Source organism: Meleagris gallopavo, chromosome 14, assembly GCF_905368555.1.
Source record: "Meleagris gallopavo chromosome 14, MGAL_WU_HG_1.1, whole genome shotgun sequence".
In the NCBI taxonomy this organism is placed as follows: Eukaryota; Metazoa; Chordata; class Aves; order Galliformes; family Phasianidae; genus Meleagris; species Meleagris gallopavo.
The window spans coordinates 7789092-8365807 of NC_139417.1; the positions used below are offsets into that span (position 1 = coordinate 7789092).

At 35.7% G+C, this 576716-nt stretch overlaps 4 protein-coding genes and 1 long non-coding RNA gene across 12 annotated transcripts; 2 read left to right on the top strand and 3 right to left on the bottom strand.

The window, feature by feature from the left end:
* Window positions 1-11768: 11768 nt before the first annotated feature.
* On the bottom strand, window positions 11769-383632 carry ERC2 (ELKS/RAB6-interacting/CAST family member 2). Its single transcript, XM_085235975.1, has 16 exons — window positions 383248-383632; window positions 369762-370556; window positions 326478-326894; window positions 293690-293764; window positions 285089-285244; window positions 278463-278630; window positions 251275-251442; window positions 226607-226744; window positions 220838-220978; window positions 220150-220290; window positions 211066-211259; window positions 195081-195216; window positions 157733-157893; window positions 90700-90847; window positions 78296-78430; window positions 11769-11953 (listed from the first exon to the last, which is right to left on the bottom strand). Exons 2-16 carry the CDS (start codon window positions 370416-370418, stop codon window positions 11873-11875), a joined length of 2916 nt encoding a protein of 971 aa, XP_085092101.1. The 5' UTR covers window positions 370419-370556; window positions 383248-383632; the 3' UTR covers window positions 11769-11872.
* On the top strand, window positions 381644-389751 carry LOC109369922 (uncharacterized). Its single transcript, XR_014886391.1, has 4 exons — window positions 381644-381758; window positions 385694-385778; window positions 387709-387820; window positions 388176-389751. It is a non-coding gene; the product is annotated as an uncharacterized LOC109369922 (long non-coding RNA).
* Window positions 389752-406326: 16575 nt separating this feature from the next.
* Window positions 406327-425906, top strand: CCDC66 (coiled-coil domain containing 66). 3 transcript variants are annotated; one of them, XM_085236201.1, is made up of 19 exons: window positions 406327-406477; window positions 406767-406831; window positions 407915-407937; window positions 409283-409700; window positions 410743-410878; window positions 411031-411134; window positions 412147-412271; window positions 413970-414101; window positions 416606-416859; window positions 417228-417312; window positions 417972-418133; window positions 418935-419082; window positions 419507-419620; window positions 420216-420688; window positions 421176-421213; window positions 421397-421677; window positions 422093-422220; window positions 422978-423064; window positions 425569-425906. In XM_085236201.1, the coding sequence occupies exons 1-18, from the start codon at window positions 406467-406469 to the stop codon at window positions 423059-423061; spliced, it is 2781 nt and encodes a 926-aa protein (XP_085092327.1). In that variant the 5' UTR covers window positions 406327-406466; the 3' UTR covers window positions 423062-423064; window positions 425569-425906. The 3 variants fall into 3 exon arrangements, with proteins under 3 accessions (XP_085092327.1, XP_085092329.1, XP_085092328.1); XM_085236203.1 differs by lacking the exon at window positions 407915-407937 and having other exon boundaries at window positions 406420-406477; XM_085236202.1 differs by lacking the exons at window positions 406327-406477; window positions 406767-406831 and adding an exon at window positions 407667-407700.
* Window positions 424745-452807, bottom strand: TASOR (transcription activation suppressor). 3 transcript variants are annotated; one of them, XR_002119599.3, is made up of 24 exons: window positions 452239-452807; window positions 446497-446642; window positions 445363-445455; window positions 444634-444706; window positions 443944-444035; window positions 443424-443582; window positions 442799-442926; window positions 442149-442180; window positions 441328-441433; window positions 440802-440905; window positions 440597-440700; window positions 440277-440349; window positions 440010-440084; window positions 438824-439537; window positions 436822-437264; window positions 434242-434383; window positions 429320-430263; window positions 428440-428562; window positions 427799-427958; window positions 427097-427205; window positions 426755-426933; window positions 426515-426670; window positions 425919-426114; window positions 425695-425841 (listed from the first exon to the last, which is right to left on the bottom strand). XR_002119599.3 is itself a non-coding variant. In XM_019620087.3 (23 exons), the coding sequence occupies exons 1-23, from the start codon at window positions 452606-452608 to the stop codon at window positions 425288-425290; spliced, it is 4956 nt and encodes a 1651-aa protein (XP_019475632.2). In that variant the 5' UTR covers window positions 452609-452806; the 3' UTR covers window positions 424745-425287. The 3 variants fall into 3 exon arrangements, 2 of the variants coding, with proteins under 2 accessions (XP_019475632.2, XP_010716788.2); XM_019620087.3 differs by lacking the exon at window positions 425919-426114 and having other exon boundaries at window positions 424745-425841; window positions 429320-430140; window positions 452239-452806; XM_010718486.4 differs by lacking the exon at window positions 425919-426114 and having other exon boundaries at window positions 424745-425841; window positions 452239-452805.
* A 5960-nt stretch (window positions 452808-458767) lies between these two features.
* Window positions 458768-572649, bottom strand: ARHGEF3 (Rho guanine nucleotide exchange factor 3). Of its 4 annotated transcripts, XM_085236204.1 has the most exons (13): window positions 572486-572648; window positions 561614-561709; window positions 534527-534593; window positions 518081-518143; window positions 475291-475398; window positions 468689-468859; window positions 466895-466957; window positions 466457-466553; window positions 466281-466357; window positions 464272-464529; window positions 463815-463985; window positions 462050-462236; window positions 458768-461088 (listed from the first exon to the last, which is right to left on the bottom strand). In XM_085236204.1, exons 1-13 carry the CDS (start codon window positions 572518-572520, stop codon window positions 460742-460744), a joined length of 1740 nt encoding a protein of 579 aa, XP_085092330.1. In that variant the 5' UTR covers window positions 572521-572648; the 3' UTR covers window positions 458768-460741. The 4 variants fall into 4 exon arrangements, with proteins under 4 accessions (XP_085092330.1, XP_085092331.1, XP_010716792.1 ...); XM_085236205.1 differs by lacking the exon at window positions 561614-561709 and having other exon boundaries at window positions 572486-572649; XM_010718490.4 differs by lacking the exons at window positions 534527-534593; window positions 561614-561709; window positions 572486-572648 and adding an exon at window positions 525998-526138.
* Between the last annotated feature and the right edge of the window lie 4067 nt (window positions 572650-576716).

Sequence of the window (576716 nt, forward strand, 5' to 3'; positions counted from 1 at the left end):
TCTGCATATCACTTTACAGCTTGTAACAATTTGGAGTTTATATCTGTGTCTCCAATCTGAATGTGAGGGAAGGCAGGAAGATAAATCAGTAATGCACATTAGTTCTGTGGCAAGAGCTCTGTTAATTAGGTCACATCTATCACTATCTCTTTAATTGGCATTTTTCTTGCATCAGAAGGAGACATCAGTTAAGATGTTTAGGTGCCTGATGCAGCATCCAAGGTAATGGGATAGCTCCATTCGAGTAGAGTGGTATCTATTATCAGAAGATTTCTTGTTTTTAAAAAAAGACACCAAGCACTGAAGAACCCACAGTATCAGAAATGGGGGAGAAAAAAAAAAAAAAAAAGAAAAGAAACCTTCAGGGGAAGAAGAAAGGCAGAAAACATGTTACAGACTGTAAAAAGGTAAAGGCTCCCTAGCTAAGAGGACAAACATACCACCACCGAATAGGGAGACAGGACTCTACCACTTGAAGAAGACAAACAAATAGTTTTCAAACATGGGTATGAAAGCAAAAAAAGATCCGAGCAGAAGCATTTTTCTTCATTCCTCTGCAATTTTCACATGTATTTTATCAGCATAGGGCACATATTTAAGAATTTCCTCTGTGCAAATGGCTATGATTATGTAACTATTCATATTCACGTAACTAGTCCTAACTAGACTGCTACAAGAGAAGATTTGGAGGCAGAAAGAGTAAATAAAGAAAGTACCATGGAGGTTGAAGTCTAGATGTGATGTAGAACATGACATAACAGAACTGTCTTTGAGAGGCCAACTTCAGAGACAAGGCATGAAACCTTTTTATTTCAGTGAAGTTGAGGAGGACATGAACGTATGCATGGTGCAGCACAGTGCCTTGCTATCAGTTGATGAGAATGATTTGGATAAGACACCAACACTTGCTCTTCCATAGGTTCCTTGACAGAATATTGTGAGATATTAAAAAAAAAAAATTGCACACATTCTTTTTCTGTTTTGAGATATATTCTATAGGATTTTCAGAGATGCAGTACACCTGAGGCTTCCATGAGATTTCTGAGGGGATGGAGTTACTGTGTTATAGAAGGACAATGAAAAATGGAACACTTTGAATTTTGTTTCCTGCTTTCTATATTCAGTTCTATTCAAAGCAATATTTGCCTCATGCTGCTTTTCCACTCTGAAGAATATTTACTGGAGGAACTTTGTAATATTCTCAATCGTTATTTCAAAAAAGCCCTACAGAATTTGAAACAATATGCTTGAGCTAGGTACTAATGCATTTATTTATGCATTCTTTTCTTCCTTTCAAGCAAAATCTGATTTGGCCTCGCATCTGTGTGCCCTTTAAAGATAAACAGGGCATTATTAAAAAAAAAAAAAAAAAAAAAAAAAAAGCTGTTTAGGTATAAGCCAAATACAGCTTTGTGAATGTGACATCCATTCTTATTTACACCCAATTAAATCCAGATTGTATTTGCCCTATACGGTTTTAAAAGCTTTCTGCTGTTTCGAGTTAAATTGATTCCGCTAATTGATTAGCTGAATGGATAAACATTCCTTTTCTTATTCATTTTTATGCTCAATGACATTAACTTGCTATCTGTGATTGACGTACCTGAGAAAATATTTTCTTATTGTCTCTGTTTTGGGCGGGATGCCTTTTGGATTTAGGGTGAGAATAAAGTTAATAACACACTGACATTACAGTTGTTGCTGAGCAGTGCATACAAGTCAAGGACTTTGGGCTTCTCATGTTGCCTAGCCAGCACCTTGGGGGTGCACAAGGAGTAAGGAGAGGACACAGGCAGGACAGCTGACCCCTGTATCATATAGCAGCATCATGCTCACCAATAAAACTGAGGAGGTTGGCTGGGTGGCTTCTGCCACTCAAGGACTGGCTGTCCACTAGTGGTCAAATGGTCAACAATTGCACTGTGCAGCACTTCTTTTATACGTTTTTATCACTATCACTTGTTTTCCCTTAATCTGCCACCCAGCTCTCCATGTCCAGTTTTACCTTTTTTCAGGATTCCCTCCCCCGTGCTACTGCAGGGAGGGAGCTAACAGCTGTGTGGTCCTCAGCTGCCTGCTGAGCTGAACCACAACAGTCATTTAAACTTAGAACGTGCTTTAAATAACTTCACCTACCACTACAGTTTTATTTATTCAACATAGTGCTAGCTTATAGAAGCTCATGATGCAGCAAATAGAACTGTTTGCCTGAAAATCTGGACTTCTGTCCTGTAGAAGAAGGGAGAACAAAGGCAGGAAGGATCAGATATTTGTTACTTACTTAGAATTGGATATATTTAAACTAAAGGGATAGTTAATGGCATATCAGACTTATTACACTGAATGGATTCTGTCCCACATCACATATGTAAATATGTAAATGGGGAGATTGGTGGCCCTGCATGTGGCAGGAATGTTGGACATTCATGATCCTTGAGATCCCTTCCAACCCTGGCCATTCTGTGATTCTGACGTATGCTGAAGAAGAGGAAAAAAAGATTCCTTTCTAAAAAGGAAACATAAAAAACCAACATGAAAAATAAAAACAGCAAATAAATCCAAAAGCTAGGGCTGAACAAAGAGTTTTCAGTTTAGGATCATGCGACACTAAGACATCTACTATGGGCAAAGTATTTAGACCTACATGGAACTAAACAACTGCTATGATGAAAGCTGGACATTCCTCAGTGCTGGGATCTAATGAAAACATTAATGTTTTTACTTAGTTTTAAAACTGACAATTTAACAGTTTTACAAGAACCATTTAACATTTATCATCACTTTCTCCAAGTTACATTTAGACGAGAAATCATCACATAAAGCAAACAGCTCTTGCATAGAGTAAAAGAAAATGCACAAACTTCTTAAGACGAACATACATTTAAGAATTATGCCTCTTTGCACTAAACTGTCAGCAATAATGAGTTCCCATAAACAGGAAATAGTATTATAAAAGAAGAACAGATTATTACCATCTCTGGTGACAGAAGCTACATACTTTCTCTGACTCCACACAGCTAAAAGTGCATCAGGTTGAGCACTTGAATGGACTAAATGGGAGGTCAGAACAGAACTGTGAAAATTACTGTAGCACCACTGTTACAAAACCTCTGTGCCACTTGAGAACAGAACAAAAAGCTAAAAAACTGGTAACAGACAACATCACCTAGGAAACCTGATGGTTAAGTCTTGAAGAGTATATTTTGAAAAGTCTGCAGGTTACTAATGAAGAAAGAAAAAGACAGGAAAAGAGACTGAAGAGAGACTTGAAAATTAATCAAATGAAGCTGAGAGCTCTGCATCTATATGAAAAATAAACTTGCACAGAGATTTATCACTGTATCATTTCATTAGCATACAAAACTGAAACTGTTGGAAATGTGCAGTTGCGCTTTATGCAACAGAAAACTAGGACTCTACACACAATATGCCTTAGAGAATGTTCATACTCTAATCGAATACTTTTGCAGATTTGTTGGACAAGAAATGATAAAGTACTTACCTGCAAAAGTTAGGCAAAAGAATGATATTAATCAGTTAAAATATATCTTCATACATATTCTGATGTTTTATTCACTCACTAGTCTGCATTCACAGGTTTCATAAAAAATTAAATCACATTACTAAGATACTTGTCCACAAATAACAGTGGTTAAATAACTGCAACATCTGGTTTCCTTTTCTGTTTGCTGTTTGAGTGCTTTTTTTTTTTTTTTCCTGAGTATAATTAATCACTCTAAAATAGGAATAAAGCAAGTTATTGTCTTCTGGAAACTAATGAAGTACATTACAACTACAGACAAAGGAACTGTACCCCATTCTGCACAGCACAGTTAAGATGCCCACAAAGAGCAAAAGAGCTGATGTTCATAACAAAATGGCACTTAGAGCTCAGCAGTCTAGATTCACTTAAATTTAGTGGAAGGAAGTGGAATAACTGCATAGATAAAGCAGAAAATCTCATAAGGAAAGATAGAAGGGACAAGACATGAAAGCATAGGGAAACATGACTATTTAGACTTTTCAAGTTGAAGGCTCTGTGCTAACAGACTGAATTTGAGTGATTCTACAGATAAACTGAAGGAAAAAACCCTTTCTCTGCTGCTTCTAAGGGAGCTGTGGAAACACTGAGAAGTATTTGAATTTTCATTATAGTATTGATCTAAGACCAAAGAAGGGTTTTGTTCTCTATGTATCTGTCAATGTGCTCTGGAGAACAAAGCCAGACTCTTAAGAAATCATGTTTGAATTTAAAATTCATTACTGTATTGCTTCAACCAGCAGAGCAGAGACAGGGTAGCTCCAGATCAACTGGTTTAAAAAAACTCTACAACAAAAACCTCTTCACTCTGTCTAGCTATAGAGGGCATAACTAAAATATCCCAGTTCCCCATTTGTAAATCAGTGAAGATTTTTCTTTTGCTTTCCATGAACACAGGATTAGCACAAAAAAGTCAACAGTTACAATTGGATCTTGCTGAGTGCACTCCTCTGGCCTGCTGTTCTGACAAGGACAGATGCTAAAATCAATTTTGTTCTCTCACATCTTCATTTTCTATTTGATAGAAATGAAAAAGGAAAATGAGAAGCATTACTAAACTTGGCTGCAGTAGTCTTTACCACTGATCCAGCTGAGGTACTTGGTCTATACACAAAACATGGATTTTTGTCTTCCCCTTAAAATTAATTATTCACAACCTCAAGAAATTCAACGAAGGAGATTCACGCTGAAGAGTCAATTATGATTCTGTAATACATAATGAAACATTCTTTATCTACTTTCCATTTCTATTTTGATGTTTAGTACAATCTTGCCTTGTAAACAGCACAGTGCTATATTTCTGTCTCTCTTTACAGAAGACATCTTTTATAATCAAAGCTTATATTTCAATGATATATTAGCCACAAGTGGATGCAGACTCTGCAGAAGGAGCTGGTCTAATCCACTAGATACCTGTACAAACCGCAGTTTGAATTACAGTCTCCTAAGTATATCAAAGAGCTTGCCTTTCTTCCACAAAGCCTCAGCAGGATTGTTCCTTGGGATGTAACCTCGAGTGTCTTTCAGTACTCCAGACTGTACAGTATACATAGAACAAGAGTGAATAGCACCCATATGAGAGAGTCTCACATTCATAACATCATAAAGCATAACTGTCCAGTACTGATCGTATTCAGTTTAACATGTTTGTTTTTACACCTCTCAATCTCTTATTTGAAAGAATAGGATCTAGATCTGCTGCATACCTACAGATACAGTGAACTTTACTTGCATGGATCAAATTAAAACCTTGAGTTTACATTATAGTTCTGACTGGCAATAAATAGAAAAGTAATGAACTACTCTAGATATGCCACATCATGCCATTTCCAAAAAATCAGTTTGCTAAAGGAAATATTCTTGAAGAAAATGTCACCTGTGTACTTTACAATAGCTTCACATTTCTACTTTTTTTTTTTTCCTGAATCAATCTGTTATGGAATTATCTTTCAGATTGTTCCTGCTTTTGTTCTGTTTGGTGTTCATTTTTATGCACAGTCATAAATGTATTTCTATTTCATGCTATTCCCAGTAAGGAATACAATGAGTGTACTTCCAAGAAAGAAAATTACCAGAGAATCTGTTCTGCATTTGTAGGCAGGAGTGAGGCACTTTGAATGGAGAAGAATTAAATTAGCCCTAGATATGGGGGCTGAACACTAGCCATGTGTTTCTGAAGCAAGTATCTGTAAACCCTTTCCTATAGATCCCTTATAGTCTAAACTTCATACATATAAATATAGCAATACAGGTATAATGCAGTAAAAAGTTTGTTGCTCTACAGCACGCGCAAGTATATGTAATTGGGGGTAATTTTGGAGCAAGACACTTTTTTTTCCTTCCAAACGGACCACTGGTCTCTGAATAAAATATATTTACCTTCCCCCACAGCCACCAGTTTAGAATGAAAGCATATTCCATGTTTAAGATTCTATATTTACTTAGTTTAAATATTTATGGGTGAGATGTATATACAATATAGAATAAAACAGAAACCAGATTCATTCCTTAATGAGTGAGAAAGAATAGACTTCATATGGGGCAAAAAGTAGTGCTAGAAATTGTCACTAGTTCTTTAAAGTCAGCAACCACAAGAAAAGCTGTCTTCTCAACTACTGTACAAAATAACAAAACCAAAAGAAAGTGTTACTACTTTTTCTTCTATATTATCAAATTTTTATGCAAAGGTTAGAATGTTTAAAAAAATTGTTTAAATTTATTCAGCTGTTCTCATAGTTTCACGTTTCATGGGACTGCTACACTGCATTATGTTCCCATATGACTGGATTAAAGCTTTCTAACAGGCTGGCTACGTTATTAGTGCAGCATCTGAATACTTGTTCAGAATTGTCTTTGTCAAGTATTGACAAGCTGTAAAAGTCATATTAACATCTTGTTTTTTAAACAGTACTTTGATAGTATTTGTCAGATCAACACATCTAAAGACTACCCTTCCTCCAAAGACACTGGTAAACTGAAAATGGTGTTAAACACAGTTGTTGGGAGGACTGGGCAGCCCAAGGGAGTGGCAACAGGATACAGAGACTTTAACCTTTAGGTCATCAATTCAAATTCAGCTCAGTTTGGTCATCACCGACATTCCCATGTGATTAATGTTGTTAGCCTTGGTAAAGAAATAGACACAATAAATATTGGTGGACACATTACCAAGGTAACTGATCCCTTCTGGTAATCTCAGAAGAATACCTACACATTGACACACAAAGCACATAGCAATCCTCATTCACGTTGTTTCGTGGAATCCATCATCGACTGTGTATTCCAAAACAACATCCCAACTACAATCAAATTACTTATGACAGGTTTTGGATTATAAGCATCTTCAACAGCCATCAACCTGGAGTTCACCTTGTCATAACAAAGTATAAGGTGCAAAAAGAGAGACAGAGAAAACTATGTAGAAAAATTCCATTAAGATCATTGCAGTTCTATCTCAAGCACCACTGCTAAGCAGATTTGGTTGAACTGTTAAAATTGTGGTTATAGGAAAAACAGAGAAAAATCTGAGACAGCTGACAGGAATAACCAGAGGCATGGAAAGACAGCTCTTTTCAGAGTCATAGATTGAGATTTCATTTAGAGTCCAGATTAATAAATGCTGCCTGGTATGAATATATAAAATAATGATTATTACAGGCAATTCTTCAGAAATAAGCCTGGGGCTTATGATTCAAGCTGGTCACAAAAGTTCTTTCCTAGCCCGTAAGAATTCTGGAGATTTCAGAAAGGTCCTGTTAGTATCAGGATAAATCCTTTCACAATTTCCACAAAAGCAGAGATACCCAACCTATTATAGACAATAGTTGAGTGGTAATGACAGTTGCCTTGGATGCATTAGATATTCAGCTGGGTTTAAGTCTCTATTCAGCTGGATTCAGAAGAGGAAATTGAACCAAAGTCACATGTCTTAAGGGATAATACCCTAACTAGTAGGCTCTGAGTATTGTAATGCAGATTTCTCTCAAGGTTTCTTGTTGAACAGTTTTATTTTAAATAGCTATTTTCTATTTGGAATTAAAGCTTACTAAAGGAATTTTCTTTAAACTACCCTTCATGTGAGAGAAACTTCAGAGTTGATAAAGCAACAATTTCTACCTAAAACTGTTAACTTGAAAAATTTCCAATCAGCTCCACTACTTCAAAGAGCAAATGTAAATAAGTTTCAGACATTTGTGAATACTCTTTTGCCTTTATGGTAACACACTAAGGAGGGGACAGTGAGACCAGGCCGTGAAAACTTTTTTTGTTCAAGACATCAAGTGATTTAAGGCTAGAGGATCATTGCTACTGATCATTCACAGATGAACCTCTTAAATAAATAAAATGCAATGCAAAAAGCATTTTCACTCAGATTTGATCAAGTGAAAACATTAACAACATTCACACAATTTTCTTGTGCCGTGTCAATGCACTTGATGATTTTCACACTGCAGAAGATAAGGCCTTTAATTTGAACTCTCATTGAACTAAGTAATCTTAATAGAGATTTCCTTTTACAGATCCCATCTGTAATCTTGAAACTATGCTGTTTCCATATGAACTACTAATCTTCATGTGAATTTAACTGCAAGTCTCTTTTTCAATTCCAGAGTTTAACTTACATTTGACTGTTACCTTGTTACTTCAACACAATGCTTATTTACTACAACTATTAATTATCATAACTACTTTATGCAGGGCTTCCCAAAACACACCGATTCAAATCAACCAGAACTAGTCTTCCCTGAAGATCTCTATTCACCCTAAAGTCTACCTCTCCATCAATTCACGGATTTAAAATATCTTCCCATTTATAGACAGGCTTTTAAGAATTTTATATGAGTAGGAGGCTACTCACTTTCCTTTCAGTTCTCTCTCATCTCAACATGAGTTGATACATTTTTTTAGATATTTCTCATTAATAACACTTATCTAAGCATTCAGTGATATTCAACTTCTACTAACAAACATTTTCTCTAGAGCAATCTGCCAATGCTATGCTAAAACAGTTCCCTATATCAGCAGGTCCTCGTGCACAAAAAAAAACTGTTAATGTGTTGGTTTAACAGTATTATCATTTTACCTTCCCTTCACTTAGAAAGTTTTAAATTGTGTTTGTTGTAAATGGCAGTTCTTCTAAACACACATTACGAGAAAACGAATATCTTGTGTGAGAAAACATAAATGGTGGCAAATGGTTTGTACATAAGTCGTCTCAGTCAGTGACCATCTTCAGGATACAGACTATACCCCTCCTACTTGTGTTGAATGCTATCCTACTACATGAAAGGCTCCACTGCAATGAAAACAGACACTACTGGAGGCAGAAAAAGACTTGTCTTTAAAAAAGCAGCCTTCCATGAATACAAGTTTCCATTCTCACCACCAATTTACTATATTACAAAGCAGCAATAGTTCACAATGTAATACACTTGGATACCAAACCAGGCAATGCATCTACTGCCAGAAAAGTAATGTGTAATGAATCACATTATTCCTCCAGTGTTTTAAAAGGTAGAAACAATAATAAAAGAACTGCCAAGCAAATCCACAGTTCTAATTTTATACTGTCTGTAGCCCTCCAGACCAAAAATAATTCACAGATGTCACTTTCACAATTAGCATTTCTATTAAAAAGAAAACCAGACTCATCCTAGTTGATCTTAGGCATTGACTTATTCACCAGAATAATTCCACAGAGGTAGATAAATGCTTTTGCATAAATAAGGAACAGCACTGCAGGCCATCATAAAAATTTGTGTATTGAATAAGACAAAATTATAGCCTAGGAATTAAGTCAGAAATTTTCACATTCACTTTGTACATGCAAATATGTTAATTTAGTTGAATATTCCATAGTTCAGAGTAAGACATACTGCTTCAAAGAATTTCCCAAAAAGCATTACCACATCTTAATCAATTTCAACTCTTAGAGCATCAAAACACCACATTTTTCTATGGTTCATAAATGTCAGTGCACTTATGAACCAAAAATTCTTCCCTTCTTTTTAATTTTAAAAGCTTCATTTAAGGTCAACTTATGTTTGAAAATCAGATTCACAAAATCCCTCAGTTCTACGTTCAAAGGAACTCTTAAATTAAAATAAACTAACAATCCTAAAAATATGGGAATTCAAAATGGGACATGAGCAGAATTTAGGCACCTCCAACCATAATGAAGGCCCTTTTCTTAGCCTGAAAACTTTTTCTATGCTAAATCAGATATAGAAGCTGCACTTCTGTGCATGACCAAAGCTTACCTACCTGGACAGTACCAAACATTTCACTGCACAGCTTATACCTAAGACTGTCCAGAATGTAGAAATGAAGCCCACTCTGTGTGGGCTGAGGAGTTGAACCAACAGGTGCTCTTAAAGCCAGCCATAATTGCTCAGAAGCTATTTTGTTCTGAAGTGGTACGTGAACAGCAGCTATTCATGGCTTGCTTACCAGCATGACTACTCAGCCCAGAAGCAAAACCCCCAGCTTCAATCCTTTCTGCAGTCCAAAGCTGAACGTAACATCTTTTAGCAAAGCATTCTAATCATTAGGCTATGGGAACATTAGAACCTGGAATAAGGATGAAGATATATTAAAGGTCTCCTGTTGAAGCTATATCATTGTATGGAAAATAATTCAAGCTTCATTGGGCCAGAGAAAGAACACAAGAGGGAGCAAGAGTCTGTAGCCTAGTGATTTGGGCACTCAGATGGAAAAAAAGTGTGCTGAGTTCCTGGCCTTTGCTCTATAGAATGCTCGTGAAATTTATCTAACAGTCTTTCCATATGATAAGTCCTGCCTTGAATCTCACTAATTTTTCCTTCTTGATGCCAGTTTATATCTAACATTTGGTGTAACAGTCATAGTTATCAATTTGAACTTCTTTTTGAGTGAAAGATGTAAATATGTATTTCATATGCTTTTAACTCTAAATCAGAAATACAGAACATCAATAAGGCTAAAGTGCGCCAAAAATACTCATATATAATACAATAAATCAATAAATCAATAAAAGCTAGTTAAAAACAATATAAAAATGTAAATACATTTATTTACCTGTGTCAATAACTGCTGCTTTGAATTACTAAGTTGGAACTTATTATTTGATCTTGTCTTTTTCAGAATGTGGTAGCATTTGATTTTTAAGAAGTTATAACAATAGTAGTAGACCTCTCACATCTTAATTCTTCTCAGTTCCAGTTTCTGATTCTCACTTTACATTATTTTCATTTTCTGGTTCTCATTCCCTAGCACAACAGTGCAATGTCATGCAGGAGACTGCTTAAATCCAAGTAAGTTTACCCTGAAAATCCCACTCCAACAATTTCATGGACATATTTCTGTTTTTGCTAAACATTCTTTTTATAATAGCTTCATTTTGGGCCTAAGCCTACATAACAGTGTCCCTTTAAATAATATTCCATGCCTTGAAACATATTACAAAAACTGTTATATCAAGGTATGTTATGCAACAGCTCTCTATGGTTTTAGCATATTTACTTTGTCACGCCATATGTGAGACTGCAGCCTCCACAACAAAACCTTTACACACTGAAGTCATTATCTCTGTGAAGTCTGCAACTGGCATTTAAAACTTATTGATGGCCTGGGTATTGGTGGCTCAGTAGGCAGCACTCTTGCCGGAGGCCCAGAAGGTCAGAGGTTCACATTCTGCTCAAAGAACAAGTTGGATATATTCCAGGATTGTGTGTGGGCTGTACTAGACTCCTAAAGGGGCAGTCCTTAGGACAGCAAGGGAAACCTTGTCTGTTTTCTGGATATCAAAGTCCTCTTAAAAATGGAAGAGGAAGAAAGAGTAAATTTAACATCTTTTAACATCTGAAGCACGTTAGTGGAAATGAGTGTACTTGCTGAGGACCTGAATTTAGTTGTATGTGCTAAATACAGAATAGTACAACTACAGCACACAGAGCAAGCCACTCTGGTCTTTGTAATATGCATATATTCAAGAGTTGTATACAGACTGCCACACATGCTCAGTATTAGCTAACTTGCTTTATAGCAGAATGATTTTGGATTCAGTATTGCACCCTAGAACTATGAAAAGCACATGTATAATTTAATTAACTGAGAAATCTAAACAAAAATGTTTTAATGGAGGTAACACTTCAGAGCATACTATGTCATTCCTGAAAAAAAATCTTCAGCCAAATTCAACACTAGCAACATATAGAGAGAAAAATATAAATGGAGATTCAACCTGCTCTGGTGTTAAACTTTGATACTTGAATATCCCAGATGTCTCCCTCCTCCTCTTCTTCTTTATAGACAGGTAAAGATGGATCTCTTGAAGGAACTGGGGATCACACTCTAGGCAAAGGTTGGACAGGTGATCAATGTACAGCATGAGATTTTGCCGTGGCTATGTGCCTCCAACAGTGACTGGATCATCTGGTTTAGAAAAACAATTCAAAATTGTAATATTTTCTACTGAACTTAATTAGGGAAAAATTAGCAAAAGGGAGTATAAATTATGCTCATAACAAGGAATGTCTCATACTTCTTCCCATTACTATGTAGGTCTTACAAAATCATTTCTTATTTAAGTTAGTTAACTTTTTAACTCCTTATAAGAATTACAATTTATAAGAATTTACTCCTTAAGAGAATTATATCCTATTCACAGATGTGTGTTTTTTAACAGACTCATCTTCTGACACTCCCTCCGTGGTCATTTGGTTGAAAAAGCATTTTCTAAAGGACCGTTAAGTGCAGCCAAAGTGAGACTTTTCTTCTAGCATTTATGAACACCATCTTTTGTCTACTTATCTTATACAAGGCACATTTTTTTTTTCTTTTTTAACTATCATATAACAACAAACAATAACCTCTTTCCCAGAAGTATCTGTTAGTATAACAGACAGCAAAAATATCTATTAGTGTAATGGGTATTGAATAAAAGAGATCAAAACTTACAAGCATCTTCAGGCTATCACGTAATTAACGTATAAGAAACAAGCTTTTTATACAAAGCAGGTTAAATGATGGCATTATTTCTAGTTTAGAAATAAAGTAACATATAACACAATCCCAGTGCAAATTTGAAAAGAATTTTAAGTTCATTTTGTTGCTAAAATATGAAAATAAGCTATTTGAAGGGATGAAGGATGCCCTCTTAACCTATGACAACAAATTTGTTTGTCTTTTTCTCTTCTTAGTAAGAAAGCAATTAGTATTTTTTTTTCCAATAAAAATATCCTCATGCAAATATAAACACTCCTGGTAATCATGTAATTACCTTAGCCAATGAGATTAAATTGCTGTCAGTTAAGTTCCCACCGCTGATTAACTTTCATATACTCTAAACTTAAATGAAGTCTTTGGTAAAGTCACTTAGTCATTTACAAAGGTGTCTCTATGACTCAAAAAAGTATAACAGCAATACACTATTTGCTATAATCATCATGTATCCAAGATCAAGGACAGATCACAGTGGACCTCTTTTCTAAAAACTTAAAGAAACGCAGAATTAAACTATGTTGCTTATTTTGGTGTTTCTTGCCATGACTTCTAAATGTAATAGTAACCTTTGCCCCCTACACATTAAACACCATAATTATGTAATTAAAACTAATTATGCAATTTAACATACATATTTTTGTCCTGTAACAGGCAGGTCAATTACCTTACTCATTGACCTTAGAAGCTTTCACAGTTTAAATAAAACAATGAGGCTTTCAATTAATTTAAAAGTACAAACAGAAAAGGATCAACATAACCGCAGAAGTCATCAAGCTAATATTACCTTAATGGATCACTTCATTTTCTATTACATAAAATAAAATCATTTATTCTTCTTATATCTTCTAATCATCAGAAATGTTAACACATTTGTGAACAAATCATATACATATTATTTGTCAAATGCAAGCAAGCTAGGAGATCATATACTACTCTTTTTTTTTTATCCACTTCTCTTCAAAGTATGGTTTCCTTTGCTTCCTCCTGTATTTGGATACCTCTTTCCCCTTACACCTTCACTTTTTGAAGGTTTTTCTTCATTATCTTCTTTGTTCCACTTTTAGCTGTAAAACTTGATTGTAAATTTTATATTCCCAAACTGCTGCAGTCACTGTCTTCCAATTTCTGCTTGCTTCCTTAATCCTATCCAAGAGATGGCACTTCGTGAGATGATGTTTCTCATCAGGTTCTTGCACCACTGGCTCTTGACAATGATAATTCAGCACTCTGGAGGAAATGGAGGGAATTCTGTACTACAGAAAGCTCAAACAAACATAGTATATGCTCCTAAAATTTTCCCAGTTTTTTAGTCCTGGAAATTTGTTATAAGTGACGCACGTTATAAGAAATTATTGAAATATGTTTCTCCCAGGTGATGCCTTCTCTCTCACCATATACACAGATAGATATACATACATACTGCACTGAAAACTGAAAATTTTACAACAGAAAACCCTACAATTCTACATTTCGAATAAGGATAGAACTTCTTTCTCTCCATAGCAGACATGTCTTATCTGCAGCCTGCATGTGGTCCAGCACATTTGTGTTGGGGCAGCCCTCCACCATGTACTTCTGGGCAGTGTGTGCATTTGTGAACAATTACCACCAAGGATGAAGTACAGGAGGAGTAAAATTTCATCAAAAAAAAATCTGATGAACATGTGGAGAACTCACTAAGGATTGCAACCACTGCCATCAAACCAGACCAGTGTGTTAGTTTCACAAAAACTGGGTCAAACATCCCACTATCTTTATGCTTTTGTAGCCCTCTTTTGTATATGTTTTACTAAAAATATTACCAGTTGAAGTAAGTTTTGTTACTTATAAATACTAGCTGTAGTATATATTTTACAAAGATTGCTCCAAAAATAATGCTTCCTATTTTATTATGTTGGTCCACGACATCAGAGGTGTGGGTGGCTTGACAATGGAGGTTGAACCTGTCCACAAATATTCTGTTACATTTTGTTGCTGAGTGACAGATGGCAGCAGGATGGGCATTCTGACAAAAAGGCACCTCATTTGGAAATGCATGTGAAGCAAAGGCACGTCATTGAATTTTCTCTATGTGGAAAAAGTTGTATCCAGTGACTTTCATGGATGCTTGCTGAATGTTTACAGAGACTGAACAGTGGACATAAGCACAGTGAGGTGGCGGGTGGTGCATTTCAGCAGTGGCAACAGCAACCATGGTTCACTCCACAGTATGCATTTTCTGATGAGCGCAGCATGCAGGCTCATCAGTGGTGAAAATGAACAGCTAATGGTGGTGAATATGGTGAAAAATAGTGTCTTGTAGCTGAGAATTTGCTCTATCGGAGTTACTGCGCTCATTGTATATACTGTAGTTTCCATGAAAAATAAACAGGAGGCAATACTTCTGGAGTGGTCTACATATGTATGGCCCAAGACAATTCCTCTTCACTCAATATGGCCCAGGCAAGACAAAAGGTTCGACATCCATGCTTTATAGGGTAAACACTGATAGTCTGACCACTTTTTTCTTCAGTAAACTAAATCGCATTAGCTAAGGAGCAATTCTGAAAAAAAGTGCATGTGTTCTACCTTAAAAAAAATCATGGTCTGCCAACTACACTGCTTTTACAACTGCTAGCTTAGACACAAATGGTCGCACTAAAGTTAGTACTCTCAGCCAGGAAGTAAACTGACAATGCACATATAGATATAGCACTCAAATTTTACATTGTTTTCTCCATATCTTGCTTTATGTAGGGATCAGAAAACAGTTACTGGCAAAACATCAAAGTCTACACAAATCTTTACTGACTTCTTGAAAGTAAGGCAAAAATACATACAGCAATACAGTGAACTTTGTGTTCTGGTGTCATTTCTAACACGATTTTCAGAGGCCTTCAGTTCTCTGCTTTAACTATGGCCTACTTACATGGGCACCTCAAAAAGATATCAGTAAGCCTTTGACATCACAGAAAAAAAGGGAGCACTGATCTCTGAATGTGGAGTTACAGCAGAAAAGAAACAATTTAAAATGGAAGCAGGCCTTGCAACATTAAACCTCAAATTGGAACGGATTTATATAAAGTAAACCAATAAATTGAAACAGTGCCCCAACTTCAGGACAATAGTTTGAAGGAAAATAATACAGTACACATGTAGAAATTTTATCCATGGGAGCAGAGAAGAGTATTCCTTGTACTCTTATTTAACAAAAAGGTTCCTTCTGTTTTGCACGGAATATTAAAATTCTAATTCAGCTCTCAGAGCATCCTAAACAGAGCAGCAGAAGAATGTGTGAAAGAGTCCAAATATGGTGCTATTGAAGCAGAGTGGATTAGAGGAACTGGGACAGAAACCTACAAGTGGCTAAATAGCAGCAGGAGATCAGCTTCACAAACAGCAGGACACTGTTCTTTTCAGACATGAATGACATAATACAAGCAAAACAACTGAGAATTTAGCTAATAAACCTACACATTAGGAAAAGGCCTTGCTATAGAACTTTCACATTCAACAGATACCTAAGTGAATCCTGGAGCCCTAATTTACACAGAAGAACATTTTGTCTCATATGAGCATGCCAGCTTAATCGTGTAAAACAGAATCCTTTATAACACAGAAGCAATAATGTTAGAGGCTAAATATATTAAACACGAGATAATTTATTGAGAGACTCAGCAAATGGAGAAGATAAAACCTTTGACACTATTTAATTTGATAACTTTGCAAATCGTTAATTCCTTCCTGAACAATTCTATGTATATTAGGTTAAATTTACTTTAAAAATAACAAACAAACAAACAAACAAAAAAAAAACAAATATCTGAGACATCTAGAATGAATCATTAAGAGAATCTCTGGAACCTTGTTGGTTATCCAGAAATTCCTTGTTACACCAGAAATATGAGAGAATCATTAAGATTTTGAAGATAAGATGGGAACAGGTGCATTTACAAAGACATTATCAAGTTATCACCTGATGAAAAGAAAGAATCGAAAGATCAGATTACTAACTTTAATGGGTTTTTATAAAATCTCGCATTCATTGTTATATTGTTATCATATTACTTTCGAAATATCTTTTAAGAGGATAAGATCTCATGTACTTCCCATTTCATGGTACAAGCAACTAGAAGAAAATTTACTCAATTGCTTTTTAGCTAGGCAGATACAAAAGACGTGAATAGTTTACATATAACGTCTTCCTCAAATTCTTCACCTCCCTGCACAAGAAATCCTTGTAGACTAATTAGTTTAGTAAGTTTGAAATAAATTAGGTCAAGAAGAACAGATTCCAGACTGGATTAGAAGCCACACTTCTCCCTTGACTCTTAAAACAGTGTGGGACAGAAAATTCTGAGTGGTGAGGTAACTATAAGGCAGAGGAGATAGGTAGAACAGTGGAAATTCATCTGCTGCAGCACTGTTTCTCCAGTGGTGACTCTTGGCATAATCCCTGAGCTTAACCAATCTTCAAATCATACTCCTTATGCACTGCAAACAGTATCTCTGTATTTAATAGCCTCTGAAATGTTTGTTCCTTTCTTTTCCATGAAATCACTTTTACACCAGCAAAAACTTTGGAACAGGATAGTGAAGCAAGAAGTTCCATAGATAAATTGTAACATACAGGAGGAAACATTCCCTCTTGTTTTGTTGTTGTTGTTGTTTTTCAGCCTACTCAACCTTTAATTTTATACTGCTATTGATCTGATTATCAAACAAGGAATATTAAGTAGTTATTTTGAATTCACTTCTTTGTAAGTGATAGCACTGTACTTTCTGGAAATTAACTGATGTTTTGTAAATCTTTTTAGTTACCCCGTTAAACCTTCTCATTCAGAAATCAGTTTAAGAGGCTGCAGAATCTTTGAGAGTATAAACTACAGTGATTAAAGAGGCAGGGCAGAGAAATGACCAACAGGTGCAAAGGCACAGAGTTTCCCTTTCATGGTCAGGGCAACTGCATAAGAATGTCATGACACCCTGAGACTACCTCATGAGCCCTTCCTCAGCATACAATCAGAAGTTAACCTATCTGATTACAAAGCAGCCATTTACTATCACATGATTGAGTGAGAATGACAGATGACATCTACATTTTGATAATTTGATGGACACATGAATAGATTTATGATAATTTTTTTCCTGGAGAGAGACATATAGACCAGTTCAAGTAATTTCTAGCTGGCTCCAATCTAGAGATAATGTCACAAGTTGGCCATCTGCGCAGTTAAAAATGTATGATTTCTGGAGATCTGCCATAAAACTGTATGATCAGGAATTTGAAATGTAGAGTTAGCCATAATATTCAGCAATTCCAATCCCTTGCTCAACTGAAAAACAACAGGACAATGCTGCTTTTCCATCACCTGCGGCATTGTGCAGTTATTGAAATATGCAGTCATCTTGTTTTCATCACCACAGGGAGTGTGACTTATTTACATGTATGGATGTATCACACATTTATAGCATGTTTGGTACAGAGCAGAGCAGCTCTGTAAAAGCTGATTAAGACATTATGCTGAACTAAAAATTGGATGCTTTGTGAATATCTGTGTTTTGGCCTTTCCCCAAATGCCTTCCCTCACAAAGTGAGAGAGGACAGCTGGCGAAGACTAACTTCCCATACACAAGAGACCTTTTTCTTGCCTTTTGAAGGTATTACTTGCATGTTATTACATTTACATAAAGGATCTTTACTCTTCCCCAAACATAGTAAATTGAACTTCAGTATGTGAACATGGTATAGCAATTTCCTCTCCCTCAAATACAAAACAGAATTATCCTCACTGTCATTCAAGCTGTCTCCCCCTCCCTCCATCCTCATCACAAGGAATTCATGCAAATCTATTTTTGTTTGGCCTGTTTTATGCTGACAATGATTAATTTGAAAGCCTACAATGTAAAGACAAACAAGTAACTCATGTTTTTAGTCTACAGGCAAGTTATCCAATTAATTTAGGTAAACTACACTATCACAACCACTCTTACCATCTCTGATACAATAGGTTTTCTTCTTCTTAATGGCTTAAGAAGAATATACGCTGCTATGCAGAATACACTCTCGCATATTCTTCATATTTTACCCCTGATCTTGAAACAATATAATCAACGTGCATATTTTGTTTATTAGTAAAGAGACACTAAAAGCATTCTGGGAAATAATATTCCATGCCCTAGGACTTAAACAAGTTTTCTTTATAAATAGAGCTTGTGTAAATCACAGAAAAGGTTGAAAAATTTCATGGATTAGTCATGGTGAAAATATCAGATTTCATGGTTTAGAACAGATTAAAAGGAAAATCATATTAGAATCTTGATTATCCAAATTCTACTTATTTTTGAAGAATAAAAAAAAACAAACAGTCATAGTCCCTGAGTTCATTCACTTGTTCACACTTGTTGTATGCCAGATATACAGGATAAATCTTTCCTGGCAACCAAGTGTAAAACCTCTGAAATCTATATTTAGATGCATTGAGCAAGACACTAGAATCAGAACATCAGGAATTATAGCCACTATACTGCACTATCAAATTAACCTAACATGAAAATATTTTTGTCACTTTACCTAGAGGAAGAAGTATATTCTGAAATGTATGCTGTTATTTTCACAACCATTTATATTAGGTGCACTTCATTAAAAATGGAGAAAAAAAACTCCTAAAGAAGTTCCACTTTTACATAGGTTTTGATATTTTGGTAAAAATATAAAATTCATACCAACGGAAAACAACATTTGGAGTAAAGAGAAACTATCAGTTTTCATGTAAAACTTATGGGCTTTTAAGTCTTTCACGATGATGTAATTTAAAGTGAGGCCTTATTTAAAAGAGAGGTTACATATAAGCATGTGATTCAAAGAGACTTGTTGACTGTACAGCTATTTGGCTTGATGCCTACACCTCTTCTAGTCAGTTGTATAGACCACTTGTCATCTTTGCATACGAAGACAGCCAATTTATCAAACATTTTCTTTAATTCTTTTTCTTTGTCTCCTTTGCAATATCCTTCATATACATCCTGGTCATCAATATCATATATCTGACTGGAAGATGGAAATTCATTTGTGTCTCTGTCTTATTTCCTTTGCGTGCAATCCTCCTGGGTCTTATAGGATGTGCTTAATAAGAACCACATTATTCTGCTAAAGGAAGTCCTTGAGCAGACTTTGAGAAGCAGTATGGCAAATTAGTTTCAGAACACGGAAGGTCAGGTTGGAAATAGAAGCTGCGGTTATCTGCAGTATTTTCTGCATTTTAGAAAGTAACTAAAAGAGGTCTAACTTCTACAAAAGGATTTGTTTGATATTTTTTCTTTAGAAAGCTGGACTAATTTATCCACAAACAATGTGGATATCCACAATGTCCTGGACATCAGCTGAAACAAATTAAAATTAGCTTTTAGATAAATTCACAGCTTGAATATATGGGCAATCACGCTTCTCTTTCAAGTGTATTTAAATGCTTTTGTTTCTTCAAATTTAGACTACTATTATTTGTAACAAATTCTATACCATTTACATTTAAAAGTCTGAGTTTCCAATATAAATACATAGTACTTTAAATGTTTGGAAGTACCAGGTTTATAGCTCTTCTTGCAACCTTAATTCTGCCCCCTGGTGTCTATAAATTATGATTATTTCTATTAACGATCACATTTTTCACTCTAGGATCTCAGTGTGACTCTGCTTACAAGCTAAATGTTTTTTTAGAGCAAAGCTTCCTTTCAATACCACCAAAGTTTTTAAAGCGCTACCTTTGTCAGCATCTCCCTGAAACTACCGTTAGTAAGCACTTCCTGGGCTTCTCTGTGATGCTCATCACTGTATCTGGATATCACTAGAGCAGTAAGAAACTGTTATCTGTATTTTTGTGGTATGAAAGAGAAAGATTCTTACTATCTTAATAGGGAAAGATGGCGCACAGATGCTGGGCACTGTTTCAAAAGTCTTTGTTTGTTGCAGATGTCTTGGTCATTTGCTCAAAGCATTGAGTTTACTCATGTACTGTTCTTAGTATTTTATGGCCCTTTTCATTTTCAAAACAGTTATATAGACTTTAACAAGTTATCTTTGACACATCTCTATAAAATAAGATTGTACATCAATTTTCTTCATTTTGCAGATGCTAAAAAGTGACTTGTGCCTAGCCCAGAGAGCTATTAGAAATGGCTTAAAGCTCAGAACCACACCCAGTCCTTCAGCACCAGCAGCATAACAGCAGTATTTTTATTGTTTTGAGGTACTGCAAATGAACAACACAGGTGATAAAAGGCACAAAAAAAAAGAGGTTCGCACAAAAGCTGTACTCTGGTCTACGAATCTGTTAGCATGTAAGAAATCTGCAACGAGATAATGTACAGAGCTAAGATGGCCAATAGCAGTAGTGGTTGTCTCTCCCACAGTCAACTGACTCATATGGAACAGCAGTGAGGTCTTACAGAAAGTGTAGAAAATGAAAGTAAATGGAAGAACATAGTAAAATGCACCTAAAACGTGCCAAAATAAAAATGATACCAGCTACTTCAAATTTGTAACTTCCTAAATTCCAGTTTTAACTGACATTGTAGTTTGTTTAAAAAAGCCATGTTTTTGACTTTCAACATAAATTTGGTGCACTAACAAACACAAGTAACAGACAACTTTAATAATGCCTTATCAGTACCAGAAGCAAAGTCTGAGCCCCTACCAATCATAGATGAAGTACAGATATACCTATTTAAAATGAAACTGTGGTTATTGATGATCACTTCCAATTATAGTGTTGTACAGCAAAAGAAAATCTGCTGACTTATATACCTGAGCAAATGGAAGCATTTTGGTTTGCTTTGTTTACTGTTAAGATACACTGATGCAGAAGTTCTCTGAACCATTTATTCTCTGAAAAAAACCTGAGTGCCCTGTCTGGAGCAGACTGGGAATCTACAAATAATGAAAACAGGGCTTTTGATTCATTAAACCTATCGGCTTTTCTCCCTATTTTGAAACGGATGCTATCCAAAACTCAGCTGAAATTATAAGGGGACTTTTTATTGATTTCACAGTTAGATGACACAACTTGGAGGAGTTTAAGCAATGCATATGGTCAGGTTAAAAATATCAGATCTAGTCTTTGTTTACACCACCTGGTTTTCAATCACACAGACCTCAATGGATTTCTCATTTTTTGTTCCAGAATCAGCAAATTAGAATCAGCTACAAAATTTAATTGTTTCTTCCTAGAAGCGATGTATATATCATTAAGGCCAGTAATACTCATACTCAAATAAAAAAAAAACAAAAAAACAACTCCCACAATTTTCTTTGGCAATAGCAGATTAAAACTGAAATACTATTAAATTTCCAATTTATTTTCCAGTAGTGAGCTTATGTGTTTTGTGTCTGTACTTTATTCTTCACAGTGAAGAAAAATGATTAAATTAGAATTCATTTTCAGTTCTGAACAATTTGGTCTACAAGGAGTGCAAAGTGCTTGATTTACTATTTACACTGAACTGTGAAAAAAGAACAATCCAAAATATTTCCTTTGCAATCATTAGGAAAAATGAAATTCAGTTGTTTTTTTTTTTTAAACTAAATGTAGTCAGAAATTAGACAATATTCTCTCCCCCCCTCATGTCATATACTGAAAGAAATAAGTAACTCACGTTCGTAAATCATTTTCATGATCAGAGATGAAAATTACAGAAATGCAAAGCAAGTATAGTTGTTGTTATTATGATGAGAATGTCTAGTTCTATTCACTATGTTCATTGCCTTAACACAGTGGGTAGCCTGTTATTACTAACGGAATAAACTTTTTCATCAAACACTCTTTATAAAAATATTTCCCTGGAAATGTAACACAGCATGTAGCTAGACTACTACAATTTTCCATCAACTATGAGCGCACGCAGCATAGGTACTGTATTTAGATAATTTTACTTGAGCTTTTTGGCAATCGTTCCTCTTAAGGAAACCAACATTAACCTGAAATTTAGAGTCTGTTATCCCCAGGCCAGCTTCATTGGAATTTTTAATATGGCACTGTCTATTCAACAGTTGTGTGTAAAATGCCAATAAACTGGCCAGAAAAGAGCTGAAGGGCTAATTGCCTTTTAACTCCACTGTGATGATAAAGTCACGTAGAAAGAAAGGAAAAACTCCCACTGCTTTAACAAGTTTATCTGACTGCCGCTTTAACATTTGCTGTCTGCACGCACTTTAGTGCATTCACCAATAAAAGGATAAAAGCATTCAAAATCCTATACTCTCAGGAACTAAGAAAATCCAGATTCAAAATGACTGCTCTACTGGAATCTGCCCATTAGATCAGTTAACTTTTGCACGGATCTTGATTTCAGCTATCCAGTATGCAGCATGAGCATTTTTCCCTTTGATGCAGGAGAATATGAACTCTTAGAAACCTGGACTGAGGGAGGGGGAAGGAAGGATGCTATTTAAAATAATAGTAAGAATAAAAAGAAGAAACAGCTTCTAACAGACAAGAGGATGAAATAGTTCAATTCAGTGGTGGTGAAATTTCCATTAACTTCAACAGTACAAGGATTTACTTTAAAAATAAAGTGACATACAGAAAATTATAGCATTTAATTGTCAATGCTGGATGACCATATAATTTCAATTTGCAATTCCTTCAGCCACTTCTTTTCTTCCCCCTTCAATAAATGTATTTTTTTCATGTTATTATGAATGAGATCTTCAGTTTTGCTGCACTTTCACCATATGATTTCCTATTAATCTTTAGCGAAAAGTAGGCATCAAATTATGCCAGGTATGGCAGTCAAGATTTCTAAAGAAATACCATATTTTCCTCGTCCAGTTGAGTAATCATTCTTATCCCCACTTGATTCCACAAGGAGATGGTTGTTAAAAAGACATTTTGCAGAATGATGGAAAAGAAGAAATCAGTGGTCTCTTAATTTTTTTTCCTAGATCTGTATTTTCACTTTGACTAGAGAAAGAACATATTCAGCTCTGATATTGAATTGACCTGTTGCACTCTACAAAAACAAAAGCAGCAGCAGAGGCACTGTGATTGCCAGCTGCAAACCACCGAGTGTTGTTTTTTTTCTATAAAAAAATCTGTTCCATGCTTTTCTTATTGTAACCTGGAAAGAGTACAAAATCTGAAATCCAAAGGAATTTTTATAGAAAAGAATACTGTTAACACCAAAAGTTCCTCAAGTACTCACCAAAGTAAACGTTATATCATATTACAGCAAAATTTAAGAGCAGAAGTTCAAACTAAAAATGAAGTGTCCTTCAAAACAGACTCATGTACATCATAACCTGTGCATTAATGCACTTATTTCCATGCAGTTCTGCATTTCCCTTCTCCATCACTTCATAATTTGTTCCATATTTTGTTATTTCTTTCACATTTGAAGGCGCATTGTTCCACATTTGGGTGATGAAAGACTGAACTGGATGGAAGTACAGTGAAACATTACAGAGAGAACAAAAACAAAAGATGAAGTTAAGTTTTCAGTGTATAAGGTAACAAAAGTAAAAAAAGGTAGTGCTCCATCAGAGACAGAATATTCATGCTCACAGTACAAAATAAATCATTTTGCCATTCTTTCAAATGTAAAATGCCAATACCAGTGGGAAGTAATGAATTTATCCACAATAGTGCATCACTTTTAGGTTGTCACTGCAGTTTAGAGGTATTCTTAAAGCTTAGATCTTCATGTCTAGATTAGAAGGCAGAGTAAACGTAAAGATCAAGCTAATCTAGGATAAACTTCTTTTCCACAGTTCAAAGGCATTGGCCTTTCTACAGGTTCAACTGCAGGTTTCTTTGAAGATGTGCCCTAAAGTTCATTAAAGAAATTTTACTGACTTGATCTGATTTCAACATTAAAAATGATGCAAAACTTCAATGCCAGAAAGAACCTGACAAATGGACTTCGAAGCATTTTAAGTGGTATTAGTTTATTTTTTATTCTTCCACCTAAAGCTAACTTTAAATATATCTTTACACTCAAATCCTTCAGAAAACTCTATCAAACTGTACATTAAATTATAATTATTAAATTATTAAAAACACTTTTTTAAAAATAAGAAATCATTACTTATTTCTGCAGAATCCAAACTCACTATTACTGACTTTATCCTACTCAATGACAGTTATTAAAAATATGTGCAGTTTGCAGTAGACATAGACATGCTACTTATACAGCGCTGTATCTTTGTATAGAACTTTGCAGAGAAATATAAAGGCAAGAACTGGAGCTTTTAACAACATAATACATGGAAAGATTTACATCACAATTCAGATTAAGAGTACAGTCCTTTCTTAATAATAAGTGCTCCATAGCCCCAATCAATAATAATTTGAAAAAAGTTTAAGAACTCACCTCTGCTGAAACCAAAGGACACACATTTACTGATTATAATTTCACTGTTATGTTTGGTCATGCAGATAATTTTGTTTGTTTGTTTTTTTACAGTAGACTGGATTCTGATCTCCTAATTTAGTCATACCAATAACTATTTTTTTCTATCTGAGGAAAGGGACTTCCACTAATAACCTTTCTAAAGGAGAGGTGCTGCCTCTCTGCACATACTTTCAGGATTTGTTACAAAGTAGATTGCAATGTATTATAAATATACTCATTTTGGTATGAAATGTTGCATTAATGACATGATAAAAAAAGTTGAAACAAAACTGCCTGAACTAAGTGCAAAGAAATCAGCACTGGTTTTTAGAATAACCATCTTCTACCTTTCTAGCAATACGAGCTGTATGTCCTCGTTACTACGGACTTCTGACTTTAACTGCATACCAGGATCACAGAATGGCATTCCTGAATTTCATGAAATTTTATGTTTATTCTAAATATTACACAGAGTCCGACAAAGATCTCATCATGGAATCTTACAGCTATCAGTTTGTAGAAGCTACCGATGCACATAATTTGCCAACCTGGAAAAGCCTATGTATTTATGTCTAAATTATCAAATTAGATCAAATAAATAGTTATACTGACTGAAAAAATTGCCAGCAAAGCAAGCAAAATATTCTAACTCTATTCCACCTCTAACTATATGTTATCCTTGTAAGCTATATGTCCATTGACTTACACAACCTTTATGAGAAGATTCTCAGCAGAAAATTGTTGTATGTATGAAGGTTTATTTGAATTGCATCATCCTCATTTTTTGGTGGTTTTTGGAAAAAAAAAACAAACAAATATCAGTTGTACCTGTGAATGCTGAATATTTAGGCCCTGCAATACAAGCTATTGGGCTATACAGCTCACTTGAGGAAACTTCACTGACTAAAATCATACTGAGAAGCTGATCTTTCTGTCACATAGTTTAATCACTTAATGCAATTAAAGTCTATACACATTCTTTTTTTAATTTACACAATGAATTTCCAGAAATGTTTCTATCTGTATACAATCTCCTTAACCTGTGAAAACTGTGCATAGATTAAAAAAATCTATAACACCAGCCTGCAAGTTTGAATAAGGAATACGTAAAAAGTTCCAGACTCTCAGAGTTCCGCAGCCTTCTCAGATATACCCATTTAGGGGTTTTGCTCAGCCAACTCCATCTTCCCTCCAAATTCTGTGTTTAATCATTCTCATCCATGCATTGCAATTTCCACTGTGCCCTCCAATACCCATCTTCACACCTTAGCAGTCCCAGTCTTCTTTCCGATTTTCTGAACCACCAACCATTATTTCTCATCTGACTGCACAGCTACCTCAGTCCTACCTTACTCCTACAGCAGCTTCAACCTTTCATTGCAACTGAGATATATTCTCAAACATTTTCCTCCTATTTCCAGGATCTTCATCAGCCTCAGCCCACTCTGGACTTCAATTCCTGCCCTCAAATCAACTTGTTGGGAAAATCACCTCTATGGACTGGCAGATGAAGCAGAAAAAACAGGAGCTGAAGCCCTGGACCCGTCACCAGCAGACCCAAACTGAAAATTTAAAGGGAAATCTTCCTAAGTCCAAGACTTCATCATGGAGAGGGAAACCCAGCTGCTAAAATCAAATAGTCTCACACAGAAAGGAACTCTTCTAAAAGACTATTAATCTAATTGTGAAAAATACATTTAATTGGATGACAGAAAGTATATCCATGAAATGAATACTATTCAACTGCTAAAATGCAGAACATATCTTCAAGTGATAGAAACAGTAAACTTGCTTGAAGAACTTTCCACTTCATACTGCTTGCTTTTTTTCCTCATTATTATTATTATTTTAAATCACTATCTTGAAAATAGCTAGACCTTTTCTGCTAAGCACATGGAAGCATTTGTGCAAAGTCTCAAGACAGATATCTTCTTTGGCAAGTGCTGTAAATCATTGCATGAAAGTTACCAACTATAATAAAAGTCAGACAGCCTTTAATATAAGAAAGGATGCTAGACTGTAAAGAGAAGATATAATGCAGATTGATAAATCTGTATTCATTGTTTCATTGAAAATAAAATGAAAAAAAATTATGACTGAGTCAGAAAGGAAATTCTGAAGTGCTGTAATTTTACAATAAAAAGACGTAGAAGATCTATGTTGATAATTATTTAAGACAGAAAAAAGTGTATTAAGCATCACAACATGTTAATTACTGAAGAAGTTATTTGTCAAAAATAGTATGGTTGTAATTTTTGACATTGCTATACTGATGTATTGATCTACTGATATCACCACATTTTATAAATTAATATAAATGTTCATAGGTTGATATAATACAGGAATTTAAGTCATTGTTTGAACTTTAGATTTTTAAAAAGAATATACGTTATTAGTATTAACATCAGATATTGATTATGAGTAAAGTAGCAATGAAGGGTCTCAGAGGAACCTAAACTAAAAAGAATGGGTTTCTTGAACACTTATGCTTCAACAATGAAGGTAAAACACTCTCAAACAGTTTCATGCATAAGGTAACAGTTGACTTTCAACTGACATTAATGGACTGGAGATCACAAATGTAGCTGGATGAATTCGTTTTCATAGGTGTGATATCACTGTCAGTATTGCTACCACTGTCAAATAATTCACGAGTAACATCGCACTTAAATGGTAAGATTTTATTTCAAGTCCATGGGCTGCCATGTGTCTTATACTACGGTGTACCATGAGGGCCCTTAAAGCCTTTCTCTTTTTTTTTCTTCTGGTAGTTGGGGTATTAACTGTATAAGCTGTATTTCCTATCCTGCCTTTAGGAAATGCCTGCTTATTGTCTAACTGTAGTTTGTCTAACTGTAAAAACAAACAAAACAACAATAACAAAACCTAAAAGGAAATCTACTATCCTACACTCCATAAATACAACAAGTTCTTAGGAATGTAAAAGTGCATCCTTATTTCTACAAAGATTACTGTTAAACAGTAACAACATCAAGAATTCCCTAACTGTAGATATCAAGTTATGTTTAGAATTGTAAAGAACTTTCTCTTTTCTCTTAAAGAAACATGAGGACTGTCATCTGAAAACACTTTATTTATTAAAATCTGGTCATCTCATTTCTGTTTTCTTGTACCACAAACAGTATAGTATTCAGTGCAGACATGTCTAAAAATGAAAGGCAACAGAGTATAAACCAGAGTCAAATTCCTTCTCAGCATTAATTCCACCCTTTTTTCCTCCACCATGCATTCTTGCCCCTTCTAAAAAAGTCCTTGAAGTTTAGCAGCTTGAAATCATATGCCTCTCTGCTAAGCTGCTAGGTATGTGGAAACAAAGTTTTTAGGAGACCCATAAAATCAAACAAGATCAGACTAAATTATCTGCTGCCAATCTGCACTGATACGTACATTAGTGCTAGCCACTAAGCCAGTCACTTCAGGTCCTGAAAAAACTCAAGGGGCAGTGAACCATGATATGCAACTCCATTGAAACCTAGTTAAGCACATTATCAGACAGAAAAAGCATTTTAGACCCCCTTGGTTGTCAGCTCAGAAAATAGTAAGAGTGATAATTACCTCTTTAACACTAGTAAAGACCAAATGAAGTATTGCAGCAGGAAAGCCCTTTCATTACACAAATTGCCTAGTGACTAGGAATGCGTTCAACCACTTTTTAACTCTGAGATAGAAATTATGCTGCAAAGCTCGCAAATAGGCCTACTTGAAGAAAAGGAGGCTGCACTTCAATCACTTGTCTGCACAGGCATGGCGGTGCAGCACCTTCTCCTCTAATGTGCTAGGTATCTGAGATCAGATCAAAACATACGTGTTGGGCTTTGACAGTTCCTTCTTTTGCTTTTGTGAAGTACCTCAGACGTTGCTTTATTTGCCTCCCACCATAGTTGCTGCAACTGAGCAACTATTGCTTTTTTTGTCCTTTGCTCTTTCATCTATATCAGACACACATATGTTTTCCTTGGGTTTATAAGGGACTGCAGCAATTGTTTAAATGCAGCGTTACCAAATCTTTACAGATCATTAGCTTATAAATCATAAAAATAAATCCCTTATATTTTGCTATTAAAGACGTATGAAAAGGAGTATCAAAAATAAATACTGAATATGTATTTGAGCATTCCTTCTAGAGGAAAGCTCTGACCTTGAAGGATAGCAGCATGCAGGTGGTGAGCAGGCTAAATCTTCCTTACTGTAGAGTGAAAATCTTAACACTTCCATATCCTTTGGTTTTTATAGCTTCCATCACTGATAAAGTCACAACTGAAAACTCATAAAACCAACGTCCCTCCATGATATTATCCATAATGAATCCTCAAGTGATACCTTCAACACAACCAAAATTGTGTTTATCTAGACCACAAAAATTTCATTAAGTGAAGGATTCAGAATGACAGAGAAACCACCACAAGTTTTTGAGGTTTGTCTTGTGTTATAATTTCTCCCGTAATGTGATTTTTACTTTTTGTTTGCTGTGAAATACATGCTATAATTACTTTCATCATGAAGATTCCTGTCATTCTAAGTGGCCTCATATTCATGGAAGTAACTCACCAGGGACCTCTAAAGGGATGCCCTTCTCAAGGTTCGATGAGATGTACAAAAGTAATGTCCCTGGTTCACTCTTCTCCAAACCTAGCTTAATTCTCATTGATCAAGTATTCTGCTCAGGTGGCTGAACAGCAGTTAATTTTTCTTTCAAAATCGTCCATGCATTATCCCCTTCCCCAGCTATTTGTAGCTTTGAATCCTGGAATGACATGCTAACGTCTTCTAAGCACTTCACCTCATGTTCCTCCAAACTCACTACTGTTCTATCTGCTTTATATTCCTCGCTCAGACTCCTCTGGCCTCTGCAACCTGTGAAAGCTGTCTTCTTAATTTCTACTTTTTCTGTTCCTGCTCTCACCTTGCAAACTTTCACTGGAGAAGTGATCTTCCTTCGTTATAAATTTGTTCTTTTCTTCTGTTCTTAAAGGATTTTGCTTACGTTTTTTTCTACTAACCATGACCTATTCAAAAATCCAGGAATTATTTTCTATCTTGACAATTTTTGCTGCTTGTCATATATCATTATAAAAGTTATCTGACAATATGAACATACCAAAAATTAAAGATAGAAACAAAAATGTTTTTTAAAAAAAATATATCCCTAAGCAGATGTGGGTCAAAAATAATAATTAAAAAAATAGAAATTTAGAGGGATAAAAACCAACACAGTAAGTGATAAAAAACAATCTTATTAATGAATGACATACATTATCTCAGAACTACCAAAAACATTGTTGCTGTTATCCGCTCTTTGACCTCTACATTTACCTGAGAAGAGACAAAAGCAAACAAAAGAAATACTTTTTTTTTTGCCTGTTTGTTTTTATCATAACTGAGTGGACAAAATTAGGCAAAAGGGAACCCTAAATAATTATTTCAATATCTTTCAGCTGCTGTATTTCAATTGGGCAGAACGAACATGAGAAAACAACTTGAAGAATTAGAATTAAGAACAGATCTTTGAATGATGTGATAAAATACTAAAGATTAGATGTATTAAAAATGTACGCAGTGAAACTGGATCAATTAATAATAGACTGAGTCAATAATAGTAATACTTGGCGTGTACTGAAACTCCTTGTTATACAGTAAAATATAAGCCATTAGCAAGCACTACTTTGTATTCATTATGAGATCAATTATGATAGTAAGATGTTAAAGGTGTGGGTGAAAGGTATAGCCACAATAGTTTTGAATCACATTCCTAATGAATCTTGCAAGCTATTATCTCCTAATACTGAAATATTTATCCTTGATATTAATATTCTAGCTTCTTTATGGACTCCATTTAATTACCAACATTTGAAAACTATTTTGGCTTTAGAAAACAAAATTTGTTTATTGTTATTCCAAAAGATATATCAACTCTGTCCTTAAAGGCTCCTAAGACATTTGGCTATGAGCAGAATAAGTATCTTTAAAGTCTATGATTCTTTGATTATTTAATCTTCTACATCAAGGAAAAGAATATCCTTAAGTAGCAAACAAATATTTGACTGAGACAGGTTACGGTAAGGAGCCAAAATTCCTATGCATGTTGCTTGCTCAAAACAACAAAAATGAGAGCTACTACACACTACCATATTTATGCTTTTTAATTCTCTGTAAACGCATAAAATACAAATCAATGAGATGCAAATTAAATGAACATCTTTATCCCTTTTTCATATTTTGATAGTCTGCTAACATTTATTTGTTTTACATATATGGTGAAAGGTAAAACAACTACCATAGACTTGTTTACAAAGCAAATGATCAGGTGAGATTAGTGGGCAGCTCACACACCGACTTTCTCCATCACCTGCACTCCTGCCATGCCCAATTAGTTCCCTATCCTGTCCCATTATTATCCATTAGGAGACCTTCACAGTAACAAGTTAAAAAAAAAATCTTTTTCACTCCTGAACTCTGGAAGATTATCCTACAAGTACTTTGAGAAGGCACTAGAAGAGGGAAAAAAAGGACTCAATAACAACCCCAGTAATGTAAACTGCATGCTAATTGCTCTGCTACAACAACTTAGTTTGTAGCTGCAGTGCATGCATAAAGCCAAATTTCCAGCTCTCCAAAGCACGCCACAATCATACCAAACCACCATCTCCAAAATGCCCAATAAATGCTGTTTTATAGACTGACCTTCAATAAATGTAAAGAGGAATAAACAGTCGTGATTTGAATTTGCATTTATCAGTTTAGCTTGTAGTTTGCCCCTCTTATCAGAGAGCTGTTTTAATAGCCTTTAAGGATCATAATTAATGATTCAAAGGGTGACACATTGATGAATTTATAGACATGGATGTAGAATATCCCCACGGCTGAAAGGAGCATGAGAGAAAAGGTGAAGCTACTGGAGGAACAAGTGTATTCTACCAGCAGTAAAGGCTGAAGTTCCTGATACAGTCAAGAAAGGAATGACACTGCACCGGGATATTGGGTCTGCATAGTAACGAGTCAATCTCTTATTAAAATGACAAATCCAAAATGAGAGAAGTCTAAAAGATTCTGATTTACCACATACATTTATGAGAACCTAAAAGACAAAGTTTGCTGACCAGATTACATCCTCAAATCTGATACTCTTTCTTCTCCTGTGTTAACAGCAGATACTCCACAAAAAACAGTATATGTGAGGAAAGAACATACGGAATATTCCCTCAAAAACAAAGCTACAGCAGCATTTTAATGCACAGTTCCCAAAGATCTAAAGACTATTACTTACAATCCAATTAGATTGAAATTGTACGTAAAAAATATTCATGATAAATTTTATACTAATTGGACTAGATACTTAGGGCCAAAACTAACCTGTGTATAGTATAATAAATAGCAGTTTCCATATATAACAACTGTAACACACACTCTCAGGTTCATCAGTATTAAGTTTCCTATGTTCAACTTCCTATGGAAATCTACTACACAAGATAACAGGGGGGCCTAAGGAACATATTATAAGAACCGATAGTCCTGAAGATTGTCTTCTGTTTTAGGCAGTGGCCTGGGAAATTCTCAGAACAATCTCCAACTAAAGGAATATGCTATTATGCAGACATACACATTAAAAGAAAGAGGGATGTGCCAGTAGCTGGTGTGTTGAGTATGGAAGTGAATGCAAGACAGAGGAGCAGCAAAGACACCAAAGAACTCACATGGAGGAGAAAGTAAAGCATACCTAGAGAAAATCTGATACTGTGACCTGGATAACTGTGTGGACTGAATGCTACCATATGCAAGGACACTAAGAAAGTCTGACATTTTCCTTTTTTTTTTTTTTTTTTTCTCTCCAATGTTAGGGGGAAACAAAAACTAAAAAACAAAAAAAACACCTACTGGTGTATATTAGAACACAGTTATATAGATCTATATCAAAGACACTACACTATAAGTTGTCTCTGTTCCTGGCATTAAGTGCACCAGGCCCCAAACACTGACAAACTGAGCAGTTAAACATGGTGGGATCATCAATGTGCTGAAAAAAAAAACATGCTTCATCGTTCACAGCATCTCATCTTAGCAAAGACTTAGAAAAGCCACTGAAATTGGAAAAGGTTAGATCACGGATTGAATGTTCTAGTAATATATTTACTTTTTTAAGAACAAAGGCAGTTGTATGTACCACCATGAAACTGCAGTTCATACAAAAGACATTTCATCCCAAATTCTTTACATGCTTTAGAAGGGACATTTGTTCAATTCTTGATTTGATTAAAAATTAGTAATGCCCAGAATTCATTTAAAATGCAGCTTGGTTTTGGTAATGTTTTTAAATACATGAATACATGCCAATAAGTAGATGTGCCAAGTCCCATGCACTAAACGTGAAATTGATTCTTTTGGCCTCATCTCATGCCCTCATGCTGCAAGACCTCATGTATTTACAGCATGGTGCCACTTCCTCTCCAATTCTATAACCTCACACACCACACGCAACTGATTTCCTAATCAGCTGTGTGTACCCATTGTGACTTCATGGGGATGTGACAAAGCCAAGCCACTGCATCTGAAAAAATATGCCACCAGTCCTCTGTGAGATAGGATGTCTTCACTATGTGAGCAAACACACATCATCATTTACACAACTCACATGTTGGGATTCCAATAAACTGAAAGGCTGGTGTGCATAGGAGGGATTGACATGTGGAAAATCAAATATGGAGGGGAAACACTCCTTTTATGATGCACAAAAAAACATTGGTGTGGTCAACAGATGGAATGTAGCCAGATCCTCATTACAGCAATGCTATTGACATTGCTACAATTAAGGTAAGAGTCACTGTTTCCACTGTAAACTCCTGTTTGCAAGGCCTTGTAAATTGGCCATAAAACTTCACTTCAGGCAGAAAGAACCTTAACACACAAGGCCTCAACATTAAAGTATGTTTCACATATATTAAAAAGAAAAAAAGTGGTGCGCCTTTCAGATTATATGGTAGCTGAAAACAGGTTTCCTATTCTTGTTCTCGTATTCTCTGCACTCAGTGCACTCAGAAAAACCTTTGTGTCTATGGAGCAAAAGATGGAATTTTCCATTCTAATTACAGTGTTCCACAGTTGGTAGCAGTTTCATTTCTTATTTTACTATCATATTAATAACTTAAGTTGTTAGCTTTGGAAAACTAGTTATCATCATTTGAAACAGTACTGTTAATTCACAACACCTCCCATATATTCATTTAACAATCAAAATACAACTTCATATAATAAAGCACCTCGAATGTAAAGGACGTATTATAATTTTTAGTCTGTTTTCCCTACACAAACTCATATACATAGAGAAACAACAATGTAAATCAAATTCAGCCAGCTAATATAGTGCGTATCCTGTGTCTCTGAAGTAAGAGGGAAAAATTTCCTTGTATTTCAGCAAGAGCAGACCCACACTTTCAAAATACATGGGTATGTAGCACTATAATTACTCCTTATTTATAGGGTGCTGACAGTAGGCTCAGTGCTGTACAAACAAACGAAGACATGGTCCCTGCCCCTCGGGACTTACAATCTGAAAGCACAACAATTGAGGCACATAAAACACCAAGTAGTGATCCAGTACACAGTGGAACACTGATATGTTTGTTTTCCCATAAATAAATCACTCCTTGGGGGTAAAGCAAAAAAGGGGTAGTCTTCTTCAATTTGTGTTCTAAGAGAGAATTTGAAAGAATATGTATTTCTAGCATCCAGACTTTCAAGCTCTCCATTAAAAGGGACTATGGGAAAAAGCAATCTATAGCATTTAAGGTCTTACAGTCAATTATTACTTCTTACAGAAAAAAAGTTTACATTCCCTTTAAAAGGAGCTAACATGGTACTGCATGTCTGTATTCGTCAACTACTGAAAGATACACATCATTCTTCTATGTCCCTCTAATCAACGTCACTGTGTATATATGCCTATATAAAACAGTATAACCACCCATGGTTATGTTCTGACTGATGCAGCATGACAGCATACTGCACTTCTCAGTAGGGCATCTACACACGTGTAATTTAGATTGAGATATACAAAACTTTTGTTTTGAGGCACAAATATAAGAACAGCTGGGTTTTCTACAGCTCAGGAAACGCAATTATTTAAATGCCCTAAAATGCCCTAAAACAGTCCATTCCAAGCAGGCCTCCAGGGAAAAGAGAACATTTCATTTTTTCCCTTCTTGGTTCTCAGCTGGCTGCTTTCCCAGCAAATACTGAATCAGACTCATCCTCTTCTACAGAGCTACTCCTTGTTTTAGTGCCAGTATTTTCACACTGAACTTCAGATCAGCTACAGTTCCAACATTAAAGTAAGGCTAACTGCTCATCTCTTCTGGGTAGAGTTGGCTCTGCAATGTGCCCTACGTATCTTACAGCTACCAAATTAAGGCAAGGAAAAATGTTGACAAAAGGAAAAGAGTTTGGCACATGCAACACTTATTCCCAAAAGAAGTGCTAATATTAATGCTTCTGAAGCACTCCCTTCTGGTATATTTGAAAAAAAACAAACAAACAAAAGACCACACCCAAAACTGTAAGAGCTACATCCTACAGCTAGTTAAATAGAAGTGCTTGAGATGAAGGCTTTGCATTCCTCACATAAACTTCTTATGATGCATGGCTTCATGACTGGATACAGTTCTAGAATTAATCCAGCCAATTTTTTTAAAATTATTCTTTAAATAACATTTACAATGTTAATCTAATAGACTGTAATATCTTCTCAGAACTATAAGGTGATTGGTGGTAGTTTTGTGGTGTGTTTTTTGTTTTTTTTTTGACACAGATCAAGACAAGGTGGCCTGAAATTTAACCTATACTGGCAGTGATTCTCCTTACTTTATTTTTATAACTTGCTTACCACTTATAAAATTAAATAAAGCCAGTTGATATAATAATCAAATTAATGTATAGGCTGTATAAAATAATAAAGAATTAACAACATGTACAACATAACACGTAAGCTTATTTCTTTACTGCAATCTTCAAATAATTTGTATCTTTCCAAAATGTTACTTAACTTCAGATTCTAGAAGCAACAAGAGTAACTCCATCCACAAGGGGAGTAGGAAAAATACTGCCATAGACAAGAGACACAGCCGTACTGCACAGAGACACAACTTTCTCATACTTGTCCTCTTAGAAATATGCTCTGCCCAAGGAAGGCAGTAGCCTTGACACCAAAGACTGACATCCAACACAGAGATATTTTACTTAGGTCCTCAGTTAGGATGGTTCATTATAGATGCTTGAGTTGTTATGGTTCCTTAGGTCTAAAGGAAGACTGCAATAAAGAAACACGATAGCCTTGGTATTTGTAGGTTTGTTTGACGTTCTGGCAGTTACTGAATATAAAATCAGATGGAAAGATTTTTACCAATCGCTTTTACCATATTGCGTAGGGATTTGGGATCAAAAGAGTGTTATTCACCTCTCAAGGGTGAATAAACATAAAATGTGATGCTACGGAAGGCACATATGTAGACAGCAACTCATGAACGCAAAATGGGATTTTTTTTTTTAAATGAATAGACACTAACTGGTTATTAAATAAACAGTTCTTTTCAATCATCTTAATACTCCAGTACAAAATGTGAGTGTAATTGCACTAAGACTGCATATTTGATTTTAGAAAAGACACTGGAAAATATAAGGTAAAAACAGAAAGAGAAATTTTATTTATTTACTTTTACCACTCACCACAGTGAAGTAGAATTTGTGCTGCCAGTACCTTGGAACTAAATATGTGGAAGAAAATAAAAGTGAAAACCCTCCATATCCCCATCTTAACACATGTTCCTGAGAGTTCAACATCTTCTACCCCAAATATTTTGGTTAGACCCACTTATGGTGCTTAAGACATACTTGCACTTTTACTACTTTCAGAGGCAACAAAGAGTGTTACTGCCATGCTAAGTGGAGATGAATGCAGATATGCATAGAAGTGTAAACTGGCATAATGGACATCATCAGGATAGGAAATGAGATTTAAATTAAATCAGACAAAATTCTGCCTAGACTTAACTACAACCCCTCTACTAACAGGTGCTCGCAAAGAAGGTATAGATTGACTTCAACTTTAAAATATTAAGATATCCTTAAAACACTCAAAGGGGTTAACAAAACAGTAAAGAATGAAAACATATGGTATAATAGAAGATATGGGACACAATTTCATATGGTTGCGCACACACGTAAATCTATAGCTTGTTACAACAGTTACACATCCCATACTCTTCTTACTGGAAATCGACACCTGCCTGTAGAACCTGCCATCTCAGATCTGGCACCAGTCTATTACGGATAAAGCTCACCGCTTTCTGGTGGCCTTCCCTATAGAGATATTTTTTTCTTTCCTTCTCTGTTGTATTCACCTTAGTCAATTCCAGCTGAAAAATATGGTTCTCCATACATAAAATAAGCATGCATGATTTAAACTTAAGCACTGAGTAAGGACTGATTAATAAGTAAACAATGCCTCAAACAAACCACCATGGAAAATAAATTTGAACCTTTTCTTATAAGAACACATGGAATAATCTGATGCAAAACCCATGTCTGCATACCATGCGTTGAGTATGGGATTCATTCTTTCAAACACCTCAGAGTAATTCAACTATAGTTTTTAAGATAATTTTTAAACCTTTGATATCTATTAATTTCATTTCTTTATATTATGAGAAAATTATCAACAAATTAAAAAAAATCTGTGGAAAAAGTATTTTATTTTAAAAGACTTTTTTCATTATTTGTGAGACACAACATTTACTGTCATAACAAAATGTTTCTCCACATGCATCACCTCAGGCAAGGGTAAGCATCCATACAGTTTTGCAAAAAGACAATGTGACAAGGAGTCAAGGAAAGGCCAGAAACATCCTCAGAGCAACAATAGACAGATCAACTTTTGGCAATGACAAAAGCAAGTACACACATTTTTTGGTATTTTATTCTTTCCGTGGACACTTTTTTTTTGTGCACCACCAGTGTCTTCTGAGAGAGACTTTTTTTAGTTATTTATGCTATATAGCTATTTAAAAAATTAAATAAAATGCCTTGAACTGCTATCATAATGCATTCATAATGCAAGCATTTTCAAAGTATATTTAACTTCTATTTACTGAAGCTAGAAAAAGGGAAAAACCAAGAAAGTTAAAATTCTTCTCATTTTGGGAACCAATTCAAATTCACTCAAGTTGACAATGATTGAAAAGTTACTACACTCAAATAGCATTATAGCTCATGGATCATCTAGTTCCAAACCCTCAGCGTGTTTTTGACCAACTGCTGATGAATTAAAGTTCCCTTGATATGTGTCCCAAGCCCTCCTTCTGAGAAGGATCAATTACATCAATACCAGAAAAGACTTTTCAGTTACATTTGGCAGTTCATTAATCACATCCACAGCATCTCTCCTTCATCCTTCCTTATTTATATATTTCTCTATCTGCATTTCATATAATTCTTATTTCTGTACCACCTATTTTTATTTCTGCATTTTTCACTGACTCAAACACCGAAGTCCTGATTAAAAATAATAATAATCTCAGTCTAAACAAAGGCCTGAGCTCTCTAATATAACTTTGATATCAGTATTGCTTTGATCAGGAATTTTGTCTTGAGTAAAAATTTTCTCAAGATGAAATACACAGGAAAATTTAAATAAAATACAAATTTGTAAGCTTTGTTTTGGTATAAGCTTGAGGTCTTCTGTGATGAGATGAAGTGCCATAGCTACACTTAGCCAGGTATATCTCAGAAATTATTTATTCCCTTTTGTCCATCACAAAACAGACTTTTACAAATGATCTGAGCTTCCACTTGCTTGTGGCGTGCCCCAGACATAAGGATGGCTTATATACAAATGCTTATGCTTTAAGAACATAAAACAGCAGTATTTTTTCCTATTACGCTTTATGTACACACACTTAAGACACGTGTGGGAAGCAACTCTATATTAGCTTTTTCCATTAAGCTCAGTGACTCATTTTCTGCAGCACCACCTGAACCATACCTATTAAAAACTGTCCCTGCCATGTTACATAATCCAAACTAAAATTCACATGCAAGATGTAATCTCAACAAGCCACTTAAAATCATCTTTAAAATAAGCAAAAGCCTTCAATCTTCCAAGGGAATAAATCAAGATCATAAAAACATCTCAGACGGATGTCTAATCTGTTCACATGAGAACCTGCCAGTAAAGCACCCGCTCACATGAAGATAAAACTACATTTGCCATCTGTCATCAGAAGGAAGACTGATTCGATGTCAGAACTTTCTTTTAGAATCCAGTTAAAATGTTTTTCACATTCTTGTGTGCTTACATGGAAACTCCAGCGACAAAATGCATTAAAATAATTGCGTTTAACTTGTGTAACATTTCTTTTAAATATTCAAGGATAGATCTGAAAATACAATTCATCTTCATGCATTCTTAATGCTGACCAATTAAATATTGACAGTAATGCAGAAAACATTCTATTTCCAAGAAGAATACTGAACAAAAAAATCCAGAGAGCAACTTAAATTATTTTAAATGTCACTATTTATGTTCCACATGAAACAGGACTTTGCTTAAACTAGTCAAATGAGCAATTCCTAAAAAGCTAACGTGTCCAAGAAAAATAAATTTACGGCACGAAGTAACCAACAATACTATTTCATGTCTTTGTAAATAATGTGTTTGTTTTGTTTTTTTATTTTACATTTTACTGCAGAAAATCCTTTCCACTTTTTCCCCCCATTAATATTCCTTATAGACAAAACATCCATACTTCAAAAACTACCTCCTGGAAAGCAGAACTCTGCCTTATCTTCCTCTAGGAACTGCTAGAGATTACTATTTTAGAATGGAAAAGAGACAAGAAAGATACTCTCTAGGCTGAGAAATAAATATTAGTAAATTCTGACAGCCTTGTTAATCACTTGATAAATCATCTTCAGAAGTGATATTAGGACCTGTGACAGTACTTTATCTTTGTAACATCTGTCATCCAGAAGGTTATCGTTCTACCCTTTATGTGACATATATATGAATCGAGACACTTCAAGCCACACTTCATTTCAAGTAAAATAAGTCCAAGTTAAATAAAACTAGAAACATTACTGAATAGTTTAGGAAAAAAGCACATTAACTCTAGACAAAAAAAGAGTTTTAAACAAGCCATTGTATCAAGAAAATGATACCTAAGTTAGGTATGAAACTACAGAACTCCACCCTCCCTGTGACAACTGGAAAACAAGCTGAAAATGGTGATACCACTAACATGAATGCAAGCACTCTATTAGATTTACTTATTTATTGGGAGGGGAGAGGTCCGAAGTAGTTCTGTAGTAATGATTTCACAACATGTAAAGCAATATGTTGGAATAAAAAGGTGCTGGTTTGAAATCCTCACAGGTAAGGACAGGATTCATGTCTGGCTGCTATTTCTAACCTTTAAAATCAACAGTGTATCACCTTCCTCAAAGGATGTCTGTAATAACTTACCCATGATACATAAGGTTTCTTGTATTCTGCCTCACATCTGCTTCTAAGTCTTTTATCAGTCATTCCTCCATACTGAGCACAAATTTCTTTTTTTCCAAAGAAAGCACAATACTGCTTAAAAATTACGCTAAAAGATAATCACTATAGATGATTCTACTAACTTGGGCATATGCTCTTTTTTTTATCCTCACCACTTTTTTTAATTATTCTACCAGGAAAAAAAAAAAAAAGCAAATAGGGCAAAGCAAACGTATGTGACTTTAATGCCACTGAGAATCTTCACAGAATCACAGAATTATAGGGGTTGGAAGGGACCTCTAGAGATCGAGACCAACCCCCTGCCAAAGCAGGTTCCCTACACCAGGTCACACAGGTAGGCGTCCAGGCGAGACTTGAATATCTCCAGAGAAGGAGACTCCACAACCTCCCTGGGCAGCCTGTTCCAGTGCTCCGTCACCCTCACCGTGAAGAAGTTCTTACGCACATCCGTGCAAAACTTCCTGTGCTGCAGCTTATGTCCGTTTCCCCTCGTCCTGTCTCCACGTACCACTGAAAAGAGACTGGCCTCACCGCTATGGCCGCCACACCTCAGATATTTATAAACCTGGATCAGGTCCCCTCTCAGTCGTCTTTTCTCAAGGCTAAACAGACCCAGTTCACTTAGCCTTTCTTCATAGGGGAGATGCTCCAGGCCCTTCACCATCTTTGTGGCCCTCCGCTGGACTCTTTCCAAGAGATCCCTGTCTTTTTTGTACTGGGGAGCCCAGAACTGGACACAGTACTCCAGATGAGGCCTTACCGGGGCAGAGTAGAGGGGGAGGATCACCTCCCTCGACCTGCTGGACACGCTCTTCTTAATGCACCCCAGAATGCCATTGGCCTTTTTGGCCACGAGGGCACACTGCTGGCTCATGGCCAACCTGTCGTCCACCAGGACGCCCAGGTCCCTCTCTGCAGAGCTCCTCTCCAGCAGCTCATCCCCCAGCCTGTATTGGTGCATGCAATTATTCCTCCCTAGGTGTAAGACCCTACACTTGCTTTTGTTGAACCACATCTGGTTTCTTACTGCCCAGCTCTCCAGCCTGTCCAGGTCTCGCTGAATGGCAGCACAGCCTTCAGGCATGTCAGCCAATCCTCCCGACTTCGTATCATCAGCAAACTTGCTGAGGATGGCCACTATCCCCTCATCAAGGTCATTGATGAAGATGTTGAACAAGACCGGACCCAGCACAGACCCCTGGGGGACACCACTGGTTACAGGCCTCCAGCCAGACTCTGCACCAGCAACAACGACCCTCTGCGCTCTGCCAGTCAGCCAGTTCTCTTTATCTTCTATAAAAAAAGGCAACAGTATTATCTACAGTGTAAAAAAAAAAAAAAAAAAAAAAAAAAAGGCAGAAACCAGTTGAGTTTTCAATCTTTGAATACCCAGTAAGATATTGAAGATTACCAGGTTTAAATCCAAATATGCAGGCCGATGGGCTGCAGTTAGAAATCAAGTGGGAATTTTGCAAGCTGGTTTCAGAAAATGGGATAGATTACTTATCTCCATGAACTGAAGTCCCAACAGAAAATGCTACTCAGCTACAAATACATCTAGAACTGCATTTGAAAGTAGAGCCTGTTGAGATTTCTATCACACCTAGGAAAAAAGCAGAGGCAGTCCTAAACGGGGCAGTAACAGCAAAGCTCCATACAAAAAGACTGGAGTCTCCACTTCAAGCTCTAATGTTAGCTGAATTTTGACAACTCCCTAAACTGGTTCACAACATTAGCAATCAACAATCACATGAATTGTTTCCTAGACTAATACGTGCAAACAAAACAGGTTGTTTTGTTTCCAAACTTCTGTGATAGAAATAAAATGTAATTAGAAAAACACCATAACACTTCTTTCTGCCACAGAAGGGTAGATTTATGGTACTCATCATAACAATCATCTTTTATGCTTTTAATCATTATTATCTAAAGAAATTACAAATTTGAACTAAAATTGTTTAGAAGAATTCCTAAGATTCTAGCTAGGAGATTTTTTTTAAATAAAGAAACCAAGAAAACGAGCAATTGCTCCATCCCAGCCCCCTTCCCACTCTCCTGTGAATAAATAAACATTATTTTTATGCTTATGGCAAGCTGCCAAAGCATAAATCAACCTCCTTGAGAGGCTGATAGAGCTGTTATGGTCACTACCATTGTTTGAAAAACTGAATGAAAATCAGAGAGGCTAAAAATGCCCCTATTTATGTTTATTAATATATAGAAGAAGAGAAAGAGTAGCATGGTACAGTGAACACGTAGCTGTTCCAAAATAATTTAGCTTCTGCTTAAAAACAGTGAAAAAATAAAGCCTTTTTGCCTTCTGCATGGTTAATCAGTACATTCTCATGGGGAGACAGGCACACATTTTTAAAAATGTCTCTTCCGTTTTTTCTATAAAAGTACTACTTGCTGGTCAAGCACAATCCTCTTATTTCTGAATGATCTTTAACTCTACTCAACTCCTAATTCTTGTAAATATATTATTTATTATGCATTTGGATCAGAGTGCTTTCAGTGTTATGAGCACTAAGCAGTGCATAACATCTGTACAACTTCCATTCTGTAAAAGGAGCCCCATACAGTTTGCTTTAGGTGGTATCACCTTAAGAAAAAGATATGTCTGGTTCAAAGCTTTAGTTTTGGGAATAATTTACACCATGCTACTGAGTGTGTATGAGTCGCTTCTGAGAGCTAATAATTTAGATAGCTTCGACCATCACTGTAACTACATTTACATTAACAAGCAAGAGTCTTGGTGCTGCTTTTATCCAATACCAACAAAGAAATAAGGTAGTGCAGGAAGATGCATAATCAGGCTCTCTACAAATGACAGATATTTATTTCTGTGTACTGTAAGGGTAAAATACCAATTACGTTTATCATCATAAATGCTCCCTACTTAAAAACAGTCAAATCTTTTTCAGCTTCAACTCCAACTTGACTACTAAGTTTTGTTAATTTGGAAGTGTTTTGATGTTTTTTTAAAATAGCAATTAAACAATTTCAACCATAGTCAAACCCAGCCTAGAGATTAATTGAGAAGTTTGATTCAAACCTCTGACAATAAAATTTAGCAATGTCACACGTTTTTTTGTTGTTGTTGTTTGTTTGTTTTTTTTAAGTAAATTAAAAGGTGTTTTTCCTCTCCATTGTTTGGTAATAGACCTTATCAGATACATTTGTTCCTAACACAATTTAAATGGCATCCAGTGGATTTGAGCAGAGATGAGAGTTAGAACCCTTTCTTAAAAAGAATGCCATTGTTCATTGTATTTAATCAAAAAAAATGAAACAAGATCAGAAGAAACCAGATCTGAGTGTTTCTCTAGCCCCACCTCAATTCTAAAAATCTTCAGTACTGGCCAAAGTATTTGGGATCATTTACAAGTGGTTATTTGCCCATTGTGCCTTCTGGCATTTTAAAAATAAACCTTAAGATAAAATTTTCATGTTGCTTATCTTCATTAATAATGTGTATCAGCAGGGTTTACTTTTCTTCATGCAGGATAAAGGAGCAGACTTGACATTAGGAAATGTTAATTATAAAGTGTCACAAAATACAGAATGGTCTGTGAAAGGAAGGCTGCTTGGCAGCAACCATGAAAACTGAAGCAAGGTATTTAAAGATTAATCTGCTGCTGAATGTGGTCTTACACTTTCCAAAGTGCAGCTTTGGAAATGATGATACAAGATACTACTGCTGTCCAGTCACAAATCACTTCAGATAAAAAACACAAAACAACAACAAAAACAAACAAAACAAAAAACACCCCACCACACTGAGATGTTTTTTGACGAATCCAATCATAAGGAGTGATGAGAAATAATCATTCAGAATTACAATGAAGAATCAGATTATGTCATCCTATCCTGAGCTTTTTAGTTTAAGATGCCATGACTCAAAAAACAGATTTACAAAGACTCAACAACTCAAAACATTTCTTTATATAGATTTACACATCTTGTAAGATTATAACTCAAATCAATTACAAAGCTCAATTTCAGCATACCTTATTACTAGCTGTATCACAAAGTCCAGCAAACTGGGAGGTAAAGCTGCTTTAGAACTGATGCCTATCTGACTTCAACATGTCTTTCCTCATGTTTCAATCAAAGAACAGCTTCTGTCACCCTACTGAGAAAATAGTGACAGCAGGACACATAGGCAACCCTAAAAACTGCTAACACAGGAGCCTTATTGTGGAAATAACTCACCTGCAGTTAGACATCATGTACAGGAAAGCTTGCAACTGAAGAGAAAGGATGGATTTAGCAGTAACATTCTTTCAAAGCCTACTGCTCCTTCACCAGAAGAACAGCTGTGAGGCAAAACAAGGCCTTGTTCCACAGGTGAGTCACCTTGACCTCTCCAGATAACCACAGAGATGCTCTTTCAACAATCAGGCTATTGTAATCACAAGTTACTAAATACAACATTGTTCCATCTGAAGTCTTTATGAAAAGGTGGTGTGTACCTTAATGTTGACAACAATATTTAAAAAAATAATCATTTTTTCATTAATAATCTAACTTCTGCTACCTTCAAACTGTTTGGTGCAGCACTGGTTTGTTTTGCTGTTGTATTTTTTAATTACAATATATTTTTAAAAATCAGAGTAAAAGAGTGTTACCATTTGGCATATTATTTGGACAAGCATCTTCCTTTGGCAGAAGATTTGAAATACAGTCCTAGAAGCATAGTTTCAAACAAGAATAATTCTCAAAGTTGAATACAGCAGTGAAGAGGAATCAGCCCAACTGTAGAGCAGTCCATTGAGACATCACCTCCATGATAGGAAGGAGTGAATTTCCCAAAGCCTAATTTAAGCAAGGACCTTCAGTACTTTTATATTTAGTACAAATGAGAGCAAAAGTTTCATAAACATAAAACATACAGTGTGATTTCATTCAGTTTTCATATCTGTCTACTTAAAAGCATATTAATGTGACACAAAAGTCTTCAGAAGTTACATATAAACATTACAAGAAATGAACTCACTCCAGGAGGATGAGTACCATTCTCCTCTAAAAGGAAGACAGAAAATTAAAAGTGAAAATCCTTCCAGGATTTCACATCATAGCTATTGCTTCCAGGAAATAGCTGCTAATATGTAAAATCTCTACAGATTTAAACAAACCACAAGGACCAACATATTGACCTTCAACCTAAAATAACTTTTACTGTATATTGACCTTACTCATACAGTTGTTTCTTTGCCTTGATAAATAGAATATTAAGCACACTGCATATGGTACTTTTGTTAACATAAGAAATTCCCATGAAGAAATGTGTGTAAGAAATACCTCAGACCTGGATGTGCTCACTTTGCCAGTTTCTAACCACTTTGGTAAGTAAAACTTCCTGCCAATGTGAACAACTAGATCCTTTGGGAAGGAAAACTGGCATGCTCTACCTCATCGTGCTGGCCCTCATACCACACAGCCAGTTAAAGAGACATTCACTGACACATACTCAAGTACACGTGTACTGCTCCAACTGTAGATGGAAAGCAAACCAAGGCACTGTTGCTGAGCACGTCTTTCATAACCTATCCCCTCCTTCATAGGAAAAATATTTTTTGAATGCCACTGATCAAGCTAGTTTCACAAAATAGTAAACACTGTTTGACTGCATCTATAACGAAGACACAAACCATATAGCTAACTATGCAAATTTAACACAACGGGTGAATACTACATTCATGTGGGTTCGGTTCAGGTATAACTGATAGGAATAACTGACTATGAAAGCTTCAAGTCACTCTCTGTGTAAACAGGGATGAATAAAAAACTTTGGCACAACTACTCAATCCCCTGACCCTGGAAGAAAGTCAAGCCAACTGACCAAAGGAATTTAGATTCAGACTTTCTCAAACATGTCAGAATGATGAAATACTGCATAAAAAAAAATATCTTATTCATTAAACAATGAGCCACATCATTTATTCTTTCAACTTGAAACACTGATAGATTTATGTTTCAATGAATTTTCAAGTGTTCAGAAGCTAAAACTAATAGGAAATCTAGGAAATCCTTAATCCAAGCAGTACAACATATTTATATTCTCAAACTTGCAATGTGCTTGCAAACATAAAAGTAAATCAACAAAACGTAGGCAGAGCAAGCCAATTCATTATTTTTCTTTGAAGCTTTTGTAAATAGGAATGGCAAATGAGTCTGTATTATTGTAGGAAAGGGAAATTATACCAGAAGCCATCTCTTCATTTCTATAATATTTCTTTAAATATGGAATCTGATTGTCTAATTTCCAATGACACTGGAGGCATCTTGATTTTATTTTTTTTAAGCTCAATGGCTGTACAGTATTTTATTGAGCGCTAGAGAACCGAGTTGGATTCCTACCTGGAAACTCAATAAATAGCACTGTCCTAACCACAAAACCAAAATAGCTGAGTTCACACTTCTAAGGCTTCTGTGCAACAGGCCTTCTTTTTACTAAATGACAAATGCTTGAGAAAACACTCAATGTTTTCAATCAGAAATGATTTCAATCAGAAATGATCTGGAATCTAGCAGGACGGACGCTTAAATCTGATGAATTAAAACCTCTCACATTTCTTTTTTCTTCCAGTACTGGGAATTCTTTGATAATGTACTGACATTTTGGTCTTATTCTTTACCATGACGCATCTCGTATATAACAATAATGCAAACAGTATACAGTTCTAAGAAATCCAGAGGAAAAGTGACGCTTCCTACATTTTAAATGACAAAGAAGCAGCCATCAAAAGGTATGTTATTTCATGGTATCTCTAAGCATGTGATTAATTCATTTTTTGCAATGGCATTTTGTAAACAGAAAGAAAATAAACGTAAATGCACACTGACACAGTATTTTAGGGAAGCCAACATTTTCAAACTTATCCAAAAATATATCTGCACAAATCTTTCTTGATGCTTGACTTCCATCTGATTCACTTTTTTACATGTACTTCATGTACATACTGGGCTTTGTCTCTTCAGAAAACAGTACATAAAAGGATTTGGAAATGTAAGTCTTGGTGTGCTATATCATTCCAGTTTTATGTCAAGATTTTTTATTACATGTTAATTTTGTTTTAAAATGGAAATCTTTCTTCCAAATCTGCAAAGCTTTTGATTATTGACTCTAAAGCACATAGATGTTCTCATTGTAAAGTTATTTAAATTATGTGCACAGCCTATAGATTAATAAGTGCCAAATTCTCCCATTGTTTCCAAATTTTTGTCATATTGGATATCATACATGCTGTACTATAAAATACAATGTTATCTCTGCCAGAAATTGCTAGGGTGAGAACAAGTGTTTAAAACTGACTTTAGCAGTTGTCTTAGAAATTGGCAGTAAAGATCTAGAATTCTTACTCTGGCAGACAACAGAAGTCTGTAGTTATTCCTGATTTCATTATTAATAAATTTCTAGTTTTTCCTATTCTTTTCAAACATTGTTCTTTGTATTCTACAGCAAAGTAGTCAAACACGAATTACAATGTATCTGTTTGGAAGGAAAACAACAAAATGAATTCTAATGAAAATAGGCTATACTTGGAGTGGAATAAAAGTTCTGCCAATTACTGGCCCTTGAACATCTTTGTAGTCTGGACAGACTATCAGATAAATTGTATTTTCAGGTGACGTTATCCAAAGATAAATGCACAGAGCTTAAAGTGGAAATGAGAAGACAAATAAAAGGAATCTAAGAAAAAAAAAAAAAAAAGGAGAAAAAGATCCTTCAAGAATAACTTGAAGAGAAAAAAAAAGACTTTTTTTTTTAAATCTTTCCCAGTCCTATGTTATTCTCCCCATATCCTAATTCTAGCTCTAAAGCTAATTTTAACTGGTAAAAAATTTACCTACCACTTTCATTGGACTTAACCCAAATAACATGTTTAGTCATTCACCCTTTCATTCCATCATCTCAGAAGCCAAACCGTGCCAAAACAAACTATGCCCCATCACAATGCTAAAACTAATGAGGTTTTTCAGCTCCTCTCTGATTTCACCCATACGAGAACTCATTCACATAATCAATGAGCCTGTCTCTCTCAATCACATACAACAATCACAGGGTTTGGAGAACTCTTTTCATCAATCTTCTAGCTCACAAAACCAACCTCTTCCTTGTCACTGACACATCACCAAAACAAAACTTTCTTCCTTCCTTATTACTAATGGTGGACATGACACAGCAGAAGACAGCACATTATCTACCCAAGGTTATTACTTTACACAAATTATAGTAATACCACAGAAAACGCAACATTTATTATTTGACCGAGTCCCCATAAATCTTCATGAACCACTAAGTTTTAAGAGGTAACATCACCTGCTAGCAAAATCTACAGCTCACCATCTAACTTACATGTTGGCCCATGTGGTTAAAGGAAGAAGAAATGATTTCAAAATGTATGCTTAATACCATATTGTGATATATGTTACATGATAGAGTTGGACACATCCCACACAGAAAAGCACCAATAGCAACAAGATACTGGGAAGTGAAACCAGCCTTTTGCATGATCCCACTTCCTGTAAGTGGTTTAAAACTATTTTTTTCCATTTTAATCCTCTATTTCAAAGCACCATCTGGGCAAAATATGCTTTAATATAGCCCACTGATTTATTTCTTGCTTGCAACAATATTTCGCAATAAAAATGTCCTTGCAACAATTTCATGCAAAACTGCTGCAAAGACATTCTGAACAGTACTTGTAAAGAGGATCTGTTTTTTAAGAAGGTGGGCAAGCAGTAACTTGCATTTTGAATGACACACCTACATTTCAACAGCAGCTTCAAGGAAACATTTACATTTGAAAAATCCCTACTCTGACCTTTTTTTCCCCAGTTTGCTTGCTGGCAGATAGGAGAACATGACAAATGAACCTAATTTAAGTGGGCTGAATGCCAGATTGCCTGTTAAAAAAGAGCACCTGATTGTACATTAGGTGAGAGGTCAGTGACACTGAACACCAGCAGGTGTAATAACAACTGCAGGCTTTTATGAAAAGGAAACACAAACAAGAATTTACCCCGAGGACATTACGGATAGTGCCTATCTTCTTAGTGATTGGCAGGAGGTTCTTAAATCAAGGTATTTGATGGTGCTTTGTTCACCTATATCATGACAGGACTTTGAGCAGCACGTCATGAAAGCTGAAGTCCTCAGCTAACATCATAAAACACCACAAATAACCAGTGAGGGGAAAAAAAAAAAACACAACACAATTTTTCTACTGTTAAGAAAGTCTCAAAATTCAGAGAATAAATCACTCTGCATCTCAGTACCTGTTTCCTCCCTGCTACAAAGCCTTTATTCATCTGTCATCATTTTAAAACCCCACTATTGGAACTAGTCTACCCCTTAGTTGTGGGAAAAAATGTATAAAAATATAAGCAAATAACATTTTAAAACACTACCATTTCATCTCATTATATTACATTAATTCGTCAAACAGTTTCCCTGCAGGATTGGAGGTTTTATATTCCAAATATTGCTTTTTCATATTAGGAGAGCAACTGGTTGATAAACAACATTTTTCTTAAAATGAAGCTTGCTACAAATCACGTTCTAATAGCAGTAACAAAGCACACAATTTATGGCCATTACAGTGTGGTACTGTAAAAGACAGCTACAAGGACAATATCCTCTACAGCTCTGAAATATATTGAGGTTATATTTTCTGGCCCACATGATGCCACATGTCCATTTGATTCCTGGAATCTTCACTGTCATCTCTTTGAGTTACAATTTTGGCTTACAATTTCATGTTGCTTTAGAATCTGGCAGTGTATTTTTATGCGTTTCAAAATCCAAATATGATATTAAAAAGAATGTACAATTATTAAGTAGTAATAATTATTTTTATGAAGATCCTAGCAAAAAATGCATGTGTCAAATTTATATACGCATTTAATCTCACATGATAAATACTTTCAGTTTACGTACTGTTCTCCATTTTGCAAAAATGATTGTTCTGAATGGCAGTATCTTGATTGATGAGACATGGATAGCTTATCTTTCATAGAGAAATGTTTATGATAAAATCATTTTTGAATGTTTTCTCAACATTTCTTAACCATCACAAGTCTTGAGAGAGGCTACTCATTAAAAACATTCTCACTTGTATGATCATACTAATAGATAAATGCTAACAGAGGTGTTTTTGTCATTATATTCTGATTTAAACTGGAAAGCAATCAGTGATCATGGACATGAGAACAGCATGGCTGTCAGCCTCTGAATTTTTGAAGTTCTTTGAAATGTTGTCCTCACAGAGGACATGGGGAAATTTAATGATGTTAGTACACTACCACACACTGATTTCTTTAGGACAGCAGTGGCTTGATATGCTTCCTCTTCAACAAGCATACAATTTGGCATTTAATAAATAAAATACAAGATGAGGCCATGAGAAAGCAAAGAAACAAAGTGATAAGGCCACTGTTATTACTTTTGAACTAAAAACCCTCTCTACCTTACACAGACTGGTCAATTAGCTGGTTTTGAATGGATTCTATGTAAAAAGCTATGCGCATCCATTCCCTACACTGATACTCAGGATTTCTAGCACAAATGGCTATTAACAAATTGATCCAAGTATTGAAAGCATACACAACTGAAAAATAAGGACTGACTGACTTGTGGAACCAGCTTGTTTTCTGAAAATAAAAATCCAGTCTTGTCAAATGGTCAGCAATTGAGAATTTCATATTCTTTGATAATTGGGAAGCGAGTAGTGTCAGATCATGTAAGTTCACAAATCTGAGTGCACAAAGGCAGCAATTAAAATAATTCTAAGCTAAGTTTATTAACTGAAATACACTCTGTGGGCACTGAGCTTACTTTTGTCCAATGTGCTCATTTATGGGAGAAAGTGCTTACGTGTTGATCACCTGCTGGGCCGTGGTGGGGAATCTATCCTTTGATCAAAGGGGGACATACTGGTTTTACTTTACATCCTGTCTCTCTAGCTCTCAACTGGCCCATAGCTGGAGGGATTAATTTCAGAATTTTTCTTTATTCCCAGTATTCTGTTACTTACTGCATACCACCACCCAAGGCATCGGGGCTAAAACCAAACACTCTTTGTGGTACATCCATACAACAGACATCAAAATGGAAACAATATTTAAGTTAAACCTGTAAGATCAAGTTTGCTGAAATCCTGCAACACATGCAGCTTTTGAACATTTCAAGATCAAATTGAAGTTTGACAGACAGAGTTAAGGAGAGAATCAGTACATTTAAACCTGTCAATCCTCAAAAGAAAATAGAGCATGTTGGTAAAGGTATATCTAACTGTTCATTTTGTCTTGGTGCTAACAGCAGTTGACTATGGGTAGAGAGCTTGTGCTTTTTTTTTTTTTGGTAGAGCGTTTTTGTTTTTTTTTTTTCCTGTGACCGAGGCAGGGTTCTCACTCAGCTTATCTTAAAATACATTCTTTGAAGCTACATTGCTTTCAAAAGGAAAAAAAGGGGGGGATTTTTGTTTTCTGACTCTAATACAGGAGTATTTTTAGATAAAACTTTCCAAAGCTTTCCCCAAGCAATAAGACTGTATCTGAGGAATATTCACATGCAGTTTTAGTACTTTCTCTCTTCTACAGAACCAGAAGTTGCTCTGAGACACTGCAATGTTTGTAGCAGTATTCACACTTCCTAGTTTAAAAATTTGCAAATGAAAAGAAATGTAACTGAAAAAAAAAGAATCAGCCTTATCAGAACAAGTTCTCCTCTCTTGCAATCAGTTGTGGGTGGTTTTTTTTTTTTTTTGGTTGTCACTTTCACTTCTAAATCTATTACTATCAACAGATTTTTTTGATCATTTATCATTTTTTCTTCAAATTAATGGCAATCCACATTCTAAATATTTTCCCCCATCTACTAACTACCCACCAGAAACACATTATTTTTCTGCCACCAACTTTAGAAATAAAGTCAATTTATTATTGAAGAAAAAGATCTAGAAGATAAATGACAACAATCACACAAGAGATGGAAGTTAAAACTACATTGATAAAGAGATCTAGGGGAAAACAGCAAATTGACTTCAAGCACTTTTCTATCCTTTAAAACAATTGTCCAGTAGGCAAATAATTCCCAAAGGAGCGCTGCCAAGTCTGTATGAATTTCTCCACAATTTTGCCAGCCTCTGAGAGAATAAGTGAAATAGTATGGATTTTCATTAAATCTAACTGCAGGTGTCAATCATAAAATACTTAAAATCGGCATAGAGTTGGGCAGAAAAGAAAAAATTAGAAGGTCAAGAAAAAATTCTTTTAGGGCATGATATTGGAGACAAGTCCAAAGCTGGTTCAGGAGCTACTCATAAAGCATTTTTATAAATAATTTTTTAATACTTTTTTTTTTTTTTTTTTTTTACACTTTTTTTCTTCCCTCCTCACAATTACTGCAACTAGGAGAGAATACCCCATTAATTAAGAAAAAACTTTTTTAAAAAGTGAGGGTGATCTCTGCATAGTTTCTACCTAAAAGGCTTGAATACAATTAGAACATTGGAATCTGTTATTACTTATACAAGTATAAATTCCTATAGTGGTACAAAGCCAATTGAAGTAAGACCTAAAGCCTCTAGCTGCCATAATCAAAGTCATCCTAGCTAAGGTAATACACAAATCATTAAAAACTTGCCTCAGTATTTACATTTGACCCAATCCATATTCTTAGAATGAAAATGAACTCTGATAAAAAGCTCACGTGTAGGGGCCAGGTCAGCAGACAAAACTCTACGCAAAGAATGTGAGTGCACTGCGCTTCTTTGATTGCTCTAACAAATAAAGATTTACTCTTCAGACACATTAGGGTCATCAGTAGTCATTCATACACACTTACAGATAGAACTTTAGGTCTGCCATACAGAGCAAAGTTTTCAGTTGAGTTTTATCATGTAATGCATTTTAAGGTCCTGGAACCACATGTGGCAAAATTTATCAGATTTTTAGTCGAGTCATCCCAGCTTCCTCTTACTGCAAAACTGATCCAAACTCCTTTAAGAAAAAAAAAGTTTTTCTAAAATTTAACAGAGATTTACAATCCGAAATTATAGTTCTTATATAAAATGCAAAATATACGTTACTGATCTCTTTGCTTGCATCTGGTAAAAATACATCTGCAAAATTAACAAGGAGGTTCTGATTAGTTAAGCAAGAGAACTGCATTGGCTTTACTTAAATCATTTTAATAACTTGATTACCTAAGTTTTTGCAAGAACCTTTAAAGATGAAATTATTTCAATAAGAGTCTTTTTATTTTACTTTATGGACATCGTATTCTTCCAGATAAAGTTTTTAAACTTTATTCTGTTACCATTGCTAGCTGCTCTTCACTAACTGTCAACTGGATGTTAACACACAGTTTCCAACAGATAGAACTGTGTCAGAGTACCATCTAATCCACCACAGATAATGACAAAGAGGCTTACATCCATCTGTCGCTATTTAAGCTAACCTGGCTCAGTTTGCTTGAAGTTGATAGGAGATTGATGATTTCTTCTGTTGATGGATCTAGGAAAGTAACAGTCTCTAGCAGAAAAAAAAAAATCTAATAAATACACAGGGGTGGGGTTGTAATAATGTCATCAACTGGCACAGCTGGTTGTGGAGTGCTCTACCCAAACTCTGCCCATGGCCTGAAGCTGTATACAGAGATTCTCAGCTATATCTGAATGTGCTGATGAAAGATTTCAGCTGCTTTTCCAAGGCTGCTACTCTTTCAAAAATTCCAGTAAAGCCGCTCAAGTGAGTAGCTTGCTCATTTTATTCAAAAGAATCAGATTTTAATAATCTGATATAAGTGCAACATGAACTGTTTAGCTAGCTGGCTCTATTTGATAGAATTGAAAGTCAGGCTGAAGAAGAGCACATGATCTGGCCAGCCAGATTAACTGAAAGACTCCAGATGAGAAGCAATGAAAACGTCACTTCTCTTCTGGAAAACAGACATGTAAACATCTTCACCAGTGAACAGTCTATAAAGCAAACAAAAATGAAGGAAATTAAAGCAGTGAGGTTCTGCCAATTGAGATATGCAGGGATATTTCATCACATGTTATTTTTTGCCTAGTGCTCCCTTGAAATGGTCATTTAGTGCAATAGATTTTTGGAAGAAATGAGAACACTGATGTCAAAGTGGATGCATAATTACAGCACAGAGTTATAATGAGAATTAAAATGTCCTCTTTAAGTATTTCTCATCCTTTACGTAAATATTTGTTACTGGAGCTCAAATATATAAATAGCTTAGCATTGCCTAAGCAACATTCTCAGTACACTTCCATAACAAACTAGCCGAAGTTACATAAATACTTTCCCTAGATTTCCATATTACACACTGCTATAGAAAAAGTTATAAGTTATCATGCTTCAGTCACTGATAAGTAGCCCAAATTCAAGCCTCTGGACAATCCTATATAGCCCAATGCTTTTTTTTTTTTTTTTTTTTTTTTGCAGAAAAAGAGAATGTATATGGAAATAGCACACAGGTCCTGAAAGAGTCAGATGGTTCAGTGCACCTGCCTGCTGTTTGAGCTCTTTGACACTGCACCCAGTGGAAGCTGTAGGGATGTTTTGTTTACTGCATGTGTGTGATCTGAAAAATCAGCATTAGAAACCATCATCAGGATGACATGAAGCGTGAGTCAGAAAAGTGCCTCAAAAGTGGCTTTGGGCCCTGTGGCTGGTAGGACTGGATGACTGTGATAACAGCCATCACCTATCAAAGCTTTTCCTTGAGGAAATCAAGAGACATGCAATGACAAATGGTATTTCACTGATGTTAAGTAGGTCAGGGCACACAGTACTAAAAATAAATACCTAGAGATTTTTTAATTGTTAGGTATTATCTTGTATTTTAGCATTAAACACCTTTAAAAGTTTAGATTACATGACTTTTTGTAAGGTCTTTTGAGTCTGCTTCCAGCAGAAACATCCTGCCAGAAGGAATGCTGTGCAGACAGTCTCATGTTTACCTACTCTAATATTTACAAATAACTGCTCAAAACTCACTAACTTGAAGACAAATAGTAATTTTACATGTTCACATGAATATTTATAAAACTGCAATCCAACAAAATGCAATATTGTGAAGCAAAGTTTCAGTATTTTTTCAAGATGTTGGCTCATCTTCAGATTTCAAGCTGTACATAGATTATTTCTCTCTTTCATCATGAAGTCAGTGATAACCAACTTCTGATTAAAGAACTATAACTCCTGAAACAAAGTTTAGCTGGTATTTCACATACTTTACCTCACACATTTTACACTTCTTTTACACACTTTTACCTTTTCTCACATTCTACAGTGTTAAAAATTGTCCAAATATGTTATTTATTTTTATTGTGGAAGATTAAAAAAGATCAAGACTGATGATTGCAGGTCCTGTGATTGTTGTCTTTAGGCTGACTACATGAAAAGCTTTGAAGTTGTGTTCATCAGCTCCATTTTCAGTCTGTTTGCACATCTTCTGCACCTGCTCTGAAGAAGCTGAGGCCAAAGTTCAGACAGAATGGCCTCACTCACACAGCTAACATACAAGTGACAGACAAAAAACTTTTGAATTTATAAAATAAAGTTCTCTAGCTAGGCATGAGGGTGATTTGGTGCCTCATAAATACCAAGGATAAGATAAGATAAATGCCTGTCAGAGTAAAATAAAAGACATCTAGGTTGTGCAAGTCTCTTTGAAAATGCATATATATGCATATATATTTTCACAGATGTTTTCCAACTCAGACCATGAAGAAATTCAAGGAAAGAAACTATTCTGACAATCTGAGTGACAATTAAACAGTACTGAAATAAGTAACAAGAACCACTGACTTCAGTATGTCCAAGGCTTCAACTTCTGATCTTAACTCTGTAATGTATTTGGCCAAAGCAGAGTTGTAACAAAATTAAGAAATTGATTTGATATTTTGCTTTTTTTTCCCCCCCAAAAGAGAATGCTGATTTTCTCCACTGATCGTCTACTTAATATGAAACACAGAAGTTTCATATTTGTCAATCACATCACTTATTTCCAGCATATAAGCTATAATAAATATAGCCAAATAAGCACAGCTAAATAAATTGGTATTTACTTTTAATAAAAATCCTGCCTTAAACTGTGGACAATTAGTATCTGAAAATAGTAGTAGCAGTAATGGCATCCTTAAAAAAACATAACAAAAACAGGACAAAACAACTTTTAAACTTTTAATTAAAATAAAAACCTTCAGGATCTTACATTATGAATAAAAATATTTTAACAAGAAAGAGGAACACTAGTCACAAATCTATCCACATTTGGCAATGTTAGCATTCCTTGGAGGTTCCTCCTTTTGTTCAGTAAAAACCAAGCTACAGTAACACAAGAATCATGTCTAAAAATCACAAATGCAAAATGCCCTTGGGCTCCAGTCAATGTAGCAACATCCTAATTACGCTAATTAAGCATAGAGCTAGTATTTTCTATTAGAGAATTAAAATGAAGACTGCAAACCGTCATGCTCCTTATTTTTTCCATTGCTTTGCATGCTACTGAGACTCATTTCAAAGCTAATGTGTTTTTTCCAAAACAAGCTACACAGAATGTCCAAACATTAAAAAACACAAAAGATTTACAAAAATCTTGACATAAAATAATGGAAATATAAAGCAGAACAATGGCTGATTGTTAATGTCTTTAAACATGCCCTTATATAGCACTGTGACCAAATGCTGTTATGCTTTATATTGCTATTAGCAAGGATGCTGCGAGAGAAAGCTGTTCGCCACATCTCCACAAAGACAAAGCCAGGCACCACATTTGTTTTAAAACAGCCTTCTCCTCATTTTCCCTGTAAACACATACAGAACACATTCAATAATTAGAAGTGAACAGTAAACATTTGCCAGAGCAATAACTGAGAAGCTTTACTCTTCTACCCATTCTCTACTGTTTCTGCTTGAAAGGCTTTTTACTTTTTACCGAATAACACTTATGTCTTCCTAAGACCAACTCCATCAGGGCTACTAAGGCAAAGGTTTAGAATTACAGGCTTTACATTCAGAAGCTGGATCCAAATTCTGAAATCATAAAGCTGGATTGCTAAAACATTACCCTCTGTTTGCCACCAGGCACAAGCTTCAGACCTTCACGAGCTTCAGGTTAGCTCAGTGAAGTTAACTCAGTTCTAAGGATATAACAATCAATAAACTGGTCCAAACACTCCTAAACATCTTCTAAAGCATCATCCTTACTTCACATCTGACAAGAATGAAGCCTCTGTTACTGTACAAACATGATACTGTAATAACAAGTTTTGTGTTGATTTGTGTTACTGACACACAAGGACAAAAGCCCTAATTGTTTTTCTCAGGTCTGCTCTAATTCAGTAGTCGGAAGATGAACACACACAAAAAAAACCAAGCACTTTCCTTCTACCTGCACACCTCAGCTGTGCCATGAATCTTACTTTCTGAAAGTCACGTGGATTCAGTTACCCATGACAGACTGCTTTATCAGCTTAATACTTAAAACTTATCATCACCTTCTGATTCTCTTTGCTTTCCTTCTGTAGGCGTAAGCAGAGGGGAAGGGATCCTGTTTCTAATAAGTCCCAGCCAGTGCAGCTACATGTGCTACCAGATATCTGGCCACTGAGATCTCCTTAACTATGGTCTGCTCCTTAGTGAACAACAGGCTCTCTTACCGCGCATTGTCATCCTGCCACCACACAGCTCCATCATTTCATGCCATTCTTCTTTTGTATTTGAGCACGGAAGAAGTTTAAAAAAAACAACTTCTGTGGTTTTAAACTTTTGTTTGTTAAACAGAATTAGAGGACTAGCCTGCACTATCCTTACTTAAGTGGGGTACTACTTTTGATTCCATGAATACCATCTGCATTGTTCCTAAAAGAACACTAATAGCACCATAAAATCAAGACAAAACTAGACTTGAAATAAAAAAAAAGTTCCAACTTGTAACATTTTGGTATTTTAGGCATTTTTTTGATTCAAGTTCTTAGATCAGAAGATTCTCTTTGGTTGCACTGAAATGCACAAATTCAAAATTGTCCAACTTCCAAGCCAGATATAGCCAAAACTCAAAGCAAATATAGAAGATACCATAATTTGATTTTTTCCCAAATTAAAAAAGAAATAATTCTCAAACTAAAATTCTGTTCTAAATCAAGTATTGATCAGTACACGAATATCACAGCAACAGGCAAAACATAAAATTTGAAAAGCCATCTCTTACAGCACTCATCTCTCCTACAAGCTGCAAGTCTCAACCAGTGGAACAAAGGAAGTTTATGTCTCAGAGCTGATTGCCTCTAATGTCTAAAAAGATGCAAGATCTGCCCAGAGCTTTTCCCATGACCGGGCTGCACACAACAGCCCCCTCACACGAATTCTGTGGCCTCTATGTTTAAACTGCAGCTTTTCTCATGTTTGAACATCACGATGTCTCATCTGGTTAGCAGCTCCTTTTTCTGAAAGTTTCTGGAACCTTAATTATACTTTATATCCTTTAACAATTTAACAAACTTAGTTGTAATGAAATAAAATTCCAGATGGTAAAAATATTAGTAGATAGCAGTCTACTCAGGCTTTTGGATATGGGGAATACCAGCCAGAATTTATTCTCCACACCTGACTATCAGTCTGCCCTGAATTCACAACTGTTTATGCTAATATTGCACAGACTTTGGCAACAGCGGACACACAGCACTTCTAATCAAGTGGCTTATCACTTAGAAACAGGCTTATCTAAGCTTATCCTTGGCCAATTACACGGAGTTAATGGAATTAATGTTTTACGCACCTATATGTTTCCTGTTCTCTGAAACAAAATGAAGAACAATTACAGTCTCAAGAAGAATTACATTAACACTTCAGAGCACCATAAGCTAGCTATCAGCCTACAGCCTGTCTAGTAAAGGGAAAATGCCATACTGTAGCCAAGTTATTTTCTGGCAATTTTCAACACAAAAGGTGAATGAAGATAGAAAATAACAGTCACTTCTACCACACCTTACCTGAAAACATTCCCAGAAATTTTTGAGGCTGCTATTTCTGTAGCAAAACATGGAAATAAAGTAACCAGAAAGGAAAATCGGCATTTGTCACATTTTAAAAATAACGTATCTATTCCATTCGTAACTAGAGGCCAACTTCCATTAAAACAAACAAACAAACAACTATGATAACCACAATCAAAATCTGAAAATATCAACAGCAGAACCTCATGCCTGCTTTAAAAATATAGTCCAAGCGTATAATTATAAGGCAGTAAATGTTCAAAAAAATGAATGGCAAATATTTACAGTGCTCTGACTCGGAAACTGAAAAAGCCACATGCAAACAATCCACCGCATTAAAAACAACAACAACACACCTGACACAAATCTACAGGGCAAGAAGTGTCAATCTCTAAACTGAGCTGTACAATCAATAAGTATACAGAGGTTAGGCTTAGTAAGAGTATCACAGTAGAAAGATAATCAAAATAAATGGAAATGCTCACTAGTGTCATAGGCCCACAGTAAACTTCACAAGGAACGACCTCCAGAAAGAGATCCTTCCTCGATGGATGTCAGCATTTAAATGGATCTAGGAGAGGTGTAGCCAGCCTCCACCCCTTCTGGTAGCACAGGTGAATTGCCTTCACCTGTGCTCCCGTGGCTGACTCATCGCTTGCCTCAGGTGGTCAATCAGAGGTTCAGGCCGTGATCAACAGTTCCCATACATGAGCCAACATGATGTTATTTTCCTTGCTGAGCTAAGATGCTCAAAGAAGAAAATGCAGTGTGTTGGCAAAGGAAGATTATCTGCAGCAGGAGAAAAAGTGGCCTTCAAGAGCTAGGGTATAGAAAAATGCTCTTGAAAGAAGGACTTGCTGAGCCTTAAAAGGATAGGGATCATTTCCTGAAAATCCCTTAAAATTTCCTGACTGTTCAATCACAAACCATTCTCTGTGCCTCATTTCTCCATCTTAAATTAAAAACAACAATAACTTTATTATAAAATGGTGTTTTGAAAATGAATTTGTTAAATCTTAAAATGTTAACAGGGATTACTGTGAAAATACATAGAAAACAATATCTAAAGGCTGCAGAAGCTCTCTGCTTACTTTTTGACAATCAGAGCAAAATTTGGCAAAGGAAGTTCCTAACAAATGAGGGAACAAATGAAGATTTTTCTTCTACCCTTCCTTGAGAGAATAATTGTTCACATTCATTGATACTTCTCCCAACTGTGAAGAAGAAAAAAAAAAAAAAAAGAAAGAAAGAAAACCTGACCAAACAGAATAGCTCAGTTAGAAAAGACCATCAGATATCATCCAATCCATCAGCCTAACCAAGCCAGGCCTAACTAAAAGGTAAAGCATGTTAAAACATTACTTCTCGTGTACAAAAAGTAGAAAGGGAAGATACGGTCAAGCTGCAGAGCATCTGTTACATGCAAATCTCTCCCCATTGTTAATATATCATTCTAAGATAAGCCTTGGGAGTATATCTTCACAATATGAAACGTGTAGAATTAATTATCTGGCACCACTCAGAGGCAGAGCAATGGGAGGGCACTGGCTTTGTTCCAGGGGTGTTTTGGCCAGAGCGCAGATCTGAGTACTCATGCAGCAAAATGAGGCAGTGTCTGATACAGCCATCAGTACAGAACATTTGAACATACACAAAAGGATTTATCTGAGGTGAGGATGTCATCTAGAATCACTACCAAAATACATTATGATCTTGTGTTTAATTATCTCTCTTAAAAAAATGAATCACCTCACAAAACTTTCTATATGTTTCTGATCTAATGTTCCTTTTTTCCCAAAAAAAGGGATTGAAACGGACCATGTTGATCATCTAGTTCCAACCCCCCTGCTATGTTATGACCCTATGCTAGGGTCGCCAACCAGCAGACCAGGCTGCCCAGAGCCACATCCAGCCTGGCCTTGAATGCCTCCAGGGATGGGGCATCCACAGCCTCCTTGGGCAACCTGTTCCACTGTGTCACCACCCTCTGAACTGTGTTGTGAATTCTCACCCTGTGGCAGCCACTCCCACACTAGGGATGCTGCTCTAGCCCAGGGATAGTTCTGCCCATCAGCACAGGGCACTCTGTCTCCCATTTGCATAGCCTCTGCAAGTCTCCTCTGCTTGAAAGGTAACAGTAAAGAATGTATTTGTCAATGGTCAGGTATATAGAGATACCAGATAAATTCTGCTGGTATTGGAACAGAAGAGTCAGAGAGAAACGCCTGTTTTTAAACTGGAAATATGTATGGGTCAGGAAAATAAACAAAGATTTATCCTCCAAACAAATGAATGATGATGGCAAACCACTGAAAATTACATTACTTTTAAAAAGCACCATAAGCTGTCATTAAAATATCATGCAGCCCCGTTAACAGAATTTGCTAATTGCTTAAAACACAACACTAAGAAAACCCATAAACCTTTTTCACATTTTTATGTGAAAAAGAACAATTCCAGACTTGTTTCATGGCTGCTTAATTTCAAGAAAGAAGAAAGCAAAGGGGTTGGAGTGGATGGCCTTTAGGGGACCCTTCCAACAATTCCATGACTACGATTCTATGTGTGCCCAAACTCAGAGGCTATCTGTGCATACAACCTGTATGAGACTGCCATTTAAAACAAAATCAGAAAGTATAAAAAAAAAACAAAAAAAGGCTTATAATAATACTAATAATACTAATAAACCAAGCCTGCTTTTTTCTTCATGTTGAAGCTGTTAATAGCATCACAGTACCCATTTGTTTATTTCACAGTTGCCAAATCTTAAATTTGTCTGCGATAAAAATGTTCAGCAGCTTAATTTTTTAAAACAAAATGCAAATGATTATGGATATCACTAACTTTGCATCATCTTCCAACTGCTCTAAACAGCAAGTATAAAAACGTTTTATTTAAAACAAAAATGTTACCAATAAGAACAAAAACGATTTTGGAAATTTTATTCCTGTTATGTAATTTGAGTGGCTCGTAGGATGGCTTATAACATCAGTGGAAGCAAAACAAATCATACAGTCTTCTGCTCGGGGTGACAAAGGCCAAAGCAATATAAAGAGTAAAGTATGACAGTTTTAATAACATGTTAGTCACTTGCACGTTAATCTTCACTAATGTGAATAGATTTTGCTCCTATGAACAGTCCCACTGTACTAAGAATTGTTCCAGTAAGAGGAAGTGTCAAGAGAGTGTTTTGTAGGAGGGAAGCACCACACCTGGTACTCTTGTGCTGTCCTTGGCATTGTTAAGGGCCCACAGGAATTGTGAGCTGCAGCAGATTACTGACAGCCCAGAGGTGAGCACCAGGAGAGTGGACGTGCACTGATCAATAACTGAGACAAAGTGACCATGAAGCATTTACTCACACTTGAAAGAGACAAAATAAGCTGCAATTTCTTACTTTTAAACATCACTGTCAAGTTAATGTATGTCATGTTCATAATTAATAAAAAGGTCATACTTTTCTTATTAAGCCTTTGCTTAATAAGAATTGGAATTTCAATTAAACATTTTAACTGAATATTTTTTCCATACATACTGCAAGCTATATTCCATTAAAATCATACCCTTAATCTGTGGCAAGTTTTCTTAAGTAGCAAACTTTCATATTAATTCTGAAAAGACATTGAGTATTCTTACAGGGATTTTCAAGATGATACAGCAAATTAATACCAGTTTAAAGAAATTCTCATTTATCAAACTGCAGGGCAGCTGCAGAGACAAATAGACTTCCTTAAAGTTTCACACCTGCCAACATCTTTAACCAAAACGGGGTATGAAAAGGTTAAATAATTAGACCATTACGCATCATAATTTCTCATCGTTCATTGCAAAGGAGAAAACGTTTTTACACAGTTCACAAACACACTTGTTGAGTAACATACAGCTCCATGCAGTTTAAAATAAAACAATACAAAGTAGAATGCAACTTGAAAGAGATAGAAAAAAGTTTCTCACCCCTCAAAATAAAACTGGAACTTTGGTTTATAGGAATGGCTATGCCCATATACCCTCCTCATCATCCTGTGTGCCAGACATTAGGAGATGCACAGAGATGTTAGCATTGGAATGAAAGAAGAAAAGGTTAGTTACTTTGGTGCACATAAAAGACACTGTTCTTGCCTGTTAAAACATATTTTTTTTAATGTAAGCCAGTGAAAGCAAATGAACAAGTCTGTGTTAATAAACAAGAATTTGCATCTATAGCAACCAAAAACAATGACTTAAACATTTTTCCCACCCAGTTAAGACAGTGTGTAGGATGTAGATTATGAGATTAAATATTAAAAGATTATCTATTTTTTAACTGCACGCAATTCAAACCAACAATGACAGCAGAAACAGATTAAACCTTCTAAGTAAATAAATAAATAATTACTATAATCAAATTGTCTTACATTTTGTTTGGTTGAAAGATACAGAAAGTGCTATCGAATTAGAAAAATCTGTTGTTAGTGAAGTATACTTTTTTAATATGCTGTTAATTAAATCTATCTTTTAAGCAAATCTTAAACACTGCACATTGTTTACAGACAGTTTTTATCCTTTATTCCATTTTTTCATCATTAACATCACTCATTCACAGTTTTTATGTTAGTTCACATAAATGACAAGTACAAAAAATCATAGCAACTTTATTTGTTTTTAAATAGGGGGACTATTTTTACTGTAGATATACTCAAGGGAGAAAGAAATATTTTACGTTCATTATAAACTTGAAGTTAAAAAGGAAAGGAAAAACATGAACCAAATCGAGAGAGTAAAACATCCTTCCCTGGATGTATTTACTGAAGAGTACATATTTTACAATGATGCACACATAGACGTCAGTGCGTATATCTCGATGTAGTTATAGTGTGCCAAATGCTGATGTGATACCAAGCTCCTAGAACAGAGGTGCACCATGTGTCATGTTTAACTCAGCATTTCAAAATTAAAAAAAATCTTATCATTTTAAATATCCTTAAAATTAACTCCTCAATATTTTGTTAAAAAAAAAAAAAAAAGGTATTCCGTAGTTTCAAAACTTTGAAAGTTAGCTGACGTAGCATATTGCTGGCACTTAATTAGATCTAAAAACTAAATAAAATGAATGGTAATTAATTATGATTGAAGCAGACAGGAATTTTAACTTGAAAATATACACTGCCAGTATCACTACCGTTCCTAGTCCATTCTTGGAATAAAAAAAAGAGCTCCCAGATGTCAACTGTTATTAAAAACCAGATGTTAAGATAGATGTCTTGCATACTGCTGAATTAAGTAAAGAAATCTGACAGTCCACTATAAACTTAGCTATCATTTAACACAGAAGAAATGTGGATAAATTTTTTACAGTTAACTTGGAACAAGTCTTGGTTCTATGGTCTGCACAACTACAACATAAAGCAAAGATGCAGTAAGCCCTGAATATTCCTAATTCTTTTTGGAAAAAAAAGGGGACAGATTCTGTAAAACGTCCAATTAGCTGGATTCGCCTGAGTGAAAATACAAGTCCTTTCCCCAGAATTCTGCAGGAGTTACTGCTTTTCAGGCTAGTAATGTTAATTGAATTGACTTTGAAGTTCACAAGGGCTTTCTCAGAGTAAAGGTTGAAGAAAGACTGAAGGGTTTCTTTTCCACTGAGTGGTTTGATCCTATTTCACTAACAGAACACATTAGGTTAATCTGTGGTGATACTTTTAAAAACAGCTGAAATCAACAAAATGGGCAACTCATTACGTTTCCAAATGACTCCTAACTATGTTCAGCTGTTTTGCTTTTTAGTGCATTACAATTCTTCCAATAAGCAGATATTCATTTCTACTTCAATTATCCACGTAAACTTTCTTTTTGGTACTTCTAAATAAGATGAAAAATCAAGTATTGTCAAATACTTTTAAAGAGCATTACTTGAAATAACAGACTATATTGTTTGACGCTGATCCTGATATACAATAAGCAATAAATTAAAAGCTGGAGCCTTGTTAATGTCAATCAACATTCTTGTACTGAGTACTGGTCCTGTCGAAATAACTTTCTATGTCATTTAATTACATAGAGACTTTTTTATAAGGTACAAGCTTTGAAAAAATATGTTGAGATTTCTGTAAAGTGTTCGATTGTGTCTCCCAGGGCATTGTCAACAAAATTAGCTCTATACAGAAGAATGTCACTGAAGAATGAAGGAGACCTGCAGACACCTATTCTCATCCCAAACATACTCTGTAGTCCCGTAGTGCGATAGAAATGGCTGAGAACGACTGCTTCAAAACATGAAGTTATTTGGGATTAGCTGAATAAATGTTATCAGCTGCATTCACACATGTGACTGAAATCCTCTGCACAGTATTATCGTTTGAAAAAATATAGAGCAAACCCAGAAGACAGAAAACTGTATCTGAGATCAGTGATATTTAAAAGGGCTTATGGTAAAAATAAACCTTTACACGATGTTGAACAAGGACAAATACAGACAGATAAATAAAAAATGTTCTACATCTCTGTGCAGCAGCATGAGACCATTATTAGAATTGCACATCTGGTGTTTGTGTCATAACTCTTCTGGATATTCGAAAGACTAACCAGATCAGGAAACAGCTACAGAATTACTCAAAACTAAGCTTGGCAGTGAGAGCCAAGAGACTCAACCTATCTGGTCATTCAGAAAATATTTAATGATCACTATTAAGTAACACATACAGAAAATAAAGTTCTTTAGCAGAGAAGAAAAAACAAAACAAAACAAAACAAAACTAGATAGATATCTACAGGACATAGACTGAATATATGGTACATATTTTTCAGTAGCACATTAGTTCTGTATGACTGGAAATTTTTATGTCTAGAAAGACATGTTATAGAAAGTGTGTCTAACAGTACTCAAAATATTTTTCCCAAAATTATAGAATTAATGAAGAAATTATTGAATGGTCAGGTCAGGTCCAAATTATGATCATGATCCACTTCATCTTTAACATATACAGTTAACAAAAATCCTTTCCCATCAATTTTTCCAATTTTACTGATTCGTAAGTTCATAAAAAGGAATTATTATGTACTCTGAGCTGTTTTGATGGACAACTGAAAAAAAGAATAAATAAAGATAAAAATAAAAAAAAATCCCAGAACAAAATGCTCACTGGATTTTAAATTCTGAACATTAACAGCAGCCCAAAACCAGCTTCAACATACTGTCATGTCTTAATTTTTTTTTTTTTACTTATAAAATGCTCTGGCTTAATGTCTGCCATTGAAATTCTGTTCATAACTCATTTTCAATTCACGCACTAATTACTTACAGAAAAAAAATAGCATTTAAGACTTCCACTATCTTAAGTAGAGGTCACCAACTTATTAGTTCAATTATGAAAGCCTATTACATGCTCTATTATTGTTTAGATAATGATGTCATGTATTTGTGCCAGGTAATGCTCTAACCTCAAAATACTTGATGGTTGATTACAGAGTTCGGTAAAAAAATAAAATTCCTATAGCTGTGAGAGAATGTCAGCTTTCATTTTCATTTACAAAAAGGGAGATAATTTTATAGTATGTGCTGTCAATTTTTAATATAATAGAAAACAAAATGTACAAATATAAGATCTGCATGGAATATTTAACAAACTCATTGATTTCCTGTTAGGCAGTCAGGTTTTTTTTCAAGCCTGGACTATCTCTTTGCAGTGGATTCGATAAAAGACATAAGACTCTCAACTATTCTCGTCATTATTCTGCCTGTGACATTTTGGGAATATTTAATGGTGTAAATTATTTTAGTAATTAGTAATTTAGTATTTTAGTTCATTTAGAGATTTTTCTGTACAGATCTTCACAACTACCCAAATGTTCTGGATAAAAGGCACATAGGTAGTATTGTTTTTATAAGTGAACTGCTCTATCAAGAAGCTGAAGTTTGGTCTCCACTGATGTTCTCAGACAAATGATGTTCATTACTATTTTTTCACTCCTTACATATTGTGAAGCAAAATAAAAGCTGCATTTATGCCTTATCATTTATTAATATTGGATCAGAGGCTTCCAGGAGAATGCTTAGTCTTTCATATCAGTGTGTATCCTACAGAATCATTAATCTATGGCTCTTTCAAACAATAAACTATAATCAAGCATTTTTTGATTAATGTTTGTGTACATTAACTGCTTTTTAAACTTGGATCTTTTATTGGTTTATGGGGTCAAGAATAGCAACCCAGTGACAGAAACTGCAAAGCAACATCTGACTTAGAAACATGCAAGAAGGTGAAAAAAATCAAGAAATACTCTTTGAATTGATAATCTAGTGTACATGATTAACTATTACAAAATTACAATGAACTCAAAATAATTAAGATATCAATCGCCTTGTATTTTTGGAACTGACACCCAAGTCTCATATATTTATGTGGAGTACAATGGTATGAAAGCCTTTGCTGACTATTCCTAGATTATTAATTCACTGATTATATATCATCATTATGCTAGTCCTTTCTTCTTTCATTGCTACTTGTTATAGTTTCTCAGTATCTTAAAAGGAAATATCTGCTGTCACTAAATAAGGCTTACTGTTCGTTGTTCTTCTCCAATTACCAAAAAACCTAATGTCAAAAATTCAACTGCCTTCAATATAGCAAGATGAACAGTGCTTAGAAAACACTACACAAAGATGTCAAAAGCTTGTTTAAAGATTTCTTCTGCTTTGATATTCTGCTTTAATATTAAAGTATATCTTAATATAAGTTTTGAAAGCATATTTCTCAGTTTTCAGTTCTTTAGGGTTCATTAGATTGAACAGAAAATTTGAGACAGTGGTCTTCAAATAAAATGACCTACATTATACATCAGGTTAGAAACAAAGGATAATTTTAATTATCATCTACATGTTCGAGTATGTCTAACAAATTTAAATATATCAGATGCCAGAAATCATATGCCTATTCATATCATATATACTTTATAGCATACTCTTTATTACTCATGAATGCAAATTAATTGTAATCTCTGTGTTGAAGTAGCAACAGATTTACAGAGCAATATAACTGCTGCTGAAAAATGGTATAACATCCATATCTTGTGGGGTAATCTGGTTTAATTTGGCTCCATCTCCAAAAATGAATTCCCATTAGCACTGAATTGTGCTGGGTGACATCCTGGAATGCATCTTTCAGCTATACTTCATCAAAAAGGAATTCAGTGCGTCCACTCCAACACAATTTCTGGATACAAACCACAGTACAGTAAGTGGAGATCAGGAGATTTCCTTCAAGTATGCAGTCTTGATCATAACTGAAACTCTAACATAGATGCATTCAAAGACTAGAAAACTGTATTATTGTGAAGCCCACTGTTGTTTAAAATTTGGTTACCTGAGTAAGATAGTGGATTTGATTCAAAAAACAGACAGAAAATACTTCTGTGAAACTGAAGTATTGCACACATCCCCTCACATTTATGGCATGGAAATATCTTTATGAAACCAATTCAGTAAATAAATTAAAAAATAATAATAATAAATCCTGATCTTCTTTTGGACAAAAGCTTTTGCAACACAGACAACGTTAAAACCTTGATGAGCTAAGCTTTGCTGGCTCTCTTCCCACACATAGAAGACCCTTCCTGACAAGGCTCATCACATTACCCTTTCATGTGCCGGCATGCTACGAATTAATGTCTTAACTTGGGTTAAATAAATCCAGTGATAACCCACTCATCTCTTGAACTAACTTTCTGATGACTGATTTACCCTTTTCTCTTTATTATCTGTGACTGTTAATGGGTCATTAAACATGTAACTACTGGCTCTGGACTGTGAAAGTGTCTTACTTACAGCAAAAAAATTACATTTGCAAATATTAATTTCCATTTGAAACATAGAAATCTACCTGCTAAGTAATGACATTTCATTCAATTCAAGAACTTATTCTAAAATCAGAATCTTTTAGAGCTTAGAGAGACTTTCGTGTGATACTCAATTTGTAGGGAACACATGGGAGCAAACATCACTAAAGACTCCTCTCACAGACTCCCCATATATGGAACAATTGACTACAGAAGAGTGTTGTGCATGAATGATTCGATGCACTGAGCCTGAAACTGGAAAGAAGAAAGGCTAACAGTGGATTCACGTAAGAGAATGTGTACAGTTTCAGAAGCTCTTTATTTCATGTTTCATTTCTATATTCAAATAGTTGAATGAATCTTTAAAATTGCTTCAGTAATATGGATTTATGTTACAGGTTTGTTTTCAAATCATATAAGAAAGGATCTCAATAAACAGTACATCTTTCATTTATGAAATTTGCCATAAAACTCATGTCACCATTTATTTTATTTGTGTATAATTAGGGTATAATCAGACATAACTACTGGCAATGAGGGTAAGCAAAAGGTTGTTTCTTTACAACACCCAGACTAGCATTAACATGAATAAGATGTTTTACCAGATACTCATGCATTTTAAAGCTTTATCACTAGATGAAGCAGAAACCCAATGCTTCTTACAAGATGTGGCCCGTGAAATCAGATTTGCAATGCAAAAATTTATGGTCCCCTTTGTAGTGAAAGCCTGTGACATGTTATCTCACTTAAGTAACCAGTGCCAGATATGCAACTTCTGTTATCAAGTTACTGTCTCCCAGAAATGCATTTTTGGCTCTCTCAGCTGGTCTAAAGATCTATTTTAGACTATGATGGTGGCAGCTAATTTTTCTAGTAAGGAATATAAGATAAATGTAAACCTCTATATAAGTGTTGTATATTCTAACACACACATTCAGGGGAAGTGAGGGGAGAGGTTTCTATAGCTAAACATGATCTCAAAAAATTCTTCCATATGTGGAAAAGACTGCAAAGTTAACATATAAATATAGATATATATAAATATACACACTGAGCAGTATGTATACATTTATATCACATTCATTAAACCTCAAAACATAAAATAAATTCATTTCTGTAAGCAAAGGAGAGGTATAACTTTTCAATATACAAAACCATCTCCTTGAGGTATCATAGACAGCAAAATCTATGCTCTACTTCTTACTTTTAATACATTATCTGGACTTGTAGTCAAATTACAAATTAAATATAATTAAAAAGTATATGAAAAGTCATCTGGTTACAGTATAATTAAAATTAAGAGGTAGGAATAACAAAAGCACTAATAAATATTATATATTGATATTGATTTTTAATTAAATAAAATGAGAGAATTTAAGCATGTTTATAACTGCAAGATGATAGTATACCAAAATCTAGAACTAGAGAAACCCTACAAGAGAAACTCCAGCTCAGAGCAGACTCTCACATTTCAAGCCTTGTTGTTTTGTTCCATCACAGATACTAAGTGATATATAAAGAAATGTAGGTTTGCAAGCATGCTCCTTATCCTCAAAATCTGAGCTGGAAGTTTCTATGGAAGGCCACTCTAGTTTTCCTTTTAGGTTAGACTAGATAGAAATAGTTAGACGTCAGAGGCAGGAAAAATTGTCTGCATCTACTGAAATAAGTATATGATAAGACTTACTGGCTTCTGAAAAATGCTAGGCAGAAATTACATCCTCAGTAGAAGAGATGCTTTTGCCATTTTAGTAGCGTGTTTATAATGAGCAAAATAGCTGTTATAACTGCCTACAATTTAATAGGAAAATTGAGTATTTAATGGTGACCATGACATAAATAGGATTTTATTGCATTTAATTCAACAAGTCTGAACAATCTGTGACATGATCACAAGTTCTTTGTTCCAGAGGGACAATATGCATAGCAAAGATGAAAAATTAGAGAAAATACTTTAAAATATGAAAGTATTTATGTGACTAATTTGCATTGGACTCCTTAGATCTCAAAGCAGTAATTAATTCAGCACAATGCCAGTTATTTACAGTGGATATGCCTAGGATTGTTTATACTGAATGTACCGACAAGAAAACCTTGCCCTGCCCGAATTCCTAAATTAAATAAATCCATGTGACTCTAATGAGCTTAGTGCAGGCTCAGCACTGTGTTAATGCAATTGCATGCTTCTTTGCAGCCTGAGGTACCAGCAGAACAAGTTCATGTACATTTAGTGAACAGAGAAGAACAAGCTCACACCTGCCCAAATACAACATGTAAACATACAGGATAAAGAAACATACAGAATATTAAACAAAATCTAGGGGTCAGAGATGGAGCCAATAATTCCAACTTAGTGAATTAAACACCTATATCATGTGATGTTTTATGCAATAAAATGTCACTGATGCTTTGGTGTTTTTCTCTTATATTTTTCTACTTTCCTGAACAACTGGAAAACAAATTTTTAATGTAGCAGAAAACTCCCCAGACATGGTATTTCAGGTTTCCAGACATTAAAGTTCTGCTGAATTGGGCGTCGTATTCACAGACTAATGAAATCTGAAGATTTCACAGTTTTCAAATAGCCATAGTTATTTGAGTGAGCTGAAATAATCTGTTTTGTTTTCTGTTTATCCTCCTTCTAAAATTGTGTTGTTTATTTTTTAAAGACAAATCCCATTTTCAACATTCCTGAGGCCTATTCAGGAGTTTCAGGTTGGCAGTTTTCCAGTATTGCCACAGAATATAAGGCATTATGCTAATGGCCAGAGCTGCCAAAATACACAAAGTAGCAGGTACTCCTTTTCCTTTAAAATTATAGATGGGTAATTTGCAGATCAGGGTCCAGACACCAAAATAACAATTGCTTGACTATATCATGGCTCTGATTTCAAAGTGATACCGCTCTAACAAAATCCCGTCTGAATTGTTTGGTGTTTTCTATGTCTTCTTCCAGCAGCTCCAAGAATATTTAGTAATTCCAGCTGATATCTTGTTGCCAAGATCAGTCACAAATCTATAACTTTTCAAGAACCTATAGTCTTCTTCAAGAAGTTACTTTTGGTGGCATACTACTATTTTACATCATTACACTGTTAATTTTCATGCATTAGTCATTAAATTTCTTTTCCCAAATTAATAAAACTACCATCATACTTAAAAACCTAACTGGATTCAATACTAAGATTCAGATAGATGGTTCTATAGAAGTAAGTCAACTTTCTTTCTGGAGAAAGGCATTAATGGAAACTTCATGGATACACTTTGACTCATCACTATCCTAGAGAGAAGGATTTTTCTTTTTGTGCCTCTTTGCAAGATTTCAGAGTAATAAAAATCACAATGATGAATTGGTGATAACCTAATTCTAAAACACTACCGCCTTGTAGAAGGGCCATCAAAAATGTATTAGATATGAACACAATCTCTATGCAGCCAGATTGGATTAAAAGATGTAAAAGAACATACTATATGCTTATGCAACCATATGATATTCCATCCTTAGTTATACCTTTTGAGGGCAGCACCAACTTTCTGGAAAGGAACCAACTCCTACAGCCTTATGGTACACCCTACGATATTCATCTTTTCTCAAAATCCATATCTTTTTTATGAGAATATCATCTCTCATCATAAAACAAAATTAAAATGTACTTGTAGCCTTGGTGACCATGGAACAAAACATACAACTTTGATTCAACTACAGTTTGGGAATTCAGGAAACATTATGAAATGAGAAACATTTTTCATTTTATGCATCTCAAAATCTCCAGATCTATGAGCAGTAAGAAGATTTGACAGCTCTTATTGTTGTCAGGATTGGCAATAAAGTCTTCAATTGTGAAATTTTTTTTAATCTCATATCTTTAGTCTTCCACTGTGTAGGTGCTGTATCAAATTCTCCCATTTTTTAAGGAGGATAGAAAGAAAGACAAGGAGAATGTAAGACCAATGAGTCCTATCTCTGTGCCTGGAAGGCCTTCTACAATGGAGTGATGGCATCAATGGACAAAGGAAGAGCAAGTGAAGACATCTATCTGGATTTCTGCAAGGCCTTTGACATAGTCCCACATTACATCTTAATCTCTAAATTGGAGAGAGATGGATTGGAAGGGTTGAGGATTCAGTGGTTGGGGAATTCATTGAACAGTCACAGCCAGAGGGTTGTGGTCAATGGATCTCCACATGGAGGCCAGTCACAAGCCATGTCCCCCAGGGGTCCAACTTGGGACCAGTTATCTTTAATATCTTTATCAATGACCAATGATCAATCAAGTACAATCTGAGTAGGTTTGCAGACAACGCTGGACTGATGTTACAGTGGTGCAGTTGATATGATAGAAGGGAAGCATGCCATCCAAAGTGACCCGGACAAACTCGAAAAGCATGCCCACATGAACATATTGAGGTTCAGCAAGGCTGGGTGCAAAGTATATCCATCTCAGTCAGGCAATACTAGATAGATATGGGTAAAGATGGGAGAACTCACTGAGAGCAATCCAGAAAAGAAGGACTTGACAGTTCTGGTTGATGAAAAGCTGGACATGAGGCAGCAGTGTCTGCGTGCAGCCTAGAAAGCCAACAGCTTCCTGAACTGCATCAAAAGAGAGGTGGCCAGCAGGGCGAGGGAGGGGATTGTCCCCTTCCACTCTGTTCTTACAAGGACCCATCTGGAATATTGCATCCAGGTCTGGGGCTCCCAGCACAAGAAAGATGTGGAGCTGTTGGAGCAGGTCCAATAGCAGCCATGAAGATCAGTGGGGAGGAAAACCTCTTCTATGTAGACAGACAGAGGGTGCTTGGCTTGTTCAGTCTGGAGAAGAGAAAGCTCTGGGGAGACCTCATTGCTGCATTTCAGTACTTAAATGGAGTTCATAAATAAGATGGAGATCGACTTTTTTTATGTGGCTTGATGGTGACAGCACAAGATTTAAAACAAAAAGAGGTGATATATATGTTAGATGTTAGAAAGAAATCTTCAGAAGTTTGTGAGGCACTGGAACAAGTTTCCCCAGAGAAGTTGCGGATGTCCCATCCCTGGAGGTATTCACCTTCAGGCTAGATGGGGAATGGGCAGCCTGATCTGGTGGGTGTGTATAACTGAACTACATCCTTATCACACAAACGTGTTGTTGTTTGTTTTTTTTTTTATGTAGAGACGCCAGTTGTAATTAAAATAATCAAGTATATTTTATACTATGTAGTCCACAAGCAGCAACTTGAACTTAGGGCCACATACGAAAGTTCTCATGAATCTGAACAAGTGACAGCAAAAAAATGCAATTTTTTTATATGGAGACCATTCTGGAGTTAGAGGTCTGTCATATATGCCAATAAGAAATGTTTCAGAGATAGCAAGAAATGTAAAACTTGCAGGTAAATTAATAATAAATGAACATGGGTGCAAAAGCTTTTCAACTTATATTTTTCCTTCATAACAATTGTTACTGAGTAAAAATTATACTGAAAACATGACCACTGAAGGAAAATATCAATAGCTGAACCAAAGAGCACCACATTAAAAATAGGATCTTCTTCCAAGAAACAAGTAGTACTTCAAGCTCTTTAAAACAGGTATAGACTCACAGTGTTTTACAACACTAAGAGTGAAATATCTTATTCATTTTCACAAATACGTATTAAAATGAATATGCAAATATTTTTACATCCATATATGGTAACATGTATTTCCTTACTTAAATGTATCAACATAAATTAGAAATTGCAATATAATCCATAAATATGAAAAATGTTTCAAAATTATCTCTTTCTCTCTGAGATTCCTTTCAAAATCCTTCCCAACATCCACAAAAATGGCCTTTGTGTTACAATATTCACCACTTCCTTTTTTTTATATATATATAAAATAAAAAATGTCTTTTTATTATAGTGCATAGTACTCTATTGAATGGAAAACAAGTTTGCATGGCACATGGCAATCAAATTGTTGGACAAAAAAAGGTGCTGTGTGGAATACTAAATAATACAACACAGTAAAAAATAAGATCCACGATTTAAAAATGTAAGCTAAAGAAATGACTTGAGTTCAGTCATAAATATTGACTTTGCTGCTTCCCAAAAGTTTATTTCAGGAAGGATTTTGCTGTGGAACTCCTATTTATTTACTTTACAATTAAACATTAGCTAGGTTAATCCACTGCTCACAGAGTCTGGAAATTTAGGGATGGCAGTACGTCAGAAGAAAACCTCATCCAACCAGTGTACAAATATAAGATGAAATAAATCAACTATCATGCACAACAGATATTTGTCTAACCTGTTCTTAAAAATCTGTAAGAAAGGAGTTTCTGCTACATCTGTAGTAAAGAATGTTCATGTTTCTTTTGACTTACAGATTTGCTACACTTATAGCTAAAAAAATCTGGTTTGGTTTGTTTGCGGTTCTTTTCTTTCCTTTTTTTATTTTTTTTTTTTTTTATGTTTGTTTGTTTTTAATAAATAACCTCGTTACTTCTAGTATAAATTGCCACTCCTACTCCTTCTCCAATGGGCACCGGAACACAATTGATCATCGTCCTCTTTACAACAACATTTTATATATTAGAAGACTTATGACTTGCTCTTAGTACTTTCTAGACTAAACAAATCCAGTTATTTAAGCTTTCCTCATAGGTCATGTTTTCTAAAACTCCTATCATTCTTATTGCTCTCCTTTTGTCCGTTTCCAATTTGTCTATCTTTCTTAAAGCATGGTGTTCAAAACTGTATACAGCTTTTCAGATGAAGTCTCACCAGTGCTCAAGAGAGCAGAATAATTACTTCCTGCTTCTTCTCCAGCATTACCCAGAATTAGATGTAACTTCATTGCAATGGTATTCCATCATTGCTTCATACTGTTTGAAATACAGATTCTTTTTTTCTTTTCCATTATATGGCCTCAATACATGCAAAGTCTCCCTTCTAAATGAATTTGTCTTTACTGAATTTCAAATTACTTATTTCAGACTTTCTCTCCAGCTTACTAAGACTAGAGCAGTTTACTGAGCATCTTAACTGCTTCTGCTGTATCTGTAATTTCTTGCATCTTGGTTCATTACCAAAAATATTCTATTTCATCCCTGAAATAATTTCTAAAAAAGGACTTCACAGAATTGGATATAGGAAAGACTTCTTAGCAAACTGCTGTAAATGTTCCTCCAGTCCAACAATGAATAACTGAAAGTTTTTCTGTAGTGTCTTATATCTATCAGTTGCATGGACATCCCATCCTGATTTCATACTTAACACCATTAAAATGATAACATTTATTGTTATAGCTTTTGTTTTTCTTAATGTATTTTACACTGTATTTTACTATAACTATTGTATTTATTACAAATATAGGATGGGACAATGACAAAGGCCTTATGAATTCAAAGTACGTACGTCACAGCTAACATTTTCTTCTTAAGCCACAAAGCCAGTTAACCCTTTGAAAGGAAATTTGATTTGTTTAACATCATTTGTCCTCGACAAATACAAACTATATTTAGAAAGGCTGTGCTATGTAAAGGCCATCTAGACCTGCATCCTGTTTTAGACTGTGGCCCAAAACTAGGGGCCACCTAGGAAAGAGTGCAAGAATAAAGTGAGTGCATAATGATAGATCACAACTTCAAGAATGTAACTTAAGACAGAAATCACCAATCAAGTGATGATTAGGAAAACCTAGAGAGCAAAGCAAATTTAAATAATGCACTGGGATAGATAAATAACGAAGAAATTTCATTACTTTCAATACTTTATAATGACAACACGTTAACTATCCTACCACAGGTAATAACTATAATAATAATACTGAAGTGTTATTTTCCATATATAAATATGAAAGTTAAGCAGATACATTATTTTTGGTGGATCTGGTCTTAAAGCTTTCCAGAAAGAAGAGCTCTGATATTTACTGTTTCAAAAATATCAAAACAACAAGATTTTTGGCCAAAGCATCTCCTTCATTCAGATGGCTAAAACAAAAAGTACTGAGCCTGCACATTAGACACTTAGCAAATTTCTTCCTATCAAAGGAACTGCAACATTATCTGAAGAACCACACTGAACTATTATAAAGGGCAGTGCAATAATGCTAATAAACCACTAAACATTGTGACCTCTTAATTCCAAACAAATATTGTATAAATATTATCATTTTAAAACTATGTTAATGAATTTTTTTTAATAATTATGTTTTACTTTTCCCTTAACATTCAAATCATTAACATCACAAAATATCAACAAAATCAAATGAGTTATGTATTTCCAAAATAAATGTTTTGATTTACAAAATTTGTGCTTATTTATAAACAAATATTGAAATTCACACAATCAAACCAGTGTTGGGCTTAGGGATATTATTTTTTCAATATGGAAAAATTTCAAAGCTAGCATGTTCAATCAACAAATCTTTTGAGACCGTCTTATTAGGATAGTCTTTAAACAGAGGTCTTAAAGAAGACTAATATTATAAGAATACTGAATCATGAGCAGATTTTCAATAAAACATTCTGGAATTTTGTTTATTGTGCCTAGTGAAAAATGTGTCACTTCTCTTTAATCTATACCTGTTATTTTATAGCTTTATTGCTTTAAATAATGAAAAAATATTTTCATGAACAGCTTAGAACTAGTGGTTTACAAGATACCAAATGGAAATACAACAAGTTTTAAAGTACTAATTATTTCTCCATTTACTTTAAATAAACTCCCCAAAACTCCAAAAATTGATACTTTTGAAATCAATTTAAGTAGGCAAATTTTCAATGACTTTCTAATTAAAAAGTTGAATTATGAAATGCTGAAAAAGTATCTGTGAAATGTTTTTAAAAAGATAGAGAAATATAAGATCCCAGGCATAACACTGAGATTCTTTCTGCGTTGGAAACAAATGCCTCACCTACTAGTTTCTGCTCAAAGAACTAATATTGCTCATCTTATTTGTGGAATATTTGTTTCACCTTGAGATATCAAAACTGTAAAATTATAGAAGCGAAGCATAGAAAAGAAGGGACTGACCTGATCTGGAGAGGGTCTGTGGTTGGAGTGTTGTGGCCTCCCAGGAGATCGGTGATGGTGATGGTGGTGATGATGGTGGTAGTGGTGATGGTCATCATCATAGTTATCTGCCATTAGTTTCATTCTGTTTTGTGTCTATTTAAGAGAGACAATGAAAAAAAATATTACATGCTGGAACTTATTAATCTAACAGTGTTTTGGCAAGATCTTAGCTCTTTGTTCACTCTTTCTTTTGGTTGTAGCTGCAAGGATCTAACAATAGATGTCAGGACTGCTGGCTCAGAAAGAAAAAGAAACAAATAGAGAAAGATAATAAAGCATGTGAATATATCTGTCTCAGTTTTCACTTACAGAGAATAACACAAAGAAATGAGAAAAGGACATGATTAAGGTTGTTATGTTTGAAAGGTGTCAATGAAGACATTGAAGTTTTCTAAATTTACTATTTTAGAAGAGTTGCCTATTTTCCAGTTTATTGCTATGTTTCAATAATTAACTTCCAAAATCTCACAAACAGGAATATTAAGCATGCTTCAAGTATTTACAGTTATCTATCAAGGCAAGTCAACAACAATTGTGAACAGCTATGCTAAAAATAACTCTTGGCTTAATTTTTCTTTTTTTATTGTAAGCAAGGATCACACTGCTATATAGGAAGGTAAAAGAATCTGAAGCCTAGTTGCTACAGACACAGTTGCTTAGAGGAAATAGTGATTATGGGACTTCACACATCACAGAATGAAAGTAAGTCTTAGATAAAGATCTTGAAAACAACATCTATGTTTCAGTTACTGCTTTGTACAGATTATAAAATCTCATGTCACCATGAGGTAACAAGATACACCCTTGCTCTTTATCATTATTACAATTATTCTATACCATAACATACATAGACTAGAATAACACAAACCTTGTTCATGGCACCAAAAATATCTTTTTACCTAATTGCCCAATATCAGTGTATACAGCACTTATTTTTTCTGTTAGTAAGGCTCTCTCTGGAAAACTCGTTAACCATTAATCAAGTTTCACTTTTGCACTGATAAATCCCTGGAGAAAATGCCATGAGCTTTTAGGGACCTCTGTCAAAATCTGAAGATTCTATTCAAGGTATACACAATTAGTACTATGTAGATGGCTGAAGGAAAGATTGAAGTCTAAACACATTCAATATCATATTTTTTAAAAAAAACAAAAACTCATCTGAACCCTGATAGAATTATTTCATATGGGAATAGATGCACTTGAAAGAGCATTATTTACTTTGTGCCAATTCTCTATGTGGAAACCATTTGAGTGGGTCATGCACAAACAATTGGAAATACACTGGAAACAGACACTTTTCTGTTGACATTGAAGTTAGGAATATGAAGTCATTTGCAAAAATTCACAGTTCTACTTGTGCCCCAAGGTGGCAGGACACATACAGAGGGACACTGAAAAACACATTACCCCAAGATTTTACTCAAACCGATCATTCCCAAATTGAACAGATGATTTTAAACACTACTCATTAATTTGTGTATGTTCCTAGGCTAACAGGTCTAATTGGATTCCAGATGGTAATGTCCATGAGATAACCAGCAGCCTATATCTAATATGTGGTAACTAGTCTTCAAGAATTAAGGTAAATACATTCTCCTATGAGAACAATCCTATATCAAAATTTCTGCAAGGAAAACTTCACGGTAAATATACTTTAATAGAAAACGTAAAAACTGAGATTTCAATTAAGTTCCTTGAATTTAATTAGTTTTGCTGAAGTAGAAAAGAGATCTTGAAAAACAGACAAAAAAACAACAACCAACAAACAAACAAAACAGAAAAATAAAAAAGCAAGAAGAGAAAACCAAATATTCTTACTACAAAATATTTGCACTATAAGAAAAAAGTAATGAGAGGAAAACCACGAACCACTGGGATCACACAAAATCCTAAGATGTCTCCTTGCAACTAATTTTATTTTGAAATATTGTAATGCTTCTCAAGAACTGCACATGATGACCATTTGGGGACAGTAATAAACAGATTTCAGGAGGGCACTAGCACTCAGTTCATGTTACTGCAGACGCAATAACAAGGCAGAGGAACACTGACAGATTGGATATGGATATGTTTAAACCAGTGTTCACTGCTTTCTAACCATCGCTACAGCACCTTTGCTGTGAGCATCTTCCCTGCCTCTTACAATACAGATTTCATCCATAAGTCAAGAGGTAGATTCCTTTGAACAGGAATTGCTCTGGAGGGTATCATTTCACACTTTTAAACACTATTTTCTGCACAGCTGGGACAATTCTTTTTTTTTCCATCCTAATTAAGAAGACAAAAGCATTGACCTGTATGAATTTTAGTCATGAATTTGCTGATTTATCACAAGGCCAACTCAACCTGAATCACCATTAACTTGTTTGAATTAATATTTAAAGAGGAAGTCCTTTTGAACAATAGTGGAAAAGACGGAGAATTAATAAATAGTAACCCACTTACTGTAAACACTGTAATATTCTGCCTCTTTGGGGAAGCTCCTAAGATTTTATCAGTTTACTTTCTTATCAATGAACAGCCCTAAATTTCCTACCTTTCAACTGTATCCCATAAAAGAATGCAAAAGTTAAACAAGATGATATATGCAATCCTAAAAGTGTCCCTTGTAATGAGGTGTTGGGAATTAGATGTGTCATGGGATAAGAACTGTAAATGAATGATGTCATCTTTCTAATTTGGTGCTGAAATATAAATAAACCACTTCTAATGTTTCCTCCTTTTGTATGCCAGATTGCAGTAAAGCATCCACAAAGAAAGCGTTAATGCTGCAGTAGGCGTCTTTTAGTTGTTCTGCTCTGAAAGCATAATGCATATGAAATGCAAAATGGAAAAATGAAAAATGAAAAGTTGATTTTGCTTTCAGTTCATACACTCATCATACTGTGCATACATTTACATGACTTTTTATTGTTCGTTTCTTAAAATGAAGCTAAATATGTATTTTTTCTTCATAGCTTTTTCTTTCTATTTGTTAGTGCTTCACAACAGTAACTGATATGACTTTCAGATTCTGTTTCTTTTTACTTTGGCTGCTGACAAAGAGTAGTTCAAAAGTAAACTGTGTTTTCCAGATATGCTACCTATTACTTAAACAGCAAAAAATATCATATGATTTCAAGCTTTTCCAATTGGGATTTCTAAGGATGAGGAGGAGGATTTCTGGATGAGGAACAAAACTGAAGGCATCCAGAAAATTAAGAGTAACAATAAAATCCCTTTCATGTCCTTCTAAGTAAAGCTCTGTGCCATTACTTCCATCTGCTTCCCTTGCTAATTCTTTTAATGGTTAGTAGGCGATGAAATGTCAGGTATATTTTTATTTGAGAAAGAAATTAATTAACCACACTGGAACTCATTCAGGACCCCAGGGCTTCACACCCCTACGCATACATATAAGCACACACATAAACACACAGAAAAGGGGTTTTATTCACTGTGTGTTTTAGGACATTGGCTCATCAGACAGACAGTAACTGCTCCTGATCACAGTCCTATATCAACATATTAGATCATCACTTCAGTGCTGACTGATGGGGAAACATACCACCCGCTTACTTGATAATGCTGTGATTTCCTGCATCATCTTCAGTATACTTGAAAATTTCAAGTTCAAAGATATACCAGATTTTTTTTTACATTACTTTTGAAACAGATTCCTTAATATGACTTTTCACGGTTGTTTGGAAACTCAGACTTGGAATTTGCAATTCATAAAAACTGTACACACATTCAAGCTGTGTCAAATCTAATCTGCATCATTTGTTATTCTACATGAATTACACTACAACATGTGTTGTGTACTTTCCATAAGTATCACTGCAAATTATGTAGTATTCTGTGAATTAAGAAATCATTCTTTCTTAAATTCTTAATTACAAATCCTTTGATACAGAGCATGACACAGATGACTCTACAGTTTCCTGAAACCTCTTTGTCAATTGCTTTATCAAACAGAATATTGGAGAATATTTATTTGCAAAGACCCACAACTGCTTAGGCGATTTCACAATTTTAGCTCTTTCTTAGAAATTAAAACCAGTTTCACTCGTGGTTGAAAGAATGATGAGTAGTAGCATAGGTTGGATTTTCTGAAATTAGAAGTACTGTGATACAGAAACTTGAAGAGAAATACTGAACAGGTGACCCATTTGACTTCAGAGGGAGACTTCAGCAGTTTGAAGCATTTTCTTGAGACTGAGGTTTCCAAACCTCACCCTTATTTCATTTTACACTGCCAAAGGATGTGCATTGCATTCTAACACAGATGTTGACACCAAAATCCTAAATTCTGTCTTTGATGTGAATCTGAAATAATTTAACATAAAGTAGTATACCAGGTTTGATCTGTGAACTCTAGCAGTTTAGGATGCATTTCCTGTATGGAACACATCTGATACAAAAATAATTAAAAGGCAAGGAACATAATTAATTTTTCTCCTTCCATTTTCAGCATGTGTCAGTTTCGTTTTGGAATATTACCTGAAGTTAATGATAAACTAAAATAGATAAGCTACAACTTTTAATTTCCTGTTTTGACCATTTATCACATGCTGGAAAGGCACATCTCTAACAACAAAATTATCATTAGCTTTTTTTTGAAAATGCCTGGTGAACATCAGGCCCACACCCAAGAAGGAACCAGTTTTAATTAGGATTTATATAAGGAATGAAAATAAAAGTAAACTTGTAAAATGCAACAATATAAACTGCATCTCCTACAGGCAATGTATACTCTTATTAGATTTAGCCTGAATAATGTCTTCAGGGTTTTTCTTCTTCTTTTTTTTGTTTGTTTGTTTTGTTTTGTATGGGTTGTTGGTTTTTTGTTTTTTGGATTTTTTTTCCTTTGAATTTATTTCTATGTTCAATAAATGCTGCATATAATTTGGGGAGAAAAAAAAAAAAAAAAGGAATGATAGAGGAATTAGAAGTGACTTAAATGTAGGTGCACAGGTATATTAACCCGTGGGGCTCAAAACAGTTGTCTTTGATCATTCAGTATCACTATTTGCTAAGCTGTCAAGGTCATGAATGGTATGTGTAACTGAATTTCTAACCCACTTACCAAGAAATCTATGATCAAGCTCTGTACAAAAACTGACAGATATTTCTTGTCCTTCTAAAATTCTGTAGAGTTTAAGGATCTACAGAAGTAAAATGAAAGACTTTGATTGACTGGCAACAGACTCAATAGCTTAAGAACAATCTGTAACTGTAAAACTGTAATATTAAAACTGTCCTTAAAAAAATATTTTAGCAAGGTGGCAATAGGCAACTATGCTTTGATCTGTCATCTGGATAAAGTTAACAATGAAACAAACTCTCATGAATGAGGTTCAAATGAGGAAAAATAGTAATATTTGTTTCTCTGGGTTATAGTTGTAATGCCATTCAATAGCTATCACTTTTCTTTGGATTTTCTACTCAATCTCTCTTCACTAAATGGAATTTGAAACATTTCTCGCATATTCACTTTCAATACAGTAGGATTTTTCCCTATGTAATACAAGAAGGAGACACATATCAGGTCTACAAACTATCCTGGTGAGATCCTACAATGTAATTATTAAAACATGAATTTAAAACCAAGAGAATCGAGTTCTAGCATTGATTCTGCAATGGGCTTTGCCATCTTCAATATTCTGAAACCTCTGTTTCCTGTAATCTCACTATTTGAAAATTATACTTCCACAAAGCATCCTGACATCTTCATTTTTAGATGTTTCATTCTATTTTTGCTGATAAACAACTTAATTTGAGCTTTATCCCCTTAATACAACTTCAGAAAACACCAATGTATTTTTCTTTTTCATTTTTTGAAATCCAAAATGTAAGGATCTAAAAAAACAGTATACAAAACTATATATTTCACCTAGTTTATCCAGAAGTTATATAAACCCAGTGGAATTAACTTGGATTACAGGAAAGCATGACCAAATGCAATTGTTCTTTCAGTTTGAATCCAGTGCTTCAGGCCTGAAATCTATTAGCTGAGGATTAACAAAATGTTTGCTAAATTCGCCAGTTATGTAATTGCTGTCCGTACAAAATTAGTTTTTATGACAGAATAGTATTTTTGCACATTCTTCATTAAAATAATCAGAAATATTCCAAATTTGGACTGATACAGAGGAAGGTATTCTCGAAAAGAAGCTATAGAGGGCTTTTCAGAAATGATTGCTGAGTTTCTAAGTAATCATCATTAGAACTTCTGAAAACAATCAAATTACATTGTCTACACTGAAGAACAATTAAACCATCAGGGATTACAATGAAAATTAAAATTTGATGCCATTTAAAGCCTGTATTTCTACAGCCCAATTAAGTCAACTTTTTTTTTTTAATTATTATTGTACTCTTCAGAAAGTTTCCACTTAAGTCAACTCTTTAGTCTCATCAAGCATGTTTCCAAGATCAAAAATAACAATTTCCTGCTTATGAGACTTCATAGTAAGTTAAACTGCAAATTTGCCCACTACGTTTCTTACAGAGGACTTATGTTTTCCACAAGTTAAAAGATCTGCTAATTGGCTATTGCTTTGAGGGACATTTTGCCAATATAGAGCTGCATGTAAGAAGTGGACTTCAGTTTGTATGAGTATTCCAGGGCTTGTTGCTACATTACATTAATTTCAGAATACTTCTAACAACACAACGCTAGCAATGTAATGTTAATTATATATAAAATAAGTTATACTTCTTCAATTGTCTTCAATTGTTACAAATATCTGATAGTATTCAAGATTGTTTTTGTTTTTCTTTTTTTGCTTCTGCAGTGAGTTCTTATACACTAAGAAAATACCAATAAAAAAAATGTAAGTTACAAAGAATATGTTTGCAAGCACACACCAGCAACAAAAAGATAATAAGAACATTACAGTGTGGTAACTCAGAATTCCGGAGCGCTAGAAAACTACCATAATCATAATCGTATGGGTATTAGAATGCATCACTATGGGGTAGAGCTATGCTTTACAGAGAGTTTTAATTAGGCATTTTCTTTTTTATAACATCTCTGTAGTATAACCTATCCTTACACTCTTATTCTTAATTATATTTGACCTTTATTTTTTCTTTGTATTTTCTATTTTGTATTTTGCTGTTTTGTTTTCCTCCTTTTAATTTTTTTCCCTGTTAAAATTTCAAATGGAAATTATTTTCCTGGTATATTGTGTGACTTGTTGTGGAAAGCATGAGAGACAGGATGAATGCAGGTTAAAAGCGTGTATTATGGTTTAATGGAGAAAAATGTGGCCAATTCTTACTTAAGATTTTTTCTATTTTTTTCTCCTTATTCATGCTATGACTGTTGCATATGAAGTTAGGAACACACTAATGTTCTTATGGTAGGAAAGCACTTTTTTTTTTTTTTTTAACTTTCTTCTATCTACATCTAGTTATGTATTAAATCTAAGTCGTGTGGTGTTTAATGTGAAAATCTTATAGTTCTCATCATCTGTGAAGTACATGTAGCCAGAACATTTGTTCTTCAGACCTTGTCTGCACTCCCTAAATTCACAGTACAAAAAAAATTTTCCAAGCTTTCGGGAAATCCAGCCTTCCTGCCAGATGAAACACAACAACAAAAGCTGACCAAATCAGATGCTCTGACTCTTGTGCAGCAATGCTACCAGAGAAATTTAAAAATATACTTTATCTGAAATTAAGCAAAAAAAAACAAACAAAACAAAAAAAAAAAAAAACAAACATAAATACTGGAGAAAAGGTTAAAAAAAAAAACTAAAAAACTAAAAAACTAAAAAAAATTAAGTTTTACAAAAAGCAATGCCAAGGAAGGTTGGAAGATTAACAATTTTAATTATTTTTCTGATGGTATCACACTGTGAAGTAAAGTAATGTGATACATAAAGGATACTAGATAAAGTATTAGATTAAATGAAGCCTGAGTAGCATAAAAGAAATGGATAGTCATGAAAAGACAAAAAGCTAAAAGTCCCATCTATTTATCTGCCTAGAAGTAACTACGATGTGAACAACTTATCTGTTTACAATTAAGAAAAATAATAGATGTAAAGCAGTTTTCAATATATATCTTGACAAAGACTTGGGTCTGATAATTTAGTGTTTACTGTGAGCACAAAAGCTCCACATATATTTCAAATTTATTATTAATTACAGTACTATTTAAATGATATTAACAGCCATTAGACCTGATGCTTTGCAAGATTACAGGATTTAAGTGACTTATGCTGTAAGAAGTCAGGGCTCATAGTAAGCCTCTCTCTTCATGAGCTGAAGGATAATAGCCTTCTCACAAACACCAGCTGGGATATCAGATGCTTGGCAGCATGAGAAGAGGCAGCAGTTTCAAGTGCCAAGCAGACATTTATCTGGAGTACTAAGAGTAAATTTCTACTTTCCTTGCACTTGTGATTGAAGTTGTGCTGATTTGAACATGGTCCCTCTGCCTTCTCTGTTGTGGTCCCTGCATTTAGAGTTAATGTATTTGAAGCCTTTTTAAGTTCTGTGAATTAAAAGTATGGCTTGAAGCACAGGAAATATCTTGTAATAATACAGCATACGAAGTAATGTATAGGCTAAAGTCATGCTAAAAGTATTCGTCTGAGTTCTACTACTAAACCTAGTAATTACACAGAAGTATGTAAGAACGCAGACACAAAGAAGTGGGTTAAAAAGCATAATTAAAGCTCTGCAACAGCAGCTGCCTGAGGACATCTCAGGCCAGGTCCCACTAAAAGCAGACAAACAGCACGAGAAGGTAGAGTTCTCTGTTGGCTTGTTGCTTGTTTTTACTTCGGGTTTTTGTTCATTTGTTTGTGTATTAAAACAGGAAACGATTGTAAAGACACTTTCCCATAATTTATAAACACCAGACATGTATCAGAAACTTTAGTATCAAAGCTGAACTTCTGAAACTGCAATTACATGGTTTGTAATACTGATATCTAAATGTCAGAAAAGTTCATTTCGTTGTAATTTTTGCAATTCTACAGAATCACAGAGTCATAGTTGGAAGAGACCTCCAGGGATCATCTAACCTAACTCCCTGGTAAAGCAGGTTCTCTACAGCAGGTTGCACAGGAAAACATCCAGGCACAAGTTCTTGGATATTTCCAGAGAAAGGAACTCCACAACCTCTCTGGGCAAATCCAGCTCTCCCCTTTCTAAGTTTCTGTGTCTTATACAAAAAATCTAGCCTAAATTGAAATCACTACATTTCTTCCAGTAGTACACAATAAAAAGAGATAAAATTTCTAATACAGTGATGGTATGTAGGAATATGGACCAATTTATCTAAAAGCTAAAATACAACTTGCAATTTCATTATTCCTAAATGCTTGATGTCACTACCACAATATCACATTAGCTCTATACCTAATGTTCTTAACCAGAACAATATATATAATACAACATGCTGGCTTCAATTCCATTTCCCTCCTTTGCTCTTGAAAGCTTTCTTTGAAATACTTTTAAGTTAATTAGTCAGAAATACTCCGATGTATTGCATACAGGAGGAATTTGTTGAGAAACTGTGGTTACACAGATTTTTTAAATTCCTTGTTTGTTTCTCACCGTTTTTGTTTCATTAGCAATATGTTCATGTGATGAAATATAGTCATGAACTAATAGACTGGAGAACTCTGCCAAACACCAACTTTGCCTCTGGCCAGAGTATTCTGTACACCTGCAGTCCTGCAAATGCTGGACTGGTTTCTAGTTTCATGTTTTGGGAAGAAAAATAAAATGCTTTCAAGGAGTTAGAAGACCTTGCATTTTGGCAAACTCCACTTACATTTTTGGCTCTATATCCCAAAAGAGAAAAGAGGCAACTGGGAAATTTCCTTACAGTATCCAAGTTCAGAATGAATCAATAACACAGCAGCGTATTATGCTCCTACAAAATCTCTTGAGATGTTCTAAAAATGGGCTTTAAGCTAATTGTTTCATGAGGGATTGCATCACTACACACATTTCTCTAAAAATAGCTGTCTCAGTATTCTCCAAAGGAATCTTGGCCAGGGTGATTATAAACACTGTGTAATCACTCAGCCAAGCCTGTGTAGTGATCTTGTTTAATACTGTATTACTGAGAGGTCTTTTAAACCTACTAAAAAGTTCTGTGGCTCTCCAAATACAGCATTTGGTGTGTGAATCAGAACAATTCCAGTGGCTCTGTTTTGCTGGGAGTGTATACTATACTTCCATATATTTAAAACACTAAGCAATAGATGCTTTACTGAAAAACTGCAGCTGCTAAATTATACTTAAATAATTGCAATTAAATATGCACATTTTATGCAAAGTTGTTTGCATCACAGAGGTCAGTATCACTAGCAGCAATTTAGGTGCACAACTGCAATACAAAAAAGTTTCCGAGGTTATCAAAACATATTCTGATGAAAACTGTAAAAATAAGCCACAACCAATGCATTTCTTTCAGACTAGAAATGACAAGTCATTCTTAAACTCATGCAGCCACAACTTATGACAAGACTGCTCAATTTATCAACACAATAATATTTTGGTCTTTCATATATGTATACCTGTAGTTTCATATTTAAAGCAAATAACACACATTCTCATTCTCCTACAGAGGCAAATATTTCATTTTTAAGATTATTCTTTTCATTTTTTCAGTGAGAAGAGTTACAAATTACATCAAAATCCTTGTCATTTACACTCTGCTTGATCTGCTAAAAGGCCAGAAAATTAGCACAGAAGAAGTGCTGCAGTTGGTCATTCACTGAGGTTCTAGCTCTTTGATAAAAGCGCATCAGAAATAGATTAGGAAACAACATCTCTCAAAGAAACCAAGAAGTAGAGTGGAGATATCACGCAATATGAAATCTGTCATTTTTTCCCATAGAACAATCGTAACAAGGAAGAGTAGCACTTACAAGCCTTGCTCTTGGATGCACACGTGAAACTTGTGGGGCTTAACAGTGCTTCACTCTAAAGGGATTAAAGAAGCATGAATCTCTACAACTCCTACTATCAGATAATTCTTAAGTGTAATAAAGTGGTGACCCAGTTAAACTACATTCCTATTCCTGGTGTCTCTTTCCTTCTTTTTTTTTTTTTTTCCTCCAGTGTCTGAGATAAAAGAGATTATTTTGGCATTAATTTAATCTAGTTAAATAGCATTAGTGAAGATCTTTATCACTATAAATAGTGGAGGCATTTGAAGTATTTGATTGCACTTCTAGCTGAAGTTATCACACACACAGTGTCTCTTTGGCAATCCTCTTCTGCTGTTCCCATACTCTGGCAGAACAAAGTTCTGAAAGTTTTGAGCACATCTCAATAATATCTTGATGGTTTAAAAAAACAAACAAACAAACAAAAAAAAAAACTCATTTGAGAATTTTAAGGATAATCATGATTTCCAGATAACCTCGCAGAAAGCCTGAAGCCTTCTGAAAAATAAACCCACAACAATTATTCAACAACAGATAAGGAAAAAACTGAACAGCAAAAAGGTTAGAATGTGTCAACAGAGTGGATAGATCCTGCTTGACTGTGTGAAGAGCATCTGTAATCTTCTGTTGCACATAATGCAGTCAGTGGGAAGCTGTACAAGGAGGGGAAACAGAAATGTAATAGCTGCATATATGTAGGTTGGCACATAAGTAATACCTCCTATTTATTTCCATGTATACTACAACAGATACAAAGAGCACAATAACACTATTTGATAGAGATAATTCTCAGCTACAAAATACTATACTTTCAACATAGGTACCACCATTAGCTTTGCATTTTTGCAAATCATGAACAAGAGCTTGCATGCTGCATTTGTAAACATCTGTACAAGTGAAGGTGACCCACTGTCACCACTGCTGGAAAGCACTACCAACCACCTCACTGTGTTCACATCCACATCCACTGTTTTGTCTCCATCAACTTTTGGCAAGCATCAGTGAACATCAGTGGGTCCCATTTTCTCTGCATGGAGGAATTCAATGACACCCCTTTGCTTGATACCTTCTTCCATGTCAGATGCCATTTTGTCAGATTGCCCCTATGCTGTTATCTATCACACAGCAACAAAACATAACAGAATACTGGCAGAAAGGTTCATCCTCTACTGCCAACGACTGCCTCTGACATCACAGGCCAGCGTAATAAAATAGAAGGAATTACTTTTGGAGGAGCCCTTGTAATATGAGCCTGTCAAACATTCAGCTAAATACTTAGCAACCAAGAAGCAACAAAGAAACATTTACATTTCACATCTCCTATTTATCACAATTGCTGTCACATATCAGACCTGGTTTGAGAACTTTCAATACAATGTTAGAAGAAAATACTACACATGAAAATAATGTCACTTCTCAGTTGTCATAGAAGTATGAAAATGAACTTCTCCCCACCTGCTGTTTTAACTGATGTACTAATCTGTCCTTCTCTCTTTTAAGAGCCATTACTTCCTCTTGTGTCTTCTTTTTCTTTGAAGCAGACAGTTCAAGCAAGGCAATGTTTGCATCCTTTTCACTAATTGCAGCAAGCAGTGCTTCCTGTCTGATAAAATAAAATAACAATTGTTACATTCTCCATAAAACAGAATAAAAATGCCACCTGAAATGCTTCTTTTAACCACAAGAGAATAATCAAACAATTTCTGAAAACTCCTTATAGAATTAGTAATGTTAATTACAATCAAATAACAAAATAAACTATCAGCAAAAAGAAATTTTCTTTATTCTTTTTTTTTTTTTTTGTAATTTAAATACTTCTTAACACATTTATCTCAGTGGGTTTCTGTTTATTCTGACATGACATCTAATAATAATTATTTGAATTGTTTTGATCTAAGAAATCTTTGGTATTTGTTATTTTTTTGTTTTTTTTTTTTAATTTACTTACCTGAATTCTAGAATATTCTAGATAAATCTGTTGTGAACTATTCCAATTGGAACAATTGAATCATTAAAGCAAAGTGATATAAAACTTAAGTTGTCTTGTTTATTTGGGAGCTTGTAACCCTCAGTAGAAAAATCTCTGAACATCTTCCACACATTTACACAGATGTTTTCCTATGGATTTATTTCTATTAAAGCACTCAGAGATACAGAATTACTTAGAAGCCAGGAGGATCACACTGTAGCTTGTGAAGACACATGAGAAAAGTAATTTCTACAACATATCATTTGGAAGCACAAATCTTATTATTTCTTATGCCCTAAAATGCTCCTGTTGGTAATGTCATAATCTGTCCCTTGTTTTCTTAAATAAATGAAACATTCACTTTCTACAGTGCATTCGATGACAGACCATGACTTATCAGCTGAGAAAGAGTACATAATACTTAATAGGTTTTAGAATATGTTATGGCCTATGCCTTTTTTGAGAACTACATAAGATCAATCATTAAAAAATAAACATGGATAAATGAGCCATAAATTAACCTTAGGTTCCAACTGCTAATAAATGTAAGAATATGGCACATGAACTTCATATATCCAAGGTGAGCTAAAAGTTTGGAATTCTTGCAATCCTTCTGCTTGCCAGTAATAACGTCAAGAAAGATATTTCACTTTTATTTCAAAATTCCTAATGTATTAATGTAAATATTTAAAGGACAATATTTCTGATGGAGTCAAAGGAAAACAATGCATTTATTTTACTCTCAAAGTTAGGAGACGTGGATCAATTCTAGATAAACAGTTGCATTTTATTCATACACTTAAATAGTCTCATTTGTTATTCTGTCTTCTTTACTCTAATCATGGTTAAAGGATGTTTAAAAGAGGATGCCATAAGTCTTCAGCAGTCTTAATTTAAATAAAAAGATCTCATTTTGAATAGCAGATATTAAGAAAAAAAATACATTAAGGAGTCACGTATCTATAGGGTTAGATGTAGGTATTTTACTTTCTATAGACCTCAAAATAATGTGTAAAGGATGCTGTACAGTAATTTAGACCAGACTGTCAACATTTTTCATGTTTTGTGCTCAAATAAGTTGTCAATTCAATAAAGCTTTCATTCAAATCTTAACTTCTTAATGCACTGAAATAAAAGAAAGCAGATCCGCTATTCTATGAAATCATTTCTCTCATACTGTAGAAAGTAGGGAATATATGCACCATAGAAAATCTAAACACACCCTCATCTTAGCATCTGTTTTAAATGGAAAGAAAAATGTAACACAAATTCAACTTTTTTTTTCTCTGCACTATCTTTTATATACAAGTCTCTATTTTTCTGTTTTAGAAATGTGCCCAGCCTCCCCAGGCAGGTTCTTTTGGGAGTGCTGCGGGTGATAACAGAACATTTCTGACAGAAAGGGTTGGCAACAGGAATGCTGTGACTTTAAAGCCAAAGAAACAGCAGATTGCTTCATTACACAAAATACTCTTCTAAATTAAATAAGGGTAGGTTAGTTCTTCTACTTTTATCTGACAGCAGTGTGTATTAAAATCATGAATAATGATGACTCAGCTTTTAGCTTTGTTCTCTTTGTTTTCAGGGTACATAAAACAAAGATTTTCTCTGTCTGAAATTAAAATGAGCCTAATTAAAATGGTCTAATCTTTCATTCACAGTAATCATTGCTGTAGAGTAGACACCCTTTGCTCAAAAGCAAAATATAAATTGGCTTATTCCAAATGATAATTATAATTAGTTATAATTAACTGTTGGCTTTAAGATATACCTGTTTAATATCTGAAGATGTATACTGACATAACCATCACAAATCCAACTCACTCAGAATGCAAATAAGTAAACAACTCAGAAATTCAAGGTTTTTCAATTATGCTTAGGTTAATTCCATGCATTAATTCTCATAGGCACTTTTCATGCTAAATTCTTCCCATCAATATGGTTTCTAGTGATATATCATGTTATCTGATTGTGTAACACAATTTTTAGTCCAGCTGTCAAAAGTCACACACAGAATAAAATTTCTAAAAAAAATTTGAACTTAAATGGAGGTACTATAAACTTGGAAAAAGTGAAAATTCAGTATTTAAAAACTGACTGAAAAAACAAAAATCTGACAGTGAGACAGACAGTCAGGAATACTGACATCAGGTATCATTTCAATATCTGATAATGGAATTCCATTTTTTTTATGTTGACAGTCAAAATAGCCATATGGTTCTTGTACTCATGACAGTGTATCTGTGCAACACTATGCAAACCCTTCTGACACACCAGCCCCACTTTAAAGTAGCAGATGGGGGGAAAAACTTTCATGGGGGAGAAGAGCAGGCATTCACTTTGAAAATTCTGCAACCCTCAAGGACACAAGATTTTGGAAACTATAATGTCCTCTCTCTCAGCTTAAGCACAGAGGGGTTATGAAAGCCAATCAGAAGATATTATAATATTTTTGTAAGACAGTATTTTGTTGAAATCTAACAAATTTTTTTCTCAGCTGCCACGTAGTTAACAGGACAATTCAATTCAGTACACAGCTATTGGTAAAATATAGCATAGTCGCAACAAACAATTTCAATAAATACTAAACACTTCCAGAAAATGATGGTTTACAGTCACGTGAAATAGCTGCTGTCATATGGCTCTACTGTAATGCACTACTGAGACAGCCAAAGACCAGAATCCAACCCCCAGCACATGCAGACAGTTGAATCACCTACCAATATTTCATGCTATTGGTCATTTTGTTTTTTAATCTTTGTAACAAATGTAAGTGAAGTTAGCAGGTCTTAAATCTACAAATGTTTAGTGAAAACTGCATAAGAACACAAGGATGGGAATTCATAATGAAGTCCTTCCACTGCAGTGTGGAATGATGAATACATCCACATAGATGGGCAGGTGAATGCAAACACCCAGACTATGATTTTGAAGCCTCCTGAATGCAAGTCAGCTTCAGTTCAGAAGCTCTAAAGCCTCATTTACCTAAGACACAAGGCATTTTAGCTTGGGCATAGTGCCACACAACTGGCTAGTGGTTTCCAGGCTGGCTCACATATAGCATGTTCAGAGCACAGGCAGAGGGAGCTTGCATCTATCTGCACCTGCCTGCACAGACATTCTCCTGGAGCATGTTGGCACATTATCTATGTTTATAAACATGGATAATTTGAACAGTAATAATCTCAAATATATAAACCAGAGGCATTTTACCAGGCATCTGGGTAAACAAGAGTTCAGCAAAGTAGTACTGAAATGTTATGCTCTACCATTAGATGGGCTACAAGGTTGTCTACAACCTCAGTAATTAACTTTAATACCGAGGGAAAACCCAATGCTTTGCATTGTTAATATACAAAATAGAGGTACAGGTTCTGACAGAGCATCTGAAAAAACCGAGGCAGCCTCTTTTACTTGTGTATGGCCTAGAATACCGCCAAAGTTATAGTTTCTCTAAGAAAGACATAGGTTGAAAAAATACAGTGCCTCACTGGAATGGACTAAGTAAATCAAAAGGTGCAAGAATTTATGCAACAGCCTGTATGGACAGACCTGAAGCTCTACATTGTCATATACCTTTTATGAGGCCACACACAGGTCCATACATGCCTGTGAAAGCTACTGTGCTACCAATCCTTATCCTTGAAATTTCCTATGGAAGAACCAAATCTGATGAACAGAAGAAATTTACTTTAGCTACCCAGTGATTCTGATAAGAATCAATATTACTGGTTTTGTAGGAAACGTGATTACCTGACCTCTAGGAGCAAGGCTAAGATGCCAGCAAAACAGCAGGTAAAAACAACATTCTCAATAACAATCATAAAGTAAGTTTCATTCAGACATGTAAGCAGGTGTCAAGGTCTTCACCTAAATCTCTCATGTGAGTAATACACATCCATTTTACTGCTAGAGACTGAAAATCAGAATTCATTTCTGTGCCAGGATTTTTGAAAATCAGGAGCTGAACTGGCACCAAAAACAACATACAGTCTCTTATACTCTCCAGCTAGCATGTTTAAGGGTGTAAGCATAATTTATAATTCCTAATTATCTAGTGTGTCAGTAAAAAAAATGACTATCCCAATATGGTACTATAGAGATGTTATCAGTATTTCCAGCCAAAATGTCTCCTTATTGTTTAATAAATTATGGTAATAAAATACATTTTAAAATAATTTATTAAAGCATGGAATTAAATGACATTCTTTAACAGTAATATTTATAAAGAGTAATCCTTTTTGCTATTCACAGTTTTTCATCTCTTTTGGCAAACTAATCTGTTATACAAATACCAGGGTAGTACTTTTAACACCAAGAAAAATCACTCCAATTGAACACGGTAAAATTAGGTAAACTCTCAGTTTTATAAAATACATGTTAAATCAAACAGCATTTGCTCCACACTGATAAGTGATCCCTACATTTTCTTTTGACTTACATAAAATAGTTACCAGTATTCCTCATCTAAATATCCTCCACTATAATAGGGTGTTCACAACAAGAAAGAGACAATTCTTCCTTAGAAAAGCTAAACTCTAGAAATGAAACTTCTCAGCTGGCAAAGCCAGATTATATTGTACTTCATTGCAAACACAAGCTAGTCTCACAAAATGTGAATATAACAGTCTCTTGATGGTCACATTTGCAACAGTGAGACCTGGGCTTAATGTACTAAAGATTCCAGTGAGAAGTACCAAGGAAGTTGCACAAATATATGAATATATGTCATGCCACTTTGTACTAAAACAAAAAAGTAAAGAGGAAAGGTACGGTCCCTTCTCAATAGCCAAGAGCTCAAGCAAGCAGGGATCCACTCCAAACTATCTGCAATCTCACTCCAATTTTTTCATTAACTACACAGATGATGGACTAGAAAATTTTCCTTTTGAATTTCAGAGAGATTTGAGACTGGGAGGACCTTGAAGTGCCAAGAAGACAAGAATTAAAAGGTCGTGACAAACCAAAGAAGCAGTATGTAAAACTAAGGAGTAACTCCTTATTAATGATCTGTTGTGAAAAAGGAAAACATCATACTGGAAAGCAGAAACAGACTGCAGTACAGAAGTGAGTCTTTTGATCTGTATGACTTCAGGAGAATCTCAGCTGAAATATTGAATCTGGATAACATTCAAGAAAAAGTGAAGACTGTTCATGGGACAGCAACAAAATCACTCAGAAACAATTGACAAGAAAACACTGACAGAATTACAGTAATTTGTCTATGAGCTATAACACAATAAAGAGAACATAAAATGCTATGTCAGGGTGAAATAGAACATTTTTTCCATGTCCACACCATGTAGAGTGAGAGCCAACATCTAATGACAATGACAGGTAATTATTAATATAATTAAGTACTGGAAGAAACTGATGGGAAAATCTGAGCAAAAGTTTGTTAGAAACAATTCAGGTATTGTTGATCTTGCCCCAGAACATGATCTTACCAGTAACCTGATTATTCAACAGTTCAATGGTTTAAGCGGATTTATGCTGTGCCTCATTTAAGGCAGTGCTCCTTTTAGTTAATGTCCATGTTTTATCTGTTTACACCATGTACCTGAAAGCTTTCCTATGACTAGAAAGACAGACCTTTTACATTTAAATTTCTACATCACACTACAAAACTTCAGAATGATCAAGTTTTTGTGAAAAATACCAGTTACAAATAAGAATAACTTCATACTGCATCAGCCATTTCTCAGTGACAGTGTACAAAGATACCTTCTCTTGGAGGATTTACCACCTATTAATCTGATACAAGACAAAACTTTTCAATAACATTAAAATAAATTAAGTCATATAAAACTTTTTGTAAAGTGACTGCTAGGCATGTGAAAGTCTAATTTGAATTAACATATATAGAGCTGAAGGAAGCAGATGATAACAAAGCAGCTCAATTATAAATGTAACTAAACACCTGAAAACTGTAATCTCATAGATCTCTAGCAATACAGAGCATGCATTTGTGAAAGCATCTGTCTAGGAGTGAAAAAAATTACTTAATATGAAAAGGAAGCCTTAGCATGCTATAAGGGAAGATAAGATAATGTAAGAAGAAATAAATCCATGAAAGACACTGTTGAGCGCCAAACTGAAAAAGTATATTGTATACAGTATTTTATCAAAGTGCAGCCTAAACAAATGTCAAATGGAATAATTTCTTTAACAAATATGGGCAACAACTGAGAAAAAAAAAGGTTGTTCACTAGCATATATTTAGTCAAGATTAACTACGGATAAAAGAATGTACTAAGAACAGATTTAATAACCCTAAACTGTCATTCAGCTTGTAGGAGGTATTCAAGATATAGCTAATAAAACACAAAAAAATGGTTCTAGCCACCCACAAAAAAATTCTCAGTAGTATAAAACACTGAAGGATGGTCACTAAGATAAATGCTTTCTTTTGAGAGCTGCCTTGCAGTTAACCTTCTTAAAGGGTCTCCCAGAAACCTCTAATCATAATACATTGCATTGCCACTTATCACAGTCAATTTAGAAGTGAATTCTGTAAACACTCCTGCTTTACTCCCCACCTCTGTTAGTCTAAGAATAATATTCTGAGCTTTAATAAAGGAACTCATGACAACTTTTTGGGAGGTGGAGTAGTTCTTAGGAACTGTCCAATTGTAATCTAACTGAATTCCTGGATTTATAGGAACAAGATCATCTAACAAGAGCTTTTACTGCCTTTTCTACTTAAATCGTTCTTCAAAAATACAGAAATGCAACTGAAAAAGTCACGATTAAAGTTACCTCAAGTCAGAAATGTTTGAACTAATGATACACAGTAGAGTGCTCAGGCAGCTTCTCACATGCTAATCATATTGAAGGAGAAAAAACAGCTCAATCAACTTTTTCCCTTTAATTATTGTTTTCTTTCCCTCATGACCCTCAGTATTCAACCTTAGGTTCAGTAGGAGGTGACTAGAGATAGACAGTGATGAGAGATCCTGTTTGAAACAGCTTCTCTCTGTCACTCCTAAAGCAAATAAATGGCCTGTTAAAACATGCTGTTAATCCATTATGGATGTGGATGCACCTTAGAAAATAAACTTCAGAAAATTATTAGTATTTTGAAGCTTTTTCTTTAGAAACAAAACATACTGGCCACAAGCAAGACATTTAAAATCTACATATTTAATAACAGAGTTGTGTGAAACATTTAAACTCAGTCACTACAGATCTTAGACAATTTTCCTGAAATCATATTTCATATCATAACATAACATATTGTAAACTGTCATGGCCAAATACGTTTTGCAAAAGGCATAATTCATAGTTAAGTTCTTTGGAATAAACAACTTTTCAAAGAACAAATCCTTTTGAAATATTTTCAGTAGGAAAACTACCACAAAATAGTCCCTCAGATCATCCCAGTACCCTTGTGGCAAGTAGAGGGGACAGATACTCCACAGCTCAATCACAGCAAGCAACAGAGGACTGCTCCATTAACTATGGGATAGAAACAGAGGGGTTCTACTCTTAACACGCCTAGTTCCCCAGTCCAACCCACCAAGCACTTTTCCTCATATTATCTGACTGTATATCAAACCTTGAATTTGCCATCTCATCAAGCCTTCCCCTGGAGGCATCTGTGAGGTGTAAGACACTGGACAGTCACTCTCCCTAACCCTTACATAGCTGCATAACTTCATTGGACAATAATCAAGAAGAACAAGGATGAAGGAGCTCTCCTTCATGTGAAATCTCAGAGCAAGTGAAAGGAAGGAAAAGAACAGACTTGATTGCAAATAATCACAAAGGAATTTACTGAAAATGCAATATTCTTATTCATTTCCCCCCTTTTTTTTCCTAGTTTTCCTCCACCATATTTCATTATTTCCACTTTACTCCCACTACTACATCCCCTAGTAATCGTAACAGCTTTGTCTTCAGATTGAAAATTTAAAATTCTTTCTTTTCTGCTTACCACTAATTGCTAATGTGTGTATATACTTTTTCTATTAAGCAAACAAGAAGTCATCTATAAAGGTGTATGTTTAGAATGATTTTAAAGGCAAAGAAGGAACTTGGTACCCATCTTTCAGTACTGATTTTCCAGTAAGAGGAAGGCACTCAACTGCCCTTTGAATTCTCTGAACTTTTTCAAGCCCCATAACATTGAACTTCTGAAGTCTTGATGATTTATGCTTTGGAAATGACAGATAAGTAAAACACCCACTCAGAAAAGAGACACACTGGTGAAACCAATTACATTTGGTTTCATAGATCATATGAAACCACTCCATTATCATTTCATTCAAACAGACAGCACTGCTCACATGTAAGGAGAAATAGCACACTTCAGACTGCATGAGAAATATAGAGGGGAAAAACGAATTCACAGAATTCAAAATACAGCTGAAAAAGTTTAATGATGACAATTATTTCTGTATTTTGCAGCTTTTTACTAGAATTGTCTCCTGCACCCACTTGGGTTAATATGATTCTCCAAGGGAACATAAGCAAAATATGGTTAAAATAAGTCTGCTTATTTTATGCTATACTGCAATACAGTGGAGAGGTGGGGTCTACTAAGAACGAGAGCAATGGCATCTGGATGCATGGGATTGTGTTACAGCAGAACACAGTGCTGCACAGGGTCCACATAAGTTAAACAGGAAAACAAAACTACAGGTAATCTGTCATTGTCAGCCTTCTCATCCTTCAACGCTGGTTTTTGTGTTTGTAGGAGACAAAGATAAAAGTACTTCGCAGGATGAATGGTTTGATCTCTAGATTATAGAGCTCAGTAACATTTTAGAACTAGCAAATACTTAAGGTTGGAAAATATTATTAAAAGTTACTATTATTTTAATGTAATTGCAAAGAATTTAAAATATTTGAGTCACAAAGTTGTTAAATTCAGATGAAGAGAAAACCTTAGTTAAACCTTATGTTAAGAATCTTCTGTTCTTAATTTTGAATTGAGAAAATATTCTGAATAGACATTTATCAGAAAATAAATTTTGGTTATGCTAAATAAGAAGTGGGGCATTCATTCAACAAAATGATCCTTCCACACATTTAAAGACACTAAAATCTTCTAGTTCATTACTTCCCATTGGAACTTGAAGGAAAAGATTGCTCTGATTTTGAAGTGACTTAAGCTCCTCCTTCTCATTTCCATAATGTTACATGCCTCCCTTTGAATAATATATAACAAAACTCATAAAATTGAATGTAGAGCACTTAAAATTTAAAGTAAATCATAGAAGGAGTAATTAATCTTATTTTGAAACAACATATAGAAATACTGGAATGCAATTTAAAGAAGAAAGAAAGAAAACTGAATATGTAAGATTAACAAAATGCACTCTTGTGGCAGTGCATAATTTGTATTTGATAACTGATTGAGAGACTAGTTTAAATGCTCACGTGAAAAAATACTGTGTCAGAGATCATTTAAACAATGTTGTATAATTTCCTGTAGCCATAAAAGTATCTCAGAATACAATTTTGTATGTTAGGCTTAGAGTAAGAAATTCCTGAGAATTTTGAAACCTATCCTTCCTCCATCAGGCTGACATTTAATATTTTGACTATTTTACTTTAGATCTGTGGAGTCTGAATCATCATTACTATTATTAACATGCTGGCATGCATTACTTATTGTTATATTTCTGAATGGTTTGTTATAATGGAATCCACTGGATTTACATTTCTGATCAAGCAACAGAAAACCAAGTATTTCAATAATGTCACTAATCTTTGTTGTAAACATTTTTTTAGTCAAACATTAAAAAAAGGTAACTAATATAATTAAATATTATATTACTTATTTGAAACCCAATAGGACATCATTTCTTTAGGAGTATGAAATCTAAAGGCCCAAAAGCCCCTCACAGGAAAATATTTATTCAAACATTGTCTCGAGGATGAAAAATCATTCAGTGAAAAAAAAAAATAATTCCTTTTTAACAAAATATTGCAAGCTCAAAGTATAGCATATGAGAACAGTAACTTTAAAATAGAAAAGTATCAGAAACAGCGGAAGCCTAGAACAAGCCCAACATATTGCTGAAGGAAGAACAGAATTAGACAATAACACAGAAATATTTATCTAATTAGTATCTTAAAAGATTGGGAACGAAAGAGATAGGATACCACATGACATTATTTAATTATACGACTTCCTTGCTAATGGAGCAATACATAAGCATTGCCAGGAGCATGAAGACCATCATATGATTCAATTTTGCATAAAGAAGTTTTTTCATTGATCTTCTTTGGTGGGTTAACTATATCAAAATTTGTTTCAGACCAAGGACGCGTATGTACAGTCATGGAGCTCTAAGCTGATTTCTGTTGACTTTCAGTGAAGACAGTACATACTGATTTTCTCAAAGAAGATGCAAGAGGCATAAGGTATCTCAGGGAAAAGTATCAGAGTAAAGATATATTGCCCATCAAGATGAATGTTCAAGTGGCAATAATAGTCAATGCAATAGAATAGCTGTAGTTGAATATTTTAGGACAATTCCATAACAAAACAGCCTGACAAAAAACTAACTTATAATATGTTATGCTAGACTAACAGAACTAATGGATGATGTTCTGAATTAATCTGAATAATATTTTAGACAGTCTTCCAAACTGAAGGAATTCTACTGGGGCTAAAAATGAGTCTACATAGCACTAATAGTATATATATTCATAGTATATTGGGCAGGCTAACCAATGTGCTTCTCCTTTTTTACCAAATTTTGTATTTAACTATTTGACTTTCTTTAGACCTCTCCCTAGGTCAGCTAGATGTATGTCAGAAGGTATCTATTCTATTTGGGTACTCTTGGAGTTGTGTTAAAGATACATGATTGAGAAGAATCTTCTTGGAGAGAGGGATACTAGAGCTCTTCTGAAGAAGCAACCAAGCCTATAAGGTGAGACATGGAAAGAAGTTGCATTAGACAGCAGGTATGGTAGAGTAACAAGAGACTTCTGAGATACCAGTGGAAATAGAGTTTGCTGGCACTCAGTCATTGAGTTAGCTGAAAAAGAAGCACTTTTGCAGAGACAGTTACTCATATTTGATTTCTGATACTATGTAGAGAGCAAAATATAATTTTATGATGAGACATTCCTAGTTGTTTTTATTATTATTAATTATCACAAAGCCAGATTCGTTCCACTCCCAAACCCAAATCTTAATTACCTTTCGCTCATCTTTGAGGAGCTGAAAGGGACAAAGTAAAAAATTGACTCAAGGCAAAATTATCTCCAAGTTGTAGCTTTGTCACAAGACATTATCAGACATTTCAGGCTGACAGTCATGGCTGAAGTCATTCAGTCATGTCTCCATCAACCATGGGATCAGATATCCATCCAGATGGCACACATTTTGCTCATCAGTTAGTCACATATATGTTGCCTGTCATCTTCAAAGTGACAGTGAAGTAACAGGAGTATGTATACTGATTTTGTATATATTTTCACATATTTTCTTTGTATTGAAGAATTTAGCATTTTTCTCCTAATTCTTCCTGATTTTATATTCTAGAAAACAACAGGAGTTGCTTCCGTATGTTCATCGGAACATTTCAAATCATGGCATGGACAAAAACTATAACTTCCAAAGCTTAATGTGTGGAGAGTAAGTATAACAAAAATCAATGGAGCTTTTTGAAAATAATAGTCAATCAATTTGAACATCAAAAGTTTGCTTAGAATCAAGTAGAGGACACTTACTGAGTTCTCTGCAAATCCATAGTTGATTTTTTTCAACTGTGGACAAAATTATAGACTTAGCATAACCTTGGATGAGCTCTATACTCCAAGACAACAGTAAAATGAGATATTCCTAAGTAGGATTTTGAGTATTACCTGAATCAACAGCACATCTGGAAAGAATCGTGAGAGTAAGACCCCAAGTAGTTGCTATGGAAAATACTCTTAAATTGCTATCTGGGTGGCCTTGTGACTCATACAGATAATACAGTCCATTACAGGATGAACCAGCAGTAGAAGGAGTGCTGGTAGAAGCAAGGACTATCACTGTGAGAAATGAAACAAAAGCTGCAATGAGCAGAGATTCGGTACAGGTGATAGGAGATAATAGTGCATCAGCAGTTCAAAGAACCCAGAACCAAATCAACGTTTAGACGACTGCACACAGAAATAGCTCTAGGATTCTTTTTTAATGTTGTGCAAATGCACTGGTTAATCAGTACAAATGGTCTTTGCAGGTAGCTATGATGTTGAAAGTACTATTCAGGTCAAAAGAAAGTGCACAATCTTAAAAACAACAAAAACTTGAACTATTTCAAGTGTAATAGATCTATACTAGCTGATTAGAGCATTATTTACACAAATTAAAAAAAAAAAAGCGAAAACTTGACAATGATGTGCTGAAGACACTTTAAAAGACACGTTATTTATCTTTTCTGGAATAAAAGATTAAACATCCAAAATTTCAGGTCAGTGCCAGGCACTAAAAAGCTATCTGACATCACTACTCCAAAAAGAGAAATCTATATAGGCTGTTATTGCACTAACTACCTTAATTTAACAATAAGAATGTATGTTTTCATTAAAGAAGAAATAAAGATTTTAAAAAATAGGAAACACTACAACACTGAAAACATTAAAAACTATATTCAAGCAGTAAAAACCTGGGAAAGACATAATTGTTTTGGCTGGTCTGTTCATGTTTAAAACTGAATACTGCTCATGATTCCATACGTAAGGTTGACTTAAGCTTATCCGTAAGGCAAAGATTCATATTATTTAAGAAGAAAAGAACAAAGTATATTTCTCCTCAAATTACTTCCATGCTTCTGAACATTAGTGGAAGCTACTTTGTAATGAACAATTACTAACAGCTACAATTGTTTGGGAGGAACAGAGTGCATATGATGTTTATAAAGGCTGACATATTCAGTTCACATTTACAGGAAGCAGACTAGCTTAAAGCAAGAGAGCTGAAAAACAAGGAACATAACATACCAATGCAGACTACATAAGCAAAAAGTAAAGTGTAGTAGTGTATGGGAATTGAAATTCACATATGCTGGCAATATCTCATAAATAATTAATTTCTTATGTTTTCTAAGAAGTCACTGTCTCAACCATTTGTATTTTAAAGGGAAAATTATTTGTTCTACCCACAATTAATACAGTGTATCAGACACATGCACTTTATAATAAAAAGAGGAACTGTTAATTAACATTTTCTATTTTTATTTAAACAAGTAGAATAACTACTACAAGTAATAACAAAATCCTATGCTTTTAGCCTGTGAATTTTTGTTAGGCCTGTAATACTAAATGAATGGTAATGTTTTGAAGCCTTTACATTCTATTGTAATGTATGTTAACCTTTTTGCAGCTAAATGTCTCCTACAAAGTAATGCCTCATTGTGTGATTCACCTTGACATTCCTCCCATTCACACCCCTGGGCTGTTGCTGCCTGCCTCCCTTTTTAGTGGGTACTGCTGCCACTTCCATGTAATTCCACCACTTCTGCATCCTGCAGTGATGCCAGCCAGGCTGTTGCTAAGTCAGGAAGCTGGCTAGACTGAATCTCTGCCCCATGCACCCCAGCATCTCCAGTTCCAGTATCAGACAGCTGATAACTCAGATACATAAATTGGACAAACACAGAACCTACCTGGCAAAGTGCATTTGTGCAGTTTACCTTGTGTACCTCATCATTAAGTTTATGCCATTATATGGTAACTAAATATCAAGTAGTCATTGTACAGTCAACCAAGTACATGGAAGCCCCATCAATATCAGCTGAGAACAGTTCCCAGAATCCAACACTGTACCTAAGAGTGAACAATCCTCAGACTTGAGACAGACAAAACCCCAACTGTGCCCCAACCTCCTTTCAGGAAACAGCTTAAATTCCTCACAGGACCAAGGCATAGGCTTGCATTCATTATTGAGCTCATGTCGAGAGACGCCTTAGTTTCTCAAGTGACAGAACAGTCTCAGCAACGATGACTTTTTCTAAGTCAGCAAAGAAAGGATTTCTAAAAATGATTACAGCACCTCACTGGTGATATGTCAAAGGTGTTGATAAAATTTTCTGGCTAAAAAGCTGTTGCTTTCATTTTCTAAAGATGGATCTAACACTAAAATAATTTATTCCAGCGGTGAAACCTTAGCTGCTACAAGACAGGAGAGAACAAATGTATGTCAGCTACCTAAAGAAGAAATAGCCTTAACCAACACTTACCACCTCATAGATCAATTTTTAGCGAGCTTGATGTTGAACTACTCGGACTCTGTACTTAAACACAGAAACAGGAAAACACCAAATAACAATTTCTTACTGTACATGTGATAATACAAACCTATGCATTTTTACAAGAGCTGTAACTCCTTTAACCTACTAAATAAAGAAAAATGAAGTCATCCAAAAACTTTCACATTTCTTTGTTGGGGAAATGCAGTTCCCCTTTGCACGGAAACTAAAATGGTGGGAATTCTACAAATGGCTGCAGAACTCTTGGACCTAGCAAATTCTGCTTATTTCAATCCACTAAGACCATAGTTAGGAAATCTTACTAACAAAAATATTTTAAGTAAATCTCATTACTTGTAGATTGTGCCATTACCCAGAATAAGGTCACAACTTCCAGGTATTGCATGATTATATGATAATGAAGATAAACATAACCATAGCTCTCAAGAGTCAGACGAGGTCAACCAAGCAGAATGCCCATAATAACACAGGAAATAAAGGAGCTTGCTGGCAGGCCTTAGGGCAACTAGATAAAACTCATACATGAGAAACAGAAGTCCTTTGCTCATTGCTTGATATAACAGTGGCCCACATGCCTGAGATAATATTCTTCTGCCATCTTCTCTAGTCACAAATATAGTAATAATGAGCTAACCTAGTACACCAGAGCTTGGGGTAAAGATTAAGTTTCATGTTGCTCCTGCCAGGATTCCCAGAAAAATTAACAGAATGTGAGTATAATAAAATAGATATATTGAGAATTCCAGGCCTGATCTTTTCCTATTCAATACAGACAAGCAAAAGTATATCTAACCAAACCACAGCAAACCTCAAGTGTAAACAAAATCCAGCTGCTAGAAACGGTCCAGGTCTAATTCCAAAAAGGGACCCCAAGGAGTCCTCATAAGGTCACCATGTGGTATTAATTGGACTAATGTGTCTTTCCAAACGCCTTTTTTTGTCAAAGTCTTGGTTCCCAGTGCTACATCTAGACTGTACAGCTGGTGCACATTATTCTTCAACTCATCCAGATTGCAGGCCTGGTTTTTACAAGGTCATAGGATCAGAGGGCACAGCAGCTTCCTTCTAACTTATATTCTAGAGATTCTTTCATATAGCAGTTAAGTATAAAGGTGAGTTGATGAGATTACACACACTTCATCCAACTTGGTTCAGAACTATTCTTGGTTCTCACACCTTCAGGACTGTTCATGGACAAGAGTCTCCCACTGGAAAGTGCAAAGCTCTGTTTGGAGGAACAAAATCTTTTGAGGTGCCAAAGAGAAAGACCTCATGTGTCTAGTTCATCCTGGTTCTGGCTTTGTCTATCCCTTGAAGACTCACTAGTGAAAGTATACCTCATTTGAAACAAAATTGGACAGGCTATAGTTCCAACACATATTTTCACCTACAAAGAAGGCCTTACTCTGGACACGCATAGTTCAAGTGAAAAATGGGGCCTTTCTAACAATGCAGTTATTCTATGCATCTGACTACACAAAACGTACAGACTGTGAAGATACTGGAAATGGAATGTGAATGATGTCTGAGTGGGAGCTTAGGTATGAATCCGTGCATTAGGAAGAAAGTCAACGAGTTGCTTCACGTTAGCACAATTAAGGGCATCTTCTCCTAGAGTCCTTTCCCTCCATTTTCTTAAGCATAGTGGGATGACATGAGCCTAATTATACACGAAGGAAAAAGTGAACTCTAAGGTTAGAGGAAGAAGTTACTGTTACAGCGAATAATTATTTCTGTTTATAAACTAAAACTATTACATTTATAACAAACTGATGTTTTCAGTCCAACTCGAAATATTTTTACTTTGCAAATACTAATATTACTATCTTATTTTCACTAGCAAATATTTAGAGACCATATTTCAAGTAATAAAGAAAAAATGCTCTGAGATTAAAAACAGTCAAACATGGGTTCCCTTCTCACACAGTGTATATCTGGCCAAACGCGTTTGGTGTTATTCAGTTTTATTGCCTCTTCTTATAATATTCCAACTCCATATAAAATTAAGTCAAAATATTTATGGGCACTTATGAAAAATAAAAACACTGCACCAGGGAACAAAAATTAAAAGAAGTATGATAGACCTGATTAAAAAAAAATATACTGAAAATGTTAGTTACAACCCAAACCAAGGATATCTGCAAGTTAGAAATTTACACTTCTTCACTAACTTGAAATGATGAGACTCACAACTGCAGTAGTGAAAATATTATTGCTTCTGTAAACTCTAAGCTCAAATATAAAGTAGATATGTAATCTTCAACTCCCTAAACACTCCAATTTGGCCACTAAAGATGCTGTTTTACATTTCCAAACATTTTCCCCTGTCACTACTTTTTATACTTCAGTTCTCAGGTTGTAAGTATTTGTTACTTGCAAAGCAGCTCCTTTTGAACACAGAATCATGGGAGGCATTTGTTACTAACTGCTAATGCAGCCTGCCAAACAAAAACTCCCTGCTGGTGACATGACCACCTAGTGACCTCTAAAAATGTTTTAACAATGTGAAAAATATCTCCCTCTTGTAGGAAACAGCAATTTTTTAAATTAAATGTACGTTGAATGTTCGCTTACATACAGATAAATGCTATTCAGAGTCACCTTCTCTGTTTCCAATTTCAATCTTTTGAAACCCAGCCCAAACCTAAATAAATAAACGTTGATACTAAGAGGAAACTAAGAGCTCAAGAGCCTTGTGATTTCACAAACAGCTTTTTTCCATTTTCTAAAATCTAAACTTCGAGCCAGACATAGAACAGGTAATGAAAAGAAACAAGTTTGGCAGCCCCTATGTGGGTCTAAGCTGAAAATATGTCAGGCAAAAATAAGTGGCTATAATTTGGCAGATTTAAAGTCTTTAAAAGTTTGCAGCTTGCTAGACTGTTTTTTTTTTAGCATGTAAAATTTGTAAATTGAAACACTATAACTGTGTTGAAAAGTGACTATTACATAATGCCACCACCATCAAACTTTTAAACATCATTTTACTATTATCTATTCTGTATGCACAACAGCATCACAAAGAGCAAAAATAAATTGGGATATATAATAAACATTTTATGCTCAAATAAGCTATATTACTTTAACAGTGTCCAAGAAACTCTTAAGCTGACTGGACATTGATAGCTTTCAAGTAAATAGCTTTTAGATCATTATATCTCATCTAAATAATTTTTTCTTATTTGGAAGATGCTGGCTTTGGAAAGAATACTACTCAATGACCTTCTTATAAAGCAGAACAGTTCTCCGAATACTTCAAGTTAACCTGTAATTACTTCAGATCACTCACAGAGGACAGGTTTGTCACTCTCACTGTGTTAACATTTGACTAATTTAATAAGAATAATAAACTAGTTAAGGTTCAAGCTTTGAATAAAATAGTTTTGGTAAAAGTCTCCTACCCACAGCTGTTTGAACCTTTGCTACAGTCCTATAGCAGGTTAAAATTTAGATTTAGCAAGCTAATGCTGCAAGACTGACAGAAGTCATGGCACCTTCCATGTGACTGATATGACAGAACAGAAGCTATAACACATGCCATATAAATTAAAGGACTTTACTTCTATTAAAAGAAAACATTGCTATATTTAGGCTTTGAGATAAAAGGCACAAGAGCTGAGATTTTAGAGCTGAACAGCTGAAATACCGACATCATACAAAGTGCAATGGAACTGCTCAGGAATCCTGGGTAAACTGAGTAGACTCCATGTTGCATCAACATGATACATCAATGCACAAGGTCATATATTTTTTAAGTTTCTAAAGTATGGCTTTCAAAAACATTCTCCTGTTCTATCTAGCAGTTACCTTCACTATAAAGCTGGGATAATTTTATTTCTGGAGTCAAGAGAAGATTATTTTTATGCAGATACTCTATCTCAGCATATAACTATCAGCAGTGTACTTAGATTTTATATATTCTTAGTGTGTGCAACTACAGATAAATAGTTTCCAAACCTTACTAGTAGGATACAGTGTACATCTACTTTTTGTTCCAAAGAGAAATGTTTTTTACACTCGCATTCAATAATTAAAGCAACTGTCAAAAAGTAAGAGCATATCAATCCAACTGTGAGTAACAGAACAGAATGTTCTTCACAAGAATAAGACCCAACATACTGAATTATTTCATCTTCAGCCATGACTAAATACTACTGTCATCAGCATAGCCTTACACTGGCTCCCAGACCATTCTAGAAGCAATCTAGAGCTCACTACTTAGAGGCACTCTTTCAGACAACGTACAGTACAGACATCTGATATAGACTGCAACATAAATATCTTATCTTATTTGCATATACTTGCAAGGTAGACTTGTAAAACCACAATTGGATTAACTGGTTAAAAAAACAAAAATCAACTCTGTACTGCAAAACTTTTTAACCAAATTAGAACTTGCTGCCTTTGGTGAAGTGATGCCCTTTCTCTACTGATATGGAAATATATTCACAGACCCAATTCTCACCTGTAATGCAAGGGTGCTTTTATATGTGAGGTACTAAATTTTACGTAAGACACCTTAAATATTTTGTACAATTTGATGAAAATCTCAAGGATCATCCTTGTTCTAACTTACTGGTCTGCTACACAAACCTTGCACTCAGTCAGACTAACTTATATTAAACATGATCATGCTCATATTTACTGATGCAAAATAAATTTAAAAATGAAGGAGCATGCTTTAATGTCTTTGTACAACTATTTATATGCTTTCTGACATTATTTTGCTCTGCACAGTTTCTGCATGTTTGATAACAAACTGGCACAAGTCACCTCAAACTCCATCTACAACTAATGGTATTACTGACTTCAATACGTTATTAGTTTTCAGTCATCCTGCTACAGCTACTGCACAGGAAGAACTACTCGAAGTTTTTTTTCTTCTTTCTTCACAACAGTGGGAGATATGCCAGCTGGGACATTTTAAGTCTCTTTCATTAAAAAAAAAGGTTAAGGTCAAAACAAGAATGATAAACATGGTAGTTCATCTTCTCAAAACTGAAGATGAAAGACTAATCAGAAGAGAATATTTTAACTTCACTAACTGTAAAATCTTTTTTTTTTTCTTGTAGTATAATTAGAAGCAAAAATGACTTGGGATAAAAACATTTTTTGCTATAAGTACTTTTGTCTTTAAATGCAGTCAGTAGTTAATTTAAGAACTACGTATGTCTAAAGTGTATTCTATGTTTTCAATTATCTAAATGACTGACACTTATGGAAGATTATGAAAAGTAACACACTTAAAGAGAAAAGAAATAAATTTTCCTATTGTAAAAGATAAAAGTTGAAAAGAGAACTTGCATTGTGTTTTGCTTAAATGAGTTCTCCTATGTCTAAACATTTCTAAGAGCTACATCTTAGAATTCCTTGCCTATAGGAATACATTAAAATACAGTAAATCCCTACACTTTGGTTTCTGATACTAAAGTACATACTTTCTTACCAGAACACTGAAATATGTTTTCACTCACTTTCTTAAAGAAAAACACCCAAAGGTTATCAGACAAATGGGGACAATAGATTAACTTCCAAAGAACTACATTCTGTTTCTTGTAAAGGAAAAGTAAATTTATAGCACATCAAGCTCTTATTCCCAAGTGAATATAATAACTGGAATCCAAAAGTCTAGAAGTGGTTACAAGTAGAGCTGGTCAAAGCATTTGTAATGAAACTTGAAACTAGGCAAAGAGATTTGAGAGGTTAAAAGGAGATAGGGTGGGAAGCTCACAAAGCAGACCTGTTCTCCCTCAAAACCATAAGAAAAATCTCCAGTACAGTGAAAGCAGCATAGGTTGCATAAATTTGAAGTGACAGAGCTTTAAAGTGGGAGGATAGTTTGGGGGCTGGCAGGGATCTCCGGAGCACTACATGGGGACTGCTTTCTACCCAGCATATGGGGTACAGCGAGAGGTGAAATACCAAATGGACAATATTAACTTAAATTTACATCAAACACTGATGTAGTGAATTACCCATGCAAGGATAAGATGAACAAAAGACTCAACTAGCAATTTCCCAAATATACACTGCAGCAAAACCCCTCTTTTAACCCAAGAAAATACATTTTTTTCTTTAATATTTTTGTAAATAATGATTAAAAAAATGAGCTCATGGAAATTTTACTACATCTAGTAATTACTATTCATGGACAGTCATGTAGCATCACAGAGTAAAATGGCCACAAACAGCTGAGATATAACTTATTAAAGGAAGAGTGGGAGGTTTCTAGTTAGCACAGTAATAAAGAAAAGGTAGCTCAAAATGGAGCTACATGTCAATGGCCGAAAGCATAACTGTGTTCTGATTTGCATATCATGCACAGTGGGATGACTAGCATCATACAAGGTGAAAAAAAATTAGTGATTTATTTAGTCCAAAGCTTCCTCTTGGGATAATTCCTGCAACGTGCTCAACACGAAGCAACTTTTGGGCTGATTGAAGGGGAAATCTGAGCTAATGCAAAGGGCAGAAATCCATTTAGTAAGTCATATATTTTAAACAGAGAACTTAACACCAATACTCCATGACCTGTGCTGGCTGCCTGCCAATTTCTGGGTGAGACTCAAAGCCTTACATTTGTTCTACAAAGTCTTAAATGGCTTGGCACCTGCCTGCTTGAAAGATTCCTCCTTACACTTCCTTCGCACTGGGCAACATCAAGACTGCTGCGAGAGTCTTCCCTATGGAAGTGTGTGTGTAGTGCGGGGAGACAGAAAAGAGGAATATGGGTAAGGGAAGAATAGAAAGCATTAATTGTTCTCTTGTGCAGAAAAAAAAAAAAAAAAAATTCTTCTTGATGTGAAACAGTTCTTGAGGCTATGCTATAAAAACCATCTTTTTCTGTGGGTGCCTGAAGAAGGTATAATTTCCTATTCATGACTATTTGATGAACACATTAACTGTCCTGGCAAAATTTCCACCTGACTTCATGAATGGTGAAGTGATCCTGTGGTTTTCTCTATCCCTTGGCTTCACTTATGGAGTTTCCTTAAATAATGGTTTAAAAAAACAAACAAACAAACAAACAAACAAACAAAAAACATAGTACTTGGAGTGATTCTTTTTTAAGCCATTACTAAACAGCTGTGTTATGAAAATAAAATAATAACAAGGCTTTGTGTTTTTATATTATGCCCTAAATCTGCGGAGAAAGACAAACGGGTGTTATTATATCTCCACGTTTTTATCAGTGCTTCTACTGAAGTACTAAAGTACACCTTACTCTCAGTTTAATAAAATCTCTACTTTCACTGGTGCTACTCTGAATACAATGCTGTTTTAAGGTTGAAGCATTGCACTTAATGTGAAGGTGGACATTATTATAGAAAATAAATAATACAACAATAATAGATCTTGTCCACAACATCAACAAAAATGAATTAAAGATTTTGTAACTGAATGTTTGGAATGATCCATGATTAGAAGATTGATTTTATGACTGCTTAAAAGAAACTTGCACCATGTATCACATAATGCTTTTGTACACTTGTCAACCTGCTCTTATTCTAGCATGTAAGTGGTTAAAAGGTACTGAATCACAAAAGTAGTAGTATAGTAAAAAAAAAAAAATGTAGTAGTTTAAAGGTCTGTTGTTATTCAATATATTATTACACTATTTTTACCTATACTCTGGAGGAAAAGAGAGCAGAAATTTGCTACGCTGTTAATATATGGTTCAGCTGTGAGATTACTACTGTATTCAAGCAATAGATCAAGTCTGAGAGATGTCCCATTGATATCCCTTTTAAATACTCATCTCTGATTTAATCTAGGTAGCCACAGGGGTGTCAACTCTGGTCCACACAGAAGCACACTCACTGAATCTGTATTTGCCGATTTAAAAACACATCTTAAATAAAACAACCCTGAAATAACAGTTTGAATAATTTGACATGTACAATAAACATATAAAATGACTTATAATGGCAGGAAACTGAAGTACAGAGAAAAATGAATTCAGGAGATACCTAGTCCTTCTACTTTAGGGAGTAGTAAAATTGAATCCAATTCTCTTTACTTAGAACCAATGGGACAGATTGCACGACTCAGACATAACAGGCTGTACATAACAGGGAAAAGTAAGACTAGGATGAATGAGAACAAACATCAGGCATTTTCTTCATATAAATATACTTCTGTTCTCCAAATTCTTTCCCTAAAAACATGAATACAACATAATTTTTCAAAGCACCCCATATTATATAGTAAAATCATAATTCCATAGCACATGCTCAGTTGGTCAATCTGCAATGAAAAATCATCCAAAATAATTCCATCTTACTGATCTCATCCAAGACGGCAGTGCTGAGTGTACCTTTCACCATGATCTAGCAAAATAGCTGCATTTAACTGAATGACTAAAAACTATTTTTTAGATCCAAGGATACTAAATCATCACATCTACTTTGCACACAGTATCTTCTTCCTATTCTATGGAGTCTATAGTATAAGTTAAATATGTATAATACTATAATATAGTAATAAAGCACATGTAGCATAACCTATTTTAATAATAGCAAACAGTTTGTAATAAAGCAATAAATGAATAAATAAATATATAAAATGGCATCACTATTACAAAAGTTAAATGAATGCCAGTTCCAATTCAAATGTTCATTTTTCAAGGAGGCTAAACAGAGTTCTGAAAATATTCTCTAAATTAGCGCCCAGGTCTCCTTTGACTTATCTTAGTATATTTTACAAAGAAAAGGAAAAATAGTAATGAAGGAAGACATTGACTTTACTAAAATCATTTTAAAATTAATAGTAATAATTAAAGGTAAACCTACAAATCAGGAATCACAGTGTTTAACTTTTTTGTTTCCCAAACAACTGCTTTATTCACAGTGGCCTCATTAGTGCGACTTTCTGAAAGCTGTAACCTCACCTCAGATTAAAAGATAGTTTAAAAGAAAGTGCAAAACAGTTTCTTTAATATTATAAGATTAACTTCAACTTACAAAAGGAATATTGAAGATACCAGAAAATAGTGTTCCACAGTATCCAGAATACCTTGCATAGTAATTCTCTTTAGTCACCAATTATTAGAACGATGAAGACCATCTAAAAACTATTTATAAGAAATGACTTCTTAATGCTTCATCAATAAAGTAAAAGCACAGTAACAATAACTCTGCTATTCTGTGCACTAATGAAGCACTACATAGAAGAGGGGAAATAATTAATATGAAAAACTGCAAATACTTGAACTTCATTCATTGTTCTAGATGGCCCTATTTCTCAAAGTTCAGATCTCTACATCAGAATCTGTCTCAGGACGTGCCATATAGAGCACTTGAGAAATGTTCTGTGCAGTCAGTGGTTTTTCACTGCCATCACTTGGCTACCAGAATTTCGTCCACTATTCTGAATTTCCATCAATTCACTATTCAAGATTTTCTGATAAAAATTTGTCTTAATATGTAATATATTTGAAATATTTGAATTAGAGTATCTAGTACTAGTTAAAATTTGCAAATGAAATTTATCTATTTCTTATCTTTTAACTATTATGTCATATATTATTATAACATTTTTTGATTACTGGAGATAAACTATTACGCAAAAGTGAGAAATATAATAAAAGTTTCATATGTAAGCACAAGTCACAAAAGAAACAAATGAGCCCAATAGTTCATTGAGTTGAAACCTGTAGAAAAACGAACAAAGCTGTAATCACCACTACTGATTATACTTCAAGTCTACAAAGTCTTTATAAAAACATTTTACTTAAATAAAAGCGCTGAGTCCTGCAAGCTATAGAGTACCCTGCTCCTGCTCAAAAGCATTTCAACACGTGCTTTCTCATAAGCAAATTGGATTTGGGTTCAGCAGAACTATCCACATGCTTACAGCTAAGCACCTGCATAAATGCCTGTCTGGCCAGGCACAGTGAAGTTCGTATTTCATGGTACTTGTAGGATTCTCCCTTAAGTCTCCATCAGTTTGTGTTTATAGGAGTTGGTAAAGTGTCACAAATATTCTGTAACATTCTTCATGTTCTCCAGAACCTTACTTAATCTGCAGATAAGAACAACTATCAATCTTTTTTTGCATTCTGATACTTCATTTCTATTCCTGGACTAAAAAGTACATTAGTGTTTAACTTCTCTCTCACTAACATAAAATAAGTATTTCAAAGCTTTCTAGATGTTGACAGATCCCTGGAAAGGACAGGTTTTTGTTTTAATCCACTTGGTACTGTAGTGTAAAAGAATGGTGAAAGCAAACAGAAGGAAGGAGGAGACATGCTATATAGGGAATAGTAACAGGTAGATGAGGATAAATAACATTCAGGAGTATAATAAATAATAATATCTCCACAGTTTTCTCAAACATGTAGTTTTCTGTTTATTACTTTTAGTATGAACATACAGTCCCCATGATAGAGTGTCTTCAACAGATTTACTTGAATTTTAAAGAGATCAGACCTGAAAAACAGAATAATGTAGCACGTTAAGTAAAGCATACTTTTGAAAATTAAATCACTTAGAATCTTTCACATGTCCAGTGGAAAACATCACATCAGAAGGCACAAACAGCATTTCTGCCTTTTCCATGGTGAAAGTTAATTCAGAGTAATGAAACCACACACCCATCAGTGCCGTCTGTCAGTGGTAAACCCACTACCAGTTTAATAAACCTGGAGAGAAACTATCCCAGGTATCATTCCAAAATAAAGTCATAGTAGTAACAATTTCAAAGAGGTGGCAGAAACAAAAATTTGACATTGATGATGCCTGGCTGTGCACTAAAAATCAATGTACCTAAAGCAAACCAATTTTATATTAATAATAAATGGTAGCTTTTGATGTTGGAGCCAAAACTTGAGTTCAAGGAGTTTGGGATTTATTGCTACCTTAGATCAATTATACAGCACTACTTTTCACCTGGGCTTCAGTGTAAGTCTTTCTTAAAAGCACAACATAAATCCATAATCCCAGTAAATTTAGAAACTTCTTTAGTTACAGTAATTCATTTCACCTTGATATAGTTTTTAAGTCTAGCAAGCCTTTACACTGACCATTAATCCTCAACTGGAATAACACAGTTGCTTATTTGAAAGTGTCATCTTGCAATTCTCTTCTAGCAACTGTAGTTTATGCAAAACTTTCCTGTGCGAATGATTATCCAGTCTATATGTCAGAGATCATTACTGCTCTGTACAGACAATTTATAGAGAAGCAGTGAATCAATTTTAAGATCTTCTGCTAACAGACAGTGCTCTGCTTGACCTTGCTCTTTGCTCTATCATGTTTACATTTTCTACTACAGTACGCCTCTAATCCCCAAAGTGTTCCTAAGGGAACTTTACTGTTTCTTAAGTCATGCTCAACTGCTGAACTTTGCAAAACACAGCCAGAGGACGAGAAATTTATGTGAAATAACAACAACAACAAAAAAAAAAAAAAAAAAAAAAAAAAAAACAAACTCTACCTTAATATTCTCCCAATTAAGTATTAGCTTGCTTTTTTTATTTCTTAAAAGATCTGCAATTATGAAATTTGTTCAGTTTGTATTTTCCTCCTGTTAACAGCTTCACTTTCTAAAAGTTTATTGTCTATTATTGTTTATTTATAAATTACTCACTACTATGTTATATCATAGATAATTCTGGCATCAAGTTAAAAATAATTTTAATACACAGAAATTGCATACAGTATTCATCTGCAGCTTCCAGCTTTTAGAACACAGATGTGACTATCTGGCCTGCTAAGTGCTGAGAATTGCACTGAACTCCAAGCTCTTTATGAGACAGACTATACTCTCCACTAACTTTTAGCCACCTTGTATATGTATGTTAAAATAGTCCTGTGTGAAGGAATGCTCGATGCAGTTTCATTATTAATCTTAGTGTACCACAAAAAAAATGTTGTATCAATGCCACTGAAGGCATGTGGTAATCATAAAAATACTCCCACAGATGATATATCACATCTCTCAATTCTGATATTGCTGCACAAGTTAACACTATTTAGGGAGATCAAAAATGTATTCACAGTTACACTCATTTATCTTCTGTGTTCTATGTTGCTGCCTACATAAGCAAAATAATCCAGGCTATTGGAGAAATAATTATTGTCAACAGGTATTTGAAGTTAGATGATAAAAACAAGAAGATAACTCACCAGCTCTTGCATTGCAGACATGGGATACTGGAGATGAGGTAATGAATCTTTGCTAACTGCAAGCAGGGCAGAGCTTTCAGAGAAAGCTGAACAAGTAACATACACAGTAAAAGAGAGCTAATGTGTCTGAGGACAGAAGGACCAAAAATTGTCATGCATCTTTCATCTCCTTCCTGTTCTTGGCTTTCTTATAAATTTCTCCAGAATCTAGTTTAACATTCACAAATCCAGCACTAACTGGTCTAGTCTCAACACATCCAGTACTGTCTATTACAATTAGAACATCAGACACGAGGCCAATCACCTGCCTCTTGCCTCTGTCCAAGTTTCTACAAATGACTTCGGACAAGTTACATAATAGTGTATCAGTTGTTCACAAAGTAGGTGCTAGAAAATCAAAAGCTTTCAACTCAGTACTACACCGTGTCTTCAGCTCTACTACTAAATGTCCTGAGACTTTGGGTGGTTAAAGGACTTCTTCTTTGAAGGAAAGAATAGAAGGTTACCTGGCTCGTAAATTTCCCTTTTACCTCTAGTGATAGAACTCACATAAGAACTTGCTCCTGGATAGTGGAGCCAAGGTATGAATTATGAAAGCTAGTGCTGATAATATTTTTAGAACATGACATGAAAGTTTCCCATCCTCAACCCAGTCATTTTATAAAATTATACTGAGCTGCTGATTGTTTAGATATGCACAGAATTATTTAAATCTGGCTCATCTCTTTATGTATCATTTCTAATCTACAAAATAAGAATCACATTAGGCGTGTTGCAAAAGTAACTACATTGATGTTATCGTGATACTTAGGTGTCACAGCAATTGGAAAAATTGTCATAAATTAGAGATAGCATACAATTCTTTTTTTTTTTTTTCTGAAGAAATATACCTTAATTCTTTCTCCTAAGTCTAAAATACCTTTAGTAAAAATTCCCACAAGTAGACTAAGTAAATGTAAGAATTTGAACAATAATTAATCTATGTTTGTAAAACACAATGCAATTAACAGGTCTGAAACTTTTACCTGGCACACGTCATCTTTCTATTAGAAGTCAGTGCTCGCACCTATTACAGCAAGACCAGAAATACTAGTCCTTAACACAAAACAATATGTAACTAGTGAAGATTAATTCTGCTAAAAGAAGAACTTAGGAAATCTGACCTTCACAAAACCCTATGCAGTAGGACTGATTGTAATTTAACACTTTTAGATTTCAAAGGATAAAAAAATATCCAAAGTGAAAGATCTTCATTGTTTAGAGTTCTGGCTTAACATTTTATTTTTATAACATCTGGCATACACAGAATGATCAATGGTATGTTATGGTAACTTTTGTCAAAAGACACTTAAAATCAGCATATACACATATATATACAGACATAGATATACAACGTTCAGCTATATTCTGATATGAAAGAACGTGAAGGATTTGGGGAGTTATAGTTAGAGAACGGATGTTTTTTTAAGGGATAAGTTAATCCCCAGTGCCATTCTACAGATTTACCAGGAAGGAAAAAAAAAAAGACAGGGATTAATCTGACCCAGAACACCAACTGTAATAGTAAAATTATTTTATGGCTGCTTCTCTATGTGGATTTATTATTCCTTGCTGTGCATGTGTATATCATCAACAAACAATGTCTCTGTTCACCTACCAAAAGACCTTTCTTCTTAAAAAACTATATATTTGAAGTCTATAGTCTATCACTCTCAACATTTATAACATCATCTTTGACAGAATTCAAAGCTTCCTCTATTAGTATCATGAAATAACTCTGAACTTTGGCCTTCTCCTAAGAACTGTATAAAGCATCATTTGCTGTATTACACATGGAAACAATGATGTTTACATTTCTCATTTGTGAACATCCATAACTTTGACTCTGCAAGTGGTTACATATGTACTTAACAAAAATCAGCGGAAGTATTTGCATTCTGAAAATTAAGCAATACTTAAACATTGGCAGGAGAGGACCACAGTTTGGTTCCACTGAATATAGAATAAATATTACTTGAGTGAAGTGTAAAATCAAGAAAATTTGTGATATCAGAAAAACAAAATAGGGGGAAAAAAAAAAAGAGTGACTTTAGACCAACAGAAACTGTAATAACAATAACTGAGAAAGAATATATTTAAATTATTGCATAACTTCCACTTTTGAGTTAAAAAATGTAATAATACTGTTATCAGGATGACAAAATAATTCAAAGACAAGCTAATTTAACTACAATTTTACCACACCTTGGCCAAATAAGTTTACATTTATTTCTCCTTGCATGTTCTGTAGTTTTCCTCATAGAAAAAGCTGAACTTCATATTTTATTTCTCAATTAAAATACCAGTTTGGGATTCAGAAATTCACTCATTATAACTACTATGTAACTAGCAGATTATCTTCCCATGCAGTATTTGATTCAGTAAACTCTGATAGTTGAACTCCTAGCAATATGGCTATGCATTTAAACAAGCAAATGGTTTCTATTTCACTGATTTCTTTTGATCATGTTTTTTTTTTTTTTTTTTTTTTTTTTTTTTGTAGAAATAAAAAAAAAGGGGGGGGGAAGTATTTTTTTTTTTTAATGCTTAAACTGCAGTACTGAATTTGTACTAGGAGATCATAATTTTCTCAAAGCATTACTCAAGGAGGGCGTTATTTTCTCTGCAGTTTGTCAAGATTTCATTTTCAGTCATCAATACATAATAATTTTTAAAAAGATATATTGTCTAGCTTTCAAGCAAGGAACAATCATATTACATTGCTTGGAACACCACCCTCTGTTTGATCCTGAAATTACTGCCTAGGAAGATAAATTATATTTCCATTGCAAAGACTCCACAAATAGCGTTTTAACAATTTGTTCTCCAGATATGCCTTTTCCTTAGCCTTTCAAAGCTACAATGTCAGACAATATGATAAACATTCTAAAATAAAGGTGAAATTAACTTCGTAAGATCAAAACCAACATGTAATGCAGCTGAAAAATTAGTCAAGGGCAACAGTGGCAGCAAAGTCTATTTTGTTTCATATTATGTTTGCTGGCTCAGAGGGCTTGTACACAGCCATGACCTAACACAAGTTAAGTAACTCCAAAGTAGGAGGACTGTGGCCAAATCAGCACAGTGCTGCATCCCAGCTAACAAGACTTGACAAGGTTAATTGTTTCAGATAGTGATGCATTGCTGCAATTAAGCTGCTCCTAGAATTCCAACATGTATTACTCTGAAGGAGTAGGAAGATCATCCTCAATAACAGGATTTCTGACGTGGCATATCATTGCATGGAATGAATACATCCAAAAAACATTACAGCTCGGCTAACCTTTCAAACAACCTTCCATTAAAGTTGAGCTACCATTTGTAAAAATCACTCACTTCAATCCTTAAGACAGAAATGATTCTGTGCCAGTATCTATATAATGAAGTTACACAGGAAAATCCTGATTTGAATTACTCATAATCATGCCATTCATCTTAAAAGGAGAGAAATAAAAGAAAAAAAAACACACACCACAGATACCCCAAATGCAAAGAGCTGCTCAAAATCCTTTCTGTTAGCTAACACAGACACTTATACCCCAATGGAGAAGCCTTGTTATGTACAGAATGGTATTTATTCTATAGAACAAATTATTTTATTATATAGACTTTTGATAGCCATGCACTTACTTGGATGGAACCATATATACAAAACACACTTCTAGTTGTTGCTTACAAGGAGAGCCCTACTTTCAGGGCTGATAATCTGTAGCACGGATGGGGAAGTAGCCAGATTTTGAAATAAGCTGATCAGCCAAAGCATTCCCACACTGACTTTGCAAACAGCTCCCTTTAGGACTATGGGGCAAAGCACCGTCACCGAAAGGCAGAAAGACAATGCAATTCCAATTTTTTCTATGAATTCTGTTGAATTGAAAATTGCCTTCGGTTGGTTTGGTTCTTCGGTCTGGGTTTGTATTATGTTTCGTGGTAGGGTCCTTTTGTTGTTGGTTTTTTGTTTTTTGTTTTTATTTGACAAGTCTAAGAGGATCACCAGCACCTCACTTAAAACATATACAAAACTTACAAAAATAAATGTAAAGAATTACATTTCCTCCACTAAGAGTTCAGAGGGTTTTTTTTATTATTATTATTATTTTAATCTTTTTATACACATCTCAATAAAGCAACGATTAGTTTCAGAAGTGCACTAGAACAGAAGGGGGGCTGTAACAACATCAGTTACCCTTGACTTTCTGTATAAACATAAAGGTAAAAACGAAATGTGGAAAAGGGTAAAAGACACACAAAATGTAGAAGTCAAAAAGAATTTATAGACACAGGAGATCAGCTCAGCTTTAATCTTTCTCTGTTTAACAGCAAAGATCAAACTGTTGAAATCCTTTTGATTTGTAAATCATGTATGTTTCTAAAAGCTCCAGTAAGTACAATTTAAACTCGTATCTGGACTAGAGAGCACACAATATACTACACAGATATGTTCACTAATTTCATTTTTAATACTGGAAACAAAAATAGAGTTGTAGCATAGGATGCCAACAAACAGTACACTTGATAATGGCTTTTTTACTGAGCATGATAGTCACAAATCAGTGTGATGTGACGATAGATTTCTTATCTTTTTAACGTTTTGGATTTGTCAAGTAAAATATAATAAAAGCAGTGTGATAGCTTCTTCAGTTTGTACTTGTTACCATTTATTAAGGCTTCTAGATCAGTTAAGGAGTGTCAAGACACCAAAAAAAAAAAACAAAAACCAACCAGAGATGTAGAGATGTCATAGGATTTTTTTTGTTTTTTTTTTTTTGTTTGTTTTTGTTTTAATGTCACAACCATTATTATTAGTACTTATAGTGCTGCACTTTCTCTCAAGACCCTCACCCACGATTGTGTATCTTATATATCCATGCACATGCAAGACATAAAGTATATGTCAAACAAAATAAAGCAAGTTATTAAGTCAAAATAGACCCTAAATCTTAGTGGAAGTCAACAGATAAACATACTATAGGTCTAGTACAGACTAAGTACACAATGCATAATTCAGAGCTGAACTAAGTTTATAACTTATTGCAATATTTCTTACTCTGAGAGAGGTCTGGTATATTAAAGCTTTGTTCAGCTCCTAATTCAGCAAAATGCATGAGAAACTTCACTTTCTTGCTTGTACATTTATTTATTTTCTAAAGCCTGTTCAGTGACATCTCTCCCATAATAGGCATGCCTGGGAAGAGAAAATCTGGTCTGAATCTCTCTATAATTAAGTACAGAAATTTATTGCTAAATTATTTCTACTCAGCGCTCTCACTGCCACATTCATACACATATAGCATTATGTAAGTGATAGTGAAGAATTTTTGTCTTCATCACTGGCTTACCAGGCACCTATCCTGCTGCACACTGCCATGTAAATTCTCCTTCCCAATAGCAGAGAATTTTAAATACTTTAAAATTGTCAAAAACATTGCCAAATTAAAAATATAATAGATAAATGGGAGAATGCATGATCATTGTTATCAAAAATATAATAATATTCATGATAACTTCCAGCACTACGATATTATTGAAAATAGAGAGTTTATGAGAAATATTAATATCTATAATATAATTCATAGTGGTCAAATCAGTGTATCACACCTAGCCATTCCATGCTCTCATACTTGTAACTCTGTGATGCTGAGAAGGAAGAGCAGCTCAATTTGAGTGCAGCGTATAAAGAATTCCCTTTGCTCCTGTCTGAAAAGAAACATGCTTATAAAACCAGACATGTTCATCTCCAGAGTGTACAATATGCAGAACATAAGGAGACTATCAAGATGTTAGGAGCCAATGCAGGAACAGTAGCATGCAGAAATCAAACAAGGAGGTACAGTGCAGTAGGGGTGAAAGCAGAAGTCTTTGTAGTTTCTGCTTTACACTTGTCTCATGAATTTGAGGTAGGATAAAGCTCTCCTGAACAGCTCAACAACTTCCTTTTGTCCAGCCAATATACATGGTTCAGCTAGTTCCAGAAACTTGCATCATAAGTGATTTCTCCACAGGATGAAGAGTTTGGTGCTGGATATGACAATGCAGCAGTTCTTCTAGAAACTCACAGACCACATATGAAATATTTGAAAGAAATATGACACTTTTAAAAAACCAACCAACAAACAAACAAACAAATAGAATCACATGGGAAAGAGTGACCCTACTTGAGGGTCTTTAGACTAGCAGTATGTTCTAAGTTTGTAAGTGAAACAGCTCCAACATATACACACTCAGCAGATAAACTACCACTGCATAGGTCCAGAGCATTTGTAATAACCCAAAAAGAATGCTGAATGATGGAGAAAAGGTCATTATCTACAAGTAAAATATCACCACTGTGAACACAATTGGTTTGAAGATATTCTTCATGAAAGTAAGCACTTCTATGGGAACACTGCTGGTGTTAGTATCCACCAACCCTTTTCCAGCATCTCAGCACTCTTTTTCCTTCAGTATTTCCTCACTGGTTCAGCTATATAACAGTTATTTCCATTTTCCACACAATTCACCAAGAATTTCCTCATCCTACAATTCCTCCTCTTTCATTTTTTTAAGATTCCTATATCTTAAATCCTAAATCCTTTTTCTCAACATTAATTCCCAAATAAATTTTAAATATCTCTATATAATGGCTACAAAATTTCTTTTTAGTGGACATACTACACCACTATTGCCTCTCAATTAATTATTGTGTCACAGTACTGCATAAGTTTGTTCCAGACATTTAAACTGAACAGCAGTGGTATTCCAACTGCAGTCATTATATGCCTTGCATATTTCCCTCTTTTTTCCAGTCTGCTTCCCAGAGCACTGCCCCTTTGCACAGTCGTTGATTAGAATGATATACACATACTGCAAATCATCTTTAATAACCTAAACTAAAGGGCTTATGATTAAAAAAAAAAATTGTTTACAGTTTTTAACATCTGAAACTTGGGAAATAGGAAACGGTTCCTGATCAAACATCTGGTAGGTCATCATTTACCCCAGCAATCGTAAAGTGAATATTCTATTATAAATTTCAGTTAAAAAATGAAAGAACAGAATTACCAATCTTCCTTTTCTTTAGTGTCAAGTTTCTTAATAAAAATTCCATGTTAAAAGAGAAAAAGAAAAAACGTTCTTCTCAGAGGGCAATCCCAGGATATGACAAATTACGGGACAATACTTAATTTCATACCAGTGCCCAAACAGCATATTTTCAATGACAGGCTTGTCATCATCATTAAGAACTTCCCCTGTCTCCAAGTGATGAAGAAACACATTACAGACAAACACATTAATCTTTCCACACAGTACAATGTAAAACCTTAATTACAACCTCATGCTTTCCCCCACAAATACACAACATACCACAGACCTAAACCATACATATGTCAAGCCTGAATATCTGTTGATATTCTTAAGATTGCAGTTAGGGCTCTGTGTTAAACTATAAGGGAGATCATTATACTCCATACAGTATGTTTTTTGCTCAGTCAAAAGATGAGAGAAGAACCCAGAAACTCCAATCTGTTCTGCATTTGGGGATGCAGGTTTGAGCACACATGCAGACTCCTCATGCAGGGAGGTTTCCAACAATTAAACTAAACTCCTTTTTTAAGTTGAAGACAGAACTCAATACAGAGGTGCAGTTCAGTAATAAAAACTGATAAAAACAACACATTTAATACCATCTATGTGATGCTAATATGTATATCATAAACAAAACTCAATATTCCTCTGTTTTTCTTACTCTCCATTAGGAGCTTGAACAAAAACTGCTTGAGTCTTGATCAAGATTTTTTTTTTTTTTTTTTTAAAAGGACAATTCTGGTGGATTAGAGAAATTAGAATAACTGCAAGACCGGGGTTAAGTGTTTTAGTTTTTTCTTTTAAACCACTGGCACAAGCTCTGAAACCCAGGTTTCCACAGGCGTCCTATAAACACTGAGTGATACTTCTTTTTTATTCCCTGAAGAACACGAATGTACTAGGTTCTAGGAGAGGCTGACTGCCAGCCAACAGGTTACAACATTTTCCTGGCAGGTGAAGAATGTGACTTCAACCACACTGATCAACCGTAATGAAGTCAGTCTCCTTTCTTTCCTGGCAGTGTGAGAACCTAGGAGTTACCTTTATTTCTGCTACTGTGAGCAAAATGTGTGAAATTAAATTCTTGCTTGTTTTGAGAAGAAAATAACCCCTTTCTCCCATCACTGAGCAAACTGAAAAATAATTATATAGCTATGGATGTGGAAGCTTATTTGATTAGGAAAATGTGGTTGCACACCAAGAAAGCATGCAATACAGCAGAATCGTTTTGATTCCCGCCTGTCGCTGAATTTGCTTGCACTTTACAACCTCATTTTCCCTTGCAGCAAGCTTGTACTGGCCTTCTACTGCTGAAAAATTGCAGGTCATCACTCCATTTGACCTCCATCCTGTATTATTACAGTGCTACAATTAAGGATTACCCTTGAGATCACTAAGACATGTCAGTCAATGGTACTTCAACACTAGAAGCAACAATTCCCATGGTTTTGTTCAGAAAAATTACATCTTAATAAATGGAATAATAGGCAAGGATCAGATAACCAAATTCATCTGCACAATGTTCAATAGATGTAACAAGATACGCCTTTCACATACAAAATTGTAACAGAATTCAGGAGCATTACTCTATTTCTATTTGAGTTGACTACATGCAGCTTGGCTTTTACTGCCAATCTTCTGTGGTCACAGTATAACCAGAAGCTGTGTTGCAAACATGAAAGCTTTGCAGTCAGAATGTCAGAACAGAAATGTTGATTTCTTAAATACCAAACACAGATAAACACCATCTCTCAAACAACTTTTCACAGATTTTAAAGAAAAGCCACATGAAAGGTAAGATGTGCTACTTTACTTGCTCTTCCAAAATTTTCTAAAATATTGTAAGGGAACATTGAAAAAGCATGCTGTCTGCAGAAGTATGCTGAAATTGTATGGATCATCAAAAAAATTTCCAAATAATAAATTAACTTCCAGAACTACCATAACAAGAAATACTTTTTCACAAAGCAATTAAAAAAATTGAATAAAATTATGAAGCAGAAAGCTTCTTCTGTTTTGCTCAGTCTTTAACTGTGTCTTTCAGCAAAAGCATTGTGCATTGTACAGGATACATTCTATGAGACAGGTCTATGCTATCAGGATCTGGTCATTTTTACAGGGCTTTAGGAAAGACAAAGATCAAAAGAAATGTTTGTCTCTGGTCCTCTGAAGATTTACATCAGTTCATCTGCCAATATTTCTTAATTCACAATGAAGCTGTGCAGGGCATCATTCATAAATATTTATTCAAAAAGGCAACTGAATTTTAGTAGTGTGCCAGGCTATAAACTAACTGCATGACTATTTGTTCTTCCAGTGAACAGATGTCAATGTACACAACTTCATGCAACAAATCTACGGGTTTATTGGTTGCATTTTCTTTTAGGAACTAATTACTAAGTTGAACAGTGATTATTTAGACTACTAAATGTGCTGGAATTTAGACTGTGAGGTACTCCTATTATTTGTATTGTTTTAGGATAGACCTCAACCTCTTCTTGAACATGAAAATTACATGTAATGAGTAATTTCCTGAATGTAAAACATTTATAGAGCTACTTATCCATTATAGCAAGTTATCTTAAGCAAAATAAAATTCCAAAAGAAATAGGAACCAAACATATGCTAAAATACCTTATTTACTTAAATATCATGTAAGCATTATGCGTGCAATAAAAACTATACGTTATTGCTGTTCATCTACTTGGCTATAAGAAATACCTAATTTTTGTCTCTTCACTTATACTACACTTAAAGGTAATTCCACCTTAAGAAAAATGTCACTAATAGACTCTGTAGATGTGTAAATGGTATTAAAAAGGTCAAAGAGACTAAAGTCTGGCTTTCATGAGGTCTCACAGCTACAAGGCGTTTGTCTTTGTTGTTGGTGCCAGTTAAGTCATGTCTGGCTTATTTGATCCCCCAGATTAATACGAAGAAGATATCTGAACTGTGAAAAAAAAATACACAACAGGAAGCTTAAATGCAGCCATATGGACCATCTGATTCTTTCAACCTCTTAACAGATGAGGGTTGAAATAACTTCCTTTGCTTATTAGCTAATTAAATTGTCCTAACAGTGTATAAAATGGCTATAATAAAACTGAGTTTAACCATAACCTCCAGCTATGTTCCACTAAGTCTCACATTATAGGTCATCTAACCATGCAGTGTGAAAGATATTTCTAAATTAAGTATAAATATATATTTTCTCAACTTAAAAACATCTCATTTTAAAACTAACTCAGCTCACAAGAAGACATCAGGATACAAGAAGCATTTTAAAGTATATGCTTATATGCATTTAAGATTTTTACCAAGATTTCTTTGTTGGTTTTTTGTTGTTGTTGTTGTTGCTTGGTTTTTCTATATAGAAAAAGTACTTTGGAATAAGTCATAAGAGAGTTGAAATCTTTTTTTAAAGTAAAATGTTTTTCTTTAATGTTGTGCATTATGTACAAACATTAAATGTATGCCCTTCCTCACAATTTCACTTTTATATGTTGATTAATCATTTGCTTTATAAAATTTACTGTCCTTTAAGATGCACAGTTAAATGACTGCATTAAAATGGATATCAGTGATTCTAATGTATACATATCACCAGGACATCCAGTTCTCCCTTTGCCAAGTTCAGATGAATTGTAATTAATGTAGCTGAAAGGATTCTACAAAATACACTCTGAACCAGAGCAAAGCCCACAGCTTTTTCCAGAATGACTGAAAACTCCTTTATATCCTGTTATCTTCAAATGATAACTGTACCTCTCAATATATATTTATTTCTCCTAGATAGGACTAGCTAAAGTACATTTCCATAACATATGACTTCCATTAGAAGATGTGATGAATGACCCTCTATCAACAGCCCAAAGAAGAGCTCATCTGTGCATACTGAAGTAACATGATTACAATGAATATATTCCTTACATGTCACCATATATTATCTAACTGAGAAATACTGCAATTTTGCTAGAAGACACCATACTCCCCAAATAAAAGTAAAAATAATCTCCATTCTGCAAATTTTGTTCATGGTATTTCTCCTAATTGACATTTTGAAGCCAACCTTTCTCAGAATTAGAATTAATTACAATTCATATGATAATGTTGCCAAAAAATTATTAGTGACGACCTCTTCTCTTTAATCAAAGACTAAACTTCCCCTGACTTCAGCAAAGTGTGATGTTCAAAAGTAGTATCAGAAAAATGTAGTTCTTAGTGACCTATGAAGTAGCAACCTAGAGAAGGAAGCTGTGCTGCCAACTGAATATATAACCACATAAAAAATGCTACAAAAGGAGATAATTACCAAGGCACAAATTTCATGCTTTTCTGAGATCATCCTCATCTCCACAAAATCTGAGCATCTTATAAATGCACTTAAAGACAGGACTATAATCAGCTTCTTAGAAAGAATAACTTCCTATTTAAAAATAATATTTTTCAAGCTGAATATACTTATTGCGTTAGCTACTTACTATATCTATTCTTTTTATATATATATATATATATAATCTTAGATATATATATGTAGTAAGATATATCTCACTATATCTGAAATCTATATTTTTCTAAAAATATGGAGGCTTGCCCACTTTAACTTCACCTGTCTTTAGCATTTCAAAATTCACAAGAATAAACATCCATCAATTCAAGAAAGTACGCATTCAACTCCATTCTTTTTATAATTTGTCTTGTGTTTCAACTGGTCTGTTACATATTTCAAGTTAACAACAAGTAAGCTGAAATTATACATTACAACTTTTAGTACACAAAACTCCTCAGTACTGCTGTTCTATCTGGAATTTTTTTTTTTTTTTTCTTTAATGGAAGGGTTTTCAGGTGATGCAGTGTTACCTTCCCTGAAATCTGTAGTCTACTTCTTGCCTTATTCTAAAGAGTCAGCTCATCTTCAACTACTAAATAACAGTCATGAAAAATCTAATATTTGTTTAATTCTCAGAGATTATGGGAATAAAAACAGTTACTCTGATGTATGTTTTTTGAACATATAAATATTTTAGAAATATGATATCCTCACTCAAAAAGAAATAAGAAGAATTTAGACTGGTCACATATAGGAGAGCAGTTACGTTTTTTTCTTTGCTTTTGAAAGTGAAAAACTGAGATACATCACGACTACACAATTTTCTCACAAATTGCAAAGACAGATCTAAAATGAGAACTAACTTTCCCCACACAGAAGCCACGATCCTATACATTTTTTCTTCATCTCCGTATCATGCAAGATGATACACTTCAAGAATTTATCAGCAGAGCAGGAGGAAGTTTAGCAGCCAGTGAAACAGTACTATGACAGTTTCAGTCAAGTATGACACAGGAAAATTGGTTACAGCACAAGCTCCTATGTTATCTCTGAAACACCACCCATATGGGTAAATTAGTTCAAATCCACACAGCACCAGCATAAAAACATTTAGGATCTGCGATGCCAGAAGATATCCTGTTTAAAGCATTACTCAGAACAAGTTAATTAAGCAAAGAGATTGGTTCATGAATCACAGAATATTGGAATGCATAAAGTATATGTTAATAAGAACTAAATTTCCAGGAATATCTTCTGCTGTAAGGTCTTCAGTATTACACGAGAACAGACCATAAAGCCATTCCTAATGTTGATTCTCTGGGTTTTTTATTTTTATGATATTAAACACTTTATTCTAGAATTTCTAGAATGGGTAGTGATGATTCAAGTAAAGAAATCGTTTCCCTAGATTAAACCTTTTATTTCCAGTCACTGCATGAGTGACTTTTTGTGTACCACTATCCACCCAAACTGAAAGACAACTGCTGCTCCAAAATAGATTGCAAATCTTTAAGTATGTTTTATTTAGCCTCTCCTATAATCCAGATGTTAGCTATTAAGAATACCTAGGGTTTCCTTCCATTTCTCTTTGATAAAGAAACGTAATGGTTAATGAGTTATCAGAGGTACTTGATTTCAGTAGAGAAGAGCAATGAAGAAGCTCCTTTAAAAATGAAGTTATTTTCTGTGCAACAGTTGTCTATCTCAACACAATGCTAAAAGAAGTTATGCAAAATATAACAAATAATAGCATGACAGCATTTACTTTTTAAAAATTTGCTACGAATCAGAAGTGAGCATGTATGAGATTGATAAAAAAGGTTAAACTTTAAGAATAAGAATTCCTACACCCTGTGGGCTTGTATCCTCATTGTAGCTTAGGAAGTTATACAAGATTAATTAACCAGAGAAGCCCTCCAGCTGCTACTTTTCTGAACAGTGTCCAAGGAATTACTGCTTCCTATTATTGCCTATTTAAGATTGGATCCCATCCTCTATGCATTCTCATTTCTACAGAATCTTGCAGTGTTTATAAATTAGAGTAACACTCCTGCTCCTGATTTCTCTCACTTTAACCTTTATAACTACATTATGCATGCTGCAAATTTGGCTTTCAGTGCACAGACTTTAACCCTCACTTTTGTTCAAAGCATTTATGTAAATACATGCCTTAAAACACAACAATCAGTTCCTTCTCTTTGTCCTGCATATTACAGATGAATCCCTACTCCCCACTGACTTTACCACCATCTTCACTTAGAATCATCTGGAATAATCAAGATCATCCCGCCCAACTGTCAGACTGACTTACTGATTTCTGTCACTAAACTATGCACATTAGTGCCATGTTCACTTGCCTTCTAAATACCTCCAGAGATAGCTAGTTCCACTGGCCAGCCTGTTCCAATGCTTCATCTGAAGATCCTGCAAAACGGAAGTGCCAAGCTTTGATCATTCTAATACTTATCTCCCCCCATTTGTGACCATGAGAGAACATGGTCTCTCCCTCAGATTTCACATTAAAACCACATACATAATTGCAAGTCTGCTCCTATCAAAATGATCTGCTATAGAAAAATCATTAAGCATTATTAAAGAATTTAACATAACTATGATCATTTTGACATAAAGAGGGCTGGAAGCAAATAGGAATATCAACAGATTGAAGGAGAGGAGCGCCTTCCAGAAAAGTAGACACATGCTATCTTGTAGCAGAGGTGGTAACTTCGTAATCAGATGTGGCCACAGCCCCAGCAGGATATCTGAATGGAGGCTGCGACATGCATGGAAGTTAAATGAGTCATGGAAAACATACCAACATTCTTATTCCAACTCTGAAGATCATAGTTCAGAAGTTTAATGCAAGTCTTATTGTCTACTGAATTTTTAGTTCAACTTAAGAAATATAGACCAAATAAAAACAAATTTTAACAAATACTCTAGTAAGCCAATAAAACACACACACACACACACACAAAAAAAAAACCTTCTCTACTCCAACAAACTTTGTGTTACTTGAGTAACTTGAGGGCAAACAAAAACCGTTCTCTAGCACAAGTACCTTCTACTGCCAATCACCCAGCAGAGAGTTTAAGCAACACTATTTGCAGCAGATTCTGTTTGATTTGGCATTAAATTTATCAAATAACACAATTTACATAATCTTTGTAAAAATAATTAGTGAAACCACTTTTGTGACACAAGACCTTAAATGTGCTGATTGTGATAAGAAAGCAGTGGAAATTTCTTTGAATGGGAAAATATTTTAGAATCTTTTTAACCAAACTAACACCATAGCCCTGAATGCACTAGGATCTGTACAGTGCTGGACCCCACTGCAGCAAAAATGCTGAAGTGTGAACAACTACATTTCTATCACATCAGCTGCTTGTAAAATATTGCACTTACTTCTATTAGAAGTTAACTGTAGCAGGACAGAAATGTGATAAAAATAGAATGGCAATACAATATCTCATACCAAATATTGACAGAACAAATATGCTTCCAATAAAAAAATAAAAAAAGACACCATGAAGGTGAACTTATACAGTATTCATATTTAATAAAATTCCTAATCTGCTAATAGCTATCCTAAAGCTTCATCTACTGCATCCCAAAACAAAAGTCCAAGCCTGATAAAGAACTGTAACAGATTGTGCCTTACTGCTTCCAGGTAAAATGACCTCACATTTCTGCTCATAACAAGTTTTACCATATCACTCTACTACTAAATATTGCTCTCTCTTGGAAGGACTTGCACGATGTCTCTAATAGTCAGCAAATCAAACTACTACATATACTTCACTCTATGTATCCATCCTTCTTTAGCAACTTAGTGCTGCATTCCCATAATACTTATCTTGAAGATTATGCTCCATTATTATTTATAGATTCATTGTGCTTACTTGCAAGCTTTCAACGTTTTACATAGCACTGTTTACTGCATTTCTGTGATACACACTGAATGCACCACTTGCTGTTTCCCAAGCTGAACGCTCACACAATTAAACCAAACTACACTCACAATGACTAAAGGATATGCCTTTCCACATCTACACCTTCCCTTTCACTCTCCTTTTTGCTTCCACCTTGTGTCTTTGTGTCTCTAGCTGACAAGAAGTCAGTTCATTCCAGCCCCGAGTCAGAATCTAAACCAGTATGTTGACAGTCCAGACTATAGTTAAAGGTCTGAATACAAGATCAAATACCAAGAGGACAAACAGAAAAAAATTAGGATTAGAACCTTAATAAGGTCTTCCTTCTTCAGGTACCCAACTGTACCTAAAGCAGATGATAGCATTTTTCTATGAAAAAAAACCCAGACACAACAATTATTAACAAACTTTGTTTGTAACTTTGAAATCTTGAGAAACCCGAAGAAAACCAGCAACCGCACTCAAATATCCTCATCTCAGTGTCATGAATGCTATGTCAAGTTTTAGCTCTTCTTTTTCAGTCATTTACCCAGGTCTAACCTGCACCATCAGATTTTAGATATTATGATGAAGTTAGAAGATCATACTAAAGTTACTAAAGTTACAAACTTGGGGCCCTGGCTAGTTAGTGTATACAACACCTAACTTCCACAGCATTGTTGTGAAATACAGATGTAGAATAAATTCTGTATAACAAAAGTTATATTCAGTGTTCCCTTCGTAATATAAATACGTACCTCATAGCTATGGTACGTGGTAAAATCCATACACTGTGAGACCAAATAAGTGTAGATCTTCTCATTTGAAAGTTATGAAGGAGCAGAAAGGGCACAAGCATAAACAAAAGGACCTGCAATTGGCATTATATTTCAGCATACTATGTTTTTCTCACTTTAACTTTGTTTTCCATGTTGACTTTTAATTTTTTTTTATTTTCTTGGTATATTGAACCCTGGCTTGGAATAAATGGATTCAAATAAACACAATTCAGTGCCAGAATTGCCACAGGCGCATACTTCTCTTTCAGTGATCCTGGGAAGTGGTTTGTTAAGCTATTGTTCTCAATTAAAAACTCATGTGTTTGTTCAGTACAATATGGGTCGCTGCTTTGAGTGAAAGATTCCCTTGACATGGCAAAACCTCTAATTGTAACAAGTCTGTGCCAAGTATGTTTAACCAGATGCAGCCCCGGGTTTGATTAGCAGCCACTGGATTCCATGTACAATCAGATAATGATGGTTTTGCTTCTCTCTGCTGAGCAAACATCCTCAGTTTTTAATCAAGTATGTATGTGTATCTATATATGTAAGAATGTATATGTGTATATATCTAAAAGCTCTATACATATAATTAAGAGCAGCACAACTATTTCAAAAGTACAGTTCATCTCAACTTATTTGACCTTTGACTGTTCAATCTAAGGAGGACCTGTGCAATACCAACTAAAAATAAATGGAATAAAATATTTATTTTGGCAGACACCATATAGATATAGTAAAGAGACATGTGGTGCATGGAAACTTTTTACCGCACATGGAGAGAGCAGAAAAGGCTCTGGAATACATTTTTGTTTTCCCACTTGTGGTATAGCATCTATTGGATAATGATGATATTAGAACTGCAAAGACACGTGCCATTTTGGAACAACATTCCAATACTCTTTAACTATGCCTGAGGGAAGGTGGTGAAGGTTGGTGTTTATTTTATATAAAAGTGAATATGAGTCAAGTTTGCTAATATGACTTCGAGAATGTTTTGGTCTTTCCCCATTCGAATTTGAATTTGTCTTTTATTTGCAAATATTCAATAAGGACTACTCATGAAAGCCAGTAAAATTCTATCAATTTATTTAAGCCTGAATTTCTTTATTCCAAAAATGAATATAGTATTATCCTAATTACTCAAAACAATCAACCTTTCACATAAAGTAGGAAATAAATGTCCTCCTTCAATATAATACGTATATGAGTGTCTTCAAGTTTATTCTGATCTGCTCTGGATTCTTTCATTCAAAAGCATACATTGAAAACAAAAAGGCGACAAGAATGAAAAGTAATGTGCAGTGAAGTTCGATTCAGGACAAACGTAAAATAAATTTTAAATGATCAAATGAAGGTTATGATCTCTCTGGGGGAGAAAAAGTCCTTTGTATTTTAAATGCTTATCTTCCACAAACAGAAACACATAGTCTGCAGTATTTTCAATGGCATATTTTCCTCTAGAAAATATGTAAACATACTTATTTCCTTCTGTACAAACAAGTATTGGTCTTTTACTAAGCCTGTGTGCAAATTAGCTTCATGGAGTTTGTAAAAAACAAAATCATTACAGAAACTAAACATAAAATTACAGTTGTCTGCAGCTGAAAATACGATTAAAAAAAAAATACTTGCTGAAAGTAATAGAAATTAAATTCAATCATTATTTCAGTGATGATGTATGCAAATGCACTGGTGCCCTGGATTCTGTCATTACCATTCATAAACAGCTGAGAGAGAAGAAAGTTGCATTTGTTGTTAAAGTCTTTAGACCAAAGCTTGTTCTAGCATGCAGTTCCAATTTCTCTGTTAAAATGCATGCATGAAAATAGAAAAGAAAACCTTAAGTCACTACACATCTTACAGAATTGAACTACTAAAAATGTTTAACAGCACAGAGAAAATAGCACAGAAATCATTTCTAATTTTCATCACTTCAGCTTTCCTGTTTCATTTTCATCGTGAAAGCTAATGTAGTGCAGCTTTCTAGGCTGAAGTTACACCCAATTTGACATAGATTTTAAGAGCAGCAGGATCTCCTTATCATTCATTTCACATGAAGTTTCATCATATAGATAAGCAGATACAGCACAGTCGAAAAGGAGTGAATATTCAGGGCACAATTTTTACCTTCTTCACATTAATTTCCTTCTTATGTTTACTTTGCAAAGTAGAAGAATTAGAGGCAAGGAGAAGGAATTGTACTGCTGTCTCTCTACGTTACCCTTCTGATACTGCATTACATCATGGCCCCAGGGATATCTATTAGTTCCTCCTTCCCTGATCTGTTTGCTTAATTTGCATAGCTGTGTTGAATAATATTTCTACTGTGTGCTCTTAATTTCCTAACATGCTGTAAATAAACTGTCCTGTGAATTAGGTCATAATTTGCTTAACTTGGTAGCTAGTCATTTAAAATATGTATACTATTACCAAATTGATGTTGCAAATATATAGCTTGCAGATTTTTGCTGATTCTAAAAGGAGCTCTCACACACAGGACAAAAGAATATTAGTGTCAGTAGCAACCTGGGAGAACAGCAACAGACTTCCTCACCTTCAGTCCCCCAGAGAGGTAGTAGTACACTCTCTTCTCTTTGCCACTGATATCTTACTGCTTTGAGGATGTAAGTCATTTTATTTACAGCAATCATTTCTAAAACGTTTTCTTCAGCACAGAAATATTTTATAAGAGTGATAAAGGCAGGAAAAAGCATTGCAGAATTACACCTGCAACATATATAAAAAAAGCATTTGCATTTTCGGGAGATTAATTCTCCCATGGAGAAGATCCATGGCAAACTGAGCAATAGAACACAGAATCCGGATGGAGAATAGCAGAACGTATACGACCTACATTCTGACTTCCTAATCCTCAGCTGTGTGCACCTCTCCAAATCTGTGAGGTAACAGCTAAAAATGATGCATTCCTCTGGAAGAACAAGATATGTTTCTAACACCCCCCTCCCTCAAGAATTCTACCAGTTGCAGAGAGCTGGTGAAGACCACTAATTATTACTGCTGAACAGCTCATCCTCTGGCATCACTGGCTATATCCCTCAAAAACAGTTTTCTTAATGCAGTACTGGATGCCAGTGGGACCATCAGCAAACACTTCTGCCTGGGAAAGGAAACAGCCTCACGCTGTACCCTGAGGACAAAGAAACTTTGGCTTTGTTGAATCATGTATGTATCTGTGTAAGAGAATTCCACAGTCAATGGACCTCCACTGAGAAAGTCCTGCCACCAGATGTTTAAATCAAGGCCTTGTGCTAGTGCACCAGCTGATCTCAATTGCTGGCGGTGGCGGTGCAGCGCTTTCAGCTCTCTGAATTGAGCTGCTGTCTCTCTAGGTGGGGCTGTCATTTTAATAATAGATCCTTGTATTTCCCAGCAGGAGGCCCATTGTCATGGTCCGAAGTAGGATGGGAAGAATTAAGCTCCTGTTTAATATTTTGTTGTTATGTCGTATCACACAAATAGCATTGTTTTACTCTGCAGCCAACGGAGAGATCTCGTGCCTAGGACTTATTTGGAAGAAACAGAATTTTCAGATTTGCTTACAAAGAACAGTTAGCTTATAAGCCTGTGCACACAAAATATACAGAATTTAGGAATACTGCCAGGGATCTGACATACTAAAAAAAAAAAAAAAATCATAGTGCAGTGTATGTGTGGTCTACTGAATTGAGTAAAAGTCTGGTAGCCAGGAATCATTCAATTCCTTCCCACTTGGCTATAGTATGTGGCTAAATACAACATTTCATTTAAAAAGCAGTTCTAACACAAGCATCACATACTCTATGTATTACTTCACAGTTAAAAGTCTTGTTTATCTAAATGCCAATGAGGTGATTAGAGAGCCATATTTGCACCCCCAAATACTAGGCACATAAGGGACTCCTAAGGAAATGCATAAGCAGTGTAGTTCACATTCTGTAGCCTGCCTGGTGGAGCCCAGGCTCTGTGTGAGCTCTGCCAGTGGTTGTTGCCACTGACATATACATAACCCCACTGATTCTATCACACTTAGGACAGCTTTTGTCATCTTTTCTGGGATTGAATGCAACTTAAACCTCCCAAGCAATATTGATTTCAGCAAGCTACAGTCTACACCTAAGTAGAGTAAAATAAATGTACCACCTAATTCTCACATCAAGAAAAGAACTCTAGAAAAAAGTTTCACTTACATAAGAGGAAGTAGCTTTATGCCTTGCATTTCTGATAAGGGCAAAAACTGCAGGAGCATAACCTCTACCATGCTGGAATGCTTGAAGAATCCATCATTACAGTTCATTTAAGAATTATCAAACAAGTACTGTGTAAATAGGTAGGTGATGTTGACTCAGATACAAAGCTTCTTAGTTCCCACAGATTGTTTATAAATATGACCTTCATTTCAAATTGCAACATTTCCAAGCATTTATAATATTTACACACATTTTCAACTCAGATATTTTGCCTCCATTAACACAGATTTACAAATCCAATATGTGATTGCAGCTCTCAGGTAACTCACACATAATGCCTCTACACTTGAAGTGCACTGTGTATAAACGACAGAATTAGAAAAAGTCAGGAAAGAAATAAGAACTGAATAAAATTCTACTATAAGGCAATCAAAACTTAAACAGGATAACTATTCTCAAAACCAAAGTCTTCAAATATTTGGCAACAAGCAAACAAAACTGAAGCATAATGCATTTTATTTTTTTCTTCTATTAAATATTAATGACCTGTGTATTCTATTTTTATATAGTTACAAACCGTGGTTCATTCTATGTTTGTCAAGTATTCTTCTTATATATTTGTTTTTTAGCACGCAAGTCAAAGGAATAAAATGCATGTATTATTTCCATCACTCGGGAAACACTATTCACAAATTAAAATCAAGTATACCTTTTCCAAGAGGACTTCATCCATTAAAAACATCGGAAACCAGCTTAATTTGTCACAATGGCAGCCATTAGCTCTGCAAGGTTATGCAAATACAGCAGATGAATGAGAAAGTGCAGGCCATTCCCGCTGTGTCAAGCTTAAACAAACTCTTTATGAAACTGGCAGCTGACAAACTTGTTGTGAGAAGACAGGTAAGGAAACATAAATACTTTTATCCCTTAAATAGGAACAACTTCAATAATTCTACACGTGATGTTAACGTTTCTGAAGTTATACGCTACTTTTGCTCTACATAGCTAATGCAAACTGTAGTCTCTGAGGTTCCCTGAAGGGAAGTAAGGCTCAGAATCTCTTGACATACAATCTGTGTAGCATAGATATGACAACTAGTAATTATAGACCTGTAGAAAGTACTTAAATATAGCCTGAGAATAAATTTAGATTGATGAATAATACTACTAATGAATAATATTACTGACTTGAAAAGTCTTTGATTTTAGAAGTATGTGATTTTTCTGACTCCATCAGGTTAAAAACTGTTTTAAAAGCAATACTTCTTGAACTTATGAGGCAGCAGAGTGAGGTTTAATGGACCTTTAAGGTCACCAATTAATGGAAACTCTATGTGTGTTTATACGTATATACAATAGAAACACAGATATACCCAGAGAGACAGACAAATGGACCTTGCAAAACTTCCTGAACAAAATTCTGAGGTGGAGCATACAGGTTAACAAGTCAATACATCAAAAATTCATTGTTGCTCTCTGTTACTATTGTTGTCTGGATCTTTCATGCACAGAGGCCCTTTCTTTCAGTGTGGATAAATATTTAGCCGATGAACTTGTGAAGGGGCAGAATATATTACCTATGAATGCCTTGTAATAGCTGCTGGCGGGCCAGAATAGGTCATTAAAAAATGTAGGGAGGACACCCTACAGAAACACCCAAATCAATTTGAACAATAATGTAGCAGTCTGATGACCCAGAAATAAAGATTACACTGTAGAGGAATAAGATCATCACAATCTATTATGCAGCATTAGAGAAAGAGTCAAGCATAGATTTATAATCAATAAACAAATGTGCAACCTGTTTTAAAATTCTGCTTTTTTCATCATAGTGCATGTAATAATTGTTATTGCAATTAAAAAAGAAAAAACAGTCTTATAACTAGCTACATGTTCCCCAAAGTTGGCTACTAATGGCCCTGAGGTAATTGCTATATATTAGGCACATACCCAAACAGAAGGTCAAAGAGAAGATAAATTGTGAGAGAGTGCTTGAAGCAAACTCCTACCTTTCACTGGGCAATTTCAGAAGGAAGACAGGGGGAATGAAATTGTTTACATCCCCTGTTCCTGCAGTGCTAGAGTGCTGAACTCTTTAGATGATTGAAACTCACCCTCCACCATCCTGATGAACATTATCAGCTGAAGTTATCACTACAATTGAACAACCCTTAGTGTACCTCTTGACCAACAACCTCTTCTCTGCTTTCCTGTTGTTCATTTCAGAACTTCCACAACTACATGAAACAGAATTTTTCTAAGGCTGAACTTCCTTTTATTTTTTTTCCCCTTGCTCATTCTACACTGTCCCGATATTCTCTGCTCTGAAAATGGCATTTTCCCCACCACAAATTTGCAACATTTTTATCCTTCAACATTACTCATACACCACAGAGTACGTTAACTTATGCTGTACTGTCTGGACAGCCCAGCTTTGGATCACTTTTCCCCATATTGGCCCTAATGCACAAAACTGGAGAATTTGCTACTAAACATTTTATAGCTAAGAAGGAACAGAATACCCCATATTATCCAGTATCACTGATGCTCCTGATGGACTACAAAGTGAATAAATAAAACCACACAAGGTAGTTCTTCCTCTACAATAGAAAAACATTTACCAAACATTTTAAGATATTTTCTCCATTAAAATGTTTAAATACTGTGCTTGCAGAAGTAATTAAAGAAAGACTCTTCGTATTATGTATTCATTCTACCACTCTTCCCCCTGACACCCTCTCCACTTCCCACTCAGTCTACACATTCCTGTTAACAACTTCTTAAAAGGTAGAAAAAGATATGGAGCCATAGGAAATGCTTCTCTGAAGTTTCACTAATGAGGAAGCAGATCTTAAGGCTCTTGCTGCTATTAGGCTCATTTGTATTTTTTATGAGCTGATGTACTAGTGGCTAGAGAAGAGACAGACTCTCTACTGGCAGATTAACCAGCTCTTTAAGGGTGCCTGCTACTAATTTTGGTTATTCATCTGCACATCTGTCTCTGCCCAACTGTGGCACGACTGTTGCTCCTTGCAGCTCACTTCATTTAACCAGAAGCTTTTTTTCCACTAAAATCTGTCATCTCATTCTTTTCTCTTAAAAAATCTTGAAGGTCCAATCACTCATTTCTACTAGTGGGGATAAAAAGATTTCTGAAAATAAAATTTTAACTTCATAGTTATTGACCACATTTTTATTCAGCACATGTCACTGACATAATGGCTACTAACCACGATTGGTATCATCTATTATTTTCTTTAAGAAAACATGCCTCGCTTACCTCAGAATATCCTAGCTGTGACTCCATGGCAACCAGTCATATTGACAAAATCTATGAATGGAAGACAGCTTAAATCCCCCATTGCCTTAAAATTCCATAGGCAATACCTCTGATCTTCCAACAGAAGAAATTATAGGTCATATAACATGTCAGACAACAGATATTGTATTCTCAAATGGAGAACACTGCTTTGCCAAAGCTTGTCCCTTCCTCTGTAGCTCAATTCCAGAAGTAAAAGTCATATGATCTCTTCCATTTTCTAGACTTGACCTTCAACAATTGACCTTGGATGTTACTAACAACTACCGACAAAGCTTAGTACATTGCCATTTCAGAGGGAATATATAGTACATTACTGTGCAGTTCATTTAAACTCTGATTCTGTCTGACTACTGAATCATTCATTTAGAGAACCAGAGGAATTCTCCCAAGCAGTTCACAGATCTGGCAAGTAGGAATCTGCAATCTGCTCTTTTTTATCTCGCCGCTTGAGCTGCTGTAAACTCTTGCCTACACAAACAAGGGATTGCAAATATACTGTATATTATCTGCGCCTGCCCTTTTTGAGAGCCCAACATGACTGCTTTGTGATTCATCTGGTTTAGTTACAAGTGATGTAGCAGGACTGGGAGTAGATCACATCAAGTGAATTCTGCTGGCATTTACATTTGCTTTAAGAGTTATTTCAGTTGAAAACTTCTTACATGAACAAACATCACTGTTTTTCCCACCCGAGAAATGTGCCGTGTACTATTCAAAGATATTAAAACCATGATGGCCAATGCCCAAAATAACCACTGGGTACAGGTATCAGTTCATTCCTTTATTAGGCAAGAAGTCAAGCCTAAATGTGAATCTTTTTTTTTCTGTTAGTTTATCAGTGTTCATTTACCTTGTCAATGTTCTTATTGGTCTGAAGGTTAACCATTTGAAGTAATATTACCGAAAAAGACTTTCCTCCTCTCATAGTTTTGCCTGGTTTACAGTACAGGATTCTCCAAATCAGGCTGTTTTCCACAGAAACTCTTTAATGAAACCTCCTACTTGATTTCTGGTGTCAGAATGACACAAAAGAAAATATCCACTGCAACATTTTCTCCATGGATAATCATTTGTCTACTCTTGCAATAAAACTTCCAATTTATTCTCAGTAACACTTACTATCAACTTAGTCAAATTTGATTAACTATACAGAAATTTGAGCATTTATTTTCACCCGGCATGGATGTAAGGAGGCTTAGTGCATAGCTCCAACCATTAGCAGTTTCTCACAAATCCTGTCACACCATGTCTCCTCTGTACCAAAGCACACTTAAGCATTTTTTCCACAAAAGCAGATCCTTCCCCTTGAAGGATCATCTTAATCTTCTGCCCCACTAAGACTACAGGCTAAATATTATTAAAATGAGAAAATTCATGCATTTGAAGATGCTGAACATTTCTGCTATGCGGCTCCAGAGATGTAACTATTGCCAAAATGGGATATACAGTGCATAAGTACTTTGAACAATCCTGGTGTTCAGAGGATTTTTGGAATACTAACATTTCATTCTTATATGAAAAGGTTTTTTTTCAACCTCTTCAAATCTGGAGCTCTTGCTTGAATCCAGCATGTGATTAAATGCATCCTTTTCTAACAGCAGAACAAACATCTGAAATTATTCCAAAAAAGTCTCGATTGGCATTCTGTCACAGGGACCCTCCTACACTCACACAAAACAAAAAACATTCTGGAGACACACAGGCATTACTCTGGCTACTACGTGTTTCATTGATTACAGTTACTACAAAATCTGTGTGAAATTTTTAACAAGATGCATAACCTACAGGAATCCAAGGGGTGTTGGACTCAGTACTGCAATGGAAATAGGATTAAAACTGGGGAGAATATGATCCTTAACTTTGGGGGAGGCTCTATGTTAAAAGGCCAACTGAGTATCTTAATTACCTAATCTGTTTTTATAACAAAGATAACCCTGCTATTGGAACACCCCTCTTACTAGCATGTTTTATTATTTTATTCTTATGACAAATAAATTACACCACTTTCAGGCAATGTAAAATGGCTATTATTAATTATATGTCCTCAAATTGAAAGAAAACAAACAAACAAATAAACTTATACTACTATGCCTCAGCTCAGAATTCCTATGGTAACTGTGCGTGGTCCTCACAGAATTTTTTATGGCCTCATTAGTGAGTTCTACAAATGAATGCAGTGGCACTATGCCTTTCTGAGGTTACTGCTTTGATTGAGATGATAACAATCCCTTAAACTACATATTCCAAAATCTATGATAGCAAAAGTGTTGAGGCTCATTTTCTGACCAAACAAAAACTCTCTATAAATATATTATGAACACGTATTAATAGTCTATATTTTTACTTCTATGAAGAACTTTAAAAAACTTAGAGAGATTAAAATAGTTTTCATTAAAACAGCTTTAGTTCACAAATCAGAAGTGATCCCATGATGGAAGCTGGTGCAAACTTAAAAGAAGACAAATATTTCTACTGAGTGAAAGGTCAGTAATACCGGTGCAATTGAACATTTAAAACTTAATTGAAATAACACTGTCTAAACAGCAACAAAATTTTAGAGTTCACAGAGTCTCTTAGATTCTACTCTCTTTATGAAATTAAATAATTGTTTTTGCATTTATAATGTTATTTAAAGCTTGCTGGTTTATAACCTTTTTGGTTTAAAATACATATTATTTCAAAACCTCAATTAAAATTAATTGTCAGTCATTTTTTCCTTCTTCATATGCTGGTTGTTAGTTCACATGCATTTGGTCAAAAATTATCCTCATAAAACAGTAAAATCAATACAAAAATCTAGTGAACACCATCATCAATGAAGTACACAAGTGCTATTAATCTGATAAATAAGAAAAAGGAAATTTGGGGTGGGCTGTCTGCTGGGAGAAGTAACATGTAAATTAGCATTTTATTAATTAACTTTATTTTTAAACAAATCTGGAAACATCATTTGTGTTCTAATATTTTCTGAACAAAAAATTAAGTCACTGTAGTATGGATTTTGACAGTTAAAACAACAACAATCTAAAAAGTAGCAAAGGAATAACTGTAGTCAGCGATAAAATGTGAGCTTGTGAAATGATTACTCCTTTAACTGGGGTTATTATACTTTTCTTTAGAGTTATAAATCATACTTCAAGCTGATAGAGCTTTAGATTTGTTCAACTTGTGAACAAATTGTTCTCAGATTGCTTTATATTGGTACCTACCTTTCTGCTTTGACTTTCCACAGCACCACTGAACCATTTGAGAGGTAACTGATCAATATTTATTCTATTAGCATACCTCCACCCTCCACTCCACGTTCGTTTTACGTTGGGTTCCTTGGATGCCCACATCAACAGTTACAACAGACAGATAACACGCACATTTTCCAAAACATGCCAAAATGCTGAATGTTCTCCATCAGACTCCTGAGAAACTCAAGACAAATAGCCCAAACAAAATATTCTTGAATTTCTATCCTCAGACCTGCCTTCCCCCAATGGAATGAGCACTGTGAATAACAACTATACTTCTAGTTAAGTTTAAAAATAAAGCAAGAAAAAAATGCCAGCACAGTTCCCCAGGGATGTACTTCTCTAGCAGTGGGAATCAGCATGCATTACTTTATGGCAGTACGTTCTGCATGCTTAGCTCTTTAGTATATAAAGTCACTTCATCAACCCAATTATTTCTTTTTTTTCCTGTTTTTTCCCCCAAAGTAACTCTAAACTACTTTGAAACACGTTCATTACAGAAATGATTCAACAAGCACTGCTGCAAACCATGGAAATGTAAAAGCTGTTAAAAATGTATTAAATGCTGTCCACGCCACAAGGGTACTAGTGTAAAATGACCTTAAGTTTAAAGGCTCCCTATGAAGGCTGAACAGTAATCTGCTCTGCTTCTCTTAATGAATAACAAATGGGCCTTCACAATTCATTTAGTTCAGTACAAGCTGCCATTACAACCCATTTTGTTTTTTTTAACTTTGAGGTAATGTATCATCTTGCCCGAGTCTATGTCATCTTCTTGAAGGTCATCAAAGGTATGCAACTCCATTCTTAATAATGAAAAAAAGGAGAAAAGAAAAAGAGATATGACAAATTCTGACAAAGCGCCGAACAGTCCATTCTGTCATCCTGTATCACATAGTGAGGCTTGTACTTCCTACACAAAAATGCTTCCTGTTTCGTTAAGAATGCTAGATAATTATCGAAGTCTTCAAAATTATTTTGTTTTTCAATTAATAGCTAAAATAAAACAAAATAACAGAAGTTTCAGAATTCCATGAGTTCCTATGTACTTATCGTTGATTTTTTGTTATATAATCTGAGTCTGAGCATTCAAAAAGGAATTAAAAGACCGCAAATATTTATCTTTATTTCACAGGTATTTAGAAACACGTATTATGTTGCTATGGACAATTAGCCTTTTATCCAATTTTACTTGGTAGTTTAACTCACTCACCCTAAGGTTTTAATTATCCCTTCAGTCTGCATGCTTAGGCCTCAATCCATGCAGCTGGAAATCTGCCTCAGTGATGTTATAACCTTGTTAATGTAACAAAAGAGGAGTTTACTTAAAACTGTACTGACTGTGGACTTAAGCCAAATTTACTTGAAAGAGGAAAGAGACTGTCAAAAATCCTACAATAAACACAGAAATGCAGTTCTTTCATAACCTTCACCTTAATTCATAGAGACAAGCAATTTACATGTAAGTGGATTCATATGGCCTGTGAGGGGCCTCCTCGCTGGAGCTGGACTATTCTTTGTACCCTACCCCCACCTTTAACAAAAAAGCCTCCAATAGCACACTTTACAGAAATGGCAGAGTATCTGCAATCTTTTTTAATCACAATAAAGCATAATTAAGATAAACATTTATAAAGCTAGTCAGTATCAATAAAGGAGTATAATTTCATAAAGTGGATTTCAAGCTTTTGATTGTGAAATACATATTTTAAATTCAATAAAGCTTTTATTTGAAGAGTGTAAAGTTGCAGTCCTAATGAGGTAATAGTTACATTAGCCTTAAGTGGAAGTTGCTTGTCATATACTGATACCCTCCGTTCATTTAGTTGCTGAATTACAGTAGGGATTTCCTAATTTCATCTGTTAATTAGATTCACTTTTAGACAAGATACTAACAAAAAACTGCATTAGACTAAACAAAACATCACTGCATTGAAGTGTTGAAGGGAGATCTTTCTAAGAAAAAAAAACCAAACATATACATTATATTTCATTATATTATATTATGTGAAAATACTGTAGGCAGTTTTCATCCTGACTGGATCCTTTGTTTTTTGTGTTGTTTTTTTGAGTTTTTTTGGTGTTGCTTTTTGTGCTTTTTTTTTTTTTTTTTAAGAAGGGTTCTGGTGGGAGGGGGCAGTGGTGGGTAGTGCAGTGCTGCTCACGTATACATAGCCATAAAAGCCTCTAGTTTTGCTTCAGTAGCTTTATTCCAGTTTTTGACAAAATAATCAAGAAGCAGAGGGAGTGGGCATCCAAAACAAAACTGGAAAGTAGTCACATTTCTGTCACACATTCTAAAAGTTTAGGTATTTTTAAATAGATAGAAGGTCTTTTCTTAAAGCTCACGAATGTCAGAGTATTTTCCTCTCTGTGAAGAGGGTATCAGATTGCCGGATGTCAGATGAGGATCAGCCACACTTCTTGGGTTTCTATTCTTTAAGTGTTACGCAATAATCTCTACTTTGTTGCTACTGAATCTCACAATAGCCCCAAGCCCAGCTCCTGCTCCAACCTCACAGGTACAACCCACTTACTTTTTGTTTACAGACCACACAGGAAACTAAAAAGAGATAAGTTTCTCAGGATAGTCATGAGAGATCTGGGGTTATAATTACCAAACACTGTTAGTCCCCTAAGCAAGTGATGAGGAAGGCCCATGGTTTGACTCTTTGAGAGTGATGGGTTTTGAAAGCTCCAGTCTCTCTTCCTTTTTACTGCATCACTCCTTCCTAATGCATTTGTAACCCAATTTGCCAGAAGATGCAGACAGTTAAATATAACCACCCTGAAATCCCCTCACTACTACTCACTGACTGATGCAATAAAGTCCTATGCTCACCCTGACTGCATTTTCTCCAAAACTCCTCAGGCGTAAGGACATAAAAGGCAGTATACAAAAGTAAAATTACATTCTTAGGAACATGGATTTAACTGGAATTAAAATTTATTTCAATAATTTGTATCTACAATGTACATAATGTGGATTTGAAAGTGTCTAGGCTAGCTTTGATTCTGTTTCAAACAGAGGTGACAAATTATTCTAAGTGTCCTACGAGCTCCACCTTCAACATTTTCTCCTCAGTCCCTTTCTGTGTTTACTAACTTGAAAGACAGCTCAAGTGGGTTGAAAAACAGAATAACAAAGTAGTAAATTCAATGACTGTCTCTGTAAGATCAGTCTACATCTCCCTCCAACCAAGGAGAACCATTTAAGTCTTTGAAAGAATGCAAGATGAGTTGGAAAGCATAAAAGAAGAATCACTAGTAACTAAAATGCTATTAGGAATATGGCGATTCTCAGAGGCCAATGTGGCCTAATTTTGGTCAGAATCAAATGCAAAAAAAGATAAGCTACATGTTTGAGATAGTAGTGGTTAGTAATTGGGAAGAGTACATTTCTATTTCTAATATAAGCCAATGAATCACATTTCCCCTTAGTGTATATGTGTTTAAAAAATTAAAGATGGATGTTTTTAGAGAAATTCAGAATCATATCAGAAAAAATATAGTCTTCCACTTTCACTCCCAAGTATATCTTTATGTACTAAAATGCAACATAATAAGCATGGTACTTTTGTCAGAATTACGTAAGCTCCTCCACAAATGCAACAATAATATTTACCAACAATTGAAAAAATTTTCCAATAGTAGCATTTGCATAAATTTGTGCTGTCATCAAGCTTTTGTTTCCCCTTGAAAAGTTTATCTAGTCTGTCGAAGCCACATTGCACTAAGGAAGCAAGCCAAGGTGTCCTTTTAAGGTGATGTTTATCTTGAACACATCAGTTTGACTATAAGACATAGCACAGACTTATATATGTACCTTCTTATATAACTTTTTAAATAATGCTTCTCATTCCTAATGTATTTTGGCACGCTGCACAATAATGTGGACATATCCATGTTTATTCATAATCAGAAAAAAATCAAGATGAGTTCATCCTCATTTCCACTGCCATCACTGACATGATCTAACAGCCTCTTCTAACAGCAGTACAGCATTGAAAAGAGAGGTGTTGTTCATAAGAAATTCAGTGTTACAGCACATTTCTGTGTGCCCATACACCATATTTCACCAATTATACTTGGAAATCCTCTTTTTACAACTGTATTTCTAGATTCATACTGTTTAGACAGTGTCGGTATTATACATTATACATGTTATTTTTATTATCTGGTATGTTACAGCAATGCTTAATGGCCTGCAGCCTATTATGCCTGGCACCATGTTATTAAATTTATTATGATGCTTATAATCTATATTGGTAAGCTATACACAGTTCAGTTGCAGGGCATAAACACCAGTAGAAAAAGTCATGTAAAATTCTCTATCTGATTTTAAGACAAGTTTGAGTACACTTCCTTCCCCAAAAGACAGAAACTCTCTGACCAGTTGAGGCACTGGCACAGACTGCCCAAGAGGATGCTGGAAACATCATCCTTGGAGCTGTTTAAAGAAACCTGGAGATGCAGCACTGAGGCACCTGGTTAAGTAGCAGTATTAGTGGTAGGGGTATGGTTGGGCTGGATGATATTAGAGGTCTTGTCCAACCTTAATGATTCTATGACTCTGTGACAATAAATTCTTACAGGTTTCATTATATCAGTTAGATAAATGTGTAAATCTTACTTATGACCTGACATGAAAAAAGGCTGCCACAATCTCACACTTTACTAAGCATGACATAATAAATAGCACGCCTCAGACATGAGAAGGATAACACATCCTCTATCTTACCAGGCACCAGAGAACCCAACGAGAGGAAGCAAAGCAATAGGAAATAGAATTTATTTTCCACATCACACAAAGAAGTATTTGTTTTGCTGGGGGTATGGGGAAGGTGAAGGAATAAAGAAGCACAAGAGGGAGGCAGCAGTGAATTTACTTCGTAGCACATAAGGAGCAATGAAAAGGCAAGGAAGGCTTTTCCTTGGTGTCATTAAGAAAGCTGTTCTGCTTGATTGCTGCTGACTGTTTTCTCTTCTGAATTTATCAAACCTTTTCCTTTAAACAGAAAACACCATCATAAACAATTTAAAGCACATTTTATATTTATATGTAGTATTAAACAGTAGTCCAGTAATTCAGTCTAATAATGCAGACTTCTAAATTTCTTTGGTTCTCCATGTTCATATATCTGAGTTTACATTAATTCAGCATTGCCACATCAGGAGACCCTCAGGTTATTAATCCTAGCATTGAACTGAATGTTCTGGGTCTCAATTATGCAAGGTTTGCCACTGGGGAAAAAAAAAAAAAAAAAAAAAGGAAAAACTGACCCATCATATTTTGAAGTCTAAAATGCAGAAACAACTGTTTGAATCATATTCATTTGGCTGAGGTTACGAGTCTGGGAGCCTGCAGTTGATCAGCACTGCCTGAGAAGTCACAGAAGGCCACTGGGAATTACAGTAACAGGGTTTTAGTAGACAAGGGCGTAATTCAGTCAGCTTTGAAAAAATATATATATCCCTGAACAGAAGCCTAATTTCTCCCTGCTTTTTAACTTTCAGTTTCCTACTCTTCTTTGCTGTCTTTTGAGCCACCTGTTCTTTTCAGTATATTTATCAGAGGTTGAAGCCTTCACATTCCCATGTTGGCTGAAATTCAAAAGAAATACCATCCTATTTCATTACCTTTATCATTAGCAACTTTTTACATACTAAAAGCACTTTAAATACGGTGCTAAAACAAACCATATATAGCTTTGTCAAGTTCAATAATTACAAAATATAGTTCTTTTCTACAGTACTGACCTTCTGGTAAAATGATTTTGTTGTTTACATTTTCTTACATCAGAAACAATGTAAGAAACAAAACACAACATACACACCCACAAAAAGAAGTTGTGGAATAGAAACCTGAAAAGAAATGTAATTCTTTAGGTAGGCTGCATAGTAACATTTTCCTCATCTAAAAAGTTAACACAGATAAATTCACCAGTAAGTTAACTTCAGTTTAGCTTCGGATAAAAATGCTAAGTATTCTTACTGACCAGGATTTTGTAAGTCCAGACCTGAACTTTCATTGCCTTGGTTTGTACAGCCCTCTTCCCCTTACCATTGTCCTGTTGCATTGAAAACAAATTCCTATTTCCTTTTATCTTTTATATGCCATTCTTATCACTGTTCCTCTCTGAACACTAGTCTACATTACATGAATTTAGAATGCTATGAATCAGGATACATCATGGATTAAACTGTTGCATTTTAAATGCTAGCACATTTATAAATTCAAATACAGGGATGTATTGCAGTTTAAAGATACTGATAAAAAAAAAAAAAAGAAAAAAGGGAACAGAGAAGCAAACATCATTATTTATATTGTAATTGTATCTTCAAATGGCTATTTGCATTACAAACAAAAAACAAGACTATGCACCTGAAAGTCCTGTATGCAGCAGCACCTGTAAGTCTGAATCACTGTGAATCCCACCTGCTTTCTAAGATGTCCACTCCCTAGAGAGTGTAACCGCCTGCTCTTTAACACAGTTGTTTAATCCATTGTATTGTCTTGTAAATCCACTTATTCTCCGTAGATCAACAGAAGCTAAAGGTTATGCAAAATGCGATCGTTATTATTTCCAAAGTGAATTAGTTGAATTAATAGAACAGGTTCTCAAAAAATGATTCTGAAATCATCTGATATTAACTACAACCATTGTGTTCCAGTGTAAGGGAGAAATGCGCAAGGAAAGAACTTACACTTCAGAGAGAAAATGAATTTTAGGAACATAGTTCAAGAACAACAGGCAAAGAGTATAAGGAAGTACCCATTTATGGACCTCTTCTTGTCCATGAATTTGTCTAATTCTTTTCTGAACCACTTGATGCCATCTGCCTTTTGGGGAAGCAACTTCCCAAAGGTCTCCAACCAATGGCCCGGTAAAGCACACCTTCTCTCTCCTCTGAATCAATCACTGATTAACTGCAATAACAGCCTGATATTCCCTATTCTGGAGGATCTAGCAAACAACAGTTCCACATTCAGCCTATGCCTCCTTTGTGATTCTGTTAACTTCAAACACGCCCCATCCCTGCATTCCCCTCCCAAGACTGAAGGGTCCTGAAGTTTTTCCTCATAAAGCAGCTGCAGGATCCCCTTGATCTTTCTACCATTCAAGTTCTGGGGAAAGCACTAAAGCAAGAAAACCCCAGGAAGCATTGTGGACTTTCCAACAGAAAGTGTTTGAAGCACCTATCCCAGCCTTCACACTGCTTTTCTTGTCCTGAGGTACCAGAGTGGGTAGAGAATTAATGGCAACAAACAGAAATAAAGTGCACTACTAGGTTACTGGCGCACAACTACCATCAAAGTCTCTTTTGCTTAACAAATGCCTCAAAACCATACAGATCATAGGAACCTAGAGGATCACTTTTTCAGCTACAGAGACAAAAGCCTGTATTTCTATGGTTTCCTGAGAACAGCATTAATTGAAAACCAAAATTCTTATGTAACGAGGAAAACAAACTGAACTTCAACAGCAGGTGCAAATCTATTTTAAAAGTAGAATATGATCATAAGGAAAAAAATGAAGAAATAACACTTTCTTTCCAGGCTAGTAACATTTCAAATCTCTTGTCTTACAAAATAAAAAATATATTGTAATTCAGTCTGAATATACCACAGTGAAGTGAACAGAAGTTTGGTGACACTCATATGTCTTTAAGTAGGAGAAGCTTTGCCAAGTAAGCTCACTCATTCTATTCTCACAGAGAGAAACATTTTATTGCTTTGTGCCCCTTCATTGTTTACAAAAGAAAAACATCTCCTCATTTTAGTCAAGAAAGCTTCTGTTCCAGAGAACAAAGGCTTCATTTGGGTTTCTCTAATCTTTGTGATGTTTGCAAGTTGGTGTCAAAAATGTTAGTGACAGCATGCTGTGTTACAGGTCTGTGGGGCAAAAGCAGTCACAAGAGACTTTTCACCCAGGTTAGGAGACCATATTACCATTCTAACTACTTCCTATGGAAGTCACAGTTGTATCAACATCCTGCTGTTTTGTTTGTATTTAACTTGGGCTATGACTCTCTACAATCTCAGCATGAATCCTACAATTAAATGGAAGCAGTCCACCAGTTACTAAGAAGCAGTCTAGTGTTCTACGTTCAAATTGGTACAATTTTTTATTTAGCCTTGATTCAGCTTTAGTAATGCATTATAAATATGTTCAGTGAATTGATAGCAAGTTGTCTCATAATCTTTCAAAAAAATTAAGAAAAATAGTAAACTATTTTCTGAAATATATTTTTTCTCCACTAGCCTACTGTCTAAGCTGTCAAGTAAAAATATGCTCTTTTAAAGAGTTCACGTGGGAGAAATTATCATAGCTATCCTTCTTCAATCGTAGGTTATAGCAGAGCTGGCAAAGTAAAAAAAGAAATGTAATGATACTACTTCCAAAATAATACCTTATTAATAGTCTAAGAATTCTGACTGCTGTATTTGCTTAAAATTCAATTCAAAGACTATCCTTTATTTTCCTGTATCCACGACTATTTATTTAACTGAGAACTATGTTCAAGATAGGTGCAGTTTTTCGGACAATCTTTTAATTTAACAGCATTTATAAAACAAGCATGGACTATATTTTGCCTACATTTTTTTTTTTATAACACCTCGATTCCTAGCTTAGGCAAGAATTATCTATTTCCTTGCTTTTTTGCTTTTTGCTTTTTTTTTTTTCCAAAAAGAAAAAAGAAAACAATACAAAATAAAACTACTGCATAACTATTAGCACAGGAAGCAGACAGTGGCCATAGGGAAGATGACATTTTAAGTGGTTTTAAAGAGTGAGCTCCAAGAAATTTCAAAGTTTTTTTGCAAACTTCAGTCACCTTGCCAGTTTCTCCTTTTTTACAGCATTATTCTCTTCATCCTCATTGTGTTTGAAAGATCCCCCCAAAAAAGGAAAACATCTTAATGACTACGTGCAAGTAAAGGCCTTACACTTTCACTAAGGATTTTCCAGCCAATAAGTTTCATGCTTCTGGCCTATGCATGCACTGAACAGGTGAGCTGCATATAAAATTACTCCGAAATATTCCAGATGCATTGGATTTGCTGCTCACAGAGAGATTTCAGAAGAGATTTTGACCACAGCTGTAGCCACAGTGATGAGAAAGAAACCACAGTGCTGTGGGTAACAGAAATTCTAGGGGTGGAGCAGGTAGGATGTAACAAGGCAAAAATACGTTGAGTTCCTTTCCCCCCCCAAGCACTAGTCTGCATAGTGATGGATGGAAAAAGTAATAGAAGAATATAAGGCAGGGACATGATCTGATTTACCCAGGTGTTGGAAAAATGTTTGTGTTCTCCAAACATGCACCAGCCATGCAGCTCCTGCTAAGCTATTATTCAGACGTGAAATCCCCAACTTCTTGAATAAAATTTATTGATGGAAATATGGGGGTATGTCTGGGGAAAACCAGATGAATTTTAAGTTTCCTTATACTCTGCCACTAATATTCCGTAAAATATTTTGAATTCCCTACAAATTGTGACCATCTAGTTTTACACATCATAAAGCCTTCTCCTTAGGCTGTAGTCCTTGGCTTCTAGAATTCATTCATGGTCTCTCTTCACCTCTGCAATATCCAGAAAAGTCCACCTGAGGCTATTTTTATGCATCCGTGTCTGGATTAAATCCACTAAAAGGGGGGGAAGAGGACAAGTCAGGCAGAGTAACCAACAAACACATTGGTTCCCTGCAGTTTCCAGCAACAAATCGCTTGCTCTGTGAAACTGCGCCTGCACAACTTGTTGAAACAAACAGATCCCAATCATGGTCTTGCATTCAAGATTGCCATTTAATGGTAAATGCAGCTGCCCTGTCCTTTTGTGGCAAATCAGCTGAATGTCCAATCCAGGAGGTAAAACTGGAGTATGCATACAGCACTCCTGCAAAGGGTGGCAGCAGGTAGGACTGAATGCTTGGTGGAAAAAACATTTTATCCCTTTCTTCCCACAAATATTTCATGCTTGACTATACACAGGTGCTGTTAAATGAATAAAGTAAACATACTGAAAAACAGAGATAAGCAATACTCATTTATTATTTTCAGTGAAAAAATGGGGAACGTTCTTAAACAAAGGAAAGGATGTTTAACTTTATGCTGTCACTAAGAAAATTTACTGAAAAATCTAATTTTTTTTTTATCACAGCACAGCAATGATCTATTTTTGTTACTGAATTAAAGGACTAGTAGCTGGTTATTTTATTAGATCTTTAATGTTTCCTTACTGAAGTAATCTGATTTATTCCACATTAGAGAAAATATGTATTTTTTTCTTCTGAAAATTCAATATGAATTATGGGGCAAAGTCACTTCCAACAAAACCGGTTTAGTAATACCCACAGGTGATGGCATGAACTCCATTAAAGGCAATGAAATTACCCCACTTCACAAACTCTTGGCAAGAATTTTATTCAGAAACTTCAGTGTACTGAGTTGACTACTAAAGGAAATTCACAATAATTAACAGATGGATCTCAAAGGTTGAGAATTCACTAGTCAGTCTTCAAGTCAAATCACGAAGTTCAGTTTTTTGTAAATTAATGCCCTAGTCATGGACTGCTAAGTGCCATGTATGTTAAATGTAACTAAGTCACTGAAAGGTCATCAAATTAATGTAAAAAACAAATGAATGAGCATTTCTAAGAAACCCTTCAGAAGTTGACAGCAGTTTCTGCTCCTTACTGCAAACTTTCAGAAAACAAAAACAAAGATATCTTTTTAACTGTCAATTTCTAATTTCAAGTCAATTGAAACCTTTTTATGAATGTGAAATGTTTCAAAATGGCTTTTGTCACACTATATAATGCAGAAAGCTTTTTAAAACACTCACAGTTATTATGAAATAAGCTCACTGATTTTATTATGCTCAGAAAAAGCATAAAGCATTAAGACAATTAGGCATTATGATGGATTTGAACACATGGTGTGTTTTGCTGTTAACATGAATCCATAACTTCCATTAACGTCAGTATGAGTTATACTCTGTCCCAAAAATACAACCATAACAAAAATATTTCCTCCAGAACTAATATAGTAATATTTTTATAGACATTTGGAAAAAAAAAAAAAAAAAGTCTCATATTTAGAAAGCAACAGTACATGAAAATCCTTCTCCAAATTTTAACACTTTGAAACTCTTGAGAATAAATCTCAGATTTTTACATCCTGGCATCAAGATAAGAGTAATTTCATATTTATCTTCTTCCATCCAACTACTTTTCCTTAAATAGTACTTATGTAGTTCGAAGTTCAAAAAGACTAGGCAGATAATGAACAAGATTAAGCTCCTATCCAGTTTTACTCTAAACTTCCTTAAATAACTGAATTTATATGTGGGCATGTAATGACAACTGGAGAAATTATGTAAAACTGACAACCAATTGTAGTCTGTAAATTAAGATGGATCTTGGCAATGTCAGCCAGATGGACACAGAATGCAGAGTTATGTTTGGAACTTGAACATAATATAAGCATAGGAAATCATCATGAATGCTTTTAAACACAGTTCATGCCTATTTAACTGGAAGCTAGCAGCCAAGAACCATAATCACTCCATATCAAATAATTAAGTGATAAATAGAATTTACAGTCAGTTCTTCCAAATAATTAATTATCTTAAAGTATCAGAGAGAAGGTAGATGAAGAAACTCTACTGTACTAAGTTACTACCAAACAAAATTGTAATTATTCTGTCAGTGGGTTTTTCTAGGTCTTAGCTAGCATCTGCAATCTGTTCTTGAGAGTATCATGTTCAAAAGAATAATTTAAGACCTTCTGTAGTATAATGTATTATAGCAGTTTCATAAAGTTTGTTCATTGTGCACTTATTCAGTAAGCAATTTCAAAAGTTAAAAAAGTACTGCAATGAAATACCTGAATTATTTTAAAAAGACTCCACTAATATATGTACAATCTAAGTTATGTTGTTTTGTGTATTTTATTAAGTTAAATAATCTGGTAGACCTAAGAAAAATTAAGGTTTACACCTATTTAATTAGACAATGTTGTGTTTAATTGAAGTTATGTAGCTCTTCTCAAACATAGAGCTCAAAAAATGAATAAACGTTCAGTATTTGCTTCTTCCTAGATTCAGTTGTAAAGTTGTCTAAGAGGTAGTACAAAGAAACAGTAACTAGAAAAATTATCACATGAAAATTTCACTCATTATCTTCTGATAGCATCATTCATTCTCACTATTTGTGCTCTCCGTTCTTAATATCATGCGATACGATTTTATACATTTTGTTTTGTTCTCAAAGAAACAGAACAAAGCTCTGTACAGAAAATAGATGTCTGCATGAAATACACCTGTTGTGAATGTCTAGGTTATCATAGGTGAACCAATAATTAAAAAACTCAATAACCCAAAAACGTATATAATACTCAATATATCACATAACACTATAAATCACACATATTACTAATTTATACGCACCTCATTAAAATAAAAAGCAGAAGTTCTTTTGATTTCCTGGAAGCAGTCATTGTAACAATAATGTTTCCGTACCTATATTAGATGGCAGCCATTCTTAAAATATGCTTTTATAAAATTGTAGGAAGCATATGTGGCCATCTACCAACTTATCTTTTTTAAAGCTTTATTAAGATATTTTTTTCTGATGATTTACCTTCCTTTGAAATGTCAGGATAGAGACAACTACCTAAATAAAGCTACACATATCTCAAATATTTTTTTTTCTTTTTTTTTTTTCCCCTAACAAAACAGTTCAGGAATTAGACCAGACTTATTACAGACATTTTCACTTATCACACATAGGAAGATAGATTTAATTACAGGTCTGTCTTCCTTTATCAGTTTGGTATGCTTATATATTGTGATAATGTGTACACTGATAGGTATTTGTTTTGTGTTCATTTTTTTTTTAAACTAACTCAATTCACTCATTTTTGCACTATCCACAAAGTTGACGAACCCTTTTCCTTGCATGATACTAAGAAAACATCAGTATACATTTCTCAGTGAAAGATGGGGCCTTAAATATTCCATTTTTCATGGAAGTTACACTGCAATGATATTTTAATTGCATGTATCAAAAGACAGCATTCAAAAATTCTTCTCCTGTTAACTGTTAAGTAATGTAATGAATGTAATGTAATAAGCAAAATGAACACTCTCTCTTTTTTGTATTTCCAAAGGTACTTTGGTCCTGCTATTAGAAGATCATAGATTTAAACAGCGAGAAAAACAGACTTTTAGGAAAAAAAAAAAAATAGTTATCCTAGAAATTTGAGAAAGCAATGTACTTACTTCATTTCTAGAATTTCTTCAAGTTGCTTTCTCCGCTCTATTCTTAGGTTAGCCAGATGTGCTTCCTTCTCAGCCAAAGACTGCTGTGTTGAGGCAAGACGGGCTTTGGTAGAATCTAGTTCTTGTCTAGTCTTTTCCAATGCATTCATCAGTTCTTCTACCTAAAAGAAAGAAAAATTTTTAAGCTCCATGTTCTTCTTAAGAAGTAAATCTTAGAAATATGTAAATCTAAGAATACATCCACACACAAAAGGAATTACTTTAACTAAACAGCTGTTCGTATCCATTCCTCTTTGGAAAACAAACAGAATTGAAAAAAAGTAGTGTTTCTATGAATCTGTACCTTGAATCTTTTAACAAGTAAGATTTATACAAATCAGCACTAACACATACTGCCAGCAATGTATTTAACATGGGCCACTGTCACATACCGACACAATTTACAAATATTTTCTGCACCATTTACATTATTGTAGTTCAGGGAGGTTATAATTTATCACAAGAAATTTTAGATTCAGATAATAGTTATGTATTTTAACATAAAACTCTTCATGACCGTCCATATACCTTTCAGCAAAAAGTACACACCCTTTAGTACAGGAACAGGTTGCTCAAAGAAGCTGTAGATTCTCCACACATTGGGTGTTTTCAAATTTGGACTGAACAAATTTAGGGAATTGGATCCAGCTCTAAAGTTGTCCCTGCTTTCAGCAGAGCTTTAGAATGCGTTGCCTCCACTGATCCCCTGTAACCCAAATATTATTCTGATTCTCGTCATAAGGAGGACAATAGCATGCATTGTTATTCATATCCGCATTGTTATCATACCCACCAGGCTACTCTTCCCAGGACAGCCAAGAATCTCTGAAGTATGGGATAAAAAAAATGTAAGGTAAATGTTAGCATTTGCATTGGTAAATGTCAATTGGATTTAGGGTAAATTACTTGCAGGAATTCAGAAAAAATTCCTGCTTTCAGAAAATAAAATTTAGAGGTAAAAAAGTGCACGCTACATTCTATTGCATTATTTAAATAACAAAAATTATACATGACACCTGTCTGAACGCAGAAAAAATTCAGCTGTGGTCATATTATCAGTTTGCTTACAGAGAAAGTGAGATGTTTTCCCCCAAGTTCATGTTTAATTGTTGTTTGCTGTTATCTAAATTCTAGTAGAGTGCAATTAGTGTTGATGAACCACTTTTTTTTGTTCAAGCTAAACACTCATTGCTTTGCTTGCCTACCGTGTGACAAGTTCAATAAAGCAAAATTAATAACCCAGTCTCTACCAAATTACAGGGAGTAGGACTCACACTGTTTGAATATCATACATAAATTATTTACCTCTTCTACACCAGCTGCATCTGCATCTTTATAAACACTATAGTAAGTATCAATGCAATTCTAGGATGCATCTGATACCCTCCAGTGTTTAAGATGTTGTATTTCATTAAGGCAGTATCAGAATTGTCCATAGCACTGAAATTAGTGATGGTTATTCTCCGATTCAAATAGTAAAGAAACACTTCTGTAAATAAGTGCAAGGAGTACAAACCAAGCCACAGAGTCTGAGAAGAAGCAAGACTGTACTAAAATAGACATCCATATTTTAAACCATTTAAGGAAATTAAAGGCTTCAGAAAAAAACAACAAAGCTTTAGATTTGTTAAGGTATATCAATCATATACTTATGTATTATTAGAAAAAAAAAGAGGTCAATGTTTGAGAGAATAAAACCGAAAATCTGAATATGAAAATTTCTTCAAACCATAAATCATTAACATATGCAGACTTGAAATTTATATTTCATTTATACTTCCAGCACAATATTTGCCAGCTAGTTCTTCCTTCACGTTTTAAATTTGACCCAAGAAGTTTTCATAATCAAATTTTCAGTTTTTGTCTCCAAATTCTTAATATAAGCACTATTCTCTTATTTGATATCAGCGTTAGATTGATTAAAAGACTGTAACTATATCACCTTTGAGATTAAAGTCAAAATGTTTATTTACAATCTCCTAGTCCTACTGCATGGAATGGAGACAAGTCCAGTACTACTAGAGCAAAATTTTAGCTTTCAGACCTACAGCAAAATGTTTGTTTCAAGGGCATACAGGTGCACAGCATCTAGAAAAAAATTAACACAAAGGCATGTTTAAGATTTATTTACACAGAAAAGTTTCTCAATTTCATTGTTATGTATCAGTAGAGTATCTGGAAATCCAAGCAGCCCTTCAGCATCTCCCAGTGCTGCACTGTCCCTGTGTCAGCTGTGTCAGAGCTGGCCCAGGTCTGCTGATGGCAGCCGCCACTGCTTGCAGCACTTCAGCCCTGCTGCTCACTGAGCTCTGTGGGGCTGCCATTATGGCTTTCAGAAAGCCTAACTGATGGCAGTACTTCAAGAATTTTTATAAAATTAGTACCAGAATTTAACTTTACATTTCAGAATGGCAGAAAACCAGGAAACCAAACTATTACAATTCTTTCTAAATTTTGAGTCTATTTTAAATGAACGCTTTCTACTTGTACCACATCACATTTCCAAGTCCCGTCCTCACACACCAACATCAGTTTCACACTAAGATAAAGAAAGAAAAAGAAATGTATGCTGCTGAAGCATACATCTGCACTACCAGATTCTGTGAATTAAAGAAGGTTAGAGTTCAAATGAATGACAGATTATTAAAAATGCCCTGGAGCATTCTTAATTCCAGATTGGATCTGGCTCAGCACAACTCATGCTAACATAATACTATTCCAGTTTGTGAGAATAAGGAGAGGGAGGAACAACTGCATGTTTTCTGTGATTCTCGGCTCAGATACGATGTATTTCTACAGAATGATGACAAGCTGGCAGCTCTCCAGCAATCAAGGTTAGTATTATTAGTGTCATTATTAGTATCACTGTCTTTAAATGGTGGGCACTTCATTTTTAATAATTATTTTAATTATAAATAATTATAATATAAATAATTATAAATTCACGATTTCCCTTACTGAATTCAAATATCAGGAGCTATAAGTAAACCCCATGCCAACTTTAATTTCAACTCCAATCTCACATTAGTAGACACTGATTATTTATTAATTTCGCATGGTAAAATTCGAAGTGATAACTCCTACTGTTTAGTTCTAGCTTCTTCACTTTTGTTTAATACAAGAATATTAAACATTATGGATAATAATAAAAAGAGTAGCAAATTATTCCATTCATTCAATACAAATATGAGCCACATTTTTATAACAAAAAGTGTAAAAATCCATACAGTTGTTTTTTAAGGTCCTTTTTTCCCATTTGCTAAAGAAATGCCTTATATAGCTTTTTCTTCAAAGTCACCATATAAATTTATCTCCAGTTCTCTAAAGATTAATTTAATGACAACTTTTTTTCCTCCCTATGATTAAGCATGAGACTGAATAAAAAAAAAATTAAAAAAAGACTGGTTCCTTAAGGTTCCTCTTTGTGGCTTTCATAGAAACATAGTCTGTCACTGGACTACAAGGACATAGATAACACAGTCACAATGATAAGGGAAAACTGATGAAAATGTGGATTTGTACACACAAATATCCACTTGCCACCTCTTCTGACACAGGCAGGAGACTTCAGCTTTTTACACTAATGGCTGCTGGTCATGCACAGAACCACTCTATCTTTTGGTGAGTTCAATTGGAGACAGGTCCAGCATAAGTCATGTTGACCTGCAATATGGTTTGCAAATACCTTGTTTCTTTCTCCTAATAGGAATCTTTCCCAGTGTACAACAGCCTAACCTGTTCCATTTCAAAGATGTTTTTCCCAGAAGGGAACAGATGGAGTAAAGTGTCATACTGAGCTTTGCAAGACATGGAAATAATTTCTCTGTCATGCTTCCCTCCAATTACTTCCATCCCCATTTGTCATCCATAGCCAAATTCCTTATCTCAAGACTATTTCCATCACAACTTTTAAACTCAGAAAACAGGTCTAACAAAAGCAACATATCTATGGAGAGTGATGTTCCTGAGCCTTTTCAAATCAGAAATTAGTCATAAATTGTGTCTCACAATTCTGGATATTGGAAAAAGCAACGATATTCTAGAATACACATACAGATTAAAACAAACATTTCAGTGAAACATTTGACAGGAAAGCAAGAAGATTATCACATCGAAGATAATAGCTCATTTTTGTGTTTCTTTTGTTTTGTTTCATGACAAGAGTCCAATGATATCAACTAGCAATGCAGCGAAAGTACAACACAAATTACCAGAAGTCCTGATAGAGAAAACCTCAATGGATGAAATGATTTGCAATCTGCATAGGAACAAAATAGCACAATTTTCGAGTTGGATGCCATGCTGCAGTATTTGAAACCAAAATCTTTTTGAGATTATTACATAAAGTAGGATTCAAAATACTTCTATCCTCCTGCTAAATCCTATGTTAATAATATACAAGGTTTAATTTTATTCAGATAAGGAAGAGACAGTGTAGATATGGGGCAAATTCCTCATTTAGACTTGTCATGGACCACAGTCAGGGAAAGACAGTACCTTAAGTTTCCTCAGTGTTTCCTTACTGGCTGTGATGGCTATCAACTGTGTTCACTGATATGACAGAAACATATTTCCATCCCTACATAAGACATTCCAGAATTTAAAGTATCCCCATAGGTTAAAAGAAATATATATTGTAAAAAGAGGGATTAACTGTGTACCAGTCTTTATTATATTAATGTTAAGATTCTGCAAGATAGTTCTGGGAAAAGGCTTGAAATTATTAACTTTCTTGAAACTGTCAGTAAGAATTCTCATCACTTTTTAATCTCAACCTCAATAGTTCAATAAAAGATAGGGCCACGGGAATATATTTCTTGGATCTGGTCTTCCAATTAAGAAAGTAATTTCATCTATAGTCAGAAAACAAGCTTAACTAATTTTGAAATACTGGTAATAATCAGTTAAGTATAATAATAATCATACATAAGCCAAACTAAAACAACAATCAAAAGCAACAAGATTTATATGTGTGTATATACATATATAAACAAACATAGGTCACCCTGAAAGTAATGCCTCCTATTTATTTCCATGGAAACTATAGCAGATAAGAAAAGCACAATAACACAATTTGATAGAACAAATTCTCAGCTACAAAACACTCTTTTTCAACACAGACACCATGATTAGTTCTGCATTTTCACCAGAATTTTCACCAGCAATGAACAAGAGCTGGCATGCCATGTCCATAAGAACCTACTCCAGCTAAGGTGGGTGACCCACTGTCACCACTGCTTAAATACGTGACCCACCACCTCACTGTGCTCACATCCATTTGGTCTCCATAAATGTTCAGCAAGTATCAACGAATGCCAATGGGCATTTTTTTTCCACGCAGATGAATTCAATTCTGCAACTTTTCTTCATACACACTTCCCTGTCAGACGCCATTTTGTCAGATTGCCGCTCTGCTGCCATCTGTCACACAGGAACAACATGTAATGGAATATTGGTTGGAAGGGTCCACCTGTAGTGCCATACCAGCAACACCTGCCTCTGACATTGTGGGCCAACATAATAAAAGAGTAGGCATTAATTTTGGAGCAGACCTCACATGAGCGTGTGCCTAAAATGGCATGTCTATTGTATAAACCAAATTAAAAATATGAACTCTGTGTTTTACTGTCATGTTTCTAGACACATGGAAACCTCTTCAAGTGCAACCACAGTTGCAAAATGCGAATATGACCTTCAGCAAAACTTAAAGGGATGGTCAAAGTAGCAGAATATTCTTCATTAGCAGCAAAATGGAATTATATGATGAAGTAATTACTATAACATTCTGATTTTGCAATGCTGTATAAATTAGAAATAAACCTTACACTATGTCCGTAAAGATATAGTATTCTAAGTGTTGCATGAATCAATTAACAAATGTTCTTTGTTCAAGATGAACTCATGCTGACAGGGCCTAACTCACCATTGGCCTCATTCAACCCTAAAAGTCATTCACGCATACACTGTAATGGAAATAAGACCAGGCACCTGAGCAATTGCACAGCTTCACTTCTTACAAAAAAATTAGCATCCTTTTTTTTTTAATTTAATTGGAAAATGAATTATTTCATTACCATATTTTACTTGTTTCCTCTCTTAGTCATTGAGCTTCATTTGAGAAAGTCTGTGATTTTTTTTTAAGTGACTGGTGGCCTCTGTTCTGCTCAAACTTACACTTATTTGACATCATACAAACCTAATAACAAAAGTAGTATTAACAGCATTTTATAGTTGTGCAAATGGAAGCAGATTTAGATGGTATATATTGATAAATTACAGAGCTCAACTTAGTGTTTCCAGAAGCATTAAAAAATATAGAGTAGTAATTGAATTAGCTAATGAAGATATGTTGATTTCAGTAGGACACTCAGTTGTCCCACACGATACTGTACGTGGAAGAGAACTCTTGTAGGCTGAAAACAATTATACTGTGTGATTTCAGTGTTGAGACTCTTCAGATAAAGCATGCAAGTAGAGCAGAGCAACTCTTTAGCTGGTGTTAAAGTACAGCGCTGTCAGACTGGCCTCTCTGGTTAATGTCAATAGCACTGCGTATAAAAGGTGACTAAAGTGTGTACAAATGTTGATCTTTGGAGAAGGCATGCCTAGAATCATACACACATCTACTATTTCATCCACCAGGTCAACTTCAGGGAGAGAGGGCAAATTGGGAGTTTTCTTGCCAAAAATTGATTCTTAGCACACTTGTTAGGTTACACTGCACAAAGCTACTTCTCCCCTGCTTTTAATCCATAATCACAATCTATTATTAGAGTTAGAAATGCTTCTCCCTTACAGTATTTCCAAAGGCAGCAGGGATTCATGTGGTATGTATAAAGTCTTACTGCAAACAGTTTATGTACATAAGAGGGTTTCTTCACGCTCTACAATGTGCTTACATATTGTAAAAAAAGCAAGCAAGAGTTAAAGTGAAAATGTTATGGTATAAAAGTGCTTGGATAATTTTGCATAACAAATCTCAGAAAGTAAGGTTTCCTATCTAGTTTTAGTACAAGCTAAATAATGTTAATATGCAGCAAGAGAAAAAACAAGAGAAAAGAATCGAGCAATTGCTAACTGTAGGCAGCTTCTGTACCAAGGAAATTTGACACTGCCTTTACTACAGTGACATTTAATGCAGAGTTCATACAAGTACTGAATGCCCAAGGAAGCTGCATCTGCACTCTTCTTTTAATGCAGATAATCTTTTCCTGTTTACTTAATTCTATGGCGTTTTTACTATAAACTTATTTATGCAATATTTTATAGGCTTGGCACATCTACAAAGGTCACAGTGACTTGAATATGCTACATGCTTAAAAACTAAAATAAAGTGATTGCTATTGTATATAATGCAATATTCCCTACATAAATAACTGTAAGCAAAGTCATAGTATGGATATACATCAAAGAGACAAGTTCTAGCTCTGGTGTACCCGCTTGAAAACCACTCTTATCAAGAAAAACTCAGCAATCAGTAGTTTAGTTACAACCTTATTGAAATTTATCTATACCCATAGGAGAAGTGCTGGTGAACACATGGGCAAGACTACAGAAAATTCACTATTTCAGATGTGATATGCACATAAACAACATAAGTTTACCAACAGGGTTCCTGTCTCTATATGTTAAATGAGATACACTAAAGATGTATTGTAGATAAAATATACAATAAAGACTATTTTGCATCATTTCGGGTACTTTTTCTGCGGGGAAAACAATTCCATAGAAAGTGATCTTTCTAAAAAACAATCATAAAATAAAAAAACTGCTCTGAAGGGTCAGTTCAGGAAGAAAGCAGCCAATAGGATCAAAATTAAAGTGCTTATGAGTCTGTCCAAGATAGGACAGACAAAAGGACAGTATGAGGAAGCCTAAAGAGGACAACAAAATATCTGGCAACTGGACTCCATTATTAACACATGATAAGCTAGGAATGATTATATGATGGAGCAAAACTATCGACCTTGAATTTGTCAGAAGGAATTCCTCCATGAAGGCAGTTTATAATGAGCATGACAGATTTTCAAAGCACTAAAGAGAAATCTCACCCACGTAGAAGCTCCCTGTTCACACTACCCCCTCACCTACTGCACAGTAACAAGCTTACTGGATAAATCAGCCACAGATCTCTGTGCCTTGCCTCAATCAACACCCTAGAGAGAAATTCCCTGTGGGAGGAAAAAGCAGTGCTGGAGAACGATGCCAAACTCAAAGCAGCAGCAGCCTCAGGAAATAATACCTGTGCGAAAAGGGAGTCAAGTGTGAGGGTGGCTGCACAGGCTGTTACATCTGACAGCAGGGCTGCCAGCACTGTGGAGAAGTCAAGCAGGCATTCACAGAGCCCATGGATGCCTGCACAATGCTGCAGGCACACGAGATCAGGGGGAAACTATGCAGCAACTGAATGGATCTACACATGTAACAACACATGTAGCACTGCAGAACAAAGTTGCTGACAATTACACATGCATATAGCATTCAGTTATGAAACTAGGTAGGAATGGCTCACTATGATTACAGAGATGGAAGAAGAAAACTGGGCTGGGGAGAGAACTTTGATAAGGGCAGCAACATAGTCCTGATGGTCCAAAAAATGTCCAAAAATATCCACTGTAAACACCAAAATTCAACTGGGAGTTGGCCTCTTCTCCCAGGTAGCTAGAAATAAGACAAGAAGGAATGGCGTCAAGTTGCACCAGGGGATGTTCAGACTGGATGCTAGAAAAAAGAGTGGTCAGGAATTGGAACAGGGTGCCCAGGAAAGTGTTGGATTCATCTTCACTGGAGGTCTTAAGAAAAAGGTAGATGTAGTACACAGGGACATTTTCAGTGGGCAATATTGGTGACAGGTGGACAGTTGGATTAGATGATCTTAGAGGTCTTTTCTCAACCTTAATGATTCTATGAGTGTATGATATTTAAACATGATTCTTTAACACTGTTTCAGACGGGCTATTCAATCTGCCAAATTAACTCCAGTACATTTTATAGTAGATTAAACTTCTTGAGTATCTGGGCTGTATTATGAGTAAAACACTATGTTCTACTGACATGTTTCAAGAGATTTCATCTCTAAAATGCATAAGAAAGAAAAATGCATTATTTTTTTCACAGATAATGAAAATAAAAACACCAACAGTGTAACTGTGCTCAATAACACACAATGCCATAGTTAGAAAACTGCCTAGAACTTTCAGAATTATGATCCCTCTGTTAAGTATACAGCACTCTAAGCAGGTTATATAGTTTAGTTTTTTATTCTTCATATTTCCAGACAGATGTAAAAATTACTTGAAGTGCTTGGGAAAGAAGACAGTCTAAATATAATATACTTCTAGGGAAATAACATTTTCTACATTTAGACCTCAGGCACTGCTGATGGCAGAATAAGATTGGAATGTGCAGATAATTATCTCTGAGGCTAGTCAACAGCTAGAAGTCCTTCGTAATATCACCTTTAAGATCAAGCCAAGACATTCCAGTCTGAATCGAGGTTTATTTATTAAAGGATTTAGCACTTTTAGATCCAATATTGCCTGGAAGACCACCAATTTCCATTCCCAAATATCTAATTTCTCCAGTTTCTTGGTGAATACATAAAGACCTTCAAAATAACTTCAGTGAGCACACACATATGCACATGAAGGACATCTAAATTCCTTCCCCTCACTAAGATGAATTCCACAGGAAACACCTCTACAAAGCAAAATCCTCACTGTAGAAGCTTTCAAAAATTCTCATCCATTTCAGCTACACGGATAACTGCAGGCATTTGTAATTGTAAGTTGTTGTTTTGTTGGTTTTTTTTTCTTGATCTTGATTGGTATAAGGAATACTGACAAGAATAGAGATTCATGATTGGTAGAAAAAAAAAAAATGCAATCTTTATCCTTTTTCCTTGAGCTAACAAAAACAAACCTCACAAAAACTAGACAAGTAAATACTTAAGTACTTCGAATATTTTCTAATCTGGGGAGAGAGCTAGAGATGCAAAACAAGGTTTGGGGTCTTTTTTTCCCCTATTTAAAAAATCCATTTGAGATCAGTAAATAAAATTGTTATTTAAAACTGTAGATCAACAATTCTCTGTTGTTAATTTGCTTTTTCAGTCTGGGGTCTTTTTTGTGCTGATGCCACTTACCTAAAAACCTCCTGTTCATGATACAAGATCAAAATCAATGGCGTATAATACAACATCCGTTGAGTAAATTCATGTGATACTGTAATATTAAAAAGGATTTCTATAAAAGAAAAGAAATATAGCCTTTCTATTTATAGTGGATTTGGCCAACAACAACTACAAAAAAAAACCTAAACATTCACAGTATGATCCTGGTTATCCAAACTTCCCTGCTGTATCTAATGAACTGTTAACATGTCTTCCCACGGCAGTGACTTCTCATGATACAAACTTGGAGTCATCCAGACAAATTTAGTGTCATAAAGGTTGAAAAACTGGTTATTGCATTATGAATAATCTTTCATTCAAGATGCGTCTCATGGCACTTCATGCAATGTTATACAACATCCTACCCTCAAGAGAAGGGAAAATTAGCCATTAAAAAATACCTTCAACTATTATAAATCCATAGTAATATATGGTAATAAATAATAACTATTAATCTACTTTTCTCCTGTAATACTACATAAGCAAACAAATTTCACATTAAAAAAAACACTGGCAAAGAACATTAAATAATTTTTAAAAGAAAAAAAGAATATCTACATTTCCAAGATAGTATCAGTAGTATCTGTCTCTCCTTTCCTCTAGTTGAGTTCATAGTTAAGCCAAAAAAAGGCCCAGAAGATAAAAGATTTCCCAAACTGAATAAGTTTCCTGTACCTAGCAAAGAAGATTCAAGTTCCTTATCTTTAAGTACAACGACCTTTCTGCCTGCCACTGCTCCCTCCTCCTTCTCCAAATAGAGTTTCAAAGTAAAAAAGAAAAGCCCTTTGTATCCTTTGTTGGGAGGATACATTCTGCCCCCACTCATTGCCGTTGAGTTCAGCAGCATAGAAATAGCATCATTAATACAGATATCAGCCCACTATTATTTTTCCTCAGAGTTGCATTCATAAATCGAAAGCGTGCTAATATTCCCAGTACAGGCTTATAATCAGAAGCCCACGTGGTACCAAATATACTGTAATATCTAAAATAAGAGTCTTGAAAAAACAAAGAACTGAACCAAAACTAAGGGCATTTCTGTCTTTAATAGAGAAGTCAGCTCAGAAATAAACACAACTGTTCATGAGAAAGATATTAGAAGCAGTAAATTTTTGGGTGATGAGTGGTTTTAGGTGTGTAATTTATGTGTGCAAACACTCATTGGTGGTATGACCAGGAACACAGATATCATGGAATGAAAAAGGAGTAAAACTAGAGAAAAGTGGAAGATGAGGATACATGCTCTATTAGGCTGACAAACAAAACTAGCAAACTTATATGAAAGATCAGATTGTGACATATTTTCATGAAAGCAAAAACAAAAACAAACACTGTTGATTTAAGAAAGAAAGTTGGCAGGAAGTTGCCATTAGGTCCTCTATAGTTTACACTATTTTTTTTTTTCTTCCAGACACTGCCAGTGGGAGGTTTTATAGGATAATGATATACTGAGAAACTTATGACAAGCATGTCCAAACAAAGTAAAACATATTTTTCACAAAACAGTAAACTTTGATAGCTTAAATCCATGGAGCCTGAAGAATAATTATTGCAAAATTTTTAACTTGTAAAACCTGTTTTAGGGTTTTAATATTTAAGTATTCTTGACTTTTTCCAGAAAATATTGCTTTAGTAGGAAGTTATTCTTTAAAAAAAGAAAGAGAACAGAAATGGGAAACAGTCAGTTATACAAAAATGCTGAATATTAATGTGTTTAGCAGTTTGATGACAGCAAAAGTAGACAAATATCAAAACTGGCATCAATTTATATTAATTAACTGATGGTATATTAAACAGAATTTTAAAGAACCAAGCAGGCATAAAACCTGATCGCTCTTATTTTGAGAAGCTGTCTTTTCTCAGTTGTACTTTGAGTTTGTTATCAAAACAGTACATATGCAGGTTGGAGTGTTTTTAAATGAGCTGTGTAAATGGGGATTGTGACAGTCATCAGTTCAGTCACTGTGGTGACTTTTAATGTACAAACATGTGACTAATTCCTGAAATATCAAAACTGCGTAAAATATGAGAAGCCCTTTTCACATACTAGAATTACTTTGGCTAAGGCTTTGTAGAATAAAAAGATTACCGAATAAGAATCAAAACTGTTTTCTTAAATATTCTGAGTGTGAGAGAAAAAATAAAAATTATTGGCAACAGAAGTTTTTCTAATCCTAAGAAAACTTCCTGTTAAAATTCAGTCCGGACCCAACAAAAATTCTGTCTGAACCTGCTGCATGGGTGATTTAGGTAAAGAGGCCAAATCAGTTCTTCTGACACTTCCAGATAGGGAAGATGAAGCATGAAATGCTCCTCTAGCTACACAATGTAGTCCTGGATCTGTGACATAGTCTGAGAATTAGGCTGAGCACTGACATATGACAGGAAGATAAATGCTGAGTATCTACATTTTAAATGTTGAAATTTTTACTTTATTAATGACAGTAATTCTTACAGGGAGATTAAATAAAGATGCAATCAAATTGTCAAAAGGATGTTTTAAGAGGGCAAAAATAACCTCCTAGCATCTTTACACTGCGCACCTAGCCACACAGAAACATTTGTGTATTTTCTTCTGTGATCCCAACTAAGATTCAGCCTTACCCAGAAACAAGTCTACTCTGTCTGGTGCATAATTGCTCTCAGAAATAAAAAGGCTAAGAAGAAGGTAGGATATGAGGCAGACTAATTAATCTAAACATAACAGCTGCAAAGTAGTACCCGAATCTGAGATTCTTTCAACAAATTAACTGTATTGTTCAGTTACACTTTGCATACATTATCCTGACTGTACTGATGGCCTAGCACTTGGAATGCAAGTGTATAATTCAGAGTTTAGTCCCTAAATTCTATGAAGTCATTTTTCTGTTGTTACTGAACTACTTCTTTAAATACATATTGACTAATCTATGGTTTCATACATCAAGTAGACTATTTTTCATATACAGACTTAAATCTGGCTTTAAAAACTGTACGATGAATTGTAAAAACAGTTTAAAGTTATGATTGGCTGATAAAGTGAAACTCTACTCCATTTCACTTGGATTAGCGTGCAGCTGCAAGATATAAATTCTGTGTGAGAAACAGTACATTTTTTAATGCTCTTTGAATTATCATGTTTTTGCAAAATGAAAGACAACTGGTTTCATATGCAGGTAAGAAATATTGGTGTAAGGAATGTTATTTGATTTTAACTGAGTCATGTTGCCAGAATGCATGAAACAGCTGCATGAGCTGAGTATCTGCCTGAGGCTACAACTCCATTTCCCTCATCCTTTACCACCTGTCTGTGCTAAAGTTACTGGATGCTGGTAGATATCAAACCCCACTGGGATCCTTAACTATCACAATTGTGAAATGCATTCTCTGCTATTCTATTTACTCTTAATATTCACACATTTTCTATCAAATGAGTCAGCATTATCACTGTCATTCACAACACTTTTTGGAAAGTATGTAATAAATAATAAACTCAAACACAAACAAAATGACTAAAGCTAAATGGAGAGCGAGGCTAAACTCTTAGCCCAGTAAATTAGGCTTTTTCTGTTTGTCACATCTGTAAATTTACTGAATGATTATTCCAAGATGACCAAAAGGCTGCTGCTGCTCTTTTGCATCACTCTTGATCTGAGGGTAGCTGTGACCAAATAGCTAGTACAAGTAGCACTAAGGGAAAAAGGAGAAAAGGAGAAAATTTCTCTGTTCACGGGAGGAAAAAGAAACAGGTAACAATACTGGGATGTTTTAATATTCACAGAATCACAGAATGCCTTACATTGGAGGAAACTTTCAAGATCATCAAGCTCCAACCCCCCAAATTAGCCAGATAGTGAATTCTGTCATAAGAATAAAAATGGCTGATGAAATGTCTGTACTGTTGAAAACAAAACAGTTTTTTGAGAATTCTTGGAGATTAGATTTGATAACAAAAAACTCAGTAATGCAATATGTCAGATTCCAAGACTTTCTGGAACAAGCAATCTGCTTAAAGCTGGTTATAAACATTTAGAAGAAACTTTGGAAATCCACACTGATATGTCACATTAATCATTTTTTTTCTTATGACAGAATAATTGGTTTTGATGAAGAACCAAAGTAGCAGCCATATTTGGTAAAAAAAAATAATCGCAAGTCACATAAGTTAAAGAAAAGTACGATTAAAGGGAAAGTCACAAAATACAGATAAACTTGTTAGGAGACTGTACAAGGCCACCAACAGTTCACTGCTAATCAACTATGATGTTTTAAAAATGGGATTTTTCAGTGCCAAGTGATATTCAATTATTTTCCTAATAACCTCAAATATTTGTAGATGACATTAGAATGCAAAGCAAAAACGTAATTTCAAGACATCTTGCCAAACTTGAGAACAGGACTGGGAAAAAAATTATGATACATAAACGGGACAGAAGCAAGGTCATAAAGAATTAATCAACTCCTTAAGTCCAGGAAGAGACATAATTGGTTAAGAAGTTGTCTTTTTCTACTGAAGAAAAGGATCAAAACATTAAGGTGACAAGTCAACAGTGTCATGTTGTTGCAAAAAACATACTATAGAAAGATGTATACATAAGAGTAATCCTTCTATTTTCTTTGGCACTGATAAAATGTCAGCAGGGGAACTGGATCCAATTTTATCAACACAAAGATGTGAACAAACTGGAAAGGTTACGAAGGAAAACAACAAAGACAATAAGGAAAATAGAAAACATAACCTCTGTGTTAAGATTTTAAAAGCTACAGTCTATCAACCTGAAACTGTGAGAAAATAGAGAACGTGACATTTAGTTTCAGATATTGGATATCACATGCAGGAGGAGGAAATCACTTTGTTGTGTCAAAGGTAGATAAGACAAGAAATAACTGAAATTAGAGACAATGTGAGTTAGAATATTAGCGATCTTTCAATTTCAAGGGTTGCTCTGAAAGTAATGCCTCCTATTTTATTATGTTGGCCCACAACATTAGAAGCAAATGTTGGTGGCATGGCAGTAGAGGTTGAACCTGCCCACCAATATCCCATTGCATTTTGTTGCTGTGTGACAGATAATAGCCAAGGGGCAGTCTGATATAATGGCATCTGACATGGAAGTACAAAGGTATGTAATTGAATTCCTCCATGCAGAAAAAAATCACGCACACTGACATTTATCTACGTTTGCTGAATGTTTATGAACCAAAAAGTGGATGCTGAAACAGTGAGGTGATGGGTGGTGCATTTCAGCACTGGTGGCAGTGATGTGAAAGACAAGCTACATTCTGGAAAGTTATGCAGATTTTTATGAGTGTGACATGCAGGCTCTTGTTTATTGCTTGTGAAAATATATAACTAATGGTGGTGACTATATTGAAAAACAGTGTTTAGCAGCTGAAAATGCAGCTCTATCAAAGAGTGTTAACTGTGCTCTTTGTTGTAGTTTCCATGGAAATAAGTAAGAAGCATTACTTTCACAAATATGTACTATGGATAATGATTCATGAACAAGGCAATTACAAAGGTCACTAAGACCAAACTAGACCAAGTTCTGAGAAATATCAGTGATATTCTTTCCAGTCCTATTTATCTATGATTTTTTTTACTTATAATATTTAGAAAAAAATATCTATCTTACTTTCCTAACATAAAATGCACAGAAGAATTGTTAGACAAAACATTCAAGACTTGCTAAGAATGATTTCGAAAGAACCAACTTAAGACAGACAAGCTTCTTAAAAACTATCTGTAGTGAGAAAGGGCAGACTTTCAGCAGAACTTTCATCTTGTAAAATATATTACTGAAGAAGTAGTGGGGGACCATAAATGCTATAGAGGTGAACTGAGATTGTTCATTATTTGTCAGGGACCTAAGGGCATCTGAGGACATGGTTAGGACACAGGCTTAAAAACCACAGAAAAGGAAAAGTTTTAGTATGAGATGTTAAACTGTACAGCTCAATGTTCTAGGCTTGTTCTTATCTCCAAAATGAGTGCCAATTATCTTTGACAGTGTATATTAAGGAAAAAATAGTTTACTTGTCTGTATTTTTTCATGCCCAATTCACTTCAACTTTTCGCTGATTGAGACAAAAAAAAAAAAAAAAAAAAAAAAGGAGTAGGTGGACCTTTTATCTGATCCTGTGTACGAGTTCTTACATCACAAATATTAACACACTTCAGTTGTATGAAAGAACAAAAGGACTGATGCCAAGGCTGAAAGATTCATTATTTGAAAATCACAGAATCACAGAACTGTAGGTGTTGGAGGGGACCTCTAGAGATTATCGAGTCCAACCACCTGCTAAGCATGTTCCCTACAGCAGGTCGCACAACTAGGTGTCCAAGCTGGCCTGGAATATATACAGAGAAGGAGACTCCACAACCTCTCTGGGGAACCTTTTCCAATGCTCCATCACTCTCATGGTAAAGAAGTTCTTTCTTGTATTAGTATGAAACTTCCTGTGATCCAGTTTCGTGCCCACTCCTTGTTCTATTGCTCCCTGTTCTATATATGCCACTGGAAAGAGTCTATCCCCACCAAATTGCTCCCAATTAATATTCATATTCTCTTAATATTCATAAACAGTTACGAGATCAAATGCTGCTGCCACCAACTCATCCTCAATTCATCAGGAAGGCATAATTATTATGATAATACCCACAGAGGGCAGTTGTGATGTAGAGTTATATAACTTATTCCCCAGCTTCATAGATCAATCACAAAAACTGCAAACACTTTAATTAAAGCCAGTGCTGTGTGTGGCTCACAGCCTAATATTCGTTCTGGGCAAAAATCTAAAAACCACAGGGGTATGTCATACAGGTTCCACTAATTCAGCATCAGAACATTAGTAATGTAACGTATAACTTTACATGGAGCCAAATAAAAGAAAATATCAGGTGAAAAGTGCTTACAGATATGCTGAAATATTAATGTTAGGAAGAAAATTCTCAGTTATTCTTTGACATAGAGTGAAGAAATCACTCTTGGCCAGACAACTATAGTTCTTAATCAGCTAGAGATTCCAAACAGAAAAAGAAATGAAAGTTGAATTCCTCTATGCTACTGTCTAAAATCAAGAAAGTCTATCAAAGAGTTAATGATAGTAACTAGAAAAAAACTGTACTTAAAAGCACTTGGCTGTTTTATGAAAATAAAATAAATATTTAGGAAAGAGCAAAATATATTATAAATTAAAAGGACTTGCAAGTATTATGGAGAGCAAAATGGTTATTACTGAAGACCAAAAGACATGACAGGAGCCGGAAGTTTATGGTCTCACCACTAGACTGAAGAACGGCATGTTTCCCACCCTTCACGAAGACTATACTTCCCAGTGGCCAACTTTGTCTATAAATCAAGTTGTTTACAGAAATGTGTATTAGTTGCTTAAATACAGCTGTGAGTAGATAGATAAGAACTGACAGATACTTTTGGTCTGCTGATGTACAGTAATGTATATAAAAGTGCCATACTGTAAATCACAATATGCTGTACAACATATATACATCTTTCCTTGACAACACTATAGTTGAAAATGTATAAATACTATATCGTTATTTTCACAGTGACTTAATGAAGTGCAAGGATAATATAAAAAATCATACGAAAATTTCAAGAAACCATTTGTCTCTAAAGTCACCGAATCACAGTTGAGATGGGTCAAGAAATAAAGATATTTTCATTGCCATTTTGGATTTTTTCCACGGAAAGTATGGGGACAGTCAGCTGGATAATGGGACTTGATGCCTAGAATCGTTCTATACTTTTACAAGCAAAAAGTGACTTACATCCTGAAGTTAATTCCATGTTGAGGAAATGCTTTTGTAGAATGATGGGGAGGGGGGGGGGGGATGGAAATCAAGCTCATACAAATTATTCTCTAGGTGCAAAAGCTTAAAGCTTTTCTTCAGATCTAAAATAAAAATAAACAAGAAAAACATGTACACAAAACCCCATAAAATTCTCTATACAGAATAAACGTCTGTCATGGACTCTTACCAAAATCCAAGCATAATATTTTTAATCTTTATCCTACAGTTTCAGATACTAACACATAAATTTTATTACTTTCTTTCTACAGTGATTTAAAGTACAGAAGTAGCTGGTAGTATGCAAAAGGATGTGAACCAGGATCTCAGATTTATTTTATTGGTCTTCTATTACTAAGTAATTGAGCAATTGACCCTGTATCCCCATACAGCAGTTAGAACACATCCTCCTTACTTATTTAAGTATTATTCATGTGTTGAAAGACTCCTGAATTTCTGAGACATGGCAGTACCATATGCATCAATTTTACTTTTACAATCCAAAAGCTTCATTCACTATGTGTTCCAGCTCCTTTTCACATTTTCAACTTTTGCCTAATAATTTCACTTCTTCCTCCAGCAATTTTATTGTCCAACAGAAATAACTTCCTCACCTTTCCCAGTCACTCTGGGAACAATTTTTTCCCTAAACTTCATTAAAACATTAATTCTACCTTTCTTAAACACTCCATTCCACCTAATTTTTTTTATCAAGCCTATTACTCCTTCCTCCTTGTGTGGTAACACAAAATATTCAAGGTGATAGAATCTGTTAACTGTTCTCTATGACCAGATCAATTTTCCTGTTAACCCCATGTTTTCCAGATATTAAAAAATTTTATTTCTGCTCTGCATATCTCAAGGATCAAAGAAAGCCATGAGATGTTGTTCTTTCATTTTAATGAGTTTTGGATCAAACTTATTTCAGTTAAAGTTCAAGTCTAAATTAATGCTTGCTGAGGACAGCAGATGCTTAGTTCTTTAGTTATATGATTTTCCTTGTTTCAGTTTTTTTTTTTTTTTTTAATAGATACTTGTTAAGACTTATACCTGCTTATCTTTTTAGCCTACGCCACATTCTGACTATATGCAAAATGGGTTGGCAGACAGTTACTCTTGAGCCACTTATCTAGTGGATAGGTCAAATAAAGTTCCCGTAATACAGTTTCATTACAGAACTGATAACGGTGCTTTTCAGCGGGGACACAGCTGGGAAATCTGAATCTCTGGAAGGAAGGAAAGAACCAGCTAAAATCATGAGATTTATTTATATGTCAGTTCCAGGGCTAACTCAGACTCACTCACAGACCCCTTAGAGATAGAATCATTTCCTATTTGGTAAACAATCCCACAAGCCTTACTTCTACCTTCTTTCTTTTGATTTTCTAATGTATAAGCTTTGTGGTCCCCATCAATAAAGCTGTTGTTCAACAGGCTGTAACAGTAAGGAATCCAATCAGCTCTGACATAAGGTCTTGTCCACTCTACAGCCAAACATATATTTCATTTCTAACCTAATGCTGCAGTTTTAACTACTAAGGACAGTGAGTAGAAGGGCACATAACAGCTTCCAAATTCCTTCATTACTATCTCAAAAAATGATATCAGTTTGCATGAAGTATGAAATCTTGATTCCTGATGTCCTTCCTGATTCTTCTAATAGCTGTTAAATTTCTCAGCCACATACGCTGGACAGAGTGAATTCCACTATCAAAATGCTACAGATTTCTGTTGGTGCCCTAATAAGTAAGATATTTTCAGTGTTTACAGTAGGTATTTCTGTAAGTTAAAAAAATAATATGTTGATAGTCTCTCATTTCATACACAAACCATATATTTCTATTATTCCACAGCTCTTTAGAATCTTTTAACTCAGTTCCCTCAAAATTACAACATGGAGTGTATGATTCTTATTTACTATTTTGTTTTCAGTGAGATGCCTCACTGACTAACTTTCTTTTCACTGTACAAAACTGTTAAAAGTACTCATCTAAGAGTAAAGAAGCCTTTGACACATTAGTGAATCTACAAAAGGACTTGAGATGTAGAACCTTCTTTTGGCTGCCTATCCCTGGAGAATTGGATGCTGAAAAAGACATGAAATAAAATTGCAATTTCATTTTTTCCCCCCACATTCTGTAGCATAAGGGTGACTTGTCCAGAAGAAAAACATGAAGCGCTGTTATGAAAAGAAATAACGACATATTCCACATGTTACTAACATTACCAAGCTGAATCACTACTGCTTATGAACTCCACACAGACCTCTTGCTGAAAAATGTATAAGGTCTCCATTCAGAAAACTTAACAGAGAAATAGCAAATAGAAAAAAACATACTTCCAGCCTTTCTTACTCATAGTTACAGAAGAAACTTACTGGAAAGAAAAGAAAAAAAGAAAGAAAAAACCTTGCACACAGTCCAAATCTATTTCAACAATTGACAGCATACATGAAATCCAAGAAAAAAGCCTACACTAACGTACAGAGAAAGTTGAACCACAGAAGAGACACATGGAGCATGAAACAGTCTCTCTCTCTAATCTGTTTCAGCTATTGACTTACCATGGGAAGGAGAAAAAATAAGAGCTGAAGCACTGCATTCCAATGCGTTCAGTTTATACAGTTTTTACTTTCAAAACAATTAGGAAATGAGAAATGTGGTTGGTTATGTAGCATTCATAGAGTCACACAATCTATGTTTCCTCCACTCCACTTGTGATTTTAAGGTTTTCAAGGATCTTCATTTTCTAGTTCCTTCCCTAGCAGCCCATCTCCATAATCTGCTGTGAGCCCTGCTTTTCCACTGTCTTTTTAATGAAGAAAAGGCAAACAATTGCTCCTGAATAGATCTTAAAAATGAATTATAAACCTCATGCAAATTTATCTTTCTTCAATATAGCATAACAAATTTCAATTTTAGGGTATGAATAGAAGATTTTCATTATGTGATTGGAAACAAAGAAGATACTAAGCTCCTAACTTTCAGATAAACACTTCACAGCTTAGCTAAGGATACTAATTTAGTCCAGCCTACAGACCCAACCTAAAAAATAAAACTTTCATGAAACTACATAAATACTTGTGATATTGTTAGGACTGCAAAAATTGTTCCAGATAACATCTTAACCAATACATATAACAAACTTCTGGAACAATAACTCTTCAAAATGAACCTTAAACTCAGCTGTAATATTTGGCTAAGAATAGACAAAGTTTTCAAACCTCTATAATGCAAAAACAATCCCGTCCCTTACCTCATCTTCCCCACCCTTTTTCTATATATTTTTAAATGACAGTGTGAGTGTAACCAGGAAAATTTTTAGGCCTAAGAGAAGCTTAAAGTATAATCAGGTTTGTAACATTATAAATGGGGCCACAAACATGGCCTCTTAATAATGTGAAGAATAATATGTTTTCAGTTTGACCATACAATGTAAGAAAAAAATAATGGGAGACAAACTTGATAGTCTTAACTTCCCAAATCCCATATGGTATGTTTATCATTTACCACATGTATATTGTCTGATATGCATACAAAGCCTATGGATTTAAGTCTCTCACAGACCAGCAGCTTTAACATATTGTTTCCCTCAGTTTCATGAGATCTAAATGAGGTGAGGAACATGCACCATTTACTGTACAGACACAGCTGTCTTCATGGAAAACGGTATTTACATTACCAGAATCTAAGATACCTGTTAATAAGTAGTAAAAAGGAGCTGAACTATATCCTTTTCTTAAACGGTTTAGTGCTTTGGATACTGTGTTATGTCATTTCATATTCTGAAATATACAAGGAAAGGCTAATAGCTAACTAACATCATCATTTCCACAAATGATACAATATAAAATATTTCCAAAAAGAACAGAAAAATGCTTCACCATTTTAGGTTGTACCTATAATTTTTTATTCAAATTCTGCTGTAATAATTCAAAAAAATAAGAGAAGACCTCAGAGCACTCATTTCTCATGTACTTATACACATACAGTATAAAGACTTTTACTAAATATATAGACTCCTATCCATTAACAGTCAGAAACAGAAAAGCAGCTCTGGCAAAAAGCGTAAAGAAACAAAGAAAGGGGAAAACCATTATGATAATTAGAGTTGTGTGAAACTTGGCTGTTATGGTATGTACAGTTGATCCAAACCTTTTCCTTGGCTTTGGTTCACATCCCAAACATTGCTTTGACTTCTGGTCTTAAAGGAAGCCAAAAACTCCAAGTGAAATGTTGCCAAATCCAACATACTTTTGCAGGTTTAGGGTCAAAACCATGCAAACCCACAGAGTTCCTCCTACCATCATAAATCAGACAGAGTTTGCCAAAATGTTCTTTTCTGTTCTGTGTAAGCTTTTTCACTGCACTCGTCCCTGTAACACTTAAGCTTTTTGCCATCAGTACTGCATTTAGTAACAGGATTACATAGCTTCAGTCTTACTGGCTTTCTTACTCTGTGAAATGGTTTTTCTTCTTCACGTTTCCTCCCTTTCTTTTTTGCTTTTTCTTTATAATTATTATTTTTGAAGTACTCTTGCAACTTTTCTTTTTTCTACTACACAGTTTCATTTGAGTTTGTCAGGAGACTCTATCAGAGGAATACTTCTTGGTGTCAGAGAAGATGATGTCCAATTGTGCCCCATTTCTCATTTTTCTTACAAATTTCATTTTCTTGTCTCAGAATCACCTATAGAAAATTTTGGAGAAGTTTTACTTTTGTCCTAGGTTTCAATTTTCTTTTGCCACTGAGTGACATCTTCAACCAGAAAGTTTTATCAAAACCCTGAGCCCAAAACACTGTGATCATTGGCCTCAATGCAAAATAAGAGTTCAGTAGAGAGGAAAATCTACATTATCAAGTCTGCTTTTCAGTAATCTGGAACAGTTCTAATCAGCTACCAGCTGACAGCTTCAAACTGAATTTCACATTCACTTAGTTGATCCGAGAGTCAACAGATGGAAGAATAAACAATACTGTGCATTTTCTGTCCTAATGGAATTTAAAAAAATGAACCTATGAGAATTTAGAAATAAAGAATGGAATAGCAATCCTAAATTAGAGTTTGAATAAAGAAACTGTGAGCATACTCCAAAGGGCACTAGAGCAGATAAAAATTATGTGGTACATCTGATTCAGTCAAGACCATTTTTTCTCCAAGTGCTTGATTACATATTTGTTTGTTTTGTATTTTTCTTGCTATTATGTTACTGTTTAAGTGTGACTAAACTACAAGGCACATCAAATGAAATGCATTTTTGTGTATCTATGAGCTGAGCACAATCCACTTGCTAGGGAGCAATTTGTCAAATCAAAACAGAGATTGGTTGCAAACATTAACATGAAAGCAACCATGCTGCGTTATCCAGTCTAACATTCTTTCTCTAATAGTAGATATTTAAGGAAAACAGGCAAGCATCCAGTGATACTCCTTCAATACATACTATTAACTCCATCAATTTACAGATCACTGAGTTCCTCGGTCTAAGGTGGCATATTCGTATTTTGCAATTCCTTGAGTTTTCTGGCAACTTTCTTACCCATTTAAAAACTTGGTATCAACTGGATTACCTAGCAACTCAACAGACAAAGCAGCTGGAAAATGAAGATACATTGTTTTGGCCTGAGCTCACCTCCTGCAGTTTTCAGTAGATGCCCTATTCCTTACTTTGAGCAAGATAACAACCCGTCTACTAACTTTCTTTTCACCTTCTTCACGGCACTCATGAATCCATCGATCTCTTATGCTCCCATCTCTTTACCCTGTAAAGAGTCTCTAGTCTATTTTAATACTGCCCATATAAAGGATATTCCACGCCTCTGATTCTGCCTTTCTGTACCTTTCTATTCTCCAACATTTTTTCAATTGGGTGAAACACTCTGCACATAATATTCATCATGTAACAAACAGCGAATTTCTAGTGTCATTATAATTATTTCTGTCATACTACTATTCCTTTCTTCATAATTCTCAAGATTCTATATCATATTTTATTCTTACTGTCATTCCAACATTTTCACAAAATTGTGCATTACAGCAACAAGCCATTTTCTTCAACTATATCTGCCAGCTCAGAGTCCATCACTGTGTAAACAATGCTAGGATTTCCTGCCCTTTGTATTTGAAACCTTCTATTAAACGGAGCAATTTCATGTCATTTTAATCACAAGAACAACTCAGTATCAAATTCTCCTTCTTCACAGCCGGACCGCATCTTTGCTGTAGTATATTCTCATCAGAAAGTTTGTCCTGCAACTATTCATTCCCTTCTAGGCCTATTATGGACACTGATTCTTATGGTAATTTTGAAAGATGTCATGTCTTGTGAACTCACGAAGAATGACTTAATTTTAGAAAAGCTTTGTTGCTAAAATACTGTATTTTGCCCACTAATTTTACTGTTTTTATAACAATTTCTCTTTATCTGTCCAATCAACATAGGTAGAAGTAATTTTCCAAAACTTACTTACAACCTTTTTGAAAACAACTATCACAGTAGACAGTGCCCAGTCCTCTGATAAATAGGAAAATTTAAGGAAATAATATACAAGATTCATGAATTCACAAATTTTGAAGAACTTTAGAACGACCATAGATTTGCTATGCTTGAACAAGAGATTGAACTTGATGGCCTTCTGAGATCACTTTCAACATGAATCATCCTCTGATTTACTGATCCTATAATGATGGTATTTTTAGTGTCAGTAATTGTGTGATCTCCATTACTGTCACCTCACCATATAAAAGATACACCTTCCAATAGTTTGCCTTTAAAAAAAGGGTCCCACAAGCAGAAACTCCCAGAGCTGCTTTTCTATGAATACCAGAGAAATTTCTTCCACTTTGACCTCGCAACCTTATTTTCTGAAAGCAGTCTTTATATGTCTTGATTATCTTTGGCTCTATAGGTTCTCTGGCAGGCTTCCGGCTTCTGACACATTGGAAATTACTAGTTTGAATGCATTTCATGACTGACTGACTTCTTATTGTGTTTCATGCATTTCACAGTCTGCCTATTTGTGCTTTTCAAATCTCACTTCCAGGTTTTATGATTCTATTTTCCTCAACTGGAGAAACGTCAGCTTTTTGAAGGATGCTTTTTTTTTTTTTTTTTTCCTTTTGACAACTTCCTTTATCCTGCTGTTTAACTACACTGCTTTCCATTCGGTCTTCCTAAAGTAGTTTTTGATAGGTGCTATCCATTTCCTCTGTGCCTGCAATAAAATTTTCCTCAAATAGCCTTCATGATGCCTATAAAGCTCACATTCTCTTTTGTGATCTTGAAGCTTTTATTTTGTCTTTGAGTTCAAATTAAAAGTACTTCAGTGATACATGGAAATTCTGTTAGGTGTGTTAGGTGCTGTCTAGCTAGAGTACTGTGTGGAGATAGAGATAAAAATATACGGAGACTCCAGAAAGTTCTTTTTGTTTTTAAGCACTTCTTAGAGAACGAAGGATTTCTACCTTTTTTTTTTTTTTTTTTTTTTTTTTAGGTTTTCTACATGAAATAACTTGGTCAAACCAACAGTATGGTCAAGGGAAACTATCTGCACCATATGCTGTAACTCTGTCAGAACTGCTTTAGGTTCCCTATTCCCTAGATGGAAGTAGGCCCTAACCTGTCAGGAACTCATCACCTGGGGTGTATTCAGCAGTCCATAATTCCCAGCCCTGCTTCCATTTCCTGTTTTTCTTGGCTGGGATCCCCCTGAACCTGGTTCATCACCAGCCATGCTCAGAACACTGGGTGGACCATGTCACTAGCATCCAGCTCCACTGACATGTTGAGATCCTGTGAGCCTACGCCTCCTCATGAAGGCAGAGCTAATGCCTGAGGGCCCTGTTCTCCTTCTGAACCCTGAGACAACAGGTGTACCAGATCACCCTGAGGACCCTGGGCTTTGGCCTTGCCACAGCTGACCTTCTGCTCAGCTGCAGACTCCTCAGGGAGCCTTCTCAGTTGGGAACAGGATGAATGGTAGAATTTTCAATGGCAGCCTCAAACAGCAATTGTTCCCCTGAGAGCTGTCTCTCTTGTATGATGCTGAGCTGGCTCCAAGGCCACACGCCACCACCCTGTTTCCCCATAACAACTCTCTGACATTCTATACAAATAACTCATTTCACAGTCAGTGCCTACTGACCCCAGACCTCCATGACATGGAAGAACACAGCTGGTTTGGCTTCTGTCATGGCCCTGAGGGCACAGTCCTTGACAGCACCAAATTGGCATCATTGCCTCAGACTCTGGGTCCCCATCTCTGCTCAGCCCTATGCCAACAGTCCCACAGTGCCAGGCCCAGCAACACCAGGAGATGTTTCTTTTCCAGGTAGACTGCTCATGTTTTACACTATAAACACAAATCTTTGTAGTCTGTAAATATTCCTAGGAAAGCCTTCTTAGGTAGGAAGCTAATAGGTGAGGTTTCAGATGGTATGCTTATTTTACATTTAGAGGGGGAAAAAATAGCATTTAAAATACGAGTTATCCTGTTAATTATTTTAGCATTTATCAGTTCTGTTAAAAAAAGAAAAGTGAGTGAACAACGCCATCATGCATACAGGATCAATGCCTGTGCTGAAAACATGAAAACCAGATAGCAGTCATCTAGCAGTCTTTTCTAATATCTGTGTGAACAGAAGTAATGATATCTGCTAGGACTTGGCAGCCATATACTTTCATAAAAGAGCACCAAGACAGAAAAACCAATCTTGACAAACTTTGAACTTGATTGTGAAAGGACTTTCTCACAAATTACAATTCCCATCAACAGATCAGATGTAAATGATGAATGACAATGGACAATTTCCTTTTGTGCTTGAGAACTGCTTTCCTAATGACCTTCCAAGTTTATTTTTGTCTGCACAAGATTGTGTGTTTTTTTAAATTATTTTTCTATTCATGTTAGAAATCTTTGTCTGACAAAATGGTGGCAAAATTCCCATTAACTTTACTAGAGCCAGGAATTCATCCCATATGCAGGAAAACATGAAATTCTTTATTCAAAATGAAGAGACTGTAGCATTATTGTGACACACTGTTCACATTGTTATAACGACCCTTTTAAGTTGTTTTTTTTTCCAAGAGGGAGCAAGGGGGTGGAATCACATACAGCTGGCTTTTATGTATGCCATAGCTTCTAGATGGATTATAGTTGTTGCTGCATATGATGAAGTAGGTGTAAAATGTTTCTTTCAATATGCCAATATGCAAGTCTGAAAAGAAATGACTGATAAAAAATAACAGCTTAAAAAAAAACCCACCCCACTAAAGAAAAAATGAATTTGTAAAAGTATGTGTAATTAATGACATTAAAATATCCATGGAAATATAAAGAACTGTTCAAAATATGGTTTTTTTTAGGAGACTGCAAGTTGGGATCTTTGATAATTTGGCTGGGTTGTTCATTCCCACATGGTCATGGTTAATTCTCCATTCTTTTTGAAATACAAGTTCTGTTGGCTGCACCTAATTCTGGTGTTTGGTTTGTTTGCTTTTTTTTAGTGATTCAAAATCAACATTTTTACAGTTCATCTACATCACACCAATATTTTCAATTAAGTTTTTTCCTATCAACAGCTATGAAAGGTGTCACAGAACAACTCAATTTCTGTTGATACATTTATTTAGTGAAAACATTGGGATTCCTACAATACCTTTAACCTGTGAGGTTTACTACAAGATATTTCTAAGGAAAGGAGTCTTTTTCAAATGCAGAAAGTTGAACAGACTCCATACTATATCCCACCTCCTTTAAAAAAAAAAAAAAAAAAAAGAGAGAGAGAAATGGAAAAATACAAAAAGTAGAGGATCAAAGAAATGCTTGTTAAGGCAGTAAGGACACTAACTGTAACTTGAAAGAACAGATAAATATCAGTCTTCTATAAAATTTAATGTACTGCACTCCAGTCTTGTTTATTGTTCAATTAGCTGCTTATCTCGATAATCCAGGTAAAAAAAACTGAATCCATTTTAAAAGGAAACTGAGACACAAATGGCAGTGCTCTTCTTTTTCTTCATATCTAGCCATTATAGTCCATCCACAGAGAAGGGATTAGTAAAACTCCCTAGTTCCTTCAAATTCGTTAATACAGTATGCTTCATCTTTCACAGGCTGAAGACTGATTCCCTGGTGAGAGATACTACTAAGCTCTCACTGGACCAAAAACTACATTACATTCATTTGCACTAAATCCCTCAATCAGTAACAATTCATTAGTAAACACGTAGCATTAAGGACACCTTGCATAAAACTTTTTATTCCTTGTTACATTTTCTTTAAATAATAATTGTAAATTATTATAAAACTAATTTTTATAAATAATTGTAAAACTTGTGTAAAATACTGTAAGATCTATTAACGGAGCAAGTAATGTAGAAGGTGTTTTCTTAAGATAGTTCCTTAACTAAAGAACTTTAGTTTCACCTTTGCCGTAAGTCACAATTTAGTATTCTCTGGCAGTCTGTGAGCACTATTTTACCTCGCATGCATTGCAAAACAGCTAGGAACCTGAAATACTAGCAATTGCTCACATAATTCCATGGTTAAGTAAATATATGAATATGGTTTTGCTCTAAGTGACTACAAATTTCAGTAGACGGTCAATTGAATTTAATCTACTGTTATCTTTGGCTAATTTAAAGGTAAAATATTTAATTTAAAAAATTGAAATCTTTAATTTCAAGATCTGATGTTCCAGCACTTTATTTGAAAATCAAGTCCTTTTTTCCCAGGCTTATGTATTTCAGCATAATTAATTTTGCCAGGTAGATTCTATCTTAAAAAAAAAAAAAAAAAAAAAAAAAAAAAAAACTGAACTGAAAAGAGTATTAGTGAGATGTGGAAATGGGGGGTATGGAATCTGCTTGATTTCCTGCATGTGAAAAAGACTCCTTCCCAAGAAATTTATTTCATGAAAGATTCTCAAAGCAAATATGCTTTTACAATAAACACTCCAAAAAAAACTTTTCTAAGTTAGAACAGTTCTAGATAAGATTATGTACAGAAGCATCATCTTCAGCTCCATCCACTTTTTAATCTGTAACACTAAGAAGTCTGTAAGTAATAGCATAGAAGGCTATTATAGACCACTTTTAATGAGAGATAATTGGTATAAATCTGGCTTATTAGCAATCAGTGAAAATAATTCTACTCAGACTTACCTCAAGCAGAAGTATGAAACTAGCTAGAGCACACTTTTTTTGCTTCCAGGATTTTAGTCTTTTAATAAAAAACGTTATAACTTATGGATAAGCTACAAATACAACAAAATATCTAGATATATTTTTCTTTCATTTGGAAAAAATGAAAATTAAAGCAGTAAAGGTAATATTTTAATCAATGCTTAAATTGGAAAATCTACACTCACAAATTTTCATTATGCTGCTTTTATATTACAGTGTTAAGCCCTCCTATATTCATTTTATATTGAAGACAGCTATACAAATAGGGTCAGACATTTTATTGCAATTTCACTTTGCAGAATTTCAATCTAAATCATTGTTTTTGTCATTGATTATAATTTATGTAATGTAGGGTGTTTAAATACATAAGTTAGTAAAATATTAGACAAGCTATAAGTCAATGTTAAAGTTAAAAATGAACTATACATGGATTGCTATATTGGACAGTCATGTGCTGAAATACTAACATCTATTATAATGAGGTTATTGATGTAGAGTTGACATATGACTTGATTTGCAGATGCCCTACTGACTAACCTTTTGCAACTATATCTCAGTGTAAACTTGTGGTAATTATTGCTGGGTAGGGAGAGTTGGTTTAACTGAACTGTTTCTTTTGATGCATGTTGAATGTGATTGCCCCCTGGAGACCACAGGAGTCCCACATGTGTGAGTTATTACATAAACACTGAAGAGGTGGGGGGAGGTCGTATCACATTAAATTTTTCCTTTTTCCTATTGTTGCAATTTTGTTTTTTCCAACACAGTTTTTTTTTCTTCCAGTGCTTCTACACACATGCCACATCTCCAAATAACAAGCAATATATTAAAGTGCATAGTAGCATGTTATTTAATCTAAACATTAAATATATATCCATAATTGTGTTTCACAAGTTTCTAAATATACTATGACAATCAAATCTAACTTTGTTTGCAAATCAAGATGTCCAGGTTCTATTCTGGATGCTCAAGTCATCGAATAAATGTTACTTAAACAACGCTGAAAAATGTTTCTGACTTTACTGTAAAAATTGAAGAAGAGTTAAAAAAAAAAAAGGTCAGTATTCAGATTTTGGATATGGGATGCATTGATGCCCCTGTAATAGCACAAAGGTTGCATTAATACACATACATAATGTTCTGTAATACTGTGTACTTGGTTAAAAATCCACAAGTAATAAATGGGGGAATTTCTAAAAAATGGAATTAATGCTATTTTGCTAATAAATGTACAATGCAATATTCTCGACAAATGTGGAGACATGACCATTACATATCAAAGTTGCACTGATAGCATTTTACCTACTGAACATTTTTATGTTATAAATTGTTAAAAGAACGTAGCACAGAATACTTCTGTCAGCCTACCAATCACAGCAAAGAAGAAAAGATTTAAGAGACTGTGACTCTAGTAGAAACTGATCTTCACAGGAGATTTTCACAGATTGTCTACTGGGAGATTTAATAACAAGAGTAGTTTTGGCTTCTGAGGATTACACTGCACAATGAAAACAAATGCCAAAGTAACTCCCCAAAGAAAAAAAAACTTCTGGTATTGATCCTCAGACCTACCGATCAACCCTCCTGCCCTGTGTGGACTTTCAAATACTTGTCTTCATCTGAAACCTTTTAGAAATATTTTCTTCAACATAATCTTAAACTACTGGCTGAAGTTCAACGCACATTTCTGCAACACATATGGAATTTATCCACAACTTTGGGAACTTTCACAGGCTAAGAAAAGAGAATCTAACAGTCCACCCATGTTTAGAATCTTAATTTACATTTATATTATTTTAGAAATCTAAATATAAGTACACTCTCTCTGTCTTCAATAGTCTTATGTGTGTGCAAATTAGTCTGATGTTGTTAGTATGCAATTCTAATGTAGTACTCATTTTTTAATAAATTGCACTGTCATTACATATATTTTTTTCTACTACCCCTTAGCTAAATCTCAGCTCAAAGATTTCTTATAAATTGGTTATCAATGCAGCACAATAAAAAAATAGTTCTGTGAAACTCTAATTTTTCAGAACATCTATTAAGAAAAGAAGTCTATTCAGCTACATGAAAATTTCTGCTTGCAATTTTCTTGCAATTCCTGACTTTTGCTAGATAAGCACAAGAAAAAAATAATCCCTAAACTGTGTGAAATTTATAAGCTATGCATTTTGCTGAAGACTGAGCATTTTTGAGGTTTTAGTTATTAGTTACACTCTTATCTTGGCAAAATCTAGCTATAACCAAAAAGTAGAGAAATACCAAAGGAAATATCCATGAACATATCACTAATGCATGCAATTTTAATCCACTGTGCTAAGTTCTCTCTGTTTGCTAGTACATAACTCTGACTTCATAAGGATAAACCTATTTGGTATGAGATGCTAATTTGAATACTTATTTTACAAAATAAGCTTCAACCCAATCATTCAAAAAGAAAATTTAGAGTTCCCAGGAAACCTAAAACTTGAAAACAGAGACATATAGGAACATATTTTGGTTTTCAAGCAACTAATAGAATATAACTGTATAGATGTCCAATAGCTGGAACAAACGCATCAAAAAAAAAAAAAAAAAAAAAAAAAAAAAAAGAAGAATTACAAGGAATTATCAGATTGTAAGCATTTTACAAGAGGATGGATCTTCACAGGCATTTCTCCTTCCTTTGAACAAGGATCTCCAAGCCTATATGATATCTCATGTATATGTTCTAAGGGATAAATTGCCAATAACGAAGAGAAAGGAAAATTCCGAGGAATCGCTTATTTCCCCTTTACCCTCTGCTTGCAGCTGTATGAGTAGACAGCAATTCTACTTAGAACAATTATACACACGTACAGACTATAGAGAACACAAAAGAATGATGTTAAAGGAAAAAAAAAATCTTGATCTTATCTCCTTCTTCCCCCACAACAACTGGATGTCTTCTGAAGAAGGAAACATGCAGAATCCTCTAAATACGCAAAGCTACTAAAGCTTTACAGCTTTAGGTCCAACTTCGAATGCATACTCAAACTGGAATTCACTTTTAATTCAATACCTCATGATTTTAACCTCTTAAACTGTTGGTCCTTCTCACTACATATGTACTTCAGCACTAATACATATAAAGCTGTGTGTTTACGAAATGAATTCTCTCCTGCCTCCTGTACATGTTACCTACACACACTAATGCCTGTCTGTATAAGTCACAACTGCTTCCTGTCTCTGAAGAAATTACACTGCTCCGTTCATTTTTATTTGAAAGACCGCATCGCACTTCATAGCATCCTCTTTTTATTAATATTCCAAAGTCTTTGAGACAGCGCAGTAGGAAATGTGTGTATTATGAGCAAAAAATATAAACATAAATGAACATCAGTTATGCCACTCATTTAAGCCATGCTTCTATTCTATTTTAAGAAACACTGCATACTGCCATATGCTGTATCTATGTCCTCAATGTATTTTGCAATTCTAGAACTATTTCATCTATGGAGATGAAAACTGTATGCTGAAGAATAGAACGAAAAAGAGACAAATCCAATGAAGGCATGTGAAGTCTCTAGGGAGCTATTTTAAGTACAATGCCATGAATACTCATAAGGAAAAAATCAGCAGTGATATCTATTATCCAAATTTTCTCTCTCTTTTGGTAAGGCTCTTTCAAATCATGCTTTTTGCATCACCTAAGACTAAATTTCTTCTTTACTGAAGAGCTATAATTCTTGCCTTACACCTCAGTATGTCCACCAGCAAACCAAGGATCAATTGCTGGACTCAGTCTAAAAGAGTTAGATGGAAAATGTACATGTGTACACAACCTGCTTCATGGTACTTCATATAGATAGGATTCCATAACACTCAATTCACTTATTAAATTGATACATTTATGAAAAGTATAATCAGACCAAAGAATACATTTTGTTTCCTATGAGGCTATTTGATGAGACATAAGGCATCATTATTTTGTGTTGCTTTTGGCTTTGCTAATATTGCAGGTTTTAAGATCCAAATCAAACCCCAAACCTCTCAAGTTATTTATCTTACTCAATTGTTTTCTTTCTCATTCTGTTAACAGCATTCTTAGAATTAACATTTTCTAAATAAGAATCAGGAAAAAATGTTTCAGTAAAGCAGGTAAACCTCACATCTACAACATTTCAAGTTCCTTCAAAGGGATTTGTTTGGGAAGTTGTGCACAACTTTATGATACCTTACCCCCATGTTACTTAGCTCTGCATTTCACATGGAAAGCTTATCATTCTGAGATAGACAAAAAAAGAGAGAAAAATGAAGGCACGTTAGATACACAGTTCTCAAAAAGCTTCATGATAAAGTGCTCAAGGCCCAGCTCTCCTGCAGTGGTGCTTTATGTAATATATGACCATCATGTCTGGCAAGACTTCCACAGTCTGCCCTTGATTTGTGGAAGGAAAAAGCTGAAAACCTCACAACTATTCTTCATTCCCAAGAATTAATCTCAAGTTTGGCTTCCTGATGTTTTCAATTTTAAAGAGAACCAAATAACCCCCAAAACCACACCTGAAACATCATTCACAATTATAGCTGATAGATGAGAGAGACCAAAGTGAATTCCCTCCCCAAGCATCCCAGAGCACTCTCCATCACAGCAGCAGCTCTAGAGCACTCAGAGATGTGGTGATCTGAGACTTAAACTTATCCTGCATGGGCTGATGCTAGGATATGAACCAGCTTTGAAATGCTTTTACCTGAAAAGAAAGCATAATGTATCTTAAATATACACAATGCTATAAGCCTCAGGAACCAATATATACTACTTCAAAGAAACTTCAAAGAAAATAGAGACTTCTCAAATTCTTCAAACCTACCTGAAAGCAAGTGGACAGCTGAATGTGTAGAGCTTTGGCCCCTAGCTGAGCTGTGCAAAATGGATGGCACTTCAACTGATCATTTCACTTTGACCCAAATAACTCCCTGAACAGTCCATGCACAATCTACTAGCTTTCTTATATCTCTCCCAGTACTTCAGTAATAGGGATTGAGATTTGGCAGCAGTAAATGTAATCTGATGAGCTTAATCGCTCTTCAGTGGTCAGCTGAGCTTATCATACTTGGCCAATAGGGAATACAAGCATTAGACCAGGCCAGAGAAAGTTAGAGTATACTAAACTCTAATGGCTCAATACATCATTCACAGATGTAATAACTACACTGTAGACATATGTATTGTGTTATATGTGCCAATAAACACTGGTAGAAGGTACTAGAAGCAGAATAAAATGCGGCCAGATGCCCATGGTTTGCTAAATATTCAGCATTTATTAAAATATCAGCTGATTTTATTTTTGATTAGCAGAGGGATTGCACTCCCAGAAACTAATTTATTTTTCAAAGAATATCATAGATCTCATACAATGCGTCTCCGCACAAATCTTGCCTCACTTAAATTCTTAGACCATTATTGCTTCTTTTTTTTTAAATTTAACTCCATATATAATCTATAAGCTGAGATTTAATATCAAGTACTCTATTCTGTCAGGTTATTTACTTAGTCAACTCTGACATCCTGATTTGAGTTCTGGGTATGCTCACATCACTATGAAATTATTTGATTTTAGTTTTTATTCTGAGGAAAGCACTGCATTCTTGTTTAGAAAGAAAACAAATGCACCTATCACATACTGCATTATATATATATCTTTTTGAACGCATGCATAAAAAGGTTGAACTCTCACAAACATAGCTAAATAAACAAATCTGCAGAAAGCAGATGTGTTCCATCCTGGCAACCAGGCACTTGTTTCTACCTGTGTCAGGAGTAAACCTTTACCTTACATCAAATATTTTAACTAGTTTTATTGTGACCAGATACAAAAGGCTCACATCAAAACTGCCCTGAAATGACAAGCTCTGTACACCAACCAAAATCATAATGAAATCCAATAGTGCATTTGGTCAATTATTTTAAAAGCACAAATCTGTATTTTAAAAAATTCTTTTTAAGTATTTCAAGAGATACTCCTTAAACAACATAAAAGAGGTCTGTTATTTGTTTTGTCGGAGTTTTTTTTAAACAACTTATGAAAAATTTATTTGTGTACCAAGGCTAATTGACTTGAGCTCATTTCCCTCTGCTCCTTCTTACAGCTACTGGAGGACAAACTGGGGAATGCAAAGCACCTACTGATAGGCAGTAGCAGCTGGAGTCCTCCCCTCCTCACTTTTACAGCAGCTCAGAAAATATAGAATGGGTCACAGCAAATATATACTTACATTACTGAAAGTAGTAAGCTAAAGTACACAGTATTAAAACATTAACATTTTAAGGCGTAGTAACAGAGAAATGAAACTTCTTAGGTAACTGTCTTTCATAAACTTGCTAGTGAGCAAAAGAAAGTGAATGGCACGGGGGAGCTATTCTACATAAGCTTTTTCTTTCTAAATTTAGGTTGTTCAGCCATGCTGCTTCTATTTGGTAGACTCCTTCACATATTTCATGACTTGGAAACTCCAAGTTCAGCAGTTACATCAAAAAACTATAGGACTTTTATCCTCTAGTGATCACACTGCTCTGACCGATTTGCAAAATATTAATGAAAAAATAAAACTCTAAGATATTCTCACGCTGATCCACACTAATTACAATTAGCTGCTCAACACTGAAATTTCATTCTGATATATATTATCAGCCCAAATAGTTCACAAGGTTTTATTATTAAATCACGTGCAGTAGAACGCATTGTAACACAGCAGTATGTAAGACTAAGATTACAAAGTATGAAAAAGTTACACCGAAGCAGAAATAATGCGTTATTTCCTGAACTTGATTCTATCACTACAGTTTCACCAACATAAGCCTGCAGAGAGGTGTAGTGTTAATTCCTCCAGTTTTGCATACAGGAACACATGAGAAATACAGTACTGCAGGAAGCATGTGAGGGTCAAATTCCATCTATTAGAAATTTTCCAGAAACCCATTATATTAACCAGATCAAGCCAAAAATGATATATTGCACTGCATATTAGACTTACCTATAAACAAATGGTACAGAGACATTGCTGTTTTTGACAGAACTCAGTACTTCTCTTCATGTTTTTATTGTTAGCTCTCAGCAATCTTTGAGTAAAGCATCAAACTCATTTTGTGGTCTTTAATACAAATTCCCTAATAAGTAATGCATCACTTAAACCACATCAGCTAATTATTGTTCAGTTTGAATACCTAAATTCTAATAACTTACAAAGTGTAGCAATTCTCCTAGAGCAAGTTTCAAAAATGTGGAAAAAGGATATTGTAAAAAAAAAAAAGTGCTGATGAAGTAATGTTGTAATAATAAAGGGTTTGTCAATCAAGACATCCATAGCTATTTCCAGGGCTTTTCTATGTTTACTTTAAGTGCATAAGATAGGAGTAATCTTACATGAAGATTCTCACTTCACCACTACCCTATTTAATGGTCTATATTCACCTTTTTACCCCACTACACATGCATAGTTAGTCAGATCAAATCCCACTTGTTAAATGATCTGAGTATACAATTAGATGATTATAGCCTTGCTGATACAGAATTGCAGACATTTGAATTTAATGTGAAGAGCTACATCTAGTAACTGAGAACAGGAAGGAGATCATGTGTCTCAAAAGTTTTTGCTTTGAATCTCCACACAGCAAAACACAGTAGAATTTGTTATACAGTTCAATGCTCTTGGAAAAACAAGTCTGTATTTTGCAGACTTAATCACCTGGGTATGTAAATGTTCACCCTATAAAAATAAATAAAATTCAGAGCGTGCTACTATTTGATATACAAACATCCTGAAGACTCATAACCACACTATAACATAACCAGCCAGCATGTTACGGTTTGTAAAATACAGAAAGCATAATTATACTTCTATTTTTTGTGTCTCCTCAAAACAAGCTAGAATGACTTGCTTTCTTGCCTATAGAGTAAGAAAAATATAATCCTTGTGAGGAGAAAGTTTCGAGTACTATTCTCTTTTTTCCTCACCCTAAACACTAAATATTTCATGGGTACAACTGGTCATTAGTGTATCCTCTGGCAGGAGAAAAGACAACGACCAGTTCTTTGCAGAAAGAATTGTTAGATACTCAGGAAGAAACAGAGGACACTTTCTTTCAAGATTCTAAAACACAATTGAAGAATAAAAAATAATAGATTAAAAACTCACTTGTAAATGTTGAGAGTTGTCTGTCATATTGTCCTCTCGTCTACGAACTTCTTCCAACAGCTGTGCATTCTTTTTTTTCTCCAGTTGCTGATTGTGCTTCAGATTGGCAACCTTCTTGTTTTGGTCCTTCATGTGTCTAAGAATTGTACGTACACATGCATTACTACTGATGATTGCAATGACGTTTTTCACTATAAACCAACTTAAGACTATGACGCAGGGCATAAATTCATCAACTTATGGATGTATTCCTAGTGTCAGATTTAAACAAACTTTACCTTGTTCCCAGTCTATCATAATGAAAATGAAACAGCTTTGATGTCATCAGATTATATAACGGTAGAGCAATTATTGTTGCCTACATCATTCCTTTTTCATCATTTGCACACAAATACACATACATGTTTTCTGAAAAACTGTTGCAGCAGAGGAAGATTATAAAACAATCCTTTTTTAAATCTTTTTTTAGTAATTTGAACTCTAATAACATAACAAAAGATTAACAAGTTTATAAATAACTTCTTCTGAAAATGAAACAAACTTTATCACCATCATATTTTCTGTTAAGATTGTTCTCAAGTAAAAAAATATTTTGTTAATTTACTTAAAAGTTTAATTATATTTTTCTCTGGGTCTTATTCATAAAGCTACGAAAAACTTTTCTGATTGTAGTATGTGTCACATATCTTTTTAAGAAAGAAGACAAGCTAATTCTGCTTGAAACAGTTTCTTTCATCACCTTTCCCTTTCAGAACTTCCTATTTCAGTTTCTAATGCCACACCAAAACATAGAACATCATGAATCTTCAAAGAAAAGCACCTGGTGCCTGTGATATGCAAAATCCCAAAGAGCAGAAATAAATGAAAGCCATATCATATTCTTTCTTCCTCAACTGATCGTGTGCACATGGAAACTAAATAAATGTTACAGTTTAAAAGTCTAGTTGTGTAATTTTCTCTTATATCTCCCGTAAGGGTATAGGAGGAGTTCAACACAGAATAAAGACAACACATTTCCCTCTAGATTTTAATTGCATTGCTTTTAGATGGTTTTAGAGAGTTCGTAGGACTGGTGCATGGAAGAGAGAACACAGTGCAGTGACCTCACTTTATGCAACATATACTCAGGAAAAAAACCATAAGCAATGAAATGTTTTATGATGAGCTCACTCTACGTACAAGAGAACCTTCTCCACAGGTGTGCAGCATCTGCACAGTGCATGGGCAGAAACTCCAGAGTTTCAGAAAGCTTGAGACTGTTGAGACTTGCTAAGCTTTTGCTGTACTTTCAATACACTTTTAAATGCCCAGGATTTCAGACACAGAACAGCCTAGACACAGCAAGATTGTCAATATTCAAATACCATGGGAAAAATATCAAATGAGTGATTCTAATAGGACAGTCCTGCCAACTGACAAGCATTCAGGGAAATCAAACTCAGACCAAGGACAGAAATGATCTTAATTTCCAAACAATTAACTAAGTTTTTTTTATAAACTTGAATTCATCTTATGGTACTTCTCAAATATAGCAGCTGATTCAGTAGATATTCATTCATCTCTTAGCTCCTGCTTTCTTTTCTGCTTGATTGTATTTCACTGCTGTCACACAGCAACAATTCTAGGAAATCCCCTCCTGGTAGATGAGCTAAAATTATGGTGAGAAGACAGACTCCCACCGCTCAGATCACAGATTGGTTTGATTTGCAAGAGATCTTAAAAATCACCTAGTTCCAACACTGTCCTCTAGGATCAGGTTTCCCCAAAGCCTGTCCAACCTGGCTTTGAACATTTTCAGGGATGGAGCACTCCAACACAGATGTTTTGCTTCGTGGCAAAGGGATACAGAGAAATGCATCCTAAGGACAGTCATGAGTTTAACATATTTGCTTTGCTTTGCTTTGCTTTTTTTTTTAATACAATGTAGGAACATTATAGAAATACATAACACTAACTCTACCAAAAAAAATTTACTTTGGCTCTTAATAGAAACTAGATGCATTGACAAGCAAAATTGGGAGTAAATATATATAAAAATAAATGGCCACTTAATCTGAGAGTCTTGGCAACAAAAATTCTAGTGGAAAAGTGAAGATTTAAATCTGTCTGCTTATAAATTAATACGAATAATCTCGAGTATACATATTTCTTTGGCCATTATAAATTTTCAGGAGATGTTTTAAGTTCACTAGATTGCAGTATTTTCCAGGTCAAAATATATATATATATATATATATATATATATATATATATATATATATTTTTTTTTTTCCGGTAATTGTAATGACTACATTTAACCACATTCTTTTTTTTTTTGTCTGGTTCTTGTGGAACAAGATACAAAATGATCTCACAGGTCAGACTACAGTTTATTTAATTGCTTTATTCCAGCTTTTTAAAACAAATATTAACATTTAGTTTCTGCCTGTATGCATGTATCTTTCAGATTTCATTTCACAGTAGTGCGTAACTGTCGTCTACAGTCAAATGCTTTCATCTCTCTTGACTATAGAAAGTCATGCTATTTCATTAAATTCCCAGCTTTAATTAACCACCTGGATACCTTGGCCAAAAAAGTAGCTAATGTCAGCCAAAACCAAGTGTTACATGCTTAGTATAGCCTTTACTCTATTTCATAAAGACTTTTTTTCCTAAAGCATCCAAAAAATGCAGACATGTGAAATACCCCTAAGAGCAAAGTCTATAACATTTTCTGAAGCAACCTGTCCCTGTAATAACTGTCATAATGTTAAACAGCATTACAATGGGACCAGTTGTCTGAAAGTCAACCAAAAAATTCTCCAGCATGCCAGGAATATGTGCATCTCAGTCTTAATTTTACAACAAAATACTCAATTAACTAGTATAATACGTAAATAGAAAATTATATTAACAGTGCTTTTCTTCTTTATAATCTTAATGGAAGGAAAACGGAAAAAAAAATCCACAGAATACAATAAATTTATCAAGGAAATAATAGAATGTTTTCAACAGAAATAAAAGTTTCGTAAAAAATTTTATGAAACATAACACTTTAGTCAAAGCAAGTAATTTATACCAAATATAGAAGTCTGAAAAGTCTAGTTTAAAATTTAATACAGTAAACATTTTAAATAGTCATTTTCACCTATTGTTCTAGGTGTGCATTAGAAAGTATCTTAGCACCAATACTTGAAAATACTATTTTCCTTTTTAACAGCACACATTTATCCTTCCTCCTATACGTTATACCTTCACAAAGGATTCACATATGATAAATTGTAAGTTATCACTGTACAAGGCACTCTGGGACTCAGTAACACACAGAAGATCCAATGCTGTAAATCCTGCCATGTGAATGACCATTCAGAACTACTTGTACATTACCTCAGTAAGGCTCAGCAGAAATATTTCCAAGAGTCCAGTTCTTACTGTCTTAAAAATTGAGAATACATAGATTCCTATTTGATTACTAAGTAAAGACCAAAACAATAGTATGGGAGTTAGTTTCAAGAAAACTCCTTAAAACACAAATTCAACTTAACTGGAAGACAGAACTTCCACTAAGGTAGTGAGCACTGTTAAGTAGTGTTTCTGGTATTTTCCTGGAATGCAAATTCATTTACTACTACTGATCTATAAACCTGGAAAAAAAAAAAAAAAAAAAAGGCGTCTAGCAGACTGTAAAGATCACAAGAGGCATCAAGAGATTTTCTGACAGTCACATTCTTAGCATAAGTATGCAAGGGCTCTACTTATTCACATATATCCCATAGATGGATTTGTCTGGGGAAACCATCATGATAAGAAAATATATTCAGGAGAGGATGAAGTTTTGATATGACTAAGAAAACATAACTTGCTCCAAATAACTCGCTTTTTTTTTTTTTTTCAAATAACTTTTTAAATCACCTCAGGATGTATCATCTGCTAACAAAAAAAAAAAAAAATAAAAAAAAAAAAAATCAATGCTTCCCTGTGTTGAAATTTGCATTTACAAAAATTTTCAAGTTTTTTTTTTTTTTTTTAATTCTGATTCTACAATCCAGATGCTTACTAGTATATAAAACATCTTCAATTTTTTTCCCTTATGCTTAACCTTCTGTTAAGTTGAAAGAGTAGCATGGCCAGGATGGTGCTTTACAGGTGTTTAAGTTAAAAAGATTATTGTGGTGAAAAAGAAACAATCAAGGAAGAAATGCTTACCTGTATCAGAAGATTCTAGGCTCACAGTGGAAAACTCCAAAAAGGAAGGACCTCCAGAAAGAGATCCATCCCCAGTGGCAGTCAGCCCCTACATGGGGTCTAGGAGGTGAACTGCCTTCACCTGTGCTCCCATAGCTGACCTAGTCCTTGCCTCAGGATCAATCAATGGTTCAGGCCATGACTCAACAGTTCCCATACACCTTCCTTACTTTCTTTTTGTTAAAAATTGTCTTGATGATAAAAAATTAAAAAAAAAAAAAAATCATTTCTGCCTTGCAGAAGTTAATTTGACACAAGCAACATTTTGAGCAGAAAGACAATACTCTCTGATTAACTTTGGCCAAACCGAGTATATTTTTTTAGTACCAAAGTTCCCTGTTCTGCTACACACCGGAGAGACAAGGTAATCACACATTAATTGTCTTCTCTTACTGAAGAAGAATGTTTGGTCTTCTTTCCAACATTCACCTCAAGCTGAGATTATGGCAAATTCCATGTTGCTGTTCATACTCCTACCCCCAGCAGAACTGAGAAGAACCCTCATGCACTGTGTTCATATAAAGGAGTAAAAACAAAACAACCAACAAAAACAATGGATTAAAAAAAATCATCCAAAACAATTACTTAAAACTCTCCAAATGATTTGGTTCCTACATCACTAATTCTCAAATTGAATGCAGAAATTCTGTAATGCCCAGAGTTGCCAGTTAGCAAGGTAAATGAATTTTAGCATATATAATGTTTTCAATACATTCTTAGCTCCATTTACTATGCTATTTCAGTTTCAAAGGGGCAAATCTGCAGCCCACAACAAATCTATAGGCATCTTCTTAAAATTTCATGATTTCAAACATTTGTGTGCTGTCTTAAGATTTCTAACCCACAGATTATTATTGCAGGGCTTCAGTTTAACCTAAAGTACCATGAGAACATATGGCTGCCGTGACAGAACCAGTTCTGCCTGCTAGAAGTAAAACAAGCATCATAGAAGTCTCTGAAACATTTCTCATCTCAAAGGCAAAAAACATGGGAGGAAAAACCTAACATCCAATCTGGAAATATTTCCAAAATCTCTGTTTAAGAAAGTTGCCTACAAACCCCTGGAGAGATGTTAGAAATATTCACATGAGAACAGTGCATGAATGAAAAAGACCTATTGAAATCCTGTTTCTGAGCTATAGTTCGTATCACTTTGTTTCAACACACATCTACTCTGCAACCACTGAAACATCAATGCCATACATCGCACTACTGTCTCTCTCAGCACATTCTTAGTGCATGACACTTGAAACAAACATGTGCGAAATCTGTACCAGAAAACTCATCTGCCACACATCTCTTGTATATAAGAAGCAACTGCAGATATCCTTGATGTTTTTTAAAAAATAAAAAAAAAACTGATGACAGGACACTAGATAAGAAGGATATTTGATCTGATTTAAATGGTAATTGCTTACTCAGGTATTTTATTGATATCATCAGTTAAAGCTGTAACCAGTAACTGAAAATTTTTTGCTGTCTGATGTTTGAAGAGTTGCAGTCTTCCCACTGCCTCATCAGACAATGTTTATTTATTTTATGCAAACCCTCCACAGCATGTTCAGCTTGACAGCAATCAGAATCAAACCTCTTCTGCAATTTCCTTCTAAATCAAATCTTTTCACTGCAACTCCTGGCTCAATCTAGCAGTTCGCAGGGTCCGTTCAGACTTTATAATCCAATCTTTCTGTGATTTTACAGTCAAGTCTTCAGAATTCCATTATATGATTACTTGTTTTGACTTGTTTGGAAGTTAGTAATAACTTCCCCTCACTGTAGTTCCATTCAGAGCATTTCTATCCACTTATAATCATACTGCCCATTAACATTGCTCTTGCATTATGGAAGCAAACACTGTGACTAGAATAGGAGGCTCCATTAACAGCCCTATTCTTAAATTTAGCACCCGTCTCTTTCCAGTCACAGCTTTTTGAGGGTAAGTTGTATTACCTCACATGATTCTTTACATATATCACATCCCTCCATTCCACACAGGGGATCCTTATGTCATTGCACCCAGGCAGCCACTGAGCTTTCCATGAAAGTGGTGTGTGGTTGTTTTATTCAAAAAGTAAATAAATACCTGCTGTGGATCTTCCTCCTTGCCAAAACTAGTGTTAAGTAGAAGATCTAGAGAATTACAATTATCTGTCTAGAAATTAGCAATAAAGAAAAAGTAACAGTTACTCATGTTATTTCTTCTCCAATAAGAAACCCTACTGTCAGGTCCAATGCAATCCAAAATAGCTCTTTTTCCTTCAGTGATGCAGAACTCTTTTATGCTCATATCCAATTTATGCTGCATATCTACTAATATTTACTTCAAAGGAGTATTGATAAACCAAATTAAGAAAAAAAATAAAGCACATTATTAAGAATTACAAAATATACTTCTATATTTAAATAATCTATTTGAATTTGTCCCAGAAATTATGTCGACCTCTGCATTCATTTAGGTATACTGGAAGGGCACAGTAAAGAACTGAGGAGGTTCAGAAGGGAGTGGGATAAAAATGAGCAAGAATATGTTGTTCTGTCACCATGACTCATGATTGTTTACTCTGTTCTTTTAAAAGAAGGAATTCCAATTATTTAAAAGTTCTACGCTACTATTTCTTAAATAAAATTAAATGCAAGCATACAAATTCAAGAACACAATCAGATAAACAAATATCTCTTATCAAATTTTAATGTCTTTCAACACGCTTAAATGTTAAAATGCAAACAGTATGAAAATGTTGATTCTGTATATGAAGCAAACAGACTAAAACAAAAAGACGACATCAATCTGCCAGTATCCAACATAACAACTATGTTTTTCACTTAGAATAACCACTCTCAGAAGAGTAGTATATATCACAGATTCTCTCAGTCTTCATTGGTACACTATCTCAATTTCTCCAGGGAAATTATCTGTGAACAACATATCATTCTGCCCTTGGAACCATCAAACTGACATTTGACAAAACTGCAGAAGGCTTGTAAGTTAAATTTAAAGCTCTGTTAAACCTTGCATTGCACATCTAATGGAGCTTTAGCTTTCCGCAGAAGGCCAACATTAGAGGCTGGTGGGAAAATTTCCAACACAATACCATCTCCTGTTTATCTACAGGCAGAAAAGTGCAAGGAATACATAATTTGCTGTAAACTAAATGAAAAAAGAAGTTATTCAACTGATTTTTGTGTTGCATTTTTCTTATAGCATAAATAGATTTTTATATTAAAATACATGCATTATTTCATATCAATACATTTTATCATTGCCAACTGTGTCAATAGCTCATCAGGTTATAAAAGAGCTACAGCATTTTTCTAACCTTTCCAATCATTAATAAAATGATAGTTAAGAATATATTTATTATAAGAAATTAAAGAGATTAATAAATCTGTTAAAATTGAGTTTTGACCTTTACAGTGTTTCAAGCTGCAACAAGACTTCACTGCAATACTACAGTAAAATTTAATCATATACTACCACACTTATGAACGACCACAGGGATGGAAATTGGCAGGATTTGCTTCAGTAAGGTCAGTTGTTTTTTTAAGTCAATAAAATATAACAAAAATTGCACCTTCCAGTGCTGAACAAAGGTTTCTGCATATCAATCATCAAATTCAGGTGAAATCAACCATAATGTCAACTGCCTAACATAATAACTTTCTTTAAGCTCCTTCAGGATAGGGAGATTTTCAATAAAGTTTTGAATATGTTCTGACAGAAGTGCCATAGTAGTCACATTCAGTCAGTACCCTCGTCATAGCCAGAACCAGAGTAAATTCATCTAATTATTTTCTGGCAGAAATAAAGATGCCAAAAAACTGTTTCAGTATTTTTATAATTCAGGTGCAATAAGGTTTATTCAAACATGTTAAAATGTTCTTGTAGTGATGCACAATAAACTGTTCATCCTATTCATTGTTACAATAGATCGGACTCAAATTTCAGAAACAGAACTTTCCAGTAAGAAAGTATGTTGTCATTACAACATGCACTAAAGCACACCATGAAAAATGGTCCCATTGGTGTTTTAATTATGAGCCATCTTTGGCCATATGGTTCAAAGTCAATCGCATCGGAATGTTCTCTGATGTGTCTGAATTGGTAAATATGAACCGTACTTGGTTTTGAGATCAAGATATAGAAACTCTCCTAACTGTTAAGCTCTACTTCTGTACAAACAGAGAATGATACGAAAAGTATGTTCTTCCATAAAAGATCTGTAAACTTCAGATCTAAACACATTATAAAGACATGTTGGAGATTTGCCATGATTCCAGCCAACCGTGCTGCATGGCAACACAATGTGTGGAATTACATCTCCAAATGCAAAACTTTGGTACCTGAAATCTGCCTGGAAGGTCTTTGCAGCATACACCCTTCTTTATAGTCTAATCCAATTGATCTGTGAAAAAGTACACACATACTCCCTCAAAAATGCTTGAAAACTAGGTTTGTTTCTCTCTTAAGTAGAGCAACTTTAGTAAAGAAAACAAGACTTATCTATACCTTATCCATGTAATATTTTGATATTAATAAAAAAAATCAGACCATTAACATTTATTGTTAAGAACCTACACTAAGTACAATAACAGCAACAACAAAATGTTTTCATTCTTTAGATTGCAACTAAGAAAATAAAAAAAAATACATTCAGCCTCTGATTCATAGTTTGATATGCTCATTATTTCAAATGTTTGAAGCCTGGTTTTAAGCTTTCTTAGTACTCAGATCATTATGACATTGCTTCAGTGTGGCAACTATTTTGCCTCCAAAGGCATCAGTAGAGGGTAATGATTGTCTCTGCAGAACCAGCAATTCTGTCTGGTAGAAATAATTAATCACAAAAAATCCATTAAACAACATTCATCTTCTCTCAAATTCAAACACAATTATAATCATATTTTGATATTAAAAAAAATCATTTTTAATAGATCAGATCTCAATTTCTCAAGATTTCATGACAGCTCTTGAAGTACTGTTTAAATTAGTAAGCAACATTTCAGAGGTGCACTGTATTGTGGCAGAAATCTGCATAATGTGGGAAAGGAGCATCAGTAAAGCAGACAAGACTGAACTCAACAGAAAGACTCCGCAGAAAAAGAAGAGCTGTGCAGGACTTGAGAAAATTACCAAATTCTTTAAAATTCCTCAAAAATAGTGCAGGAGCACACATGATAACAAAAACTAATCTAAAACACTGAAGAAAATAAAGCTTGAATCTGACAAGAACATGGGACATATAAAAACAGTATACAAAACGTACACATATACACACATTCCTTGCAGTTATGTACTCATCCAGAATCTGGCCAGAATAAATAGCTAAATGTTTCTGAATCAGCAGCCAAACCTCTCCAAACTCTCATATGATGTTTGCAATAATAGTTTAATAGTTTAAGCGATGACAGTAAAATATGTCTCTAATTGTAAGCATAAATCTCTCTGCATAGTGTTGTTATTATTCAATTAGTTGAGTTGGGTTACCTATCAGAAAGTTTCTCCCAATGTTGAACTCCTAAATAAAAATAATAAAAGCAGAAGAAGAAAAAACTCTTTACACAACATACAAATTAGATATGTTGTTAATAAATGTATTTTTCTTACAAGCTTTTGGCAAAAGCATTCATTTACTGTGAAGTTTCTGATCTAGATATGGAATGACCAAAAACTTCATAATAGTGCAAAGCGTGAAAGACAAAAAGAAATGAAATTCAAACAAAAGTTACTAATGTGGTATCAAGATGACCAAATAAATTGAGCATCAATGAAAACCTTGGTTGTGGAAGGAGCAATCAAATAGGAGAGCAGAAAATACTGACCTGGAAGTCAAGCTGGTTGGAGTAGGGATGAAAGCAGCAGTTTGGAGAAAAACAGATAGGGAGAGAGACAGCAAAAGAGAATACAGGGAGGAACACATTAGTTCTTTAAAAATATAACAAGAAGATGTTATATTAGCAGATTTTATTTAAAAGAAAACAAAAAGTAAAAAAAAAAAGGAAGGGAAAAGGAAAGCAAAAGGTAAAATAAAATTTTCTGCACAGCACATGCTTGCTATATACTCAGCACAACAGATATTTTAAAGCAAATGGCACCTTGTCATTTGTGGACTGTCAAACACCATCCGTATTTATAACCACTCTAATGTATACACACACCATGTAGCAAAAAAATTAGCAGTTCATTGGTAATGTTTGCTGACAAACGTTTCATCATATATCATGAAGCCTTTTTTGAGCCAAGAGGAGTTTGATGACCTACATTCATCACATCGACTCATAAAAGGCATAACAGCGAAACAATCTGGCAGCTTGTTCAAAGATCTTATTGAGGTCACAAAGTGCAGTACCTAAAAAGTGATCTGAGATGATGTCTGCCCAAACTCTGTCATTGCTTCCAAGAATGACTGAAACTAAAAGACCACTGCATCCTGCACTGAGTGTTGCTGTTTGATAGCTAGTCTGGCCTTTCTGGTAAGGGCACTCAAAGCAATTGTAAGCAAGGGATATTTAAATATGATCCTGATCCTAAATATGAATTGAGAAAGCAATTATTCCTTCCTCACACATTACTTTTCTACACAGAATTTACCATCCCATATGATGCTCTTTTAAAATAGAGTCTAGAGAACAGCCTGGAACGTTGTTTACAGCATCAGGTTCCATGAGCAAAGGCAGTCTCTTCAGTTTTTCATCCATGTGCCCATACAACATTGTTTTGTTTTCTCCCAGTCCTTCGGACTTAATCCAAAGGGCATAGTGCAGGCCCAGAGGAGATACCTGCATTTCTTGCATTCTGAGAGCACTCAGATATTGTTCTCATCCCCTAAGAAATTACATTTAAGTAGCACATTTGCATAGATATCTACTTTGCATAGATATCTGTGGAATGTTAAATAAGTTAAAGTTAACACAGACATGTCATGCACACAGGTTGCTAACAGCATGCTACTCTTGTAAGAGCACAAGACTATCATAAACATCCTGGTTCAGAGGACTGAAATCATGTGTGCAGTTGCAGGCCATATACTATAATCTGATTCATACATGCATCAAGTTGCACGTTAAAACCAGTTAGGTTTTTCTCATTCCCTTTGATTTATTTAGAAAGCTGTTCCAGAGCCTTCTTTATTCTGAGAATTAGATGATGTTTTTTTCCCTTCCTTTTAAATTCTAAACTTACTATTGGATACTTCATTTTCAATGAATTTTACTCTTCTTTTACTTAAATCATTCCTCTATCACTGCAGCTTTTACCCCTTCGTATTTATTTGTAGAGAGCACACATCCTTACTGAACCTTTGTTTTGCTAGAGAAACAACATTTGAGTTTAGACTCCCCCTGTGACATGAGCCTTAAGTATCCCATGAGCCCTCAACTGCACCTGTTTCCAGTCTGAATTCAACCTTCAGGAATGTGACTGATGGGAGGTATTCAGCAGTCTTCCATATGGGGTCTTGCTAGTGCTCAATGACATTAATACTTTCCTATCATCATTGCAAACATTTACTCTGACATACCAGGATTTACACCTCATTGTTTAGATGTCTGCTTCATTATTTAGATGGCTCACGACAACACTGCCAGAAGCAAATTTATTCAATCTTTCTCTTCCTAAACTGCATCAAGAATTATCCTTATTTCACAGTGAGCAATTTTACTGGTCATAACTTCAGTCAGGCATATTATACTATTACATATCACTTAAATTCATTTCCTTATTTAAACTCCCCAGTACACGTCATGAACAATAATATCTTTCATTCTACCACTGTTAATAAAGCATTAAACAATATAAACATTCCATCTTGACAGTTCCTTCTCAGCTGCAGCTATCTCGTTTTGACTAGACCCTCTGCATTAACATTTAAGTTAATCACTATCTTGCTCGGTTTTATTTACATTATGCAAAAAAATATACCACATTTCCTTAATAAATGAAACCAAAGAAAGACATCATGCTAAATTTACTGAAAGTACATTAACCCATGATACTTTATTTTAATCCATTTTATTTTAATCCAGTCTCATTATAAACAAATAAATCATGAAAGATGTAATAGAAGATATCAAGGAAGTGGCTATTGATGGAGCAAGGTTCTCCTATGTAGTAATGGTAAGTTATGAAAACAAAATTATGAAAACTAAATATGTTTTCATACATTCATATATATATATATATATGTATGTATGTATGTATGTATGTATGTATGTAGTAGTTGGGGAAACAGACCAACAAGCTTGTATGTATGAAGAACAGCATGAATCATGAATCTTAAGTGATGCAACTCAGAAGCATGATAGCTTCTGAGGACAAAAATCATGTTAAAACCAAGAGAATTCCATAAGGGTAAAATCTTCTTCAGTATTATTAATAATGTTCACTTGACAAATGGCATTATAAATTTAATTCCCCACATATTGAAGGAGATATTTCTGCTTTTGAATATTTGACACTCATATATGTTCAACTTTTGTTTAAAAGTAATTCATGATCTTGTTTTCATTCCTATTTGTAAATGATAACATCATCAGAAACATGTTTCTATTTTTCAGATGAACTGAATTTATATAAGAGTACTCCATAATGCTAATGAATTTATGAGTGGATACATCAAATATTGTGAAGATATCATTTGAAGTACTCTAGATTACAGTTCTCGAGAGTTTATGCTTATAAATATCAAGAATTTATGTTGCAATTATGTTGAAATCTAAAGATGATGGCATAGTAGTGAACATGGATTCCAGCAAGCTATCAATCAACAAATACGTTACAGAAGAAAATTAATTTTCCTACAGAACACCGGACAAGTCTTGCATATGAAATTAGGAGAAATGTTGAAGATACGATGTTTCTGAGAATGAAAACAGAGGAGAAAAAGTAAGGAAAAAAACTAGCAACACAGTTATTCAATTTAAAAAAAAGCATGACAAGGAGAAGTGAACACTTTTAAAATATGCTTCTGCTCAAGTGGCAGTCATTTTCACAATACCTTATTCCCATAAAGGGAGTACACTGAGCTCTGGCTCCGCTTTTTCCCTTCAATAATGAGCCAAGCATGTAGTTGGTGCAAGTGTTATGGTAATTTACACTCTACCTAGCCCCCTAGAATGGGAATTTAGCATCAAAGTTCCCTTTCTAGGAATGCCAACAGGTGGCACAGCTATACAGAGAGTTAGATCTTTGGCCTGTATTTAATCAAAACTGAGAAAGAGAGAGGGAACAGAATTTAAACTGTAGAGAAACTCAAGTGAACCTGATTACTACAAGCAGTTACGACCACTATCTAAAAATATTTCCCCATTACACCTCTATACTGGTGGCAGTTTGCTAGGCTTGCTGTACCAGTCAACCATTTTGTGCTTATACACACACTGGAAAGTAGCAATAAAGATTTAACTTATGTTGTTGCAATCAACAATGAATAATTTCTATGTTCATCATTTTTCTGTTTTACAATAATATATGGTCTAAGAATTTAGAATTAATCTTGGAAGCTGTTCTATAATTTAAATCAAATGAGAAAGTGATTTCCAATTAATAGAAGTCACAAGGAAATCCTAGAGTGGGGTAAGTGTAAAATATAACAATATACTTCCTTCTTCGGCTGGTCATATCATAGATATCTTATTGTAAGCATTAGAGAAGCACTTGAAGGTTCATAGCAAAGCTTAACTTCTTGATCATATTCCAGATGCAGCATAAGCTCTTGAGAGAGTATGTGCTTACTCAGTGGCACCAGATTTCTCTGTAAAAAAGTAGTTCAGTATTGACCCTGATCTATAATACAAAACTTGAAACTTGCATCCCAAAATGCCACTGTTAAAAATGCTATCAAAGAAAGAGAAAGAGAGAGAGAAGAGAAAGGAAGTTACAAAACCCATTGCAGGTTTCTCAGACAGTAAGAGGTGGTATGCTAACAAAGCCATACTAATAGTAGTTCCCATGTTTCTTTTTAATCATTGGATAATTCTAAATTTAATTTGGATAAAAGTGTGAATTGCCATGGATTCTTTATCTCTTAATAATAATAATAATAATAAAATAATAATAATAATATCTAATAAAAAATAGATCATAATTTTCCTTGCTTCATTATGTTTATTATTTAATCTCAACTGTCACTTTAATATTCAACCATTCAGCAAATATGTGATTGCTACTTAATAAATCTCTTAAGATTATTCTCTTGGAATAAAGTTTAGCATGCCTACTATTGCATCTAGTGTCACATAGTAATTCAGAATGTTTTAGAGCCCAGTGTGGGTATCAATTACAGCTCCTGTAAGGAGTACACTATCCACCTCCACCAGCTTGCTCCCCACTTGGTCTCACTGTGTTAGAAGTCTAGGTCTGCAATTGCCCCGACAGTACTTGCAGCAGTGGATGAAATAAGCAGAAATTTCATGCCCACGTAGGTTCATTAATTGTGTTATATTTTTCTAATGTGGTGTTTTAGGATATTGGAGAATTTAGGCATAACTCGTTCATTGTGCACAAGTGACAATTCCTCTTTAATAGCTTCTCCACTATCTACTTTACAAATTAAAATCCATGCAAATACTGGAGCATTCTAAACCACTCCTGATATGGTGAGAAAGGTAAGTGCCAACTAAAGCCATCATCATGTAAACAATCAGCTACTTTTCAAGCACAAAACTTCACTTTAAATTTGAGGTCTTGATTCTCATGACAAATTGATTAATAGTTGAATTACATTCTTTTTATTATTATTACAACAAATCTTTGCCAATTTCTGTAGAGAAAGATGAGTTCTGGCAACAGAACTGTGAGGGCTGATAAGTCATCATCAGTAAGGGATATTCTATGCAACTTCCTTTCCAAGCTGTTTGTTATCTTTCCCCCAAGGTAAATAATATTTCCAACAGACCTTTCCATGTATCATGACAATTCTAACAGGACAGAGCTGTGCTACGTCCTGACTGGAACAACAGCAATAATCATGACATTCCTTAAATCTCCTATTTGGCATCAAGAAGCCCTGTTCTTCCTATCCAATCACTAGACTAGCAACTAGTTAATAGGTAAAATGTTTGAAAATATGCAAATTCTTCTTTCATTTACCTAACAGTGCTTAAGAGTACAGAACAGGAACAAGAAATCAGAGACACAGAAATTTCTTGTCAGTCAAATAACTTGCCAGTTATTCTATGTGGGAATCTTCCAACAGTTATTTAATTCCAAATGCGCAAGACAAATTGAGCTCTGAACTCTCCTGTCACCACTAAGGAACAACTGTGTAATTGTCCCAGAAATAAGAAAACCACCTGGTCAACAAGAGAAAACATTCATTTGAAGAGAAAAAAAATGACCAGAGAGCCACCTAGAAATACAAACAGCCAGGAGCAGAAATACTTACCAATTGTTACTGAGAAGTAACAATTCTTTTCACACTGAAGAAACATTTGTGTGGACAGCTTTGATTTACCTATTACTAGAAAGAAAAGGCTGTTCCCCTAACATGGTTTTCCAGGATGACTTTCACTGTAAATTTCCTATATATGTGCCTTTTATGGAGACTACATAATAGTGACAACTTTAAATCATTCCAAAGTCAGCAGACAGATGTGATTCTCAAGTATCAAAATCTTTTTCATTTGTGATACAATTTTACAAGATACCACAAAATTCTGTTATTAAACAAAACCTGCACATTCTACCATCAACTTCTCTCATCAGTAGTGGAGACCAAGTAAACAAAAATGCCACTCAATGGTAGATAAATAATACAAGAATTACCTTTCTAATTCAGCAATTTTCTTATCTTTATCATTCTTCTCATTCTCTACTTCCTTGAGAATTTCTAGAAGTCTGTCAACCTCGGCCTGAGCTTTGCCACATTCTTCTCTATAGTATGATGCCTCCTTGTCAAGCTGTTTCATTCTGTCTGCAAATTCTGGATTCATCCGTGCCTCCTCTTCGGCTTCATGAGCCTTCAGAATCAGTATTGAAAAAAAGAAAGGAAAAGAAAAAAAAAAAAAAAAAAAAAAAAAGGATGACAATAATTTAAGTCACTGTAAGAATTCTCATTTTCAGTCTTGGAGTTTAGATTTTCATTAAAAAGGATTATGGGTATTTCTGTCAGATAACATTTTTCTACATAAGCCTTATAAAAAGGAATTCAAGTCTCCCTGAAGTCTAAAATTACTTTTAAATTCTATCTCAACAAGGCTTCATCCTCAAAGAGAAGGTTAGTTATTAAACAGAATGTTTGGGTGCTTTACTTATCAACATGATCATACTTTGAGGGTCGGGCTTTTTACTTTAAAAAAAAAAGTCAATTATTTGAATTACTTTAAGTCTTTCAAATATGATCTCTTTCTCCGTACATACACACTTCGTCCATGTGTATGTACAGAAATATATGTACATATTGTAATCTGTGTCACCAGATATTTCAGATACAGTTCAATACTAATAAACTAAAAGGAAGAAATTTATTCTAAGTGGTGCTGTCTATAAAAGACAAATTGATAAACTATAAGGTTTCTTTTATCTGACATTTTATCCAGTAATCCTTTTTTTCTTTCCCCATTATAATACTTAACCTGAACCATCAGAAGAACAAGCTTATTGGTGAAAATGGCACAAACCTGGCAAAAAACATGCATGGATGGGTGGCAGTTTCACAGACAAGAACAAACAAAATGAATACAACACTACAGAGTCCGATCTTACTCCCATCAAATCTAATGGCAAAAACCCAATTAAATTTCAATGGAAGCATGATCAGACATCAAGTGCTTTAAACTCTTGACTGGGATAATCACAGACAGATGGAAAAACAACAACGCACTGCAATGCTTAGCCTACCCCTTGCTTCCCATTATTCCTAATTGGCATCTTGAAAGAGCAGGCAGGGAAAAAACAAGTAGTTTAATGCAGTGCACACTAAACATAGAAAATTCAGATAACATTTTTTTAATATAAGAGAATTTTACAGAAACTCAGGACATTTAGAACTGAAGGACCTCCCACTATCTTATTACTCATCAAAAATGTGGATGTAATTACATTCTTAATTTCAGACAATAGACTATGCAAGCAAGCAAGGGAAGAAATGCAAATCAAAATTAAACATGCATGTTTTAGAAAGAATTAATATAAACTACAGCTATTAGAAGATTCATATTCTTTGCAATGGCTAGAATTTTCTGTATAAATAAAGAACAGGTCTGGCTTTAGTATAACAACAAAAAAATGAAAATAGTGGGAAGAAACTTAGGAGTTTTGCATGTAACATATCATTTAAGCATGAGGATAATAAGAGAAAGATTTTACATTTTAACCTCATTGTAAGATTCTCATTCAGAATAAATATTTAGTTAACGAAGTACGTCAACGGAAAGACCGTGAGACTCCTACAAAACTTACTGGCCTTGCTCTTCAAATGTTTGGGATAACAATATATGCTCCAGCCCTGAATTCTGTGAAGATTCAGAAGTTTCTTAATACAGAGATCATTTCAAGGTAATATCCATAGAGTATTTCAATTTTACTGTTTGGGTGAGAGCAACAGCTTCTTTTCTACCCTCATATATCTTGCCACTTAATAACGAACTTTGGCTTATTTTATGCTGACTCTTTCTTTCAATGTATCACTCTCTTATTTGATAGCCTTGGGTCCATCATTTCATAAACATGCAGAACATCCACCTTTCTGCCTCTAGCATTTCCTTTCTTCACTGTAGCATACAAGAACAGTTAGCAGCAGTCCAACCTTTTTCCCCATGTGCCTCCAGACAAGCTTCATTCCAAGAAAGAAGCAATATAGAATAGATAGAAAAGCATCTCTTTTTACTTTTTTTTTTAAATAATTTTTCGTTTCCCCACTGGACTTTGGATGATGAAAGTATACAATTAGGCAAAAACATGATAATGTCACTAATGCAAAAGAGTCAAATGTTCAACTGTGACACGACATTCCTGTCACACAGCAGCTCCAAAATGTACTGAATAAATTGTCAACTGCATACTTCATAGCTAAAATGAAACCTGATAAAGATATCAATTATATTCTCCTGTTAAGTCTTGCATAATAATGTGCTAGGGAAATAAATATTAAGTTGCAGAAATATTTTCAATTCTTCTGCTTTCACTGGTGCTTAAAGCATTCCATATATGTTGTACAGCAAGAACACCAAACATTGTTGAAAAGGGCCTTTCCCTTGAAGGAAACTCTTGTGATGCTGACAGAGAGCAGAGAACAAAATATAATTAATCTGACATTCCCAGAATAAAGGAATAGAGTTACTTACAAAGATCCCAAACATAGTTTACTTGCAAGACACTGCTCCCATCCAAGCAGGGCAGATTCCTTTGCCTATTTTGCAGGCTAAGTATGAGAGACAGGCTTGGATCACTCCTAATCATGCATGGTTATCACATACATCAGAAAATCTCCACTTCTAGCTGTTCTCCTCTCTATCCTTTTTCCATTTCTGTCCCAAATTTTCTCCTTGCATGTTTTCTTAGGAGAATACCTTTTGTTTTTGTGAGGAAGAGTAATTGGTATTGTGGGTACCTTTCAGCAGCAGAGTTGATCTCTTTGTGTGATCTATCTGTGATAATTCTCCTGTGTGCAGAGTAGGCATAGGAAGCACAATCCTGAGTTTCAAATTAGCACACTAAGTTTAAGGTGTTTTTTCTGTCAGCATTGTGACTGTGTTGTATATTATTTTTATCAAATTGATAAAAATAAGTAATCACTAATAATTTCACTAATTGTTACAATAATCAAATATTTTAAAAGTAAAGAAACAGTTCTGTATATAAACAACAAAATTCCTACAGAAACACCATAACAGTTTGTCACAAACATGTAGCATGAATTACTCGGCTTGTTGTAATTTTATGGTGCAACCATGCATGCATTATTCCGCATAACAGAAAGGATGGATAGATACTGCATTTCATTTTAAATAGTCAGACACAGGCATACACAGAAATCAACCGGGTTATTAAATAAAATAAAAAAAATGAAACCATTTACATGCAAGAGATTACTTTGTCAGATCCTTCAAATTTTATTACTTTCAGTAATGAGCTAAAAATAGTCACTTTTCAACATTTTATTTTTTTTTTAGTCTACTTAAAATTTGAATATTTTTATATTCAACTTCAGCGCTCACTGAAGCAATTTGAAGTAGATTCTATAAGTACTTAGAATTTTGATATGATATTGCTCTCATGAAGCATATGGAAAAATAAGTCTTTACTATTGAGATAGGTCCCTAGACAAAGTATGTCATCTTATTTTCATTACAGGACAAAAGCAATTATGTATCTTATTATAGCCAACTTTTCACAAGAATTAATTGGCTACTTTAAATGTTCACCTTTCAAAAAAACCATGAAAGACCATATGCCCAATTTTTTTTCAACAGCATGTTCACACAGGTGAATACACTATAGAGTAAGCACGATTTGCACCTTTTCTGCATCTTCACCATTTAATAATATATTATTGCATGGATTAATAGAGATTGACTAACTGATATTTCTCTGACACATTTAAGCAACAGAGCATTAAAACAAAAATAGTGAGGAAGCATTCTATTAAAGTAAGAATCATAATAAATTGCAGTAATAAAAGGTAATTTCAGGAACTGGCATAAATGCCATCACACACACACAAAAAAAAGAAGAGATGAAATTTTGGACTTATAGATTTCGAAGAAAGATGTTGCCATTGACTTCAGTGAAGTCACAACTCCATTTGGAGGTGCTGGGTGCTTTTAAGGGACTAAGGGATCATTATTACTTACATTGTTAAAAGTAGGCTGTTACCTATACATAAGAATTCAGAAGAGAGATTTTGAGGGAAACCAACTTCAAGGATACACTAAAATTGTTCGCTAGTACTAAAGGAAAAGGAGAACCAGGAAGAAAAAAAATAAAACTGGCTGACTTTGGAATCACACAAATAGACTAGGAAGTAACAAAGATCCATACAGCAGAGTAACAAATACTGAAATAACAACTAGAATAAATATGCAAATCAAAAGAATAACCAACACAAAATAGACTTCAGTCCAAAAAGACATGCACAAGAGTGCAAGTGATTTGAACAGGAACATAAATACAACAGAGGCTATCCATGATACATAAAAGAAGGGTTCTGTCCTCCAAAGGGAAAAGGTCTGACCACCTGTGTGCTGGGTGGTAGAGGAGATAATATGAGGTGTTATACTACTTACAGTCGATTTATGACTGGATTCAAAACACAGTTAGATGATAACTGCAAGAGTAACTACGACATATTTTGTGGAACTCTCTTCTCCTATACATAACTCATGGCACATCTATTGCATGTATAAGCTACAGAATTTAGCTATAGTAGATTCCAAAGCTGGAATCTCAGTCCACCAACATTAACAGCAATATTCCTACTAACTTCAGTGAAGGCAATATCTTTTCTAATGCAGATTATCATATGATTTAACAAGCTAAACAAAAAAAAAAGTTCTCATATATGTACTAGCCCAAATATATGATCATTCCAAAAAGGATTACTATTTAAACTTTTCATGTTAATTGCTATTACAATCCAGTTGCATCATTATTTCTGTCCTGTGATGCTGACATTAATAGTCTCAACCAAAAAATAGAAAGTGCTCACTAGAGAGAAAATATTTGGTTACTGCTCTTCATCAAACAGAAAAGGGAACACAATGAAGTCAAAAGGACAGATACTGAGCAACTAAAGCAGGCTTTAGCAAGAATAATAATGCTAAGCAAGCCCAAGTAATATTATTTGGCTTGTCAAGCACTGCTGCTTGTGTTCATCATCATATATTTCAGCAATTTCTTATGTTAAATATGTTTCTATATTCTTAATTGCATATGCTGAACGTACACAGTCTTGCATGAGTAAAACTGACATGAACTATTTTACCCATTCAGATTTTAAAAATACTACCAGTTACTTCCTAGATATTGTTTGCCTAATCAACTCAGTCAGTTAAGGCAAACTAAATAAATTAGAAGTTATTTAAGTTTGAAGGATCCAATAAAGTACTCCAGAAGGAGGAAGTAAAAAGCAAAGAAAATCAAATAAAACAAAGTTATCTGCATGCTTCTCTAATGTAGATGTTGAGGACCTAAAGGCTAAGATGTTTGGATTTTTTAAGAAATATTATATGCATTTTTTAATATATTTCATGGCCTTGAAGTCCACAAAGCTCATTTATTTGGATATAACAGATATAGCATAGTGACCATTGGAAGTATTCTGCAAGGCTTCACAGAGGAAGAGCACAACACAGTAAGGTAATGGATCCTCATGCTTTGTATGTTACAGAGGACATCTTAAAAAGAACTTACAGGATTGTACATCTGATTGAACAACTGTTCAGCTTGCTACATTGCAAAGTTGGAAGGGAGTGAAGCACAGACAGGAAAAGAAGGAAAGATCCAGGAAAACAGCATTAGCTCAACAAAACCAGTGCATTTGCACAGAAGACCTTGTAATAGAAAAGTAGAAATTTAAGATTCTAAACATTCCTTGGTGAAAGTGAGAGGCACTGGGGAACCATAAATGTTGACTTTGGCTCCTAAAAAAGAATAGCTGGAGTAAGAAATTTAAGGTTTGTGTTACTTTCCCTTTCTCAAGTTAAATAACCCATGAAATAAAGAAAGGTGTCCACTTTTGATGATACATTAAGTGCTGCTCTCAAGCAATGAATCACGAGAAGTGCTTTTGGCTGAGGCTGCAATTTATCACCAAAGCTTCAAAGATGGTAATAGTAAGTCATTGATTAAATTTTATCATTATATTTATTACTTCTTTTTTGTTTAACACAATACTGAATTTTCTATGCAGAATGACTTTTCAACAGTACAGCTTGGCAAAAGTCCTTTGGCAACTGCAAATATGTCAGTAAGCAACTAAATTTAAGATAATGACAAACGAAAGGAGGATATTCTGAAGTGGATAATAAGATTATATGTAAATATATATATATATACACACGTTAGAGAGATATATATATATATATGGACACGCATAGAAAGTACTTAGCTACCTATTAAGTTAATTCCTGCTGTTCTTTCACTAATAGCAACACAATGTAAGTCAAGAAGTCATCTGCGGAATTTTGGCACAGAAAGCACTGAACATTGTTCTTTTTCTTATTTTATGACTTTTTTTTTAAACTTCCTGAATTTCAGTCCTTCATCTTTGTCTCAAATTGTTTAATACACATTCCTAATGCTTTAAACATTATTTTGTGCACAAAAATATTGCGTGGTCATTTGAATAATTACTCATTATAAACATCTTATTTATTACTTCAAACATGTCCACTCTTTAAAACGAATACAGTGTTTTCTTACTGAAAAGCAAAAACAACTGAGTAAAAAATAAAAACTATTTGTATTTGATCAGATTCAATTAAAAAGGTAAATTTCTTATTAAAAAAATGAACCTTTTTCTCTCACAAAAAAAAATAGGATATGGAAAAAGGAGGAAAAAAGAAACAAACAAAATCAGATTTTGATTATACTTGTCCCTTGTACGCATTTTTTTTCAGGCACAACTCTTACTACCATTAACACTCATGGAAAACTGTAAATCCTAGCACTTAAGCACATTATATTCATACTTATTAATAGAACTTGGTAAAGCATATAAATCAACATTTAACTATGATCATTTTAAAATATCATAATGAAAAGTGCCTTATCTATATCATACTAGAGAGAAGAATCATAAGTTGCAGTCAAGTTTCTCAAACTAACAATCTTGTGTCACCTTTCAAGAAGATACAGACTATGCTTCCAGCTTCCTTAGTGTTTAATGTTCATTAATAAGCACAATTATGAGGCATGTAGGTTAATTTACTCTGAAGTACGCTGATGCTCCCTCCTATTCTAAGTCAGACACAGGCAAGAATAACTCACTTTTCTGTTTCGGTTAGTTTTCTAAAAAGTAAAAACGTGGTGAAGGTAGATTTCTAGGGACCAATTACTTTTAACACAAGATATTTACAAGTTTGAACATAAAATATTTTATTAGTGAAAATGTGAGTTGAAAATTACTGTTTGGAGTCTACTAGTATTAACAGTCACTGTTTCTATTCAATTAAATATGCCCACAAAGAAGGTTGTTACTACATTTTATTGTGGAAATACCTGGTCCCCTACAAATGTTGGGTGAATTTCCATCAGGGCTTTATGCTCTATTTATGATATAATGCAGCTATTATGTTTTCAACTTTCATTTAATAATCCTTTGTATTTATACACAAGGAACATACTCCCTTTTCTATATGACAGATGCCCTAGATTCTCTCCAACTTTTATAAATGCTTATTTTTCCATGACCACATGATGTGTTTATAAGTACAGCCATAAAAGACTGAATTAGGATCTCAGATTCTTCCACAGTATTTTTATTTTTGAAGTTATCTGTGCCTTAGGGGTTTTTTGTTGTTGTTCGTTTGTTCATTTATTTTACTAGTTGTTGTTTTTCTAATTGCAGACAAATAAGATATTTAAGATTATAATGAAGTATATTTTATAGTGAAGTACAGTGTAAATGTATACATTTTCTAACAAAAGAAAATTAAAAAACAGGACTCGCATGAAAACAGCTTATTTCCATATTCTAATTCAGGTATCCATAGCACTTTTAAACTATGCAACTTATAAAGTATTTGTGTTTAACTAAAAGCTTTTGTATGCGTTATCTGAAAAGATTTTCTCTGCTCATCTCCGCAACTAATATAACACAGGCACCTAACTGCAGATATTCAAAAACATATTAAAAGAATAGAATTTTCAGTTTTACATTCTAGTATTCTTTTTTACGCTTTGCAAGAACTTCTTCACAGATAATGTAAGTGCCCTTCAATAACCTTGTTCCAAAATCCTGCTTAAAGAGCAGTACTACTCAACCTGCGTTAAAAAGAAAAATTCAGAATATTATCCAAATAGTGGTAGCATTCATAGAATAAATGAATACTTTTCTAGAAAATGAAACATCAAAAGTTAATGTTTGCTCCACACTTATGAATTGCAGAAGGCAAACATACTGCCTAAACCCATCAAACACATCATGACGTTGGCATTTGAACACTGAGAGCAGACATTACCAAATGACACAGAAAAAAAAACAAAGAAACAATGTATGGTAGAAATCGCATAAACAAACTTGCAAATCATTTAAGCAAAAAATATTGTAACGCATAAATTAACACAAATTTAAATGAAACCACATTATAAAATACAGCATTTGTATGTTCTCCTTTAGCTGCTTGGTTACACTATCTGAATTGAAATTATGAACTGATAGTTGAAGTAAGCTTTGTATTATTTTGCTTAATTATCACAAACACACATTCATCAACAAAGCCAAAGAATGCAGAAATAAAACTAACTAGAATTTCCATCTTAGAAGCAGACTTTTTTCATTAGAAAGTGCTGCTTTAATTATTTCTTATGCTATAAGCATTTCCATTTACTTCTAATCAAGGATAAATTAATTCACATACAAATTGCTGGTCTGATAATTTCTCTCTGCCCTTCTACTTTCCCTCCAACATCCTGTTCCCAGTTCATTGATTTGCCGCAGATTCTCAGAATTCCCTCACAGAGGTATTCAATATAATTTTGGAGGTTTCTAGTGGCTTTGGTAAAAGTCTCTTAAAATAGAAGTATTTTACGCAAGCATCAGCAAACAGTATGGGTAGATTTAGAATTACTCTAGAAGAGTAAGTTAGTTAATCTGTTCAAAATGAGAGGTTTTGTAGCTTTTGGTGGGGTTTGTTTTTTTTCCTGATTATAGCTGGATTTTGTTTTTTTTTTTAAGATGGAACTTACCTTTTTCAACTGTGCTTCCAACTTACTACACTCTTCTTTCTTTTGTTCTATGGCTATTTCTAAAGACTTAAGTTTGGAGTCTCTTTTCAGCCCTGCTGATGCCAATGAAGATGCATGTTCTTTGAGATCGATTAAACTAGACTGAAAAATGATCAAGAGCAAAAAGTTAATTCCTAGTCACCAGGACACTAACTTATTGCCATCTTAGTAATCACTTTGATGCTGTTCCCCCCACTTCCCCAAAAACAGTTGACACAAAGATAAGCATTTATAGCCAAAGACAGTATTTTAAGAATACAAGTGACGGAACCACAGGAGCTGGCATATAGTGAAACACAGAAACATTCATAATACAGGCTAATTGACATTATATTCTGGAGGTGCAATTATTTTGAAGTTTACTGATCTGATTGACAAGTGAAAACAAGCAACAATGGAATCTCTGAGCCTTCTGGAAGCTTATGGAGAGGGAAATGTAGAGAAGACGATACACATCTACGCAAAAAGTGAAGCGATATTTTATGCACAGAAGTGAGGACTATGAAGAATGCCTTAGAAAACAGCAGTTCAGAAGCTGACCATTGAAGTGGCAAAATTTCAGTACTTTAAATGATTCAAGAGTAATCCTAATGCACTTCCTTTCATCACGATGACATACAAGAATATAGATTTTATTGTGAAGACTGACCTCTTTTTCTGTCAGTTCAGCTTGTAAAGCATTAACTTTCTCCTTCAAGTCTTTGTTTTCCTTTTTATAAGATTCAATTTCTTCAAGTCTTTCTCTGTCATCTCGTTCCCTTTGCTCCTTCAAGCGTTCTATTATTCTTTCCTAACAAGGGAAAGAATAGCAAAATGCAAAAGTTGGGTACCATTTTAAGAAAAAGTATAATAAAATTGACTTACATTAAGTAGCAATTAGAAAAACCAGCCTTCAGAAACAGAGGAATATTAAAGTCAATGGAAGACTTCTTCCATCAGTAACTTCAGATCAAGATTTAAAATACTTGTTGAGGGTATCATAGTACAGAAACTTCATTAAATAGGTATGCTGCCCTGAGCATGCCTAATGTTGTGACAGATACGGAAAGTTATTCAACTCACTAGTGTATTTCCTGTATTTGTAAGTGATTGAAGTCTTTGTATCTAAGTTCAAAACAGAAAGGCCATGCCTGGTTTGCTCAGCTTGAGTTTGGTTGTTTTGATTGCTAGTAGCCTCTATACAGGCTGCAAGATGAGTTTTAGAAATCAATCACTTACTAACTGTAAGTTGTATAAATCACAGAAAAAATATCCTACCCAACTTACGATATCCATTCTCTATCTAATTTAACGTGCCCCTGCATGTTTAAACTTAGCCATGTTTTTTAATATTTTGCTGACTTGTATTGGCTATAAGGACTGCTGAAATCACCAGCTGGTAACTGGACAATTAATTTTAAAAGGTAAATGCAAAAAATTAAAAGCGTTAGTATGGGTTTTGTTAAGTCTTGACTATATTCATCAAAATCACATTCTACCAATACATTTGGCAAAACGTTCAGCTTCTCAAAGGGATGTTAATCTATTTGGAATTTCTAATATTTGTCACTTATTTAAAAGCTAACTGTAGACTCCACTGTATTTACAATTCAGCATGTTTGGCAAGTTCAATTTCATTTTTTTTATAGTTCTATATCCTTACTTTAAATGTTTAAAAATAAACTTCCTTTTGTGTTATGTGTAAATAGTAAACTAATTATTATGTGCTATATGTTATTATGTAGCATAAGTTGTTAAGATCAAATATTGAAAGCAAACATGGAGTATAAACAGAATATAGATGCTTGCTAAATGACTAATCTGTTTTTGGACATGAAACTAGATCTAGGTGCAAAATATGTGCTATATTGGTTCCCCTTGTAGAACCAATTCAATTCAAACATTTATGCTCCAAATTAATTTTTTTCCTTCCAGTTATGTAAGATTGGCTATCAGTTGTTATTTGCTTTACCAATATTTGGAATAAAAAGCACATCACACATGTTTTATAATGTATATTATTAGGAGTTTTTAAATAATCAGATTAAGATCTTTACTAAATATTTATGCCTAAGATTGCAAATGTATTTGGAATCTCTTCAATATATCAGAAGAGAATCAGCACTGTATTGACTACATTGGAACAGTTATTATGTGTTCCTGAATTCTTGAGGAAAACCTTTTCAAAACCTGAAATCATGCTGCTGCTTTCTTTTTATATCCCGTACTCCCCTGACAAAAGGAAATCTGTTCCCAAGTCTTAGCTAGTTGAACATATCTGTTTAGAGAATTAGCATTACCGTGAAAATCTTCACATAACACAGCAAAGACTGCTACATTTGAAACTCATAACCCTATTAATTTTACTTAGAAAGAAAAATACAATGATAACATACTACATTCTCCTTAGGAAAAAAAAAAAAAAGTAGCCAAAACTGAAAAATGCTTGGCTCTGCACAATTGTTTCCAAGGCTGTACCAACACCTGGCAGGATTTCATACAGAAATGTGTTCATACACATTGATCGCTCTGAAAATAATGCCTCCTTTTTATTTCCATGGAAACTACAGCAGATGTACTGAGCACAATATCACTGTTTCATAGAGTAAATTCTAAGCTACACAACACTATTTTTTCTTCTAAAACATATTAAGCACGCACTTAGTTCATTTTATTAATAAAATAGTATACATTTTTCTTCATTCAATCACAAAAGACGACTAATTTGCTTGTCAGCTGCATAAAGCTAAATGTCAAAAACATGTGTTAAAAGGCCCTAATATACCATGTTTTATTTGATTAACAACTAGCTTACAGAAATCCCAACAATGTGTTCTTGTTTCAGTCTTATTTGCATTGGCAAGCTTTCCTATGCACTAATCTAGGACCTCACAGGTCTAATCTATTTGCACTTTATCACAGAAGCAGGAACTGAATTGCCACAGCATATAGCTCTATTATCAGTTATACTCAATTGCTTATCTTCTGTATGCTGCTACAGTAGGACCAACTTTATGAATATCAGCTTCATGAAAGCAGCCTCTTGAGCTGCTTTGGACCAGCGCAAGAGCTGAGATATTCTTTCAAAAGTTTCTTGTTAAAACATCAAGGGAGCTGATAGCATTTCTGCATATTCTAAAGTTGAATTTATTTTTTTAAGAGGAGTGAATTTATTTTTTGTTTACTGCAATGCAATCTACATTGTCAAGAATTTTTAGCACCTAGCAGAGTCTCTAAGCTTATGTATAAGGAATTGAAAGAGTACATTTTTCCGGTGAGCTCTAAATGTGCTCAAAAATGCCTAAAGTTGTGTTGGTTCACTTCTGATTCCCGAAAGAGAAAAAGCAATATCAGCAATAGCATCTGAAAAATGAAAGATTACAGTTCACTACAGGAAATTTTCATTATTTTCATATATCTATAATACATCCAAGCTACCAAATCTCATAATGTGAAAAAAAATTGGAGAGGGACACTTGAGAAAATTTACCGTTCATGAAGAATTAGAAGTCCTATTTTCTAGTTCAGAGCTTAACTCTCAGCCTGAGTACTTTCAAAAACAATGAAACGTTTCCTTTTTGAAACTTTAAAAAGAGCTTCATAATTTAATTTAATTATATGATCCTGTTTTAATTTTTTTATTTGCATAAAATAAGGAACTAAAATTAGTATTAGTGAACTCTGGTTAATTAAACTGATATAAATAATTTTCAGTTCCATTTTAAATGATCTTCCCATTGTGCTTTTATTTATCTGTGAACAAACTTAAGATTCTGACAACCAGGGAATTTAACAATGAAAGTCAAAAGCTGAGTGTAACATCAGACAAGACGTAGCTGCAAAATAGGTTTGATGTCATTTCTAGAGTGGGGGAAGGGATTAGCTTATAGAGGATTTAACCTGTAAAAAAATAAGGGGTATACAAAACACTGACAATCATTGTATGTCCTTAGAAATTCTGTATTGTTGAATGAAAACAGCATTCTTGCTTGACAGCATTGCAAATTTAAATTGATAAATTACTTATAACAATTATTTTGTTATTAAGAATCTACAACCAAGTGTTCTTGTTTTGGGCAAAAATCTATTCTGTATTTCTAACTGTATTCACAGTGGAAAAAGTTAATAAATTGATAAAGTCTGCTGATGTTAAAAATTGAGAAGCAGCTGGGATGGACTGAAAAATTGGACACAGTTAAAGATGAGACGAGACATCAATATAAAAATAAACTGCCAAGGTAGTAACTCCAAAAGAAATAAGGAATCTAGACATCACAACTCATTTAGAACTTCCAGAAGAAGCCTACTGGTTTTTCATTAGTGTATAAAAATATGTCCCAGAGACTACACTTAAGATTGAGAAACCTACCCTTGAAAGCATGGCCTCACTGAAGCTTGCAGACTTACAAAGGTAGCATTGCTTAAGTGACTGAAACAGTCATCAAATACCACAACACAATTCAGCTTCATCACATTACTTAAAAGCGATGTCTTGCAAAATAATACTGTTGTCTTCATCACTGACTTTATTTAAGCAAGTGACTAATTTGTACTGAATTCAGCCTTAGAGAATCCATGCAAGTTCTCCTCAATGCCGCTTAGGGAAAAAAAAAAAAAAAAAAAATCTAATCACATTGCTTTTAAAAAGTATCTGCTCATATATATCCATGACATTCCAAATGAAGTAGACATAAATTGAAAAAAAAAAAAAAAAAAAAAAAAGATTTCAGAGGATTAGCACCTAGCATTCAAAGATCATCTAACTTTTCCAAAACAGTAAAACTACCATCATTAAACAGAATTTGAATCTTCATTTCAGAAATCTCAAAATTCCATAACATCAGGATCTGAAGTGTTCATCACATTTAAGTTTTCACATGTGGAAAGAAAATCTATAGCCCAACTTTCCACACTGCTATATTAAAAAAATACTGCATCTTGAATTTAGTGAAATTTTAGTTTCTATATCTGAGATTAATAGAATATTTAGTTTCATATTATATTCAAAACATCTCAAAAATCATAAAAACTTCTATACATATTTCATTAGATTTTAGAATGACACTGGTGTAAAAAAGGCATGAAAACAGTTAACTGCCGCCACTCACTAATTTTCACTTTACTTTAACTCAGTGGTACTTCAACTTTTCTATTTCTAGTAGTAGAAATAGACCAAAGATTCAATTGCATTTTCTCTTTCAACATATATAACTGAGGCAAAATGTGGGATACATGACTCCTTTGGCTTCCAGTGATGCACTTCATGTTCAATTGCCCAGGAGAACTACTATCAAGTTTAATTCTGCTTTCTGTACTGACGTCAGTAGAACAATAGTTAGAGAGGTGCTTCTTAGCATAGAGAAATTCTATGGGCATATCAAGAAATTAATAACTTGGACTAATTTAGAGCAGATGATATCCAAGAAGAAAAGCAAATTAAAAAGCAATTCCTGACATTTACTTATAATATGCTGTGTCCAGATTTCTAATTTCCAAAATCATCCATATGAATCAACCGTAATTACTAGAAATGCCATTTTTCCCCTGTTGTCTACCAAGCAAAGATGATTAAACATACAGATAAATAAAAAAATTAACATCAGCAATTTAGGTGCTAATACCAACATCACAGTGGCATTTTAATGATGGCCATGAATGTCATCATTGTAGTACACACTGCAAAATGGCACATCATGTTTCAATTAGTTGAGCTCACCTGTGCACACTGAAGTGATATTATGAAGATCTGTTAGATGCAAAAAAGTATTTACTTGTATTTTTTGGTTGGGTATTTTTTGCGTAAATTCATTCCTCCTATACAAAGTAAACTGGTAGAAGAAAACCTTGCTGAAACAGGTGGGCCAGCTTCTGTTTAAAAGCATGTAGTTTTTAAAGGGCAGGTGGAGGGGTAGGAAAGTTGGAAATAATTCTCCAGGATTTTTGTTGTTTCTCATTCAGTTTTGTTTCTAATATAAATTCCAGTTTCTCTTATAGCTTAAGCATAGTAAGCCATGGGAGCAGCTGGCACTGTCAATTGCTGTTGGCTCTATAGTTTGGCTCTGTTTACCAAACAAAATAACAGGATAATCAAGATCATAAAGCCATCAAAATACCCCATTCTCTCCCTTCTATCAAAGCCAGGTGTCCATGCCTTTCAGTTTATGCAGTGAAAGAGCACTCCCTTCATCCAGAAAGGGAAAATTGTAATGTGTCCTGGGACAGTACTCTATCCCCATTTAAAAGGTACCTCAGAATTCCATTTCACACCATCAGTCAGGAATCACTCCTTGTCCCTCATGCCAGAACAGAGCCCACCTGCTTTCCTGACAATGCCCATAGGCATCATTACAGGTGCCAGAACAACTTAAAAAGACATTTTCTGGACATGCTTCACCTGCAGGAGCAGCACATAATGTGCTGTTGCATAAGAACACATTACCTTTTCAGATAGAGCTTCTTCTAAGGTGGCTAGTGCTGTGTCTGTGTTACTAGAATCTGTCTGCAATGACTTCACTCTGTCCTTTAAATTAGTTAGTTGTTTGTCTTTGTCCCTAAGTTGCTCCTGTAGATTTTCAATCTGAAAATAAAAACAGATCATAATAATCATAAACTTTGTCTTACCATTCCAGCAGAGAATTGGGCAATAGGAGCAATGGAATGTGTACGTTATACATACAATACACATACTTCAATATACTGTAAATTTATACGTTATATAATATGAACATTTTAAACTTATATTCTCTGATTTGTTGTCCTTTGCTATAAAATAATATTTTCTAATAAATTAAAGAAAACAATATCAGCACAGTCAATCATTTTATTATTTAAATATTTTGTTATTAATCACTTTAGTTTAAGGTACTGCATTATCTCAGTAATTCAAAGTACATGTGGAATGGTCCCTTTAGATGATTCTAGCTGCAATAAGAACAAAGAGAGAGAGGCAAAATTCATTTCCTCAGTCCCAAATCAATGAATAGGAGAGAAGATAACCTACCTACCTAACAACAATTTCTTCTATAGTGCTGTGCTGTAAAATAAACTCATCCAGACAAATGTCAGGGTGTTTATATTTCAAAAATCAAAATGAAACAAAACAAAACAGAAAAGTGCAAAGAATCCACCCTTTATTTCCCTTTTATTTAACACCGTGAAGATTTAAGGTGTATTTTGGACAATAAAACTACTTAAAGCAGATCTAATTCTTTCTATAAAAACCCTGGTTTGCGAGTTGGAAAATTTTTGTACAAACAATTGTCCACAAGGACCAGCTGGATCCTGGAAACAAGCCTGAACAAATGCACTCAGCTTCTGATGGTCATGGCAATCTTATTCTATAGCTGTAAGACACTGATCTTCTGGGCACAAAGTAGATAAGGCAAGCAATTTTATTATTTGTGTACAATTTTATTAATTGTGTGTCAGTAGAATCAACCTCCCTTCTTCCTGTGCTCTTGGTGCTACTCGCTAATACATCACTGATATAAAACCTAAGCTTGCTTGATAACATTTAGCACAAATTGAAACAAATAATTGCTTAGTCCTCTTTTTATAATACATCAAAATATGCCTAAATCTGTAAGGTAAGAGTAAGAACACTCTTTGTGAATGCAGAGCTTTCACTATCTGCAGTGGGAGTCTAACTCACAAAAAGCGTTACAAAAACTGAAATGAAAAATTGTGCCAAAACTTATATGTATTTAGTTATATTCCTGTTCTATAAAATACATAGATGCACAAATGATTTCTGTGAATCACTGTTTCTGAAAGAAAGGTTCTAACAGGAAGAACCTCTGACAGGACAGAACTTGAGCAAGTAAAAAATATGTTTAACAGATAAATGAAAGGTATATGGTTTCAGCAGACATGTTTATCAATCTATTGTCTTAGAATAAACAAATTAAATAATGAATGACCCTCACAAAAGACAAACGGTGCAAATAAGAACTGACTCCACAGAGTTTATGAAACTCCATGGGAGTTTACAAAGCAGAAGAATATTGTAGAAATTAAATACAGCATTCATCACTTTACTAGTTTCCCCCCCTCATCTTTACAATACTTTGTTTTGATTCTTATTTTCAAAGACTTTATGAATTACAGCATATGGAAACCTGGTCACATTCCCATGTCTGCAAATGACCTTGAGAACATAATGAGATCTCTCGACTTTAACTGCTCTACAATATATGATGTATAGAAAAAGTTTAAAATATTCTATTTCTGAAGTTTTTTTTCATATAACATAAGATCCGCAAAAAAATGCATTAGATAAGGAGCACGGTTGTCAAAAGGCATACAAAGTGTTACCACAGAGCATGATGCACATCATCCTATGCAACTGGTTTTGTTTCCTGTCATGGATTTAAATAAATTAGGAAACACTATTTTCTTTCAGAAGACATTGCGCTACAAGACAGCAAAGCAGGAATCCAGCCTACACTGATATCAACACACATGCAATCCCCACACCTTAGCAGTACTGCCTTACTGCTCCCTGATCACACTTTCACAAAAATATATCAAGTGCTATGACTCTCAATAATGAAAATAGATGGAATTGAGTTGCTTTGTACTTCTGTCTGTATGGACAGAAATTTTGATCAAGGCTCTCTCCTTGTCAGCCTTGATTTCTCACTGGTAATCGGTCACAGTACAGAACAAAGCAAGTGACTATGAATATCTATTTAGCTAGCAAGCACTCTAAGCCACTATGCAGAAAAGCAGTAGTTTCTGGATAGTACAACCTGATTGTATAAATTACTGAGAGTTTCATTAAAAAACTGAAATAAACTCATGGCTTTTCACTATCATACAAAGTACAGAGCAGTTTGGATTGTAAATTGTTACTAGAAGTTGGAGAGCACTGTAGTTGCAGAACATTTTTATTAGATATCAAGAACGAACTTCCAGTTTTCCAGACAAATATGGAGTCTAAAATAAGGAAGAAACTAAAAACGGTACCAGATATACATTGTATTTCTTCATATTTTACGTTAGATATGTTTGTTATATAGATTATATATCTATATATAAAGACATTTTAATGAAATCTTTAAATAAATCTTAACCATAATACAGTCTTGATCAGCCAAGCAATCACAGTAGCCTTCCTACTCCTGATGGTAGTGTGCACTCTATGCACATTCTGCATAAAGTTGAGCACTTTTTTTTTTTCCTTATGACAGTGTTTAAATACAGAAACTTTAAACTCTGTAGAAGGGCTGTGAATAAATGACTGTCTTCTATGTTATAAGCAGTGGATAATATTCTTCCATCATCCCAATCAAATGATCTCAATGAATAAGAAAAGGTCATTGCAGCAAAAACAAACTTCCTATATCCTGAAGATGTCAAAGATTAGATATTTTCTTAATGTATGATCATTAGGAAGGATAAAAAATAAAGATGAAACTGAAAAGATGGTTACAATACTTATTCAAATTAAACAAGTAGTGGGACAATATATAAACACTATGAGACAAGTCACTAATTTTTTCTGTTCATTTTATAAAATAATGTTATTCTTTTCATGGCCAATATTATTTCCATTTCAAGCAATTCAGACTTAAACAGAATCTGGATTCTCCATAATAACTGTTAAACTACATTTAAAGATTCTGTTACAAATCTGAAGATGAATTCTTCACACGAGTATTTTCACAGAACTCAAACTTAAGACAATAGAAAAATTGGTCCCCACATGGAAAAAAACATAACAAATAATTAACAAATTATTATGCCTGGAGCACAGCTGTGTGTATTGTATGAAGTTAAAATAAATTTAAATTTAAAAAGAAATAAAAAGATTAAATTAAAATAAAATTTGAAAGTAAATTTAAAGGAGTAGATTTCAATTAGAAAGTGTTTATATCAGCAAGAAAAATGCAAATGTTGCATTTTTTAAATTACCACTATATACATACATGGTCTGGTATGTCAGATTACTACTCCGGGCAAAATTATTCCACTTGTTCGGTAAGCTATAAAACATTAAGGTATATTTAGAAACGGTTTGGTGAAAACTTGGCATAGAATAGTTCTTGTAAACGATCTCTAGTAATATTTTTCTTCATGTGTATGTTTTATACAGATACAGAAATAAGATACACGTGTTAATGAGTTAAGAACTTTTTATTTTATGGCATGTGTATTAGTCACATCTAAAATTACATTAACTGGCATTCAGCAGACTGCACACTGAGTTGCTTTCCTTACTTTCATCCAAGTATTAATGATTCTAACAACTGCCTCGTGACACCCTGTGGAATATCCATGCAATTGCACACTTCAGTTTAACCAAAATAAATTCTCGAGCAAAAAGGAAATAGCACAGGAGAGTGAATATTGATTACATGTTTTCTGAAACAAAGTTAAGATCTGGTCCTTTATTATCATCAGCTTGACCTACCAATTCTAGGCACCCTAAATTAAAGTACTTGTTTCCTACGCACAGTGCTTATCTGAATTCCACAGCATTTACACTATTTCCTTCCTCTTAAAACTAATTTAAAATATGATCCAACCCTTAACCAAGAAAACATGTTCTAAAATTATTCAGCATTTACAAAATTCTTTCCTGAGAGGTAAAGAGAACAGGCAGCAAATTAAAAACATCCCCATTGAATCACAACTGCTTTAAAATAAGTCATTTGATGCACAGTCCATAGATAAAACCAGAGGAAAGGATCCGATTATTCTTCTATTTGTGCTATATAAATCTGAAGAAAATACATTGACAGGAACAGGACCACATTGAAGTACACACAGGGAGAGGAGAATCAGTAACACAGTTTTTGTTTGTTGGGATAGGCATGAGATTGGCAAAGATCTGCTAACGCAGAGAAGAGTTTATGTCTAGTAAATTACAAACAGTTCTCTCAAAAAGGCCTCATTACAGGAAGCAGAGACTTTTTTTTTTTTTTTTTTTTTTTTTTCACATGCTAACATCTTGGAATACCAAATATGATTGAGTTCCTCCCAGGCTTTTTAAACCCAGAAAGAATAACCCCTCAGGTAACCTCTGTTACTCTCTAACAAACATTGGCAGCAGGCATACTTGTAAGAATACAATGCTATTCCTGAATAATAACCTACTTTGAGCATCTGTTACAAGAACTATTACAACTTTATTTATCTTCAAAAATTTATGTTCTTATCTGATAGGAAATGAGTGTAGCTTTGACAACATGTAATTTTTACCTCTGTAAGCTGCCACGTATCTGTACCATGAACTGTATGAAAAGGCACTATTCCACTCTTTCTGTATTTCACAAAGTGTATATATTCCAAGAGCTTACAAGAAACATTATTTCTATTTAGAAAACCAGCACCCTTACAGATAAACATCTTTCTTACGGGGCATCCTGTCAATGAAAAGCAAGTGCTAGTCTTGCCACTTTTTGGTGACAGTCTCAGGAATGGTTCTTAAATACTCAAGGGATTAAGTTAAATCTCACCAACAGACGGATTTTAAAACTGTAAGTCAAGTACTCAAAAAAAAATTTTCATTATCATTTGTGTGTACATGTGTTTGTCCATGCATAATTTCTAAGGAAATAAACATTCTTAGTCTGAATGACTATTTAGAATGAAAAAAAAAACCTGAAAATATTTTTCCCTACCATCCATGTAAAAAATATTACTACGTTAACACTCAACAGACATGAATAGTCCTTAGAAAGCACAACAGACTTTTAGTCATACATTGTTACCCAATCGGGTGCTAGTTATTGTATATCACGTTCAAGTACTTCAAAATCTACGTTAACAAGTTTTAAAGCATCTATCTGAAGTTTCACCCTCGGAGGGTGGAGCTACGGCTCCATAGCTTTTCACTGACATTAGTGATACAATTTAATGACATTTTTCATTTTTAGCATGATTTCAACTAACAAAACAAACTCACTGAGGAGCACCTTGTGCTTACACAGTTTGACATCACAGAACTGACAAAAGAGATATGCTTCAAAGTGTTTCAGTTTCACTACCTTCCTTCCACTGCTTCTTCCTTCTAAGTAGGTAAACACACAGTAAATAGATGAGTGTTGTAACTAAATTTTTTGAAAGTCAGAAAAAGTCTGAATATTCAAATGAACGTGACATTGAGAATTTATCATACAAAATCTTTAATACATTATTAAAAAACTTGCAGCTTAGAACTTATTTACTAAAGCACGAGATTTGCACTAATCTTTGGCTTTACCAAGGCAATTGGAAAAAGGCATGTTTATTTTATCATTACATGCTAAAATACTCTTGGATTTCATAAGCAGCTTCAATAGCTATCAAAATACCTGGTTATTTCTCAGTAGAATAAAGCTTTATATCTATAGCTGCTTGGAGTACAATATCTTCTCAATTTACAATATTTGCAGAGTGCCTGGATATGAGGAAGAATGGATATGATGGTGCCCAAGGAGATAACATCTCCAAATCAATCGGTTTATAAGATTTCCATGAGAGAAAACTTTTTTTTAATGAGAGATGATTACTCAGTTTGAATAGGTTTTTTTGTTACTCCCTTCAGGACTGCAGCTCAAAGTAGCAAAGTACAGCTGCACCATGAGAAGTTTCTGAAACAAATGCTTCTTCAGATAACAGCCCTCACAGTAACTTGACGACAAGAGCAATAGAGAAGTGGAATGAGCTGATTATTACCCTGGTGCTACCTCCCCAGCTCACACAATCCAGAAAACAATCCTTCAGAATTTTGCTTTACTTCACAAACTTAAACTGAAAAGATGTGAAACTAGAAAAAAATGTAAATAAAATACTTCTTCCTGAGATACAATTGCATTGTTTCCATCCAAAGTGTTGGCATTTCTACACATTTTCTGCTTCTTCCAGCTCATCAAGGCTTTGCCATTAGGATTACAAAGCCAGTCAGATTAATAATGTGATTCATTACTTTTTTTATGGTTATTCATTATTCTTATGACATAAAAGAATGTTTAAATCCACTTTTATGTTACTAAGAATCACTGAGCCCATTGTACCTAAAATACAGAAACACCTTCCTTTTTGTCTTGTCTAAAGCTGTCAATTTTCTCACGTCACATTGTCTCAAAGAAAGCTGAAAGTGCTTTGGGTGAAGTAAAGCTAATTTTTACAGTGTTTAAGCAAAATAAGGCTTCAAATTCTGATTGGTGTCTTTCTAGAAATCCCATGAATAAAACCAAAGATTTATGACATGAAACTTTTCCATGTGAAATAAATTTACCTTTTTTCCTCCAAATCTTGTTAGATAATGTTTTTGCATTATTTATTGCACTAGTGTATATAGTGCCTTTTAAAAACAATTCTGTATAAAATAGCTCCAATACAATAGCACAAACCAATAACTTACATAAGACACACCTTTTTTTCTACATTCCCAAAACACTAAACTTATACAGATCTGACGCTGTCAGCCAAGAATTTATGGGGAAATTATATCCTTTGGGTTTGCATTGTCCCCTGCAATCTACACTGAATGCTAAGTCAGCCAAGTGTACCATGTCATAGAGAACAAATGTCAAGTCTAGGGATGACATACTTAATATTACCGATTTGGTTAGGCAAGGCTCTATGTAAAGTCTGTTTGGAAAGACTGCATGAATATTTGATCTCTACCTTGCTCAGTCGCCAGAATAATCCCTATAGCAATGCAGTGTGCATGGTTAACTCCTTACGAAGTTGATTAAGAAAAAAAAGTTGAAAGCAATGAGTTAACTACCTTCTTTTGTGAATACAAATCACGTACAATGTGCTCAAGTAGAAGGCCAGTATTACATCCATGGTCTTCTGTACTTAGAATTAACACTTCAGTAATCCCAGGTCAAACGTTTCCTGAGTTTTTTCTTTTATGTAATTTCATCTGTTCAATTCATTCTCATACATATGAATACAAAAAATACATATTCTGTAATCAGAAACATCAGTCTATTTCATATAGACTTGAATTTAGAAACTGACAGCATCCTATTGCATCAAGAAACAGAAGCAAAAGTGGTAGAGCACAATTCATATTTGGAGGAGGCTCAAAAAAGGAAAAATAATTCCTTCCTCCAAAGAAAAGTGTTTTTATTATTATTAAGCACAATCACTGCAGGAAATATTTCATCCATCTTTACTTAATGTAATAGATTTCTTCCATAACATATTATTCAAATGTACTGCTACAAGAAGGATTCAGAGAAAAGAACAAGACTTAAGAGAGAAGGGGGAGATTTCCATATAGAGAGAGAATAAAATTCCCATAGGGCTCCTTAAGAAAGGGATCTGCCCTCAAGTCAGCTGATACTTTAACAGGCTATAAAAACTGGTCAGTGGGCAAACTGAGCCAAGAGAGCAGAAGCTGTCACACAGAAAGGAGCTCCTGGAATGAAAGCTTGGCTTCTGTTGCCAGACTCCAGCTGAGAAAGAGCTGGAACTTAATGCTAAAATTAACCTTCCCCAGGAAGCTGGCCAAAAGAAGCCTGGGCTGATAATATCCACTTATGTATCTGGAAATGCTCAGCCTCTGTCTCCTTCTCTTTAGGGACCAATAAATTCTCAGAACAAAACAGTCTGACTCTTGGACTCTTCTAAGCAGGACTGTCAGATATCCACTGAAAAGTTTTTGCTCTCATTATATCTATTTATTGTGATATAGCTCAAAATGTAAAAGGTATTTTCCAGACAGTAAAGAAGATAATACAAAGTGAAATAAGACATAATTTCAGTTACAACACAGAAAGAGGTGGACATTGATTCTTAACAAGACTTCTTATAATAACCACCTATATATTTTCATGGACAGATTTTCAAATCAGGCTGGAAACGAATTCCTACATCTCAGTGTTTTACATGCTGCAAGGCATGATCACAGAACTGATCACAGAACTTTTCTTGAAGGTTAGCCCAACTGTACGTTCAGAGTACCTGAAAACGGAACCTGCATTACTTTTGAAACCTAAAAAATAGTAATGCTACATGTCAGGTATTTGGAGATGTCTGAGGATTTGTCACACATGGTCAGTTCTGCATTATTTGGTATAGATTAAAAAAGATATGTTTGCTTATGCAAGAATTTTTCAAAACGATTTTGAATGACAAATTGTTACATCATATATGCAACAGTTAGAAAAACTGTTACATTATATATTCAACAGTTAATGTATGTAATATGCTGTAGTCATAGAAATTAGCTTGAATATATTTTAAGATAAACTCGGAGAAAAATGCTGCTTTGACAAACTCACATTTTTAAGATGAGATAAATCATTTAAGATGAGAAAAATCAGAAGTATATCACTGATCATCCTGCCATTCCTATAACGTCTGCATCAGTTAGGAAAACTTGGGAGACTTTGCCCAGATTAAAAAATTACAAGTCTAATAAAGTTAACGGACTGCTGGAAAAGGAAGGCAGCAAAGAAATTGCACAGACGAGTGTTGGGCAACAGGGAATACTGAAAAGGAAAGCTGCAAAGAAAATAGAGTAAGAATAACCACCTCAAGAACTTCAGAAAGAAAGCAAAAGCAAGTTAGACAGTGGAATGAGAAGTATTCAAGTGCAATGAGTGAAAACAGAGAAACCAAGCTGCTGAATAACATGAATGGGAAATAAAACAAAAAAATAGAAACAAAACGTATTATTTTAACACACACAAATGTATAAATGGAAATATATTGAGAAACAACAATAATAAACTTCAAAATAGGAGGCAAATCTGTTCTGAAGGCAGGTCTAGGTTTCAGTTTCCCAAATATCGTAAGAACAGAGCTAGATAAAAAGCCTTCTACCTCATTTTAAATGAAATTAGTTCCCTTTAACTTGTTAACAAAGTAGCTTTAATTATTGAAGAGCAGTGTAGCACTGAATGGAAAAAAGTATTAAAACAGAAAAAAAACATTCTCAATCAGTAAAATACTAAAAAAAGTTTAGAAAAATTAACAGAAGAAATGATTTATTTTAACTTATCCTGAGCTATGATTTTAAAAAGGTAAAGAAATTAGTAAATTTAGTTTTTTATTAGAGAAAAGAGTCCAATTTATTTTTCCTCATTTTCAATTATATACTTTTTTTTTTCTATTTGAAATACTGAAAAATATTTTCTAAGTACTGAAAAGGGATATTTCTAGAATAAAATTCTGCCTACTCACTCTAAGCAAACCCTCTTTAGAGGGCTGATCCCTGATGTACAGGGATGGGATCAGGAAAGCCAGGGCACAGGTGGAATTGAACTTGGTGAGGGATGTGAAAAATAAAAAGAATGTATTTCTTTAAATACATTCGGCAGAAAAGACAGGCAAAGGAGAGTGTATCCCCTCTGATAAAGTAAAAGGAAGAGCTGGCTTCCTCAGACATGGAGAAGGCTGAGGTCTTAACAAATTCCTTGCCTCAGTCTTCGTGGCCAGTCAGGCTTCTCATGACTCTCATATCCCTGAACTTCTCAGTGGGCATTAGAGGAGCAAAAGCTATCCCAGTGTAAGAATAGAGCAAGTCCAAGACCACCAAGTTGAAATCCATGCAAGTCTATAGAGCTCGATGACATGCATCCCAGGGCTCTGAAGGAACTGGCTGTTGTAGTTGCCAAGTCCTCCATCATATTTAAAACATTGTAGTTGTCAGGTGAAGTCCATGGTGACTGGAAAAAGGGAAACATTGCTCCCATATTCAAGAAAGTGAGAAAAGAAGACCCAGGGAACTACAGGCTGGTGAGCCTTACCTCTGTGCCTGGGAAGGTCATGGAGCAGATTCTCCGGGAAAAAATGTTAAGGCAAATGCAAGATGAGAAGGTGATCCAAGACAGCCAACATGGCTTAATCAAGGGCAGATCATACCTGGCCCATCTGTCAGCCTTCAATGATGGAGTGACAGTATCGATGGACAAAAGAAAGGTAACTGATGTCATCTACCTGGACTTGTGCAAGTGCTTTGACATGGTCCCACATCACATTCTTATCTCTAAATTTTAGACATATGGATTAGATCAACTATTTGGTGGATAAAGAATTGGTTGGATGGTTGTAGCTTGTTGTCAATAGCTCTATGTCCAATTGGAGACCAGCCACAAGGGGTCTGTCCTGGGACTCGTACTCTTCAACATCTTTATCAATTACACAGACAGTGGGATTGAGTGTACCCTCAGCAAGTTTGCTGTCGACACAAGGCTGAGTGGTGCAATCAACATAGTAGAAAGGAAGGACATCATCCAGAAGGACATTGGCAGGCTCAAGAAGTGGGCACACAGGAATCTAAGGAGGTTTAACAAGTCCAAGTGCAAGACCGATGTAATCTCAGACATAAGAACAGACTGGGAGAGCAGCTGTGTGGAGAAGGACTTAAGGGTTCTGGTGGATGAGAAGCCTGACATGAACCCACAATGTGCTCTTGCAGTCCAGAAGGCCAACAGTGTCCTGGGCTGTATCAACAGAGGGGCAACCAGCAGAATGAGGGAGGTGACTGTCCCCCTCCACTCTGCCCTTGTAAGGCAGAGTGATATACCTGGTATACTGAGTCCAAGCCTGCGGTCCTCAGTACAGGATAAATGTGAACCTGTTGGAGCAGGTCCAAAGAAGGGCTGTGAACTTGCTCAGAGGGCTAGAGCACATCTCCTCCTGTGAAGACAGGCTTAGGGAGCTGGGCTTCTTTAGCTTGGAGAAGACAAGGGTCTGGGGAGACCTCATTGTAGCCTTCCAGTACTTGAAGGACACTTACAAGCAGGAGGGAAACTGACTTTTTCCACTGTTTTATTGTGGCAAGACAAGGAGGAATGGCTTAAAACTAAAAGAGGATAGATTTAGATTAGATGCGAGGAGGAAATTTTTTACACAGAAGATGCTAAGGCACTGGAATAGGATGCCCAAAGAAGCTGTGGTTTCCCATCTCTGGAGACATTCAAGGTCAGGTTGGACAGGATTCTGGACAGCCTGATCTAGAGGCTGGCAACCTTACCTATAGCAGGGGGTGGACCTAGATGATCAGGTCCCTTGTGACTTAAGCTATTCTATGATTCTGTGATTTGTTTCAATGCAGTTGCCTATCTATCCTTTTTCATACTTTTTCAATCAACATAATTGCTGGGAAAATTTTATATCACCTGAAGATTTATTCACTTTTAAATTTTGTTCTCTTATGTTCATTCCTTCCATATTCACTCTGGTACTGCAGTTTGTAATAAAATACCCTTAACCTAGAGAGTCACTGCTCTGCTATCATGTACATCTAGGTAGAGAATACAGTTAAAAAATTAACACCAAATTTAAACAATATCATAATCAAATGATGTTCCATTTTTTATTTATACTTTTTATGTATATATGTGTTGAAATACTTTTAGAATTACTGGTTTTGTGTTTTGTTTCTGACTAACATTACTATACATTTCTATTGATGGTTTATGGTTACCATTTAAATCATCAGCTTGAGTGAAAGAAAATGTTTCCTCTCCTGGTAAGTTTAAAATTATATTTCACATGCCCTGTAAGGTTTGTATTCAAAACTCAACACATCTCTCAAATAAGTAACTCCTGTAGTTCTGATTCCAAAGGAAAACTGTGAAAGATACAGGCATTTAGACAAAGCAAAACAAATGTACATTCGAACAACACACTGTATTATGAACCAGTATCACTCAGATCAAATACTGAGATCAAACACAATTGTGAATATAACAAATGTCTAACATTTGCCACAGCATACCACAATTAATTTTGTTACAAGTGTCTGGCCGTAAATTACATTTTCATGGTGATTATATATCTCATTATATTAATATTTTCATTACATAAAACTGTTTGATGATATGAAGCATATTTTGTATCATTACTTTAAACATGAAGTTAAGTAATCTGACTGAGCTAATCTTCCAAAACACTGAGAAAATTCAGAGTTTCAGATAAGTGTACTGCTCTTAATTCTAAGTGAGAAATTCAGAATCATTTGGAAAGAATTTATGAATCACAGACACTTCACACTTGAAGGAAAATGTGCAAGTACAGCGTTTTAAACCTGTTATCATTTTAATCCTTAATTACATAACTTTCCCTACAGCTTTAGAAATTATTTCAGAGCTTTTCAATATTGTCTTATTAACCTGATTTTCTGTAAAAATATTCTCAAAAAATAATATAGCACCTCAAAAATGATAGAGGAGAAGTCTTAAACTTCGGACATCTTTACTCTGAGAGTAAGGAATAAGGGGATGAACAAATCGAAAATAGAGAAGAAACAGAAATGAAGAATAATCAAAACCAAGCAAATAAAAAGATAACAGCAAAAAAAATTTACATCGAAAACAAAAATAACTAAAGGTCTGCCCCCTAGCTGCTGTAAATAATGGCTATAAATCTTCAATACAGCTGTGCTGATTTGTACTTGAAGAGCATTCCTGCCCTCAGAAATTGCACTCAAAAGCTTGTAACAGAGAATCCAATTTCACACTGGAAGTATTTTATATAACTTTCTTTAAGTGCCAGAGGTAAAATGTAGCCCGCCCCCCCAAAAAAAAAAGAATACTATTGCTGCATAGCTTAAGCAGTGAGTCCAGAGTTAAGGAGAAATAACAAAACCCTTTCAACTGGAAAGTTACTTTATACTTCAACAGGTTAGAGTGGGCATGTATACATAAGGCACAATGCACAATGACTTTACATGAAAGAAAAGTTTTACAAAAGGATAACACTACTCCCTGTCCCCTTCTTCTCAAGAGACAGCTTTTCTTAAGCATTTTAAATTAGCGTAAGGAATGTAGGTTTACATCAAGAGTTGAAGTGCTCAAAATGTTGTTCATCAGGGAAATAAGATTCTTGTTACTAGGAGATGTAATTTAATATTTGCAATTACACAGACAGAAGACAATGCACATATTGAGTTTCACCATTAGTTACTGCAGGCCAGACAGACTTTCTATGTATAAACTATCAAAGCACCACTAAACTTAAACTGAAATGTTAAACGCAGCAACTTAAATGTCTTTAATCAACATATGTTGAACAGTTTAGATTTTCTATAGCAGCAGCTATGCTTTAATATAATTAAATGTCTAAATAGGAAGTAGAAATAATCTGAAGTAGTTCTGTGTTTAAGATAGCTTCTTCTGGTATGAAAAGTTTCCCTTTTCTTCTGTTTTAAATTTTTCTACTGAATTTCCTTTTACATACATCTCGTACAAAATGACAGGCTTGCGTGTGTAACACAACTTGATTCTATTATCAACACTCTTTAAAAAAATAGGAAAATGAGTATATAGTAAATCTATGACACAAAAATGGTATTTCCCAATTCAATTTTTCATTAGGTTATTGATGCCTGGGATGTATTAATCTATATACCCATGCTTACTTATTTGGCTTTCTTAATTTTTCACTTAATGGAAAAGCCTTGATGAAAATATTCGTGAAGGATCCTCATCATCCTTTTGGCAATCACAGAATTCATCTTAATATCCTAAATATCCATTTGTAGGTGATCTGCTATGGCAAAGTCAGTGACGAATCTTATGCTATACTAAAACTTCTTCACTTTTTAAGCCACACTTTATCTCAAAGATTTACATATGAAGGTGAGGAGTTTCAGCAACTGTCAGATGCACTCCCACAGCACTAAGCCCTCGTAGCTCCATGTTCCCTTCCCACATAAAATGTGCACTCTTTCCGTAAGCAAGTTTGCAAGATACTAAATAAAACCTTCAGATAAGCAGTACGTTAGAAGCTTCTCACTAATGACCAGTTTAAAGTCCTATACTTAATGGCTATATCTCAGTGTATATTAACTGGCTGACAAAAATTAATTTCTGTAATAATTCCAAAGCTTGTAAAAATACAAAGATACATTCATCTTTCTCCTGAAGAACACGTGCATAACTTTCACTACAGAATTCTTCTAAAAAAACATGAGCAATCCACACTGCTTACCAATGACACTACAGCAGTCTGACAACACTTCCATTTTCATTTCCATTCACAGAATGGCAGATAGTAGTAATGATCCAGACTTCTTAAAGGATTGGGTGATGTCTAAAAAAAAAAACACCTGACACAGAGAAGAATGTATTCCAGAGCTAAGCATATAAAAAATTCGTTTTTGACTGCTCCACTGAAAGAATTTTCAATGTAATACAGCAAGTTAATCCCATGGTCTATGAGTGGTGTTGCAAGTCATACGTTCCAAGACAGAGGTTGAGCTATATTAATTTACATAAAGTGATAGCATACAAAAATTACTAATGAAATGAGCTAACAGTGAAAACTGCATTACACTTATGATTTCTTTCATGACATTTTGTTTTGTGAATCTGACACTATTTAGAAGACTCACTTCCAGGGATAATTCACAGCGATGATCTCTTCAGCAACTAAATTAGCAAGCTCCTGTTTTCTATTACCTTCCTATGTAGTCTAGATTTCATACTTTGAAGTTCTTCACATTTGTACAACTGCTTACTGTCACATCCACCTCATGACATGCAAAAAAGTCCCAAGTTCTCAAAAGTCATGGATTTTTTTAAATAAACGTTCAAATCAAGCTATTTATGACTCCCTTGACAGCCGCAAGAAAAATCCAGACTTAACTGTAGATTAAGATTTTGGAATAGGTCACAGCATGTATTTCACTTGAATTTAAAATCTAATTTTACATATTCTCAATCCTGTTTATCAGCAAGCAGCTGCTTTAAAGACAAATAGATTAGAAATTTCTGCGGCAGCTTCTCATGCTCACTCAGAGCAGCAACAGGCACTACAGAAAGCACAATACAGAAGTTCCTTTGGTGTACAGTCATTTTAGCATGGGGTTAAACCCAGAGCAACAAAGGCCTCTGAGCCCATCTGGGGACATGAAGGGAGATTTCTGCTGTCAAGTCAAGGCATATCTTACACAGTAAATATAGCAAGCCTGATTTTTCTCTCAGATAAATAGGGGTTTACACTGGCATAATTACCTTTAGCAGATTTACTGCTGGTTTACTCCTAAGTAAATGGCAAATAGGCCAATATTTCTTTCACATATAAAAGACTAAACAATTTTATGCCATTCTTTCTTTTCACTTTCCAAGAACTGCTTTACTCCATTCTCTTTCTTTCACTTTGATCTTAGCACTGTGCCTAGTTGGGCATTAAAAATTAAAGTCAGGTGTGCTAGAAGGAAGTGAATTAGATTCAGATTCCATTCTGAAGTTGCACTTATTCTACTCATATTCAAACATATGATTGCTGATTCTACCATCAAGAAATATATACTACTTGGCAACAAGAAAATTATCAAAGCAATCTGACGAAATTGGCGCTACAAGCTTTGGCTACATCTGGTAACAATAATATAAAGGGAGAAGTATGAAGATAACAATTCTCATTTATCGTTGCCATTAAACTTATCTTCATGCATACTCAAATCTTTGAACTTCATGCTTTAATACAGCCAGTAAGAGCTTCACTCAAAGCTGAGGGGTGATGCCTTTCCAAAAGTGATAAAATATCCAATTTAGTAAGGAGACTCTAGCCACGAAGATAGTTCATTCCGACAGTGATGAACCACTGCTGAAAAAGCATGACTGACATCAAGGTGCTCTAACAATGCAGAAATTAAGGAACTTATTTGTAACAAAAGAACAAAAGCTTTATATACTAGAAAATTGGAAAAAAAATCATTTCTACATAAGCTTATTTTTTATATAAAGAAATGTCTCTTTTTATTTCCAAATATAACAAATGTGGCTATATATAAGGTCAAATTGCAAATCAATTATAACTGCTTATTCTATCAATAAGGTAAGCAAAAGGAACAGAATTTACTTCCTTATTTCAAATGTTTAGAATGCTTTACCGCATTAGTAAGTTATTCTGTCATGACACTGCTGAATATTTCATGTATCAGACTGACAAAACCAATCCAATCAGGCTCAAATTCATACATAAAATGCATCAGATTTTCAAAAATTTCAGATCACTCAAAATTTTGAACTCTCCTTTCATGGTTTTTACAGTAAACCATTAGCAAGCTGATGAACTTATTTTCTTAAGAAGCATTTCCTGTAAGTGTATGAACTGTAATTTTCAAGAAAATTTTAGCTTTAAATATGTTAAAAACTAGTTAGTTCTGTTATTGAAAATTTGGTAGCAACATGCTCTAAAGTGTAAAATAACCATGATAGAGTCATACTGATCATTTACTTAGATTCAATAGTTTGCAACATATATGCACTTTTACTAAAAGTTGAACTGTCCAATATTTACTTTTAATGACAAATCTCAGTATGAATGTTGCATTAGTTTAAATGAATATAATATGCACATTTTTTGCTCAGTTTTGTAAACATCCTCACTTTATCTAAGAAGAAATTACAGCCTTAAAACATTTCTAGCACTAAAAAAATCTGTCCAAACTACTAGCATCACCAACTGCTTCCTTTCTGCACATAGCTGTAAGAAATACACATAGTAGCCTCAATAGGATGCACAGTTCCCATCTTCATAAAAGACTGCACTGAAGGTGACAGTGTAAGTATTCCAAAAGGAAATGATACAAATTAAAAACATTTCTACTAATACTGATATAATCACAGTTTTGTGTGTAAAAAAATTGTGATATATGCATTAAAAAAAAAACAGTTGCTTTACTTAAAGCATTACTTGGAAACATACATCCAGTTTGTTACCTTATATATTCTGAAGCTAGACCTATGCATTTAACATGCATGTGTTTGGACCAAAGAATAGGTCTAAAACGGTAATCAAATCCAGCAGGTGTATGGTTTGGACTATGGCAGTACTTCCTCTGCTCAGCTTAAAAAAATGGCAGCCACAACCAAATCATATAATGTCAGAGAAGAGGAGAACACATCCAACCTCCTCCCTTCCTATTGCAAAAGTACTCAACGCAGTTTGGTTTGAAAGAACCTGTAGATAAGACATCCAGGCTTTTTAGGCTTGGGCAAAACTTTGTTTCATAGTCTACTTTTTGAAGGATTTGGTTTTGTGTCACTTGAAAGAGTCATCAAGGATTCTCAAAGATAAACAGCTTGAAGGTATAAAAACCTGAACTTATCATAGAATCATTGAGTATACTGAGTTGGAAGGCATCCACAAGGATCGAAGTCCAACTCCTGGCTCCATACAGGACTGCCCAAAATCCAAATCCTATGTCTGAGAGCAGTATCCAAACACTCTCCTGAACTCTAATCGCTCAGAGCCATGCCCACTGTCCTCAGCAGCCTGTGCCATGCCCACCAATCTCTGGGGTAGAACCTTTCCCTAACCTCCTGATAAAGATCCCAATTCTCCCCTGACAGATCCATGCTGTTCCCTCAGGTCCTATCACTGTCCCCAGAGTTGCTCCTCCAGTTGTAAGGAGCTGCAGGGCCATTAGGTCTCCCTCATCCTGCTCTGCTCAGGGCTTAACAAACCCAGGGACATCATCCTACCATGCTGAGATTGCTAGGAAATAGGCTGTCACTCTGGCTGGAGTTGCAGTCCAAAAGCAGTAAACCACATGAACACACTGTTAGGATGGTCTACATTAACTCAAAAATGTTCGGTGGCTTGTTGCACAGTTTACCTTTTCACCACATCAGAGAAGCAAAGGAACCAGGTTACAAGGAGGGGAAGGAACTGACCCAAATTAGCTACCTCATCAAAATAAAAAGCAGCACTAAAACTTCTTTATTGACTCTCTAAAGAACAGAATTGAAATCAGTCAGGTAAAAGCACTGCAGACCAGGAAGCCCGCAGCAAGATGTGTTCCCTGAACACAGGGTTAGCAGCTGAGAATTTCAGAAAAAGTCAGGACTGGCTGGGAATACATCTCACTAGGGAAAAAGCACAGTGGTTGTTGGTAAATCTATCTTTGCATGTTTGAAAAATGAGGGCTTTTAAAAAGGAAGATGAGAATGTATTTACGAGTGTTTCTTTAACTGTATTTTTCCAGTCTCCTACTTACTTTTACAAATCTAGACACTCAAAACCAGGACATCTTTCTTAACAAGTACTGCAAATGAAGATAAAAAAACCGATCAATGTTTAAATCTTATACATAATGCTTATTTCTTGCATTTTAGGAAATAAACACTTCCATTTAGCTTCCATAGCAATTTATGAGATTGCATGTGTCCCGAGGATCTCAGCACTTTTTTACTCACACAGACACACAGAATATGTTGAAAACAATGAAGATATCAATCTTTAGGAGCAAGTGCCAATCACTTTGCTAGGCTAGGTAATTTTAATAATAAATTAAATATTCTCAAAGGACTTGTTCAGAAACTGGAATTATTTTTAATGCTTCATATAATAACCATTTTAAATTGCCATAAAATGTTGCATGCAAGAACTGCTCAGAGTCAGGACAGTCAGGGGAAACTTAAGCAGTTTCGTATTAATTAGACACGGGTCCTTTCCACAGCAAATTCATCACAGCGTTTGCCCTGTACCAATTTGAAAGAGACAAAGTAATCATAGCATTTAAGATGCTATAATTTCTTTTTTTCTTTTTTTTAAGATTTAATATTTATTGCTTTTTATTATTATTATTTTCATTTTGATATAACATTAATTGTCTTCCAAATATCTAATGTTTTAGGTGAAAAATGCCAGGCAAATTTTTCTAGAAATAATCTAAATATTAGGTCATTTTTAAAAATTATCATAAAAATCTTTGGAGAAAAATACTCTATTAGTTTATAAATGAGTGTCAAACACATTTTTCCTTTCTGAATGCAGTTGTCCTGTCAGAGCTCTATGAGAAGAGTCATTAGTAGCTAAGTAGCTTCTTCATCTCAGTCATTTAGTTTGCAATCTCATTAGCTTTAAGGATCTTTGGCATTTCTGTTGTAAATATTGTCCAACAAGCAGTTGTGAAAAAAATGGATTATTTCATGGTTTGAGGGAGAAGCAAGGAGCTGGTAGCCCTTTTTTGGAAGGGAGGTTAAAAATCAGAAACTAACAGAAAAACCCTGATTTCACTGAAAGTAGGATTCATCCTCAGCAGACAGCCCAGCATCCAAATACACAAGAAAACAACAGAATCTCAGTCCTGTGTAATTTTTTTTCTCAGTTTTTTGTTTGATTGGGTTTTTTGTTTTTGTTACATTCTCTAACCACTTTTAATTCCACAGTAGGCTTCTGTTGCATTTTTGGCAGGCAATTTCACAGAAAAAAAAAATATATATTTCTTAAGTAACTTTGATTCTTCCTTATCCTTTTTAGATAAATAGGTATTAATTTCAAATTCCCAGGTAATAGTTTCAAATTCCCAGCATGTGAGTTGGCTGCTTTCTCAGCACGAATAAATTTCGGATCTTACTTAAAGATAGCTTTGTTAATTAGTATTGACATTTCAGAGCCCAATGGCAGCTTCCTTCCTCATCAATAGTACTGGTGTTAGACACCGTATGAAACCCTTATGTAAGTATCTCATTGATTTCAGTCCTACTTTGCAAATGCCATACTGCTTTTAAGAGCATTTCTTTGTGTTACATGTAATCTGAGCCTTTAACTGTTCAGTGTAATTCATACAAGTGTATAAAGAATCCTCTCCAAACTCGATAAGCATAGTTTGATTTGGAATACCACCCATTATTTATGCTTAATTATTCGTCTCTAAAACGTTAAATACCAGTGATCTACACATACACATTTACTACTTCTCAAAAAATGACTTATTGATCTCTTATTACTCTATTTCACCATGTTTTAGATCTATCATACAAAATACAAACAGCACCTTTTTGTTTATATAACTATGGTTTATATGTATGAGTGAATGTACGCTTCATAAGTAAATACAGTCGGCAAAACAATTCTGATATTCCAAATTCACCATGTTTACAAAACTGACATTAGGTAAAACAGTTTTTAGATTTTAGTAATGTCATGAAACTTCAAGGAATTCAGTTATTTTCTCATGGAGAGACAGCGATTACTTTCAAATAGCTCACTAGTCAAAGGGGTTCAATCCAGCTGTTCTCCTTTTGAAGTGAAGATTTGAACTAAAGCAGCAGTTTCAAGCAGGTCATCAAGGAAAAAAAAAAACCAACTTGCCAGGCTTCTAGCTTTAGTAGTAAATAGTAAATTCATTGGAAAAGATGGTAGAGACTGGAAACTTTTTAAAGATCATGGATTTCAAGGTCCAAGGACTCACTTTAACTTGTTATGACTATGAATTTAGTCTGGATGAACATTAAGGTTCATCCTTACTGAGTGAACTTATATTAGCTCAGATTTTATTAGTGAACTTTTACACTTCTAAGTTTTGTACTGGTTACAAAAACAAAACAAAACAAAAAAAGAAATAAAAATATTTTTTTTAAAAAAGGGAAAAGAATAACTGCTTCTGATCTTTATGGTGTTCTCAGTGTCTCAGTGTACAGGTCAGGTGCATCCAAAGATACACTGCTTCGGTTTGAGGTCACTTTGTATTTATCCATCTATCTTCAGTTTGTAGCATACCCAACTTTTAAGGATTCAAGGCTAAGTGATAGCATAGAATCACCAGAGATCCATTTTCATTGGAACATATCAATGACAACCTGGGATTAACTGATTAAACTATGAAAAAAATTAAAAGCTGCTTCAATAAGCAATGTGCTTTTTATGTGCTGAGAGCAAATGTAAGAAACCTGAACCACCCTGCCTGCAGAAGTTTCAGTTTCTGTTGTGTTCACTGCTAGAATTCCCATGCCAAGTGATAACACCAAAGCAAATTTCTAAACACAAGATTAAAGTTCATTTGATTTTGCTACTATATTCCTAACCTAACATGATGCAAATTTACCATCCTTTAGAGGACAGCTAAGAGTAATACATACAAAGCAACACATACAGCACAGTTTAACACAAACTGGACAATATCACATAGTGTGCTCAGTCCAGCCATTCCAAGTACAGATTCCAATTATTACATTAGAGCTAAGACTTTATGACATTTCCTACAAATGCTAATTAGCTGGTAGGTTAGGGCCCTCAGTCACGTAGCACTTCATCAATCACAGAGCTTAAACTATTAAAGATGGAAACCAACATTTTACATGAAAAGTTGTGTTGCAAGTCAAAGTAGAATATATTAGCTCCTTTACGTGGCTTCCTTTTACAACAATTCCCACAAAAGAATTTCCACAAGCTGTTGTCCTAATATGATCCAGCTCTACATTCTCCATTCTGTTCTTGTCTTAACAGCTACTGTTCTCAACACAGACTCAAAAACTTCAGCGTGTGTGTTTGTGCACATACGTGTGCGTATACAAATATCTACAAATTCCCAGAGTACAAAACACACCAGTTATAGTCACTGTATGAAAGTGAAAATTTGGGGTAAAAATGGATACAAAACAATTGTCATCCAGTTCAGCACTTCTGCCCCTCAACCTACATCTCAGGCATATTCATAGAACTTTGCACATTCTGGTAAGAAATATATAAAGAATTCTGAGGTCTGCCCCTCAGCATGCTAAACTGACAGATATGAGGTGTAAGACTAGCTTTGCCAGGTTAAACAGGGCTATTAAAACAACATACCCAACTTTACTGGCACTAAAATGAAACAGTGGTGCCAAAGATTCTAAAAGAAAGAAATATTAAGTAATATTGCACCCCTGACATTGACATAAGTTTATTATTACTCCATACCAATCTACCTTGATCCAAATCCTCTGAATGCTTGCAGTTCCAAAATTTGGCCTTCTTTAGGCCTACAAATTATATTAAATAGTGTGTTGTTTTTTAAATTTGCTTTAAAAATATAGCAAAATCAACAAATGGAAAGACAATGCATCATTAGCTCATTACTTATCTCATTAAACTTTTATGAAAAAAAAAAAAAGCCTTATGTATGTTCCTACTCCATCCTGTAGGACTTACCATGACTGGTTTGTTCCCTATATTTTTGTTTCCTTCACATTTTTCAGTAGGGAGACTTCATGAGAAGGCATCTTATCCTCTAAGTAAAACAGCTATCTAAAAAGAAGAAAATTCTATCTTTGAAAATGAGCTTTCTTGGTTTTGCTTTGGACTCCTTTGTATTTTTCAACATAGTAGATAATAGTAATGTATACAAGAGAAAGAATATAGAATTAGACACTTCTACATATTCTTTCCCAGTCATTTCAGGTTATTACTAAGTGAAATTTTAAGTACTGTATACACATTACTCCTTCTTCAATTACACAAATACAACCTGTAAAATAAATACTGTTTTAGGCTGAATGTAACACTTAAGCTGAGCAAAGAAAGATGTAGCTATCTATACTGCATCAACAAAGGCAACAAAATAATAGGTTATTCATCTGTCCTCATGTCAAAACTAAATTACATAGAGAAAATCTGTCCCAGAAAAAAAAATAAATAAATTATAATATTGCTTACATAATATAGTGCTTTGGGGGGGACTTAAAAACCACAAGAAATTCCTTTCATTTTCAAAAGTGGTTTTATGAGAGTAATGAATGGTGCAATGTCCTACTGGAATGTAAAGGACGGACAATCCACTAGAGGGCTGAACTGTTTCAGTTTGCGTGTAATCTGAGGTGGTGCACAGTGCTCTTTACCCGCACTGATTTCAGCATGCACACATACTTTATGAAGGCAGATTAATTTCTAAATATTCAACAACCAAATGATTGGCCATCATCATTTGAAGTGAAAACAATAATGGAAGAAGCGGCTAGATCAGAAAATGAGCAATAACTGGAGAAATTGAAGAGGAACAAGTAATCCAGGAAGAAGTAGAAGATGAAACATAATAGACTTATGTAAAGAATAAAATAACAGCAATCAATATGTAACAATTTTTTTTTTAACAAAATATATTCTCAGATATGCTTGCTATTGGAAAGATACGCTGTCAAAGCTGGAAAGAAAAGAGGTTCATCCGAGAATTCAGAATAATTAATGTTGGAAAAGACCACTAAGGTCCAACCATCAACCCATAACCACCAGACTCACAAAACCATATCTCTAAATGCCACATTAATAGTTTTTCTTTAAAATCGCCAAGAGCAGTGACTCCGCCACATCCCTGGGCAGCCTATTCCAAACTTCTTTCTTAGATGATAACATACACTACTAGACTATTTGAGAATCCTTGAACAATGACAATTTTGATCACTGAATCCACATTCCTCCTATTCATCCATTTCATTTATCATTGTATTTCATCAAAATACAATGTCAAGTGCAGACAGAAGAGAAGCACAGATAAGCAATATGAACATATGAAATCCAGAGGAAAATCACTGTAGTATTGTAGAATAATGTGTCTATCAGCATCATTACTAGTAAAGAAAAGTTTAGGTTACTCTCTGGCAAGAAGTATCTAAAGAATAACTGATAATATGGACTGGACACTCTTTAACTGGCTGTAAATGGAGGAAAGAAAAACATATTTGATCCCACAAACATTTTCTTCATTTATGCTCTCAAGTGCATCTATATACACTGAAATGATGCAAACACACTCAATACATACTCTCTACCATAAGAAAAAGGATACGGTAAGTAAGCACTCTACAACCATAGGTAGAATCCAGAGCTACATTCCCAAGAAAGTTCAACCCCACATCTCCACCACAAAGTGGAAACTGTAACAATTAAATCCAGCATGCACTTGAGCTAAATCTGTGGAAAATTAGCAGTAAGAATAATAAAGCTGTTTGAAGTGATCCTGCATTCTGAATATCTGTAGCCCATCCTGCATTGGAAAAGCAGATAATTGACATAATTTGGGTTCTTTCCCCACTTCCTTTGCTCTCTCTACCAAAGTGTATTTACAGAAAAAAAAAAGAAATGTACTAATCATTTAGAAGTCTCACAAATTTCATTTTGTTTGCTCTACTTGGAAAGACTAGTATTCAATGTTAGTAGGTATAAAAGAAACCCTGATGGCAAGGAGTAAGATTTGACAGGATTTTTAGGTCTTCATTTAACTGCTAGAATTTTTCCAAACTGCATCACATAAAAATTTGTAATAGAAATATAATATCATAGGAACAAAGTCATGAAAGATAACACACGTTACAGATCTACTTGACTACTATCAACTTAATCTTTGCAGTTTTTGTAATAATTTAAAAGTAAAATAGCTCAAGAAGTGTATTTCCGTTATAGGTGCCTCATGAGTTTTACAACATACTATTTCATCAGTGAACTTACCTTTTTTTGAAGGACATTAATTTTCCTTTCTTTTACTTCCAACATGTCTTTCATATCCCGAATCTCTCCAGCCAGGGTTCCTTTCTCTTCTGTGAGGTCTTGAAGTTGTTTTGTTTTTTTATTGAGAAACGTTTCTTTTTCTTCCAATCGTAACCGCAAGGCATCAACCTACGATAAGTAAATCAAATATATTTGGGTGTCAGTAAGGATGAGCACTATATTTTTCTTTCTTTATTTGCTTTTTGTATCACCTAGAAAACGTCTTTTTTTTAGTGTAGATTTTCTAGCTTCACCTTGGACCAAAGAAATTCTACACATATGACTCGCTAAAATGCAATTTTAGAGAAAGGAGTTTCAGCCACAAAGCATGATTAGAAAAAAAAAAGCAGAAGATTTGAAACTCTAAGATAAAACTCGCAAACAAATTATTCAAAAGAAATCATCTCAACTTATTAAATAATTAATTGAAAACAGCACTCTGTATCCTGTACTTGCCCATTAAAGCCATGAAGTGGGCAACTTGATATTACAGCCACTATCCAAAATTGGGCATAGATCAGTAATCTAGAAGCAGAACTATTCAACATAGCAATCAGGGAAATCATACAGCTCTTAGCTTTTCTCCAACGTACATCTTGTAAGTCTCTTAACAAATGGATCTTCCTGTACTTTTCTATAGTAAGCACAATTCCCTGACAGATAAAACAAGGGGTATTTTCAAAGATTTTCCTAAACAGAAGTAAGTAACTTAATAAAAGGCCTTCATAGTGTTAAGTGCTCTGGATTCCACTTTGCATTCCTTACGCAGCCTCTAACTCCCAAACTCGTCAGCATTACCAGAATCAGAGAGCTTATTCTTAGTGAAGTATTTTAGTTTTCCAGAAGGCTAGTTAACACACTGAAGCTTCCAGACCAGAAGAGTAGATGCTAAAAATACTATTACAGACTTGCTTCTACATTTGCACTTCTGCTCCATCTAGAGTGACAAAGCCACTACGCTGCACAGAGAGGCAACATGGGAATGGAGTACATTTGCAAGTTTTACAAGCTTTTAGCACAGCGTAATCATTTCATGCAAAGTAGATAACTCAGATAAAAACACTGTAATCATTCGTTACTGCTAAGACAGGTCTTCTTGTAAAGAGGCCATTTTTCTGATACCGTTTTCCCCTACAACTCTGAAATGAGGAGGTGTTCACATTAAGTGGATCCATACAGGCTTGTTTTGGCTGCTAAGCACACCATTGAGAAGACAAAGTTTGAACTGAAAATATACGATGTGGCAGTCTAGAATAATTCTCCATCTAGTAGGGAGCTGCAGGAAGTCAGGCGAGTGCGAAATTTTAGATTCACTAATCCAAATTTCAAACACAGAGATGTCAGAAAATAAAGAATTGGGGTTTAAAGTTTACATTACCTACAAATTCACAAAGTTTATTCATAGCAAAAGTTTAGATGGAAATAACTGAAAGAACTTGAATGTTAGTTTTGCATTTTCAGGCTGTACAGTTGGAATAGTCAGTAAGGGTCGTATACACTAAGCATCATTTTTTTCTACTTAATCAGAATGTTATTAAAGTACAAAATAATCAACACAAGTCTGATTTATTTTTATTTATATTCTTAGTTTTGTAATTCTAAAGTTATTGTGACCAGAAGTCTTTGCAATGCCATTTTAAAACTTGGCTTGGGACTAATTTAGATGATCTATTGGATCTCAAAATGCATGTTCTTCCTGCTCTTAAAATGGCTCATTGCTTCTCTATACACTGGAACAGAAAGATTTATGTTCTTCTGGATTTAGTATATTTTTAACATTTTTTACAGTATTGTAGTAGTAGTGTCTTGCAGTTTGTAAGCAGTGGGCAATATTAGATTCAAATGTGACTTTTTAACTTTAAAGAAAGAGTAGTAGCAGCTAACTTTCAGACCTCTTTTAATAAACACGGAAGACCTCATCTGAAACTCATTACCACATTTATTCATTTTTATACTTAATCACTTATTTGGTGCATGTCGTTAAGCAATCCCTTATGTCAAATCACAAAAATCTCTGCTGTGCCTTTAAGCTGCAGCTGAGAAGCTCATCATAACCTGCAGCAGGAGTTCCAGAAGGGGTTTTCTTCATTCAGGCATTGCAAGTCTCGTTTGCCAAATGCCACTAAAGTAGAGGCTTTGTACTTGACTTTAAAGGGAGTTGGAAGTGATTAGAACCACAGGTAAACAAAGCACTGATACTGCTCCCTGGGGACTGGGATAACAGTAGCTTACACCCAGACTTGGCTGAGCAGCACTTTCTAATTCAAAAGCCATTCCCCTGTCCTAAAGGCTCTGCAGATGGTTCTCACTCTTCACAAATGTGTTTGTCCCAAATTTCCAAGAAAATTTTCTTTCACCAGTTTATAACAAGGCTGTTAATTCTATTCTCTAGCAAACATATAAACATTCAGCCTTGAGGAAGGAAAGAAGATGCTCCATTCCAGATAGAGACTTTCCTCATTCTGACCCACAGAGACAAAACATGGTCTTACACCACACACTCTTACTCAGGGACTCTGACACTTCCATAACACCCCATGATGTCACATCTGTGCCACAGCAAATGCACTGTCATCTGCTACAGCCCTTTCCAAACGAAACATAGGTCAGCCACTGATTGATCCGTTCCAGCTGGAGTTTGAGTTCCAAAGAATTAGGAGAAAATTCCTTCCTAAAGGATTTCCACCCTTCTGGTGAAACAGAAATCTTTCTCTGATATGAAGCTACTGACCCGGGTTGTTGACAAAGCATTTCCCAGGTTTCAATCCAGATCACAGTGATTCAAATTAACCTTTTGCAAATCATACATTTTCCTAGTGCCTTTTTTTTTTTTTTTTTAAAGACTGTATTTTATTTGATGTTCCTTCTTTCCTCCTCTGTAGAGCAAAATTTAACCTCTCCTGGGCAAAACTATCATACATATCAAAGCCAAGCCCATGCAAGAGCTGAAATTAAGACCTGTAGGATTAGAAAAGGAGACTATTCAGCTCACAGCATGCCTTTTAATCTGTGTCATCCTTTTCTCCTTGCAAGTACAATCTCCAGCCTGCTTTCTCAGAAAATATTTTTTGAGGGAGTCAAATTAGATTGTGCCCTGACACTAATGTTGGGAAGAAAAAAGTCTCCTAACTGTATCTATACTTTCTTACATCCTCAAAAAAAAACAGTGGTCAGATATCTTGAAACTGTTACAACAGAACTCTAACTCAAAAAGACCACCTACACAACGAAGGCTTAGATATTTTGACAGAACAGGTTTATCATCTCCCAAACTAACAACATACAGTAATGAGCCATTCTAAAATCAGAGCTTTGTGCCAGTTTTCAAGGAGGCAGAAGGCTGAGCCAGTGCCAGCCTGGAACAGTGAATAGACAGCTCATCCTGTGTGTGGTCTTAGGTGTACAGATTTATTTTCTATACACAGGAATGCAATGTTAAGATTTACAAGAACAGTGGTTATGTCAGTCATTCTTTCCTTCCTTAAATTCTTCCTTCTGTCTCCAGTAAACACAAACCAAGACTTTTACATTTCTCATGACACAAAATAAAACTATCTCAGACTGAACTGCACGCAACCTTTCACTATATACTATCTGTTCGGTGCTAAGCATGTATGACATCATTACATATGTCAATTACAGACCTCCAGATGGTGTAAAACCAAAGAGTTGTTAAGTCAACTCCTCATCTTGTGGAAGACAAGAAGCAAAATACAAAATATACTACTTCGTTTAAAGCTAAGATGAATATGCCAGTATTAGAAATATTTTCCCTGAAAATGGTACAGTGAAATCACTTCTACCCAAAATAATAAAGCAATGAATATTTTAAATAGAGCATGCCCGTACACTAGGAGAAATGTCTGCCACTTTTGTTACTCCTTCTTTTATGTCTGTAGCATTTTAAACAACCTGAAAGGAAATTAAATACAGGTCACTCCAGAGCGTCAGATATATATTTTTATATTTGAAAGAATAAGGATTTCTGGTATACAAAAACCTTCTCTTTGGCTTTTCACTCAACACTATGTAATTTTAAGAGTTCTTGACTTATTTTTCCCCAAGATTTGGCAGTACATTTGCTAGTAAAACTTGGCAATCTGAAGAATACCATCATTTTCCAGAAAAATAAAGCAAAAGCAGATCTGATAGCTAGCACATAAAGTATTTCAAAGACTTCTGTCCAAGTAAATTGCTTTTTAATTTTGTCTAACTTATTTTTGCTCATCAACTACTTATTTAAACTATTTAATACAATAAACTCTGTCACTTGCTCTAGAAATATACAAAAACTTCAAAACTGGGCTATGCTAAGAAAAGTCCACGTAAGTGCTAAAAATTGCCAAATTCGAAGTCAAACTTCATAAATCTTCGTGTCATCACCCGCCACTCATGACCAGTTCCAGTAGTGACGTCTATTTCTTGAAGTTCCTTCTGTTAACTGTGTGACTTATATGCCATATATACATCATTTATGAAAGTGGTTTTAGTGTTATGGAGTTCCATGAGGAAGTAAAATGTGAAGAAGCACTACTGTGTTTCACTGTTAGAATTATTTATTATACCAGAATAAATGAATATATTTAAAGCCAAAGTTTGGTTGTATTACTTTTTTAATTAAAGTAAATCTGAAGCTACTAGTTAAGCACCAAGTACACTGCAGTACCACACCTGGGGTAATAGAAAAAGCAAACTGCAGTGCATTGTCTCTCTCCCTCCTAATCCCATTTCTGTTCCAGCACACACTATATTTGCTTTTCTATCTCCCAGAGCTCTTCTTTTTCCACTGGAACAGTTTACCCAAGGAGGTTTTGGATGCCCCATTCCTGGAAGCATTCAAAGACAGGCTGAATGTGGCTCTGGGCAGCCTGGTCTGGTGGTTGGCGACCCTGCACAGAGCAGGGGGGTTGAAACTAGATGATCACTGTGGTCCTTTTCAACCCAGGCCATTCTATGATTCTTTGTCCTTTTGTAGTATTATTTTCTCCCTTTGTGATGACCACTTCAGGTTCTATGGAGTTGCTGACATGATTGTGTACTATCCTAGCATATTATGCAGTTCTTTTTAAAGGGATAACTTCAGTTAATCAGAAAAACAACTATTAAAGACCTTAGTACTTGTATTTCTATTTACACAAGGAAATATAATGTACTGGTATCTTGACACTACAGACATCTGAATTTTGTATGGTTAATATGCTTACCACTTTCTTTTTCCAAATTGAAGTTCAGAGTTAACTAGCTTTTTTCCTTATTAGAGGAAAACCACACTTTTAAGCATTATTTCATGTTGCAGCTTAGCCCAGCAGGCAGCTCAGCACCATGCAGCACTCTCCAGGTGAGATGGGGGACGGAATCAGGAAGGTAAAAGTGTCAGAACCCACGGGTTGAGATAAAGATACCATAATAGGTAAAGCAAAAGCTGTGCATGCAGGCAAAGCAAAACAAGGAGTTCATTCTCTGCTTCCCATCAGCAGGCAGAAGTTTAGGCACTTCCAGGAAAGCAGGGTTCATCACACGTAGCAGTTTCTTGGGAAGATAAATGCTATCACACCAACCATCCTACCCTTCTTCCTCTAATATCTGAGTATGATGCTATGAGTGTAATGTCCCTTTGGTCGGCCTGGGCCAGCTGTCCTCGCTGTGCTCCCCAAAGCTTCTTGTGCACACCTACATTGCTCACTGGCAGAAGTTTGTTGAGAAAAGTCCTTGCTCTGTGTAAGCCCTTTTCTTCAACAACTAAAACACTGCTCTGTTATCACCACTGTTTTCATCAAAAATCTACAACGCTGCATTGTATGAGCTTCCATGAAGAAAATTAACTCTATCCCAACCAAAACCATAACATTTCAACCACTTTCTCATCCCTATTGTTCTAGGCACAGTGGTTGCTCTACTTTTTATTTTAACTCAGCAAATTCTGTTATTGTAGAGCTGATAATTAAAAGGCTTTGCATTCTTTAAAGAACCTGTTTGACTGTCTTCTTTTCACTGCTTTAGTATCTAAGAGCTGACAAATGGAAAGGGACACAAAGCAGCTGAGCACGTTCAAGCCGTTCAGGACACAGTGAGCAACTTTATGGAGTGATTTATAACACAAGATGAGGATACGTATGCTCATCATAGCAAACTCATAGCATCTCATACCACTGTCCCCATGGTGTCATAAGCTCTTTCAATTCCTACAAGCAAGTATGGGGCAATTACTTGCTGGCATGATGCATCCATCACTTATCCTCCTTTACCTACTCCTCAGAAGATGGCATCCAGGTGGTCCAAAAAATCCTGGCCTCCCTCCCAACAGCTGTCTGTCACAATCTCTACTAATTAATCACTGGTTTTTGATTGTTGGTTGTTTTTGTTTTTGTTTTAAACTCTCTTTTTATCCTCACTAGTCCAGATTATGTCCTCCTTTAAAAGAGTAAAATAGTAATACAAATCAATATCAGACAAACCAGAAAAGGTCTTAGCTGCAACAAAGAGCAGACAAGATAAGAATGGTTCCCTCTGGCACTTTGAAACCCATCCTTGTGGAGTACCGTATGCCACAAGGAATTCTGATTGTGTGGCTTTTCAGTCAACTGCTTAATAGCTATTTTCTTCAAGTAAATCTTCGCCTATCCTTGCCACAAAAATTAGGCTTAAAGCAAGTAGTCCAAAGTTTGGAATTTAATATTCAGTTCAGTTCCAGCAAATTTTGAAAAACACATGGGAATTGTAACTCATGTGCTAATACTTAAAGTTTTTGTTAATAAAACTTCCAACACTAACCTTACCTCATTGAACTTACCTCACTGATTTTATGCTCGCTATAAAACTATAGCTGTCATAATATTTTTGAATTACCGTGAAAGGAAGTCAGACATTCCAGAGTCAATGTTATTTAGCAACATTATGATAGTTATAAATTCAAAATACTTAAAACCAATTTACAAAACTATCAATCCAAGTAGTTTTTAACTTTTGAAATTTGTCTCCAATAACATCCAAATTTTATTATACTTTAAGAGATTAATAGAAAGTGAACTAAAAGGCCATAATAGGCTTTTTTTTTTTAAAGTCAAGCCAATGCACTCTGACTGCTTCATGAAAAAAATGTACTGAATTCCATGATAATATTAAAAACAACAGTAAATATTTCTTCATTTCATATATGATAAAATCAAATTTTTATATCAATTGCTTTTCTCAGTTTAATTTTTTCTTATAGTAAAAGTCAATTATTGCAAATAGCTGACATAGCAATAAGAGTGATTTTTAAAAAGCACATTGAAGTTTATATCTCAGGACATTCAAACAAAGAAGCTGCCAACAGTTAAAGCTCTTCAGTCGAACTAGAGTCCATGTTAGCTTGCAAGGATGAGAGTTGTACATTTGACCTCACTCCCTCTCCCATTTTCACATATCTCAGAGGAGATACTTATGATTCACCTTGCTCTGCGACTGGAACACCTGCTTATGTCACCCACCTGTTTGTCTTATATTCCTTCATCGGTAAGTCCAGCTGGCTACAGGCTTGTCTACAGGCTTATCTTCCAGAATATATGGCCAGCTCATAAATACAGTGACATAAAACAGCTTGGACAATATTTTTCATTTATTCATAAGAACACAGAAAACAGAGAAGAAGGTTAAAATAATAAGCTGAACATACATTGTTTACTTTAAATTTAACAGTGTTTTCTTCAAGAAGTATGCCATTTTGGCTTTTGTATCTCTCCCGCCCATATTCTCTCAGAGCCCAGGTCATAGGCTTTTCTCTGGAAACTGCTGCATTTGTTTCAAGACTGTATCTGTTTCTAACTGCCTGTAATCTCTTCGATTAAAAAATGTCTGATTTTTTATAAGCGGCCTCAGATATTTCAAGTGAAGAAACACCATCTCAGTTAGTCTGTATTTCTACGTAAATCTGCTGGTATGTCTAGATGCAGGGATGATACACAGCAAGGAGCAGAATGCCACTTGCAAGCCTGCCAGTCCAATCTGAAGCTCTGCACTTTCCTTAGGACTGGGACCTGCAGTGGTGCATAGGGAACTGAGCCCAGGAAAGAAGAGTGAACCTCTCATAGCTAGGGCCCCTGCAATATGAGTCAGATCCATGTGCAAGTCTAATAAAAATCTATTGCTGTTTATGTACAGATCACATGTGCAAGGCAGAATATCATGCTGGGTTTGCTGCACAAACATTGCTACAGTGAACCCCACACACATTACTTTGCTGCACAGATGACGTACAATAAGGCATGCATCCATCATCTAGTTCATACATACAGATTTGATACATCTCAAAGATGTATAAGACATCAGTGTGAAATTTTGGATACTGTGATATGTGAGATTAGCTAAGAGATTATCAAAACTTCAGTTTGTGAGAAGCAGAGTAGAGTTTGTTTCCAACAAGAGAACAGCTATAAGAAATAATTGCAAATAGGAGGCAAGAAAACACCTTCCTCAAATCTTAACAGAGTACAGTGTGTTACTACACTAGATGGATGAAAAGATGATGTGGAATATTTGGCATTTTACTAGTATACTCTGAAGAGTTGACATATAAATTAGTAGGCCCATTTTGTTTTTTCTGTTACTTGCCCATAAAAAAAGTTAAAAACTTCACTGAAGACACAGTTTGTCAATGTCTAGCATATTCTTCATATTTACAAATATCTTCTAAAGCTGGTAGTACCCAGCCAAACCCTCCCACAACGAGGCTTTAAAAAGATAAAAGGATAAAATCATTACAAACCCTAGCTGGCTGAGCTCTGTCCTAGACATTAAAAATAAGAAGATACATGTGCTAGCAGAAAAGTTACAAATCAACTGCAAAAATGAAATCCTATCTTACATTCTTTGTTCAGTGAGACCAAGGACACAAATTTCTGGAATTCAGAAGTCAGGTCTTCTAAAACAAAAACTGAGACAGATTAGACAATTTGATTACATCTTTCTAGAAATAAAACTAGAAGTTATGAAATCTTAAAGTTCCTTACTCAGTACAGAAGCATATCTTCAAAACCATTTGACAGATGTAATAATTAATGAATGATATTAAAACTAATTAAAAGAAAAAGGAAGGGGGAGGGATAGAAAGTTCCCTAATTGGACTCAAAAAAAGACTAATTTGTTATGCAGTAAGGTAGATCCTTGGTAAAAGAGTCCACAAGATATTGACAAGATTTTTAAAATGACAGCACGTGCATTCTAAGCTACTGAGGATTGTAGCAATAAACAGTTACTTAAATAGCAAAGTTCACATACCATTCTCAGACATCTTGTTTCAAGCAAAGGCAAAATGAATTCTATCTACAGAAAAATTCTTATGCTTTCTGCAAGTGGTGGGTTGATTTGAGTTAGGGGCCAACTTCAAAAGTATGTGTTCCAAATCAATCAAGAATAAAAAATGTTATCTACTGTGGCGTTTGTAAGGGCTACTTTTTTAATGAGATTTCTTTTTGAACTAAGTAGGTGAGTTGAATGGCATCAGATGCTGATACTATCACTGATTTATTCTAACTATGAAATCCCAATAGAATTGTGCTTCCATAACAAGTCCTCTGCACTAAAAATAATCTAAACAAATATTTCAAACTCAATTAATAATGATGAATCCCGTTAGCAGTGTGGTAAAATCTTTGTTTTTCAGTTACAGAATTAACACACCACACCCAGGGAAAGAATAAGTGCTTACTACGTGCAACTTTCAAAGTCTAATTCTTTCACTGAAGGAGGATCAAGAATTGAGATTCTTTTTGTGGAGTAAATAAAGCTTGGCATGTGAACTTCAGAAGAAATTCTAAGACTAAAGACCACAAGGTAGAAAAAGAAAAAAAAAAGATTCAAAGGATAGCAAAGAAAAATTTTTTAATACTAGGTGAAAAAGAAAACCATAATAATGGCTAAAAGATTTTAGGACTTGAGTGAACAAATTAAAAACTTCCAGCATCACCTCAATATGTTGTCTGTACAAGTTACTGCTACTCAGGTGAATGACAGTGTTGACTACTCTATACAAAAGATAATCAAAAAGAGAACAGGATCTCACTTAGTAGCTCATTTAAGAAATACAGCTCTATTCTGGCAATAAAGAACAACAAAGGAACCAACATTCTTTTATAACCTGATAGAACAGAAAAATGCCATGGCCATCATAGCAAGGTATTATTCAAAATGAAGGATTCTGACTGTACAAAACTCAAAGCAATATTTAACACTCCTGTGCATCAGCATTGCTTGATTTTAGCAAAAAGTCAACTTCAAAAATTGGAAAATCCATTCCAGTACAGCTCAACACTAGCAGTGGTTTTGGACAGTTTCATCAAAAAAGTGTCTGCTACAGGAACTTGCTGGTCTGATCTCATAGGAAATCAGGTGTGGCAGTTCTCCAAACTTTTCCCATCAGTGCCTGACCCAAATAGTAAAATGCAGACATAGAGAGACTACTACTACTACTACACAGAGAGGCCAAGAGAAGCTAACAGGGTATCTCAAGAAAAGACTATTGTCTATTGTAACCAAATTAATTAGTTTGGTAACTATTTTTTCCAAATTAGTTACTCCTTTTCTATGTCATCTTAAAAGTAACATTCTTGAGGCATTTTAGGAAGAATTGAAGAAGGAATTATATTCTAAATCACTGAAGTCATCAAATGAGATACACCATCTCATACTCTGAATGCCTGAAAAAAGCTGACTGACACTGATGACTAAACAACACTACAAAGAAATGCACAAGACTGGAATTAGGGACATAAAAGCAACATCCTTTGTATAAATACAGTGTCTGTAGTACAGGTTACATGGAAAATTAAAAGAAAAAAGATATACTGGAATGAATTCAAATGAGTAAACTTAAGTTGTGGGCTTCCTAACATACCAATAGAGGTAAATTTGTGAAATGTTTATACTAATTGCAGTCTGCTAGATCTGCAAGCATTTCGTGATATAATCTTGCATTTAAAACTGAGCTGGAAGCTGCAGATTTACTACAATCATATTCCACCTGGGAGACAAACTGTTTCTCATGACAGAATAGCAGGAAAACTGATATATGCTGCTTTCTTAACAAACTATGTGAAGTTAGATATGAAAACAAACTATCACAAAACTGATCTTATACTGTCAGATATGTAAGGGGTATTTTCACAAAACAAATCAGCAATGAAATAACATTGAAACTAATTTCAGAGAATGACCTGATACCTACAAGAGCCAACGGTGGCAGCCAAGGTACTTTAACTAAATAAACAAATGAAAAAAGATGATCCTCAACTGGAAAACCTGATTCAGTAAATAAATGCAGAAAAGATAATCCTCAACCAAACATCAATTTTCAATGAGAATAAAAGCCAACTCTGATTCTTCCAGTACAAGAAACTCAAGAGCCCTTAACCATAAATTCCTGGATACCATCACATTCTTTCCTTCTCCAAAATGTCTAAGATGATACTGGCTAACATGCAAATGTTATTAGATTTCAAACAGAGTGACTTCATGAACCACAAAGCCATGCTTGATCCTGTGCTGCATTGGAACTTGAATGGAAAAATCATTAAACAGCAGTGAACTACAGTGAAATAGCTTGACAGAAATCTTCCCTCCTTTCCCATCTCTCTTCAAGGACCCTCTCATCTTATAATACAATATAATTATAATACAATATGAAACAAAACTATGGCTAATATATACCAAATACAACCAGACTGTCATAGAGCAATAATCCCAGTCTTGTAAAACATGGCCCTCTACATCCTGCAGAGGTATCACAGATTTTGGTTCAACATACTATTTGCTCTAAGGAAAAAGTACCTGGCCAAAACTTAACTACTACTGTACATAAAAATCAAGACACAAAACAAAACATTGAGGAGGGACAGTGATTTAGCAACAGTAAAACAATGACAAAGCAAACTATTTGTTCCTGATATCTCAGTACTCTAGGGAATCCAGCAAAAACTGTTTCAAATGAAATACCTGAGAATTTATAACTCTGTCAGGTATTAAAACAGCCATGCAAAATGCTTTACAGGACAATTTTGAAGACCCTTTGTAGCATTATCAGTTAATTGTAATTAAAATGATGGTCACCAGGACATCCAACCTCCTCAGGATATCCAACAAAGCTGTTACTACCTTTACCTCGATATTTACATTACAGAAGTTTTAGCTTTCAATCCTAAAGGGCATAAACCTTAAACTTTGCACATTTCATCTATTTATATCACTACAGAATTCAAGATCATCTTAATCTCCTTAACATTACTACTGGTTCCAGCATGATGCATCTCTGAGATCTCCATTTTGAGATATTGTGAGTGTGCTTCCAAAGTTTAGTGAGTTATGTAGCAAAAATATTAAGTAAGCCTCACTGCAACATTAGGTCTTGACAGGCTTCCAAAGAATACTTCCACAGTAATTTTCTCCTACCACACTATCTAAACTGTTTACCCAGTAGCTAACATTTCACCAAGCCATTCTTGGATAAACCTCAATTTTCTCTAACTTCAGTAATTTCCAGCATCATACGGCATCAAATGCCTTACTAATACAGCTAGATTAGACATAATATGTTTTCTTTGTCTACAAGACAAGCACTTGTATCAAAGAAAAATACTGAATCTAGTCTAATTCTCTTTACAGCAAATTCAAAGGGAGATATTCAGGATAACATTTTCACTATTTTTTTTAAGCCTGCTATCTAATCTGGAAATTTAAGTCTTATAATCCAATTTTAAAGCTTCTGCTTACCATGCAGCTGCAAACTTAGAGTTACTATTTTGTTCCAAACAGAACATCACCAGAATTCCTGCTTTTTGAATACAACAGGATTTTAATCCTTTGAACTGAGGTTACTCTTAAATAAGAAGATATATGGGACTGTGGAGAAGATTTTGCTAATATGTCGGAGAAAGTCATATAAATCTCTGCAAGAGAGTTTATAAAAAATTATTGCATAATTTGACTTAATATTCATTTTATTCTATGTATGTATATTCATGTAAATATGTGTAAAGAAGCATTACCACTAAAAACAGAGTATACAAAATTTAACTCTGAAGTAGGAACTACGTGAGAGAAGATCTACTAACCATGGAAACTACGTATTAATATGAACATTCACTTTCCAGTTTCTGACAGTTGACAATGACTTGGAGCCTTATAAGTCTGTCTTTTGAGAAAATTCCAAAAATAAATAAATAAATCAAAGAAGTATCATTCCTCATCTGTTTTCCTTTGTCTGGCAAGCATTTTGAAATTTTTTTTCCAGACAGATTATTCTGCACATGGGTGGAACCCTGCTCCCTTTTCCCTTCAAAAGACTGGGAAAAAAGATACATTTCAACAGGAAAATTCCAGATAAAGAATGAATCTTAATGTAAAGTCAAGCATAAATTAACTACACAGGACTCTGCCCTATGCTAATTTAATTATATTTACCAGTGCTTACTTATGAGTAACATAACACTATCCTAAGAAGAAGCAAAAAATAAAACAAAAAAAAAAAGTAACCATGACTTTTCCAACCTCAGAAGAGGATACTTAAAGAACTGCTAATATTTCCCACCATCGCTGTCATAATACCTAGTGGCTTTCACTTAATAATCCCACATAGTGACAAACATTTCACACAGTTCAATTAAACAACACAATGCTTCAGAGGATTTAATTTCCCAGTACTCCTTTAGTAAGAAAGTATAGAGCTAGAAGTTAGAGAATAAAACCAACCACTTACAAATTTATTGAACATAAATCCAATTTAAGATTGCATTAGAAAAGCACATCTGTCGATGCATAGGTGTATTAGCTCATTATAGCTGAAAACTAAATACATCATGGGAAAGTCAGCCTTTCTCCTTCCTGCACATATTATACCATTAGTAAAAACTCTGCAGCCTGCAAATTAGCTAGCACAGATGCAGTTAAGTGCCTCTGTAACTGAAACTTTCTAAACTCTTCCATTATTGATGCAGGAAGAAATATAACCCTCTACCCTCAGTCACCACTGCACTAGACAGCAAGACCTAACAGAAAAGCTAAAGAAAAGGAAAATTTTCTTTACTGGATGTTGTATATAGACATGATCAAGAATACTTAAAAGTGTCCAAATGGATGGACTTCTGTAATCTTATTTTTTAATATAAATTATTACTTGGCTTAACTAAAAAATGTTCTTCTTCAGTACAATTACTAATTATAAACAGTAACAGAAAAGGATGGAAGTTATATTTATATAAATATATATATGAACTTTTTCCTGCGAACAAGATAACATTAAACAGCCAGGGAAGACAAAGGAGCACTCAATTAGTCTGGAGATCACATGTTATACAAATCACTATGCCACTGACAAATAGAATACTTTAAAACAAAGACAGAATCCTGTCAGTACAGTCAGAAGGAAAGAAGCAGGAGTGACAAATGGCTATCAGAACTCAAATCTCAATATAAAGAACACAACCTTTAAATGATAGATAACTACCATTCTGTGGTTAACATTTCGAAACTGAGTTGCAATCTACAAGACAGGTCTAAAATTTTCTCCCCTTAAAGACATTTATTTTTACGTAACTTCAGAATTTTTCTTTCAACCACATCACTGTTGGGTGAGACAATTGTACATCACACAAAAAATTCTAGTCTGTCTTTTAGCTTTTATTAGCAGATGCCTAATTATGCCACTATAACAAATATCTTTGAACTGTTTAACTTACTAATAAAGTTAAAAGCAAAAATACTAAAATCCTAAATATGTAATTCATAAAGAAGCATATTTTCCTTAATTAATTTTCTCAAAGTTTACAATATCTGTACTAATTCTGTGTAACTAGATATGTTCTGCATCCATTCTCTGTGAATCTGTGTAGAATAAACATTTGAAACATCTTAAGGACTAACTAAAACCATCCATCTACTACGCTGCAAGGCAAATGATTTTTGGATGTTTTGCATTTTTATGCTAAGTAGTGCAGCTGCAATTCATAAAAAGCAATCAAGCTAATTTAAGTCAATCATGTCCAGGAGGTTCTCATCACTTGTATTAAAATGCTCTCACACTCATTTTAAGGCTCTACCACAGCAAGGAGCTTTTTTTTTTTTTTTTTTTTGCCCTCTAAATGTTTGTACCTTCATGTTCTGTATCTTACTCAAAAAAGAAAATGAAATATACATCTTAGAGTTTTTCCACTATGATTTAAACTTGCATCTTCATTTGAACAGAAACTGACATTCATTGAATCTAATACAAATAGACTATACTAGAATATAGCAACACTCTACCTAGAGGAGCACATACTTTAAGGCAACAGCCCAAAGGCAAAGCAAACTTTTAGTACTCAAAATGCACAATTGTTACCCTCTAACATATAATCTGGATTATATTACTGGGATTATAACACATTTTGAATTTATTATTTTGATTTATCAGTACGGCACTTGACAGCTCTCAGATGCTACATTTGACATTTTAAATCACTGTTTTGTTTTAAAAATTTGCATTAGTCATTGTTTCTACATTTTCGTCCTGTAAAACTACTTCAGGCATGCAAGAACCATTTCCTTAGATGGGTTAAATCCAAGACAATTGATCTGAATTCCATTGTAATTCCTTGTCTTGTGGCCAACTCCCATGAACATGTGACTGTTGATTCTCCTTAGAAAATGAAAAATAATGAAAGAGAACCTTGAACTTCACATTATACCATGACTTTATTTACTTTCCCTGCAAGGTGGCTGTGGAGTTCAGTACAGTATGTGGAGATGGATGCAGAGAATGACATAACCAAGCCCTTCATGAAGAGATTAAGGCAGGTCACAACAGAGGCATCTTGCAGTAGAAGCATTTACTACCTCAGAATGTAAAGTACTTATGTCCCAGTGGGTTACCTTTGGCCATATTTTCATAATTGGTGTAGATATACTTAAATTCAGAAATAGCAGAAATGTATGTTACAGAGAGACAATTTTATTCCTGGTTTGTCCAGTCAAACTTGAAAAATCACATCAAATTTAACTCTGAATTCTTCCACTAGCTTCAACAACTTTGGATAAGCTGCATTTTTTTTTAGTGCCTTTCCATAATGACAAGAAAATGACAAAGATAATTTAACAAATGTTTTCCAAGTGTCTCCTCAAGTATGCATATTCATTATAGTAAATAATTCATTCATAAGATTTCAAAGCATATCAACCTCATGAAGATCTTCTAGCTGAAGATTTACTTCTGTTGACAATTTTGCCCAGACCTTCCTCTCACTATTGCAGATTACTCAACTGACATTTTGAAACATAATTTGTGGAGTCACGTAACAGTTTAGGTGGTAAAGACCTCTAAAGATCAAACAGTCCTATGCACCTGCTCAAACCACAGCAGATTGCTCTGAATATGTCCAATAATTGAAACTCCACAGCTCTTCTCCTGGGCTTGACAAATCTCAGCTTAAAAACGAAAAAAGGTGAATTTCCCTATGTTTAAACAGGATTTCCTGCATTTAAATTTGTGTCCATTGCCTCTTTTCTTTTCAGTGGATAACACTGAGAAGAGCCTGGTTCTATCTTCTTGAAACCAGCTAATCAGGAATTTACACATACTGATAAACTCCTCCTTGAGCCTTCTTTCCTTGAAGTTATCCAGCTCTCTCAGCCTCTCCTTATTTAATAGGTGTTTCAATCTCAATCATCTTCACGTCCCTGTGTTGGATTTGTATGCATACATCTTTTTCTGGGGAAAGCCAGGATACAGTTCTCCTGAAGATGTCTCACTAGTGCTGAGTAAAGAAGGACCAACTCCCATGACCTGCTGGCTATGCTTTTCCTATTGTAACCCAGGATGTTAATGGCCTTCTTTACTATGAGCACCCATTCCTGGCTCATGTTAACTTTAGGTCAACCAAAGCCTCCAGATCCTTTTCTTTTTCTGCTGGTCTATGGTATAACTGGTATATGCTGTAACTGCAAGACTTTGCAACAACCATGCGTCAACAGCGTGTATGAGTCTAGCAAACACTTGCTGTCTGACTTAAATGTAGTCTATTCATTCAAATGATACTGTTCCTAGAAATGGAGGGCGGGTTGACCACACATGAGTCTGTCTTTGTTTGTGGCCTGACACTTGGCACAATGAACTTCATTATGTTTATGCTCAGGAAAACTACTCTCAGTTGTTTCCAGCCTGTTGCAAACATAAACCTACAAGCTGTATTAGATATGTACTATTGTATTTACCACAACTTCATGAAATCATGCATAAAAACCTAAAATGGCATAAAAGAAATTTAACTCCTCTGAATTTTTTGTTTTCAATTTCTGGCAACATTTCAAAATAAACAAGGAAGCAAATAAATCCGTATATTGAAAGGTCAGCCATGACCTTATTTACAGAAAAACTAAAGTCACTTTAAAGAAATATTCAGATGTAAAAAAGAGAAATGTAATTTTATCAATTATGACCATATAAAATGAAATAGCTTCTTAATAACATATCTTAGTATCTGTATGTTAATGAAGAAACTGGTGGTTTTTTTCTAGCCAAAAGAGTACACTAAAATTCCCAGTTGCCTCAAAAATGAAATAAACAATTTGAAATGGAAAAGAATGTTATTGTGAGTCATAACACAGACTTTTTCAGATACTGCAGAGAATTAAGAATAGAATATTCTCATACACTCTCATCTTAAGAACCTCACCATTTCTGTGATAAAGCAGAAAAGTTTAGTTCTAAACATTCAAAGATAGAAAAGACTGTGGAAGTACAGCAATATGCAAAATACACGTACAGGTTGAAAATCAAAGTAATGCATGATCAAATAAAAGACTGCACTATGCTATGTATTAAAGTCCAGAAAAAAATATAAGAGATCGATGAATTACATTCTGGAAATCAAATATATACAAGCACTTTGTTCCTCTACAGTTTTCTTCTTTGCCCTGTAAGTTTTCTTTATTTTTACATGATCTTGCAGTACACATCTAAATTTAAAGATGAAAGACAAACCTCCACAGAACTCTTTCTAATAGAAAACCATCTTCCATGCAAGCCACAGGCCAAAAAAAAAAAAAAACAGTCTTAATTTCTATTTCTAGTAGTAGTAGTACTTCCTAACAGAAAATTTCTCGTTAGTTCTTTATTTCTTCTAAGTTTTAAGGCAACTTCAATGCCCTCAGTGAGGAATGTTTCTATGTTTCATGCCCTGTCCCTTCAGATTTATGACTGAAAAAAACACTACTGATGTTTTAGAATAGAAGTAACTTCCTCCCGTGTTGTTACAAAATGTTTTAAATTCAACCACAGGCAACACGCATACTTGGAAAAAAGGAAAATATTATTTATGCAGAAGTATGTAGAAGTGGAGAGAGATATAATAGATAACGCCTTTCATTTCAACTAAGAATTATAGGAAGACATCTACAGTATTTATGAATACTATAATTAATTTCAGAATCCAGTGTTGCTCTGATGATGTTCAGAAAAATGACTAAATGATACAGCACAGAAGTAATTAAACTAATGGAAAGTGTTCAAAATATTTTCTTGGAGGTTCAAGAGTTTAAACAGCTTAGAGGGGAAAATAAGCATGCAGTGAATACAATCCAGAACTGTTTTTATTTACAAGCTCCTCAATCTTTTCTACCCTATACCCATCTTGTGTCTGATCTCACAGTGTAGGGCAGCTGAAGTAGTCTTTAAAATGATAAGCAACAGCTGTTGTGTGTTTGACCTGAGGAAGAATTTCAAAGACAAAAGCAGAAGGACATGAGAGTGAAAATAGTTTTCATAAATGAAGTATTTGTAGAATTGTTTGAGCCTGTTTCTAGCCCAATTCTGGTAATAGTATCTGACATGCATCATGCCTGCATGAAACTTCACTTAAAGACAGAAGCGGAAGAGGAGCTAATAAAGGCAATGATCATTCACAGTCCATACATGAATAACTATAAAAACAGCCTATTTTACATGAAAATCATTAGTGAGCTTCAAAACTCAAGAATGTACATTATAAGATGTCAGAACTAAGGTTTGAAAATCTACCTTTGCAAAGCTCATTTAACTCCTTATGCTGAACTAGACAGCCAAGGAATTTCTGCAGAAGCAGTTCCCAAAATGTTCTTATCCATTTTATTCTATCTTCTGATCTACTTTCGGATCCAGATTTACACTAATACCATAATTTTCAAAACACTCTGAACAACCAGATTGTATCCTGTTAGAACTTAATCCTACAGTACTTGAATACTGTAAGTACGTTTCTAACACTCATCACAGTAGACCTCCTGGTCTTAGAGGATGTTCAAGCAGCTCCCTCCACCAGCCCTGATGTTCCTGTCCCAGAGCTCTTTAGCAGTAGCATCCTCTGCAATACACAATCCTTTCTCAAGGATTCTGTATAATTTTATTTTCTTCATGAAGCTTTAGATCATCATTAATACTGGGCAAAACCTAACCTTTCCCTTCGTATTCCTTCAAATGCATCAGAAATATTTATTTGCATATTTAAAACCATTTTTCCTAGTTTCCTAAATCTTTATTTCTTCTAGCACAGTACTGCTGCTCACACATTCTTTTGTAAAACTCAGAGTGCCATCACTGAAAATATTCACAGTTATTATCAAGCAGGAATCTTCTAAAAACAAAGAGACAGATGTAAGGCAAAGAATATACCTTGTAAAATCATCAGGACGCACACATATATATATATTTTAATTACAATTGGTGGAATGGATAATTTAGGTCTGATGCTTTAAATAGGGTCAGATAAAACAAGAAACCTCCAATATATGTATTTGCACCAGCATCAGCAACTTCTGACATTCTTATTTCTTTATATCCCATGCTTCCTTCACAAAAATATGAAAAATAACATTAAAAAGAGATATAAATGATCTAAATTGATCTGTAGAAAGTGTGTACATTTCACAGGGTGCAATTCAAAGTCTATTCTTTATATTTCACAGAACAGATAACTAAAAGCAATTATACAGACTCAAGTTACTTAATGACACATAACTGTATATCTTTAAAAATATTATTGTGTTATAAATTATTACATAGAAACAATGCAACTATTGCTATAGCAATGAAAAGGTAGATGATGCTATATGGGAAAGAAAAGTCCCACAGAAGATTTTTGTTTGAAGATCTAAGATTTAAATTATAATGCCATAATGTTAAAATAATTACTGAAAAAGAATCAAAGAATTAACTGGAAGTAACACCAGAAACTGTGAAGTGCAACACAGTCAGCTAACTCAAGAGTTTACCAACATTTTTAACCACTTACATGACCACAGATCTAAAAAGAACACTTTTCAAAGGAGGTAGATGATTTGAGAACTTTATTACGATTATTTGACTGATCAAGTCCCAAAAATGTTAATTAGCATTCTGTGTTTGAGAACATTTTGAATTTCAATTAAATTAAACTGACAGCCTTCTTATTATTTTTTTTTAAATGCTCAAGGAATATTAATATCCTTATTTAATTAGGTGCTATCATGCATAGTAGTTGTATTGCCCAGCTCCTTTTCAAGCGTAGGACTGCTATTTTCATGGCTCACTGTGCACAATTGCAACCCTCCCTGCATCAACTGGAAACTAAGATGATTGTTCCCACATGTCCATGCCAGTCAGTCCACAAGGATTTTTATTTACTAAAGCCTTGAGGCTACACAACTTAACTACCATGAGTTGCCATAGTACAACAGTAAAGTACCAAATCTACTTCAGAAACGCAGCTTATGCCACACATATTATCCTTTGCTAAGTATTTAAATGGAACAGTACATTTATGTCTGCATTTCAACATTGTCCAATTTATAAAATGAAGAAGCAGCGTTCACTTTAAAAGACAACAAAAACAGAAGCCACTTAATGGAATTCCATTAATTTTTACCACTCCAGCTAGTTGAAAATACACCTAGTAATATGTGACTCAAATTATCCAAGAGAAAATATAGCTGTTGCTGCTTTTTTTTTTTTTAAACAGGAAATAATTTGTAAATATCTTTTGCATCTAATAATGACATTTTTTTAAAACTGCTCACAGTCTGCACTACTTAATAGTTTTAAGTATGGAAAGCACTGGAGAAATGTAAAGTACAGCGTAATCGTATTATGTTATCACTTGGGACATCATTTAACTACATGTTGGGTTAGTTGATCTTAAGTAGAGATTTTCCTAAACATTATCAGGCCAGCAGTGACACCACTGATCTTTCAGACTTGGATTCTTACTTATGTTTCCCACAGCAAGACCTAGAAGTTTCTTTCCTTCTAGAAGTTAAACAAGGAAGACAAAAATTTTAAAAACCACCAGGTAACTAAAAAAAATCTTATTTAGAATTCTGTCAAGAAAACAATCAAGCCATTTGAGGTTTACCGTCAACATAAGCCTTTCCAAAGATTTCTGAATCACCACAGCTGCAGAAGCTTCTGTATTTCATTACAACTTTTCTTCTGCAGAGGAGAACAGACTGAGAATGCCACTTTACCCCTTCCACAAGATTGAGTTCGGAGGTTAAAAACAATACAGGTTATAAAATGAAAGCTCCGTTACTTATGTTAGGGAAAAAAAAAAAAACACAGCAAGTCTCTTCAGTAGAGAAGGATGCCCCCAAACTGAGTCACTGGTATAAAAAAAAAAAAAAAAAAAAATGTTGTTTGCGATTTCCAGCCTTGAGCTCCAACACATAGACTGAACTATCCCACATTATATTCCTGTATTCTTTACATCAAAGTAACACAAGTTAATCAGTCCTGTGTAAAAAATAAAAGACCCTACGTTTCTATAGCAAACTTTTAACTAGTTGTACCCTAAATAAGGGTGATTCATCATCTTTAGTTTTTACTCCCATATAGCAGCAGACACAAAATGCCACCCACCCACAGCCCTTTTCACTTTTACAAACTATGAGAGCCATGTGCATTTGCCTTTAAGGTCATTCATGGATCATGGGCTCCTGTCTCCCTTCAGTCACCACATTTAGCAATTCATGTCTTCCTTCAAGTGACTCCACCCCTTTTCCCTGCCCATTTCTTAAGCATAAAAAATACCTCCCTGCAAATAAATGCAAAAGTACCTCCATCAGCACACTTACTCACAAAATAAGAAATAGCCAAAGAGCAGAAAGGATCCTTTGTAAAGCAGTCATCAAAATTCCTCTCAAAATATCCCCAGTAAGAGCAAAAGTTTTAAAATTGTAGATAACAGCATTTTTCTAATCATTTTCATTTACTATAATCAAACCTAACTGATGCTTAATTTATCTTATCTAAGTAAATTTTACTTTAAAAATGCCATTTAAGCTGTCTAATTGAATATTATTTTATAAAGCAACAAGGTAATGTGCTGTTTCTGACTGAAACAACCTGTTATACCATTATTATTTCAAAATTAAAAACCCTTCCATTTCAAGTGATAACAAATGTCAACATTGTAACATAGTAAAGCAAAGGTTTTGTTCCAAATATTCAGTGCTGTCTGCATTTACCAGCTCTTTTCACAAAGAATTGCCAAGAAGTCAATGACTTCCCAGCCTTTCTTTTATAAACAGATTCATTTTAAAAGAGAAATGGATTGCAATAAATATCTACTATATGATCTTTCCTCTTCAATTTTATTATTTTTTCTGTTTTAAAATGCAGATGCTCAGATTTTACATATCCTTCTCCATTGACAAGACTAAGCTTATAATTTACAAAATTTCTTTGTGGAGATATTCAGACTTCATAACTCATTGACCTGCACAAAATACATCTGCCAGTTTATGTCTGTGCTACCTGAAGCAGTGATACACTGAAATGCTAAGATAGTTTGTGTCAGAGCTGCTTCTGAAATTGAGGAATTTCAGAAATTCTGAAATATTTTTCTCCACTGAGATACACAGCTGAAGTCAATGAATTCGCACCAATTTACATCAGATTTCTTCCTGATGGTAAGAGCAGAAGTTAAATACCAGTATACAAACATAGTATAAAACTGTACCATCTTTCACTTTTCCAAGTAAGAGTAATCAAATTTGTTTAAATCAAAAAGGATCATATGAGCTATTTAACCCCTTTCCTTTTCTTTAAAAGGCTTCATTTTAAACTTTAACATATAAAGCTTCCACCCAATGGCAAAGAAAATCTTTTCTAACATCCTTCCTTTTAGCAATTCTCTGTGGAGTGACATTTTCAGTATTCTGTAGCTGAAGTAGCCTGACCTTGGCTCACTTTTATCTGACCTCAGTGTTGTCACATCATTAATAAGTACAGAATCAAAACAAAGGCTATATACATCAGGGTAAGAAAAGTTTGCATGGTTTGGCTCTATTAGCATATATACCCTTAAAATGGAACAAAATGAAATGCATATAGCAGAGGTGGTGAACCTTCTAAGAACTGGCTCCAAACTTTTTTCCTGGCAATAAACTATTTTCAGACCTCCCAACTCTGGCCACCATGATAGTTATTGCTTTAGAGGATTATACTCTTTTGTTTCAGCCATCAATAAAAACTTCAGATGATAGCTTTTTAAGTCAAAGAAGCCTATAAAAAAAAAAAATCACTGACATCACTAAGACAATGGAAAAACAGAACGAAAAGCACATCATGTTTAGATCTAGACTTAACATATTTACTCTTGGTTTTATTAATTTTCTCTGAGCATGTGACAAAAATCCTTTGTATCTGAAATCTTTTCCACTTACCTTTTTTCAAAGTATATTAACTATGCTCAAAAATTCCAGATGCCCTCTATTGTAAGTATATGTAAATACCCAGAAAACACTGGTGATGCTTTTCAGCAGTAGTTAATATTCTGCAGAGACTAAAAAACTATTATATCTCTGCTTACACTTCTTTTCTTACTACTGAAACAAATTGTTATTATAAGCTCAAATTTAAACTATCCTTGAAAAAAAAAAAATGTTTTAATTTTGATGATATCATGAAAATCCCCATGCTGGATTCAGTACTGTTCAACTCATTAATTATCTGGATGATGGGAGCAACATAAGCTCCCAGAAAGTTTGCTGATGACAGAAAACTGGGAGGATACATCAGAGCCCATGCTGCCAGGCAGAGGGACTGAAGAAAAGGGCTGATAGAAACATCATATTGATCCTATTGCTTCATATGCAGCTGCTGCATCCACAACCTGAAGACAGCCTTAGAGTACTATTATTAAGGGAAATAATAAAAGTGTTGTTATAAAGCAATTAAGATCAAATAAAATTATTTTAGTACAGGATTTACTGGACTGATTTAATTAGTATAAGGTGATTACAAAGTAATCCTGTTTAGGCAGGGAGTCAACACTGCAACTACCAACACTTCAGCTCAGGATTAGAACTGACCTTTTCTGGTTACTTTTACTTCTAGAAAGAAGCCCTCCCAGGCAGGTTATGAGCTTGTTTTAGGACAGCATGAAATTCTACAGTGATAATTAACAAAATATATTCTGCAAAAAGAAGAATTGGAAATGCAGAAAGAAAGGAGTGGGGCTTAACGCAGGCCAAGAAGTTATTAACTTTACTCATCTGGGAACCACAAACAATACCTTGTACAGTACAAAATTCCTTCCATAATGTTTTCCACCTGCTGGAGGGCTGCCATTCATCCTGCATCTCCCCGCAGCTGCTTTTCCATCTACTGCTGGAACCAAATGCCCTCCTGTTAGATAAGACCTGAAGCCTGAAGATAGAAGGCTCATGTGCTATAAGCAGGCAAAACCTTTTCCTAATTCTGCACTGCAGAAAACAAAATCTGCTATGTTCAGAATCAGTATTGTATTACAGCCATAGTACAGATTAGCTTTTTTCAGTCTCAGAGAGTACGCAGATGACAAAATCATATTTTAATTCCACATCCACCTTCAATGGTGGATGCATGCTCATCCATGTAAAGCACACTTGCTCATTTTCAAGTGTTTAGCAAGATGAACCCTATTCTTAATGCACTGAAAGACTCTCTGTCCTATCATGGCTCTCTTGGCTCTCATGTTGCATAAACTGTTTTTTCTACAAGAGAAGTATGAGCTTCGTTAAATGATCTTTTGCTCTTTTTTTTTGCTGTTTGATTTAGCACATCTTAACACTTATATCAGAAACAAAGTACCTATGGCCTTTGCTGATACTTAGGATTTCACCTATATCACATTTGGTCTCACACACAGCCTGTGGGAAACGTAGAATTTCCCACAAAGATTCACAAAAGATAAACTTTCCCTTGACTGAACCACAATTCTCCGAACTAAAGAAGCTCCCTTTAAAAGACAAGATGTTCACAAGTACTGATGAAAGACACAATTGAGCTATATGAAGATTACATCTGCAAAATGGTTATACAAAAGACTTCCCATAAAACTGAGTAGGTAAAAGGGAGTTTAGAACAGATTTACTAGATCTACACCATTATGAACTTTCCTATCAAAGCTGTAGTTCTAGTTTATTTCTGTCATTCATAATAAAATGGTTTTCATATGTTTCAGGAAACATCTCAGTAACAGGACAATGCAGTCAGAAGACACAAATTTGCTAACTGAAATGCAAAATTAAAATAACAATTTAATTTTTATTGTTGTATTTTGGCCCACAGCCCAGTCAAAATATATAAGGAGCAAGTAAGCGTGCAAAAGAAATAAGAGAAAGAAGTATGCATTTCCATCCTGAAAAAGTCAAAATGCAAGCAGCATAGACAGCTTGATTTCAACTGTCTCACAGCTAACATTACACCTCAAAGTTTTTGGCACTCAATGAATGGGCCATAATTTTTACTGAGATGCCTTCTTGCAGTTTGTTCTTTCTGGTTCTGTTTAAACAGTGATAAGAAGCAATGTAACCAATCTACACAGGTTGCCGTCCAGCTTTTGCGCTGCTCAGGGCTCTGGCACACGTCTATATGATACCCATAGTTTAACAGAATCTCTCCAATAAACCAGACTAGAAGTTGTAATACACTAGTTTGTGGGAAAGAGGTACTTTTGACCAGAAGAACTCCCTAACATACAGAAAACTGGTAAAAAAAATCTGCTAAAATCCCAAGCATCTTCAAAATATGTGATTAATGCACCTTTTACAGTAAGCACATCAGCTATGCAGAAGCTTTATTTTCTGATCTATGGATTTACTTGGACACAACACAGTTCAAAGAAAGCAAATAGCATTCTTACATACTTATATATCAACTTATAATAAATACTCTGGTTATATGATTATTTTATTCTTTTTTTTTTTTTAACCACTGCCCATCTGCCAGCAGTAAGACTGTGATGCCTTGAATACATGTTAATTAAAATTTGATTAAAAAATCAAATTAGTGGAGAGCCACCGGAATTCAGCATTATCCTCAGCAGCACAACAGGTACTACAAACCTTGCAAAACAGATTTGCACAGTTGAAGATTATGTTAGACTCTCATACTTTAACATACTTCTCTGAAAAGAAACTAGCTGCGCTGTGTAACTGAATTTCACTGACATTTGTGTCCTTGAAAGGGGTGCACACCTTAAAATAAAATAAAAAGAAGCAATCTAAATATTACTGTGTTCCAGGTCTATGAAGTGGGTTTGTTTAAAAAAAAAAAAAAAAAAGGATCAGACAATATTTTTAACACTGGATTCCATTAAATGTAACAACCACCTCAACCCTGTATTCCATTACCCATATTTTTATGATCTGATTTTGTAGATACATACATAACTCAACTCATACTTTTTAAATCAAAGACTGTTGCATTGGAAAGAGCCATGGATTAATATCAGGTACCCTTGAACAGACCCCTTGAAAAATCATTAGGACATGAATTCTTCAGACTAGAATTAGAAAAGCATCAGACCAGAGCAGTCAAAACCAAAACTCAGTAAGCTAATAGATGAAAAAATCAAATCACAACAATCGAGTCATTTGGCCATAGCTCCACCTTGAACCCAAAGAGAATTAGGCAGTTTCTTAAATTGCATTCACAAATACTTTTAAAATAAATTAGACAAAAAGATCTGGTGTGTGACCTAATATATAGATAGATATAGGTTTCAAATAGATTGATATTTCAAGGGCTTAAAATTATTTCACTATATTCCAACAAATTGTCTTCTATAGAGACTTGCAACGAATATAATCAGCTCAATAAACATTATTAACTAAATGCTCATATCACATTTTATGATCAGAAGATACCATACCTCTGTCTGAAGTATGGCAGCTCTCTGTTCTTTGGCAGTAAGTGACTCTTTAAGCACTTCAATGTGTTGCTTGCAATCTGAATTCTGATTGCTAAGGGTTTCAAGCTTAGTTTGTAAGGCAAGAAGTTCTGATTCTTTCTTTGAGAGTTCTTGTTTCAGTTGGTCAATCTGTAATGGGGAAAGTAAACAGTTTAATTGTTAATTTTATTTTCAATTCATGGTTGCACTTGAAATCTGTGAGAAAGTGAGAAAGAACAAAATAATACGCAACTCATATCTCCTGTAAATTCCGGATGAGAATTAAGATTCAAACTGTTAAAATGGTCACAACCTCATGTAATTTCAAGCACTCTGTTTTAAGAATGATTGTCATGCTCTTCCTGAAATTAAAAAGGAAACTCTTAAAGCTTAAATATGTTGATTTGGCCTATAAATTAACCACAGAACTCACTTAAGTTCAAAAGAATTTATCCTGTGTGAGGTAAGTCTGGCAGGACAAAAAACACAGATAGGAAAAAAAGTTTTCATAAAAGTATAAATTCAATCCAATAGCCTATTCCTTCCAACAGCGTGATTCTTGTGACTAAAGTTATCATTGGTTCAAGTGAATCAAGGTTTTCAGGAGCCTGATGAGAAAAAGCAGGCATCTTAGTAAAGAGAGGAAAAAAAAGATTAGTAGAAATTTAACATTACTCTTCTTGCAAACTTGCTGCTGCCCACCGTCCCCACCTCCATTTTTCCTTTTTGGCCATTCCTATGAAATTCCAGGTACTAGAAAAGCCAAGCCAAAGAGATTAGTTTAAGAGAAGTCTGAGAAAAATGTTAGGAAAAAAAAATTCCACTGAGTAAAACATCTGTGAGACTGCATGTAAAAACATATCTTAGGGCAAACAGCAGAAACACATTCTTATGTCAATCTGGACATTAGGAAATAGTACTTTTCTGAAAGACTGGTCAGGCAGTGGAACGGGCTGCCAGGGAGGTGGTGGAGTCACCAATCCTGGAGGTGTTCAAGGAACATTTGGACATTGTGTTGAAGGATATGATTTAGAGAGAACTATTGGTGATAGGTGGATGGTTGGACTGGATTATCTTGTAGGTCTTTTCCAACCTTGGTGTTTCTGTGATTCTTAGGAAGGAGCTTCTGAATTCCAGAGTATATCAATAGATGTTATGGAACTGTGATCATTCTTCCCCTTCCATAATGCTAAGTAGGAGGGGTGGCCACAGAATGCAAAAGAGTGGTAGATTTAGAATGCACGAATCTGAACAAAGCACGGATAACACAGAGAGTGATGCTAACATATGGCAAATTAGGTGACACGTAACAGTATTTTTTAAAGTGCTGTGAGGTAATGCTGGTCATCAGATGAGTTCAGATATATAACCTCATGAGAATTATTTGAAATAAGATTCCTGAGTGCATCTACATAGTTCAGGGAAACCGTGTTTCCTTTATACTTGGAAAGTTTTCTTGATGACTTTAAGTAGACCTACAGACCTTTGAAATTCAAGTTTCATTTCTGCAATGATTATAGAAGTGCTATAACAGTGGTTTTTATTCTCTTAATTCAATTGCATCTCATCAGACGTTCGGATGCAAGAAGTCTAGAAGGGCTAGATAGGTTATTCAAAAGGAAAGAATAATGAAATATATGTATTCATATGTAAGTATGTATACCCATAAGTTGATCCCACTTAGCTTTAATTCTAAAGATTAAATAAAAATGCTATTTCTTCCAAAAATATATGCCATATGCATGACGATACATTTATTCCTTATTTCTCTCCATAAATCTCAGTACGTCTGCATATACCTGGTTAAGGTATTCGGCCAGTCAACCCTGAGCTACTGTATGAAATCAAGAATCCATGCAAGAACTAAAAACAATCATTAATCACCTTCACAATATTGAAATATCAAAATAAGAAAAGCAGCATACAAATAATAATAATAATAATAATAATAATAATAAACAGATGCCAAGAAAATACAAAAAAAGGGCAGTTAGGAAACTGCAAGACAGAAAATTCTCTTGAAAGCAAACCACCTTCTTCCATCCCTTGCCAGAACATGTAATCAAGTATGGAAACTGAGACAAAGACGTATATGAAATGAACAATGGGAAAATCTGTCTACAGTATGTGAAGACAAAAAATAGATCTGTAGCCAACTTGAATTACATCGCATGCATTATATGAGACCCATGTGAACATCAGAAACACTTAATTTCTCCTAGAAACTCTTCCCACTTTTTTCCAGGACACAACCCACACTCTGAGAAATAATCAACCCCTTTCCAAAAGCTTGATTTTCATCACAGGTATGTTCTTTGTGTTTCAGAAACAGAATTTGTTCTTTCAATCTGGCTACAAGACATAGAAATAGCTAGACGTTTAAAAATTGGCTATAACTCTCAAAAAAAAATCTGTGGTAAATAATTATTTCTTTGGCTGATGTTTAATTAAAGTATAAAGATCAAAATGTACTAAAACTTCAATTTTAAAAGTAATGTATCAAAAATATCAAAGGCATAGGAAAAAGACATTACTTTTAAAGATAAGTTTTTATTTCTGGTATATTCACTTTCTAAAAGTCCTGCAGAAACTATTAGTCTGAAGAAAAAAAAACCTCAAATGGCCTAAAGCCATTTTCTTTCCTGCAGATGTGCACACATTTTCACTTTGTTATAATAAGTGGTATAGAATATCAACAGTCATGATTCAGTGAAATCTTCCAATAAAAAAAGAAAGCGAGAACATTTTTGTACTTTATAAAGACCACAATGAAAAGTCTACGTGCTACAGCATTCACAAAACTCTGATCATGACCTTCCCACTTCACGTATTTAATTTGCCTGTCACCACTTTTTCTATGACTGTTTCACCTCCTTTGCTGAAATCCTAGTTCCTTTGCCTTCCCTCTCAATTAATAATTGTCATTTCCTTAGATACTAGCTTTTCCATACAATTATTATCCTTTTTCTCATATTATTGATTTACATACCAAAAGTCTCATGTGACATTACATAGAGAAAAAAGCAAGCAAACAAAAACAATCAGAGCATTTTCCCTGAATATTGCATAGCTTAAAATCAAAGGCCTAAATCTTGCTTTAGAAGGCAATAATTCCATTAAATGAAACAATGCTGATTTATATATCGTAGGTGTCTGGTTTTATGTGAAAAATGATACCTGCTTTTTAAAACGAAGAAATTAAGTGAAAGAATAACAATGCCAGACGGAGAAGTGGCTGCATAAGGTAAATTACACATTTATCTGAAGTTTCTAAAGCCTGTATTGTGCAAGCCCTTGTTTTTGGTGTAAAATGTTTTTTTTTGGGGGGGGGGTTGGTTGGTTTGGGTTTCTTGGCTTATTATTTAGATGTTTGGTTGTTTGTTTTTTTTACATTTTTATAACAGATCCAGATCTGCCCTCAAAAAAATGGTGTAATTTTTTCTAGTATATTTCTTTTACAGTATCACCTGGAAATTCTTCTTTCAAATAGCATAAGAAGTAATTACACATAGATGCTAACTACAAAGAGCTTGTTATAGTTCACTTCAACAATTCTTAAAACTCAGCTCTAATATGCTAAAGCAGAACTGAACTGTCACTAGATTTTCCTACTCATTCCTGTAAAGAACATGAGAACTCCAAAAGTCAGAGAACTACTTGAATTCAAGTGTAAACTCTTGCCTGTAAAATTCATCAATATTTCTTTAAATATTTGACTGCTTACTCAAGTGGTGGAAAGGGAGTCATAACTCTCAAAAATGCATATTGTTCTATTTGTTTTCTTTAACTCTTTATTAGGGATATTGAAACGTCATATCCTTAATGCAAGTAATGGTAATACTCGTCCATTCAAATACAGACAAAGTAGAGCAACATTATCTGGACAAGAAAAAACATAAAGCAAGTTCTCATTTCTAAAATTTTCTATTTCACAGCAAGTCAAAATTTAAGCCATAATAATTTGGAGAATTGATTATTAAAAATTATTAAAGAAACTATCTCCAATATTCTCTGTCATTCATGTGCAATAAATAAAATTCTATATTGGCCTCCATTTAACCTTCCCATTTAATAAAATCAATAGCAGCTATAAAGCAAGTTATATTTCAAGAATAAATGTGAGGTATTAAAAGTTTTATAAGCACCTAAGAATGCTAACTGTGAAAAGAGTTTTGTTCCATTCTTTGCCATCAATCAGGAATTCTTAATCAGAATTTATCAACAATCTCTCATTAAATAGATTGAATACAAGGCTTGTTTGCTGACAACTACATAAATATTTTTCCACCTTGAATTGTTCCAAGATGAATGATAAAAACAATGTCTTCTGCTACAAATCTCTACTTTAAGAAGGACTGGTGAAAGAAAACAGACAAAATTTCATCAGAATGCGCCATTCATCAAAGATCAGAAGATTGTGAAAAAACATCTTTAACAATCTTCTCATTCATATGTTTTCTGCATCACAGAATCTCTACTGAACCTCTTCATCTCCAGGATATTAGAAAATTAACAAAATAATAGACACTTTACAATATTTTTAATCAGTTGATTTGCTGAGATGTTTTAGGAGTTTTACAGTAAATTACTAAAACTGAATTGCTTCAAATTCAACCAGAACTTTAGCCACTCAAGCTACTGAGCTACTTTTTTGAACTTAAAAAAATATATCGTTTGAGTTTTCGGCATTTTGGGTTTTTGTTTGTTTATTTTTATAAAATTGGATTATTTCCACGTGAGTACTAAAGCTTCCATTTCCTCAGTAGTGTAAATCCACATAAGTTAAAATATGCCCAGATGTCCCAAGAAAGCATAATCTCCTATGACATAGTTAAAAAGATTCATAGAATTCAACAAGTCTTTATCAGTGACAGAGTGCAATCGAGTGTCTGCTTGATTGCAGGTTTGCTGATGACACCAAGCTGTGAGTGTAGTTGACACAAATGGAAGGAAGGGATACCACCCAAAGGGACCTGGACAAGCTTGAGAAGTGGGTTCATGGGAATCTAATGAGATTCAAGAAGTCCAAATGTAAGGTGTTGTGCATGGGTCAAGTCAATCTCAGACATGACAACAGACTGGGAGAACTTGGGAGATCTGGTGGATGAAAAAGCTAGACAAGAGCCAGCAGTGTGCACTTGCAGCCCCAGAGGCCAAGTGTATCCTGAGCTGCATCACAGGGAAAGAGAGGTGATTGTCCCTCTCTGGTCTGCCATTGTAAGGGCCCTTCTGGAATACCACATCTACAAGAAAATTGTAGAGCTGTTTGAGTAGGTTCAGAAGAGAGACAAGAAGATGATCAGAGGGCTGGAGCTACTACCAAAACCTGAATTTGTATATATAAGGATGGTAGCATCAGCCTCTATCTCCATATTTTAAGCAAGAGCCATAATTCATTATTTTATTATGATATTATTATCATGAACAAGATGTTCAAGGTGGAGGGCTAGGAATGAACCAATACAAAAACATTATGTATAATTTAGTACAATTTTAAGGCAATTAGAAAAACTATCAGAAATGCAGTATTAGAACTCACAAGAAAGTGTATTTGGAGAGAATTCACCTTTACCTAGAAAGCAGCTGAGTAGGTTGAAATTAAAGGAGGTCAGCTGAGTAGGTAGAAATTAAAGGAGGTAAAGAGTCCAAGCAGAATAAGAACTTAGACATAAAGTTTTATTTCTGATGTATTTTAAAATAATTGTGAGGCTTTTACCAAGAAAATGTGTATACCATCACTACGTACTTATTATCTGATTGTTGTCAGCCCAATTATCTACGTACAGTGATTTGAAATGAAGGGTACATTGTAAGAACAAAGTCATTAAATTGTAAGTTTTTAAAATACAAAAAAAAAAAAACCTTAATTTCATATAGTCTAAGGAGCAGCAGTCCTTATTGTAAAACTTCTATCTATAAAAGCACAAATAAAATTTTTCCAAAATGCTGCAAAACAAAATCATGAAATAATTCAAAAAGCCAGCACTAAAACATACAAAATAAAGGGAAAAGGGAACATGGTGTAAAAACTAATGATTGCAGTTGTCTCAGCAGGAGTACTGAAAGGGGCTCATCTGTACAATCAATGAATATACAGATGGCATAGTGTACAATCAATGAATATACAGATGGCATAGTATATCCAGGAGCTTGACTGATGTAATTATTATATTGGAGTAGGATAGTAGCCCTATCCTGGGCTCACGAAATAGATTCCAGTGGAGCAGATCTCCAGAAGAAATCCTTCTCCACTGGCAGTCAGCTCTTAAATGGGTCAAGGAAAGGTGGAGCCAGGCTCCACCCCTTCCTGCAGCACAGGTGAATTGCCTCCACCTGTGCTCCTATGGCTGACTCATTGCTCATCTCAGGTGATTAATCAGAGGTTCAGGCCGTGATTCAGCAGCCCCATATACTCATCCTTACCTCTCGTAAGTTAATATACAAATGAATTTTTATTTCACTGAAATACTTTACTCTTCTAGAGCGACAGTAGCACATAGCAGAGAATTGCCAATAGAAAACATGCAGACATGCTAGTGCTGGAAAGGGTCTAGTTAAAACTTTTGTTCACATTATTTAAACAATGTTAAGATATTAATAGATTTTACCTTATTTTTCATGAACTTCGAGTGACTCTTGTAAACTTCTATTTGTTTGATTTCTTCTTCTCGATCCTCTGTATTCAGAACTCCATTTGTCTTTAACATCTGTATTTCATCTTCAAGGTCTCTTATATTGCGCTCAAGTGAAGCTATTTTTGTATCCTATATTATACAAAAAAAGAATATTGAAAATGATATGAATCTTGTATTTAAAACATAACAAAATTATTTCTGTACTTACAGAAATAACAAATAATAAGACTGTAAAAATAGATAGTAAAAATACAGATTGCACGTACATTGTCATAAACCATGAGTAATTCCATTGAAATCTGTTTAAAGTAATACGGATTTTACATCTCTTTCATTAAAAAAAAAAAAAAAAAAAACACCACGCCAATACAATCCTACATTACTTTGTACTGCCTATAGAGAACACATCCTGGTTAGAATCATCTCTTTGTTCCTCCACAGTTAGGACTGAAAGGAGAATGGAAAGAGACTGGAAGAAGCCCTTTACTTTGCACTCGCGTATGGATGACATATCTTCTTTATATTCCTAACCACTTGGGCCTGGCTATTATTCCAAGCTCTTTAACACAAAGGCTAAGTTTAGTCTAGAGAGGCTTCTCCATCAGAACTGCAGCCACTTTATTATGTGAGCTGGTCTAAAGCAATTTGCAAGTTTCATCAGGGTTTGTACTTCTGCCTGCTGTCATCGGGAACAAAGGTTGTTTCCTCACATAGTTTTCCTCCACCACATCACCAAAAGATTTAGCACTTTTTATTATGAGTCTCAAAAATAAATAAACCCAAAAAACCACAAGCACTAAAAAATTCTGTATCACAGACAATAATTGTCATATGTGCCAGCACAGCAGTGACAGCATCCAGTGATTTTGTTGATGTTGCCAGTCATTTGGAAATTGAATAAATCTCTTCAGCGAGAGTCAGAAATATATCCATATTAATAAAAAAGAGGAAAAAAAATTCTATGATTCCACCAACCAGGAGAACTACCAATTAGGACCAATACGGGACTTCCAATGGTTTTAAGACAACTGGTTGATGTCTTTGTAAGGCCACTCTCTTCGAAAAATCATGACGGAACTGTCAGAGATTCTTAACAACTAGAGAAAGGCAAATGTTGCACTCATTTTAAAAAGAGGCAAAAAGAATTAAACTGATTGAACAATAGGCACAGCTTCACTACAGACCTTGGGAAGTCTTCCTGGACAATATTTTTCATCACATGAAGGCAAAGACATTTTGGAACAGTCAGTATCGATCTGCCAATGGTAAATCATTCCTGACCAACCCAATTGCCTTTATAGACAAAATGATTGTGCTCATGGATGAAGAATGAAGGGTGACTGTCATTCACCTCAGCTCTAGCAAGACTTTGGAAACAACTTCCCACAGCATTCTCATGTCCACGTTATGGTCTGTATGGTGATCAACTGGCAAGGAAAAAAAAAAACAGTTTTATGATCAGGGTTAGAGCTGCTAATTGGTTGTTCTCTTCCTGGAAGAGTAATAAGGAGAATATCGTGAGGTCCATGCTGGGAACTCTGGCATTAAGTATCTTTTTTAGTGTACTGGAAGGTGTGGCAAAGCACTTATCTGTAGATACAACCAAGCTGGGAGACCAGTGAAAATACTGAAGAGGGACCTAACAGACCAATACAGACAGGATGAATGGGCAGACAGGAACCTTAGATAACTCAGCAAAAACAAATACAAAGTCCTGCACCAGGAAAAGAATAAGTCCTTGCACCTGTATCCATGAGGGACTGAGTGCCTTGAGAGCAGCTCAGCTGCTCTTCAAAAATGACCTTGATGAAGGGATAGAATGCATTCTCAGCACATTTGATTCTACAGAGCTGGGAGGAGTGACTGGCACACTGTGTTGTCATTCAGCAAGATCTGGACTGGCTGAGAGGTGGGAGGGCAAAAACCTTATGAGGTTCAGCAATGGCAAGTGCAGAGTCCTACACCTGGGGAGGAATAACTACATGCATCAGTACAAATTAGAGGCTGATTTGCTGGAGAAGGTGTCTGCAGAGGAGGACCTGACTTTCCTGGTGGACAACTGATTAACCATTAGCCAGCAGTGTGTCCTAGTGGCCAAAAAGTCCAGTGGTATCCTGAAGTGCACTAGAAAAAGCATGGCCAGCAGGTTGAGGTGATCTTTCCCTTCTACTCTGCTTTGGTAAGACCCCATCTGGAGTACTGGATCTAGTCCTCAGTTCTTCACTTCAAGAAAGGCTGGGAAGTTATAGAAAGAAGTCCAGAGGAGAGCCACAAAGATGATGGAGGGCCTGCAGCATCTCCCATATGAAGAAAGGCTGAGAATCCTGGAGCTGTTCAGCCTGGAGAAAACTGAGAGGTGATCTTATTGATGCTTATCTATATCTAAAAGGTAGGAATCAAGTGGCTGGGGCCAAGCTCTTTTCAGCAGTACCTGCAACAGAACAAGGGGCAGAGACTGAAATATAGCAAGTGTCATAAGAACATGAGGAAAAACTTCTTTACTGTGAGTAGGACAAAGCACTAAAGCATTTCTTGGAGGTTTTCAAGATTTGATATGATAAAGCTTCAGGTATCTCTCTCATTACTCACACAGTAAGTGTAGTACAGTGACCTTATGCCAGTCTGATCCCATTGACATGTATGTATATGTTCAGTATCTTGCCAGTGAGTTGTACTAAAGATTTGAGCAACTTTAGTTATTAATGCCATCTTCAAAAATGGCTTTGCAATACTACTAATTGCAGAAGCAGGTGGATGTGTTTCCCACACATCCTCCTTACTTGCCTTTTCTGCACTATTCATAACCAAATTAATGTCAAGTAAAATTTGTAAGTCTTTATCAGATCTCCTTCCTTTAATGCACGTGTAAAAAAAAAAAAAAAATCTATTAAGCCCCATTCCATAAAAAACATCAGAAAATTACCATACTATGACTGTAGCAGGCTACAGAAACAAATCTCATTCACAATATTTAGATGAAAATTAGCAGAGGAAAACCATGTTTCTTCCATGGAAAAACTATGCTTTCATTCAACAGTTTTGTTCCATCACACAGTCAAAGCCACAGCAAACAAGTATGATAGAGTTCAAATGCAAAGAGAATGGCTGGGAAATGGATAGCAGGATAAGAACTTGCTCACAGCTGTACAAAATGGCCACAAAATATTTTATATGCATCAGAATCCTGGTAAACATACATAGCCACTTATCATTAGGACAAATGGGTAATTCTGCAAATACACCAGAAGGCTGCTGGTTTGCCCATCAAACCTGAAGGTTTTCCTGTCTGCACAACTGCTGGAAAGGAAGGAACATCACAGCTCGAGGACAGCACAGACAGCCTGGAGCTCCCATTGTGTACTGCCACAGAGGTAGTTGGGTTGCTTACAGGATGGACAGAAAGTCATATAGCTTTGCTTTCACTGAAAATTTTGACAGAATAGGCATATTCCCATAAAAATTTCCCGATTCCACTGAATCAGCATTTTCCCACAGTAAACTTCAGTTGAAATACTTTCAGTCAGCTCTTGTTGTGGCACGGGGTCTGGCAAACTTTCAGGAACTGAAATAGAAACAGATGCCATATTTCCTTCAAACCACTAAGACTTATCTGCATTAGCAGCATTCTAACAAACTAAGTTAGTCTGTTGAATCACAGAGAAGATTCCTTTACAGCAATATTGGGAGACAGCCTGGTATTAAGTGGTACTAACAAACAACTTTTGCACTCTATGATTATGGATTTTTTTTAGTCAGGCCCCCTAAATCTCTGTTGGTAAGACTACTCATTTCTTCCAGCAGTAATTGATACTTCATCTGTTCTATTAAAGAGTGTTTCAGACAATCTGCAAGAGAGGATAGGGCTTTGTCTATCCTTGGTCTAGCAGAAGTTCAACTCTCTGCAACACAAAGCTCAACTTGTTTTTGTCCTGATGCTAACAAAGAAAACGACATTTCACAATGCAAAGAAAAGTGCTACTGCAGATGAGTTTCCATTCAGTAATGAGTCATGTTCCAACTTAACTTATAAATCCAATCCCTACCCCAAAAACAAGGAGCTACAGTATGTTTCCTGAATGCTTAGGAAAGGACAAGTAAGGCAAAACTTCTGTAAAAAATACAGCATACCAGTCTTTTATTCTCTGACTTGGTAAGTAATGAATTGCTACACTTACACAATTTCAAATAGCAGATACATTTAACAAATTATGCCTGTATTACTTGTAGGGCTTTCTACAAGGAATCAGCAGCAAATAAATGAAAAATCACTTTTACTAGAGCTTGCAAATAAATGCCAAAATACACAAACTCTATATTCAACTAGTCTTACTATAAACTTTTTCAAACTAATATAGAGAATACTGAGGTTTAATTCCAAAGGCAAGAGAAAATGAAAGCTCATGCAGTCTTAACAATAGGAGTATATTGCACTTCAATCACAACACACATTTTCAGAACCAAATCCATACCTGAAATATCACAGCTGGATCAATACATAAAAGTGGCTCTTTCTGCAATTAAGGCAAACCATAAATATTTTGAATTACAGTTTACTATTTTTAAAGACTTCAATTCTTGTTGCTAGATTATATAAGTTTCAGAATAGTCAATACTCTGCAGTTAGGCTTCATGCCTTCTTATTTCTGACTTTCTCTCAGAATCACTGGCTTAAGTCTGGATATATATGAAAAAGATATTCAAATTTTGACCTGATTAAGGTGTTCAGGAATACTTTCACCAAGAATGAAATAATGAAAAATGTTTCCTTTCACTCTTTTTGATTGGTAAATGATTTTGAATGGTAAACAATTTGGGAATGAGTCATAATCAAAGGTCCCAGTGATCTGGCATCTGCCTACAAACAAAATACAAGGAAGTATGTATGGCTGCAATGTCAATTAAAGGAATGCATTTCAGTACACTAGGTTTACTTTATGCTTAAGCAAACAAAGACTTAGGCATGAGAGAAAATATGTTATTTGATCATGTGTATCTGTAGTCACAAAGTCACAAGCAACAGTTGTAAAAAAAAAAAAAAAAAAAAACCTCGCTTTCTTTCTGTGCAACACAAGTAATAAAATAATATGAACGCCATTAAATATTTATTTGCACCTTATGTTAGTGCATATTTGCAATCTCTAGCCTCGGTATGTTGTATTTTGCAATTTATTTATTTTCAGGCCTAGAGAGGCCTCTTTTGTATAAAAGATACATCATGTAGGTATACAGACTACAGTTTGACCTGTCTGCAGGTCTCTATACACAAAGCTAAACTCAAGTTACTCATTATAATACATCCGATAATCATTTTAAACATTCTGATGGCTCCTATCAGAACACTTCCCTGTTTATCAACACCTTATTTTTCAATCCACAGACACTGGAAGAAAACACAGACTTTCAGTAGTGATGGTGCCTGAGCCAAATGTAACTGAACTCTGCCTACACTCCTTATTAAGGTCTTAGAGATGAGGCAGGGTGGAATTTGACCTTCTTATTTTATAGAACACTTGCATAAAACACAACAAATATCACCTAGTATCCAACAGTGGCTCAACTTACTTAAAATTATGTTACATATTTAAACCAACTGTTATCCTCTGATATCCTTAGTTCTTAAACATCCTTAGTTTATAAACAACTAAACCAGGTCTTTCTTACATGCCTAATTGTCAGTAAAAATTCCTGTCCTATAATTCCTATTTCATGTCATCTGTACACCATAGGCAATATATTCAGAACTGTAGACAGCTGTTCAATAATTACTCGTGTCAGAGAAGTCTACGCTTTCCAATATATGAACTGACTAACCCAACAGCAACCTCCACAGCTATGAGTTATTTATATGAAAAGTATTCTTTAAAAGCTCTCAGCAGCTGTTAGCAACTAAGGTGCTGAAGAAGTGGAGGGATCGTGTTTTCCAACCCCTCAGAGTCACAGAACTACAGCCAGGTCACATTCTGTTCTACCTTTAAGTTGCCTACCTTCTCTTCCTTGCTCTCTGCCTTTGTTACAAATCACCTGAGTTACTCATTTTGGAACGGATGAGAATAATTCACTGATTCTTTGTGGTCTTTATAACATTACAGTGAGGAAAACCAGTCAGAATGCCTTTCCTAATTCATTCTGATTCAATACAACACTGTATATCAGTTGACACTCAAACTTCCCTGCTCGAGCCCTCTGCACAGGGCAGGGTACAGCAATGGTTTGCTATATTAGAGGATAAGTTTCTCCCTCCTTCTATACTCAATGCTGCAGGGAAATCATTGCTTCAATCCTTGATAATTTAAAACAAATGTTGGGCTTTTTTGTTCTTGTAGTTTTTTTTTTTTGTTTTCAAAACAAATGTTGTCTGGATTAAAACAATTGAAATTCACTTGCAAGCTTTCCAAAGCTGGAATTTGTAACAAAAGCTGATTTTTAGACATGTGAATTTCAACACATTACGTTTGATCCCTTTTCAATATTAGGCCTATTTTAGACCAGAGCAATCCCAAAGTTGTGTATGGTCATAGCAAAAGACTAGTATGCCTCAGAGCCCAGAAGCAGCTCTGCATCATGACTACAACCTCACTCCTGGCAAATGAAAGCTCTTCATGAACAGGCACTGGCAGAGTAGCTCTAATTATATCATTATATTTTGATATTACAGATATGTCCCCATCCTGGCCCCTATTTCCTCGTCCTTTCCAAAGAATTTTGATACACAAAGCAGAATTGGAGATTATTTTGAAAACATAAATTTTACACTGTTGATAATCCACATGGAAGATCATAAACTATTCTAAACCCTTTATCTCAATATCCCCAAAGTTTTAAATTTGTAAGATAGAAAAATAATAGAAAGAAACTTGTTTCTCAGCCAGCTCCTTACTTTCTCACATGCATAAGATAACAAGATTTTGCAAAAACACACATTTAAAATTTCGTACAGACTTCTGAACTGGAATAAACATTGAAGGTCTAAGGGATATACATAAAAGAATATGGAATACTGAAATTGATGCACCTTTTCCATTGTACATATAATCCAAGCTAATTGGATTATTTAAAAAGCAGATACAGCATTTGGAAAGTACTGTTGCTGTTATTACTGTGCATTTACTGCAATGTCCAGACATGCTGAACTCATTTGTTCATAACAGAAGTCACTGGCAAAGTGAGGGCTTTAATTTGCACTCCCTTTTAAGAAGACTGAAATGAAAGACCATCATTAGTGTGTTTCAGACAGCACTGCCAACTCACAAATTATCTTGTGTATGGTATTTTTCTTCAAGACAGATTCCAGATTCAGGGAATTATGTGAAAATATCAGTTTTCCCATTTCAAATAAGCTTTTTTTCTCTTATTGTAAGAATAAAAGACAAAACATTTCAGTAATATTATACATCAAAAAGAGGAAATTGTGCTTATGACTAAGATAGTTGTTTCATCACATTTTGTTGCATCACACTGCTGATGAAGTTAATACTTTCCTTAAATTGGAGGTAAAACAGCGACCAAATAACAATCAACAGACGTATTAATGGCCCTCCTGAAACTTTTTTTTTAATTGGTTGGTTGGTCTTGTTTTTGTTGTTGGGTTGGGAAGAGTGTTGTTTGCTTTGTTTTGCATTTTGATGTTGATTTTTGAGTCTGTTAAAAAGGAATATTCAGTTCTTACTCAAAACAAGCAATGCTGTGTCTGCTTTTTAATCAAGTCTTATCAAGAAAAGAAAATAAGGACAGTTGATTCTCAGCAATCATTTTAAACATTTCAGTAAGCTGTGGAGAGCCCAGAAATTTGTAGAATGAAGAACTGTCAGTCTGGTTATAAAAGTAAAATAAAACCAACAAGTGAATTTTACTGACAAACAGAAAATAGAATACACAAAGTTAATATCTGAAATACACACCACCAACCAGTGCTTCTATTCTGACTTGGCTGTAGCTAGCACTGTCAGTCCTGGCAAATCACAAGTATGGCTTTCAAAAGAGAATACTTCTTTAATGCAGGGACACGAGTAATATCCAATTCAACACCAAACATTCATTAAATTATCAGCATAGGTAAGAATAGCTGCCATTTGTAATGCTACCACATACAGTTCTGTGAATTCTCATGGCCAAAGCGTGTCTTCATTTACAGAGCTTTCTCACTATGATTCCATAGATTTTCATGATGCTTAAAAATGCTTAAAATCATGTTCCAAAACCAAGCACACATTAAAGACAAATGCCATAACTCTGAATGCTGTTCCCACTTCTGTTTTACTGCTGGACATGACATATGGTATATCTCTCAGGTCAGCTGAGGCTGGCTATCCTGGCTATATTCTCATCCTGCTGCTTGTCCACCCCAATCCACCTGCTGGGGGGAGCAGAGTGAGAAACAGAGAAAGCCCTGATGCTGTGTTAGAATAGCTCAGCAATAACTAAAATATCAGAGTGTTAATAACACTGTTTTGATCACAAATCTGAAAGAGCACCTTGCAGGCTGCTGTGAGGAAAACTAACTCCATTCCAGCCAGAGCTAGTACATGAGTTCAAGTTACAAAAAATAATGTAAAGGAAAACATGCAAACACTATACCTTCATTTCAATAACTGTTTGAAGAGCCTTCGTCTTTGCTGGCTCAGGCTGAAGCTGAGTTCTTCTATGTAATTCCTGTGGAGGAACACGATAGAAATAAGCCTGACGACTCATCTTTACATTATATTAATCAGTCATGAATGTATTGCAGCAAAAGACTGATGATCAGAGCATGCAACTCTAAATGCTACAGGTGCTTCCCTCTCTATAATCCCTCTAGCATCACTGCAGTTCCTATCTTATATTACAGTCAACTCTGCTGGCACATGCGCTATTACTGAAACCCCTATCAATAATTAACGTCAACTGTGACAAAGCCAGCAAGTAATTTCTTAGTCCGAATACAATCCTGCTGTTTCTGCCCAGATATCAAAATTTAATCCACTCAGTTGTGCTACTAAATCAAATGCTTTTAAGAGTCACTCAGAATCTGTTACCGTTCTTTTCTTTTAGTTTATCTACTGATATCTGAAATAAGTCGTTTAAAGACATTATATTTAAAGTTGACATTTTAAAGATAGTAATTATGTAGTGGGTTGATGCAACACCCTCGAGTGCAGCTATTACATTTTGGTTTTCCCATTTTCATTTAATTTTTATGCATCTTAAGCCACATATAAGAGGAAAATAGATTTTAATGATTACATAAGCCATACAATTAACACGGTTAATGTCTACTGGTCTTTATAGAAAGTGAGGACAAAGATGGCATCATTCAGTCTTAAAAAACATAGGAGCTGTACCTTTGTCTGAGGTATCTCAGTAAAAAGTTTGCACATCAACTCAGAATAATGCAGAGTTGTCATGAAATGTCATCCTTTAAGAACCTATACCTCTCATGCAAGCTGAGCACTTAATAAGAAAGCAATACTGAAACAGGACAGATTTAGCCCCGCACAAGTCACTTCTAAAGGACATAGCTACCAAGGCAGGTATCTTTTTCACCTTGTTCTCCCTGCACATCAGTGCTCTGCACGCACTAATTTCATGACCATGAACTGCATGTTTATGTCTCGTAGCTAGCTTCATTCACTGCAAATACAGCTTAGCTCACCCCAGAATCTGAGCTATTATGTCTTCCAAATCATGCTTCTTCCAGATCCTCCTCATAAATTCAGAGAGAAAAAAAAAAAAAAAAAAAACGTAATGATCCTAATTCTCTTTACCATCACACACTGCAAACATTGTGTTTTACAGTAGCTAACAGTGTTAATATAGCCAGTGACTAAACCTCTTGGATTGCCCAGAAATGTAAACCCTCTTACAAAGAAGAGAGAATTGGATATACTCTACCTTGCCTATTCTGTTTTGCTCATTCGCCGTAGACTTCATGGAAGCGATGCACAAAAACTTAATGGTTAGACAGACCACTAAAATAGATTCCAATCTGAAACAGCCTATTGCTTAAAACTGTGCTAAAACACAGTCTACAGGAATCGAATTAGGTGCAAGTGTCAGAATGCATACTTACAGTTAAGCAAGTTGTTTTTGTAGCAAATATTACATATACTACCTTCACTAGTAAATACATGCATATTATTTCTAACATGAGTACAGCAAATTTCTGTTTCTGCACTGGCCATTTAAGAAAGCATATCTGAATAGTGCGTTCACCTTGGTTTTTGTACTTAAATCCAATTCTCCACATTTAAAATAGAAAAATCTTTGCAAGTCACCTATCCAGAGGGAGTCTCCCAATCACCACCTGCTGGTTATCTCAGATGAAACAAGCACACTATGCAAATGTTTTAGGAAAATAACAGTATGTCACAAATTTGTCATAACATCCTCCTACAAAAGTCATGGAAAAAATAGCTGGCCAGTCATACCATTATCTGATCAGCAAAAATTACAGCTAATTTTAAGATCAGACTTTGCTCCCCAAGGCCATATATACTGCGCTGGAATACAAACAGGATTCCATACATTACCCAGGGAGACAAACCAGAGTTTCCACCCCCTAAGCCAAAGACAAATAGACTGCCAATGATGAGTATCCCTAGATGTCTATCATAGCTGAAGCCTTGCCTCATAATACGTTTCCTGTTTGCTTTATGAATCAATCTGATTCTGGCTGATTTAAAAGCTTTTCTTTCCTATCCCTAATGGTAAAATGATGCAGACAAAGATTCTGGAGAATCAGAATATTACTCCCACTTTATTATTTTCTGTGGGTTTTCTTCCAATCAGTTTCAAATGTTTGGAGAATCCCACCAGGCTCAATTCTTGAATTTATGTTATTCTACGTATGCTTTTTCATTTAGGGCACTGATTTGGGGATATATTTTTGGAGTACTGATTCAGAGATACTACCACCTTTTGAGTATGATAACTTATACTGATCTTTTTATTGACTGAGATCATCTGAACGGCTTCAAATTTCAAACCAGATTTTTATTTATTACATCATTTTTGGAATGATAGTGCTTTATCTTTTAAATTTCTTTTAATAAAAAGCCTGCAGAGCCCAGTGAAACCCTAGAGGTGATGGTTAATTTTTTTGTTTGTTTGTTTTGGTTTAAAAAAAAAAAATCCACACAAACTGAAAAAAAAAACAAACACCAGGCCTGCATTCAATCACACGGAGCTCTTGCTACTCATATCCATAATGAAATACTTTTGCCATGAATTCTGTAACCATCAAGGTCTAAACCACTAATCACTCAGAGATGGAATTAATGGAATTAAACTTTCATTACATCCCCTGACAACTGTTTCACTGCAATTGCAAGTACATCTGAGCAACCACTTCTTATATATACATTAATTATAATTTTGCATAATCAGATGCCCACACCACATAATCAGCACTGAGATTTCATAATGGTGGTTAGTTGTTAGGATGATTAACACACCTACACTAAATTGACAGGTAATTAGATCTTCTTCATATTCTCTAATATTCTTAATTTTAGACAAAAAAAGGTTTAAATCAAGACTGGCTGTTGCTTTCTCCTTCTGCATGTCTCTGTAATGTGACAGTAGCATTTCACTTGGTCTCAAGAAACTTCAGCACACACTTTTACTACTAGTTTAAACATCAAAAAATGCCAAGAAGAGGTAGCTCATACTAGAAACTTCCTTTAAAAAAGGTGAAAGAAGAGTTTTGTTCCTTTGTTGAGAAACTGATAACAATACCTCGCAAGATTTTCTCATTACTGTCTAGTATTCAACACTTGCACTGCACAGCACCAACTATATTAACATACTACTAATTTAAGCTGAAACAAAACTGCCTTTTTATTTCAGCTTTGTTGTACAACATTTCATCACTTGGCTGGAGGAAAGCCAAGATGCTACAACCTCATCTTACTTTCATTCTGTTTCTGGTGTATTTTACTATAGTTGTTAAGACATCAATGAATCTGTTGTTCCGATTAGATGAGAGTGAAATGAAAGTCTTAATAAAAGTTTACCTCAACATTGTTGATGCAGTACAACATTTTACCTTCTATTTACACAAAACTGCCTCAAATAGTGTTACACAAAGTGGTAAAATAAAAAAGGACTTTTGCAGACAAACAAGCAGTTTAGGGATGTCATCCATCCCATGAAAATGTCAGTGAGTGCTTGTATTTCAAGCAGTAGTCTTTTACTGACTAAAGAACAGAAAGAAAATGGAACAGTAAAACTCTCAAAAATTTAAGAAAAAATTCAGGAGATGCAAAGAAATAAAGACATAATACAAACAAAGATATCAGAATCTAATAACCAATGGGAGAAGAACTGTACATGAGGCAGCATAACTACAGAAGTGAAAAACCATTCTATGAGTACATCTAGCTTTTTATATTTCTAATTAGAATGTACAAATCCATAAATCACAGCAAGTAATGGCATAAGAGCTGCTGCTTCTCCGAAGTAATTCAAAAAAGCAGACTATTTCCGTTCTTCTGACAAAGGAATTCTTGGTATTCTACACTACCAGCTGCCTGAACATGCAAACTTAAACTGGGAGCATATTTCAATCAACCATTTCATTTATATAAAAGCACACCCACTTACCAGAAGTGTCGAAAGAACGCTGTTTCTTCAGCCAAAACTACCATTAAAATATTAATCAAATCATACCTAATCAGCATATTACAATGATGTAACTTATAGGAATTAATTTCTTTTTAATGTATGAGCTTATCTTCTCTTTCCTGTTTTCTATCCCTTTCCACCTAACCCCAGCCAAAATGGTATCACAAATAATTTAAAAAAAATTATATTTAAAAAAACCTGATCAAACTATCTGTCTGGAAACTATAAATTGTCCAACAAAAAATATATATATATTTGGCTCCAGTGTCTAGTAAAATAAAACAACTTCTAGGAAGGAATCTAAAAGTCATATTGGCATTGGTTGTCATTTAATGATCCACTACCATCTCATCTACATACAAGCTGTATAAGAACCATTTAAGATTTGACAAAATTTCTCTAACTGCGAATAGCTTGAAGAAATGAAATAATGAATAAAAGCATATGAAATGAAGAATTATGGGGAACAATAAAACTCAATAGCTATGCTATTCAATAAAGTTTCTTCATAAAATAGGTACATTAGAATTTAACTTCTCAGTTAAGAGAGGTATTCAAGATACAGGCCTAATTCTCCCTCCATTTAGCATTTTTAACAGACAAGCATCAGTTGTGAAGATCAAAGAATTTATAAAGATGTTTCATGAATTAAGCACCAACAAGCTCCAAAACACACATCAGTAATCCAGCACCACAGAAAAGCCCAGCAAGTACCTCAGAGACCTCAGTGCTAGTCTTGAAAAACTGTTCTGAAACTACTTACCTCAACAGGAAAACTCGATCACTTGAAGAAGTAGGGGAGGGAGGATTTTTTTTCAGGTTTTTGTTTGGTTTTTTTTGTTGGTTTTGTAGGTTTTTGTTGTTATTGTTTCATAATGACCATACTTCCATTTATTCTTCAACTCATGAATAAAACAAGGGCTTACAATATGTTCTACCAATGTGCCTGAAGACAGACTCCAAGGGAAAACAGTATGAGTTTTAGAAACTCAGATTTTGATTCGTATGTCAAAAACACCTTAAGTAACCACATATGTTGTCATTACAGAAGAGCGTCCTCTGGCAAGAGACTTCACAGGAAAAGGTTCAAGCAAAAAGGTAATTTGTGTATGGAGATTGAAATGCATGAGGGACAATTTAGTTTGTAATTGAAAGCACACAGAATATTTCCTGAAAGGAGCTACTGAAACTGTGCTTAAACACAAATTTTAACTGTTACTTTATTTTCTTTGTAGAACAAACAAAATATCTAGAAGATCCTGTCTTTTTTTTTTTTTTTTTGCCCAAGATTAGCATTTTTTTCTCTCTTACCAAAATTGTTTCTCAAAACATAAAAAATATTATTGCTTCACAAATATCTTCAAAGAAACAACTTTTTGATAGTTTTCTCTATTCATATATATTAACTAGACAATTACAATCAAAAAATAAATTTCAAATCATCACTCACACAACGCATATAAGCACTGAGAACATCTGAACAAGAATACTTCCTCTACTTCTTACAGTGTATACAAAGTTTAAAACTGTGCAGAAAACTGTGTTGAACAAGCTAAAATACAAGAGTTGTGTCTTATTCTGTAAAAGTAAAAAGACAATGCATATTAGTACATTCTCCACTTCTCACCCTATGAAGGCAACCAGTGACTTCTGAATTTCTATTCTGCATCTGTGCTCAAATACAGGAGGAAAAAGACACAATTTGTAATTGTTATTTATTAAAAAGAAGCAAAATAATGCCAGAAATAAAGTCAAACTCTACTACTCAGGTGCAAAAGTACTACGTATTTCATGTACTTGCTGGATAGTTTACTGAATATATGAGCAGCACGTTGACTTCTCTCTAGCTGGTGGTAATATACAAAACTTCAAACATGCTATTCACTTTTTTTGTAGAAATCAGTTTTATACTTTTTTTTTTTTTTATAAACATCAGTTCTTTTCAGAATATCATTGCAAACATTCTTTGCCGACCGAGGAAGAGTGTTGGCATAGACATCCCCATGTTGCAATAATGCTTTATATTGATTGCCATGGGACTTTTTTTTTTTTTAGCATTGAAAAGCGTAGTTTCATAAGTGCATCTAATAATATCTACTGAAATTATTATTAATGGATATACTGTTTTGTAATCATTGCTCTAGCCTACCCTCTAGTGTATCTCTTTTTTTTTTTTTTTTTTTTCCATTTGCATTGGCTCAGTGAAATCACAAGCTATAATAATTTATGGTTTTGATTTTCGGTTTCCTAATTCTCCAGGAAGTGCTTTCCTAAATATGGTGGGTTTTACTTACATGCATTTAAAATTACTGCTGGTATAAGCTATTTAGCATTTAAACATCAGGCCCTAATCAGCAAAGCTAACAAACATCAGAGTTAATAATACTTCAAATGTGTAAGCTTCTTGGCTCTTTCAAATAGTATTTTAATGCAAAGTTTTGTGGTAATATTTGAATCTTCTTCAGAATTGGAATTATGCATCTTGAATCATGATCAGGGGTAAGACATCTCACCTTTACAGCCTTTGAGATGTAAGTGGAATTGAGTATTCCACTCAAATTATTCTCCCCACTAAAGATACTCTCTCATTTCTAAATATCTGATTTACCCTGTTCTTCAGATACTTCAGTCATTTTAAACGGTCCTGAGTTTTCCATCTGAGAAGAACGGGAGCAACTGGAAACCTTTAAAGGCCAGTATTATTTGTAAGGGTGTTGGTAACAAAGCAACAAGTATCTGGCAATTGGAACTAAATTAATTTAACTTTGAAATTGACTAGTTAATCATAAAGGCAAACATAAATAATCAAAATTATTTCTGTACTTTATGTTCACTCTGCGTAATCAAGCATTCCAGTGCTTACTGCAATGTGATTTATCTTTTTACATACATTATTTATCTTTTACTTAGATTTTAGTACCTTCAACATGGGAAGCTATTGTTGTTGTATTACGTAATCATTAGAACAACCAGATCTGTATTTTAAAACATAATTATAAAGGCAGTTATCACACTGTCATCCAATGGAATGTCAAAGCTTTCAAAAATTATCAAAATTATCTCCTTTAATATTCAGGAAACTATTATCTGTACATTCCTAAGCAGTTAATATATGTGAAGATAAAATAAAGATTGTCTATGCACTAAAATCTATATCTGTCAGTCTTTGCATGACACGTAAACACGAATATTCTTAGATCAGCTAAGATCACCATTACATACAATTTGAATGTGCAACGTAATACTTTGAAATAAACAATTATACATACTTGTATGGGTGACATAGTAGTAAAACAAGCCACTGATTGATCAAATTTCTATACAGTTTGCAGGTTACGGAAGTGTATTGCAGAGAGTTACACAGAGCATTAACCTAATTCTGCAGAAGAGATGGATCATATTTCTTACAATTTCAGCATTCTTTTTTTCTGTTTTGTTTGTTGTTAGAAAGAAAAATCTCATAAGCAACACTAAACATTCTTAAACTATCTTCAAAAACCCTCAGAAGTCTAATGCAGTCAAATATTTTCAATTTCAAAGTATTATATTTTTTTCCAAGCATTTAATTTGTTTTTAATTATTTTGGTATTCCATTGTCTTTAATCTTTTTTTTTTCCCCAGAAGATAATGATAAGAATGCAATTCAAATTTTAAGAAAGAATCATGCTTTTTGATAGAAAATGAATTCTATATTCATGCTTGCAGAAAAAAATTCAGACACATTTTGCATTTACCTTTTTAAGAAAAAATCCCATTCCTACATCTGCCAGAAACGAAACGAAACTCAATTCAGTACAGATCAACCTTTCAATGATAAGTTACTGAGATGCACCAAGTCAGCCTTTCTCAGAGACAAAAGAAGTAAGGGGTGATTTCTAAATATTTAAGGCTACAAAAACATGCATTATGCTGAAATGCATTCTACTACAGTGCATTACTACAGGACGGGGTTTCAAGTGAAATAATATAAAATAGAGCTGACTTTATAGGAGAATACTGAAGCAAAGGAAACACCACCAGTGTCACCTACAAAAACTATTTATCACATGAGACTTTACTTAGGACTTGTACATCATCTATACTGCACGTACACAATTATTTGAGTAAACCATTCCAGCTACACAGTAAACAACCTGTACAAATAATTATTATCCAGTTGAATGCTTATCATTCCATGAAATCTGTCAAGAGTTTATGAACCTTAATGTTCATATACAAAAGAGAAAATCCACTTAGCACCCACTCCAATTCTTCCTCCATTGCCTGGGAAACAAACTGTTGCTTGGTAACTTGAAATCATTTGTTCAACTTTCCTGTTTCATTCTTACCTTTTTATCTGAACAAAAAAAAAAAACACCACATCCCAGAACTGAAAATATGAGCAGGGAAAGGCCAAGATAAAAATATTTGATAGTCTCCATACAGAAATTGCAGCTTGTACTCCTTGTTTTGTTGTTTTAAATGAAAACAAAGTAGATTTCATTTTTTGTAGTATATGCTTAACATGAATATGTAATCTGTCTCCTAGCCCCTGGGCTATACAAACAACTCTGCTGTGCATCAGTGCACATATATCCTGGATACATAAATACCATAAACATCTAAGGCTTAGTTTCCTCTAAAGATGTGAATCAAAAGATTCTCCACTGAAATTGCAGAAATTATCTGTTGTGACTAAAATCAGACCCTAAAGGAGAGTTTTCAGAGCCTCAGGAATCCACGTGATGATGTAAACTGTGTATGATTGGAAAATTTACATGATGATGTAGGATATGGAACACATTGCCACATGAGGTTACATTATGTATTGATAGAAAAACACACTGTGTAACAATCAGAAGCTGTAGCAAATAGAAACAAAAGTTATTAAATATTTAATTTCCACTTTGTACTTATTATTAGGCACTGGAATTACCTGAGAAAAAATATGGGAGTTTGTAACCATAGGGGCCAGATTTGAGGAAGGGCTGAAAACAGGTAAACAAATAAAAATGTTTTAATATACTGAGAAAAAATTACATTATATATATTGTGTGATTTCCATGTCTATATGTTTAAACTTAAAAATTAGAGTTACTACTATTTTACATTGTGTCATCTTTATTTCAAAAGAATGACAGAGCCATCACAAGGCTTTCAGATCTTTCTGCGGTAGAAAAGAATTGAGAGTTTTCTGCCATTCCTAGGCCTCCTTTCTTCCCACAACCTCATTTTCTCTCCACATTCTAAAAGCAGCAGCTTTCCCTTCCTGCCGCTTCTCCTTTCTCTTTAGAAACCCCATTCATCTTCCTGTTCCTCTGAGGCTTTGGGAAGAAACACAGAGCTGAACAGTAGAAGGAAATATTCCTTTTTTAGGGGTGCAGAGAGGTCTGAGGCAGAAATCATAGTCATAGGAATGGAGCCAATCACCAGACATTGTGAACCCTCACTTGTGCAAATGGGGAGATGAGAAGACACTGTGGTTCACAGCAGACAAGTCACAGCTTCTCAGCATAGTCAAGGGGAGACACAGATAGTCACCAAGGCAGCTGTCTACTCTGCCCACTGCTTGAGCAAGCTAGAGTGAGTACATTGCTGTTAACTAGGTTTGCAGAATTTGTGATTCACAATGGGATCCCTTCACTCATGCATTTGAACACAAGCACTTTTTCTTTTATACTTTGGTTTCACTTTCAACAATGTTTATCTGCTATTACATACAGTTAAAGATTTGCAAATGAAGGTGGAAGACAGCATAAGCAAAATACCACCATTTAAATTATTATTTGGACACAGTGCAATAATGATTTGTTGATGTACTTCTTCAAAACGGTGCATGTGGAAATAAGATATTATCAACTTAGCTGCTGAATCTTATTAGTTTGTGAACGTAAACTACATGGGAAAAAAAAAGTAGCAGTTACAGCTATACACCAGACAAGTCATGATCACAGTTTCAACAGAAATTATAATTCAGTTCCCTATGCCAACTTGTTGACTTATACAAAGAAGGATGTCTTGCATAAGTCTTACAGACACAAAGATACTTTTGTATCACTGCAGTAAGCAATAAAAGCGTACTTGCAAATGAGACAAGTCATTTTCTATCTGGTATTCCATAAGTCAGGCTTAATTTTTTCTTTCCGTGTTATGTTCTATCAAACATTTCTACTGAAAGAATCAGAAAGTCGTTGTTTTTGGTTGATTTTTTTTTTAACTGAAAAACTGAGATGCACAAAAAGAGTAAAAAAAAATATAGAAATGAAGATGACATTTCAAACTTTCAGAAAAATAGGAGCCCTAATACCTGTACCTTACAAAATGTATTTTCCTTACAGATCCGCTTATCTGCTTATCAGTTGATTGCATATGCATTCCATGACTGTCTGTCCCACAGATGAATTGAAAAACACATAAGAAAGCAGATGGATTATAGCCATTAAAACTCTGTGTCTGATCCAAATCAATAAGATCTGTCTAAAAATCTTGACGAAGATGCTTTATGAATTTTAAGCCATTGAGTAACTAGACCCAGCTAAAACACAGCTAACCTGAAACTATCTTCCCTAGATTACTACAAACATATCTTTACTCCTGCATGATTTTACATATAACGACCAGCAGCACTACTGAACAGACATCTGTATGGACCTCTGTGCTTGAATACAAGTTTCGCACAATCTTAAGTATGAAGATTAAGAAAAGCAGCTGTTAATTTGCAGCGTGAACATTTCTAACAATTAGATGTAGTAAACTTTCTGCAGCAAATGGTAAATTTAGTCAACCCAGAGACACTTCCCTCCTGCCCCTTGCATGAATAAATATGCCAGTCTGCACACTGCTAATATTTTCCCATGGACCTTGTAGCCCATCGCTAGTCATGCAACCTAAAATACAGCCATTTCATGAGGAAAAGTAAAGACATACCATTATTATTAGCTATCTCATCAATGAGCAGAAATTTATGGAAAAGAAATACAATTCTCAGCACAAGAGAAGAATCATCTGTTCAAGTTGTCTTAACCAATAAAGCTGTTTCTCCAACACTAAGAACTAATGTCTAAAACTAAGAACAATGCTATTGAGTACAACTACAAAGAATTCTCCCTCAGAGCACTTTCTCCCCTTTATCAGTGAGCCAAATACATAAGTATATAAATGAGATATATGCAGTACATCCTACTACGAACAAAATAGCTCGTAAAATTGCCCCATTCTAATTACATGAACAAAGCTGATTTTATGCAAATGTGAAACTATCTTCTGTTTGACAAGCAAGTTTCCATGAGCACAAGTTGGCAGAAGAATCTACAGTGCTAACGCAGAGATATGCATCTCGGCAAGTTTGACTTTAAAAGAGCCATTATCTTTGGAAAATGTAATCTGCTGCTGAGAATACCTTGCCATAAGGAGAAAAACAAATCTGAATAATTCCTGATCTGTATTTAATGGTCACCTGTCTATTTAACGATCACCTAATAAATGATTTAATACATCATTTTTGTTGATAAAATAGCATAATAAATATTGTGTAGATAAACATATACCAAGTGAATTATTTTTACAATATTCTACTACCTAAAATTTCATGAGGAAAAAAAAGCTCAGACTATAATCTCTGTAAGATGTCTTTTATGCACAAATTCTTTTTAAAACATAATGTATCTCACTGACATTATTAATAATTTATTTGTAGAGCTCACTGAAAAAAGCTGAGCAGAAGGTGATAAATGACTGAAAACTAAAACACTTAAGGAGCAAAATTTCATTTGGCATTTGTTTTATATCATTAACTGCCACACCTCCACTATATGGTACAATATGTTTATCTCAGAAGATGAAAGTTTTTTACTGAAACGGTCTAAAGTCCACTTATTAGTACATAATCATTAATCTTATTAACTCATTGATTATCAAGTTATCAGAAAGTTTCTAAACTCCAAAGCTGCAATAAAATAGAGTAATATCCCTTACTTGAATGTATGTACGATTTGTCCAGCCTTCAATTGCCAGTTTTTCATATAATTCTTCCCTGCTATGATGCAAGCTCCTGTTAATCCTTGACATTTCTCTATAGGGATTCCATAGCTCATAATGACTTTTTCCCATACTACTTCACATACTACAATCCACACTTACAACAAACAGCCATCTAGCTTAGTCAGCTTTCACATTCATTTCATACAAACCATCATTGACTTAACACTGCCTGAGATGTTACATTTCATAATATATTCCTTAGGCTTTTAATGGGCTCAGACAAGGTCAGTCCCAACAATCTTTTCAAATATGGTAGTTTAGTTTACATGCTTTCCCAATCCCGCCCGTGAGGAATTTGATCTATGCCTCCTACAAATCACTAGAGAGCCTGAACCTTATTTCTATCACTAGTTTCAGGCATATTACTGATTGAACACACCACTTCCTCAAACTAGGTATAATTATCATTCATACATGTTCCAAATTTTTAATTTGCTACTACTGTGTATTTACAAGCTGGCAGTGAATATGGAATAGATGATATTGTCACTAAATAATGAGAAAAAAATACTAGGAAAGTTACTAGCAATTTCATTAATTGATAGATTTTCCTTAAATATAGCAATAGACTTAACTATTACCCCAGCACTGCTGACACCAGATAACACAGTTTATGCATAATAATCCAAAATCAAGAGTTATAAATGGTCGAAGGTTAAAAACTAAGATGTAGGCTAAAAATACAAAGAGAAGGAAAACTCTATAGGGTAAGAAATTGAAACTTAGACATTATAAAAATTTACCTGGTGGAAACTTGCCAACTGCATAACTCTGATGACATTACAGAAACAATTTATTTTGTAGTTCACTTGTTCCATTCCTTCGTAGTTAAATACTATCTAGATATTCACAGCTCTCCATGGACTCATCTAGTAGAATCTAGTAGATTTTCTAGATCCCTACATCTTATCACATAACTTTCATTTCCAAAATCACTTCTTCACATATCCTGCCAGTTGATAGACTTAACCTGCAAATGTCCAAAATTCTTGGCATCAAATCCAGCCTAACAGAAATCTTTTCAGTAACAGATCCATAGTCCACATCTCAGCATGCTAAAAGCTCCCCTCACATATATTATTCATTTTCTATTCAGATATTGTTTTGTGCCATTTTTCAGAAGACTGAATTTCAAGACTAAACTTCGGTGGTCAGCAGGTCTCTGTGAACCAATGGTTTAACTATTTCCTTGTTTACATCAGTCTAAGTCAAGTGTAATACTAATCAATGACATCATTCTAATGTACAGTCACTGCAAATGAAATCATGAGCAAGTCCGTTAAGCATACTAGAACAGAAGAAGGTACCACAAGGGAACATATAAACTTCCACTACATTTAGAGGCAATAAATAGAAAAAGAATACAATATTCCTATTCTGTAGCAAAACATACCAGCAATAAAATACCTTTAAAAATTAGGTCTCCATGCCACATCTCTGTTAGCAAAGTTTTGGAAGAGTATATCACTTCAAGAAAATCTTAACACCAAAGATTCCTTCCACTTGTAATAAAAACATATTTAAAAATAACGACATGTTTATATATGTTAATTGAAAGCTCTGTGCACTTTTGGGTGATAGTAATTTATTTAAAACAGTTTACAACATGAGAAAGTATTTCTAAAGCAAAAATGATTGCAGAGTAATCCTTTTCAAGAAGGCTTCTTCTGATCTTCCTATCTTCCACAGAGGAAACCAGAAGTACACTGGATGATTTCACCACAGGTGTGATCTAAAAGAAAGAATGGCATAACAATGCTTCAATTATTTTTTTTCTTAACAAAGTCATTAGGTAAAAAGATTCTGCACTCATCATGCAGCATTCTAAGACACAGCTACTATACAGTTCATACATCAAATGGTAAGAGGTATGAGTCAAAGAACTTTATTACCTGCCTCAATTTAGCCTTTCAACTGGGATCATCTGCTTCTTTTTCTGACCCTTCTCTTACGAAGACACCTCCTACCAGATCACAAGTGCCTGCAACACAAAAAAAGTGTTGTGCAAATTGATGTGTAGCTTGTATCATGATCTAATTCCTTAAAAAAATATATTAAAAAAAAGATAACCAGAGAAATTGAAATATGATAAAATAAATTTAATTGAAAAATTAGAAAAATAAAATTATTCTAAAATACATGCACAAAACATTGATTCTGTGATGAAAAAAAATAAATAAGAGCAATTGACAAATAAGTCTTTCACTGTAGTAAACTTACCACAGAAAAGCTTGCAGGACATCTGTGGCTGCAGTCATGAGCAGTACCCTGTGTTCACTGAAGAAGTGGGCCACCTTGGAGGCCCCTTTAGTTCTTCTGCTACACCCTGATGATCTCTGCATCTGCGGTTGCTGTATGCATGCAAAATCATCCCTCCATATAGAATAAGTACAGATTTCTGTGTTTGTTTGCTTTATTAATCAAGGACTGTTTCACTGAATGAGAAGTCACCAAGTTAAAGACATTTTTTTGCTAAGAGCATAAAGCAGAATGAGGTTCAAAGTTACACTTAAATGTTGGTTCCTTTTCCTACCTTCAGAAATAAGTTCTGAATCTCAAAACCTCTCCTATTTTAAGCTTATTGATGCTACAAATTTGGTTTACAGTAGAACAGCTTTCAAAATCAGTCCTGAACATACTTTTGTTTATCATAGTCTATCTGACAGTTAACAATTGCTTTGTAATGATTTACAATAAATCATACTTAGAAACTCAATTACCTCTGAATTTCTCCTTTGTCTGCTTGGATGTTGATGGCTGGTTTTGGATTTTTTGTTTAGTGTTTTGGGTTGTTTTTTTTTAATAATTATAGAATGTCTGTTTTATTTTTACATTGAATTGTTCATAAGCACTATAAAGCTTACTCTCAATGTAGAGCTTTTCCTAAGGTTTAGTTATATATTTTACAATAGTCACACACAAAATGCTCTAAGCTCATTTTTAAACAAGATCAGCACAGTTACGCTCAATCTCCAACTTTCACATATAGATGTTCATATGATATAATATTTGGTTGTTAATCATTATTTGCCTTTAGACATTTAAATTTATATATATATATATATATATATATATATACACACACACACACACAGATATCAGCTAAGGAGAAAACAAGCTCAGTGCTTATAATATTGGATTTTCTATTTAGGGTCAAAAAAACAGGGATTGAGGTGTTTGACTGTAGACCTGATCTTTCAAGATTGAGCAATAAAAGACATGCCCCACCAAGAGGACTAAGTACCAAAGGGAGAACAACTCATACACAGCAGCAATAGATGGAGAAAGTAAACAAGCTGATAGCACAAAAATTACAAGTAACTTCTCAAGCTTCTCTTCCTGCTCACAATCCTATGGTCCTTCAAAATCTGAAAAATTCAAATTGAACAAAATGACCTGAATATTTTCATAGACAGAAGGTGGGAAGACAGATGAAATAATTAAAGAAACTTATGGAAGTTAAGCAGAGGAAAACTATTGCAACAGAGGAGCACTACACAGCATCATCTTCTATATACTGCTTTGAAAACCTAAGTCATAATGTTCAATTCCAGAAAATATCTGCAATAAAGCTTTTAGGTCCAAGCACAAAAGCAGGATTGCCATTGTAGGATAATAACTTTTCTCTATTTCGACTTGGCAGATCACTTCTCTTGAAAAAGAAAAGGAGAGCAGGATGTTGACATTTGCAAAGCAAGACTGAAGTAATTTGTTAGTGTTGGTACTCAGAAACAATACATTTACATCAAATGATTCTTACAACAGCTTCTGTAGTTACTATGGACTTCTATCATTCAGCTTCTGCACATACTCAAAAATGCCCCTATTCTACCACATATTCATTGCCTTGCTCAAAATTAAGACCTTTCCAAGCTACAGAGCATTTGCAGTCTTCCTGATGATCCTCAGTTTAATAAAGATGTTAAAAAAAGAGCATAGGACACTCACTCCTTCCATACTGAAGTAACTGAAAGACTGACACACTAATTCGTAGAGACAGCATATTTCTTTGAACAGAAAAGAATCCAGATCCACTGGAATGCATAGAAGATACAGAAGTTTTTACATTCATCAGGAGGTACAATTTCAGCTCTCACATCATCATCACTGCCAATAATTATCTTTCTCCTATATCTTTGAAGAAGCATGCAAATGCTTTTCACTTTTCAGGAACTTGCATGTACCTGTTTTCTAGAGAAGCATTAGAATTATGGATAATGGATGAAGGGCAGTCACTTTAAACATGACTAAAAACAGTCTTCCTCTATGAATGTTACTCTAATTTCCTCAGAGACTAAATTTATTACATCATTATGAAAACATTAATTGTTCTTCCTAGATTATTGCTAATCCAATCTTCAAATATTCCTCTGTAAATATGACATACCCATAAATACAGAATTTCTGTAAAGCTACAGGGAAAGTTAGTGAGTTTTCACTCTAGTGATTCTGGAAAACCCTGAGCTGCTATGAAAAATGCATTTACTATTTATGCAGAGCTTTGGAGACTAAAATCTTATGGTTTACTGAACCATGACGATTTTTTTCCTTGCAAATAATATGACATTTACATATAATCAATTTATCATTTGCTTCTGAAAGTTCTGCACTGTAAAGTTCTTTGCTCCCATTGGTAGAATGCAAAAAAAAAAAAAAAAAAAAAAAAAAAAAAAAAAAAGATGTTTTTAGTGTTGAAAGCAGCACCATGGTCAAAAGCTAAATAGGAATGAGGCATTTCCTATTTTTGCCATCTATTGATGAATTAATTTCTCGCAAGCTGCATGAAAGGTGAAAGACACTTGTATCTTTAATCATATGTGACTGTCAGTCTGTTTGGTATCAGCCAGCTGAGCTCAAAGCTAAATGAAAGGCAGCTTTATAGAAGAAGCAGTCAAGAAATAAACAGTGAATTTGCTGTACTCAGGAGGGACAGAAGAGAGTAGAAAGCTCATCCCCACATACATGTCCTTCTCACAGCTGCAATACATTCAGCAGTAATACAACAAAATGGTGAATCATTCATTAAAATTACAAATTTGTTTGCTTACAAACAAGAAAACAGATCCTCAAAAGTTCCAGGAAGAACAATTATTTTTTAAAACTACATTTCCTTATACACACCACATGTTCAATTACAGATTATATAAAATTTACAGTAATTTAGAAATACAGGAAATAAAACTACGTGAACTATGTAGAAATATGAAGAAAAATCATGAGATTCTAGTTGTAAAAACAGTGTATGAGATGGGGCTGGTAATGTTGTTCACATCTACTGCGTAAACCTGGATTATGCATTTATTTTTCTGCAGGCTCAATTATCTTTTTTCCTTTTAATGCAAGAACATATCCTTCTTCATAAAATATCTGATAACAGAGTGATTATAAAAATATTTATAATGAAAATAAATTTACAAAAGAATGTGTATTGGACAAACTCAGGAAGTCAATATTGTTCCAGGTAGCAACTCTGCCTATCTACATATCTCTAAGCATAAATGCTGCACTTAGATGAGAAAAATCCAGGCCCTGAACACATCTTGTACTGTCCTTACTTTCTAAAATTATGTTTTCAAATTGTATTTGTTATCCTGCAAGATTAAACCTAAAGAAAGCCACTACTCCAAAACAAAGGTGGGATGTGGTTTGCACCCCTAACACCCTGCAAAGGGACAACTGATGCTGTGCACATTCCGTACCAAACTGCTTTAAAAAGACTCCCCTACCCCTTGCCTTATCCACCCCACACTGTCACACTAAAACCAGAATGGGTTTAAAATTCTGCATTTACCATATCCTATTCAGTTCCAATGTCCAGAAACACCAGCAGAGCCTAAGCAAAGACAGTAAGCAAAACCTGTCAAATATCTGTTCTACCGCTGCACTGGTAATACTACATGGTATCAAAGCCTTGAATGTTTTAAGTTATGAAATTATTTTTTTTCAAGTAAAATTGTAATAAGAATAACATAATTCAACAGGTCTTCCTTCATCAGAAAGCACTGCTGCATTCTTAATACAAGTAATTTCTAACACAAAACACTTAACAGAAAGCAGTCTGAGCAGTGCTCAGGTTACAAGTGAAAGTATTTTATACCTTAGCTTTTGCAATACTATAACACTACATTATCTCATCTAATTAGATTTTTCCAAAATGTCTGGAAAATGAACTTGCCACATAATCTGGATGTTTCTTTATTGACTAAACGTGGTGTTCATGAGCTAAACAATCTATGGTGGTAATACAAATTATGAAAGAGCAATACTACAGCCTAATGGACTACAGAAATAGTTCTATAGCGCCATCATGTTATCTTTAGCACAACGTATCTAAAATATATTAAGGATCAAAACTTTCTAAACTTGATCTTTACATTTCACTCTCAAAAATGACATTAAAAAAACAGCTCCTTTGTTAATGAACAAGCCTCTAATATTTTGTTACTTTTGTAATTTAATCACTGTAAACTTTGAACTTTACAGCAGAAAGTTTCATATGTATTCTCCACTATTTATGTGGCTATATCCTTTCCAGATACCTAATGAAAGACGTTTTGACTCCACAGGTCTGATTTCACAGCATTCACATTCATGAACTGTCCAGTTTGCATTTCAACGTGCAAATTTGTGAGCAGCCCAAATGACTGGATGATTTTTTTATTATTATTTTTAGTAGATTACCTGAGGCTTCCACTGACCTCTTTTGTGATTCCAAACACTTAGCTTTTACAGAATTCTTAGGTTCAAAAGGAAGATAACCCAGAAATAGCAGAAACACAGAAGCAGGAATTTGCGAGTGCTCTGCCTGAAATAACTGGGTCAACAATGAGGGTAAAAGCTGTGTTACAATCAGCAAGAAACCTCAGTTCTCAAAATACAATATCCCCTTGAATCTTTTCCTGTTATGCATTACTATTTCCTAATGTCAATACAGTCTAGGAGTCAATCAAAAACTCATTTTTCACATGCCACTCTCCGTACTGCAGTACAAGACTTTTCTGATACCCTCAGATATTTTTTGCCTTTTCTATTCCTATTCTTTTCATTTTTTTCATCATTAAGCAGCACTACATTTATAGATGATCCACCAAGATTTAAATCATAGGTTACGCTGTTCTCTGTGTTAAAAAAATAATAACTAAAGTTTTAAACCATCATTTACTTCAGCGCTATTACGGAGGAAAAATTATAACACACTGGACAGACTTTCCAGCATTGTAAAGTTACAGAATTATTTGTTCATAAAAGTTTACAAAGTCAGAATTGATTTCTCAGTGAGGTAAATTAGACAAGATTAACAGATTCTTATACAAGCACAATCAGTTTCTGCTTGCCTGTTTTAGTATAATGGCATCTAAAACAGCTTTTGAATGGCATTTTCAAGAAAAGCAAGTTATTACTTCCAGATATCACCTACAGTGATGGCAATTATGAAAAATTAATGAAACCTCATTATTTTCATTCCTTCCTCCAGGGTCATCCAATAACTCAGCTATGGTTTTGCTTTTGTTTTTAAACCTTGCTGTTATCCAGGCTATGTGAGAGACTTCAAGCCTTGCATCCTTCAGGAACTTGCTCGCAAAAAGAAATACAAAATATCTCTTACTTAATAATTTTGACATAAATTTAAAGTTGATATTAATTTGCAGCTTGTGATAACAAAGTGAAACAATCTCACTACAGATTCCACTGTTCACCTAACAAAATATATAAATCATTCTTTTAGTAATACCAATAAATAATACAGGTAAGAACTTGTGTTTTGTGTAAAACTTTTGCAAAGATTTGCTGTTGCTAGTGAGATTTTGGTAGATTGTTCACTCAATAATGTGTTGGAAAAAATACACTTTAAGTATATCTCCACAGCTGGCAAGGCATTCTATAAGAGCATACACAGAGTTTCAACAAGCTATTTACATGCATTGCCTGTCCTTCAAAGTATTGATTTCTAATTATTTTTTTCTTTTGTGCCAGGAATCAACACATGCAGAGCTTCTGATCTTAAAGGCTGGAAGAGACAACTCAGACACATAGAGCTCTGAAGACAAGCAAAAAGCATCATTACTGCAAAATAGACTTTTACTTTTACTTTTATTTCTGAATATAAAAGAGGTATTCTAGAGAGAAAAAACTCCAGCACATTAAAACACACAAAAAATCTCATTTTTCCTTTTCAACTCAAACAAATTTCACTGCTCAGGTATTATCATCTTCTCAGAATTATTAATAAGTACTTTTAAAGATAGAGTTAGTCACTCTTTAATAGTCATTTTTAGTTAGTCATTTTTAATATTAAAAAATGTAAGCGTTATATATAGCATTTTTTAAAGAATATTAGTTAACAACTGGTAGCAGCTCAGTTGTAATGCTACTGCAAGGCACTGCATACTTAATACTTACAATAGAGAATATTTAGCTATTCAAAATATATCCGAGGACATTCTGCTAAAAAATATTAAAAATATATCAATATATTAGGTGTAAAGTAGGACTCACAAGGTTAGTCTGTGCTTCACAGATCTGCCACAGCTATGATTTATATCGCATACCCATTCTAGCTGCATGTGCTACATCTTGCTACAGATGCAAGACCTATTGCTGCTCTTTCTTTGCTCAGAGTACAGATGACTGTGGAAATGATAACAGAGGGAGGACAGAGACTAGAATTCATAGAGGGATAAAATGTCTGAACAAAAATCAGAAGACAAAGCTTTGCTTTCTCAGTTGCATGCCCTTGTGAGAGAACCCCAAGCAGGACGTGGGAAACTCTTTTGGAAACAGAAGTTTTTAACTTCTATTTTAAGTTTTTTAAGTGATTACAGCCACTAATAGCAAAGCCTTATACATTCAGAGAAAGAGAGTCAAGCTATTACGGCTCCACAACACTAACAGTTCAGGGAAGAAGGACTTCGATCTTCAAATAACAAAGTTCATCCAATAACTAAGCGCCATATCATTTCTTCATGATATGAATGTGTCAGGAGGAATATGGGTTAGTCTATAGCCTGACTAAATGTGGATTTCTGAAACAAGCTTGGGAAAAAAAATTTGAGTATGTTTAGTAAGATCACCTCACTATGAAATGCAGTAAAGGCAACAGAATACCAGAATGGAGCAAAAGGACCCTGACACAAAAGGTCTTCAGCCTTTCACCTTGCCACCAGCGGGTGCTGTTACTGCTGCAGGAATTCCACTTTCAGAGTGGATGACAAAGAAAGACTCCAAAGCATTAGAACTGCCAGAGAATGGGGGATGGGGATGAGAGGGTTGTTCTTGTGAAAATAGAAGTCTCTCAGCTCTTTCATAAATTTAACTGTGACCTACTGCAGCCCTAAGGTGCAGCAGTCTGCTGCAGGACTAAAACACTAGCGACTACCAAGTTAATAATAAATAATTTTTTACCTGGAGGGAACATGGCCAAATACATTTAGCTGTCACAATAGCAAATGTAATTGTTCAAATCATGCACAAAAAACTTTTCCACTCTGACATAAGCTTTCTTTGTAGATTCCTTCATCTTCATACAAATGACTAAATGTGACTTCTCTATAGAAAACATCAATCCAAAATCACGCAATTAAATATAAGGAGAAAAGACTAAAGCATCAAATGGATCTCTCCTACAGAGACAAGAAATCTGATTTAAAAGAATTATTGAACATTGCCTCTAAAGCCAACTGAAACAGCTGTGGAAACCAAAGGACATGCAAGATTCAGGAGATGCTGGCTGAAACACTGCTCTGACTACAAAAAGTGCATTGATAGGAATGCATGTATTGCTTATCCTGAGCTCTGACTCAGAAAACCATCCCTTGAGATCTCTGACCAGTCACAGACTCAAGAACTCTTCCATATTCTTGTCTGCAATGAATCCATTGTTGGGTAACCCCTACAAGTGGCCAACCAAATATATCAAGTTAGTCTTTCAATTTGGCATCCCTGGAGAATTTCTGCTAAGCCTGTTAAGTATGTTTTAAATAACTGGTAACATTCACTAATGCAATAAGATGATGTACTTACCAGTCCCAAACCTTGCTTGTTACCATTCATAATTACAGTCTTTACTTATGCAGTTTAAGACTGTCATACTGCACAGAGATTCCACTAAGAGGAGATTGTAAGGAAACACTGAAATACATTTTACATTATTTAAAGCACCACAGTGTTAAATTAAAGCAAAATTTCCTGTAAGGCTCAATCACCATGCATTCACACATTAGGAATACACAGTTTACTAGTAAAATATTCATAATTTGTAACCAATGGAGTAAGAGAAGGTTTTATGCAAGTACCAAATTCTGCATTTTTTTCATCAAGAAAAAAAAATATTCAGGTGTTCTGGAGATTAAATTCATTACCTTTAGACTTTGCTGGAATGCAAACCATTCTGAAGAAAGAGTTAATAAACTAAAGACCAAGCTTGCAGGCAACACCAGATTTCCAGCATCTCATGGTGAAGGGCTCAGCGGAAACAAATGAGCAAAGTAGCCCTAATTTGGAATCCCTCCAGGAGTAAAAGTTCTGTCTTACCATCCTGCAGTCTCTATTGTTTTCATAAATTCTATCAACTGATTTGGTGTTAAAACCTTTTTAGAGAAAAGAAAGATGTACAAGTGGAAGCATGTTTATCTGTTCCCAAACTCTTGGTAAGATTTCCATTTTTCTGGCCAGCCATCCTGTGCCTTAATGATGCAGATGGGATGTAAGCACTGCCAAGACCACTGTAAATACTCACAGTACTGTTGAGAGGCTAAAGGGTAACATTATATTGATAATGGTTTCTGAGATTTGTTATCAGCAGAAAATCTTTTTTCTGCCAGATGTACTCCTATGTGAAAATATGCCCTTTTCAAGTTGAGAGCTGAAAATGACTGTCTCCAAGCAAGTCAGGAATAATTTAGAACAAACTGATTGTTCTGACTCAAACATGTGCAGGTGTTCAGTCAATCAATGCTCTGAAACAAACCAACTTGGGAATAACGATGCAATCGCAATAAAAATGCTTCTCCCTGTTTTGATGGTAGACTTTTAAACAAAATACTGATTCCACTTCCTTTGTGAGAGAAATCTCCTGAGAGAGCTCTCAAAATGAAGAACTGGTTTGCAGTGCGTGTGCAACTGAATTACAGAATTGGAAAGCACTGCCAAACACTGGTTCCTTCACCATTTTCTTATTGTATTGTTCAGCCTACAAAAGCCTCCTCAGGCATCCTCCATGCAAAACCAGAATAAGATATAGTTCTCCTACTTCATAAGGAATTATTAATGCAGTAATTCCAAAGGATACTGCAATTCTTCACCAAACTGGATGTCTAACTGCTGAGCAGGCAGAATATTAGGTGTTCTCATCTCTGCAATGCTTCTATAATTACTTATAAAAATGTAAATTGGGAAAAGTTGAAACATATGTATTTAGGAAATAAATTCATCAGGAAGAACACGTATCCTAGTAGTCCTATGATACAATCTTATGATCTCTTTTTTCACTGAAAAAACTGTTCCTTTAAATTGTGACACACACCATTTCAAAACAAGGAATGCTGAAGTCATGAGGCTACCCTGTGTCACAACAGTGCCTCAAGCTGTGAGACAAACTGCCTCAATTCTGCACTGCCTGGATTTAAGATCTTTCTAAAAATTTGCTAAGATTCAGAATAATAATAATTCACCTGCACATTTGATGAGTTAATAAAAGTTAAAACGTATTTTGCAATAAAGGATAAGAATTTTCAGAAATGTGCTTTTCTTTCAAAAAGATGCATTTGCAACCCCTAGTCATCTTTTCAACACTGCTGTAAATGGCTGCCTTATTACTCTGTTCACCACCAATTTAAACAGAACAAATCGCTATCCCTTTAGCTGCAGACCATAACAAGCTGTCCTGATTTTCTCTCGGAGAGTAGCACCTCATGTCTGTTCCACCAGGGGTCATGTTTGTCTGCTCCCTGTACTAAATGCAAGCTCAAGTACTGAAGAAGTTAACAGATGTATTTTGAAACACCAATTTTATCATTTAGATCCAGATTTATTATTTGTAACAGAATAATAAATTAGATTTTTAAAAATCTTGTTGCAAAATGTTACTTAAGTAACATTTTGATAGCCTTCCCATCTAATGCTTCTTTATTTTATCTAACAAAGTATTATAGAAAGGATTCCATATATATATTCATGGCAGCTACATCTACAGGTAGGGCTTCATGTCAGAAGATCCCAACTACATCAAGCTGTGCACTATGTGTGTGTTGCCTTGGCTTCTTCCAAAGGGCTACATGTACCAAGTCATTACATAAGCAGAAAAGCTCCTGAGTAAACTAAATATTGTCAGTCTTACTCGAAATGCAGCAGAGCACAAAACCTGACTCGTGATACTCTCCCCTGTCCACCTTCCAGGTTCCAGTCAGATAGTGTAAAGACTTTCTGCAGCCAAGGTAAGGTAGAACACTTAACATAGAGGAACTCTATTCAAAGAGGAAGATGCCCTCTTAGCTTCCTCTTTTACTTTTAAAAATTAAAGTAAATTGCAACTTCGACCAAAAAACTGGGGCTGAATTCCACTAATGCATTCAGATATCATTGCTGATTTTACTTGTTTTGTAGAGCAAGAAGTGCAAGTAGCCTCTCTACTTGCTTTGATTCTGCGCTGCAGCTGTTCTAAACTGCAGTCTTTCTACAGACTGAATACAATTCCTGTGTCTTACTATTGGCTGTAAATGAAGGTATTCCTCTTCTTAATTCATTCCATCATTGTAAACTGAGCTGTGACAAATACATAGAGCACGATTGTCTGAGAAAGGGATGAAAGACAGAATAAAATCCAATCCTCGTTCAAGAGTGCCATCCAGTGTCTAAAATAAGTCAACGTACCTTATGTGAATAATGTGAACAGATGGAGTCAAGCACAGGCTCATTCTCCAATAAACAGTTTTGTTTGTTTTTTTTTTTAATTTTTAGAGATCTTACATTTGAAACTGTAGAATGACAAAGCTTTTCATCCATATCAGGCTTATCTTGCTGCAGATTACTGCAGCTTACCTGAAGATCACAGCAACTCATAGCATGTTTTGTAAACGATAAGTTTACAAAAGAATTCAGTGAACTCCAATGCTGATGTATTTTGATGTACTGGGAAATCTTTATCATTATAAACCTCATAGTGCATATGCATGGAAATGCACAGCTGCAGAAGTCTGACTACTTCAGAGAAAAGGAAGTGAGGTGTATGGAACTGAACTAGTGGTGTCCAGGACACATGTGGGGTACTAAGGAAATACACTGCATTTAACATTGCCATAATGAAGTACAGATAGAGCTGAATTATCCCAGTTACTCCTAAGAAGCTATATGTATGGAGAATGGTTTGCGACAAGGGGAGGAGAACTGGGCTGGTTGACTAACACAGGTCCTGATGCTGGACTGTTTTATACAATGTTCCCTGGCACTACTCATAAGCATGCATATTGCTGCACTGGGTTTTAATGAGATCGGGCCTATCGTTTTCCCATTGTAATTCTAAACACCAACATTAGGACTACTCAGAGGATAATATTTCATGGCTTTGTTTTTTTTAAAAAAAACTGAACTATTTTGATGGATAGTTTACACAACTATCTTGAAAAGAGTACGATGACAGAATCAGAAACCAATACAAAAATCAGTCCATGCATTAGTCCCTGCTTCCCAAGGTTTAAGATCTGCAGTCATATAACAACCGCTAACTTAAAAGAGAGAACTTTAAAAATTCAAGCAAATAAAAACATATATTCTTTACTCTTAGGCTATCATGAACATGTTTTTCATAGCATGATTATTTGAGGGAAGAGGGTCATTTGGATTTCATCTTATATTTGCCCTTATTTATCATTTTCATAGAGCAGTTTTTCTAGGAAACCATAACACAAATAATCTTATTATTGAACCCTGTGAAAATTCAGGTGAATAATGAAAGAGCAAGTAGAGAAGTAATTGATTTGATGGAAAGCTACCATTCTCTTTATGTATAATCTTTGGAAGGTTTTCTAGTGTGGATTTTTGTGTTAAATACTGAGCCAAAGAAAAATACATAATAAAAAAAAACTAATATGAACATTTTTGTAAATAAATTTATACTCAGGAAGATAAAAGCTGTCAAGAATCAAAGCTGATTAAAGCAATGTGATGAAAGAAATATATAACTGTTAATTATTTATAAACAGATGAAAATAATGCATTCTGCAACTGCAAATTTTTAAAGGAAAGCATGCAAAGCACATTCCCTTCCCTAAGATGACCTTTCACTTTAGCTAGAGCTAACCCACTTGGAACACTCGTTGGAAGTGAATTCAGAATCAGATTGCCAAAATATAAGAGCATAAGAATTTTTTTTAATAGAGTAGGATTTTAAAAGAACTCAGTGACACACCACTAAGAAGAACCTGTGTGCAACTATCAAGAACAGCAGTAGAAAACCAAGTAAGCATTTCTCTGTAGGTCAATTAATAGTTATTTTTCTTCTTCTAATTGTATCAGTGGTACTCGGACTGTGTTCAAAATCTTCAAATAATGTGTCTAGAATGGAATACAAACTATTTAAAGAAATAATAACTGAACATCAATAATACCCGAACTTTCTTCTGAGCCGTATCACGAAGCACTTTTCTGAAGTCTAGACTAATTGACTCTTTCAAATCTGATCTCCATGACTGCAGCCCACTCAAACCCATTGACCTCACTGGGATGACTCATGGAAAAAACAGTATTTGGATCTAAGTACTTTCAAATATATCCATATTTTGGCGGACACACCTTTCGGAGTACAGAAGGCTTTCTTCATCAATGTTTTAATTAAATCTTTACACTGAAATAGGACATATTTACGCTCATTTTCAAATTCCATTGACACTGACTTATTTGACAATAAATATATTGAGATTTCTCTAATCACATCAGACTATCAGGCTCATACTCTCAACATAATATCAAAATTTCATCATGATTATCTCACAAGGGAATGAACACTCTTACAAAACTAGGATAAATGGTGACCAGGTGAACTCCGGTTCCAGTAGATAAAAGGCTGTATTTTCCATCTGAAGAAAGGAGTCAGACTGTTTCAACAGCAAAATTACATCTGTTTACTTAATTAGAAATCTTGTTTCATTAAAGGGTTTGATCTAACACGCCATGTTGCCTTTATGAAAATTAGTTTCAGGGAAAATTTCAGGGAGAGTTTATACTATTCCAGTGCCTATTTCACTCTTATTACTGACAAAGCCCATGAAAATATAAAGACAAAATTCACCCTACCATATATAGTTTAAGATTTATGCAAGGAAAAATTTTAGCAAATAAAAAACAGTATTTCCTTTTTAGGAGGTGGGTGTTGGTTTGGTTTTGTTGGTGGTGGTTTAGTTTAAATATAACACAAAACGGTTTTCCCTTAAGAGTACTAGATCCTCCCCCTCAAGAGAAAGATTGTTGTGCAATGGAAAGTTAGTATGGTACCTGGGCAGTTTATTGGCTTATCTTTTGCTTCACTGCCCTGATCTGTAAAAGAGACATAGACCACTAGGAAAGGCATTGAGAAAAAGTATTAGAAAACAGAGACATGCAAATATTATGGCAACACAGACCAGCAGACATACAAATATATTCATTATATTTTGAGTGCTGAAGTTCTGGAAAATATGTTCATGCTCCTCTTAATTTTGTGTTTCATGATTTTTCTCTCTTTCTAGAACAATTTCTTTAATTGCTTCTCAAGTATAAACGTTCATTTCAAAATGATATTTTTCTCATATTCTAGATTCCAAACTAGCAGTGATGTTATCATGTCCTAATTGAAAAAAACAATTTGTAAGTAAAAAGCTTTCTGTCCTCCACATGGACTTTTAAAAACTATTGTAACCAAGCACCCCAGCAAGAATATTACAGGGAATAACAAAACCTGAATGGGCTACCTTAGGAGTAGTATTTGTTCTCTAAAGCATAATCAGTTTCTGTCTACTTTTTCTTGCCTGGTGTGACTGTAAAGTCCTTCTGTATACTTAAGAAGTCACCTTAAAAAACACATTATATTGATATTTTGATAGAAAATGATTGTCTTTATATAACTACTGATTAGATTAATATTTTGAGCTGAGCCAGGAGAAATAAAAGGAAAGAGGCACTAATGAACATAATAAAGACACTCAGTCTAGAATGGTTGTTAATCTGTGTAACTAACTACAGGGAAGAAATGTTTGGTGTCGATAAAGCATTTCCTTAGTAAATTACTACTGGCTCCAGTGTAAGACATTTACAGTAAACACCAAAAGTCTGCAAGGCATCTGTTCTACTCACTGTGGAAGAAAGAACTTTACTCCATTAATAACTCTAAAAACATGCAATAAGTAATTCATGATGGCAGTTCAAATCCTATCATCAACCATCGTTATTTGACCAAGCTGAGTTCAAAGATAGAGCAAGTTTTAAAAAAACCTTGAAAGTTTAAAAGTGCACTTTAAATTATAATAAAGCTGTGTTCTTCTTTCTAAATGTAGAAAGAAAAGACCGTGGCTTTAAACCATGTACAACAACGTTATTTTAAGAATACATGCAAGATAAGAGTTAAAATGTATATATAAAATCCTATATGATCTCAGATTCCATTTTAGTGAATTTGTATGTTATATAGAGAAGGCATGTGTAATCTATGCGTATGTATATATAATAAAATACTCGCTGGAATTTTAACATTTGACTTTACTAGAGATTTAGTGGGACTTTGCCTAAGGCAAGTTTTTAATAGCAATAATAAAAAAATACTTAATGGTACTTAAGGTAAATAATGTGTGGTCACTATGTTTAAAAAAAAAAGTAATACCAAACATCTGTGCTAGATTTCCACATGATAAAATCACTAGATTACCTACAGTTCTCCCAGAATTATAGAGAAAAAAATGTTTATTTAAAATCCTAGAAAATACATTTGATGATCAATGTAAGTATTAAAAGGCAGGCATCTTTAATGACAGAAATGTATATTTAGTGATATACAGGATACTTATTTCTGAGCATAAGGACACAATGGTATGACATCATGGCTTTAAGACAGATTTCCTTTTCACCTGTTAACATACAAACGAAGATTGCCAGACCCAAGAATGTCCCTCTACTTACATATGTGTATTTGAAAAGGCTACTTTGTTACCTGAAAAACACAATTTCCTTATCAAGGATATCATTTTCTCTCAGAAAATAACAATAAAATCCAGCTATCTTAAGAAAAAGCTAGTAAAAATACTTCAATGAGCTAAATTTCTTACAAACAAAAGATTCAGTCTAGCTCAGTGAAGGAAAACTCAGTACACAGAGGCCATCAGAAACCATGGAGAGGAGCTCCATATTCTCTCCTTAGTAGGCTGTATATTCAAAACTGAAGCTGAAACAAGTGCTTAAACTTCATGTTATTTAATCAGATTATTTTTTCTTTCTTTGTGATAAGAAACTAATGAAAGTTTTGCTATAACTACTGCAAGTCTGGGAATTTAGCTGTTCTTGTGAAGTTTATTGCCTGTATTACAAATTCCTTAGTACACAGAAAGGAATTTAATCGCATTTTTTGCATAGCTTTTTTCCCCCAATATGTTTGTTTTAATGAACCTCACCAACACAGACATTCTTTGTGATTCCTTTAAGAGAAGAGCAGGATTTCAACGTCAGCTGAAGTTTCCTCCAGTGTAATAAGGCTCAAATTTGCCATTCCTAGAGCTCTCAAAGAGAACTTGAGTAAACACATAATCAGAAGCTTGCCTTTGTGAAACAAAAGTTTGAAGATGGAGTAGACTGTACGCTGCAGAAAGGTATAGTCTATGAGGGGCAAGTGGCTAACATCCCCAAACCAACCCAAATCTGATAAGAATATGAAAACAAAGAAAAATGGACTGGTTTATATTCCAGAGACATATTCCTATGCCTCTGGTACATCAGCTATTTCTCTCTCTCTTCTCTGCAGTTTCTCCAAGAAATATAATGTACAGTTTGGAGAAATTCCACATCTTGTAAGGCAACTATTTTAACTTCTACAACTATTCATGGGAAAGAAAAAGAAACAAAGCTTTTTTTTCCCCTCTCCTTTTCCACATGATTCTTGGATACCTGTATGTTAATTTGAATCAAGACAGTAGAATGTTGGTTTCTGGTAACGTGCATTACTTCACATGCAGTAATAATAGCAACTTATAAAAACAATAATAGCAAAGCTAATTAAAAAATTAATTTTCAGGATTTGATCAAACATTACGTTACACAGAATAATATATTAGTTTTTCAGGAATATATTCAATATGAGCTCATTACTGCAACCTGTAAAAATACAGAAATCAGAATATTTTAGTTGAAATTCTGTAACAACAAATATTTTGTTGAAGACAGGTAAAAATGAACAAAAATTTGAGTGAATACTAAATCATTCCTGAGAGGGATTGAAAAAGCTTCCAAGTTCTGGTTTGCTGTCACAACATTCTCAAGGGAGTTGGGGAAAAGATGTCATTTACAGTCAGGTTGAAAACCTGCAACCTTTTGTTGAAAAATGGAATCCACTAAGGAGACTACTGCAAAAGATTCGGCACAGTAATTCCTAATTTATCAGGCTGGAAAACTGTACTTTGTAGGATGAACACTGCGTGCAGTAACAGCAATTCCAGTAAACACAGCAGAAAACAAAGACTCACTGCACTACACAAAGATCAAAAGAGGAATAGTGTTTTTTAACTAAATACTGAATTTCTAATATTCCTTTAAACTGTGTAGACAACTTCCAGTCACAAGACTGCAAAAGGCAAATAAATAAAAACCCATAAGTACAGCATGCCTCGGGAGCAGAGCTGGAGAGAGGGAATTTCACGCAAAGCTTCGGCTTCTTCAAGCATGAAGGAAATTCTTAGCCAAAATCCCCAAATCGATTGATAGTTCCCAAGCTGACAGAGATTCTGACCAGCAAACAGTAAATTTTAAACTTTGACAAGTCTCCAAGGCATATCATAAGTATGCCATAAACAGAAACTCCAGCAAACCCCTCTGTACACTTGCTCTAGAGGAAAGATAATTACTTTATCCTCAATATAAATTTAGAGATAAACAATTTTTTTCCTGGCTCCTGAGAGCAACCCAGTAGGAACTATGAAATATCTTGTCTGCTTCCCATGCTCTATTTAGTCCTATTTCTCTAACTGCTCTTGGAAGGCCATTCCAGAGCTTGACTACTATGCAAATTAAAAACCTTCTTCAAATTTCTGCTTTATTCATGTCCAGGATGTGCCTGAATTAGTAATCACACATGTAAGTGATAACGATGCTATAGGTCAGGCACAATCACAGAACAAAAAACAGTTAACAAACAGCAGGTCATCCATGTTTGAAACAGACTGTATTTCTCTGAAACCAGATTTAATCCAGAAACCCATCTGATAGTTTAAGCACTTCTTCCACAACCCTTCTTATAATAAATACAGTACCATTAATTCCTTATGCAAGTCCTTTCGGAATCCACTGACTTTCAGACTCCACAAAGTGGTGGCATCACTTTCTAATGAATGTTCTGCCTGAGAAAAGATTCAAGAGGATCCACATCTTCACTAAAAAACTTTAAAATGTATGATTGTGCACAGCAAATTTTCCAGTGTTTCCAAGCTTGAGAAGGGCTCCAGATACAACTGAGGCCTCAATACATATTTCAGATTAAAAGGAAGAAAAAGAAATCTAAAATAAATCTATCACTGGATTTTAAGAATTCCTTTTTACTAACAAAGTAACTGAAACCTCAAACCACAGGAAGAAAAAAAAAAAATCTGTAGATGTAGATAGCTATTCTTTATCCAAGAGCCAATAATAGTTTTCTGTATTCTTGTACTAATTCTATTCATGTTTTGACTTATCAGGCAAATTAGTGGTTGTTTTTTTGTTTGTTTGTTTTTTTAACTAGACCAGTAGTTCAATCGGACTATGCTGCTCCTGAATTTCTAAGGAAATAGAACTGGATGTCCTGATTCTCCTCACTGTGGGTAGTTTTTACTCTACCTCTGCAGTTGTCAACTTTCTCAGTAGGAAGCAAGAAGGCCTCTCTCTGAGGAAGACACACTGTCTCATTTCCCTTCATCAGCTTCAGAGGCTGCTAGGATGAAGAAGGGCAAATGGACTTGGCAACTAGGCAGATTTTCTTTCAGTAGTACTTCTCCCAAATCTAGTTTCAAAATTTATCAGCAAGTAATGTGGGCTTGAGGCCAAATCTCTCAAAGCACAGCACAGCCATCACCCCACTGTGTTGATGTGGTGGTATTACCTTACATACCACACAAGAAAATAAATTAGAAAAAGTCTGACTACAGAAGGTAAAATGTTTGAAAACACTTTTCAAATGTTTAAACACAAAGAGTATAAAAACAAGATGTAGTATGTACTCATTACTAGTTATTTTATAGCAATAAATGGTCCTAAATGTCTCTTCAATAGTTCTCATCACCTTGATTTGCTAAATATTGATTTGTCAAAATACAAAAAATCTAGAATGTATGCAAAGCAACAATGTCAAAGACAATAAGTCCCAAATGGCACAATTACTTTTCTTCCATAATTTCTTAGTCCACTTGTTTATTTTGGATTTAAAACAGATGCATCCTCTTCTATGAAACAATGAAAGCAGAAAAAGAAAACACTCAGATACTTATTTCCAGACCTGCAGCAAATATGTTATCTTCTAAAGAAATAAATAATGAGTTTTCCTTACCTCTCTAAGATGTATGTTTTCCTTCTCCTTCTGGTCTAATATCACTTCTAAATGATTAACCTGAGATTCAGCTTCTGCCATCCTTCGAGTTCTCTCATTGTCATCTTCCATTCCTTTAGAGGGCAAACCTTTACTTTGCAACATTTCCAGAAGCTTTTTTATTGATTCATCTCTAGCATTTAGTGTTTGTTTTTGTGTTTCAATCCTTAGTTCCATTTCTTCTAGAGTTTTTCTTAACAGGAAAAGCTCTTTAGCTTGCCTATCATGTTCTGCCTGAAGTCTTCGAAAATTCTCCTCTGTTAGCTCAATAGTAAAATGCTCAGCACCTCGGTTTCCACTTTCTTGCTGGAGAAGATGATTAAGGTCTCTCTGGGTTCTAAGCTCATCTTGAAGAGCCTGGATTGTCATTTGCAGATGCTACAACACACACACAAAAAAAAAAAAAAAAAAAAAAAAAAAAGAATTTAGGATTTGACTAGAATTAGACTTCATTAAGCTTTTTTTGTATGCTTTTATAAAAATTTATTAGCATTAACAATGAAAGTATACTAAATGACCTTAAAAAAAAAAATCACAAATGCATCTGACAATGTTTATAATGATATCTTTCAAGTGCTTGTAGAAAAAAATAAATGACAACACACACAGTGTCAGCTACAGATAAAATGAAGAGCAAAGAAAAACAACAAACCCAAACACAAGGCAGTGACACATCCATTTGTACAGTCAATATGTGTCTACGAAGTTGAAAGACTCAGTATTCCCTGTTTTCTAAATTACTTCATAGACTACAGGTGGTTCTGCCCTGCATGGTGCTCAGCAGATGAGTGATCAAGTCAATCAAAGCACTTGCTGTAACTGAAGGGATCTTGGTGGGGAGCAAGGAGGGGCACTTGATTGGTTTTGTTTTTTTTTCTTTTGGCAACTACAGCTATGAATATGTTTTAGTAAACAGGATTACTGTATCTCTAATGAGCAAACAAAAAAAACACAATAAGCAATATTGAATTCTGAAAAGAAAAAAAAAAAAAAAGACTGCAAATAGTAGACAAACCTTTGTTCTCCTGGCATCCAAAAACTGAACAGCATGGTAAATGAAAAATGAAGCAAAATCAACATAAATAAAGGTCAGATGCAAGCAAAGGAGATTCAACAGAAAGAACTGAATTCAACAAAAAGTATCTTCAACAGAAAAAATAATTTTATTGAGACGCACAAAACAGCACCAACAACTTCACAATATAAAATATACAAACCGAAGCTAAGGACAGACTTTACTCAATAGATGTGACAAGGAAAAAAAATATTTACAAAATAATTAATTTCACAATGAATAATAGTAATAACATTCCTATTACATCTCACTGTGCTTTCACACTTATCTTTCACACAAGATCTTGTCCTAAAGTATTAGTTTTAGATTGAGTACAGTGGTCTCTGTTCAAGAGAGAAATTTCTCACTCCATACTCAACACAATGAAAAATTAATATGAACAAAATCATTTTCAAGTTGAAGCACAGATAATTTTCTAACTTACTATAATAGCATGTTTAATGCCTGAAAATGTTTGTCTCCTTATTTTTTCTTTATTAACTGCCAATACAGTACACCAAATGCATAGAAATATGAGTTCCTGAAGAGACATATCATATCAGTATGATTTAGATTACTTTAAATGTATAGCACCACTTTTTTTTGCGTTAATGAATTTTGTGCAACTCCACACTTCAATGAAACCATAATTCATTAACACCTGAAGTCAGAGGCTTCTTCAGTTACATCTTCGTTTTTAGAAGAATTCTATCTAGAACTGAATTTGAACAGAAAGAAAAAAACTTTCTGAAATCACATCTCTTACCAGTCGCTTCATAAGGATAAAAAATATTGGCTGCAGTGGAATTCTGTAGTCTGAATTTGTTCTACCATTAAATGGCAATGTTTTTATAAGTGTTCAGAGCTTAAATCTCTTAATGTTTGTATCTCATTAGGTGCACACTCAGTTGAGAACTGAGTATGCAAATGTAGGCTACTCATTTATAGCCCCGCTTTTACTTAATGGTAATTTTCAGTATTTCTTAAAATCGCAGCGTGTTTTAAATTATTTATATAAGTTTAAAAGTTTCCAATTTCAAAGTTGTTCTAGATGTAGCAATTTTCTACTACAAATCCATTACTGTACTGTTTGTGATCCTGAGAATGACAGCTTTAGCACAGAAATTCAGTGCATAAATCCAAATGTTCAAAAAATAGAGAAATGTTCAATGATGTTTATGAATGAATTAAAAGACATGGGAAAGCAGTGACAGAGACAAATGCTGCAAAGTAAACAAAACCAAACTCCTTTCTTTCCAAATGCTTTTTGACTAAACTGACACAATATTTATAGATATCTCCACCAGTTAATACAGCAGCTACACAATGTTTCCAAGCTATACAAGACTCTGCTTTAGAGAATATAGACATTCTGTTTTAATTCCTCCGAAGCTTGGAGAGAAACAAAAATTTTCAGATGAGTAATCATGAAAAAAAAAAAAAAAATCCTATTAACTTAAATTATTTGTAAATTTTCAGCCAGCTTGAAAAATAACCTCTTTCAAAAGGTCCAAAAGAAGAAAAAAAAAAAAATCATGTGGCTTTTTCAAATTAAATGTTTTGATTTTAAAACATTTCCATCCTATTTTTAATTTTAAATTACTTTTCTGTTGAGACAGATTTTTTTTATTTGAATTTTTTCCTCTTAGTGAAAAAAAAAATAATTCAATCACCGTTTAAAAAGAAATTTCTCTTTTATTTAATTTTGAATTCAGTCTCCACATCAGCTGGATTTTCAGTCCCAAGACATTTATTTGAAGAATGAAACTCGTATCTTTTCATTCTCTGCAAAAGAATGACTGCCTGAAGTAATTGCCAATAAAAACCTGAGGAGAGAGCCAATACTTTGCATAAGTATAGCAAAGTAAACCCTCAGCACTGCACAATTATCTCTCTACTATGCAACAGAAATATTCAGTAACGACTTGTATAGTCTATAAATAGTCAAAAGAGAAGTCTTCTTTCCTCCAATCTGCATGATTTAAAATAGCTTTTTCTAACATTACATTAGACAATACTTACTGTTGGATGCTAAAAACTACTTATAAGTAAACACTTTCCCAAAGTCAAACAATCTCTGAACACTGTGTCTAGAAGATTATAGCTAAATCAAAGGAAACCCATTTGTAAAATATTTCAAATTTTTTAAAACAGAAATAAAAGGGAACTTAAAATACACATTGCTAACACGCAGCCAAAACTCTTAGATCAACACACAAATTATTAGAAATCAGAACTCAAAATAGCAAATCTGGCAAGATAAACCAGTAGTAACTTTCCTTTCTGTCCCACAGCAACCTCTCGCGTTCTGCCTTTGTTGCTGAGCACAGCAGTAGTTGTGGCTGCTTCTCTGTAACTATGTTAAGCCCAAGAGCCTCAACTGCAGCAGGCTGCTGCTACCTTGACACGATCCATTTTTTGAGTCCTTCAAGACTCAGAATTCTTTGAACACGATGGCCCAGATATAAATTCGTGCTGGCACAGATTTTTGTATCTGCAGCTAGCTAAGAAAAGGAAAGAACACATGTTGCGAAGGTGGAAAGATACTGAATAATTAATTGTAGCAGGGGAGGAATGTGGGAGTGCTGTGAATATCTGTCACGTTGCTTTTAGCACGTAGGCAGGACTTCGTAGGATTTGAAGACACACAAGATCTATCATGCTTTTCATAATTTCTATTAAAAACAGGCCAGCTGACAAGGACTTACAGAAAGATTCCATGCTTCCAGGGAACATATAAATAGTTCTCACAGAACTTTTGCAATCTTCCCTTACAACCCAACTCCAAGTGGCAATCCATGGAAATGCACCGGAGGTTCCCATTAACCTTTTTCTGAATTAGGCACAGTACAGGTTTCTACAATTTGTCCCCGAAATTTGAAACAGAACTATGAAGAAGAATTAGCAGTCCCTGCTTGGTTTCCTGGCTTCCAACTCTTGCTCTCCATGCAGACATTAATCCATGCAAAGAGGCTATTCACAGACAAATCACCTGCAGAGAACTTTCCTGCCACAGCACACTTCGGATCAGAGCACAGCAGCATTTCAGAGCCTTAGATATATGGTAAACATTGGAGAAAAAGGATATTGGAAAGAGATTGACCGATTTAACATAATTATCTACAGGCACACAGAACTTCTATTTTACATCACCACCCTCGCACCAAAAGAGAAGAATACATTGAAAATAGTAAATAAAACCAAATAATTAAAAAAAAAAAAAAAAAAAAAAAACCCTAACACTAACTTGAAAGGAAGCAACAAATGCTGTGTAAGGTGAAGGAAGCAAAGAATCATAGCGGGGTTGTCTGTCTTGACTGGGAAAACCAGCCTGAAGGATTTGGCGGCAGAAACTAAGTGGTCACTGGTTATTATCAAGTGATAGACTTAGAAAGTGTCATACATGATTTACTACACATTTCCTGTAATATAATGATAATCTATCCAGTTTATTCCACAGATAAAAATCACTCAAATTTGGAAATGAGCGGTAAAGAATTCTGAATGTGTTTCTCCTCTAAATGGTTCAGTACAGCACTACGGCTAAAGGAGGCAATGTCAAGATCATCCAGTGTAGGCAACACAACTATTTCTGTAGCCATTCAAGATGATTCGCTGCTTTGGTGCTTCACCTAAACAGAGTGATAGGTAGCTGTGTTTTTCCACTACTTCAAGCCACTGTCTTTTGGCTTCTGACTCTCACTGTCCCATTTTCAGTTACTGATTCTTCTGCTTCTTTCCCATTCTGGTTGAAAAGGTAAAATGTATTAGACTTTTTCTTATATGACTGTTGCTGTAAAGCCAGGTAAGATGAAGAAATGACTGCTGTCACAACTGTCTCTGTTCTCTCAACATCACAGCATTGATGTGGTTGTGATAGACAAACAGCCTTCTGAAGTGTAAAACAACTGAGAGCAGAACCCTGCAAGCTTAGAAAGAATAACCTCGGAAATAAAGCAGTTCTGGGGAAAAAGCAATCTGACGTTGCAGTGTAGGATGTGGCTGAACTGCCTCACGCCATGCAGGTTTGCAGTATGAGAATGTACAGCAGTACTCCAAGGTGGAAACATGACAATAACTTCCAGAAGCGATATCAAACAATCTTTATGTCTCCAGCTGCTTTTTTCCCCTCCCTTCCCTTTTATTAGTACATAGAAAAATAAAAAGAGCTTTTGATAGTTTTATTATCTGTTACAGACTTTTGAAAGGCATGTCTAACATTATTTTACAAAATATATTCTTTGAACTTAGGATGACTGTGCAGTTTCAGCAGCTAACTTTTTGAGGGTATGGGATATATTACTAAGCAGCCTTGCATGATCATATTTTTTTCTATTGTGCACACAACAGAGGAAGTAAACTGTTCCGACTATAATACCCTGCGTTTTGGGACAAAGGCTGGATTGGCTCATACACTCCAGTCTATAGCAGTGGCAAATACCCAACAGAAGACAGTGAAAACACAGTTGTCGCTACTCAACAGGATTTGTAACTTAAGAGACATAACAACAAAATATACTGTTGACTTTTTGGTTTTTATTTTCTAAATAGAGAATCATCACTTACTCTATAACCTGCCACTACTTTAGTCTTCAATTTACAAAGTTCCAATGCTGAAAGGTGACATACTACCTAAAGGTTATAAATTGCATCCAAATCAACACGTACATTAACTTCAGTTATATTACTGAAACAAGCATGAGAATTAGATTTGCAAATATTTGCACCTAAACATTAAGTTCTACCATGCAAACCTTCAGTTTCTCCTGTAAGAGAAAAACAAAAAGGGGATTGGAGATATTTTCCCCATCGGTATAAATCAAGAAATAGATTCTTCCATGTATTTGGCTCACCATCTAAAGTTGGGGTGCTGGAATTGTAAATAGCACTGAAGGAGATAATTAACAAGAATTTTGCTTGAATGAGGCACCCCTGAGGAAAACAGATTATAGAAGAAAGATGCAACATCTAAGGAATCAAAGAGGATTCAAAAACCACATACAAAAAGGCATTTTCAGCATTCAGATTTCTGAAGGTGTAACAGATGTGAGACAACATATGCATAACAGTTTACTGGTACCCTGTGTTTCAAAAGGGCAGATTCTTGTTTATTTGCTTTCTTTAATTTTTCTTTCTTTACACACTTTAAATTTAGTGTCTTGTCAAAATTGATAAATGCTTGCTCTTAATACAGTGCTTTGTGAGCTAAATAAGGAACCTTGTCATGTATGTTAGACATCTGCATTTCTTAATATAGATGCTGTATTTAATCTGCCCTAACCTATCAGGCTTTGTGACTGTTCAGTCAGCTTTTCTCAGTGATTTCCCACAAATACTTTAACGAAAAACAATGCTGGCAGGAAAACATCACCTAAGAACTCGATATAATTGTACAAAAACATATCTCAGTTTATAATGAGGGCTAACTGCAGGCAAAAACATTTTAGTATTGCAAATTTCAGAGTAGTTTTGCACCTAATTCTTAAGGCTCAATCTGTAAACCCATTTCTTTCCCCATTCCACTATTTGCTATGGGCTTAGATGTCATTTTTCATTTATTTCCTTTGCTTTGCTGTTTGCCTTAAGTAGGCCTGCCATTACAGATCGACTTTCTCATTCTGCCAAAACATATTTCTTCACAGTATCACGAAGCATTGATGGTACTACAACTCTAAAGCATTGAAAATCATTTGTTAAAAACAGTCTGTATATCTGAAATCTCTCTTTCTACTATCCCTTCCTCCTTCCTTCTACTACATTTTTCCAGAGTAGCCAACGCTTTCTGTGGTGATTTTATTTCAGATCTTTAAGTTCCTTGCCCCTAAAATCCAACTTTTTTTTTTTTTCTTAAGAAAATTAGTTGAATATATTTTTATGAATAACTTATTCAGTGGGAGATTTCTGACATTTATCAAATACTTCTATCAAGTTTCTAAGCAGCTTTACCAAAGCCCAAATTCAGCCTTGTCTTCATGCAGATATAGAACAGTTTACTTATGTCTACACTTAGTTATGGAAATGTAGTTATTTAGTATCTTGTATAAGAAACAAAATAAACCTAATTTTCTAACAAGAAAATCAAATGAGTGTGACCTTTATTCTTTTAACTTCACGCAGCCTACTTCATGTTTAATATTCAAAGTTACTTCTAAGATTATTCTCCTTATCTTTTGGCACTTTTCCTAGTGCTTTCATTCTCACATTTTCACCTAAGAAAACAAGCAGCACGCTTTTGTGGTATTTTACTGCTTTGCAATGCAAGGCATTAATCAGCTCTCATCTGCATGCCTTTAAATAAACCTGAGGCATGCAGTTTCTCAGAAAGCTTTGACTTGTTGCTTAAATAGACAATTTGTTTTAAGTCAATCAACTTGTTTTTGAGCCAGGAAAATCTAACACTAAATACTTGCCAACAATTATTAATTCTTCCACTAAATCATTCTTAAAGGAAAATGTTAAGTACCTTCTAATAAACTACTTGAGAAAAATGATTCAAGTCTCCCAAAACAATCTTTTTTGCAATATAGATTGACAGCACATTAAAGATGTAAAAAAGGCAACAGTTTATTACTATTGCATAACAAAAGTGTCAAAAGAAGATACTTACAACAAGAAAGGCAATCCAGAATACTGTTGAATTATGAACATGAGCAATTGAGCACGTTAGTGGAAAATAACAGATTCAGCTCTATGGTGGACTTTCAATTTAAGGTTTCTGAAATAGCTAAATAACTGCGAGCACTGAGTAAACATTCAGACAATCTTTCAATCATATTAGTATTTTAAATATTGCTAACTTTCTATAAGCAAAATGAAATAAAACTACAGGGAATAATACAATGATTTCAAAAAAATTAAAAATTTAAATTCCTCAGAGCTTTAAACCCAGGGCTGATTTCCTTCCTTTAGTTCTTCATTTCTCCCTGACATTTGGGCTCAAATCCCTAACAGTATGAGGTCTCAAACAGCTTGAGCACCTCTGAAATAGCTCAGAACAGGAGTTTTGCTGCTCTGAACCATTCCAAGTGCATCACCCAGAAAAGAGCAGAAAGATCACCAGTCTTCACGTATGGATGATTGTGTTACTTCAAAAACAACTTCGCTGAGCAATATTTAAGAAAAGGCCTAAAACTCAATGTTCTCAATGCTTCCATGAGTATTTCCTACACTAAATACTGTACAGGCCAAAATCGCACTGGTTTATACAGCCAATATATGATAGCTGTCATGAAACATCATCAGCAACAGCACTATGTCACTTTACTACTCAATACTCAGACAAGATTATCAAGGAAGGGGTGGACTTCAATGGATGGCACCAGAAATCATACTGTGTAAAGCTACAGGAAGAGATCTTTCCCTGATATCAGTCTTGTCAAAAAAACTGGCAAAGACACAGAGGAATAAACTGAGCTTACAGTAGGAACTGAGCATTTCCTCAGTCATAAAACTTGTCAACATATAACTGGTCTGAAAGATCAGAATATTCTTTGTTGCAAACCTATCTTCTAAACGTTTGTACCTTTTGATTTTGAAACTACTTACTTTTAACACTGCCATTAGGAAAATGATATGAATGTAAATTATTCATATGAGAATTTCAAGCACAGCTTTTGATAAGCCAGAAATGTTTCTATTTTTTAAAAAAAGAGTGATAAATCAGGTTCCAATTTCAAACTCCTTCTTCCTATCCTTTAATCAGGAAAAAAAAAAAAAAAAAAACAACCATAAAAGAGCACTCTTCAGCTTCCAATTTGTTTCTTCTCTACTAGGAATAGTACTGTGAGCTAATTAACCAGAATACATAATCATTTCCCATTGAAACAATTTGAAAAGGAAATTTAGAACTGTGTGTTCAGCTACAGTTAAGAGAAAGGGAAAAAAAGAAACAGAGATTTTCAGTAGCTTCAATCTAAAGTGTTCAGTCAGATCAAACATAGAAAAAAAACAATGCATCGCAAAGAGAGGCAACCATCTGGAATGAGATTTTGCCCAGTTTCTGAAGAAGTGATGTAGGTCTGCAGGAAGGAGAAATCATTAAGGAAGCAACATTTGTGGCCCAATGGTTGCAAAATTATGCCTTCAAAAGTCAGAAGATTGATTTTGCAATTAACTTTCTTAAAACTTTATTTAGTTCTGCCGAATTTATTGAAGTCCTCTTGCTTATGGCCTATATAAATTCAGTGCGATAATTAAAACCCGCATTTGCTCAGTTTTCCCACAAGATGGCACTAAATTCATACCCTGCACAAAAGCATTAACAAAGCACAAAAACACAAAGGAAAAATTGCAGTTACATGCCTCATAAAAATAACGATAACAACAACACTGATTTGCCTTTACGTAAGAATAAAGAATTTGAATTAGGGAAAAATAAAATTAGCACTCTAATGTTCTTCTCTTAGAAGAGTGAGCAATTTCCCCCTCATAATTCAAAGAGTTAAGAGCTGAGTGAGGGGATGCACGTACGTAAGATATGCATGGACAGCCACGTATCCCCTCTAGAATTGCATAAATCAAAACCAGGGATTGCTACAGTAATGTTCAAACTCAAATCAAAGCATTACTACTCTGAAACTTTGCTTTAATTCTTAAGTTTATGACTTTTAGCATATTCATTAAGGCCATTTCACTAATAAAAAAAAATTCTATTATTCCTCCTCAAAACTGTGATTCTTAAGGATACAGCAGAAGAACAGGGTGTTGTGGCTTTTTTTCCTTCTTATGGAAATTTTTCAAAGTTTGGTAATTGCTGACCTACAGATGGCTGCAAATGCAGCAAGCGTTGGCTCGTTGTTCCATGCTCTGATTCAGAACCGGAATATTTGTACACAGTAAATTATTTCACTCCCCTACTTACACTAACACTGGGCTGTCAATGCTGAACATGAGCAAACTGCTTGCACTGCAAACATTAGACACTGACAGCCAGTTGCACAGTTTGTTCTTGTATGTTTGAATGTGGGACAGCATTCACTCCAGTAAAAATGACAAATACAAAAAGAACATAAAAAGAACGCAGTACTGCAAAAATAACTACCTAATTAAATGCCAATATTCAAGAATTTAAGTTCTAATCACTGTTGACTTGCATTATTTAAACATGCCTATAAAAACTGTTGTACATTTTCTATAGGAAAAAATACCAAATTAATGGTGTGATTCTGAAACTAGATCACAACACCAGGAAAAGTTACTGCTAGGGTTAGAGATCTTACAATAAACAACTACAGGGGGACAGTAATATTCTATTTTAAACTACTAAAGGTTCTCTACAATTACATTTTTTTTCTTTTTTCTACTATTTGCTGGTGGATTCTTTTTTGAGAATATAGCAATGTTAATTGCTACAACACTGACTTAGTAGTGCACCCTTCAGTTGGCCAACTGTCTCACGGTGGTTCAAAGCCATGAAGTGCAGGGAAGCCTCCAGTGAGCCGCTCAGTGCCAGTCGCAGTGAAATAAGCAGGAATGAAGGGGCATTTGGGGCCAATTGCATACTACAGTATTGAATTTTAAACTGACAACATTGTGTCTTCTGTGAACAGTCCATTAGTACTGTACAATACCTTCTTCCTGTCTCTCAAACTGCTCATAAGCAAGCATGCTGTAAGACCATTCTGACTATGCATCTATTAAGAAAGAAAGGAGTTACTAAGTTCTGCCTTTCAGCCAGACACCAAACAAAACTTAATCCAGGCAAGAAAATGTGAAAGTGAATTCAAGATCAGGTACGTGCACCATTTTCACAAAACACCACGCGAACTCCACAAGCACAATGCTACTACTGGCTTCTTTTCAACTGCCCCATGCTACAGATAAGAACACAGCAAAATCTGGGGGGTGAGTATGGCATCTTGAGCCACCTTGGAATGCAAAAGGCTTATTTAATCGTGACTGCTAGAGTTTTTGCCCCTATCACATGCTTAGGCATCTGCTGGCTATATAATGCAAAACCATTGCAGTTTAAGTACAGATTTGTGATCAAAAATGAATATCCCCATCAACATATCCTCCTTTAATCTCCAGTTTTACCACTCAATGTTTATAGAGGATTTTTTCTATACTGTGTAATAGAGGATGAGAATATAGAGTCAATACACAATATCTAGGATGTTTCATGCATCCCATTCCATTTCTGTAAATTATTTAGTAAAAATTATGGGCTCTTTCAGATACTTTGTTTTAAGAAATGTAAACTTACACTTTTCTACTTCTAAATTCATGCTTGGATTCATCTTTATCTGGGTCATTTTATGTTACTCTCAAGCAGCACAGAAGAGATGGAGTACATTAACCACCTGAAACTGCTCGACAGGTTATAGCTGAAATATACATCTCATTCTTCCCTACTCAATGTTTTCTGTATGCATTTGCCACAATATCTCACTCACACCTGATATATTTCACTTATATAGATTTTTCAATCTCAGCTTTTCTTTAGTCATAGCATTACACAAAAAATATTGTTTTGTAGATGAGAATATGCTTTATCAAATAGTGTTATTGTTCTCTTTGTATCTATTGTAGTTTCTACAGAAATAAATAGGAGGCATTACTTTCAGAGCAACCTACATACATTGCTATATAAAAGATAATGGAGGTGAAGATTCTGATCCTGTATTGCTATCTGTTGATCCTTCTGCACAAAGAAGCTGAAACTCATCTGAAATTGCAAGTACTCTTTTTCTCCTTAACAATCCCACTGCCTACACAGTGATAGAAAGAACACTGACCATGAAGGATGAGTTTGGAAAGCAATGTGACCTGTTTGTCTTTTTCCCATACTGCAAATTTTTTTACAGTATTACCCTTTGGCCCTAGCTTTCTCAGTTCAAACCCATAAAATCCCATCCATTAGAAATTCCTTCTAAAATAAAAAAGAGTAACCACTCTACAAAGGATAATCTGACAGTATCACAGAATTGTAGGATTGGAAGAGGCCTCTAGAGATCATTGAGTCCAACCCCCTAGCTGATATAAAATAGTATATTTCACCATTCTCACACAATGAAATATGCACTAGTTAGAATATTAGAAATATTAATTATTCTGTGCGATCAACCTCACTACTGCCAGAAGCAGCAAAAATCCTGCAGCAATTTACTGCACTCACTGAAACCCAAGTCAATGTCCTTTATATCTGGATTGAGTTGGATTTCAAAAAAGATGAATTGTAGTTCTTACTGTGGTTAGGAGGTGTTAAGTTACAGAATTGGATGTGGCACAGCTCAGGTCACTAACAGTTGCAAAGGCTAAATTGCAAGGGAATTATTCTCTGTTATGCCACATTCTACATCTCCTATCATTTCCTTCTCCCTCTAACTGAAGAAACAAGAGCATCTGTGCCAACTCGTATCAGTTGTACTGTAATGCAGATGTTCCTTGAGGTGTAAAACCTGTGCCAGAAATCTCTGGATTAAACCTTTGTTATATTCAGGTGACCAAAATGCAAAACTTCCAAAATGCATCACAGAATCTGTGATGAGTGATAACTTTCACTAGTCACTACAAATCAAATATAAGTTTCGATCTTAAATTCTTGAATATGGTGCTAGAGAACAATACTTCTGAAGGAAACTGCCATTTTGTTCTGTTTTTAAACTGAAGAAAAAAAAAAAATCAGTACAGTGGTTTTAATTGTTAGTATTGCCCAAGCATGAACATACTCTTAAAAATGAGACCACAGAAGAGTTGGTTAACTAAACAGTATTGTTCTAATAACATGCACAGAGAAATCTGTGCTAAAAACACTGTTCATTTGTGCTTCAAAGTGGATTGATCTATATTTGCTATCTGCAGGCCAAACTGATGCTGAAAACACCAAGCAGACTGATGATCACAGGTTAATTTAATTATTTCCAATTGGATATGCAGGGAGAATATAAAGTTGCTTAAAAAAAAAAAAAAGAGTAAGCCATTTTCTGCACATGTATTAAAAGATATTTCTACACAAAAATTTACTGGGGCCCCTTCATACTATGAAGCTGTCAGTCAGTGAGGAAGAGGTGCAAAAATCAAAACAGCCAGATTGTTCAAAGAGGTGAAAAGGACTCGGCAGGTAAAAGTATGATCAAAGATCTGAGGAAAAAAGAACAAAGGACATAGAAGAGAAAATACAATGGAGCTTAAAAGTTATTATGCTATGTTTTATCTCTAACAGGAATACTTGCCAGAACGATGGCAGTGAAAACTGCATTGCGGGTTCTATATTTCTTTCTTCATATGATCAATTCCTGTAGCTGCTGGAGAGGCTGATTGATTACAGAAGGGAACAGGGGAAGTCACCGAAACCCTGTCCTTATGTCAAGTCTTAAATCATTATCTCAGATAAAGCAGGATACAACTCTACAATTCTTTCACATTTTTCCTCCCTCAATGCCTCTGTATTATCTTTAATTTATCCTAATCTATTAAAAAAATAAAAACTAATTTTATTTACATGGCATTGGCCTCATTGACATCTCCATTGGCAAAACAAAATCCTGCAGCTCAACTAGGTTTATTTTATATCATTTTTTCTAATGATAGTATTCCTAGTTCAAAATTCAGCGGCATACTGAACCACTTGCTATCACTTTCAATGAAAAGTATACCTTGTTAATGCTCAATCCATATCAAAGTACTCCACGTACCCTTTTTTCCCCCACTTTTATTCCCTTCACTCTATACTGTCTTCTTACAGAAATAACTTGAGCAGCTTCCACGATTCATGTCTCATAAAGATTCTCATCTTCCCTACTGTACTGGTAAAACAGGTTCAGTACTGGAAATTGAATTTTGTCTGCTAAGAGAAAGCAAAGTCCGAAGTCTAGACACTTTATATATGAAAGCGTACCTTAAAACAGCATTCTCTCACTGCCACAAACCTTAGCAAAATGTACTATGCACTTTTGATTTTTTATTATTTTTTTTCCTTTTCTCCTGTTTATCAACAGCCTAGAAGAGCCTACAAAAACCTGAAGTGTACCAACATTGAATATGAATCAAATATCTAGGTATGATGATGTGAATAACTATTCTGTTCCAAAACTGTTCGCTAAAATGAACACTTTTTGTAAAAAACAACTTCTAGACAATGTCATAAGCACTTTAAAAATATAGATTATATTAAAAACTGAAAGTCAACCATTAAAAAAAAATACTCCTCTCTGCATGCACGTTTATATTTGAAAACCTTGTTAGTTCAAGTAAAATGTGAACATGTTCCTGTACTAACCTCACACCTTTTCACTCTGAGGAAATCAAACTCCCAGAAGCTGCCTATTTGTTACAGCATAATCCATTCAAATCACTTGTATTTGCACGAGGAGGAACTGAAAGTTAATATTCTCAGAATCAAACAGTAGAATACCCACAGCAGGACATCCACATAAGCCACTGGTCAAAAAAATATCCTTAGAAAGAGAAACCAGAGATGTGGTCACTACTGTCATCATTCTGCTGGTTCCTTTCAATAGCACAGAGAAGAAAAAATAACCCTCTCAAAGAATCCAAATATTTTTGTAACTTTCACACCCACATCAAATTCACAGTTTTCTTGTCTATGAGCTTACAGCTCTCACTCTTTCCATCTTTTTCCTCTCTATAGCAAGAAAATACTGCCAACAATAATTAATTGATCAATAAAAAATAAAAATATTTCCAAGCAACTATCCTGATTACTCTATATTACAGGAAATACTTGGAGGGAGGCAGAAAGCAAGAAAAAAATATTTACTTTTATGTAGTCCTATATTCTTACTTGTTGATGATACTTTTCTTGCTCTAAGACCGTTCCCACAGGAGGTTTATCTGAGCTGAGCCATACAGCATAAATTCTAGGAATGATGAAATGCAAAATACCCTGACCTCCTTGGAGAGTAACAGCAAATGTTCACCCGCCAAGTGAAAAGCCTTCAGTCAGCCGCTCCAGGATAAAGGAGAAAATTGTTCCAGACATCACAGAAAACCAAGAAAATAAATGCATTCAATTAGTTTGTAATTAAATGGACATTGCAGTAATATTTTTTTTTTTTTGTCTGTAGAATCTTTTATCACTTTTTTTTCTTTCCTTGTAACAGCTAGAAAGAAAAAGCAACAAAAAGCAGCAGCTGTTCAAGGGAGCAAGCTGACAGATATTTTCTCTTGTGTGATCTGACACAAAAGTCCCCAAAACTTCTCTTGAACCTGATGTTAAAACATAAGCCCAGCTCAGCAGCATTTGTCATCTTACCCAGAATATGAGAATAAACCACACTAATCAATAAGCTCTACTAGAATTATATTGTGCAGCTTCATTCACTTACTCTTCTGTATCAAATCAATTTTCAAAAGGATGTCGAGAGTAAAGCTGGGCTGAAAGTGGCCCAGGAGACAAAAGTTTGATAGCTACATACCAATCTACAAAATAAAGTGCTTTTAGTTTCCATTATGTTAGAATTCAATTTATGAGATTAATATCAGAAGGCTACATTATTACTGATGAACAGACACATTTTTTCCTGGTCCCAAAATCTGATTCACTGCCAGCATCTGACAAATCTATTCAATATATAAATCAGTGCATTGTTTCTATCTATGATTATCCAACAGTAGCATATTTTCACCAACTCACAAAATTTTTTTCAAGAGAAGTAATGAGAATATTTGCAGTAGCATAATGTAATTAATCAGAACATTGATATTTTTGCTGTCATAATACCCTGCTTCTTCGTTATCGCTGGGAAGTAGAAAAACAATCTAAATTTACATTCAAAAATGTCAAAATGTACTTATTCATGTAACTGTAGAAAGAGAAAATGGTTTTGGAGTTTGTTTTTAAATGTAATGCTTCTTCTCAACAGGATATTACTTTCTTGATTCAAACTCATAAGACAAATCTGAGTCATCTCTGGAGTTTTATAAGAGAACTAGAACCTACTTAAACAATGCTTTCTTTGTAAATGCCAAAGTAATCCTTACCAGACATCACTGATATATCTCAACATTTCTATCTTCCCTAATAAAAGTACAACTTTTATTAGATACAAATTGTACATTCTGTAACTGATCTACTCATCAATGTTGATGCTAAGCATATTAAAAAAAAAAAAATGCAACTCTTGCTAAAGGATCAATTTATTTGCTTATTTACTGTTTGAACAGCTTTGCTGAATGAGTTGTTAGAATCCGCTTGTCAATATGAGTTCATCTACTGCAAGTTTGCTGACAGCAAGTTTGGTTTCATTGTGAGCATGGTTCCAGGTAGAGAAAGCCTTCTGGCACTTCTTCCTCTTAATTTGGAGACCAAATTCCCTGGTCGAGAGAACCAGAATGAAAGAATGTCCGGAACATCAACTGATAAATTTGTGCAGAAGATGTCACCATTCACTGCTGACCTCGTGTTATTTATCACTCTGATCATTCTGTTCTTTAAGACTACTAAGAGGTTTGGAATACAGTCCACACAGGTAATTCATCTTCTAAACTTACACACGGGGAGGGGTAACTGCAGTTTAAATATAGCTCAAATACAACTTATATGTCCTTTTTCAACATGCTTTTATAGGAAATATTCTGATGGGATCATCTGGTGATAAAACTTTTTATATATCCAATGTTAGAAGAAAAAAGGATCTTTGAAACATCTTTTGAATGAGGGCAAGAAACAGTGGGGCTCATCATTCAGACACTACAAGATGTTTTTGTACTGGATTCAACAAATGGCCCATACTGGATGCCTGGGGAACAGTAAAAGATGCATAAGCATTTTCCAGTAGTTTCAGCTTAAGGAGTTCTAGATCCCCAGTTGGGATCTATGTGCTTATTAGCCCTTGAAGGACTTTTATAAATTTAACGACCTTTTAAATCTGCAGCAGGCAAAGTCTTATTACAGTGAGCTACCAGTCTTTTGTTTTAATGTCTTCTTATTAATTCTAAATATGCTTCTTTCAATTTGGTATTTCCCGATTCTTGTCTCACAAGAAATTTCAGTTACTCCTATTATTTTCCTCTTTAAATGCTGCTCAGACTCTTGCAGATTTCTACTACATCCCACTTCTCTCATTGCTTTAACAGACCTATTTAGACTCACAAAGAAGCTATTCTGTATTTTTGTTCATCTTTCCTTCCTTTTTCAGTTGTACCCTCTCTAGTTCTACTCTAACCTTTACAAGATGAAGAGGATCTGAATTGATATGGAATTCAGGACAAAATAGCTACAAAACAAAGAGTCACCATAGTGTTCCCTAGCTTGCTTGTCATTCCTTTCCCAATTATTTCTAATCTTCAGTTAGATTTCTTTGACTGTATTCAGTATGTAAGCTGACATTTCAATAGAAAATCTGAAATAACTCAAGACCTCCTTCCTATGTACTAATAATCCAGAGAACATCATTTCTTCGTAAATTCAGGATTATTTTTCTCTCCCTCAGGTCTGTGCCTTCATCGGTACTGAATTTCATTTGCAGTTTCATCATACATTCATTCAGCAGCCCTCTGCAAATCTTTGTCAGCATTCACTGTCATTATTGTGATTAAGAGCAGCAGCTGACAACCATATTGTTACCCCCTTTTTCAGAGTAATTAATGAGCGTTTCACAGAGGAGATATCTCTTGAACACCGTAAGTGATCTCTCTGATTCATTTCAACTTATTATTCCAGGAGAGTTATTCTACAAGTGATTAACTCATGTGATAGAGTCATTTCATATCAGATTAGTTCTTTTGAGACTTTCTGGTAGGTGATTTTAAGAAAAATTTTTCATGATCAAAATGCTATGAATATACAACACTTAATACTGGAATATCAGCAGCAGGATTTTTACATAGAATAGCTTGAGCTGGAAGGGACCTCAAAGATCATCTACTTCTAGCCTGCCTGTCATGGGTAAGAGTTGCCAACCACCAGATCAGACTGCCCAGAAACCCACCAAACCTGGTTTTGAATGCCTCTAGTGAAAGGGCATCCAGAGGTTCTCTAGGCAGGCTGTTCCAGTGCCTCACCACTTTCTGAATAATTTCTTCCTACATCTAATCTAAACCTCCTTTCAGTTTAAATCCATTCCCACTTGTCCTGTCAATAACTACCTGCATAAAAAGTCTCTCCCCCTCCTGCCTGCAAGCTCCATTCAATACTGGAAGATCGCAATCAGGTCTCCCCAGAGCCTTCTCTTCTCCAAGTTAAACAATCCCAGCTCCTTCAACCTTTCATCAAAGGAGGGGTGCTCCAACCCTCTTATCATCTTCGTGGTCGTCCTCTGGATGCGTTCCAACAGCTCCACATCCTTCTTCTGCATGTGGGAATCCCAAACCCATAGAGATATAAAGAAGGAATTCTGCGCAGTCAAGAGACACTGGCAGTGAACCACCCTCACTGTATCTGGTTTAAAACTAATAGTCACTTCCTGCCTGCAAAAATCCAGATGTGTTTGGTTGCAATTTTTGTTTGGTTGTATGTTTTCTCACTGCACTTTCCCCAGGGAAATGTGAAAGATCAGGTAGCTTTCAATTTCCTACCTAAAGGAAGCCCTACATTACTTCATTTTGACTTAGAATTGCAAGTTTCAACTCACAGTAAAATTTTAATTATTTCCTAGCAATCTATGTTGTCTTGTATAAACATACTTGTGTGGGGTTTTGTTTTGTTTGTTTGTTTGTTTTTTTGCTTTGTTGTTTTGTTTTTTTTTTAAGAACCTGCCTTGAGGCTTGAAAATTAATAATTTTACCAAATTTAAGTCGTAGAAATGTAATCGTGCTGCACTGACCAAAAGATTATATTTAAGATAAGATTTACAGCATTAATTGCAGTTAAAATTTGAGACAGAACAATGAGCTTCCTGTCTTTTAAATTGTTCAATCCTTTTCAAAATAAAAAATAACATGAAACAGATGTTACTCCTGCTTATTTGTCAGTTTCAGTAGTTTGCCCAGTTAATTCAGAAGTTTTTTCAGCAGGTAACTGAATAACTGAACAAGATTAATTTACAAGTATATTTCCAGCAAAACTAACTGAAATGAGGACATTTGTAGATAAAATAAATACAAGAATAGAGATGTTGAGTCTACTCCCACTCATGGAATACATGCACTTTAGACTATAAATTCTTATTTTTCAAATAATATTTGTTGCAGTTCTTAAGGGGTGTTGAGGCCCAGTTTAGACCCTTCACAACTACTAAAAATTACACCCAAAAAAGAAGTGCAAAAAATTATCCTAAATGACTACAATGCTGTAAACACTAAACTCAGGCATAAACATTTTTCTGACTGAATCTCAAATACATAATTGGGGCTTTCCCCAACTCTTGCAAAAAGAAATAAAATTTACATTATGAATAATACATCTATTGAGTATCCTGTGGTTTTATTATATAAAACAAATGCAGTAACATATGGTACATCTGTTTCATATTTTCCCTTTCTCCTGACATACCACTACTCACAATATTAACACACTTCTGTTGGTTCATAATAATTATTTTTAAGCTGCATATCAAATGTAGCCTCATTCCACAATCATTCCAAAAACACGCTATGCCTCTCTCCTTACTCATGCAAATTTATAGAGAGATATTAACCAAGTAAAAATAAAATTAAAACAAAAAGAGAAATTGGTCATCAATTACTTCACAATTCTTCACTTTCACAAGCTTGCTCTAACATACATTCACATCCCATAGCTCACAGGGAAAGTGATGGCAGTATTTCTGACACCAACAGAAAAAAATATTACAACTCTCTTAAGGACTCCTATACTGTATTCAAATCTGTACAAAGACACATTCTCCACCTCTATGAGTGATCACAGACAAAACAAGTAGATAAGAAATAGTAACTATGGGGTGTACAAGCAACAGTGAAAGGATATACAGAGATACGTATAAAAAGAGATCACTGAGTAATAACAAGCCTAGGGGAAATAATATGACAGGTGTGCAAAACAGTCTGACCTGTAAGGTGGTATAAAATGATATAACTGGGAAGAAAGATGGTTGGTCGTAATGTGATGGAAATCACAGCCATGACAGCAAAGCAGCAAGGTCCCAGGCTGCAGCAAGTAAGAACTTGCCCAAATGTGACAGCCACGGGCACGAAAAAAAAAAAAGGAAAGAAGCTGCTTACCTTTAGAAGGCCAGGGAGATACCAGTGAAATACCCTTGCCTCCACCGACAACCCTCAAACGAGATCTGGGAATGGATGGATCCTCGCTCCACCCCTTCTGGTTACTCACGTGCATTTCATTGCATGCACCTGAGCCCCCCTGGGTTGGGCCATCCTTCCCACCAGGTGCTCATCACTATTTCATAGAATCAGTAAGGTTGGAAAATACCCACAAGTTCATCCAGTCCAACTGTCCACTTATCAACCAATAGTTCTCATTCACCCATGTCCCTCGAATCAACATCTAAATATTCCTTGTACACCTCTAGGGTCAGTGACTCCTCCACCTCCCTAGACAACCCATTCCAGTGCCTGACCACTCTTTCAGAAAAGTAGTATTTCCTAACATCCAACCTGAATCTCCCCTGGTGCAACTTGAGGCCATTCCTTCTAGTCCTATCACTAGGTACACGAGAGAAGCGGCCAACCCCATGCTAAGCCATGACTTAGCACTTCTGCTACAGAGAGCTAAAACAAGGCAGTGAGTACGTGAATAAATAATCAACATAAAGAAATAAGTTGGAGCACAACTGTAAAGGAGACACTGAACTTTCACAATTGCGTACATATAGAATAAAGGACAGTTTGAGCAAAAGGTAGAAAAAACAATCCATAACAGTCTTTCGTAAATCTGATGCAGGAAGTTGATGTTGTCATTACATCAAAAATAAAGCAACTAAATGTAAATAAAAACCTTAAATTTACCATTTTTTCCCCCAATCTGTCCAAGAAAATCTGAATACTTCATAGGCAGCAGCTGCCTTTTGCTGTGAGTTTTATATCACAATAGACCACTGATTGGCAAATCTATTACTTTGTTAAATAATTCAATATTAAATAAAAATAATACAGTACTACTGCTGAAATGCCAATTCTAATTGCAAGTCTTCAACCATTTTCATTTCCTTGTGAAACAGATGGAAGCTTTTGTGGAAAGAGAAAGAGAAAGACTGAAGGCAGTTAGATATAGTAGACTGGAAATTGGTACTGGAAGATGAACATTTTCTTTTTTCAGTTTTGTCACAGAGAAAGATTAAGTAGAAGTAGAAGGAGAAGATAAAGAAGCACTAAACTCTCTGGCCACTTCACCATTACAGAGTCTGAATAGCTTCCTCTGCGCCTATGTATTATTAAACACATTTTACAATATGCTGAAAACACAATAAGTTAATAAGCAAATGCATCTCTAACTTCTGAGAGAGTCTTAGTGTTTCTTCTCTTTTCTCTCCACATAGCTACCAAAAAAGGCCCTTTAGACCTAATGAGATAATATAGTATTATTTACAGGAAAAGATTTTTTCTAACTGATTCATTGATTCAATAGATATAGTATTGCTGTGATACCATATAACATGCTTCATATTTTGACAGAACTAAAACATACGGTTTAGACTACTTTATGAATTGGACTGTTGACAAAGAATAAGCTTTCCAGATATGCCATTGGCACTAAATAAAGATGTTTAAAGAAGTTTCCCATATACTAATCCAAAAATATCAATACACTTGCTTGCTAAATGGAAATTTCTTTACATGCATATATAAAGAAAAAAAAAGTATTTATACACCTTTAAAAAGAAAATACAGTCCTACAAAATTGTTTCTATAGGATCATTTAGAATGCCACTAGGAAGAATGTTAATGGAAAAACTGTTAAAAACAAATCTATAAACAAAAACTTCAATAAATATTCAGGTCTCACACAGATAATTTTCCATAAGGGTTTAATCTGTATTGATAACAGGAGGATTAGGTCACACTTTGTTAGTACTAGCAAACAAACGAGGCACAACCAAATGGATAATCACCCAGCAGTCCTTTTCCTCCATGTTACCACACTGCCATAGTTTCATGACTGTTAAAGGTTAAGTGTTTTAGAGTCTGCATTGCAGATATTCATCATTTTTTTCAAACATTTTTTGCTTTAAGATGGAAGTTTGGAAGAACTTGAGAGAACTTTACAGCACACATTCACTAACTAAAAAGATCTGATCTGTTTCCTGAGGCATTTTACACAATTCCCCTACAAAGAATTAAGTATAAGCTTCCAGAAGCTAATTTTAAAAATAATATACTTTTTATCTCAAAAAAAGAAGTCTAAATTAAAAAAAAAAAAAACACATTGCTCACGCTAATACTAGTGCTATATGATTAGAATTCACTGCAGTTCAAGAAACAAGCCAGAGCTTTCATCTTTCCTACACCCCTTCCCTCTTCACACCATAACATTCCAGATGTACTCAGTCATTCCGTCACTGCCTGCTATTAGAGTCTATTAGAGTCATTTTTTCCTTTATCAAGTTGCAAACAACAGTTAGAAAAGCTTATTAGAAATTACCAAGAAAACTACTGATGGTATAGTAGTCACAGGATATCATACAGTTAATTATGAGTATGCATCTAATACAACAGATTATTCCTAACGAAACTAATCAATTGCTTACGTAAATTCTAAAAGTAAATGTTTCTAAAATTGTGTTATAATAATTTTTAATGAGGTAATTGTTCAAAATTATCACTTAGTATTTCTTGCATTACAGATGGATTACATACTGCCAATTACAGCAAGACATCGCCTCCATTTTGCCATGCTTCCACAATAGTCAAGATATCTCAGAATGAATCAGGCGAAATCCAGTTTCCCTTCACTGAAATCACCTTCACAAATGTCACAAGCCCTGGGCTGACATTAAGCTTCTGGCAAAACGCCAGCCTGGGTGCACTTCAGTGACACAGCAGTGTCAGCAGCTGCAAGCTCTGCCTACGTAGGGCCTCTGCCAACACCACTGTCCTCGGTGAGGACAGACAGCAACAAAAGCAGCCAAGCTTGCACATGCTCCAGCAGTGCAGTGCACCTGGCAGCTGAAAGGCAACAGAAGTTTGGGTGATAACATTTCTTAGTGGTAGACGTGACCTCACCCAAAAGAAACTAGCTGGGACCATGGGAATCAACCTATTGGATACACATCCCTATTTCTACATAATGAAATGTCTGAATGAATAATACTGCTTTAGTACAAGAAGTCAGTCATGTATTTAAGAAAAAAAACCCACCAACTACATAATGTCTTGTTTTTTTATATATTAAAAAAAAAAAAAAGCTTAATTAGTATGTGAGACAAAGCTAAACCTGCAGAAATACTCCCTATTTCATGTTACAGAGAAATTACTCCAGGGATTAATTTATGTACATATTCACAATCATCCTTCTTATACAGTCATTAAATTCTGTTTTATGAATCGCTGTTCCCATCTGGGCTAACACAATTAAGTACTCCAGACAGAACGGTAGGTGTGCTAACGCTAATTAATATTCCCCTCAGGTCTGCACAGTTTCCTTGTGTTTCCAGTACAGCTGAGGTTGGTATTAATCCAGGTAATTTGGCATCTCTCTGAAAGCACCAACAAGGCACTGGGGATCAAGTCTGTGTTCATCCATGAGCCCTCACCAGCTGTCCCAGCAAGGGCACTGAGACCAGAAAGCAGTGCTGGACCCACAATGTAACCCATGTTCTATCTAAAAGCTGCAGTGCTTCCCATCTAACCCACAACATTTTAAAAGTCACTAACAATGTGATTTAAGTTAATCTCCTCAGGAATCTTACTACTTAGCTGAATTGCCAAAAGACAGATTTGGTAAAATCTGATAATACGAGAAAAAAAATGGCTTATACATATAACACTTAAAACAGTTAAGTGCTAAGGATAGCATAGTTTATCAGACCCTGAAAGAGCAATTCTGGTTGTTCCTCTATGCTATCTGTATTTTTCCTCCCTTTAAATTCCTAATTATTCTTTTGCCCCAGTGGCAAAACAAACTTCTAAAAATATTTCACAGTATTTTCAATCATTTCAATCTCTTTGAGAAACTATGACAAGAATTTAATTGTTGATGAATAAAGTTTGCTGGGTGTAAACTTTACACCCAGTCTGGTTTTTTTTTTTTTTTAAATAACAGTTCAGTTAGGCTTCAGAAATAGTTTGATGTTCTCCAGTTACACTACTCATGAATGCACCTATTCGAATACACTGACTTTTTTCCTCCATGTTTTAAATTTATCACATTAGCTTATTCTTCATGTGTACAAAACTCTGTGATTCTGTGTGTACAGGTTGTAGTAATAAGGAAATCATTTCAAATACTTTATCCTCTGTTAAATTAATGACAGGAAAATAAAATACAAGAATGTTTAATTTTTAAAGCGAATGTATTTCGCTTAGTTCATGAATTCAGTTCTCTCAAAAATCAGCCAATATTAAAATATTGAGAAAAATCCCTTAAATTACTGTTTGATGAAAATATGACTGCAGATAGTTTGTGAGCAGTTTCACTCTTTGCTTTGTAAACTAATAGCATAATATAGATAACTGCTTTGACATTCCAAACAGCGCTTAACTTATAAAAAAAACTCAGATTTTTTATTCCATAAACTTTATCAGCTGCTCCTCAATGTAAACGTTCAAAGATAAAACAGGATGATTTGAGACTACATGATTTCTTAACCTCAAGATATGTTTTCTATGATTCATATCAGATTATACACCATTATATCCATGACAAACTTCATCTCATATTGCCGTAACTGACAAGTTTAATTACAAAGAAATCGTCCGTTGTCCATAAGAAGTCATGAGCGTGATTACATATTCCATGTCTCTGCTGTCCCAGAGTGCTCACAGCAATTTTCTAGGAAGGATGAATTTAGATGATCTGTCCATTTCACATGGCAGATAATGCTCCGGATACTTTCTTGGTTCCAGAGAACAAAGATCTGCATTTTCTTTAAAAACTTAAAAGTCTTTCCCCATTTTTACCAAAAAAAATTTTTGTGTATTTTTATACAAACATTGGAAACCTTAAATGCTTCAACAGAACAAGATGTAAAAAATTCAAAACAGGTTTCAGCATAGAAGAGGTGTTACACAAAACTGAAGAGAGGAATGAAAAAAAAAACATCTAAGATTACTTTAAAAAAAAAATTGAAAAGACTCCCAACAAAGCATTGGTCAGTCTTCAAAACCACTTTTGTGAGACAAGATATTTTTAGTCTCACAAAGATGACTGGAACTGCCAAAGGCAGCAAACCATTTAATGGAAGCAAAAAGCAGAGATACCTACAATTCAAAAGAGCCATTGTAAAACTGGCTTTCAGCTAAGAGGCATCTGAGAACTGCTTCTGCATCTCTGTGATATTCTGATAAGTGTCAGAAGACATATCTTATTATTTTGATCCATTTCATTGCAAGTAATTATATGCCACTCATACTTCATTAATGTATTTCTGTATATAACGTACAAAATGCAGCAATTCACCACAAGGGACAGATAGACTACAAGGAATGTGAAAAGACATCCAGTATGCAAAAACAGCAGCATTCCAGATCCTTTGTGTACTGACTGACATATTTTGGAATTTATTATTGAGGAAAACAAGTTATGCTCAGGTATAGCTAGAAAGTTGATCAAATAATAGCAGCTTTTATTAAGATTTTAAAAAGTGAAATAGAACATTTCTATCAACAGTTGATATTTTAAACTGCTGGTCTGTTCTTCTCACCTTTTTTTTTTTTAACCTGTTAGATTTCAGTACTTAAAGGGAAGGTAGTAAAGCAGGTAACAGTATCACACTTATTGAAAAAGTTTCCAATGATACTTACTTTACATAATTGCTTTAGTGGCCAATTATCAGCTAATATCTTAAGTTGCACTGTTCACATATTTACACTGCTGGCTAGATATCCTGGTCAAAATTCTAGACCACAATGGCTTCCTTCAGCTATGCAAACAGGATACACATAGGTTGCAATAGCTTAGTCTTGTGATGCTTTGAAAAGGAGGCACTGCAGATATTTTGGCTTCCATCACAACTTAGAGATATCCTGTAATTACAGTTTGCTGACATTTTATTGAAAATACAGAAAAATCTTGCTCATATTTTCTAAGTTGTTTTCAAACAAATACGAAATGAGATGAGATGGCTCCTTTTCCTAAAATATTACTTCTAAGTAAATTTTATTCTTGATCCACGTAGAAATCACATACAAGCTCTAAGTTAGCAGAAAGCCAGCGTAAGTAGAGTATGGCTCAGGTTATAAAACAGACCAAGAAGCAACAACAGCTTGAGTGTTAATAGTTGCCAAGGAATTCACAGTACACTGTAGGTATACTATTAAACATTTGGAGACTTGAGTAACTAAAAGCATGTGTCAACACCAAGTTTTGAACAGGCAGTGCTAAACTGAGAGTGGACTAAAAGTGATCTCCTCAAAGCAAGTAATTCCTCCTATCCATGCCTTCTGACACAGCTAAATTGCAGGGCCAGCGTGGAACTGAGCATTTCAACAGCAGCCTCAACAAAATATTTTAAGAGTGATAAATACTTTCTTTCAGAGCTTCTATTGTTATTCTATGAAAATACAAGATATAATGATCTAAATCATTAAAAAAATCAAATTGGACGTGAATATTGCATTTTTCAATTGTCAGTTACTTCATTGCTGTGTATTATGCGCTCTCAAATGCAAATTTTCTTAGTGCTTTTGTTTGTAGACATTGATATCATTCTCTTGCATTACATTTTTGCAAGGGATTTCACTTTTACCCTTTTACCAGGATTTCAGATTATTGTTTCTCACCCTTTGTCATAAGAAAATCATTGGCCCAAAGCTCTGAACAATCTACTCATTTAATATTTTGATGTTGTTTTATTAAATGTGAACTAAAATCTAAGTAAAATCTTGATGTGGAAGCAAAACTAACTTGTTCGTCTGTTTTGTGCTCCTTGCACAAAACAAAGAAAAGGGAGAGCCCACAACTCAGGGCAAATCCACACCTGTTCTAAGTCAATCTAGTTAATTAGATTTAAACAATAACTGAGAAAGTGGCAGGCATAGCTTATCAAACATAGAATCCAGCAGTGCATTCACAGTCTAGCCAGAAGAGTAAAATAAAGCAGGTCAAATGACACTCAGATTGAAATTACTGTTTAGGCTATTTAGACTAAAGCAACAATGCCAACTGGGGCATATTATTTCTGATGTGTAGATATTTGGATAATAGTCAAACTTCCTTACCTGTCACTCCCCTACTACTGCAATTCTGATTCTGATTATTGAGATTCTTCAATGAAATCTTTCTGCCTATGTGCATGCTGTTCCTTGCAAGAGAAGCAGCTGTATTGTTTGTCTCTATTTCCATTTTTCCTCTACCAAATGGTCCAAACTCTCCCTCAATTTTATTACTGGTTCAGAACTGCTATTAATGGCCATTAAAGCAAAATAAAGGGCTGGTGGGGTTCACTACCAAACTCACAAAGTTTTGAATTCAATTCTGGGCTAGCGATCTTGAAAGTGTATCATTTCAGTGGTTCATTCTGAAGGCACTGAATCACCCTGCAGAATGATTCCAAAACTGTGATGTATTTGGAAAAAAAAATGGAAATGAACAATAAGGAAACAGTAAGGAATCGGGTACATCGAGTAAAGTATGTATGTTCTACTGATATGAAACCTCCTAGTTTGTATTTTGGTCAATTAATGACCATCAGGAGTTAAATTTTGAACTTTTAAATATGGGATAATATTAGTAAAAATTAATGTATTTGTTTAGCAAAATTTATAGTAGCTTTAAAGGTCAGATTTTGGTTCAATATTACTGATATTTAATTGCGAAATCCCTTATGGCACAGCAAGAACTCATGCAACTAAAATAGTGGGAAATCCTTCCTTGTCCTGATGGGAAGCTGATGTGGAATTGTATGTATAGGGGAAAAAAAAAAAAAAGAAGTCAAAGCCTGGGTCTCCAAAGTATGAAAATACTTCTGTGATTGATGAGACCACATAAGCAATCTGATGGCAGAGACCCATATTCAAAAGCAACAGAGGAATGAAATTCATATGCTTAGAAGCTCTATGAAAGTTTTAGGATTTCTGAGCTTCAAGATTTACAGTAGATCCAAGAGGCTAAGAACAAAAAATCATGTTTATTCAGTGATCATTTCCAGCTGCCCATACGTAACACAACATGAATTTCTTTAGTTACTGTACACAGTTTCTGTTTCTGGAATTCAGCCACCACAATTCTCAAAAATACAGAGATTATCTAAATCATTGGTTTCTTAAAATGTTCAGAAGAGCAACAGCTAAGTTATTTTAAAAATCTCTGAACAAAGAACTGAAACACACTACTTTTTTTAGTAAATATTTCTAAGGTCTTTTAGTTTCCTGCATCATTTAGTCTAAAGAAAAGCATAAACTAAAATTTTAAACTAAAAAGTGAAAAAAAGAACTATAGAAACTTGTAAGATTGTCCAAAATTGTTAACTTATTTCTTGGAAACTATTGCACTTGAGAAGACTGCTGAAGCAAATTAAACCATCAGAAAAGGGGCAGAAAGAGAAAGCTACATATTCTCGATAACAAGCAAGTAGATGAGGAGAGGTTATTTGTATTTAGGAATTATTAATCTGAAGTGCAAAGTTGAAAAGAGTTATGCAGAAACATAATTCTAAAATACAACTACTCATGGTCAAGTCATGTTAATTTGTGTCTTCTTTGCGATTTATTTAATTATATGCTCCTAAATTTCACGGCAGTAACAGTTCACCAAGGATTTGGTCCAAAATAACTCCCAACTGCAAGCTTTATTACTTACAGCACTTATCACAAACTGCTCTATTAACCAAAATATTCCTATCTGAACAATTTGGTAAGCAGCGTTGTGAACTGCAGAAGCATGCTAATGAAGAACACTAGAATTTTTTAACTTTCCCATATTGCAAATGGAGGCTGGGAGGGAGAAGGAGTTAAGCAAAATTATGCAGCAAATGCATTTAAAAAAAAAAAAAAAAAATCAGTTGTCACTAGATAGATGGCAACCACTTCAATTACCCCCCCCAGGATGACAAAATCCTAGCCAATACGCCCAACTAAAAGAAGGCTGACCAGATTCACCAGGTCATTGTGTTGGTATTTTGCCATGTTAAGTCCAAGCATTCCAAGTTTCCTCAAGTCTTAGTAGGCTCTTAGAGCAGATATTGGCAATCAGAACTAAATCCCTGCAGGATGTTCAAAATTGCAACCTGCAAATTACAGTTTCACCTCTAAACCATGGAATCAAACCCCATCTAGCAAATACCATCTTAAGAAATTATTTTTACCTTATCACCACTCTTTTGGTAATTTCTAATCTTTGTTGTCAGGGGATACTGGAATCAGTCTCATCAGATGAGCAAATACATAGACAGGAATGCAACACCTAGTGTGAGTCATCTCTATCTAAACACAATAACAATCAATCAAAATTAACAGATGTTAGCTTCTAATCTTGTATGACTGGCAAGATATTCTTATCATCTCAAGACATTTTTCATCTCACTATAAGGGCAATAGGCAGCATAGAAGATCTGGAAGTATAATACTAAATATTGATGTTTAATGTCTTCAAAACTTGGATTTCCCATCACAAAGTGGGGGACACAACAATGCACCACACAACACCAAGCACACACTAAATGACTTCACAGTCAAATTTGTGCAGGTGACATAATATTGCACAATAATTGCACGATTGTGTTCGTGAAAGGCTAACAATTAAAGTAAATGCATAATTATGTTTATCATTTAAGCATATTGACAGCTAAAGCAAAGGTTCTGGAGTAAGAGTATTATTATGTCACAATGAAGCCACTTTAAGAATTCATATCTACCATAACATTACAACATCTTTGACAAAAATCTTATTTTTTTTATATTTAAGTATCTACTTAATATCTAATACTGGTTATGATTGGTATCTTCAGTAAAAATCTAGTTTAGAGTCACATGCAAATTTTGATTCCCTCTTGTCTTGGGAATTTGCATCGCTTGAAATCACCTTGAGAAATTTAGCATGGGTAATGCAACTACTGAATGCAAATGAATTCTAAAATGGTGTAAAAAAAAAAAAAATCCAGCTATTTATAAGTGGTCAGCTTCTTGATTTAAACTGCTTTTAGACAATACTTTATACTGCATTTCACCAAGTTCTAGCACTGCTTCACACCAAAATCACAATAGCAATTCTAGAGGTATAAGATATATGCAGATTTTCCATGAAAATATGTTTCCATGTGTTCTCTCTTTATCCGATCTTCTGCCACAGTTTTCTTTAAAAAGCTTTGGTTTTTTTCTTTGCTAGTCACTTTTCTTCATTTCATCTTTCTTATCTCACCACTGCTAATTCTTTAACAGAAAATCATTTTTTTCTGATATAAATGAAGATATTGATGTCTCCCAGAAGGAGTCATAATGTAATAGTGTTTATCTTCTGGTGGGAGAAACTACAAAGTGTATTTAAAGTCTAAATTAAGAAAGATCATCTACTATGGTTCAGTAGAAACATATTTCCAAAATAGCATATAATTATTCTGTTACAACTCTTTGTTTCAGTCATTACATCTTTAGACTAAGCTATTCAAAACAAGGAATCTGTACCAGTAGGAAAAAACAAATTACCAGGAGATAAAACTGATAAAAAACTTCTGGCCTACTAGGCAGCATAATATCACCTTAGCACTAAAAAAGCTGGATTCTGACTGACACACACACAAAAAAGTACTGCTTAACATTCAAGCAATGTATGCATTAACATTCACAGATTTTCAACAGTTTTGTTTTTAACACCAAAATTTTTCCACATCAGATTTTCCTTCCGGAATTCCCACCTCCATCTTCCAAAAGAATGGCAAGATTTGGCTTGATTTCCTTAGTCCTCTATTAATGGCATATTCATAGGTTTTTTGTTTGATTGTTTTTACAAACTCCCAAACAGAGTTTGAACAGTTCATTTTTCTAATAATTTAAGTGCATTTAACACCCATTTTATTCAATTTAAATGTTTTGATTTAAAATTGTTACTAATTTAAATCCAAATCTTTGCTTTGTTGCGCAGGTGAAAGATGGCAGAAACTGATCTGGAACTTGAGACCTATTGCAACATAACCTCTTAAAGCACACAGAAATTCACAGCTTGTCTCTACAAGTGGCACAAGACTATTCTCTCTGCTCTATTCTCTTTTACTAACCATAGGAAATGCAGAAATCATGGGCAAAGACAAAGCCACTTCTGAAGTTCAAAAGGAAACTCATGTGACTCATGCCTAGTACAGGCCATGCAACTTGATGAACCAACAAAGTCTCTGGTAGGAGGGCAGAAGTGATTCTCTGTTTTATGTTTTCTCCATTGGAAACTAACTCTGTTGCAAAAGTAAAAATGAGTTTGAGAGTATGTTTGTTCTGTACTGTAGAATTTTTTTTTCCAAATATATGAACCAAATTAGAGGATACCTACTTCCTAATAAAAGAAGCTTTTCAATTCTCTTGTACAGTTAAACAGAAGGAAACATTTCTTGTTATGACCGAACTATTCAAAGCACCGATGAGGAAGAATCTCACTTTTTTTTTTACAATTAAATGATTGAACTTATAAATCTGGGAAAAGCAAGTGAGTAGTCCTGCTGAAGAGCGTAGAATTTCTACCTCAAGGTAACACAGATCTTCAAGACTTTGATTTAAAAGACAAAGAAACTGAACAGCATACAAGAAAAGGGCAGGATAATTCTGAAAGTGTAGCATGTGTAAAAGGTATACATAAGGAGTTTTGTTTTTTGTTTGTTTGTTTGTTTTTACAGACTGATTGTCTCTTCTTGATCACAAATAATACTCTCAGTGGCCTTTTGCTAGCTGAACTGCAAAACAGCAGCAAATCTGCTATGTGCTTTCCAGAATTTTCTACCATCTGGTAAAAATGAACGAAGGAATAAAAGGATACAAACTTCATAACAAAATATACTTATTAGATTTTTTTTCTTTTAAAAAACAGCTTACTCCTGCACATTTTATAATTCCTCATCTGTTAAGATAATTCTTCATTAAAATCAAATGATCACTGAGCTTTAAAGAAAAATAGAAAAGAAAATAGAATAGAAAAGAAAAACCTTAAAATTTGAAAAAATTAAATTGGTTGCAAATACTACAAAGCCAGGATTAAAGGAAAAAAGAAAAAAATAAATATTATGTATTAGCATTGCAGTAGGTCAAGAATGGTCTTGCTGAAGTCAATAAAAAATGTTCAGATGATATCAAGGTAGAAGAAAATATTTATGGGCATTTGGAAATAAAGTGTTCATTGCAAACAAAAAAAGCCCAGCACCAGAGATAAAAAGTGCAAGTGATCTGATAAAGAAAATGCAATTATTTTGTATGCTATGGTCAGGCAACAATTTCAGTACAGACTTTAATCTTATTTCACCATTTTCTCATAAGTAATATATACAAGTAAAAAAATAATTAAAGTCAAAATAGTATTCTCTGTACCCACTGAGATGTGCCTGAGGGGGAAAAAAAAAAAAAAAAAAAACTGCTGTATATGTATATGTGGATATTTCATTTTTCTTTCAAGGAGTTGAAGCACTAAGGGCACTTGTTAGCAGATTTAAAAGCAGAATCTGAGTTGCTGCCTGAATTTGAGGCTCCACTATCATCTACTCTTGGCCACTCAACGCTCTACCCACTTTACGCGAGCACCACTACGTTCGAGCAATCGATGATGAGATCCAGCTGAAAATTAACCTGGGGGAAAAAATGAGCATTTTATCCCTAATGGAGCAAATCAGGCAGACATACAAACTCTAATGATAAAAATTTGAAAAATTTGTAGGAGAAAAAGAAAGTGCAAGCCTGCTAGTAGGCTCAAAAACAGTGGCTTTGCAAACAGCACTGTAAACCTCTCACTAAAATCCAAAGATCTGCAGAAAAAGAATTATAGCAAAGGTCAGATTACATCAAATTACACATGTATCAAGTATTAAAACTGTGGGGAAATAGTCATAGTCATCTCACAGGAAGTAGAAATTGAAATAAATTAAACTTTAGTGAAACATTCTATAAACAAAACTCTAGAAGCAAATTACACTTTGCTGATTGATGACAAAAAGACAAAAGAATGCTAAAATGCATAAGCCTTCATCAGTATATGAAGATTAAAGTCCTACATTTGCAAAAAGGCACTACATAGTGTGATAAGCTTTGTTAAGATTACAAATTTAAACTAATCTAGAACCCACAGGATGTCTGAATAAATGAACCTGAAATAACACCAGCTAAGCAAGAATGTCATTCTCCAAAACTGGCGGTTACACAAGGGAGACATCTGTCTGTCTGTCTGTGTGGCAGTGAGGGGAAGAGAAGGGAGAAAGAACAACTAGGAAACATATCCACACTGAGTTATAGCACAAGTCAGAATCAATTTGGTGCAAGAGAAAAATGCTTTCTTATTATCAAACTCCTCAGCTTTTATTAAATTGAGATACATTGCAACATCTGAAATATTAATAACACTCCAGTATATCACAATATATCATAGAATTCATAAGTTAATACAGTAACAAATTTTATTTTATTTATATGTATATACACACATCTTACCCCCAGATTTATTGCAAAAGCTTAGTTCAAGGGAGAGTCAATAAACAGTAGATTCTATCTCAGTCATTGAAAACTAAATTATTTAATTGGACGTTTCTGGGAAATTAACACAGTTTTTGGAATTGAAGGTAGTTTTTAGCAGGATCAATTGTTATCATCTCTTCTGAAGCCATTGTGAGAAAGACTTAGAAGTTGAAACAAGTATGGAAAAATTTGTTCTTAAAGCTAATTTTATTTTACTCTAAGCTTCAAAAGTCTTCCTTCTTATATTCTGCTCCATGCTCAGCTAATGACAGCATGGCTTCTCCTCACAGTGAGGGAGGTAAGAAAGGATACTGGCCTACTCAAACTAGAATGTTTATTATTGGGGCTCCTATTCTTGTTTCTTAGTTACTCCTATATGCTTATTTAAGGAAAAAAATACTTCTCTAAAATATTCGAATTTTCTTTTTTCTTGGACTTTGATAAACTGGCACTGTTTGCTCATTTTGCTGTTCTGAAGTCAGTCATAAATGCTGGGCAGTCAGGTGGAAAAGCCTATCATGAGTATTTTCATCTAATTGTTCAAATTCTCATTCTGACAGCTTTTTGCCTCTTCAGGGAATAAACTGCCTGAAGAGATAAAGAATGCTTTCTTAAGCAAGTTTTGTGCTTTTGTCTCTATAGTTCCCTCCTCTGGGGAATCCACTCCACTGGGGAATCTGAAGACATAAGTCTAATGTAATGAAACTACTACTCTATTCACTAAGTTATAAGTTATACCACTGCATTTCAAATAAACTGAGAATGTAGTGAATAAATACAATTATTTTAAATACAAACTAAATATTAATATAAATTAAAATAAATGTGGTCCACGAGGGAATGATGGCCTATAAGCAGTTGCTGTTAACCAAAAATTAAGAATTATGTCAAATATTTCTCAGCTGTAAAAAACTTTTACTCAAAGTTATAAAACACAACAGCAAACAAAATCCATCTGGACACAAGTTGCATGGGTAGAACTGCAAATTTCTCTAATATTATGATAACTTTCTTGTGGAATATCAGAAATTCCATTTCAGCATTATCTACATCTAGAAAGGTAAAATATTTGGAGTTGTTTGGTTGCAGTTTTTTTTTTTTCTTTTTGTAGTTGTTTTCTTAAAAGAGAACATATCAAAATAAATAATACAAAATAATATTCCTAGAAGTGAACTTTAAACTCAGTATAAGCATTTAACTAAAATAGCTTTTACATAGGTAGCATATGCACTGAATTCCAGAGAGCTGTGCTGACAAGCAGGTGCATTTATGGATTGGCATGAGTAGAGATACAATTTTTAGCTGTAGAATAAATGTCAGGTAGGAATTCGGATTTCTCTCAAAATTCACAGATGCAGCTTATTTTCTTCCACTCAGAGAACAGTAAGAATTTTTGACAAATGTAGTGTTATCAGCGTATTTTGCAAATATAACATACACAATTATGTTTGCTCTTTTACTTTGATATACCGTCTGGTTTTTATCTTACACTTGCTGACTTAAAATGATATCAAGTATAGCAGGGTTTAAACAGCAAGCTGCTATTTCAGCACTGCCTTCAGTTGTATCAAGCAGAAATACAATACCATGATGTTTAGATGTTCTTCCAATAGCTTAGTTAACAGCATTTTGCTTTAGTGGTAATTATTAGCTATCTGGAGTAAATATCACAATATCACACAGAGGAAAGAGAGCTCACTGAGAGGACTATTCTTTCAGTTTTTCTACCTACAAAGCAAAAGGGCTTTGCTTGCAACATCAGTCTGAACGTGACTTAAAAATACATAGGAAGTATTTATTCTTAGTATGTAATTCTTTTTTAATTCTATTCTTTTTTCAATTTAAAAGAATCCCCTGCTTATTTCTATGCTTTTTTTCTTTGATTCAAAGAGATTCTGTAATTAAAATTGTACTCTATGCAATTAATACTGTAGTCAATTAAATGGAAATCTTAGGTCTGAGCAAAAAACAGGCAAAATTCAAGGCTTGCTTTAGCTCATCTGAAACTACATCTTAATGTGTGTTGTTTTCTCTCTAGTTTTAGCTGACCTTTGCTTTTCTTGGACAGAAAAGTGATGTTCTGGAGACCTCACATTCATTCAGCTGTAGATGGAATTGAAATAGGGATTACCTTACAAGACCTCCGTGCTCTTTGAATCTCTAACACTGAAACATTTACACTGATTTGCCTCAGGAGTTTCCTTTTGGCAAAAACATCATTTATTCCTTCCCCTTGAGGGTTCAAAGAGCACTTCACATGAAATTTACTGCCTTCTTTTCACATGTGTTTTGTTAGCTTTATATATCATCTTCAAATGCCAAGAGTAAGAATAATAACTAGATTGTGGTAGATGCCTAGGGAAATTTAAAATTTGAAATGTAAATACAACTTCTCCATCCTACAGGCCAAATATTGCAAAATTACTGAATTCAAAAGTTATTTGTTCCCATGTTGCAGTACCATTTGAGCAAAAGTTATCTTCTGTAAAATATACACAGAGGTTCTGAATGTTTTGTTGTTGTTGTTTTTGCCAACTCAGCTGATAGATGTTCTTGCAATAAATTCAAGTAGCAAGTCATATCCTGAAACTAATAGCTTTTTACAGCTCAACTCTATGGCACCAGGAAAACTCATAGTAGTATTGTCACTACTATGTTAGATACGTTATACAGAGCAAATAGCAGATCAAATCAGAATCTGAACCTGCACAGTATTAATAAGGCACAGCTCAAGATCATGTAGATCCAGAATTCATTCATTCTTCTTTTTTTTTTTTTTAAATCAGCAACCACAGATTAAGTCACTATAACGCCTTTACTCCTCTCACTGACATAGACACTCCCACCACTCTGGAATACATCTGATGAACTTCTCAAATGCATAATGGAAAAGTTATAAAGTGACATACAGGTTTCAATTTAAATTATATGCATACATAAAAAGAACGCTCTACAGCATGACCAAAAGGGTCACGTTTTTCCAAAGTAACCTAGAAGATGAAATTCCCTTTTGTAGACTAATCAAACATGGCATCATCTGCCCAGCAGCTGTTGGGAACAACTCAGAAAATTAAAAATGAGAGACTGCATCTAAAATAGTAAAGAGTAAAAATGCATAATGAAAAAAGAGTGACTCATTTTTTCACTACTTCCTCGTCTTTCTCTCCCTCACTTCGAATGACAGAAAATTCTGAAGAGACTCATCCCCAACACTTTTCAGATTTAAAGGTTTGAAGGCTGGAAGAACACCAATTTACAGAAGTTAACAGAGAAATAAAATTTAAAAAGCACAAACCGGCAGTCTCCTTCATGATCAACAGAAAAGAAATTTGCCAAGGATAATGTTTGATGTGTTATCTACAATTTCTGTAAGAAACTGTATCATTTATGTGATTAAATTTTTAGTTAACTATTTCAGGATACTTTATGATTTTTAAGCCTTACATCAAAAATAACGTCCTGCGTTATCAAAGTTAACTAATTGTATGATGAATCCAACTTTTACTATACCAGTAGAACTCAAAATGGTTTATATACAAAATACAGTTAGCTCTCTCTCCATCTCCTTTAGGGAGTTCTGATAGCTTAAAACACTCTACTAGACTAACACTCTACAGAGCAATTGCTTCTGGATTCATTCTAATTTAAAGCAAAGAGCAGATGCCATGCTTGATGCACGGCTTATTGGCACCTACTGAAGGAATATCTTCAAGCAATGTTACAAGCCTAACACAAAGATAGCTTAAAGGTAGTTTTATCCCAACATACTTTCTGCTAGATCTGTATTTTTTGAAGTGGTGATCTTCTGAAACCCCATCAGAATCCTGCCTTGTGTACAAAAGGTTTGACCCACACAACAACACACCAGATAATCACTGTTGAGCAGCAGAACCATGCTTGGAAACACATCACAACGGGGGAAATAGAACACAGTATTTGTCTGAAGCTGCAAGGGAAATTTAACAGGATGAAATTACCAAATTCAGCGGCAGATGATCATCCTCATTAAAGCACCAAAAAAAAAAAAAAAAAACCCCACACACAGGAGCAACAACTCTCTTCGTAGCATCAGACATTAGACATAATAACATACAAGTATGTTCAAAGCTGATGAGACATCAATCCTGAGTCATACAGCATTACACATTTCTGAACACCTTTTAATGAAAGTCTGTTTCCTTTCTATAGTCAAACTACCTGTCCTTAAAACACCACTAGCTTTGCTTATACTTCTTTATAAGGACCACCTACCAACAATTATTATTTGACACTTTCTAAGACCTAAAGATGTAATTGGAAAAAAAAAAAAAAAAGCACTTTTACAATTGAGAATGAGACACATTTTGCACTTTTTAAAAGTCAGCAAAAAGGCAAACCAGCTGACTAAAGCAGTATTTTACTTATAGCCTTGTAAGTTTAAATTGCTTTTTCAACAACTTGATTTCTAACATGATTAATAAAACAGCTTTTACTTGAAATCTAATAATACTGTTCCTTCATCTGAGTTGTACACACAATAACAACTCCAAAAGATGACTTAATGAAAAAACTAAAATGCATGCTCCTTGCCTTTTTTAGGGAGAAGAAGACATAAGATCAACACTTGCTTTCCTCAGATCTCTTTATATCTCAAAAATGCACAAAAAAAATATAACTTACTATCTCTTTCAAACGACCATTAAAACGTGCTATAAATCCCACACTAATATGTCCTACTTTCTACTAACTCATGTATACATACACATTGTTTTCTAAACCAGAATAGGTTTAGAAAAGGCTTCAGTCAATAGCAAACAAGCACAAACACACCTATCAGGCACATTCATATTCTTTATCTTGCTCAGTACTTCCCAAGATTTTTCAGATTTAGAAGTCCCTCTTTAAAATGCTTTGTTTAAAAATAAATAAATAAATAAATAAATAAATAAATAAATAAAATAATAAATAAATAAATAAAATCTCGTCTACTCTCAGCACCCTTTGAGTTGCAGCTTTCTCAAAAATCCCTTGGGAATTTCTGGCACAGTACGATACAGAGTGAAGCATGCTAAGTATGTATTCTCATTCATCAGAATAGTCCTGCTGTTTGAGTTCCTCTCCCCACATACACAAATATATGACAGAAACATTTTTTGATATTCATACTCAAAAAAGGAAAGAAAAACATCACTGTGTCCTTCCATTTCACTATGCTTTCCATCTTCAGGTAAAGTTTCACTCAATTATTACTGCTTAATGTATTACACAAACACTTCAGTGCCTTTTCTTGTTTAAAAATAAGAAGTGGAAATATTTTGCACTTACCTAAATTGCCATCAGGGTAAATTACTTTAAATGAAGAAAAGAATGATGATAACATCCAAAATGAAATTAAAGTCTGCAAGCATGCATGTATCTCTTAACAGAGAGGTATTGAAAAATAAGCTGAAGAAAGCAGGAGACAACAGTACAGTGACAAACAGAAAATAAAACAAATGAACATGCAGAAAACATTGAATTTAAAAATATCTTAAAGCATACTTTCATGGGTCATAAATACTATACTGCAGTAGTGAGATAGCAAAATATCAGTTACTCTCTCTTATAATGCAGGTAAATGAGAAGATTCCTTTGTATAACATGCCACGCAGAAAGCAAAGTATGGTTTATCATCTTTATTAGAAAACATATGCTAGTCTGGTAAAGATTTTACTAGGAATATACTTTAATACAAAGAATGGAAACATTTCAAAATGTTTTAGTGTATTTTCTTTTAGTTTTCTACTTAAAAACTAGTCACAAAGTAAAAATGAAGAGCATGAGCAATATAATTGACTAGCCTAACTTGCAACTCTGATTTTATGAATATTCATTCGCTTATCTGCTGATTAAATTAATATATTTTATCAGCTCTGTTCTCTTAACTTCAGCATCTATGAGTTATTAATACTGCTACTGACACACAAAAATTATTTCAAGGAATAATTCTGTATTCAAACCTATGAGTCTCTCAGAGGAACTGTTCAGTATCCTTTTTGTCCTTTCTTTTCTCATTAATTAAAACTCCTGCAGTAACAGGGCAGGAATTAAACTTCAAAGTAAAATCAAAATTTATAATATGCTTTCAAAGAACACATTAAACAATTTAACATTACCTGTTTTTCTGTAAGGCAATAAAATAAAAAGGATCAAACTCACCATTTATTTCCATCATCACATAAACACATCACACAAAAAAAATAACCACTGTTCATTGTGTGCAGTGACTTATATTTGTATTGATTACATAGTATTAAACAGAGACATTTATAAGCTGGGTTAGGGGCCATTATTTTATGCAACTCGATACATAGTTTATTGAAATGACACCATAATAAATCTAATTCAGTTTTTAAAAAGTCATAAAAACATGTTAAGTGATAAAAATTAATGCATAATATAAGAACCAGTCAAGTAAAATGGATACGTTTCGTGGGGTTTTGGTTTGGTTTTGTTTGTTTGTTTGTTTTTGACACTCAGGAAACAATCTTAAGAATTAATTTTGTTGAAGATTTGTGTATCATCTTAGTACTGCCTGTCTGAAAAAGAACAACGTGAGGGGTGCCATATTCAAAAGTCACAGCTGTCATTTGAAGTTCCCACTGACCAGAAAAAGGAAAATACCACTTCCATTTTTATGAAACGTAGACAGAAAAATCCAGAAAACTACAGGTCAGTGAGCTTCACTTCTGTTCATGGGAATATCGTGAAACAGATCCTCCTGGAAGCTATGTTAGGGCACTTGCAAGAAGAGGATATGCTATGTGACAGCCAACATAGCTTCATCAAGATCAGATTGTGCCTCACCAATCTGATGGCCTTCTATGGTAATGATGGCATCAGTAGATTGTGTCATCTATGTGGACTTCTGCAAAGTCTTTGGTATGGTCTCACACCACATTCTTATCTCTAAATTGAAACAACACAGATTGAAACGGTAGACTATTTGGTGGATAAGGAATTGCTTTTATGGTCACAGCTGGAGTGTTGTGGTCAACAGCTCTATGACCAGATGGAGGCTGGTGACAAGTGGTGTCTCCCAGGGATCCATCCTTGAAGCAAATGATCTTCAATAACTTTATCAATAATGTAGATAGTGGGATTGAGTATAATCTCAGCAAGTTTGCTGTTGACACCACGCTGAGCAGTACAGTCAATAAGATAGAAGGATGGGATGCCATCCAAAGGAATCCAGACAAGCTTGAAAACTTCATGAGAACTTAATGAAGTTCAACAAGACCAAGTGTGAGTTGTTGCACCTAGATTGTAGTAATCCCAGATACGTCTACAAACTGAGAGAACTCATAGAAAGTAGCCCTGCAGAGAAGGACTTGGAAGTTTTTGTGTATGAAAAGCTTGATGCAAATTAACACTTGCAGCCCAGAAGGCCAGCTGTATCCTAGGCTGCACAAAGGAACAGTGGTCAGCAGGGTGAAAGTGGTGATTGTCCCTCTCTACTCTGTCCTCATGAGGCCTCATCTGGAGTCCTGCATTCAAGTCTGAGGCTCCCAACACAAGACAGGGCTATTGGATCGGATCCAGAGGAGGCCACAAAGATGATCAGAGGGATGGAGCATACCTCCTATGAAGAAAAGTTGAGGCAGCTGGTCTTGTTCAGCTCGGAGAAGAGGTTCTTGGGAGACCTCATTGTGGCATTCCAGTACTTAAAAAGAGCTTATAAACAGGAGAAATATTTACTTGATAGTGATAGGACAAGGGGGAATTGTTTTAAACTAAAAGACCACTTAGGATGGGTCCCATGCAGTCTGATTTGCTCTTCCCATGGCAGAGGGATTGGATCTGGATGATTATTAAGGTCCCTTCCAACGCAAACCATTCTATGATAACAGAATTGCAGACACTAGAATTTTATGCAGATTCAAAAGCAGACTCACTTAAAAGTCCCCTGAAAGTTAGGAACACAAAGTGTACATGTTTCAAAGAGGACTCAGTGGAGTACTCACCATAGACTTACTTCGATCTATGAACTTTTGGACATTGTCACACTAGGCTAGATAGACTTCCAGGCCAATCTAGTCTTTTATGTTATTACTTTCTCACGGGAAAGATTCATGAGGATCTGTAAAATAACATCTTATTTTTGTCTTTTGCCTGGTTCATCTTCAAAAAAAAAAAAAAAAAAAACTGGTTAAAAAAAAAAACAAATACTCTTCCATGAAACAAGTGAACAGGACTCGTAACAGCTGTTAGTTCTCTTTCCCTTCAAGATGAAGAAGTAACTTTCAAAAAGTGTGCCTAACCACTTTGGTAGATGACTTAAGTTCTTTAAATACTAAATACAGATTCCAAACATCGTGTTACCTCTAAATGGAGGATATTAGGCTGATGCTTCCCTAAGAAAGGCTACTAAAAAGCAATGCATTAGAATATTCCCTCTACTATTAGTTGACTCCGACTTTCAAGATTAGAAAGGTTAACCAGCAAGGCTTTTGAAAGAACCTCGAACAAATATGTTTATAATACTTGTTCTAGCAGCATCCTGGTTCATCCACTATAAATTGTATTTTCTTGTATAAGTAGAGTGTCTAGACTGATAGTACATTTGTTCACTGTACTGAATTCCCGATCAAGACCCAGTTAGATTGATTGCTATCATTCAGGACCAAATTTGTTAGTTCCACAGCATGTCATGTATCTAAGAGTTGAAAAGTTTGATGAGAAGTAATGATAATCAGAAACTCAGAGAAGTAAATGAAAAAAGCCAGTTGTTGCTGTCTGCCTGCCAGTGAAGAAGTTTAGATTGGGAATCTGGAAGTGATAGAAACACAGGATTGTGTTTTTGTCTGGGGAAAGTTAACAGATGGTCTGAAAAGGAGCAATTTTAAATAAGACCAGCAGCCAAGAAGAATGTGGAGACAGAAACATATAATTTTTTTTTTTTAATCTACTCAATGCCACTGCTTTATATAACTTTGTGAAATAGTCTCATGAAGTATGACAATACAGCTTTAACATTTTCATAGTTTTGGGAAAAGATTACTGTGTTGAAACAAAAGTATTTGAAGTACCTATTTACAAGACAGACTTTTTCTAAGTCTCAGAAGCATTGCTGAAAACACCACTTCAACTTTATTCTGTAATGAAGAATCATAAAAGATTTCATTTGGGAATTTAAAATTACACCTTAACTTTAAAAAAATAAAATATAGAAAGCTAAATCCCTATACAGTTCATACAAAATATGCTTCTTAGTGTTTGTTTACGCTTTTAGACAAACAGTTCATTCACCTCTTCAGAAAAGGTTGCAAAGTGTATTTAGACTGTTACCAAAAAAAAGTCTTAAAAAAACAACAAAGTACTGTGTACTAATCATTCTCTTTGGCTATAATGGAAAAAAAAAAAAAAAAAAAAAAAAAAAAAAAGCTGCACGAAGGAAACTGTAAGCTGCATTCAGATTCTGTTAGTGTCCTTTTCTACTGTTTAGCAGCCAAAACCACATAGAACATAAAATCTTGTTATTGCCAAATTTGGTCCAATATTATAAGTAAAATATGAAGTAATTTGCTGTGAATTAACAAAAAGAAACTTTCAAAACTACTTACCTGATTTTCTTCATGGGAAACTCTCATTTGCTCTTTAAGAACTGACATTCTGGCTGCTTCTTCCTTCCTCAATACTCTTTCTTTCTTTAATTCAGGACTCCAGAAAGTTTTGATGCTATTCATGGAGGATCCCAGCTTGCTGTCTTTAATGTCTAGTTCTTTTCTGAGAAGATCATTCTCCCTCTGTAGTTCCTTAAGCTGAGCCTGCAGGTCTAACATAGTACTATCTCTAACCTGTCTCAGCATAGAAGGAACCTGATGGTGATGATGGTGTGAAGATGTGGTCAGACCTCCATGTTGATCAGTGTAAGAAAGGACATCTGTGTGGGACAGTCCAGCTGAAGCAATATTAGGACTGCTTCCCATAGCTGTGACTCGACCACCATACACAGCTCGATTTGTAGCCCTTCCAAGAGTCATTGTGCCCTTTGGGAAAGTAGTAGAAGCTACACCTTCATGGTCACTCAGATACATTGGTCCAGATGTTGCATAGGCTGCATTAAGGGACTGGATGTTCTCCATTGATAACGTCTTACCTGTTCCTCCTCCTCCTCCACTACTTGTTCGCCTATGGCCCAGGCGAGGAGATCTTGGCAAACGAGGAGACCTGGAGGGACTTCCTTCTAAGTTGCTGATTGTTCTCGCACTTCCGTACATCTTTCTTCTACTTTGAGGTACTGTTTAGTAAGAAACTAGTAAGACTAAAGTTGAATGTTAAATTTATAATTCCAGCTAAAAATATTGGCAGTTTCACTGCATTCTTCCAGTAGGCAAAAATTCTTCCGATTCAGATACCTAGGAAGGACAAAAAGATATTACAAAATAATTAAGTTTTCCCCCTTGTCTTAGAAAATAATTTTACAATTAGGAAAGTATAAAGCATATATCTTAACTACTTAAGTAACTACTTTGAACATAAAACTTATAATACATTCTGTATTTAGGCTGTCAGCATTTTAAAACTAGAGGAAAAAATGCTCATTTCTTTCTTATTAAAAATATCTTCACATTTTGATTTATTTTAACAAGCTTTATGTTGCACTATGGACACAAAAAAAAAGCATTTCAGCAGGTAAGTGGAATGATAGTAGACCTAAGTGACTGACCATGTGAAATTACATAGAGGAGAATACAATAGCTGCTGTTAGCAAGAAGGACTACCAGAAACAAGAATTCCATTTTCAAAAGGCTGTTTAAAATAAGGAAGTTCTTTTATATAGTTATATAGATATATACACACAAAGAGCTTTCTAGAAGAAAGCAACATTCTAATAGCTCAGCTTCAACCAGTAAAAATATTTTAGAAAGAAAAATTAACAAAACCAAGCTAATTTGAATATTTTCTCCTAAACTGTTACAATGCAGTATTAAACACTTTCTTTATTGAATGAAGTAATGGCTTGCTAGAGTTTGTCGCTAATCAGCTTCTCAAGAAAAGATTACATGGCTGTCACCTAGGTTTTCATTTCATTTAGAAAAGGAGTGCCTGACAGATACAGTTTTCTTTCTTTTTTTTTTTTTTCCCTTATGCATGTCATGTTACTTTTGACAGAACTATCTTCATAACTTACTTAAACAGATAGGTGTGGATCAAATATTCTTACTGTTTTTAAACACTATACTATTACTATACATGAAATGGATTGTATTAATTTAATTGGTGCTCATTAACCAGATCTAGTATCATTTATTTTACAGATAATTGGAGGAAGAGGTTGGACTCATTTAAATCCAGTAATATTTAACTACTCCCTCACAGCATTCTCTTTACATATAGATACATTATTTCCTAAATATCTAATACAAAATATCTGTCCTGCAAGTGAACAACTTTAGCATGAAAAACTACTGCAGATATTACTGATGCCAGCAAACAAGAAGCATGCCCAGCTGTCACCTGATCCCCTGGTTATCCCACACAAACATACAGCACATGGTTTATATAACTCTAAGAACTGTTTTATATATACCACACTTTCATCACATTTCATACTCAGCAGAGTCTAAAGCATTTTTGTTTCATTTTAATTATCATTATGCATCTAAAGTAGCTGAAATGTTTTCTTATTTGATTCAATTACTATTACATATCAGTAGCCATTCCTGCAAATTTTCACTTCCTTACCAAGAGATGCATCAAAAGCCATGAAATTTTTGAAAACTGTGAAAGCCCATGGCACTACACAGTGGTGAGAAAGCTAAATGGAATCAAGTGAAAACAATCTCAAATATTAGACAAGAAAGCTATATTCACAACTACAAAGACCAACCCTTCTTCTTTATAGGAGCCCATGAAGCACATTGACTACTAAAACTAGATCTTAGGTGCACAGAAATCATTCTTCTCATTATTAAAACAGGAAATCATTTTTCACGAAGGACAAAAAGATTGTTTTCCTTCTGTTTACTTTTGTTGGTGGTGACGGTAGTTGTGTTGTTTTTGTTAGGTTTGGGGTATTGGTTGGTTGGAATTTTTCTTATTTGTTTTGTTTAACTGTGGCAAAATGTTCCTGTTCCCTTATCCTCAATTGAAAATCAATATTTGAACTTGGAAATAATTTCTGACACTGCATCACTGTATCTTTGGTTATACTGTCCTCAAAGGCAGGCATAGCAGGGCCAGAGTGATTGCCATAATGTGATCATGTAATATGAAAAGGAAAAAAAAAAAAAACCTGACAATTTATGCTTAGAAAGCTCAGGCCCCGTTTAGAGTTTCTATGTCTCCTCTGGCCAGAGGCACCAAGTCAGCAGGAAGTCTGGATATTAGCCAAATACTTAATAGCTTTGTACAACTACTTGCCAATACTCGCATTCAGTCAAGGTCTCAAATATTTATAATACTGATGAAAGCTTTAAAAGAACCTTTCCCTTACAGTTGTCCTCCCCAAATAATGTAGAGTGACAGCTCAGTGCAGAAATATCACATTGATAATTTCATATACTCAGTGGCTTCCAAACTGTCCAAAAACTGTTTAGTCATATACAGCTCCCAAAATATAAACTGAAAACAACACAATAGAAGAACTAAGAGATGATGCAGAAGATACATTCTCCACTAGAATTCAACTTCCTCACATTTTGAGGAGATAGAAGATTCACAGAATAAGTTCTGTTCCATAAATGTAAATGTTCTGGCAAACAAACAACATGTGTATAATATATACATACATATTAAAACTCTTATCACAACAAACAGCAGTGCTGTACACAAAAGCCAAGGCATACACATGTATTTAAAGTAGTGATCAAAAGGCAGAGACATTTCTGGCAGATCTTTTTAGATTACCTTGGTTGCTAACTCTTTTAAAAGGGGCTGAACACATCCTCAAAATAATCTTCTTTTTTTTTCCTTCGCATGCTTTTTATCATCTGTGATGGCTTGGGGAAAAAAGAAGCAACCTGATGCAAACTACATGTCTTTTTTTTAAAAAAGTACACCTCCTTTCTTTAATCAGAGCAGTACTGCATGTTTTATTTCAGTGAAGTAAGAGAAAGATGGACAATATGCTGGTTCATACGGTGGCTCTTTCAAGACCTATATTGCTTTTATCAAAAAGGGAAACGTGTTTTTCTCTACTTATCACTACCACACTGATGAAATGATTTTTCCCTCTACTTTTCTAATCATAGGAAATAACTCTTCCCATTATTCTACTATTCCTGAGAAGTTTGAAAAATAAAATATACATGACATTAAAAGTAATACCATCTTCATTTAGGTTCCTTTTAATGATCAATAAGCACTAATTTCACTACTTTATCTTGGTTAGTCAGTTGATGACAAAAGCAGCACACATGCAGTTGTGTATAAACTTAGTTACAGAGTCTGTTTTGATCTTGCCAGTTGGTGATGTCCCTTAAGATCCAGTGATGCAAAATTAAAGATGTGGCATTTCTCACCTTGCAGGAATAGCTTATCATATCTGCATGGCTTTCATTTCTTCTTCTTACTACAGAAACAGTATATAAAGAAGAAAGTAATGACTGCTGAATATACATCTAATGATAAATGTGGAAATCTGTCAAGAAATCAAACTCTGTGGGTGCAGGGTCACTAATTAACACTCATCATGCAATCAGAAACTCCTGCAATGGAAATATTTGCTCCAAATGCAGTATTAAATACCTTGAGGAACAAGCAGTACTGACTGAATTAGCCAGATTGTCAACTATATTACTCTCACGAATACTTCAGCAAAGAGCCAACAATGTCTTTATAATTCTCCTTCATAGATGCTTCACAACTTTAAAATAAGGCTTGTGTCCATTAGAGGTACGTTTTTCAGGGCACTGACTACCCTATTACAACATTACAGACATTAAAATTGGTTTAAATCACTGTTAAAGTTAAATATGAACTAGAAAAGGACTTCTATTTAAAGTATTATTTATTTAAACTACATCAACTGACAACTGCATTTTCAACTTTTAACTCATTCTGTCTTGCGAAAATACGAATTCTTAAAATTTTCTCTTTAGCACTCCCACTAAAATATTTTTTTCCTGCACTCCTGTATGTGACAACAAAAAAGTATCCCGGGAGCCTCTGTGATGTTTAAGTGAAGTGAGAATTTTAAGACTTCTTTTGTGTATGTATCAAATATTAAAGACCTGAATATAGATCACAGGATTAAGAAAAAATGACTTCTTTAGTCAAGCCATGTCAGAATTATCAGGTCTAATTTTCATTGATCTTACCAGAGACCACACTGCACTTTTATAAAAAGCTGTAGGGTCATGCATCAACCAATTCTTGGCAATGGAAAGTAATACAGTTGGCACGGCAAATTATCATCCAATCAAAAATCCAAGTTCATTCTGATTTAAAAGTCAGTCAAAAGAAGCAGAGTTGTTTGGCATCATCCACTGTTTTAAAAGCAGTGATGTAACCAAGCATTATTAAACATAACATTTCAAAGATGCAATCTAAAATACCTCAGTTTATCAAAGCTCATAGTTCTGATAGTGCATCAACATTTTGTTAGCTGTCTGATCTCTGCAGCTTTTAACATTAAGATCCTTAAGAAATTTGTTGGGAAAAAAAGATAGCAATTAATAAGGGACAGAAATGCGTATATTTCAGAACACTGAAAGTATCTCTACTGTTGGAGTCTTCTCAGCTTTCATGCACCATGATGATTTTCTCAGGATACACAGGTAACTCAAAAGGCTAGGCCAGTATTTGACATTTGGAGAAAGAATTCCTAATTTTTCTGTCAGCATATGTCTTGTGTGCTATATTCTGTATCCTACCCTACATTCATTGTGCCTTCCTAATGCTCCTACAATTGTAAATCAATTGCCTCATATTTGTATTTCTTCCTCCATAGCAAACCTCATTCATCAATGCAAGACTGCACTTACCAACTCATCTTTTACGTGGGATTATCCTAAAGTGCCTGCTTAGTCAAACAGGATCTGTAGTTTAATGTCTATTAAACAAACAAAAAACTTAGATGCCTTTCTTTTTATTATTTTAATTGAAACTGACTCTTCTTGGGAGAAAATATTAATGTGTAAAAGCAGATAAAATTGCTCAGATTACCTTAAAAACTCTTCCTACAAAGTAGCACAATTTTGCTTTGCCAGAGTTTACCCAGTGACTATGTAACACTTCATAGAAACACTGAGCTCCTTACAGACTGAATTACTTTTCTACTTCAATTGAGAAGCCTGCGCTTAAAAGTAAGCACAAGCCAAGACAACCTAGAAGTTTTCTAACAAAAATCAGATGATTAGTCTTGTTCTATTATTTCTGAATTTAGAATGGCAAGAAACACCACCTTTCTTCCCCTTTTAAGCAATCTGTTAGTGCTTAAGAACAAAAACCTAGTTTCTAAAGCTTCTTCAGCAGGACACAAGTATGTTCAAGACCGACATAAGGGACAACTGTAAACATACTAAAAAAGTGCACTTTTCAAAAGCAATACAACATTTCATTATTGACACAGGCAAAGATTCAAAAGGAAAATTATAAAATAGAAATCTGAGCTAAACTAATTGTGTAAAAAAAAAAAAAGGAAAAGAAAATAGTGGGGTAATGGGAAAAATATACAAAACTTAAGTCAGAAATAATGTACGTATATATATGCTTTGAACAGCCAAGCTTCCTTTTCTCAGCTGAAATCTCATTTGCCTTGGAGCAGCCAAAGTACAGCAAGTAGGTCACTTCACATGTGCAACTTCACATTGCTAACTTCCTATCTGGTCCGCACTTCTGTTCTGTTTGTGAGCAGAAGAATTATAGTCCAACTTTTTCAAACAAATGTGAGGGAGATGATGACATAATTCAAAAATCAGTTCTTCAAATTGTAGACATGCTAACGACACCAAGTTGTGAATTTGATAGAAACCTTTAATTTTTCATATAATATTTTGCCTTTATTTTTCCCTACTTGCCTACACAGGATAATGGGCCCATTGGGAGTATAAATAACATTTACTTACAAAGAGAATATTATTGCAGATTTGTGTTATATTGTTATGCCATCATCTAAGAAAGGACTTTAGGCAAATATTACTCCAAAAATTTGGAAATGAGAAACAAGTATGGAGAGCTGCTGTGCTGCTCTATCTAGACCTTACAGAAAGAGCTCCTTCTTTCAGATGATGAAAAGACAGCCTTTAATCTTCAAAACTGAAACAAATAAGATCTTTAGAGAAGTTATACTTTAAAAAGAAAATTTAATATATGTATGCTTACATTACTTCTCATGAAAGTTTTTGTAAACAGAATCATATAAAATATAACCCAGTATCTTCCTTTCCCTTTGCTATGTATACACACACACTCACAAGGTTGTAAACAATTAATGACACTGAATCAATTCAAATAATCAGGAATGACAGAAGAAAAAGTCACAATATTGAATTTTTCCCTTCAAATTAAGTATGCAACAGTTCAGATGGATCAGAAGTATTAATAATGCCAAACACTCATTTAAAAAAAAAAAAAAAAAAGAAAGGAATTAAGGCCACAATGGTAGAATACGGACAAAAACTTAAGTATGTTCATGCAACAGCAAATATCTATACTGTCAACATTCATTCCAGTACTCTGAAACATAAGGCTGTTTATCTAATAACATACATATACTACAAATACTAAATGCACATTAAAGGCAGCAATTAATTTGTCGTAGGTACAAAGTCTAAGAACTGAAAGTAATTTACAAAGAAATTGACTGAATTTATAACTGAACTTGTAGGTTTGCCTAATTTCATTTTAGGTATGTTTATTAATATTGACATTTACATTAAAGTAATTCTTTCCATTCTAAGATGGATTTCAAACTTGCCTCTCTGAGAAATAACCAGAGATGCTTCTACACAATGGATTATTTTCAATTGAATTTGCTAAGGTTACTCGCTTGAACGTTATCAAACACAGTGTTACAGGTGTTACAGATGTTACATATTTACAGGATAAAGCTGTATTTTTTTAATATATATATATGAAACTCCCTTTTTCATAGGAAAATATAGACTAGCCATAGGACCAACTAATAAGACAACTGCATAACTTCCTGTGTTTTCTACAAAATTAGATCAGATAATAGCCAATTTTTAAACACTGGGAGATATGCCAACTTCATCACTCCGCATTTTACATTTCTTGGGCTCAAGAGCAGTGATATGCATACTGACTTCTAATATAAATTAAGAAAAAAAATATTGATTTGTGCATCCAGCACTCTTCAAAGCCATCAGAATTTAATAACGTAATGAACATCTCTCTTCTCCTCACCAGGATGGAAGGGTTCACACTTTTTACGATCACACCCAAAAAATGAAACTGGCTGTGCCACAGGCACATTAGATCAAAATCCTCTGAAGGAATGCAGACTCTACAGGTGATACGTGCTTTACTACATTACCACTCATTCAGCACAAAGTCAGCGCCCCAGAACTGTTGGAAAGCAATTCACTTCTACAATTCTCTTTTTCTTTATTCCCAGATAAGGCTCAAAATAGTTTCCCAGCCACTTCTGGCCACTAACAACTTCACATGACCTGATCTTCTACCTTTGCACTCACACTGAACCCTTAGTCAAGCATAATCGTGCCAATTCACAGGTGTAAGCGAGATGTCATTCCAGGCTTCTGCTGTGAACAGCTCACATTGATGACAGATGCAGATCACAACTGCTTTTCTTAAGAAGAAAATTTAAGGGGAACAAAATCACCTAAGCGGATTTTAAATGAGGCCTGTGAAAGAGATATGTAAATGCCAAGGCACACAACAACTGCCAGTACTTAGTCTCCAAAAATGAGCATGCTTCACAAAGCAAACTCTGCCTTCCAGAGTAGCATCTGAGAGCAACAGCATCTCACGCATAAAAACAGTCATGCTTTACCATGTCATGTTTGTTTACTACCCCGAGTTGTTTAAAAACCTGCATTGTAAGAACTGAAATTGCAACAAAAGTATATTTTGGGAAAAGAATGTATTACTAAAAAAAAAGTGTTTAAATCAAAGTTCACGTGACCACAGAAATACAGGCTATGGCTTTTTATTAAAAATAAAGGATTGCGACTCTGCATATATCACAGACATAATAAAATACACATCAGCAAACTACTTGTAAATTAATTTTACTAGCCATGAGAAGTGCTTAGTTAACAATACTGAAAACTGAAGCAGCAGCAGAACAACTTCCAACACAATCAAACTCCTATTTGACAAGAAGTCAAGGAGTCAAAGTCTCATTTCTGAGAACTGGAGAACTAAGGTCTCCAAATCCATTTCATTTGTTATTTTTGTGACTAGACAATCCAAATAGATGCCAAATAGGGGAGTTGTGCCTGGACACAATAAGCTTCCATTAGAAATTGGAATGCAATCACCAAAGAGTGCTCTCTTAGCCTCTCAAAGTCAGTAGAATAGTATTGCTGATAAAGCACCATCCAAACCAAGTGAACTACTTACCAGAAGGAAAAGTATTCCACATATTACCAATGTTCTGGGTAATGTATGATCTGTTAAGCCAAATTTAGGAACAGCACAGACTTTTCCTATACTTCTTTGACTTCCTTAGAAAAAGATAGCACATTATAGACAGCTAGGCAGTCATTAGTGGAGTTTGCATACATTGCTTTCTCTAGTGATTTCCTGCCAGATTGTGAAAGTGAGTTTTTAAGCTACCCTTACTGTGGTCTAGAAAGCTGATGTCACCTTTCAAAAACCTGATCCTAAAACTTTTCAGAAAAAAATAGGCTTTTCTAAATATCCAAAATGTAATACATACTCACATATCCAATATATGCTTGACCGTATTAAGTATACCTCAAATTCTGAGACACATTACTTATGCAAGCCTAAAAATAGCAATCCTGATACTACAGTTCCCTCTCATTATTGTTACAAATTAGAGATCACAGTGCTATTAAACTTTCTGAACATGCCCACTTGAAAGCCTGCACTTGTAATATCATGTAGGAATTCTAGGTTCTGTAACAGAACCTTATCCAGAGAAGTGCTAGGGCATCTTTGCTACTGTTCTCCACTGGGTCAGAGCTCAGCATCTGACAGCCTCTCTGGAAAGAGCTGAGGCTGTTAAAACTATTGCAAAACAAAAGCTGGCTATTAAGACATTCTAAAGCCAAGTATTTCAAAACCACCATCACTAAATGAATCGCAACATTTCTCTGAAATCAACAACCAAGAAAGCAATATTAAAACTTAAATATCAGACTACCAACATTTATTCATGAAAGATATTCACATTTTCCTATACAAAAACACTGGATATCTTTGTTTATAAGCTTTCTTGGTTGCCACAAATAGCCTACATCATTCACCTAGGAAATGGATTCAGCTAGAAGAAGGAGGGGTGGGGTGATGGTGAGAGGATCCATACCTTGCATATGGAAAGCATCAAACGGTCATAAATCTATCTTGCTACTTATTATGATTGCAGAATAATTTTAATATAAATCATTACATTTAAAGAAGTGCAACCAATTAAAAAACAAGTGCTTTGGGAAAAGATTAAATTGATATTTCAGCTGATCTGCATTTGGATTTTCCTGTATCACCCTGAAGAAAAAACAATGTCCAGTTTATTTAGAGAATTTGACAGCTTATTCTTCCATTTCTCAGCTCTCTTTTGGTCAGCTGCTATCCTCAAAAAAGAAGATACAATCTCATTTTGCTTTAAATTAATTCTTGCCTTTTTTCCTGGACTTTGTAGAAAATAAGATAGTACAAATACTGCAAAATAAGTTGAGAAACCCTCATTATTGGTAAGTACACATAAGACTACCAAAGGACAACAGCAGCTGGCAAACTTATTTTAACACGGTCATAAACCTGTAGAAAACAAATATAATGTCACAAATAAGAGAGCAGTCGCATTACAAAAATATTGCAGTACCAGAACAGTTTTCTGAGGTGAATCTGAACAAACATCTCCATGTATACCCCAGGCCTCCTACAATCTAAATTTAACTGAAAAAAAATAATAAATGCATCATAGAGGATAAAAATGTAACAAACACCATAAGAGATACAGGTGGAAGAGCATATGTTGCCTTGGAAGTCATACACTGGCTGGTTGCCTTGCCCTCTTTAAGGGTGAACAACCCACACTTCAATGTTAGTCATCCCTAAAAGGTCTGTAAGAATCATCTTCCCAAGGCGAGAAAATCACCCTGAGCAATCCCTTACAAAAACATGTCTGGCAAATATCTAGCTCTCTAAAGGTTTCACTCCAAGATGGCTGAATGAGCTCATTTGATATTTTGCTACTAAGAATATTGGCCACTCCTTTCCCTTTCCACCTACAGCCCTCAGAGCATGCAAAAGATAGGAGGCTACTAGCATGAATAATTACATCTTATTCTATCATTCATCAGAATCTGATCCAGCATTTGACTACCAGCAAGTTAGGGGAGCTGAGGAACTCATAGGAGAGAAAAGTGGTGAGATGGATGTCCTCCAAAGGGAGTCGAGAGAGTGTGATACATTAATAATGAACTTGGCTACTAACTGCCAGAAGATAAAGAGACCTATGCTCAGGAAGACCAAATAAATGAACAATTCTTAATGCAAGGAACCAATTTCACCCAGCAAGAATGGAAGAGACAAGATGTCTCAGCATACCAACCTTCTCCTTCACTTTTGGGAAGAATGGAAAGCAGTACAAGAGCTGAAACACCTACTGATCAAAGAATTGCGTTTTATTTCAAGACAGGAGATGCTTTCTATTCATAAACACATCACCATGCTGGAGAGCCCCACCACCTAAACCAGGACCTACAGGAACATAACGGCTGGCTGCCAAAGCACGCTTTCCACAGCACAGGAACAGCCTTTCTCACCTCAGCACCACCTCCAAAATCTCGTGCCCCAGCCGTCTGCTGGAGCTGGTACTTTTAGCACCTACTCTCTCACGACAACACCACAGGAACAGTAATGGCGAGGTTCCTTCAAAGCACTGAGATCTGGAGTTCCCACGCACACACCCCAGCACGAAGCCAAGCCTTGCGTTTTGAGATGAGTGGTTACAGTTAAAGCTATAAGAAACCTTCCACCACGTATTCCAAGAGGGAACTGGAGTAACTTACCATCACACACTCCCCGCGTACAAAAGCGGATCTTAAAAAGGCATCTTTTTCTCTTTCGCGTTCAAGGAAGGAAGAAACGAGGACAGGCACTGCTCAAACGGACGGGGGCTACAAAACCTTCGTTCTCCCACAGGGCAGGTGAAGAAAATACCCAGCAGCAACGAGCTGGGGACTGCCTGACTGCAGGCAAGCAGCGCGGTGACCCTGTGAAGCAGCCGCGGGGCGCTGAGGAGACCCTCCCCGGGACCGCCGCGCGCCGGCCTCCGCCCTCGAGCAGCGCTGGGAGCGGGGCGTTCCCGCCAGGCACGCAGGGAGGGGCGAGGCTGGCGCCGCTTCCCGGCCCTGCTGCGGGTGCTAGAGAGAGCGTGGCCGCCCGCCTTACTTCTCCTCCTCTTCGCAGGCGGCTCGTATGGCCGTGAAAGTCAGGTAGATACAGGGAGCCTCTCTCCCGAGCGATGGCGGGGCACGGGGTAGTGCTTTCTTTTATTAAAATTCAAGGCAGCGCTCCCAGCAGGTTGCCACAGGAGTACCTGTGAGGCGCGGCGCCGCCACTGCTGTCTGCGGGGAGCCCAGCCGAGGAGCCGGGACGGTGGTCGTGATGGGAAGGGGGTCCAACCCGCGCCTCTCTGCCTGCAGGGCTGGAAAGAGCCACTGGGGCAGCGCTGGGGAGTCGTCCTGAGGCAGGAGGGGTAACGCGTCCCCACAGCATCCTCCCTCAGGCGGGCGGGGGCGAGGCGGAGGATCGTCTCCGTCCTCAGTGTCGCCACAGGGAAATGAAGTGTCACTTAATGGAGGGGGGGACCTTCCCCGCCCTTCGAAGGAGCGGTGGCAGGCAGGGCCTGGTGCCGGCGGGGCTGCCGGGAAGGGGCAGCCGGGGTTTACACAGCGGGGAGGGGACGCGGGAATAGGACGGGGGAAAAAAGAAAAAAAAGAAAAAAGCAACCACAAATCTCAAACAAACAAATAGTTCAGCGAAAGCACTGATTTAAAAAGCCGACCAGAAAACTAACCCTGACAAGTGGGATCTGCCCTCCTCTTGGCTGCAGTTATTGGCTGTGCCTATTTGCAACGAGCTGCTGTCTGCCAGCACAAGTGGCCGGCCGGGATGTCCATCAAAAGGGAAATAATCAATTCGCCGCTAAGGGAGTAGATTCCCATCCATCCATCACGGGCTTAGCAGGTAGCCCCCTAGAAATCAATCACACGCTAATAATATATACATATGTATATGTACAACACCTCCATCATATCGCTATCCGGTGCCCTCAGCAAAATACATGTGTACCCTCAGTGAATATGTGCGTGGAATGAATCAGTTGCATCACTCCTGTCCTACCTAAAATGATCTTAGAAAACAAAAATCACACAGCATCACAAAAGAGCAACCTCTGGAAGTACTCATTAATTATATAACTGCAAAATAACATCCTTTCTGTTTATTTCTGCTTTCCCTTCAGTAGAAGAGAACACAAATCTGTCTTTTTTTTTTTTTCCTGACACAATTTTAAAACACCAGACATTACCCAGCATTCACAGATAAAGCCAGGAATTTTCAAAGCCTAGCAATTATATTCTAGAAAACTTTAATAGCAATAATATTGTTAAATGGAGACCACACACACACCAAAAAAAAAAAAAAAAAAAAAAGAAAAGAGATTCCTATGGTTGCTTTTAGGAAAAATTGCAAGAAGGTTTTCTGGCTGACGATTCTTTAGGGAGAGGCACTCTCTTACCAGAAGATGTGCAGTTGGTTCCATTTATTACTGTGTATTTCTGAGGCAGTATAAAAAACCTCTGCAATTTCATTTCCAGTTCCAACTACAGACAGTTGCAGAAAGCAGTATCTAGCAATCGCCTTAATCAAAATACATTCACAGCAGTGCATTACAGCCATATTCTCCCTCAAGCTTCTCACCTTTCAAATCGTTGCATCTGTCTTTCATCCTCACATGGATTTTACAACATCACGTTCGGCTGACATCTCGCTTGCACGGAGGAAGGAGGCAGCAGGGAGAGCCGGGGCCGCCGAGCGCCCACGGGGCGAGGCAGAGGGACCCCGCTCTTATCTTGAGGGGGCTGCGTGCTCCTGTCCCTCGTCTTTCTGTCCCCCAGCGAGCGTCCCTCAGTCAGCTCCGAGCCCGGCAAGCTGGGCTGCCAGTCCCTGACTCAACATTCCCAGCATTCCCGAGGAGCCGGGCTTCAGCAAAGCCGGGCGGCCTGCCGCCGGGGGCAGCAGCAAGCGAGGTCTGTCGGCAGCGGCACACGTACCGCAGCTTTCTCAGAGCGTTCCTCTCCGTCCATTCACTGCACAGCCCTGGGTTCCAGTCCCCACCCTGTAGATGTCTGCAAGGAAAGTGCGTTACTCATTGTGAGATAGCCTAAAAATACACCTCTGTCTGCGTAAAGCTGCAGAGGACAAATTGCTTGTCACTGTTTGCCAAAGGCCAGAAACGCTCAAAGCCAGGTGCTTGAGAGCATGGGATCTAAAGTCCATTTACTGTGGGTGCATACGTGCACAGGAAAAAGAAATCTAAACCCAAATTCTGGCTTATGTGCAAAAGTAATTAAGAAAACATCCATATTAGCTTCTATACTAAAAAAGCACAGAGAGATTAGGTGCTATATAAAGCTTTTTTTAATTAGAAAACCACAAATTACATTAAAAATTATTCCTGAAATTGTGTTTTATTCTTGTATTAAGAGGAGCGAAGGAAACATTTGTAAAGGTTTGAGCTCTCATCATAGGAATTGCTTTATTCCCCCTCTGTTTTCCCCTCTTCTTCATATTTCATTTTCTGTGAGTTTAGTTGCTCTTGGTGCTATTATAAATGATCATCCTCAGTCATTAGTTTCAATGGAACTCCATATTTTTCCCTATGAAGAATTTCACAGTGTGTTTTACCTGCCTTTTCTTAACCTCATTGCTGTGACAATGTTTTTAAAGAGCGAGTCAAAGCTGTTATCTTACTATAATCTTACTCCTCTCTTGCCCACATGTTACTGAGAACAGCTTTTGTGAAATTTCAGTTTAAAACTTTGTCAAATGAAATTGATTTCAACAGATCACATATAAAACTAACCATCACTTCATTGCTGTATCTGCATTAACCAAAACTAGTTTAAATGCTTTGCAGTTGTGAATACTTATTCAGAGATGCAACTGTTCAAAACAATGCTAGAATGCAAATAACAGTAAAAGTATAGTAGTTTTTGTGTTTGTTTTCCCAAGGAAGAGATGTAATCTTACTGTATCTACATACTGCTATAAGAACTACAATATGGGGCAAGTACTTTTTGTGAGCTGAAAGTAACTTTAAATAAAATGCAAACTTCAACTGCTTTTCAAAGTGACATATTTACCTGAAGAAAGTTCTGTTAAAAACATGGAAACGGTGGATAGAAAAACAGTTCTTGGAGACACCTGACAAGAAGAAACATGGTTTTATGTACAAATAATTTAACTTGATTAAACAGAAAACGCTCCTTTTTGCTCCTGAACAGCTAGCAAGTCTGTACCTGGAAGAAAATGTATAAACACTATTAAATATAGCTCACCACACTGAATGCTTCAACACACAAGTGTCCATTTTCAAAATCTATTGCTTAATTTTGATTCTGTGTGTGATAAGAGTATCTTACAGAGATGTCTCTGTATTGCTAATGCCAGTTCTGTCTCAGTCCTGTAATGATGACAGGACTTTTGTTAGAAGTAGTGTCAGTTTCTGATGGTTTTTTAAATGCCATGTCATTCCATCACTCTCTGTATGAAAAGACAAGAACATCAGGTTCCAATTTCTGTTTTTGTGACTCATTCACTAGCAGAGGCTGCAGGCCTCGTGATAGCCTGCAAGAACCAAAATAATTTTGACAAAAGACCAGTAGCCTCGAATCCCCTTTCCAAGGAATAATCACGGATTTACATTAGGGCTGCAACAACATTGTAATGATTTAGGCTTGCAATAAAATTTGTAGCAGAATTAATCAAAGTCTGCCTTAGAGTAGTAGACCATCTGCAGGGGCCTGTCATTATTACTAATGCCAAAGAACAGAATATACCCAGTATGGACAACACCATTTGGTGTAGAGCTCTGAAAAGAAATATTTTGCCAAATTATATTGGAAAATATAATGTGCAGTTCAAGTAAAGAACAAGAAAAAAAAAAAACAGCTAAGCCATTCATTGTAATAGCAGAAACAAGATCCATACAACTTCACAGTCACATAATCCAAACTCTCTGATAATATTAATTCCCTACACCAAGGACAATACTGGAATCCAAACACAAAGCGCAGGAATATAACACAGGATAATATACACTTAAGACAGACTTCTTTGCAGCTGATGAAAGTTCTCATTTCAGTTTGATTACAGGAACATCTGTGTTGTCTCTGATGTCATGATACAGGTGGATGTCATTAAACATAAAAAGAAGCAAGCCAGATCAGGTGAGCTAACTAGCTACCAGACATACCTTATAGCATTGCTAGAAGCAACATGTTGTAAAGTTTAAACAAGAGGTTACATTACATGTTGCTATAGTTAATGTTTCAAAAGCTTCTACTTTTGGCTGATCTACTTTTGTTTGTTTTCTGAAAAGTTTTCTGCCTTTAAAACAAAGTATTTGTAAATCTCTGTGAGCACACCATACATCAGAACCTGTGAAAAGCTCAGGCTGTTTCTTTGTTTAAAGAACAATAAATTATACCCTAATCAATCAAAGTAAATGCAAAATAGAAATTTTGCAGTCTGCTAGTTTCCTTAGCCAATAAAGTACTGAAGTGGAAAACACAAAATGTTAAACATGCACTTTTTTGTTGTTATTGAGTTATTCTAAATTTAAGAAATTCAAAATAATATTAGAAAACATATAACATTGTCTTTTGTTCCAGTGCCTCCCTTTATTCCTTCCAGATCTTTCTTTTCTTAACTGAGGAAATAACACTCCAGCAGCTCCTATGTCTCTCATTGTTTGGTGAAAATTCACATTGTTTAGTGCCTCATTTAAAAAAATCAAAAACACAAGCAAATGTAAATAGAAATGGAGATCAATCATTTCTGCTGCATAACTGGGAGCAAGCACCTGCACGTGTGCGCTTTGAAATTTGAGGAAAATGCATTTTAGCTGTATTCCATTGAGCCTGGTCCTGATGTATTCATTTGTTCTTCCTCAGTGGTAGACTTGTTTTCAGCTTTCATTTCCTACTATAAAGATCAAGTCAAGAGCATAATATAACAGTCTACTTATCTAACTAACAAATAAAAATTTAAAAGAATTGAGATTGTGCCAAATACTACCATTGTATTAATTTGAAAAAACTGGATTATTTTCTCACAAAAAAAAAAAAAAAAAATGCAGCATGAATAGAAAAAATAGAGGGACATGAGAACAATTAGAAGCATGGAGTTCCTGAAGCAAAAATAAGTGATATTCAGTCATCAGCCCCTGTGTTCTTATTGTAAAAAATGAGAATACATTAGGTAATGCTAGATTAGACTATTATCAGGAAGTGTAAACAGTAGTTCTGTTTACCCTATATTGCGTTACAGAAGAGATAAATGGGACAGTAATCAACTTGATAAGATTTAACTATTCATCAGGGTCACAAGAAACTGTTAAAGTTGCAATTGACCAGTAATACTTATCGTCACAAGATATAACAAAGATAAATAACATTCAAACAAAGGGAATTAAGGAATATATTTATTTGGAGGAAAAGAGAGTAAGTCATGAAGGATTCGCTCATATTAAAAGCCAGTTCCCTACATTTTTACCTTTTTATCTTGAGTTACCTTCATAATGCAAGTACTTCCCAACTGGTAAGAACTGGAGAGAAGAAAATTAATGGAATTAAGCAAGAAACCTACTCTCACATGGGGTAAACTGATAACTCTGAAAGAAAAGAAAAACAAAATCTGTTCTTCTATTTACACTGAAAGTTACAGGTGTTGCATTTTACCATGATGTGGTAATCAGAGCTGGAGTGAGCACCTGACCAGTTGCCAGGTCCTTCCCCTCCACCCACCCCAAAAACAGAAACCACTGAAAAAAAGTTAATGTTTCTGTTGATTTCAGGATGAGATCCTCTTACCCAAGTCCATGTCAGTCAATACTTTAGAGGACTGCTGTTTCAACTTCATCATTTCAGATATCAGCTATAGATATCTGCCAAATTGAATTGTAGTTTTCACTTGTTGTTAATTTCCTTCTTTTCTCATGGCAGACCACCAATCAAAGTCTGATTTCTTGGTTTTCAAAATCATTAGTACAGTCTACTTATTTCTATCTAACAGTGACACATGCTTTACAGAGGATGGAAAATCTAAGACACATCATCTGAGGGTAATTGATGTCTCCCCTTAATTCCCCATTTGCAGGAAACAGAATTCCTTCCCCATATATGATCTTGACTACAATGAAGTTGGCAAATAAAATCAGTCATGGGATTGTCTACTCTCAATACTTCATCTTTTCTCAGCAGAACTACTGGTAAGATCATTTCTTCCAGTTTAAAGGAGCTGGTTTCTGAAGCCTGACACGCTACCTGTATCATATTCTCAGTGTGCAAAAACACGAGCAGGAGCCAAATGGCTGAAGTTTGGTAAAGATTGAAACTTTACCAAGGAAATAAGAATAGTCTCAAAATGAGATCAAATTTCTATAGCTTCCCACTAGATCAAGTAAATTAAGGAAAAAATGGAATAGAATAAAAACCAGTAGCCGATGTTTTTTAATGTAATATTATGTGTATTTGTTATACACAGATACCATTTAGGTAATACAAGATTGCAATGTCCGAAGGCACAGACTCAGATACATGAGCAATCAAAATCCTTTATTGCAGGTTCTGACATCCCTTATATACATCTCTAAGCTTCCTGCTGTAACTCTCCATCCCCGTACATGTCAACAGAACTCTTAAGTCTCCTTCTCGTCCAGGCACTAACTGCCCACCCAATCACTCATCCGATCAGAGCCAGGAGTTGCTTCTATTCGCTCACTTCTCCAGTCGGGGTGGTCATCACGCAGAGATTACGTGGTCCGTTTGACTTCTGCTCTCGTCTCCTGGAGACAGCCTTTGTTCTCAGTGTCCTCTTCTGCACCCTGTCAAACTTGTTGTACAACCTCTATTCTGAATGTTGCCTTGAGCCCTCACACAAGATTGTAGTTATCTATCTATCCTCCACTTCAGTGACTGGACAATTGTAATTTTCATTGAAGAAGCCGTAAATTCATTGTCCAATTTTCTTACTGTTGTAGTCGTACCATACAAAAGGATCTTGTGTCAGAGTTGTAACACAGAAGAGCTAATGGCCCGTGCCATTCTACTTCATTTATATTCTGCTCTTTGAAAACTCAAGGGAAGTTAGATATAGAATTAAAGGTATCATTTTTGTTGCTATAATTAAATATCTATCTGTATTTCTATGACAATGATCTATTACACTGACTTTATGAAATATGGCCATTACTTGAGGATCTAAATTCAGGTGATTATGTACACTTATCTTACCAATTCTAAACTAAAAATACAGATGTTTTTCTTATTTTATTTTCTCACTTTTATCTCTTAGAACCAGCTCTGTAACTTACATGTATGCTAACACAATTAAATGTATCTAGGACCACTCTGACATCCAGAGGAAATGACTTAGAATGGATTCATGCTGCTACAATCTCTTACCTCCCAAAATAGAGTACTCCCATGTAGATTTGCTCTTGGGATCACATTAAACTGTGCCAACTTCCTTAACATACCTTGGAACTGGGAGAAGGGGAATTTGTCTAACCCAAAAGATGATAGGTACTGTTTTAAAAGTACAGGCAATTAAGACCCAGTGCTAAGAAGTGCCTCCGGATCCTGTTTAATTTACTGGCATAAATGTAACTGTCAGTGAAATTTGGTAGATTCTGAAGACATTCTTTTTTCTGCATGAAGATGCATCTAGTAAATAAGTCATTCTCATAATCTTAAATGTGCCTTAAAAAACACTACTTTAATATTGATGATTTCATATGAAGTGCCTTCCTTTATTTAAGAGGGGCTTATAGATCCGTGGTTTCACTTGATTTTGTCTGGTTTTGCACTCCTCCTCTAAGAGTTTCTACTTTCTTATTACTTTATATCCCCACCTTTACATCGTATTCCACTTACTTGATTCACTAAGTATCTTTTTTACTAAGAGTAATTTGTGACTTCAGTAATGGAAACACAACCATGTATCATGATAGAAGAATTGGTACATACAACAATGAAGGTCTATGTTAAGTTAAATGCATTGTTGTTTCTTTATTAAACTATATATTGAAGTGCTGTAACATGATAGAGACTGTTTACATGTTATTGTAGAATTTTACAGAAGTGTTTTTGAAAGTTGGTTTTTGTGATATATACCAAAATAAAGTTCACACCACAACACAGCCTGAAGAGAAGAGTCATTGCCTTTCTTAGCTTATGTACAGACTTGGGTGTGCCAGTGCCCAGCTGTTCAATGGTGTTCATATGGTAAAGTGTTCACTGTAACTGAACACTTCTGTAGTTGCAGTGCATAGGTTAGCACTGTGTTAGCAAAGATTAAAATCACAATTTGTGTTCAAAAAGAAAAAAAGGGAACAAGTACTTACAAGTTAAAATAAACAGGGAGAAATGTTTTCTAATTGTCAGCTTGATATTAGGTAACATTTCCTTACAAATAGGTACAAAATGGCTGCTTCCTTCTAGTCAGTCTGGCACATCTATTTCTAGTGGATTGCAAATCTAAGCATATGCATTTTGCAAGACTGAATATGTCTGAGGTACCACTGCAGTGGCAGAGAACATAGCAAATCTTGCAAATTCAAGGAGTCTGTTCTTTCTGTTGTTATCACTCAATAAGCCATTGTTCAGAGAAAAAAAATCCATGAGTGTGACTATGCCTAATCTCCACTGCCAATTTTGTAGGCATCCTCATTGTTCAATTGATTCTGCTGGGGGGAGTCGATTTAAAAGCCCAAGAAAAAAAGAGGAAAAAAAATTAAACTTTAAAGCTTAGTGAAATCACTAATAACTTTAATTTTTCCAAGAAATTTAGGTTGCATATGAAATAAGTAATTTTAATTTCAACATAGCTTTTCTTTATCTTAGGAACAAAAATTATACAAATCTGCTGAAAAATGACAGAAATCTCAAAACACAGAGGGCAAACAGTGGAGCCTATAAACAGCTGTTGCTCTATCATTCCTCCACCTTTAAGAATGAAGAAGTATATGCACTACTGTCAATCCATTAGCACTGAGTAGACCAGTACAAGTGTGGAAAAAAAAAAGAAAAAAGAAAAAAAAAAGCCAGGAGAAAACCATGATCAATACTGAAACTCCATAAAATGTTGAGGAGCAGATTCAGAACTCCCTGAAAAATCAGATGATAGACACAAATAGAAGTACAAACACCTTAGTGAAAATACTAGATAGGGGAAGAAATATCTAAGCAAAGTTTCTATAGATTTATCAGCCACATAAGAGTTAAGAGAATAGCAGTGGTAAACCTTACAAACAATGCTTAATTCAATTGTATTAAAACTACTACTTGCTCCTTTAGAATGTATACAAGTGAAACCATAAACTATAAATCACACGGGATTTCCTCTTGGGATGAAGGAGTAGCCTGCCATATAGCGCTGATTTATTCAGAAATCTTCAGGGCAATTGGAAAGCAGATATGTATAGGAAAAAGCAGACATGGAAACCATGTGTTACAGAAGTAGCAACTGCAGTAAAGGAGAGGATAAATGCATTTATCACTGAAGTATGGCTCAATTAAAATATTTTTATAAGCCATGAAATATCAGGCTACATTACGGAGCACAGCTTCTTGATGCCTCCATAAACTGTACTGCTAGTGCTATATTGCAATAGCATATAGCCATCTTTAATATGAACAGTGGAACTGGAGAGATACTGGGATAAAATGAGGTAGTTATAACCGGAGTATTTTTAATAATGTCTCTGTTCCTTATTTAAATTTACTCTGGGTTTTCCAAAATATACTTTTCTTTCCTGCCTTTACCTTTTAATACCTTATTTAAGACTTTTTAATATCTTGATCAGGCAACTATGAAGCGTAGTACGTCTGGAAATGAGTAGAAATATTTTTCAGCTACAGCAGTTTGTCTGAGAGAAAGGATTACCTCCCTGCAAAAAATTATCTCACTGCAAATATTTTTCCTGCTTTCTTTCATGCAGCTAATGGATTCATGCTTTTGGCATTTAAGTACAGTTGTAGTTTTAGGATTCTAAATAGCACTACAGCCTTTGCTTTACAGACAGAAGGGTTTATTTTGAAACAAAGGAAACTAAGCAAACCTACTTTGATGTCTGTAGTGAGAGAAAAAGACAGGAATACATGCAAAAGAAAGAATTCTGGATGCTGTCAATTATTTGATTTATTATAATTTACAAAGATTGGTTAGAGAAATACCTGGTATCTAAACATTAAAAAAAAAAAAAAAACCTTAAAAATATATAGGAGGTCAATCTCTTTTTTTCTAGAAGAATTAAAAATGGCTTTATTAAAATGTCTTGGAACGCAACATTGTGTAATTTCACTTCTCCTGCATAGGACAGCACATTCATATAAAAAATACAAAAGAAGTATAGTCTCTCTAGCTTTGGAACTGTGTACCCTGCTGAGTTTATTAGTGTTTTTCAAATGGTCTCCAGTTTTGTCAGATTCAGACAAATGGTCAGAAAAGCTACTATAATATTTGAATCTTTCAATGTTATCAAAGAACGAAATATATTTTAATCCATCCAGTTTTTAAGCATGTGAAGTAAATTGATATTTTCCAGATCCCACAGGGAAACAATTTCTTACCTGGTGTTACTGTGTCGTATTTCCCCTGTCAGGAACTTAGCTGTTCTTTCTTGTAGATTCCTTCATCACCCTTCTTTGTATAGCATAAGAACATTTATGTGTATGCACAGTAAAGTGTCCTGTTGGTGTTAGCTCCAGTTCAGCTCTTTTTAGCCTTGTGGGTGCTACTTTTTTGTTTCTGTTTTTCTGCATTTCTTTTCTCTGCACTGAGTGACATTTAATGAGATATTCTCAAAGGGAGAGCAAATCTACTTTGAATAACAACTACCACAGAGACTTTTCCTTCCATGCAGGCACTCAAATAAGAACAAGGTTTTAGAAGCAGTTGGATACTGACTGTTCCGAATGTATGTCTCCAATTGTAGAGTATCTGATCCTTTGATGGGATTTTGTAAACCGTGTTCAGGTAGCACACTGTGCACTTTGTTAAATTTAACAGCAGAATTTTGCTATCTGGACAAAGAAAAATAAAACTTCTAAATGATCCTCTGGGTTTCATAAAGATCTTCAATTCCTTATACGCACTTTTTTCAGTACTACTGGAAGTGATTAAATACTGTAATTGAAGCCTATGATTTAATTAGTCCAAATGCTTCACATAAACACTTGGCTAAAGTAGATGATGATGTATATTTTCAAATTCCCTTTCAGAAGGTCGCACATATGGCCTTTAGTTTTACCATTACTTTAATTATACTCAAATTAGAACACTTCAAATCCACAATGTTACACTGGATATGAATGTAGGGAAAAAAACAGTTTTTATATGAAAAGCTATAGATTTTATTAACTTGATCTTAATCCCTGGAAAAGAATCCATGCTAAATATTAATTCCAGATAGTGGTAAGCTACTGGAGGATGCAACACATTTAAGTAAAAGGTTTGTTTCCTCTGTCCATCTTTGTTTCCCCTGTCCACCTTTGTTTCCCCCAGGGAGAGAAACAATATTTGAAATTATCTCACCGTATTGAGTGAAATGACTATTTTGTTATAGAGCAGAGAAGGTGATTCACACCATACTGTAAGAAACAAAAATGAAAAAAGAAGATGAGGCCAAAAAAGGATTTAACTTGGCATGGCAGAGGGCACTGAGGAATGTAAGGTGAGTTCAGGTTGTTCATGCTTAAGAACGCTAGGTCTTCAAGACCTCTAATCTTTGCTCATTTTTTAATTTTCTTATCAAAAGCCCACCAATACAAAAAGTAAGAAAAAATGCCCACTAGACATGCTGATTATATTCTTATTTTTAGGGCTCCTATCTGTATTTGATATTTCACAAGCTCTCTGTAAACCAGGTCTTTAGGGTACGAAAAGCTATGAATCTTTCAGGTCCTTTCCAAAAACTGTTCCCATCTCATTAGACATATAAACCATTCTGGTTGCACTATAGTACAGGTTTTTCTTTTGTTGCCAACCTATTTCTTTGCTCTAGAGTAGACATTTTTTGAGGTGGTTGTTGGTTAATTTTCTTGAGACGCTGCAGGTAGTTGATTTTTTGTAGTTCTCTTCCTCTTCCCAATTTGTTTGATAAATATAATGCAGCAGCAACAGCAGCCATGGAATTGAATGATGCTATTTGTCAGTTTCCTCCTGGTGCAATTAAGTCAGCAGGCATATAAAAGTATAAAAGAACGCCTTTAAAAGAAGAATAATTTACTTAAATATTGAGTGATTCTCTTGTGATAATACTTGCAATCAGCACTCAGCATGTGCAACAGCCACATTCTGGAAGATAAAATTGGCCGCTTCAAAGAGTTCAGTATAAAGCAGACGGTTAGGGTACTGTAGTTCTCCTACACTAAGTTATTAAAAGACAGATCACTTATGCTACTGAAACTCAAACTGAGGTGTTCCAAAGTCACAACGATAGTTTATAGAATGGAAAATAGTGAAGACCTGCATGGTGCTATTTGAGATTTAAGCTGTGGTCACATCTGCATCCAGATGTGGAATCGTCAGTACAGGAGAGACATTGATCTGTTGGAGCGTGTCCAGAGAAGGGCCTCAAAAATGGTCCATGGAATGGAACACCTCTCCTATGAGGACAGGCTGAGAAAGCTGGGGCTGTGCAGCCCGGAGAATAGAAAGCTCCAAGGTGACCAGGTAGCAGCCTTTGAGTATCTAAAGGGGAGCTACAGGAAAGAAGGGAACAGACTCTTTGGCAGAGTCTTTTTTGGAGATCAACTTGAAAACTAGGGCACTTTCAGCAGCATGGAAGACACATGTAAGTAGAACAAATTAAAGTAAGGAAGAAATGAATGTACTGCAATAATTAGAATTTTTACTTGTAGAAAAAAGTACTTATTGCAGTGAAATTATAGTAGTGATTATGAAACAGATATTGGAAGAACACATGAAAGCTATTAGTGATGAAGTACTTCTTGTTAGCTCAATTCCTGCAATGGTCAGCACTTTAAGTACAGAGATGATTCCTATACCTACCACCTCTGGCTGTCAGTTTTTAATGGAATTTAGGGTATAATATGATCCCTGAAAATGCTGTTTACTTCTTACAATTGAAACCAAAGGCTGCACATTTCCTGTACTCAGAAACAAGATTGACTATTTCTAGCAATTCTCACTGTTATTTGCTATCACAGAAACATAAGCTGATTATTCAGTTGTTTAAAATGCTACATTTCCCATTGTTCTTCCCTCCTCTCTTCAAAATACATTATTTTTATGTACTAAATTTGAAGGGAAGTTATCCTAAAATTTTTAATTATCTGAAACTTATTTCATTTTTTATACTGTTGTACATTTTTCTTACCTAAGAAAAGTATAAACAAAGTGGATCTCAGCCACTGACATAATGAAAGATGTTAATTTTGGTGGAATCAATGAGCTGAATGAAGATCACTGTGGGGAAATAAATGTGCTTCACATACAGTCCATTAGGAATTAAATTCCATGCCATTCAGACTGGGTGAATAGTGTGGCTAGAGATTGCTTATTTTGTCATGATGAAATTAATATAAAATTTAAAATAAATAAAGATTATGCTCTGGAATTAATATGACAGTTCTATTACTGCTCAAATGATCTGAGAAGTACATTGACACTTCATTTGCTAAACATAAATTGCATTTTTTTCTAGTAAGTGGAGCTCTTTTTAGAAAATAATCTTAATTGTGTCAGTGAACAGAAATAATTTCATTCATTTCTAAATAAATAGATAAGTATGCATCTTTTTTCTAAGTTATTCTCTCTTTTTTCCATTTATTTATTTTTTTAATGTTCAGACCATATTCTTCTGTTATCTGATGATAGGATCAGCAGGGAAGTAGCAACTTTATGTATCAAGTGCAGTGTTGCTGCTGCTCAGGTTTTGATCTTTTTCCTCTCCTAGCAATGTCATTAGTGGGTATTTGGTCTATAGTTTAAGTCCTGCTTTATGGGCTGTTTACCGAGATCATCTTGTCTCCCTTTAAAAAAAAAAAAATCACAATGACAGAAATGAAGGCATAATCTGTTATGTATTAATTTAGGAGTAGGTTTAGCATTCCTTATTATCAATCTATTCACTATCCTACCAACTCATACATGGTGCTCCATCACAATTCTTTCCATTATGACAGCACAGCTACTTATATAGTTCCGTGGTGAAAATCAGTGAAGTGATCCTCTGAAAATTACCCCCATTTATCTTTCCTGTTTCTCTCCACAAAAATTTTAGTCAGATCAGTTCTTGGTCCAGTTCATCCTGTGACTGCATAAAGCACTTGTACTGGCATGTAGAAGAGAATTGCAGTGAATAAAGGTATAAGATTTCCACTGAATCTTTTTATCATTGCCAAGGAACTTCTTTCTTTCAGCAAGGTGAAAAATGTGGACTTAGTTGTATAACAAAGCTTCTCATGACCAATTATAACTGGGTGCAAGCCTTTTAACTGAAAGTTTAGATACTAGAAACCAGAATATTTTTTATTTATTTTAAAAAAAAGCCATTTCAGAGTGCAGATTCATGTAATAAGCCTGATACCCTCTGCTATTCTACTGGTATAATTGTAGTATTTTCACAAATCCAATAAGCACATTTCTGAGCTATTTTGAAACTTCCTGTTTTCCTTTCCAACCTGTTCACGAGTCACAATTTATGTGAGAATATATCCAAATTATTGTTTATATTAAATATCTCTCTCAAGGAAAAAGGAACAATTACAATCTAGAAATGTTGTCATATAGTTAATAGGATAAGTTAACAGTGTACTCTGAAACAACAGTGTTAAATCTAAAAATCAATGAGTAATTTTAGTAAAATATTCTTAAATATGTGGAGAAAAAGTCCTCTCTCAGAGAAGTAAAACCATTTTTCTTACCTGATATTTGTGATAATATTCAAGATGGTACAGAACAAAAAATTTCAAATGGGAGCTTTTAAATCATTTTCACTTTTTTTCTTCCTTCTGTATTATACAGTTGTCATTAATTAAAGACTCAGCAAAAATTATAGATCTAGTACATCAAGCAACAACTAGGCATTTGGTTTCATCTGAGGAAAAAAAAAAAACAACTATTTATTGACAAGCTTAAGGCTTGCATTTTAGGCAATATTGCCAGTCTGTTCGCTCAGATGCCAGTTCCAAGCCATCCTTTGGATGATTTATTATTATTCAGAAGTGGTGTGTCCTAAGAGCAGTAGACTGCAACCATGTTTTTTCCTTACCCACAACATGATAAGCATATGTCAGAATTTAGCTACTCCAATAACAAAAATGGCCCGTAGCAGAGCTCCTACCTATAGCAGAGTTCCTATTGCCAAGTGATTATATCAGTAGGACTCACAGCTTCTGTTGCATTCACCCTATTGGTTGGTTCATTTCTAAACACAAACACTGCCACAAATCCAGAACATTTTCAATCTAAATAAGGATAAATATGACAGATGGATGTAGAACACAGATGGAAGGAGGGAGTAGAAAGCCTTCATTTCCAGCATCCATATTGTACTCATATGAAGGAAAATAGATGAATTTCTGCACTACTCAATACAATATTTTTTGAGCTCGGAACTCTCATAAATGAGTGTCTGATTTTCTGCTCAGCAGCTTCTGTCCTTTAGGCAGCAAACTTTCCTATTGCCCCTATTTTTCTCTTTTTTATTTTATATATCACTCATGTCAACCAGTTCTGAGTCATGGACATGGTTTTTTTCTCATTCACCAAATCAAGATTAAAACTTATAAGCATTTTATGATCACTCCCACCTTTCAAGTGGCTTTAAAAGTTGTTAATTTTTTTAGCATGGAAGAAGAAAACACAATAGTGAAGAAACAAGTAACTCCCTTTTTTAGGAAAGAAGAAATGGAATTGAAAACTATACTAGGTGTTAACTCCCTCTATACAGTAGCTATCAATACTACATGCATAATAGAGATCACCTTTCCAAGATGCCAATTAGTTAACTAATTTATGAAATATATACTGTACACACAAACAACCATGGAACCTTTCTCACATCATTATTTTCAGTATTTTGGCTTCCCCAAGAATGAATAGAAATATTTATCTACCTCAGTAAAATGAAATGAACAACTCTTCTTCCAATTTTCTAAAAGTCACGTTGCGTAAAGCCATGGAGCCATAGAAGAGATGAGACTGCATTTTTCGATGTTACTGGAAAAAGAGTAACATATATGCTGTGAAAGTGAGATGCCACTTAGAACACAATCTAACATATTTGAAGAAAAATTAAATTAAATGTTTTAATAACTGCACTATTCTGCAAATGGAAAACTGAAGTACAGAGGGAAGAGGTATTACACCCATATTATTCTGGAATAGCAATCAATATGTTTCAGCTCCTGGCCATATGGCTGTTTCACAGACTATCTTTGGACAGTCTCTGTGGGCATTTCTGGCAGTGCAATAGTAATATACCATCTATCTAGCTCTGTATTTTAAATCCCTAAATCAAAGAAAAAAAGCACATACACATCACTCAATAATCACAAAAATTTCAGCAATAATATTTTCAGTTACTGTTAAAAACCAACACGGTTATTACCACATTGATGTTGCAGCCTTTTCCTTTGCAGTTTTACTGATACTCCTTAGAAACTTCCAGTGCTCTGAAAATTCCACTAAAATCAAGTTATTTTCTTTCTAGTGTGAATAGGATTGACAGAATTTGGCTCATTCTTACTGCAGTGATTTAATAATGTATGCTCTTTAATTAACACTTATTGTAAAAGCATACACATTTGAAAACATTAGGAATGATAATATTGTAGAACATGCTTTCAGAAAGTGACAATTTTTTTATAACCTTTAAAGACTTGCACAGGTATAAAGCGATTTCTCGTAGACACTGGAATAATTTCTGGCAGATTTCATGTGTTCCAGAATAAAATATAACAAAACTCTCAGATATACATTTGCACTGCAGTAGCATAGCAATGTTGCAGAAAGAAGACTACACTGATCTGAGCCACAGCAAGCAACATGATGATTTGTTGTCATGCTTGTCATCACAAGTTCAGTCTCATCTTGTAATAGCCAGATAAGTGTATTTTCCTTTGAAGCACCAAACATTTCTGAAAGCTATGGCACAACATTTTTATCTCCTTTTCTTAATAAAGCTCCTTTGCCTGTTCAAACGGAATATCCAGAATTACTCATGCCCTAATGTGCCTCTATTCAAGCTTATCTAATTCAACAGAATGAAGCTTTCAGAATCAACTAGAAAGAAATACCATGCAAACTTACATATGCTTTTGCATACGTGTACTACACAATCTCATATGTGTATATTTAATATAAGTGGGTATATTTATACACACACCCATATATATAAAACTCTCATGGTAGAAACTGGAAACAAAGCAGCTGGCAATGCTCACTCATGAAGTAGGATTGAATCATAAACCATTCAGGAGATTCAGGCTAGTTTCCCAATTTTCTACAGAACAACTACTGCCAAATATAATAAACACTCTCCATAGAGGCAATAAGGATTATTTCAAAATGAATTTGCATCTTTAGAAATTCTAAAGCCCATATGAAAATAGCAATGAAGCAAGCAGCAGTTGTTGAGATCTGTTGAAATTATTTTTAAATATAACCAAGTTCAACCTAAACAAGCAAGTTATGATTTTCTCTGCTCAGAAAACTTGACAAAAGGGGAGACTTACATCAAAGGTGAAAGCATTGCATCAACATAGCCCATCATTTTCTTCTTTGTTTAATCTTCTTCCATTTTGCTGCTAGCCATTTTAAGTTTTTCCTTCATATTCTCCTTGCACTAGGTAGCGCAGAACTGAAATTTGCAACAATGCATAACTTTCCCTCAAATATAAGCATGAATCCAATCAGGTACAGCTCAAGGGTGAAGAAGAAGAAAATATGCTACAATTTTGGGAAGGCACAAAATATAAATGAAGGGAAGGACAAGAGAATATGGAATATGGAAGGCCTAAGGAAAATGGCACTGTTACAGTGTGGAAAGAAAAGGGCAGATGAGGAAATTTATTAGAAAATCCTACTCCTTTATCTTTCAGCTCAAATATATTTATATCAGTCTGCTGATCTACTCAGATTTTTCCTAATTAGATTAGCAAAAATACAACAGCATCTTGGAAACAGTTGTAAAGATGCAACATACTCTGCTTTTTCATATCTGCTTCCGGCCAGGGAATATGCTTCTCTTTCCTCTTCACACAAAAGCACTGTGATTTAGATTATTCATCTTAAAAAAATTCTAAATACACAGTAATAGACCACACATTCCCAACATAACACAGTGATGTATTATGTGTTTCTAAGCCACGTAACAATGAATTGTAACATTTTCATTTATTATCTTCCACCTGACTATTTTAACGTGTAGCCACAACACCCCACCTCCCACTTCCCAGTCAGTAACAACTGGAAAAAATGTACAAGGCCTGAACAGCTTTGAAGATAAAACGAATTTGTAACATGCTGTCATACTGTAATAATGTCATGTCACAAAAGAAGGCATAGTCTCCTTTACTAACACATCTCAGTTAAGTAGATCTTAGGCCATCCTACTCCATAAATGAATATATTTATATTAAATTTATATTAAAGCACAACAAATGATGACCCTCTCCTCTCTTGTTTATACTTTTATTTCATTTTAAGGTAAAAATCACCTCAGAGCTGATTTCTCAAAGAAATACAGTTTCTAATAATGCTGTTATTCAGGATTTGTTGTATATATTACTGTTTCATTGATTATTTTTCTGATACTACAGAGCTCTGTTTATTTCCAGGAAAAAAAATAAGCACCTTACACCTTCCTTCCACTCCCAAGCTAAGGAAGTTATGCAACCCAGTATAAAGTTTATTCTGAAATCCCTGAAGATCTGTTTAAATATTGAACAAAAGCAGCCCCAGGAGCTCGAAACGTACCTTTCACTTTTCAGATATGATCCATTACAACATGCACATGTGCTTTTTCTTTCCCTCAAGGATTCTTCTGAAAAGTCCCTGAACAGTCCCTAGAAATCAGAATGGTTAAGATTCGGAGTGAGTTAAATCTCATCCTGACAAGACAAACAATGTAATAGAAAGTGAAAGAAATATAATTACTAGATAAATCTGTCGGTTTTTTTTGTATTTAAGCAGCTGTTTTAAGCTTGATTGTTTCAGGGCTTTCTCCTTGCATATCTTCTATATGATGATTTGTCCCTTTTTAATTCATACAGTTGTTTTTATCTTAGGGACTTTTAAAAAAAAATTGATTGACATTTTCTTCTCAAGAAAAGTTGGACTTTAGAAGTGTATGTATGTAGAAGAAAAACAGAAAAACAGAGAAAGGTATCTGCATAGCACTTGAGCAAATGTTTGCACTAAAAGATTCAGGCAGTGGATTGATCCATTTTTGGTATAGCAGAGCATTTTACTTTCTTCCCTTTTTCTCTACTGTTTTTTGTTGTTGTTGTTGTTTGTTTGTTTGTTTGCCTCTTCACTGTGACTTTAAGATGACATTTTGAATTTTTACAATATAATAGAAATTTACTTTACTAGTGTTTGATTTACTGTTTTACCTTAGTTTATAAAAATCATTCATCGTTGATAACAAGTACAAATAAATATCATCACTGTTTCAATTATTTGTTTGTTCTTTTTCCTGCTATTTCTTGCTAAGGTTTTGTCTGTTTTTTAATTTAGATTTCACTTCTGTCTGTTCAAATACACGCTGATCAATTTCTTTGGGGGATATTTTCTGTTGTCCTCACATCAGATATTTATTTTATACCTGCTGTGAGATTAATTATAATACACATTACATAAGTAGTAAAACCTAATCAGTTCATGAGTCAGTTACCTTGAATGAAGTTGATGAATGCATCCATACTAAGGTAATGATATCCATCCAAGAGAAGGCTCCTTCAAGAAAAGTAATAAAAGATTTGACAGTCTGTTAGATTTTTACAAGGAGTAAGAAAGGAAGAGAGAAGAAAAACAAAAAATCAGACTAATTATCTGCAAATATGTTACACCCAGAGCAAAAATTCTTAGCCATCAAGGGAAAATACAGCGATGCTTACCATATCTTAATTAAACACAACATGGGCTCATACAGTACAAAGAATCTACTAACCTCCCTGCTGTAAGTGAATTTCTGCCTAGACGTGGAAGACTATTTTGAATTCTGCAGCTTGCAAATTGTGCTGAGCAGTTGTCAGATTTCTGCTGAATGCATTTCAGTCAAGAGTTGAGAAGGGGATCATTTGTAAGTGTTTTGCAGGAAATGCTTTCCTGACAAGCATGAAATGTTAAGTAGTAATCTTTGCTTTTACTCTGTTTTATTATAAGCTATACCAAAACATACTTTTAGGAAATATGATGACATATTTTCAGAAGAAAGACTGGTCCAATCCTCACTTAATATACTGATTATTAATAGTTTTATTCTATAAAATATCCAGACCTGATGTTACATATTAACCTTATATATTAACATTCTAACGCTATTAGAAAATCCTGCTGTTTTGATGCAAGTTTTATTCTTTCCAGAGCGCTGATGAGAAATATATCTCTGAGAAACAGAACTCATCTCTTTTTTGTGTTTTGACAATCACTGTGTGTTACAGAAGAATACTCTGAGCTTTTATTTCTTTGCTACTATGAATTTAGAAAGAAAATTTGATGAAAGCAGCAGCCCACTCAGGTATAACCTTTTTTTTTTTTTTTTTTTTTTTATATTCTTTTGCCTTCTAACACAACATTTTCTGTTCCTACACTTTATCCCAATTCTTTGATAATTGTAACAGTACACATGGATCCTTGTTAGTCATATAAACGTTGAAATAAAGTTTGCAATGGACCTGAGATTTTTTTCAGTTAAGATTGCCATATGAGGAAATAGGACTGTGATAAGAATCTTGTATAAGTGATGTACAATTTTGAAGAATATGTCCTTTACTGACAATAACTATCAAACAAGAACTGTTAGCTTTATGAACATTCACTTCAAAAAATATTGTTTTTTTTTTCCCCTAGAGAGGCTGTTGTTCAATTAAAAATGCAATCTCTTAACAAGACCTACAATTATGCATGCAAAGTTAAATATTCATAGTTGTCCATGAAATACTAAGAGTCTGTCTCAATAGGAAAGTAAGGTTCACTGTTGTTCTGAGAAAGTGCAACTCCACTGGAGGAAATGCTTTTTTGCTACCAGTGAATTTTGCCACTACCCAATCAAATTGATGGAATTGAAGGTTATAAAAGGTAAAGATTACTGTAGACTGATGCTTATATAAATTCAGTTGGTTTGCTCCTGACTCTGTCTGCCCACTTCAGTGTTTTTTAGTTACACGTGTAGAATAAAAACATAGTTTCCTTACATTCTTAATATGCTTCTTGGTGGCCTACACTGTGTGTATAAATTTCTTCAAGATCGTACTCATTCCAAGATAACTTATAAAAAGGCAATGCCTACAAAGAGAATTTAAAATGTAACTATCATTTAAATACATAAATGCGAACAGAAGGTGTGTAACACCCCACCTAAAGAAATATGGTATGAAATGACAATAAAGGTGTGATGCAGTTTTTGGGAACTGCATTCCAATGCTACATAGGAACAATTTTTAGAAATATTCCAGTGTTAAAACTTCTTAGTTCTTTGTACACGCTAAGCTGATTACATTAGGCATCAACAATTAATTTATGGATGTGATGTACACTCCTGTTTAGAATACTATTTTACAATCAGAACATGCAGTCCTGCTATCAGTTGCTGTACCAGAAAGTAACTGATTTTCTTGAAAGAAATATTTTCCTTGATTTCAGCAACCTGTTTATTTAGCATGCAGTTCATACATTCACATCATTAATTGTCAAGTGTGCTAGCTAAAGATTAACACCATCTCATGCTGGCATTTGATTGCAGAAAGTTGATAGTTACTCTTTATCTTTTTTAGTTTTGCAGGAATCAGTTAAGAAAAGTTGTTTGAAAATGTGGATTTGTGTTCCCTAAACTTCACTGGAGTTGAAACCAAAACTGTTGGTATTTTTCACTCAAATTCTAATGACCTGAAAACTAAATATGAACTCAGACCTGTCCAGTAGCAAGTGAGACATTATGCTTTGAGGGACGCTGTTCTTCAGCAGTGATCTTTGTTTTAATGCTGGGCTGTAAAGAACTTGACAGGGATTTGCTGTTTGCTCACATGTGCACACAGCTTTTACATAATTCATAGAATCATAGAGTAGAATTCAAGTTGCTAGATGTAATTATGAATATTTAAAATGCCTTAAGAACATTTCTAATTTACTGAATCAGCAACATCTGACTATCCCAGAGAAACTACATATAAGTATTAAGAAAAAGGATTACAATCTCTGTTGGCCACTGTATGGTAAAAGGACATGCTCTCTACAAATGTTACAGTTCACATTATGAGAAGTTTTGAGACTCCCTTCTCCCCGAAGTAAAAAAAAAAAAAAAAAACCACAGGTTAGTGGATTCAATCCACGTTTGTAGTGTATTTAACTATTTTAAAAGTCTTCTCCCATGCAGTAACAATGCCAAATACAAATGTGGTAGCATTCTATATGCAAGTTCCAATGAAATGAATTCTTGGAGCACCATCTCAACTTGTACTGTAACTGCATTTACTGTCCTAATCCCAGGCCAATACCTCATTTTTCTATTTTCCAAAACCTACCACTAATGATGCTGAATTTAATCATTGTGCCAACCCATTTATCCTAGAAAATGAGAATGGGGTTTTCCTGAGTATTTAACTGACTGAAAAACCTCTGGGTCACTTAAGACCAGATATTAATGGTATTTATGTGTAAGGATCAAGACAGATACCTGATGGGATTTCCACAACACCTAGCTCCCACTAAAACTTCATCCTCTTACCTTGCTTACATGGGCTATTAGAAAGTTTAATCAATATGTGATTGAAGTACTTTGTGTAGTGTTTTGTCCTTCAGAAAGAAGTAGCCCAAAAACATTTTTATTCAAACCTCCTGAATGAGTTAAGAAGTCGGGAATGTTGGTGATTAATTTATCAGGATATGAAAGAGGCTGGTAACTCTTTTCCCCCAAGCATCCCAACAGTCCTTGAATTATAGAAACTATATTATCTCCCACATTCTCCTTTCTAAAAACATATGCACAGTAAATAATGTTTTGGGACAAGTAGTAATAGGAAATATTATTTATTCTTCAAATATTTCACATCAGTTTCTATCATGCCCAGTATGATTGATTCTTATAGTCACATGCACTTTTGCAGATAAGGATCAATAAAAAAATACAAAAGTAAATCATACTGTTTTACTTTTTTCTTTTTTTTCCATTCGAGTATTACAGAACAGTGTATGTGCTCAAGTTCCATGAAATCAGGAAAAAAAAAATGAGAACCCAGCTAGTAAATGGATGACTAAGTTTCTTCATTTAGACTAACCAAGCTTTATTTTTCTCAGACTCAAGATTCTGCTATCCTTAGACGTACATTTTGTGCAATATACGCACAAACGTATATACTCAAGCAAGAAAATGGTTTCAAAGAGTTTTGATTTCTCCGTGTGTATCAGAAAAAGTAAAAATCTCAATCAATAAAAGTAATGCAGATGAACCCATGTATGAAGGCAAGAGTTCTGAAAACTAGGAATATTTTAGCATGCCATCGGAGTGGGATCCATGGGAAGGTGGGATGAACTCAGGCAGGGTTAAAAAGTGACTTTGTTCCAGCTTCTGTTTCTCTGTTTCACTTTTTTATTAATGTCAATAAAAATAAGTAAATGAGCTTATTCCAAACTGTGTTTTTGCTGAAGCTTAGCATGTTATTAACTCTTGACTTTGTATGTTTACTGTAAAACTGATATGTCCTAAACAAGAGTTTCTCATATTTAGTCTTCTGCAGCTACCAGAACTGAAGCTATGTAGCAGTACTCACACTGCTGTTACAGTTATCTACTGTACTGTACAAATTCTTTGCAGCAGTTCGTGTATATTTGCTCGCAATCAGCATTAAATACAGAACTTAGAGGAGATGTTTATTACTTTCAAAGTGTTCCCCTCCACCATAATACTACCACTAAGTGGATTTGAAGAGCTGGGTTTAGAATAGATTTGTAGCTACATAATTTAAGAACTAGTTTTAGTTACAGCCTCAAATGGCAGCATTTGATAACCATGTACAGAGGTGTGAACTGCATGCTTTTAGAAAGAATTCGTTTTCACGCTTGTCTAGCAAACCACTAATACTTAATTTATAAAATAAAATCCTAACAGATTGAAACTCATTGTTTCAGGAGCAGAAATAAAAGCCGTTTTGAGCCCTTGGTAAGATGGTTTCTTTAGGGCAGTTAAACTTCTGCAGATATGTTTGAAACTATATTGCCACCTGCTGTCTCGAGCTGAAATCGGGAGGCAATTCTTTTGCCCCCAAAAAGAAAGATTAAGAGATTTTCACTAGAAGGTTAGGAATATGAATGTTGACTCTATTGTCCGGAAGAAAGAAAGAAAGAAAAGATGACTAGTAATAAAATAAAATAGTAAGTTGCAACGTGAAACGCTTCAGAAATTGCTATTCTAAAGGAGTACACAAGGAGACAGAAGGCTCCCCCCTTTCTCCCTTTCTCTCCCTCCCCAGCCGCTCACCGCCGCAGACTCCATCCCCCACAAGGCGCCGCTCCGCCCGGCCACGCAGTGTGCTCGCAGCCCGTTGGCGAAGCGGGGCCCGGCGGAAGCCTATCGCCTCCCGACTCCTTGTGCGGGGCCGGCAACCGCCGTACACACAGAGCGAGCCCGGCGGCCCCTCGGGCTCCGCCGGCGGCCCAGTCGGGCCATGAACTTGGGGTAAGGAGAGAGGGACCCGGCGGCCGGGAACGCCGCTCTATGCGGGGCGGGACCCCACCCTCCGCCTTAGCTCGGCGCCTCGCGGCCCGCTGGTGCCGGGGGGGCGTGGAGCCCGTCTGGGGAGGGGGCGGGAAAGGGCCGACAGCGCGTGAGGTGAGCGGAGCGCTGCGGGCGGCGTCAGGGGAGCGCGTGCGGCGTTAGCGTGAAGTGCGGTTTGTTTAAGTGTGCAGATCTCACCGCTGCCTCTTCTCTGCACGATTCCAGTTTCTTTCTTTCTCCCATTTTGCAGAGATGGGCTGAAGCTTGAAACTGAAGTGCTGGACGGGAAGCCGAGGCTGATTTTAGCCGCTTCTGGTATTTTTTGACTATTTACCTGAAGTAACCTTTCAAGCTCTGACTGATGTAATAGGAGAATTTCTGCAATTCAGTAGCATCTTACTACCAGGGAAAAAGAAGCCTAGTAGCTCCTTGCTTGATTTACACAGAACTGTATTGTTTCACACTTACATATTTACAGTACTTCAGTAGTTGGTAGCCGAGGTTTATCATTTTCACTAAGCAGTTTATTTAGACCAGATCTCAGTGCTGCCACACTAGAAAAGACCCATCTCATTAAAGCTTAATGATGAGCTTATCTAAACTCTAGTTTTTTATTTGTGAGACATGCTTATGTACAAGCACAGAACCACTTTCCCTAATTGTTCTACAGAGGCCTATGGCACCCTGGCTTACATCAGCAATGGTGCAGCCAGCAGGGCAGGGAACTCATTGTCCCCTTTGTCAGCAGTGGTGAGGCTGCACTTTCTGCATTTAACAGAGGGCTGACCAGTGAGGTATTATGGAATACTTTGAGTCGAAAAGAAATGGCAGACCACTGGAGACAAAGCCTCACAACACCTCTGGAATGGCAGTGCTCTGAAAGTGCTTTTACTTAGTTCAAATGTAGCTGGCATCATTTGTTGGAATGTTCAGTGGCCCTGTTCTTAGCATTCTAAGAGGTATCATTGCCACTGACTCAGAGTCAGGATTTAACGCCTGCCTTTAAGAGTGGCAACTTAGCATACTCTCAAATTTTAATACTTTCATGTGAATTGTAAAATATTAATAATAAGGTGTTTTGCAGACAGTCAGAACAGTTAGCATTTCTGGTGTCTAATAGGTACTGCAAAGAAAGCACAATACTTTTCTGTACAACTGGAAATAGATGGCTCAAATATATCTAGGTAGGTTTCTATTTGTTTTCCAACATACATTTGAATTTTTTATACCGAAAGAAAAAAATACACATATACTGGGCAGATTTACAGGAAGGCACTTCCCCCTTTCTTACAAGATGTCTGATGACTATAATAGCTTATGAGTTTTTTAAGATTTATTTTTCAGGAAGAAGTTGCTATTAAATACTGTTCTCATATTTTTGTCTTTGCTTCCCAAAAGATAAAGCAAAGCCTGCAGTGAAGGTAAGTGAAAAAAACTACATTTCATTTAGCAGACACATTATACCATTCAGTTCGTTGGCAGATAATTTTGGGAACACATTTGAAATGTCTCAATATTTGTAATCAGTCATCTTTATGAAAAAAAAAATGGGTATTTCTCAGGATCATTATAGCTATAAAAATAGAATCATAGAGTATCCTCAGTTGAAAGGGACCCATAAGGATCATTGAGTCCAACTCCTGGCTCCACACAGGACTACCAAAAACCATGGTCAACCTAAGAGCATTGTCCAAATGTTTCTTGGACGCCTGCAGACTTGGATCTGTGACCATTGCCCTCAGAAGCTACTTCCAGTGCTTGGCCACTCTCTGGTGAACAACCTCCTCCTAATATCCAATCTGGGCTTCAAAAAGTTCAGTAAAATATTCAGCAAGTTTGAATTAGAAGTTCTGTGACAACTTCTACCATCACAAAGTGGTTCTGTTTAATTCCCCAAAAAGTTACAACAGTGCAGGAAATCATCTCAGTTGGAACTTTCAGAGATCTTAAAGGGATGCTGGTAAAATTTATCTGAAATGTGTTTTACTGTCCACATAGTCACATAGGCTGTGCCTGTCTGAGTAAACTGGAATGCAGTGAGCTGGAGGGACAAAGTAGATAAAGGTTTCAGTATCTATGAGATAGTTACAATTATACAACAAAGACCCTGGAAAGAGTAACAGTTACAGAATGGAAAAAATCAAGGCTGAAATAACACTGGTTGTATCATCAACACTTGAAGCCATGCTTAAGAAATGCCAAAGAAAATAAAAATATTTATGAATTCTTTTGAATGTTATGCTATATAAAATTATTTTTATGTCTTCTAAATATTCAGATTTAGGTGTTGTGTTTTCCCTTAAGGTATTTCAGGACAAGGGGAAATGATTTTAAGTTGGAGGGAGGGAAGGAAGAAGGAGGGAAGATTTAGGTTGGGTGTCAGGGGGAAGTTCTTTACTATGAGAGTGGGGAGCTGCTGGAACAGGCTGCCCAAAGAGGTTGTGATTGCCCTGTCCCCAGAGGTGTTCAAGGCCAGGTTGGATGAGGCCCTGTTCAGCCTGGTCTAGTACTCAATGTGGAGGTTGGTGGCCCTGCCTGTGGCAGGGGGGTTGGAGATTTATGATCCAACCTGGGCCATTCTGTGATTTCTAGTACTCATGAAGATACTTTACTGTTTTCTTATGGAGTTAGATTCTATTGAAGAAGAAAAGAAAGACTGTTACCTGTTGCTCAAGTCCTGTTTTTGTTTGTTACTTATGAGAATTTCTTTCCTTACTGTAATATATGCTGAATTATTTTTTTATTATTTTTTTTTTTTTTTAACAGATGGGAAATAAAGCCAGAGTGTCTAAACAGACTTTGAGAATAAGGCATACTGGGCATATGCTGAGGTCAACACAAAACGCTTGCATCAATCAGGAAAACTTAGCAAAATCAAGGAGTGGATCGAGCTTATCAATGTCAAAAGGTGAAAGAGTGCAAGTAACTAAACCTTCCTCGCTTGAAGCCACAACTAAAGATCACTCTTTGATTTTCCAAAGAGATACCACAAACAGGAAGCCCAATTCTGAGAATCTTAGTGTTCAAGAAAGTAAACACGAACATCAAAATACACATATATCAGCTGAAGATCTAAGAAGTTTGGTGTGTTTAACACAAGAACAGCTTCAGCAGATTTTGATGATTGTAAAAGGAGAAACTAGGCATATATCTGAGAATCCCAGTGAAAAGCAAGAGGAAACAGGTAAGTTACAGTCCAGTGAAGTTTTCATACAGTTAACTGATGCTAGTTTCATGGAAACAAAGCAAAACGTGAGGCTTAATTGTGAGTTGAATTCATAATTCATATTTATTTGCAGACAGAGACACTACTCTCTAATGGTTTCAAGACCAATACTGCTTGCTACTACAGATGTGAAATTGCCTGTGTTTAATTTTAACCATAAGAACTAGAAATGGTTTGATAATATTCTAGTACTTTGCAGACTAAAAAAGCAAGCAACTCTTGTCAACGTTTCATACTAAAACTGGGGGAAAAAAAATAGTGGAAGGTCACTGAATCATTAACCTCAGAATTTTGAGAACAAAACCAGAATCTGAGCAACCTGCTTGAGCTGTAGATGTCCTATTCATTGCAGGGGAGTTAGAATAGATGATCTTTAAACGGCCCCTTCCAAATCAAATGATTCCACGATTCTGTGGAAATAACTGTCATCACCACACTCACAAAGCCTCAGAAATGCAGGCTTCTCTGGTTGATCGAAGAGTTCAGATATCGCTGTGCATCTCAAGAGCAGTCTTGAGATTTTCTTCTGACCCCAAGATGTACATGCATCTTTCTGCTTAACTGTAATACTACTACTGAGTAGTGTTCATTCTGTAGTTCTTATGCTGACAAGCATGACAACTATTATGTATCTTCCTGTATCATTACTCTTATTTTTGGACCCATGGAAGAGGTCAACTCTGTCACCACAAATATGGCACATTGAAAGTAAGTAGAGTACAAATATCTGAGCTCCCTGGCAATTGTGTTTACTGTAAGTCTAGCATTCTAAGAATACCTTTGAAGTTGTAACTTGCATGCCTCAGCTGTACAAGCAGGGCAGAAAACAGGTTTGTTAGATAGTTGTGAATTTGCAAGTCTCCTCTGTTCCTTAAGTCGTAAGTATTGAAGAATGTTTAGTGGGCACATATTTTTTATTTCCTTGTGTGTGTGTATATGCATATATGTATAAATGTGCAAATATATATATATTTAGGCATGTATATGTATTCTACTACAGGCACTAGTAAGGCGTCAGAGGAAACCATTGTAGCATTGCTCCAAAACAATTGTGAAATGCCATCTGTTCCAGATGAGGCTAACTCTAATTCAAGCAGGAAAGAAGAGTCATATCCACAACCAAGAGAGAAAGTTATGTACGTAAATCTGTGTTATTGTTCATAAAAATTTTCTCCCATAATGAATTGTAGTTCTTAATCACAGTAAGAATTGATGTAAATACTAATCAAAAAGTTATGTTTAAAATCAACAGATTTTCAAGTAATTTTTTTCTCTCCCTCACCTATAGAAAGGAGTCCTGGAAACCCGCTGACATGTTTAGTACCTTGGGTGAAAGAGAAGGAGAGAAAGCCTTATTAGAATCAAAAAAGAGCCAATGGAAGAAGGAATTAGGTACTTACCATACACACAATTTATATTTTTATGAATTTATGACACTAAAGATGCCAACAAACTTTGCATTACTTATGCTTCTGTAATTTTACTTGTATCAGCACAATTGCTACAGATTTGGAAGTTATCTGCTGTAAATCTCTAGAATAGATCAATTCCCAAACGTCAAAAAAAGAAAATCTACAAAAAGAAAATCTATAACTTCTTGCAAAAAAATACTGCAAGTATTTTTATATAAGAATATATTTTTATATTCTTTTAAATAAGAAATATTTTCCCAAATAGGGTTGTGGGGTTTTTGTTTTTGTTTTTTGTTGTTTTTTTTAATGCTTCATATTGTAGGAGTTGTTGACTCCTTTTGGTTTGGTCACCCCTTCACTCCTTGATGGCCATTATCCTTAACAAATTACTTTGTTTCTTTTAAGGGAAAAGTGTCAGCTGGTCTACAGGGATGACTGAATACAAATTGCAGTTTGACTTTGAAACAGTTTGCAGCCCTGTCCCATCACCAGCCACAGGGAATCACTGTAGAAAGTTAAAACTGTTTAAGACAGTGCTGAAGACTCCATGACAAATGAAGCTATTTATGATTGATATACAGGACTGTTTTTTCCTACAACCTGTATGTAGATGTTCTGATTACAGGGTTTGATGTTTGCAGTGTCCATTGGTTTGGTAATATTAGCATATTCTAATCTCATTAGTTTTAACAAAGTGGAGATAATTGATATGCTGTGTTTCTCCTTGATTGTTGTTAAGCCTTCAGGGTTTTGTAGTCTTCTCAGAGAAATTACCCTGTTGCCCCTACACCTCTAGACAGAGACTCAGCGGTCGTCCTCTTAAGAGCAAAGTCATGTTTGAACTGCTAGGTCACACAGTGGTGACAATCTTGTAGTCCATTTTACAATCAGAATGGTAGGGATGACATTTATTTTAATAAATGCATCTACATGTCTGTACTAGGAATTTTCACTCAAGTTTTGTGCTTTTTCCCCCGCTTCCTTTCCTGAAGATGAACAGGTAGCACTGAAGAAGAAACTGAAAGAAACTTTGGAAGGAGATGTGGTTTATTTAGGGGCAAAATCTGGAAATGATAGAAATCGTACCGAAAAAATGGAAACAGTTGACCCAGATAAGGTAAGGCTATCTATAAACACTGAAAAGCACACAGTTTTGACAGCACTGTCACAGAATTCTTGAGCTCTTAATTCATACAAGATTTTCTTTTCTGTACAGATCCTATGTTAACTGGAAGCAGAATCAAATTTCAGTGGTTAGTTTAAACTCTTTGATGGCATGATGTGATGCAGCTCCCTGTATCAAACTTAGCTTTTGCTCCAATTTTAGTTTTATCAGTTATGTGAAGTATCACTACCAACCTCTTCCTTTCCTTGCATGTTGATTACTATGAGGTATGAATCTTTTCCAATTATGATTTGAGGCATAATCAAGTGGCTATATAATAATAAGTATATAATTATTTACATTGTTCATTAGCTCTCTACTATACCTAATTGCTTACATAATATTAAGCATAGCATTTTTATTTTAACTTGCCTTTCAAGTTGTAAGGTGTAACTCTGAAAATGGCATGTCAGATAAAACATGACTTTGAGGAGGCTGCTGTCAAACAGGTGGTTTTTATCCACTGTCAGTTGTTACAGTAAAAATAAATGGCATCTTTTGGTATAACTCAGTATTCCTAGAAAAAAAAATTATCACCCTGCCCCAAAAGACTTTGTTTCCTTGCACATAAGTAAAAACTATTGCATATGACATGTTTAATTACAGGTTTTTACTGATGTTCTAATGGGTAGCAGCTTCTAGAAAATTGGTTTATTTGTTTTGTATACATTAAAGGCTATTTAATTCAAAACAAAAAGAAAACAAAAAACTAAATAAATCAAGACTTAAGTAAGTGGTCTCTTTATTTGCAGACACTGTTCTCGGCTCACCAGTTGTCAGTTGCATAGCATTTGTTTTAGGAGTAAGATTTTAACTTGCACGCAGTTGTGGGTTGTTGTTTGTTTTTTTCCTTATCTATTGATAACAGATATATAGCTTCAGTAGTTCTTTTAGACCAAAATAATTCAGTAGATCATTGTGCTCTATCTAGAGCATTGTGTCTGAATGAATGCCTATCAAAATATGGGCAGTTTGAAGACTTGAGTATAGTTAAAGGCTGATGTGAAGAACACTACTTGGTGTTAACAATTTTTATTTAGCTTTTAGGCATATGTTAAAGAAATAGATAAGTGGGAACATATCAAAAACAGAACCACAGGAAAAAAAAGTTTTGGTGCAAAAAAGCTTAAGAAATTGGGTTTGAAAAGACACTGACAGAATGTTTTTTGTCAGATAGCATTGAAAATTCTCAGTGTCACTGGAGTATCAGTTTGTTAAATTATATGGATATCCATTAATAAGTCAGATGACTGAAGATGCTGTGTAGAATTTACTTGTGTCAGATTAGTGATCTAATGATTATGGGGCTGAATGTACCTGAAACACAGACTGAGCAGTGCTCTATAGCAATAAGGAAGAAGGATTTTTGTTCATGATTGTCACATTGTTTGGAGCAAGAGGCTGATGGTTCAAGTTAGAATAAGGTTCAGTGACTGGCTTATTTAGCATCTTTCTAACAATTGAAGCATTTTTAAGGAACAGTCAAACACTTAGTACAGTTACAAGCTTATATTCATTGTTTGTGCAAGAGAACAGCCTAATTCTGCCAAGTAACTGAAGACACAGTTTCCTGACACATCTTTGTTATGTGGCTAGACAACATAGTGAATTTTGGCTACAAGTAATAGACAAACATATATCTTATTACAGGAAGCTGTGCTACAGGAGCGACCTTTGAGTGCTTTGAAGCATGAGCAACAGAAGAAGTGGCTTGAAGAGCTGGACAAACAGAAGGAAGAAGCTAAGCTACGAAAAATAGAAGAAAAAATGAATTTATCAAAGGTATATGTGGCTCAGAGAGACTTCTTGGAATAAGAAAAACTTGCTGTTTCATTTTTGTTCCAAGAAATAAAAAATGAAGCCTTAGGCTTAAGAACTAGTTACAAAGACATAATGAAATGTAGTATGTCCAGTTATTCATCATAAGATCACAGGACAGTCTAACTGAACCCTCAGGCAGTAGGTGTTACAATATTTGCCTGGCAGAGGACAACATGCCTAGTTTGGTGTGTTAAAGTACTTGCTGTGGAGATGAAAATAGTGGTATTATTATAATCCCCTGCCCACATAATCCCAATGGTTTGAAAGGACCAGGGGTTGTAAGGTCTTGCAGAGACACTAGTGAGACACCTTGTAAAAAATAAATTTCCTGTAAGTTACTGAAGGAGATGAGAAGAAATTGTTAAGAGACATGCACTGTGCATCACAGAGGTATTCAGATCCTATTTCTGGAAATAGTATTTTGATGTGTGCTTCTGAAGCTTTTTAAACAATTGTTCACCCAGAAAGGTTTGAAGAAAACAGCCCTACCTTTTGTAACCTTCAGTTTTTCCAGGTTGTTGAACGTAGATCTTTTACACTGGATCTCAAAGGAATCCTGCCCATATAATTTGCAGTTCAGTTAAGTGAAGAGACTTCTAATACTGTCACTATTGGCTGATCTGGGCAATATATCTCATACCCCTTCAGATTCTTATTATGGAAGAGTGACATACTTCCTTTACTCTGTTACTATTTCTACCTTATTTCTGATTTTAAGGTTGGTGAAGTATTCTACATTCTTATACAGACTGACACAGTCTTCTAAAGTCTCTTCATCTGTCTCTTGAAATGAAGAAACACTCAGCAAGACTGTAATGTTGTTAGAACCCTGATTTCCAAATTACTGTACGAAGGTTTAAGCCAGGGTTGTATCTGTTACCACGTATGATAAATGTTCGCCATACTCCATGTTATCAGTTAGCAAGAATCTCCATTACCACAACTCACCTCATAGGAGCGTTTGTAATCTGTGGCCTTCTTTATCAGTACATTATAGTTTTTACTCTAAGCTGAAGCATTTATTACAGCAGTCACACAATTCCTATACAGAAAAGCATTATCTCAATTCTATGGCTCACAGTAATAGAAGCTTCCTACCTATCCTCTAAAAAAATAAAAAATAAATAATAATAATAATAACACACAAACCCCCAAAACCAAATGAACCAAACAAACAAAACAAACCAACCCCACCTTGTTGCTAAGGTCAGTTACACACTTACAGCATAAATCTTCTCCTTTCTTGAGCCCCTGAGGGAACTGAATTTCTTTTGCAAATGGGACATTTTGTAGCTCTGAAGGTAACGCAGCTGTAAAAGATTCCTGCGTTAGGTGCCATGTTTTTTATTTGATGGGTGTGGCACAAGGAGATGGCTGCAGTTACCAACTTGACAGTAATCTACTTCCAGCCTCTTGAAAGAAAACTGTATGTCCTTAATCTTTTTTCTTCGTCTTCCTGTTTGCATCTCATGTTACAATCTGAACCTTTCTGTACTACAGACTTACATAACGCAGTTATCTTAACTTCTCTGATATGTTTACACATCAAGATGTTTAAAGGGAAGGCAAGATTTACTTAGGGAATGGGAGAAAGATTCATTTGGATGCTTATTAAGATTATGCTATTGCTTCTTTTAAAATAGGAATAAAATTTCTCTTCAAGAAAGGATTTTTTCTGGTTTAAAGAATGTACTCCTGCAAAGCTTTAAATAGAGTATGTTAATTTGCATTCTGCCAAAAGGAAATCTTGAAGTAGCCATCTTACAGTCCTCTCAGACAAACAATTATATTATTCAGAAGAAAAAATGTTCTCAGTACCTACAGCAAAAACAAAGGTGCTTTATGTAAAATGTCCAGCTGCAAAAATGGAGCTGTAAAGATAAGGCCGTGTGATATGGAAGGGAGTCTTAAACAGTCACCTCTACAGAAGTTTCAGCTTAGGCTTTGTTAGGATTGGATTCTTAAAAGAATGAAAGAGATTCTGGAAGAGTGTTTATTTTATAATAGGCCTGTCTGACTGAAAATAAGGAGGTATAAAGTAGTATCTCTACCCGAAGCACAGTAATGCTGCTGCTGTCCGTGTTTGAAGTGGTGTGGGTAAATGTGAGTGAGAATAAAACCTGTTCATGTTATTAACTTATTCTTTGACTTTTTTTTTTAACTTTTTTTTTTCCTCCACTTTCTACTTTCTAGTTTGTTTGTTTTTGCTGAAAATATATTAGAAGCACTTTACTGCTGACCAACTGTATTGATCCACAGTATAATTTCTGCTCCAATTTGCATTTTAAGCAACAGAAATACTTTGGTTTTCCACCTAAGGAATGAATTGTTCTGTGTGGTGTAACTCCATAACAAAGATTTTCAACTGTTTGGTGTACGAAATGTGTTGTCTCTTTTGTTAACCGTGCCTTCTAGAAAATGTAATTGAGCACATTTCCGTTTTTTGTTGCTTCATATTTATTTAGGCTGAAGAGCATGACAGATGGGCAATGCATTTTGATTCTTTAAAGAACCACCTTAATACTAACGCACAACACCCCTTAAATGGAATGTACAAAAAGCAGCCTGAAAGTCTTTGCCTGTCACCTGACCCTAAGGAGCTGACTGCTTTTGTTCACCCTTTCTCACCTGCAGCTTTAGGCAACTTCATGCCCTCAAAAGTGGAAAATGCAGAAAAAGGTGCTAAAAACAGTGCTTTGGATCACAGTCAGAAAACCAGGTGAGTGAACTTTGTAAGGACAATCATCTTCCCATCCAGTTCACTTCTGGTACCCCCTAGAAATTAAATAAATATTTGAGTAAGATGCCTCAAATCTGATCTTTGGATCTTATTCATTTCTGCTTTTTTCAGGATTGCATGTGGTTTCATTTCTGAAATATGCACATGCTTCTGTTGTTCATTAATAAAATTTACTGCGAGTAACCTTATTTTTTTTCCTTAATATAACAAATTCTATAAATTTAATAATTAATACAATGCAGTTTCATCAATATGAAAAAATTACTTGTAATCTGAGAATTCTAATTAAAGAAGGTATTTGGATTTATTCTTTATGATAAGAAAGCCACATACATGTTTCTTTGTAGTTTCCTTCGTTCAATGACAGCTCTCCTGGATCCTGCACAGATTGAAGAGAGAGACAGACGGCGGCAGAAGCAGTTGGAACATCAGGTGGGTTTCTGTTTTAAGGTCTAGAGCTATTTTAATGAGAAGAATGGAAGAAAAGTGAATAAAGCATGATAATTTAATAACAGTGAGGCAGTTGAGACAACACTTAGACTTCAGATTACACCTACACGTGTTTAATAGCATTCCTCTCAGCCTCTATGTTTTTTTAATATTTATATTCATTGATTGTATTTCTGTTACTGAATTCTTGGCTCAAAATGATGCAGTGTAGCCTTTAGAACTCCAGTAAGGTTTGTGTGTACTTTTTTTCAGTCTTTGCTACTATCAGGAGGGCTGATACTTACATACACCCGTTCTGTGAACTTCACAATGAAAACATAAAAAGAGACTTTTGTTTATCTCTGAGTATTTTGTCTTCAGACTGCTTTGCTGGGCTGATGGTTGTAAAAAACAATGGGAAGGCAATTAGCCATGTTTTGAGAAATTGTTAGTAAAAAAGCATTGGAAGTACTTTCTAGTTAATAGCATGATCTGTTAGACAGCTATTTTCCCTACTACTGTCACGTATATGAATAAACTGTCCTCATTTTTTTTTATCTTTCCTTCAAGTATCATGGATGCACACAGAAGAATACAAGTAACTAGCTTCTAATTCCTTTGTTTTCATACCTTTTAATTCTACTTTCTTATGATACCATTAGAAAGCAATAATGGCTCAGGTGGAAGAAAAGCGGAAGAAGAAACAACTGGAAGAAGAGAAGAGAAAATTGGAGGAACAAGAGGAAGAACAGCGCCTAGCACGAGAAAAAGAACTGATGCAGAAACAGTTTGAAGAAGATCTGCTTAAACAAAAACAAAAGGAGGTGGGTTTTTGTGTTTTGCTTAGTGCAGAGGGGTGGAAATCTTTTACTGACTTCTCTGTATGTAGTGAAGTTAAATATTGCAGGTAATGGGAAGACCTATGAGGTAATCTGTTTTGAAGTAGTACTCTGGTATGGTTTTTTAAGTTCATTGAAAACTAACAGTGTATATTTTGAAAAAGAATTTTGCCTCATGTCTATTAAAATGACCGTAATTGCTCTAATATATGGAAAGAAACTCCTTCAGAGCTTCAAATTGGTAGTCAGACTTCCAGATCATTGTCTGCAATAATACTGTTTCACTGAAGAAAACAATTGTTTCCCTTCAAAATGATGCTGCCTCCTCATTTTGAAAACTACCTGACATTTTGATATTTGAAATCAAGATCTGCTTCCTCATTTAATACAGTACCATACAAGTTTAAGGCAAGTTTCTTTTTCTGGACAGGCCTTTCAGGAAAGTGAATGGATAAGAACTGGCAAAAATGCAGGTGTACTTTCAATTAAAGCAGAAATATGCATTTTAAGTGCAAATTTTAAATACAAAAAATACACATTTAGTTCTTTCAGGGTAGGATTGAATAGCTTCATTCGTACAGCAGAGCTTCTGACTTGATCATTTAAAAGTTACATGTTAGGTATTGCATCCAACTCAGCTAGTTTTTGGTTGTTTCTTTTTGTTTAAGATACTTTACTCAAAGCAAGAAAATATTTTGACATTATTTATATAAACATTTGGGATTATGTGGAGATTAAATAATCATTCTCAAAATAAATTCCTACGTTTACTTTTTTTTTTTTAAGGAACTTGTGATTCTGAAAACAAATGAGCTGTATCAGACGATGCAGAAAGCTCAAGAATTAGCACAGAGATTAAAACAGGAACAGCGCATCCAAGATTTGGCTCAGAGAGGACATGACATTTCAAAACTTAAGAAGAATCTTGGGGGGGGTAAGTACTGCCATTTTGCTGTTCAGTTTGCCTATTCCTTTGGTGTTTGTGTGCAAATTGTGAGTGGGGTTTTTGTAATAGGCCTGAAATTGCTCCTTTGCTTCAGAAACCAAATTTAATTTCAGCTTATTTAAAGAATCTTTTCAATAATATCAGTGTTCTAATACCATGAATACCATATCTTAGTAAATGCTGCGTTACATAAAAGAAGAAATACAAGGCTGTTATTAGGAGTGCATGTGGAATATTCAGACCTACAAAGGATTGGCTTGATTTTCAGTGAAACAGGCAGTATTTTAGGATCTGAATCATAATTCTCAATCTTTTGCATTGAGCTGTAAGCTAGAACAGTCTGATAACATGACAGCATAGTTTAAATAGAATATATGCTGTTACATGAAACAAATTTTTTGATTGTTTTCAGGTGGCAGTGAATTTGAAAACTGTAATACTGATGCTTCACGTCAAAGTCATAATTTCTCTGCTGACATTAACATTGATCAGCAGACTTCTTGGAAAGATACTGCTGTACAGACAGGTAAGTAGTCCTTCAGTTTAGTCACCCTGTACCTTACAGACAGACAGCAGGACAGCTAATGTGTGTAACTGTGCAACAGGGCCAAATCGTTGTCATTCAAAATGGTATAAAACTAAAAATAAATGCTTGGACAGACGCAGGCTACTGAAAATATAATAATATATTACTGTATTTTTTTAAATCAATTGTATGTCTTTATTGGTACCTGCCTATTACAAATTCAGATCAGCCTCTGATCTGAAGTACAGTGTTGGCTTACAGTCACGGCCATAAGCCATGCAGGATTAAATTTATTAAGGAATTGAAGCATATGTTGTTGTAGTCTTCAGGCTTATATCACATGCACTGGTATTGAGCTGGAATGGGTTCTTAATGAATCCTTAAAGAAACACTGTCAATAATCCTGCAATAGGTATACTACACCCATTAGAAAATGAAAGCTTATATTCAAATATTTAGAAAAGCTTTTTACAATTGTTGCTACTTACCCAGACAGAATCTTCTTCTCACTTGAAAAGTGAAAGCTTTTTTATTTCTATTTGTTTAGGCCAAATGTTCGAATAGTTTACTCTTAGATCTAATTTACTTTTTTTAGATGACTATACTACTTCAGCATGCACTGATACAGCTGAGGAAAGAACTTCATGTTGCGGGTCACCGGATATTTCCATAGAATATAAAGAAACCTCTAACAGCAAAAAATACCAGAAAGAAATGCAGTATACAGATAAAAACAGAATTTCAGGACAAGAGAATGGTGACATCCATAGTGAGCTGTATGAACAATATGCAAGAAAAGAAAGACAAGTTAAAGCTTCAGAAAAACCTGGCAAAAGACCTGACTGGAATATAAACAAGCCTGAGAAAAGATACATTCCAGCATCAGAAAGATACCCCAAACTACAGCAAAAACAAAGGGAAGAAAATAAAGTAAGACGACAAATGGAGCTGCTTCAGTTGGTAGAAAGAAATACCCCTGGGAATCTCTACCAAAAAAAGAGTTGTTGTTCAGATAGGTCTCCTTCACCTCATGAAGAACTGAAGAATAAGGGACATAGAATCAGAAAGGTAACTATTTTTTCTCTAAGAACAATGATTAATATCTTTTTTAAGATTTATTTCACTCAGCTCTGCTTGGATATAATTCAAGTTCTGAGAATTTTCCTACTACCTCCTCTTTGTGTGAAGAACAGTATTACAGCAGTTTTGTTCAGCGTGGTTGGAGCTTTCAGTATTAGTTCAATCTTCTGAAGTGTATATTTGCTTTATTGATAATCATTATAGACTTATTAAGAAAAAGTGTATACAATTTCTGCTTGTGCCTTGAGCTGCCATAGACGTAGAGAAGTAGAATAAGTTCTTCTATTATTAGTTTAACTGAGTTCATAGATACTACAAGTCTCTTTAATGCACGTCTTTGATAATATCTGTCTCCTGTGAGAGCTCAGATCATACAGTCCTTTCAGAATTTCAGAACAAACTTTTGTAATATGAGCATTTAATATAAGCATCAAGTTTTGTACTCATGCTTTTGCCTTCTTTGTTTTTTTCCTAGGAAGAACAACTCCGTAAGAATCATTTGAATGAAGAAAGGTATGTCAATATTCTGTATTAATGCATTCATAGTGAAATATGTACATTTTTCCTTCCTGATTTTTAATCTTTTCTATGAACTTAAATTCATCCAGTTGGCCACTGTAGTGCAGAATGTTTTCTCTCCACTGTTTATCAAACTTTTGTGGATGCTTTTATATTAACTGGAATTGTTTCATACAGATCTGACTCACTACCTGTTCCAGCAGTTAAGAACAGATTACAAGCACAACAAAAACAGATATGCAGCAGGAAATTGGAAGTATATAACAATAGTAGAAGAGAGAAAAATACCAAGGCAGATATACAGCAGAAGAGCTTCCCTCCTGCGGTTCCGGAAGCTGGAAGACCTCCTTCTTCACAGTTCATTCCGTATGTTCGAACAAACGAAGTGTATTACCTCGATCCAGATGCACCAGTGACCAGACCTTCAACACACGACCCACAGTATCGACAGTTTAATGGTACTGCAATGTATTGTGATCTGATTCGTGCAGGAGAGATGTTGCAGCACTTCAGTTCAAAGTTATGCATTTTGTTCCATTTGCTATTTGCTTTTACTGAATTTTGCAATAACCTATATTTGTCAGAGCACTGTACAGAAAGCCTGTGCAACCAAAACACAAATTCATGAAAGAAAAAAAAACATTTTTAATTCTTTTATCTGGGTTTTTTGTCTAGTGAAATATAATTGCACTTCTCTGGTATTACTACATACAGCTTTTGGTTTCAGGAATCTAAGCAGTATTTGACTTAGTGATCATAATAAAATAGCAACCCAAACTTGATTTCTACAAGTTGTGAAAGTCTACTACTACAAATTTTGAACAAATTTATAAGCGTATTGTTTACTAATTTCATATATGTATTTATTTTTAGATTCTTACCAAGTGCCACGACAGATTTTTAGCTCTGATCACACTAGAGATCCTCTTCTAAATCCTGATGTAGTTAAAATCAGAGAGAGACAACAAGCAATTCTAAAAGGACTGTCAGAACTACGGCAGGTAAGTGAAAAGTCATTGCATAAGCATGTATGTGCATACATACTAAGGTCAAAATGAATATTGCAAACTAGTACATAGTCACAAACTATATAGTCTTTAACTACATACTACATACTACAAACTACATAGTCTTTAAGCCATTTTTTTCCCATCATGTATGATTGGACCCTGACCTCTACCTTTATTTCTCTGCATTAATTTTGCTTTAGTAATGCATTGCTTCCACCTTTGGACTCTTCACAGTCTCTCTTTAAGGAGTCTTTGGTCATTAGATTAGCTATGAAACAGTGGAGAATTTTAGAAAACTTGAAACCAGGGGAATGGCTTTGTTAGTCTAACTATGAATGCCTGGAGGCTTACTCATACATAGCTGTTATGTGCTACATATCATGCAGTTGCAACTGTTTTTACTTCAGGGTTTCTTCATTTTCTAGTACCTGTGAGAGCCATTAACAAAGCAGGAAAATTTTAGCTTTTGTGTATAAATATGCAGCAGCACATCCTGATACTTGTGACGCTGTTCTAGATCAGACAGTAATGCTGCCTTAGAACATATCTAATGTTAGCACTGTAAGCCAGTACCTGCCAACCCAAATTCCCTCCCTTCTGAACAGATTGTGTTGTCCTGCTTGAAGCTGTGCATTTAGAAAGCAATGCATCTTAACAAATTGTTTTAAAGTAAAAAGCAGTGGCATGTTATTAGTTCAAACTGCTTGAAGGAAGCAGAGCATTCACATTGCAATTGCATTCATTTCAGGGCCTCCTGCAGAAGCAAAAGGAGTTGGAGTCAGATCTAATTCCTGTTAAAGCTCAAGAAGAGAACTTTATTTCACCATTTTGAAAGGTACTTAAGACTGTACTGAATTATTTAAATGTAGCAGCACAGCATTTTGCTACTGTAATTGTGAACTACCTATATTATTTTTATTAAATAAATTATTATGCAATTTTTGATAGGATTACAGGGTCACATTACTTTTCAGAATGAAAATAAATTTAACTACATTTTCAGAATGGTCCTTGTGCTGCCTAAACATGCATTTAGTATAGACACCAAAAGACTGTAAAAAATTGCTACATGGATTTTTGTGGTATTGTGCTTTTTTTTTTTTTTTTTTTATAAATAAAGTTTATGATTCATTGTTAATGGCTTTAAGAGAGGGGGTAGATATTTTTAAATATAGGAAACTGATTGTACCTCATTATTCATTATATTATCATTGTTATTATATTTATTATTTACCACTGCAGAAATGCTGTCTCCCACCCCAACTGAAAGAGGATAGTGACATTTAATATGGTATTGGACTGAGTCCATGACAGCAGAATTCAGTTTAAAGAAGTCAACTTAAAAACAAAGGTCTGAACAGCTTAGCATTCAATGCTTCCTGCTGGAATTAAACAATAGATTGATTTCCTTTTGGGCTTCAAGATACAGGATAATTTGAGGTGGAAGTATTTTTCTTCTAGAGATTCTGCAGAAGGTACCTAATCTGAATTCAATTTAATTGAGATATGTGATAAAATACTACAAAACCTCCAAACTGAGGTTTTTTCCAGCAGCAACTGTTCTAAGAAATAAACAGAATATGAAAGGTATATTACCAGCAGCAGCTAAGGGAATGAAAGCAGACTCTGTCCTCTTGCATGCCAAGTCCCATACTAGGTGAGCCCACACTTGATGATGGACTTGGTAGAATGGTCTTTCACAAAGTCCATCCCCAGTTTGTTGATAAAGAGATAAGAGTACTTACCATGTAAGTGCTAAGGGGCAGTGATAAAAGCTATACCAGTCTTGCCATGGTGGTTTGTCCTTAATTTAAAGAAGTGAATCAAACAAGCATTCATACCCAAGAGTGAATGGCATTTTCTTTGTTTTTAAAGCCTATAATTTTTAACCAATTCTATATATTCCAACTAACTTTGAGTTTACAGCTATGTAGTTTCAAACATTATTACCCATTTCTAAACCACCCATCATTCAAACACTAAGATCAAATTACAAAACAGCAAAGAAATATGACTTTAGACAACTTGAAAACAAGAACAGTAAACATAAAAGTCAGCACATTAGCATATGTAAAAACACGAATAGTAACAAGGGTAGCACTGAGACACCCCAGCCGTGTACCCTCAAGTAAGTTATCCAGCAGCCATAGGGAGATGATGCATGAGCTGAGTCAAATAAAGACTTGCCTCAGAAAAGTAAGGTTAACTCAGCATATGTGAAATTTGAAAGGTCAAGCTAAAAAAAAGATAGAACTCTAAATGCAGAATAATAACAAATCTAAAAAGCAGGAAAGCACCAGGACTCACTGTGCTGAAGAAGGGCAGGAGGCAAGTTGAATTACTGAGGTCACTAAAACATCACTGCTGTAGTTATAAGGGTAAAATACAAGTTTTAAGATCATTCTGATATTGCTCTAATAATTACACCAAGTGAACTGCTAGTTATGAAATCAAGTTTGGCTATGTTTCTTTTGTATTTTGAAGACAGCATAAAAACCACAGACAAGGCAGCATGTTAGCAAGTCCCTTGTGCATTAAGAGTTTATTTCATTTTTGTAATGGAACTGCACCATTTGTTAATCTAATTGAGGTATTTTGCCAAGATCCAGTCATTAAAATAACTACACTGCCTTATAGCTATGTAAAAACGTTCGTACAAAATTGTGTCAAATAAATACATACATTTTGATATTTAGGTAAAGAAAAGTGAATTGGATACTTACAGTTAAAAAAAACTCGCCATTTCACATACTTTAGGCAAACATTCAATTTTACATTAAAACAGACTTCAAACTGAAACCTATGTACAGGTCAAATACAAATGTAGAAACTTAAAAGTGCCAACAACCAAGATAATTCAAGTACAATAAATGTTAAAAATATATATTTATTTCAATCTTCAGATGCTTCCAACAGGTACAGGCCATCATGGTTTAAATAAGATCAGAAAAACTTTGAGATAAAGGACAAGAAATGTTTTGTTCCAGAATAAAATAGAAATTGTTAATCCAACATTTTAGAAACAGGAAGTCCACAGCAACTTATAAAAAAGACAAGCTTATTTCTGTTTTGAATATGGCCTGCAAGAATCACAGTTTTTATCCCAACCACCAGGCAGTGACGATTTCTCTGTATCCATGCTCTGACTGTAAGCAGATAGAAAATAACTGCCTCCTTCTTGGTTTTGACTTGTAGAAGGTGGGTATGTTGTTCCCAGAAAAGTCTGATGAGTGAGTACATTAAAGTGACTGAACTGATGAGACATGTTTAATGGTCTGCTGTAAACCTGGAAGTTATTGAAAGGAGCTCGTTCAACTGAATTGTGTTTTTCTCCTTCAGCAGAGCACGTTGTAGAAACCGGAGTAATTGGCTGTCTCTCTTCCATGTCAATTTTAGAAGACTTTTCCATCAAACTCTTTCGTGCTTCAGGAGATAACTCTGACACACAGCTCTCTTTTGCATCTACTCCATGTGAGCTCTTGGTCTCAGTCTGCAAAGTTTCCAAATGAGTATCATATTTAGAGGCATCAGTGCAGATTTCTATTTGCGATGCTTCATCTCCTGAATCCAGAGACATGTCCTCCTCATCCTTTCCATCATTTTCTACATGAACTGCGTTAAAAAAAGAAAAAGAAACTCCTATTCTATTGAAATACAAACTTTTGTTAGAAAATCTATACACTACTCACAGAGTGTTATGCTTCAAGGTCTGCAAGTCCAGTATCGTTTAAGTCTTGGTCTTCTGTTCCTCTTGTTCACTTACTCAACATACACACTTAACCCTCTGATTCCAGTTATTCCGATGCTAAAAGCTTCTGAGCATTGTGTTCATGTTTAAAGTGTTGGGAAACCCCAACTCCAATGGGGTTTATGTCAAAACAGCATCTAAATTTATACAGGAGGTCAGTATTGATCAGACAATTACAGGACTACAACTACCACTATCTCAGGTGTTTGTCTAGTTTCTGAGCTACCTTAACAATAGCTCATCATAACGACAGCTCATCTTAATGACAGCTTATCCTCCTGAAAACAGACAATTACAACTTTTTGGCATATGCCTGCTTTCCAGGATACCTTGTTAGCCTATAATTCTGTATTTAAGATCTCCTTTGGTGCTCCATCCCCGCTGCTGTTTTTCCATCATTTAAAGCAGTAGATTAAGAGCTGGGCTGGGTTTTCTTTACCATCTATCACATTCATTTACACAAAGACACTAATTCAAGGACCTCCACTTCACACTTCTAGTTAGCTGAAGAAACAATGAATGTTTTTAATGTATTACCTGATTGTCTTTCCTGAGCAGAGGGAGATGGGCTGTCTTCTTCATTAACTGAGTTGTGATACCCAACAAGACTTGTAAAATTTTGCATGAAGTCATCAACAGTAGCAACAACTATGCCATTATCAGCATAATTTGAAAGTGGCTTGAGATTCTTTTCTAAATACATAGAAGGAGATTTTGCATTACGATTTAGCACCTATTACCGTAAGAGGGAGAAAGATAGTCGTATTTGTTTGTAACCTGTTAAGAAGACAACGTGTCGCTGTTGTATGTTTTGAGACTGAAGCCTGATAAGACATTCTAATTCTGGTGCATTTCGAGTTTGCGAATCACAGTTATGGTACGACAGAATTTCAACCAAGTGCTTCTTCTGATAGGTGTTCAGCAGGGTCAACAGACTCAGGGCATTAGTATTCAGTCTGTGATGGAAAAAAATATTAGACATTTGATTTAAGGTCACTCTAAGCATTAAAATTCAGTTAAAAGATGGACATAACATTAAGTTCTACTTCATTGGGATTTTTGAGAGCGTAACTAAAGCTGAAGATTTTAGCAACTGGTCTATGAAAGATCACTGCTTACCTCCCCAGCTCTTTAAGTTTTTTTTGCATTTTGCAGTGGACTTTCCATTGCCATTTTCCATCTGGTGTACTGAGATCCTCCAGAAACTTTAAGAACTGTTTTAGTTTATCTGTTTAGGAGATACAAGAAGTTAAATTTCACGGTCAGCAAAATGAAAAACACTGCTTCAACATATACATAAAAGGGGAGAGTTGTTTTGTTTTTTTGAGTTTTCACCAAAGCACTTACACAACTATGAACACTGCCCTAATACTTTAGGTTTTATTCCGAGATGATTAGCCAACAAAAATATTCCAAAACAGACAGGTTTTGTTTTGAAGCCTAACAGTGGTATCTGCTTTCAAAACAGCTGAATTCAGTCACCATGATCTGCTTTTTTAAAATACCTATGAGAACTGGTACCTAAAGATAAATATTCAATTCCAGATAAAGAAAATTTGAAAGAACACAGATTTCCAGTATTTTTTTACTACATTATTCATGGTTCTGAGTAAGGAATAAAGGGCCCTGTATACATACTAGACAAACTTCAGAAGCCAAGATCTCCGTGTTCACACATTCTCCAGACAGGCCAGTGAGTAAAAGATTCAGGTTCTCAAAAAAATTCACAATATTACCTCTGAGTATGACAGTCTTCTCATATCTTAAGACTGCTGCCTTTTTTTGTCTGTGTCTTAAAGCTCCAGAAAGCATCACACTTACCCATTGTGATGCTCTCTGGATTAAGGACAGATTCATCTGACACAACAAAGCCACCCGACATGAAGAGTTCATTGTAAGTGTGATTTTTCACATCATCCAAACTATCAACACCCGCAAAGCTGACACAAGAAAGCTTCTTCAAAGTTACTAAGCCTGGTACCTGTTTAAAAATCAAGAGAGGTATATGAGGGAAAAGAAAACGAAGATCATAGCTAAAAAAAAGATAAAGAATCTTCTTGTCAAACTTTAAAACAGATCTAAAAATTATTTTTAATCTCTTGCTCAACATTACAGATGTTGGTTCAGGGATACCTAATGTCACTTTAACAGCTGCCTTCACTTGCTGTTACAGCAGTAGAGAACTAAAAACAGAACCTGGAACCTCAACAGAACTTAACAAGGGCTAGGAAAAATTATTAATTGCTAAAATGCACCAGAAGTATTCATTACCAACAATATGCAGGTAGAGTAGTTACGGGTATACGATGTAATAGAACTAGGCATGACCACAAGCAATTCTGTTTCTTTGAAAAGGCAGCTAATCAGACTGTTGTTTAAATATTAAGACAGTAGCCCTTGCTCACAGTGAGTTCTTCTGGCTATGGTTTAAAATGTAGTACACACTTATGTATGTGAATTACCTTATGGATGAGGTTGGCGATGTCTTCATTTTGAATAATTATCAACAGTTTATCTAAAGCAGCTCTTCTTTTTAGGAACTGTTCTGGATGGCACTCTGTATTACCTAACTTAGTAAGATACTCCTGACACCACAGAAGGAGATGGTGGGGGGAAAAAAGAAAAAAAAAAAAAAAAAAAAGGGAAAAGCTAGTTAAGCCAAAACATTCTCCAGAAGATGACAACAGTAATAAGTTTCCCATTCAGATGAATTCCAGAGAGACAACTTGTCTTTCTGATACATTAAGCAGAAGGATGCAGCAACACAGAAACAGGCTCCTTTAGCAGGTCGGTCAGTCTTACAGAGTAGCATGTATGTGGCCAGCTGACAGTCTATTAAGACTGGATGAAGTTTCAAGAAAACATGAATTTTTATGACTTTACCTTCAACTTTCATCTTGCACATTTAAATAAAGAATAACAGCAATCTCTAAAGCTACCTGGACTATTAACCAAAGGGGAAAAAAAAGAAAGAAAAAAAAAAAACCACACCACTACACATAACATCTTAGCAAGAATACATGAAAATATCATCATACTCTTTCCAAAAACCTCCCACAAGCCTAACTCTATTGGCTGCACCTGCACAAAGACCCAAACTCCAACCAGTTCTGCTTTTCAAACAATAAGAATTAGGTAAATGCCAAATCAAGACAGACTGAAAGCCTCAAACAAGAACTGCGGCAGGGCAGCCTGTTCTCACAATTCACTGTAACAATTCAAACTTTTGTGAAGCAAATTTTAGACTCCCTTTTGTTTCAAGTCCAGTTTTATAAATTCCGGTTTGAAAGCCACACCATTCTATTTAAACACTACAGAGAGGCTGAAATTGAACACATTTACCTTGATTTCTTTGCAGAGAATGCTTTCCCCCTCTTCATGAATATAAAATTTCACAGTGTTTTTCTGTACATCTTTAATAATTTCAACCAAACTGTTAAATACTTCAGGTTTTAACTGGCTGATAAAATCTGAAAGACCTGGTTGGGTTGAGATGTTTAAGTTCTCCGGGGATTTCTGAGTCTTTTCTGGTGGCTCCATCAAATTACCACTAGAAGGTGTCTGATCACATGTCAGCACAGCTTCTGCTTTAGCATTCACGTGTTCTACTTCTTCCTTCACTATGGACAAGCTCGATGACTGTTGCTCAACAGAATCAAGATCTTCCACCACATTGTTACTCGATGGCTCCGTTAAAAGTGTCGTGTCAGAGTCCCTGCAGATAGGTAACGCGTTGGGTGGAGGCTGCGGTGCAGCAGTGTGAACTACTTCTGCTGATTCAGGATTACAATAAATTGATGGAGTATGTCTAATGCACGAAGAGGACAAAACAACACCCTTCATTTTCTCACTCAGAGTCTCTACATATTCTTGCACAGAAACCTTTGATGTCTGTAAACATATATATTCAGAAAATCTCATTATCCTCTCTTGGCCCAAGATGACTGGTGTGAACATACCACTCACATAAGAAATATTTTTTTCCTGCAAAATTTCCTGAATCTTTTTTACAAAAAGACTGTATTCTTCTAATATTACAGTCTCTACTATTGCACTTATGGAATGCTGTGTTGTAAAAGAGTGATCTGCTAGCTCACATTCATCTTCAAGTTTCTCCACCTGTCTTGTATAAAGTCCATCTTCTGCTGTCCCCTTTTGTGTGTCTGAAAATGGAGAGTATGGAAACTGATAATCAGAACTTCTCTGTCTATTTATTACCCGGGGGTCACTAGGGAAGGCATCCTTTGGTGGTAAATACACCAGTGGTTCTTCTGGTGATTTCAGACCTATACAGGAAAAGTTAATCATCATCATCATCTCATGCTTGAAAGTGACAGCTGATACAGTAAAACCTAAAAAATACAGGCTTTTGGTTTTTATTTCTTTAAATCTAATAAAGTTATAAGCAGAAAACCAGAACATTTCTGTAGCAGAGGCAGTAACCAAAACAGCATTAGCCATTTTTAAAAGTTAGAAATGGAGTTGACTTGGAATCAGATTTAGAAGTTACATGCACTCCCTAATCTGAAGCCCATCCATATCTAAAAGGAAAACATTTGCTACTAGTAGGATCTCTTTTGCATGGTGTCAACATCATCTCACAGTTACTTTATACCTCTACAGAAACCAGAAGCGTCCCATTTTATTTCCTTCATCAGTAAAACTACATGTTCTTCTTTCATCCTTCAAAGCTCAACCTTCCAGTCAAAGCAAATTTCTTAATTTTCTTTATAAACACTAAAAACAGATATAAATCAGGCAATTTCAATTTGAACCTGGCTTTCTGTTGCTCTATGTCTTTAGCACACTTAAGCATATTGCAGCAGAATTGCCAAGTCACAGCCTAACCCAATGGTTGAGCACCAGGTGAGAAGGCAGGGCGAACCCAAGCAAGGCACCTGAGTGACCAGAAGGTGTGGAGCCTGGATCCGCCCCTCCTCACTCTCATTTAAGGGGTAGCTCGCTCTCCGAGAAAGTAGAAACTGCACTTCTCTCAAGCTGTCAGTGGTTGTTGGAAGGATTGAGCTCATTTTTTCTTCTTCTTTACCTTCTAATAGTCCACAGTGCCCATGGCTCAGTAGAAGGCACTGTCATCACCTTCCACTACACGTCAGTTTAGTTTTAGAAGACTTGGGAAAATTCAGTATCAAATCATGATATTAACAGGGTAACTCACTTTGAGCATGTGTTAGATGTAAGCTACTTGAGGCTATATATATGATACTTGAGCTACTGAACACTTACTAACCTACACTACTGTAATTAAGAAATACTGTATTATATAGAACTCCTAGCAGGAAGATTAAAAATTGCTATAGCTTTAAATTTGGGGCTATTTTTATGTAACATCTCACATTTTGTTACAGCCAGTTACAAACCAATTTTACTAATGAAAGAAAAAAAATATATAATTCACTCATGCTTATTTAAGAGAGTTTCTGTAACAATGGGATTAGGAAAAAGTCTTCACAATACACACTAAGAACATATACAAGACTGATTAGGTTTTTTTCAAATGCTATTATTTAGTTTTCTGGAAGTAAATATTGCTTTAAAAACAAAAAGGGGGGGGAACGGGGGAGAAGGAGAAAGGGAAGAGATTAAGACCTGTGAAAAACCCTGTAAAGATCTTTTATCAGAAAGATATGCTGCTGGATATAAATACCAATCCAATGTATTTGTATAAGTAATTTAAAAGAGAGTTGCCATGACTGAAATAGAATTTTCTGAAGGCAGTACCCTTCATAGACATACACCTCTCATGCACGTATAGGGAAAAAAAACGCATCAGCAAGTAGTAAAACACAAATACAGAATTCAACAGCTTTTAAAGCATGATTTATGACTTCATTCTTCCTCAGTAATACCCTGTAACCAATATGTGAAATAAAGAAGCAAGAAAACCTGCCAGAAAGCAACCTTAGAAAAAAGAGCAGTTTAAAGAGCTTATTACTGTTCTTGCAGACTAAGACTCAGATTTTTCACTGCTTAGAAGAATTCTTTCTACAGCAACTCCACTTTGGAGTCTATTTTGAAATCAAATTCAAAACACACATGATAAAGAAAGCATCCTATTTCTTAGTATGTAAGATAAATGTCATCAAAAGCCTTCACTTTAAGAATATTTATTAAGGTATTAATCTTTTCTTACAAGAGAAGATACAAGCAAGAACAAATATTTTTCGCTGAGTGTCTCAAAGAACAGCCCCCAGTTTGAATCAAAGTCAAGTTCGGATGGATTAGTTCAAACACGCCCAAGTAAGTTAGCCTTCGAAAATAAGACTGAGGTTTGCTTGCTGTTGTCAGAAGTTTAGATTATGCAATCGTGAAGAAATGAGTAATAACATGATACAGAAGTAGTCAAAATGAGTTGGGAACCTATGAACGACTCTCCTCCAACACTTCCTGATGTTGTCAGGGTACATGGCGAGACAATCCCCTTCACACCTCAAGTCACAAACTATTAAGAGTTCTTAGAATTAAGTTATACAATGAGCTCTGTATCAAAAGATGTTTTCATTTAAAGAGAAAACAGAGAGATCGCTAATTTGCTCTTCTGCAATTGTGCAAGGATGAAAGAGAAAGACTGATGTTCTCTGAATTCCTTTCTACAACTTCCTTTCTATAAAACCAAACCAAAAAAAAAGCAACACATACATCCTCTGGCTTTAGAAAGCCATCAGTTTCAGAAAGAAATAAAGCTGCCTTTAAGTTATAGTACAGAATATTAATTTTTTAAAATGGAATTTCAAAGCCCTCTTGAAGACATTAAATAGAAATACATGCCCAATTAAAAGTGCTGGTTGTCCAAAACATTAAAGGCTTTTTGACTCTTCTATAGCTTTCTTGATGTACTTCAGTAAAAAGAGACCACTTGCTGAACAGCATATTACTGATCTCGTTTTCTGATGAAAATTCAATCTAAGGTGAGAATAAAAGCTGCTCAGTAGTTCAGACCATAATGACATATGGAACCCCCCTAGCACGTACTCTCTTCTCTCACCTGTTTATCTTCGCATTTTTCCAGCTGATCCTCCTGATTTTTTCCTATCCTTCCTGAAGGAGAGCAGCAGTTAGCATTAGCAGAGTTTCTTTGTATATTGCACCCTCTACAAGATCACATTATAGAGCCAGCCAGTACTTATTGCAGTGAGAGCTAATTTCAAGAAACTCAAATCCAGTCATGCTCAAGACAACCTCTTTCATCTCTGAAATAGCACTTTCCCCTCTCAGAAGATCTTGAAGAAAATTTCTTCTAGAAAAACCCCTCTAGTATCAAGAACCACATCCTGTATTCACGTGCTAGTTAGCTCAGCAGCCGTAACGGTATCTGCCTATATGCACAGTGGCCAAGCCAGCAGCAGGAAAAGATATGATGTCCTATTCAAACAATTTTACAGTCCTCAAGCCCTTAAAGAAAACACAGAGAACATCAGCCCTATCATTTCTTTAAAAAGCCTAAGCATACTGTAGAAGGAAATCTATTTTCCTTGCCTTCCTCCCTTCTCAGCCAAGCACACGAAGAAGCCACGGAGCTACACGATCAGATGAATATCACAGGTGTCAGAGATTTCCACATTCCTCAAATGAGATCGGAAATAAGTATGTTTTCACTCAGAGAATGGAGTTAACACAGTCTGTGTGGGTTTACTCATGAGGCCTCAATTCATAGCCCTGAATCTACAACTTCTCATCTATTCCTACAGTCCAGTTTCCACATCCTTCAAAATCCATTATTTTATGTTCTCCCAAGACTTGGTATTGCTGAGTCATCAAGAACTAGAACAAGAAGCTTCTTCTATAATCTTAAGTTTTAAATGTTTAGATACAAAGACTTTAAGGCGCCTCTATTAGAAGCATGTGATGCAGTAAGAAGACAGAAGAAGACAGCTTTCTGTAAGGATAACATATTTTTCATTACTTTTCTGAATCACTAGTTGCAATTATTCATCAATCCTATCTTTCAGCAAAACAAAGTGAGTTCAAATGCAGAAATCAAAAGTTATGTACTTCACCAGATAAATGCTCAGGCACTCACATTTCTAAACTACATCACTCTGTACCCAAAGAAGTACTTTTCCACAAGTATCTGTTCTCATCCAGTAGATCTGTTTATTATTCAAATAGCAGGCACAACTGCATGGATATCTGCATGCCTGTGTACCAACAGGTGACCCAAGAATGAGATCTACAAAATTTACAAACCCTTAGAATATGTTATCATTTCACTATGTGCAGCAAGGTAACAGTTAAAGCCATCTTACCTGTAATTGGAATAAGTCTCCAGGGCATTCCAAACTCTGTGTTATTTGAGTTGGAGTGATGCCTGCGATAAACATGTTCTACAGGTGTACTAGGACAGGGACTGTAGTCTTCAAAGCTACTTACACTTCCAGTGCTTGCTTCCTAGAAGATATAAATTCTCAGTTTACAGCTGTTTTATTGAGCCTTTATCTATTGAACAGCTAATGATACAAATACACCCATGTTCACCAGCACATTGGAAATGTTGCTGTTGGTCAAATCAAGTCAAAGTTAGAAATGTTGACATCAGGTACTGCTGCATTTAATTTACCTGCCCGATTCTTTCCAAGGCAGTGATAGACCATCAGCCAAGATGCCAAAAGTAAATACGGCAGTCATAAGCACATGCCATAGAGTACAGAAATTGTGGGAAAGAAGGGGAAGGAAACAAAAAGAGGGGAGGGAAAAAAAAAAGAGAACAAAAAAAAAAAAAGAAGAACACCTGTTCCTTCACCATTTTTAAGCTGTTGTCTTGATAGCTGACTAAAGGAATCTTCAAATAGTATTAGACTCATAAGTAAACCAAATTCATCTAGCATTCCAGACTGTCAAAAGCAAGAGCACAAACACAGGTAGGACAAACTCTTCCTTGTTCATGATTAAGAAACTGGGCTTTGTGTGGAAGTATCACTAACAGAGACCACAGAACAACCATCCTGTACAGAAATGTGAACAACTGGGGTACTCTGATCCCTAAGCACAAGGCTTTCTTGAAAGGGTGTCTAACTGAAGTTGCACAGTATTGTGAGAAGTATGCATGGAACACGTCTATTCCACCCAACTGCACCAAGAAGGCACATAAAGAGAACTAGGCATGCAGAAACTCTGCTCCCAACAGAAGACAACTCCCCAACCAACTTTAATATCTGCAGAACATGATGGATCCTCCACTGTGCACATTTTTTGTCTCTGCCAGACACTGCCAGAGAGACAGGAACAAGCACAACTCTTTCTCCAAAGTATAGGACTGAAAGGTAAGGATTGGGGGATTCTCACTTGTGTTCACAAGTGAATGGTACTCTCCTGTCTACTTCTATGAAGTAGGAAGTGGAATACACTTTGGAAAAGTTGGGCCAAGACTAATTCCCAAAACTGGAACAAGGACTAAAATTAGACCAAATGAATGTCTGATGGTTGTGCAGTAAGAATTACTTCCTGAAGCTCCATCACTAAGAAAGTTCACTACCACAAACCACAGAAACAGTTATCTAAAGTAAGCTGTTACCATTGTGGTGTGGGTTTTTGTTGTTTTATTTTTTGGCTATTTTTAAAAGTATTCCAGAATCTATAAAGCACCTTGAGTTTACAAGGACAACTGACTTGATTTTACCAGTTTGTTCTACCAACACAAGAGAGTGCTATTATTAAAATGAAATACAGTTCTCATTCCGCTACCGTAGACAGCTACGCTTGTTTAAGATACCTCCACAACCAACTCTAAATATCAGAGTGTGGTTCAACTTCTTTCAGTTTCTTTCCTATAACAAGATACGCTGAAGAAAGTCTTGGAATTATACTGTCTCTGACCAATTTACTTATTTTTCTGGTTTGCATTTGTGGGAGAAGGGAGAAGAGTTCAAAGCATAAGCTTTGAAAGAAAGGATCTCGACTTAGATCTGGAGGAGCCTGGTCAAAAAAAGCTCCTTTATGCCTGCAAAAGGACTTCATAATCAGAACAAGCTGTCACATTCAAACCACCTGTCGCGTCTGCAAGGTTAAGGAAAATACAGGAACATAAGCAGAGGATAGCTGTGACCACTGAACAATGTCAGAGCTGCCATCCACCTATCATTTTTGTGCCCCACAACTAACTAGTATGCAATCATTAATGGCCTGCTCAAATTACTGGGAGAGTCCATAAGCAAAACCGACTCCTGCTGCATTATAACCAATTCTCAGGAAAAGCAACATCTAGGCAGTAACTAGAGAAAGATCTCTCAAATGCCTCCTTACTTTGTTACAGGTTCAGAAAATACCAGTGCCTTAGTCACATCAATAACCAACCCTTAGGAGGAGGAAGGTAGAAAGCAGCATTTAAGTTCTATTACAGTAACAGTGTACCTGTTCCTTTTGCTAAAAATATACACACACACACAGACACCTTTCTGTCTGCCTCTGTCTCTCTCAAGGTGAGAGCCAGAATAAAACACCTGAGTACTACAGGAGCCAAAATCAACTGCAAGGCTTTGGTCTCAGCAGACATGAAAAAACACTGATATACAGCAGTCAGCTACAGAATGACATGAATTTTGCTTCCTATTGCTGGAGCAGCAGCATATTACACTTACTAGAAAATAAGGTGAGGAAGACTGACCATGGTTGCTTTTCACCTCTTAACTGTAATTACTGTAATAACAGACAAAGAATGAGGAATAAATATCTTATTTTTTTACTATGTTCTCCTACCAAAAAGGAAAGCTTCTCCACAGAAAAGTTAGCTCTTACGTATATAAAAATTAGGTCTTGTTATTCATTCTCATAATACTTATGAAAATAGTATGTTTGTTAACAGCATTAACCTATGTGCCAGTTGCACTTACTTTTACAACAAGTGTGTGTTCAAGGCCTACTTCACTGGCTGGAAACCGTAGGTCAACATCAATAGCAAAGGGTAAGCAAGCAGAATCAGTCTCCAGCATCGCAGGGCTCTGTGGGTCCTTAAAGTTAACAGGTTCAGCCTGAGCAGCATCAGGAAGCTCATGATCATCTTTGTCCTGTGCTGGAATGGATTCACATTCATAGTTTTGCCTCACATCCTCTTCACCTTCATCAGCGTTTAGTCTTAAAGCTTGATTTACAGACCGTGCCAACGATGAATCCAAGTGTCCTGAATTAGCTATTGTTTCTAAAAGCAGTTTAACAAGGCCATGTGTGTCAGTAACAGCAGGGTCAGATACATCCTGATGTCTCAAGTCAGTATCGTGTCCACCGAGACCAGAAATAATTGAGAAAGCAGTCTGTGGCGGCTCTGAGGTTCTGCCCCCTTAGGGAGGGAACGAAGGAGAAAAGCAATCCATTACCAAGTTTTAAAACCAGACACACGCACCCCAAAAACCTACACATATCCTCAGTCTCACTCATTAACAACAATTCATACAGCAAACATACACTTATTTTCTTAATAAAAATTTTTAAACAGGAAGATGTTGATAGAAGTTTCTAAAGCTAACAGCCTCCCCAAGTAAGTAATTTTGTTCTCTCAGGTCATTCAAGATGACACTGTTTTATGTTCAAACAGAATTCCCAGCCTACAATCTGTGTATTTTATGAAGAACATTACAAGACTTTCATCACTGATTAGTTTCAACAAAACATTTACTTCATTTCTTCCTATTGTTGTTGCTCCAAAAACAGGTGAGTATTTATCTTTAACCTCACAAGTTATCTTAGATTAAGCATGATTAAAAAGTTTACCATTCCTACCAAACAGTCTTAGAACAGGGCTATTGTTCTTCTACTCATCCCCTGGAACAAACATATACCACATGTGTTTATTCATCCTTGAAAGAGACAAGCTAAAGAACTTTAAATATCTGATGAACTCATTTCAGCATATATGGAAATACAAAATTATTTAAATGCTATTCAGCTAATAAAAATCTAATCATGTTTAGTCACTTCGCTCTCAGTACTTCCAGGCACTATTTTTGGCAAGACAAATTACTTCTGTAGTTATACAGAAACGTGGAAATTCAAACCACTGATGTTTCTATTTGGTACCTCTGACAAACGTTAGGTCAAAATTTAGTTTTAAACAGATACTGTTTTGATTACAGCCAGGTAGAAATGCATTCATTTATGTTACATAACAATGTGCAAAGACCCTCAAGTTTCATGTACTTCCAAATTAGAATCCCATGATTTAGCATTTAGTCCACCCTCTGTCTTCTCCATCTGCACACATCTGTCAAAAGGGAAACCACTCTCTGAACTCATCTCTTCATCTTCCAAACCAATCCTACACATCACAACAACTGCAGCTTGGTGCACACTGCCCCTCTCTTCTTCATGCTACACTTTTTCCCAACTCTCCCTCTTCTGAAGTAGGCTGTACCACTGCCCAATGAAACAGACAAAGGGCACACCTTAAGTATGATATAATATTAAAGACAATTATCTGAGGTTTGCACATAGATAAATGTCATGTACAAAAGAAATTATGTCTTAAAACTGTAAGGATGTTTCCTTAGTCCCTATTTCAAAACTTAACTATTCTCAAGCTTACAATCAGTCAACACTTACTGATTATTAATACGGGCATTGGAGCCATAAGGAATCAGAGCAAAGCCTGAAGTCAGAGACTTTAGGGTATCAAAGCGTGCTTAGTACTCCATATTACAAAGTCTCAGGCAGTTATACAGCTAAGCAAACTGGTGAAGTTTGTCTTCCTTCCTGTTAAGCTGTCTTCTAGGAAGAGGCAACCTACATCTCTATTAGCATCACACATTAAACTACACAAACATTAAATCTATTAAGATTAAATCGTAAGTATTCTGTGAATTACAAGACTTAAAGAGTAACTTTAAACAAAATGTTTCTTACCTTCATATTGACAGTTATTCTCTGAAGATTCACTCATTTTTAAGTGTTTTGGCAAATTTTCAGGCTGTCTTTCCAGTTTTCTTTTCAGTCCACTTTTATTTCTAGGGTCTTCGGAATCAGAATCTCCACCTACATTTTTTTTCCTACATTGGATTAAATTAATAAGGTCTTTGAGTCTATCTGGATCATAATCCCCAACATGAGGGAATTTTCGCTTGGCAGCAGCTGCTTCATATTTTGCATGGATTTTTCTCCCACTTTTCACATTCCCAAACTCAGAATCTTCTTCTGGAGCTTCATAATCTGAGATGGGACTGAACTGCTGATGCTTTCGATTGCCCTCCATCAGCTCCCTAGCTCTAGAAACAGGTAGCTGATATGCTGCACAACTGAAAATATAATTTTGCAAGCAGCTGTCAATGTGAGATTTATTTTTTGGAGCAGGATAAAGAAATTTTTTGTCATCCAACCGTGATTCATACCGATATAAGACAAATTCTCTATATTTTCCAGAGCCGCTATAGCATCTTCTCAAATACTCATTTATATACTTTTCCACAACAGTATTGAAATCAGCAGTAGCATCTTTACGAGACTGGATTAAAGCAAAATGTAGAGACTGAATAAACTTCGTGAATTCTGGAATGATTTGATTTTCATGCAAGATCACAGTAGTAGAGTTTTTCTGTGCTCCACATGGAACACTTTTTTGTGCTGCCATAAAAGAAAAGGAAATTCACAATTAAAATCAAATCATAAAACTATAAATAAATGACTACTAGTTAGCACTATTCTGTATTATGCATACTTAATGAAAAACAGTTTGGAATGACTGGAGAAATAACCCAAAAGCTGGGAAAGGAAGTCAAGTAACCTACTTTATAGCCTGCTTAAGTCAACCTGCTCATAGTCATGAACTGATCACTTTCATCACTTTGTAGCAGCCTATATCCAGATACTCACCATTTTCAGTTTAAATCACTTTATAATCCTTTACAGAAGGTGATTCTAGAAGCTTACCAAGATTTACCACAAAAGGGCTCCCTGCAAGAAACCACCACCTTACCCATAACAAATTGTTATTCCTGGTTTACACTGACACAATGTATCACTACTAAAGTCATAAGCAGAATATAAACATTTAAATGAGCCCACAGACAACAATCTCAGCAGTGAACAAACTTACCTGAGCTCGTTACACCTCTGGGCTCTGGAAACAAAAACAATGCATTTAACATGCGAGATCGTCCAGTTTGTTGGTCTAGAATGAGAAAAGAAGAATAGTGGGGAATGAGAAGACCCTCTGTGCTTCCAAAGATAACTCAACCCCTAGGGAACACCATAAAAATAAATAAAACAAAGAACACTGCCCCGCACAAGCATACACAAAAGAACCAACACTCCCTCACACCCACCCACCCAGCCCCCAACCACCCAATCTGAAAACACATACCGTAAGGGGATGCCATTTGCCAAGGAGAAAGAAGAAGAAGAAATCCTCTGTCCAGCAGTGGTTTTACAAGAACCTATTTTCAGGACAAAAAAAAAAAAAAAAAAAAAAAAAGCACACTGCTTCAAACAACCAAAGACATTTTCTCACTACAAATACTCTTACTGCCTGTAAGCTTAATTCCAGTATGGGTAGAGAACTGCTATAAACACTGTTTTGGAGTGCGTCAGCTTCATAACACCAACAAGATCATAAATTTTCCAGTATGCCTCTGGTTACTGAAATGATTCTCAAAAGGGAAAAGTAAAATCTGCTACACTTACAAGTTTCTCTTTCTCCAGCTTTTGAAGTAATCCCTCCAAGTGACTGCCAGAACGGGACTTCTCCACAACTTCATAAAGGCTACTATACATTCCATTTCTCAATACTGACATGGCATGAGAGGAGAAAGAAATCAGAAGAAGAAAATAAAATAAAATTCAAATTCAGTAAACATTCTGAATTTAAGATTCATATAGAACAATTTACCTTCTTTTGCCCCTATGTAAGTTTCTTTATAGAACAACAGCGGTGATACTTTCTTCTTCAATTGGTCAATGCTCACAGCTTTTTCCAGGTCGAGTTTCTCAGGTCTAGAGACAAAGGGTGGGGGATTGGATTGGGGAAAAACAAAACAATTAAAGTCTCCTCTTCTTTGACCTCCACAGTCCAATCCTTATTGGCAAAAAAGAAATTATCAAATACACACTTGTAAAAATCATTTCCTCAGGCTGCCCTGTGAGCCAGTGGTGTTCATTGCTTCAAAAGAGTATGTGTCACTTAAATAACAAAAACAAACCAAAGAAAAACCCAAAGGCTGACATGTGTTGTGAGAACAAACTTAAAAGCAGCTCTGGGCATTCATGACTCAGGAGTCTATCTAGCTTAACATATCTAAAGCATCTAGTCACAGTGTATTTTTCATCTGAATATGCCTGAAATCTGCCTAGTCTATCAGAACAAGTTTTAATACAGCAATTTTTTAAACTGCTGTTCCTTAAACAATTATACTCACAGCTTGCAGGGTAGGAAAGGACGTGCTGCTGACTTCAAGGAAACATGGCATAGAAGTTTGCCTTTATTCCAGAGCTGTCCCCTCCATAATGTATAGTTGAATTTATCTAAATTAAGATGGAAACAAAAAGAAATACTAAGTGAAACCACTTCTTAGGAGGGACTGAAAGGAAATGGCAGTAAAGTGATTGCTGATTCTCCTAAAGCTGTTTTAGGGAAACTTCCTGCTAATACCAAAGCAAACCTTAAATAATATGTCAAAAGAGAACTAGAAAAGCTTTTGCAATCTTATCTTGTTTTGATTGATCTCAGCAGAGCAAAGCAGGTTGGTATGTTACCTGTACGTGGCCATACAAGCACATCCTTGTTGCCAGCATCTGTGCAATGATATCCTCTCTCCTTACCTTAACTGCCAACCACTTTTACACATATGAATGTTTTGCCTGAATGATGGTCAAAAGAAAAGCAGTTGAGGATCCTACTATTTGAAGTGCCCTTGAAAAGCAGATTTGTGAACAGAAGATATGTTCCTGCCATACTAAAAGTAGAAAAAGGAAGAAAAGAAAAAAAAAAAAAAAAACAGCTTTGGATTTACTTCTGATTTATTCTGGTAAGAAAAGATACACCAGAAGGTGTCTGTGAGATCATCTGATATTAGGAAGAGATCCCTCCAATCAGTAGAGTACAGAATAAAAGTTAGGCAGACAGTCAACATAACCAAGTAATCATTCTGGTTAGAAAAAGATAAAACTACATGGGGAAAAATGGCCATTACCTTCCATGCCTATAATCACAAAGTAATACATTTTAATTCATTCTTACCTGTACTTCTATCTGGGTTGAAGCTGTTTGATCTAACAAAAAGAAAGGAGACTGAATTACTAGCCTGAGACAGAAGCTTCTGGCTACTAGATTTTATACTAAGGATACCCTACCAGTCTAAAAGAGTCAAACTGATAATACACTCTCCAAACTCAAGGTATTGTTACAGAAGATTCTCTGATTTCTGATACCTGATAATTGCTGTTACACTAAATGCTACAGTCCCCGCAAGTGGATGCCTTCCTACAAGTATAGATAGAATATTCTAACTGTTATCAACACAGACAGTCACTCCACAAGCAGTAAAGAGTCCAGAGATAAAACACACAGAATATTTTCTTGAATACCAAACAAGATATTGCTGTGAACATCATTACAACTCTACATTTATTGTACTAAACTTCCTTTGTGGATTCCACTTAGTAAAGGTTAGGTAGGTGAGAAGAGCAGCAGAATTGCTTCCTGCAGAGGCTAGCCTGATGTATAAAACCAGTTCATCATCTCTTGTTTTACATTAGAAACAGTACAATAACTCCTTGGGACACATCCATTCATTTCAGCACTGTTAATAATTTAGAACTGGTTTAGATTACTACAAGCTATGAATTCATGTTGTATGTAGTCTTATAAAAATTGATTTCCTAGCTTACCTTGATGGGGGCAGAAATTTCGGTGCTTGCACAATTTCATCTTTGTAAATAAAAGAAACAACAGCGTAAGGACAAACATGCCTTGGTCTTCGCCTTATCTCATCAAAGCCATATTCATAAAAATAGTACTAGAAAAAGAACAGAACACAGCGTTAAATTAGAAATCTGGTAAACTAGATTCCACACACTAACAGTTCGTGACCCTTCTCCTGAAAGATGCATTCTGTTTCACAGGAGTAACATAAAATATACCTAATAACTAACTACTTATGTAAAGAAATGGAAAAAGATTAATAGCTTGAAATTCAATACCAAATATTAACTTTCACATCTAAGAAGTTGGAAGTTACTTTCAAGGAGACTTCTCCTATCAAGTTTGAGAGCAAGTACGTGTATATAAAGGAAAGAAAGGAAAGAAGAGACTGACATACTGTTCTGTAACTGAACACAGGCTGCTGTGGGCTACTACTGAATACATACAAACCAGATTGCACTGTTAAAGTGTTAGTTACAACTACTTACATGTTCAGCATTAGCTGTGCTTTAGGCAATTTACAACCATAATTCTGGGGTTTGTCTGAATAAAGTTTTGAGGTAAGGTAACACGTCCTTTAGTTTCTACTACCTGAGTAAGTTCGTACGCTCGATAAGCCAGCAAGGAGGTTACTTTATGTGCATTCTTTGAGACATGACACTCATGCTTTGGTGTTGGATCTAAAGCACTCTTTACTGTTGATTCCATTGCTTTCATACCTATGTGATCATATATACTCTTCATTTTTCCCTGTAATAAAGCAGAAGAATTGTAAACATAAGCTTTTTCCTGAAAATGGCAAAGCGTTCCACATATAACAGGAAGTAAAAGCAAGCAAAAGAACATAGGTTTTGAAAAAAATGTTAATAAGAACACATTCTTTCCATACTTTAATTAAAAAAAAAAAACACAACAACGTATTTCTTCCCCTTCATAAACATTTCTTATTCATTATTAAGCTCAATGTACATATTGAATTTTAAGCGTGGTATGCTTCTACGTTCTTTGTAAGCAGGTAATTGTATGAACGGAGCTTCAGTAAGCACAGTTAAAACCACTTTTATTGCATCACTAAGCAATATAAGCCTTCATGACCAGATAACAAATTTACCTTTATTACTTTAAAAATAATCACATCTCCAGTTGCTCCAATTTCTAGAGGATTGGGTTGCAATAAATCAGCATACCTGGAGATATATATACCTGAAAGGAATATCAGAAACAAAAAAAAAAGCACATTATGCTGAAGTTTAAGCAGCATTACAAGGCACTAAAGCTTTTCATAATCAGATCAGGAAAAGGAACAAAGGCACATTCCCAACTCACAACTCCTAGACACCAAAAGAAATATTTAATCGTACCATGTGTGGTATTAATTATTATGTGCTCTGCAGCAGAAAATGGACACTAAGTCAGCTAGAAAGGAGTATAGCCACATCACTGCAAGTGTTGTGGTCCAAGGCCATACAGATACATACTAAGTAAGTACTCACAAAGTCAGTCATAAAAGCGCTCATGCCTGTGAGCACAGAGAGCCAAAGACTGGATGAATTCTTTGGCTTCTCAATTTTACTGGGAATACAGAATGTATACAATGAAAATTAAAATGAAAATTTCATTTCACCTTTGAGAGAGGATTTTAATCAGTTACAAAGTAGAGTTCTGATGCCAGTTTACTTTGCTAAAAATACCCACATGTGATATTCCTGAAGTCAAGCACTAAATCAGTAACGCAACTGCACCACCTTTATCTGCTAAACCATACTGAGTGACATCAGCACATACAATAAAAGACAGTTACCCATGGAAGGACTGCCGAGAATTGCTATTTTGGAGTGGCCCACCTGCAGCCCCTTTTCACATATACTTTGGATCTGAAAAGAACAGACATTTTTTAAACAGGAGTAACAAGAAAGCAAAAACACGAACAGAATAAGGAGTGATAAACTGAACAAAAGCAGAATTCCAGCTGGACTATAAGCAATGACAAAAACAACCAACAGACACAACACACTCCCTTAATCTTAAACTTTAAACACATATTTTGAACATTACTTGCTTTAAAAACACTTTCGATTTACAGTGCAGATGCAAACCTGCCATATGATTGAATACTTACAAAATCCTGGCTCTACAGTAGCAGAAAAAGCCATTTCCATCATTTTCATTAAAAAAAACATGACTGAACAGAAAATAAATCTTATAACTTTTAAGCAAGCTCTTCTTCTATTCAAAAAATAAAAATAAAAAAAATTAACAGAAATCCCACACATAGACCAGAAAAATCTATCCATAAATCAGAAAGGAAATACACTTTTTTAAAGGCATATAAACATGGCACCATAAATAACAGACAATAAGAAAGATTTAAACTGTGAAATAATATTTTATCCTTTTCACTCATCTACACCTTCTAGTGCTGAATGTAGCACAAGTAGCTTAAAGATTAGCAAGTGTGCTGAAAATATCCAGTTAAAGAAAATACTGCTTGATCAAAAAAGGAAGGTTATACAGAGTTACGTTTTCTTACCTGAGCTCGATCAACCATCAGAAATGCATAGGTTTCAGAAAGCTCCTTATCCAGGCGACCATCAAATTTCAGCTCTCTGCGCTTTTCTGTGAACTATCACAGCAAGTTCTTAAGTTACTATGACAGTAAGTTCTCAGCACATACAGACAGATTACTGCAGTATCAGTGTTTTAAGGCTCTATCTACATTAGCAGACCCAACTGCACAAAACCAATCAAAATGTGATTTTGAATGAGACAGGGGAAAACACTCTTCTGCAAGTCTGCGCAGTAATATTTTAATGTTACTTGTGACACGCTCATCAAGAAGTGCATATAGCTCAATGCCTTCCGTATCACCTAGGAAATTCCAGAAGTGATCCTTATTCACCTTCTAGGAGAACAGTACGATAGTCTTTTACACAGTGCACATACTTCAGTAGCTCTGCCTCACTGCTACTGAGGTGGTTCCAGTAGCTGATATACACCTGAGCTTAACCACGATCTACCAATGTGTAACAGCAGAATATACTTCAGAGATCACAAGATAAAAATTTGAGCAAGCCAATTGCACGTTCTGTCACTCCATACATGAAATCTGAAACCAAAAACTTATTAAAGACAGCCAAGACTGGATTTAAGAAACACAAGATAAGGTACAGCACAAGTGCTACAACTTTCAAGCTAACCATGCTTCTTCACTTACTAAGTTCAAAGAACCAACTTGTTCAGATTGCACTTCTTGGAAACTGACAAAGATTAAGCAAACTTCATAGCAGAGAAGTATTTTAATCACAAATTTCTAAGGAAGCATCAAGCCATTCAAAGAAGACTCTTCTTTACAAGCCCCTGTAGCTCTTTACAGGTTATTAAAAATAAATAACATCAACAACATTTTAAAAATAAAATATACAAAAGGATCCCTCACACAATTTTTCTTTTATTCACTGAATATCTCAGGTAAAATTTTATACATTTGTAGCAATTAACTTGCCTGAGGAATAGCTACTTACATTCCCAGGGATGCAGTTTTGCAATTTGACAAGAAGCACATAAGCAGAAAATACTCTTTGGGTCTTTGTTTCTAAACTCAAAAAATGCATCGAAGTTGATTTGATTTGTACCATAACCATGAAGAAAACAGAAATATACTTACCTCCTTTTCTAGCAGCTCACTATGAACTAAGCTGGCTCTCTTGTAGTTAAAATTGGACACTGAACTGGGTTCCAAGTAAGATGAATGCAGAATCTTCACAATATCATCAAACTCTCGGGAGCCCACAGCTACTGGCTGAAAGAGTGCTATAAAATAGAAGGAGAAAAAATAAGCACCAATATGCACCTTAAAAAATTCTACATCTTCCAGTTTGTTGACGGTAAATGCATGAAGATACAGTCATGGCCCATTTTAGGTATTTTTTTTTTAACTCTATATTACTTTCAAAATGTGGAATTCAGGCTAGAAAGTTGAAGTTAAAATTCCCAAGAATTACAGCATCTTTAAAATAAAAGTTTCTTTACATGTTATTAATATCACTCCTGAACAGCCAGTTCTCAGGAGGTTTTAAGAGAAGCAACTCAATGTCTCAATTTACATTTGAAAAAAATCTAGTAAGTACTGCAAAACACTAATTAAATGACAAAACTTTAATTAAATTCATTAGCTCTTAATTAAGAACAAGCAACAAATTGCTCTAATAAAAACATCAAGAACAATTTCACAGCTAAACAACTCCTTAGAACTATTAAGGAATTTTTGTTTGTTGCTTATAGTAATTATGCAAAATATGAATAAATTCAAATCGTTTTATTATAAGAAGGCTGATAATCTCTTATTACTGGAAAACCACATTGCAACATTCATTTTTTATAGTCCTATCCCTCACAATAAGTTTAAAATTAAATCCCTTCATTTGCTGTTGAAATTTACTTTCCAGAAAAACATGTTGCCAAAGTTTGTGCAGCTTTGGCACGCACCTGTACTGTCTAGCAAAAGCTCCATTTATGCACACCCTTCATGATGTAGTATTGCCCATCAAAATACAGCAACCATCCCAACACCAGCAACACCAAACAAGTAGTTTTAAAACAGCTCCGAAAGCAATTAAGAAACCATTTTTATCTACAAAATCTTTCAGCTACATCTCAGTTCTCAAAAGGCTGACAGCAATACAGGAGTAAAGATAACCAGAAGCAGAAGAACTTCTAAACTTTGTATAACACTGTTAAAATTAAGCACGCTTCTAGAGAAAAAACACTAAAACACAAAGCAAACCAATGAAGAAATACACACACTGGAAAAGCATTGCCAATGCAATCTTATCCGCATAAGCACAGCACACACACAGCAGGGGAGTTGAAGCTAGATGATCATTATGGTCCTTTTCCACCCATCCTATGGTATGATAAACACCCCTCAGATCTGTTGTAGCATCACACAGCGCTGGTTTCACATACCACCAGCTCCTCTTATAAGACAGCTGGCATTGGTAATTTTCTATTTCCTGAACAATGACTACCATATACACACCATCCCCATGCACACCACTTCCTCCCAGAAATGCACACTCCACCAAACCCAGCCTATTTCCTACTGCTGAACCCAGGAGAGCAGAAAGCCCTACAGGACTACTCAATGACCCATTACCACGTGCCATGCCTCACCGGCATCCCACACAAAACCAGAAGAGCCATGCTATGACATCAGTTGTGATCCTGCCATAAACTCAAACACTGTCTACTGCATCTCCATGTGTTCAAATATCCCTTGCTTTGTGTAAAGCTCTAATGAGTGAACTGAGACTGATTTCCTAGAAAAGAGCAGGTCTCCCTGTTCTACAGCTAGGATGAACTGTGAACTACTACACAAGCAGTGCTCAACAGATTTAAGAAAGGGCTAACTTCCTAAAATTGTGGAACACAGTACCATTGGAGCCTTTTTTTCTCTTTTTAAAAAGTGTTGCTTTTATTCTTAAGTTTCTCAGAAGGGTGAATGCTTTATTGCTATTGTTACTTATTATTCAATAATATCTGTATTTTCATGTCCATCATGTCCAACAAGAATTATCCAATATAAATTCACCTGTAATACTACGGAAACTAGAAGTGCTGCAACTACTTTCATAACAAAGACAGATTAAAACTGAAATATTTTTAAGTCACTTTGAGATTCCACTTTCTCCTATTTGGGTATGCAGAAACTAAGACTTTAAACTAAGACTGATTCCACCCACTGATCAAATCAGTCCAAGAACAAGACCTTATATCCACCGTTGTCTTGAGATTGCCTAAGCACTGATGCTGAAGGGCAGCTATCTTCTAAAAAGTCATGGTCACTACATAAGGCTCTCTATATCATAGAGGAGTTCAGAAGCAAGAAATAAAAACTGAGCAGCATCAGACCGTATCACCTACACCAGGCACCACATCGTACGCTTATACACAAAAGATGACTTTATCAAGTTTATCTCCAGCCCTACATTGCTTGAAAGAATGGGAATGTGTATATTTATTTTTCACCATACAAACCTGATGGAGGTATGCTTTACTATCTTTACTGACTTGTGTAAATTAAGCAGCAATTTATAAAAGATACTGCACGCTAGTCATGACAACACATACAAATAAGTTATAATGGTTTTTGCCAGCTTGTATTGCAGAAGAATAAACAGCACTTCCATTTAGTTTCCACTCAGCATACTGGAACATAGGTATGCATTTTTAGGTAGAAACTACGTTTAGTAAATACAGTACTTTGTCTTGGGACCAACGTTAGACTGTGTTGGATGCGTGTAATCCCCTGTAGGCGCTGAGTTTCTCTTTTACAGCCGCTTGATTTTTCAACTTAAGAAAATGGAGTTTGGAGATAGTGGGTTTTTGTTTTAAGTTAGAATACAAAGAAAAGGAAGACAGTTACAGTCCATTTCAGAAGAACTGATAAGTGAAGATAAGTCAATTACAGACTGTTAGCACCCACAAACAAGTGCACCCACTACTAAAAAAAAAAGTGAAGAATAATTTTTCCAAAATCTTCATTTAAGACTAAGATCAAGAATCAGTGCTGTTAAATGAAGCATAATGTTGGAGTTGTATGATTATTCTCCGCTTCAAATGTCTTTTGCTGCTCTCAACTGTTTTAAGTAGTTGTCACAAGGATTCCTTAATGAAAACTCTAGGTAGAACCAGCAGGTAGTGAATAGCAGATACTCAGCTCGAAGATACAAAAGATTAGAAGGAAAAAAGATAAAGCAAAATGAAACACCAAGTGCTGGTAAGTAGAAAAGGGACTACCTAGACTTCTGACCAAGGACTACTTGGACATGCACAAGAGCATGACCTTTTCTTCCCCACTCAGTCTGAGAAACAGCTCTTATCTGCTCACCTGGTCAACTATGGCAGTAAGTGCTGAAAGTTAACCAATGAGCAATCCCATAAGCCAATGGCAACAGCGCTTTGATAAGAGGACCGGTATCTTGAAGTTCGTTCAGCAAAGCAAGAAACACTCTTCCAGTGGCTTATCTCTGAAACAATTTTTTCTTCATCCTATTAAAAAGGGATCTTTGAAGTCCTAGACAGGTTCAGACATCTGAGATCAGATAATTAGAAGAGGCCAGAGAGGCAAGCTCTAAGCACTGTATAAAAAAGCACTAAGAAACTCAAAAGAGCCTAACCATCTATTACTAAACTGCATGCTCAAGAAAACAACAACTTAAAGACAGTTTGCTTTTAAGTAGGCAAACAAACAGAAACAAAGAAAAATCCCAGTGCCAATCTTGCATAAGGTTTTGGTTCCAGAATTATTCCACTATGAAAGAAAAAAAGAAGGAAGAAGAAAGATTTTTTGACAACTTATCACAGCTAGGTTCAAGAAGTATGTCTTCCAGATGCATTTCTCCACAACTGACTCTCAGTACCTTACTAATTTCCAAATACAGCTGCAGATAAATTCCAGAAAGATTGAACAAGCAACTATGTATCTTGGGTTTTTTTTGTTGGTTTTTTTTTTTTTTTGCTTTAGAATCAAAACTTGTTCCAAAAGTACTTGGTCATGCTTAAAATAAATCAAAAAGCGTAGATTTAGAAAGCAAAACAAAAAGAGCTATTCCAAAACAAGACTGGAGGAAGCTTCCAAACCAGCTATTCCAAAAGGGACAGATGTTACATTTATATTCTTATTTTAAAAGATGTATTTGAGTACTGCTACTCTGCATCTCTTAACCACATACCACTACGATGAAGAACGTACTGTTAAATCTTCTTCCAAAAGATTCTCAAAGACAAAGCAACCAATTTTCATGCTTGCCCACTTTTAGTAGTCTTGCCTAGGAAGCATCACAGTTCTGATATAGTATCATGTGGGAAAAGACCAATAGAGCCACCATGAGAAATTAAAAGCCTGCAACTGCTGTAGGCAGGATGAAGTCTGCACTCAAGCATCACCAGCATGACGAAAGACAAAGCTTCCAAGAAGCTTCTTGAAGTTGGAAGGCAAAGAAAGTATACGCAGTATACTAAAAAGTCAGACCTTAAGAACTGGTCAGTTAATCTTAAATTTAGGAAGTCAATTTTAGAAGTAGAGCAAGACAATCTCCAAGTCTGATGATTGAATTACATTACTTTAAAGCTTTTTGCGCACTTAGGAAATAGTGGTGCAGAGGAAAATGATGAATTATATGATGTACGAAGGTATTTCATAGGTTCTCATTCACACTGGAACCAAGTGTTAGAAAGGAACTTCAAACGTCAGTGCTCTAGTACTAAACATTTCTGAGTTACATTTAAAAGTATTCAAATATAATCACATTTGGTTTTGAGATAAGGAAGCACAAGGGACACCATGTTCTATCCAGACATTTTTCCATCAGATGAGCAATGAATGTTTGGTTCTTTGGGTGCTTTTTTTTTTTTTCCTCCTTATCAATCCTGTCCTCTGCCAGTGGTTCGCTCCCTCAAGAAATGGGGATGGTGAAGAAGGGAATAAAAGAAGGGAAATTAACGCCAAATATGAGAGGGAATGGGATAATGAAATAAACCTACCTTCATCTCTTCCTTAAAGAAGAAAACATTTCAAGAAGTTACATAATAGACTCTTCTCTGAAGAACTAGAAACCTATGCGAACTGCTATTTTTTGATACTAAGACACCGACCCCAAGTCATAGCGGGTCAAGGACTGAAACAAGTTTTGGGGAGAAAGACATATCTACAGCAGCACTTAACAACAACCAGATAAGCAGAGGCCAGTGGGGTCTTACGAAAAGCAAAAATACCACGGGCTTTCAGAGTTAGAGCCACCGGAAAAACAAAAAACCGAGGTCGCCGGGAAACCTCCAACACGAGGCACATGAACGTGGGACGGCCGTTTCCTGCCTGCGAAGTGAGGAATCTCACTCGGCAAGAACCATCTTCCGTGCACCGTCATCGAAGCGAAACGCCTCTCAGTGTGCGGTAGTTGACCCTACCGAGGATCACAGCCCCCTTCTGCCCATACGAGGACAGGGGGAAGAGAAGCGAAGCACGCGTCCGTTCCCAGAGAACCATCTTCTCTGTGCGCGCCTCCAGGAGCAGAGCCGGGACCAGAGCTCCAGCCCACCCGGATCGCATCCGCCTCGTCCGTCTTTCGTAAAGCAGCAGTCTGAGATTCGAGCCGAGATGGGTTGCTCCTCCTCGTGGCCAAATACAAACGGAAAAGAGGGAGGGGTGGGGAGACGAAAGAATGCACAAGCCTCTCTGGTGCCAGAAAAGGTATCCCCAGCAGCCTCGCTGCTCCGAGCCATGCCACAGCCTCCTCCACACCCGCAGGATTTTGCATGCAGCTGTGTGAGGTGCACAAAGAACCTGCCTAATGGATAAGATGAAGAGAGAAGCGAAGGAGAGAAAGGAGGAAAGAGAAGGAACAACCTTTCTTTTCTCTGCTCTTCCTGGGGATCTGAAAGTTCCTCCTAACAGGCACATCTTCTGGGGGCTTAGGGAGAGGGGGCGGCCCCCCCGGCACGTCGCTGGGCGGCGGCTGTTGGTCGTGTGCCGTTGGGACGCTGCTCCTGCGCTGGCTGCTGCTAGCCGTGATGAGGTTTGGGGGGACCTCGTCCTCTGCAGCTACTGCAGCCACCAGCAGCGCCTCCTCAGACCGTCCGCCATTTTGTGCGGCGTCCTCGGCGGCTCCCGCTCTACTGCTCTCCACCCCGAGGAGGCCCGTGCTGCTCTTCTCCGTCTGCTGATGCTGCTCCGGTTCCATCTCGCCGCCTCCTCCGGAGATCGCGGCGTCCGCCATTCTCTCCTATCGCCGAAAAGCGAGCGCGACAGCCCGCGCCTTCTCCTCCTCGCCCACTACACTACCCCCGCCCGGCTCCATGCAGCGCCCGCTGCGGCTACTGCTCCCCCTCCGACCGCTCGCTTTATGGCAGCCCCGCCGCCCCCTCCCCGCTCTCTAACATGGCGGCAGCCGACACGGGAAGGGGGCGGAGCCAACGACGGTGGCGCCAGTTAGAAGCGGAGGGGCCGCGCGGGGACCGCCGCCTCCTCGGGGCGCGACTGGCGGCGGGCGTGGCGGTTACTTTTCCCGAGGCTTCGGCTTCGCAGCCGCGACTCAAACGGCGTCAGCGCTCCGCCGCCTGCCGCTGGTGGCGGTCAGCAGAAGGATCGGTGCGCTAGGAGAGCCTGATCTCACTTCTTCTCGAAATTTGAACAAAATGGCTGCCGCCCCCTTGTTGATAAAACTCAGCAACGGTGGTCAATACTGACGTTCTTTTCTCGACTATTTGCTCCGTTTGAAATAAGCAGTTTATTTGGGGAGGTCTTCGTTATGAAAATATCCATTAGACGAAGCTATTGTATTTGAAGTGGCTGGATCCTGTTATCTCACAAGTTAAGACCTGGCCAATTTATCACGTGATACCTACTAGGAGCATTAATAACTACAAGCACAATCTGTTATGTGGGTTAATTATACCTGGGTGCAGTTGTGTTAGCTGGGTCATCCTGCATAATGGAAAAACCTAGAAAACTTGGAGAGGAGCTCAATGTTACCACTTCTTAGCATTGTAGTTCCACTGTGCACCCTCAGTCCAATGCTTCCCAAAACTGGCGAAGTAATTTGTGGGTTTAAAATCACATAATTTCAAAAATAGAATACAGTCTAGTCTAAAGAAAACTGATTTTTTTTCATCTCCTGTGTGCTTACTGAGTAGCTGTGAGTGTATTTTCATTGTCATGTTACCTAACGTGAGATTTACTCTGCCCTGGTGGGGCCACATTCCAGAATACTGTATCCAGTTCTGAGCTCCCCTGTTCAAAAAAGACAGGGATCTCTTACAAAGAGTCCAGCACAGTGTTATAGAACAAGGAACACTGGTCAAAAACTGGACCATAAGAAGTTCTACACAAATCTGCAGAAGAACTTATTTACAATGAAGGTGACATGGCCATGGAACAGGCTGCCCAGAGAGGTTGTGGAGTCTCTTTCTTAGGAGATATTTGAGACCCAGCTAGATGCCTACCTGTGCAACCTACATAGGGAGCATGCTTTAGCAGGGGGTCAGACTCGATGATCTCTAGAAGTCTCTTCCAGCCCCTACAATTCTGTGATTCTGCATGTGACTGAAATCTTTGCTTTGTAAATTATCAGCAGTCACAGGTTCAGTAGCTGCATAACTTAGAGTAATGCTAAACCAATATTTTACATTTAAAATGCTATGATGGAATTTTAGTTCTTTCACTAAGAATGGAAAAGACCTTTTCTTTAGAAGCTCTAAGGAATGCACTAAATTCAAAACTACCTGCTGAAAATAACCCATGACTGCAGTTCACAGGAGATACAAGTATCTGATGTTTAGTTTAACAACTAATTCAAGATCAAAACCCCACAATTTATTTATTTTCTTAAAAGTATACTTGTTCTATGATTAAATATATTACCTATTTATACCAATTATTTTAAATCCTACTAACTGTGGTATTTGTCATCTCAAAAGCAACTACCAATCTTAAATACAAATTTTTTCTCTGTACAAGGACTAAGTATTTTAAACCAGTCCATTCATTTTATTCATCTCTATTTACCTGTAAGTTAGAAAGTAACTTCCCAGCTCACAAATGGAGCTGGGAAGTTCCAGCTATCCTTCAGGGTGTTAAAAGAACATAAACTAATAATTACTAGTTTCTTAGAAGTCTCTGGAGAACCAGCCAAGTTTAAATGTGGTAAATAGAGCCTATAGCTATAATCTACGTAAATTATAGAAACATAATGTGAAACATTTGTCTAATTGTGGAAATGTAGAGCTCAAGTATCCAGTGGTTATGCACCCTGTGTTTGTGGGTTTTAACCCACAGATAAATTAAGGATACCCTATTCTCATAAATGAGAATTGGATACCCTATTTCTGTGAGTATTCAACAGAGGTAAAGAGCATATAAATCAGTTGAAATATTATCAGAATGATTTTCATTTTATCTACTTCAAGTGCAATTTCCATATACCAGAATTAATAGATATAGGCCAATTTAGTGTAATCTAAAATCAAGTCTTTGCTGATTTATTATTCATTTCCAAACATGTCAATAAGCTGTTAAAATAACTTCCGGACTGTATTATATCTTTACTGTACAATTAACTCAGTTGATCAGTGTCACAATTTGATTATACCTGGGTTGCTTGCATTGACAAATCAGCAATAATACTACAAAGCTAAGTTTGTATCTGCGTCCTTATAATTTTTACACGGACTTTCCCTTTCCTTACTATAAATTCTGGGAATTACCATTCTGTTCTGCAGGAAACTGAATAATCATATGGATGTCCTTGTTCACAGAGACTGGGACTAGCTTTAAGTTTCATCAAAGGAGATGTAAGTTATATGTTTGGAAAAAGCTGTCCACCAACAGATGTTATGTACAGGAAGAAACTGTTTTGGGACTCTGCAGCATTTCTTTAACTGACATTTTAAGGTTAGGCAAAAGATTTCTTGCAGGGATGGGCTCACACTTTGAGGTCTTCCAAACATGTTTTCTCTTTCCAAAATAATTCCTGAAAAACTTACCTATGCTCTGGAGAGACTAAAAGAATTTTTTAAGAGGAGGAGGTATTTCAGTAGCCATTCAGTTGATAGACATAAAACAACCACAAAAAAAGGCAACAGGGTGTGAATTACTGCATGTACTAAAAACACTCTGTATCTGAAGTGTGCTTATTGCCACTTTCTCTCACAACATATATAATGGAAAGTAAACTAAAGCCTGCAGTTGCAGTGTATTTAGACATTGTCGGTCAGTAGGAAATATAAACATTCTGAGTGTGTGTCATAGCAAATCCAAAGAATGTCTGAAGAAATCTTCCTCATTGACCAAACAACACACAAAAATATTTTTCCATATTTGCCAATTGCTTTATAAATATACTTCTTTGCAATTGTGCAAATTATAATTAGCATAACCCTGAGGATTTATCTGAGAGATTATCACAAAATTACTACCTAACTGATGTAACAATTCTAGATCATTGTACCACTATGAATTTTAAAGTTCGACATAAAGTAGGCAGTAAGCATCCCAGTTTACAAAACAAAGCTTCAGTGAAAAATTACCTTATTAGTTGAACATTCTGAAGTTAAATAAATAAATAAATGAATAACTCTAAAGTTAGAAAATCTGTCACCTAAAGAGTCTTTCTGGTTTCTGTGGTTTCTAGTATTTGCCAAGCATTCAGTGGCTCCCTGGCTTGCAACAAGTGGTTTCCTACCCAATTACAAAGCAGCTGCAGATCCCTTTGATTCTGAAATCAGATGATATGTGGTACATTACTATGCAGATTAAGATCAGAGTAATAGCCACAAAATATGAGACTTTTATAAGGAAGGACTGCATAAGACTCCATGCTCAAGGTGCCTGCTCAAGAAATTATCCATGTATTCTTTTATAAAGCATATCTACAAATGCAAAATATTACCTAATTTAAACTATTTAAAATAACTATAAATTACTATTTTGCTTATCTGACATTACTCTGATGATGCAAAGGACATGGGTTTTCTTCAGTTAAGTGCTAATTTTGAGCAAAGGTATTCATGCTGACTAATTTTAGTTGCCAGGAAATCAAAGGTAGGAGAACTGCATCATTAAATCTCCTTCATAGACCATGCTGACAGAGACACCTTCAAAAAATTCAGATAAAACCTATTTTAAGTGCTTGAAAAGAGCAAATTTTCCAGCTATGGGAAAAATACATGACTATGATGGAAAAGAGTGCGACAAACCGAGGAGTAGTTTTCACTTGTCTCCTTAAAGTCAGGGATCAGTAGTGGAAATTCACCTAGTACATTTTTCTAACAAATATTTGATCATGAGGTAATAGTTTAGTTTACTGAGTTTCCTTTAAAGCATTTCAAATTTTTAACAGTTCTAAAAATACTAGTTCCTGTAGGTGGCAGCATCAACCTGCAGAACAGATCACAGATCACAGTGTTTTAAAAATGAGCATTTATGAGTAAGCAGCAAATATGGAAAAACTGTTCTGGAATTTGAACCACATGTTTAAATGCTGCAAATTTTTATATACACAAAACTCTATTTCTGGCTCAGTTACAGATATGCAAATCAAAGCTGCCTTCTAAGTGCCAGACAGTGTCACTATGGTATATCAACTTCCAAAAAGGTCAGTCCGTTACACTGACACCAAAAAGCTCTGATATCAGTCTTTCAAACTCTAGAAATTTCTCTGTAGCCTCAAGAGAACTAACCAGTCCCCAGTAATTCAGAGTATTCCTAAGGTGTAATCCCATGGGAGTCACCACTGAGAAGTGTCTTCTCTACCTCAGTACCGAGCTGTGAGCCCACCTTTTACCAGATTCTGACAATTGATTCCCGGGTACTGAGCTTCACAGAAGTAACTGCTCCTGTTGTCTTGTAGCAGAACTGTGTGTTTCAGGCATGAGTCACCTTAATCCTTGCATTGTTTTTTTTTGAGTGCTGCAAAACAAATCTAGGAAACCAAAGACCACGTTACATTTTCTTTTGCAGTCTCAGAAGGCCCATATATATTTCAAAGAATTCCAAGGGCATTTCTTTGCTCACTTTCTTTCTCAGTCAAGAGAATCTATTCTTTATCCTTTATTGCTTCTATTTCATTAGATCTCTCCTATAAACCAAGACTGCACTGAGTGCGCTCAGCACGAATCAAATAGCTTGAAAACTTGCTAGAAGATTAAGAAACTGCCACGTCATGCTATCAGCCTCCTGCTCCTGAGAGTAAGATGACTTGCCACTCACTTTTCTCAGGCTAGTGAGATCCTGAGGACTAATACCTCAGACTTAGAGGAGTTGGAACTCACCGTTCATCCAATTTTCTCTCATCTTGCCATTTCCTCACGATCAACTCAGAAGACCTGGAAACTCTGGTTCTTTGCTGACTCTTGCCCTTTTAACACACTCCACTTGTTCTCTTCTCACTTTCTTGCCTTGGAACGATTCTTCCATCTGAGTCAGGAATGACCTAAGATCCCTTAGAGATCTAATGTTAAAATTACATGGTTTAGAAATATCTCATTAGTGAAAGCAATGTACACACAGCAGTGAGTGTCCTGGGAAATGAACCAATTCTTCTCCTAAGAATCAAGCATAGGTCTGTGCTCGCTGAATGGCTACAGCATGCATGCTGGTTTTATTTACTACTCCAACTTCTTAGACCCCATTTTTCTAATATTAGGATTGCTAACAATAATGACTACTGACCTTCTTAATGCATTTACTAATACTTTCTTCCCATCCTTTTTGGTACTGTTATTGCATGTCCATCTCAACACAGTCAAAAAGCACTCCTTCAAATACAGTGGCATTTCAAAAGTATTTGAATCCAAATGAAGAAAACCCTAACCAATACTAGAACGATACCAGTATTCTTAAACTAGAAGATTATTCTTCTCTTTAAAAAAATGCTTCATTAGATCAAGTCAAAGCTGTAAATCAAAACTGAAACACCTGCAATACAGTGTGTTGTATGTGGTTGGGTTGCTAAGTAATAACATGTACAAAAATGCACGTTCATCTTAGAAGAATCATCATCTGGTTGTTCAATTTTTGTGTGTCCCAAAACATATCATCTCAGAGTTTTGAAAGAACATAGACTTAGTAGAGGCGTGATCCAATGTCTTATGTCAGGAGACATAAGACAGATGGTTGCTCTTAATTTTTTGCTCTACCTACTCACTAAATTGATTAAACAACACAAAACTTTGGGGAATGTGCTGGATTATTCAGTGCAGTGACTTGTTTAGCAGTTATTACTTCTATTTCTAGCAAATTAGATCCAAATATGTAACACTTCCCCCAGAAACAAAACACAAGTCTTGGTCATTACACGTTAAGACTTACCGTGCTCACTGTTGAAGTCTTTTTGTAGTCTTCTTGCACAAACAACCAAACCAAATAAAAAAAATCAAAATGCTTTAATGTAATTTATTTGAAATGCTTCCAGAAAAGTTTAAGGCTATTATAAAACAAAAATATGTAGAAAAGAAAAAGTCAATACACATTCAATCCTTCCGTATTTGAACCCTTTACTTAATTTTCTCTCTTTTCAAACATTTTACTGAACAATTTTTATGAAAATGGTTTATCATCTAATAAGCTTTCCTACTCCTTTTCTTCTGTAAATCTTTCCTTTCCCTTGCCTTCACTGTCATTCAGCTCTAAAAATGAAGCAGTTGAAATAAATTACAAAGCCTGAAACAGAAAAAAAAAATACATTTTTTGAAAAAAGTATAAATACAGAAATATGTTCTATTGGGTAAAACAGAGTTTTTTGGAAAAATAAAAATACCTTGTTTTATATTGCTTATAATCTTGTCACACTGATTTCTGTAATGCACATCAGTATATATATGCAAGATAATTGACATTTACAATTTTCTATAAACCTGCAGGACAAGAAATAAACATTTTTGGCAATAACTTAGTTTTTCTACTTTTGATGGTATGAGTACTCTGCACAGGTTCTTATATTAATGATCATTTAAATTTATTATAACTTTCATAGCTTGCCATACTATCATTCAGCATTGGCATTATTTCTTATACTAAGAAATAAAATATTACCCAGGGATTCCTGAAGAATAACAGGATGTTCAACTGAGTGTTTTAGACTGCATTTTTAAGTGACTCATCTGTTTCTCATCATAATGAGTAGATTAAATCAGCCATCAAAAAACACAGTGTCATTTCCAATTACAGCATGAGAGTAAATGCAACAAAAAAGTTAAAAATTAATTTGACAAAAATATAAAGGATGGAATATACCCTAAAGGAAAATCAATTCCCTTTATGTTTGAACTTTCTCTACGTAATCCCACAGGACCCTTGTAGAGCACCATTTATATAAAATTGTCACTTAGTTTAAGAAAAATATATAAAACCCAGCAATAACTGCATGTAATTGTAAACAGACATTTACAGAAACTTAAATGTTTTTAACATTAGTTTAGTGGTGTTTAAAACCAACAGTGGAGGTCAGTGGAGTGCAAAATGCTGAAGAGGGCTTATTCACAAGCAAAAGATTTTTTCAATCTTACCCTATTTGAGAGAATAGTACAGATGCATATACATATATATGGCACTGAGAGCAAACTACCTACTTATTTACAAATATCCAGTATTCTCAGCATTTCATTTAATTCAGTGCTGGCTGTGGAGGTTTGGTTTTGTTGTTTACTTAATTATTTTTCGCATGATGTGCTTTGATATTTAAACCATAGCATGACGTTGACCACTTCAATTTACCAGATTTTAATTTTTATCCCATCAATCAACTGATGGATCTTTGTACAGTGCTTCATTTTGAAAAATCAGTCCTTAAAAAGTCACTGATTACATGACCCACTACAGTTTTTGTTGATTGAAACAACAAGAGTTCTGATAGGTTACTGCAAAATGTTTCTTTTTTTCTTTTTTTCTTTTTTTTTTTTTTTTACGCTGAACTGTTTTTAACTTCCAAGTCTTTGTGAAAACTTAAAATCTTATTACCCATTCCTGAAACTCAATATTAAGTCCCCATCTTCAGCTGCCCAATTAAGGGCAAATAAAGTACTTAAAAATTATGGAAGATTCTTTGTGTAATGCACTTATAAGCAGTAGTTTAGAGATTCTGTTTACAGCAGGACATTGAGAATAACTGGTCAAGTACCTCTTTCATCCATGTTAGATGTTTGTGAAGTATAATCACGGGGCATGAGTTGCAGGAGATTCCAGCTTACACAAACTGGCAGTTACAGTACTACACGCATACGAGTACTATACAAGAAGGACTGCATTGGCATTGTCACAAAAAATATTTTAAAAGTGCTTCTCCAAATGGTTCCATGTGTGGAATGCAAATACTGTACAGGTAAAACACAGGTTTTGTTCCATGAATAAGTTTGTGTCAAACATTGGTTTCTATTTGTTTTTCATTTTCACAAGGGTTTGTCTGTTCCATACGTTCACAGTCGATGCTGATCTCACTGGTGTCCATACTACAGTCTGACTCACTGTCAGATTGGTCCATTTGCTCAATCATGGTTTCTCCCTGGGATACTCTGCTTCCATTTGGTGACAAAATAAAACATGCTTCTGAGCTCAGCACTCCAGCTTTTCCTGCACACGCAACTTTTTCTTTAGCCTGCCGGATGCAATTAAGCCACTGCTGTTTGTTGAAGGAGTCATTAGCTTGCAGTGAGTGAGACTGGCTTTGAGATCCATTTTTGAAGCTGACTCTAAAGAAGTTTTTGACTGAAAGAAACAATACATATCAAAATGCTGAATGCTTTGGCTAACCGATTTCATAACAAATGAGTATACTAAAATAATGAATCAGCAAAATCTTTGCCTAATGGTCAAAGTTCGGTTTTCTTGCCAATACAGTATCAGACCAGAAAGAAGAGACCAGGTATCTCCATGTTCTGTGGGGGTAAGAACACAGAACAATGCTAACATTCCTAATAATTTCTTATTTCTGGATTAAACCATTTTGGTTCTGCCATGCATGAGCTAACTGCACAGCTTTAAGTGAATCAGCAGAACTAAGGATCCTCCCATACTTCAAAGCATCTCCTCCTACACAGCAGACATCCAGAGGCTTCATTGAATACTGTGTCATCTGGAAATTGCCTCATCTCTTCCATTCAATTCACCAATAAAATGAATACACAAAACAAACCTCACAAATTTTTACAAGATCAGTGAGATTGAAAGGACTCTTGCAGTGAAACAAGTGTCTTCATAATAGGCTTACTTAGAAGGATATTAATTCTTATCTGTTGCCATTAACAACAGTAGCTGCAATCTTTACATTGAGCATCACTTTAATTATCTGCCAGTTGAAAAACTTAGTTAGGGAGTAGCCATAAATGTCTCCATAATTATAATAGAGTTCATAAAGACTAAAGCTTAAAATTCCAAAATTAACTTGTTTATAATTTTTCAGTTTTGCCACTCCATTCAATTTACTTCTCTCCTACCCAATTCTGTACAAAAGCAGGTGTAGGGAGGAATTCCATTATCTATAAAGTGGACTTTGAGAAACAATCTAAAAGAACCAAGCTACAGCAAAATAACCAGTTTGAAATAAAAACCAAGATATTAGATACAGAAAATGTGAATTTTAGAGATAACATTCTTATGTCTCATTGGCAGATGTCTTAAGGTTACGATGATTCAATATTAGCAAATAAAACCAAAGACGTTTTCATACTTCTCTCATTGTTGCTAAATGCACCACGTATGGATCCACCCAATCGAACCTCGCCATCTTGCAAGTCTTCTAACACAAGATCCATCACTGGAATTGGCTGCCGATACAGCTGGTAGCAGAGCTGTTCATTATGAGTGATAGCTCGAGTAATAACTAAGACTTCTTGGAAGAGGAAGACATGCAGTTTCTGGTAAAAATGTATAATTAACAAATCATTATTAGGATCATCATTAAACCAGATTTATTTAAACTCTACTATGCTAGAACCATGTATTATATGTGTTTTCTAAAGTTAAAATCAATAAGGATTCCTCTTTTCCTGCTACTGGCCCAGCAACAAATAAATATATAAATCTAACAATTTAAAAACTTCTAAGATTATTCTTTTTGCCTCATTTTTCATGTAATAGTCCTAATTCATCTTTCAGTACTGAGATCTTGAAATTTTATGATGTTTCAGAGCTTTACCTATTGCACTGCCTTCTGTTTCATGAAAACTGCATCAGCACGTTTAAGCACACTCTATTTTCTAACCCTCAGATTATCTTTTCCTTGCTGTCTCTGTCAGTAAGAAATACGCAACCTATTCCACCCATATCTTGAAACTAAGTCATATTTTCAGTGAACAATTATGAGCAGTCTTACTGCAGTTCATACACTGCTTACAAACTTCAACTTGACCACATCTCTCTGAAGTTCAGAAAATCACTTTTGCTCAAGTGGCACAAGTCACCTAATATTTTTAAATCATGTTCCTCCTCACATTTTATAATTATCTTCAGCATCTTTCAGTAATAAACAAACTGAAATTTTAATGTCATTTTATATCACGCACTAAAATTAATTGTTTGTTCTCCCCTCCACTGACAAGATTTTCTTTCTCCACAATCATTATGAATTACTTGTTTCTAAATTTGTCCATACTCTAGTTCTAAGCAGACATATTATTTGCAATTTTAAGAATGCATGATAGATCCTCAGATCTACTTCGCTTAGTGTTCCATCTTCCAGAAGCTAATGCTTTCAGAAAACTATAATAAAACAAGTAATTGTAGCATAAGCCTTTCTCAATACATGCCTTGATAGTCTTATATTCACAAAATCCATCTTCATTCTGTTTTGCCACAACATTCACGTATATATGTCAATGTACATTTCCAGTTTTCCTCCACTTGTGCCTCTTTAATTCTTTGCAGGACACAAACCTAAACTTATTGTTGTGAGGTTGTTTGTTTGTTTTCTTTTTCCATAGTGCTGTCACCTTTTGTACTCACAGTAACTTTCTGCAGTCTGATAAAAAACAAGTCTATTCACTTAGTAGCTGCAAAACTGAAATACAATAGTTATGCAGGACATGATAAAACTTTGAATAAATTTGCTAAGTGGTTACATTTTCATTAGAATGAAATACCACAGAAAGCAGATGTGTGTGTGAGTAACATGCCAGATATATGACAATACATAACCCTTCTATTTTGTATATATAAACATGCTACCTGAGGCACTCTGAATAAATAATGAATAAATCCATTTAAACTTGTCTTACTTGTTTGTTTTATGACACTGTCATGAGCTCAATTAATGAGAAAGAATTTTCTCTTTTTTCTGTTCATTCAGAGTTTTATGTTTTTTCTATTTAAGATATAAAAAATACAGGAATGGCTGGTTTCTGCTTCTATTAATATTTCTACTACGCTGGTCATCACACAACATGAAGACATCTTTAAAAGCCAAAGCTATTTGTAACAAAGCATTTTTTCCTTACCACTCCTCTGTTGTTCTTCAGCTCGCCATGACAACACAGAACACGTGAATTATCAATGAGTGAATCCCTCTGTCCTTCTTCAAGATAAATAAGTCTTTCTTTGTAGTACTGGCATTCAGATTCACCAGTCTTTATGTTGATTTCAGCCACTATACCCTGAATGATGTTAATCTACAAAAAATGAAAACACATGAACTTTAATTAAACAGTCTGATATTCAGAGCTATCTTCACATAACTTGAACTGGAGCTGCAATAACACCATTTTAGTTTAGAGCATGTTTTTCATTAATTTTATATGCATACCAGTCTGTAAGGGAACTGATATTAGCCACAATTTAAGCAGACCACAGTGTAAAAATAGTCATTTTTGTTTCTTATTCTAACTTGACAAATAATGTGCTGTAAATCTTTTTAAAAGAAAATAAATAAGAAAGGAAAAAAATCCAATAACTCACAGCTTCTTCAAGATGCTGTTGATCTGGATGATCATTTGGTGTGTGTCTCAAAATCTCTCTGAGCAGTAATGGATATTTAACCAAACGGCTTCTTGGGATGTCAAGGAAATTCCAAAGGTCCAGTTTGCGACTAAAAGGTGACTCTAAGCAGCGCTGCAGGAAATCTTGCACTCTGTGATCTTGTTTCTTGTGATCCAGTAAGGCTTTGGCTGCTACCTGATTGCTGCAGTAGCTATCGTAGGAGTTTAAGCATGGAAGCTGAGGAAAGGAAGGAATACATTTGAATAAATTATTCTGCAGCTGAAGTGAAACAGTTAGCTCTTCAGAACATCTCAAGCAATTCAAAATTTGAGAACTGATGCTGAGAGTCTCTGTATATTGATGACCATGTTTCCGAAATAATAAGCTCTCCAGTTTTCCTCTGATCATCTTGTTCATCATTTAAATTATTTGGAAGGATTAGCTCATCCCTCGGTTCCTTGAGATCCCCTACATTATTCCAAAGCATTAAGAATATCTGACCTAACAGTCGTGCACTATTTAATGCAGACGTTATTTGAACACGGAAGTCTGATTTTAATTATGATTTGAAACAAAAGCCTAGAAACGAGTATCATCAAACCTGGCCTGATTCAGATTAACAATATGCTGATCTGATATAGATGTTTCTGTTTGATTAGAAAAGGAAAATACGAAAATAGAAAAGCATCTCTGCGCAATCAGGTTTATTCTTGAAGAGAACATAAGTTTTTTTTAGCTCTGCAGGACATTTTGTGATCAAAATATAATTAACATGGGGTTGTAAACACAATGATGATTTGCACAACTCCTACAAAATGAGCTTTTTCCTACTAAATTACGCACATTTGTTAAAGGAATAGAAAATTGAATACCTGATAGCTGATTGAGCTGACCTTGAAATCCTTCCTATACTGCCCTCAAGAATCTTAACCAAATTAAGATGATAGAACTGTGTTTTTAATGTGAAAAAAAGCTTGCTTAATATTAGTTAAAACAATATATCTTTCTACAAATACTGGTATATTTACATGCAATTATATATAAAATCTTCTCCAAAGGAAAAGTAGTCTTGTGTATTCAGGTCAAAAGAAGTTCACTGGTGTTCAAAGACACCAGAAAATATATACAGCTAAAATTAATTTATGCAAAGAAAACCAGAGATCATTTTTGACACTTTATCTTATCACTTATCATTAAGCGTAGCAGTGACAATGTTTCTTGCGTTTAGAATAAAGCACTGTTTTCACACAGACCAGCTAAATATCTATCATCACTTAATCCCTTAAAAACATTAAGCTCCTTTTCCTGCTACATTTAAGTAGTTAGATATAAACTTTTCACACATCTAAATCCTTAAATAAGAGCTACTTTTTCATACAATGAGCAACTGTATCAACAAAACTAACAAAACCTGTCTTTCAGAGCTTATGGTATTGTACAGGAGTGAGCTTTTTCTTCTGCAGGCCAGTGTAAGTGTCTCTCTTGTAAACTCTGCCTTTCAACAAACAAAACCCTAGGAATTAGTCTCTCTGACACACTAACAACTATTTATCACCTTGATTGCAACAGAAAGGCATTCAGAAATGACTATAGAGGGGCCTTACACAATGTGACTCTTCAAAGCCTCATTTCTCTCAAAAACCAGAGCACAAATAAGAGCAGATCCTTAAGCGATCTACATCACATGAATAGACTCTAACTTGGTTTTTATTTGAAGCACATTAAGAAGTGCTCGTTTCCTGCATAGCAAGAGTTTTTAAAATCACAACGCAGTCTAAACCTTTCACAGTAAATCCCTCAAAAGAGAAAAAGTTCTGTTACGTCTCTAAACAGTTGTCTTTACCTAACAAAAATACTTTGAGAATGTATTTTTGAAATGTTATGCTAGGTATGGAAATTGTAAGTACTTCTGCAAATTGCAAATAAATGTTATTACTATGCTGCAGCTCCAAACTGAGTCCCAACATTGATTTTAAAATGTGCCTTACCCAGCCCACAAGGATATGGCCAACATGTTCTGTTGATCCATCAGATTTCCTGACTTCTTGAAGTCGCCTGAGAAGATCTAATCATGATTTAAAAAAAAGGGACATCACTTAATGAACCAGATGACTATAAAAACTAAATGCAATGATATAGCAGAAAAAGACTATTTGAGTTTTACCTTCATGTAAAGGAATTAGAGAGTCCAGTGTTCCAAAAATTTGGTTCAACTCTTGCTCTGTCATTATGGAAAGTTTAAGCATTGGGTCATGATAAGCCTGAAGATAAAAAAGGAGAGCACAAATTCATATATCACTGGTGGTTGAAAAAGAAATGATGGTATTTAAAGCTCACATAAATAAAAATGAGCCAACTGCTGAGAATATTTTATGTTTCATAAGCATATCTAATTTTTTTTTTAAATGAATGCATCATACTTTAGTTTTTTAGGAAAACAATTTTGAGGTTGGCTTTTTATTTTCCTCTTACAGTTCAAGCAATTGTAAAAAGCAAGGATTATTTTAAAAGAGATAAATTATTGAATATTGTTTTGTTTTGTTTTTTAACTTGTCCCCTCTCCACCCCCACATACATACACTTATTTCTTTTTTAAACAGACCTTTTTCGCTAGCTTCAGATCTTCTATTAAGTCTTCTTCTCCCTTGGAAAGTTCAAATATAGCCTATAAAAAAGACACAAATGTCATAAATATATATATATTTAAACTAATATAGTTAAGAAATAGTTGAGTCACAACTTCATACTGAATACTGAAAAAAGCTCCCTCATCTGGAAACACATTTGTTGGAAAAGAAATATATAGTTAGCAATAGGAGTAATTAACTACTTTAGTTCAAAAAATACCACCTATATAAGCATCAGCGTAAGACTGCCTTGTGTGCTGTATAATATATGCAGTAATGTAAGTTCCAGGCAGCCTAGAAGGTCAGAAGATAGATCTTACAAAACACTGCTTTGGTTATGAGCACTTTTATTTTGCTATCGGTTCATATTTAGTTGTTTGGGTTTTTTGTTACAAATATCAAGTTATACTAAACAGCCTACTGATGTTAGTTACCTTTCTTGAAGAAGATTTGACACTTTAAATCTGGCAGATTAAAAATAATCTCTATGCTAATACACTGATTTACCAGAATAGCTTTGTATTTATTTGTTATACAATTTCATTCTAAACTGGAGCACAATAAAGATAACAACACTGCGGTCAGAATTTTTAATATTGCAGTCAAGGCTTTAAACTCTCATAAATCATGGAATAACATCTTCAGCTACTGCAGATTATCCCAGCTTGATAGTATGCATACACAGAAGGCTTGCCATAGTGTAAGTTAACTGACTCCTGGAAGTGGTTCAGATATTGTGTTGTGGCATGCAGTGTAAGAACCAACATAAAGCAGAACCCTCATGGAAAGCTCCCATGGAAAGCTCATTTATCTAAGCTCTCTGAAAGGTCCAGGCTTCTGCTCCAAGACAGTATATTATGCTATGCAAACAGTTTCTACAGTTTATTTTTCAATAAACCTCCTTTGAAGTTTTCAATTCTAGAAGTTATTTCTGAGAATGATTTAGTGTTAAAATCTGAAAAAGAAATGTCTGATGTTGTGGTTTGATTTATGACTTCTAGTCCCTGAAATACTCCGGGAGAGATTGTTACAAACTTTGCTGATACTACTATAAAATTTAGTTGAACTTATGCAAATAAATAAGTGATTGATACAGAGCAAAGAGAACCTGGAGTATGTGTGTGCAAACAGACCTCTAGAAGGTTATGGTTCCCATTTCTTGGCTACCTCACTTGATCACAGGGTTTGTGTCAAGACAAAGCAACTCGACCCAGTCAGTACAACAGACTTCTCCTTTATTGATCTCAGTAGCTTTGCTATTGGCATAACATGAACTAAGTAGGATTTGTCATGTGCAACACATTAAGAGCACTGATGTTCATATTTTTTTCTTTGCAAGATACATTTTTGATTAATACAGAGCAAATATTACACTTTTCTGTGCATACATAACACCTGTACTTGAACTAGCATGCTCAACCATCAATATCAGAATGAAGTAAAACATCAGAGTATCAACCACCCCTACAGAAACTGTTACACAAAGCATGCACTTTCATGCAGTCAGAGTACAATGTATCTTAGTAACTTCACATTTTATTATAGAAATATGATGAGCTGTGTTTTAAGAAAGACTGTATCAGTCTAATAAAGGTTAAATTATAATGTCTGGAGATGGAATTCTACTTCTTGCAGAAATGGTGGTCTTCTGTTTAATTGCAAGAAAGCTTCAAGTGCTATCCTAATGTCTACTAGCATTTGTTACTCCATGATTTAAAGATGACTTCTGAACGTAAGAGTTAAAAAACACTAATAATTCAAAACTGTACCTCCTGACGCTTGATTTCTTTAGACGTAAGCATATGATTGACACAGACATCAAAGGTCTCACTCCACAGCTTGCTGTCTCTCCGCTTTGTGTTAGCAGCAGGCGTATTTCGAGACCACGGCCGTGGACTGAATAGATCTGGGCGACTGTCACTGCGGAAACTGATAGAGCGCTAGAAACACACAGAAGTGTAATTCTTGTTATATCAAATTCACATTTGGGCTTTTGTTCAGGTGGATTTACTTATATAATTCAAACATTTCTGAGTAGTTTTTAAAGTAATTTAGTAGCATTTTTTTTTACCAGGAATGTAAGAGGTTATTTTAAAAATTCTATACCTATGTCCATGTCCTATTATCAACATGTTTAGAACTGTACAAAACTAAACAGTACATTTATATACCATGTAAGAAGAATGAACTACAGTGATAATGCCAGAATGGTATGACACATCAACATGGCTGACTGAATAAAATTTCAATTCAGTAAACAGTCAGACAGGAATTATTCATACACAGCACAGATCAGATCCCTAACTCTGAAAACTATAGAATTTAATACAAATTTTAGAGACAAGAACTACTATGAATACTACTTGCTCATTTTGGAAGAATGCTTCATTTGTTACCTAGAAACTTACAAAACCTATGACAGTAAAATTTTGTATTGTAGTGTTGGCTGGTTTGTTCTCCGAGGCATGCTATTGCTCAGATGGCGTACAGAGATGTTATGGGCCTGGAGGATTTCAGATGGAATCATGCATTACATTAAACAGTAATAATGGTTTCAGTAATCTTTTCTCAGCTGGGCAGAAAAAAGGTTTATAAAGTGAGGGTGCCCTTCAAAACCTTACTATCTTGCTAATCAATTGTATTTATTTATTAGTAGGCTATCAGAATTATGACAGATTCAACTGGTACCACTACTGCAGATACATAAATACAATCAGGATGTAAATTTCTTTGTTTTAATGCTCTGACCAAAGTGATTCTCATACATGAAGTAAACTTTTCTACTGGTAACTTCCTGCTTTTTCAGATAGTTCGAGCAAGAAACTAATTCACACAGAAAGTCTGAATGGTACCTGACTAAAAAGAATACGCATTATCTTTAAGGAAAAAGTATGCTAACAGTCAGATGTTACTGTTTATGATGAGCAACAAGTTAGATTCTGTTCACACCACCCTGTCCTACTTATTTCTTAGGATTTAAAGAAAATGTGTTTAAAAAAATCAGTGCTAGCAAATGGAAGATTATGAAATACTAGTACTGGATCTATCATAATATAATTATTAATAATTCTGGAGCCTTTAAACTGAGATGAAGTGTTCTAGGATCTCTAGTATGTATTAAAGTGTAATAAAAACGAAGTCAAATTTTAAGTTGGCCTTTTGTGTATTGAGATACTTTTTCCTATAGACTCATAGAAAGAGTTCAGGCTATAGATGAGTACTTTACAATCTCATTATTTTCAAAGTATTCCTTTCTTGTTTTATTAAAATTAGAGGCTTCACTCTGAAGTCTTACCTCTAAAATATCTCAAGTATTCTAAATTGTTCAAATATACTACATTTCTGTTGTTATTTAAAACCTGCCTTATATAACACAGTCATCTTTCAATTGCTGCGGATAAGAATATTCAAAACAAAATAAATTCCCTTCATTTTCAGGTTGAAAGCAGCATATACAAAGCACAATATTTGAAATTCTCCTCTGAAGACAGAAGCCCATGAAATGCTAACAATGCCTATAAATACAATGTTTTTAATTTAGAAGACACAATATAAATAAAAACTATGCTTTTTTATTTTTATTTTTTTAAATAACAAGTCATTCTGAGCCCTACTCGGAGTTGGCAAAACCCCAAAAATAAACACAACACATACACATGTATACATATACGAACCTCACAGAACTTTGCAAATCAGGTGCTAGTCTCCCTTCAAAATTTAAGAAGATAAAAGAAACACACGTGAAAAATATACGCTTAATTTATACTTATTATAATGAAGAATCACAGAGCCCGTTATTTTCACATGCAGATGGAAAGATTAGGGAAAAAGAGCCAGATATGTTGCAGTCACAAATCACCAACCACGAGAACAGCCAAGCAGAACTGTTGTCATTACATGACCCAAGGTGGAATGCCCCTTCCATGCATTCCCATATACATCCTCAAGAATACAGCTCCTTCCTTTGTAGTAGTTTTCTTTTTAAAGGAATGTTTCGTGTTGAATGAAGAAAATACTTATGAAGAAACAGAGAAGCTGATCTTTACAGTAAATGCCCTGATCTTGAAAGCTTTTAACAAAAGATGATGTAACGTGTTATAAAACAACATGCACCCCATAATAGCAAACAAACTCCATATATGTTGAGAAAAGTAATTTCTTACATCCACTGACAGTTACGTTTCTCTGTACTGCAGTGTGCTTGATATTATTCTCTACAGTTCTATATTACCTTCCATTGGACAGAAGGGGCATAAAAAGGCTGACACTCAGAAGGAAATCACACATCTTTTACTTCTTCAGATAAGTTGTAGAAATTGACTTGTAAAGCCACAAATAGAAACTAATGCATCACCAGAGAAATACTATTTAATGTTAAAATTAATATTTTGTCACGTGAAAGTCAAACAGACTTGAACTTTCAATGCTGTAACAGACAAGAATAGAAATGAGAAGTAAACTCAGTAAGTAAGCCTAATTTTTTTTAGAAAGCCAAATGAATGATTTCGATAAAACACTGATTACAGTCCAAGATGGACGTACATCATTCTAACCACCTAAGTTCTATTATTTTACCATCTTTTTCTGAAATAAACACGTAGTACTTTAGTGGGAGCTAAAGTTTAGCTAGCAAATTTTAAAAACAAGTTAAGGTTCTGTGCTGGTAGCTTGGCAGTTACCATTAAGGGGAAAAAAAATTAATTGAACACTATGAGGAAACTGCAGAAATGTCAATCATTATTTCTACATCTTGAGTCTTTTAAAAATGCTTTGTTAGTTTCTGGCCTCCTTAAAACAAAACAAAAAACCTGCCCAGGCTCATTGGTTAAAATCCATGCCTATTAAATTCTGAGACATTTAAATTTTCTTATAAAATCCAAAAATTAGAGGATTTTTGGAAGAATGAGGCCCCAGCTCTTGGTTGTGCTCACTGTATTTGTCTGACTGCAATAACATTCACTGACTATTACCAGACAGTTACTGTGAAGGGTGTATGTATTACTGATGTAAATTCTGGCCATTACAAACATTACTTTCAGGTGCACTACAGCAAACAGCCTTACATATTGAGAGAAGGGGACTAGAGATCAAAGTTCCAGCATTCAGACTAATGACAAGAAGAGCTTTCTTCTTCAGAATTTTTAGAAACGTGTGGGGTATCTATGGAAGATAAAAACAATTTGGACGCTCTATTTAAATTCAAGACACACTGATGAAAACTGAAGTGGTGGAGGAAGCTAGCCAGACTTTAATTTTTCTCATCAGCAACAGCTGGAGTTCTTTTTCTTGTGCTGTATTCAGCCTAAGTCTGACAGCCCAGCTGTGAATAAAACCAAACAGAAACAAACAGATCATGACAATCATTAGCCGTGCATGATGCAGACTAAAAATACAGCTAAGAAATAAAGTATTTTTATAGGTGGATAATTAGATAAGAATACCTGCTTAGCATTTGGCATCCTGCAGAAATGCAGACAGAAAGACACTCTGTTAGTGATGAAGTTAACAGACTTGTTCAGTTAACCTATAGTGTTCTACGTGACAGAAACACAGTGACCCAGAAAGGCTTCATGCATTTTGTTATTCCATATCTCAGGGAATACTGACAATAATTTGCAAAATGATAATGAAGTTGAGAAATAAGACACACAAACTGATCAATTCTATAATTCTACAATCAAAAAATATGCAAAACAGCAGAAGTTGTCAAGAATGCAGTTAGGAAACACTGCAGAGCTCTCAGGTACAGAGGTGTTTCTCTTCAACCAGCATGTAGAAAATCCACTAATACAGAAGTTGCATGTACAGAGGTAAGGAAAATTACACACCACTTTTTTTCTTAATCAAACATATCTTTACTTCAAAAATAATTATATAAGAAGATTTATTTGAATTTTCATGAAAGAAATGCAGGATTTTCTGATTACTTTTGCTGATACTATTGGTGTTTGCTTTTTGATTGAAATAACAATCGAGATGCATGAAAATTGACCCAATGAAAAAAATTAACTTTTTTTTTTTTTTTTTAAGTATTATTGAAAAACAAAACAAAAAAAAAGAACACCTTAAGGTTTTAACTTTAGGGCCCCACAGTAAGAAGTTAAAGCAAAACATCAACACAGGGGCTGTACATGCTCCCAAGTGATTTCCAATTAGGCACCTGAACAGAAAGTCAGCCTTTTTTTCCCCCTCTTCTGCTGCCGACAAAGTCAGATAAGAAGTCAATTTACAGTCAGATATAAAGCTTGTTTTGAGACACTGCCAGCATTCACCACCTGGAAATAGATTTGGATCTAGGACTTGGAGAACACGGAAGTCAACTTCTCATTGCAACTCTTCCAAGCTCAGTTACTTAGAGTAGAAGGCATGAAAAACATCACTGATTATTCCACTTAGAAGCAGAGAGTTACTTAAAATACATTCTTTTAACCAAGAGGAACGGAGTAAGACAGGAATGCTCACAACAGCAGGACTTGCTACTTAAAACTCACAAAAGCAGAGCTCACAAACCCACCACTTTAGAGAGCATATAAACAGAAAGGGGAATGGCTGTTTACATGGTTAGTGATAGGCCAAGGAAGAATGGTTTTAAACTGAGACAGAGGAGATTTAGGTTAGAAATTAGGAGGAAGTTTTTCAGCCAGAGGGTGGTGAGGCACCGGAACAGGTTGCCCAAGGAGGCTGTGGATGCCCCATCCCTGGAGGCACTCAAGGACAGGCTGGATGTGGCTCTGGGCAGCCTGGTCTGCTGGCTGGCGACCCTGCACATAGCAGGGGGTTGAAACTTGATGGTCATTGTGGTCTTTTTCAACCCAGGCCATTCTGTGATTCTATGATTTTCGTGCCTATTTCTGTAAAAATTTGTCCTGAAACACATTTACGTAGCTCTTACTAGGTTCTACAGAGGCTGCCAGTACATGCATGAAAGCATAGTTTGTTTCAATAATCAGACTTGATTAAATACTATATTGTTCTGGACAAACCAATCTCAAAGGCATTCACTACAAAATGACAGCGCAGGTACTTAAATGAGGACAACAGCTGTGGAGGCTGTGAAAAGGGAAGTGCCGTGCTCAGAAGCAGTTTAGCCAAAAATTAATTCACTTTCCACACGCCACACAACTGGAACTAATGTACTCCTTTCAGAGCCAGGCCAATTTTTTCCTTCAGGCAGACTGTGGAGGAGATTTATACACTCCAGGGAATACAGGCATCTCTGCTCTAGTCACGCTATAGTATACATTCTGGATCCAACCCAGACTGAAGGCAGTTCAGCCATTTTGCCTCTTCTCCACCTCCATAAATGCAGCTTTTGTATGCAGATGTCTGTGCTTTCAAAATAGTGGGAACTGATCACAGGAAAATCAATGTTAAATAAATGCTATAATATCTGTTTATGAGATACTACCATTACAGAAGTGTTTTGTTGATTTTTTTTTCCATAACTTTTTATTTAACAGATAACATTGTTACTCTAAGATAGCTTTTTTTGATTAAATAACATTCTAATACACTTGGATATAATTATACTTCCTCTCTTTTGTGAAATTAGCATTTTTTAATAAACCTATTTGGATTGTACATATACTTTGTCACGTAAACTATTTTAAAGAAGAAACAGTGTTATTTTCCAAAGTTTTCTAGACCAGATCCACAGCAGTATTTCAGTTCTTAACTGTTCCTCACTCATCATAATCATTAGGAGTTGAGTAACCACGTTTTGAAATCTCTAGGTCTGAAGGCATTAATACTTCATAAATTCAAGTTCTATTCATGGCTATGTTAAATATTATGCATCTAACATACAATATGGAAATTGCAACTACAAAATGATTTAATTTCTTACATGCATTTAAAGTTTGCTTGCCTTTGATTAATTTTTATCAGCAGCTTTGGAAGATTACCTTTTTCCAATTGTTCAATACACCTTTTTGCTAGGGAAGGTCAAAGTTCATCACACAGAAGGAAACACATCAATTCTGACTGGCTATACCAAAAATAACATTTTCAAAAAAATCTGTTGAAGTTAACAGGAAGTAGTGTCATAGAAAACTCTGTTCAAAAAATTTTGAAGGCAATTGTACCTTTGCTCCAGGTGTAATTGTTTTCCTGTTAATTAATAAACATTAATTATCTGGACAGTGAGTGAAGTGGTTCTTGAGGTAAGAGTTTTGAGTTTTTCCAACTGAGTGACTTTATAGTCATAAATTACCTAAGCCTGTCTATCGTATTATGGTGGTGTGTATGCTTGTGTCCACACATGTACATGCATTTCATACTTACAGAGAAACCCAAAAGTAAATGTGCATCTGTGTGTGCTTTCGCCTTTTAGAAATGCAATTGAACACAGCAATGCATTTATTGTTATTACCTGAAGCGTCTGGCTGAACCGCTTCAATGGAGTGGCTCGTACAGGAGGAATAAGATTTGCTAGTGATGTAACTCTAGAAAGAGGCTTGACCCGCTTGTTACTGGGTTCCTGTATTAGGAAAAAAGGAAAGGGAAAAAAATGGGGGAAATGTGAGCATTATTATATAAACACTGCTGCCAGTTTTGCTGACTTTCCTAAGAAAGTATTTATAAAAATCAAGTTTGCAAATCTGATATATAATGAGAGTGAGCAGTAAATAAATAGCAGTTTCAAATGCTGACAATGACAAATAACTCCTGGCTGGTACATGCAGGTCCTGGACACACTGGAAATATCTCATCGTGGAGAAGCTGCATGGCTGGTGGCAGGGGAAGGATAAAGAGACAAAAATTTTATTGAAAGAAGTTATTCTTAAAAAAAGACATTTCCAGCAGTGCTTTGCAACTAATGCTGTGCTGTGATAACCATGCCACTGAAACGAATATTTTCTAATAAAATCAAGTTTGTTTCTTTGCTTTCCAGTGCTGTCGGTATGTGATTTTACTCATTTAACTCTATTTCACTCTAGAAAATATGATTCAGACCAATCTATAAATGTCTTTTGAGTTCACATTCACATAAAGAAGTACCTATACATATTGACAAATACATTAATAACATTTATAACATTTTCATGGGGTTTTTTTGGCTTAAAATTAAAAAAAAAAATCTACCATAAAGCAATATTTTTCTTTTCACATAGACTTGTTAACAGCTTTTATGCCCTATATATTGGACATGTTATACTGAAGTGTTTATGTATATTGTCTTGCAGATTTTAAAAGCAAACCAACAACAAAACTGCGAACAGAAATCATAATACAAGAAAAAAATATAGTGTAAATACAAAAATAAAACAATTACCTTTGGCTTTCTAACCTCCATCTGACATTTAATGAATCTTGAACAGCACATGCAAAAGGCAGCTTCTGACAGAAAAAGAAGCAAACCTTTCAAGTGACGTTAAAAAAAACACTCAACATCTTATTTCAAGGGCATCCTAAAGCAGTTCATCTTTCCTTCTCGGCCATGCTTACAGAGTTTGTGTAGGTTTCCTATGCCTCTGATTTCCTAGACATATCTTGAAAAAAAATGAGGCATGCCTATTATGCTTTTGCTCAGAAAGGCAAATCTTGCAGATTTATCATCCCTCTTGATAGGGTGAAAGAAAAAAAAAAGTGGCAATGATCATGATCTGTATTACAAGCAAGAAAAATTTTCTTCCATCAGAACCACAACAGAAGAAAGGTGAGAAGCAGCAGCTATGCATTTAATTTACTTCCCAGCAGGCAGACCTGGAAGTCCATAAATGCCTGCTGAAATGAAGGACACAGTGTTAAACCGTCAAGCAAAAATAAAGTATTTGTCCCCATACGAAACTCAGTATTAAAGCATTTTATCAGCCCAAACCAAGCTTCTTTATCTTCACCAATATACTGCTAATGATATTCCTTCCTTCCAGCAGCCACATCTTTGACACAGGTATTATTATTATTTCATAAGGAGTATTATTTTTATGTCATTGCAGCATCGCTAGCATATCAACACAGCTCCAAACCCCTGAAGAAGAAAAATCTTTGAGATTCTACTGTAATTCTTCTCTAATTGGTGGCTCAGCCATCAGCTGCTTCTTTCTGATGACTACTCAGAAAACCAGTCCTGCACCACTGACATCCCATGGCAGAGCCTGCTTACTGTCAGCTGTGCTGCAGTGCAAGGACACCAAGTCCAAGGCAGGCAGCCGGTGCTACACCAGCAGCACAGCTTTTGTTAGCAGCAAAGCAACAAGCACTGCTTCGGAGGAAGTACCACATCCCCAAAATAGAATCTGAAAATCAAGAGTATATGAACTTCAGAGACAATAAAACAGGAATAGGATTAAGAGGAAAATATTTCTCCTCCTTTACTGCTAAGCATATGTTCTTTGGTGCAAAGACAAAACAGATTAAAAAAAAATGTTACACAGCTACATCATAGCTTGAATGTTAAGTGCTCCCCAAAGTCTAGCAGACACATGCATCGTGAGCTGTAATTCATAATTTTGCATAAATGATCCCTCAGTTTTAACTTTTAACAGAACTAAGTCTAGGAACCCTTGAATACTTTTCTGTGGAATCTACTGACAGCAAAAGAGATAACCAAGGAAGTACAGCAGTACTTCACTGCATCTCCACAGCATCATTTGCATGCATGCAAAGGCTTGAATCAATCCTTCTGAGCAGTGTTTAAGAAAGAAATGGTAAGTTTCTTTGTTCTTACTAGCCTATTTCTGCAACTGTGTGGATGACAACAGCTAAAGTTCCTTAATGACACTGTGTGCCCCCACAGGGCACACAAACCTAAGCAGTTGTGAAAATTGAGGCACAGCATCAAATAACCCTGGAGAAAATCAGCCTGAGTAAAAAGAAGGGAAATCATCGTTCTCTTGAATAGGGAGAGGAAGTGAAAAGAGGAAATATGATTTCCCCTTCTTCATCTCAGCCAGTCCAAACACTGCCTGAAACCTGCACTGTCTACTAGCCAGTGATGCCAACAGTCCCAGGGCAAATATAGTACTGCCCTTCCTTTAAAACTCTCCCAAAACTATCCATTTCAAGGAGAAAAACTGTCCAGACAGTGACATACGTATACATGCATATATATATATATACACACACACCACAACACATACATAAAACTAATGTTATTAATTTTTATGCATTACTAACCTTACTGGCTACAGAAAATGATGTTAAAGATAAGAAACACCAGTTTAAGTCATTATCAAAAAGCACTATGTTCTTCTATAGGTGCCTGCCTTAAGCCACCAGAGGTCAGCATCTCACCCAGTTGTCAAAGGAAAGCTTATATCATCACTGAGTGAAGGCGCATCTGCAAAGGTCCCACCTCTTATGTCCCAGCCTCACATTTTGTCTTCCTCACGTAGAGCACCATATGATCTCACACACAGAAATCTGATCAGAATTCAATAGAGCTCAAATTCATAGCACATATTAGGAATTCAATGTTTCAATTATGAGAGATCAGCATTATTACAGGATTCTAATACAATTATTTAAGATAATGAATCAATAGTTTCTGAATTCTAAGACTTCACACTTAACAAGATACACTTTCAGACCTAATTTGTAGATCAGGAGTTCCTTGTTATGGGGAAAGCTTACTTCAAGTTTGACTGTCACCCTGCATTAAAAACAGTGTGGTAGGTTATGACACCCAGCTTCAAGTGAGAACTCATCCAACCATCAGGTGTCACATCCCTCAGAGACCTCTAACACTGACAGTAACCAACACTGAGTGATCCCTTCCACTGTGAAATAATAAAGCTTGTATAGGAAGGTTTTGACATTGCAATGGAAGCAGAACTCTATCAGAGCAATTCCAAAACTGTAGGACAGTAATATTGAAACCCTTGGTCACTCTTGTCAAGGTCGCAGCTTTTCTGTTGCATGGACTACATTCATTCTACCCTACCTCCTCCTTTACTATCCTCATGTTATCTGCACGGCCAGTCCAGACCAGTGACTCAGAGAAGATGAACTACTGAGACCAATGCGGTGTACAGGGAAAATTTCAGACAGGTGCAAAAAAAGTAGGTTTTAAACAGATGGCTGTTTTCCTAATCAAAGGCTCTGCTCTTCACAATTAACAGATCAAATGGAAAACAGAGTGTGTGAGCTGTTCTGCTCTACTCAGAGATACTGACCAGACTCTACATTTGCAAATTAGTCCAAGATCAGGGGGTTGCAACTCCAGATGTTGCTTCCCAAACCACTTCAGCACTGTTTGTTTTGTTGTTTGTTTGTTTTTTTCCTAAGCTGAATGTGGTTAGGAATTCCTATTACACGTGTTCATTATTTCACTACTATGATCTCTGAACTTATCTGTGTTTCTGGTTAACTGGGGGTCCTGCAATACAAATATTTGGGCTATAAATCAAAGCAGACGGGAACTCAGAATGGTGCAATTCCAGTGTCTACCCAGCAGGAAGCAGCTCCTGTAAGGGCACACTGTTCCAGAAGAACAAACATTAGATTCTAGATCTGGGTCCGTGACTGTCCTCAAAGGACTCGGAGACCCCCGAAGTCATGAGTCCTCCTACCCACCCTCCCAGGTCAGGGAACTGAGAAGCAGATGGGATTTAGCAGCTGGATCCGCTGGGAATTGGGCCAGATTAGGACAAAAAAATTCAGGAATAACAATTCTTGCCTGACCTTTTAAAGCCAATATTGATATTTTAAAAAAACAATTTCAGAGCTTTGAAATAAAACTGAATGTTAGACTGCACTGTCAGAGTCACAAAAGCTTGCTGAAACAATATGGCAAGTTAGGAAACAAAAGATCCAGGCTACACTTTGGAAAAGTTTCCAAACTGTGGGGCTGGTATATGTGATGTTAATCTGACAGTGCTTTAAATTTGATATAAGGCTAAATAAAGCTGAGGGAAACATGAGTGCAGAAACTTCAAAGGCTGCACAGTTCAAATGAAGCCAAATTAATACCTGACTAGACAAGAACAAAGAGCAGCTGGCCTTCAGAGGGAACTGTATATTTGAACTCAAGATGACTTCAGTAACATCTGAATATTTGAATTCAGAAAGCAAAAAATTAGAACTGGAAATTCCACGTGTATATGCATCCTCAAAAAGAACTCTCAAAGCTGAACAAACTGAAAAACAAGTAAATCTATGTATGAGGTCTGGATGGTTCTGGAAACCACAAAGTAGACATCTCAAATAACTGCCATGTTCTTCTGAGAGAACATTTTTATCTATTCTTTTCATGGGAATTGACAGGAAGACTCATCACAATGGCATAATCATCATCACAGATTTATGACAAGATAGCAGATAAGAAGTTGCAAAGATGCCATGCCCACCATTTGTCTATTGAAGCATGAAGGACACTGGTTCATTGTTAATTCATTCTGTAGATGATTATATCCTATAAATATGCACAATGTATTTGTAGCATCTTTTACATATTAAACTCTAACCTAATAGCCTGCCGAATATGAAAGGAACCCTCCAGCTTTAAACATCCAGCTCTTCAAACATCAGCATTCTGATACAAGGTGCTGCTTTTTAAAATTGTAATGTGGTAATTTCAAAATACCATGACTTCAGCAAAGGGAGAAGTTTTCCATTATTGCTTTTCTCTCCATCTAACAGACATAGATTACAATTCAGAAGTCCAAATCTTTGCATACAGCTCCTGAGGCAAGCAAAACATTCAACAGCCACAGAAGGATATTAAAGCACAAAGTCCTTTGAAGAATTAGGCACTTGAACTAGTTGCAGTTAATGACAGCTACACTGATGTTATCATTTCTTCATGAGCAAAATCAGTATCTAACAATTGTATTTATTGTATGCAATAAAATAGTAAGCAGATTTGAAAAGCTTTTAGAGGGGGGGAACTTGAGGGAAGATGCTAGCCCTTCTCATTCTTTTCATCCATAAAGTAAAATTACTCTTCTAGTAGCATAGGTAAATAATAGAGCTCCTCCAAAGTTCAAAGTATCTTCCTGTCAGGGTGAGTTAAATCTATTTAATAATATTGACTACTTTTCTATCACTGTCATTTGACAAGGCCACCCACAGCTTAATTATCACACTTGGATGGATAGACGATTTTAGCAAAGATTGATTTTAATTTTCCAACAAACAGAAAGAAAGGAAACAAAAAGGACTAGGCTAGATTTCCCTTGCATTGTTCTCAGAATAGCAGAGCCAATGACCTGGATATCACATACTGCAGGGCACAGAACAGTAGTCTAGGAGCTATATATCAGACTCTTGTTTCAGAATCTTGTTTCAAAATTCCTACACTCTGTACTTCTGACCAGCGAGCCACTGATTTCCTCCCAGTGAGCAGTAGAAGCAAATGTATGGTCACTGCTAGCATGATTGGTTTTCCACCTGACTCATCTCTTATCAGCAACTTCAACAACTGCCTACATAGCAGGGAACTGCTGCTGGGTTTGACAAACAAGGGAAAATATTTCCCCGAGGGCTCATTACACTTTGTCCCTAGCCCATGTGCAGCCCTACTGTGATTGCACCCTGTTGATTTTTCTGATTATATTTGAAACAAATAAACTTAACCAAAGGAACGTGCAGATTTTTTAAGTCAATGCAGAAAACAAGTGGTACGTGGAAACTTGAACAGGGACTTAGCATTTTAAAATATTAGAACTTACTCCTTTTGCCTTCAAAGGCAAACTAACCTTCTGTCAGCCCACCCACAAACCAGCTGACATTGGCAATGCTCACTGAAGGCAGCTTACTAACGTCAATGTCACTGGAGTTCAAGGACTTCCAGAACCAACAGGTTCTTAGATAACTACTGCAAGTAGCTGACTTGGGTTTACTAACTTTCTTGACATGTTATCAGAGATATGACAGGCATTTTTTTTCCTTTCAATATACTGTTTGTTTGTGAACCCAGACAAACATGTATGTGAAGTATTAATTCTGTGTTTGGGAGCACTCGTTAGTGCAAAAGTTTTAATTGAAATTAGTCTCAAAGGAATTAATGCTGTTTTAAATGGGAGACTCTATAAATTGAAACAGCACAGCACCCTTTGTTTCAAACATAATTCACAAGTGGTGCCAGCAAACTAAAACAGAACCACTCTGTTTCAGACTTCATATTACTGGCTGAATTTCCATACTCCTATACTTTAAAGGTTATTAGTTTTTAGCCAACTTTATAAGGGTAAGTCAACATTTGTCATGGCAGGAAGCCCAACATTATTATTTTTATTAGTCTGCTACTAGTTAAATTGGCCTAACATTAAACGGTTCTAATAAATGCCCCCAAAACTTGGAGTTCAATAAAAAAAAAAAACACATTCAAACTGTGTTCCACAGGATGTTATCAATATTTAACCTTCAGCAGAATTTAAAAAATGCAAACAAAGAAGGTTAAAATAGAAAAAGCAGCCTGTGCTACAACAGAGCCTCTTACTACAGCAAACAACCTAAAAATAAAGCATGCCATGCAACTCACATTTTTTGTCCCTTCAGACACAGGTAAATCTAAATCTGGAACAACCTTCTCTGGAGCTACTGAAGCCAGCTAGAGGCTGTACTTTTTAATGCATGAAAGCACAGAAAATTTGCCTTTGCTTCACGGTGTCTTAGAAATACTCTGATGAGGAAATTCTCGAACATTCATGCTTCTAAAGTTGCATGTGATGGTTAAGAGTAACAAAGTAGGCAATGCCAAAGCAGTTCCAAATAAAATTACCATCGTGCAACATGGAACTATAATCATCCACACAAACCCATCTTAAAACCTGGGAGACGTGTCACACTAGTAGCACACCAGCATCACAAAAGATTTCTAAGCAAATCCAGTAAATAGATATATGAAGGCAACTTGACCAGTCAACAACATCACGTGTAACAGCCCTAAAACTTCCAGTGTTCCCTCACATTCACAAGGCTCCACCACCTGCACTCTCAGATGGAATCAGGAAAAGGTTTACTCCTCCCCTGCCAGTCTCCACAAAAACAGCCAACAAATGAAGTAAAATCCAGAGACATTTTGTTTTAGTCAGTACTACAGAGAGCACCTGAACTTATAGGTCAGGTACAAGGAAAAGCCGTATAGAAAAGTGATGTATTCTCAGTTGTAAGGTACAGTTTGCATCAGGCTATGCCATCGTGTGCACTATCAAGGACTGGCTCCATCCCACAGACAGGCTGCAATCATTTGCCACCAGCCCTCAGACCTCAGACTGTGTTTGCCATATGTGAGACAGAACCACTGCAGTGTCAGCAGCACAGGGCCAAGTTGTGCCCAGCTATCCTGACCGATAATTCATTTGTCTGCAAAATCCAGAAATCAACATGCCTACCAGCATATAGGAAATGAAGGCAAATTAACAGAGAAACTTCACACTGAGGTAAATTAACATAAGTGACAGAAATTCTGGGAAACTCAGTCAACTAACACTGTCTCCATTTAAAGCTGCTCGTACAGACTAAGATCTCACTTCTGGAACAAGCTGGATATGAAGCCAGACTGGCAGTTAAGAAGCAGACATGCTACAAAAGGGTACTGCAAAGAAACATAAAGGCAAGCTGTTGCTTCAAACTGACGTTGAGCAGAGCAGATCAGCAATTCCACATGTGGTGGTTTGATGTTTCCATGCTTAGCTCACTGCAATTATGCTGCACACGAACGTGAAATACATCAGAACTACAACTTGCTAATGTATCATTAAAAATGAAAACAATATAGACATTTATGAAGATCAAAGGAAATTTGTGCCCTGCAATTTATCTCAAAATCTTTTGGCCATTCTGGCTCCATGTCCGCTTCTGATGTTAGCAATGTGCCACAGCCTTGGGGTTACCTTCCTGCACTCCCCTGTATAGGTTAAACATAGTAATGAGCCCAAGGCAGCCTAGAGCTTCTACTGCACATCCCTGTACTGGGGATATTTGGGTCCAACAGGCAGGCTGCAGGCAGCCCTAAGTCCTAGGGCTAAGATTTCTGCCATGTAGGAGATGTCAGTGGACAATGGACAAATTAGAACATCCTGGAGATGCAAAAGAATTCTGAGCCACTGTTTCATTGTTTAAAGCCTAAATCTAGGCATTGTATTAGATCCTGAATAGACAGACAAGAGACAATCCTTACCCCTAAAGAATTAATGTCTTTGTTTCCATGACTTCAAGACACCTTTTTCTTTGTTTAGTTTTCTGGCTGCTGGTGTTTGTACAACTATTACAACTCAAGGCTGAAGAAAGAAGAACAAATCTTATAACAATTTTTCTAACTATGTAGCAGTACTTAGATAGCTAGCACATCTGTCTCCATCCCTTGTTTGTGGTTATGAAGAACATTTGTGTTTAAATGAGAAAACTAATCCCAATCATAAAGTCTTTTCTCGGCATGCTTACAGGCCTCAAGGGATATGAGATTACTGCAAGTTATGGAAGTCATTTTTGAGGGATCTCCTTGTCAAAATACTGAAAGTACATCTTGAACTTCTTGAACAGCTCTTGAACCACTTCTGCTTCTAACCGTGCTTTTTCTGTCCTTAACCACAAGCAGCATTAACTTTGATGTCGTTCAAGATGCTCAAAAGCCTTCATGGCCCTACTGGGACACAAAATTTTATCTTAACCAGACTGTTCTTTCTGTACATGAACTATGCAATTCCAAGCAAATACGGTACTTCACAACTCTTCCCTGACATCCCCCCCAGTTTAAATAAGTTTGTTAACTACATAAACTTTCATTTTTAAATCATTTAGAATGCTTAACTACAGATTAGCTTAAGAATTATTGAAAAGGAATAGTACAGTATTTCAAACACTTCTCACAACTCATATGGATGGCTTCCTTGTGATGCAGAGAAGATTAAATGAAAAGAGTGGAAAGTACTGACATTGAATAATATTACAGATTTAAAATACACAGACACATAGAAGAGGAGTAATTCATTCGATAGACAAAATTCTGCAGCAATCCCAAGAGCAGGCATCTTGCCTTGTTCATTTTGTTTACCTTTGCAAAGCAAAAGATTTTGTTGTTTACCTTTTAAGATCAAAAAGGATAAAAAAGGAAATACAACATACCAAACATGGTCACTGGAAAACAACACAGAATTCTATTGAAAGAGAGACACTTCACTTTTTGTTTTTCCTAGTATTTTATAGACAAATTCAGACACGTTTATTTTTGTATATACGTAGATCCATTAAAACAAAATATTATTTATTTGGGAACTGTAATTTAACATTTGTAAAAAACAGCCTCTGATCTTCTGATGTTCTTAATCAAAATTACCCACAATAATTCACTCTCTTGGTCAAAATCAGCATGTTATCTTTTTGCGTTGTTACATTCCCGAGTCAGACAGTCAGCTACTAAAAACTAATTATTTGAAGACAACAAAGTTTTTGACAGTAGTAAGTAGTAACTATTGTAACAGTCATTTTATGGCATACAATTATATTCCTCACAATTTGTTTCTGATCACACACTAAGTGAGAATTCCAGCACTCAAGGCTAGATTTTCCTGCCTGAGTTCTTTAGCCTTAGTAGGTTTTCACTGTTCCCACTCCTTTAGGAACACCCAAACAGAAACTGAATAATCAGCTACAGCCACTTGATAAAACTTTTTCATGTAACAGAATGAAACCGTATTTTGCAAAGTGTCAAGGGAAGACTGTAGAGCAGGCTCTGCTCAAGCTTCCTACATTCATGCCATACCCACATTACAGATGTTGTTGGACTGTCCAGTTCTAGAAGAAAATAATTGCAAAATTCAACACTGTAATGACTCCCTGGCTGAAGATACTAAAAAAAAGAAACACAAAAATCCATTATCTCATTAACTCTGAAACGATGGCTGTTTGCGTGTCACTCTGCTTACATGTCACACTGCTTACAACTCCTGACTTTAACATATTCTTATTTTGTAGAATCACAGAATCGTTAAGATTGGAAAAGACGATGAAGGTTATCTAAGTGCAAGCACCCACCCCCACCATGCCCACAACCACATCCCTCAGTGCCACAACCCCACAGTTCTGGAACACCTCCAGGGACGGTGACTCCACCACCCCTGCGCAGCTGTGCCACTGCATCACCACCCTTTCCGAGAATAAATTTTTCCTAATACCCAACCTGAACATCCCCCAGCACAACATAAGGCCATTACCTCTCCAGTAGTGGCATGGATGATGTTTGTCATGCAATATTACAGGTGTTACTAAACACCTCATGCTACTAACTATACCTCAATTCTGTTAAACTTGGTAGGTGAGAAATAGTTCAGCTGATTCTATTCAAAGTTCATTCATATTAGATTAAATCCAACATTCTACCTTTTTTGCCTTTTTTTCTGAAGAGTTGTAAAAAGAGATGTAAAACACCTGTGAAAAGCTTCCCTTCATCTCAATTATTGTGTCTATATTTGCTCAGCACGTGATTTTTTTTTAGTTTCGTCAGAGTACTCAAAATTACCAGCTCATCATTCCCTTAAAACTTAATTAAACTGAATTAGACTCACTGGAGTTCTAATTTTGTTTTCCAGTAGTATTAGAACATCAGCCAGTAGCAGAATGATACTAGCACATAGGAAGATACATCGATGAAAACTGTGAAATAATGTAACATTTATCATACTATCTGAAGAGCTTTCCATATTGTTTGGGTATGTTACCTCACACAAACTCAAAGACTTGGTCGTCCAAGTCAGACAAGCATCTAAATCTCCATTTCAAATCAGTTCCTGACTATTATAGAACATATTCATTATATAAACTAATAGGCTCCAATCTCACTATAGCAAATTCTATTGCTTCAAAGATAGAAGGAAATCAGATAAGACCATTCATACTAAACTATGCTTTACAGGAATTAAAAACTGTGATTAGAAAATTGTGCATGCATCTCATCTGCAGAACATCAGCTGTAGCACCGTTATGCTACTGTCATCATCCCAGAAGACTGTGTTCCTATAGGAAACCATTTGACTTAAATGAATTACTAGTACTACTGTATTGGTGGGCTCCGTAATGTGCCTGATTTTGGTCCAACATCTGCACTTAGGCACAGTCATCCCCAAACACGATTCCCAACTTCACATTATGAAGAACGTGCAGATTTATGTATTTCTTCACAGATACTAACTGGGTTGCTTCCAAGCATGACAGACAAAATATCTTTAATGGCATCTCTCTAATTACATTTAGCTAAAATTGAGGCAGCTCTGCAGTAATTATTGTCTCTGTGCCTCAGCTCTTTAGAAATATATCCCCAATTTATCAATTTTGTATAGGAAACTAATTAAAAGTTGTCTTTGAACACCACACTCACCATATAAAGATCTCATATGACCATTCATAAACCACAGTATATTAGGTGCCCAGGTGGTACTGGGTATCTGATTAACCTTACCAACATCCATGAAACTAATACGTCATGGCACAGTTTGCAGTGTCATTGTGCAGGTGAACAACTAAGCCTTGACTTCTGCCAAACTCCTCTACTTCTTTAGGCTGAAACTTTTGAGAGCAGTTATTGTTTTTTTTCTTCTTCCACCATTTCTTCTGAATGGAATCTATATTCAGCATCTTTCTCTAGTTGTATGTTGTCAGAGCACATGCTTCACCATTAAGTCTCACACGTGAATAGGCACTCTGGTGAGCTTATAGAATATTCCTTGTGCATCACTTTTCTGATACTAAACAGTATGAAATTATTCAAAAGATATACTGAAAAGCATTAGAAAGGAAACTTTATTCCCAGTTCCATGTAGCTGTTTGCCTCACACCCTAAAGTGCACAATTAGAACTTCCAATCGCACCCTGTAACTGTGTTTGCCACTCCCCTGTTGCCCAACCAGCACTTGGGCTTCAATGTTGCCTTTAAAGGGGCTGATAAGGAAGCTTGCTATAGCTGCTGAAACAGCAGACAGTACATCACAGGAAAGGATGTGGGTTTGATTCTTTATTTATTTTTTTAATATCTTGAAGCAAGCAAATTTCAGTTTTGTCAATTCTTCACTTTTGTCTTATAAAAAAGATGGAAAAACCCAACACCTCTGTACCATTTGCACTTAAAATTGCACTACAGTATTTTCCTGTGAGGTACGTAATGATGCACATAAAGGCCTTACTCTGTTTTCTGTGTTAACTCATTCCTCAGGCACCACAGTGTTTTGCTGCCCTTAAACAGTATTCAGGGAGAAATGTGATAGCAGGTACCAGAGGCTTTTCTCTGATTCCAGGTTTTTACTGTTCCCATACATTTCAGACATTTTATTAGTCATTACTTTGCAACTGGGGAACTTCTACAGAATTTATGCTGAAGAAGATGAACTGTGGCTTAAAGAACACTATAAGCAGGAAACCTCTGTTCTGTTTTCTGCTGCTAACTCATTCCTCAGAAACACCTCAGTTTTCCACTGCTGCTCTACACTCAAAAGTCTAATAGAAAAGAAACAATCCATCACCAGTAAGCTTCTGCTTGCTACTCAGAGATCTTCAGCTGGAAATGTGACATTTCAACAGTACGGATAAATATGCATTTCTTGCCAGCCTTAGTTAAAAAATAATGGAGTTACATTACATATAAGCTCAAGGATTTTGCTGAATTTCACAAGAAATATTTAAAAGCCACAAATTCTGACTTAAAACCAAAACACAACAAGCACAGAGCAGAAAATACATTCTATTCCACGTGACAAAATGTATACACAGTAGGTTATTAGTTAAATCAACCAACTTCCATATTAATAACTAAAATGGTTTTTAAAAGGTAGAAGGTTTCACTGGCCAGAAATTTACAACCTACACACAGCAAAATTAGCTTCCTGGTGTAGTAACACAGAACTGTGCTAGGAGGTGCCCAATAGCTTTCTCTTAATTACTAAAGGGTGCAGAAAAAGCGTAACATTTTATTTGGAGAAGAAATGAGAATTTTCCCCAGAGCAGACAAACTGTGAGGAAACAGGTTACATGCATCTATCTTTATAATTCCTTCCCTAAAGTGCATTTATTTTTGCTTCCTTCGGAAAAATTTTCGAGTGGCTGATACAGACAAACAGAAGAATGTTTAGAAGTTCGTTTCTCAAAAAAAGAAAAAGTTCAGCTACTCTCAGAAATCAGTCTGAAAGCACAGGTTGACTTTTCTTAATTGTACAAAATACAAAATGAAAGGTTATAAATCTAAAACAACTGTTTGCAGGCTGTAACTTTGATTGATCACATCTGTCATGCTCTGTCATGATCTGATTGATCACAATTCCTCATGCTCTAAGTTTCCATTGAGATTTTTTTCATGAAATTTGACTACACTTAAGCTGCCCTTCCAAACTGTAAAGGAACACTCCAAGTCTTTCCATCTGACAATTCTATTCATTCACTAAAAGAAAAAAGGGAAAAAAAAAAAAAAAAAAAAAAAAAGGCTCACGCACTGAAAGATGAAAACCATATTTCTTAAATAGTACTTAGGAAAACCGGTATCTTAAATGAACTATTCAGTGCTTACCAACCTGAGCTTTACATGAAAGCACACAAACACAATCAGGGTGCAAACTTCCAAAAGTACAGATGACAAAATTTCAGTTTTATTAATAGCATGAATTAAAATCCTTTATGTAAAAGTACACAGAAAAGCAAGAGTGCAGAGTCTTACTAGTTCCTGGCTTAAAATAAGGGCACTTGGCTTATGTTACATTCAAGTGCTGGATGTAATTAAATTTTGACGTAGTTGTATTAAATGCACTCAGTGTATTAAGTTGTCAAATTACTCAGCAACCAAGACTAATGTAAAAGCTAGATACTTCAGTGACAAAAACTTTCAGAAAGAAGTTTGCTTTCCTCCAGCACGGCTAGACAGACTCACTAAGGTCACTTCTCTTTCCATAGCAGAGCACAGAGCAGACTAAACACCAACCTACAGTACTGAAGTCTTGCATGAACACTGCTCCTTGAAAGTCTCCACCGTTTATGAGAATTTTGCAAGCAAGTTGAGCGTTGGTTAATGAGTGTCATGTCATGTTAAAGGAGTTCATTTTAAGAGAGTAGAAAACCTGCTGATACAGCAGGGTTTGATTAGCCATGCAGATGGATTAATTTCTTGCTTTATTTCTGAAGGGGAAAAGACAAATGAAGTGCTCTAAGACACTGTCTTCCAGATTCCTCCACTGTCAAAAAAAAAAACATAACTGGTTTCTTGCATACATTTCATGACCTTTAAGTAATGCTTAGTAAAATACATATAACTTACTTCAGGCAATATATCTAAAATAGACACTTATCAACTAGTCCCCTAAAAGACTACCTTCGCTTCCTTAAAGTGACAGATGAAAAGATCTAGATCCCTTACTCCTTGTCTTATTCCAACGTCTAGAGAAAGTAGCAAGGAAGCCAGGACCACGCACAGCAGCCATTCCCCACGTACACCGGTCTCCCCAGAGTAATGCAGAGCACGCTGCAAGGCAGAACAAAGTTGCAGCCGTGCCCCAGCAGATAAGTACCTCCGTCTCTTTAGCCGGGCTGCTCGCCGCCTCCACATCCAAGGCGCAATTCGCCCTCTTGACCGAAAGGTAGAAAGGGTAATCCTTGGCCACCATCGCGGCGGCGCGAGAAGCGGTTTCGGGTGTCACAGCTGATTCTGTCCGAGTCCAAACCGCGAGGACGGGGCCAAGCCGGTCAGGCTGAAGCGTCCCGTGGCCGGCGAGGAGCGGCAGGCAGCGGACGGCAGACAGGCACGGAAGGCAGCAGGCGGCCGCCCCTCAGCACGGCCCGCCCCGCTGGGCGGGAACGGCCCCACCGCCTCACGGAGAGGCGGAGCTGCACGAGTTGCCGCGCGGCGCCCAGCCACCCGCCGGGCCGCGGCGGACCGGGTTCCTTTTTCTCTCGGCTAAGCTGTACTCCCTTAAGGATGCAGCAGCACTCTTAGCACATATTATAAGCTGAAATTTCAGCCTGGCCTTGCCGCTTGCTTGTCGTGGAGTAAATGGAATTCTATTATTGACCCGCTGTTGGGCTTTCTTGACAGCTGAGTACCTGACGGAACTTCACGGCAGCTAACAGCTCTCCCAAGTGCCCCTGCACACAGGTCTCACAACACAGTGCATTCCTGTGGATGGCAGAGGCATCCACACCCTGCAGATATGTGCCCCGCACTGATCTCTCGGGTCCTGCTGTGCATTTCTTCTGTTTGCCCACATTGTTGCTTCTTCCTGTCTGGCAAGCAGCAGTTTGTTCCCTGTGTTTTTAAAGCTACGCTGCTATTGTTTAGCTCAGGAGCTCCCATACCCGCACCCCTCATTGTAACCAGCTGAGGGAACGGAAAACACCTCTGCAGAACATGGTACACAGGGCCTTCCCGTGGAGCCAGGTACACTGTGCGTGGGATGCCTTTCTCCGGATAAAGGTAGTGAAACTTTCCTGAAAGAGAGAGGAAGGGCTGCGGGCCCTGTCTGTAATACAAACAAGAGTAAATGGAAGACAAGGAAAAGGAAACTGTGACAAGGAAGCTGGCTGGAGAAGGAGGGAAGGATATTTTCAGCCAAAAGGAAGCAGCACAGCTGAGAATAACTTCAGAGTCCAAAAGAATTAGCGGTGTTTTTAAAGGTAGAGATATGATGAATCCTGCTTTACAAGCATTTATTTTCCCAAATGTTGTTAATCAGATAGCAATACCTTTAGAAGCTTATTCAAATGGCAGACTTACATCGATGCTTCCTTTGACTTCAACATCCCAAGCATACACAATGTTTATCACGACTTAACCAGACCTTTTCAGAAGCAACCACAATAGAGCCTGAGATGGTCACCTCTTAAACAGATCTCTCTCTACTTTGTAGTAATCTGATCAGAAAAACAAACAAAAGCCCCAAACAACCTACAGCACACACCAGTATCCCAAGCCTCTAGCTCCTGGAAAAAAAGTCAGAAGAAAATTAGCAGAAGTTCAGTATGGCCAGTCCTTCTTCTAGTGAAATTTGAAGTGATGAGCAGAACTGCTCTCCCCATCTCCAAAGTGCTAAGGGAGAACCAGACAAGGCTCACTGGAAGCAGTAGTGTTGATGTAAAACAGGGAATGATTTCTCACTATGTTGAATCCAAGAAAAAAAAGGAAGATCAGAATAAACTGCATGGTAGCATATCTGGAGAAAAAAAATGAGCGAATTCTTCACGTTATGTACAGTTTTCAAGTTACATGCAGTGCACATATTTGTCACAAGATATTGCTGCCAAGAAAGTTTCTCAGCCACAAGTGTGGCTACTGCAACAGTATTTTAGGAAACAACCTGTCACGGTATTTTCTTTTTCACACTCCTCCCTAAAAAACCACTGTTTACCACCACTGGAGAATTGATACTAAGCTAGACTGATCAAAGTTGTCCCCCCATTACTCTTTATTTTTCATAAGATATGAAAATAATTTTATTTTGGTGAAGATTATTTGTCTTAACTGTACATTTCTGAAAAGACAGTTTTCATCCATATGAATGAAACTCATCTTCAGTGTGATATCCAGGAGATAGATATTCATCCTGTGAGCACAATCCATTGGACAGTTTCTCCTTACACTTCAAACACATCAAAACACCAATATACACAGGCTTCTTAAAATGGCCAGAACCTCCTGAGAAAACTGCAGCAGCTGTGCAGCCATTCACACCCAAGAAGTCGTGCTTTCAAATACCATCTGTGTATGCTTGTTTATGCATATATATGCTAAGACCATTTTAGAAATCAGCTTCACTTAGATCAGAAAAAAAAGCCTTCAGGGCATGCCCTCAAACCTTTCTAGTCCTGTCATATGCTTCACAGAGTAAAGAGCACTTCACACAGGGCAGGGCTCAGAGGCTAAAATAACAAACATGCAAAAAAAAAAAAAAAAAAAAAAAAGACAGATACTATCTTTCATCTTTTTATAATTAATCAGGCCAGTGCACTTTGGTATAACTAAGAATTCTTGAGAAATAAGAAAAAGTCTATTTTAAGAGGAATACAATTAACTGCTAGAAATAGGCAGGAGACCAATAAATTCCAGGGTAAGTTGCACCTAAAGGACTATAACTTCCATGAACACCTAAAACAGGATTCATTAGAAAGTTTGCAGGTTCTACTAGTAGAGCTGGTTCAGAACTGAAATTTGGACTGAAAGTTCATTGATACACCTAACTTTGTAAGCATCATACTATCTGATGGAATTACCTAACAGGACAATTCAAGCAATCCTCTCATAAAATCATTCAGAAAAGAGTTGTTTTCCCTTGCTTATAATCCTTTTATTTTTCTTTCTTTTTCCTCTGTTCAAGTAAGTTAGCACCACTGACCTGGTTCAGTTCACTGCTAAAATTGTTCTGTAATCATCTGGTTCACACCACTAATTTTATTTAGTTTCCTCATACAGTCAAAACCAAATACTAACGTATATATTGCAAAAGCATCTGTCTATATGACAAAGTCCTTTGAAACACTGAAGTTTTAAAACCTTAAAAATATTCTCACAATGTGCCCAGAATTCCTTTTAATCCTACATTAATCTTCAAGATTCATATAACTTTGATCAGAAATTTGAAAATTAAAGTACTGTTGTTAAAAGATTTCACAAAGGATACAAAATACAATGGCAGAAGAGCAAAAACAAGAAAAGAAATCTTGATTCCTTCTAAGCAGTGTTTAAATTGCCATTATGCTCAACAGCAATAAAAGAAACTGAAACATTTAATCTAAACATCTAAGTAGGAGCCAAATGAGTGAAGCATCTTTATCCAAGGGCTTTAAGGAGTTCAGTGGAACATAAAATCATCAGTCAAAGCTGAACTCAGCCCTAGGAAGAAAACACACAAATAGATTGTTTATACTCTAGGGTTGGTGATTTTGTTGTCTTGTTTAGGTTTTGTTTTAACATGATCTTTGCCAACACATTCCAAATGCCTTTGGGCAGAAATGCAGAATCCGTAATTAAACAGAAATATTTTGAAACGTCTACACCTAGATCTTGATTACCTTCTTCCTCTTCATGTGCTAATGTGACTGCTTCCCCTGTCAAGAGTCAAAATTTGTTTTGACAAGTTGTTAAAAAAAAAAAAAAAAATCAGTTACATGCAGTCAGCTTCTAGTAAAAAATTAGCTGTCTGCTTGGCTATCTCTGCTTTTCTTCCCTCACCCAATTTAATATAATCCTTGTTTGTTGTTTTTTTTCCTTTCTGCCTGCAGTTGACTGTGATACCTAAACTACAGCCTAGCCTCCATTTGCAACAATTCACTCTATTTTTTTTTTTTATTACAACTAGCAAAGCTAAAAGGGAAACACAGCTAACTGTGTTTCTCCTCTGATCCATATTTGTGGCAGTTTTCATTCATTTTGGATCATTTAGAAATATAGATTATTCACCTAGACATAAATTTCATAAAGAAAGCATCTTTGTGACATGTTACCAGTAATAAGAATTTAATTAAAGGTACAATGCTTTGAAAAGTAAAACTTATCACTATCATCTTCAGACATGCCATATCCCAACTGATTTTTTTTAATAATATTAAAAACAACAAACAGTTCATTTGCTTTGTTTTCAAAGCAGATAAATTTCCGTATGAATATTAAGTTATCCAGTTATCTCTGAATCACTTGAAATACTACAGCCTGGCTGTCTCGCTTCATTACGCTGCATTTATGATGGGAGTAAAAGACGTAAAGTACGTTGCATATCTAAACAACTTTGGCTAGGAGTGCAGAGTACTTGTTATGTGAAAAAGCTCCCCAGTTTGTACTCCACGGATTATTCTTAGAGTACAGGTATCTCATATAGGTACCCACCACTAGCACGTGGCTTCATCAAATAAATAAAACAAAACCCACACCAACAGAAGCCGCTACTTCTAAGAGGAACAATTTTGCTAAGAACACACAGATAAAATTTGCTCCTCTAAAACGACCAGGGAAGGCCAGGTGAGCTAATGCTGCACATGCACACACAGTTCTGTGCTTACTGACACTTCTCTTCAATGCTCTCCAACATCTCTTGAGGGTGATCATTAGGAAGCTCTCATTTCAGAAAGGAAACTATGAACACTTCCCAATCCCCAAAAAACAATTTTGGAAGTGGTTATTTCAACAAAACAGTAAAGATTTGAATCTGCTCAGGAGCTGGAATGCAGAAACTGTGACAATGTAGTAGTTAGAAAGCATATTAACTACGAGATAAAGGATATTTATCAGACAGCTGCACAGCTGTTCACAAAACTGCAATTTCTTCATTGCAAACACAGACTGTACACACAGTAGCAAGAATGACAATTTACTAGGTAATAAATATTGGAACAAGATCACTTGATTAAACACACTGGTGCTAAGAAATTCCAATAAAAACAGGATTACAGGATAAATGATTACCATTAAAAATCTTCTCTCAAAAACCACAGCTATAATTTTTCCAGGTGGAGTCATAATCCTGCAAAGATCAGTGCAGAACAAAGAAATACATCTCAGAGGAACATCTGACATTACAAAAGTGAAGCCCAATTTTCTGTTCTGCCTGGACTCTCCATTTGAAGATTATCTTTCATATGACCCTTATTTGTGGAGCTTATGGAGTAACATGGGGAGGAAGAAGTTAAACACTTACATTTCCTCACTGTTATCATGCTCTCTGCTTTGGGATTTGCAACAAGAAATCCCACTATTTCCCCTGATTTTTTTCAAATAAAATGAAAAATAGCAGGAGCCTTCTTTCTCTTCCATAGTGGATGATTCCTATTTCAAAGAACCACCTTTATGTTGGAGTGCATTCATGTGGAACTGATGGACAGAGAGACATGACTCACACAGATCATCACAAACACATTATTGTTTAAGCACACATCGTTTATTCAGAAGTCCGCAGGCTTTGAAAGTAAAACACACATATGTTGTTGAAGCTTTTTCATGTAAGTGTGGAACAAGTCTGCACTGGAAACAAACGTGAAAATCTGCCAATTTTTTTGTTGTTGTTGTTTGTTTTCTGTGTTTGTGTTGTGTTTTTTTTTTCCTATTGCCAAGTATCTTTTGATTACTACAGAATACTGTGCAGTTAAAGGATGCTCTCTAACAATTGCCATTTGCACTGAGATAGAGACAAAAACAGAAATTTGCCTTGGGAAGACAGTAAGATGTCATTTTTTAAGCTGCCTCAAATTCATATCTGACTGCTACAGTGTCTGTCTCCTGCAGCTCACGACTAACAAAGGCCCACTGAGAAAATCAGGAAGAATTCATGCTTCTCCACCCCTCTACCACACCCAGCAATGCAAACTAATTACTAAGCACGGTGGTCCCTCTGGAGGGAATGTAGAGGGTGTGGTGAGGCTGGATGAGATGACCCTTCGTGATTTTACACTTGTAACAAAGCACTTGCTTGAGCTTCTCTTCCTATGCTTCCCCAGGGAAAAGTAAAGAGGAGAGGGAGAGCATTGTGCTGATTTATCTGGGTGGATTTTGAAGAGCCACACAAAGACAGTAGAAGTGACCTTGAATGTAAACGTTCTTTCCTTACATTGAAAGAGGCATTCTGCATACAGAGAGGAAATTACTAGGAACCACTCGTATGGTATTTAAATGGGATTAAATATAACTAAAATTCTTTTGCATATATTACAGGCACTGATGGAACAGAAATTTTTTGCCCTGCTGACTGGAAAATTAAAGTAACAAATTTATTCATCAGACACCACTGTTTCTAATAGAAAGTGCTTACCAAGATATCACAGTAGTGGCATTTTCTTTGTTTTGATGAGGTTATAATAACATTTATATTACATGAATAACTCTATAATATTTAGGAAAGAGAGAATTTTACTATGTTTTGCTATTTGCATGTAAGCATATGCTTAGGTACGGACAAGAAAAAAACAAAGAAAGGATTAACTATTAAGAATATCAGGAATTTTCTCCGCTCTGTCACTGATTTCACACATAATACTGGCCAAAAACCACTTACTTTGTCCATCCAACTGCAATATGTAAAGCATTGTTTTGGAGTTTATGTGGTTTATTAGGCCAAATTCTATAAAGGGGGAGAGGTAGAAGGAAGCAACAGAAGAGCTTTCAGTTATATGGGTCCTTCTTCAGGTCAGAAATATAAGCAGCAAACAGATTGTGACCTCCTCATTTTCCTTCTCATTTTCACTTACTTTTCTGGTAGCACAAACTTTAAACCTTGGCCCTCTGTTCATGTGTCCATTTTGACACAAATTTTGCCCCATTTACATCTTAGTATGATCCTCCCCATTCCTCAGAAGTTATCTAAGAATAGTCACATTCATAAAAATTCTTCACATTTTGGAGTATGTTTTTGTTTCAGGAAGTGCAGTACTTAAGATACAAAGTTCAAAAAATTTTGATGACAATGGACATTATTTTACAGTATGACTGAGATTAATTTCCTAATAATTTGCCACTTCTAAAAGAATAGCCCTCACTTCCAACAACGATAACCCTCCACTCCAACAAGAAGAAATATTGACTTTTTATTGTGAGGTTTCTTCTGCTGCTTTAGTGAGCTGAATAGGTTATGGTGCCATTGGAAAAATGCTACACACTGAAGTGGAAGGAGAGCACACAGGTACAAATAAGTACAGGACAGGGAAAAAAGTTCCAAACAGTGATGCACTGTTAGCTCAACGTAAGTTCTTTCATGAAGTCATACACAAAGAATACTGTCAGCATTTCAGTTTTTGGACATAAGTTCTGGATAAGAATCTTTTTTATCATTATTATTATTTTTAAACAGATCCACCTAATTTCCATAACAACCGTGTACTGTTACTCATCTTCTGGTCAGCTATTTGTGCCAATTTAACTATCTTGAAATTAAGAGAACATCTGTGTTTTCTGAATAAAAATTCTCGACACAAGCACTAAGACTGACTTCACGCTCTCCTGAGCACAATGTACCTTTTCTAGATCACAGCCAAGGAGATTCCAGCAGCATTTCTAAACTCAAAGTTAGGCAAATTAAAATTCGCTGGTACAGACTGCAAGTCATGCAAGTCATTAAAGAATAATGATAATCAAACAAAGCAGTGAGACTACTGAGTGCTTTACCTGTAAAAAAAATGTCCACTATCTCAGCTATGATAGAGCAATCTTGAACATCCTTCCTGTATGATAAAATACTCAATGACAACCCAGTGCAAAAATCAGCCCCAAATAGTTTTGCAGACCCCACAGTGTTTCACAATTGAAATTATTGCAGTGACTCACAAAAATAAATAAATAAATAAAAATTAAGTCATCTATTTCTCATCCCTTCCTCGCGAGGGAGGAGCAAAAATATGGTATAACTTCAAAAAGAAGTGTCCTTCCAGAACCTGATAACGCATCAACAAGCGACAGAACCCGCCTACTCCCAGCACCAAGCGCAGTACAGCTGCATGACCTTACCGAGCATGGGCCACTAGCAACAATGTGACTAATGTTGAAAAGATGCTTGAAATGGGGCATAATATCTTCAGACACCAGTAACTCACACCAGGTCAGAACTTCTTTGTTCACACCCCTTGACAAGAATCAGGGCATCAAGAAGCCGTTTGCAGAAATGTTTTGCTTTGGGTTACAAGCAGGTTTTTCTTAAGGTTACAAAGTACTATCTTCCCAAAGGAAAATAAGATGAAATTATCCGCACTGTACAAAAGTTACTGCAACAAGTTTTGTTTGAAACATAAAAATAGAAATAAAACAAATAGTTTTCCTGCATATCTCATTCTTAGTTCAAAAATGCTATCAGTAACTTCTGAAGGCTGTCTCCTCTCTGATCAATTCAATATGAATTAGTAATCAACTCATTTTGCAATCTGGCAATAGATTGAGTGCATCCTATTTTTACGTTACCTCCACTGTCAAATCTGCAACTGTGTTCCATCATAAGGTGCATTGTTTCCCAACAGATGTGAATTTTAAACAAGTCCCTAACTACCACTGTCAACTTTGTTCCCAAAAGAGCAGGCAGAGTCAACTCTTAGAAATGGAAAGGAAATATTGGAAAGTAATTCTAACCACCTCCTATAAAATAATAGCTAGCTAAGGATGAGAGCGGTCATTCTAGCCCAGACAGGAAAAAGAGTGAGCTATTTCAGTGACAGAATGATTTGTGGGATTGTGATAAATTCATCTATCCTTTCAAAAGCTTTTGTAGTTTCTGTTTTGGTGCAAAAGAGAAGCCCCCACAGCAATGCAAAGGGAAGCACAGAAGGATCAAAGCTATCCTCTAGGAAAATGACTTTCATAGTAACACTTAGATGTATAAGTAGAAGGCTAAACTGTCCTGGTAAACCCAGAAAAATAAATGTTGCAATAACCAGAATGCAACATAGTAAGAACTTGAAGGAGAATTTTAACTTTGTAAATAACAAAAGCCAAAAACTGATGATCAGATGGAAATAAAATGCAAGCTTAGGCGCAGGGCAGATAAAAGGACCTACTTCTCATTCAGTACAATGCTAGTTCCATTCAAGAACAAAGCGAAAGAAGTTTAAGACACTTGGGCATTTGACAAGCTCTTCTATGTGAATTTTGTGTGATAATACATGTTCAGCAATTGACGGGTTAAGCAACACTTATTTTCAAGGCTATGTATTAAGAACACATTACATAACATATGTATCTTATTAGTAAATTATACATAAAGTGGAATTCCCAGGGACCTTCTTTTTACTTAAGCTGAATCTTCCATCTTGCACAAAAGCAACAGTCTAAGACATGTGATTTTGAAATAAGATCTTTTAGGAGGAGCTTATTAAACCTTCATTGTATGACTTTCAGACTACTACAGAATACAAGACCATGTAACATCTCTTGCTAACTTCATTTGCTGCCCTTATCCTCGCCTGTAAGCACACTAACAAAGAAGTGTTTTTGTGCTTTTGTTACCTTGAAGGACAGTACAAAGTATTTTTATGTTCAGACAAGAGAAAAAAGTGTATTTTGATTGTATTACATATTTTAGACCTAAAAGAGAAGGGCAAACAGTGAAGAGAAATCCCATTCACACTGACATCCAAGAGCACTCCCAGAACTTCAAGCAGGTTAGAGATCACCCATATCAGAAAAACATCATATTGGTATAATTGAAAGTAATTTGAATAGGATCAAATTATGCTAATTCAGAGATGTTAACAGCAGAAGGATGTACCAATGGAAGCTATTTTACTAAGTTAAAAATGAGCTACATTCCTGTTAGGGGAAGGGGAACGAAAAGGAAAGGGGGAAGGAAAAGGAAAAGGGGAAGGGGAAGGGGAAGAAACATCTCTGCATGGTAGGGAAAAAAACACTTTGTAACCACTCAGAAATTCTAGTGTAGGATAAAGCAAAAATATTCTGCGATGTACAAAATCTGAAAGAGTAAAAGGGAAATTAATACTGGAGAGGTCAAAAAACATGTTTTTCCTGACTGCATGATACAGGACCTTTATTTGTATTTCCAATGATTCTTATCAATTAGAAGCATGATAATCCAGTATCCAAATACTTTCTTATTCCAGATACGATAATAATGAAAAGTTTAATGGAGGTACCAAACAATTAGGAGAAGAAACAAAAGCAAACAGTGCTGCCATGCCAACATACTACAGCGAAGCAGTGGAAAAATTGCAAATCCCGATGCTTAACTTCAAGCACAGTGTCTGGTACAGGTGGTACAGGTGTTCTCAGTGTGCTCTGTGAACTGTCCTTCACTGCCCCATTCCTCCTTAAAATGGGAAGAGCACAGATGGGGCATTCAACAGAGTTACAATGCAAATCCACAACAAAATACTAGAAGTTTAAGTCCAGCCATTGCACTGATGACTCAAAACTGAAAGGCTACAGACCAGCTTCATAAAAGCATAGCTGTACAATAAAGATTGGAATGCACTTCATATCTGGAATAGAAAAGCAGGTATGTTATTACATACTGTTCTCTGGAATTTGATGTGTTTGTTTTTGCACAAACATTTAGAGACTACCTGCCTCTCTTGTTTCTGTTCCTAATTGCTTCCTCTAAACCTGGAATTTGTATTAAAATAAAGGACATCTATCCTCCCCAAACAACTGCCATTTTACTATAGTAAGAATCTATCTATTTTGTTAGATCAGGAAGTGACATTTCTTTTAGTACGTGCTATCTAACAGCAGATGTGCATTTCAATGTGTTGCTGCAGGATATATTAACCACATCACAGGAAGAAGCAAAGCAGCTGAAATAAGAAGCTACAAAGACCTTTCTGAACACGAGCAGTCTCCCTGATCTCTATGAAACTAAATCACCTATCTGATATTACTTGCACATATGGAAAAGATACAGTAATCAGACAGCACTTCCAGTCTCATGCCTTCTAACAGTACACTTGTTTCACAACTGCTACCTATTCTACTAAGCTTTTTCTTCCTTTTTTTCCCCCTCCAAATGAATTGCACATTTAAAAATCTACAGTATATATACTGAATACAGCTGTGATTCCAATATATCCTAAGATACAACAGGCTTTAAGGTACACTCAGTGACAAGACAGTAGGGAATTTATTTATAGTTATGGGGAGGGTTGTGGCTTTTGTAATCATTGCCTGCTCTCACATTTTTTTTCAGCAACCGCAACATTTGAGCTGCAAAATGCTCTCAGCTAGATAGATACCCAGCTAGCAGTATAGACAATATTGCAATGTCCCTGTACTCTCTGGAAGGGGCAATGCAATCAACAGATCACATTTTAGCCTATTTTTACATTTCTATCCAAACAATTAGAAAGCAGTTGATAGTAATATTGCCAGCTCTCCAACATAATGGTAACAGAGATGCCAAACAAATAAATTATGCTACAAAGAGTCCTATTTCTAGCAAAAAGAGAAAGCAAAAAGAAGGAAATATTTAGCCCTGGTGAATCTTTCTTGATTCCATTTGTGGTGGTTATAGATGGGAAGCTTTAGTTAGGATTTTATGTTCAACTCAGCAGGAAAATGTTACCAAGCAGCACGTTGAAAAATGACACTGAAAATACTGTAATGTTCCTCATCTTTCATCTAACCTTACAGGATTACACAGTAAAAAATCTAATTCTGCCTTCTGATCATTACATACCCATGCTTGTACATCTATCTCAAAGTATATTTTACTAGCAACTGGGCTCAAAAATCAGATATTCTTTGGAGAAAAAAAAAAAAAAGAAAAAAAAAGCTACAGATAATTTCCTCTGGTGGTCTCCAAACTTTAGGTATCATAAATAACAACATTAAGCTAATGAAGTGCTTACTGGCAACTTCAGGCTTATCAGCTTCACTTTCATTTTTTTTTCCTACATTTGCTCTGTCCACAGGCAACATTAAGACAATCTCAAAGACAATGCTGTCTACCATCCATAATCTCAGAACCACTCTTAGAGATATTTTTCCTCTTGTAATGACTAACAGCTGTGCTTCTGAGGTGACCAGTGCTAGCAAAGGTAATTAACTAGTTCATTTGGCATTGGTGGGAAGGGGGAGTGGTGAAGGAAAAAAAAAGATTAACATCGAGCTTAAGAAACTCCTACACTATTTACCAGTGACTCTGGTGTGGAAAAAAATGCTGAGAGTTAAAATTCTGATTGGAGTATTTCTTTAAATATTTGTATCCATATGTGAAAAACTTCTGAATGTTTAAGACAACTATTTCTATTATGCTCTATCCAGTTCTGATAGGATGAGGATTATGTTTTGTTTGTGAAACTAGGTGGAAATTTTTAATGGTGCTTTTCAGGAAGCGTGCATCTGTTTTTTAAACCTGTTCCTTCCTAAACTTGCTAAAGTTGGCCCCAAAAATATATCAGGAAATAACTGGAAGATGAGGGGGATGGGGGAAGAAACTTTAAAGACACCTTGTCTTAATTAAATCTAAAAGTGTTACTTCTTCCTGTTCAACTGAGTCACGTATGGCTCCAGCACATCACACCTGATGGGGGAAGGGGATGTGTCAGCACAGAAAGGTTCAGCTGCTGCCGGTAATTGGAAGACTGGAATTAATTAACGAAGTGGAACCAGCACAAACTTGAATGCAGCATGAAACTGAACATGGCAAACAGCACAGAAAATAATTGCTGCTTTCTTAATACTCCCTTATTGCTACAAAACATAGAAAGGTAAATCAGTAGAACCAAGTGCAAACCCAACAAACAAATGAGCAGTGTCTGTGGCAATCATTTTTATCTTTTGGGGCCTTCAATCAGTTACAGTAAAAATAGTTACCCAAGCTAATAAAGACTAGCTTTCAAAATTCTTAGTCTTTTTGGTCTTGGAGTTGTTTTAAATGAACTGCCAAAAGCCAGGTTCATGTGGCTGCTATAAGCAGTCTCAGCTGGAACCTCTCAGTGCATAGCAGCACATCACAACCACTAACTCAGCTGGAAGGCCAGGTTCTGTCAGGGAGAACCTGAGCTCTTAGCACTTAGTGCAAGCCACCTTTTCATAGGTCAGGCCAGATATTTACCTGCTGTATTTTGGAGAACAATCTTTGGAGAACTGTAGACTAAAAAAAAAATCTATTTTTGGAGCATTTCTTCTGTTTCTGATTGTTCTAAATAACAGCAGATCCTATAAGAATATTTCTAGTATCTAGTATCCTGGAAATAATCTCAGTCATTCCCTCCCCCCTCCTCCCCCCCCCACACACTCCTCTAGTTTTTCTTTCCTCTTAATTCAATAGACGTCAGAGAATCTCTGCTACACATTTTAGGCTGTTTCTATGGATTGAACTTCCTTCAGAACAACCCTCTGGGCCCAGTCATCCAGCCAGCGTGGTACCCAGCAAACAGTACACCCCTCCAGGCCCTTTGCAACTTTCCTCCTGGAGAAGGCCATGGGAAACATTATCAAACGCTTTGCTAATGTCCCAGTAAACAACATTCCCAGCTTATCCTCACCACCGAGCCACCACCTTGTTACAGAAGATTGGTCAGGCAGGATCAGCACTGGCGAACCACCCAACTACCACCTGCTGTGTGGTGGCACTGGGGCTGATCGGCTCTGTGGCCCTCCTGGCACTGAAGCCAGGCTGACACAGGCCTCTGCAGTTCCCCAGATCTTCATCTCAAGTTGTTTGAATAATAATTCTCTTAAGGAAAAGAAGCCATTCAAGTATTTTTCAGGTGAAAATCACAAGTGCAAGCTTGGCTGGCTGAACCTCCTTTCTCTGTTAGGAAATAAGTAACAGTAAACTGAGAACAATAAATGGCTCCTTCAGGAGCTTAACAGTCCCCAAGACCTAGTTTTGCCACACTGAAAATTCCACATGGAAGAGCTATAACATTTTAGATTTTCTGACAGATCTTTAACATAGAAAGATTAATGTTGTCGTTAATGATTTCTTCACACTTCCATTTCCTATTTCTTTACCCAAGGGAAATTTTAAGTCACTTTTTTTGAGTTACTTTTAACAACTGGGTAGCTATGCAAGTTATAGTAAAACATAGCTTAGCTTCATTACCTGTGCAGCTACCCACGGGTACACAGGAACTGCTGCACAAAGGCTCTGTCAATTCTCCCCTTCTCACTTACATAGAGGTTTGCATTTTGGCATGACCTCACACACCAGATTAAAAGAAAAAACTAAACACTGCGGAATGCAGCTATTTTTTCTTCTCAAACTAAGGTTGCTCTGAGGAAACTGCATGATCAGAGGTTTACCAGCAAGTCCACCAGCACTTGTATATTTAAACTTCTGTGGCCTGCTTACTGCTAAGAGCTGCTTTTTAAGATGTCCTCATTCGCATCTCTCACTTGTAGAAGTGTTTTAGCCTACTTAAAACAGTGAGTATCACAGAGAGGAAGCTATTTTGAAGAAGTGACAAATGTGAGCAAAAGATACCCCACAGCTTCACTAACAGATGAAAAATTATTAAAGTATTTGAACTATTTATGTTTTCCATTAACATAAATAAAGAACACTAAAAGACAGATAATGAGCATAAAACTTTGGAGTGTAGCTATGCTATTTGCTAATGAAGAAATTATCTGGGGAACAAGGTATCTAATTTGGTGAAAGAGAACATTCTTTACTACTCCCAGAGACAGAAAAAAAGAAATGTCTCCCTCCCATGAAATACGATAAATATTATTTTTCCTGAGACACATCATCTTAACTTATGAGAAGACAGGCAGATGCTGCCAGTTATGCACCTTATTCCACTTGTGACCCAATTTGCAGGTGGTATCTTACTTAGCTGGTCTTTTTATTTCTTTTACCATTAGAAAAATTACTCAATTTAAACACTGTACCTGAAAAAATCTGCATTAAAGAGCAGTTAAAACCTTGGCTATCATTTCAAGAATGTTTTTTAATACCTACAATTAGTAAAACTATACAGATTATGTGAAACTTGCTGGTATTTGAGTTATAACACATGCGTAACTTCTACACATAGGTACCCACAAACTCAAATATGAAGGCAGATCTCCAACCCCAACTTCTTGGCTGGACATTGACATTTTTGCCTCTTCACTTAATAGTCAGTGTGAGGCAGAAGAACATTTCTCCCTGGGCTGTTTTTCATGACAATAAACAATAATAGGGAAGGTGGATCTTTGATTGCAAATTAATCATTGTTAAATACAGTCAGCAAAGTCACATGAAAATTAACAAGGTTAACAAGCTGAGACCAATCTTCTGCAAAAGTTATCAGTATCTTAAAAAAGAAATCAAGATTATTTACAGAACAGACAAAGATGCTGACAAGCTGAAGGCTCCTGATTTTGTGAATACTGGCATTGTGGAGGCTGCAACTTGATGCCACTTTTGGAAAAGACTTTCAGCAATTCACTTCTATCTCAGCTATGCTGTATGGCTCTTACCCATCGTTTTCTTTACCCAACATTTTCTTTAACTGGTTTTAACAAACTAATACCACAGTACTTCCTGGCATTGGGTTTAATTGCCTTTTTAACAGCTACACATCTTACAGCAAGACTGTCTCAACCACAGCAGGTCCTCTAACTCTGCAAGCAAAGCAAGCTCAATCCCAATCACACAGTAAATAATACCGTCCATTTTAATACCATTTTAAGCAGTCCCTTCAATTCAATTAAAGAATTTACTTAGTATCACTAAGTATCCCCTCCACATTCTTTAACCAATGAAAATAAGACACAGAATGGGTGTGATAAGCCAAGATCATACAAGAAATGTCTCAATCTCAATTCCAGATAGGCACAAACTCATCTCCTATATCATTCTTTGCCCAACTCCACAAAGACGTGTCAGCAAATTCATTACTTATAAGCTATTAGCAACTTCTAGTGAACAGAAAAGAGTATTAAAAGACATTTTTCCTGGTAAGAGGTCTAATCTACTAACAAAAATGGCTTCAAACATCATATTACACAAGCTGTCTGAATACAAAGCACGTTTCACACAGCAAACAGGAAGTCATTGTGTTATTCTAAGAAGTCATGGTATCAAAAAAAGAAGTCACACAAGGAGTGTAGTTAACATGTTTCAGATGTAAGAAACAAAAGAATAAGAGAACAATAACTCTAACACAAGTATCACGATGCACACAGTAGATAACATCGTACATACAACGCTCAAAAAACTCTCACCTTTTTGTCCAAGAGTTAACCCGTGTGCCTCAATTAAGAAGCAACTATGAAACTTTCCAAAAAGAGATAACAAAACCTTGATCCAACTAATTTAACTTACTTACAAATACTTTCAGAAATTAACTATAATGAACATTTAATTAGTAACTTATTTGTTACAACAAAAATTACTGCATACTTTCAGAGAATGCTTCTGCCTTCACAAAAATCCTGCACCTCCCCACATTTCTCCTGTTCACATCCCACCATGAACGCATTGCTGACCACCTTTTAGCACCAACAGACAAAAACAGAACAAAAAAATGTGATATAGATAGTGACAGATTTGATACCAAGAGATCTGCAAATAATAATTAAGAGCGTGTGCCAAAAACTCACAACTTGTTCTTGCTAATATTTCCACACAATCATGGCCCCCATTCTTCAAACAAAATTAAACGTTTCTTAAAGAAATTCCATTAAATTCACAGGAAGAAGAAATTTACTGACAGCTTTTTCCCCCCAAGCTAGAGGGCCTGTACTCTTTTTGTTAATTATTGCACTTCTGGAATCTGCAAATAATTTAATGTACCTTCAAAGCTCTTCACTAATGTCTACATCAGTGCTATTTAAAGTAACAATAACACAAAGAACACCAACACTCTATATCAAGTTAGACATTTAAGCTACAACCATCACATATTTCCATTTGCATATGTTTGAATTATTCAAGTAATTATAATTCAAAACTAACAAAGTGAAGTGAATAAACCTCTGAAACAGAATGTAGTCAAAAAAGGCCCAAAAGAACCTAGCCAGTTTTCACATTTCACTGAAAAACTAATTTATCACACAGGAAAAGCAAAATTGTGCAATTAAATAAAATTTAAACTGTAATTCTAGCAACATTATAGATATGCTCTGTAGTTATGGGGGTACCTATCTGCTGTACAGCTATATTTACTTCAGATACAGCTTTATATTTACTTTGCAGCAACACACTTTGGTTTTAATACCAATTCTTAAAACTTTAACAGTTACTTATCCAAATAAGAACAGAAGTAAATGATTATAAAAGACCTCAACTTTTCAGCAACAGGCAGCTGGAATAGAGTAAACTCAACATTCAAAACAACACCCTACTTACTGCTTTATTCTACTTAATCAGGTAGATAAATTAAGTCACATATACTGTGTTATAGCTTGAGCCCTACATTTATTAAAATCAAGTTCCAAATATATAAACATGATAAATTTACATTTCATTTAAATATAGTAAAGTAGTGTGAAATTGAAAGTTCGCAGATTATAATAGTTCTACAAGGAAACACTCAAAAATTTATTAAGTATGCTTAAGATAGAAGTCTGGAGGAATACTGCCTCCTGAGCAGCAATACTGAACGTTATCTTCTGAATTACATTTTTAGAAAATCAAATCAGAATTCAATTACATTCTCACAGCAAGTTAAAATCGAGCAGAACCACAAAGCCTACAGAAACAGATATTTAAATCTATTATGTAATTTACAGTCCCATTTGGAAATCTAATGCTTCAGCATGTCTGCAGATCATATGCAGACATATGCATCCATTGGTGTCTAAGCATCTTGAAAAAACTGCAATTCTAAACAGTGCCCAGTAACATCTTTGACAGCTAACCTGCTGGCAGTTCAGGAAAAAGATCTTTAAAAGGACTGCAATTCAGTTTCAAATTCTACTGAATGGTCTCTAAAAAAGACAGGTTATTGGGATAAATCAGGTGAATCTCTCCCTCAGGAGGGGAGTAAGCTACTAAGTGGTAAACAAATTCTCAAAGAATTAATGGAGTAATTGAAAGTACAGACCTTTAAAGCCTACAACTGAATGAAAGACCTGTTGTATGAGCCTTGCAGGTTCATATTAAAGTTACTATATTTACTGTTGACTTATCATAGAATATCCCGAGTTGAAAGGGGCCAACAGGGATCACCAAGGCTAACCCCGGCTCTACAAAGGACCACGCAAATGCAAATGGTCTTTCAGCTGCAGCAGCCGGGTCATACCCACTGCCCTCTGGTGCAGACCTTTCCCTAGTCCTATTCTGACCCTCTCCTAACACTGCTCCACCACATTCCCTTGAGCCCTGTCGCTGTCACAAAGCAGAGCTCAGCACTGTGCTCCGCTCCCTTTAAGGAGCTGCAGCCCCCATGAGGTCTCCCTCAGCTCCTCCGCTCTGGGCTGAGCAACACCAGTTGCTGATCTACCTGGGAAGCATACACTTGTGGCTAAGAGCTCCTCAGCTAGATCCTTCCCTCCCACTGTGGGAACTTTTGTGGAGGAGGATGGAGGGAACAACTCCAGCCTGTGGATCAAAGTACCCTGTGGAACTACTTAAAATCTGATTTATTTATTTATTTTTAGTCAGACTTCTAAGATCCTAAAATATCACGTGCATGACAGGCTCACCGCATGTTAAGTCTAAAAGCAACCCAATTATCTCTCTCAGCCTCCCGTATGTCAGTGGTTGTAGCTCAACCATCAAGAGCACTGCTCTGTGTATGTACAGGTAAGTATGTATATAAGCGTACAGAGTGAGTGCTTTCATTTGTTTTTCATTCATCACTGGAGTTGATACACTAAGATTTGACTGACAAACACATTCACACACTTGTAAACAACCACCTTAATTTCTGTTAAACACTCTTGGAGTATTTCAAAATACTTGCTGAGCTTCCACTTGCTGGGAGCTTTTCCCCCTCCTTGCTGCTTCCACCACAAAGCTAAGTAAACATGGTTCAGTTTCATAACAATGTGAGTCAGCAGCTGTGTGCAGATATCTTTCAGCTGTCCAGATTACATAACTAGAATAATAATGGAACAGGAGAAGTAATCAATTTTTTTTTCTAAGAGATAAGGTAACCTAAGGGTTACCAAATTAATTTGGAAATTTCTGCTATGCAGAGATAATATTCTAAGATTACTAGGACACTGAAAAATGCCCCCAGAGAAAAATAACGAAATTTTATGAAAAAGCACATTAAACTTCAACAATAAACTTTGAGATTCACCCGCTTATCCCTTCTGACATGATTCTGCACTGAAGTGACCTCTGAGTAATAGCGTGCACTGATATATTCCTTCTTCCAACTGGTAAAAAAAATTCCTGTCTGAGATCTTAAAATTTGTTTGACATTAGTGTTGACAAAGGGCTTAAAGGGTCAATATATCAGAACTGTAGGATGAGTTGGGTTGGAACGAACATCAGAGATCATTTTGTTCCAACCCTCTGACGCAGGCAGGGTCGTCAGCTACTGAGTGAGGCACCAGCTCAGCTGCCCAGGGCCCCATCCAGCCTGGCCTTGAGCACCCCAGGGATGGGGCACCCACAGCTCTCCAGGCAGCTGTGCCAGCACCTCAACTCCCTCTCAGTGAAAACTTTCTCCCTGACATCTAATCTAAATCTCCTCTTTTAGTTTAAATCCACTCCCCCTTGTCCTATAAAAGAATACAAATGAATACTGGAATGAACGTTTCAGTAAATGTTTCAAACTTTTCTTGCATTTCAGGCTGTTTTTAACCAGGATCTTTGTTTGATCTATTAATCTTAAAGTAATGCTGGCAACATGGATGGTATCATGTAAGCATACCAGAGCTGTTATTAGCAATGGTTTATATAGTTCTGCAGAGATGGATCTGGAATTATAACGGATAAGCTAACAAACACTAAAAACATTATTTGTGGGGGAAGTACATTTATCATATCCAGTACATACAGGACTATAGCTTAAGTGATATAATCATCCCAATTCTAGGAGCACTCAGTTTTAACAGAGCAGTCAAGTCTGGGCAGCAGAGTTGGGAAAGTCATTGAATGCAGAAACACTCAGCAAGGCTGGAGATGAGGAAGGAAGTGAGGCTGCTGGGCAGCGGATGAAGCAGGGATTTTCAGTCTTCGTGTACAGGAAAGTTTTTCATTCCTAACAACGCTAGATGACTAACAGACATACACAATGCATTGGTTATACAGAGCTGTCCTTTTTCTTAAAAACTGGTCTGCACTGTCAATATTATATGTTCAGTATAAAATACAGTTATCAATGACATTGCACAAAATTAAATGTAAAAAAGATCTTGGATTATATTTATTACTATGGAAGTAACACCAGTTATAATTTTGACCTCTAAGTAAACCAGCTACCAAACTACAGTATCTCTGGTTTGTTGATTCAATTTTGTTATGAAAACATACGAAAATGTGACGTCATCTCTGCAAATCTGCATCAAGTCAATCAACGCACACACAACGTATGTTGATGCCTAACTTGGTAGCTGTCAACAATATCTGACTAGTCTCTGCTCACAAATGTTCCTGATTTTACCATGTTGAAAATAATCATACATCAAGTCCAATCCTGTAACCTGCAAGCAATTTAAATTGAATTCAAACTTCAATTGCCTGTTTTCATTACAGAGGAATATCATAAAAGAAAACAGCATCATTCAAGGAAATAACAATCAATTTAACAAATTAGTACACTGCAACGAAATATGAACAGTACTGAAAAATACTGCTAACCACAATCTGTCTGTATAGTCACCATTCAGAAAACAACATGGGATATAACAGACATTAAAGGCAATTAATCAAAAGCTCACTTTCTGCCTACCATATACAGAACAAATGCTGTAGCTCAGAAGTGCTAGGCTGCAGCTTATGTAGGCATGGCCAAAAGGGCTTTTAAGCATTTGCCACTGTGTGATACATAACCTCAGAGCCAAGGACCAACTGCAATTCCCAGTTAGGATCCTGAGTTAAGAATGGGGCAGCCAGCCTGAATGGAACCTGATCTATATTACTATTGCAATCCACACTAATTATTTTCCATATTTCAACTTCCAGCTGAATCAGAGATATAAATAAGGTGTTATCTGCAGATTTCTAAAACTAATCATTTATTTGTACTTCCCAAAGATTAAGTCCTGCCTAGTCTCAGACATTTTTCAAGGAAGTAATTTTTTGCAGTTCAGAGTAAAGCATGCAGATTGACTGGATCTTTTGGATGAAATGCTTCTGGTCTGGGGGTAAAACCTTACTTCATTTTCCTCTTTTCTCTTTATAGTCAACAGAAAAAAAAACTTGTGAGACCATAGTTGATCTCAACAAAATAACACTAAAACTAAGAGCTGGTATAAGGTCTCTTCAGTTTCATACCACAATTCCTCTGCAGCTCCCAAGACTTGATGACAATTTAAGCTTTGATCAGCAATTGAAGTAGATGGCAAAAGCAGTAGCTTTGCAATATCTCAAGGGTATTCTTGGATACCTCTCTCCCTTAAAGAATTTCACCATTCCTGTCTTATACTCCACAGTTACATATATTTTTAGTGCTCAAGTACTGAGCACACCTCATCACAAAAAATATAATATGAAAAGAAAAATTCCTTTCTAGAAATCAACAATTTCCCCACAAAATCTTACTTTATTTTCCTCCCAAATATTCCATTGCATGTCCAATTTGAATGCCAATACCGCACAATAATGAAGAATCTCAAAGCATCTTTATGCACATCAGTCAAACTCAGCTCTGAAACTTCTGTTACCATTTTTCCCCTACTATTACATGTCCCAACAACTTGTTTAGTCTAGTTCTGCCTTTTTTAGTTAAGTTCATAAAGAGCAAGTGGGCATGCTTCCTTTTGTTCCACTTCAGAGATACATCACATCTTCTAATCTTTCAAAGATTTTTGCATGTGGAGTTTGGCAGCTGAAAGTGATTTCCAATATCAGCTTTTTAAACAACAACAACAAAAAAAGGAATAATATTTGCTAGGACAATGCAGAAATATCTTGGATTTAAATTCTACAAATTAATCATATTTCTTTCATTTTTATTATCATTTTTGAACTTACTGTTATAAATGAATGCCATAAAACAAGCATTTGTACACTAATGAAAGCTAATGAAAGACCACTGGCATTTATTTTTCTGAAAATTATTATTTTACCAGAGACAAGATGACTGCAGTCTACCACACTAAACTGCTTTTTGCGTGATCCCCACTTTTCAGCCATCTCTCAATTATATACTCCACCTACAGAGCAGATAATCCTTTCTCACATACCCCTTTTTCATCTGTAAGCAGGCCTCATCTTGTTTGAGAGACACAGTATATTTAACACCACACATCACTAAAGAAACAACTTTTGGAACCTTTAAAACAAGCTGGATCCTTGAATACTCTTGCATTAGAGTTGTACTGAACTAGGGCAGAGTCGTACTAAATTTGTGAAATATTTTCATTAGCAAAAGCATTTTTATTTCCTGATCTGTTTCATTAAAAGAGAAGGAGAATAATTTCCCCAGGGTCAGTGGAGACAGTTATCCCAGAAGGTCTCTGCACCGTAGGTGGTTGTGTTCAATGTAGGTCTTGTACATAAATGTAAACAGAGGTAGGCAAATAGATGTTAGTAAGCTGAAGTAGGAAATCATTATAGTTTGAGAAAAACCTTAAAGAAAAGTAGTCTTAATTTCATTTAAGATAAATATAGGTCAGCTTTAATTTTTAGGATCTAGGTGAATTGGTACAAGAGATCATTTCCTCACTTTGCCAGTTACACAAGTGTGCCTAAAGACAGTTTGGTCCATGTTTGCAAAGTATTTGGCACAGTGTGCAGATAGATCAGTATTACAGCTGCCCAACTTCTTCACACATTTGTTATCTTCACCAGAATTTTCTGCAAGGCTTGCAAGACTTACGGGAACAGTTAGCCATATTCTGAAAAGTTGTGCACGTCAATAAAGAGTAACCGTATTGCAACACTACACAGGAAATCTGAGATCATTACAGCACTGGAGGACAAGAATGCAGCATAACTGGCATTTTATACTTTTTTTTTTTTTTAGACAAAGCGCTCGTAGGCCTCATTTAATGAGAAATAAAAAGAATAACAAAACAAAGCCTTAAAAAATGACATTACAGTACTTCAAGTAATACCAACAGCAGACAGTGTCTAGCCAATACCAATCATATGATGGATTAATAACGGATTAAGAACAGTCCCTTTATTATAAAGTCGTAATCCAGATGGAGCACTGACCGTCTATGCAATAGAGCAAAATTAATAAGCCATGCATAATTCAAACATATTGTATACATCTTACTGGACAAGCTGAATGCCTTTTATACTATGAACACACAACACAGCAGAGTTTAATGGAAATAAAAGGACCCAGATACACTATATATTTTAATTATCTCAACTTCGATAAGATGATGCAGATGTAATCCCTTCTAAGCTTTCAAAGCTACCTCTCCATACCTTAGTAATCAAATATTATTGAGTTTATAATTAAGTTTAATTAGGTCAAAGAATGTTTCAGTTACATTACTCTCAAATACATAACAAATGTTCACTCAGCACTAAAAGCAATCAAAATTAATGAACTCTGATCTAGTGTATATTCATCTTGCTTAGATCTGGATATGTTTTTGTTCATAGTTTACATTGGAGCATATTTTATTAACTTGCAAGTTGATAGATGAGCCTTCAGATTTCTCCACTTCAGAAAACCCTAATAAGTTATCATTTGGAAGAGTTTTATTTTCAGTAATAATTTATATATATCCAAAATAAATAACTCTTCTGTGAATTTTACCTTCTTTACAAAAATGCTTTACTTATTTAGTTCATCATACATCTGCTTTATATTTCTTAATATTCCAAGAGAACAGAAGCAACATCCATAAGCTTACAACAAATTCTGCACACAATTGACAGAAGAGAAGAACTTCACAATATTGCCCTTTTTCTTCTCCTGAAGAGGATTTTGGTTAAATACATATTATTTTAGTTTGAAAATTCAAGTGCTGTATTAGGTTTTTATGAGCTTATTGCTCTGGATACCTTCCAAGTTACTTGTGTTTTTATAGAGTTGAGACTCATGACAAAACATGGCATCATCTCTCATCATTACAAGATTGTGACTACTATGTAGTTACCCTCTTTGCAATAGCAAATAAAAATATATTGCTTTTAAACATCCTGCTAAGTGCTTTATACAAACCTTCAGATAAGAGGTTCTATCTATCAGTGCTTTTATAGCATAATATACCAACTATATAGAACAGTCCAAAGTTTTCTCAAAGAACATTCAGCTGCAGAAAATGAAGAGTCACACAGTTTCCAAGAAAGATGCAAAACGTAGCAAAATCTGGCTAATTGACTGATCCCAATCCCTGTGCTCCTCCAACAGACCTGACTCAGAAAAGGATTGCACAGATTGAAGAGCTGCAATTCAAATTCTGGGTTTCAGAAAAGAACAAAAGGGGCAGCAACAAAAAAAGTGAAAGCACAAACAGAAAAATCCGTAAATTTAATCTCAAAATTTCATTAAAGAGAGACATTCGATCCGTATGTGGAGAAACAAAGAATCGTAGACTTGTAGTACGGTGTTTTAAGGATTAAAAATAATAATATGCAAATCACTCTACAACATAATACCATTTTAACAGCACACCATGAAACACTACAAGTTATCTGTATACTAAATGCAAAGTAAGGTTTTCCATGGAAGACTACATGAACAAAGCCATGTAAAAGAATACGTACCTTTTCCTTTAAAAACAAACTTCAAATTGCCCTACATTCATATATTCACACACTCATCAGCCCTCAGCCTGCTGGATACATCTGTCACAAGTTATCACTAACTGTTTGACATTGAGGGGATTTACAAATTCACTTCTTTAAGCTGGCATAACACGAGCCAAGACCAACTAGTCAGTTTAATAAGCCAGCTTATCAACTCCTGAAGCATCAATACCAGTCTGGGTCACTAAACAAACACAAAGATCGTTTAATAAGCTTAGGGTTACCAGTCCTTGTCCTGAGTCAGCAAAGCTCCAACCAGCATTTCCTGTGAAAGAAAACTGTCATGACTGATTCCACTTGAAAAAGCAGGTGTGTCTGTCCATGGTCAGTCATTAAAATATGTCTGTTTTTATAAAAGGATTGAAGACAAAGAATGACGTAAATTGTCAGGAGATCCAGATATCTGAATAAGTATATTGCTTTCCAAGGCACAAAGCAACTCCAGCCTTTAAATGGTTAAAACCCATTCTCTTTCTTATCTCCTGACAAAGGTGCCGAACAAACATTTACTCACTTGGACTGAGCTAAAGATTGCCAGAGCTTAACATTAGCTACAGCCAAAGGCAAGCATAGGAGAAGAAACAAACAAGCAAGCAAACACAATTACCAACATCACAAGGCATATCCTTGAGGTGATGCACTGAAGATCCCATAGCAGTAACTGACATGCAGCTGACAGCACATCCTCACTTTGGCAGCTCCATAAGTTGGAGGGATCAAATGGGAAACATTCACCTGATCTTGTAAACCACAAAGTGTGCTGTACAGCAGTTGATACATTCATTTGTTAAATACATGCTATCTCATTTGTTCTGTTTTGGGTTGCTTTGTTGTTTTAGTTTGTTTGTTTTTATGAGAGAGAAAGACTTTAACACCGTGCCTGAGAGATTTACTACTTCAGTAAATATAGTTTCAGTAAAACTTCAGTAATTCTGTAATGACTCTCGTTAAAATCTCACATTTTTGTACCTTTTGCCACTGCTCTAGGAAAAAAAAAAAAGCTTCCATTGAGAACATGCACAAGTTATTAGGTCCATCTTTTCAAAGATACAGAAGAATTGCCAGACAAAGGAGCCTAAATATTTCTATATGTACATTACACTACAGTCCAAAGGCTCCAAGTAGGCATAAGACCCTCAATGTATCATTTTGAAATTGCTGCTGCTTGAAAGAAAAAGATAGCAGATTGGGCCAATAATAGTAATTCAGATTGGCCACTGGCTAAAGCTGGATCTCTGAAGTTCTCTACCATGTCTCCAGCAGTAGTGCAAAGCAGATTTGCAGGGAAGCAAGGGAAATCAGAGTAAAAAACTAGCGATACCCTGTAATTTGCTCTCCCAGAACCCTGAAAGCATGCAAGTCCAAGGATTTCTCAGATGGAGGAATTTTACTCAGTCTGCCTTGACAGATTTTTTTTCCATTAATTTGTCCAATCTGGCTTTTGAAACCCAGCAAACTTTCTGCACCCAGAACACCCTGTACCAGAATTCTGCCTGCTACGTGCTAGGTGAAGTAACCTTTCAGGCTTAGTGTGAATGACCCCAAATCAGAAGAGCACAAACAGCCTTACAAGGATCATATCTTGTAGAACTTAGAAAAAAAAAAAAACACTCACTTTTTTTTTTCCCCCTCCAGATGTTTCAAGCATATTGATTCTATCTTATACAGATAACGTTACAAACAGTAACATCTTTCTCATTATTATATTTTCCTTCTTTTGCTGCTGTTCCTTGGGCAGAAGTTACCTTGCATGTGAGTAGTGCAAAGCTATAAGTGCAGCCACATAACCACAGCAGTGAAGAGCTAGCCCAACATAAAGTCTACCAGGATTAACTAGCACACTCATTCAGGTCAGGCTGTCATGAGTCTGTGATCTCCAAAATGGCCCAGGATTCTACCAGTCAACTTGAGGTGCCTGTGAAAGTTTGCATGTCTGCACACATCCATGCAGATGAACCCTTAAATTTAACTGTTTCTTCAAAAAACATTTATACTAAACAAAAACTAAATTTGATAAAGAAACCACTGCAGTGGTTTTCTTAATCTAATGGATTAAGATTTGCCAAAGCTTTTATTCTCTATTTTTTAAATTGCTTTTTCTGTCTGTACTGCATGAAAGTTCTACAGAAAGGGAGAAGTGCTTCAACAGCTGACTGTGGGGAAAAAAAAACTGAAAACAATAATAAGAACACCAGAGGGAAAGGAGAATTCATCTACATTTCTTTTACTTCCATGGATTTATTTTACCAAATGCTAAATGCTAAAAGTCACAGTTTTACATGGGAAATAGCACACAACTAGGTGTACTCCACTATTTTACACACACAAACTTTGATTCAACATCCATCAAAATTAAGAGAACTGTTTTAGTCCCTATAGATCATTTTTCAAGTACGCAGACTTTGATCAGTGAAATGTTGCTTCTTTTTTTTAAACAATAGCATCAGTTTTAACCAACTCAGCAATCAATGTTTCACTTTTACATATAGAAACAACTAAGAAATACTTAAGAGTTCAGAAACAGTAAATAAATTTTATATATGTACCTTAAAACCATGTAATTTATAAGCATATTTCCTATTGGCTTCTTCACATCTGATGTGTGATAGAAAATCATAATTGTGTTTCAGTGGGCCACTTCAAAAACGATGCACCTAGGTCACATAACTGCAGTAATATTGCATTGCACAGCTTCACAACACCAGCAGTATCCATGACTGATATAACTGAAATAAATTCTCTCACATACCACATAATAGGTCAAAAGGTCTACATTTAAGTGCTGTATTCACAATGCCCATTTGCCCTGATAGTTATTTACTAATAAGAGATTCACTGCTTCATAACAAACTGTCATTCTAACTTCTCATCTTTCTCTTTAAAAGTACCCCTACAGAAAAATGAAAAGCAGTCACACCTTTTAATTTAAATAAGCAGAACAGATTATTCATGCTGTGCATGAAAACAATACAGCTAAAAAGACAAAAGGGTTTGCTTCTGAGCACCAATAACATCCAGATTTTATTTTGTAAGGAGAGGCAAAAGGAAAAGCAAGAAATCACTCACGCTTGTATCCAGGCTGCAGATACTGATGGTATCTTCATCTTGAGTACTTTGTTTTCGTTTCTTCTGTAAAACAAAATGAAAATAAAAGCTCAGTTTTCACGAATATTACCAACCACTAACAGCCTGATCCTGAAATAGGTACACATAATAAAATCTCACACACGTATACGCAGCACTTGTACCTTCACTGGTCATTGCAATTACCACAAATGTGAATTTAAGCTATATTTTCACATGTTCAAACCCTATCAGCATAAGTAAATTAAATGTTTTCTTTTTGTGCCCACAGTGAGTTAGGGTCACTTAAATTTACACACTTTATTTAACACTTTATTTATCACGCTTTTTTTAAACTAATACACTTTTATTTCTAACTAGATTTGTGAGTAATTGTTGCATGTTGTAAATTGTACTTCAGCACTGGATATGAAACTGTCTGAAGGAAAAAATCTCTGTTGTTGAAATCCAGTATTTACATTTTTGAAAATATACATTCAGTGCTAAAGTACTCCTCTCAGACAAGCAATGCTACATAGTGATGAGACAAGGTGAAATATGCTGCAGGAATTAAATTAACATATATTAGGATTTCAACATCCATGTCCAGTGACTGGGTTCTGCTCTACATGCAGCTTTTGTTTTGAAAAGAAATGACAGCTCCTCCTTGATGCCCTTTCACAGGTTCATCACAAGACTGATCTTCATGCCCTTCAAATGAGAAGTATGAAATTTCATATAACAGAGTTCTGCATTTCTTACAGACCAGGAAGATTTAGGAAACAAGAGAAGCCACAGAATATATGGTCCTTATTTATCCAGCTGCGTTGTCTTCCGCTGTCAAGTAGAGATAAGGACTCACAATAGCTGGGATTTAGTTCCCAGTCTACAGAAGTCAAAAGTAGAGCATTAAAAAAAAAAAAAAAAAAAACAAACCAGCACCACACAGATGTCACACTGAACTCCCACATTTTGAGACAGCCAAAGTTCAGCTACAAGTCAGGATCATCATGCAGGTAGAGGAGGCCATTTCTATCCTCTGAATCTCACAGAAGTATTAAACACATCTTAAAGTCAAGAAAGGTAATAAAATAGGAAATATAGATGCACTACATGCACACACACTATACCTGTGACTCTTCAGGCTATAGCAACTTCAAGAATATTTATTATAAAATAAAGAAGTTTCTATTTCACGATGTTTAAAAACAAAAGTAGAGAGGTTAAAAGTTTTTGTATTTACCTACTAGCTTAGAGTAGATCTTTGACTTGCACTGTATTTGATTAACAATTTTGCTGTCTTTTTTGAAGAAATTTAACTTGTTTCACTTTTCTTTCTCCTGGCAATGGTGATTTTAAAATCAATGACCAGCTGTTTTGACACTGCTTTTATTACTATACTTAGAAACAGAAACTGGATTATGAGTTCCCCAACCACATTACACAGTGAAAGGTGTTTTATAAAAGTAAATCTCAGACCTCAGACTGTGTATATTCAAATCTCTTTTACACTACAGTACTTGGGTGGATATGCACAGATGGACATGATACAACTGTAATGACAGCTTGGGTTGGGATTCGTTAATCACAGGAGTATAAAAATGGTGTAAAATTAAGTAATTAAGTCTCACTCTGCAAAGTTGGAGTTAGTTACACCCAAAAGAATCAGTGCAATACAACAAAAGATGGTTAATCCATCATTCAGAGAAAAACAAAGGAATTTTGTTCTGCATCAGAAGCTATCAACCAAAAAGACATCAGAAGATGCTGCTCATCATCACTGAGATGTTTCAGTATGTGTTCCTAACACAGCACAGCCAACAAAAACCATGAAGTTGTCTTTTTTTAAAGTATATCCTATGTATGCTGTCTCCTGTAATTCCACTGTTAATGAAGGGGAACAAGAACACAAGTACACAGTTACTTTGTTAAATAACTGATTTACAGGCTCACTCTCTGGCAGCCACACAGCTCCTGTTCAACAAAGCGTGTGGCAGCTCCAATGCAGCAGAGCCTTACTGAAAAACAATGCCAACCAAGAAAGGCACAGGCACCCCAGGAAGGCTGCCAGATTAGAGGAAACACAGGGGAAAGAGCATCCCGTGGCTGTAGCAGTGAAGTTACCCAGCAGCAACTATGTAGTAAGCTTCGGACCATTGCATTTAAACAAGTATATGGGTTCAAAACATGGAGCTATAGTTCACAGAGTAGCATCTATGGAGGATAAGAGTCCAAGGCAAGGCTGCCAAAGAAAAGCACAGCATAAAACAGTCAATACATGAATACTGACTGACACCCCACAAGTTATATAAATGTCAGTTCGCTCAATAGAAACAAACTTGTATCAGCTGTGAAGTACAGACCAAGAGAGATGAAAGCAGAGCTGTAAGGAAAACAGTGACTCTGGGTGAGCCAGGACAGGTCGGTAAAGGCTGCTTGGCCTTGATCCTAAAAGATCACTTTCCCTGCTGCATTTTAGCACTTCTACTTCCCGAAAAGTAACAACCACACAAACAAAAGCAAAATTTCTTGTCTGAAAGTTTGTCCCAAGGACGCTGCTAGCCAAGTCATTTTGTACAGAAATTGACAAATAGCATCAACCACTGCTAATGCTTTAATTTTGTAAGAATTTCAAGGGTTATCACCATATAAGGTGAGGGAAAAAAACAACATGGCAAAATTTATTCCAGTAATTGAGCTACCAGATACAGTTCTTTGCCCATAATAAGTGGATTAGAAGCAAAGTCTGCACTCGATATTGCTCATTAAATTAATCCCTGCTCCCTGTGAGCATCATTTACCCAAAGGAGTTACAACTACAGGCTCAGTTGCCACAGTGCAAGGCAGCTGACTTCTTTATCTCTCATGTGCCAGAAAATAAGCCCTTAAATATTACTCTCCATCATATGTTTAAGGTCATATCACTTTATCTCAATAATTTGGTGTACATTCCTTTCACAAAAGATGCTAGAAGTGTATAAGTACAGAGAAATAGCTTTATACTGAGCCCATAAGGAATCTGTGAATAAGTGCTGTACGTACTGCACACGTTTCGGGCAGAATAAAGCTTCCCTGCAAAGCTGAGGGTCACAGACAAATTAATTTATAGCCCAAAACCAGAAATCAGCTAAGTGCCATGTTAAGGAACAAGCAGAACTTCCTGATAGGACTTAAGTAAGCAGGTCCCTCAATGGGCTTGAACATGTTTCATACACTGATATATTTATTTGTCATTTGGGCAAACTAATTCTAATCACATCATATGACACAATGTTAGATTTATCATGCCAGTTTATATCATCACACAGTGCTGTATTAAGCCAAAAACAACAACATGAATCTTCACTCAGTACATCACCTATACTGGCCCATGCATAGCACAGCAGAGATGGACTGATATTCTAATTTTTTTTCATTACCATGCACACAAAGTATCCCAAGTTCTTGTTCATATTGCTTACAATCATCCATGGTCATGACAGTCACCAGTTTTTATAATTTTTTTCTTAGGACAGCATGGCCTGAAGAGATATGTGCAGTAGGAAGAGGACAAATGACAAAGCTTATAAATAAATAAATATTTTAGATGAACATTTTAGTCATTGTAACACAAAAGGAGATTCTGACTAAACATTTCAACCTTTTTCTCACTGCAGTTAACAACGTGTGCCTTGGATCCAGCTTACACTGGGTATAAAACTACAAGGCAAAATATTAGTGACCTTCTATCTAATTTAACATTTCCCGCCACAGGTGGTGGGATATAACCTCACATGGCAGACTCTAGAAGTTGACTACAAGAGGCAGTAGCAGTGTTGCCTTACCCAGCTTAAAGCCAGGACGCTCATGGTACTGGAACAAGAGTAACCCCCACAAAGGATTGTTTTCCATGCTATCACATTATTATTGTACTGGCATTCAAGTTTCTAAGATGAAATAAAGGCACAGATGCTTTAAAAAGAAAATGACATGGTGCAATGTAAGGTTCTTGAAACAAGAACAAGCCTGTATAATGGGAGACCACAGATATGTCATCTGTGCAACAAGCAGCTAGACTCCTATGAATTTGTTGTTGAATACGGTCTTCCTGATAAATCTCATTCAGAGCTAACCCATTTGAATTTCACAACACTGCTAATTCATTCATTCATTCACAGTTTAAGCTTCACGAGAAATTAATTCATCACCTTTCAAGACCAGCTCTTTTTACCTCACCGCAGCCTACTGCTCACCTGCACAACAGCACCAGCTGACACCTCAGCCACAGCTGACAGCCCCAACGGCCTGGAGGCATGGAAAGTCCTCCACTGCCTTCCTTCCAGCTGAACAACACACCACACATGCCTTCTTGGGCTGTAACTTCAGAGTACTGATTTCTAACACAAAACTTTAAGGAGAAGCACTATCTACCCTACACCCCAGTATCAGTGTTTTATATTACCTTTCCAAAAGATCTTGCTTAAACTTCAAAGAGAACCAAAAATTCCTTGAAATTTTTATATATGGAAACAAGTTCTATTATATTTCCATTGCCCTCTACTGTTTTGAATATGAGACATAGCAGATTTATTTTTCATGATACAAAAACCTAAGCAAAAGCTTAATTCCTACTGACCTCATTGCCCACAGGTTTGTGGGTGCCATGTTCCACTCTGCACACACTCAGCTGGTGGGCTATATGAGCATCAGAAGCAGTAACACAACTTGTTAGTTCTTGGTATCCCAAGCAAAAAACACAACAAAAACGACAGACCCTAATTCTGTTACAGCAGAGCAGAAAACTCCTAAGACAATCACTGAACCTTGGGAAGCTAGCCTGGCAAAATAGCAGCTCCTTTTCATCTCTGTCTGAGCAAAAATTAAAGTTTTATTTCTACAGCACTGTCACAATGGAGTCAAGATTTTCCACTCCATGTAATATGAAATGAACACCAAAGTGAACAATGAAATCAAAATTACATTCAGTGTGTTTAACACAAACAACAGGAAATGGGTGTGCATGTACGGGATGCTGTAGGGACAAGGATCAGCAGAGCTTTGTTTGAGGACTGATAGTTATTCTATCTTAATTTAAACCTTCTTCCTTCCCCTTTTCAGAAGACGGGGAGAGCATCAGACAGTGGAATCTAGCAGAGAGCTGAACATGCTGAAACTTCTTCAGTGTGCCACAAAGTGAATCAAATTCAGATAAATAAATTAAATATATTTTTACTTCTTTCTCCTAGAGAATTCCTCACTACATGAGTCATCAGCAATCATAATTACATGACCTTTACTAAGCCAGAACTTCAAGACAGACTTGAAGACTGCTACAATCATTATGCTTCTAACTAACAATTACAACCAATATCCAGGGATTCTAAATTTGCCTGTGTAGAAATAAAAATTAAGAGGCATTGTGCCCCAAGTGATAAAAGAAGTCAGTGCACAAACAGTGCCCACATCTCCATCACGCTGACCTGATGAGGATGAGCTTCCTCACCTTCTAAGTTTACATTGAGAGAGTTTATTATAGACCCAGTTGTGAAATCAAGAATAAAACAAAATTAGAGTCTAACTTTACCCTTAAGTCATTGTGCTCCTGATGGCCTGAGACCTCCCCTGTCTGGGCAGCAGTGAACTCCTCTGGCTTCAGCTGAACATGAGCACAGCTGTCAGCCACTACTTCTGCTTCCAAACCTGCATCACCTGTGTGTGGCTTTTGTTCGTGGAATGAAAATCACAATGAAACTTTCTCACTTGAAAAACAGATTTGTTCTAGTGATTTTTTTTTCTTAGTTTTTCTCTTTTAAGAACTTCAAGAGTCTCAAGGAGCTTTTCATTGCAAAAAAGAACTCACTTTGCTGTTTCTGTGCACAGCACCAGAACCATATACAGCAGAAGGAAAATTTCCATAAGCTATGTCTCCATGTGACTGTTAATAACTTACATTTGCATAAATTGCAGTCATCGTTTACTGCTCTTACTCTCTTTGTTGGTCTGCCTTCCCTCAGCCTCTTGCATTCAGCATCATTATGCTGCTCTGCCATTCAAACCATAGATAGGTTCCTCTATGGCGCTGGATCCAAGCGCCTCAAGTGCTGCTTCCCAGCATCACAGATGGGAAAAAATGGCTGCACCGAAAATGGATTTTTCAGCATGGATAAAAACATCAATCTTTCACTAAAATCACATGCTGTTATTTCTACTTCTGTCTTTCACTTATATTAAACCCAAACACAAAAACACTTCAGCTCAATTTCTCAGGAAACAAGGCTCGTGTAAAATTAGCGGATATCCATGGATACTCCTGATTCTAGAATTATTTTTCTTTTAAAGTGCTTTCTTATCCAGTTTCAATCAAAATTGACAAAGGGCTGATGTTTGCAATGATTGTGGAAGATGTAGATAGCAAAGGAATCAAAATATGCACCCAACTTGAAAGTTTTCAACATGAGCTCCGTAATACACCAGGAATCTACATGACCTTACATCACTGACCGACATGCATCCTCCCTGGCATTCCACGACAACCATTACATTTATTAGATTTCTCTGCTGTATATTTTTGAGTAAGCAATGACCAAAATACGTACCCACAGCAAATATGAATATTAAATACATCCAAAAAGACTACATCAATTGTACAGTACAGCGGTTAATAATCAGCAGCCTCACTCTTGAGCTATTTAATAAACACTGAGAAATCAAATACATAACATTTATTAAAGCAAGTTTCACAAATTGAATAACTCTATTTCTCAGACGATCTTGATAAACTTTCTGAGCCTGTTGCAACTTCAATATATGTCTCATAAACACAGTGTAAGTCAGAACCACATAAAGCATTGCACATATGACCTTAAAAACATTCAGAGCAGTAAATTTGTCATAAACCATCTCCCTCGCTATTGAAAATTCTGTTGAAGGGAACATAAAACACAATATATCCAATTAAGAATTTAGTTTTAAGCTTCTGTATATTTAAACCACATTCTCTGCAGCAAACACAAGAGCATGCAGGCCACTGAACGGAGCCTTGCCTCACATTCCAGCTTCTCACTTTTATCACCTTTATTTTTAAGAACTTCAAAGTGGGTTTTATTCAACATATGCACAAATGTTTTGAAACAACTTCGCTTCTCAACTAAGAGGCTCTGCAGCCAGTGGCAGGATGATACTGATTTAGGATTAGAGCTGCAAAGTTAGATGTCTAGTTATGATGGCAATGCACTACTCTTATTTGTAACCAATAGGCCAAAATTAAAATCCCACACAAGTCATCACTAAGAATAATCAAGAATTAAATGCTAACCATTTTCTGTATTTATTATCAGTCTTGCTGCTTTCCAAGATCCAAAGTCTAAAAGCATAGATAGTTTTCCAGGTGATACTTCACACACATGCAAGCACAGTAATTATGCTCTGCAAATATACTATTACACAAGATCTGTTAACAGCTTTCACTTTGGCAATGCATAAACTTATCCATATAGTTTTAAATGTTCCCATTTGAATTCTAGCATCAGAAAAAAATCAGAAAAAATGATTGGTTTTATGCCAGCAGAGACAAATTTACATATTTATGGTTATACGGACTAATGAAAAAAAAAACAACCAACCCCCCCCCCCCAAAAAAAAAACCAACAAACCAAACAAAAAAAACCACATCAACCCCGATGGTCCCACAACAATAAAATTCCAATACATAGAGAAAACCAAACCATCCTCTATCTCACCAGGAATAACAGAGTATATTTATATACATTTTTTAGAAATTTTATTCTTACAGAAGGAAACATTCCTGCTAAGCACTATTTTTTTCATTGATACAGTTTTAAATCCTGCCACACTTGGAAGCATTATCTGTGCAATTTCAACTTAGTACAATGCCATGCAAGCAAACAATAAAAAGTAGCGTGATCCTGAGTGTACACTTACCTGATAATGCACAAAAAAACAACACCACACCATGAGGTACTTTGTATTGTACTCAGATTTAGGAGGCTTCCTAATCTTCAGTGTGGCAGTGAAAACTCTTTGCTGCAAAGAAGTCCCTATGTTTCTCGTTCAGTTTTCGGCAGGAACTCCTCCCCACACGGCCACATAGCTTTGTCTCGCTTCCTGTCATGCAGCATACAAGTACTATCATCAGCTGAGTGACACATATCGTCACGTCTCTCTCTGCTTTGCTTGTTTTTTTTTTTCCTTGCAGACTGCTCTGAATAATATTTTTTGAAGATTAAAGTGCTTTAAAAATTGCTAGCCAGCGTGAAGAGAATGGCAGTGGTATGGGAAAGGTAAACGCAACACTGATGTGTTTCAAGTAGTAGGTAGGTGCTTGGGGGAGCTTTGGGATTCAATAACTGAAACACAGTCTGCCTCCTACATGCTCAGTTCTCAAATAATTGCAATGGCCTTTAACTCAAAAGAGCATATCTATTTCTAAATATAGATACCTCAGTCAGAAAATAAACATCTGGTATATACTAGGTGAAGCTTTTGAACATCTAGTTCACAGAAAAATCCAGTGTTCCAGAAGTTAAGGGTTCTGCTAAACAGCACTTAAATTAACAGAAGCATAAGGAGAATAGCTCAGCAAAGACTGTTAAAGAATCAGCCCAGAATTCGAGCCCAAAGATGAGGTTGGCAGAAGGCCCAAATTTTTCATCTGAGGACATGTCAAGGATGTACAACGTCTGATTTTATCTGTGGGAGTTCTCTACAAGTGAAGAGCACACCCCATCACAAGAAACCTTAATCCTTTGCAACCAGAATTTGGTAATCCCTCACCCAGGTTTAAAAAATAAATACTTTGAAAAAGCTCTGGGCAAGATCCAGAACATAGGATTAAATGTTAGATGCTGAAGTTCAGAACTACAACCCAAAAGTTTTGCCTCGGCAGTTGGTGCTCAGTCCTACAAAACAGAGCATTCCCTAAGACTCTTGAGACCTAAACATTTCTATGGAGGCAGCCAGCCCCAAATAAAAATGATTTTATTCATATTTCTTTATCATAAATATGGAAGGTCTCTCATCTTCTTCTTTCAGTCGTGTTGTGTAAACTAACCTTCCTAGAACGGGTCCATAACTGCCCTCATTTTATGACTGTTTCACAAGGCTGACAGTCTGCTTTGGATGAAGACACAGCTGAAACTTAGACCACATTCGTGAGAATATTTAAGGTTGTTAATCACTGAAAACTTGAAACGGTATTTGGAAAAGTCAAAAGCTTTCCAAAGTCAGTGTTGGCACAGGCTGAAGCTGTTTTCTAACTGTGCATTATGTGACTAAGAGATGCTAAAGTTAACTCTCAAAAAAATTTTACAATTAATCACCATCTAGAGTGACTGCACCACTGTATACTTTTTTAATCAAAGGCAATGTAATCAATGTTTATAAGTGTGCATTTTAGAGTTTTGAAATCTTACCTCATATCACAATAGGTTCATGTTATAAGCATTGCTTCATAAGCCTTGAATAAATTCAGTAAGACATTAAAAGACCACTATCACATTGCTCTTACTAGGCATATGACAGATTTTAAAGACAGCTTTATTTATGTCTGCTCTGTGCTTACTGGACACAGAAAATAGCATTAGCTTTCAATAAGAATCTTGTTTATTTTATACATAAATAGAACTCATTCTAAGATTGAGATGTCTTAGAGGAAGCACTTCAGTAGTCAGGAAGAACAAACAGGTGAAGTGGGTACCAAAAAACCCACTCAGAATGCTTCTTCCAACTGAAAACAACAGAAGAAACTCCACTTCCTTCCCCAACATCAGCTCCCAAGTTCTTACAAGCTCTTTCAGTTCTTTCTTGGATTCCTTTCTCCTTTACTCCTTAGAGGACTTTGAATAGATTTCTGCCATAGATACAACTTGACAACCTAGATCAGAACCTGTGGAATGGCAGATGGAGAGGAAGAGAACTGAGGATTTCGCAGCTGTTTCAGTAGATAGTGATTTTTCAAGCATTTACAAATGCATATCCCATTTATTTACTTTAAAACTAATTTAAGTGCTGACAAACTGGAAGTTTTTACAACAAATTTATACTTTATATTTTTTACACTTAAGAGCACTGGGAAACTAAATAACAGACCTTCAAATGATTTGGTTAAAAAAACAAACAGGTTGCGATGACATCAAGTTCTACTGGATGCATCATAACTAGTACAACCATTCTGCCCAATATTTATTTAAATTAAAATTGCTATTCTGAAACAGTGTAACAATTAAAATGCCAACATATATTTCAGATTAGTTCTAAAAGGCTGTTTTCTCAGACAAAATGCTATCAAGTTCAGATGGAAAACAGCTGCTAACCATTACAATGAAAGTCTCTGAAATAAAGTTATAGGAAATACTGATTTCACATCACGTGTTCTCAAAGAGCAGTCACTGCTGGGGTGGGGAGAAACAAATACAAAGAAGTGGGCAGAGTTTGGTGTGAGTTAAATTGAGCACAGGTCAAGTTCATCTGCTGTCGAACAAAGAAAAGAACAGTAAATGACAGCAGGAGTACAAGGTAACACCCAAACTATGATTAAAGGCAGGAAATCTGCTATATAACAGAACATCAAACTAGGTCTAACAGAACGACAACTGGACCTTTCTGCTTTATCACACATGGCTTCTAGCTCAGTACTGTTTGTATATGCAACAGAGCTGGTGTAACAGGTTTATAGCACACACAGAATAGTATATAAATAACAAATCACACCTAGAACAAAAATAAACTTGTTACAAAACACTTAGAGAGATCCATAAAACAAAGTCCTACAGCATTAATAAAGTGACTGCATACAGCATATTTCCAGAAAAATATCTATTCTGTGAAAATATAACATGAAAATGTAATAAACCTTCAGAAAAGAGATATATTATTTTTTGTTATCATAAAAACTGACAATATTAATTTGAACGAATCCAAGATATAATCAATGTAATCATACCTTTTACAATGCAAGTCTTGCAGATGTAAAAAGCCTATGAGTCTACTCAACACAAGATTTGTGCAGCACTGCTGTATGAGAAGAACCTTGTCACATACACATCCCACTGGTCCTTCAAAAGGATGCAGCCATTTATCACAGGTCTAAGAACTCATTTACAAATCATGTTTTGCTGGAAAAAAAACATTCTGACTTTCTGACATGACATAGTTACACCCAATCATATATGGTGGATAAAACTTGATTATTGTGCTAATTAAACCATGCATCGGATTGGAATAATACGTTCTTAAATCCTTCAAAAATTTTAAATTCAGTGTATACATTAAGAACACCATAATTCTGATGTGTGTTTTGGAACTACAGATGGACTTGACTATGATCCAGTTACGCAAAAGCTACACAATGAATTTCTGATAGCATCTCTATTTTTTTGCCAACATAAGCCTTGCTGTTCCAAGAAAAATTAGCCCTGTGACTAATCAACAACAGTTCCAATGGTTTGCTCAAAAACAAAACCAATAATAAAATAAAACATTTAAAGCTCCGCCCATAGGTTAAGCTGGGAAGACATCAAAGCCAGCTCCCTTAATAGTAAAAAAACCAGCATCCAAGCTGTACACTTTGACCAATTTATGAGCTCTAGTGTCCTGAACTACAAATAGTGCATCATGGATAGAGATTTCTAATGCTCTTACAGTCTCCAGTGTTGCTACTGTGAACAGTTTAAAGTTTCCCCACCCCTGCAATGCTACAAAGAACGAACTGCAAAACTACAGAGGAAATCGACTTCCATTGAACCTGTAATGCAGGCGTGATGTTTACAGTATCCGTCTTCTGAGATGCTAACACAGAAAGACTTACAGAATTGCTTCTTACCACTGCTAGTACCAGATATCAGAGGCATTCTGGCCCGAACATTGACAGAAGCACAACAGTCCCTCCACAAAATCAGGATAAAAGAAATCCTGAAGTAAGACTAAAGGAGGGGAAGTGCTAAGGCAATTAAACTCTGAAGTGGAGGAGTTTGCAGCCCCACTGAAAGAAGAAAGGGGGAGAGATCTAATAGGAGCAAGTAGAGCACAAATATACGTCATCTCTCAGAAAGAAGAAAAAGAAATGGGGAATTTTCTTTTCAAAGAGAGATGAGATGGATCAGAGATCAAGAATCCACTACTATTTCCGTAGCAAGCTGCAAAATGTTAGGAAAAAATCAGAGGACTGTCCACAGAGGGAAATACACAAGCACACAGTGAGAGCAGGCACAAGGAGCAAGGACACCAACAGCACTGCCCCTGGCAGAGTAGCCCCCTCCTACTGCATCAATGGCATTATACACAAGAAACACTTTTCTTACTCCAAGGAGGAAACTATTGAAATCATGTCTACAAAATGCAAGTGCATTAAAAAGAGAAAAAAAACATAATCGTGCTTTTTAATGCATATAATAACGTCTTAAAAAAATTACATTAGTCTTATATTGTTCATACTTCACTACAAGATAATGGTATTGAAGCACGTTTAATCTACAGACATTAGCTGATAAGTTTTCTTCAACAAGTCCAATTAAAGGCCTGTCTGTTACCATAACAGCCTCTGCTATGGGTAACTTCATTGCTTAAGCAATGTCTGTTGCATTGAACCTGTCAGAATCCAGAAGCAAAAGGTGTTTTCTGCAGTGGTACATGATAATGTAATTTATGTAATTAATCATCAAGTTAAAACCAGGAAAAAAAGAACTTCTCTCTTAGGAACCTGCACTTTGTTTAGTCATGTACCCTGAAGGGAACAAATGAAGTCTGCCAGCCTGCACAAAACACACACACTGTTTTGCAAACACTGTCTGAAAAGTGAGGAATTCTTCCCATTTGGCATGAAATACATCTTTTCTCCCCACACACATACCTGAAACAAAATTAGCAAAGAAACCACTCACACCTAAAATTGACCTTCAGCAAGCTTAGCACATTTTTATGTCAAGCTTCTCATAAATTAGATCAGCTTCCCTCCCGGATGACCATATCTGCAGTTTGGTTAGAAGCTTTTGCAAAACCAGAAAGGAAACAGAAAACAAGGACATATGAAGAAGCACAGTTGCAATAAATCTTCAGTCTTTAGGCAACTGCACGCCAAACATCTCAAAATGTCTCAAGTAGAAAATATTGGTTTAGATTTTGCTATTGATTTATTTTTAGCACTGAAGTTACTGTAGGAGAAATAAAAGAGAAACAAGCATAATGGTTCAGACATCTGTTTAAAATATGCAGGAAGTGATGCTAGCTCTTTGTGGAACAGTATAGAGAAAAATCAGTGATAAGCACAGACAAAAGCAGCATCCTCTTCAGCTATGCCTCCAAGCCTGGCACTTCTCATTAACCAGGTAACTGCTTTTCTTTTGACTGCAGTTCCTTCACAGCCACCCAAAGAGCCACATCAGCAGAGCTGCTACAGACCACTCTTGTAAATACATCTAAATAGATCATTAGGAAAAAGTAAATCACTTAAAGGCTTTTAGTAGCATGAGCCCATCACTCATATAATTAAGGCACTCTAGAAAATTATCCTGCTGGTGAAACCAGAAGAGGTGATTTTGAGGCAGCAGGAGGGGAGATAGACAAAGCAATTAAAATCTGAGACTCCTTAGGAGAGATTCTCAGGCTTCATGAATTCAGATATTATATACAAATAAGCTTGACTACATTTACTATGGATAACATAGCACACAGGCACATAACTCAAGGCTGTATCATAACTTACAAAGAAGAAAAGAAGCTTTAATTCTCATATCTTCCACCTATAGGTGCATGATTGCACAAATACAGGATGCTTCTGTTTTTCATTTGTTTGCCCTTGTTTCCATCTGCTTTCACACACTCTAGCCTTCCTTCATATCCCTCTCCACTCTCTCACACTATCAGTACATCTTTTACTGCTTTCTCCATCATGATTCTCTCTCTTCCGAAGTTCAGCTTCCTCCTCTTTTTCTCTCCAATCCTGCAGCCAGCATCTTCCTTTGCCTTATTTCTCTTATACTCCAAGTACCACATCCACCAGCTAGGCTCCTGTGTTCTGGTTTTCCAATCACACTTATGCCAAGTTTGTGATATTCTTATCTCCCTCCACAGGTTCAGTGTTTCTTCCTCTCTGAAACTACAATTCTCTCCATAAATACCTTTCCACTAGAACACTATTTGCTGGGCGCCTGACTGTGCAATCCCTTCAGAGAGCAAATCAATCAGATGCATTATGAATATACGCAGGAGCAGCATACACCACAGAGATTGCATTGCTTGGTACGTTTAAGCCTAAATCTCATAGAAACAAGAATTTTGTCAGACCCTTTGGAAAAAAAAAAAAAACACAATCAGCTCACTGTTGTCACATAGAATGCTGCTTAACCTTCTGGAAATAACTGCTACTGTTATCTAAAACAGCATTAGCAGAAACATGAATGATATCATCTTGATATGGAAATTCCCATGAAGGAAATCAAACCATGAGATTCAAAAGAACACCTTAAAATGGAAAATGAATAAATACGTTTAAGCACAGGGAGGAAGACAGAAGCGCAGAAGAGTTTCCCCTTGGTTAAAGTTAAGCATCTGGGCCCTCTTATCTTTCTTTGAGGTTTACGTTGGTGTTTGCTCGCTGATGCTTTAACAAGCCCACTTAATCAGCATGAGATACAGACATGCTAAACCAGTGATCCAACTGCAAAGTGAGGACAGGTAAACTCATAAAACATCATAATGTTATGCTTAACAACTTGCTTCTGTTTTATTGTGACTGTTGAAATGATCTCGCGTTTCAGTTTGCAGTACAGATGTTTTTAAAAAGCATAGCTATGAATAAGTCATCTCAGCAGTTTTGTTTGTTTCCCTCAAGAATGGCACTGATCCACTGTCAATATTAATGTAGTTCATTTACCCAACAAGACTTTATACTTGCTTAAGAAAAGATATCAAAGACAATCTTTTATCACTAACTATCCATGCCAAAACCTTTGTGACCTGAAGTCTACTCATTGTGTTTTCCATAACACACTTTTTCCACCCATCCAAACAAAGCTAATGCTGACACACTGCAGAAGTCAGCAGAGACTGAGCTCTCTGGTCAAGAACTCAGCTGCCTGAACTTCAGCATCTGAACAGATCCAGGGAACAACTGCTACAGCTTCTTCCCCAGATGCTGTGCTTTATTTTGGATAATTCTCTTCAACTGCCCATTACTATGCATTTTATGAAATATTAAAGCTATGGAACTAGAAGTCTGTGTTATTGTCCCATAAGTCTCCTTAAAAATAACAAGGCAGACAACTCCCACACATCCTCATTTCTATACACGAAGGAAGCGGTTTGAAGATCCTTTTCACAATAAACAATAGTGGGTGCTCTACTTAAAAATACCAAAGTCAGTATCAGATATTGTGAAAAATATTTCTAGTTTCAACAACACTTATCATATCATGACCACCATAGATCAGTATATCTATAAATGTCATTTATTCTTTCAACAACACATTTCAATAACATCTTACCTAAATGCTTTGTTGAAGAAGCTCAGAGAAAGCATATTTATATGCTCTCCTGAATAGAAATTTGTTAGGTTCAGTGCAAGTCAGTTCTCATTACAGGTAGTGGTAATTTATTATTATACAAAATGAATTTTGTAAGGCAGAAAAACCTTTATTTTGACCTAAAGATTACAGAAACACTACTCCTCAGATGCAACACACAGTGACTCCTAGACTGTATCCCAAGCTACAGCACTTACACAAGTGGCAAATGCTCTTACCATTTGAAAACTACCACCTTAGGCTTTTCAATAGATCAAGTAGAAGGCTCTGTTTCAAGAGAGAGACTTGAAAAGAATTGACCTGTGTTAGCACTACACCTCAAACCTGAAACAGACATAGAAAAAACTGTCTGATACTGCTAAAAAAATACTGAAGTTCTCAGTTTCATTTGCTTTGCTTTTTCACACATCTTTCCATTCTGCTGTTGTGGGAGTGCACATGCGTGCAGATGGCCTTGCTCAGCCAACCAACAAATCAGAAATAAAATCTATTCTCTCCAACCTTGTAAGAAATCCAGGCACCTGTACTTCTGCAAAATACAGATATTCAACTTTCCAGTAATTCAACAAACGTCTACACTATAGTTTAAAAAAAAAAAAAAGGTAATTTAAAAAATTAAAAAATAGTGTAAGTCGCTTCAGTCTTGCTGAATAATTCTCAAATACAAAAACAAATCAATTTTACTTCACATTTTAAAATCACACTGTTAAACTGGTTACATTAAATTGTCTCCCCAAATACTTCTTAGTAAGTCAGCCAATCACATAAACAAAACCTGGCTTTTTTAGAAAGCACTGTAGAAGGTCAAAAAATGAAAGATTTTTATTCTGCCGTTTTGCCACGATTTCAGCACTCACAGATCATACTTCAACAGCTAAGTCACACAGCAATAGGATGAACCAGAAAAAAGATATTAAAACAACATCAAACTTACCCCTCTGAAATTCCAGCCTTTAGTAGAAGGAAACAAGGAAAAATTGTTCTGTTGCTGTTGTTTTGGCCTGCAGGATGAAACAAGGAAAAGCATTTACCAATTACATTTTTAGCTGTCATGTTTTCTACATCAAAAATGGAGTGACAGAGGAGAAAAGAAAAACAGAATTCAGCTACTAAGATACCTTAGATTTCCTTGGCTGTACTCCTGACAGGCTTCTCTCTTCAGTTCAGACAAACATTTCAATTTAGATGGAGAGCTAAGGGACATGGCAGCCTTACAAGCCCTCAGAGACACACCGACTTGATGTCTGGCAAGAACTTTGCATCACTCTGATTTCCAACAAGCAGAGACAGCCCTGACCCTGTGTGCTGCCAAAGCCACAGTTGCGCCAGGTGACGCAGGCTGTGCACATACAGCTCTGCTAGGTGGCCACCAAAGGGCCCCAACAGCGAGGCTTTGCCAAGCACCAAGCAAAGCAAGCTAGCCATAGCCATGTGTGATGCGAACAACTAGAGGAGCTGACTTCAGGTTTTACTCATTCAAAAACTTCTTCCTACCCTATAATTATCACTGTACAATTATTTCTGAAAAGTAACTACAATATTATCCACTTCACTCTTAATGAGCGCTTTTCACTCATTAAGATCCCCAAGTAAGATCTTAAATGATTCTGCTAAGGTAGGCAAACATTGCTGAGACTTTACACATGAAGTCAGATCAAAGCTTGGCTGACCTGCTGAAGCTGACCAAACCAACTCACAGTTCGGTGGCAAGGCTTAGGTGCCGAGCATACTGCAACTCAAACCATGCAATTACTTAAATTACAGGAATCCATGCACCTGGTTAAAAAACAACAAATTAAATGGCTGCCTGTCAAACCTTCTCTCCATCCAACAGTAACAGGACAGATGTTCCCGCACTTCAAGCACTACACTAATATGAAAGATCTGGGAGCAGCTTCTGCTCTTCACAGTTCCTGAGGGACTTCAACACACTCTGCCCCAAGTCCTGCAATGTCAGGACAGTAATCATCCCTGTCTTAGTTTTCTGTCTCCTCTATTCAGATGTAAAATATTTGGTGTAAAATACTGCATGTATGGACATTTTCATATTGCATACGATACATCATAGGGCTGAGGTCACTGTAGACATTTTTAGATGTTAACCCAGTGCAAATAACGTGATATATTACAATCACAACAACTGAGATGGATCTGTAGCCTTGGCATTAATATTGTCAGGTTTCACTCTAGTGAATTTTAGCCATAAACAACACCAATATTTCAAGCACACTGCAGTATACGTTGTGGATTTACGATGACTGTCCAACTAAGAAGTTCTCCTACTACATCTTTCCAAGTTAAAATATTAAGAAATTCAATTTCTAACCCAAGATCCTCAGTGGAACTCTAACTGCATTATGAGAAGAAAAGAATGTGATCAACAACAAGAAGTTACACAGATCATTGATCATTCTAACAGTGTTTTGCATCCATTTTGTTCAGCAGCACGCACAAATGATCTCAGACTAGAACCAGACTCCAATCTTCCAAGAAGCATTGTGTGCTTTTTATAGATTTCTTTCTTTTTAAAGCTATTTAAAGCTATATCATTATTTAAAAGCTCTTCAAGGCTATATAATTATTAAAGAGCATTAAATGCCCAACAAACAGTTTTAAGAAAAAGTGTGCCTGGCTAGTAAAACGCATCTTTCACTGCAGGTCCTCCAAGACTTACTGGCCTGATACTTACAGGATGTATCAAAACTCTCTAACTACTTTTTCATTCTAGATTTACAGCCCTCTCTTACACAAAAGAAATCAGACTTAAGAATTAGAATCATTTATCACTGAATAGGCCACCTTAAATCATTTCTTAAAAACTTTCACTTGCATACATGTGACCGGTCTGATACTTCCCTACTTTCTATTCCATCCAAAATTCATTCAAAAATATGATCCCCATAAATAATACAAAGAAATCACTTTCAAATTAAAAGAAAGCAATGAAATTAGTTTTGTACTTGTGAGACCTTTAATCAGGCTGCGAATCATTATGGGGGTTGACAGAAGCCTTTCAAACTGCAGGATGGTACGTGAGTGTCAGAAACAGTTGCTCCCTTGGGCCCCAACGCTGGCCCAGGAAAACTTCACTGGGGTATTCAAAGTCTACGCGTGGGCAGAATAGTGAAAACATCAACTGTAATTTCCTGTCACAACCATTTCATATAGCCTACCTTGAAACTACAGAAGTACTCTTCATCTTACTGAAAGACTGTTCTAGAAGTTTCACCTCTCCCATGGCTAGAAACCACCTCAGCTAATTGCAATCATGTGTCACGGCCAGCGTCCTGAGCCAGCACTTTTCAGTTGAACACACCCCTAAATCAAAGTCAAGGAAAGCACAACTTCTGGTTCCCAAATATACCTCAAATAATAAAGTAGAGTTCTAGCAAAACCAAGACCTCATGTGCAGCTCTCAGTTTGGTCCTTCACCGTCTAAAAGTTATTTTGATCTGTCCTCCCAACTGCCTATCGCGATCAGTGAGAACTATGCTGGAAAACAATTGGACAATTGCAGACTTTGTAAAATATTCTCTTTTTCTACAGTGCACTACTTCAAAGTATTTTCTGTTTACTGGATGGATAACTCTTCACTGAATTGCAATAGTGTATAAGCTAATTAAAGAAATACTCCATTGTCTTATAAAGTCTACTGAGCTACTAATTGATATTTTAAATACAAAGACAAAGCTACTGCAAGAATTCTATTTTTGGATAACCATTAGATTTTATGGGTTGTTAATAAGAATGCTGCATCATTAAATTTATTGAAGGCCCTATGCTGACTCCTACATCTGCTTGCTTCCTAGGATTCTGCTGTGCAATATGGATAACTTGAAATCTTACTGGAGAAACTATTTATGGCTGCTGAATCTTTTGACACTGGTAATGATCTGTAAGCCATGGCTCTGTCTTTAACCAAACTGCTTCTAAAAACTGTTTTGTAGTCTCTGATGTGCAAAAGGCTGGAGAGAAAGAGCCACTGAATTAAACATGCAGTAAATACAGAGACTATAGGGACACAGGAGCCAATTTCTATAGTTTAGGAGGCCAATTATAATCAATCAAAATGTTGTTTTCTTTCCTGAAACAAAGTGTATACTAGAGAAGTTTCGATACAATAAAAACAAGATACTGCCATAAATTCTGATAAAGTATTGAACAAGGTTAAGGATGTCCACTGGTGTTCAGTAGGGAGCACTGTTTTAAAAATAAAGATGCATTTCCATCAAGACCAAAGTAAATATTATTTGGCTTACAAGGTTTATGCTGCGCCACGCACTGCTTGCATTCAGAAAAAAAAACTGAAATTCACATTAATACAGCATCATCAGAAATGCTTGTCTGGAAATGAAACCTTGATCTTTCTTTAAAAGGTTTTGCAAAAACTGATTGCTATATTTGTTTGTTTAGTAATTATGTATCTAGCAATTCTGTCTTGGAATTTAAAGTAAAACTGCAATTCTTTTCATCTATGACCATCAGCAGTAAGATTCACAGAGCAGATCAGCACCAAAGCTGAGTATGAACCATAACTATTCCTGCCACACAAATGTCAGGACAGAACCCAGCCACATACCCCAAACGTTTGTTGACAATGGTTAGAAAAGAACTAATGCTTTTGTCCTTAAGATATGCAGGATTTGCTGTTTAGGTACCCATGCACAAATACTACAAATAGACACAATAAAAATATCAGTTGGACAAAGGTACTTTTACTGAAAGCTGCAGACAGACACCTCATGAGCTTGGCTCCCAGAATAATCACTCCATGTTGTGCACAACCTGTGCTGTGCTGGAGGTTAGTAATATCACTGCAATAAGTACTAAGTAGAAAGGAATGTAAAGACTAAAAATATCCACTCACTGTTGTTACATTACTGAAGAAGAAAAAAAAAATTAAACAGCATTACCTATCTTGAGTCATGATGAGATAAAATTAAGGATTTACGTTAGTTTATATTAAGCTCATGTAACTTGCATCTTCCTCTGATCCTGCAGTCTCTCTGCACACACAGCACTGACTACCACAGTTTTTAACAAATATCCAAGTATGTGTTTATAATACTCAACTGCTGCCTCTGCTTGGAGATAAAAGTGCATTTCACAAATCCAAATGAATACTCAGCTAAAAAATGAAAGCTCAAAACACTTAGAGAAAAACAGTGCTAAGTAAAAATTGTTCTCAAACTGCAAAAATAAAGATTGTTAGAACAGCTGTGAATATTTTACGAAAATACAGTTAAATGACAAATCTACCTAATGTTCAGAACGGCCCTTTGTACTATCAGTAGCTCAACTTACAGAAAGTACTGAACAATACACTGATTACAGAAGCATATTTATTTTAACATACTGGGGTATATTTGTGATAAAGATTCCCAAGCAGTTCGCCCGATGAAGCCCAAGAGTTGCAAGATCGCTTCTCACTCTGAACAACAGCTTTGATTCTCTCAGATATTTTAAGTTACAGTTAACATTAAATTCAAATACCTTTGGCATCAATTTTAAGAGCAAATAAAAAAAAAAATCATGGTTTCATCTTCTTAATAAAAAGATTGTGTAACATTTATTTTGTTCTCTGAAAGGAAAAAAAAGCAGATCTAATACAGCAGAATTTGACTGACTAGCATTTTAAATTCCTATGGAGATTTTACATGATACACTCTTCTTCCTAAAGGCAACGTCTCACAATGACTGGGTTTATGTTCAGTTTATCAAGGATTGATTCTGCAGACATGAGCAGTTCGAGCTTCCATACAACCAACTGCCAGATAATTGGAAACAACTATCCCCTTAGATAAGCAAGATTGGACAGTTACTATCTCCAGAGAAACAAAAATATCCACTAAGGAAAAAAGCAGATGAAGGATTTTCAGTAGCTATGTTGACTTTCTGAATGCTGACATAATCCTCTGCTCCTACTATCATGAGCTGAGTCTCATAAGCAGTAAGAAAGAAAAACAGCCTCAGTGAATCTGTTATACACTGAAAGATGAAAGTCTGCATCACTGAAGCAGGTACCAGTGAGCTGTCCCACACCTACTCTTTTTCCATGCTTCCTTCAGAATATGTTTGTTTGTACAACTAATCAATGCACAACACTGCAAAATGTCAAAGAAACTACATAACATCTCTCCATTTCTGCATTTATTTGTATTTCCTGTCAAGATTAAGACTGATATAATAAAGAAGAAAAAAAAAATCAGATGGCTAAGTTAGATATTTTGATTTAAAAATCAGATTACTAATGATCTAATATTTCAGCTTCTAAAGAAGCACATGCTTGATGTCAAGCTGCTAACATCATTCATTCATTCATTTTTTACTGAAGGTTAATGCAATAAATTACATTTGAGATACATCACTACAGAATCATTCCCTTGACATACATGAACTCTACTCACAGCTGAAATAGAAGCAGGCCCTGGCTACCAGCCAGCAGGACACAGGTGTTTTGGCTGTTTGACACAGTATAGCTGTGCTAATGCTGGGGACTAGAAGGGCACTCTGTCTTGTATTTCTTTAAGTAAATATCACTGTTTCTTGAATATTGTAAAATGTAAGATAAGAAAGATTATTCACTGGCTGGCTTTGAATGAGCAGCCTAAATTATTCCTATAGTATTTCAATAATAGCTGGAAAAAGAAATGTCAATAACACATATAATAATTTTTTAGACACTACACCATCCCACCGCTGTATCACAGATATATGCTGAGCCCTTGACAAAGAGAACAGCTCATTAAAAAGAAATGTTTGCTCGTCTCCACCCAGCCGTGTAGATAAGATCCTCCAGTCCATGGGAAAAAAAAATCTCAAGTGGTAATGCCTGAATGGTCCCCACCATGAGAATGCCAGAAAAATCAACCCTCCAGGCACAAACTTACAACGTTCATGTTCAAGGAAACAGAAGTCTATTCCATCTTGTTTTCAAAACAGAAGAAAGTTCTCATCAGGAACCAGATGTTGCGAAATCCCCTTAATTTAGCAAGATTGGGCACTTACTGGTTAGATAGAAACAAAAATATTTGCCACGAGAAAGCAGACAAAGAATTCTCAGCAGTTTGTAAACAGCATTCTCCCTGTTAGTCTACACAGAAGCTAATAACAGCCTCAAAATGATCACCCAATTGCTATCACACCACGTTCTTGATAACAAACAAGAATGGAAAACCCTTATTGTTTGGATTCCTACCATCTGGCTCTCTTTCTGAAGATAACATGAACTCCTGCAAAGCAGCGGCTCGCTAACATGCAGTTAGAGTGATCAGAGGAATGAAAACAGAGGGCACTGCTACTTAAAACAACATTTGGATGCAAGACAATCCCATACTGGACTGTAAAACCCTATTTGCTTATGCTCTCATTAGCACCTTTGTTTTCTGCACTGTAGCTTGAATTTCAACTAAAAATGACCCCCAAAAAATCCATTTTTAGCAAAAATGTCAAATCAACTTGTTATGCTTTTAAGCCTATAGTCAACTTACAGGTTTGTCTGTGTTGAGTTCATTGTTAAGTGAAAGGAACTCCTGCCTACCTTCTAAAGAGCACCACGTGATGGTCTGTCTTCGCTCCTTTCACAGACATGGCATGAAGCCAGTCAGTCAAGGAAGGAAACCTGCTTTTATTAAATGCCATCAATTACTGAGAGCAACTGAAAGTTACTGGCGGCAACTTTCAGGTGGTTGTTTTACTGAGAAAGATTATTGTTTCATGAAGAAGTGTTTTAAAACAAGTGACAAGAACCACTCCAGTAATTTCAATGCAAAGACAGACCTGATTATCTCATCTTAAGACTTTAACACGCGTCTCACCACTGGAGATAATAAACTAACATTTCCAAGGGCATGAAACCATGCCCATGATTTAGCTTCAGTGTGCAGCAGCCACTCACCAAAACTAGTGCAATTACACCACGTATTTCATGTTACATTAATTCTGTCTTTTAAGTCACCTAAGTATCTGTACGTGCAAATCTCAGTACCTAGGCTTAAAAAACTTCTTTCTCCTCATATTTAATAAAATGATCTTCACAATTCTTATTCAGCTTCCATTGAATTCTTAGATCTTTTAAACAATCAGCAGAGTCCTTTTCACTACTGAGCAGTTTCCACTGCTTGTTGCAACTCCATAAATCTTCTTTGTCACCATACATTCTTGGAGCTCCGCGTGCATTTTGTCTTCCTCAGTCAAAAACCCTGCATAAAGCCCTAAAATGCTTTCAAGCTAAGTTTATTCCAATCACAAACACTGGATTGGTTCCCCTTTTGTTCAGAATGGAAGTGAAATGAATAAAAACAAGGCAACTATTTGCACAAATACCAACTTACATGTACAAGAAGAACTAGATTTAATAGCAACCAGCTTCAACTAATATTGCATCCTGTGATGTTAAGAAATTCCGTTTAATACAAACACTGACAAATTCACTGCTGCAAAAAAACAAGTGATGTTCTTGAGGGCATTTATAAATAGACACTGAAGTCATCAAATACTGTTCTGTACCATGTGATCTTTTTGATCTTGATCATCACTGCACAGCAAGGTCAGACAACTAATAAGAGTTTGATCTTCAAGAAATATGTAAACCTATTTACATGACAAATTACAATGGAAGTTGTAACTTTTCGGTATCAAATGTTTCTTTTAACTTGAAATATTGGAAGCCAATGCAAATTTTACACCCAATGTTTCTAGCGTTCTCCATTGTTCTGAGGATGATACGTTAGCAACAGGTTTCGTGTTTACTCTGAAATCACAAACACTTTTCCATTTAGAAGTAGCAGGATGACTTCCTACCAATTAAGCAAAGAAAAAAGTTTCAATATTTCCATGATTTCTGAAGGGTTATTTAACCTGAGATGCAAAAGCAAAATGTTTTCAGTTGTTCATTATTATTCACAGTTGGGTTCCTATGAGAACATTTTTTTCATCAGTGTTACTATAGAAACCCTGAAGGCAGTGGAGGAAGACCTGCTCAAACCAAGATTCCATGAAAACTCCATTCAAAATATCAATTCAGGACAGAAAACGTTCAGTGATCTCTACTTGTACCAGCACAATGAAGTTATTTTCTAGTCTTTAGTATATAAACACAACAGCTGCAAAGCAGTAATTTCACCCCCATCACTAGCTTATAAGACCATACAAGAAATTTTGATAATCTTGTCAGAAATACGTAACTATATAATTCATAATTAACATTAGTATCAGTAATTACACTGAAAGTGATTATCCTTTGCTTTGTCCAGATCAACATATATACATTAAAGTGCATTTTATGAGATGGAGAGATTTAGATCCATTTTTAACTTTTCATTATATGTATACACACATGTATGAATTTATCTCTATCTACATCTATATGGACAAATGCACCTATTTTTACCATCCAAATAAATTAAATTCCTACAAAAACAGGAACTAATATATGAAATGAAAACAGTGGATCAGGCAGGAAATAGGATTATGCTGCAAAGTAAATCTGTGATTGATTTGTCAATGGAGGACATTTTCTCATCCCTTTCAAGGAAAGGTTGTCTGCTCACATCTGTAAGCAAGGCAGCCTATACCCTTCTTTTTTAATCTTATTAAAGGTAATTGATAACAAATCTCATAATTAATACAAGGATTTAGTAGCTTTGCATCTGCAGTCTCTGACTGAAGTACAATGCCTGGGAAGCAAGGTCAAGAATTAACTATTACTTTGCATGCATTCTCAGGATCTGTTTGAAATTAATTACTGTACATTGTTATAGATAGAAGACAAAGTCAAACGACAGTTTCAGGCTCCAGATTATGGGTTTAAAATGCCTCACAAAATAAATGTAATGAAAGTACTTAAAGGCCAAAAGGCAGCAATGTCTGAAGGCTGCAAGCAAAGAAATCTTGAAAGAAACATCACTTCTACACATGTTCAAAGGAAAATTATTGCCAATACTCAATGTCCAATGCTCTTTTTTCATTACTTTTAAGATTATTTTTGCTGTAGGAAAAAATAAACAGCCCAAATAATGAATTATTTCAGTATATGATTATCTAGATCACACTGCTATAACCTGTTCTTCAAAAAAAATGAGAAAAAAAAACATTTGTGCTATGCGTTTGTGTTATATGCACGAAAACATTCCTACACAAGGCCCAATGAAATTAATTTCTATAAGAAATTTTGAAGTTTTTTCACAGTTATATATGAAATCCTTACGAATAATACAGCTTACAGCAATAACTCATATCAGAAAAAATATGCAATGAATGTGCCAGAGATTATTTGCCTTGAAAGAAAATATTTTTCAGCTATTTTCCCTTGTACATATTATCATCATATAACCTAATGCAGTATCTTTTTTTCCATCAAAATACTTCATGATTTGTAACAATGTCTTCACCTGAACCATGGGGGGTTTGTTCTGCTCCCCATCCCAGCCTTCCAGGTCAGGGGCAGAGTACCCCAGGGACAACTGCTCCCCTGCTCAGGGGTATTGGAACTGGATGATCTTTGAGGTTCCCTCCAACTTAAGCCATTCCATGATTCTCCAAAATTAAGGTATATTTATCTTTCCTCTTATACACTTGTTGATATCTAATATAACTGGGTTTCAAAGAGATGCATATTAATTAGGCTTAGAAAGTAGAGATACGTTGCTCTATTTCATTTTAAAAACTAAGAAGTTTTTAAATCAAAAGCCTAGTGAACAGTCTTGCAATCTGAATACAGGAAGCGCCAGAACATGAGGACAATATACTTGCTTCCTTTAGCAGCTGAAGAGTCTTAAGCCACAAGGAAAGAAATCAAATAGATGTTAATTTGATCAATGATTATGGACAGTCATTATTTACAGTTTCCCTTATGGTCAATGATAACAGAATTACTGCTGGCAGTCATCTGAGTGACAGGAAAATAAGGTAAGTGATTATACTGATTGTTCTGAAATTTATTTTACTGTAAAATATGTTTTTGTAGCCAAACTATTGGATTTTTTCCAACTATTTGTGCTTTATCTCTTGATTAATAAGTTTCTGTACAGCAATTTTTCAAACAAAGCAAAAACAGATACAAAAAGATTAACTTCATCTCCGCCTCCAAATACAGCGGTCCTTTGCATTAAACAGTTGAATGATGCTGCAATACTCCTCAGCAGTGTTATCTGCCTGATATCTCTACATTCAGATCTTCCCATCTTGACAACTTCAAACCAAAACAGAGCAGGTACAGAGTGATTTGATGAGTCAATCCATTGGGATAAGTGGTGTAGCAATGACAACCTCACAGATCTAAAGCTGTAGCATGTGCTCTTTGCGAAGGACAAATGCTAAGAAACTGCTTTCTCATTCCTAATAGGGGAAGATGGTAATGAAATCAAGTAGCAAGCCTCACTCTATGCATAGCATATGATTTTACGGCCTGAATTGGATCATAAAGAACAGACACAGTTCCGAGCACACACGATGGCAGTGTGTGTCTATCACCTTTCTGCAAGCAGACACCACCTCACAGCCACATGCGCACACCCAAAGAGACTCTGCAAGGGACAGAGCAGATGATAACCGGTTTCCTGTGGAAGCAGGCCCTGTGCTCCATCACACACTTCTGAGCACACTGTATCTTTTGTCACCTCTGTGAGGCCCTTGCCATGAAAAGGCTGCGGTTAGTTTAGAGCAACACACGTACCGTTAGTCTCCTGCCAAGAGAACACAAAATGGCCATGCTCTGGCAGCCTTTCTTGCAGAGACTGTGCTCATTTGTCTCATCTCTATCCATACACAATTACAATAAAACTTGAGTTTATCATTTTTATCTCTTATGTTTTTTGACATATCTCTTTCTTTTTAAATGGACAGTAGTAAAGTTGCTTGCAAGACCCAGACAGCATAGCCATGTACCATTTCCTGCGGAAACTATGCATTCTTTAAACCACACCTGTATGCCTTCCTGCAAATCTGACTTTCTTAGGTACTTTGAAAAGCACAGTAACTGGTTTCACATCTTCCAACCCCTACTCCCTCTTATGTCCTACTGAGGAAGATTAATTAAAAAGTGCAATGTTTTTTTCCAAAGTTTACAAAGCCACAAGACTGTTCTCAAGAGAGAAAAGTTTTAAATTATTAGTAAGTGAAAAATATTAAGCATTAAACCTAAAACAAAGGAAATGCATTAACACCGTGTCTGATATGGATGAAGGATACATGATACAGAGTAGAACAGTTCAAACTGGAAGGAACTCACAAAGATCATTGAGTGCAACTGCCTGACCACTTCAGCAGCAGCTGAAAGGTAAAGCACGGTACAAAGGGCATTACCCAAATGCCTTGTGAAGATTGCTTGGGAGTCACTAAGCAAAGAACTTTAAGATTCTCATTCTAAATTTGACTACTGTGAAAACAAAATGTAGAAGAGAAACATTGCACTATTTTCAAATCATCTTTGAATGGAAACCTGATCAATCCTTTCCACTCTTACAGCAGTTTCAAAGTGTGTCAGTCACCATATAAAGAACCTGAAATTCTAGATACTTGACTTTCAAATAGAGGTACATTAAATAAGTGAGCTTGCCTTCCTACACAAGTTAACATTGGCAGCAAAGAAAATTAACACGCTTTGTTAAAGTTCTCCATTTCACAAATCTTATAACAAAGCAAGATAATGAGCACTTATAGTGATCACAGTTTAGCTCTGTACTACACGAGCTTTGTTTATCTGATCAATTTCTAAATTGCTATATCAGGCTGAGAAAAAGAGTTAGCAGCTTTCTCAGGGGAAAAACAGCTTGTCATCTCACCAGACTACTGTCCTCATCCGTTCACTTAGCAATTGCTAAATCCTACACCAACTGTTAACTGATGATGAATGAAATGTTTTCTGGGACTATCAGTACCTTGGCAGAAGATACAGCCACAGACTACACGCTGGGCAAAAAACATTTCTTGGATCACTAAAATAGCTCAAGTTGAAATGGACAAGGAAGTAACACTCAAGATCTTTGATGGAGCTTGATAACACAAATTCACTTCCTTTAAATACGGACACCAGAGATTTAGAGTCCAAAGCAGGAACGTGGAAAGGGAAAATAAAACTGACTACACCATATGGGTCCTGGTCATTAGGGAAAAAAAAAAGTACAAGAACATTTGAGGACACTGGCCTTCAGAGAGACAGGAACAGCTTCTCCACTAGTATGAATCTGCCACATTAAGAGAGGAATACCACAGAGCCATAGAATGGTTGAGTTGGATAGTACCTTACAGCCCACCCCATCCCCACCCCCTGCCATGGCTGGCTGCCCCGGGCCCCATCTGGCCTGGCCTTGTGCACCTCCATGGATGGGGCACCCACAGCTCTCTGGGCAGCAGTGCCAGCACCTTGCCACTCTCTCAGTAAAAATTTTCCTCTGGCATTTAACCTAAATTTCCCCTCTTTTAGTCTCAAACCATTCCTTTTTGTCCTATCAATATGAGAGAACTGTTCTGGTTATGACAACAAACTTACTGCATGCAGTTCTCTGAAGTGCAGTGCACAGAGTTGCCTTGTTGCAAATAAGCTATTTGGAAGCTGTCATACAGAAATAAGATGTAATAGCAGTGCTCTACTCTATATCCTCAGGTTTTCAGGAGAAAATTATGCGTAGCACAGACACAGACCAGGACACAGCAAGTCAAAGAGCCCAGCCTTACATGCACAGCTTACATACACACTATGAGCAAAACTGCACAGAAACAACCTTCAAAGTGGAAATAAAGAATATCTTGATGCAGGTACCATAAAAAGTGCCATGAAATCAAGTACTGTAATACTATTAAGTCCTCCGAACCAATGGACAAACATCAATACATGAAAGAAGTTTGGCTAAGCCTGAAATGAAACTAAGATATGATTCACTCATTGTCCCCACAGACAAACAAAGCAACACCATCTATTCATGTGCTGTTGGTTCATGTAGCCCCCTGCTGTGCAAAACAGAAAACTGTAACACAGTCACCTTTCTGTCATTGTGCTCTGTGAGCTGCTCACAACTGATCCCGTGCAACCCCTTCATTTACAAATGAAGTCCTCATTTGTAAATCCCCATACAACAAAATCAATTCAAATTTCCTGGCAACTCACCTATTCCAGTAAACTGGAAACAAAAAGACCCTGAATGGACAGGTACCAAGGAGCCCATCTATTGTAATTCATGAGAGAACCTTCCTTCCAAGTGCTCTTCTCCTGGAGTTTAGCCATAAGGAATTGAGTTTTTGCTTTAAAACCAAGCTGCAAACGATGAACACACACCTGCTTAAAAGATCTGCTTAATACAATGAAATACAAACCAGCATGAGAAAAAGTTTGAGATTTATTTCAAATCTGTCTTGAAATGAAATGCAGGAAAATCAATTAATTGTTCTATTGCAGAATCCATGATCAGAAAAACACTGGCTTGTGCCAGGTGAGCTGCAGATTAAACAAAAAAAACAATAAGGAGGGAAAATGTTTACATCACATAACATAAAGACCATGATAAATAAATACCTTTTTATCTCTGGATTCACCACATGATGACCAACAACTGTCAGATACCTTCATCTCCCACAGGAATTGATCAGGAAGATGATATTACACAGGCTGGCTAGCTATGGGACTGCTCCAGAAGTAGTGCCTGCTATTTTATGAGGAGAGGGAAATAGGTCTATGTAGGCTCAATTCTGCCTAACAGATCTTTCAAATTCTGTTGTATTAATAAATAATACAATACAAGGTTTCAGATGTGAATGTATCTAATTGAACTGCAGGAAAAAAAAAAAAGTTATAACAGTATATTTAAAGGATTCCTATTTAAAAAAAAAAAATGGGGTGCAGTTTATGTTAAATCATCTGGTCACACACAACTTGTATCTCAATCTGTGAAACATAAAACATGACACAGTTTTCAAAATAGAGCCATCTTTATCATACCGTTCAGGAGGGAAGACAAACAAAAACTGAGAGCAGCCACTTGATAATGTAATTTCCCACGGTAAATGAGAGCTTTAGTGAAACAAAATTTCCTCCACAAAAAAGGTACAGCAGTAATTGAATCTCCTTTTTTAAACATAGCTTCAGAAGCCATGTGTTGAACTGTTACCTATCATCAGCACTCCAGAATTTGAAAGCCTACATCCATACATGTGTGCTGTGTGCACACATTTACAGATACACATGTAAAAAGTATTAGTGGGTACTCTGAAACATTTGTAGGTGTTCAATAACTCTCAACATTCTTATTTTACTCATGCATTACTTTTAAGCCTCTGTTCATAACTACATTAATGTGAACTATCGTGGTTAGTCCATGCCTTCTTTTCCACATCAGAAGAAACAAATCTATAGGTTTAGCTGGGGCTCTCCTTATGTAGTTTTAGGGGAATACAATGACTCTTTACAACAGAAAAGCTGTGTTTTGAATATAAGAGATTTGTAGATGACCAAAGGTATCCAGTTTGAAAGCGATGTACTCAAATGATCCTCTCTTACAACACTTATCTCTAGAAATGTTCAGGATCCATAGGAAAATCCAGCCCACTTAACCAACTCATATTCTCCAGCCTTTGCTCATTCCACAAAAAGGAAAGACTAAGTTAAAATAACTCTTTTGTTTCTGGTCCTTTGTTTCCTAATACTGCAGTGTTCAGATGTTACCACAGAGACATGGTATGTTTTAGGTGCAGACTTTATCACCAGCTCCCTCTATAGTCAGAGAGCAAACTAAAAATGTATAATCACTCAAAAACAAAAAAACAAAAAAAAAGGGTTGCCTTACTAGTGCAAGAGTATTTGCCAGATGCTCTACCATATTCCATGTTGAACAAGTATGTGAACTATGTGAACTAATAGAGACTGCTTATATGAACGAGTGGAGTCTCAGACAAAAGGAAATCATGAGGAAATCATGAACGAGGACAAGAAGCTCTAAGAGAGAAGCAAAGTGACAGAAAACAGATGGTTAGCAGTAGTGGATCACTGGGATTTTCTTTCTACATTTTAAAACACGTCACAGATACTAACACTCCCTATAGACAGGTGCATTGCACACCCACTCAGAGCCCAGCTGCTTCAAAACAGTTAAGAGAAATTCATACTATTCTACATTTGATAAGAAGAAACTCAATAAAATACCAACGTTTGCCTTTACAGATAACTTCTTTACCCTCCGTTAAAGAAATGACAGAAAATCCCCATGGTCAAAAAGGCAATATTGGTATAACTTGTAGGATACACAATAGCTACAAAAGCCTGGAAAACATCACCTAATTATCAGAGAAATGGTGTGTTTTGAAACACACTGGCACACCTGGGTGAAGAAAGTGCTAAGTAACTGCTCACAGTGAGTAAAGGTCCACAGAGGGCTAATTATTCCTGAAGTATTAATAGCAGTTAATTGAGATGGGGCAGATTAGCAGAAGAGAGAAGAAAAGAAGCAAAGAACCATCAACTTCATACATGTCTGATGAGGTCTTCCATGAGTACCACCAGTGCCATCTCTTTCATATCACATCCTGCAACCCTCAACAGAGCCAGGAAAACGTTGCCTCGTTCCTCCATTAGCTCAGACATAATATAACAAACAGCACTGACAGACTGTGTCCACCTGAGTGAGATCTTTAAAAACGAGCATTTTTCCTACAACATACATAGCATGTGCATCAGATATGGTGACATGCTACAGCACACAATGATGGGTTTAGGGGATGGTTTTGTGGAACACTGATAATGAAAAACCCACCATCTCAGTTATCTATTCTGCTACAACATGTAATTCTTTCTATATATATTTAAACATTTTTAGCTTATGGTACAAGTACCACATCATCACTTTAATTTAGCCATAATTAGATGCATTAAGACGACCTAAAAACATCACAACTATCATTGCTGTGGATTTGCTATTAAAACAAGTTATTTTTAACATTAATGAAATGTAATGAAGGAGAGGGGAAAAAATCTTTCTTTCTCTACTTTACCAACCATGTCTCACATATATAAGAGTTTGCCTTTGCAATATTTATTTTTGTAGTTTTTCAGATGGTACTAGAGAAGGAAAAGAAAACGCAGCAAGTGTATCTGAGTGGCATGAGCTTTGATAGCTGCGAAAGAAAAATCAAGGCTGATGGCAAATTTCACCTTTGGTATAAACTATGCTGATTAATTTATGTTCACACGACTGCCCTGAAGGTGTTCTCATCTGCTACAATCACAACTTCAGATTGCAAGTGACCAAAACATTGTTCAGGGATGCTGAGGCCTCCTTCCACAATGTTTATGAGTTATTTACACTGGTGATCCAAGTCTCATCACCATGCTTGTGTGCTATTTATCACCTGTCAGCACACATTCTTCTCATCCACAGAGGAAAAAAACATAACACGCCAAAATGGGACGCCCGGGTCCTTTACTTAAAACCACAGAGACTCAGCTTCTCAGTTAAGGGATTACTGTACCGACCAAAAGAGTGACTAACATTGAAAGCCCAAAGTGACTCTCACATTATTCAACTCTTTTTTTTCTAGATTTTACTGATATGCCCCATCTGTAAGGCATGAAGAAGAAACCAGTGGGCTGATCATTCTTTGTTAGTTCTTCCTTAAATCTAAGTAATCAAAATTATAGTTTTGCAATATTCTTTAACTCTAAAAACCAGCCATATTTTCAATCTCCTGATGCAGTGTTTGTGAACATTCCATTTACTTGTATGTCAGCATACAAAAGCTATGTCATTAGTCTACTCACTAGTATGCATTTATAAACAAAATACCACCGAGGGCAGCCCAAAGATGGCATTAGCTTTTACTTGACATTGAACTGGAACTAGCACAGGATTTCAGAAATGTTTGTTCTAATACTCCCAAAGCTAGCAGCAATACAAAGAATGACATAGCAATAAAAATATAACACAATCATAATTGAGCATGTAGCAAATGTTTCAAGAGATGTAATAGTAGACGCAATTTAAAGCATGACCTAGAAACAAAAGAACCACACATGCAAATGGTAGTTTTTTTCAGGAATCTGGTGATCATCATTCACCAAAAAAGAACAAATAAAGCCTCTGTAAAGAAAAAAAACACTAAGTACTACCTACAAACAACAACCTTAGCTATATCTCAGTGAAACTGCAGCTCTGCTTATATCTTTTTTCTAGCCTTAGAATAAATCTGGGGAGTTAGACACAGGACACAATAGCACAAACCACAACCTGACAAGTTCCCAGCACAGAGAGCTACTTGTCTGGTAAAGAAAACAGGCCTTCTCATCACTTTCAGATCAAGCCTGCCATCTTGTGGGATTCAGATTCCAGCCAGCAAACACGCTTAACCTTTCTTAAGACTGCAGTCAAGATTTTTTTAATCTCATCCACGATGAGGAAATAAAATCCGTAGTAAATTTTTTTGTTGTATTGTTGTTTGTTAAGACATGATGCCTGAGCATATGTTTAAATTTGCATTTGCCTCTGGAAAATATTTTCTTCCATTACAAAGCCCATTTCATGTCTGCATGAGACTTCAGTCAGCAGCTGGCAACTACTGTTCCAGTAAACATTTCAGCATTTCTCATCTCTCACCATTTCTGCTATATAGTGTGCTATAGAAGCTGATATGACTCATACTCAGTGCTCTCCTGGATAAAGATTCAATTCCTTCAAGTGACTGGCTCTCAAGCAGCAAGTCCCAGTGCAAATCATCCCTTCATAACAATTTTCAATTCTACTACTCCTTTTTTGAAAAGAAAAAGACATTAAATTAACCAGAGAAGTTCAGTCAGAAAGCAGTAATCTAAAAAAATTACTAAAACCAATAAAGAATGCTGGAAAATATTGGTCTGCTTTATTAAAATAGTTTGGCATCATTGTCAGATTACGTTAACTATCCTAAATACTCTTAGATTTTCCAAAAAGAGTATTCCCTGCCTACGCAATGAGATATTGCTAGATATCAGCTAATTCAGGGCCCCTCAAAATAAGATCAGATAAGATTTAACTACCTAAAGCGTTAATCTGCAATTTGTGAGACTTCCTTTTTGAAAACACTGTAACGTTGTATTCTCCGAACGTGTATGTGCCTCTCATAATCATTACCATCTGCAGCTGAACTGCACTTGACTAGAGCCATTTTAATTCAGTTCTTCAGGATGACTCATTTTTACTGACAGAACAAAGATATAGGAGAAACAGTGAAAGTTGTTAAACTTGTTTCTGTTCCTTGCTCTAATTCCCAGCATAATTCTTCCTCCATCAGCTAGCAGCTGGCAAAAGCTGTAGCAGAATTGTGATGATTTATGTCATTAAACCTTACTTCCCACAAAAGTTACAAGTCAGCTTGAGTACTTGACTTTCTTTAAGCTATAGTACGCAATAATTCATTCTGATTTTCATTAAAGGTGATGTGAAAGCAATCAGATGCACTAAGGTGAGTACCTAACACGCAGTATTTGCATACTACCTCATCGTGAAAATGCAGATTTTCAGCTGCTCACTAGCGTCTTCCTATCTTACTTCTATTTACACTGCAAGTCCCAGACATGTCAGTTCGAACGCCCTCTCAATCTCAGTTGAATCTGTTATTTCTATTTGGTTTTAAAGCAGATGATTTTTTAAGAAGTACTATGCTTCAAACATGGTTTTACACTACCTCAGAGTAACTGCTTCTGCTGTATGAAAGAACTTCCAAATTTTAAAGCTCAGCTGAAACAATAATCAGCAAAAATTAACATAACCCATATGTTCCTGGAGTGATCTGATACCTAGCCTCTGGACAGAGCTTCACTGTAGAACCATTTCTCCTAATTAAATAAAATCACATTAAAAGCTAACTGTGTAATTGTAAACCTGGTGGTCCTAAATAAATCAGTGACTAAAAATAGGCTTAGCTCAGCAACAGCTGTTAAGAACCTAGAGTTACAGAAGTGAGAAAAAGTGCTTGGCAACTGATATTGGAGCTCAGCCTTGGAAGGTGAAACTACTATGGATAGATGGAATGGAGAGCATCGCAACAGAGATACTAAACAAAAATCTACCTTCCATTCCCCTCCTCCCACTGTGCACACTTCTCTGTTTTAAATGCTAACCTGTATTTCTGGTCTTTAGCCACTGAGTATTTCCTTTATTTTCTCTGTGCTTTCATATTTCTATTTCCATCATCTCTGACATAAAATAAGGCCACGCTCCCTAAGAAAACACAGTGTTTGAGGTAGGACAACCAACTTCTTGGCTTTCAGCACTCTAGTCTTCTTCTCAGCAGAAAAGCTTTAAAGTTTCACTCTTCTTAAAAATTCACTCAGGTTAGTTTTGCAGTGAATTAGTCTTAGTGAAGTAAACAGAACTAAACAGCATTCACACTATTAAACAAAGTATGCATTCTCACTTTATCAATTTCATCTTTCTGTGACACGTTGTGTACAATACTTAAGAACTGACAACAACAATTCAATTCTAAGAAGAAAAATGTCTTTGAAGTGGGCATACATCATTCTTGTGCTGGCTTCACAAATCCTTATAGATTCATATTGCATTGAAGTCAAATTTGCATAACAAACCCATACTGAACCACTACACAAGCCCACCTCTTTCTTTTCATCACTTAGCTACATACTGCATGTATATCTTTGAAGCCAGAAATCTTTTTCTACTCTTTCAAAATAGTAATGCTAAACCTAAAGAACTCTTACAAATCCTAGGAAAAAAGCATACCAGGATATAGGTATGAAGCAGCACTGAAAATAAAGATCAGAAGGATGGTTTTATCCACTTAGCTCACCTTTTTTTTTCATTATGATTAATTACAGAAGTATGAAATCCAGTCAATTTCTTTGAGGTTTCTCTTTCCATAGAAGTTTTCTATCTTAGCAGAAAATCAGCAGCTTTGGCAAGAAGTTCTAGAAAAGTGACCAAACCCTGCAACTCCCCACTTTCTTGATCACTATTCTACTCCTTACTGCAGATTTTCACCCTCTGTGCTGAACAGCTACTTGTAGGGCTGTGCTACACAAAAATTGGCTTTCCCAAAGGGACATTTACTTTAATCAAAATTGTTTCCATTTAATTCACAGAACAGCTCAATACACTACTGGCACAACAAAGGTGATGGCAAATAATGGCATTATTAAATATTTTTCCACAGTACACCACATCCCTTGCCTAGAGAAACAGACAGACAAGCACCAAACAACCAAAAAACCAAGAAGAGCATTACTGTCTTCAACAATCATTTCTAACAGTAAGAAATACTATTCTTCTTTGCTGACAAAAGTTTGCATTTATTTTAACTCACACAAGCTTTTCTGGGTAACTACCACTAAGTTAAAAAATCATTACTAATTGCTCAGAGCAAAAATTCAGAATTACAAAAAGCATTAGGAACTGGGTCCCATTAAAATAATTTTTAAATGGTTTGGATTGTCAAGATGGAGAATTGGAATTTGGACTAAAATGACTATTTTTTTCCTATTGATGGGATATCTGGCAGGCCTCAGCGATTGCTTCAAAAATTCATCCCAATAGTCAACATGAAAAGGGTCATATTTTCATATATAGATCCCACATTCTGGATGATCACACTAGTTTAAAATAACATGACTCGAGAGAATAAGTAACAAGTAAATTCTTGGAAAACCTTCACGCTTGAAGAATTTGTAGCCTTGGATGACTTACCCAAAATCATAGACAGAAGGCCATTGCTGGTTTTGATTTGTTTTGTTTTCCTTTTTACAAATAAAACACAGGAGAACTGAGTAAGAACTCAGACCACTGAAAAAGAAAATGGAAAACACCCAAAATACTTCTTTTCTGGAATACAGAACAGAACACAACATTTTCCTGCCTACTTGTTTCTGGCAAATGCTGATGGCCTTATTATCAAATGCAACAGCACACAGTTGACTAAAGGAGCAAATTACATAAATGAGATTTGATTGGGAGCAAGGCATAGATCCCCTGCTGCATTCAGCACTCCTCCATTGAGAGTTGGTCTAGTTTTAAGAACTGCAGAAGCCAGGTGGGTACAAAAAACCAGGCAGCTCATAAATCCCTGAGCCTCTGGACTTCCATGATGTGCTTCCCTCTTTCTGGCCTTGAAAACACAACCACAGCAAATGGACAGAATTTTAGTATCCCAAAGACAGCGCCATGAAAAACGATCATTTTCCCTCTCCATGTCCTTTTCTCTCTTTCCTTAAATAGCAGTACAATGTGTTGTAACAGTATCTAGCCCTCAGGCAGACAGTGCTGTGCTGAAAGGACTGCTCTGTCCAAAACTGTGACTTCGACATGAGTATATGGCCACATGTAGGCAGACAGCTGGCCGTACCTCCCAGCAGGGCTGCACAGCCACTGAGTGACACAAGGCAGTGACACGCACCACATCAGCTGCTGCTGGAGAAGGGTGCCATGCATACTGCTTAAGACAGTAGGATTTTCTCTTTCAATGGATGCAGTTATGGAGCTGGTTTTACCATCAGTCTTTGTAATACCCAAGTTCAGTGCATAGGTTTTTTTCCTTCTTAGTATACAGACTAGACTTTCAGTAGCAGTTTGCCCAAAAGTCACCAAAACTAATAGTTGCAAATTGTCAAGAATTTCTCTACAGTTAACTTATCAGAAAGCAAACTATACTTCTATACAAGTTTAAAGACAACATATGACTGTAATTCAAACCCCTGATGAAACACACCCCACTTCATAAAGGACAGAGATTCCAAGTTCAAATTGGCATATAAAATATTTAGCACTTATTTGCACACCAATAGTATCTCAGCCAAGACTAGCACCAGTATCTCTGTATCCAAAAAGAAATACGAAACAGAGAATCACAGAATCATAGAACGGCTTGGGCTGGAAGGGACCTCAAGGATCATAAAGCTCCAACCCACCTGCTGCAGGCAGGGCCACCAACCTCCGCATTTAACACTAGACCAGGCTGCCCAGAGCTCCATCCAACTTGGCCTTGAACACCTCCAGGGATGGGGCACCCACAACCAGAGAATTATAGGAACATAGGCATTACAGAAAAGCAACAACAACAAAACAAAAAACAACCAAAAGTTCGACAATTCAGTTAAAGTCAAGTCATCAATATACAGACTGTCAGAATGAACCAGAGGCCAAATATAACAATGGTAGCTTAGTTAGGTTCAAAGTCATAGATTTACTTATTCCAAGATTCATGAAAAAGGTCATTTTCAGAGAGATTTGCTCTAGAAATGATGATAACTGTCAGAGAAAAAGGCAACTGAGTAACTGGAAGAGTATTTGAAGACAGAGTAAGAAAAACAAGGCACCTCAAATTCTCCCCGTCTGGGAGAGATACAGAAACACACATTTCAGTTATTAATTTTAAACAGCTGAAATACTTTCTGACTTATTCCTATGTAAACAGATACAGAATTGACTACCAAGATTTCTTCCAGACTAGAGGAAACACATTATAAATCCACACACAATAACAAAAACTGGATATCTTCCAATTCCCCTGCACATTTGTTTTGAAAACAACATGCCAGCCAGCTAGCTTCGTACTAAGCAACATTAATTGACATAGTTCCCACTTGCTCTCTTATCTTTAGTTCCTTTCTTGCAATTTTCAACATAAAGAATCTGAGAATCTGCCAAATCAGTAGTTTCTAAAATTTCAAGGCTCTTGCGTCTTCATTTGCACAAACGTTGCTCCATGGTAGCTCACATAACAAATGGTCATAACATAAATAGTATCAGCTGGATTTCTCAGTATTTTTGCTTACCAAGAACTGCTGAATTTGGTTTATGCATGAACTCTGCTGTGGTGCCCTCCAGTTATCAGACATTTACAGCAGTCACACTATTCCTGCTAACAGCATTTTTTTGCTGCTGTAATCTTGATTACATTCGTTAGGGGGGAAGAAAGCCACAGAAGCAAATGAAGCATTGCAAGCTTGAGAATTCAATGAACCTTTATCTTGCAGTGGTACCACACAAAGCACGTGCAAAACACTGATGAAATGCAGTTGCAGAATTTATAAAGGAGTATACAACATAAAGGGGAAGAGAGATCATTGCAAAAATGATCACAATGGTTTAACGTGTTATTACCACTTACCCTCATGCAATTTTAATCTGCCACAATACATCAGCCTTGATAGCTCAAACTGCTACTAAAGGCTGCTCTGGTGCTCAATGACTTTGAAACAAATGAGGTAGCTTTTCCATTGCTTGCTCTCTTATGAACTTGGCAGTAATAACTGCAGAGAAATATAACACTTAAGCTAATCAAATGTAACTCTGTAGTCCTTCTGCAATTAGAATGCTTATTTCTACTCAATGAAAGCCTAATGCAAAATTTTGAAGAAACAGAAATATAACTTAGATTTTCCTTCTAAAAGCAGGCAACTGAATTGTTGAGCAGTTCAAAAATTTACATCAATCATTGGGGGGAAAAAAAAATCCAGGTTTTTCAACAGATTTCCCTTCCACTCTGTATCAGCCTTCAGCAAAATGTTGCTCAGGTGTCAGGTACAGCTGGCATTTTCAGAAGTTAGTTTTGTAGTTCAGATTCATGCCAACAAATTGCATCTAACCAGCTGTAAATCCAAGAGATTTACATCTATTGTACAAAGTTTAAAAGCAAAAACCTGTAAGCTCTAAATGGGAGCTGTTTTCTCATACGTTTCTGTAAATATTCCCCCCCTCAAAAAAAAACAAACCCAAAAGCTGCAAAAAGAAATGATGATCAGCCCTGAAGGATTGCTACTTGAAGGAAAGATGTTACACTCAACATACATTCCCACTGGAAATATCTTTTACTTGGCACTGCAGAGAAAGGAGGAGGAATGAAGAGAATTTTCAGCTGAGACACCAACAGAAGCAAGAACACAGAACGGACTGGAAAGTGGGCAGTGCTCTCATTGCCTCACAGCATTATGGGCAGCAGGCCGTGGTGGGCAAGGATAACATCTCCAATGGCCACAGCAACTCTTCTTTGCCAGAAGGAAAACCGGAACGTTTGTCTCTTTCACCTTCCTCTCTCCCTCCCCACAGTGATGAACCATTTAACACATATTTTTAACTCACAGTAGGAATTCAGTTTAATCCATAACGATTATTCTTACTTGCAGATAAGTATTTTTAGTTAGAACATGCAAATTTACAAGTAGGTATTTCTTGAATTCAAGCATCCCACAGTAACTGACTTCCTTACAAATTTGATTGTTTATTTTTCAGAAACTTTCCCATCACTTATCAGATTATATTCTTTTCTGACATCAGCTCTAAGGAAAGAAAGCAGATAAGGTTTCAGATGTATTCTTTATAGTCAGTAAAGTACTCACACCAAAGAATTCTCAACATCCATTATTATTCTTTGTGAGACTGAAGTTGAGTGGTTCCTTTTCACACTCCTTCCCAAGAACTAACAATTCTATCTAGCTAGTACCAACTATACTTCATCTTCTATTGTTTTACTATCCTCTATAAGTGGGGAGAAAAACATTTCATAAACTGTTATTTCCATTTTATAATTTATCCTCTAAACTATCTCCAGCATAAAAATGTCATGCTGAAAGAATTTATGGTAGCTTTATTTAAAACAGGATACCATACAGTAGGTAACTTAGAAGTATAGAACATTCACTGCCAGTCATTAAAACATCACCTTTGATTTATAAACAAAGCATAAATATATGAGAGATCCCAACCTTAGGGAATGGAACAAAATAAAAACAATTTATACCTACCACCTGAACAAATGCGCCCTGCTTTTAGTGAGCAAAGTATGTAATAAAATCCACACAACTTACATATCTTTGGTTACAGCACATAAGAAAACTTCACAGTATACCAACTTTACTGATAGTTCCGCCACAAATTTGTTGCATAATGTTTGTGTCCTTGAGGTAAGAGGATCTGCCTACTGGTCACATTTAAAAATAAAATAGCATTAAGTTTTTCACATTTTAGTGATAATTTATATGACAAAAAAAGACCTTTGTCTTCTGGCTGTGAGTGAGAACCAGTCAGCCAATTACTTCCTCTTTCCTTTGTTTCTAAGGTTCCCAAATACAAGGTCTTATACAAGATCAAAGCCATTACATGCATCATAAGTCAGGTTTAAATGCTAGAAGAGGCCTTTCCTGCGGCTTTTGCACTGCAAAGACTTCTGACTTGACTGAATAATTTAGACCATTTGAAGAATCAGAAAATGCAAAATAATAAATGCATGATGCAGTAATGATGCAAAACTTCTCCTCATTAGGCTGGTGAGAATAGCATTTATCCAGCTCTAATAGTAAAAAAATCTCCACAAGTAAAAAAAATTAGACATGTAAGATTTTTCAAAACTTCAGATGAGTTCCATGCAGCCATAGATGAAATTTTCACCATTATGCTTACTGCAAACAGTGAATGGCTGAGCAACAGAGTACAGAACCCAGGGCAGTGACATCCCGCGTTCTGTTACAGCCGGCACGCATCAGGCTGCTATTCAGCTTCCCAAGTCAAAAGCCTAACTAAACAAAATGCACAGATTGCAAACGTGATATTTTAACTAATAGGATTTTTCTTTACACGATGAGAAAGTACAAGTAGCATTGCTGGCTCATACATAGGTTGAAAAGTCTTTTTGGAATATATGAATCGTGCCTAAAGTTGGCTTTAATATTCTAAGCTCCTTGGAAATCACCAAAGGCCCCACAATTTACACTAGGTGATAACCTGGCTCTTTATACCACTCACATAACCTAACAGACACGTAAATTCTGCTATTTTGCATCTCTTTCTTTATGGTCAATTAAACATGTAACAAATCATACAATTCAATTACTTGAGATGCTCTAATACTTGGTAACATAAATTGTACTCTCCTGCTATTTTAGTCAACATTACTAAGAACTGCTATGAAGCATTACAAGGGAATGCCATGATGAAAATGAAATCCTACTGCTCAATACCACAAGTAGAATATAAAACAATAGGAGATAAAGGACAGTACATATCAAATCTCCACCCCCCAGCGCAGCACAGGGAAAAGCTCTCACGTTTTCCATATTCTTCTCCTTCACCTGAAAGTGTTTCTAACTTTGAGGATGTTCCAGGAATGGTAATAGAAGTGGGAAAAGTTCTAAAAACGTAATTACTTTCCAAGTGCTATGACTATGTGGTACCTGAGTACCACATCAAACAAACAAACAAACAAACAAGATTCTACATTATTTCTTGAAAGGCATCCAGCATGAAATACAAAATTAATTTGCTAGCATTTCTTTGCTTCATTAACAGAAAGAGCTTTTAATTAATATTTCTCAGACTAGAAAAATATATGGGCACCATGTTTTTTTTGTTGTATGAGTTTGCTATCTATGTGGTAAATAAGCAGTGTGACAAAATCCTAGCTCAGCCCAACAACAGCAAGTAAAATCAGCAGGCTCCCAATAAAGGGTTCCCAGTAACACAGCCAAAATAGCCTCAGTGCTTTCCCAGCACAGCTCTCTTCATGACAACATCAAACAAGGTGCTTAAAATTGCAGTCAGTGGCAGTTTTCACAAAGAAATTGTCCTGAAGTATGAGTTTACCACATCTACCACTGAACTTCACTGTTGCTCCTTCACTATAAATCTTTTTGATCAACAATAGAAACTATTGACATTTTAATGTCTCCTGGGCCACAACCTCAGGAAACCACAAGCCCGATTTCTAAACTGTACAGCACTTTGAGGGCTACTACTAATAGAGCATAAGCGTAACAACAGCATTGGGAGATTAAGACATTTGCCATATGTGAAAGATTCCACAAGCACAACTGGTGCCCTGTTGAAGTGAACAGGAGTTTTTCCATTGCCCATCCCCCTGACAGTCCCATGGTCATCTGCTAAGAATTCAAAAACAATAAGAGTTTCTTCCCCCTTTTTCCTTCTATTGTTAAATAATACAAAATAATCAATGTGAATATTTATAACACAAACAATTCTTTAACTTATTTTTTAAAACAAAATCCCTCAATATTACCATCCACTAACCTCTCAGAAAATGAGAAGTAAAGCTTCCTTACCAAACTTTTTCTTCTTCCATTCCTCCTCTGGCACACTGGTTTATTAAGGCAGGACTACTCATGGTAAGCGCAGAGCTTTCAGAATTCATTTTTTTTCTACAAAGGTACAACAAAAACAATCATTATTAAAACCTGAATGTAAGTGAAGAATGTGCATTTACTAATTCACTAGAAAACCCCAACCTTAGTACAAACACTTTTAAGACCAAATACACTGCTTTTTACTCACTTAAGTAAATCTCCTAAATCAAGGGGATTAATTGGATGAATACACTGAGAAGGATTTGGCAGTTTTGTGAACTTGCTAGTTATGCCAAACTCAACACTGATTGTCTTTTGTTTACTTTTCTGAACGGAGGCCAGCAGAGTTGATGTCAGCAAGCCCCTATCCAGGGCCATGCATAATGTCAGTTATGTTAATTGAGAGCAGCAGTCAGAGCTAGTGTTGTTGTAGAAGGATCCACACAACGCTGGGGAGAAAAAATGAATTGTGGATATTTAAAGATCCTTTGAGCATATTCTAATAACTTAAGATCCTTATTTCAGTAGCTAAAGATCATACCTCAGCTGATTTGCAGAAAATTACAATTCACTCATGGTTGAAGTGGCAAAAACAGCACAGATATTCAAATGCTGGAAACAGTAATTCCCAATCTACAGTGCTTCTAAGAGGTCTGTATGGCCAAACATGCTCTGATTAAATGACTCACGTGATAAGAACCAACCAATCTCTGGATAAACCAGATTAATTCCACATTGAGACACTGCTATGTTTTGGTAACAAGATCCACAACCTTAACAGAAATTCTTACACCTATCTATGTGGGTTTTTTGCTTTTAAAACAAAGAAAAAAAACAGGCTTCTTGAATTTGAGACTCCGAATTTGACTTCACACCTGGTCTCCGTTATGATTAAAAAAAAAACTTCACAGATTAACAGAGAACAAGTTAAACTGTGTATTAATTAATCTACTAGAACATAGCAAGCACAGCATGTTTTGTAGTTAAGATAGTAGAACTGCTGTAAGAAGGTATAAAGAAACATTAGAAAACTGTTTCAAGCTGCATGGAAACAGGGTCCACAGCCACAGCCAGCAAGGGATGACTACAGCACATGGCCCATCATGGGCACACAGGTTAGGCCAATCTTCACAAAACACACACTTGGAAATAAACATCAGCCTTTGTTTCAAAATTCTGACCAAGTAGGGCCATATAAGAGCCCCAACAAGCACGCTGCTGGAAAGAAGTCCCCCAAATCAGCAACCTCAATTCAGCCCTGACTGAAATATTAAATTCCATGCCTCTTTAGTCCTCAGCAATGCAGGAAGAAGGCAGTTGTTCTTATAGATAATCTGAAGGAACAATGCAGGAGTCTAGACTTAAGCATCTTCTGCAAAGTTCCTCTCTTTTAGGGAGCAATTTCATGCCAGTTATGCAGCAAGAGCATCATCTCCTCTTGTGGTCACCCAAGCTAATAAGACTAATAAGGTTAAGAGGAAGATTAAAAGTAATCCGTTCATTTGCAAACTTGGAAGCTGAAAGAATTGTTTCAAAACCACAAGGTTGCCATTCCAGAAAAATAATAAATAAAACACCCTGTACTGACAGTGGTGAGCTAGCAGCGTACCAGAAGTACAAGTGTTTAATCTATGACTAAGAAAGTATTTTCATCACTCCCTTCTCCACCCTTGAAAGCAAATGCTCCACACACAGCTCAGCATTGAGACTTCAGTGTTGAAACAGGAATCACAGCAGAGGACAGAAAAAATGATACAAGTTACTATGACTCCAACTACTCTCAGAACAACTGATAATAAAGGTTGACACACATCAAAGAGAAAACAAACGATACATGGAATAAACCCAGTTTGCTCCCTCACTTTCCACAAGGAAAATAAGGTACAGTAATACAGAGAAGAATAGATCTTGTCAAACTTCCCATGTCCCTCACATTCCCAGTCTAACATCTAAAATCATCAGTAACACTGTACAGCTTCAAGTCCAAATTCACTCTTCAGTTAAACACGTGAAGGAGAGGCCCAGCTGCTTCCCGGTACCAGGGCAGACGGACACCTTCCTCAGCTGCCACCAGCAGGAGGATGGGAAACATCACTGTGCCCAGCAGCCCCTCCTGCAGTGAGCAGCCAGGCACTGGCTCCCAGCACGAGACCCCTGCCCACTGCAGCAGAAACCACCAGCGTCCTCAGCACCTTCTGCCTGCACCAGCCAGCTCTTGCAAACCACACTTTCCTCCCTGCTGCCATGGGAGCTGGAGGAGCTTGTTACAGCCCCGGCACCGGGCACCTACTGGTACTGCCATGCAGCAGCACTTCTTCACACCTCAGAGGTCAACAGCCAGGAGTCAGACCGGCTTCTGCAAAATAATCAGCGATTCTTCGTGCTATGCTGAAACAGGCCCGCACAGGTCCTAGTTCAGCCTTTACCAGGAGCAGCAGCTAATTAAACAGCTGATCTCCACATCCCTGACAAGTTTATGGCCGTGTCGAATACCAGAAGTTTTTAGGTTCTAAGACAAATGGAAAACTAGCATTTATCTGCAATTTCCAAGGCCATAAGCATCAAATATCACTACTACTTCTCAGTCATTTCCACAAAGAATTCTCAGCCTGCAGGGTCTATCCTGACTTGTTGCTGTGCCAGGCACTACTCGGAGACCCTCTTGAGAAGAAATAACTATTTTTAAAATAAAAACACAATCTTTCTATTATAGGATATAGAAGAAAATATACTTCACAAAGCATCATGAATATTTAAATTTGAACCGCATAAGATAAAAGCTAATACTGACAAAATGGAATTTTGTTTAGGAGATACTGTTTTATTATTCAGTCAGAGCATTAAAAGTAAACCCAGAAATGAACTCCCACTAATAACATCCCAAAAAATTAAACTCAATTCAAGAAGCAAAAGAACAGAGTTAAGGAAAAAAAAAAGCAACAATACACTGTTCATAGGTGCTTCTTTCTGTATCACCATCCACCACTTGTTTGGACTTGCACTTTGTGGCACAGGCACTACACATGATGAAACTTGAAGAAGGAAAGTAAATCATCTTCCCCCTTCCTAACGTGAAGCCAGGTGCCAAAGCAAGTCAGTAAATATCAGTTTAAGAAACTCTGCTAAAGATGTGTTCTGTTTCTCTGTTTGCACACTGAGCATTGACTATTGCAGATAAGCCACGTGCACTTTAATTAAGTGCTGTCCTGGAGATCATACTCTGATTTAATAGGAGGAAGTGGGCAAAAGGCAATTCCAGGATGAAAACAAAGGAAAACAACGTCAAAGACTTCATTTATAGCAGCTATGTTTAACAGCACTGTCACTATCTTACTGAGGCAACAGCCTTGAAGAAACATCCATCCTGCCTGTCAAGGGATACCACAAATGTACCATACCAGAACACCCTGCAAGAAGCATGCAACCCCAAATTTTCCTAGAAGTTGTCTCCACAAAGAAAAGCATTTATCTTTCATGAAAAATCACCAGTTTGGAATGCCTGACACATTTGCAGTCCATCTGCCTTACAGTGGATTCTTATGATACGTAATTGCAGAGAAAAGTCTAGCAGAGGTAAGCCATTGGCTCAAGAGTGGAAAAGCATTACATTTAAATATACTTTCATGTTTATATTTAGATTTTATTCTGGAAATTCTGCAGTTTCCCTTAAATGGCCAAAAATAAGGGGGAAAAGAAAAAAGGGATCTGGTATAACACAATATACAAGCCTCCAATCCAAACATGTGCACAGATCAGCACTGCGGGATCATTTGAGCAGTAAAGATGAGAAGGTTCAACAAGTGCAGAAACCAAAACACTTCTTGGGCTCCAACTAGCCTGTAATGGGAGAAATAGCATTTAATCACTTCCCCCTACACAAAGCCCATTTTCCTTCTTTGCTTCTGTTACGAAGTGAATCGCTGACCCACAGGATAAAAGCCTTTTTGCACTCCCTGTTTGTACCTCTGGGCAAGTAAGACACAGCATGGTAGTTAAAAATTAAAGTATCCCTCAACTGCTATTCACTCCAGTTAAAGTGAAACTAACAAATATCTTCCAATAAAACCTGTTCCCACAGCTCCTTACCTCCACCTGAATGCTATCCTTGTTGATGCAGTATCTTGTTATAATTGGCTGATAAAAACTCCCTAAAAAGTTTCACTGAACCCTAAGGCAGGAACAGTGAGTGCTCCCTTTGAGGAGAAAGGTGACAGCAGCACAGTAATGTGCACCTACTGCAAAGAGGACTCAGCGTTACCGGCACTTTCTCAAACAGATTTCTTGAACAAGAGAGTACTAATTAGCTACTGTGCATCACAGCACCGTGAATTTTAAAGAGATGATGTTCCAATCCCTTAGAAAGCTGCACAGAGCTTTCATTTCTAGTAACAAGTGCATTTGCTGCCCTACTGTTTTTTTGCAAAGTCACATCTCCAGGCACACAGTATCACACCTCCGTAGCATCAGCTGCTAACCAGGAGATTGCCTCTGGCAAACAGCTCACTGAAGGGCTGACTGCAACTTCAAAATGAGCTTCATTATTCAACTGCATACCAACGAGTACCAAAATCAACCCTTTATGGTTGACTTTTCTGGTGTGTTCAAATACTGCCGTTGCCAAGAACTTGTTATCACTGAAGCACACTTCAGTAAAACCAGAGTGAGAACTCAAGAAGCACGTGAGCAGCGTTTCTCCTGCCTACAGCTGGGAGCAGCAGACTGAGAAACTTCCCATTGCAGAGCCACTCCAACCTGAGCCTAGCATACCTATCACATACACACACTGTGCTTATTTCATGTGCATTTTGACTTCGGCAAACACATCACACGCCATTACTTAGCTTTAAGACTTTAAAAACACACGTGATTCACTAAAGGAGGAGGTCTGGGAGGACCTTTTTGAAAACGTATTTTTAGAAGGCTTTTATTCCCCTCCTTGAAGCATCTTGTTAAATGCCATCCACTACTGTTCTCTTCAGAAGAGGAGATAAGTTTTATACAAAGATATTTGGAAGGTTTTATGTGGTGGAAGTAGCTCAGAGAACTGCACGCACTGCACGTAACTCTTCAGTCTGTATTTGGAGGTTCCATTAAAACTCTCCAAATGATAGAGAAGCTCTAACATAATGTAACTCTCCCCTGACTTGCAGCAAGCACTGAGTCTGGCTCCCTCCCCACATACCCACACTTGCTATAGGCAGGCAGACATTCTATTCAGTCTTACATAAAAGATAGCATTTACTTTTGAAACAGCATGAATGTTATATTTCTTCTCAGCACAAAGTCGACTGAAAAGTACAAGACAAAAACAATAAAAACACAAATTCACACCGGGCTGAAGCCAGAACGCAGATACAGACAGTGTTCTACGCTGCAGAAATAAAACCTACTGCAAGATGCTGTTCCCAACAGGACCAGTCCTTTATTTTACTAAGGTTTCGTTCTTTTCCCCCTCAAAAAAGCCAAAAGAAAAGGAAGATGTTTACAACCCATCTCAGATGACCTTCAAAGATGGAGAAATTTACCAATGATTTACCATCATTACCATCATTGAAAAGAGAAGGTTGCTACAACACAGATGTCTCTCAGAACTGTTAACATATGCTGATATATCGAGACACCAACACCAGAAAAACCAGGATCAGGTATGTGCACACAATGTTACATTCCCAAAATAGGAACACAGATTTTCCAGAGCTGGTTACTGCTGTGAAAAATACGTTATGGAAGAATTCAGGCTGCTGGTTTAATTTATTCTGCGTAGCAGCAGATTTTGCTAACAGTGCCTATCAGTGGGGAAAAAAAAGAGAAAAGCAAGGACTCACCCCATTCTGTCTGACCTGCAAAACCATCAAGAGCTGGGCCCTGAGAAACTTTAATAGCATGGAAGCACAGACGGAACACCTGAGAGCTTTGCTGTTAACTTTATGGATGGTAATTGATCGTTGTATCAATAAAGAAAAGGAATTCTTCAATGTTTCAGTGCTCAGTGTCTTTGTAACCCACAACTAAACCTCTCATATCTGTTCATGTAAAAACTCCAGCATGAAGAAATGTTCACAAAGATTGGAACAGAACATTCTCAACAGAAGATTTAAAATGCAGAAGGTGCACACAGAATTAAAAACCATACAAGCACTAAAGTTGGAAAGACCACTCAGACCACCTGGTCCAACCACCGACCCGCCACAAACACACGGCATCCTTCTGAGAAGAAACTTTTCTTAGTATCGTTTAGCAGAATTCACAGAGCACTAAGCGCTGCATTCTAGTGAACAGAGATCAAAGAATTTCATGTCATTGCTGTTACATATGTCATAGACAAAGAAGCTTGCTTCTCTGCAGACCAAAAGATCCAGATGTTCCTAACACTTCCAGCACCAGGCACTGAACAAAACAACCTATCCATTCCACCAACGAGCAAGAAGAATCCCCCATCACTATTTCTCTGCCCTTTTCCCCTTCCCTAGTTTTTTATTTCCCTTTCCCCTTTCCAAGTTTTTTTTTTTTTTAATTTCTTGTCAACAAAGCAAGCAAACAAAGCACAACATTGTCATTCTGCTGCAGATTTATTGCCAGTCTGTTTACAAAGAAAAAAGGGGCAAAAACTTGCACTGATTTGGTTCATATATTATGATTCCAAATGTGAATCCAACTACTTTCATGCTAAACTTTCTGCTCTGTGTTTCGCATTTGACACTATGCAGCAAAACAATGTTGAAAAGCTCTTTCCAAAGATTAGCAGTATTTATGTTCCCAATTCAATGACTCATGCAGCAAGCGACTTCTGAGATGAATTTAACTCTATCCACCTCAAACGTCTGAATTTGAGAGCAAACACAAAGTGCTTATTCAGAAGTCGCAACAATGACAAAGATTTTATCTATGACAATTATTTTATCTACTTATTTTTTTTTAATCTGTGGACAAGCTATTCCCAGAAATAACTGTGTGATGTTCCTGTAAAGAATACATGTTACAAAGCCATACAGACAGCAAAACTATTTGTTTAGCTATAAACAAAGCTGAATAAATTTAAGGGACAATTTATTAAACAAAAAGAAAAGGAATTTTCTGAAGCTTGCATTGAAGGAAAGTATTTTTTCCCCATAGTAACAGCAGACTGAGAAAAAAAGAAAGAACACATTCAGTGTGCAGTGGCCCAGCGTCAAAGCAGCGCAACTGCTGCCACATGTTTTCATGTTCTTCTCTTCCTTTCAAAATATTACAGCCTCTCACAATAAAACGGTCTGTTCTCTTTTTTTTTTTTTTTTTTAATTGAGAATAAAAGCTAAGTGAAACAGGATCAGAGTTGATATAAGCACAACTTCTTTTCCCTTTAATCAGAGTGATTGTTTCCAGGGAACTGTAACATGTTCAAATTTTATCTGCCGGGAAGGGTGTCAGGTCTTCTCCCTAACATTAAAACTCTCATCTTGTCAGCCTATTATCTTAATAATCATGATTGTCTAATTCAAGATTGCTGCACAGTTCCACGTCACTGAAGTTTGTCAAGTTGATTTGCTTTCTTTTTTTTTTACTATTTATTAAATTTATTAACATCAGGCAAAAGCTGTACTGCACTAAAATTACTTTTTCAGCCTTTAGTGTTTTTCACCCAAGTTGCTAAGCATGCTTCATACTCAAAGCTACATGGGAGAGCTTGCAAGATTATCTTTCCACATAGTAATCAACTTGCTTGAGGGGATTTGTTCTAAGATATTAATTATGTACCTGTGGAGCATCGACAAGTAGCTAATTTTGATAGCAACTATTAATGCAGGCAAAATATTTCAAGGCTTAGACTCAGACAAGAACTTTGCTATCCACACACATTACCAGGTTCAGGATGCACCCAGCAGAGGCTGATGGCTCTAAGTGCTGGGCTGTGGGCAATCCACACGTGCCTCTCACCTCTCCCAGCTACAGGGCAGGATCCTTCAGTTAAGGCCATATACAGGCAGAAGCTGCCAGTCACCCTTAACACATGCACTGCCCAAACAATTGGTCTTTGTCATCTTCAGAACAAAGGTGACAGTCAAGACAGAACCTTCTGGGACAATACTAACTGGACACATTGAAATAGTTGAAATAAAAGCAGTAGAATTCTGACATGCTAGAGATAAACACAATGGGTGTGCTCTTCTCCGAGTTATTTTTTTTCTCCTGAAAATTTATTGTAGGCAAATGCTGAAGTGTTAAAAGTAAATAGATGTACAAGAAGAATGCCTGAGAGATGATACCAGCACAGCAGCTGCTCTTGGCTCTGCTGAAACCACACAAGTCCTGATAAAGACTGCCAGCTTTCCAAGTTTCTGCAAGCTTTGGTGGTACAAAAGCCGGCAAACCTTTGTGAAGGCAAGTTGTACCACACACTGATTTCACGTGCAGAGCTACAAAGCCACGGCATGGCTGTGAGGACAGTTAATCCTATGTAGAAAGGAGAATGAATAACAGCACAGGGCGCCTTACCATGTACGTAAAGTTTCTGTTTGTATTTGTAACAGCTGGATGTGAAAAGCAAAAGCCAGTCTTTTAATGGAAAGAACATGAAGCTTGTTACTCAGTTTAATAATTTGGGAGGAGATGGCTGGATGTCAGTCACTACAGGCCATGCCTTCAAGGGCCTCCTCCAGCAGCAGCCTGTATGAGGCACGAACCACTTCCAGGTAACTCAGCCCTACTGCAGTGCACTCGCTCAGGTTTGGAAGCCCTAGGCTACCCATCATGCATGTGATAAGGAAAAATTAAATAACCTTGCATGTAGTGCTGTTTAGATGTTAACAGCCCGATGCACCAGCACACAACTGCTGCAGTGTTCACAGCTGGGTTCAGCACAGGATTCACCTGCGACTCAACTGCTGTTCACATTTCCAGTATATCACTTCATGTTGTTCACAGCTGTTAGTGCTTACAGTTCCACAGTTTATCACCTCATGTTCAGCCCTGGTTGACACTAGATGGGAAAACCTGGTGTTTGTTTTTACATCCTCTCTGTTACATTCAGGCCATCACAGCTACGTGCTACATAGCTATTTAGTACAGAATTCCAGCTATTACATTTGTTTTATTTTTTTAAGTGCACTACCATAGTAGTGGACCATAGATTACTGCAGTATACTTAGCAAGTCCTTTATTTTCCAGTCACATACATGACGAAGTTACAACAGCTCTCCATGCTCTGCCAGGCTTGCAGGCCATGGCCATTGTTTCATTCCTGACTCCGCAGACAGCTGAAATCCACAGCAGCCCTTACAGCTCGAGAGCTACCACTGACTGAAGAACCAAAGAGCTTTGTAGGAGCTGGATACATGGAGATCACCTTTTTCCAGCCAGTAAGCACAGATGCAAACATCAGAACATCAATACTTCTCTTTGTGCAGTGAATCCAAGTACTTTTGCCCGTTTCAACCTTTTCTTCCAACACAGTTCTGCTCTGAATTTTCCAAATTGACCATTCCAAAGGACCAGAACAACTCCTCAAAGTACAGAAGCTATGTCACACTTCAGTGAGCTTTCAATGTTTATATCCTCAAGAATTAATAAGTAACTAAATAAATAAAATGAAGAGACTGATACAACAAACAAATAAATTTGACAAGTCAACAGCATTCAACACCCCAAGTCCTGCAGCCCTCCGTTACGCACACCTGTAACTTCAAAGGGAACAAAGTGGCAGATCTGAAGTTATTTCTCAATTTGCACATGGCTTTTACCTGAGTGCGAGATGTCAGAATGATGCACGCACACAAAGTGCTCCATATGGATTCTGAATGCTTCTACTACATATTCTTCCACACAGCGCTCGTGTTTCTTCAGAGGAATTGCTCAAAAACTTAAACACCCACAGCGCGCAAATACAACCCTAGCATACCCAGAATTTAAGAGGTCAGTTGGCTTAAGTATCAGAAGACAAAGATCTAACACATGGAAAAAAAGCTCCTGTACCAATATTGAGAACTAATCCAGAGTTCAAACAAACAAAGTGAGCGCCAGCAGGTAGCACTCACTGGTGTCAGCTCGTGCACAGCCGGACAAAGCAGACTTGTTTAAGGACAGGCGGTGCGCTGCCCGCCCCGCAGCACGCGTGTTCCCCGCAGCTCGGGGCGGCGCCGGAACGGCCACGGTGCCCGGGGGCAGGGAGGGCAGGGCAGGGCAAAGCAAGGCAAGGCAAGGCGCGGGGGTCACCAGTCCGGACACCCTGCGAAGCGGTACGTGCGGCTCCGACAGGAAACTGAAAAGAGAATTCTGTTCGGAACAATAAAGCGTTTTGTTTGGTAGAATCGGGTAATAAATACTGACTTAAAACAGCGTGCCCGGCGGATTTATAAACATTTCAGAAAGTCAACGCCACGACGGGCCGAGCACGGTGACAAGAGCACGGTGACAGAGCACGGCACGGCCGCGCGCTCCCCGCAGCGGTTCCACGCGCCGCTCACCTCCCCGCTCCGAAAGCTGCCGCACCGCTATGGACGTTTTAACTCCGGCCGCTTCCTAGCCCCGGGGCTCCTCCTACGCCAAACCGAGTTCTGCGTGGACGCACGGCACCCGCCCGGCGACCGGCCGCGTTAGCAGAGCTCTGGCACGGCGCAAACGGATCCTCCGAGTGCCGGAGGATGAAGGAACGTCGTCTGCCCGTTGGCAAGCGTAGCGCCCAGCACGAGACCGCACGGCCGCCGCGAGCAGCCTCACCGCGCCTTCACACACACACACACGGCCCGCACCGCCGCCCGCCCGGCGGCCTCGGCGGGAGACGGACCCCCGTGCCGCCCCCTCCCCCCCCACGAAGCACAACGCAGCCGCTGAGGGCAGACCCTGGGTGCCTCTCCCGCTCCGATAGGGGCACCTTACCGCGCACCCTCCGGCTCTTCCCCGGCTCCCGGCATACGGCTCGAGGAGCTGACAGCCCGGCCGGGACTCGGTGCCAAGTCGGGCCGCAGCCGGCGGCGCGAGGATCAGGCGGGGCGCGGGGCGGCGGGGCTGTCAGGGCGGCGCTGGGAGGAGACGCGCGGGCCGTTCCCGCCCGCTGCCCCCAGAGCCCGCCCCGCTCCGCCGCACAGGTCCGCCCCGCAGCGCTGCTCCCCGCCTTCCCACGGGACTGACGGCAAGAGAGCCGCTGCCGGTAGGGCAACAGCCTGGGGGAAACTCGCGGGCGGTAACGGGGATGCGTGCTGAGGCAGAAGAGTCACGGCATCCATGAGGTTGGACCACAAAGATCATCCAGTCCAACAGCCAACCCAGCCCGCCTACTGCCCGCTGTGCCACATCTGCACGGCACTCGAACACCTCTGGTGACACTGTCACGACCTGGGCAGCTGTGCCCATAAAGCACCAAGACGTGCTGGAAACGGTGTTTATCGTTCACTGACAAACCTACATTCAGTAACAAGTCTATGGATGCTGGTTCAGTGCAGCAACAATCACTTAACACAAATGCAAACTCAAATGAAATAAAGATGCTCTGTCTTTTTCAACAGCGGAACTGCCAACATAGAGCAGCCAATGGGAAAGGAATGATGAAGGACAAAAAATAGCTAACCGCCTTTTGCAGCCCAGAGGCACCAGAAATATGTTCCAATAGAATAACTTAATCTTCCAGTTGTTTCAGAGAGCTGAGTCTAAAAATGCAGTATGGACATCAGACCTAGTTTATTTTTAAGTAAATGTCTTCAATTCCATTTGGTTTCTTCAGATTGGGATACTAAACTGAACTCCACTTAAAAACAGTCTGAGAATACTCAGGAATCAAAGGTCACACGTAAAGAAGTTGGTGCTTATGGTGCTCTGAAACACACTTTTAAAACTACAGACAATTCAGCTGGAAATCAGCCATCCATATCCCACAGTATTCTTAAACAAAACATTACTCTGGCATATATTTTGGTACTTAGCACAGTCTGTTCTGTTACTCAGCTTTTTGAAATAAAGACTGGAGGAATTTGGTACCTCTTCTAAAAAAATGAACAAACTTAATTTCTCCTTTACATTTAGTTGGGGTAAAATTGGGGTAAAATTGCTACAGGCACTATGAGATAAGCTACCACAGCTCACCCACTGGCTTACCCTCATAAGAGCACCGTGTGTCTGTTCTTTTCCATGGTACCAGAAGCCAATTAAAAGTAATTGTTCTCTGCAATTTCTTTTTTTCCATCATTCCTAAAGCAGCAATCCACATAAACTAATCAGGTGCATGAGGACTTGCCATTTCTCTGGCCCTGCAGCAAAGTTACCTATCTAGGGAATTACAGTTCTATGAGCAAAATCTGCCTCACAGCAAGACTGTGACCAACATAACTGGCAGAATACAGCAACTTCTGGGGCTGGTTAGGTCTGGTTGTCTGTGGTGGATTCCTGAAACCACAAGTCTTCATCGCAACAGCTGCCAGGAGAACTAGAGAGCAATCATCCTGCTCCCTGCTCCAGGGAGCCACCGACATGCCTGCCACAAAGGCAGCACTGCGATGGGCAGCCTGAATGAGAGATGTCCATCTCTCATTCAGGACTTAGCATGGCTGTAAAGGAAAGCAACAGGTTTAGAGCATTATTTGGTATTCATTTTCAGGAAATGGGAGGAGATGCTCTGTTTAGAGACTACTCTTCTGTCTATGTGCCCTCAACATTTCTTCTTACACAATGAATGAAGGATTAGCTAATAGAAATTATATAATGTAACTGATCTCACCCAAATCAGCTGAAAATGCTGTCCAGGAAGATATAATGCTTTTTTGCTTTTTAGTAGTAATTTGTAATTCCTGTTTTTGAAGATGATTAACTCTATGACACAACATGCAGTTGTTTTTTAGCCTTTTTAGAGTATAAAATTGTATTTATTAAGCAAAATACTGTGTTAAATGAATTGTTACTTCAGTCCTAAAGCTTGTCCTAAAATACAGCAACACTTAAGAGTTATACTTAAAAAAGATAATAACAATCTTTGTTATTAAAGAAGCCAACTTATGGTGAGGGCAGCAATTTTCAAATACACACATTTCCCAGGCATAAAGGCAGCCTAAGCAGAAGGTCAAGTTCAGCAGTGAGAATCCTGCCTTGTTTTCCTGATCCCCGTAACTATTATTCTCACTCCACCCTCGGTGGCTGTGCGTTGTCCAACTGTTATCCTGCAGAGAGATGGTGGTTTCCTTCCTAACACCGAAGTCACACCTTGGCATATTTGCAAAAGTTACAGCAGAGAGCAGGCAGTTTCCTTTCTGCTGATGAATAACAACTTTTACGGGAACATTCTCTGCATCAGACATTTAAAGACAAGCAGGTTTAACACTATTCTCACTTCTAATTATTCTGAAATTGGTATGATGTAACTGACAGCAATGAAATCACTTTCATCAAAATGATAAAGGAGTGAATCTTGCAAACCAGGCTCACATCAAGCAAAAGTTTCTCTGGAAGTGGAGCTTGAAATAGGCCCTTCAAATCTGTGTATGGTCACAAGGCTGCCCTAACTCACCCTTCGGTCCCCTACTGCAGAGGAAATAAAATTCATGGCTTATATCCACCCTAAACCTGTCTCCTCCTCCTGCAGTTCTTCCTGCACCTCTGCTGTGCTTACCTGTCACAGAACTTGGCTGGGGCACTAAACATTGCCCAGGTGACTGTTCTACCACGTGGATTGTTGCAAAATGGCAAAAGCTATCTCTAATGAAACATGCTGACTGGCTACAGGCTGTTGAAAGAAGCACTATTATGGCTCAAGACTAAGATACAAATCCCTTGTTCTATCCTTATCTGACATTAGCCTCACCTCTGCTCTGAAGCGGATCTATTTCCTATCTAGTTCCTATCAATTTCTCATGTAAAATGAGGATAATAACACTTGTTTATGTCATTTGCATGTGTAGTTGTACTCTTGTGAGTTAAAAAATCTTGTGAAACACCAAACAACTCTGACGCACCTCACTCACATTGTCAGTTTCTGGTTTCATAATCAGCCCCATTGAAACTGGCTGAATCACCTGAGAAATACAGCGCTGCTAAAAAGGGGTGCAGACAGAGCAGTTATAAAGGACTTAGAAAATGCTACTGAAAAAGATGCTTAAATTGTGATTACTGCCCAGCAAGTTGCACCGCACGTTACTTTCGCCAGGCAGTATTGAGCTGCAGTGAAATACAGCCTCAAAGACTGCTTTTTTGCAATACAGGATACACGCTGAACTGGTCTTCAAGACTCTTTGAATAATCGTTTTCTATGCATATTAGTTAGAATATATTCTCTAACAAATTATGATAGTCAAACATTTTTTGGTTGAGTAAAATCTCATCATAAAGTGCTGGTTATATAGTTAAAAGCAAGTTTAACGTTGATTTGCGAACAAATGACAGTACAGAATTTGCACGGGGAGAGTTCATGTGTTCTACCATTTGCAAGTAAGCGACTCCTCAGGTGCATACTTCCCCCAAGGAGAAGAAATGTCAATTATATAATTATTATGCAATAAATTTACCTGACTCATGTAATCAACAAGACTGTCTCTCTTAAACTGACTTTTTTTCTTTGTAGTGTCTAAATAGTTAGAATTCCAGGTAAATCAGCAGCCCAACAGAACAACATTCCATACACTCACTCTTGCTGGTTCAACCTTCCCCATGTTGCCAAGGCCTGCAAACCTACCAGCACTCTGCAAAGAAAGGTAGCTGGACATCTGTGGTAAATCACTCTTGAATGTTATGGCTCCACATGCACTAAGAAATGAAGTCTTCTCATTAATTGATGAAGAAAATTCTCCAGATGTTATTCTTCTTGCACTTCTGTTTATAATAAACTATTATATACACATAATATAAACTATTATATCTGATTTTATATATATATATATATATATATATATATATGTATAAAATTTATTTTTCAGCATCTCTCATTTTCACTTAAATGTTCCCAAATGTCTGCATTGAAGTGAAATACCCAAATCTCGAACAACTGTGCCTCCAGCACTGAGGTAGACATGGGCAAGCATTTTATTTCCTGGTCATCTAGTTAATGTTTGATAGTGAGGAAAGAACATTGCCTTCTCCTTGACTTTTGAGAACAATAAGGCCAATTCCTGCTATTTCTATGGACTGCTAC

Bases quoted from the DNA above. Each gene is read 5' to 3' on its own strand.
- TASOR (XM_010718486.4), bottom strand. From the start codon at position 452,608: ATGGCGGACGCCGCGATCTCCGGAGGAGGCGGCGAGATGGAACCGGAG. The intron at 444,036-444,633 runs GTAACTGTCTTT...TATTCCTTTCAG, and splicing joins TCTCGGCAGTCCTTCCATGG to GTATATATATCTCCAGGTAT. The intron at 442,181-442,798 runs GTAAGCTAGGAA...TCTTTTTGTTAG, and splicing joins AAATTTCTGCCCCCATCAAG to ATCAAACAGCTTCAACCCAG.
- CCDC66 (XM_085236201.1), top strand. The intron at 412,272-413,969 runs GTAAGGCTATCT...ATCTTATTACAG, and splicing joins AAACAGTTGACCCAGATAAG to GAAGCTGTGCTACAGGAGCG. The intron at 416,860-417,227 runs GTGAGTGAACTT...GTTTCTTTGTAG, and splicing joins GATCACAGTCAGAAAACCAG to TTTCCTTCGTTCAATGACAG.
- ARHGEF3 (XM_085236204.1), bottom strand. From the start codon at position 572,520: ATGCCGGGAGCCGGGGAAGAGCCGGAGGGTGCGCG. The intron at 466,958-468,688 runs GTACAGTTTTGA...TCTTTTTTATAG, and splicing joins AAGAAATCAAGCGTCAGGAG to GCTATATTTGAACTTTCCAA. The intron at 466,554-466,894 runs GTCTGTTTAAAA...TTTTATCTTCAG, and splicing joins ATCTGAAGCTAGCGAAAAAG to GCTTATCATGACCCAATGCT.
- ERC2 (XM_085235975.1), bottom strand. From the start codon at position 370,418: ATGTACGGAAGTGCGAGAACAATCAGCAACTTAGAAGGAAGTCCCTCC. The intron at 220,291-220,837 runs GTCAGTCTTCAC...ATCATTTTTCAG, and splicing joins CTGAACTGACAGAAAAAGAG to TCTAGTTTAATCGATCTCAA. The intron at 157,894-195,080 runs GTGAGTTTTTAA...TCTTTCTTTTAG, and splicing joins ACAACTCTCAACATTTACAA to GTAGAAGAACTGATGAATGC.